We start from the raw sequence: 576,716 nt of genomic DNA, 5'->3' as shown, positions 1-576,716 counted from the left end.
ATAGTGGATACAAAAAGGACCTTTATTCTGACTAAAACAAGTAGGTGAGAATCATGTCTGGAAGCTGATCTAGAGAAATTCAAATGATAACTTGTGCAAATAGTTTTAAGTGTGAAGATGATTAGCCTTCAGATTATAAAGAAACAGCAAGGAAAACAGTAGATTGTGTATCTCTTGATACCTCAAATGAAGAGTGGTGATTTAGGAGAAAGATGCTTATGCTTTATTGAGCTTAATAGAGGAGTAACTGGATGTAATAGCCTGTGTATACTGGAGATTGGATGTGATGATCTAATGGTTCTCCTGGCCTTAAAGCTTATGAATCCCTTGAAAACCCATGCAGACAGAATCACGAAAGAGAAGGGTTTACTTTAGCCCTTGAATGATGCTACTGATAAAATGTGTTCAGCTCTGTTCTCTGCACAAATGGAGTGGCAAACACCATGCCTAATTGGCTGCATAGCAGAAACATTCACATCCTGACATTCTGGTCATCCTCATTTGTGAAGCCCATCCCACAAATGAAAACCCATTGAAATTGAAATTGAAAACCCATTTCAAGAGCGTGGGCAGAGAAGTCCCTGCCAGGCTTATTTGTTGATGAAAATTCTTATATGCCATTGCTTTCTGAACAAACATATACTAGTAACTAATTGTGTGAAGTAAAATGTACTGTCACTTTGATTGTCCTATTTCCTGATCAACATAGCTTGGGTAGCAGCCTTCACTTTAAGCCCTACATGTTTATTGTCATATCAGCCACACACTTCTGGGTTTATATACACTACTGGGTCATCATCATTTCAGTTTTAGGGCTGGGATTGAACATGGAGCGATACCGGGTCTGTTAGTGTTTCAAATCCTTCCGTAACAGGGACTTTCTGTGGTGTGACGCGGAGGGGGCTGAGGTCTATTATCTGCTGCTATATTATAAAACATGCTTTACTGCATGTCAGTTCTTTGTTAATTAGACAAGTTTTTAAGGTTTCATAGGTTGTGTATTATTTTGCCTTTCTGAAGTATAAAAACCCACCTAACTGGTTTGCCTCTAGCAATTCAGCACTTTATTTAAAATAATTTTGGGGAGGAAAAAGCAAGACTCTAAGAGAGGAATATTTCAGCCCCCAGAGAGATCCCACAGATGAGGTCGAAGTTAGTAGAATTTGTCCAGCTAAATCTTTAAGTACTCCATGCACCAAATGAACAGCTGTGGGTAGCCCTTCTCATCCTGCATTCATAGTTTCTTAAACTTTTGTGACACCTCTAGAATTTTAAGGCTCTGCTGAATTTCTCAAGCTCTGGTGTAAGCTCTTGAACTCCACATTGATTTTCCTTAAGAGTGTCCTCAAATAAAACATATAAAATAGTCCCATGTCTGAAATTCATGTTCCTGCCAGACACAGTTCTTATGATATATTGCAACAATACATCAGAGAAAAGCAGCCCCGGTGATCTATTACAGTGATACTGTACATCCTTGTAGAAGAAATGAACAGGAACTCTAAACTGAGGACTTGAACAGCTTTTTGAAGTTTTCTTCTGGCAAAGGTGCTAACACATATTGTGCTTGTCAAAAGATCACATGTTAAATTTAACCTTTCGTGGACTACTGGTGCACTGATTGGTGATTGTTAAATGTGATTCTGCTTTCTATCAGCAGGAATGAATTACAAATATCCAAGATTTTTTACAGAGATATCTTCTGTAATTAAGGCCTAAATACACCCTGATATTGTAAACGTGCTTTGAGTTTAGAAAGAGAGAACTACACTTTTCTTTTAATTTCATTCTCTCTGATGTTATTTGAATCAGAAAAGAGCAAATAGTGTTACCCATGAAAGGTGTGATAAAAACTTTGCCATTAACATCTGCCATTTGTAGCATAATGAGGAAAAGCTTCTGCAGCTAATTCTATTTTTTCAGAGAGTAGTGGCACCAATGAATTAATGTTACTGCTATGGGCTCAAAAGTACCAGAAATATCTCTCCTTAGTGATATTTTACATGGACCTTTTTAAATGAGAATTGGACCATGTCTTCCCTTGAAGCCACCTTTTCTCAATACTTTTAGCTCTTTGATATCTTGTTTCACTAAGCTGAAAAATCTTAAGTTTTGCCTTAGAGTCCTCCCAGTTTGCCTCCTGGGCTCACTTCAGCTGAGTTTAGGGAGGTGGTTCCTGCTGTGATCACTGGTGTTGTTGCTATGGCCCTTTCAGTTTGCATGCTCAGATGCTAGCAACTAACCAACAGTATCTCTAAATTTCACTAAATTCACACAGCCTGAAACTTGTGTCTTCAAACTCTGTTCCTGCTCTCTTAGAACATCAGACGTTCCCACTACACGCTCAAGTTTCTCATAGTAAAGAAATATTTCTCATAATACCACCACACTGCAGTCACTACTGATGGTTATTCTGCCTGAACAGTTGTGTCAATACGGTATCAGTTGTGGCTGTATGCAAGAAGGCTAAGTACTCACCTTTAGGTCTCTGCCCCAACTTGTTAAATAAGTGACTTTCCTGAATCATCTATGAAACTACATTTTCTTTTGCGGCATCTTTCATACAGACAGATTTTGTGCAGTTTGCTTTCCATCTGGAGCTCAGCTCTGCTTACTTCAGGCCAAAGATGTGACTATTTGTGTGCCACATCCCGGGTACTTGCTCTGGCATACAGCTAATTTTGACCAGAAGTTGTATGACAGAGCCAAGAAAACATTTCTGGATACCAGCTCAGTAGAAACTTGCATGCTTTCATATGGTTCTGAATTGCTCAATCAGCCCTTTTTCAGAGAAAATATTATACCAGTGCTGTTTGAAGACATTTTGGCCACAGTGCTTTGGATTATTTGACCTGCCAGCATACCCATATTGCACTGCAAAATATGTGAAGCTGGGAATGAGACCAAGGGAAAATTCTAGGTCTGGTCTCTTCTGTGACTTAAGGCTGCTTTTCTTATACAGTGAGTTTTAAGCCCATTTCCCAAATTCAGTAGGCAAAGACAGACGTTAAAGTAACAGCGGCAAAGAGCTATTACTCAGCTTCACAATTTTTGCCATTACCTTGCTTAGCACTGAAGTGTGAGAGTATTTTGTCCTGTGAGAAGTGTTTATGTTTATTTCACGCATTCTCCACATTCAACTTTCCCAAGTCCTTATGATATTTTTAGTTTCCTACCCATCAGATTTCTTCATACTTTCTGCCTCTTTCAAAAAATAAATGAGGAAAAAATAAAAAAGGAAGAGGAAAGCCTATTTCTAAAAAGAAAATAATGTAGGAGGCAATAGCTAAATGTAATAGTCCTTTTTTGTTTTCTTCATTTCATTTTTCCTTCAAAGCCATGTTGCCTGGTTATCTTCTAACCTCCCTGTCCATGTTAGTACAAAATGTTGTGGTTCAGACCAAGAGGCTGGAGAAGTTCAGACTATTTCAATTTGACTCTCTTACACTATCTTACATTTTAGGACACAACTTTCACTTTTGATGGAAGAAAATTTGGGTGACATCCTTTTAGGTCCCACTCCCCCTTTTTTTAAAAAGAAAGTTCTCAACCATTTTTCTACTGCTTTAAAAATAATTTTTTATATTTTTGATAATGTTGGCTATTGTGGGTTTTTTGCTCAGTTGGAAAGACAATTTTTTCGTATCTTCTCAGATGATGAGAAATAAGAAATCTTAATTTATTGTTTGAAGATGCATAATCAAATTTGAGAGTCTGTCTGAGTTGATTAATTCATTGCACTTCCAGTTTTAGCACAAATATTCTGGCATTGACACTCCTCAATTTAAAAAACTTCCTAGTAAATTTCGTATATTATTTCTCTTGAGAGGACAACATGTCCGTCCCTCTTTATTCAGCATATGTAATATAGTACATAAACTAAGTGCACAAAGCAGCTAAAAAATAACTGAATATGACTGCCACAAGAATGCAGATGTCTGAAGATAGGGAAATTATCTAAGATGCTCGCTATTGCTCTCAGTCTATCAAGTGTTATAGCTAGAAATTTTAAAACAGGTGACAGTTATTTTCTTAGAGAGAGCCTATCTGCCAGCTTGAAATTAACTTAAAGATATTAATAAGCCTACAATAGTGAGTTCAGACAGGTACTCAACTATAGCAATTGCAAAATCAGGAGTCAGTTTGTCACTTCATGAGGGGTCATCAATACTGGCTGGCATCTGCAGGAGGCAGACTTGTCTTCTTCCAGTTGCCACTGGAAGAAGTGGCAGGTTCCTCACGGGAAAAATTACCCAGGTGTAGTCTGTGTTGCCTTGGCTTCTGTTAGCTGATCTTGAAATAAACTCTGTTATACTTGCTTGTGGTTAGGCAGGAGTTATCCAATTTGATTTGCAATGTGCTTGTTCTTGAAAACAAGAAAGTTTTCAACCCCGTGCTCATTTTTGCATTTAAAGAAATATCAGGTCTGCTGTCAGCAATGATGATCACTGTAGCTAGACCAGCTCATAAAACAACTATGGTTGTATAACTACCCGTGAGCAGGAGCAAAATGCAGCAACAAATCTTGCAGGGAATGTGTCTGCCTCTGATCTTCTGGTCCTGTCCCTCGTCTGGCTTAATTCCTGGATGTGGCCCTGAGACTGCCCTGCTGGATCTGACCAGTGAATATAGATCAATCTTCTTTACCTACCCTTGGCTTCCTCTAAGATACTTGTATGATTCTTGGTAGGAGAGAGATATTTTTGTAGAATTCATTCTTTACTGCCTCCTCTCTCTGCTGAAGGCCTTACTTTATATGGTTCTCCAGGGTAAAAAGGACAGAGGTAAGCAAACCTTAATGCAGAATTTCTACTTATTAAATATATTAGATACTTTCTTACACCTGCCTGCTCTGAACAGTGAATCTGTACATTGTGAACTTGCCTGAGCCACAGGTTGAATGGGGCGTGCTGGGCACAGACCTCTGGGATGAAGCAATTAGTGCTTGCACTCTTGCTCTGCAAGAGACAGGCTGGGTAGGAGGATGACATGCCATAGGTGAAATTGCACAGCACTGAAGGGGTCACACCTGAACTCATTTATGAGAGGCTTGAAAAGGCACCAGGATCATGTGGTTCCACAGCGTTCTGGTAAATAACTGAGTAAATCACAGCCTTAATGCTAAATGCTCTCTACTTTCCCTAACAATACAAATGAAATGGGATTTATATTTTCTCATCATGTCTTGGAGCACATACTCTCTTTTTGTATAGTAGTTCCCACTGATTTGTGATTTTGCGTTTTTACTCATCTCTATTGTTTGAAAGTACTTCAAATTTAATATATTTAGAAGAATATCTCAGATTGGTAAGATTTTAGATTCAAACCTAGAGGCAAAATCCTTGCTCATTTTTGCCTCAGGTCCTAGGTAAAAATGGAGCATCACCATAATAACAATTATGGGTGGTTATTACTCTTGATTAAAATTAAATTGAATTGCAGTTGTCAACTAAAAAGATTTAATTATCACATAAAAACTGTCAGCCTTTCATTTTAAACATCTGCTAGATAGACATGCCAGTAGCAGTGATGTGGAGTATTTGCCAGATACCTCGTCAACAACCCCCTTTGTATCATTAGATAATTGTGACAATATGGTCTGAAATGCTTCATTTTTCAAATCTATCTCACACACTACATAGATATTAGAAGTCTCTTTGGGTCAAATGTAAAAAAATCCAATATTTTAGGATTATTTATTTATTCAGATAAAGTATTCTTTGGTGATACATTGAAAATATTTTTAGGTCATATCAGTATCCAATGTATTGATGTTTGGGATCTAAGGGATTTATCTGGCTACTCTTCTCTCTACCTGGCACAGGTTTTCAATGTCTGTAAATCTCTACAATCCTACTGACATCAGTTGAGCAGACCGATTTCTCAGGCTGACATTTTCAAGGGTATTTAGATGTTTATACATCCCTGAGGACCTCAGACTAACATGAGCTGTTATCTGAACTTCCGCCTGTGCCGCCTGTGTACCAGAGAGGAGGGTCGTATTCTGATGCCAGGCATAAAAGGGGCACGTCAGCATGCCCATATACCTGGCTGCGACATGCTGTAAGAAAGCAGCATTCTGAAACAGTGAGCGCACTCGGGACGACTCAGTGTTATCAGAAGGAAAATTCCAGTACAAAGCTATTGTAATATTTCAATATTGATTCTGGTCTCTTGAAGTTACTTGTGATGAAGGTCACAGATTTTCAAGAAAGTGCAATTTTTAGAAACTTCTTCATGTACAAAAACTGAAATAAAAAATACCTCCAGTTTTAACTGGCGTACGCTGTTAACTTAAACCAGAGAAGTGGTCCTCAGTATTACTGCAAAACTGAATGTGTTGTGGAGACTAGAAATTTTTTATTTTGCGGGCAATAAAGAAATACTGTTTCTGTTGAAATTGTGAGTGTTTAAACTCTCAGCAGAGGTGGGAGTGACCTTTGCTGGGAAGAATGGCACTGCAGCGCAGTGCCCGCCTCACCGGGGCACTGTTGCTCCTACTGAATTGATAGTGCTACTCCCTACACAAGGTGCCTCTTAAAATTAATTCTTTATTCTGAAATATCTTACCTACCATCACTGGGCTTATCAGTTGTGCTAAATTCACAGCTCAGCTGGGGCTTCTGGGTAATAAATATATGAATACCAGGACAGTCTCAATAATCTAGTGCATTCAGTGGGAAAACCGTTGGTACTGTAACACTGAGAAAGGAAAGAAACTTAATTAGCCTTTCGACAATATAGTTTTTAAAAGTCAATACAGCACTGGCTTCTTTGCTTTTTACCAACATGCAAAGAAAGCACAAAGGAAAATAATTAAAGGAGAAGTCATTTAACAGTCATTAGAAGTTACTGCACTTCAGCATTGAGCTCTTTTGTCAGTGCTCAGCAAGAACTGACTGTTCTCAGTCTGCAGGATAGTGGTCCATGGTACTTTTGGATGTTTTCAGAAAGGAATTTGCTATTCCTACTGCTTCCCAACTTGTGTTTCACATTGTCTGCTATGTTTCCCTTAAGAGATCAAATCTATAATGTACAATATTTTATATTAAAATTTTGAAAACAAGAATCCAAGACAGCAGAAGTAATAATTTTATTTAATAATTTGATTTTTTAGAAATTCACAGGAAAATCTTGGCCCATCTGTTGCAACTCTCTGTTACCTTTTTTAAGGTGGAAAGCTAGTTACCGATACTTCTGTGGGATTCTGCCACAAGGATATTTACTCACGGTGAAGAAATCTGCCAGCAATGTGCCTTCTTATTTTAGTGATGACAGTCAAGTTGATGCCTTTGATTATGGTGGCAATGTTCAGATGGAATGTGTAATGTGATATATAATATGATTATTTATTGATGTTCATACTGCCTTTTCAAACTTTTTGGTGTATTATAACATCATTATTATTATCATCATCACCATCATCTTTTATTTATTGACTGTTTTCAGTACAGCTGACATTTAAAGACTTACAGATATCTTCACTAAAAGGTTTGACCTGAAAACAGCCCATACAGGTTGCCAATGGTCTACCACCCCTCAGGCGAGAGAAAGCCTCTGCGATTCCACCAGCAAGGCAACTCAAACATCCAGATAAACAAGGAAACGTAATCTCTGTCTGTGGCTTGTATTTTTTCAATCAACAGAAATTTCTTAGGATGCTGGACTCCTAGGATTTGCTTCCATAATCTCGAAAAAAGTACAAATAACTGAGGATTCTGTACTACTTCTTGAACTGTCAAATAGAAGGACTAAAAAGTGGAAGGGGGGAGTGGGGGTGAGAAATGCTTTTTCCTCTGAAACTAAGCTTTCAGGTGACGGGTGAGTGCTGACCCTTCCATCTTCTGTCTGACATGGGATGATTATCCTGCCCAATCTTGAGCTTCTCCTGCAAGATTTGGGGCTGCTCCCATGCCATATTTCCCTCTTGTGCCACGTGCTAGGATTCACTCTCTGTTGCTATCTCACCCTTTCCACATTTTAAAAAAAATATACTTCCAGTGGACTAGGAGTCCATTTTTCCCTATCAATTACTGCCCTTTCGACTGTTACATGTCACATACCTCTTGGCCATATGAAGACTTTGTTAGGTATTTTGTACAGTAGGAAATGTTCACCACTCCCAGTTTCATGCACAGCTCTGTGAAACCTAAATAACTTCATCTAAAGAGCTCAAAATTGGGCTTTATAGGTTATTTTGCAGCTGAACCTCTCATCTCTTGATTTTCAACCCAGGCATACATTGCTTCATATTATTTATGTTTTATAGGACCTTTCAAAAGAGGAAATTAAAATTGTTATTCTTTTCTTTTTAAAAGAAAAAGTAGACTGAAGCACTGCCTTCTGTGTTCACGTGAAGTTCACATGACTCCAATTGTATCATCAAGTGGGTTTTTTTTCGGTTCAGTTCAGAAGTGGATATTTTCCCTAATCTCTCTTCCAGCTGGCTCTGCTTTGTTACCTATTGCAGATCCTTACACACAGGGAAAGGATAATCCTGAACCAAGAGCACAAACATCGCTTCCATGTCTCCAAATTCTCTTCTATGGAAAAAAATATTTCCTACACTTATTAACCTAGAGACGTGTTGTAGTACACTTCATATATTTAATCCCAGCTCCTAGTTCATGCCAGCTGTGCTGTATGAATTTTGTTTCTGCAATCCCAGGAAAGAGAGGATCTTGCTGGAAATATTTTGAAACAGTCCAGGTCTCTCTTATCTGTCCTCCTGGTGATATTAAATATGCTACTTGAAAAAACTTACGGGCTTCACCAGTGTATTGCCAATGTGTCTATTAAATTGTTCTTTGCAATATGAGAGGTAAAGAGAGGAAGTCAGTTCAGATATAAAATTATGATTACAGCTTGGGTGGAAGTGAAGTGCACTTTCAAAGCAGAGAAAAAATGGTCAGAATAGATACAATCTCTTAAACTGTTTAAAATTAACATATTGTACTAAACCAAAATTAGGCATAATTGTAGCACTTAATATAACCTGTCAAGAGATGTTTTTAATGAGCTCAGTTCAAATATTTCTGCCAAAGGATGGGAAACTTTTTCATTTCAAAATGGAATTTCAATCCTTGAAATATTATTTTTGAATTCTAATAATATGAAGTGGGAGGCTGATGTTTGTAAGGACAATATTCATCCTGTTTTGGCCTAATATGATTACTTTTTCACATCTTTATCTGCATGGAGACGTATTCTGACCCAACCAAATAAGACATATTTTGTAGGGCACTACTACTTTTCTTATTCTTTTGCTGTAAAAAAAAAAAAAATCCAAAACAACAAAACCAAAACCAAAAAACCATGTTCAAGATAGTAAAAACAATAAATTTTGAAATACTAATTGCTTAATAGCTTCACTGTTAACAGGGTAGTAGGTACATGAAGTACTTTTCAAATCTAGATAAAAGTGCCTAGATAAGTAGTCTATTGACATGTTTTTATCATGAAAGCTTAATTAGTACAAAAAATAAGCCAGCATCATAAATTACTTAAAATGTATTTTTCAGTTCTTTATTAAAAATTACTATGATTAACACAGATTGAGTGTTTCTTATCTGTGATTATTTTTCATCTTGATAAGCATTTTAAACCCTTATATCTACTTCAGTTCCCTGCTGGATCTATACATTTCAGTGAATACCTGGTCCCTATACTGTTCTGATTATATGTAGTCCTGACCAAACAATTCTGTTTAATCCTGTAATTCAAATGTACCATTAAAACCATTGTGCAGAGGGTTCTTGACTGCTGAATAATTTTATATGGTCGGAGTTAATAGTCTATTTTTTCATCATGAGGATGAACTAAGAACATCTTTATCTTGAAAACCAACTTGGTCTTGGGAAAAGCAGAAGAGAACCATAGTGAGGTCTTTGTGCGAGATTAAATGCCATTTCTGTCTTTTCTGTAGCAGGTTGCATATCTGTACAAGCAAATCTGCAATACAGTGGAAAGAAACCAGATGCTATTGTGCAAATACCAGTTTTCAATAAGAGATTCCAATTGAGCAGAGTAGTGGTAAACTCTCTTGTGTAAACTAAGTCTATAAAACTGGGTAAGGTCAACTAGAAGAATGCATTTAGGAGGTTATTTAATTAAAGTTTCATCGCTGAGGTCCACAAGTTTCAGTAAATAATAAGTAAAGTTATGCACTCTCAGGAGTGCAACACACACCTTCAGCAGTCAACTTTACAGTAGAAATAATCTCCACACAAATTACTTTCTAGATACCATTAGTAGAATATTGGATGGTATGTTTACTATTCAACGTGAGTCTGCATATCTCCAAGGATAAGAGTTCTTGCTAAACAGTGGATATTTATGTGGAAACAGTCCAATATATCTCATTGTCAGGAGGTTTTGTGCCATAGTTATTGCAAATTTACCTTTCTTACAACCCAGTCTAATGCACAAACACTTTGGTAGGCTTGTTTCTCAAATAAAAGTATTCCCAACAAAAACAACAGGTATTTCTGGACTGTAATATTTACACATTTATGACAAAGATGAGGTTAAGAAATTATTAAAGAACTTTTATTTCAAGTTAGCCTTTAGCTAAGTCATCTATCCTGTACTCTATCATAGGTGTATCAAAGGCTTTTTCAGCATCAAAGAATACAGCTACAGTAATTTTTTACCCTGTGTTCTTTGATGTCTTTGCTAGATTTTGATATTTTCAGTGGCTGACACTTTCCATCAAAAAACATTCTGATGGATTTCCAGATATGTTTTGCTTTCATTACACCTTTGCAGATGGATACTCCTGCAGAAGTTTACTGAGAATACGTTATGACCACAGTCAGTATCTTAACGTACCAGTGATTAGGAATCCTGTGATCTTCAGCTGTTTCGATCATTATGATTACTGTCTACACAGCTACACGAGAACATGGAAAAAATATTTCTGTTATTTTTTATAGTGTTTAATATTTAAAAATTGAAGTTCAGAGTTTGCAGGGGAATCTGTTAGCTTTGTATGGTAGTCTTTTTAATTTTATTTTTCTGAAGTGACTAAAAATTTACAAGGTCTTTAGTACCACAATATTCAAAACTTTCAGTCATGACAAGCTCAAGAGCTACCAAAGAGGAGCTCAGAGACCCTGTGCTGAGGTCTGACAGGTATCTATAAGGGACAGACAGGCAGGGGTCCAATCTCACCAGATCGGTGCACCTTACGGTGCGTACATGGAGCTTATTGTCATGTAGTCTAGTGTGCCTGTGCATACTTGTTACATGGCCTGATGTGTGCTACCTGCCTAAGGGATATCTGTCAAGGACTAGATTAATTTCTCCAACAAGCTACTGTCCAGCATATCAGAAGTGAGATATATTTAGAGATTAGATGAATCAGTGTTAACAGAAATGAAGAAAGACATTTCAGACTTAGTCAAAGTTCAGAGAGAATTATCATCAATATGAGAGTTAGCATTTAGTAAGGTAGATGAGAGTAAAATAAGTGAGATAGTACATCCAGCACTGCATTTAGACATTGGCTACCAGATTCCTTAATCTCTCTGAGAAGGACTAAAATAAACATTTAAAGTAAGCTTCAAGAAAGTGAAAAGGTGTTAACTGGTGATGAGAAGAAAGTGAATTTGCTGCTTTAAAGTCCTTACAAAAAAAGTAGCATGAGATCTGAGTGTCTGAAAGAAGTGTTAACAAGGAAGAAAACTGTGAACTTCAAAAATGTTCTAAAATTATCACTGTTTTTTAGTATGTTTAGGAAGTGGTCATGTGTTTGAAATATCATACTAAGAAGGCAGGAAGGAAAACTGGAAAGCACCCCATTAGAATGTCTGAAATCCTTGTAAGACAACATTACTTTTTTGGTGAAGCTTGATATAACTCAAGGTTGTAAACTCCGTTTAAGTTTGGTGTGCTTGGTGTCTCCACCTACAGCTTCTATGGTTTCATTTCTCCAAATGCTTCTCCCCCATCAGCTGTGAGGAAGCACAGCCAGGACAGGGAACTTGTGAGGCAGACTCTAAGTTGTTTGTTGCCTTGGGACAGAAGGGGACAGGAACTGGAGGGCGTCAGTGCTCCTACCCAACCCGCAGGAGCAAAAAGCATGCTGTTCTTTCAAGGAAAATAGCATGTACTGATGCCCTGGTTCCTTCCTAGATCCTGGACCTGTGCCATCATGGAATGAAGTATTTATCATAGTCAAGGTTCAAAAACATGGGGTAGGACATATGAACCCTATCCTTTAAGCTAGGTTTCAGAAAAAAATCCTGTCTTAAATTATACTGCTCCTTAGAAAAAAAATTGATTTTTAAACTTAAAAGCTTGGGAATATTACTAAAGGGAATTGCTGGGGTTAGTCTGCTGATATAGAGAGGTTAAGCCAATCGAAAGTGATCATACTGCGATACCGCAAATGGTGAAATGCTAGTTTCTTACTCTTCATTTATCCTGTCTGCCTCTGTTAATATCACATTTTTACTCGATAGAATTATTTTTAAGTGAATCCTAATCAATTTTAGTTATAGCTCTCGTTAACAGAAAGAGCGGTACAGGTTTTTAAACATTTCTGAAGATTTTATCCTAGGTGGTGAGATACTACATTAAACTTAATTCTACTTTAATTGTACCTATTTATTCAAAATAGCATAAAATTATTGTGATTTTTTTTTTGTGATTGGTACTGTTCATTATGTATTTTATACTGAACACTGCCTGACAAATAAAACAATAATTAAGTGTTTGTCCAGCTGTTTTAGCTGAGTATGCACAAGCCACACAAGCCATACTATAGCATGTATAGGTGGAATATATTTTGAAGGGACTGTTAGTTACTACTTCTGGTTTTTGTTTTACTCACTTATGAACACAGTGGTAAGGTGATTATTTTTCTTGTTCTAAAAGAAATATTTAATCTGAGCTTTATTCTCAATTTTCCAAGATCCCTTGCATTTGCAGGGTCGAGTTATAGCAGGATTTGTGTTAGGCTTTTACTTTTCAGATAGATGTAAGTAAAATTAATGGAATTTGTTAAAATGAGGGTTTTTTTCAGTAGAACTTTAGGTAGGCACTGTTTCTTCTGTGACTTTTCCCCTATTTTTATGTAATGCAATTTTAAGTAATGCAATGATATTTCAAGCAACAGTTTCCTACAGTCTGCTCCTGCATGCCATAAATTAGAATAGCTCTACAACTGCTCTGAATTTTTGCTGAGTGCTGCTCAACTCATGAACTGTGCTAAGATTTTTATTTTTCTTTCACTTTCTGCTCAGGCCAACCAAGAACAAAATGCAGGATGATTTTTGCTGAAACCTGAACTCTGTTGTATACTTCATGCAAGGAATATTTATATAGTGCTTGACCCCTGCTGGAGGACACTTATGTTTATCCTTTCACATAAAAAAAAAGTAGATTCTGGTATTCAGAACCTGTATATCCTACTGGCTCATAGCACTGCAGATCCAGAAACAGACTCAGAAAAATACACCACAGAAGCATTTTATCGTTAGCAGAGAAACTGGCACTGAGTAGGCCAAAGGGCTGGGTTATTCTTTATCTGTTGTGACAAGATGACGGAATTTGAGAGAAGATCCAAATTTGACCTCTTTGCTGGTGCTGTGCTGCAGAAATCTCTGCCAAGGAAAATGTGAAAATGCATAGGGAAAATTATACTTAAAGTTCTTTTCAGGTCTGTGCCAGGGAATTAGATACCTGTGAGCTGAAGAAGCATGATCTTCTCATGTCAAGAGATCTGAGGTCAGCATTACACTGACTGTGTTGGAACAATCTAAGCTTATAAATGCATGGTAATTTGTCTAATTTTATATAGAACAGGTTGAATTCTGCCCTGTCCTTTCCAGTGATGATGAAGGTTGATAATAATGGGAAGCAAGATGGCAGGAACGTGTGGGTATGTGCCAGTGTTAATAAGACAGTATTGTATGCCATCATTTTTCATTGCTTATCCAAGCTAAGCACAAGACCTTAAAGTGAAAAAATACTTTAACATTGATTGAACCATATCTTTTGACAAATAGCAACCCAAAGGATGTCGTACTGGATATTTATCAAACCTTACAATGATGTCACAGGTAAAATAGATATGGCAGCTCAAGTGTTTCATCTTCCGAGATTACACTTGCATGGAGTACTAGGTGGCAGAGGACAATATAAATAAAAGTTAAACTTGAACACAAATTTAATGCAATAACATTGTTGGATTTTTATGGTTGACTAATACTATATCAGGTTGGGAATATGGACAGCTGCCATTTGATTGTTACACACGTTTTGGCTTCCACCCATAAGCTGATAAATAGATTTGTGAGGCTTGAGACAAAGCCTGGATTTCCAAGGAGTATCTGGAGATATGTCTGTCATTCTCGGTAATGCCATTTTTACAACTGCTCAGATGGGGGAGGTTCTGGTGTTCAAAACTGATTTTAATAAGGCTTCTTCATACTCTGATTTGTACTGCCTGAATAGTCAACATATATATACACCAAGAAATAAGACCAAGTGGAGCATATAAAGTTCTGACTGGCTTTGTATGCTCGTGTGCAGGGGTTTTTTAGTACTATAGCCATAATATTTGTTTTTTAAAGATGCAAATTGTATTTAAAATTACTAATCCTAACAGGATCAATAGGGAAAGGTTCCTTTGAATTTAGTGGCTACAGCATCTAATTTGAATATTCTTTCTGCTTAAAATAAGTAAATTTAGTAAATAGAAAAATGCATCTCTAAATAAAGCAGAATTTTTGTGATTATTTTCTATGTGAATATACATTAATAGAAACTACATTTGAACACAGCTACTTATTTGTTGCTGGTGCCCTACTGAGATTCTACAAACTTTTCTTCCATTTGGTCAAAGATATTAGGAACCAACATTTTGCACAATGTTATTATTAAATTTTAGTATGTATTCAGGACATAATAGGTTTTAGCTTATAGATTGCAAACTCTCTTCTTTCAAGAGAGTACAACACTTCCATATTTTTTTATCATAAAGTATAAATTAATTCACACCATTATGTGAAAATACTTCTCTTAAACATAGCCCAAGTCATTATAGTAAAAAACCCTGAATGGAATAATACAGCAGTACTGTTGCAATACATCAGAAAATTCTGTTTGCTTATATTTCACCTACATATTGCATTGCAGACATTGAGGTTCCCCCCGCCCCGATAGTTTTGGCTTGTCTTTACATAATCTTAATATATGTTTTGTTCACTTAGAAAATAATTTCAAAACATTATGCTTTGCTTAGAAACGTATTTTTCTATTTTCAGTAACATCCACTGTCTGCTCTGTCTCATTGTCAAATTTAAAATGACCTTTGGCTTCATTTTTCTTTACTGTTTGCCATTATTTCCTAAATTACTGTCATTTGCCAAACTGCAAGTTTTTATCTTATTGTCCTAAAGAATACAGCCCCCACTTCCCAAATACAGTATGATATTATATATGTTATATATAATATATATTATATATCATATAATATATATGATATATATATCAATACATATATCAATACAAATATACACAAATATTTGTGATGACTTTCTGACTACTTCTCCCTACACTTTTCTAAATACATCTATTTATCCTGAAAAACTTACTATGAGCTATGTTTTAGTTATATTCATAAAATGTAGGACTTGAAGAGTAAATGCCTCTGAAAACCAAGTTTTTAAGGAAGTCATTAATATAAACACTTCCAAAACGTCATAGCTTCTTCTGAATCAGCAACATATTGGTGCAGATACATTATCCATCCAATGCTTTCTATTGCCCTGGTGGATAAAATTGCCTTCCTTAGTGTGGTTTTATACTTCATAGTGCAAAAAAAAACCCTGAAAACTTAACAGACATTCTGGGCTAAGTACAGAACAGATATAGCTTTCTTTCCTCCAAAGCATCTCATTAAAAATGCTTCTAATATCATGCTTCTATAAAATTTTTCTTGCTACCGAATGCTTTCACAGCACTAATTTCTACCTCCCTAAATTTCATTAGTTACTGTTGGCTTTGGTAGGAGAAGAAAGTTATTGTTAACATAGGTTGAGAGTTGGTAACTTAAACAGGAGAAACAAAACACAGGGAGAAGGGCACGGCATGCTGCAAACACAGCTGTCTGAAGCATCCTGTCTTATTTGTCTGAAATATCTTTGATTTGTTGTTTGTTTTTCTTTTTTGGTTTGTTTTTTTTTTTAGTTTGCTGGGTCTGGTTTGTAAGGACAAAAGGAGGAGAAGAAGGATAAAGGTGACAACTGTAAAAGGTGGAAATTTAAAGACAAAGTGGAGAAGAAGAAGATCACAAGCAATGAGTGGGGTTGAGGCTTTACAGAAGCAAAGAAAAGTTGCCTTCATTCAACTATGTGGAATATAAGGTATGGCTTCCAGTGCGATCTCAAACACAGTCTGCCTATGCTCAGGTTTAGGTGTAAATTAATGAGAAAGATAGATACAAAGATAGATAAACTCAGAATTAACATGCATGCCTCCTACATTATTGCTACTGTTAAATACCCTTAATATGCCTGGCAATCTTTTCATAATGCAACACAGACTTTTAATTGAACAGTTATTTGTTTTGTTCTCCAGATCACACTTGTTTACCATTTTTACCTTTTCTGTTTTATTCAAGCTGCCTGTTTATACGTATCTTCAATGCCAAGATACTGAAACAGGTTTTAGAAAACTGATATTTTTAGGAATTCAGAAAACTGTATTTGGCTTTGAAAGGATTTTAACTTTTCAAAAAGGTGAGGCAAATAGCAATTTGCAGAAAATGGGACACAAGTCAAAGCTTTGTATTTTCTCTTAATATTTTTATAGGACTCCCAAATTAATGACTTTCATGAAGTAAATTTTTGAAATAGAGAAATAATTTTGCTTCTTCTTTTTATTGTATTGCCCAGGACTTAGTTTTGTCTCTATACTTAGCCCATACCCCACATGTAGCTTGTAATCTGCACAAGCCTCTTGGGGGAGTATTCTCTTCAGGCAGAGTGCCCTTCTAGCTTCCTTTGAAGATGGAGGAGATATCAAAATTTAGGCTTCCTTGTAGGTTTCTCTATTTTCTTCTTTTTGCATAAACAATAGATTGGGGTTTTTTAAGTCCTCTTTAACTTAAAAGCCTCTCAAGAAAACAAATACTGTACAGAGAAAGATAATGAAAGAAAGGGAAATAATATCAAGACAAATGTTCAGACTTCAGATCATTTCTTAAATTGGGGGAAAATATGAAAAAAATTATTTCAAAAGCAAAATTAATTTAAATTGACATGGAGTTGCTAAAATATATTAGTTAACTAAATGGAAAATATATTTTTCATAAATCCACTGAACCTAATATACAGTTACTTTTCTGGGACAAGGACTACTCTGATCTGATCAAGTTTTTTTAATCAAAACTAATGTATTGCTGCACCAAAGTTTGATCTCAGTGAATCTAATATTTCTGTTCTACCTTCTGGCATCCAGAGGCTTTTTTCCCCCTACTCCAGTGACACTGCAGTCCTAGCACAAAAACGTAGTCTTTAGAGGAAATTATTAAATACTGCCATTGTTGTCCAGATGCAGAGAAGACAGGGTACAAATTCTGCTTAATACATTAAAGATTCCTTAAAGAGAAAGGGGAACATGAAAGGGGGCATTTTAAATAAATTTATCTGCCTTGATTTAGATTCAGACTTGAATACTTGTATTGAGCCAATGCTTTTCCACATGAAAAGCACAAATAGTATGGCATCATTTGGAGTACAGGGTGCTGCTCTGCATTTTCTAGATATATCTGAAGCTGGCTGGTAAATATTAAAATGGTTTATAGCTAATTTGCCCTTTGGTCTCAATAGGACTGGCCTTTCAGGAAGCACTGTGCAGCTTGTACAGTCCCTCAGGGGTGTTCCTGTCCCATCATGGGTCACCCACTACCACAGACTCAGGGGGACCCGGTGTGGGTCACTTTACCCAGATATAGGTGAATCTGACACCAAACCCCAGGGAGTATGGATGGTAGAGCTGATGTTGTCAGCTTTAGGCTCCACAAAATGCATTGTTTCTTGAAAAGCAATTACCAGATGCAGTCTCCTGCTGCTTTATGTTCGTTTTGTGATAAAGCTGCTGATGAAGATTAGATACCGGTTGCATGTCATGCTTCAGTCAGAATAAAAAGGTTCTTAATTTGAACAGATCTCTATGGGCTGAACCCAATGACCCTTCCAGCTATGCATTTGCTATATTTTGTTGAACCTTATAAAAATAACATTGCTGATACGTAAATACTTTTCTCCCTCCCAATGCACCCAAGATATGTTTGAGTTTTCTTTGTAACCTTTGTTTTTTTAAAAATCTTGTTAAAGAAGGAATTCAAGAGGTGGAGAATGGTAGGGAAAAAACTAGAAAGGACAAACAACCAGTCAATACTTTTCAACAGAAGAAGCATATTTGCATCCCATTTTCCAAGATATTTTGCATTGGTCTTGTTTAAAATAACGATAGTATATCCAGTTCACTGAAAGGGATCCGTTCCCTTCAGTGCTGAGGGCTCTTTAAAACCCCTTTCCCATTGATACTTAGCAGTGACCTTCAGTTTCCTTTCCACAAGTTAGTAAACAGCTTTAGAAATGCTAATCAAAACTGGAACACAAACTTAGGGTGTTTTCCCACTTCCAGTCGGAAACTGTAGGGAGAGGTAGCCAGACCACCTACCACTGCTTAAATCACTGTGACTGTGTTAGGTTAATTTTAACTCACCTAAATTCAGTCCATGTCTCTCTCTCTCTTTCCATCCAGATAAGCAGAGGAAGCAGATGGATGCTATTTACTATAATTAGATAAGTTCTATCTATGCATGATGCAGAGCAGACTGTGGAGGAGAAGGGCAGCATAGCATGCTGGGGTAGGAGGGTACAAGTTCACTGCCCTTGTTTAGTGTGGTGATTTTAATGGTGTCAACACTGATCAAACCCTGATAGGGATAGAAGGGATAGTGTTATAGCGAATGGTAAACTGCAGGCCTTATAGTAGTAGGTCCTCTCATTGGCTTATGATAGGCAACTTTTTCTCCAGAGGCATTTGTAAACTTCAAAGCTACACTGAAACATCGGTGTCTTTTAAGTCCAGCAGTGTTTTGGCACTGTCTTCAGCCTCAACAAGGTTTCCTGGTGGGCTTCTCCTGCAGAGGTGCCAGGAAACACCACCAGTTCATTCACATCCCGAGAGTCTCTCTGAAGCCAATACAAAAGCCTAATCAATGCATCTGATGGTGTAACGCATTGAATGAATTAAGTCAGGAAAAAGATATGCAATATCTTTTAAAGGCATTAATTTTCCCAGCCTTCTCTGTGACTTCTGTGTCTGTGCTCTTCTGGAGGAGGTATTGTATGCACAGTGTATTATGTCTTCTACCACAACTGTCCATGCTTAACGAATTATGCAGAATATTAGTAAACTTGTAGGATGTTTCAGCAGAACAAGACCATTGTAACAGGAAGTTTTAAGAGTATAATGGACACCCTTAGTAAATTTATTCTGAAATTAGGTCTGGTGTCACTCTTCTGGTTTTGTCTGCACACAATAGAGAAAAGGATATAGCACTTCATAAATCATTTAAGCTTACAGTTATTCAAAGGAAGTCTTTAAAAGTCTCAGACGTTAATTCAGTAGCATTAACAAGTGCTTTATTACTGTTTAGACATAATGTAGTTTATACCACTTTACACTAATGAAAGCTATGTGCACTTAATACATTATTGCTAGTAATACCAAATATGACTGTAGAAATAATATATGCCTGGAAATTGAAGAGCTTACTGTTTATTTATTAACTAACGAGTTGATTTATCTACTCTTTTTCCCTCTGAAATTCTCAGTCAGAATGACAGCTGTACCTTTAGTCATCACCAAGTAAAACAGAAAACAAGAACCAGACTCACACAGATCCTTTGAAAACAACAATAATCTTTCTCTTCTTTATCATTACCTGTAGAAAATGAACTTTTTCCCCTATACAAGGAAACTGTAAGTGTCTAGGTTAAAGAAAACAGAATTGTTACTAAATAATAGTGATAACCACAAGTGTGTACCCTGAGAAGTTTCTTTATTTTCCTAAAGGACCATAACTCATGTTCTTCTGTTTGAAATGACGTTCCTCACACCCGGAAACATTTCTAAGCCCAGGATGACTCACATCAATAAATGTAAATCAGTCAGATGTATTTGGGATAGATCTGCAGTGGCAGGAAATCAACATAACTGTGGATTCATAGAAACTACACCTCAGGGTCACTGAGGATCTGGCCCATTTCTCATCATGGCAACAGCAGAGACACATATTTATACTGGGCTGGATTTGATCCCATAAGACTTGTTTAATACAGATATCTATTCCCTCTTCCTATATAACAAACTCTGACAATTGATTCATATTCTTGCAGGACATGGGGAAAAGCACAAGTGGCAAAAATAATATTCTGCAGGTGTTGTAAAAATCCCTGAACATATTGGCCTGGTTACATTATATATTTTTCCCAGCTGAAAATCCTACTTCTTGGGGTTTTTTTCCCAAATATATTGGAGAGTGAGGTAGTTTTGCTCTAGTGATCATGTTATAATATTAAAATAACACATATGGTTTCTAAGATTAATATTTATAAAATATTTTTCTAAATTGTTTTCTATCCTTTTTTTTGGTGGTCTTTGTCATGTTAAATTGGAGGAAAATAATGCAGTACTTATATTAATTTTACCAACATAAAGAATTTTTTTAAAAAATATTTGCTTTAGTTATTTTCTATAATACTAAGGAATCTTTGTTCAGGAAAAAACTGATTTGTGGGTAAGTAAGTAATAATGGATGTTAAAAAAAAAGTATTTTATTTCAGATACTGTCATAAGCAATATTTTTGTATTCTCTGAATATAAATCAGTAAAACATTTGGCATTTTCATACCTTTAAACTTTGGAATAGAAGTTTTCAGCAGAAATCAATCTTTTAGGAAAAGTCAATTATAAACTTAATCCTGCCTTCCCAACCCTGACACTGATCTCAAGTCTGAAACAGTACAGAGGAGCTAAAATTCCCATCTTAGTCGAAGCACCATGGCCAGGAGTAGCACCCATAATGATCTTTGATTCTAGAGATTCAGGATGTGATTCTTTCCTTCCCATAAGTTTTGCATTGACTCATCAAGGGATGAGCCATGAGCAGGTATTTAGATGCAGCACTTTGGGGGAGTGTTTAAAGGCCTCATACAAAGTTATAATTTTTTGGAGCTCTTCTTTGAAATGCTTGTGAATCATATTTCCATCATCTATCAGTTAAAGGAAATGTGTTAAGAAAATATTTGAAAAGCTATTAGGTATTAACTCAAAACAGCATACAAAGCAAAGGAAATATTAAGATATTACTGGCTTAGCATCCCTAAATTGTTTGTTTCCCACTTATTTTCCACAGGCACTGTCGATTTTTTTGTTTTGGAAAATAGTATTTTGATTTTACATTCACAGTTTTCTGTATGCCTACTTACCATGATTATAACTTCTAGATCTTATTCATAATATTAATTTAATCTGTTAACTTTGTAACTTCCTCCCCCCCGCCCTACTTCACAGAATCACAGAATCCCAGGTTGGAAGGGACCTCAGGGATCATCTAGTCCAACCTTTCTAGGAAGAGCACAGTCTAGACAAGATGGCCCAGCACCCTGTCCAGACGACTCTTGAAGGTGTCCAATGTGGCCGAGCCAACCCCTTCCCTGGGGAGATTATTCCAATGGTGACTGTCCTCACTGTGAAAAATTTTCCTCTTGTGTCCAATTGGAATCTCCCCAAGAGCAACTTGCGTCCATTCCCCCTTGTCCTCTCCATGGGACTCCTTGTAAAAAGGGAGTCTCCATCTTTGTAGCTACCCCTTAAGTACTGGTACATGGTTATGAAATCCCCTCTGAGCCTCCTTTTCTCAAGGCTGAACAAACCCAGCTCTCCCAGCCTGTCCTCATATGGCAGCTTCCCAGTCCTTTGATCATCTTGGTGGCCCTTCTCTGGACCCCTTCCAGCCTGTCCACATCCTTTTTGTACAGCAGGGACCAGAACTGGACACAGGACTCCAGGTGTGGCCTGGCAAGCGCTGAGTAGAGTGGGATAATGACTTCTTTATCTCTGCTGGTGATGCCCTTTTTGATGCAACCCAGCACCCTGCTGGCCTTCTTGGCCGCGGCAGCACACTGTTCGCTCATGTTGAGCTTCCTGTCCACCAGGACCCCCAGGTCCCTTTCCACAGAGCTGCTCTCCGGCCAGGTGGATCCCAGTCTGTGCTGCACTCCTGGATTACGTTTTCCCAGGTGCAAAACCTTACACTTGTCCTTATTGAACTTCATAAGGTTCTTGCTGGCCCACTCTTCCAGCCTATCCAGATCTCCCTGCAGAGCAGCTCTCCCTTCTGGAGTGTCTACTTCCCCACTCAACTTGGTGTTATCAGCAAACTTCATCAGGCTACACTTGATCCTGTTACCCAGATCACTTATGAAGATATTGAATAACATTGGGCCCAATATCGATCCCTGGAGGACCCCACTTGTGACTGGTTGCCACTTGGAAAAGGAGCTATTTACCACCACCTGTCAGCCAGTTCCCCACCCACTGCACAGACCATTTGCCTAGGCCATAATGCATTAATTTCTCTAGGAGGAGACTGTGGGGGACCGTATCGAAGGCCTTGGAGAGGTCCAGGTAGACAATGTCCACCGACTGCCCCATGTCAATCAGGCAAGTCTCTTTGTCATAGGCGGCCACCAGGTTTGTCAAGCACAATCTGCCTTTAGTGAAGCCATGTTGGCGTTTCCCAGTCATGTGCTTCATTTGACTTGTGATGGCCCCAGGAGGATTTGTTCCATAACTTTCCCAGGGATTGAAATAAGGCTGATGGAACTATAGTTACCCAGATCCTCCCTCGAGCCCTTCTTGTAGATAGGGGTAACATTTGCCTTCCTCTAGTCCTCTGGGACATCCCCCATTCTCCATGACTTCTTGAAGATTATGGAGAGTGGCCTCGCAATGACATCAGCCAGCTCTCTCAACACCCTCAGGTAGATGTTGTCATTGTACTTCATTGCCTTTCCAGGCTATAGTGCAAAATTCATGAACCTGGTAAATTAAAAATAGATTAATATGTTTTGCAGATATTTTGCAGTTGAGCTGAAGACTTTAGGTATGACAATTCACTTAATATGAAAGATGTTAAAGACACTATTTTACCGTAATGAGTGCCATATTCCTTCCTCTCTCACTCACTCTTTCAGCCAAGTAAAAGAAGAACACACTTTCGTTTATCTCAGCTTAGATATGTGAAACCCTTATTTCTGTATATTCTAAAATATGCAAATTATTTCACAAATGTTTCTCTAGTGCATTGTCTTTAGTTTAAGAGAAAAGAAACATGGTCAGAAATAATGTAAAAGATTAATAAAAAAACTTATTTCAAACTTTGTCATGAGGTTTTGCTGTCAGTGACTTAATGCACTGACTACCCTGCACCCTTCCCACCCACATGTAAGGCCTGATCTTAAATCCCAGTTTTGATAATTAGTAAAATATATGATGGTTCCAGCTGAGTTCCCACACTTGTACACTTCGTAAAACTGCCAATCAATTAGGAATAGCCAAATCTTCATCTTCCATTAAAGCCCTTGTCAGAGCTGAACTGCACTGGGAAACACAAAATCTCCTTGGTCTTCCCCTGGCATCTTGCCTTGTCCAATCCACTTCTTTTCCAGGGGACTTCTACAGGGTGGTAACACTTCAGTGGGCAAACTCACAAAGCAATTCCCTTACTTATGTGAATGCGAAATGCACTTACACAGGGTTGAAGCAAACATATCAAGCAAAAAGAGATATGAGAGAGCCTTTGAAGAGCATTATATTTTCTTCTGTTTTATCCAATGTATTTTTCCAACTGCTTGCTTGGGTCATTTGGCAGGCAGACAGCACAGGACCTGCACATCAGAAGGGCTCTGCAGGACATGTCAATATGCCCTGGGGAACAGCTGTGTATAGAACGTGCCTTATCCTCCCTACGGTATGGATACGTCTCTGGGCCTCTGGTGTTTATGATTGCAGTGATAAATTGCCTATTTTTATAGCCATGTTGTTTTATGAATATTTCATTTTATGCAAAATACTTGTCCTGCTGAAAGCAGAAGTACCTGTTCCATATTTTTAGCTTTGGTTGCTAAAAAGACAAGCTCAAGTGTTTCAGATACTTGACACAAGACTGCTAATTTATACCTGCCTTTTAGCTGTGGGATTGATCTGTAAACTTATTTCTTTATGTAACTTTACCTTGTCTTTAGATGTCAGAAATGTTTTCCATACTTCTCTTTCCCACAGTTCTGAATTTTAATGAGTAACTTCAGCAATTATTGTGGGGTTTCTACATCACTTTTATACAGTACAGAAGTCAGAAGATATAAAGGATGAGCAGGGTGGTTAGAAATACCTGGGTGGTCCTTTTTGGAATTTAGTTACATAAATTATATTTGTTATAGTTTTTGCTCTTTTTATCTTTATTTTTTTAAAGCTTTTGTGTATTTGTTTCTCTGATATATTCCCCACATCAAATTAAAGTAATGAATTAATGGATTAATATAGCTAGTTACAGGAAATGAAACTCTGTTTTAAAACTAAGGGTTAAAATAAAGTATTGAAATATGTTGTGTTGTCATAATGAATGTTCAAATTTCTTTTTATAGCCAAAATGAATATAGGTTACTTTTCAGTACAGCCATGTAAGAGAGCATAGTGCATTAGTGGGCCCTACAAGTTCCATCTGTGGAAGTAAATTCCATCTTCAAGCAAAAGTTGGCCTTGTTTGGCCTAGTAGTTTTCCATTATATGGGATATAATATTAAGGAATGGAAACTTGGCTGTAATTTCTCAGTCTAAAATTTCATGACATTTGGATTTGTGACATTCCTATGAGAAAAAAGTTTTGGAATGAACAATTTGAACCTGTGAGTCTCTGTCATGCTGCTAATTTGTTGATAACAACCACTTCTGTTATCTGCACCTAATGCTACTTTACTAGCTCATTCTTCCCAATATTTTCAGCGCTCCATGACACAAACTTCACTGAGGGCAGATGTTGCTAGCAAGTTCATGTATACCATGTTTTGATGATTCTGGGCATACAGGAAAACATCCCCAGCTCAGGGCTGTTGACTCAAGTATATTGATCGATGTTTTAGGCTTCAAAGATCCTTATTTCCGTTAGTGAGAATCCTCGGCAGATTAAACGAGGTGCTTCATAAGAACAGGAGCCCAGCCTGGTTTCCACTGTTACATGTAAAGACCTTCTTTCAGCTCTTCTCCTTCATACATCAGTCACCAGGTCCTGACTCTGTGGCTTGTGATCACCTGTGTCTACAGGGCCTCAGGTCTGATGGTGTCCATAAAGAGAAGCCAACTGTTTTTATGGGTCATTTGGAGTCAGTATCCATTTCAGATTGTATGTGCCCTGCCATTTTCTGACTGAGGGGTATATACAGATATGCAAGGGCAAGAAACACAGGAAACACAAATACAGGACATGTACTGATTTGGCCTTTAAAGGCACCAGAGGGCTTTTCTGTAGAAGTGCACCAAGCAACAATTAGAGCTATAACTTCCCATCTACACTTTGTGATAGAAGTCTGGAGGCTGTGTTGCCCACACATTTTAAAAATCTTGCCCACCAAAATCTCTAACACTATGTAGAGAGGGTGTCATGTGTTACAAAGCACTACTTGCTGTTGGAGATTGCTGTGGCACCTCTCAGAATAATATTTTCACAGTGTAACACATTAGAGGGTATGCTGTGTTTCCTTTATGCACCACCAGTAATTTCAGAGCATATATGCTTCAAAGTCAGATGAGACCTTGATGATAAAAGCAGTTCTCTAAACACTTCCAATCTGGGCAGATATTGATGGGAACAGGCAAAATGTTTGGGCAGGACTCATATTTGCAGTGCAGATTCTAAGTCTAACACTGAATAAATAATAGCAGTTATTTGTTTAATAGTACCAAAAGCAGAATTGTTCATTCTTCCCAAAATGAACTGTCTCTTTCCAGTGAAAAGAAAAAGTAATTATAAAAAAAAGGTGCAAATGTGATGGGTTGAAGGGCAATGCTCCATGTTTTGGGGTCTATTTGTAGGTTGGGGGGAAGTTTTGGGAGTGAATTTGTTCCTGACTCCATGTTAACATAAATAAAACCAGGTCTGTTTCTTTGGGATTTGAAAACTTTTCGGAAGTTTTTCTGCCAGTGGTGATTTCTGACTCATATTCACTAAGGGAAGGAGAGGAAAGATAAAGAGAGTAGACAGAGAACAAAGATGATGATTTCCATTTCTGTCAAGTGCCAACAGTTGGGGTCTTTTTAATTTATTTGTTTAACTGTTCCATCTGCATAAATTAGCTAAGATGCCTGCTATGCTCCTCTTAAGTGATGCACCTTTTTTCTTTTTGTCTTGCTCTTTAAATTTCCTCCTTGTACTGTCAATGCTTAAATTGTAATGTAGGCTAAATATATAATAGAAAAGAGGGATCTAAACCCTTTTCTTAATTATGTTTCATGATTTCTGCTACATCTACCAAAGACAGTCCTATATACCTGCCCATTTTAGCAACAGGCAAGTCCTTTTAAGTTTTATTTTGTTGGAAGTCATCTTCTGTTGAATCCTGAATAAGATCGATAAATGTATTTTTAATGCACAGGGGGGTTATTTTTATTTAAGCAGCGGTTTCTTAAAATATTTAGCATCCTTTCCATTCTCTGGTGAAATACTCCTGTTTCTTTGCAGTACACGTTGACCTTGGTATTATTGCAGACTGTATTTCTGTTTCGTTTAATAGCAGGAACACTCTGAAAAGGAATGGCTGCTTATTAAACCTGTCTGTTGTGGAAACATAAAAAGATAGTACAGTGATAATATACAGCTGGTTCTACAGGCCAGATCTTTACAGGGAAGACCTTAGAGAATAGCTAAAACCAACAACACTATTTTGAACTGCATCAGTTGAGAGTCTGACCGGACCTCTTAAATGAAACTACACAGCTCTTGCAAAAGTCTCTCTCTGAAGATTCATTGAAGACTCCCAGGGAACCCCACCTAGGTGGGCTCTTTAAGCCTTTGTTCTGCAAACCCTCATTTGTGCAAATAATCCCATTGAAGCAGATAATTTTTATTATTGGGTTTAGGCCTAGGTGTCTGATCACATGAACAAAGCAGCCAGGATTGTACTCTTTGATCTGAAGAGTGAAAAATTATCACAGTTTAAAGTCCATAAAAGAAGGTCCTCATCTTTCTTCCAGCCTTCCAGTGAAGATTTTATTTATCAGGTCATGATGGGTTTTACACTGTTTGCAGCTGGCTCTTTGTTAATGAGCAGAAAGTATCTGATCTCATTAATTTTTAGAGGGACATCTAACAGGCATATCTAACAGACGCTGCTCTGTCCTCCATTCTTTTCTTGCCATCTGCTAGTTCATAGTTTCTGTTGGGATTCACTTATTCAGTTAACTAAAAGCTTTGTTTATTATTTGTCCAGGATAAACAGAAAGAAGTAGTAGAGGAAGCAAAGTATATTTATGGCTCTTAAATGCAGCAAAACATTTGCTAACTGCCAAAGTTTTCAGAGATGATCAGCAAAACTTTGTAGCCAGAGGGTCTGCTGAATCTCAGAAACTGCCTCTTCATCATGAAAACCTCTGTAGAAGTTTGAAAAAAAGAAATGTTTCAGAAGTCTGAACATGTCTACTCTATCTGTATAGCCTGACCTTCAAAAATTCACGTTATGGCAAAAATTATACTTCCAAAATTGTCTTGTTAGGAGTTTCTCTGCAAAAAGCTACTATTAACTTCTTCCAAAGTATTAAAATAAATGAGCTAACAATACACCACAGTCCTCCTGGGACTTGACCCAAGACCTCCCTAACTGAACAGATGTTTTTCAGACTCCAAATCCAGAAGGAAACACTGTTTCCTCCTGTGTAGACTGGCCAAAGGACATCATTCCTTCAATTCTCTCCTGAAACTGGTGAGGTGCATTTTTACTAAAGCATAGCTATCATAGAGAAGCTGCAGATATTTCTACCTCTGTTTCTTTCTCTCTACCATTTTAGTTTTCAGCTCCAGTGTTCGTGGCAGCTGTGTACGAGGTGATATTGTCCTACTGCTTCGTACTTTTATGAAGCTATGCTATCTACAGCAATCAACATGTAGTTTAATTAATTCCTTATTTATGCCTGGTGTAATGGGTAATATTAGCTACAATGGGATCTCCATTCAGCTGGTGTCATTCTGCAAAGGTTTTTTGACCTCAAAACTACAGTGATTTTACACATCAGTATCTGGTCTCTGTCTTATATAAGTGTAATAGAGTCCTAGTATTACAAGTGACACTTGAGAAAGCACCATGAGAGGGTTTTTCCCCCCTTTTATTGTTATTGTTTTCTGCCATTCGTAAAGCTGAAGCAAAGCAATCTTAAATCTCTTTCATGCTCTGATAATGCTGTACAGTAATCTCTGGATTTTTTTTTAAACACCACAATAAGCTGTACATCACTTTTACTGATGATAAGAATATGACTGTGTGTTGTAGTAAAAAAGGAATTACATATGGCACAGCTAGATTTATGGTGAGATGGATATTGTGCTTTATTCTGTTTGGGTGGATACTAAGACTGAAGGTCAATTGATCCCAGAAAAGGATTGTGGAGTCTGAATGCCAGAATGATCTATTCCAGTCTCAGATCCCAGATGTAATGTGTGAGGTCGGGGGAAATGGTGCTCTGAAATAGCAATTTGTTTTCCATTTAGAAGCACTTCCAGGGGGTTTCTCACTGTGTTGAGTATCCACTGGCCCTGGCACTGCCCCATCTGACAGTGTTTTATTGCCAGAATCATTGAAGAAGAGAAGTTCCTCTTGATTTCCCACATAATGGATATATTGAATATAGTCTATTCCTTTTATTCTGTGGCACATCCAGACTAAGAAGTTGTGTTGAGTAAGGTGAATTGCTGTTAATCTGAACATTAAGATGCCTGACTGTGTACCAGAAAACCTCTGTCTCTTGGTTGGTAACCTGTTTTTAAAAGGTATTTTTGTTATGAGAAGAGAAAATACTGAGCTCCTTTTCAGTTGTTTCAGCTGTAATGGTAAGCATTCCTCTCTCTTCCACAAGGGAAATGGCTCCCTTGGGCTCCTTGTTCCTGGGTATGATATGTGATGGAATTTGCCAATTTTGAGTTATTTAGTAGGTGGAAAGGTAGACTGGCTTGTACTAGTCAACGTGGTGGGGACAGGAAGAGTTCCAGAGACAGGGAGTCTGTTTTGTGCCATGGAGATTACATTTCTTGTCCATTTGGAAAAGTTGTTGTAAAAGTAATTACAAGGGGAAAAGATGGATTAAAAATATCCTTTTTAAAAATTATTTTTAAGTTTGTATAGTTGCTGTAAAGAAACAATAATTGTTACGAAGATTTGTTTGTACAATGATTTTGTGTAAAGATCTTTGTTAGAAAGATTTGTCATTGTTGTAGAGTGATGTAGTTTTTCCCTAATGTTTGTGGCATTCTTTCAAGAAGATGCCAGCTATGTGAGAAAACACTTTGCAGTTAGTCATATTTCTAAACACCTCATCAAGACAATATTTTTTTTCTTCAAATAATAATAGCCAATCGCTAAGCTTTTCATATACATTTTTATGCATAGATGTGTATCCTGTCATAAATTCTCACTGGTAGCATGAGGTTTGGCCCTATGTAAGTAGTACTGGCATCATAGACTACTCTAACAGCTCCCTACATTCTCATATAAGTATATTTTATGGGTATTTTATGAGGTATTTATTACAGGTAGCACTTTGGGTGGTGTAGAGACTTTCTACATCAAGTGTTTAAAAAACGGACTGACAGTGTCCTATTTAGAAAATATTTCTTTTATGAGCAGTCAGGGAAACAGATATATGGGTGGATCATAAAAACAGGTTAAACTATTTGTCCAAGGGATATTTTCACTTTTCTGAGGAAGGGTAAAGTTCATATATTCCTCTGTTAAATCTTTATTCTATGCACGCACCAAAAACCTTCTCAGTTTGCTTCCCTTTTACAGTTTTTCATTAGCTCTCTCTTATTTTCATTTTTACTTTCCCCATCTTATTTTTTTTTTGTGAAAAGCAACATACTCTTTAATCACAAATGAAGGAGGAAAGCACAGATGCTGTCTGATTTCTAAGGTTTACTTCTCAATCTCTCACACTTAGTGCTGTCATTTAGTATAGCCTTATTTAGGGAACCTGATTTGTTGAAACTTCAGAGGCTTTTTCCAGGCTACACCCAAGATATAGGATCACTTCTTTGCTGTACTCATCTTTTCTTTAATAAGCATTATTTTCAAATGCCTTCTTTCTTAGTGAATTCAAATAACCTCTGAGTTTAGGCAATTAGTCGGTACATCTAAGTGCCTTAAATTATGTATCTACTTTTGCATTTTCCTGGCTCACATTTGGATTTTTCCAAAGTTGTTACAGAAAGTATAGAAGAGGGATAAAAGAAACAAGCTCAAACTGAAAGTAGTTATTCAGTCGCTTCACCAAAGAAGAACCTCCTGAGATTGTGCCTATTTGTCTTTCCACAGCACCTAGGTTTGCCTCAAAGTGCTCTGGTAATCGATAGATTAATAACAATACTCCTGGTCTTTACAGTATTTTCATATAAAATTGCAAGCAGGATCAAAGTTTTGTGGGCAACCTTCAAGCAAGAAAATAAATCTTAAAAAAAAAAGTACAATACCTCACTTTTTTTCCTTCAGCAAGATATAGAGTTTAGTAGAGGCAGAGGGGAGGCAATCCTATTGTCTGTTGCATTTTTCCCTGCCACACCATTAAATCTAGTTCTTAAAAATGAAATTTTTCCACATTGAAAAACCCAAACCTCTTCAACTGGAATACCTAGATTAATTTCAGGTGAACTGAGCTATTTAATCAGAAAGAGGTATGACATTGCTATTTAGGAAATTTTAAAGCCCATTACTACAATTCAATGTAAACAAATTTAAAACTGAAATAGCCTTTTTTCAAGCCATATATATTTAAATAGTTTTTGGAAATGCAATATTGTCTTTTAAAATGTTGTTTGAAAGTTCTACCCAATTCGATTGCTGACAGATTTGACATGAATTCATTAAATATTTCAGTGATGTTAAAACTGTTTTCAAGGGAGTAAATTATTTTCGTGGAAAAGTTCTTACAGCTCTCATGATCTGCTTAAATTGCCAGGTCTGTGGGGCAAGAGGGACTTGCACTGAGTAAAGACAGTGAATCTCGGTTGGTGCCTGAAGGAATAATGTAAATGTAATGTAGTGTGAATAGGAAATGGGAATATCCACTTGATTTTATTATACAATACACCTATTAAGGCTACTGCATTCCAAGGCCCTTTCTGCACCTCCTCAGTGGCAATGGACAGCTGGCATCTTCACACTTGCCCTCTGTAATATCAGAAATAGTGAACTATGCAAGCAAGGTTGGAAAAAGCAGATCCTGGCAGGAGGGACGAATGCCATGGATGTACTTGCTCCTGGACAGTCAACGTGTGAATTTTGTATGGGCAGGAGGACGGGGCTGGATCCCCGGGAACATGGGGCTGCCTTGAACCCCACAGCAGGTCCTGCAAAGGCTGTTGGCAGCAACCGAAAATCTGAGCCCCAGGCCCAGGCTGGGCCAGGATGGGCAGCGGGGAAGCAGGCAGGAGGTCAGGCAGGGGATGAAGTCCCTGCCTACTCATGACCCCATCGTGGGTGGGTGCTGCCACCTGCCTCTGCCAGCTCTGCACCCGCACCCTCTCTTGCTGTCAGGCCAGGAGCACCCAGCAGTTGCCTTAATTGCTATTCCATTAAAACTTAAATGAATGCAGTGATATAATGAGTCTTTCTGAGGACTGACTCCTCTGACATAGACATGCCTCTGTGCCTCTGATTTACTGTGCATTACTGTGCACCATGTGAAGGACAGGTGTGCTACTTAATTACTGGAAATGGCACAAGTAGGTCAGTCAGGCTTCACTGTTCGTACTGCCAGTCTGAGACAGGGCTTCCTCTCCAGGCTTGGCTCTGTCATGTCTGCCATGATGAAAAACTGAGTTTTTCTTTTTTCCTTTTTTCAACTGTAGAAGATATTTTAAAATAATAATCTAATCCTACATTAGGTGTGTCTAAGCACATGCTCTATAATTAAATTTAAAAGTATTTGCCTCTAAGTGCAATTACATTTGCCTTTAAAGACCAATTATGTAACATAAAGGCAATTCGATAAAGCCTCAGACCTTCAGAATGCCTTTCCTCGCTTTCCAGGATCTCTTTGTAGGCGTCATCTGAAGATAATTTTTGTATGTTTTTGGCAGGCAGGTGGTACAGGGCCAGAAAAGGTACACATATCAGCTCTCTGCTGAAGTGTCTTTTAAAGGTTTTCACATACTAATGAACTGAGCTTCTGAGGTAACGGAAAATTATCTTTGTAATCCTACAAGAGCTTTTAGCCTACCTTCTCAGTATTTATCTGTGTTGTAGTTTAATATTTATACCAAAGCCTGGTATAACTTTTTGACTCAAAGCATCAGCAGACTTATTCCTGGCATACACCAATGCCAATGAAATTGGAACCAAACCTCAAAGATTCACACAGATTTCCTTTTAAAATTGAAGTAAATCATGAAGGTGCACACACACACCCAGAACATGTGTGCATGGGATATGTGTACCTGCTTTCGAGCATCCTTGTGTAGACACACACCTTTTCAGACTGAGCAGACCCGTGTCGGTATGCCATACTCATGTGCATTGGCACAGTGTAAAATCTTGAAGATGATTGGTTTGATAAATTAAAAGAATTAATTGCATACAACATTTTAAAAAAAACCTTAACAGCAAGGTAATTAAGTTCTTGTGTCTTGTGTTTCTTGCACTGTTTTTCAGTTTTAAAATGTTTTCCAGACCCCGACTCAAAGGGTTATTATCTCATGAGGTGTGTGTGTGTGTGTGTTTATCCTACAGACCAATAAATGTAAATCTCTGTCCACCAGAAGAAGCCCTATGTTGAAAGATGGGAGAACTAAGAATTTGTGGTACAGCATTTAAAAGTTTTTTTTTTGTTGTTGTTAAATGATTGATTTTGCAGCTACTTTCTTACTGGGCACTGCGAGCAGATGTCAGTGCCAGCCCCACTGGTGTCCATTGTGCTTGAGCTGTGCAGAGGAAATTGCTTTCCCTTACAAAAGAAACTCGCTGTCAAGTTGCTGTTACATTAGACAATGGATGTAGGTGAAGCTTTTGAGCCACCACTTTAAATTCTGACTTGATGCCAGGAATACTGTCAAGTGTTTGAAAGAAACACTCCAAAAATAAGAATAATCACCTTAAACACACATACAGTATCTTTCTTTTCAGGCAGTGTTCCTAGGAATCCGGGCAGGAACCTTCTTTTTCTTCAGTTGGTCATAAAAACATCTTCCAGAAATGTGAATGTGTTCCTCCCATGTGTGATGGGGAAGGTGCCCTTCAGCGTGTGCTGTGAGTGAAATTGGTTCCACTTCAAAATGTTATATCGGTGTCCAGCCTTCAGATCTCAAATCCAAGTCTGAATTCTGAGTTCTTTCTAAAATGAAGGCAAAGTTTCAGGCTTGAATAATCATATATTGCGAACATGGATTATATATTATTTATCTTGCACATCTGAAAGTATGATTCAATATTTGGAAGTAGTCCTAATCATGGAGGGTTTACAATCTGAATAGTCTGAGTAAAAAAAAAATCATACCAGAAATGGTTCATCTCCAATATTGTTTTGACATCTGTTAAAGCTTCCATTTATTAATATGACTTCAGCTACCACTTGCTGCTGCAAAGCAAATAGCAAACATCTGAGCAGAAGCAAAATCTTCTCTATCCCTACAAGACCATTGATTATTTCTTATTTGTGTTTCTGTCAGCTGCTTTTTGCTAGTCTGAGACTTATCTGATCAGGGCTGCAAAAAATGTGCTTTATTGCTGCCTGGTCTGTCCTGTTTCCAAATCCTTTCCTATCAGAGATATCTGATTTGCTGGAGGTTACTCCTGCTGACAGGATTTCTTCCCATGCCAGATACAGCTGCATTTCTACAGCTTCTACTCTTTGCTTCTGTTTTTTTCTGAGTGTGGAAGCTTCCAACTATTTAAAATTCATAAATTATTTCATTTGGGTCATTAAATTGTTGTTGTAGTTAGCCTTTTCTCCTTATTTTTACTGCATGTGCGCATAAATTGCACAGATGATAACATTCTTTAAATCTTGTAGTGTCTCTTATTCCTTTTGTTGAATGAAATGGAATATTTTTAAGCGTTGAGTTTCATCTGAGTTCGCATCCCAAACTGTCAACTTTTCTCCCAGGCATTCCTATGTTTACCAGTGCTTTATTGAGGTTTCTTCCCATGTCAAAACCAACGGACCTGTGTAAGGCAAAGGGGGTCTCCAGCACTCCTACCATTAGTTGTGTAAGTGTCAAAAGTCTCTATCTTCAAGGGAAATTGGCTTTTCCTTAACATATTTGTTTTAGAAAATTTGGCTATGCCATAACTTCCAGACAGAAAAATGAGGCCAGCTCTTCATAAACCTTTATGGATTTTGTTCCTTGTTGTTTGCCCCGTTTATACAAAATAATAACTGGTGGCCTGTCATCCGGTTTCCCCAGAGCTACGGTAGATATTGCAATATATTCTCATCATTGTTAGCATATTTTCTCTGACTACCAAGTTATGATTAATTTCTACTATGCATACAGTCTCATAATTTTCAGAATACTATTGAAAGGCTTGATATTTATATCCTTAAGCATTTATGTGGTAATAGAAATGTTTAAAAAAGGTTACAGAGTTCAGCTGATTTAAAATGTTTGGAATTCCTGGAAAGGGTGTGATCAAAGTTGTGGAAATTGGATTAGCAAACAGAAATTACGTGCATGGGCTGCTTGTGAGCAGAGACTCATTTTGGATGCATCCCTCCTGCTTCTGGGCTTTGATGCACACACAAGGTTTTCTTACCTTGGCCATTGTGACTCTTCCTTCTCCCTTACTCCGAAGCTCTTGCCCTCCAGCAGAGGCATCTGAACTGCTCACCTACTAACTGCTGAACTGCTGCAATTAATTGTGCTGTACATGAAGGTAAAACAGTAATTCATTCAGGTTTATTTCCACCCAGAAAATGCAGAAGCCTCAAAGAATAGTCTCAATCATCTCCAGCTTTAAAGAGTTTGGACTCACTAGTTATTGAAAGGGTTTTTTTGTCCTGTAAGTGGGGTCTAGTGTCCAACGGGGAGGTCGCTTGTTCATACATTCATTTTCACAATAAATAAACTGTTGCATGGAGTGGTAAAAAATGCTACAGAGAAGGGAAGTTGCCCCAGTGGAAGAAACTCCATTGGCACTTTTGCGCTGTGCTGTATCATACCTTTAAACTCCATGTTAGTCAAGCTGTCATTGTAGAACAGGGAAATTATTTTAATAGCTGTCAGTGCACCAAAATGAATTCTCTGCAATATCAGTGTTTCACTTCTATCTCTAGAATTCAGAAACGTGGGGGTTTATACTGACACATCTGCAATTGTACAATATCTTACTTGGTTTGTAATAGTTTGAGGACAGCACAATAGAAAATATTCAATATGAGCATACTGCAGTGCTTCAAAAATAATGTACCGATAGCTTTGGTTTCTTTTATTATTCAGTATCACATGGCTGTTTAAAAGAACCAAATCTAACCTTAGCATTAGGTAATTTCATGTTGTCAGTGCTTGCAGCCAAAAAGTTCTCTTTAAAATTATGAAAAGAATAATGAAACTTCAAGTGTCACACTGATATGTTCCCTCTTTAGAAATTCTCAGGTTACTGCTAACACTTTAGGAAGCCAAAAGGCAGAAAAAGATACTTCCCTTCATGTGCTATTTCTAATTGGTTCCAATACTGGAGAGTTACTTTCTGACAGATTAATTTGGGTGAAGAGCAGTAAATATCTGTCTGGCATTTGAAATGCTGTAGACCAAGAGAATGATATGTTTCCTTGCAAAGGAACCAATTTTAATGACCTTCTTTGACCTTTTCCATGTTTTCCAAAAACTGTCATGATCCAAAGCTGAATAAAATCCATTAAAACATACGATTTAGGGACATAAGGTAATAGCATGTTGTGATGCTTCACTTTGTTAAATGACTCCTGCAAAGTAGTAAATGTCAATTTGCCAGTTTCCCTCAATCTCTCAGGGTGAAGCAAAGGGTTTCTGTCAGAGGCCTGCCAAGTTTAGTTGCAAAATAATAAAACAAGATAAAGGAGGAGATGGAATAGTCCTTCAGTAAGTACTCTTGGGGCAGGCTAGCTCAGCTGTCCCACTGCAAGGGTAGTTCTGCGCTGACTGCTGCTTTAGGCATAGAGCTTCTGAGTGGAACGGGACACGTATGCTTTACTCAGAAAGCGTTTAACGTCTAAGAGGAGGGGGATTTTGTTGGCTTATTGTCATCTGAGAATGAAGTCTAAATTGAGATTCGGAGAGCGCATGTTTGCACCAGTGTCCAAGTTCCCTTTCACTGAAAGTGTGAGTATTAAAAAGGACCATGGCTGTTTCTGTTTCTCCCAAAGTTTTAATGTGAGGCTTCTATTTTAGTGCAGGGAAAATTGACCTTTCTTATTTCTTTCGTCCATTTTTTAGCCTGTATCCTGAAGTCAACCTGACATGATAAGATTGGAATATTTTTAGGCGAAAATCTAGTGCTTGCTATTTAGTGGTTGCAGATTCATTTTGGCAAGTACGACTTGTTGCATATGTTACTAATGCAACCAGCACATCTCTCACTGTGCCAGAATCTATACAGTTGTATGCTGATGATAACTCAGCATGATGGCTTACGTGTGGCAGGACACTGATTATTCTAGAAAACATCCAGCAAAGGGACAGGGCAAATCTGTAGGAGTTAAATGAAACATGATTTATTGAACTGTGCAGCTGAAGGTTTCTCAGCCAAATTCTTCTACTTTGATTTAGTAAAGCCATTACTAGACCTATTTCCAAATATAATATTATTAGTAATGCAACTGGGAGATATTGGAATGACAAGCCTGGGCAGGGGTGAAAGGGGAAAGGAATTCATCTCATAAGAGGTTTCTGGCTTTCAAAATGTATTTTGTTTCAGGGAAAAAAAAAAAAAAAAGACTTTTAGGGAGCTCTGCCCCAAAACAGAGAAAGCTGAGCATTGAAGATGAATTCTGAGGTGGGGGTAAGTGGTTCAAGCACAAGCTGCTGAACTGATGCAAAACCTGAACCAAGTTGCTTCTTGCCAACTAGGGAACATATTTCTAACATTGAAAACAGATGAGGAAATCTGGGTATCTGCAATGTCTTCCTAACTTTGTTTCAGACTTGCATACAAAGAATGTTTCTGAAAATTAGTTGAGTTCTATTTCTGCTTCTCTCATTTAAAAGCCTTGTCTTCAGTTGCTTTTTGTAGAACTTGAGTTCTGCGTTCAAATGTTTTCAGACATCTACATGTAAAAAGACTAGTGCTGACAGAACTCATATCTGTTTTGATGTAGTAACACCATATTCCCAGTCAGCACGAGAGCTCCAGATTTTAGTAAGCATATGGCTGGTGGCATTAAGCCAGTGGAAACAGCTCTGACTTTTTAGCATTCACGTCCAGCAGGAGGAGGCCGCCTTTAACACAACACAGAGACAAGTCACACTCCTTGCCACAGGAGCCTGGAGATGCTGAAAGTTTTGCTCAAAAAGCAAGTGGACGAATCTATAGAAGAGAAATCCACCCAGTATACTGACCCTGAACCACAATTTGCCAGAGACTGAAATTGCTCTGGGGATTTGCCACAGCAGTCTTGCCATGTTCCTACACTTCTCCCTGGGCACCAGCTTTTTGCCATTGCCAGAAATTGATGCTAGTCTGGATGGACCTTTCATCTGGCTTGGTGTAAATGTTGTTAGATGCCAGCTGCCCCACATCTGTAGAAAAGTATTTCTTGCAAGGAGCGATACACACCAAATATCCATTCCACAACTGGAGCAAGATGAACATTGTGGATCTCTTCAGCTTTTTGGAGAGGAGTACTGTGCATGCACAACTGCAGAGTAACCATAGCAACAGAGACACATGAAGAGATATTGAAGCCAACACTGCGAGTGGAATGAGAAGTGGCAAGAGACAAAGACAGGCTTTCATTTATCATGAGAACTAAGGGCTCTTTCATCCCCTCATTAGCTGCCCTCTCTTGCCTCCCAGCTGAAGTCCTTGTTGCTCTTGCCAGCATGGCACCATGGCTGCTCTACAGCTTCTCCTCCCTGAGTCTCAGCTTCAGCTTATTAACCTGTTCATCCAAGGAATCTGGTGATGAGCAGCTTGGGAGTGTGTGTTCCCAAACGCTGTCCCCAGCATTTCTCGTGTCTGTCTCTGTATCCCCTACTTCTCTGTGAGCCATGTGTACTGAAGGTGTGTCCTGTCACATAGTCCAATGTGAGAGCAGGGGGCTGCTCACCTGCCCTGCACGACACCAACGGAGTTCCCAGCTGTGTGGCTCATCCCCACTGCATGGTGGTTCCAGGTGACTCTGGCCCAGTAAGGATCATTTGTGTTGTTTTTACCAACATTATAGTGAAATCTGAAGGCAAGTCTGTGAGCCTTTACAGGGGCCTTCATACCACTCATGGATCTTTCCCCTTCTCATTCACTCTTCCTATCAACTCCAACTGATATTGCCAAGCATATTTTACAGGAATCCAAGGGGAACTTCTCCATGGTACACCTTAAGGATGAATGCTGATACAGACATCAAACCTCTTCTGGACAGCCTGCAGCTGCCTCAAGGCCAGCCTCTCTGGAACTGGAGGCAGGCCCATCTCATAGTCCCTCACCTTTTCAAAGTGAAATACTGTAAGCCAGAGAAGTACAAGAGCACTTGCCAGAGGTAAGAAACTGAGACATGGGAGGACAGGGAATTGCTCACATCTTGAAAGATGAGTATTTTACAGGACTGAGGAGACATGTAAAGAAGCAGGGTATCAGGACTTAGTCTTGCAATAATACAGGTGGCCTCAGGGACAGAGGTGCTTATGTCACTTGGCCTCATGAACATGAAGGAGAAGACTAAAGTAAACCTTGGGCATGTGTGTGTAGAATGGCACTGAGTATTTTTGCCAGTCCCTTTTTTCCCTCAATACTCTCCATTAATGCTTAACGCCCTTTATTTAATTATCTAAAACCTGCTCTTGTTATTTGGTGAAATCATGTGCTGTCAACTCCATTTATTCACAAAGCTTTTAGCAATTTCAAGCTGATTCTATAGTGGTCTGTAAATTGTCTGTCTGGAAGGAGGGTAGTTATACTTGAGCCATAGTGTCTGCCTTTTTGAGGAGAAGATCTTGTTGTTGTATGACCTTCTCGTTCTGATTTGATAGGTTGCTACTGTACTCAGTTGGATACCTGGCAAAGATAAAATGCAGGATTGAATCCTGTCCAAATCTGTCTAGAGTGAATAGTTTCCATTTCTAACACATTTGTTAGAGGAACTGACTGGTCAGAAACTGCCTTGAGGGCATGATATAAAGACCTTGTAGAATGTTGTTCTTTCCCAGAAAAGGAAAATGTGTTAATTGTAACTGTCACTGTTTTACACAACATTAAAATGATCACAAAAGCAATTAGTATTTATACGTTTTCAATGACAACAGCAGTTGGATTTCAAATAAAATACATCAAAGTTCATGCTCCCCAGATGATAAAAGACCTCAAGTTGGGACTTCCTTTCATCATTCCCGGGTTCATTTTGAACAATAAGTAATAAGGCACACATATCCTCTGTGCATTGTCAGATTCATCCTGACAGACCGCTCTCTGCTTTAGACAATTTTTGTAAATATCATTAGAAAAAAGCCTGTTGGAAGCTCAGTCACTGACAACTTTGTATAATGTAGTGGCCCAACCAATCAAGGGTTTCTGGATTCTTATATTTAAGGCAAAATATTGTGCTCTTTATTTTTAAAAGTTGACTTCCATTTTGACAGATGACCTGAATATCTGTTTTATCTTGCTAAACCCATCAAAATTCTGACTGAAAACCACTGAAAAGAGGTTCTTATCCATGTAGGTGGGTATTGGACAACCGCCAGGCTCTGCCAGTAGCACTGACATTTGGAAAAGTGGATTGCAACAAATTTGTTCAGTTCTAGGCAAGATGAGCCAATAAACATTGAGTTTCACATCACTTTTGCAATTTTAGCATAAGAATTTTCAGCCCCAGCATCAGACTGCTACAGCAACTTCTACTGCCACTGTGGCTCTTACTCATCAGTTTGACAAGGCAAGCTGGATGGCGATGCCTGAACTGCAGGTTTGTGGTTGATTTTAACACCTGATAGCTGAAGGGAATGCTCTTGCTGACCTCAGATTTAGTACATGAATTGTCAGCTCACTTTGTTGCAAACATGATCCTTTAAATCACTGACCCTGCACAATGTTGTATATGCAGTGTTAAAATAGGATGTTCTGAGTAATTTTACTTTTCTTTAGAAGCATATTCTGTAAACATTACTTATGAAATGAATCTGCATTGATTTAATTGTGCTAATTCATGTGAGACTATTCTAAATGTAAGGTAAGGGAACTCTGACTCCTCATCAGGATAATTTTTTGACCTGTGACTTTGGGTGTTCCCATGTTTTAACATGAATTTGCAATGAGAAGCTAAGCCTCTTGTGTTTCACTGAGATTTTTACAATCCCACTTCCCACCCCTGTGTTGTTAATAACCTAATGAACTGACAGATACTGCACTTATGTAAAGGAGGAGGCTGTTGAACTGAGAGTTAGCCTGCCTCAAAAAAATATGAAATCAGCCTTTCCAGTCTGATAACTCATTGTTTTCCTCATCTGGTTGTAGATAGAGAATATGTATCTGCATCCTTAGTTTGCTAAAGGGGCAAAGCCAGATAAATGTATGCATGTTAGGAAAATGTATTGCACTATAGGTGACTCTGATAAAGGTTCAGATACAGAATATCTGAATCCACATGGCAAATCATAATGATGGTGTATGTGATAATTCTGACCTTTTTAGTACTTTGTGTTTCTCAAATATATAAAGAACACAGCCTAAACTGGAATAGAGCCTGTAAGGCACATATTAATCCTTACAGTCAGTCTTCCAGGCTCTGTTCTTGTCTAGAATATACTGTTTATATATGGAAGTATATGTGCAAATACATATGTACATATAGATTTATGCATGAGAATAAATTGTAAAGGTCAAAATTAAGTTTCAGTAAAGTCTGTTGAAATTTCTGTATCAATTTTTTAGCACCTTGATTCCCTGTAGTGTAGGGAACAAAACCAGATACGACTGATGTGTTAGAAAACATGACCTAAAAATGTATCATAGAAAGATAAATATGAATTGTGTCTGGTTAGCTTAAAGATCAGAAAATGTCAGGGGATGTGCTAAAAGTCTTCAAGGACTTACAAGGTTATTGGAAAAAGGAAGGAAATTACCCATCTGCAGCAGCAACAGACCCAAATTCCTGCTTGAAAGTTTGGTTAAACACTGGGGAAAACTCCAGTAATATGAACACTGAAGCACTGCAGTAGAAGAAAGTTATGGAGTGTTGGAGGTCTTTAAGAGCTGTTTAGGCACCATATGTAAGATATGACATGGTTATACCTTATCTCAGTAGTGCTCTGGAATAGGTGAGATGGACTTAAGCTTTTTGTTTGATACTTTATTTTGAAGATTTATTACTTGCTGAAGATTTCTGTTATATTACGTAATGATTTGTAATGTTGTATTAGGACTACTGGTTGGAAAATATTACTGCAAGTTCAAAATAGGGCCTGGGAACTTCAGGCTTTTATCTTCCCTTTTTGTCTTTTTCCCAATGCTATTAGGCGATACTTCTATTTTTGCGCCTTTTACTTGTTTGTTCTTATAGATTTCTGTTCCACCAGTCTCCCTACTCCCTAACAGCAAGCTATTTCACTGCGAAACAGGACAGCCCACTGTTTTAGACATCAAACCATGCTGTCCCTATTATTACAAGAGTTTTTCAACCTTTATGACACAGTGGGAATTACTGATAGAAATGTCAGAAAAATTTAGTTTTCTCAACTCCTCAGAGGTAGGATTCCTTTATTGTGGATTTCTTTATTCCCCTCATTTGTGTGCTGGAGATGGTGACACTCTCTGTCCACACCTGACCATGCACTGGGTGGAGACGGAGGAGCTCTGGAGAGGTGTGCAGTGGTCCTCTGGGCTTGTTCATGCCATCTGCCACCTGAACTCTGCAAAAACTTCTGTCTGACTTCTGGCAGATGCAAAACAGTAGAGCACCTAATTATGTGATCAAATAGGATGAGCTGAAGACAGCTTTTTTCTTTTTTACAATGGTGCCTGATAGTTCTGGCTCAAACCCCCTGTAAGCTTCGTCTCTCTCTTATTTCTTCTAATCATGTCCCTAGTAAGGGAATAAGGACAATGACAGTGAATTAATGATAACAATATGCTCTATGTTACTATGAATGAAGCGCCTGTCTCTAGTTTATCTCCACCACGAGGACACATGTTTGTATATTTGTAACATCACATCTCCTGACAATTTGACCTATTCATATTCAGTCAAAGTATCTGTGATTTCAATTTGTGTTATTAATCATTTCACTCAACTAGAATCTGCTGTGATTTGTCCTTTTTGATATATAATGAGATCAGCATTTATTATTCATCACCCAGTTCTCTTTTATCTTACCTTAAATTTAGTCTAATATATTGCTGTGGTTTATTTGTTTTCTTATAATTATTTTTATTTTCTTTTTTTATTTTTCTTTCTAAATAAGGACTTAATAGACAACCCTTTCTCATTTGAAGCACATGTGTTCATGGCATTTAAACTAAATTAAGATAGAACAATTTATAATACATAATTTTTAGTCACTGATTCTATTGTGCAGAGGACTGAGGTTTTTATTTCAATAATCTTAATGGAAGGTTCTATTCATATTTTGTTTATATAATATTTTAACTTAAATTTGTATAATAATTATCCATTTTATCTAATGCATTTTCCCCCTATTTTTCTATTAATTTCAATTTTGGCATCCGTATAGCTTAGTGATATAAACCTTAACAGATTCTGTATCAAAGCTCACTGTACTCTTTCCTATTATTACCATTTTTGGACCGGGCACACGCTGTCTCCCAGAAAACAGGTCCAAATATTAATTTATTTTTTGTCAGCACATATGCATATAGTATTATTTTATAACCAAAGCTTTTTTTCACATCTGAGGCAAGATACAGAACTCATTAATGTCTTACCTGATTTCAGGGACTTTAAATTAAACTAGTAGCAAAAGGAATTATTTCAAGATCCTGTCATGATATACCTGTCAGCTACACCACTAAAAACCATTTCTTATTCTACAAAGAATGCAGAAATGGTATTTTAGTCTTCTTTGCTCAAAGCAAAGAATATGAGTTGAAGTTCAGCGGTGCTTATAAAACTTGTCTCAGAATTAACAAAGAGTTTTCAATTAGAAATTTTAACAGACATAGCAGAAAATTAACTAGTGGAGTTGCACTCTCAATGACAGAGGCATCCTGGAAAAGTACTTCAAAGCAGATGATGTCTATTTATCAGGTTCCTGAAGAGTTTCTGATTTTTTTTTTCAGGTCTTAAAATTATTGTGGTATTTTGTTGAAGGTTGGAGTTGGAAAGATTAAAGCAGTTTTTGGCTTCTTGCATATGTTCTTCATTCTGTATATTTTATCCTGGAAAAGTCTGATGTGGTTCCACCCAAGTAAGGAGCAGTTATGGTGTGGAAAGGAATTTATGGAGGCAGATGAGGGGGAGGGACTGGGTGCAATGAGATATCTAGGAACATGCTCACTTAGGCAGGCCACTAAGCTTAGGTAAATTTATGGCTGAGTCTGATGAGTTACAAGCTATATGCACAAATACCTGCATAAAACTTTAAATACAGCAATGACATTCAAAATAATACAAGCTTGTAAAATTATGCAAGGCTGTGAGAAATACCATATTTAAGATGGAGATGATGTGACTCTTAAAACATTTGCTCTACCTTTAGTTCCGGAAGCCATTCAAAAGGTTTATTCTATTTTTTAACAAGTCCTAATAACTAGCAAACTATTAACACTTAAATTATGTACATACTTTTATAATTCACTGAAGCGTTACAATTCTGACTTGGTTAACTGGCACAAGATTTCCTTCTAGGGAATATTCTTTCCATTTTATTTTAGCCATTTTAATTAAGTTCTTGATATTACCTGTTTAGATAATTTTACTTATAAGACTCACATATAGACCAAAAAAAGCTTGACTGTCATCATTTTAAAACTGTCAGTAACTTATCAGGTAGAAATCTGTTTCTGATTCCTTATGTCTATAGTTCTGACTCACAGTATATTTTACCTTACACCATAGAGGATAGTTACCTTTTTATAGGTGAAATAGAACTGCCTCAACAGAAAAAAAAAACCAGTGCTTCTTATAGTCTGCAATTTTGACTGCAGCAGAGCCCATCTGTGGGGTAGGTTCCTAGATGTGGTTGCTAATATCTTCCTCATTTTTTAAAATTATATTAAACATTGAATGATACATTCCTACTCTGATGCCTGCCATTCTCTATCAAAAAACCACTAAATAAATGAATCTGAATATTAAGCTTATGATACTGTTTTTCCAAAGAAAATATTTCATTAATTAAACTCCATATTTTGTACTGGCAAACTACGCAGACTTTCTACATGGAGTGCTATAAGGCAGCACCTTATGACTTTGCAAAAGCGGTTCAGGCTGCTGAGCTATACAGACATTTTTATGTCATTTGTCCTTTCAGATATTCACCACCCTCATATTATCTGTCAAAAATAATACTAAACTTCAGTCCTGAAATTCAGTAGAGGAAGAGAAATTCTGAATAAATTAAACTTTTTCTTCCACAGATCTTGATCCAATGCCATTAGGTAAAGGGAGGTAAGCAGAAAACATCTGCAAATTTTGTTGTCTCTTATTTTCTCCCTGTTGTCCAAATTATTAAGATCTATATGAAAGACTTATTGATGCATTACCAAGCCTTGATCAGTTCACTGGTAACTTGGGCTATACTAAGACTGAATATTTATTCCTAATAACTGGTCCGTATCTCTCAGCTTGTTTTTCATCTCCAGTAAGAATTAACCTCCTTTCCATTGCCTCTTTTGTTATGAATTCTCCATGATAGTCTTTTATGGCAGCTAGAACCTATTCCACCTTTCTTTCTTCTTCCATACTATCCCAAGGTCCTCTGTGAACTACCACCAAATTCTGTCTTGGCCAGCATTTTCCGAAAGTCAGTTCCACTCCTCACTGGCTGGCTGGGATGCACAAGCTCTCTGAGCCTACACTCACCAACCCCATGGTGTGGCTTTATCTCAGGCAGGGTGCTAATTTAAAGTTCTCCTGTCTGCTCAGCTTCTCTTTACATAATACTTGTCAGGTTATTGTATCTTTGAGACTTTAAACCCTGTCAAATGTAGTTGAGGGTGATTAAGGACTGGCCACATAACACAACTGCATAAGTCTTGTTTACATAGGAACTGCGTTAGGTTCGATAAAAAAAAAATCACATCTTTAATAACGAGTCAATGGATTTAGGTTAGTCTACTACTTCTGTTACTTGCAATCATAAATTCCATCTGTATGCACAGCACAATACCAAGCAGTTTCTAAAGTGCAAAATTCCTTTGTACAAGGTATTAAAAAACTCTTTTCAGTGGGAAGATATTTTAAATTTGAGAGAGAAACAGAGCCCTCGATGGTGAGGTTTGAAGTTGTGAATCAACTTACTAGCTCAGAGGTTGTAAGTAAGTCCAGGCAGTAAATATGAAAAATCATCTTATGTCTGTGGAGAAAAGTAGGGAGGTGTAACAAAAAAGGTAGTAAATACAGAAGGAAATGGAAGGAAAAGGGATGGAAATGTCTTACACAACACACAGAAAAATAAATGGCAAACACTGGAGGTATTGAAATGTCATGAGAATGTGAAATCTACTTCTCGGACTGTGCATCCAAGTTTTCCAGTCTTGGACTCTAGTCATGATCTTATCCCAAACAAAGACTAAAGACTTTTCTATGACTTTCTAGTTATGAATATAATCCTGCTAGTCCATCATACCATCATACCTTGTCTGTGCAGGATACTTATTCTGAGTACGTAGGGAAAGGAGAAGCAAGACTGTAAGGTTGCCTTTCATATCAGCATCTTTTTCATGCCCTGCAGCATTTGGTAAGGACGACTCTGTGGGCAGTCCATGCCTGGCCATCTGATTCTTTCAGGTTTTGAATTAATCCATGAAGAAGTGAGATAAACCAGGGACACAGAAAGCTTACTAAGAAAAATTCTATAACTTCTTAGTTATTGTTGAAGTCTTGCTCACATATCACAACTCAGATTCCCATAATTTATGCTCAAAAGAGGAGTGCATTATGGCCAAGTTCTGCTTGCTTTAACTTTGGGTGAAATTTATTCACATCATTAGTCTGTCTCTACTCAGCCATCAATTTTCATGAATCTGTAAAAATTAAGTATCTTTGACACCTTTATTTTTTCAGTGTATGTTTTATAGTTAACAAATAGATTCAGAATTAATTGGAAGGAGGAGGATTGATGAAAAAACAGTGAGGTAGATGAGCAGAGATCATAATCACAGGCATTGTATTTTCTTCGAAAATCAATTAAGTAAGATCTTGTTGGAAAAGTTGATATCTCATTTTTCTGCATGTATGTACCTGGTTTTATGTGAATCAGTGCTTTAATGTATGTTTTCACAGTTTTAAGATGAGACCTTTAATTTCTTTTTACCAAATCTATGGCTGATTCTCTGTATTATCTAACCACATTTCCACAGTGTTTGGAAAGCTGTAGCTAAGCTACGTGAATGCCAGATCATTGAGAGCAAAAAAAGTTTTTCATGGTTAATGTATACCTACGACTAGGTAAAAAGAACCAAAACAAATATTGCTGTGTTAAAAGAGCGTTAAGGTTACAAAGTCAAACGTGGAAAAGTTAGGAAATGCTACATTGATAGCTCTGTGCAAGTTTAATTTGGCTCCCTTATGCGCATGCATTGTGATACAGTCTTTAATTACCTGATCGCATACTGCTTTCTCCATGGGGCTCCTACCTCATTCAGTGCACTGGATGAATGTGTCTCACTAAATGAGTAGCTATTCAGTGCTTCCTTTTATTCTCATTATTCAATGCGTAACACCATGACTTATTTACTGATCTTCTAATTCTCTTTATAAATTCAGACTTTATTTTATTTCCTCATGGCTTTTTCAGAGCTGTGCTTCATTAAAGTACCCATGTGCTTCTCATATATCGATGCCTTTATCTTCTCAAGGCAGCTGTAAGGTGACATGCATTTGATACAGTCTTTGAGGGGAAATGGAGGCTGCTAATTCTACTAGTATTCATTAATTTTGAGTATCTGCTTTAAGACTTAAAATCTGTATGTCTCTTTAAACTATTAAAGCAATGTGATCTATTCTTCATCTTGATTAATCCTCAATATGTTATTTTGTATGAAACTTCACACCAAGGAAATAAATTAACATCCCATTTTTAACTAAGATTTTAGTCACCTGAAGTTATTTAAGTACTGAAATCAATAGAATTCATGTACTGTAGTGGTTTTTGGTCTGAGAATTTACCCTTGTCCTCTTGTCCTTTTAATGTTTAAATCAATGGGCTCAATATTTGTACATACCAGCACCCAGGTGTTTTTTGGTGGGTGCATCAACAGTGCCAGTGGAATGCTTCCTGACATCAGAGGGCCCTAAAGGAGAATTGAAGGGCAGAATCTGCCTTATGATCATCTTTCACACCTTTACAGGTCCCTCCTTCCAACAAGGAGCTCTGCTGATATGTAAACAGCACCTCTTGGCATGATCTTAATATACTTTCTCTCCTTTAAAGCATTTATGCAGTCTTGCCTAGTTTTCCTGAGATGTCAATGCTCTAGCCTTACAACAGCATTAGTTTATTAGTTTATTTTTTTATTTTATTAGATTATTTTTTATATTGCAGATAATAGACTGTGTATGGATAGTGTCATAAATATTATTAATCTCATTTTAAGATGGTATGCATTCCTTTTAATTTATAAGTGCCTATAGGAAATATGACTCCAGTGGGTAGTAGGAAAAGACTTTATAACGTGGCTAAACCAAAACATATCAATTCTTTTTCACTGTAAGAGAGTTTAGAGAGTGGTCATTTAGCACAATATGCAAATTATATTATATATTTAGTATTTATAATACACTGTGTAACTCAATCCTGTAGTGAACTGTACATGATTTAAAATGTCAAAGAATAACAAAATACAGGAAATTTTATCATTCGGGTGTATGGAAAAATGGAGAAATGCAAGTTCATCTCTGGCAAAATCTCAGCTGTGAAACTATTCAGTGCAGTCTTCTCATTGAGCAAGTTGATCTAATACACCACTTTATTTAAACTACATTTATCACTGTCTCCATTTTTGTATAACTGTGAAATTGACTTATTTTGGTACATCCCATAATACCAGATTAACCTTCCTAAAGAAATTGTGAATGGAGATATTCAGGAGAAGTCTTCTGTGTGATTTCCCAGGCTGCTCTCTGTTCACTGTTCTGCAGTAATGGTTTTTGTGCTGTGTGCATTTTAAGTAAGGCAGCCTGCCATACAGGCACCCCGTCCTCTTTCTTTTCTCTCCATCTATTTGATCCAGTACCTTAGAAGGCACAGTTTACTTTCCTGAAAGAAAGGGAGGCAACAAACTCCTAATTATAAGCGTTTATTTGGAAAAGCAAAGCTGTGATCCTTGCATTCACAAGTGGTTTTAATTCAGAGTCCTGTCAAATCACTCAGACTCTGCAGTCTAGATTTAAAGTCTTAAACCCTGAAAAGTCCTTAATCTGGAGCTTTACGGGAGGGTATGCCAACAAATCTGTGTCTGACACTGTAAAATCATTTCATTTATGTCTGTTCCCTATCTGCAGAGTGAAGTAATATTTGAGTATTTTATGGGAAATGTTTCTTTTAAGACAAGGATTTTTGATATTTTAAAATTATTTCCAAAGAAAATCAAAGTTAAAAAAACTTTCTTTGAACATTTCTATGCTCTAGAGGTATAGAAAATTTTCAGACCTGGAAAAATGAAACAAGTTTTTAACAGTTGTGAAATAACTTTTTAATCTTTTATCTTTTTTTTCATTTTCTTTAAATTATTTTTTTGAGAATACAACACATAAAATGTATTTCAATCTTTTAAACAAAAATTATTTAAAACAAAAATAAAACTGTTCTTTTATAAGATGAATTAAAAGTGGGAATTTTGGGGATTTTTGGAAAGTGTGTTTTGGATGCACTTTTCTTAGACATTTAATAATAGTTTTAGTTTTTAGTAGATCTCAGGTTCCCTGGAAAATGTCACCTGAAAATTTCTGGCCATCTCTCAAAAGTGATTCTCTCTCACAGAGGTCGCGGTATGATTTATTTAACATTTCTGCACCTTGCGGAGATGTAGAGCATTGTAAAAATGTTAAGCACTGGTGAAGCGGGCAGTGACTATGATACTGTAACAGAAGAGGGAGAGGATAGGAGTGAAGTAAACATTTCTGTATTGCCTTCAGTTCGGTGTTTATGTAGTAACCTATCAGTGAGTGAATCTCCATTGTGGGGAATAAAGGTGAGAAAAGCTTCTGCTGAGGTATTCTAACCACTATAAACTATCAGCTGCATCAGCAAGACTAGGTTCTTTGTCAGAAAATAAAAAAGAAACCTTATGAAGGATAAATGACTCATCCAGAGAGAAGTCTGGGGGTGTTTTGCCTGAAGGATCAACTTTGAAATTAGCTCCTATGCATTTGTGAAGTGATCAGAATCATGACGTAATGTCGCTGCTGGAACCAGTGTGAGGCAAACAAGGAAAAGCTGAATTTTGCCTTAACCTATGCTTGAGCTATGACCTGGGTTATATAAAAACAAAATGCTAGAGAAAGACAAATACCCTATGATCTCCTCTGGCTCCTGTATTTCACTTAGCAGCTGCAAGTTTTGGACAGTAACAGCAGTGAATGAATGACACAGTGATCCTTGAGATTGGCAGTGTATGAGTTCATAAAGCAGAGGGACTGTGGCGTAATGCTACAACACCTTTAGAACGTAGTAGAACATCTGGGTTCACCTGCAGACTGTATAATACAGTGTATTAAGTACAAATACCTTTTTTTTACCAACATCTTTACAAATCTTGAAAATACATTCTTTTTTAAGGCCCTTTAGAAAATTTTTCAAGTTAAATTGCATGTTCTGCAATAAACTTATCCATCTGAAATGATCTCAGTAGAATGAGATCAACAGCACAAGATTAATGCCAGTTTCAATGACCTACTAATAGTATGTGGGTACACTGTACCCCTGTATCTCTGCCTGATATGGTTACAATAAGTATGATCTCACAACCAGTGTCCCATCTAATCCTCATTATTAAGGAGTCTCATGATGTTTCTGAGCATCTCCTGGGAGGAATTCAGATTATCATCAATGCCTGCTGAAAACCCCAGGAGATGGTAACTTCCCAGTGATGTCTGACACCAAAGCTGCTAAATATTGCCTGCTAACTGCCAAGTTTTTTCAACTGAATTTATCTTTACTCACTTTGCTTAAAGGGCACATTTCAATGCCAATTCCTTACTAAGAACAGAGCTTAAGCACATTTAATGTTTAGAAGATATGTGAGTTCAAGGACTGACAATGAGGAAGGTAAACATCCAAAAAGGAGAGCTGGAAGCCTAGTGCCCGGAATGGATAGGCTTGGCAAATTAATGGGGAAATTTCTAGGAGGAAAAACAAGGAGAAAGGTGAATTGCCTTGTTGAATTGGAGCAGGCAACCAGTACTCTATGTTTTGACATCATGTGCCTGTCACAACCCAAGCTAATGTTAAAACAAAAACAATAAAAAAAGAACAAAGCCTCTCCTTAACTTCACAGTTCTTAGGCAAAAGTACAAGCACCATCTCTATATTACTGTTGCAGCAGAGCTTGCCTGAGTCTGAATGCAGCCTAAAAGTGTCACCCTGAAAGCATAACCAGCCCCAAAGCATACTTTCTAAGTCATACTGTCCTGTGGATCTACCACCATTTATTTCATCAGCTGAAGAATCAGTGGTAGGAGAAGAATGAGATAGAGTATTACTTGCTAGGCAAAGAAGTTTTAATATCCAATATATGAGTATGAAGCAAAGATGGTGGCAGGTCTTCGTGCTGGAGAGATTTCCTGTAGCTGCTCTGCCTATCTGGGAAGGGAGGTCTAAATGCTGGTCAGTGCTGCCATGGAGAGGAGGCTGTCCTCCTGCTGCACCAAGGACTCTTCTTTCCCGCATCAAGAGCAGTCTCACCTGAAACTCTTGTGTTTTAGTGTCAAATGCAAGTGACTAAATAATCAGGAGAACTCACAAGAATGTGTACAGCTGGGAATATGGCAGGAGTTCATTGAATTGCAGGTTCTGGGACTTAACTGTCCTGACACTTAAAAATCTCCTGACTGTGCACAATGTAATGCTGAATGAGAATTAATCGTTACACTAGTGGTATGCTGGTGAACATCACAGAAACAAATGTACTGCTCATTTTCAGGGACAGTGAATGTTAACCAACTCTGTGCAGGACATGGCTATAGCAAGCACTGAATTTTTTTCTGTCTTGTTTCCCTATTTCCTAAATATCTAAGCTCTCTGCACGTAGACTACATAGTATAAACTTCAAAAGTTCATTTTAATTTAGAGGATTCAAGAAACTACAAGTAATTTTCTTTCCTAATAGATAATGAAACATAGAAAAAGAAAGGTTTCCTTTTTAGCCACTTTCTTATTTCTCTTTTTAAAATGCAGAATGCAAAGCAGCTGGTGGCCTCCTTTCACAATTCTGCTAAAAAGAGTGCACCTGAAGTTTTAGCAAAATGTTTTCAAGTGAAATGTGCACAGGTCATGACCTCACTTGATATGGGGAGATTGGAACACTGAATATAAGATAAAGGTTTTAAACTAGCTTTGCCAGTGGAAACATCAAGTTCTTCACCTGGGGAGGAATAACCCTGTGTACCAGTACAGGCTGGGAGTAGATAGGCTGGAAAGCAGCTTTGCAGAGAAGAACCTGGGGATCCTGGTGGACACCAAGTTGGTCATGGGCCATCAAAGCAGCCTTGCAGCAAAGAAGTCTAGTGGCATCCTGTGAGGCATTAGGCAGAGGGCTGTCAGCAGGACGAGGGAGATGATCCTTCCCTTCTACTCAGCACTGGTGAGACACATTTGGAGTACTGTGTCCAGTTCTGGACTCTCCAGTATGAGACACATGGACTGGAGTAAGTCCAGCCGTGATGATAATTGAGGGCCTGGAGCACCTGACATACAAGGAGAGGCTGAGAGAGCTGGGACTGTTCGGCCTGAAGAAAGAAAGGTTCAGATGGATCTTATCAATGTGTATCAATATGTGATAGGACTAAAGAAAATGGAGTCAGACTCTTCTCAGTGGTGCCCAGTGACAGAACAAAAGGCAATGGACACAGACTGAAATACAGAAAATTCCATGCAAACATAAGGAAAAACTTTACCATGAGGGTGATTAAACACTTGCACAGGTTGCCTGGAGAGGTTGTAGAATCTCCATCTTTCAAGATACTCAAAATCCAACTGCGCATGGTCCTGAGCAACCTACTGCAGCTGACCCTGTTCTGAGCAGCAAGTTTGTAATAGACAATCTCCAGGGATGCCTTCCAGCCTCAGCAATGTGGTCATTTGATGTTCTGCCTTTAGGATTAGGTTATAACATTCCTCCAAAAAGCAAAGGAATTACTTCTTCTCAATTTCATGAGTTCTTAATCTCACTCCTTGCTTATCCCACTTCTTAAATCTTTCCTGATACCCTCAGAAATTACGTCTGTCATGTTCTTTGATAATTAGTCACTAGCACAACATAGCATCTGGTGGCTGTTGCATTTTTTCTGTTGGTTAAATGATCTGGATCTAATGCTGAAACAGAAAAATGCATCTCAATAAATAAAGCCATACAAGCACCTTGCAGGCACTATTAACTGCTTGATGCTGCTGAACTTCCTGAGCAGACCCAGGTAGAATGAAGCTGAGATAATGAGTTGGAGCAGCACAACAGCCACAGAGGAAGATCGAGGGCAATCATGATATTGAAAGGAGACTGAAATTTATTTGCATCCCTGTGCTTTTCTACAAAAGACAGACAGAGGCCACTGCAAAGCTGATTGAAACGGCAGCCTCCTCTGCAGTACCCTTCTGAGCATAAAATTTGAATTTTGGACCATGTTGTCATCTTTCACCTACTCCATGGCTTGCATTTGCTGAGGTTTGCTTAAACTCGTTAGGCTTCTCCCACTTGAAGAGCACAGCTCTTCCATAAACAGATCTTATTTCAGAGCTCAGTCTGTTCAGCCTGCTGTGGAAAAGGAAGCTCTGGAAAAATAATTTTCTCAGCCAAGTTCAGAGATGGCACCACCCATGATAGTTGACATAAATGATCATAAAATGTTGGTACTTGTATGTCCAGGAGATGATGTTTTGTGCAAAATGAGTAACTGGAAAGCACTGAGTAGTTGAAACTTCCTGAAAGATTATTTCTTTATTATCTCCAATCTTCCAGTCAGAAAATTTATGGTTAGAATACACATCATTACGAATGTGTTATTATCATTGCTTTGTAAAGCAGCAGCACCTTTCTAAAGCCTGCCTTATCTCTCACTGACCCCTGAAGATATAAAGATGAGTGTCGTGTCATTTCATGCAGGAGATGTCTTATCTTTATAACCAGCACATTTTCAGAGCAAAGCCAGCTTCTTATTGCTTGTATTCTGCTATGGAAAAGTTTATTTAAAACAGAAAGGAATCTCATCACCGCAGTGTCTGGTATGGTTACACTGCCGTACACTCCCTGTATTTAATGTAATTGTTTTAGACACAACATACTTGCAGAGGGCTAAATCCACAGTTTGTATTCAGTTTTTACAGTCTGCAAGTTTTCTGTGATTACAAAAATGTCTTTGATTTTTGTTTAAATGTAGCTTAAACTTATAATTACCAATACAAACTGAGAAATATGTGCTCCTGAGCGGACCTTGTTTACATGCAAATGTCTGTGAGATATATACGTCTTTGTGTTTATTAAATAAATTACTCATAAATTAAACAGAATCCCCCCTATTAATTTGGGTATATTCTTCCTTTCACACGGTCCATTTAGCATTAGTCCCTGAAGGTTTACTGGTTTAGAGTGCCTGTTTTATTGGATACAATTTCCTCATGAATGACTGTTACGCTGAAGGAAACATCATGTATATAAACTAGATGTTTATATACTATAGTAAGCCTTGAGCAAGGTAATACGGTTTACATAATTACATATGTGGGAAAATAGATCAATTGAAACTGAAAGTGAAGTTACTTTCTTAGATTTGTGTTGGGCTGCCAGATGTGGTTTGAAGGTCCTCAGTCTGGCTAATTGAAGAATTTGGGACTAGTCCTCAGTCTCTTTCTAGTAACAGAGACAGTAGGGTTAGTAACTTCATAAATAAAACACTGACTTTTCTCTAGTAAGACCAAAACTTAGCCTGGTCTGCAAACTGCATGTTACCAAAATACTGCGTAAGTGAGATCCATTATTTTTACACAACCATTATTTTTACACAACCACTGTTGTTAATCACATTGAACCAAAACAAATGTAATATATTGCAAAATGTTTCTCATTAGTCTTTATTGTAAACTACTGATTACATTCAAGAATTTAACGAGCAGTTATCAGTTTCAGGTACTTGAATCCAGATTTTACTTTCAGGAGCTCTAAGTCTCTGAAGGTAACCTGTCTTATGAAAATCAAACCCCTTTTATTTACTCTTTAACAAGGTTCCAGATTTTAGGGTTAAACAGTGGAAAGTGCTTGTCTAAATGAGCATTTGCCAAATGAAGATTACAATAGTGTGTCAGTTCAAAAAAGGAGACTGGGTAAGAGGCAAATATTTGCCAGTATGAGGAATTTCAAGGTTCTTGAATAGAAAGTGTCTTGTTTCATAATCAGGAGAGACTACAACAGGTACAAGGCATGTGTAATACCAGAGCATGTGGTGAGCCTGCTGCCACAGCTCATCTTTCCACAGGGGCAAAGATATCCAGTTTTAATATTTATAATTAGATGTGTGCTGCAAATTAAAGAAATAGAAATTATTGCTGGAGGATGGATCATAATCTATGAGGGAAATATTTTATTGGAATTAACTTTTTTTGCACAATTTAATGTTAGGTTTTCTATTGGCAACGTGCGGTTTTTCAGCATTCTTGTCCTGCAGTAGGGGAGAGGAATATTAGACCAAAATTAACATAATTTGTCATAATTTTCCTATCAGGTGTCTTAATGGTTTTAATCACATTTTATAATATTACCAAGATTTTTTAATAAGCTTAATGGTGCCATATTAATTAGTGCCTTTGGGGAAGTTCAAAGAGAAAATATTTTTGTAAGAGAAAATATGTATGAAATATTTTCAATGAAAATAATTACAACCTTTTTCTTTCACTTTCTAGGCCTTTTTGCCTTGACCTGTATGCTGCTTAACATTTTATATGATGAAAAAAGTTATCTCATTTTTTTCTTTTCTTTTTTTTAATTATTGAAAATAAGCATTTTTTACGGAAAGGAGAGCTGAAGGACATCATGTGGAAAAATCTACTTTGGAAACTCAATGAGTTACAATTGATTTTTCCTTTTCTCTGAACTGCATTTGCATGCTTTAAATGATTTATTGTTCATTAGTTCAGGTTAGAGAAAACTTTTACTCTGTTATTGTGAACTGCAGAATTCAATAAAAGAAAGGAAAATGCTTCATTTGCAGGGATTCTGAAAGAAAAATTATGGTGTTTCAGAGTTTAAAATTGGGATATGGTAGCAAGCTGCTCTCTTTTTTAATCCTTACTAATTTAAGAGCATGAGTCTCATAGAAGCATAATAGACTTACGGTCTGAAATCTCTCTAAATGGGAATTTCAAATGCATCACTGACTGTTTGTATTAGGCAAAATTGTCCCAGTCCTTGTTTAACCAGAGAAGGGGATAATAGGAAATAAGCCTGACCATTACATCTCTGCTTGGCTTCTGCATCCTTTTAGTGAAGGCAAAGAGAGAATCTGAATTTGTTTCAGCTAATCCCGGGGTGATCTCTTTTAGTCAAAGAGTTGACTCCGACAGCTCAATCCAGCCCCAGAATAAAAGGAATTTTATATATATCCTTTCTGGGACTCCATTTAGCAAAGGAGATATTACTGCTGCTTTGTAGAGACAGGGATTTTTTCTGCTGGGGCAGCAAAAGGGACACTGAAATAAGGGGAGAACAACAGTGTATCTTTCCTGCCATAAGAGCAGAAGTAATGCACCAGTTGTTAAGATCTGTGAGCAAAGCAACTGTTGTGTGTCACCATCTCTTTCGTTAAATGCACAGCAAGGAAACCTGTTGCTCACTAATTATTAATCACAACAAGAAGCTTTGCTTTTCCATTTTCAGCAAACTCCTCAACAGCTAGCCTCATTTTCATTTTAACATGCTTTTTAATCAATGCCTTTGCTTTTGTTGCATTTTCTTATGATAAAAGCAAATTATTTCATAAGCAAGCACTACTTCTAGGCCAGATCTCCTGCAGTTATCAGTTGACTTAGGTTTCATTGGATGCTGCTGGAGTTGCCACTTGGTTCCCGCTCCTCTGCTCAGTATTTGTGCTACTGTTTTTTTTCTCCTATAAGATGCAATATTTAAGGCAAGCGACCATGCTCCCAGGACAGTAGCTGCCAGATTTATTAAGTAATTGGAGTGCAGGAGCCATGCTTACAGTTCAGCCTTTGTTGACAGGAATTCAGCAGGGACAGCAGAACTTTATTCCGAAGCAAAGCACAGTCTTTCTCCAAAGGGGCCAATGAATGTGAGAGAAATGTATGAACAGGCAAGGCCCCCTGCAACAGTCATTGCTTATTAATGTTTGAAAGATAAGAGCAGTACATTATGAGTCTGTCTCCAGCTTCTAAGGACAGATATGTAACTGCTTTGAATATATCAGCCACATTTTCTTACTTTATGATTTTGTGGATAATGTGGAAAAGAAGATGGAGGGATTCCTTTCATGACAATCACAATTATCTCCTTCTACTATTTGGAGGGGTTTTTTTTACTTCTCTCTTTCTTCTTTTTTTGCATTGTTTTTAAAATGCTGCTGGTTTCATAAATTAAATTGATAATTTACACTAAAAGTTGAAGCACTAGCTTGGAAAATATTGAAACCTTTCTGTTTATTCCCATCATCTTCCTCCATGGTTCATCCTTTTTCTCCCTGTTCCCAAAAGCTGTATTCATCAAATTTAGTACAGATTTATTGATGGTTTTATTGCCCTGAAAGTGTTGGTTTCTTTCTTGAAAAAACTGTTTTTGAAAAACAGCTTTTGCTGATCTCTCTCTATTAATAAAATATTTTAGTAGTCTGATCATAAGTGTGGGTTTGTGCATTAGCAAGCATCTTCATTAAACCTCCTCTATGTCAATCTTTCTGGAAATATGTAATTTTTTCCCATTATTCCTTAGTCACTTGCTGTATTTTGGTAAATTCTTTGTAGTTATACACGGACTTCAAAAAATTTGTAGACACGGAAGAAATATTCAGGGAAAAGAAAAATTGTTCAAGGATTAAAACACAACTCAGAATCTGGGATCACCTGTGTCCACAGTGCAGGACATGTGCTTTGCAGACTTTGTTGTCATATGTGCATCCTGACCATCTGTCAAAACAAGATACGGATATATACTGTCTGCTGCACATTTATTTTAAAAATAAATTTGAGTACACACCTATAGTGCAGGCTCTGATTTTTTTTTCTTTCAATCTGAAATGCTGAGATTGATTTTAGTTTTTATTTGACATGCACAATATAATGTACAGACAGGCTCTTGAGCAGTGGCTTCACTAGTATTCCACCAGATGCATAGTTCCTGGGCCAGGCAAATAAAAGATTATTGATAAAAGTGCATAACTCATTAGCAGAGCAATGGCTGGTGCAAAGGCTGTGATGTTTATTTGCTGTGTTATGGAAGGCATGAAAATGAAGACACCCATGGAAAAGTATATGGCTGGGTCAGAAGGTGAGAGCTCATGGAAGGAGACTAGGTAGGAAGGGGAAATTAAAGAATATATTTGGTTTAAAGAAAGCAAAGCTTGGGATGTCTATAGTGACATAAAGGGCTTCATTCTTAAGGATGGGTACTTTTCTTGTCCATGGTTTCTTTACTTCTGTCTTAAAAAGTTTAGGCAAAAGGTTAAACGTGAGGACTAACATCTTGTAGTGCTGACTTCTTAGAAGAGATTTCTGTCCTCTGTTTACAAAAAAAAGAGCAATAATATGTTCTCTGACATTTACATGATGCTACTTCATGAGTTGGAACCCCCCATGCAGGCTGTCTGATCCGATTTCTCCACCAGCTTAAATAACATGATAAGTCAAATCAGATAAAACTCAGCTTGAGAAAATGTGATAATTGTAGCTGGCTGTCCTAATTCCATATCAGCTAGGATCAGCCGCTTCAGCAAGAAAATGGTCTTTTTGTTAAAATATACTGTATTCTATTTTCAAGGAAAGAAAGTCCGCTTTACTTCAGAGTTAGGACAGACTTGTGTTGTAAGCCACCAAACAGGAGCAGTGAAGCATGTCTGAAGAACTGTAGGCCAGGTAAAAAACATGTTTGAGCTCTAGGACCAAAGTCTTGGTGAAATATTTTTAGTGTGCTACATATTTCAATAACTGACTATTTCTAGTATTTTAATAAGGAATAAAGCACCAGATAGAAGCATGAAAACTTTTCCAGAGGTTTGCTCAAGTATTTGCCTGATGTCCATGTTCTTTATAATGACATGGAACGTTCTTTATAATGGGAACATCACACAGAATTACTCTTTCTTTACTCACCCCGCTCTGTCTGGCAGGCAGCCTCTCTCTGTGTTCATAGCATGATAGCTGAGAACCACACAGGCAATGAAACCCACTTAGTGCTCCACAGCACCCTCCACTGTACCTCTTTTTCCCCAGCAAGTTCTGCAAAGTTATTAAGCAGTTTATCTATCTCGCATGTTGCCGTGGTGATGCTCGCTTTTGAGATCAGCAAGGCAGAGCTGTCACAGTGAATGATTGCACAAACTTTGCAAACCGATTAATGTGCCCGGAACACTGAAAATATTAAACTATAGTCTTTAGTTAATCACAGCGCCAGGGGAACAAAACCAGAAAAAAGATTAATGTTGTGGTTCGAACAGCCCTCGTGGAGAGGGAGACTCCAATGTACTCAGAGTGGTCTGTAACCAAGGTCACCGCTCCCACCCACCCTTTATCCCCCAGCTATTCGGCTTACAAACTTTCCCCTTTTGATGCTGGGAGACTTTACATCATAATACTAGCATAAAAACAAGCATCTCTGCAAGACAGATTTCTCCTGTTGCTCACCTGACTGTGAAAATCATGTACTGACAATTGAATTTTTCAAAGCAAAAGTGAGTGATCTACTTGTTATTGTTTGCGTGATACATTTTTCCCTTGGGGAACTAATGTTCAACTCATCCATTATTTAAAATTCCTGCTGAAATCAATGGGCCTCCAAGTATGGAATGACTGCCAAAGCATCTCTACATCTGCATAAGTAATTGCTGCTGATCATACACTAAGCCTCATGAAGAGCTTCTCTACTCAAATGATTTCCAGTGGAGCTCACACTAGAAATATGCTTTCTTGTCATGCCATCAGTACTTTGAAACATTAACAAATATTGAGATGTTATGAAATACCAAATGGTAAAAATACTAACTCTAGCTCAGCCTCCTGTTGTTGAGGGACACACCCTCACAGAGTTTTTAAAATGTGCCTTCACCTTGCTCCATCTCTGAAGCTCCAGGTTGCTAACAGATACACGGGTAAATTAGTTAAAGTTGGTGGGAACATTCACCTAAGAAAGAATTATCTTCCATGTGGGGAATCAATACTGCTTAAGTATTAACTCTTGTTTATTAATGGCTCTTTTCCCATTCATCATAAAGGCTAAATAATAAGTTTTTAGCTGAATCGCCTCAGTTCAAGCATTTGTTTTGACAGTTCTTTCCTATCTAATCAAAATATGAAATTAACTCTATTTATCTAGTTAGAAAAAAAAGCAGCAATATCAACAACCTGCTACCGTTTGATTCTCTGTCTGATTTCCTACCATAACACTGCATTTGGCCTGTATTATTTTCTAGATGTTTCAGCTCTTTACCTTTTTTGACAATTACTTAAAATGTACTTTTTATATAAAAGAATGCATGTACTGTAGATTGATATCTATCAGGATGCACAGTCTAAAATAAAAGGGCAGAGCAATAACAATACAAACATAAGGTAACCAGATGTCAACCAAGCATGAAGTCGGGAAAAGGTCATATGCGGCAGCTTACAGCAGCTCAGCAAGAAACAGGAGAAAACAAAGATACTGACATTTTCTGGACTTATTTTTCTGAATTCTTAAAAAATGCGTATGAGAGACAGTGTTGGCTCATGAGTTTAATTTTCCTGTGCATTCACAGGAAAAATCTTCTGAACTTAGTCTGATGAGGAAATGGAGATAGTGGCTCTGGTATCTAGCGGTGTGGTTCCCTGTCCTCCCACAGCCGACCAGGCACAGTGCAATAGAGCTAAAGATTGCAAAGGTTAGAAAAACTCTATTAGCCAAATTGCCCCAAATGCAGCCCTCTTTTCCCTTTTGTAAGGATTTTGGGTTTTTTCTCCCAATCTCCTACAGGGCCACTCTGGGAATATTTCAGAACTCCCTTCATTCAGCTTTAAGAAGTACACTGCAGCAGCTGGAGAGACACTGCTGTCCTGGGGGAATAGGGGTCTGCACATATATATTACATATCATCAACTGAATGGCCCACTGGAAACTTTGATTTTTACCTGTGTTTAATGCCCTTGAAATCTCTGTGCTTCCTCTTCTCAGGGTGATGCTGTCTGCAAATCTGGTTTCTAGCCAGTGCCTTGCTAACTTGCTTTGGTGAGCTTGGATGTTTTGCATTTTGTATGTGGAGAACAGATGGCAGTCAAGACTTGAAACTGTATGTTTAGATTTTCTGGATACAAATATTTCTAAATACTAATGAACAAGCAATCAATGCAATGCTTTCTTCTTTATGGCATAAAAGACTTTGTTGATCAGTATCTCTTCATAAATCCAAATTACCACAGTATTTTCCCTTTACTTGATGAGTTAATAGTACTTCATGAACAATTAGACCATGCTTACTCTTTGAAAGGACTGGTTTCATATAGGTGTATTTATCCCACTGTAACCACAGGGTATATAAAAGCAGCTGCATGTTTGGATCCTTGTTCATCAGTAAGTTGAAGTGGTTTTAACTGATCTTGTGAAGCAGAAGCAATGTATCTATGTCAATGCAGTGCTGTGTACATCACAACCCAGGTTAGTGCTAGCTCAGGTATTTCTGAAATGCTCCCTATTGCACAACACAAACTTAAGTAACATTGTGCCAGCTCTTTCGCTAGTTTTGACCCCTACAAAGGGACTACTAACTCTTATCCAAGCTTGCGGAGGACTTTTTATTGACTTGCATTAATTAGTAAAAGCTCAATTTTCTCAATTTTTCTATAATATTAATAATAATGATAATAATAATAGTAATGTCCCCTCTCCCTTTTATCTTATGCACATGTCCTGCAGTCTCCAAAGCCTTTCTTCACTTTTTGATAAGGGTAAGGCAAGAGACAATACTGAATACATCTATTCCTCCTACACTAAGATTCTGTTGCTGCTATGCTCTCCTTTTCATAAAATTCTCAAAGTCTGAGAACAGTGTGAACTATGAAGTGTCAGACAGATATGGAGGGCCACTGAAGAAGAAGGTAGAAGTATTCAGATAGGATGAAGCAGGAGATTTATTCAGAAAAAGGAGGGAAAAAGAAGATAAAGTGAAAGCAGTCTTGAAGCATCATAGCTTTACAGTCAGGAAAGATGATACACCTTCATTAAGATATGGTGTTTGGAAATTGTAATGGTCAGCTAGAAATGGGATGGAATAAAATCCTAATTAAACTGGTGTTGATGAGCATTCTCCTGTATAGTTTGGTACAAAGAAGATCACAGACTGTTATTTCCTTTTTCCATGAAACAATATTTTTTTAATAAAGAAATTGAATACATTTTTAAGCTCTTCATTTACAACTCAAGATTAGAAGGTATCAAAACATCAGATTATTAAGAATTCATCATTTTTGTAATGGCTTGAATGGGGTACTCCAGCCCTTTCCTACTGTTTAAACTTAAAAACTTCACTCTTTAAATTAGCCAGATTCATTTCCTCCAGTCCCCTAAATGGAAAGCTATTGCAGATCTCATTACCCTAATGCTGAAATCTTAAAAATGGTAAACTCATAGCTAGATAGAGTTGGTAGTGAACTATTTTCATCACTTTTCAAATGAAATCTTAATAAATATACCATCCAAGAGACAAGAAGTGTTGCCGTAGACTGGTGATAGAAACACTCTGTCCTGTCTCCAGCTGCAGAGGTTGTCTGTGGAAGGGTATAAGAAAAGGGGAAGTGCAGTAATTGCCCCATTCCTGGATTACAGACTTGACACAGACACTGTGTCAGTTCACTTGCAGTTCACTTTTTGAATCCATAATCTTCAACAGTCTTACAAAAACTATTCCTCTCCCCCCCAAAAAAACCCACAAAAACATGTTAGTTTAAACTATGTTTCTTGCATTTATAAATCACCCACTCTTCTTTCAAAGCCCATCAGGAAGGACCGTCAGCCATTTGTTATGGGGGCAGACAGGAAAAGTAAACTGTTAGCATTAGGATATGACTTGCCATCTGGTTGTGCTTAGTGTTCAGTAGGATGGAGGGTTTGAAATCAAATTAACTCAGTCCCAGACTTCATGCTCAGTCACTTAAAGGCATGTCTTTGTAGACATTACCAATATGCATGCTTTGTGGTCTTCCAAATACAGTCGTATTTCTCATTTTGCTAATGATTGATAAGTACAGTTACACATGTAAGTGTCAGTCACTTGTTATTTATGCTTTAAAAATAATTCACTATAATTCAGTTAATGGGGCCATATGTTGAGTCAGCACTTCAAAACTCTGTTTAATCTAAACTCTCCACTGTTAGTCTAACCTTTATATATGCATTTCACTGCCAATGAAAAATATATCTGGAGCCAGATATTCCACTGATGTCGAGTTGCTGATTTAATGTCAGCTGAGAATCTGGCTTGTGATTCATATTTTTCATTCCTAAACCTTTTGGACTCAAACTAAGTTCTGCAGATGCACTTTTAAATGCATTTTTAACCTATGTGATCTGGAACTGTGAAACATGATTGTTTAAAATGCAGCTGTTCTGCAAATGGTCACTGAATGAACTATGAATAGTAGTCTCTGTTGATCTACTTAAAGTTGCTGAGATTAAGGAAATTTAAATTTCATTCCGTTCTTTCTAATGCAGATAAAAGTGGGCTTGTGATTCCCCTGTAGTTACATTCCAGCAGGCGATCGCATTGTGATAACTCATTACAAGTTGCAAAATACTGCTCATCCATGCCTGCTGTACAGGGCAGAGGTACAACATAGGGCACAGGGGGCATGTAGTTGTGTTTGCTCACTGTAAATGGCACAACACGCCTTATTGGCCACCACATGGCACACTTTGCATATTGTCTTATTTTTGCGTGATATACCCCTCAAGTCCCAGGTAGATGTGCTTCAGCAAGGCATAGCACCAGGTTCCATAAAAAGATGAAAGCGAGCCTAAAAATTGTCTTCACAGCATGGAATGGTAACCTTAATTAAAACAATGAAAGATTTTGGTTTTCAATATCTTCTATAAAAGTGAGGTTTTCATGGAAACTGAGACTACTCTGTAAATCAAGATGCTTGACTGAACTTATTAGTTTTTGAAATAATTATCCCTTGATCAGAAGCTGCTGGCAATACAAAGTCAATGAAGAGAGGCATTTGTTCTGTTGTGGAAAATAAGTGTTTGAAAACAACAAGGAATAGTTATGCTTACCCTGTATGCTGATTTTATTTTTAATTTAAATGGAGTATCTGACAGCCATCAGAGTGACTGAAAAGCGTCTATAGCTTTTATTAATTTCGTACACATGCAGATACCAGTTTTCTCACTTTAACTGTATAAATCTGGTTTAACTTCAAGGCAACTCCTCCAGACTTGCTCTGTGGTAACACAGAGGTTTTGCGACATTAACCTATGTAAAATTGCAAGTCTCTCACATTTAATTCCTCCTGCTAAATGATGTGACCAATCAGCAAAGTGCAAGCAGCTGGAATATAATTTTGAGGGCTGTATTATTAAATTATCAACAGATTAAAGTCATTATCAATTGAATCTAAAGTAATGTGCAAAAAGGCACACAGTTACCTTGGAGGAATGAACAAGCATATTAAAACTGGCAAGAAACCCCATCACTAAAACAAGTGATAATCAATGTTGAAGGAGTTTAACAAATGGCTACATCGTGAAATGGATGCTGTCATGAGCTGTAAACTTGTTGGTAACGACTGCAGAAGGATAAGAAAAGGAAAGTTTAAAACACAAATATGGCATAAAAGTCTTAGAAAGAAACAGATAAACAAGAAATGGCTTTCATACTTCTTGTGTTTGTCAATATTTTTAAAGAGCACCTCAGTGAGCAAATACAGTACAGAAATACAAAATATGCTGACCAGTCTCTAAGGGGATTTTAGGATGAAAAGAACTAATTCTTCATTTTTTCCAGGATAACTATTTTCAGTATTGAATCCAAAATTTTGTTTTCAAAATTTTTCTCATATGGTAGCTTTAAATAATCTTGATGGTCCAAAAACAGAGCACCACACAGTGAAATATAGTTTAATATTAAATTCCATTAAAAAACATTTCACCTCAGTTTAAAGAAATTTAGTTCAGAGAAATAAGAGAGTTGAGGTCAAGCCAACCTGAAACTGGTATACTACATTTCTGTTTTTCTGATAGTAGCATGAAACAATTCAGGGTGAAAAAAGAAGCTGTCAAAGTCAGAGATGTAGAAACTGTATTTTAAATTGAAAACAAAAGATATTTTGATGTAGCATTTCTCAATTTAGGATACCAAAAGAATGCTTTGAAATAGTTAACCCATCAGAAAGGGAATGCCAGGCTCAAAGTAAAGTGGATGGTGATCTTCCAAACGACCCCAGAGAGTAGCACAACCCCAGCTGCATTGAATGTCGGGTAGCAAGAAAAACTGGAACAAACCTATGTCTAGTCAAGCTGAACACTAGCTGAATTGCTCGAGGATGTTCCCTTTTGTGGTTATGTTCTTCAGTACTGTATTCTGTTGTGAATAGAAATACTATATGGGAGGGAAGTGATGTGGGAAGTGGCTTTCCTGAGTCATGAAAGCTTTTTCAGATATTATCTTGCTCTGTTTGGAACACGTAGAAACAAAATCCTCTGAGATGATGGCTAGCCTTGGATGTTAGAAAGCCATACCTGAACCTGCAGAAGGAGACACTGAACCTTTATGTGCCCTATCAAAAAAGGAAAAGCTTACCTTCTGAGATATCCTTAGGGGATGGCCATATCTATAAATCCAGATATGTAGGTACTAGACTGACATATTGGATCATCTTTGGGATCCGGTTGCTTACATTCTTTTTGGTTCTGAATATAATCAAGATGAAATACTCAGACAGGATTTCTCAGTTTTCATCATGGAAGGCAGCTAATTTCATGGAATTTGTCCTGGAGACAGTTTTTCACAGGCCAGATTTTTTGTTGTTGTTGTGTTTGTTTTGTTTTGTTTTCCCCTCAGAAACAGCTTCTTCAAATCTCTGTTCCCAGGCTTACGTGCACGCTGAGCATGAAAAGAAAGAAGGTCAGCTGCTTTGACACTGTGTATTTACAATGCTTTTGGAGAAAAGTAGTATTCACCACTACTCCATTTTCTATGTTCCTTCCAAAGAAGGTGCATATGAATTCATAGAGAATCCAACAATACTAGATACTAAAACTGGGTGTTTCTAAAGCTGATTGTTCTGAGTAGGGTCTTGCCTCTCTCCGGCTAGACCCTGTCTGTCTTTGTATGAAATTCCCTAATTGGCAACAAATACCTATTCATTGCCGTCATCAGCAAGGGTCCAGCGCACAGACTAAAGGAGGGTTTCCAGCATACCTTTTCACTGTGGCAAAACTGAGTCAAAGCACACCAAGAGATAAACGCCTTTCACTGTCTCTCCAGTCTTTGTTCTCTTTTGTGTTTGGAGGAGGCTGAGTTTGAAAGTGTTCTTTGAAAAGAGAAGTTGTCCATCACTTAACGTAAACCTTTGGATTCTTCTGTTGCTTATTATTCTGGACACCTTTCTTAGCCACAGGTACTGTGGGAGTATTTTAGGACTCAGTCTTGGGGTGTTTCTGAATGAACAAAAACTACACAGGTGGGAAAAAATCCCAGCTAACCCATATCTGGTCTTCAGCTTGGTTAGCTGAGTATTTCTGATCTAACCTTGATTTCTGCAGCAGAATTTCAAATATAGCAGCCATATAATCATACTAGGGCATAATGTCCAATCATTATAGAAAAAGACAGTGAAAGGTAGTAAATGAAATTAAAATATTTTCAGACTATTCAGAGATTTGCAAGTGACCTTAGCATAAATGAATATTTGTCCAAAGGACGGTTCATTCAGTATGGAACAGTTGCAAGGAAACTATTCTGCTTCTTACCTGTCTTGCCATAAAACTGAAAATGTTCTGTAGGGACAGAAAGTCTTAGATTTGTAGAGACCTGTCAAAATCCTTTGTAGACACATTTAATGTGTGCAGTTTGAAACTGCCAGTACCTGCTTACATTTTTCTAATGTACAGAAGCTCCCTGGGAAACCAGATCTCTGTGACCTGCTTTTGTAGCCTCTTTGTACTTTGAGGTTATTTCTTTCATCATGCAGTGCCTCAAATCTGCATTTTCTAGATTAAAATTCTATTTTGCATAAATTGATCTTTTTAATACTGTTCCTAGGAAGGTTTTCAGAAAAAAAAAAAAAAAGGAACGGCGGTATGTGTGTTGGTGCTCAGGAAATCACCAGAGGAAAAATCTAAGAAAAACCTAGCAATAGCTAAAAACCTAAGGCTATAATCAGTTCTCCATGTGCACCTAACTACTGATGATGCTATGGGGAGTTACATGTATATCATGTTGAGAATACTCCTCATAGAGCTTCTGTCTAAAAGTCAAGGTTTATTAATATGGTATAATTAAATGAATACAAGAGGGAAATATCTGATTAGTGATATGAAACTATAAATCATAGTCTGACTCAGAAAGCGTATGGGTGTGAGTAGCTCCTATTGAAGGCAGAAAGAGTTCATAGTGTTCAATGGAATTTCACTGCGGGGGAATATGTTAACAATTTTAGTTTCCTCTGTCCAAGTAAGTGCTATTATGAGAATATTTGTCCTTGAGGAAATACTAGCTGAGTTTGTTTCACTTGATAGAAAATTCTTCTATAAGAAGTGTGTATATGGCTAGAAAGAAGTACTTCTAAATTGAGGTATTCATCACAGGATTTGGTCTACTTTATTTCAATATCAATATGCTCTTAGCTCAAGCACTATCTGCCAATTTAATTTTTAACCCTGGCAGACACCATGTGTGGACATGTCTATTTAGATAGATATGTGTTTGTGTGTGCAGATGCATGTTTACAATGCAGTGATCTGAATTGGTTAAGTACAAGCCAGTTCCAGTCCTCACTGGTCTTTAGTGCTGCTGAAAGGCGATACCTTAGTTCTGATGCACACCTTGCTAAGATACTTGCACAGTTCCCAGAATAACACTGACCCATGCCTGGTCAGTTCAGTGCAACAGAAACACACACTTATCTGCATGCTTCTATGCACGTGTACGCGATGATTTCATGAGCAGTTCTCTGTGGCCCACACGTGTTTGCATTCCTCCCAGCTTACAAATACAATTTCTCAAGATGCTAAGAATATTCACAACATTCTCCAGGGCCTGTTTTTCTAATAGTTTTTATTCAATAGAAGTGAGCCACTAATACAGCAGTCCCTGGTGTTAAAGAGCGGTGAGCATCGGTGGTGACAGGGCCCTGCAGTTTATATGGCTGGCCAGGGCAGTAGGAGAGTAAGGTGCTAAATACAAACACAGACTGGGTCATAGCTTGGGAATAAACCTGAGAGGTATTAATGGTGCCTGGAACAGGGCAAAGCAACAAGAACAGACCGTGCAAGGGAATTCAATCCTGAGTGGACTGAATCTTTAGTCAGTTCCCCTCTCCTCCTGAATATACAGAAATGTATATACATACATGGGTGTGCACATAAATATACATGTGTACGAGTATGCTTTGGAATGACAGCAATTCGGCAGAAAAGAAACAGAGATTTAGACAACATTTATGGAAGAAAAACACATAAATTATGCTTAGAACATAATTTCTGGAGCATCAGTCCCAGCTGCACAGTGTGCGGGCAGCCCTCAAGCACTCAGCCGTTGCACAATGTTGGTCACACCTCTGTAAAGGTGACTAAAAATTTGGCTGCCCTGATGAGCACCTCCAGTATTCTGAAGAAGATGCATTGGGAACTTGCTGCTATTTCCACCTAAGTTAAGACTAACTTAGGTCTTTGATTGACCTTATGTTATGAGTGGTGAAAGAGAAAAATTAGTAAAATAAGTAACATTTTATTTTGGAGCTGTTGTTAGATTTCACTTTGTGTTGGCTGTAATTGATTGTTGTAATTTCTGCTGATCATCTGAGGCAATTACACTAGAAGATAGATATTTCTCTGCCCTTATAAATTCAAATAGCATTTTTTTTTCATCTCCCTAATGCCTACCCGCCTGTCTACTGGCATTGACTTATACACGGAATCAGCTTTTTGTGCCAGATTGTCTTTTACAGGGAGACACTGCTAACTAAAATGCTATTTAACGTAACAATTTTGAAGAATCGATACTTCAATTAAATTAAAACAGAAGCGGCTTATGACTTTTTTCTGCTGATAAATGTGGGTAAAACTCAGCTGAAATGAATGGATTGACATAATTTACATTACGACAGATTTTGGCCTTGATTTGCAATCTTGGAAAGAAATGTGGCGTTATACTATTCTTCCTCCTTGTAGTGACAGAAGCTTTCACAATAAAGATCTCTTTTAATTTATGACTTGCCATAAAAGACATTGCATGACAGCTTCTCTTGTACTGTAGTCTCCTGTCAGGGACAGAGCAACTGTTCATTATGCCTTATATTGCACAGTCACTTATCATGTTTCTTACCCCACTGGTCTATCTCATTGTTCTCCAGGAAAGCCATTTTAGGAACTGCCAGCAACTTACTTAAATTATAGATAGTTTACGACACCTTTGGTTTTGAACAGAGGCAGACTTTTGTGAATTAGGAACACGGGGTTGTGCCACTTAGCAATGTGATGTGGTATAGTGACTCATCTAAACAACAAAATATCCCTTCTGAATCAAAATTTGAAGTGGCATTGTTATATGTGTTTTTTTTTCCTCAGGTAAACTCATGCAGCCAGAAAGACATAACCAAATAATCTGGATCTGTAAGTTGTCTCTTAATATTTAATTTCTTCCTTTCTTTCCTTTCTTTCCTTTCTTTCCTTTCTTTCCTTTCTTTCCTTCCTTTCCTTTCTTTCCTTCCTTTCTTTCCTTCCTTTCCTTTCTTTCCTTCCTTTCCTTTCTTTCCTTCCTTTCCTTTCCTTCCTTTCCCTTCCTTTCCTTCCTTCCTTCCAGTCCTTTCCTTCCTTCCAGTCCTTTCCTTCCTTCCTTTCCTTTCCTTCCTTTCCTTTCCTTTCCTTTCCTTTCCTTTCCTTTCCTTTCCTTTCCTTTCCTTTCCTTTCCTTTCCTTTCCTTTCCTTTCCTTTCCTTTCCTTTCCTTTCCTTTCCTTTCCTTTCCTTTCCTTTCCTTTCCTTTCCTTTCCTTTCCTTTCCTTTCCTTTCCTTTCCTTTCCTTTCCTTTCCTTTCCTTTCCTTTCCTTTCCTTTCCTTTCCTTTCCTTTCCTTTCCTTTCCTTTCCTTTCCTTTCCTTTCCTTTCCTTTCCTTTCCTTTCCTTTCCTTTCCTTTCCTTTCCTTTCCTTTCCTTTCCTTTCCTTTCCTTTCCTTTCCTTTCCTTTCCTTTCCTTTCCTTTCCTTTCCTTTCCTTTCCTTTCCTTTCCTCCCTTCCTTCCTTCCTCCCTCCCTCTCTTTTTCTCTCTTTCTTAAATAACAGAAAATAATTTGTTTCCATTGTAAAAAGATTACAGCTTGGAAAGTCCTATGGATGATACTTTAGCACAGGATGAAAATGAGATAATATAATTCCACACCAAAATGAACCTGGAGTGATGCACTGAAGTGGGTAGCATTACTCAGAATTTAAACACCATACATAAGTCTGACATCTGGTCTTAAGTCTGTAGTCTGACAGTTGCTCTTGACCTGTCTTGGTGCCAATACACAGAGGGGTGATATTCTGGCTGTCTGAGGAGTGTCTAGAAATGATTTGACAACCTTGAAAGGAGAAACTTTAAAAGGCAAAGCAGTGTAATACAGTGAAATCTACCTGTGTACCATGAAATCCAAAACAGGGTGAGTTGGGTGTACTGCTGAGCAGAGAGATGCCACACTAATTGCAGTGGCATAGCAGGAAGGTGGCTTCATGTTCTACCACCTACTTATTATGGGCCTCTGGGCTTTGCTCTGATGCTAATTCATCATAGTAGGTTGAACACAGTTATTCTTTTCTGATCTGTTTTTCAGAAGTGATACTGAATTTGTAGGGCTCTCTTGGGCTCATTGAATAACTAATACTGGCACTTATGATAAGGGATGTGCTCAACTCCTTTACAGCTGTGTAAAAATAAACTGATTTTTAGTCTGCTAATTATTAAAAATTGTGTTTAAATATAGTTCGGGGCAAAGAGAATGTTTAGTTTAACACAAGGTATGTTTCTTATCTGCTGCCTCAAAACCATTTCTTACTACAGTTAGATTTTAAAGTACAATACAATCTCAAAGGAAAAAAAGAAAGTTCCTTTTAAATTAAATTGGAGTTATTTTATGCATCAGTCAAAATAATTCAGTCAAGTCATGACATATTTGTCAAAAGCTTTGTTTGACTTAAATCTGCATTTTCTGTTTTGGCAGAAAAATTGCTGCCTCTAGTCACTTCCAAATTGAAAGCAATCTCTGATTACGAACTGATATATTTAGCAATCTCTGTATTTTGCAGGTCAATTCTGATAATGTTTGGGCACCAAAATGTTGCTTCAATAATTGGATGCCATCCTTCCAATCTAACATCAGTTGTGTTAACAAACTTATTTGATATGTAACAGTGACATCAGAATAATCAATTTCATTTCAAGTGCTCTCTTCTTTTTACACTGTGTGTTTTAGTAGTAATAAAGAGCTTATAATTTTTTAAATAGAAAGATATAGTTCAGTCTCAAACAGCAAAAAACATTTCTGTTCTTTTGCAGTTAGGTTCAGGTAAAATATTTCAGTTGCCATATTTTTTTTAAAATGAACTGCTCTATACAAATTTCATGTGAAATTCTTCACAGTGAAATCATGAACAGTTAGATTATAATTTTGGAAATCTCTTCTGATGCCTGTGGTACTAGGAATCTCATTTCACTGTGAATGCCTGGTTCTGATTTCCTTGTACCATGATAGGAACTGGAACTCACTCCAGCAACATCATGCGAGTTTGTTCATATAGACCAGTAAAAACTGTAATCTGAATTTGGACTATATTTGTTCTTGATCCCAGTAAAGGTCTCTTCACTCTCAGGCTCCTCCATCATGGCAGTAGGGCTGCTATTGTACTCCCTGTAGGTGAATTTAATTCTTGGGTGGAACTTAACACCCTGCGTAGGAAGGTGATATCGAGGAAGACATTCTTACTGGTACAGAATGGTAACCTACAGGGTGCCACATCTTCCCTGAAGTGTCTTAGCAGCTTCCCCACTGGTTAGTGCACTTTTTTCTCCATGGAGAAGGCCTGTCTACAGAGAGAAGGCTGACCTTGTTTACTTGTTTCTGCTGCAGCAGCTACCCTGTGATGTTTTTGCATGTTGTCTTTCTCAGAGGAAGAAAAAAAAAGAAAAAGAAAAGAAAAACAAGCAGTTGAGTAAAGGAAAGGTAACTGCTTAGTGATGCTCCATTCCTCAGTAATCAGTATTTTCAAGGAGAAGAAGGTCTTATTGAAAAAGGGGTAAAGTTCTAAATATGGCTCAGCTGGACAATGGGTGAAGTGTGTAAATCCATTTTAACTGTGTACTGCAAAAGGAAAGGTAAATATGTGTTTTTCTGGGGTTTTCTTGGTTGGTTGGTTTTGGGTTTTGTGTATTTTTTTTTAATAGATATACTATTTGCTCAGTTTATAATGTCCTTGAAAGCTGGGAACTGAAATGATTCTCCAACTCATCTTTCCACTTTATGTGTATCCAGGTTTGCTGGTGTATGAATGCTTGGCTGGTAGCTCTAATTGCAACATCAGTGGTTTTGTCGTTTACTGAAAAATAAAAAAAAAAAAAAGGAAAAAGAAAGGTACCTTAAATGTGAGCACTACAACTATGCTAATTTCTCTTTGAAATTAATAGGGATAATATATTTTGGAAAAGATAGCAATAATAATACTTTGAACTTCTTAACCTCTTTCATCTGAAATTTAGAAACACTAACTAATTAAGCGTCACGATTCCCCCACAAGTTAGAAACTTCACAGTAATCACTATATTTACTTGACAAGTCTACAATAACAGTTATTCATTGTGATTTTAAGAAGGCTTTATACTAGCTATTTAGTAATGTATGATATTACAAAGCAAGTTGGGCTAGAAAGTGAAGGATACAGAAATAGAGCTTATCCATGGGAGCAAACCCAGGAACCCTGAACTGAATGCACTCTAAAAGTCAATTAGTTAAACTTCACTAAACCCCTGCATGGAAATTCTTATTCAAAAGTACTATAGTCACAACTGGAGCAGGAGTGAATATGAGCATTGTGTAGAAAATTTGGGCTGTACCTTGTTGTGATTCACCTTCCTGCCTGCAACCACGCAGACAATGTGATGATGGAAATGACCGGAAAGTATGCAACATTTCAAGCAAACTGAAAATATTTTGCACAGTTCAAAATGTGACCTGAAAATTTTTAATATTTTTAAACAAAATTGAATTTTGCTTAAGCAGGCAGGGAAAAACTTTTGTATGAAGCGAGAGAATGTGATCTTGTTTCCCTATTGCAATGAAACTTCTTGAACATTCCAATGGCTTTTGAATTTTTAATTTTAAAAAGAGGTATGATGAAACAAATAAATGTCACTAAAAATGTTCATTTTGGTAGAAAAAGCATTTTCTATGAGTTTCTTATTTTTATGAAAAAGAATTATGAGCAGTTCCCAGTCAAGAGAGCCCACTGCATTTACAATCAGGAGATATAGCTGGTTTTTATTCCCACAACTGAATAGTCCTTGTCCTGTCCTGTACCAAATCTGAAGCACTAATCAATCACCTTTCATTTTTTTCCTAAGAGCTCAGAAACTATTGGCAAAAAATTATGGTGGAAAAAAACCTGTCCATAGGAAAAGTCTTTCTGCAAAACCTGTTAATTAGATTTTGGCTTTTTTCCTAATGCTTGCTTGTTTCCAAAAGTCTTTCAGTATCTGCTGTTATAAATTACATATACTGTTGTTATTTATGCACAAACCAAATAACTGAGCTAGACGTTTGTCCTCTGAAAAGAATGACCCAAGGTTTTCAGTAATTGGATGAAATAACCAGTTCCTACTGAAAAATCTTAGCCTACTGGTCTCATCAGCACCTTTGCTGCATTGTGTCCCATAAGCTGGCTGTGTCAAGAAGTACTTCTTTTGCCAGTTTACCCTGCAAAGCTTTGTAGGCAAATCAAGGCAAAGCAGAAAAGAACAAAACATGGCTTTTAGCAGTCTTTAAATGGTTTCCTTCAAGCAGGATGTTTTAATTCAAAGTTTGTGACTCATTAACCTAAAAATATAAACAATGAAAGAAATGTTTATCTTCACTGTATTTGGAAATAGGCCAGGGTGAGGTATCCTTGTGCTTTAAGAAATGAGGCATTCTAAATACTCTATTTTAAAATAGGTAAATAATTTTGTTACTTTCAGTAGAATAGCATAGCAAAAGAGAAATCCAGATAAAGACACCAATTTTCCTCTCTATAGTGAAATAATGGGGAAGATAGCCAGAAATTTTGTGTAAGTTTTTTAAATACAGCATGTTTTAATCATCTTTCATAACTAATTACTTCCTATTATTGTTGCTTTTGGGCAGTTTCTGCAATGTTTTCTGTTAGATGTAGAAAGACACTGCTCCCAAAAGCTGCACAAATCCAGTTTTAGCTCTAAAAGAATGAGTAAGCTGCAAGAGAGGCTGTGAAGCAGGGAAGGGCCAGTTTCACTGTGACTTGAACAGAAATGCTTGTCATGCAAATGGAAGAAAGGTGAACAGCACATAACAATGAGTATGATATGACATCCTGAGGATACAAAATGAGCCCAGCATGGCAGCTCATGCAACATCTGGGCAGTGTCCCCAGGGCATTGCAATCCCCTGGTGCTCCTGTCCCCTCCTGCCCATTTAAAAATCTTTCCCCCAGCCCCGCCCTCCCGTGATGGAGGGGCAACATGTTGGAGGAGAAATGATCATTCAGAGCAGCATCAGGAAGCAGTGATAAGGATGGCACAAGTTTGCTATGAGACAGGCGCTGACAGGCTGGACTGCAGGCTAACATCAAAAAGAACATTTCAGGGAGCTATGAAGTGCTGTATCTGCAAGGGCTGGGGAAAGAGCATATCGCTGTTGAGCCAGAAAGGCATATTTTATGCCAGGTTGTCAAGAGGTACCCAGAACAAGCATCCTTTTGCTGGGAGCGGGCAGGAATCTCTCTGGATAGAAGAGAGATGGAAATATATTGAATAACCAGTGTATTGCAAGGTATACCAGGATCATTACTGCACTTTGTCTTGTCTGACTGGGGAGATCCTGAGAGTCTGACTACATTTTGATTTCAGCTTTCAAGATTTCAGTGCAGAAAAAATGTCAAGTGAGGAAACTACAGCCATTTGCCTTGCTATTCTAATTCTGTTCTGTTGCTAAGGCACTCTCCATCATCTTTGCAATTTCATGGAGGACAGGAGAGGTGCCCAAGGACTGGAAGGTAGCCAATGCCACTCCAGTCTTCAAAAAGGGCAAAAAGGATGACACAGAAAACTATAGGCCAGTCAGCATCACCTCCATCCCTGGAAAGGTGACGGAACAGTTAATCCCGGAGGTCATCTCCAGGCATGTAGAGGAAAAGAAGGTTATCAGAAACAGACCACGTGGATTCACTAAGGGAAGATCGTGCTTGACCAACCTGATAGCCTTCTATGATGGCGTGACTGGCTGGGTCGATGAAGGGAGAGCAGTGCATGCTGTCTATCTTGACTTCAGCAAAACTTTTGACACTGATCCCATAGCATCCTCATAGGCAAGCTGAGGAAGTGTGAGTCAGATGAGTGGACGGTGAGGCAGATAGAGAACTGGCTGAACGGCAGCCCTCAGAGATCAATGGAGCAGAGTCTGGTTGGAGACCTGTCACTAGTGGTGTTCCCCAGGGGTCTGTGCTGGGTCCAGTCCTGTTTGACACTCATCAATGACCTGGATGATGGGACAAAGTGTAACCTCAGCAAGTTTGCTGATACCAAGCTGGGAGGAGTGGCTGAGACACCAGAAGGCTGTGCTGCCATCCAGCGAGACCTGGACAGGTCAGAGTTGTGCTGAGGGAAACCTAATGAAATTCAACAAGAGCAAGTGCAAGGCCCTGCCCCTGCGGAGGAACAACCCCAGGCACCAGTACAGGTTGAGGGGCTGAACTACTGGAAAGCAGCTCTGCTGAAAAGGACCTGGGAGTGCTGGAGGACAACAAGCTGACCCTGAGCCAGCACTGTGCCCTTGTGGCCAAGAAGGCCAACAGTATCGTGGGCTGCATTAGAAGGAGTGTGGCCAGCAGGTCAAGGGAGGTTATCCTCCCCCTCTACTCCTCCCTCGTGAGGCCACATCTGGTGTACTGTGTCCAGTTTTGGGCTCCCCAGATCAAGAAATGTAAGGAACTACTGGAGAGAGCCCAGCGGAGAGCTACGAAGATGATCAGGGGACTGGAGCATCTCCCTTATGAGGAAAGGCTGAGAGACTTGGGTTTGTTCAGCCTGGAGCAGAGAAGACTGAGGGAGGGATTTCATCAACACCTATAATTATCTGAAGGGTGGGTGTCAGGATGATGGAACTAGGATCTTTTCAGTGGTGCCCAATGACAGGCCAAGGGCCAATGGGCACAAGTTGGAACACAGGAAGTTCCACCTCAAAATGAGAAAAAAATTCTTTCCTGTGAGGGTGCCAGAGTGGTGGCACAGGCTGCCCAGGGGGGTTGTGGAGTCTCTTTCCCTGGAGACATTCAAACCCCTCCTGGATGTGTTCCTGTGCCCCTTGATCTAGTTTTACATGCCCTAAGCAGAGGGGCTGGACAAGGTGATCTCCAGAGGTCCCTTCCAACTCCTATCATTCTGTGATTCCCTTAGTAATGCAATGAGCAGCAGGCTTGTTCCCTATTGTGCACTGTGGTCTTCCTAATCCACCAGGAGGTCAGATTCACTGGGATGGTACAGTGGTACCCAGTGCCTCTAGAAACATGAGCAGCAAGCACAGGAGACGTATTGTGGCTTTGGATTTTCAGAAGTCTCTGACGTCTCTCCTTGATCTTGGCTTCACAGATAAGCACGCAAGCAAATTATGTCATCTTTGCTTTCCTTTTCTTTTTGCCTGGTAATCTGCGTCTCTTCTAAAGACTGAGGAAAGCAGAACTGTTCACTGGTGAAATATGAATTGCTGGTCTTGGGAAAGAAGCCCACGGTCTGCTCTCTGTGAGTCTTTTCCAATGCATCATATGCTGCATTCATTGTTCCACACTTCCAAAGAAATTTGGGTATAATCTGAGAAATTTCCATCACCAACTGCTTACATTATACTCTGCTTTCTTCGAGTAGATAAGAATAACAGTCATGAAGAACTGCCTAGAGCTCAAAGGATGGTGTACCAGCTTGCTTAGCTTGAGATGTCTGGTTGAAAAAGCCCAAAGAGTCATTATTCTGGTTTCACAGGCCTTTTAAGGGGAGGGTGGGGGGCGTGGTGGGTTGGTGGGGGGGCAGAAATCCATAGAAGGCATTCCTAAGCCCATAATTAAATATAACTAGCCTGGGTGAAAAAGGGAGCATGGCTGGGAGACTGTGTTATGAAAGTTATGAAAGTATTGCTGTTCGCTTTCTTTGTTCCTCCCTAGTTATCTGATTTTGTCTGCTGTTGTAGTCTGGTGGGCGAGGACAATCCACTGGATTCTCCTGATACATCCATTCCTATTAGTAGCCTCTGCACAAACCCACCTCTGAACTCCATCAGCCAACTATTCTACCAATGTAGAGAAGCTGCAAACCTTAATGGAAAGAAGAAAAATAAGAGGCTAGCTGGTCCTCTTCTGTATGCTTCCTTAAGTGCTTGTGATGTTACTATTAGCTATAAAACTGCCTGCCTGCGATGTCAACCATCCACATGGTACTAGAAGACATGTTTCAAGGCCTGAGCTTGGGTTACGGCTCTAAAATCTTTCTTAGCATGACCTTCCCATCTCCTCAGATTTATAGATTAGAGCTCTGGTGAAAGCTCAGTGTGGTTGCGATGCTAAAGACTCTTGAAAAGCTTTTAGCAGCTTAAATTCTACAGCCAATTTATTGCTGAGTAAAGCGTGAGTTAGTAACAAAGAAAAAAAATTAATTGTTGATTTTCTGAGCATGTTGGGCTGTACAAGTGACTTAATTTTCATCACACTTCACTAATGACAAAATTGTATTTTAGAGGTACAAACAGCCTAGGGAAAAAGGAGGATCTTTTTTCTAATGCTGCTGTTAGAAAGTTATTCTGGGACTCTCTGCACATTGAAAACTGATTACATTTCAGCATGGTAGCACAAGCTGTCTTGATTGCAAAGTCATACATTTCCCTAACACAAAATAAATAAAGACTCCTGTTTTCACAGTTGTTGAAAATCCAGGCCTATTGCCCACCCCTGCTCCAAGCTGCAAAATGAAATGCTTCAATAGTGAAAGATGCCAGGCCAATCTGTGTGTTTCAGTGTTTTCTTTATATATTTTTCCTCATTTTCATTTGTCATGAAAGCATTGGAACAGAATCCAGGAGATTGGGCTTGAAATTTTATCTCAGTCACAGACTTCTCGTGCGATTTTTGGAGAAGTTGTGTGCTCTATGTCTGTCTTCTGTCTCTTTGGTAGAGCTTCTGAAGACTTTTGGACAAATTTTATTCTAAAATGCTGTGTTATTAGTATAAATATTTTAATGACAACTATTAGTTTTGTTATATTAACCAATTTTCTTGACTTTCAAAACTGAAAATAACATGAGTTTTTAATTCTTTGGGAAATTCTGACAGCAGTCGTATTTGTTAATTCAAAAGGACCAGGAAAAGACCCTGATAACTGGAAATCTATTAGCTGTTAAACTTTTATGATGTGATTTTGCTCATGTTTTTGCACTCTCAGACAGGACAGTTTGGTAGCCAATGCATACTAGGGCTCTTTGTCACCAAGCAGTCTGCACGTGGTTACTCTGGTTTTGGAGGCTAAAAGTACTTAAGAGCATGGATGGACTCCAGTCTGTGATAGCTGGCTTCAGTGGCAAGGAATAACTCACGACACTTTTAATTTAACATTGAAAATGTAGTCTTGTTTTTTCTTAATTGAAAATAATTTTTTGTTTCTTGATATAAATGCAAGAGTAGAATAACAAATATAAAAGTTAATAATTTCCTCTAAATTGAATAAAGAATTTCTACTGGCCCAGAGGACAATATTTTCAGTTTTCAGCTCATGAAATTACTTTTGATTCAAATTTTTTTTCCGTTAAATTAAAAACAATATTCAAAGCCTGGGGAAAATGTTGATATAACCATTTATAGCAGTTTCTGTCCAGGCATCATGAAAATTAAGTGTTGTTTATACCATAAATTAGTTGAAAATTAAATTTGGGTAGACAAAATTTTAATCTTCACTGTGTTTCTGACCTGGGAGGTGATACTGGGCAAGTCAACAAAGGACTAATTCTTCTATAAACTTTTATTTTTCTTTTTAATTTAGAGGGAAAGAACCTGTTTATTTAACACTTTTTTATTGGTGCTCAGTACAATGGGACCAGAGTTTAAGATGCTAATATAAAACAGCCATATGTGTATGTATATCCTTGTAATATGCAATGTATGAAGTTTGGGTGACTTAAGCTGACAACTGGAACAACCCTACCTATCCGCATGCAGATTTTGATTATAATGCTACCAAGTCTTCCATATCCTACCTTTCTTATACGGGGGACCAACTTTTTCAGAACAGGAATTGGGCCTTTCTTTCTCCCAGCAGACTGAATCAGGGATTAAATCTTAGCATCGCAGTGCTAGCTACTGCCTTGGAAAAACATTTAAAGAAAATATACACACCTCTACCCCGTTTCTCTGTCACTGTCAAACTGTATCACACACTATTTTATTTAAAAGAGAAACTCACATAAATTCTTAATATGGAGAGCATAAGCAGAAAAGACAATATTTTCTGTCAGACTTTTATGAAACATTGAAACAGAAAAGCTGTGAAGAAACTTTGAATTGCCTATAAACTGAGGTCTATTCTGTACCTTGGATCAGCGTTTGTCCAATGCGTGCTAAAGCCAAGACACCACATATGCCATCAGGTGTCTGGCAATAAGATCTAAAATTTGGTGCTTGAGTACAGAAAATCACACCTTTTTCCTTACAAATATTTAGTACAATCCTGTGAGTCACACTATATATTACATTTAAAATTAATTATTAAATTTATTTTCATTGCTATATTTTTTAAAGTTCGAGTTCTCCAGGTCCTTGAGCTGAGTTTTCTTGCTAGTGTTTTGGAATACTTTATTGAAAACACATCAGGATACAGCTGAAGTCAAGATGAGGGCACAGCTAAGGATATGAAAATAGTTTTTTAATTTTTAAGAAGATGGAATTATTTTAAATGCTCAAACATGAGTAACAGGAGTATTAAATAGACATTTGAGGAATAAATTTAGAATTAATAACACAAACCTGCAGTAAATATTTGGAAGGATCTATTTTACACTAACGGGGAAATATAATCTCATAGGGTTAAACAATATACTTAATGTAACACTAATTAATTAGAAACCTTCTAAATTATTCTACATTTCTAAACACACTCATGTCATTAATACTTGCTTTTTCTTCTTCCAGCTATATTCTTAGGTAGCTCTTCTTCATTGGTATTTGCTTCCCAAAGTAAATGTATGGTTACACTACTTTTCAGCACCCATTTGGTTACTTAGAAAGCAGAGCTCTTTTCAGCTGAATATACTCTTTTGGGTTTTTTGCCAGGCAAGCACAGGATCATGTTGTCTAGTTTCTTTATAATTTCTGAAGTATCTACAGGCAAGATTTGTGAGGCTTGATTGTTTTTTTTTCCTGGTCATCCTTCTAGATGATAATTTTTTGAAGAGTTTTCAAGAGTTGAGATGTGCTCAATCTCTCTGAAAGTCTTTCAGTCACAGGGAGAATAACTGTAGGGCAGGAGAAATCTCTTTCTTAGGAAGGTGTTTGGGGGGACAGTAGTAAGCTGACACATTTCTTACAGAATATCACACCACAGGATTTTGATCTGGACTTTAAAGTGCTACTTTAAAACAAAAATGTAAATAATACATAATAATATATAATAATAATAAATAATACATAATAATAAATAATACATGAATCTTTGATCCTTTAAATCACTGTTACAAAATTTAACATTTGGATATTTGTCACAGAGGCAAATAATGGGCCTCTTATTAAATTGAATGACTGAAGAGCTGCTGCCCTGATTCTGCCTACTAGCCTCCAAGTATAATATTTTGACTCTAGTTCCTTTACTCCTAAACTTCTCCAATTTGAAGTTTTGTTAAACTGTAATTCTCTGAATGTAAAAAGACATCAGGAATAAGAAGAAAAAGAACATATAAAGCTGTGAAATAATTTCACATGAAATCAACAAACAGAAATATACAGTAAATGTTTTAACTACATCTCAGAAATTGCACAAATCCACAAGGGACATCAGGGTTTTATGAAAATACGTACAATTAAAGTAAAGAGCCTGAGGCAGTAGTTACCTAAGTACCATGAGGCTGTACCTAGAGATAGTTCAGAGCTTTGGGGCAAGTTTTTAATCAGAAAATGTCAGTTCATTGGGATTGAAACTTTTCACAAAAATGTATTGGTCTTGATGAAACTTCCACTGGGAAAAGTATCTAAGCTTAAATATAGAATTCCTCTAAAAAGGAGAATGCACAAGCTACCTTAAACATTTGAATACTGGGGGAGTCTTGCCCAGTTTCATAGAATTCAAAGGCAATGTACACCCTTTTACAGCTTACTTGAACAAATACACACTTAAGTGACTTGGATGTTTAGCATTTTTCTTTCACTCAATTCTTAATTTCTCTGACAAATTTCAGATAGTCCATCTGTAAATGTGCAATTTAGCAAGCAGATATGAACTGCATTAAAGCTTCTGAACGTTACAGAACTATGAAAATTAGCTGGCCTAGGAGGAAAAAAAAAAAAAAGGAAAATAACCCAGATTTCCAGAGTCAAGAACAGCTCAAAAGAGCTGGTTTATTGCTCTACAAGAAAAAAATACCAAGGAACCTCAGGAAGGCTGAAGGATTTCATGCATAGAGGCTTCTGCCTTGTAGCTGAAAACGATGATTTGGAGGAGTTGAGTGCGGGTAGAGAAAGGAGAACTGAAAGCAGGGAGTAGTGGTTAGATTTCAATTTAAATAAAACAGGAGTGGAACCAGGAAAGGCAGGGGCAGAAGAATCCCAACAAGAAGTACCAAAACTGGGAATCCCTGAATATTTGTCATAGGTACATACAGTGCAGTCTTTCTGGGCAGTCTTGCTACAGTTTCATTTTCAAGTGACTTTTGAAGTGAATGGGAAACATGTACAAAAGACTATAAAAATATATATTATTTAAAATCAAAAGTCTTTCTCTACATATTTGTTAATAGATCTGTATTCTTAAATGCAGCTGAGGCTCACTTTTGTGAGATTTGTGTATAAGCATAAAGACAGCCTCTGTAGTGGAAAGCATCTAATATACATGGAGAACAGAGTCAAAGTGTCACCGTAATATTCAGTGACTCACACAGGGAGCCAACAGCAGAAATGGGAATTTATCCTAGAGCTCTTGAACTTTATTCTAGTGCTTTTGTCAAGTGGAAAACTATCCTTTCTCTCATCCTTTCTTACCTTCAGTGTTCCTATATGTACCTGTAAATGACCGAAACCCTCTGATTTTAATCTACGACTGCAAGTAAGACTGGGTATGTGGTAGTGCAAATTAGATCTATTACAGGTCATTTGTCCCCCAGTGACTTACATCTTTTTAGCACTTGTTATTACATTTCTGCATTCTTCTCACATGACACGATGCTCTGTCACTGCATTAGATTTAACAATTTTTTATAGACTGTGTTCATTGACAGTTGTTTATTGTTCTCATACACCCTGAATGTCTGAACCTTTGGCTTTGCTAGCAAGACAGAGAATCACATATTGAAGGTCTGTGCTGTGGTAGCTCTGGGCTCAAGCTGTGTTTGGGAAAAATACCACACACATAATCTAAGCTGCCTTCCATCATGTCAAGGCAGTAACCACCTGGCAGTAGACATTCTGCAGGGCTGATTAACATTAGACGTGGCACTTCAGGGTACGTTTTAGGAGACATGGTAGTGTTGGGTCTATGATTCTATGACTCCCATCCTCTTGTCAACCTCATCTCTTGCTACATGTCAGTGCATGTTTATAAGATAACAAATATCATCTATATCTATATAGTGATCTATATCAATAATAATAATGAAGAATCAAAGTTAATTAGCTGGTAATGGTGACGTTTACCTCTTTGTAACTGACTCACAGATTTTCAACATAAACACATGAAGTTTTCATATTTCTGTGAATAAAGATGACCGCTGCACTTATACTATCACATTTAGAAATTTGACAAGAGTTTTTAGTCCTACCCCTCACCAGATTATGTTTTGTTCTCTGCATGGCAGGAGAAAATAGTAGTTCTTACCCATTTCATAAATGAAGAAGTGCACCAGGGGGATGAGGTGTGACAGCCTGCTGAGGCAGATGCAGGTGGGTTTGTGCCACTTGCAAATCTGCAGGCTACCTTCAGCAGGTTATCTTTTTTAAGCTCCTTTAAGTCTTGTCATGGTAAATTTCCCATGGGGTATTGCCTGAGTGATCAAAAATATACAATTTATTTAAAAGCTGCCATTTTGGTGTGTGTGGGGTTTTTTTGTTTTGTTTTGGTTTTTTCAAAATCGAGGTGCAAGGTGGCGTGTTAACAATATTTAATAATTGTGTTGCTCCTTTTTGCATGTTGAGGAAGTCCTTTGATTCCTTGATTTTTTTTGTAATTTTTTTCAATTATAATGGTCAAACTTTGGGAGTTTTTTATTTGATTTTATTTTCTTCTATATTTAATTTGATTTTTTTACAGAAAAAGAAGATGGCTACTACTTTTAAGCACTTCCCTTTGTTGGAGTATGGCTAAAGATTTTATCTCTTATTTCATTAAAGGTGGCTTAATGATTGCAGTAGAAATGAGCATTACAGACAGCAGAATGAATTCAGCAGATACTGGAGATGGTTCACAAACTTCATCATAACAAATTTCAAAAATTACTTTGGAAAATTTTGGTTAACTATCCAAGATATGCTTTCCGGTTTGGGGTCTCTTTGTATTCCCTTGAACTGGAAAAGAAGTGTGAATACTTCTAGCCCCAGGGTTATCACTGAGTATTTGTCATCTTAAAGTTTGTTCTTGGTGTACACTTTGTGAGAACAGGGAGGACTGAAAATAATTTAGCTAAACAATCAAGCTGTTGGTTGTTTCATCAAATTGAAGTAGATTCACACATTTGTGAATTAAGTTTCTATAAGCAGCAGTTGCAAGATAATAGAACTTGCTAATGATCCTTACTGGGGAACTTGCACTTCAGAATATAAATTCTTCAGGTCATTATTGCCAAAACCACTAGATTTAAAATATCTGTTGAGGAAACTGACTGATATCTGTAAATGAAATGTTATGAAAATGTATTTGTTGAACACCGATGGCAAGCAAGGACAGAACCGATAGATGGCAGAAAGAATGCAATGGATATTACCAGTTACAACTAGTACAAATTTAAAAGAAATATTAATGACAACACAAAGCTTGTGTGGATCTTTTGTTTGTGTTACTGGTGGAATTTCTAAACAGCACTTTTTCTGTTTAAAGTGAACAAGTATTTTTTTTCTCATTTATCCTCTCTTGTTGCTGCCTTGTTGGGAAGCCTGTAATGCTTCTCTGGGCACTTCTTACTTGTACTTTGGGTTTTGCCTGGTTGGGCAGCTACCCTTTATGCTGCTGTGGGTAATCATTACTCAGAATTCCCAGATGATCAGATCTCACTGCCTAAGTTCATTGCATTGATTTTGCTTAATCAATCGTTCTACTGTACAGCTGGTAATAGGAGAGTGAAACAACCTTGGATTTTGGATACATCTGAATCCCTAGATACATTTCCATGCACACCCATCCTCTCCTTCACCTACCCACCCAGACACATGTGCACACGCCCACACACATCCTTTATACTCTATTAGATTAGCCAGAGGATTAATACATTCGCTTGTAGTGTTCCCTATCTGTTAATTACCTTTGGATAAGGTGTGCTTCATTTAAGTATTTATGTCAATAGTCTTGTGAAGCCCTAGACTTCACATTTGCTAGTTGTTAGTCGGCACCCAAACCATTCTCCCAGGGCTCTGCATTGACAGGCAGTCTGCATTTGGCTGTGAGTAAAGGGCAGCTTGTATTTGCTTTTCCCCAGAAGCAGAGCAGAGATCAAATTATAGTCACTTCTCACTTACTCAGTTATTCCCTGGGGAAACCCAGCCCAGCTCCTCTTTCCCAGTGAAGCTTTCCTCCTCCCTGCCCCTCCAGACAGAAGGCAGCGGTTCGGAAGAGCTTACCTCTTGTGGAGCTTTCTGTTCCTTTATTCCCATATTTACCTACACGTGTAGATTCACAACTGGGTCCTTAATATTTCATACTTATTGCGTCAGGTTTTAGACCTTTAAAATCCTGAACCAGAAGAGGAGCTGAGAGGTGGTTTCAGGATCTGTGGGAGTCGCTGCAATTCTGCAGCTCAGTCTCATACAGCATCCATGGAACAAATTCATTGCTGGAGGAAAGAAACGTTTCTGGCACCCAGACCCTGAGATTCCCATGGGGCACAGAGCCATTACTGGGGTGTATGATTTGAGAAGGATTTTTACTTTAATGTCCATTTAATGAGCAAGCATGAACTGCAGTGAAGTCTCCCTTCCAGCCCACTGCTCACACTTAATTGTGGCTGGTCGCTTCCATTTTCTTAATTTGCTTTTAACTTGGTCAAATCTTTTGAAGTTTGCTGACATGCAAATAGTGGATTTCATCCTCTTTGAAGATCAGGGCTGCTCATCTTAACTTTGTTTTACATGTGAAGAGAAACCTTATTTATTTCATTTTTAATATTGTGTCTCTGCTGCTTATCATATGTCTTTTCTCCTTATTTTTTATTGAACGATAAGGAAACTGGAAAAAGAATTTATCTTTCTTTATTAACTTTAAAACACATTTGTATGTGATTATTTGCAAACTGTCATTGAAAAAGTGCACCCACAGCTGTTCTTTAATACAGTTTATTTTCCTTAACACTTGGTGCGAATGATTTTATCATACTAAGTTTCTGTACAAAGAAGCTCAGCTGTTGTTTGTTAGAAAACCAAACACTGAAGTATTTCCTTTAGGGAAAAAGGATAGATGCACAAAATTTTATGGGCTTCAGAAAAACTGGTGAGAGAATAGGCCAAACCTTGTTCTGCCCAAGCTTGAAAAGTCCTTCAACTAAGTCCTTCCTCAGTTTAGCTTCTTTTAAGTTTATATTTTAAACTAGAATGAGTTGTGGCATATACATCCATTAAAAGTTGGGTAGCATAGATTTTGTTTAAATCCCTCAAGCTCTGAAGGCCTGCTGTCTGTGCTCAACTTCTTTTTTGAAGAGGTAGAAACAGATATATCGCCATGGGCTTTTCGTTGGTCACATTTAATTTACTGGCAAAAATGTGTATGTAGGGTACATTTAGAACCAACAGCCTGCAAAAAAGTGATTATGTGTTTTTTCCTCATAATTATTTAAGATTTAACAAATTCTATCAGGTAAAATTAGTTACCTTAATTATTTAAGATTTGACAAGTACTGTAAGGAACAAGGCTGTCTGAATGAAATTATGAGGCATGTACGTGTTCATGTTCCCTGCTGATGGCACCTGAATTGTTGGAGGCTGAGGTGTGCTAATTAATCCCAACCAAAGATTTGTCCTCTCAGATAGCAGCCCCATAGATATGCTGACTGGTTGATCTATGGCTGCCTTGTGGGAAATCTCCAGGTTATGCAAGTTTTATGATTCTGACCTCCTAGGCCAGTTACAAAGTCATCTGAAGGAGAGGAGCTGATCTGTTTTGCAGTGAGTAATAGCTGCATGCAGTGCTTTAGGGCAAATCACCACCAGGTAACCACAATATAAGGCTGGAGCTAGTATCCAAAGTAAGAGGAGAAATGTGTTCTCAGCCTGGCACACTGGAAATTTCACCTCTGAACCACACAAAGTTCCTCTCGTAATGTCTGTATTGCTGGAGACCTGGGAAAGGGTCTTTATACTTCCATGACTGTCAGAGAGAGTGTTTCTGTAGCTGTCTTAAAATCAATTTTTAATTCCACCTATAAAATATATGTTTGTATGTAAACATGTCTATGGTTACTTTATAGACATGTCTCACACACAGTATCAGAACTCTGAAGAGTTTCAGGAACCCTTTTGGTATATATTATTTCCAAACATGAAGGTAAAACACACCTTGTCTGTACAAGGATTATCACAGCATACCACAGGGATAATCAGGAGGGCACATATTTTCTTAAGCAAGGGGCTCAGGATACTGAACTTGAATATGGTTTAGTCGTGTCAATCTGCCCATCCATTTTCTTCTCTTCAGATTCAGTTTTCTCCTATTTCTCCTAGGCATCATTATTACCCTTCATTTCTGTCAGTGGCTTCGCAGAAGAGGGGGCTTAGCCCTGGGATATGACACACAAATGCAGCCTATTTCCCCTGTTTATCCAGGCTAAGACAAGAGGCCAGATCCTGTGCCCACTTAAACTAATCCTGTTGAAATTGAAGACATTAAACTAAAGTGAAATTGGAGCAATGGAGTGGAGAATGTTGCTCTGAAATCTCAGTTGTGTCTCTCTCTGAGGAAGATGCTCATCCTTCCTCACCACTCACGAACAGAGTATAAGCTTATCACATCTTTCTTGCTCCAAGCCCTGGCTGCCACTGAGAGACCAAAGCATAAGAGTGCTGGGATTAAACTGTATGCTTTAATACTTTTCTATCCTATTAGCACGGTACATAAATATGCTGGAGAATTTAAGGATGATTCAAATTACACACTTAAAGACTTTTTAACATTAGGGAAGAAAATAGAATTTTTGACTGATAGAGCCCAAATCTTTTCCCAGCTGTACCTTTGTGACATGCACATGCTGGTAATGTAACGGAGGGGGCTGCAGCACCTCCAAGGGATTTTTAATTTCAAAATGGATGGAAGATATCCATTCACTAATAATAATAAATCATCTATAGCAGTTCTGCAAGAAAGAAAAAAGGCTCAAGGCATCTAATTTTGGTCTTGTGTACTTTTGCCTACCCTCTGGGTTCATAGAGTTAATAGTTTTTTGAAGTAGGTGTGGGCAGATGGCCAGCCACATTAATAGTTGAGACGTGTTGTTTATATAAATTTCATTTTAATTGAGTACATAGTGAGAGATGTATCAGTCAGTACGATTTTTCCCTAGGACCTTTTTCTTGCACTTCTGTTCCATGGCAGTAGTCTCTTTCGGGCAAGAAAACTCATATAGATTTATTGCCTTTCTCTTTCCTGTGCAATCTTGCTTAATAAGACTCTTGCAGTGGCTGCAGCCTGTAGAATTACCCTGTGAACTCTTCGTATCCTTGTCTGCCTGTCTCAATCTCCCTCAGATCAACCCAGTAAGAAGACTTAACTGTGAACATATCTGTCTTTTTTTGTTATAGACTAGTGTTGGCTTAGGTGGCAGACTGATGAAATGCAGCAGGGGTTTCTGCTTCACATTCAGCTCGCAGTGCATTTCTTCCTTTCCCTTTCCATAGAACCTACTACTATCCCTAAAATCAACTTTTATAATGTGCATGTGCAACACATAACTATGATGTGCCTATGACTTTTCAGATGGTACTGCCAGAGTAATTTAATTGTCCCAAGGCAATGATGACCGTTTGCACAAATTCCCATTTTATATCTACAGTTTGGTTGTGGCAATAGAGACAAAATAGAATTAATGGATTTAGAGCCAATGCAGTGATAAATATCAGCAGTAAAGTGATTTACTGGTTATCTACTGAGGTTTTTAATTGATGTACAGGTGTTTTATATACTTACAGCTTGCTCTTCAGCTCAGAATCTGCATGTAAGCTCATGGTCTCACCCTGTTCCATATCACTCTTTCAGTTGTTATATGGTCGATAAAATAAAGTGACACCTCTGCTCTAATGACTGGGATGCTAGGGCTTTATTAAATAGTCAGATTTCTGGAATCTACATGTGCATATCAGTTTATGCCTTATTTAGTTCAAACAAACCCCCAAAGTCTCCTTTTGTATGCATACAAGTGCTATGAGATCTCTCGATCTCCTAGTTTGCATGCATGCACTAGACTTACAAGAACTAACATCAGTTCATGGGCAAGGAGAATTTATCCATTTAAAAATTATGTAGCCTGTTATTTTCTGAAGTTATAGAGTGAGTCCTGTGGCTTTTTATACCCCCAACTACAGTATTTTGCATAGTCACTTTCAAACTTCAATATGGTGTGTAATGCCTATATAGAGAACTTGTTTTTCTAATGACTGTTTGCACCCTTTATTAATGCCTGTATTAGCAAGACTGAGCAAGACAATATCCAGAATAACTTTTTGTTTCAGACTAATAGAATGAGGATGGATGCTTTGTGCTGCAGGCACAGGCCTGGTGTTGAAAAAAATTTGAGTTCGGGTCCTAGCTGTGTCACACAGTGTATGATGGTAGGCAAGTGTTCTAGGGCCATTTTTTTTTAAAATGCCTGTAGTTCCAAGTGAATATATATTGGAATTTTCAAAAACAGCAGGGGATTGGTTTCCATGGGACTTTTCAGTGTTCCTCTAGAAAGCATAGCTCCAAGCCCAGCAAGCCTCCCAGGAATCACCCTTACAGTCCTTCCTATGTGCTGATGCCATGCCTAGCGCAAGGGCATCCCAGACATCCTCAGAGCCTCAGATTTATCTCTTAAAGCCAATTAAAATGTAAACAGAGAGGTCTTGAGTCTACAGGAATCCCAGAATCAACCACAGTAAAGTTTCCTTTTTAAACCAGATGCAAGGTAAAGGTGTGGGTAATATCACACCCCTGTGCCTAAATTACCACTTGGATGGACTGCTGGCAATTTCCATTGCAAGCTCTGAATGACTGTCAAAGTAGTCCTCCACAGTGAGATGTCCTAAGGACACCCAGGTAATAGGGTCATGGTGTATGTAACAAAAGGCATCTGACGATTTTTTCCTGCACAATGTCTGTTTTCTCTCATGAGGCAGGAGTTATTAAGCTGACATGACAGGTGAAAGCCATTTTCATTATTTTCCTGCACTGATTTTGTCACTTTTAGACTGCTAACAATAATAATAACAATAAAAAATTCTGTCATTTTAATGCTAAATAATCGCAGTAGAAACAAATGATCTATTACCCTAAAGAGTTTGTAAGTAACTATCTTAACTTGAGACAAAAGGAAAATTACTCCATGTACAGGACAGGCAGAACTCCTGTGCTCTCATTTCCTGCTAATCTTGCCATGATTGGGAATTCATTGCACTTGAGTTATCACAGCCTGGGTTTAGGTAGTGTGTTTCACATCTGACTATGCTGTCAGGTACACTGAAGTGGTTGCTGAAATAAGATGCTTGAGAACCCACTCAGCCAAGACATGCCATCTGCTTTCTGATGACTGACAACAGTGAAAGTCTCTTGTGCTACCGCCAACAATATTCTCTCTTTCAAATAACATTGTGCAATGCCAGAGTCATTCCGTGCCATGTCATTAAAGCTGAGAAGGCTCAGACTTTCTGTTTCACTAACAATTTTCCATATTTTAATTTTGGTTTTTTGTTCAAAACAAAATGTGGGCAACTCAAGTAATTCTTTATCTTTCTTTTCTACATCTAAGTTTTTTGCAACTTTTGTTCAAGAAAACACTAATTTTTTAAAAAGTAATTTTAACTGAAAAATAAAAGTTTTCATGTTGATATAAGCACAATATTTATTATTTTTCTAAATGTTGTGGAAGAAGTGGCATTTTTAGTGGCCTTATGCAAAATATTTAAATGAAAATATTAACTTATTTCTGGCTTTGGTGTTTCTCTGTATGTCTCTGCTTTGGTGCAATACACACTGTGGATTGTTCACATACGAAGTGCCAATAGGTCAAAAATAGTAGCTTAAAATTGTACCAGATTCTATGACTTTTTAACAGAAAAAAATGTAAGACAGAATAAACTTCTATTTCAATAAATCATAGAATACACAAAACTGTTTAGGTTGGAAACGACCTTTAAGATTATTGAGTCCAACTGTAAACCTAATGCTTCCAGTTCACCACTAAACCATGTCCCAAAACACCACATCCAAAAGTCTTTTAAATACCTCCAGGGATATTTACTCAACCACTTCCCTGGGAAGCCTGCTCCAATGCCTGACAACCCTATCAGTGAAGTAATATTTCCTAATATCCAATATAAATCTCCCCTGATGCAGCTTGAGGCCATTTCCTCTTATCCTATCACTCGTTACTTTGGAGAAGAGAGACCAACACCCACCTTGCTACAACCTCCTTTCAGGTAGTTGTAGAGAGTGATAGGGTCTCCCCTCAGCCTCCTCTTCTCCAGGATAAACAACCCCAGCTCCCTCAGCTGCTCCTCATAAGACTTGTGCTCCACACCCTTCACCAGCTTCATTGCCCTTCTCTGGACACGCTCCAGCAACTCAATGTCCTTCTTGTGGTGAGGGGCCCAAAACTGCACACAGTACTTGAGGTGCGGCCTCACCAGTGCTAAGTACAGGGGCACAATCACCTACCTGCTCCTCCTGCTGGCCATGCTATTCCTGACACAAGCCAGGATGCTGTTGGCCTTCTTGGCCACCTGGGCACACTGCTGGCTCATGTTCAGCCCGCTGTCAGCCAGCACCCCCAGGTCATTCTCTGCAGGGCAGGTTTCCAGCCACTCTGCCCCAAGCCCGTAGCGTTGCCTGGGGTTGTTGTAACCAAAGTGCAGGACCCAGCACTTGGCCTTGTTAAACCTCATACAACTGGCCTCAGTCCATCAATCCAGCCTGTCCAGATCCCTCTGCAGAGCCTTCCTTCCCTCAAGCAGATCAACACTTCTGTCCTACTTGGTGTCATCTGCAAACTTACTGAGGGTGCACTCAATCCCCTCATCCAGATCATTGATAAAGATATTAAGCAAGATTGGCCACAACACTGAACCCTGGGGAGTACCACTTGTGACCAGCCACCGACTAGATTTAAATCCATTCACCACAACCCTTTGGGTCCAGCCATCCAGCCAGTTTTTCTTACTTAAAATCTGAAATGTAAATTAAATACTTAAATTTAAAATTGTTTAAGTTCTGTCAGTCTCCAGCACCCCAAGAGAGGAGCTGCCCTAGTGGAACTCACATCAATTTCCTATCAGATTTTTGAAAAACAGAATATGTCAGTAGTCCCAAACTGGGAGCTTAAGAGGAGAATTGCAGAAACACCTTGTTTCCTGGACCAGCACTTGCTTAACAAATTGATGACTTTCATTGAAATGAATATCAAATTATGCATTTTTCAGCCATAGCTGAGGAAAATCAAATTGCAAGCCCCCACCAGAAAAGATTATGTCACTCCCTCTGCATCTCCTGCTTTCCATGTCGATCTGCATGCTCCCACTTTTTCACTTGCACCAGGATTGGGTCTTGTTTCACCTGGTGAGCCAGTTCCAATCTCTAGATAAGCAGAAAACAAATTGTTTCTGTTTTGTGTTGGGTGGTGGGTGGTGGTTTTTTTGCTAGTTTGGTATAAATTGCTAAACCTATTTAGCAGGGTGAGATGTTGATTGCAAATATTGCCTGCCCATTTCTATTCCTTCACCTCCTTCTCACCTGGGCTAGCACAGATATTGTTGCATCCTTGCCTTGAACTACCTCAAGGGATTGATACAGGTTTAAAATAACCTAGTCAAAAATGGCTATTATTATTCCAGATCAGTTGTCCCCACAGTGACACAAACAATTGTACCAGGATACCTAAACAGGAGATGTCAGAAGAAGATGGGTGGTCAGGAGAGGGAGAGAAGAAGGGCACAGGCTGCCAGAGCAAATGGATGTCTAATCTGCCTTCAGCATATGCTGGGATATCCGCCCAGGGAGGTAAAGGGTATAGCTGGTGTGATCCAAATTCACATCCTAGCTTGGCATGCATTTTTCCCCCAATGCAGATGAAGCCTTAGCTACTGTGATAATCAAAAGTTTCACTGATGGAGCTGCTGTGAAGCACTTGAAAGGGTTTGTCATTCTTTAATGCATCTGGAGTAAGAAGCACAAAGGAAGCTATGCTAATACACTGTTATGTGTTCTGTTCTTCAGAATGTATTTATTCTTCCATTTAAAACATATCTTGCAGCTGCGAGGAGCTGAAGTGTGAACTTAAAAATAGAAAGAGACTCAGTATATTACACAAAATAACCTCTAAGTAGACTACCATGTCTGGCTTGTTTCTTTGCAGTGCCTTGTGTGTCTACTAAAACATCATATATTTTGAACTCTACAGTGTTTTCAGCCTGAAAATTCTGTATATGTCCCATTATGGACCATGACAGGGAATCCTACACAAGTCCTGAGTTTTATGAATACATAAAAACACATACAGAAAATGACTGAAAGTAATCTAGATTTAGAGTTCTCAGGAACAGATATAGAAGCCATATTACTCAGAGTCTCTGAGCACTGGCAACACCTCTTGGGCTGCTTACCGAAATCTCCTGTATCATTTAAGACTTCTTTCATTTAAATCTGGAATGGCTTTGATCCCATGAGAAGCAAACGCAGGCCAGGTACTTTATTCAGCTCCCTCAGCGAGATGCAGGGAAGCTGAAAGTCAGGGTACTTTCTTTTCCATTCCTCACTAAGTGGATGTACTGTTTTAACATACTTTATAAATCTTTTCCTCTATTTTTTTGATTGCATATTTGATACTTCTGCTCCCCGAAACTTGCTCACGGTCGTCTGCTAATGGTATTAAGTGGTTTCCACATTGTGTGATCATACTGCTCTTTGCTTTACTTGTATGGTTACCCTAGCATCTGTTCCTCCAACATGAAATCCTGGGAGCTGACATGCACGTCAGCTACATCATCTGCAAGTTTGTCCTAATGAAATTTGGCTAAAGTGGTCAAAATTGCTCCAGACTAAATGAAACTGCTGCATGTTTTTGACAGTTCAGATGACAGTCTAACGCATCTCTCGTAGCTCAGGATGGTATGCACCATTAGATTTACAAAATGTGAAAGAGAAGCATATGCCAGAGCCACTGTCCTTCAGGCTTTCACATTACTTTTCCACTTTCCTTGAAATTCAAACAAAGTGGAAGCCTTGAAAGATCAACCATGCACAGATATGCCTTGTCAGCTACTTAAAAAACTAAGCAAATAAAAAGCAAAAATCCAAAATTCAGTTGATGTTATTTTGTTCTTTAAAGAAAATCCTGTTTCAGGGGAGTATCAGGAATTCCAAAGGGAAAAAAATCTGGACACCAGCAACTGGTGTTGGTGTAACACCCAGAGCAGGAGATGAAAAGGTGTTGATGACTCTCCCCTTTTGTCACCTTTTCATACTCTTTTACAGTTTTTCAGGTGGCTGTCCACGCTGGGGTGAAATGTTTGTCTAATTGAATATCCCAGATTATGTTTTATAGGTGAAGTTCTAATGCAGTAGCTCAGCTGGACAGCCAGACATCACACAGCACCCGCTTCAGTCCAGGGTTGGCATCTGAACTCCTGGAGTAAAAACAGTACAGCTGCAAGTCTTTGATATATCTTCTATGCCTTGTAAGTCTCCTTGTAGGCTCCAGAGCTGACAAGTCTGTCATCAAGACTATCAGCAAGAATAAGGTGAAGAAAGAAATCTGCTATGTCATGGGGATTTTCTTCTCAAGACAGTAGGGACCTTACTTTCAGTAGAGTACTATGTCAGATGTGACTCATTTTAGAAGTTATCTTTAATAGTAACACTCCACATATCTACCATCACTCATGTTCCCTTAGTATTTGTACGAAATATTTACAAATCTTAATCTCTCCTATTTTTTTTGATATGACAGATGCATTAAAAAGGAAATGTGGCAAAAAACCTCTTAACTTCTGCTATGCAAATTATTGTGCAAAGAACATATGGAATCTAAAGAGATACATCTTTTGTGGCTTTAGTAAATGGATGCTTGGACAAACAGTAATAAAGTAATAATAAATCTCTCTCAGTGTGAGGTGATGGTGGCCAGACTCCTGAGGTGGTGAGTAAAGAGCCCATCTCCATTCATGCCAAAGGAACTGGGCTGATTGACATCATCGCAGGTGGGAAGGACCTGGGGATGTACATCACATGTATTCTACAACAAAAATGGAGAAGGAAACAAAAAACAACCTCTGAAAAACTCCCTCCTGGTTAGAAATGTGCACTGAGGAATGTAGCTATAAATAATAAATCTTTCGTTCTAAGAATGTTTTTTTCACTTAATTTTCTGTAAAGTGAAATATTTCAATTTATGTCTTTAAGACCTTCATTTCCCCTCCCCTATGTGCTTTGCCCTTGAGGAAAGCTCATAAATATTTCCTTGTTATTTCACTCTTTCTTAAGTTGGTCCCTGTGAAGAGCTTGGAGGAATTTGTTTATTCACTGTGAATCCTTTCTCTCATCTGTTTTGTTCCTTTGGTCATGAATGTGAAGCAACAACACAGGGCTTTTATTATTCTGTTTGTTCTTTAATTTCCTTTCTCTTTCTTATTCCTTTGTTATGTTCAGTATTTCACCCTTGAGTTGTCTGTTCAAACTGCGTCCTCAGCACACTGGCCAGGTAGGTTTAACATGCCATGTCCCATGAAATTATTACATATTTATTTGTATTCTGACATTAATTTTTATGTGGATATTTTATTATCCCTGACTGTTACTATTGAAGAATTTTCCCACCTCCTATCAGTCTATTCAATTTATGTTTAGGATGCTGTTGCATTCTTCCTTTGAGAAGCAGTAGCACTTCCTTGTGCATCGCCCCTCTGGTATTTGCCTGGGAAAAGGGCCCTGCTCAAAAAGCATAGTTAGGGTTTTTTTTTTAAATCCTGTAAAATTCTGTTTAGTTTGAGTTATAAAACAGTTTTAAAAGTCAATTTTCCCTTTATTACCTGTTTACTTATTTTCTCAGGAAGTTACAGAAAGCTCACTCAATTGTGGATGCTCCATGCCGCTGTCAAAACATTGGGTCAAGGCTGGGACCAGAGACCGTGTCCTGCTGCTGGCTCCTCGTGGTTTTGCCTACTTTTGGATTTGACGCTGGCTTGAAGCTCAGCTCCAGCCCAGCAAAACCAACCAACCCAGTACTGTTCTGTCCAAAGGCAGCTGGGAGCAGCAGGCTGGCCAAGAAATGACAGTTCTACACAGTTATCCTGTCTCAGCCAAAAACATCTCTGGATTGCAAAGTGTCCAGCCCTGCTCCACTAGTGATGAGACCTATACTGTTTGCAGATAATAATATCACCCCGGAGGGAGGCACCTGCAGTCCGTGCCTCGCAGATGCTCTCGTCACTGCAGGCAGGCTGCTCATCTTCAGCCCGGTGGCATGAAGCAATCGAGAACTCGTGGAGACAAGGTCAGCTGTGGGGATTGAACATACCTGTACCCACGCAGGCAGAAAATACCTTCCATTTCTCCATTAGCCTGTGGGCATGGCTGCAGGCAAGGTGAAGGAAAAGCACACTCATCCTCTTGTGGTCTCAGCAAGGGGACAACTAACACCTCCCCCTCTCAGAAACAGAGCAAAGGAGTACAGGTAAAATTTGAGTTAATCCTGGACTGAGGTGCCAGGTGCTGGTCCTGGAACAGCAGAGCACCGCAGTCCTACGAAGGGCTGGCTTGAACAATTTCTGTGCTTGAGCAGATAAGCTGCTCCACTCCTTTCACACCTTCCCCTCATGAGTTTGAACTACCTTCTTAGAGAGAGACATACTTCATTTTTAATAGTTGAATGACAATTGCGATTTCTTTTTCTTTAACAAAAATATGACAATACTGTCAGAAAGGAGTCAGATTTTTCACAGCATTACAGTCCAAAGAAAGCATAAAGTTACTAAAAAACACAACAGCCATTTAGAAATACCCTTATCCTATTAAACAAATTAGAAATATTTGCATTTGCTGGCTCTCCATAGGACTATTGCATTCATGAATAAGAATTATGAGAAGTAGTTCTTGGGCTTTAAAAATTTACAGAGAATTTGCAAACAGATGGTTTAAAGCAATCATCTCTGGTAGCAGAAGAAAGCAGTTCTAGTTCCTAACTATAAACATTAATAACTCTGGTAGATAAAAGGAGTTGTCTTCCTCAGATCCACTCACAGCATCCTTCTAAAATAATTTCCAGCACCTTTAATATTTGTTTTCTCGAAGTACAAGTGGTGGACTGATACAAACCTTGTTGCAGCCTGGGGAAAGATCCAGTCTCGCTGGAGCTGGAATAACTTCTGGAAAAGTTTGGCAGCACGAGTGTAAAAAAGTTCTTCTTGGTTTTATACGAGGACTTCTTAAAAACATTCTATTTTCTATTGGAGTTTGCCTGCTCTGTAGTCCAAACATCCCATCTGTACATGTATTAGCGTCCAGGTTGTCTCAGCTGCACTGAGAAACTTTCCAATTGCTTGTTGGAAGTTAGTTTCATCCCTGATTTCACTTTATTCTTGACATCACTTCACCTCTTTAAAGATAAAAAAAGAGTTTTGCATCACATTTCTCATTAGGCAGTAGTATCTTGACATTTAAAACAGTCCATATTCTCACAATAAGGGCACACAGATAAAGGAAGCAAGTATCTATCTTTGTTTTGGAAAAGAAAATAAGAAATACAAAATGGTGTTAAAATTCAAAGGACTTAAACTGATTATAGAACCCAACCCACCTGTTAGAAATTTTTTTTCAGGATAATTTTTTCCCAAGACAATTTAATATTAATGTGGGACTTCGCTTCCTTGTAACCCTGCTCCTCCTCCTAAATTGAAAATGAAGCTAGATGCAGAGCATGTATTGCTACAGACAGTAGCTGCATGGAAAACTTAACATGGTTTCAGAGCTGCAAGCTTACCCGCTTAAAGATATTACTAAGGAACCAGATGGAGGATAGCTAACCATCTGGGCCCTGCAATGATACACGCTGCCCTAAGCATTACTATGGGAATTGACTTCATGACGGGAAAAAAACAGAGAAAGAGACAAGCAGAGAAAGAAAGAGCATAATATTTTATATTGCAAAATGTGCAGCCAGAGTCACCATTTTGTCACAAACTGCAGTTTCCTCATCTCTGTTTGTGTTTATAATTTGTGGGATAAAAGGTGGAGAAAATTAGACTTTAATAGTTAATATAGCATCACAGCCAGATGTGAAGGACATCAGAGATGGTATGTGGTTTCTAGTGGAACTTTTCTTGGATTTTTGGAGGTCAAAGTGCAAAGGATTAGATCAAGATTTTCTGATAGGGCTACTAATTATTTACATGGATATGTAATTTCAGGTCTGCTGGGTTATTGTTTGAGAGTTCTGCATTTCAGGGCTTCCAGCCAGTTGTGAGTCCATAGCTGAGAACTGCAGTGGTTTGCAGAGACCAGAGAAAGCTAAGAAATACAGGATGCTCCATTAGGTTTCTGGAAAACACCAAATGCCTGGTAACTAGATGGAGACAAAGCAAAACCTAGAATGAGTGGATCTTCTGAGTAGTCTTGCTGTATGATATTAACATGAAATCTATAGGTGAGAGGCTTTTGGGTGTTAGATATACAGTAGTCCTGGAACCAAAACACCTAACAAGGGTCATTTTTCTGTGGTGTTCATGAGGATCCACAACCTGCCTTGTTGACTACAAACTTTAGCTGAAGTTTTCCATATGGTTCAGGCATTCTAGGTTTTTTTTTTTTTCCTGCTCTGTTGATTTTCCAGCATCATCCATTTATTTTGCAGCTTTTGTTATGGGCATTTGTCTGCAAGGGCAGTTATAGGATCTTTTTCCTCGTTATTCACCTGCTTTTAAAAAGTATGTATTGGAGACCTCTTTTCTTTCTGTCATTTTCTGAGTGAAAATTCACAATGGCTTTACTTTCCTTAGTAAATTTGCCTAAAATGGTAGAATTAAAAAAAAATAAATTTAAAAAAAGATAAAAGGTAAATAAACCAATAAATCTGATTCACCTTGAAGTTCTGCTGAGTTTTGAAATACCCATATAATGTGGGTTAGCTCTAGTGGACTCTTTCATAGCATGAACCTGGATAACAAGTTACTGAAAGTCAGTGAGCAAATGTAATCAACCTCTATTAAATATTAGGAGCTTACCTAGGGTTTCCGACTGTAGCTTGCTTTTTTATGTGTATGACTGCAAACTTCAGCTGCAATTTTCCATGAGAAATATTAAGAGAGATATTCAGGAGAAATATTAAGAGAAATATTAAATAGTTATAAAAACCCAGAAACCAATCCATTCAGCACATTTCTAGGTTGGATCCTTGGAAAGAAATAAAAAGTTTAAAATTTTCATGTCCTTTACCTAGTTAGAACTGTAAACTCTTCTTGATATATTTATGTTACAGCTGTTTTGTAATGGGAGACAAAATTCCTTGTAATAATTTAAATCACTATTGTACCTTATACGTTAACAATGTCCCACCACAATTCAGCTTGGCACTACGTGTGTGTGTGTTTAGTGCACTTGGTTGTTCACAAGAAAAAACGCAGGTAGAACTGGATGTCAGGTAATCACCAGTTTGAAAACTGATTTATTTCTTTTCCCGAAGCAAAATCCCCATGGGATGATCTGTAACGATACTTTTTTTGTTAGCCTGTGTTGCTGCTGTGAAACAGGCTGCATGTTTTGTTTAATGTTGAGATTGGCTTTTGGTATTAATGGCGTGAAATGGTTTATGCAGGCACATATCACAAAGAGCTGCTTATCTCTGAAATTACTTTTTATGAGAATAAAATTAAGAAAAAAAACCCAAAACCTTGCAGAACTTGTCTGTTTCCACCCATCAGCCCTTTTCTCCATCACTGTCACACTGCAGAACTGGAAAATGTGACCTCTATGAAAAGTTTGGCTTGACAACTGTAATATGTGCCTTGCAGGAGATGGGGAGTTCATGCAGATAAATAGATCACTGTTTTCCAAAATATTTGCTCCTCCTTATTAGTATAGAACCATAGAATCATTAAGGTTGGAAAAGACCTCTAGGATCACCAAGTCCAACCGTCAATCCAACACTACCATGTCTCCTAAGATGTAGTAGTACATTTTGTTCTGGAATTTATTGATTCATTGGAAGTTTGTGCAGCTAAAGCATATTGGAAAAGAGAGGGATTGCCCTCTTTGGACTGATACTCTTCCAAGCCATCTGGAGAGCGGAAATTTCACTTGAACCTGCAGTGCTCCTTACCTGTTGGCAGTTGATCTGTTGGTGATCAAGAGTGAGCTCTGTTTCTTAATGAGCAAAAAATATAGATCCTAATTTATATCTTGGAGCTCAGAATACCATGAAAAGTGTGAGGAAGATTATTCTGCCTGTAAGAAGAAAAGCTGTTAGGTTGCAAAGAGAGACAGAAATCTACCCTAAACAAGGTGAAATGTCTGTTCTTGCTTTTCTTACGTGCAAGCCTTGAGCTAAAAAAGATGCAGCAGTGCGAACAGCTGCTTTGAGACTGCTCAAAGGAAACACTGAAAAGTTGCCTTTGCATCTGAAAAGGTATCATTTTCACTAGCTTTTTCCCTAGAATATTATTTGTCCAAAGGCCTGTTCTTCTCCTGTAAATCTAACTCTGCCCTATTCTACCCACATAGCACAGAAGTTGTAGCTCATAAAATGCGTAATTGAGTCACCAATGACATCATTCAGGAAATATTTTTTTTAAATACAGCTTTAAACACTGTTGTTCTGTGTACTCAGATGGTGCTTGGCCATTAGTCAGAATCTGCGAGATATTTCTGTTCTGCAAGAGACTTGTACCACGAACACGTGAACCTTGGCCTGATGTTTCTCTATCCTGCAGTGCCTCATTACTGCAGCACTGGTGTTTTGGGACCACAGCTGGGATGACAACCTCATTCAATAGAAAGGGAAGGTGACATGTAAATTAAAGTGGCAGTAAAAAATCCAAATATGACATTGTCACCTATGAATATATTTTCTAAAAGAAGACCAAGCAAGTTGTTGAAGAATTTCTATGAAAATGTACCTCATGGTTCTTTTGTTTGCCTAGTCCTGAAAACTACTTTTCCTTGTACAAATAACTCTGTGCAAGGGACAGTGTATGGTTTCAAGCCTTAAGCAATACCTCACAGATGGCATCGTAAGAGAAGGCAATAGATTCTTGTTCTCTCTGGCTGACCCTGCTGTACACGGAGTAATAAGAACAAGCCAAAAGTCTGCCTGCTCTACACATCTCCTTATCCTGCAAGAAGATGCGTGGGAAGGTCCCAAAGGGCCAAACTCTACAGTAGAGATATGAAGATGTTGACAGCACAGCCCTTACTCTCTCTTTTTTTTTTTTTTCCAGTTTTTAATGCAGTTCTCTGGCAGCAGTCAGACCCACGCCCCAACTCTTCCAGTTAAAAATAAGCTCATTTAGAGATATGTTTTTGTGCACAGAGGGGACAGACTTTCTCAAGAAGCACTTTATATAAATTGTCTTTTTGCCATTCATGAATCTTTAGAAATGGTTGCTGAAAGTGTGACACTGAAGTGATGTAAGGCCTGCATTAGATCAGCTTCAGCAGCATGCAGTACGCTGCCCCGGGAGGGTGAGCGTTCAATGAGGTAAGCTCAATTTGCTCAGAGGGTCTTCTTTCACTAATGGATAGTGGCATGAAATACTCAATCATCATTAAGTGGTCAAAGATTTGAATCTGTTCATAAAATTGCATCTAGAGTAATTAAGTTGCTGAGTGTGAGTGTCTCTAATTGTCTTATCGCAGTGTTCCCCTGGCTTTGAAAAAAGAGAAAAGTAACAAGTTTTGTTAAAAGACAGAATTTACAGTAATGTTAATCTAGAAGCCTAAAGCCTGCACAGACTCATACTGTGTTACAGTGTAATTACAGTTATCCTTAAAATAGGTATGGAATTGAATACACTGGAATTTATGGATACTTGAAACAACATTTGATATCAGAGAGTATTTCAAAATCCTGAATCAAATACCCAGTGGCAATGGGGCTCCTGCATTTCATGGTGATTCCTGTTAACGAACAATACAGCTAAGCCAAGGTAGTCATTGTCACACAATTTTGTGTATGCAAAAATTTTACCTGTGTTAAAAAAGTGCTAAGACACAGGGGTAAAAATGTTCCCTGGCTGACTCTTAAACACAAATTATCTGGGGCTTGAGTTTGAGTAACAAACCTCTGGAGTTCAGAGAGTGTATGAGAGAAGTGCAGTTGTGTGATGGCATAGCTCTGATCCTATTCCCTCAGCCTCCACCACTAGCTGCTGTTTGGGACATGAAACTAAGCTAAAGGCATCTTTCTCATGGGCTGGACACTGCTGGTAGAGCATGGTACCATTAAAGCACCTGAAAATCTTTTTATACCATGTAGAATTCACTTGGTGAATTGAACCTATGACAGGTTTTACCTATTTTAGTTCCCCTTAATGATGTTAAGCAAAATTTGTCCTTTTAGTTTCAACTTTATACACTCCTGTGTTTTCTGTTATCTCTTATGTCCCCTGATGCTCTATATTGTGCTCTTTTCTGTTCTTTTGATGTGTTTTGTTTTTTCACTTCACATTCACCTTCTTTACCTCGGTTTGGCTGGTAAGATTCCTCAAACAGGAATGATCATATAAAAAGTATAGTGCGAACACTTACCTTTTATTCTTGGACAAATTGCTCACTGCAAGGTAGAATGTACTACAGAATTGCTATACATAAAACAATGGCATTTTTATTGTGTTGTGATGAGAATAGTTCACCTTGCTGATGACCTCAGGAAAGCAGGCTGTTTCATGCATGCAATTTTAGCTCATTGAGATTTTAAAGATCCCTTTCGAACATCTATCACAAAACCCCTTCTTTTAGCACATTGACTCTTTGTTCTTCTCTTCTGTCATTGAGTTTAACATGCTGATGAAGGCCTGCGGAGAAGGTGGCAATGCCAATATATTGGGCTTGGAGAGAAGTGGACTTTGAAGGAATATGAAATGAGTAAAGAGAAACTTGGCTGAAATTCAGTAATACATAAAGGTGGTGGGAAAGGGCTAAATTTTTTAGATATCAACAGCGAGGCCACAATTAAATTTCAGGCTACTAAAACCAAATAAATAAAAAGCTTGAGCCAGATTGCAGAATCGGTATTTTTGTTTGTGCACTCATATTTATCACAGGGTAAGTGCCATTCACCTCCATGAGACTGCGCAATCACAGCAAGAAAAATTAAATCTGTGCTTTCTACCTGGTTATTTATCAGGCTCAAATACTCTGGAGACTGGTGAAGTGGATGCCAGCAACATAAACAGAGGTTTACACTAGCTCTTGCGGAGCCTATGCAAGATTATTCACACAAGTGAATACTCAACAGCACAAGTGAGAACGGCAGCTTCAGAAGACAAGTTACTGTGGTATCCTCAGGATTAGACACAAACATGACAAATCCTATGCAAAGCAGACGCATATAACTCGTAAGATCTTTCAATGCTCCCAATCACTGTTGAGGAACACCTGTGAGTTTGTCTATACTATGTTCTTCATTCCTGAGAATGTAGCTTTGGCGTATATTTTTTCTAGCTTTGTTTTAAAAGTTCCAGTTGAGGGGAAAAACATCATTTCCACTTTAAGACACTCATCCATGACTTAATTTCTCAACTTTGATTCTGCCTCTTCTGTTCAAGAGAGGAGAAGTAGGAATCAAATTCACTCACAGTGCCAAAGAAATGTGTATGAAAGTTTCCTTCGTATAAATGGACAAATGGTCTCATTGAAGTGTCAGGATAAAATGCATAGGATTGGAGTTTTCATTTCAGTTTTTTACACTGGAGCCTCTTTAGAGGCTTCCACTCTTGTTTCAGGAGCTGTTGGAAACAGAAAATTTCCAGCTGTGTTCCCTCCCCACCACTGGAACAAAACTAATACCCTCAGAAATCAATTCTGTTCTCACAATGTCCAAGTTATCAATGAAGGGAAAAGAGAAAGGAAGGAGGGTATGTTGTTAATTTATAGTGTCTTTTTATATCACTGAGACCCTGTGTATAGAGTCTTTGTTCTGCTACATCTTAAGCATTTGTGCTTGAAGAGACTGATGTATGCAAATGCTGTTGGGAAAAAAGGAGACACGAAGCACTGAAGTCAACGAGGAGGTTTTTCAGAACAAGAAAGAGGAGATAAAAGCAAGCAAATGAGAAACTGAAATTGAAACCTCAAAGGTAAGGAATTTTTAAATCCATATATACTCAATAAACGAAAGAGAAAGAAAACACAGGCTTCTTTTAAAATATACAAAAAGTTTATATCAACTGTTAACTGATTGGTAAGATCTATTAGTTACTTTGTTCTGATTAAGTCATGGATCAATCTTTGAAAGGCAGCAGGGAAAGAACAGGAGAAAACAGTACTGGACAGAAGTGTGGACACAGGAGTTGCTTACAGAGTGGCTAGGCAGGGTTAGCTAAAGCAACAGGCCCAGAGAGTATGTGCACACATTAGTTTTAGGAAACAGGCAAAGAAATCAGTGAACCTTTTAACTGACATTTAGAAAAGTTCACCATTTCAGGAGTGATTCCTGAGAATTGCAAAGCAGAAAATAAATCTATATCTAGAGAATAGACAACGGTTTCTGCTTTAGATTTATTGCTTTCAACCAATAAAAGAGTTTAGGTTGGAAAACTAATCTGGCTGTGACCCTTCATGCAATTAGTTAGACTGAGTGACTGCAGAATTGGGTCCTTGCTTGCAACACATATTTCCCTGTTCCACAGGATCTGACTTAAATACTCCAGAAGCAGTTCATCTGCTCAGTCCCACCAAAGCCAGGGGGAGAAAAGTGTAGAGCCGTGACCTGTTTTTCATCTTTCTGATGGCAAATTGGTCAATACACGTAATGTGACTGAGGCCTTAGTCAGAAATCAAACCAGGAGCAAAGAGGTGCTTCAACTGTGTGCTCTTTCCCTGCATGGTGAATACAGGACAGTAATTTGTCTGCCCCCCACAAGCTGCAGCACAGTCTGAGAGACAGGACCCCATCATGCCCCAAGTTAAAGCCTCATCGCAGATAGTACGTGACACAGAACATATTTTGCAGCTTTACAGAGGAAATACAAGAGTGGTGGTGACACAGTGTGTGTTAGGCAGGTGGATGATGCACTGCTGATGATGCCGTATGGCCAGAGAGGCTTGTGAGATACTTCCCAGGTTCAAGCCACTGTGTTTCACATGGTTTTACTCTCAGCTGTAAGCTTCAGTGGAAACAGGAGCAGTCTGGCAACAACTGCTTTGCCCTGTGGTTCATTTCACAGCACAAAGCAAATGAAAGGGTTAGGGTAAGCACACCTGGAAACAAAAGATTGACCCAAGCACAGGCAAAGGAATAGTGAAACCCCGCCTGACAAGGTTAATACAGATGGCAAGAACAGACCTGTGTTACTGCTGTCAAGTCAAGCTATGGGCATGTTCAGGGAAGATGCACAAGTTAAACCTCAGTACATTTTATGAGGGATCCCAAAACCAGTAGAGTTTTCAAAGGTGTGGATGTACCCAGGCCAGAAATTATGAAACTGCTGCCACTGATTTCTAACCTTGGCTGCTGGGATGTTCAAAATTAAAGTATTCATTTTAAGTGTTTCCACTGGTCCCAGAATTAGAAATGTGTTCCTAGATAGCCAATCCAGCACAGAGCCTTCTGTTACCACAATTTCTTTATAAATATTAATAATTTGACACCAAGTATGACCATTGTGAAGCTAAATAAGCTCATGTGCTATAGTCACAAGTTAATCTTACTGGAGGCTCAGGGGGAAAACAGAAGCAAAGTACTTCAAGGAGAGATTAGTCTGGGTTATTCTCAATGGAAGATTAATCCAGAAATAGCCTCTACATTTTCTACTCATGTACCCAGCACAAGAATTCATTAAATAGTTCCTAAAACTGCAAGAGTAACGGAGCTTTCCTGTGACAGTTGTGCCATACTTTATTCCTTTCCTTTGGTGTTCTACTATTTTTCTGTTTTACATGATAGCTTCACTGAAAAAAAAAAAGTTGAGTGTAAAAGACTTGGAAGGTTCATATTTTTCAGCAGACTTAAGAAAATAAAGATGAAAGGGACTTAATATTTTTATTTTATTACTCTCACTTTGAGAAAAGCTCTTTTTTTGGCTGAATCATTACTTTGCCTTGCTTAGAAAAATGTTAGGGAAGGATTTTCTCCAGAAGTGTATAAATTTTATTGGCTTTTAATAGGGCTACAAAATTCTACAGAATGTGACAGGTTTTTTTTTCATGTGGAAATGGATTTTAGTCCTGTAGAAAATTTGACTTGATATCCCATGAAAAGCTTAAGGAAATTTACTGTGCATTGATTCCCATAGATATGCATAGATATTTTGAGAACCTCTTTGTCATAGGATGCTGTCACCATGGGCCAGGAAATACCAGATATTGTATCATTGTGCAATTTTTTGTCATGGAACTATGTACTTTTAAGACTAACAGGAAAAAATGGATTTCTTTTGCTGTTGAGAGGCATTATTGGTGTCTTGGCAGTCTGGAAACATACTTCCATTCCTAGAAAATCCTTCTTTTCTTTGGATCCCTTGGTATTATTGAGGTTGTGGCTAAGGAGTAAGAGGAAGGCAGGAAGCTCTGCTGAAGAAGCCCTGTGTCTGGGAGGTCCACACTCAGATCCCTGCACATGTGTATTTATTCATCTGGTGTCAGTCTCAGGTACAGACCTACAAAGAGGGATCTGGAAGAGGGGTTAGGTCTCTTAGCATCCTTGGGAATCCCTTAATCTGTGCTTTGAGGCTAACAGTACTTCCCTGGCCCTATGCCACTGTTACAAGAATAAACGCATTAAGTGTTACAAAGAATTCAGGAAAGGGACTACCTGTATACGTGGGCAGATAGAAAGATGATTCATATTACCTTAAAAATGAACACTGACATCCTAAGATTTAAGGACAAAGAGATAAACAACCCTGTGCTGTCACGGAAGAGTATGCAGCGAAATCACACAAATCTACACTTATCTTAAAACCTGATCCCATTGTTATTAATGAAAAAAAATTCTGTAACTTTAAAGGGTGTATGATTTAAGTCTCAGAATAAGAAATACTGACATTTGGTGATTTTCCTGGTAATCACTTTATTATAAAAACTCTAAGGACAGAGTTGTGTTCAAACAGCCAGATGCACTTCATCACTCTCTTGATAGTCTTTGATAATTTGCTGTATTACTTATTTTGCACAGGCTACCGCTTTACAGGGCTTTAAGATCTTGCTGTGATTTAGACATTTGAAATACCAGTGTGATAATGCTTCTGCACAAATTCAAAAAACTACCCTTAATTTATAGGCTCAAATTCAAAATCATCTTATAAAAAAGGAAAAAAAAAAAAAAGGCTAAAAGACCTGACACTCTGCAGAAGCAGTTATTCCTTATTCACCTTGGGAAAAGGACAAGACTGACTTCACTTGCCCCGAGTAAAGAATAGGTAACCTGGGCAGCTTCTTCTACTGCATTTTCCTGAGTTACCATTGCTTCACCAATGGCTCCAAACCAGAGCCAGTTACTACACTGCTCCAAAACAGAGGAGTCAGAGTATGAATCTGTCTTCCTCTAAATTTCCTCTTGTACAGTTGAGTGAATTCCCCACTATACCTGGGGAAAGGTCCTCAGCTGCTCATCACCCCTCAGAACAGGGTCTTCAGAACTAAGCAGTCCCTTCAATGAGTAGAAAACCCCTAATATATACCTTTTGACTCCCACATACAACTGTCTGAGGAAGACATTTGTTATCTGTATGCCAACGTACTACTCTGAGGACAATCTTAAATTAGTATTATCTCATGTACCCTGGACTTTGCTGCTCAGTAGTCATAGAATCATAGAATCATTAAGGTTGGAAAAGACCCTTAAGAACTTTGAGTCCAACTGCTAACCTATCACTGCCAAGTCCACCACTAAGCCATGTCCTCAAGCACCACACCTACCCTTCTTTTAAATACCTCCAGGGTTGGAGACTCTACCACCTCCCTGGGAAGCCTGTTCCAATGCCTGACAACCCTTTTGGTGAAGAAGTTTTTCCTCATATCGAACCTAAACCTCCCCTGGTGCAACTTGAGGCCATTTCCTCTTGTCCTATCGCTTGTTACTAGGGAGAAGAGACCGCCCCGCCCCGCTACAGCCTCCTTTCAGGTAGTTGTAGAGAGTGATAAGGTCTCCCCTCAGCCTCCTCTTCTCCAGGATAAACAACCCCAGCTCCCTCAGCTGCTCCTCAGAAGATTTGCTCTCTAGACCCTTCACCAGCTTCGTTGCCCTTCTCTGGACACACTCCAGCAGCTCAATGTCCTTCTTGTAGTGAGGGGCCCAAAATGGAACACAGTACTCGAGGTGCGGCCTCACCAGTGCTAAGTACAGGGGCACAATCACCTCCCTGCTCCTGCTGGCCACACTATTCCTGATACAAGCCAGGCTGCTGTTGGCCTTCTTGGCCACCTGGGCACACTGCCAGCTCATGTTCAGCTGGCTGTCAACCAACACCCCCAGGTCATTCTCTGCCAGGCAGCTTTCCAGCCACTCTTCCCCAAGCCTGTAGCATTGCATGGGGTTGTTTTGACCCAAGTGCAGGACCCAGCACTTCACCTTGTTGAATCTCATACCATTGGCTCCCCGGTTGACCAGGACAGCTTATAAATGATGGAGAGTGGCTTGGCGAGCTCCTCTGCCAGCTCCCTCAGTATCCTCAGGTGGATCCATCAGGCCCCATGGACTTGTGAACATCCAGGTGAAGGAGCAGGTCGGTGACTGCCACCTCTTCAACAACGAGGACTTTATTCTGCATACTATCTCCATCTCCCAGCATAGGGGCCTGACAACCCTGAGGATGACCAGTCTGACTATTAAAGACTGAGGCAGAGAAAGCATTAAGTACCTCAGCCTTCTCCTCGTCTTTCCTGGCAAGGTTACCTTTCAATACAGTCACCACTGTAGCAGTGGCAGCTTGAAATGCTACCAGCCAACCTGAAAAAAAGAGACTTTCTTACATGCTACACTCACTCTTACTCATCAAACATTTTTGGGAAACACAAATATTTTTTTAGCATCTCATTTTTCTCTGTTCTCAAATATTTGTATAACTGAATTTTTTGCTTGTACAGATTGGTAGAAAACCCAGGCTTTTCTTATGTTAAATCTCATTTGGAGATTCTCACTTATGTAAACTTGTAAATGCAACTTGTGCAAAATAATACTTGGTTCTCAACAGAGTTACTGGTTTAAATAGTTTTTTGTTTCCTTAGTTATCAGAAGGATGTTATGCCTGAGATGAACAGTTCATATTACATATATGTAATTATTAAAAAATACCTAAAAAAGACAGTTGTTAAATGCATTATAGGTTAAAACAGGCATGCATAAACTAGTAAATTTGGAAAAAACAAACACATTTCCCTGTCTATTTGGGGTGGCTAACTACAGATAATTGTTTATTGAGTAATAACAGTTTGATGATTTCCACTGTATATTTATTTCAGGTTATAATTGATGGGGATATTTTTCCGTTAAACATCTCCCTAAATCTTTCAGGCAATGGAGTCATGGTGTAACACTATGAACTTGCCAACAAAATGACTCAACCGAAAGCTTACAAAAAGATTTAGAGATGGATGTTTAAAGGGAGTTTAAATGAGTAAAAGATGTTTGATACAAATGCTAGAATATCTGTGTGCTACTTTTTAAGTAAATATTCACATGTAGATCCTTTTACCCATTATTTCTTTTCTCACTGTTTTCTTTATTTCTTCACTGTGTCAGAAGGTTGTTTAGATGATCCATGGTAGGAGCTATTTGGGCGTATAACAAAATATATGTGATTTCCCATTAAACTTGTGGTTTACACAGGTGTAAACAAATGTACAGAGTATAAGAAATGTCCCTTATAAAATCATTAACAAAATTTGAAATATTTATTTTCTGTATGTTAAGTGTCTCAGAGCATAACCCATGTCAAAATTCATCAGCATTTCATTAGGAGTAAATTTTTGTCTCATTCAACGTTAAGTTATGAATCAGATGTGACACCATCAGCCCATAGATTAACAAAGGCACAGCTGTAAGCATCAATTACCAGGGAATGAGCACCGTATCAGTGTTTTGCCATTTAAATAACTAGGTTATCTGCAATCCTGACTGGTAACGACAGATGCCAATATGATTATTCCCTCAGTTTCCCAAACAAGTAAAAAACTTATCAAAAATGCTACTATGTTCTTTAACTGGTACAGTATCATTAAAATAATACTCTGGAGACATGGTGTAGTATAAGCATTAACATTAGCATTCAGCCTATAACCCTGTCAAGGTATTTGCTTCCCGTGAACGAGCACTAGTCAAACATTTTAGTATTGAACTCATTGTTCCCTTTTGTACCATTTTATTGTGAATGTTATTGCAGCACTTTTTAGAAGTGAACAGAATAGAAATTTGAATAACTAGGGATGGAACTTGGAAACCATAATGTCCCATTGTATTTTTCTGATATTTCATCAAGATGGGTAAGCTGTATGGGCAGTAAAACTAGAGGACACTTAATCCTTATTCTGGAAAGTACAGTTTGAAATAGGGAATGCACATGACAGATATGTTGTCACCTTCAGACTTATCTTATATAATAGCATTTGCCAGATCCTGGAGACCGAAAATGAATTTCTGGTTAGATGTAACTCTTTTGTCTGCTACTGGTAACAAGATTTGGGATCCCATGTGCTTGTTTCAACATGTCAGGTTAAGCCTGTTTAATCTCCTTATGATCAAACTTCATTCTCCAGAGCAGATAGTTAAGGCTGAGTTTATCATAGATAGGATTATCTTTTGTTTTTTTCCTAAAGGGCAAGGCTTCATATCACAGTTTAAGTAGTAAAGAATAGAGTCTGTAGAAGGCTGCAGTGGGAGTAAAGGGAACTATAAGTGATTATTTAAACATGTATACACACATATAAGTACCTGCAGACATCTCCCAGATTTTCTACCTGCTAGAATAGCTCTATAAGAGAAGGCAGTAGTTTACGGTTCTGGAATCCAGAGTCTCTGACTGCCATAGCAATGCCTCCTGCAATCCAAGAATGGCTCTTGCAGCAACAGCAGCTCCCATGCACGCCCTCATCGACTTTGCCTTTGCAAAGGCAGAAAGCAGAATTCACTTCTGCATTCAAGAGATAAACGTGCTGGAGAGGAAATCCTGAAGGATAACCTCCTTCCAGCAGAGTTATAGCTCAGCTGTGTGCCTTCAATGACAAGAATATTTTCCTCCCTTCCTCTGAAATGATACCTTAGGGGACCCTTGGTAAGCATATATTACCAGCTGCCATGGAGGAGCTGTCTGGCTGACAGGTCACTTGCCTTTGGTGAGCACTGTAGCAATTGGTATAGCAGCCAGGTATTAATTGCCTTTTTTTTCTTTTCTTTTTTTTTTTTGAGCACATGAGATGGATGCTCCGTGCAAAAGTGAAGTGTGTTCAAGGGTTGGAAACAAGACCTTGAGTGCTTTCTGATTTTTATCTGTCCCCACAGAGCCCTGCCCTGTGAAGCATTTCTCTATTGAGTAATTTTTATCCGTGACATTGCAATTTTCTTGAATAGAAAGCATTGTTTGGCAAAGAAACAGGGATTTTCTAGAGTGTCTATTGCTTCTGCTGGTGAAATAGCAACCTCTTTGACTAGTATATCTTGGCAAAGTGCTTAACAATATGTGCCTTGCAATATGTATTTCATTTCAGTTGTCAGAAGCCAAAAGGATTTAAGTCTTTATATGGTGTTAACAGAAATAAAACAAGTACAGCAGAATTTCCCAGAGTCCTCTCGAGAGCCCATTACTACCGCCTAAGGTAAATTAAACAATTTATGGATAAACGAGGTGAACTTTACATTTTAAAAGATGAACCTTATTGAGCTTATGGAACCTTCTTAATTTTTGTTTAGCTACAGGCATGTCTGGTCCTATATCTATATGTCAAGATACAGTCTCAGGGATTTACCAAAACTATTGGTTTTGCAATGTTTGCTGAAGAGGATCAGGAATTCTGAGCAGTCGGATTTATTTGGAGAGCTCATACCTGCACTAGATCTCTTTGCCTGATCATGCTTAATCTCTGGCTCCCATATCTTTGTCCTGGGCTCTGTAAACTGCATTATCCCGAGGGGCAGAGCAACATTGGCAGTTCTCATTACATTATATTGCTGTTCCTGTAAAACAATTAAGCTCAAACAGCAAAATTAAGAGCTTGTGCCAGGTAGGGATAACGACTGGAGGTGAGCACCTGGCAAACAGCAGGGGCCGTAATTGATAAATATCGCCCTTATTTTTTTTGTGATCCCAGAGTACTTGTGAGTGATTTTTCCTGATATACTCGACATTTGGCTTATTTGTTGAATTATACCACAGACTGTCCATGAAGAATCAGATTCTAATCCACATTGTTTAGTTATGTGTGGTTTGTACTGCAAGATGTATTACCCATTCTCTAAATTGATAGAGAGCTGATAAATATGCATTTCTGATATATTTCCACATGTCACACCAACACATTTTTCTGCACACTACTATGCCAGCTAAAATCCACTGCTCAAAGTTTATTCAGATTAAAAAAAAGAAAGATTCTGGTTTCAGCAAACATTTTAAACCATATTGAAATAATGGCTTTGAAATTTTCACCCTGTTCTCAACCTCATAAAAGTTTGAGGCAGTCAGTGACACAACGTACCACCTCCACATGCATGTTTCCAGTGACACTACTTTAAGTTGTTTTTTTTTCAATTCCACAGGTCAGGACCAATTTCCAAAGAGATTATTTGCTCACTTTGGGAAACGAGGATATTAGGATGTTTACAAACCCTTACAAACAAATGTAAGATCTCAACTGAAGGTTTCTGCTAATCGACACAGAAGTGTAATTGTGTGTGTATAGTGAAAATCACATAATCTATCACATTTCACATGGATAAATCTTTGCACAATAAAATCAGAGTGGTTTTGCAATGAACGATAAAGAAGTCAGGATTTCACAATATCAAAAAATAATTTCCAGATTTGTCATTTTCTTCTCATTCTTATACATCACTTTTTTTTTTTTTTTTTTTTTTTTTTTTTTTCAGATTCCTGATAAGGACAAGATAAGGACAAGCTACCATTAATGTCTTGAAGGCAGATTTTGAGATGCACGTGGCATTTAGTAAACAAGGCTACATGTGTACAATGTTATGAGGCTGTCACAGCACCTTTCGTATTCTAGGTTTAGCATATTGAAATCAACATTAAAAATGCAATAAATACCTTTATCTAACCAAGTACATACAAATTCTGAATACAAAAGATGGAGGAAAGTATATTGGAAGTACATCAAGGATTAGTAAGTAAATCAAAGAATTCTTAATTAAATTTTGAACATAAAATAGAGAATATGGGCATTTTATAATCTGAACAGAGTTCCAAAAAGTACTGTGTGTCCCTATACACATACATCCTCTTTATTATCATGCAAATAAGTGAGCTTCTCAAATCAAAACCCCTGGTGAGCACTTATTCTGTTACTCTGCTGGAGACATCATTCATGTGTGGTTTAAGGTTTTTGCACAAAATCTACACTTTTTTTTTTTTTAATTAAACTGAATATAAGTTCCCTCACATTTGCAAATAGAATATGCCAATTTAGTTGGTGGTATTTCATTTAGCATAATGTCAACAGGGTATTTCTTATGTCTCATACTTTTATCTACTGCAGGGTAGAAAAAAAAAAAGAAACTAAAAAATTGAGGCTTGACATAACTCTCCATTTTTGTCATTTAGCTAACAAGGTCAGTCAGACTCCTCAGGCTCCCTGTGCTGTCAGTCCAACCAAGAGAGGAAAAAGCCCTCAAGTGTCTCCAGAATCAGAGACACAGTCCTAAGTACCCTACGACCACGTCCCCTTCTCACTTCCCGACTTCTTGTCACAAGAAGCAGAAATGTAAAATCCCTTCTTTTTTGTCTCCCTCCCTCTATCACATGTGGCACACTTGGTTTCCCTGGCACATTTGCCCATACAAAGGAACAGGAGCAGGCACCTATGGACCAGGTCTGAGACACTGCAAATGTCACCAGCCACACAGCATAGCCACAGACTGAGTCACTCTTTGATGAGTGCTTCAAAGAGATGTTCTATGTTTGTTGACTATAAAGAGAGCACAAGGATATTAGCTGGGCACATGAAGCAGTTCAGATGAAGTGATTTCAATGTGCCTTTGCAAATGAACTACGCATTTGTTTTCCTTTAGCTCATGGTGTGCCAAAGGCATGGAAGTCACTAAGATTTCTAAATAGATTACTTGTGTCAGTTTACACACCTATCACTTCTAGTGATTGCAGGACAACTCCCAATCAGAGGATTTAAATGTGGATTAAAGAAATTAACTTGAAAATTTTGGTAGCAGTAATTTAGGGACAGATATTCTGAAAAAAAAGAAGATCCTTCTATCACTCTATTTGCAGCTACAACTTGTTTTCCTCACAAAATTTAATTTCATAAACCACATCTCTATTGTAGTGGATATTTAGAGATTTGTAATGTAGCATATTTAATATTAAGTAATGGTAACTATTACTTGCTGAGCAGCAGGTGCTCTATTCAGTAGGTCCATGTGGCAAGGACAGGACTCACCTGTGTTAGCATGCTAGTTCAAATCTGGGCTGTACTCCTGAACCTCCTGGATAATGTATTTCCTGAGAGCTCTATGAACCCCACTTCGATTCATGTTGCAGAGGAGTCTCAGCACAGATATTTGACCCTCTGTGGACCAAACCAAACTCAAATATACACTCCACCTGTGCACCCAATCTATTCCAGCTGTGCACCTAATGCCTTCCAGTTCTGCACCTGATATATTCCAGGCTGAGTCAAGTCCAGAGCAAAACCATGTGGATATATGCAGTGTGGATCTTGAGTTATCTTCTGCTCTCCAAATTATAGAATCATAGAATATATCTATTTATATATCTATAAAAACGATATAGTGTGAAGCTAAAGCCGTGTAGGGAAGGTTTTCTAGAAAAAGCAGCAAGAATTCTGGCTTACAGGGAAAATTTAAAGAACTATTATAATACAGCCTTCAGCAGAAGAAACCAACATTGTACTAGGAGGTGCTTTAAAGAGAAGAATGCCATGTAAGTGTTGAGCACCTTGACAAGTAAATACATCATTTTTAATACATTCTTTCCTACTATGTTGATCTCTATGTGGTGACACTTTTTAATGATATAACCATAGGTATACTTCCTGATTGTGTGCTACAGTGTGAAGTTTGGGACTCAGAGGCTACCAACTTATAATGCATCTTCCACTACCAATGTATATGGATGTATAAACTATGTTCTTAAAGTCAGCTGCTGCCTTGTATGTATATTCTGTGTGAAAAGACAGATATTAAAATGTATCTTGTGAAGCAATAAAAAAATGCAGTATTGAGTGAAAAAAATAAAACAAGAAGATAACAAAAACAGATCATAGAAAATGAGATAAACAAGGCTGCCGCCACCATTACCCACACACTTCATAACTATGCAATGGGATAAACAGCACAGCTAACTTTTTACTGAGAAGAATGGACCACGGGTGCCCACAAAATCTTATGTGTATTTTCCAAGTGTGTGGGTAATGGTTGCTGAGAATCTGGTCCAGTATTGTTACCAAATTTTTCCTGAGCAGAATGAACTAGGAGTGAACTTCAGAAGCAATTTACACTCATACATCACATCTGTACATCCCATTTCAACATGCTCACAGTAGCCACTGACAAGAAAAAAAGATGGTGTTTAGCAGAAACCAACAAGGAGAAGACCGAAGAGCTGAAAAGTGATGCATTTTTCAGTTTAGTAATTCACAGGCAAAACACATGCAGTGTACATTGAACTGAAAGGGAAAGATTTCTAGGGTATTATTAAAGCAGAAAACCAGCCACAAAAATAATCATTTGAATCACCTCAAAATGCTGTTTTTGTCCAAAGCAATCTGCTTGCTTTCTTTTCAGCTGCTTAGTTCCCTGTTTTAATCTTTTTTTTTTCCTTTCAGTTTGTGTCACTTTTGAATGAAAAATGTCTTCTCAAAACTGAAATGCAGTTTCATTTAGAAATGTGGAAATGGAACATACTTTAACTTGGAAAATATTCATAGCAAATGTTTCAGTCCTTTTTTGGGAATCTTTATTCCTTCTGCTTCATTTTTCTCAACCAGAGTGACAATCTGGGAATAAATTCATTACTCAACATGAGGACCCTCTTTTTTTAGGGGTTTGAGTCCTCAGTTTCTGTGAAAGCAGTTCAGGTGCACAAATAGGTGTGATAATGCCATCGGAGCCATGTGCTTGTATGCAAGCCTTCCAGACAGGCCCAGCTTGTACATATACATATCCAGATGTATCAAAAAAATTACATTAGAAGCTTATATTTAGGCAGCTTTTTTCTTTTGTCTGAGTCAGGTCAAAATAATTGTTCTTTACAAAGACTCCCATGTCATCTGAGAGGCCTGTAGTTCAGGTTTTGTTTTTCTTTTAAATGCTATTGGAAAAAAAAGTAGTGCTTCCTGCTTACTCTGACCAGCTTTGTTTACACTCAGTTACATCTATCTTATCTACCCTGGGAAGAGAAAAGCCAATAACAGGGCAATGTCTGCTTTAATGTTGGGCGTTAGATTTTGTGCACTGAGAGGGATTCATGACCAATGTGGGTAAGAAGGTCACACAGCAACATTTGTGCCTTAGGAATAAACCAAAAATAGGGAAAAAGAAGGAAGTGAACAAAAATGTGTGTACCTATGAGGCCTATGCTATTCCATTGATTGAGCCGACTTTGAGCAGTGCAAAGAGAACTGAAAAATAAAAGCCTGTTTCTAAAGGTCTATTTCTATTCATTCATCAACCGTTTTCTCAACCCATAAAACATCAAAGTCTACTTAGTGCTACTTAGTAATAGAGGAGGACTCTGTAAGGAGCACCTTATGTTTATACCATAATTTAGAAACGGTCTTCTGGTCAAAGTCTGTGTCTCCAGTTCAGAACATGCATTTCCTTGCAGGACTCAGCGTGAATAGAGAGAAGGATGAGGACGTGAGAAAGAAGCAAGGAGATAACTCTGGAGGCTTTGAGCAGGCGGGAGACACGTCAAGGTAAATAAAGTTTTGTATACTTACTTGTGTGTTGAGACTTCTGCTAACCTTCCAATTCAATAAATTTGTTATGCAGAATATGAACTGCAGACAATCTGATCAAATTCCTACTTCTCAATATTAATTTCTCCAAAAGGATTCCTCATTTTCAAAGAAATGTAGATTCTGCATACCTGTGCTACTTTAGAAAGAAGCCACATCACTCAGAAGTGAACGGTGACAGTGGGTTTGTAACTCGGACCCTCATTTTGGAGAGAGGTGAGAGTCTATTCCATTTGAGTTAGATGGACGCTGTGAGGTGTCTGGGAACAACTGTATCCTGAAATACCACCAGGGATTGTTTTTTGTTAATTTGCCTTCCAACACCAAGGACTTATGTTGTTTTTCCTTTCCTTTCATTGCTAAGAAGGAAAACTCTGAATGCCCAAATGGAAAGCTTTTTAGCCCTTGTGTGTTGCTGTCCCTAAATTGGATATACTGTTGTAGTCTAGCCTGAAAGCATCCTTGCATTTCTGATGAGGAGCCAGAGCCAGAGCCTTCAGCTGTTTTTCAAACTGGCAGGCGCTGAGTAACTTGTAGAGAAAGTGAAGTGCTTGTTCTTGCTTACATGATTCATTATTATATTTCCCAGTCATTATGAATTGAAATAAGCCATCTGTTATAATAACAGTGTGCCTTGCACTAAGAAACATGGCTTTAACTAGGAATAGAAACAAAAGTCACATAAAAATGAGTTTGAGGATCCACATATACATCCAAATTAGATAGCGCAATAATAGCAGCAATGGATATGTACATAAAACTTGTTTTGTGAGAATATTTACTGTTGTTTTCAAAGTGAGACACAGTAGGCTGATATCATTATAAATTGTCAAAAACAATTGATTAACTTGAAAAGAATAAATTTTATTTGCTGTCCTTCAATATTAAATATAAATATTTTTAAGACTAATAAGGCAAGTAAATGTGAAATTGGATACTATGTTTTTCTTTATCATTTTATATCAGTATTAAAGTCATTTCCAAAACAGCTTAATAAAAACTTAAAAGCACTAAAAATCTCTAAAGCCTTTTGACCTGAAAACATTTTTTCAATTATGCATTAAAAGTAATCTACAAAACAAATTGCTGTGTCTGTGAGAACAGATCTTAAGTCTCCTGCAGAGCTCAGTTGGATGGTCTATTCTTTGGGTTTTTTGTCATGCTGCCTTGTCTGTTCTTTGAAAGGTTTATACTTGACACTAAAATAGGACTGAGAATTGTATCACAGTTGTACTTTTTATCACTTTTTACAAATATTTACATAATCATATTTTATAAGAAAAAAAATATCTAAAATGTGTTCTAAGAATGGGGTTTTCACAAGTACCATTAGGTGTTGCAATGCTGTATCCTCGCTTCCCAATTGCTATTTTCTCATTGTTTCTTCATGTCTATCCTCACCCTTATTCTTCCAACTTAATTTAGGTCAGAATCAGCATTTGGTCTGTGTATATGAAGCGTCCTATTTAGAGAGATCACCAACAGTTGAAAGGTCAATTTCAGTACAGTAATAGAGAAGAGCTGTGAGATCTCGTCCAACAAGCATTTGCAATGCTTGTAAATTAATACCCCTGCCAACAAACTCTTTGAGTACCTGGCGTCTCGGGACGCCAGGCACTTTTTTTTTAGCTCTGTGTGTGGAATCTACAGACCCAATAGATAGCATGGTGCAGCTGGGTCAAAACACACACCACAACAGGCATACGGTCCAACTCAACTCTGCAAGGTGTAACAGAAAGGACAAATGGGTACAACATGAATTTGAAATCTTATAAGGTATTGTAGAAGATGGAGTCCTACTGAAGACCTGAGAAGGCCTATAGACCATTAGAAAAGGAGGTATGGGGTCAATTCCTTCCTCTGGCTAAGGGAATTTTAATCCATGCCTTTCTCTCTCTTTTGTTAAGATAAAGCCTGAAAGTAAACTTCCAACTGCAGGTATGTTATGAAATGTAAGTGTTCCCTAAGTGATATACAAAAGATGACAATAAAATTCTGTAGCAGAGCCAATAAGTGCAGGATGTTAAAAATGAGTGTTTTCTCTCTCACGTTTGGATGTCATTTAAATCAACGTGAATTTTTACCTTTAATTCACTGGGAAAAAAAGCTCCTGTTGTTCTCTTCCCTACCACCTTTAGTTTTGGGTTTTCTTTTTGAGTAATGGATTTCTTTTAACAGTCCTGTTGTTATTCTTACTAAACAACTGATGACAAAATTATTTCAGTAGTAGGAGATAGGCATTGTCACAAGCTATGTCTGGTATCTGAATGCTGCACTCTGGGAGATGTTGTGCGGCAAGCTAAAGAATAGCTCAAGGTCTTTATCAAGATATGCTAGATCTTGTTGTAAACTTCTGAAAAAACATCAGTATTTTTTTGCCAAGTGAGACTGAGGTCTGAATTGGACCTAGTGAAATTCCACTGCTCAGCAGCTTACTTTAATCAGGACACCCATATAAGCAAGCAGACTGCCCTGTCTCACCACACCAGGTATGGTAGACCAAATTTTTTGTCTTCTAAACTAGGAATATAGGTGTCTGCTTTTACTATCAGATGATTTATATGATTCCTTTCCATCATTTTTTCTGGAGAAGAAACAGCCTTAGAGGGGTTATATGGGTTTTTCAGGCCTCACAGGCTGACGCACAGGCTGCAAACCTCACAGACAGTCCTCTCAATGACAGTACCAATTTTTGCAGCTCTTGTGCCTGGCTGTTCTTTGTTTTTTTTGTTTGTTATATTTAATAAACCCATTCACTAGGTGGTCCCCAATTCAATTATACCAGCTCTGTAATAGAGCAGCATGAAGGACATATGCTGCTTATGAAAGAAGGAAGGACATGTCTGTAGTATCATGGGTTGTCTTGGTTTGCAGAGGAATAGGAATATTTTTTAAGAAGTGTACAGTCAGACTGGTTTGGAGAAACTGGAAGATGGTGGACATAAAAACTAATCAAAATATATGAAAAGGAAGAACTGGGGACTATATTCTCTGTCACCAGGAAAGAATTACACCCTTTCCTTTTTGCCAGTCAAGGGGTGTGCAAGCAGATTCAAAGTGACTAAGAGGAATTAGTCTAGAAGTTTTCTTTCATGCCAGTTTGCAGAGTTGAAAGGGTCTTTCAGACAACACAACCTTCTCCATAGGAAAGCCCTCACTGGTAGGAGAAGTGGAGCATCCTACACATGGGCAGTTGGAGTGAGAGGTCCCACTTTGAACATTCTCTTTCCTGAAATTTTCTGGATCCAAATATAATGTTATACACATTCCAGCAGATGTAAAAATCCTTCTCTGGTATCATTGTCCTTCCCTTCTGATCAGGCACATGGATATTCAGACAGGGAATGCATGAGCTTCAGATTTGGTCTTGCACAAGGAAACTAGTCCATCTCCTTATTTTTTAAAATGTACTTAAGGCATAGCAGCCAGTTCATTGAACTAAAAGTAGTAATTCTGACCTGAAAAGATTACAATATAATTTTAAGTGTGAAATGACCTGAAGAATAAAAATTAGTGAGGACATGTTAGCATGATATGATCAGATTATTATTTCAGAAGGGGAAACCTGGAAAATACATTTCATTCAGTATATAATCTCTGCAAAGATTCACTTCACAATTCTGATCTGCAGTTATTTCTTTCCTACTAAATTTTATGTTGATAAATCAGCTACCGGCCTTCTTCCTCATTTTCTCTTGAAAACTATTTATTATTCATGTATCAAATACCCACAGGTTAAGTCGGCAAACACCCACGTACACACACATAGGCATATATAAATCCTTAAGGGACAGAATAAGAACCGCTTGATCTGAGCATGCACAAAACCAAAATGGTTTCAGACATGGTAACCCATCAAATAACTGACAAGTCAGCCTTCAGGACCCACAACCAAAATCTGATCCTGAGATTGAAAGCAGGCTATGGGGGTTATTGTCAATTGTAGGGCTTCTCTTCAAAAGCTACTAAGATTTGGTAACCTCAAAATATATGTCAGTCATCACAGAATCACAGAACAACAGAATGGTAGGGGCTGGAAGGGACCTCTGGAGATCATCCCGTCCAACCCCCCTGCTTGAGCAGGCACACCCAGAGCAGGGGCACAGGACCGCGTCCAGGCGGGGTGTGAATGTCTCCAGGGAAGGGACCCCACAGCCTCCCTGGGCAGCCTGTGCCACTGCTCTGGCACCCGCACAGGAAAGGAGTTTTTTCTCATATTGAGGTGGAACCTCCAGGATGAACTGCTCCATCACCTTTCCAGGGATGGAGGTGAGGCTGGCTGGCCTGTAGTTCTCCAGGCCCTCCTTCTTGCCCTTTTTGAAGATTGGAGTGACACATCCTTCAAGTGTGTACAACATCTGCACATACATGCATTCTGTGTCCTCTAGACCCACCTAAATTAAGGGAAATCCTTGGAAAGGAAAGGGTGCCTTAATAGAGCATTGCTGTTGTACCTCATTGTTAGCTATCACGCTATTATATTAGACATGCATCTTTTATCCTTGTTCAGCTCCAGTAATAATATGTCATCTAAGACTCCTGACTCTTAATTAGAAATCATACTGCTATTCTTCACCTCACTCTGTAATGCCCTGCTGTGACTTTTCTGTCAGTCTGCTCTTCGCTGTGATATGATACAAGGTGGGGGAGCACAGGGGTTAATGCAATTATTTACATATGGTAATACAGTGTATAGCAGTGAATTAATAAAACAGTTTGCAGCATTTCAGAGCTAAAAAGCAATTAGACACCATCTCACCACTGATTTTCCAATTGAAGTATGCTACATTTAACTTTTAAACTTTATGCTCCTTGCACAATCCCAATGTCACTTTTTTTGGAGAACAATGTGCAATCAGGAAGTATTTGGAGGGACTGGAAGATGGTAGACATAAAAACTATTCATTTAGAGTTCTCTTTGTGAATTTCATGGCTTGTTTATGAAATCAGGTATATAAAATTATCTCTTATAGTTTCACCCCTTTTTACATTTTGCATTTCTCCAAAGCGGTCACAGTACAAAACCCAAGAAATATCAATGTATGGTTACCCTTTTGAAAATAACTGCAAGTATTAAGTGCTGAGCGCTATCTTTAGGGAGAATCCAGACCTACTAAAGTAAGAGGGATAATTGACTTGGCTTGCAGGAGGCCAGAATGCTACCCACAGAGGTGCCTGATTGCCAGACAACACTGAGTTCCCACTGTCCAAAAATCACTGTCGTCTCTGATATCTAACAATGGTCAGTCAAAAGGTAAGACACTGAAATAACCAGCGCAGACTGAAAAAGCCAGACCTTAGCTCATGCAGAATAGTGTCACTCTGAGAGCAATTATACAATGATGATCTATACCAGCTGAGGAACTAGAGACATGATTTTGCTTGTACAATACACATGTTGGTTTTTTATATTTATGACTATACCTTTGAGGAAACATTGATTAGGAATATAAATATTTATGCACAATAATGATTTTAATAAGCAATTACATTCATTATTTAATTATTTTTATAATTGCTCAGTTCATAAACCTGAGCACTAAAAAGAACATCTGATAATATTAGACCATTATTCCTAATAACAGCTCATCTAGAGACAAATTAATGTTCTTTCTGATACTGTTAATTTAAAATCTATCAGATTGTAACTGCAAACATAGAGACACAGCATCTCAATGAAAGTTGTAATGGAAGGAAATGAATCCCAGAGCTTAGAGCATGTTCTTATCAGTTACAAGCACCAGGCAATATAGAAAGAAATAGATAGGAGGGGCAGTCAGTAGTCCTTTAAGACTGTTTTCAAAATGCAGGAGCATATGTGGATAGAAACCTATTCTATGACAGTTGGTATTAAGGCAATACTTTACTAAGTATTTAAGCAAAGAAAATGGGAAAAATATGTTCTGTTCACCTTGTGAGTCTGACAGTATCTCAGTATGGCAAACCTGATTCAGGTCAGGATGCAATTTACTCTAAATTAGACCTTATGAGAAAACATCAGGAGCAATTCAATCCCCTGCTGTCCCCCAGCTGGCTGATTCTACTGCTTCTCAAAGCAGCAAAAAACTCAAGATTATAGTCTCGAGCCATCCTGGGGATGTTCCTGTCCCAGGTGTAAGACAGGATCTGTCTCACCAGTTTATTCAAGCCTGGGTTGGCATAGAATCATAGAATCATATAATAGTTTGGATTGGAAAGGACCTTTAAAGCTCATCTAGTCCACCGCCCCCTGCAGTGAACAGGGACATCTTCAACTAAGTCAGGTTGCTCAGGGCCCCATCCAACTTGACCTTGAATTTTTCCAGGCATGGGACATCTACCACCTCTCTGGGCAACCTGGGCCAGTGTTCTGGAGCATTATGTGTGTCCTCACAGTAAAAAATTTCTTCCTTATATCTATCTAATCTAGATCTACTTTCTTTCAGTTTAAAACCATTACCCCTTGTCCTATTGCAACAAGCCTTACTAGAATGTTTGTCCCCATCTTTCTTATAAGCTCTCTTTCAGTACTGAAAGGCTGCAATAAGGTCTCCCCGCAGCCTTCTCTTCTCCAGGCTGAACAACCCCAACTCTCTCAGCCTTTCTTCATAGCAGAGGTGCTTCATCCCTCTAATAATTTTTGTGGCCTCCTTTGGACCCACTCCAACAGGTCCATTTCCTTCCTGTGCTGACGGCTCCAGAGCTGGACGCAGCAGTGCAGGTGGGGTCTCACAAGAGCAGAGTAGAGGGGGAGACTCACCTCCCTCCAGCTGCTGGCCATGCTGCTTTAGGCACAGCCAGGATACGGTTGGCCTTCTGGACTGCAAGTGCACATTGTGGGCTCATGTCCAGCTTTTCATCCATCAGTACCCCCAAGTCCTTCTCTGCAGAGATGCTCTCAATCCATTCATACCCCAGCCTGTATTGATAGCAGGGGTTGTCCCTACCCAGGTGCAGGACCCTGCACTTGGCCTTGTGTGCTGGTTTTGGCTGGGATAGAGTTAATTCTCTTCCCTGTAGCTGGTAAAGTGCTGATGGCACATTGATGCTTTAGTCACTCTTAAGTAGCGGCTCAGTGTCGCTAAGTGGCGCCTGCAGTAGTTGGGGACCTTTCCGGTTTCCCACGCTCTGCCACGTGGGCAAGAGGCTGGGAGGGGCGGGGCCACAGCCGAGACAGCTGACCGCGACTGGCCAATGGGATGTTCATTCCATACCACGTGACACCATGACCAGTACATTAACTGGGCACATGGCGCGTGGTGGGGTGGTTGCTCCTTGGGGACTGGCAGCATCGGGCGGAGAGCAGCTGCATCACGTGCTGTCTGTTTTGGTTGTTCATTCCCCCTTCCCCCATCCTGGGTTTCACCTCTCTCTCATTGTTGTACTTTTCATTGCATTATTATTGTTGTTTTATTTTTGTTTTGTTGTAGTTCTTAAACCGTTCTTAACTCAACCCACGAGCTTTCTCGCTTTTACCCTTCTGATTCTCTCCCCCATCCTGCTGGTGGGGGAGTGAACGAGCAGCTGCATGGGGCCGAGTCGCTGGCTGGCGCTAAACCACACCTTGTTGAAGCTCATGAAGTCCCCAAGGGCTCACTTCTTGAGCTTGTCGAGGTCTCTCTGGATGGCATCCCGTCCCTCAGGCGTGTCAGCTGTACTACTCAACCACATTGAAAGCCTAGTGCCAATAAAAGGAAGATCCGTTGGAAAGCCTTGTCCCAGTTGCACTGGCACTACAGGGTAGGGCTGTCTGTGGTGTGGTACTGACTTAGCAAAAGTGCAGGGCCATCTTTTTTGTAGATTTAAGAACCTATCGAGAGTGCCCTAGCTGAGCACCATTCAGCAGCAAGCGGCTCTCTGCAACCAGAAAAGCCAAAAAAGTGACGCTGCACTTGAGTAGTGGGTGAGGGGGGCAGTGGAAGAGGGAGAGCTCTTTAATAAGACCTTACATATTGGATCAGGTTGCTAGGTTTTTTGCACACTGGGACTTGAGTATATATTAATGGTAATACATTTCCCTGGAAATATAATTTCCTTTTCTTAAGTTTGACTGTGCCATGGCTTAGATTAATAAATATCAGAACTGTGGTAATGACAGAATTAACATTGCCAATTTAGATCAGAATGGATATTGCCCTGAAAACAGTCCAAAGCAAACAAATTTATGCTGTGTTCAGAAACCTGTCAGAAAGAGCTTGGAATGTGCATTAGTCCATAGCAGAAGTGACTGCAGAGTTTATCCATCATAGGCTAGTCCAGGGATGCTCAAGTCACAAGAATTTATGGAAAGGGGAAAGGGACCCATAGACATACATAAGCAGAGGCGATACAGTCACTTAAACTAAGAAAACAACCAATTAAAAAAAAAGTCAGTGACAGTTCTTAAAGTTCTGAAGCATTACCATTCTGAATGCAGAATAAATAAGTAGTATTATTTAGTATGTAGAATAAGCAATAGGTAAGTATTTGTGAGTTTTATCAGTGATGGTGAAGCTGAGGAACAGCATCTTGGTTCTGAGCCATGCAAAACATGACAAGAGACACTGGGTGAAATCCCAGCCCAAATGAAATTAATGGGACTTCTACCATTAATTTCAGCTGGATGAGAATTTAATGCCTGTTCCCACCAAGAATCTTACACTGTAAATTAATTTCTCAGCAGTCTAATACTGTCTCTTGTTAGAGCACATCTTGCCATGTTTGTATAGGATGGCCACTCTACACTCACAGTAAAGACAAATGGCATGAGTGTTGAAAAATGTGAAGCATTCTTATACATTAAACTGCTCCTTAGGACTACAGAAATAAAGCTAGGCAGGGGATTTTCTCTGCAATCTGGCTTCACTGAAAAGTTCCAATCGACTGCTCTAAATGTTGGTATAACCATACATCTCCTCTTCCTTTTAGTTCAGATTTGTAAATGCAATGAAATTTTCTATGGTTTATTCTGAGAAAGGAGAATTGCTATGCTTTTATGGTGGTGTAATTGCTCTATAATAGCTAATAATGATGCATCTGCAATATCACAAGCACAGTGTTATAAAGTCCAGTGCAAATAATTAAATCCTCTGTTATATCTCAGAAAGTTATTTCAGAAATGGGATGAAGTTCAGTCATTCATGCAGACAGATGCTATTTTACTTTGGGTAATGTAGTGAAGAAGACAGCTTATCTAACCCTTTACAGTCACAATAAGTTGTTTTAGAAGGTCTGTCAAAACAAAACCACTGTAAAAGGTACCTACAACTTGGACATAAAAAGCAAAGAAAAAGAGTGAGAAGACGACTGAATCAGGGGAAAGCAGGTCTCCTTGAAAAACAAACAGCACTTATGCATTTGCTCGTGTCTTTTCTGCTAACAACTCTACTGCTTTAAACTCCAGCACTACAATTTGGGACCCACTGCCTTTTGAGAACTCTGGCAGTAATCAGCTCCTATGCAAACAAAATGCAGTATTCTCAGATCCTGGACTGCACGGGTTTGGTTAAGGGACAGCATTAAAGAAAAGTCTTCAGTAGGAAACTGAACTGAAATGCAGTTTTTAACAAATAGACTTTAAAAAAAAATTGCATTTCTTTTGGGAAGGAAGAGGGTTATGAAAAATGTCACACATTCAGTGCACTGCTAATGCCTTCCCTGCCAAAGTGCTGTTGGCTGTTGTGCTGAAATGGATCCACCTCAAACCCCTGCTGGTAAATCCTTTGTACCACACCACTTTGGCTTGTATTCCTTTTTCATATATACAGAATCTATAGGCAGCTGTTGCAGATCCATATTTCCTGGGACCTGGAAGGCCCCCCACCGCAGCATCCTGTTGGTTTGTGTAAATGAACCTCCAGAAGCTCAAGGCTCAGCTCTTCTGCAGGAAATTGGTTCATCTTTGTTACTGTTTTTCTGTTGTGCTTTTTTCCTTGTCTTTTGAGGGGCAGAGCTGCTCCTAGCAAACAGTCACAGAGCAAGGAAATATTTTGTGTGGAAAATATTCTATAGGTAACATTGCTCAGTTTAAACATAATTATGATCTGGCTCATCCTGCAATAGTTAAAGTCTCAGTAGGGGGTGGCATACAGGGCATGACAAGAAAGCCTGCCTACGGAAGAAGAGACACATTCCTTTCAGCTCGTCTCCTGTTGATGTTGTGCAGTGTTGTTAGGAAAAGGGTTGGGTTGGATTTTTTTTCCTCCCTTTATTATCCTTTGCTGGCAGCCAAAAATAATGGTCAGACCTGAAACACAGTGGGAGCTTAGAAACAAAACATGACAATGAAGGAAAGAAGGACTGCAGAAAAAAGGTCGAGGAGAATGTATTGTGTGAGTGAACTTGAAAAGGACTGATAGAAACTAAGCCTGGACAAGGCTGCTGTGTGACAAAGACTGAAATGGCAAATATATTGTGCTGTGTATGCTATCTAGATCAGCCTTTGCTGAGACAGTGGGACTGGAAACACAGGGGCTCACGTTGCAATGTCAGGTCTATGGGAATGGCATTAAGAAAATGTCATATACTGTTTAAATTATGCCCTGCTTGCAAAATCCCTACTCTTTGAAGACTTCTACAGAAAAAGATGATATAACCTTTATAGGCCTCAGAGGACAGCCGTAGGTTTAGGCTTTATTTTCTCCTTTGTCCTGGGGAAATCTCCTATTGACTGTGGATGACAGCTACATTACGGACCAAAATTTCTCATAAATCATGCTGTGAGTTAAATGCATGTGTCTTCATTTGCAACCCCCTTCTAAAACCCTGCTTCCTTGGAGGACACTACTCTTCCCACAGCCGCAGCAAGCACTGAGCAAAAGCAAGGTGCCACATGGGGCAAACATGACCATGCTGCCTCTTAAAAGACGAGTTGAGAGCAGAGGCATATTTCACTAAAGATGATTCTTCCCTCTACCAGAAAAGTCACATACTTCAAGGGCTGTCCCGCTATCTGAGCAGGTGTCCTGCTGTCTCTAGAAGGCAGGTGCCTCTTATTTTGGTTGAAAGATGAGCATTTCTAAAATAGTTCATCTCTTCACAATGTGGGTGGCTTTGCTTGTTACATACAAGCTCATTTCATATAGACTATCTTTTCACTGGCTCAAAATATTGTTTCGGGTAGCTGTTTTATAAACTGGTCCCTAGAAGCTTTTTATATAATGCTGTATCTATTAGCACAAGAAGAAAAATTCTATCCTCCTACGAAATTTTCCCTTGTGAGCCTTTCTGGCTCCCACACTAAAAGACACCCAGTTCTTAAAAAATCATTTTGCTACACAACCTCTTCTGAATTGGTCTTCCAGCGCTGGGAGCCCTGTAAATTCAAGTGGAACATTAACATTAACCATTACACATTAAATTCCTTTAAACTGGCTGAGATTATAATTCTCGCGATAGAACCTGTCTGTAAATCCTACCTTCTCCACCTATCTGATATGCTCAGTCTTGCCTGGCAGGTGGACTTGATGTAGGATTTGTCAGGTGGGTTTCTTTTTTTCAGGGCAGTCTGAACATCAGATTGATAGCAAGTTTAGCGGTTTGTACACTGTGCAGCGTAGCCGAAAGGCAAGATTTAGTGTTTGAAAATAGGTCTTTTATGGTTCTGCAGGGTGTTTTGCCTGGGCTTCACTTGCCATTCAAGGAGGATATAGAGCTCCTATACATCCCATGTTGCTCTTGCCATGGCAAATGTTGTGCTTTTCCAGTATGGAGCCCACATACAGGCCACTGAATCCAGCCATGACTCTCCAGCACCTCAAATCAATTAATGCAAGTAACAGTTTTCCTTTACATAGCTTGAAAGACTTCTTTATACCTTATATAATGAAATATCTATTGGGAACCACATACTATTAATGTATCTGCCATTTGCTTGACCTGTTACTTTATTTCATAGACTCAGAGCACTCCCAAACATTTGCAGCTGCACATCTGCAGGCTATGTATCTCTAAGCGGCGTATTTGTTCATTTTAGCAGTTTGCACCACAACACCAAAGACATCTTGTACAGGCTTTGACACAGAAAGTTCTGCTTGATGTGATGGGAGTGGTGCTTATCGGTCACACTCCAGTTCTTATTAAGATGGCCAATGACAATAATTAAAGCTGACATTCTTAAGGTTTTTTATTGCCTTGTTTAAGCCTGATGCTGGTATTCCTGTCTCTCTCCCTCTCCTTATTACTTTTTTAGAGAAGCGGCTGTAGCCCATGTCCATGTGCCTTTCCTGTCCTATCCTTCTGTGTTTAAAAGGACTTCATAACCTTCAGGTCAGATATAAAATTATTTATTTTCCACACCTGCACTCCTGAGTAAGAAAAAGATACTAAGGAGGGGAAAAATGAATAAAACCCAGAAACAGCAAGAAATAGCAATATCATGTTCTCCAAGCAGAATCTCCAATTATTCGTTCACTTTTAATTATGTCTCAGCTTCCTTTTTCTTGACAACCTGTGAAATTAAATTCTTCAGGTGAAGCAGCTTTATTTGCATTTACACTTGTCTATTTCAGAAAATTATGCATTGCAGAACAGAATATTTGCTAGTTAGCAAGAATAATAATTTTTCTTACTGTAATTTCATGTCATTACCGATTAGTAGGTAACAATGATTGGCATTGCAATTTTCTTTGCAATAAAACTAATTAATATTCACCTCATTATCTGCTGTTCAGATCCTTCTAAAAGCAAAGCTTGAGACTTTTTTAGCAAGCAGGCCATTAAAATGAAAAAAATCATATGACATGTTAAAAATGGTAATTGAACATATGAAAAATATGAGTGGAAACTGGCTTTAGAATGACTATTTCAATTAGGAAATAAATAAAAGAAAGAGTCTCCCCTTTTAAGTAGACCTGATGCGCTTCTTCTGGAGAATTACCGGACTAGTTTTAGAGAATCTCAGTATCACCATATGTCAGCGAAAGAAGGAGATAGGTTTATGATTTCTCAACAAGTGCACGACTTCACCTTTGAAATAGAGCACATTTTCTTAGCAATGTATGTCAGTGCTTTCTCTATTGCACCACCAAAATCAATCTTGTACAGAACTGTCTGAGAAAGTTCTTAAAGGTTTTATGACTAATTCCCTCTCGTATCTAAAATAGGAGCATCATAAATATAATATTAGTAGTATCAGGTGACTGGGTGCCAAGACATCTGACAAACTCCAGTTGTTTTTCACTTTCTTACCAGTTTGTTCCCTGATGATTTTGTTTGATTCCAAACTTCAACAGAGCTCCAGAAAGATGCAATGAAAACTTTATAAGCAAAGGAAAATGGGAAAAAATAGCCAGAAATATATATTTGCATCTTGAATTGAGAATATATCCATCATATCATTCAACCTACAGCATAAGATAAAACTGAGAATCTGGAAGTGGGTTGCTGGTAACTGATAACCGTTTCTTGAATGACTTAATTACAACTGGTGGCATATTTAATCTTAATGCAGAGCCCATTAAGAACCAGTCTAGATTAGTAGGACTGGTTATCCCATTAGGTTATATAAGTAGCTTGCTCAAATAACAACTTTATATTTTGCAGCACCTCTGTAATGGTATGTGACACCTAGTGTCACAGTCAAAATACACATTTCACAGTCCTGAGGGATGCTTTCTCCCTCACTGTGTTTTCAATATGTTGAGCTGGCAGTTCTTAAAGAGCATAGCTCTCACCTTGAAACCAACCTGGGTAATTATTGGCTTTGAAAGAATCATGAAAGTGTTCACAGATCTTTTTCCCAACAATAAAAATTTTAGATAACAAATGATGGAAACTGTTGTTGTAAGAGTGGGTTTTTTGTCATCCCAAAATGTGAGTGTCTGTGTCTCTGTGTATGTCAGCACAGAGGGAACTATGATTTTCACAATTTTCCCAAAATGCATGGCTTTAAAAAGCATTGTTGATTGCTATTGCTTTTTAAGCACCTGAGTAATAAGTATTTTCAAGGTCCTTGTGGCAGGAACTGTGTGGTTCTTGTGGAAAGTTCACAGGAACAACGGGCACCTTCTCTTTTGTTGTACACTGAAGAAGTTCCATTAACTTCCAGAGTGTTTTGCCAGAAAGGAATTCAGTGTGGTCTCTTTCATATCAAAAGATTTTTAATGTTGTCCTATATTAACTGCAAACATAGCTAACATATTGTGCTTAGTGGAAGGTCAAGATAATTTGGCATGTAAGATGTTTTGGCATTCAGAGCCAGTTTCTCATTCAGAGCAAGTTTAAGTTTCTCCACATGGTACTGCAATCTACTATGTTAAGACCCTATCTGTAAGCATTTCCAGGTGTCTAACAGTGTGACACCCTGGATCTCCAAGATGGAGGCTGAAAGTTTACGTGACTTCAGGACAAGGCTGGAGAGGTTCATGGCGGAATAAAACATTTATTGCTAAATACATCCAAATTTCCTTCTCTGATTCAGCATACTTTGTACATGGTGGGTCTTAAAGATTTCCAGTAGAAAGCAGTCCAAGAAACTTCATACTTCTTGGTCTGGCCATTGAAAAAGTGCTGCTAGAAATTCCCTGCAACATAGTTGGATGCTCTAAATGGTGAGTGGTAGATAACAGATTCTGTAAAAACTACATTCCTTAAACCAGAAGAAACATGGTTCTTAGCAGAATGCTATAAAAATGTAACTATTAATCCTGTCACGTTTCCCGCTGATGAGCAGTCAAAAGTTTCACACCAATTTATCATATCAAAGCACAGATGTTGTATTATTTTTAAAAAATGTAACCGTGGTAATTTGTCTCTACAGCTATGCAGCTGCTGATGACAATAGATCACAGAGACCCATGTCCTGGTCAGTCAGCCTAAAAGACCTGAAACATTATGTTTGGTTTATGTTTCAGAACTTGAACACCTACTATACCATAAAATATAGAATTAATGGAATTATATCATGGCTCTCAAATTAAGTGCCCATATAAGATAGTCCATGCACTTGGCATATCTCACTTATGTTTTACTAACTGCCCATCAGATAATCTGAACGCTGAAGATTATGCTCAAATGAGGAAGAATATTGCATTCTGCCAAAGCCAAGTAGTTTTTGAATGAATTTCTGTAACATGTTAGCTGCTCACAACTACCTAAAAAGGTAGCTTTCCTGAACTCTTAATTAAATTCCTATGTATGATTATGAATATCTGATGCAACATTATCTTGTGAAATGTTTAGACACATTAGAAGGAATATCAGAGAAAACCAAGCAGTTCTGGAATTTAGTCTATTTAGTCCATTTTTATTCAAACAGATCACATTCACTTATATTCTGAGCTTCTGTTAAGATGTTAATGAAGGAACAATATACTGTCTATTTTCCTTCATTATAGTCAGTGAATTACCTTATATAAATTGTTGTCACATAAATGATGAATCATAAGGATTTCTGTTCCCAAGTCAGGGTTTCCAGTGCTAGTATTTTGGGTTATATGACTAAGCTATCACTCCACTGTGGATATAAATTATTTGTGTCTCTGTATCCTATTATTACTCAGAGGGGTTACAGTAATAGGTACCAGAGGAATATATTATTTTCCTAAATGAATGAGGGTAATCCTGCTCTTCCTTCTTACAGTTTCTTCATAGCCAGGGACAGAAAATGCCCTGCCAGAGCCCATTTTCCTCAGAAAGATACCCAGAAACCCAGGCATAGGAAAGGAATTCCACATCTAAAACATCCATCTAGGTTTATGGCCTTCATAAGGAAAGCAGCTCGCATGTGGATGTACTTATTTTGGAGGGACTAACTCATCTAATTGTCACCCAATACAATATTTTGCAAACATTTGTTAGACACTTGGAGCTAACAATTTCTAATCAAAAATCTGCCTGAATTTTGTTCACTTTGAATGTTCACAAGGTATTATTCATATGAATCTGACACCTATAACATGGAGTAAATTTTGCTTTTGACATGACATGACTGAAACTTGAATAGAGGAACAAAGGCTAACAGAAATAAACAAAACAGAGTGAAAAATAACATAAGACAAAACACTATTTTTTCCTCAAAAAGGTTTACGCTTCACAGGTATTCAAATATTCCTGTAAACAAACTCCCCAAAACCACAAATACCCATAAGGATGTTAATGAATAGAGAATAAAAAGGGGCACAACCATGGTCAAAGAAAACAGCTGCTCAAAATTCAAGGACAGATTGCAAACATTGCTTTGCAGAATTCAAACAGCTTATCTATTTTGCCATATCACAATCAAAGAAACCTGAAGCCCTCCTTGTGCTACATTTTTGTAAGGACATTGACCCATCGTATTCAGGGTGGCTAGCAAAGGATTTTAGAGAAGTGGCAATGGCAGGTTGATACATTTTTTCAAAATCTTCCTTGGTACTTGATAAAGAAAAAACGTGAACAAGTTCCCAGTGGTTGAAGAGGTTGCCATTTTACGAAGCTTGTTTAGAAAATGCAATTTATTAACTAATTATTTTGTATTTTTATTTATTATTGTCTGACAAGGTTGATGTTAAGAAATGGTAGTCAAGAATTTAGAATAATTTAGAAACTAGGGTGTCATCGTCCATTCAGGTGCCCACTGACAAGGGTCAGATGATCTTTATGCTAAGTATCCCACCCTCCAAATAAGCACTTGCTCTGCAAGGCAAGATTGTTGTATACTGACTTTATCTCTAGCTTACAATTCATCAGTTTTGTAACTTAGCAGCATATGTAACTCCCTCACCTGTAATTTCCCTGATCTGTGGGTTTTAGTCTGTTCATTATGCTAGAAACAAAAATTTCCCAAGCATAGCCCTGGAGTCTTAGAAAATCTACCAAGACCTAGTCTGTAACTCCAGGTTAAAATGTTGTTTATATTTTGTTTTGTTTTTCTCCTAACAGTAAAAGCAAGAAATCCATTTCACTACAGATTCACTACAGCAAACACAGATATGTGCCGTGTTGCTGTATATTTAATGTCATTAAAAAGTAACTTTATGAATATTTATAAATTTAAGCATGCAGAGGCACACATTAAAAAAGTACACTATAATGTCACTTATATGCCAAGCTGTATTGCAACAAGTGGGTCACTTGCCAGAGTGAAGTTCTGGAAGGAATAAGCAGATGGTACAGTAGACAAAGCAGAAAGAAAGTGTTTGATGATGACTGTTCAATGTGTTACCCAGCGGAGCTGTGATTATGTTTCCTTTATAGCAAAGGAAGCCATTAAATAATTTACTTAACTCTTATGTTATTGAAGTTGTTCCAGAGCCCAACAGCACATTGGTGCCTTTGGACTCTTGACTGCTTAGAGTGCTTTGTTCATTAAAATTGGAGAAAGGCTTTCATTCTTTGTGTGTATTGTGCACCATACATATTTTGCATCGCTTTGTAGGTTTTGCTATGTAGAAACAGATAGTCCAGGCTTTAGGGTTTTCACTGCTCAAGACAAATTGGAAACAATCCCTACCATCACTCAAGCTAAATGATCAGACTTGCAGAATGATGTGTATAGATAATGTTCCTAAGGTATCTAGGAACCATAATGCGTTTTTCTGAATGATGACAGTGAAAGGAAGCATCTTTTACTTGAGGGCAATTGATTGATGAAAGTTTTGCAGCCCCTTCAGAAAGCCAGTCAAAGGAAAGAATCTGACAATAGCAGAGGATAACGTCAGTTAGCTATTGTGAAAGAAACACAGCAGACTCTGGAATATGTTGGGTGTTCCTGATATACTCGAAGACAGTTTTTCAGTTCAGAAGCTTGCAAAACTTATTAAGAGTGGATTAGTTTTGAATTGGATTCTAACTGATGAGAAACAATTGGTTAAATTCAAACTGTGGGGTATAGGACTTTCAGTTCTCATTGAAAGGTTATTGTGTGAAAGTGGTCAACTAGAGAAGGACTCAGGTTGAAAAAGGAAAGAAGGAAAAATATTTTTTAAAAGAATCGACAAGCTTCAAAAAAGATCAAAACCCAGCTAATGATATTCCCTTGGATGATAGTCTTAACAGACAAAGAGGAACAGCTAGTTTTATAACAACTTTAATATATTTCCATTAGAACTTTATAAAAAAAGAATTAAAAGAAGAAGAAAATAAAAAATATGCCAAAATGGAAGCAGTTACATTATTTAGAAATAGTACAAATGACAACGAGCAGACATTTTGCAAGTGCATTAAAAGCAAGAGGAATACAAGGTAAGATGTTTTCATATAACAGGGAGGAGAGCAAATAAATCAATGAAGAAATTTCACTGTGACAAGTTGTTAGATAATGACAGAATAAGAGCAAAGGCCATAACAGAGGAAAAAAAAAGTTTTATTTTACCATAGAAACATATTCACAGCGCCAAGGCCTGGAAAAATTTACCAGAGTATTTAAGAAATGAGACAAAGCAATTCCTCCAAACTTGAGAACTGAAGAACAGAAATTGGAAAATATAATCAAAAGATTATATGCCTAGATGGACTAGGAAGATTTGGGAAAAATATGCACAGGCTAACTTAATTTTGATTCCGGAAAAGATACTGAAAAATTTTATGAAACAATGAATTTGTTAGCAGAGAAAAAGAAGGTAATAAAGTCAATGAAACTAGATCTGTCAAAAACAATTATGTCAAACCAAGCTTTTTTTTTTTTTTTTGACAGTGTAACTTGCCTACTGGATGATGAGGAGACATTAAATGTAATATATACATATGCTGATTCAGGAGAGCATTTCAACACTTCTCAGGGTCTGATTATCAAAACAAGCAAATACAGATTTGATGAAATCACCACAGTATTTTGGATCAGTATTTTACAGAGGACATCAAACAGGGAAAGGGGACAATCACTTTGGTGAATGAGATCAAAACTCAATGTTTTCAGTAGATAGGGAGGTGAAATCAATCAGTTCAAATTCAACCCACATCCCACACTTCAAAAGCAAAATGGAATTGTGGAAACTGTAGAACAAGCTGTTGGGCTGCCTCTAGAAATACTGCAGAAAATAATCATCAAGGTTATAAAAGACAAGTCAACAAATATGGGTTGGAAGGTGCTTTATTTCTTTTTTTTTTTTTTCTTTTTTCTCTCCACTGCAAGAGTAAGAAGGTCTTGGGTAAAGAGCAGGTGCTTAAACTGCTTTTTAAGTACTGGAATCATGTTAGATAGAATACAAGCTTCAGTCTTTGGAAAGTGATTGATGAACCGGAGAATATTACCTATGACAAAACCAGAAAGAAGTTATATAGAAAATACAAGCTATGAAGAATGGCCAAAGGACTTGTATTATTAAGCTTTGAAAAAGAAAGCTGGACACAGGATGTGATAATAGCCTTCCTGTATACAGTAAATTTTAACAAAGTAGGCAAAGATCCATTGCTGTTGGGCAAGTAGACATCATGAGTTTACATCAGTACACATGATAATTTGGTACCATACAAATTATAGCGTGTCATGGTTCAGCCCCAGCTGGCAACTGAACACCACGCAGCCGCTCGCTCACTCCCCCCCACCCCTGTGGGATGGGGAAGAGAATCGGAAGAGCAAAAGAACTTGTGGGTTGAGATAAGCACAGTTTAATAATTACAATAAAATTATAATTATAATCATAATTATAATTATAATTATGATTATAATTATAATTATGATTATGATAATAATGACAATAATGTTAATATAATAAAATGGAAAAGGAAGGAAAAAAGGAAAAAACCACAGAAACACAAATGATACAGCCGCTCATCACCTGCCGACCGACGCTGCCCAGCCCCGAGCCGCGATTGCTGCTCCCTCCCCTGGCCAGCCCCCTCCCAGGTAACATACTGGGCACGGCGTTACATGACATGGAATATCCCTTTGGCCAGTTTGAATCCGCTCTCTTAGCTGTGCACCCGGCTTCCTGTGCACCCGGCAGAGCGTGGAAAGCTGGAAAAGTCCTTGACTAGTGTAAGTGCTACCCAGCAACAACCAAAACATCGATGTGTTATCTCACCATTTTTTTCATGCTAAGTCCAAAGCACAGCACTGTGCCAGCTGCAGTGAAGAAAATTAACTCTATCCCAGCTAAAACCATGACATAGTGGATTTTTTTATTCAGTTGTGTAAACAAAAGAGGATGGACACTAAAAAAAAAAAAACACCACACAAAAAACCAACCAAAACCCAAACACAAATTTGCTTTGAAATCCTTCTGTCTTTACAAGGAGCTAGTATGAGATTGAATTTGACAGTGTGGTTCTTACCATCTCCTACCAACAGCTGTCATAGAATATGTGCTGACTCCAGTGACTTCAGTTGCCATCCATCAGCTTCATTTACCAGTCAGACCCTGCTGTATTCCCTCAGCCTGAGCCCACTGCTCTGCAGCAGCTGCAGTGAGCAAGAGGAAACAAGCACTTTTCAGGGACAGTGCAGATTTGACTCCCTGAATTTCAGCTTAGAAATAACATGCCATTCACGGTTCTGTATGTGCGCTTGCACAGATGATGTGTTCCAAGTGGAGGAATATATTGTGGAAAATAATAATGTGAAATAGATTTCCAAAATGTTTCTTTTTCATGTGTCCCTCAGCATTAGAGGTTTTTTCCTCTTTATTCAGTTCTGTACATTGCTTCTTGGATCACCCTGTTCTCTATATTTGTTTTAAAATATTATTTTAATTAACAATTTATTTTAAATAATGACAAAATTGTTTGCCTTGCTATCGTTGTGAAATTAAAATAATATATTTTCAAACTTTCTTCTTGCTATATTGCTTCTTCTCACACTCCCTCCAGCTTTAACAATAAGCATATCTGAACAAATTTCCTTGTAAAGGGGGTGGTCAACATTTTTATTAACTGAAATAAATAGAAATGTTGATTTGTTATTGTCTTTAACATTTGAAAGTGAGGATGAAAATTGTAAGATAAAGAGAAAAGTGATATTACGTAGACCAAGGATCTGTCAGAATATGTATTTTTTTTCCTAAGATGACAAGAAGTCAACAGCTTAGGAAAGATTTTCTTTAAGAATGGGCTATTTTCCCAAGATAGTCTCCAAAAACTTATGTTTCCTGTACCTCCTGAGCCAGAGTTGATAGTATCTATTTAAGACACCTTGATGTATTTCTTCCTTGTGAACTTGTTTCCCTTTGCTTCATATAACTTTTAGCATCCACAATGTGCTGCAGCAAGAAGAGCTGCTGCTTAAATGTGTGAGGTGTAAAGGAAGCTGCTTTTCTCTAGGATTTTTTTTTTTTAAATCTGCTCACAGCTAATTGCGTTTAATGCCTCCTAGTTCTTGTACTAGAAGGGACACTGGATAATTAATCTCTTTTTGCCCTCGCCAGGCATGATTTTCCAGACTTCTGTCAAATTCTCCTTCAGCTGTCTTTTCTCAAGTAGGATAAGTCCTTGACTACTCAAAGTAAGGAAAGTATTCAATATTCCTTTTCATCCTTCTTGCCCTTCTTTGAGCCTTTTCATAGAGGAGGATGAGAACTGTGTGGTATGGATTTACACAGGAGCATAAATGTTTTCTATTTGTTCTCTATTCCTTCTCCGATAACCTCTAGCATCCTATTACCTTTTTTCACTCTTTCTGACCTATGGAAAGTAACTGAACTACACGTCATAACCCAAACATCTCACTCCTCAGCTACATTGTTCAACACAGATCCCCTCATTTTATACGCAACATAACTGTTTTTCACCCATGAGCATTACGTAACATTTACCTAGATTGAATTATATTTGCCCATTTTGTTGCCCAGATACAGTTTTGCAGTATCCTTAGGCCAACTTTTGCAGCCACAATCTTTTGTTCTCGCAACCTTATAACTGTATTTTCAGCAAAATTTGTCACGTACATTAAGGACTTCCTTTTCAAAAAATTAGATTGACTCCTGATTTGCTGGTTTTATGTTACATTTAATGGCTTGTAGTTCCCTGGGTCGTTCACAGTATATTTCTTGAAAACTTGTCATCTTTACTATATGTGCTGCTTTCTTGTTCTTAGGTATGAAAGTGGTTTTAAGTGATACTTTATATACCACTGATAGTTGTTCACCTTTCTGGTCCTTGAACTCCTTTTGAATTCTTAGGTCAATGCTGATTGATGCAATTTGTTCCTGTTCAATTTTGTTGTTTGCTCTGTAACATTTATTGACACTTCAGTTTGATTCAGATCTTCAGTGAATACCCAGTAATGAAGGATTCCAGTGTGGGGACATCCCCAAGCTCTTCCACAATGAACACCAAGGCAGAAAATTAATTTAGTTTTCTGGTTAGCCTCTTCTTTTCTCTGAGTACTCCTTTTATGCCTTTATTATCTATTGACTCTAGAGGCCTTCTGGAGGGCTTTTTACTCTTAATGTGTTTGAGGAACAATGTATTAAGTGTATAAAAAACTACAGGAAAATACTTTTCAAGCACAAGCTTTTTTTGATTCCTTTACTGTGTCTCTTACATTCAGCTTGCCAGCACCTGTGTTCTATTTACTTTTCTCATTTGAATAGAACCTTAGATTTTCTGAAAGTGATTACTCAACTTGAATGACCTACCTTCCCCAGAAGTTTAGCCATACCTTCTTTCTTTTTTACTTTCTCAGGTCTTTTCTGAAAAGTGATGTGCATTTACTTTATGCCTTCAAATATCCTTACATAGCCTACCTAAAGGCTGCAAAGATTTAACCTCACCTCCTTCCTCTTAGAATAACTTTAAGCCCAAGATTATGAAAATACTTAAAACTTTAAGAAAATGTTCATGATCATCATATCCATATCAATTTATGGAAAACAAATTCTTCATGTGTTTTCAAGGCTGCCTGGAATTCAATAACCAGCAAGAGTTAATTTTAATGGGTCAGTTTAGGACAGCTGTACACCTAAAACTGTCTTTATATCAGTGGTATCTCAATGTGCACACATGGAAGAATAAATTTATTCCTCCTCAATTAGATTTTACATTGACCATTGCTCAATTATTTCAGAAAGTGAGGATTAGAGCACCTACTGTAGCAACCTATTAACTTGAAGCTGCTTATTTCTTCCTAGTGCTGAGCCAGTTAGGTTAATTCAGGAATGTGCAACAATCATACCTCCAGAGTCTAGACAAATTTGCACCAGATGAAAATTTGGTTTATAATATTTTCTTTAAAAAATGAAAATGGTCAAAAAGAACTAGGAATTTGTTCCCCCCCCGAGATCTTCCTTCCAGGCAAAGATACCTTGTTGTTGTAGTTCTGTGCAGAAAATTCCATGCATAAGGTTTTGGTACATTAAAAAGTTCATATGAGAGAGGAAAAAGCAGGACATATATTGTTAAGTAATGTGGGCACTCCCATCTTGTATAGCCAAAGGCTAACTAAATTTGAATTACTTTTAAAAATTATTATCTTGCAAAATCAGAGCTGTTTAAGATTTGGAACATGTCCATTCATTGTAACTCATATTAGGTTCAAGAGACTGATATGCAAGGTCCTGGTTCAAAGCACTCAGGGAAAAGGGTCTGGTAAATCACTACCCAGTGATCACCAGGACATTGGTGACTCAATAGGGCTCAATTGGCTAAACGAAGGTCAATTTCTGTACACACACAAAGAGAATTACCTTTTTACCTGTATGCATACCAGAGGGCAGTAAAATCTCAAAAATGTAAAGTGAGGAAAAAAAAATCTCCTTCCAAGCTTTGTATAAAGCTCAAGTTGTAATTATACGTTAGAATAAATACCACTTCATTCCCTGCCTTTCCCACAACAAAAGAAAAGGAAAAGGGTATCTTAAATCTTTAAAAACAGATCATAATAACATACCAGAAATGAAATGCAGTGACATTAAATAATACTGAAAGTCTCTAGAAGACCAATTTGTATATGTCCTCACTGATTTTATTTTCACCTTTCCTCCTTTTTGTTTCATCAGTGTTTTATCTCTACTCCCTCAGCTAGTGTTCGCTTTTGAAATCGACTCACCACAGACTCCTAAGATTAGTGTGATCTTAGGAGTTTGATTAGGCTGATTAGCTGAGTCAGAAAGTTATCTTAGTTTACAATAGGTTATTTGGTTCAGATGCTTCATTTCAACCTTGCTCAAAAAGTTTTGTGAGTTTTTTTGTTTTTTCCCCCTTAATCTTGATGCATTTCACACAGGACCATTTAGACAAAGAAGATGGAGAACTTGGTTTGCAGAAGGCTCTTCCCAAGACTCTTCTGTTTCTGTCTTACCTAAGTGTGTGATGAAACAGGTCATAAAAAGCTATGACATTGTTAAGGGGGAAAAAATGTAGTTCTGTACAAGCATACCTCTTGTAATGGTAGTTTCAACACTAAAAATACCCAGAAGTGCCAAAAATAGCCTCAGAGCTCCCTCAATCAAATAGAAAGAGTGCAAATATATTTGTCATTGGAGGAAATGTGTTTCTAAGAACGCAAGGAGGCCATTCAAAACCTCCAGATTGATTCCCATTATGCCTATGAGAGTCTCATGGCTAAATCCCAACATTTTTCTTGGAAAATATATTCCATAGCAGAACAGCCATTTGTCTTAACACCACATGGCTGCCTACAAACAAAGCATTCTGCCAATGACTGGCACAAACTTCAAGCTGCAGCCTGAAATCAAGCTGGCCCTTTTTATTCTTTCCTTTTTTTTTTTTTTTCCAGTCTCTCAAGGGCACATTTCATAGCCTGGATAAGATCACAGTGGAAAGCAGATGGCAATACCATTTGCAGCCTGAGTGACAGCAGAGGAAGCCAAAATGCTAGATTAATGGCCTCGTCCCACCACAAATCTTTGTTAACTCAAGTCTACTTGTCCTCTTAGCATTGTTTGAGGACCCAGAACTGGGCAGGCAACATTCTAACAACTAACGGCATGATCCCAAAAGGATCTGCAGACTGTGTCCATCACTGTGCACCCTAAAAACACTGTGGTGATAGGAAAATCCTGATGAAGGTCACTGGCTACTGTGCAGCTTCAGATTTTAGGAGGGGGACAACACCACCTTCACACACCTCTACTGTAGTATTTAGTTTGTAAGGAGAGGATTTAAGGAGCTCATTCACATGTTTTGCTGTTCCAGGGTTGCCTTTTTTCCCCAGAGCATGGCAAACCTCCAGACCAGGGGTATCTGTGCAAGTTTCTAACTACTCCAGAGCAGCCTAGATGTGATAGATTCTACTCAGTAGCAGTTGCATAGGCAGGGGAAGAGCTGGTATCGCACAGGCCTGGGTAAGAAGTGCAACCCAGTGAGCAGTGATCTCACAAGAAGGCTGGTATCAGCGAAATATTGGATGAGGTGTTGGAAACCCAGTGGATGCTGTGGAGTTTGGGACACAGAGGAAGGGTCCTTTGCCTGGTTTATAGGACAGAGGCTTCTATTGAAAGATGTATCTTTCTGCTTCAATTAATAATATAGATTTCCTCAGCAGAAGTCCACTTCGTTTAGTGCCTCTTTTTATATATTATCCAGAAGGGATGAAAATAATGAATAACCTCTGAGCCACTGACTCGGCCCTGGTGCAGCAGGACATCCAAATAATATGAGGTAATGACACATGTTCAGATTAGCTTTTCACAAAATGTGTGATCCCAGAGTAAGACCAGATCTCTCATGAGATAAAGGGCACGGGATTTACCTGGCTAGATTAGCCAACACCAGCTGCTTCAGAGGGAGGGCTTAAAAATAAAAGAGAAGAGACAACAAAACCTTTTGACTAGTTCAGCCAGTTAATCACACAGTGCTGCACACTAGGAAGATCTCTGCAGGGAAGATGGTTACATTACGAATGTTATCTTGATTAACACATGGATATGAGTCTCTTACTTATTGATAAGGCAGTGTTTCCAGAAGCACCACACTATACCCCGTGGAGATTTGCAGTACAGGAATGGCTGCTCTTGTACACAGCTGGTGAGATCTTCCTGTCCAGGAAGTTCTGCATTGCTATAATCCAAAAGTAGTACTCTACCATAGGAGGGCACTGGCAGCACATCAAAGTGCCAACTAGGAGGTGGTGATCCCCATCTTTCAAAGCAATATTGTCCTTCTTCCAGGGAAAATTATGTAGAATGAGTATTATATTAAAAAAGCTTCCACTGATTGGTTTTGTAATACTTTTCTCCCTGAAGGAGATGGTCCTAGTTTTGTGGGATGACACTTTCTCATGAAGTTGCCTCTTAAAACTTTCACTCTAAGGTACATGCTACAGACCAAAAGCAAAATCAAATACCTTACAATCTTTTTGTTGTGTGTAGCTCTGTATTTAATATTTTTAATATTTTTACTTCTGCTTATCACAAATCTACGTGTGTTGATTTTAATTATAATTTTCTTGAAAGTGTGAATTGCAGGGTTGGAAAATAGAACAAGTTGCCATTTAAAACAGACCCTCAAATTTGACAGAAACTGCACTTCTGGGTCTTCTAACAACCCAGAGGCCAAATGAAGTTCTAGTTGTAAGAAGAACCAGAGGTTTTGAGGTTGTTTACATTTGTTCCTACCTTTTTTCAGTGCTGTACGAATGTCACATGATAATTTCTCCCAGTAGAACGAGGAAAGAAGATCAGAGTACCCAGAGTAGTTACATTGTTTCTGTTTGGGTAAAATTCACATTTGAGGAGATGATCATTACAAAAAAAATAGTCACTTAGACATCTGAAGATGATCACTGGGGACCTGCTGAGATCTTTGAGTTTGCCAAAGCCACTGAAGCCCAAGACTCCTTCTGGTTTATATAGGCACTGTGGTCATGGTCATCCTGGAAACAACTGGTGACAATCTCCCCCAGTCCTTCTCATGGATGGTGTCTCAACTGACTCTAGATTTTCATGCTGTCTTTCTCTTCTCGCAGAGGGAATTTAATCAATTGATCTCTACTGTGTCCTACCCTCCCAGACCATTTGGTTTCTGAATTTCCCCTCTACAATCTCAGTGCACTATCTACAGTCTATCAGACCCTGTGTCACTTGGGCTTTCTGTTATCTGTAGTCTACCAGCATCAGTGAATTCTTGATTGCTCCCATCCCTCTCATAGCTGATTTTTATCAGGTTTTCATCACAAGACACAATATCTACCATTCTTCTGCATCCTGCCTGTTGTGTCTTCACAGGTTCTGAATAGGTTCTTTGAAGACAAAATTATCACATATGTAATATGATCCTATTCCTCTATTTTGCTTATTTTTCATTTCTCCTTTCTTCTCTCTTGACATTGATTGAAAAATGCTAGCCAACCTCTGCACTTTAATGCATCTCATCACATCTGCTGACCGTCACGTTACTTTTGTCCTAAGTTTCTCATATACTACAGTTTTATTTTTCCCATATTCATTGTACAATCCTGCTCTGGTATTTCCTATTAAAAACAATCAATCTCACCCATTAGCCCATTTACTTCTGTAGAGACCACTTTACCTTCATGTTCTCATTTATCTTTATTCTTATTTACCATGCTGTTTTCAATTCCCTCAGTTCCACACTCAGACCTGTTAGCTCTGCCTTGCATCCTTTGCACTTGATCAATTCAAAGCACTCATGCCAAAATTTTTAATGGCTTATTCTCAGCCAAGTCCCAGAACCTGTACTCTGTCTTCATCTCTGCAACTTGACAGCTGCCTTCAATACTTCCACCATTCTCTTTTTCTTGAAATATTGCTCTTCCCTGATGATTCAATTTTCTCCTACTTCTCCTTCGAACTCTTTATTCACTCCTCCTTTCTCCACAGGATTCTCTTTTTAATCCCACAAACATAACCATTTTGACTATATGATTATGTGATCTACATGTCAATTGCATCTGTTTCTCTTCTATTAAAAAATACAATTTCTACCAGTTTGTCTTGTGGCTTAAGGATGTGTAATCACCTGATGTCAACCTAAACTTGATTAAGCATGGTTCTTCAATCCCAAACCCTGATAGCTCACTTGCAAGGAACAGTGGTATTGTCCACTAGTGACTAAGAAAGTCAATGGACAATGCAAAGCCATCTCATAAAATAACCCTTTGTCATGGTTTAAGTCCAGCCGGGAACCGAGTACCACACAGCTCACTCACTCCCCCAGGTGGGATGGGGGAGAGAATTGGAAGAGTAAAAGTGAGAAAACTTGTGGGTTGAGATGAAGACAGTTTAATAAGTAAAGCAAAAGCCTCATGCACAAGCAAAGCAAAACAAGGAATTCATTCACTACTTCCCATGGGCAGGTGGGTGTTCAGCCACCTCCAGGAGAGCAGGGCTCCATCACACATCACGGTTACTTGGGAAGACAAATGCCATTGGTCAGTTGGGGTCAGCTTTCCCGTGTCCCCTCCCAACTTCTTGTCCACCTGGCAGAGCATGGGAAGCTGAAAAAGCCCTTGACTAGCATAAGCGCTACTTAGCAACAACTACAACATCTCCACATTATCAATACTGTTTTTAGTCAAATCCAAACCATAGCTCCATACTAGCTACAATGAAGAAAATTAACTCTATCCCAGCTGAAAACAGGACACACTTTCATGTCACTCTTCAAATTTTCTTTGAACATAAAGCTTATAATTTCAGTAGTACTTAGGTTATGATATAATTTTTAATTTGGCTGATAAGTATCCTTCTACACCCTTCCAGTACCTCCCTGTCACCTCTTGTGTCACACACAGATTGTAGAAAGTTATGTGTGTGGACCCTCCTTTTACTCTTTCTACAGTGCCTTGCAGTAAGGGTTCTTCATCCCTGAGGAGGTCCTTATTATGGCAATCAGGACAATAGTAAAATGGTGTTAACCACAAAAACCTCAGCTTGTGGATTGTGTGCAATATGTCACCAGACCCTTTTCAGTGGTCCTTCTGGTTAAGAATGTTGCAGGGAACAAAGCTTGCAAAAGTTTTGCCATTAGGCACTCTTCTACAGTAGTCATTGCAGCTTCCACAAGAAGTTTTAGAAGGGATGGTACATCTTTGGCATCTCTATACCACTGTGTATATTCAGCCCTTCTGACAGACATTTATTTTATGGGCTTTCTTGTATTAGACTATAGCAGTCATGTGTTTGAGAGGTGAGGTCAGTTGGGGTTATTTAACATGAACAATGAAATAATGCAACTGGGGTTTATTTCCCCCTTTCCTCTGCTTTCTGTTTTTATCTGAACAAGTTGTACCTACATCATAGCAGAAATATTAACAAAAACATAAAAGTATCCTAAAAGAAGAAATTATAGCTTAAACCCACAGGAGACATGATTTTACTGCGTTCCTTTGTTTGAATGACCTCTTGCAGAGAAACTCAAGGGTCATTATTGTGGAAACTTTCAGGCAAAAGTGATGTCACTAGAAATCATTTTAATGGAGACTCATCTTCACACCCTATTGATTTATCTGCTAAGTATGAAAGGAAATCAATAAGCAGAATCATTTTCACATCTTTTAAACATGTGCAGTAGCCAAAAAATATTGTCCAGTGCATACATGAATCATTTGAAAGAAAAATCATAGCCATTGGTAGGCATGAAAACATATTTATTTCTTTACCTTAGGAAGGTGATTTTCATGTTCTGTGTACCATCTTTTGTTTGATGTGTTTGTACTAAAGGTGAATTCCATGCAGTGACAATAGAAATTTCATTTGGTATGAAACAGAGGTTAAAACTCTGAGATTTTCCAAATTATAAGGTAAGATATCAGATAAACCAATATAGATTCACTGATGTTTGCTTGCTGCACAGAAGACCTTATCTGCCTTATTCACAGCTTTAAAGTTAGGAACCTCATTCCATAGATGGCTAATGGAGAGAAGCTATCTCTGGAATATTAATTCAGAGAACCCAATTTAGGCCTTGCTTCTTACCATGGATTATTTAGGGAGAATAATATGAAGTGTTTCTAACGTCAGATCTATTTCTCACTCACCTCCACCTAGACACTTCAGTGGCATTGCATTAACATTACAAAAGAGAACTGCAAAATGAAACAGATCATTAATTATCCCATAAACCCATTTAAGTCTTAGACAAAGGTGTAAATTAAAATTTGACATTTTTTATTCGTATGGAAAGGGCTTCATGTCTGCTGCTATTTCTTCTCTACAGGGCCAATTTCGATGTAGTAACTGGTGGGAGTAATGCTGCTGAGAAACAACGGAGCCACCGGTTTTCCAGGTAAGTTCCAATACCTTAGAAGAAATATACTATTTTGTATTGTATGGGAAATACAAGCTAAATGTTTACTTTCTCTGTGGTGTTTTGTCTGATTATATATGAAGGTTAAATTATTTTAGTTTGATTAAGTACTGATCAATATCAGCCAAATGACAATTAATTAATTTTATTCTGGTTTTTTTTTTCCTCATTATCAATAGGTTCTTTATTGATAATCCTAAATATCTTTCCAAAAAATCTTTTCAACCAAATAAGAGACACAATTTTAAATGTTTTCAGACGATTCAGTTTTTGGGTCTCTACCTTATGACACCTTACAGAGGCTGAGTTTAGTTTCTTGTTACTTGACAAAGGTCAGTTCTGTCTAAGGTTCCTTAAGTAAGTCACAAAAAGTTATTTCCTTATTATCAGTATTGTTACTGAAAACTACGCAAAAAACATTGGAAAACATGGTTTAGCTGCAACATTTGAACCCAGTTATTGATAAATGAATCCAGTCATGCCACATAGCAGGGAAAATAGTTTCAGCCTGATGTGTCTCTTGGCTGCCCATTTCTTTTCAACAGCCACTTCCTGGAAACTGATCTTCATCTGTTTCCTCATCAGCTTCACTCATCACGGTTAAAATGAAAGGGAATTAAAACAAGTATAGTTTGATTTGCTGGTAGTCCAGGTACTCATAGTTTGAAACTTATTAAAGTGATACTTCAGTTACTTATTTCTAAATTCAGTTTTCTTCTCATTCACAGCATAACTGAACTGTCAGTTTGTCATCTCACATAACCAAAGGTTTCACAGTCCTCTACAGAGTTAACTGTGAAGGTAGCAATCTTTCACAGTAAAGCCATCAAATCATTGGCCCAAAATATCATAAAGATATCATAAAGATATCAGAAGTTTGACATGTAACAGCAAATATGATAATGCCAAATTCTGTTTTGCCATTATTTTATATAATTATTTTTATAAGTATTGCTATTTTGTGTGCTGTTGAAGCCACAGATGCATGAATAATCATCAAAAGGCTTTCTAATATTGGATTAGAAACATGATGGTTTCAATAAATTCTAGAGAGAACTCTTCCAAGAGATTTTTTTGCTGACAAAAAGGTGGATGTGTCAGGTCTGCATGAGTCACTAATCAGACTTTTCCATTTCTGCAGCCTTTTTCATTCTCAATGCTCAGAGGATACAGGCTGTGAATTTCAGCACCCACCTTTACAAGCGGGCTCAGCTCCAGGTAGTTTCTTTCCCCTTAGCCAACTGCCAGATTAAAATCTTTCCATGTCTCTTCACAAACACTGACCTCCTCACCGGCCGCCAGCTGTGACTGCTTATGCTGAATAATGGCATGGCACCGCAGCTAAGGGGTGCACAAAGGATAAAGACAGGGCTTGCTCCTATTCTGTCTGTATAAACTCTCTACTTCAATTATGCTCATCTGGCAGATAAAACATCTCACTAATTCAAAAAAAGAATTTTTACATGAAGGGCATAGCTTCCTCAAGGCTTTCCAAACTAAATTAGTATTCAATTTAAATCTTTCCTCACCTTCTAATCTTTGAAAATCTAATCATGCATTTTTCCTTTCATTGCATTACCGCATCAAAGCAAAACTTGTTGTGGATACTTATTGTTCTAAGTTCACTGTCTCCGCTTGCAACAATACTTTCATGAGCAGCCTAAATTTCTAGCAACCTCATCTGTACATTAAATATTTATTTATTTATAAATTTATGTATTTACTTTTTTGTGGTAGAAAAATATTGAAATCTTTTTCAAAGAAACTACCAAGCAAGGACAATGCTTTAGCCAATATAAATTGTCCTAAGCAGATTGATTTCATCAGGCAATTGTAAAATGTTCTCTAAGTATATTTAGAACTTATCTGTTACCTCTATCAGCCTCATACAATCTTAATTGTGTATTGACTTGTGAAGAATATTCAGCAAGGTCAAAGTCCAGCCGAAATTTTTAAGAGTTTTTGAAGATATTAATTATGTTTATTGATCTTATAAGTATTTGGTAATACTCTTTAATATATGGACTTAGGAAGCTCAGTCTTACAGAGGCTTTCAGCAGATATGCAGCAAGACAACAATGTTATAAAATTATTGTTCTTACTGTTAGTACAGAAGTTTCTGAAGCTTTGCCTGTAACTGAACTGACCTCACAATACTTAGCCTGGGATTGTGGGGTAGCCCTGAACTGGGCAACCTTGAAGATATTCAGTCCTGATTTGACTGAGGATCACCAAGGGCAGGAGGCTGAGGGCAACCCAGCTCCAAAAGCCACCTCAGATCAGCCAACCTGTCTGAGTGAAATGAGAGACCCCACATGCACATGAGCTTTCCTTTTCTTTCCTTCTTTTTCCAGTTAGCTATGTTACTATGGACATATAATTGATAACTTCAGTTGAGAGAAGGTGTTATTAATCACTGCATTTTCCATAATCATCAGCATTTCTTACAAGTACCAAAGCTACCTGTAACACCAAAATAAACCGGAAAAAAAAAAAGTCCTGTAGCTAATGATTGGCTGTATAGAGAAGAACATGGGTTCTGCCCTGAAATAAATACTTTTACAGGAGAAAAAGCTGCTGCTAGCTCTGTAGTTGTACCTGGTAGAGCACTTGCTTGTTTAAATCAGTTTTTTAATTTACAACACAGTGGGATTATATTCAGGAGACTACGTGCTTCCATGGGGTTAGCAATAACCGCCCTTTATTTTCATAAAGGCAGTGATGTGAAACTGGAAATTCTTGTCAAAGCAGGGTAAACAGACACCCTCTGATTGGGGAGGGGGGAGAACAAAACAAAACAAACAAAAAAACCACCAACAACAAAACCTCTCTCTCTCGGCTCCAAAAAAGCTACAAGGAATTTTGAGAATGTGTCAGAGCAAAAGCTCAGAAAACATTGTAGTTTGCTGAGTAGAGAAATATATGTTTGCTAAAAACTGTATCATGTCTATTTTATTCCTTACTGACCAAAGCCCATTAATGTTCTTAACAAGTTAGAGGTCTTATATGTTCTAGTTAAAACTCCTGTCAGCCCTATCTTTGTTGAATTTTAACAGGCTCAGCCTCAGATATTGTCCTTTCTATCTTAGGCTCAGGGTCAGAGAAAGCAAAGCTGTCGTGATCACTTGACATCTCCTAGGATGAAACCCAAAAACTTAAAAACTGACCTTTTTTCCAACACTATGATATCTGAGATCCTAGAGTTCTTCCTTTGTGTTTCTGGCAATGAAGTGAAGCTTTTGCTTCCAGCAGCACCTATGCTAGGCTGGTGGCAAGGCAAGCCAGGGAGGTTGGACATCACTGGAAAAGTCTGTCCATAATTTTTTAAGTCTGTGAAGCTTTGTTATATGTTATCAGTGACACCACTATGAATTCCTTCACAAAGAAATAATTCGTATGCTGAAGGACATGAGGAAACTCATGATCATAAAGCAAAGGTAAAAGAGGTGATTCTGCAACTTGGATCTTTATTTGAAAGTATCAGAAGAAATACATATATTTCCCCTAGACGGCTGTTTAAAATGCTGAGTACCTACTACTCAATTAGAGTACCCACTTGCATTATTTATCTCATTCTGTGTGTCTGAGCTGATTGTGCCATGTAACTTCTCAAAGCAGGAGAGGAAAGTTTGATTAAACTATGTGTGCCAGTCTTTTTTTGAAGTCAATACCAACTACGGTGCAATCATGTCTACCTCTTTTCACCTCATCAGTTATGAGCCACAGTTTACTTCAATTTCCATTTCTATTTCAGTCCATCGGTCTTACACAAACACAGACTATTTTTCACTCTATATTTGGACACATGAACTATTTTATTATATTTCAATCTAGGGTTATATTCTGAAAAGCCTTGGAAAATGCTAAAAAGAAATTTCAGATCTTGTATTTAGTTACAACTGACAAATTTTAAGGTAGGTTACCATATATTCCTATGTGACAAAGATCAATCATGTCTAATAAGATAAAATTACAGCAGTGTTTCAAATAATTCACATTAAAGAAAAACTAAAACATAACTTTTAATATTGCAGTCACATTTGCTATCTCATTTTGGAAGCAGGTGTTTTTCAAAGTCTATCTTGCCTAGTACATTCTTTAAATTACAGAATTTACTGGTCTCAGCTGAAATCTCGGCTTGTTGAAACCAGTATCTTGCCTTGACTCCAAGGATGACAAACCCCGCCTGGATGAAGTCCTGAACAACCTGATTTTATCTCATACTTGGGCAAGGAGGTTGTACAAGTGTTCTCCTTCTGAGTTCCCCTCTAAACTTAATAATGTTACTATCGTCTATGCACAATAATTCTGTCTTTTACTGGACTGTTATGTCTAACTAAAAAAATCTAGGAAATTGAATAAATTATTAAATTCATTCCTCCCTTCATGCACTAAATAGTACTTCACAATAAAAATTTCTTGTACCATCATTTACTGAAAAGAAGTATCTTCATGAGGTCCCGAGGGAGTTTCTCAGTGGTCTCCTGCTCTTCCATACTTATTTTTCCAAATAGCAGTGAACCCCATGTTAGACCCTTGTTTAGTGTCCGTTATACTCCATTTTCACTCCTTTGCCATGATGCACTTATATTCCCACTTCTTGTATTCTCCCTTTTATCCAGCTTTTTATCTCTGGAAGTGCTTTATCTCCCCCCAAAACAGCTGCTTAGTTTTCACTGCCTCTTGAAGCCACCAGTATAACCAAAGGAAGAGTCCATGAAAAAATTGTGAATGAGAAAGAAAGAATGGGAAGGGAAGAATCAGTGAAGAATGGGAAAGGAAGAATAAGTGAAGAATAAGAAGGGAAAAACAAAAGACCACCTTCGAACTTGGAAGCCTTCCATACTGCATCTACCTCCACAGCCAAGAAGCCACAGATGTTCATCACATAAGGAGACGAAAGGTTACTGTGAGGTGTTTGTTGCTAATGCAGAATCTTAATAACGCATATTTGCCTTAGCTGTACTGGTATATTTTTTTTCTCTATTTTTTAATACTGAAAACTTTAAAAATACTGAAGTAGGAATAAGGAAACAGAAGAGATTGTAAGCCTTATAGAAACCTCTTTAGAAGAAATTTCGTACACTTTCTCCTCTTTTCCTTTCTCTTTTTCACTTTCCCTTAAAAAGCTAAAATAAAATGATACATTCTAACAGGTCTTGGTTTGCGAAGACTTCATGGAAGCTCCTATTCAGAAGGTGTAGGGTAAGTCTGATAAATCATTTCTCCCAGCACTTCAGCTTAGCTATTTCAAATATTGCAATAAAGAGTTACTGCTTAGTAATACTAATATGGTTTGTTCAGAGGTAATTGTGAATATATCCACTAACTGATTACTGTATCATTGTTTTCATCTCAGTTGTATTTCTTTCCACATATTCTAGAAGACAACATTGTTTTTAAAAGTGTCTATTACTATTTAATTGCTTGGGAAGACCCCTATTCACCATCTCATTGGATATCATCAGGAAAGGTAATCTTTTCAAAGACCATACCAGTTTGGGGTAGCCAAATACTAAAAGATTTCCTTGAAGATATGTCTAGGAATCTTCTGACTAGTTGCATCTAGTTGAACCATGACAAGTAGCATGAAAACCTAACCTTCTCATGGTAGGTACGAATCTTCTATGATCATTTCCCATGGAAAGCTTTTAGAGGTTCAAAGATCAATCAGATTCTGCAGTTCTGATTCATTGAATTAGTCAATATGGGAAATAAGAGAAGACTTCACTTACTGGCCTTTGCTCTTACAGGAGCCCCCTGCAGCCAGCATCCACTGAAGGCAGAGGCACAGCCGGTTTATACCACAGAAGAGGCAAAGGAATGTAAAGAGCACCTTAGAATTAGTGCACATCCTCTTCTGTCCAAACAGTTCAGGAGCATGACAGTCATTATGGAAATTGGTCGAGTCAATTTTAGCCATTCTGGTAATCCATGTCATTAAATGGTGTATAATTTTGTTGTGTTTGAAACATTAATAATATCAGAAACTATTACTGGCAAGAAGAGAGATTATTTTAAAATATTCTAATAAGCTGAGTCTCATTTTGAGCTGTTGAACGAATTCATTACATTTCTCCCTGAGATGTTCTGCTGAGGGGGGAAGGAAAGGTTCCTCTCTGCATTGGGCAAAATTGTTTATATTGTACCAGAGAGCTCTCTGAGGTTAACCTTAGTCACTGTCAAACTGAGGGCATCACGTACTGCCTCCTACCTGGCACTCCAAATATAATGGCCAGGTTCTAAAGAAGCTCTGTGCTCTGGTTTGTATCAAAACTCTATTTGTCTGAGATAATTACGTCAGTAAGAAATCCTGCACTAAAAATTAGAGGTAGTTCATAACGCTAAAGGAAAGCTGATCAGGAAATCAGAAATATTAGACGAAAAATGTATTATGTAAAAATATCAATACCTCAAGGATTGTTTTTTACAGAGCACATGGTTCAAGAGACGCTCCAATTAAAGAATGGATTCATAAAGCCTATACTTACGGTCTTTAAAGGATCCTAGTGAATTTATGCAGCCTTTAGTTAATGATAAAGGCAAATTCAAACCTGAATGAAATTACAAAGTAGTTAGAGATCTGGTAGTGACAGCCTTGGTAAAAGTTATGTCATAAAAATCAGTATTTTGAATATGAAACTGCTATTATGTTGTGGCTCAGAACCTTTTAGGGACACATCAAATAGTTTCGAATAAGTCTGAACACTGGAAGCCAGAAAAATTTCAAATCCAGACTGATGTGACCTCCTAGAAACAAAAGCTTGCCATATACCATTAGCAATGAAAATTAAGTTGAAAAAGTCTTGTGTTACGTAATTGCTAAGGTTTTGTCTGATGGACCACCATCAAGATAATCAGCCTTCAGATGTGACATGTGATCAAGCTTCCATTTAAATCAGTGGAACCCTGTTGATTTACTGTGGTTAAGCGTCTGGCAGCAGATCTTTTTTCTTCAATTAATAGATGCACAGAAAAATAATTGCATAATTTTTGCAATCTGCTGCTACAGGATGGTTTAAAAGTGATTTGCAGCAAGTGATGAAAAGAGAGTGGTATCCACCACTGTGTACTCCATGGGGCAAGGTACGTGTCAGTGAGCTCTGGAGAAATGGATATACATGGCCAGGAGTTTGCTGTGGTGCTGAGGGACACAACTAAAGTTAGCAAATATGGAGACTGGTACACAGACCAAAAGGCAAAACTGAGTAGTCTATTTTTTTTCTCCTGTCCTTGATAAAATGACTACAAACTCACATGTCTGCGTAGAAAGGCAGACAAGGGAGTTATGTTCTGACGGGCATTTAGTTCTAGATAAGAAAACATGCCAAATAGGGCCACAAGGGAGATGAAACACCACATAGAGTTGTGGTTTGATTCAGAGGAAATGGCAGGTAAGGCCTCTCCATGCTTGTCTGAGTAAATATTAACAGATACAGAATCAAGAGGAGAGTCAAAATGCTCTTCTTGAAGTGTTTTCTACTGCTGAGGTTCAAGGACTTGACAGTTCCCCATGCAAAGGTACAGGACCTGTGAAACTGCAGACGGTTAATACCCCATGGCAAAGGAAGAGTCAGTATGTGACCTGAAGAGGATAACTTCAGGTTATATGTGAGAGGCCAGTGATGATCCTGAGATACTTAGGGAGAAAAAATTGCCTGTATATGCTGCAATGGTTTTAGACAACAGGATATTCAGAATAATATATTATGAATATATATTGAGAGAAAGAGAGCGATATCATCACATTTGCTTATCAGCTGGGGTTCTGCCCAATATACTCACGCTAGTCATAAAAATGATTAGGCTGTGTTTCTTCCCTAGCTGGAGCAGATGTGGGGAGTATGACTGACACTCCTTCTATACTATTATCACAAAGAGATAGCTATCAGAAAGTCAGTCTCTTCCTGGCTTTGCAATGTGTCTCCAGGCTGTGACGGCACTGACATGAGGCATATTTTAAGCTGCCTGTAGATTCCAAAATGAATGAGAGATTTAATATAGGGGAATGTTCACTGATAAAAGTGACTTATTTACCATGGCCACTCTGCATGCTGTGTTCCAACGGGAGCAGATGAAAAGCAAGAAATAATAATAAAAAAGTATAGGGGTGGATTTATTCAGATGTGATGTTGTCCATCACCAGAAAAATATTTGCCTTACTGGAGGACAGAAAACCAGGAGAAAGGGATAGAAAAGGTATGTGTTTTGTTAAGCAGAAGCTGGAGCAAGAAGAAATTATTTATAGTGAGAGCACTAATGTCCATGAAGACCATGAGAAAACCAGAATGTGTTAGGACATACCTGTAACCCAGCCTGCCCTGTGTTTGCAGCAAGGACATTAATCTGTTAGGTCTTTTCACCATTAGAGTATCAAACTATGAAAACTAGGCATCTTTTATGTGCTATTAAAGACATATGGGAGATATGTCAAAATTCTTCTTTAAATTAAATACACACCCCTAGAACCAGTTGTAGTCAGTGATAAAGTACTCAGCTGTCTAGGGCCACAGACGTAGGTCCTGCTGCCCATCCTGTCATGGCCCTGAGAAACCAAGAACTACGCTGCTGCTGGGGAGAGGCTGCAGGCATTTGCATTAGGGAGATGACTTATTCTGGCAATAGGATACTCCACCACCACTGTTGCCATCCCTCTGCTCATAGGAGGAAAACCAACATGTATGTCCAGAGCTCTCCTCTGGGCTGTATTCTTGCTCCACTCCTTCCTTTATCAATGCTTTTCAATGAAAACTAGACCGCTATTAAATATGAGATGGGAATAGTTTGGTGCCAGGTGACAGGGAAAGGGTTGTTATTTTATATCTTGGAATGTGTTACCAAAACCTTTACTCTTATCACAAATAAGCTGAATTTACGACTGTAAGGTTGGTACCAAAAATGCAATACAGATCACATAATCTTGTTTTCCAGCCAGACCACTTAGCAATGCACATAAAAATATTGCATAAAAAGGAGTCTAATGCCTCAGATCTTTACAAATATCTAACAAATAACAGTTTGAGAGAGAGAGGAAAAACATTATGCATAAAACATCATCAGTAGATGTTGCCTTATTCAAAGAACATATTTATGTATTTTGAACAGTCACATTTTACAGTTTACTGTGAAATATTCTCTTTCCTTGGTTTCAGAGAAGAGGCAGACAGCTCGTGGAGTCACAGATGTGAGAATGTTTTCCCATTTAAGTGGCTTAAGCAGTTGTCTTTCACGAGGACAGAGACCAGCTATGAGAAGCAACAAAGTTTATCTATGCTTTGTCAGACTGTAGAAAAGGGTGTATATTGTTGGACTTAGCATAGTATTAGATGTATGCCCGAGGTATGCTTTGGACAAAGCAATATGTGAAAAATGGCTTTTAAACATGATCTCCCAGTCAGGGATTTTTGTGAGCTTCAACGGAAGCTTTACTGTTGTCTTAAACCTTTCATTGTGAGGATGGGGGCGGGGGGACAAGGCTTGATTATAAACCAGTGGTAATTTTTATTACCATTTTTAAATCATAATTATTAAATCATATGTTACTATAATGATAAATTTAGCACATAACTATATATAATACAATCATATAAATATATGATTATATTATATAATTATTTATAAATTATAAATTTAAAAGTGGTATAAAGAAGGTCACATTGCATGCTGCCCTTATTCACGAACTAAAAAGAAAACTTAGACAAGTTAAATTGTAGGGAAGAGAGGGATGAATATTATTATGAGCAAAAAGACTGTAACTGTCCACTTTTCGATGTTATCAGAGAATAGGTTCATCATTTTTCCTTGTGGCAATTTAATTCTCATTTTGCACTGTTCAGGTAGAAGCATATTAATGGCAAATTACAGAAAGCAAGTCATTGTAAAGCAGTGAATAGCTAATTCCGTTGTTAAAATGTATCAGTGATTCTCAGTCAAGGATAATTGACGTTGCCTTTTCTATGCATAAGGAAAAATCCTCAGTGCAGTCAGGAAACTGATGAAAGTTAAAGATACTCCGTCTTCTTAAAACTCACATCCTCATCTGAATAGCTCATGCCCACTGCTCCTGTAAGCCAGGCCTGTTAAAAAAAAAATATAAAATTTCACAAAGGACAAGTGCTGTTTTTCTGTGTCATGGTGGTGGTTTTGTTCATTTGTCAGCACTCAGGCTATATTGTTTTCACCAATTTCCCTGTACACTTAGTAAAATGGTCATAACACCTTAGTGGCTGTGGGATTGACCAAGACACAGTCTGTTCCTGGGGTCTGCACAAATCCACAGAGTGGGGGGAGGTGTAAAATCAGTCACTGTAAAATCAAGGAAAAGTCCTAAAATCAGATTTTTGATGCAAAGTAATTTCCGGTTGATGGGCTTTCTTTAACCCACACTTTTCTGCTCTTCTCCAATACTGAGGATCAGTGTGTTGTGCTGAGTAACCTTCAGGCTCACAAAGACAACAAAAACTGAAAGATTTCTTCTCGTTCCTCTGCAAGTCAATGGCATTTGACTCTGAAGAAGGAAAGCAGAACAGCAGCAAAAGGAAGCAAGCAAATAGATTTTACCTCATGGATGTCATTCAAGTGTTATTTAGCATTAAGCACAGCCCTTCAGATAGCCAAAGTAACTGCTCTAGTCACCAAAGATACCTTTTGAAGGAGGTATTAATCTTTGCAAACTTACAAACCTCAGGAGCCATAAATATTTTCTTCTGGCTTCTATAATACTACTATTGCAATTATAAGGAGCTATGTGCATGTATATTTTTAATCCCTATGAGTTAATGGAAGCTCTTACTTCTTGCTCTGAATCTAAATAGCCAGTAGGAATCTTTTCTTTCATTTCATTGTCCTCTTGATAGTTTCCCAGAAACTCTGACCAGACTACACACATAGAGATACTAGAGATTTGCTGAATAGGATATGTTTTGTTGTACAGAAGCACTGTACAACAGATTTTTCTGGGCTATCTCAACAACTTACTATCTTGAAATATGCTAGTAACAGTGAAAGGCAATCCAAAGCTAATGGCAAATTTTCTATTTCTCTTCGTCTATTTTTCCCACATTTATCATCCCTTGTTTTCATTCTTTTCACTTTCTAAAGATGTCCTATTTAGTTGTATCTTAGTAGTGAAAAAAAAAAAGGAAGGACATTTGGGCTTGGAAAAATTTCAATATTACTCTGTTGGTTTCATAGTTACACGCATATGTAGGAACAAAACAGCTTAGGAAAGTTTCCTGTTGCCATGGCAAATTCAAATAATATACTTGTTGGTTACTTAAAACAAGTTAAATATTTTTCCTTAAGAATAAGGCTTTAATAGAAATGTTGTTGAAGCATTATCAAATTAGTAGAAAAATCTTACTTAAAGAGTACAATTAGAGCTGATATTTCCATATGTTCTGCTATGGAAAAGAAACTCATTCAGGAGTGGAGGATTTGCTGCTTTTCAAGTAAAGGTTAGGTAAGGTCACAAAAATGGCTCTGAGGCTAATCTCATGGGTTGCTTTATTTATTCCTTCCTGGCAGAGGCAGGTCAAACCTGCTTAGTTTAAAAGTCAGAAGTATAGGGTAAGGTTGATGTCTTTGTTTTGACTTCCACCTCACAACTTAAAGCTGGGGTTTGAAAATCAGTTTGTTTTCTTTCTCCATTAAGGATTTTTCCACAAGAGTCTGGCTGACTCTATTTGGTCTTAAGGCAAAAAGACAAGGAAAATATTACAGAGAGTGCTAAACAGTAATTCCCTCTCTTGCTGAGGAGACTCCCAGGACTCGTCCCTCATGCAGGTTCCCTGATATCTGTCATATTCTCTGGCAAGTAAAGCAGCTCTCCATTATTTCTGTCTTTATGTACTCAGACTGTAAAATCCTCACATGGACAGCTTTTCTTACCCTGTTTTCAGTTGTATGTGGTGTAGTTTTTTGTTACTGCTCTAAAGGTTCTCTGCGTATACCTTTACACATCTTGGGCACCATACAGATATCTCCGTGTCTACTGCATTATGCTTTACTATATGGTATTCACAATTCTCTGTTAAATTCCTCATTACTTGTTCTGTCATATTATTCTGCAGAAGTTCCTATTTAAATTCAGTGTGACTATTCACAGAAAAAGGTACTGCTCAGAATAAGTAAAGATTAGCAAACTTTGACAGTAATAATTAGAGTAGTCCATTTACGACTGCAATTTAAAGAGGCCTGTCTGCATTTCATGGACTCTGCTTTGCTGTGCAGTTTCAGATATCCTAGTTTCAGTTGGCTACAGCGACTCCAAGACAGTCTTCATTTAGTAGTCTGGTTTTCAGGAAAAATAAAAAAAAACAAACCTTCAACTCATGCAGAACAATTTATGCAGAAAAGTTGTACCGCGAATTACACACTCTTCAATTACCATGTATTACATTTGTATATACCATCTATGTATCTATGCACAAAATACTTTGCACTGTATCTACCGTCCCTGCCTTGCCTTTTTTAAGTAATTTTGAAAACTGGCAAGGAAAATTTAAGTCAGTCCTTTGCTGACAGTTTCTTGTGATTGACGCTACACATCATCCATCACAGATTGCTCCTAATGCAGGGTTGATCACTAGTGAAAGACTCTGGGATTCAACAAGGGGTCATTGTTATATATTATTAATTCTGCTTGTTAGTCTTTCATAGCGTAATGTGGAGAACAACAAAGTTTTTTAACGCTTTTAAATAGCTTGGGTTTCAAGTTGAAAATGCCCCTCTCAAAGAAGCCCTTAATCTTCTATGCTTAGAAATAATAGCTAACTTGCTTACAACCGATCTATTAAATCATGGATAACAAAATCTACCTATGGCTGCATATGTGGGAGAGGTGAAAGCAGGGAGATTGCTGGGGATGAATCTCATGCACCCATGCATGGCCAGCCTCTGAAGATGCCCCCAGCTCTGGGGTGAGATTTGCTGCAGCCCCCGCACAGCTGTGACCGAGTCCTTTGGCACAGCACCACGTGGAGGGAGAATTTGATCTGCTGGCGGATTAAATGAAGCTTGAGAGTCAGGCTGAACACCTATACTCAGGTATGTACCTACAGGACCAGATCTGTCAACATATGATATTTCTGATTGAAGACAACCTTTGGAAGTGCCTGAAAATCAAAACACTCCTTTCCACGAGAATAAAGACTTGGTACCCACCCACTGGGGATGGAAGAGGGACTGGACTTCAGCTATGAAAGAGAAAAGAAGATAAATTTGTGAAAATTGTCCTCTTTTTCTATTTTATATGTTCTGAAATCCAATCCAGTACTTTGAAAGCCCAGTCAATTTAAGAGATATGGCCAGACCGTGGACATTCATGTTCTTTCTCCTGTTCAGTTGGTGAAGACTTTTCTGCCAAAAGAACTTTTTCCATAAAATAAACAGTTGTCATGCAAAGATTTCTTTTTCCTTTTTTCTCTTTCTTTTTTTAAGTGGAGTTTTCTTGTCTCAGTCCTCAGAGTTTGTTGTCCAGACTTTTTATGCCATCCATCTCCAACATCAAGTAATAATGATTGACAGTAGGAGCAGTAATGATGATATTAGTAAAATTTTAATTTTAGCTAATGGGATACATTTTTCTCTCAGAAATGTCATTGTTCCACGTCATATTTACCTATATATTAGTGGCTAAAACACATATATTACATAAAAACAATGTTGGCAGCTTTCTGTTTCTAGAAATTCTGTTTAAATTTATTTGCTAAAAGAACTAATGTTATTTCACTGTATTTTCCCTTCTGGTACAACACCTCATGATATCTCATTAAACATTACAGTCTTAAGTATGCATCATTTAATGCAAATATTGCTACTTAGGTGGTTGGGCACATTTTTAAGAAAGCATATATTAAAATGAAACTTGCATTTCTACTGCTATTACATTGCAACATTTCAAGAAATAAAACACAATGAAATTACTTTTTTCCACAGATTTGAAATTTATTTTTTAAAAGTCCTGGCAACACTACGGAAAGTGGTATTTTTCCCTCTTTGTTTTTACAAGAACCAGTCAGATTTTGCAAACAGAAGCTTTGTTCTGAACAGAAATATTTTTTCATACTCCTGTTGCACTCAGCAGAATTGCAGTCGCGTGCCCTTTTTGTTCCTTACTTGTTTGAGTCAGTGTGAATAGTCTTGATCCATGCTCAGACCTGCCTGCTTCTCAGGCAAATATCTGTGCTTTACTCAACTTGCCCAGATTTCAACAAATCCTCCACTGAATGGAAAGGGACATGTTTTGGGGAAAGAGAGGGGAGCTGCTACAAGAGCTGTATCTGTACTTTAGAAGGTCACCTTGCCACCGGCACTGTAAAACACCAGGGCTAAAAATAAGTATACGGTCTGTTTCTAAAATGGCATAGTTTTTTAATTTCTCAGCCAAGATTCTCATAGATCATCAAATTTTTGAATCCATGCACACAGAGAAAACATAATATTCACTCCTTTAGAAACAAACTACATCCACTCAGCATCTTCAGCACTACTTACTTGGTCTATGGTCTGCAGACTGACACAATTTATTTTATACCTGGCTATTTGGGTCAAACATGAAGCAAAACATTAAGTCTACTAATACCAGTTTAGGCATATTCCCCAGACTATTCTGGATTAAAAGAAAAATAAAATTTAAAAATGTTTATTTCCTTAAAAGGCTGCTCTGCCATCCCAAATACACATAACAATTTAAAGTGCAGGGAGTCCAGTAAAAAGTTCAAAGTGCTGCAATCCAGCAACCACTTACAGGTATGAAATCTCAGGGTCAGGTGTTTGAAGAGGGACAACAGTTTTCATAGGTGAGCACTGCAAACCAGTGTTAAAGCAATTCAGACTTATAAAAGGCTTACCTGTCCTTCATTTCACAGAAAATACCTAGTCTTAGTCTAAAATTCCTCATTTTAAATTTCATTATTCATTACCTGTTCAAAATTAGAACATTTTTAAAAGCAGTAAAATTGTAGTCACACAACCTAAATTCAGATACTTATTAAAAATAGAAAACCATTTCAACATCTTTTTTTTTTTTTCTCAGAATGCTCTTTAAAATGTCTTGTGTCTTAAAAAAATAGAACTGAGAAATTTTCAAGGCACATCAGTTTTTGCAAACAAAGTTATTAGGAGCTAAACATAAAGTTTATAATGGAATTTGGCTGAACTGGAAAGGATTTATGCCTGTAATTAATTATGAAGGCTGCAATATAGCTCTACAGAAAAAAAGAAAGGGAAAAAAAAAAAAGGGCAAAAGAAGACAAAAACAAAAGCTTGTCTGATGAGCTGAAAATAACAGATTTGCCACCAAGTCAGGCAAGTAAGAAGGTTAAATATCACAACAGGAAAAAGCTGTCTAAACTACCAGACAATTTAAGCTGAGAATCCTTAGGGAATGTTTATAAAGGACATGTCAAATAAAAATAGCTTCTTCACTGAGGAAGAAGTACTTCAGAGAAAACAATGGAGAGGAAAAAAGAAAGAAGGCCCAAATGTCATCTTAAGCTTCCTCTAGCAAGTAGGAGGATGCTGAGACCCTGGGTTAAGTTCTTCCCTACTTGCCTGGGAGGTGGGGGACAATAACTTTGATGTGTGGGCAGGAAAGTCAAATGTGCTTTCTCCCCTCATGCCGGAATATTAAAATATCATTATATTCTCAGATCCCTTTCAGTCTAGGTACTCAAGCCTCACAGCAAGGTAATAAGGAGTATTGCTAAGAAAATAGAGAAGACATTGATTGGAAAAAAATCCCTTTGCATGTAACAGAAATAAATGTGCTGGCGTCATGGGGTAAAGATGAGTTAGTTGTATTTTTCAAATTCTGAACTCAGTCGACAGCTTTCTAACACAGGAAAAGAAGAAAGAAAAAAAAAAACAACCAAAACACAACCAAACAAAAAAACCCCAACCGTATTAGTCCTGGGGAAGTAACAGCTTGGAAGAGATATTTTTGTAGGAAAAGCTGTTTCCATATAATAGGCTATCCAGCTAATATAATTACCCATATTACAGCAAGAGAGAGTTTTGATTTTTTAAAAAAAGTGGACAATGCATGTAAGTCTTTAATTAGGGTGTTGTTGCCAGATGGAGACCTTCCCAGGTGATTTTTCAAAGGATTAGACTGTATGATAGGGAATTATTTAAAAACAATAGCTTTTGTTCTATTATGAGGGGTCTGAAGTATATGGCAAATATTATTAAAGCTTCACAAGCATGGTAGAAGTCCCACGTTTGTCAGAAATGCTGACATGAATGATGCAGATCCTTGGTGCTTACAGAAATACCTGGCATTTGTCTTAGCTTATTTTAAGCCTTCAGCTGAGTGTTTGGAAGTATCACCTGCCTCCAACACTAAGCGTTCCCCATTGCACACAGCAGAAATGACCTTCATCCATCTGAGCTCAAAATCTCATTAGGCTGAAATTACATGAAAAGAGATATTTTAGATGTTTTATAGAAAACTTGATTAATATATGGTTGGCTTAGCTGAAGGGCAAATTTCAAGATTTACCTCTCAGTTTTGGTTCCCATACGCAGTGGGTGGGTGGTACTTTCAGTATAGATGGCTTACTGCAGTAAAGGGAAACAGCAAAGAACAAATATAAAACACCTCCATGAAGAAGAAAGCAGTGTTTGTGTTTCTGTTCCTGTATGTATTCAAACTGTTTAATAGCTTTAACAGCAGGCAGATAGCTTTTAAGATTTATAAGGATGGCATGCAGAGTCCAGGGCTGTAGATACAAATGTCACCTTCATAACTGTGTTCTGCTCTTTCTATTTTAAATTTGTGATTTCATTTTTGAGCATGATAATAATGCTGCAATGTATGTCTTGACAGCACATTTTGAACATTTTGTAGATATTCTTTCATTTCTGTGTTAAGGAAATTAAGTATTTTTACAACACTGCAATATATAGGTTCTAATACTGACAGCGCTGTCTCAACATCTTTCTTTATAAATATTGCAATAAGATACAGCCAAACATTGTCTGCAAATTTGCAGTGATTAGCCTCGGTTTGCACATTCAGCCTTCAAAGGAGTAGGGTCACATTAGTCATACCAAGTCATACCCACTACCTATGCTTTGGCCTGGTCCTGAGAGATGTAGCCCTGAGCCATCCTCTTCTGCTGCCTTCTGGCTGGGAATAGACTGGTCCTGCAGCACCAGAGCATGCACCTGGCCTGCAGAAAAGGACAAAAGGTAAAACTAGTCTGAGGAATGGAGTCCCTTTCTTCAAAGGCAGCATAGTGTAAATGCCACCAGCTACATAATCTGAGGAAACATCATATAACTCTTCTAAAGCCAGATCATGAAATATGGTTCCTTAAAGATTAAAAAAAGAATGGAATCGCTCCTCAAGCAAGACATTTTAACTTAGCTTTTTTAATAACTTTCTCACCTGTGGTTTCAGCTCTTGGGGAGGAACTGTGTACATACAGGCAGAGGATCATGCTTAAAATGTCATGCTGAAATATCACCATGACATGCACCAGTTTGATGCAGCAAAATAGAATCAATGATAAAATGCCAAAAGAAAGGTTTTGCTGATTTCCACTGAAGATATTTGAATAATTATTTCAGTGGGCTGCAGTGAAGTCAGTTGGCGCAACCTCAGTAAATCCCTTCCTGAAATGACATATTGAAAAAAAGCACTTACAAAGTCCTTAATATGTGTATTTTATGGTAGAGAACATTACGAAAGCCTGAATAAATTACCATGAAGAATCTCTAGTAATTTATTTAAAAATAATAGCAAGCCTTTCTGAATACTATTTCTTTATAGTCGATGAGCAAAGCCTACATAAAATCTTTACAAAAAGCCACAAGCACTCTGCAAGTGTCCTTGTGAGCTAATTACTGAAATATTACAGTTGAGTTTAACTTCCAGAGTTTATTCTATTTCTTTCATCACATACTCCTCTTCCCACTTGGTAGATTTTTGTCCTATCCATATGCTGTGTTCATTAACATGAGAATACAATGGGAATGTGCATTCAGATCAGCAAAGCAAATTATAGCTCACTCAGGAGCTAAGGAGTGTTATTGGTGTATTTATAGCCAACAAGAATGATGGCTTTTTCGATGCAATTATTGGAATCAACTGAAAACATCCAGTGTTTACGGTTACTGGTATTTGGTGGCCAGACAAGTCAACAGCTTTGGCTAATAACATGTGAGTCATTCATCAACATACAAACAGCCATGTTAAGCTCGGTGAAGAAAGACCTACGACAAGTAAATCATTATGGTTTTCTATTATCAGGCAGATGCAGATAGTTTTGTTGGCGCCTGGTGAAAGACTATTCAGGAGCAGGCTGTAGGTCACTTCTTCATGGCATTTGTCAGATGGTGTTGCACTGTAGTGGTATCCCGATTGATCCATTTTGGCTTTCCAACTGCGAACTGCAGATGTAATGAAAGAAAGAAAAATATTCTGCAGTAAAGCAGCCACAGGCCCTAATCAAATGTGGCATATTAATTTCTGAGCTATGAAATTATATAATCCCAATGGATTTATATTTCCTACTCAAGGATCATAAAGAAGACAAGACAGTCACTTCTGTGAATATGTCTGTTTACTCCACACGTCCCTTGTGGCTAGGTTTCTCTTTCTGTAATTGTCTCTAGAAGCAATCTCTCTCTTGAAGAACTACCACTCATGAATTATTGTGTGCATTTGTCCAACAAATGTCAACCTTGTTGTTTTATGAAGCAGGTCAAAGGACCGATAGATACATAGATACATAGGTAAATAGACAGATAGATAGCGATGCAGAGCCCAAGTTTAACTGTTTGACCTGACAAAAAGCCCTGGAAGAAAATATGAGTAATTCATGCCTTGTCTTATTCTTAAACTTGTGGAAAATAAGTTTACTTTCATTTTCTTGAGAATTAAATTCAAATGCCTTTGATTAAAAAAAAAAAATCCAAGCATTTTAAATTGGGTGCATCATCAGTCTTATTTGTGAAACTGCCATAAAACTGTCAGCCGCCTCACTTCACACCAGGTTTATTCCGATGCGCATGATACACAAAGAAGCAATTAATTCCCATTTGAGACTGTAGGTACAGTGAACGTGGATGATATTACCATGAATAAGCTTAACATTTTGTCTCTCTGTCCCAAAAGCACCCAGCAAGCCAGCAACCCTGAAGCAGTTTGCTGGGTAGGGGCTCAGTTTTCCAGCACTTTGCAGATCAAAGCAAGGATGCACCAGAAAGAGCAGACGGTGTTTTTTATCTTTACAGTATGAGCCATGCAATTGTCCTGGACCTTCTTACATCCAGGCAATAGAATTTCTTCTGTCATGAGGCCAAACCAAACATGTTTCTGAAGCAGAGGAAGAAAGTCAAAGCGATGTCACTTGTTGAAGCAGGGGCTCGGTGAAGAGGGCCAGAGCAGCAGCAGGATGTGTTTGCACTGGTGGGACCTGGGAGAAAACAAAACACACAACCAAATCCCCATCTGCGTGTGGAGGGACACCTGCGTGACACCCTCTGGAGTGGGATAGATTCATTTAAGCACAGTCAGGGCTAAAGATTTCTGAAATGCAGCTGATTTGGTGCTGACCAGCTAGATGCACAGACAGGGAGCGCTTGCAGTAGAAAAATAGCCTAGCAGCAACTTTGTAGTGGGCCCAGATCTCCCTCATATCTTGCTATAACTTTATTGATGTTACATATAGGTTGAATTTACTCTGCAACATCCTAAAGATACTGCAGATCCCAGTAACAATGGAGTCTTTAGATTACTTCGCACCATAGAATTTTTGCACATATGCGCTCTATGTCACTAAACCAAGATAATTATCTTTTTCTATCTCCTTTTTTAAAAACAAGGAAACAGAATTCTCTTCACTTGAATTCATCTTGTCTGAGCTGGTTATCACTTAATGAGTGTGGCAGGTTTTCCTCAGGCAATATAATTCCCATATTTACTTGCCATTCATTATTGGTTCACAATGGATTATTGCAATAGAAATGTAAGTACTCCACAAAAGCAGCAGCTTCGTCCAGGCTATCACAGTCAAGTAATGTTTGAAACTTATATATCAAATTACTTGGATTACATATTTATAATAATTTTGACTTAAAGTTTTCCCATCACCAATATGAAGCAGGATGTGTAATTATGTGCAACACTTCTGGGCAGCTATAAGAGTATTTGGTTGCTAAGGGTCATTCCTTTAAAAAAAACACCAACACAATCTTTGCAGTTTGACTTGGTTACGAGACTTCAAGCTTATTTTGAAAGCTCCTCAAAACAGTTCTTATTTTCCTAGGTATTAGACTGGAAACATAATCTAGGCATTAAAAGCAATCTGTTGTGCATGGCAATGAAAGCAGAATTATTCTCTTGACATAGTGAAGTTCTCTTTTCAGAAATTATAGCATAGGGAAAAGGGTTCTTTGCAAGATATACTATGAAGAAATGAATACAAAATTCCCATGCAAATTGTCAGAAAAAAACTATTGATATAGCAACTTACATTAAATACATACATTTTAAGTGTGGCTGTCTGAGATGCACTGATTTTACTCTTCCTTCTCTGCAGAACCATTAAGTCTCCAATGCTCAGTTAAGACACTGAGACAAGTCCTTGTTGCTTTGCAAGAATTAAACATCCTTTGTCCCCAAGTTTTTCCTCATTTAACCTTCCTACTCAACTTCAAGTTTTTCTTTTTATTTGTTTTGACTTATATTAGAAGGAAACATAGGTTTTAAAAAATCAACCCATTAATAAAGGCCTATTTTAAGCAGAGTAGTGAGGAGCTGGCATTCTTTCCAAAATACTTCTCAAATAGCATTGACAGTTTTTCAATACAGAGAAAAACCTGGGAAATTATAATAGCTGTCAAGTGATTCTCAGTCAAAAATGAGAAAGGATAGAGAGTCACACTGCAAACAAAAATTAACAAATACTAGAACACATACATTAGAAATCTGGCTTCTGAATACCTTATTTTCTGCCAAGGCTTGATTTATAATGCAAGACTTGACATATGCTAAAGGTAAATATATCTATATATATATAGCTATCTATCGATCTATCGATAGATATATGAGACCATAGGCTGCTTCTTGGCTGTTATCTAAAGAAGTCCAGCTGAAGCTGGACCAAAAGTATATTAATCATTCATGTTCAAGTACAGATCAATATGCTGTGAAACTCTTTCATCTTTTCCTTAGAAATAATGTTCAAATACTTCTACCCTGCTTGATGTCTGCAAAATCTCTTAATATACTACTGAGGATTAGTCTTTGTCTATTTTGATTTAAACTCATGATGTACAATATAATAATATTATCCACCAACAACACTGTATTAAATGTTTGCTTATTAATTATGAATTAAAACATGACACCTGTGAAGTTACTGGTAAAACTCCAACAGCCCAAGATTAAAGTGCAGAACCGTTACTCCTTGGGATGCAGGCTATGTCTTGATCCATATGCCTGTAACCCAGATGAGGAGTCTGAAAATTGTGATATGGCTAAAAGATGTGTTTAGAAACTTGAAATTATACAATTAAAATTATCTGCTTTTCTTCCAGATGTATTAACCCAGAAAAAAAAACAAACAAACAAAAAACCAAAAACAAACAAAAGCCAACCAAACAAACAAAAACCTTAAAGATCTTCATGTTTACTGTTGAATGTCTACTGGTTCTATCAATGACATTTGGAATCAGAGCTATTCAGCATACCTGAAAATCAAATCTATGGTGCTGCTTATTTTCAAACTATTTAGCAGACCTACCCATTGCCTCTTAATATAATAATTTTCTTTACCATTTAACAGAAGGAAGAGTTGAAATATAAAGGAAACCAGTTCCAGAGAGAAAACTTACTAAGTGAAAGAAAAATGTGAAACACAACTATTCTCTCCTGTTAAAAAAAAAACCAAAAACTGTATGAAGAATTGTGTCATATATTTTTCTCAGTTCAGGCCATTATTTCAGATCAAAGCAAGAGAGTGAATGCATTAGCCTGGCTCAGACACAACATCAGAGCTGGGAAAGTTTGTCTCACTTGTACCAGATTTAAGCACTACCTGGATACACACAAAAAAACATTCCCTTTCCAACAGAAGGACATTTTTTCATTCATCAAACTGAGATTTAAATTGGTTTGCCATTTATACTTCTTGGGTCTCAATAAAGATTAATATTCTTGTATAGAGTTTCAGTTTTGAGTCTTGCTTGAAACAGCACTTGTCTTTGGCCTCTTCAAATACACTTTCTTCTTCTCTTCATTAGCCTCCTGGACAGTTTCTGTCTTGGTCTTGGTATGTCACCTCACCAGGTGTCTCCCTGCCAGCTGTCTAGTCTTGATTACTTCACACTCACAAGTCTATGCAGCTGGATGGGATCCACCCGAGACTACTGATGGAGCTGGTGGAGGAGCTCGCCAAGCCACTCTCGATCATTTATCGGCAGTCCTGGTTAACAGGGGAGGTCCCAGATGACTGGAGGCTTGCCGATGTGCCGCTCATCTACAAGAAGGGGCAGAAGGAGGATCTGGGGAACTACAGGCCAGTCAGCCTGATCTTGGTACCGGGGAAGGTTATGGAGTTGTTCAACTTGAGTGAGCCCACCAAATGTGTGCAGGACAACCAGGGGTTCAGGCCCGCTCCATGATCAGCATGGCTTCATGAAAGGCAGGTCCTGCCTGACCAGCCTGATCTATTTCTATGACCAAATGACCTGCCTAGTGGATGAGGGAAAGGCTGTGGATGTTGTCTACCTGGACTTTAGTAAAGTCTTTGATACTGACTTCCACAGCATCCTCCTAGAAAAGCTGGTCGCTCATGGCTTGGACAGGTGTACTCTTTGCTGGGTAAAAAAACTGGCTGGATGGCTGAGCCCAGAGAGTTGTGGTGAACAGCATCAAATCAAGTTGGTGGCCAGTCATGAGCGGGGTTCCCCAGGGTTCAGTGCTGGGGCCAGTCTTGTTTAACATCTTTATCAAGGTGCACTGAGTGCACCTTCAGTAAGTTTGCAGATAAGACCAAGTTGGGAAGGAGTGTTGATCTGCTTCAGGGAAGGAAGGCTCTGCAGAGAGATCTGGAAAGGCTGGATTGATGGGCTGGGGTCAGTTGTATGAGGTTTAACAAGGTGAAGTGCCGGGTCCTGCACTTGGGTCACAACAACCCCATGCAACGCTACAGGCTTGGGGCAGAGTGGCTGGAAAGCTGCCTGGTGGAGAAGGACCTGGGGGTGCTGGTCGACAGCCAGCTGAACACGAGCTGGCAGTGTGCCCAGGTGGCCAAGAAGGCCAACAGCATCTGGGCTTGTATCAGGAATAGTGTGGCCAGCAGGAGTAGGGAAGTGATCATGCCCCTGTACTCGGCACTGGTGAGACCGCACCTTGAATATTGTGTTCCATTTTGGGCCCCTCACTACAAGAAGAATATTGAGTTGCTGGAGCATGTCCAGAGAAGGGCAATGAAACTGGTGAAGGGTCTGGAGAGCAGGTCTTATGAGGCGCGGCTGAGGGAGCTGGGGTTGTTCAGCCTGGAGAAGAGGAGGCTGAGGGGAGACCTTATTGCTCTCTACAGCTACCTGAAAGGAGGTTGTAGTGAGGTGGGGGTTGGTCTCTTCTCCCTAGTAACAAGTGATAGGACAAAAGGAAATGGCCTCAAGCTGTGCCAGGGGAAGTTTAGGTTGGATATTAGAAAAAACTTCTTCACCAAAAGGGTTGTCAGGCACAGGAACAGGCTGCCCAGGGAAGTGATGGAGTCACCATCCCTGGAGGTATTCAGAAGATGTGTAGACATGGCACTTCAGGCCATGGTTTAGGTGACATGGTAGTGTTGGGTTTTGACGGTTGAACTTGGTCCTAGAGGTCTTTTTCAACCTTAATGATTCTACAATTCTATGATTCTATGAAATAGAACTCTCTCTTTCAAAGATGTCACAAGTTATCTTCCTTTTACTTATCATACCTGCCTGAGGGAGAGGACCCTTTCCCTGGCAGCAGCCTGCGGTAAGAGGATCACTGCAACTGCCATGAAGCATCATCCTGATGTCTTCTGCATCATGGCTCAGACCAGCAGGAGCAAACATCCATCAGGTTCCTCTTTGAAAGGCTCCTTTGCTGAGAAGCCATGGAAAAAGCCTGTGGGCTGCTGGGGTGGTAGAGCTGGCAAGCTGATCAAAAATAGAGCACTTTTTTTGTTGTGCTCCAACTTTTTAATCAGCTCTGTACAGCACCAAGCAGCCTGGGGACCTAGGCCATGCCTAAGAACTCCAAATGCTTCAGTGATAAAAATACCAAGATTTATTTACAGTAAACTTCACCCAGCCAAAAATAAAAGTGCTGAAGTGGGAAGGTGGAAGGAAGGCAAGAAGCCATGAGATTTCCAGATCTCTGCACATCATTCCAAAATGTCTTACTTTAATGGTTTACCCTGTGTGATATACTACCCATTAGAGTAACACCTTATCCAGTATGAAAGGGTTTCATCACATTTTTAAATTAAACCATTAAGAAATACTTCTGTATCAGAAATTTTTACTGTAAATACCTCAAGATGGGCAAATCCTGACAAAAAAGTCCTCTGATTTCTTCAGCTTGTTACAAAAGACCTCTGTTGCTGTTAGAAAAGACCTCTTTTGGTAATATCTATTGATTTCAAAACTCCATTTGTAAGAAGATTAATCCAAAAGTATGCCAAAAAAAGCCATATTTTAGAGATAATAGAGAATGTTCTTTGACTAAAATTAGTTTTTTGCTGCTCTGTCACTACTCCTTTTTATATATGCCCCATGGCACCTATTGTCAAACTAATATGGCCATTCAACATTTCATTGCTTAATTGTAAATTTTTAAATAAAATAATTTATTTTTATTACTGATCAATCAAATAGAATTTATAGCTTGTATTCCCCTCACCATCCCCAAACACACTTACCCCCAAAGGTAAAATAACTTGAAATGGGTATAAAAATTGAATTAAATCAATATGTTTTTATTCTGCTCCAGCTCTTTTCCCACTGTTCTACAATTTAAATTCTATGAGGAATATAATATTGAAGAAATAAATCTTACAGTGTTTAGTCAGACAAGATTCAAAGAAATAAATCACAAAGGAAATGGTGAAACATCTTCTTCCAATGACTGCATAAAAGAAATGGTGACCCTTCAGATGAATGGATCGTTCTGTAAAAATGGTTTTCTTATCTTAAGATGTAGAAACTGCTTCATGTCATATTAACCAGGACTGTAATGAAGTATTCAAGCTGGTATACTTAATGTACCTTAAATATAAGCAGTTGTGCGTAAGTTTAAAGTCCTTCTAAAGCCAACCCACAGAACTTACGGTGTTTATGACTTACTGATTCCCTTCTACCTTGCTAGTGTAGCTGTCAGTCATGTACTTGCATACTGCAGTACAAAGGGACTCTCCTAAGCTCTTATCTATGCAGAATTTACAACAGCTAAAGACCTGCCTCTGCCTGTTCTGGTGCCCAGTGCATGGGTTCGGGCTGTCACATGTCCATTGGCTGCACAGGGAAGCTGAAGATCTGAAGGCAAAAGAAATACCTGAGCTTATGGGGTGCTTGCAGTCGCAGCAGCCCTTACAACACACAAAGATAACTTGTGACTTCCTTAGGCCCCTGTCCAGAAAAGCACTTAAGCCTCATTAACCTGTAGACACCTGCGTAATGCTACTGAAATCAGTGGATTTCCCTTCAGGTTTGTATAGAACTGCTGAAGGTTTACACTGAGTTTGTGCGGAAATCCTCACCACGTTGAGACTTTAAACATGCAAGCAGCAAAACAGTGAATGGTAAATGTGGAAAGAGAAACACTGGAGCAGCACAACATCTGCAGCCCGAGGATAATGTTCCCATTCCTGCCCTTCTGAAGGACTGGAGGACTGAGGGGAGCACAGGTCTGCTGTTACTTTTCTGTAACAGATACACAACAATGAGAGCAGCACTGTAGGAATCAAAAACCAGTAAATAAAGCACCTGTATGTAAGAAGAGGGATGAATGAGGAAAGCAGTTCAGGAAATCACGTCTGGCCTTAGTCTATTAGTCTGATTTTTATCCATTACTCTGAAAAAATAATTAAAAACATGAAGGTCAATGGCAAATAGAAGAAGAAACAACAGGACAGGACAGAAAGAGATACAGCCAGATGAAACAAAACCTTTTTTTGTTATGCTAACTGTCTGAAGGAAATACAGTAACTCATCTGTGTCTGAATTTCAGGAAGCATTTGATGAGTCTACATGATGACTTATAAAAAAATTAGGTCGGAGGCTATGGGAGCTAGTTGAAAGAACAGCAGGAGTTAAGGTACCAAAGGGGAAGTGTCAGACAAGAAGAAAGGTTGAAATTGAATTTGCCTAGGACTGGTTTTGTGATGAATTGGTTATACTATGCCTTTCATTAACATGTATTTCCTTCACCACAGGAAAAAATATGACGCTGAGATTTGCTGATGACACAAATGTGGAAGGCATCGTCAATACTGCTAATAATCACTGTACTATACTGACTGCACAGTCTTGAGGAATGAGATCATAGATTTAGGGATTAAAGTGCAAGTTCAAGTACATGGTGTTCAACAGTACACATTTCTGCTGTAAAATGGACCCTATCAGTTGGAAATTACAAAAGTGATAAAGATCTGGGAACACTAGCTCAAGGAAGGTCTGCAGTATTAGTGGATTATAGGATGACTCTGAACCTCAACTCTGTCAGCCATGAAAGTGTCACCTTTCAGGTGGTGAAATGACAGAGAAGCACGGGTGGTATACCCTCTGCATCACAGGCTGAGAGTAAAGGTGAGTTCTCACAGTACAGAAAGAGATATTAAAATGATCTGAGGGAAGAAAAAACTAATCTGAAAATGGAAGACAAAAGTGCCTCCTTCCACTTGTTTAGCTTAGGAAAATTCAGGATGAAAGAGGATGTGATTATTGTCTACAGAAAAACTAACAGAAACATTAAGGAAAAACAAACAAACAAAACCTATTAACCTAAAAACTTCATGTTGGTAAATGAACAAATTCATGTTATTTTTCTTACTATATTTAGTCTGAAAATAAGTAAAAAATAAACACCTAAAGATCAAAGCAGCAAGACTATGTCACAGTCTTCCGATTGGAGTAAGAGTAAAAGTTCTACTTTTCCGAGACTGCTTGAGCTGTTTATAAAAAGGATTATATCATGGGGTTGCCTGGATTTAGGGATTTAAGAATGCTATGTCAGTCCTGTTGTGTCTCAAGAAAGTACTGTGAGATAGGCGTGCTATAGTCCACCCCCTTATCAGACCACTGGGTTTGTCCCAATATTTAATGGCCATGTGGTTTTTCATAAGGGAAACATGTGGAACGTCCCAGGAAAGGGCAAAGCAAACTAGCATCTGTAAAATGCCAAGAATTATTCGTTTAATTATTCAAGAGTGAATGAAGCAAAGAAATATATTTTGCCTATGAATTACAAATTATTCAGTTATCTTCTGGCAAAAACTTGTAGTGTTTTTCTTTAGAGAGGATTCTGTTATTGCAACAAAAGGAAAATTTGTTTCATGGCTTTTTTTTTTTGGTGTTTTATGAATTTTCTTTTTGTGCATGACTAGGTTTAGAAGGCAAATCAAACAATAGACATTATCTATAATAAAATGTTTCAGGAATAAGAGTGAAACTTTTATTTCAGTAACTGAATATATAATGACTTGCATTACACATGTTTTAATTATTGGCATAATTTAATATTAATGTTAATTGAAGAGCCATGTAGACATAAGTACCTGCTCTACACTGTGCAGAGGTAGACATGATGAGCAACTGAAATGCTCACAAGCTTGGTTTTTGAATTTTTATTTCTATAATTGAAGGTTAGCACAATTTACAGAACATCTTTTTATACACCCAACATGATATTGCTCGGCAATTTACAGCTGAGAGGTGGCTGTTTGGGCCATGACTAGATGGGTAGTGCTTTGGAAACGTTATGGTTGGATTTCTATTAACTTTGTTTGAATAAACTGAATGAATAATTCTTACCGATCAAACATTTTAACGACTTTGAATGAAACAGGCTTTACAATAGGTAGAGGATGGATCTGCCACAGGGGAGTTAGTTAGGTCATTCTTAGGGATGACTCAAGGTGAAGCATCAGGTAACAAAAGCCTGCAAACAGAGCAGGCTTTTCTAGTGCAGGTGATACTTTCCATTATTAGGTGATAAAAAGTGGAATTGCTCTCATTTCTTGCCTGTTGAGGTAACCTGAATTCAAAGAGATGACTTAGTCTCCTCACTATTTTGCCTCTTTATATAAGAATTGTTGATAATCATATAGCCATTAAGGGAATTAAGAAGATATTATTTACTATTGTTTAGCTGACCCAATGAAGAGTGGTGTAAAGTAACCTGTATTGTTATTTTGGACAAAATTATTTTAGATGTTCTTTTTCTTTTCCTAAACATCAACAAAATCTCTCTTTGTGACAGAGTTGCTCTCTAAACAGCATGTGGTTCTGGTTCTGTTGCCCAGGGAATAGGGCAACAACAAGACTTAAAATTAATTTTTTTTCCCCAGTAAAACAACTCATCTTCACATCAATAAAGTCTGCTAATTTTGTGGTTTGAAATGTATGTTCCCAGCAAGAAACACCTCCATACTGCAACTTACACTATTTAAAATATTATTACTAAAAATAATCAGAAAATAAGTAAATACCATTACATCAATAAAAAGGAACCAAAATCAAACGCATACTTCATATTGCATATAGAAGATAAATACACAAGTTTAAATTAAATAATTTCATAGCAATTTTGAACAGATATAAAAAATCAGAACTGGCAGTATGTAGGAATAAAAAGAACAACATCTTTGAAGTGGTAGCATTGTAAATTATCACAGAACAAACAGTTCAGAAGGATTCTGAAATCTGGCAGCTGTAATAGTACACTTGACATCTTTTCCCTTTAAATCTGGTGGTTTGGTACATTATATTATATGTTAAAGTTCATAGAAACAGATGGAATGAAAACCAAAGAAAACGTACCCTAAAGCCTTATATAACAGGCCTTAAAGAATTTGCAAGATTTAAATATTACATTTCCTTTTCAATGGGAATATCTTGGACCACTGGGAAATTAAAAAGACATAGTTCTTGAGGGTTTTGTAATGCCTTCTGACATTTAGACTGATAAAGTGTGTAAGCCAACAGTTCAAAAGAAGGTAATCAACTGTTGACTTCAAATAAGATTCTAACCTCAGACTGTTTTCTTCACAAGTATTCTGGACTATAGAAGCACCATTTTTATCAAAGGGCAATTCTTGCAGGCTTAGTATTTTCAGCTGTGAGCTTATTTGTTTCTCACATGGTACAATACTATTGTTCCTTCTGTCCAGTTACCTACTGACATTCAACACCTCTTTGGACTGAGTTTGACTGCAGAATGAGTAAGGCCTTCATCAGAACATTTCTTGGAGGATTTGTTGGTACGTACATCTTCGGTTGGAGCAGTATCCCTGTCAACAGTGAATTACAGCAGTCATTTTGCTGCACCTTGGCAATTTAAAATCTTTTATGCTTTACTGTTTTGTAATTTCTCTATTTTAACAGCTGACAGTAATCTTGGATCAATAAAAGTTGTGGTTTTCTAGTAATCATTGATCATTTGATCATAAACACACATTTTTCTGCTGCTGGGAATATGGGGTGCAATTGCTTGGTTTGCCCTAAGAAATGAGTCTATCTGGTCCCTGAGTTAACAAAACAACTACGTATTTAAGCTTAATTGACTTGAATGAAAGAAAAGTGACTTGTTTTTATCGAATAGTGAAGCTTAAACACATCAATGTTCATTTGACATACAGCTTAGATTACACTCTTGACACATCACAGCAATGCCATCTATGGCAGCATTATCTGAGATAAAGATTTCATGCACTTGTTTTTGCCACAAGTGATCAGGATTAAAAATACTGTGGGAAATTCACTAATCCTCACATACAGGCCATCTCTCTATTGTCAGCAAAATCTGAATGAAATAGGAGTTTCCTATAGGTTGGGTTTGGTTTCTTTTATGCAATGAAAACCAGACACTCTATCTGCTTTGCACTCAGGAATAGAGGCATCTAACTGCAAAATTTCAAAATCTGGGCTATGCAAAAAACCAAGATGTTAATGGAGAATATTAGTGTGTAGTTTGTTAAATCATTACAGCTAATATGCAAGTAGAAGTTTTCTGATCTTTGAAAAACACCTTTCACAGAATCACAGAAGGGTAGGAGTTGGAAGGGACCTCTGGAGATCATCTCATCCAACCCCCCTGCTTGAGCAGGCACACCCAGAGCAGGGGGCACAGGAACGCATCCAGGCGGGGTTTGAATGTCTCCAGGGAAGGGACCCCACAGCCTCCCTGGGCAGCCTGTGCCACTGCTCTAGCACCCGCACAGGGAAGAAGTTTCTTCTCATACTGAGGTGGAACTTCCCGCATTCCAACTTGTGCCCATCGCCCCTTGTCCTGTCATTGGGCACCACTGAAAAGAGCCTAGTCCCATCCTCCTGACACCCTCCCTTTAGATATTTATAGATGTTGATGAAATCCCCCCTCAGTCTTCGCTAGGCTAAACAAACCCAAGTCTCTCAGCCTTTCCTCATAAGGGAGATGCTCCAGTCCCCTGATCATCCTGGTAGCTCTCTGCCCGACTCTCTCCAGTAGTTCCTTGCATTTCTTGAACGGGGGAGCCCAGAACTGGACACAGTACACCAGATGTGACCTCATGAGGGAGGAGTAGAGGGGAAGGATAACCTCCCTTGACCTGCTGGCCACACTCCTTTTAATGCAGCCCAGGACACCGTTGCCCTTCTTGGCCACAAGGGCACACTGAAGGCTCAGGGTCAGCTTGCTGTCCGCCAGCACACCCAGGTCCTTCTCAACAGACCCACTTATAGTAGGCCAGCCCCCAGCCGGTACTGGTGCCTGGGGTTGTTCCTCCCCAGGTGCAGGACCCTGCACTTGCTCCTGCTGAATTTCATGAGGTTCCCCTTGGCCCAGCTCTCCAGCCTGTCCAGCTCTCGCTGGATGGCAGCACAGCCTTCTGGTGTATCAGCCACTCCTCCCAGCTTGGTATCATCAGCAAACTTACTGAGGGTACGCTCTGTCCCTGCATCCAGGTCATTGATGATTATGTTGAACAGGACTGGGCCCAGCACAGACCCCTGGGGAACACCCCTAGTGACAGGCCTCCGCATCACCTGAGATGAAAGGGTCAAATATCACATTAGAGATCCTACTCCAATTTACCTGTCAATAACAGAAAAAGTAACTAAATTTCAAGATTCAGTGAGAACATGAAAATAGTCAGCAAGTAATTTTTTTTTTTAACTGGGTGTTTATACTAAAGAGCTTGGAATAGTGATAATTACAGTTTGCACTTGCCTTTCATTTTTCAACTGAGAATTTAACAGTCCTGTACAAACATGATCATAACTCTTTTCAAATGGTAGCTAAGCTTCACAACACCCAGTGTAACAGGTAGGACGTAGGAAGCGTGGATGATGGGAATGATGGGATGATGGGAAGTTCACAAGCAGTTCAGTGAATCCTCACTTGAACATGCCTTCCTCATTGCAAGCAAACACAGATTCCATATAACAATGATTCACAAGGTGTTCTAGATAAACATTTTAAAAATATCCTGAAGTAAGAATAGCTTATAGTGGGGATTTTGAATTTGTTTTCCCAGAAAGGCACAAATAGGAGTTGAACATTCAGTGATGTGTTGATATACGGCTACCTGATTGCCTTTGAATCTTAGAAACTAGCTAAAATAATAATAAAAAAAAAAATCAGTAGACATCTGATTCAGCAAAGTCAGTAGGGAACACTTCACTTTAAAAGACTGGGAAAACTTGATCGGCTGTAATTCCTATTTCCACAATTTTTCCAGCTAGAATTTTTATGAAGATTGAAGCCTGGGGGGAAAAAAAGATAATCTTTCTTAAAACATACTAAGTAGCATCTGACAAAAATAGAAGCTGACTAGTCTAATGTAACAGACACATTAATGAAGGATCTCTAATTTCTCTCATTTCAGATTAATTACTGTAAGTTATATAGTCAAATGACCTTTGAACACTATGCTTTTGTGGAGGAAGCTGAAAACTTACTACCTTTTCCTTTTCTTTTCCACACAAATTAGCATATTTCTGAATCTAACCAAAAGCTTACAAAGGGTATTTTAGGAAAATACCTTCCAGTTTGCTCTTCTTCAGCTAAGGACCAGCATTCTTGAAGGAAACACTCTTTCACCTTCTATGTCATCTCAAATCTTCCTGAAAATTTTATTCCACCCACCCACCCAGTGTTTTCTACATCTCATAGGCATTTCTCCAAAATTGAAAATGAAAACCTTTGTGAAAGATTCTTTTAATAACTAATTTTGTTGACTAGTATTTTTATTGTAGTGTGCATCAACAAATCCATCGTACTCACAGCTTAAGTTTTTTTTTCTCCTGCCGGCACATGCCAATACTCTTCCCTCTTCAGTCAAAACAGCCTTGACTATTTTATATTAAGGTTCTCTTTTAAATGTTACCTTTTCCTACACTCAAAACTTGTATTTGTTGCTGGTTTTTTCCATTGTTGCCAGCCAAAAAAATGCCATAGATTAACTTAATTCAGTACAGATCTGAAAGTGTATTAGTAACTACTGCATTTTCAGTGGTATAAAGCCTTGTGTCTTCTATGGGCTGATTAATTCTTAAATATTTTTGCTTCATATCTCCTCTTCACTGCTCTGTCTTGACTAACTATTCAGATCAATCAAGCCAAAATTCATTTTCACCTTCACTGCTTGATCTGAAATATCTGCATGGCTCACCAGCCGTCTGTTATGTTTGGGACATTTCATATAGGTGGTCACCTTAGCTACTCTCGTCTTACCTAAATGCAAGTTCAGCTACACTAAATATAAAAATGTTCAGTTACATGTTGCAATACTAGCCCTGCTTCTTAATGGAATGGGTCTCAAACCAGAGCATCTACAACTACCATGGGAGCAGGATCTCTGCAGAGATGATCTGGGCAGGCAGAGCCGTTTGGCAGCACAATTCTGCAAATCCTTGGTGGGTTTTTGCTCTTGGTGCAGGAACGGTGAAAGCTTTCAGCGTACAGTCTTTGACACACAACAGCTGTGGGAGAGCAGAAGGTGTCCGGCAGCTGGATTAACTTTTGATTTTATTCTCACTGAGGTTGGTGTTCTTTCTGTGGCACCTGGTACCTTAGCCTGCATTAAAATTCTCAGTCTGCATTTATTTTATAGCTATATACTTGTATAACAATAATGTAAAGTTACAGTGCTGAAGTTTATAGAAATGTGACACCTAACAACCCTGTAGAAAGAAAAAAAAAACCTCCATGCCTTTATCCACAAATGTAGAACACTTCTAATTTTTGAGACTCAAGTGATTAAAAAACCTCCCTTCATATCCAGCTGTGATCTTTCAACATATGTTTAGCATCCATTTTACTGGTATAGTAAAGTAAAAGGTAACTCACTCAGCAGAAGTTAAATTTAACAGTTGCTCTATTGTGGTTGTTTTAGGTGGAGAAGGTCTCTAGAAAGTTTTAAGACATTCTACAAATAGTCCCAATATGCAGCTCAGATAAACAAAGCATACTTGTTCCTGAAAGGAACAGCAAATGCAATGATTGCTTCCGCCAGCGTTACCACAATTGCACTGCAAAGTCTGCTCCACCCCAAGGCTGTTGCTGAGGAGGTCGTGGAGGAAGCACAAATGGAGGCAAGAGAGGGGGATTATGCTTCTATTGTTAGCAAGCAGCATTTCCAGGTACCATTAAAAATAATTTATCTATCATTTTTTGTTCTTAGCGATTGCCAGATGAGATGATCTTTATGAGGGGCTCACTAGGAGTGCTGCCTTAAAGTCTTGCTCAAGGCTGTTTCAATACCATATAAAGAGTAATGTAACACAAGGTATTCAACCCAGAATTGTGATTAATGAGTGCTTTATATAATCCAGTTCATTTTACAGTTAAAAGGTGTAATGACAGAAATTAAGTTTCTTAAAATCCAGACAATGGCCCCGCAGTTTGGGCTGAACAGGACAAATCATGGGCAGCACCATTTCAGCTCCCTAATTAGGAGCCCAGGCCTCGAGGCTGATGTAAAATTTAATTCCTGTGAGGCCCAGGAACTGATACACTGTTGGTGCTGTTATACATGACTGGAAACTCAGTGGAGAAGGGTGAAATACTACCAAAAACAAGCTTTCAAAATTCAGGAATCTGGCCTCTAAAAATCAGTTTTTCTCTGTAATAGTGAATCTGGAGACCTTTCTATTTATCTCTGGTTTTGCGTTTTACTGGGGAAGAGAGGTCATATGTATAATCTCCCTTTCACCCACACGTACACAACATATAAGTAAAGTTAAATGAGGTTATTCATTTGTTCAGCATAAGTCCATGCCTCAGGGCTTGGACAGGAATACTTGGTATCGTAATAACTGACCATGTCAAATGGTCTCTGACTCTTGTGCCCCTAAGACTTTTCTGTAGGACATGAAGGCATTTTATTCTCACAATGTACCTACCTCAGGGCAACATCTTCCATATCCATGTCCTGTGCATTTTATTTTCAACGCACTGTTGTATTACTGGAATCTGATGCAATGATTATGGAAACCAAACCCCAAACACTGCAAAAACAGCAATTAAAAACAATAAATGTTTTATGTGGGAATTTTAGTAAAAGCTTATGATGGAAAATTAAGTCCTCAGAACACACGTAAAGCCTTCTGGTAGAAAACACAGTAATAAATTGACCAGTTCAATAAGAACTGTTCAATGGGTTTGGTTACAAACAAAATGTTACCATATTTAAGACATTGCCTCAAATTTTGGTTTCTCAGACTTTGTAAGAAGCACCTGAAGTTGAGATATTTTGCCAACTAAAGAAGCTCTCCTCTTTTCAGCCTCCAAAAAATTTTGGTGGAATCAAGACAGCATGAGATCAAAGCTCCAGAGTGTATGAACACATTTTTCAACATCAGGAAAGGTACGGTACCTTACCCACAGAAGTAAGTTTATATGTTCTAATTGTTTCATAGCTGGTAAAATCTGATTTTTAACAATTCCTGAGATGCAGACTAGCTGGACTGTAACGAGGTATTTCTGACTGTTTTTTTCTGGTTGCTTAAAACAGAAGGAAATACAGAGGGTCATGACAAGAGTCACTCCACCAACTGTGTTTGTAGAGAATTCTCCCAAATGAAAAGGTCAAATAATTGGTAGCTGGAAGAGGTACATAGTAGCTATCAGGTGATTATTTTTTATTTTTTTTAAGGATTTAATTACCATTAAGTAAAGTTGCTTCTGCAGACTTTAAACTATGATTTCCAAATCAAGGATTTCTCCAAAACTGCAAAAACTATTCAAACTTATTAAGAACTTTTCAAGCTGAAGCCTGTTCCGTGTCCAATCCTTCTTCATACATTGCCTTCGCACCTGTTTCTTGACCCGCAGAAAAATCTTGCAAAGCTATGTCTACAGGAAGGGGAGAAGGATGCACAGGCAAATCTCAGCAAGAGTCAAGGATCAAGGCAGTGATGGGTTGCATTTACCATTCTTTATAAACCTCTGGCTTTTACTTCATAGCTTTCACTAACATATCAGAGAAGCCTTTAAAGGTTTGATCTTGGACAGACCTCAGCAAGTGTAAGAGTGTATTTTGGGATGGCACAATATTTTCTGCTCTCTGGAGCTAGTGCTGAAGAGCTGGCTATTTCAGACCAGCCACTCGCCCTCCCTGTTTTGTCACAAGGATTTCCATAGAGGTGTTGCAAGAAAAAGATTATCACCTAACATTTTACTCTTAAAGTGCAAGAGAAAGCGATGGAACTTTCTCGTTTCTTTGCAAGACAGCATCTTTGCAACCTAGGAATGAAATTGGACTATTAAAAAATGCCATCTTCTGGAAATTACTAATAAAAGAGCTAATTCATAATGAAATGCAGTGGTGAGAGTGACTGATGCTAATTTCTCCTTATCCCTAGAGAACGAAGAAGATTTGTCAGGTTCCTCTAGGTGGCCATAATTTACAGCATCTTTGATACTGCTTTAAAGCTGTATAAGTCCTGAGCTGGCTTTTGGGTAGATTTCTAAACTAGCAAAAGTGAATCCTCGATCTTATGCATGCGCACATCTCAAGTATAGCTCAGATGATATCTGAGGACAGGGCTGCCCTCTTCAATATGCAGCTGCTTCAGCCCACTAGAAATGCCAATATAAACTCAGTTTAAGTGAGTTTGTTTGTTAGTAAAGATCAAAAAAGGCATCTGCAGAGACAGTCATGCAATAACCATCACTGTTGAGCGCTGAATGAGAACTGCATCAACAGTCTTTCCGCAGCTGTATTCTGCTCCAGGAATGAGAAGAATGGGACCATAAAAGAGTGAAAATCAGGTCAGAAAAGCTGAAAAGGAGAACAGTAAGAAAGTAAAGAGCTGTGAGGAACAAGTCCCTTTAGCAAATCACACTGGTTTAAGATGATGCCTGTATCTATACTTAATATATATACATAGTAGGCTTCCTTGCTCTGAACTGGGCCGTCTCTATCATGAGCTCAGTAGTGCTCCACAGTGAGCTCAATGACTTTTTGTTCTTGACCACAGTGAAGCAGGTGTTCGTTATTTCTCTGGAGTGATAACACACAAATTTCAAGAGTTATGAATGCTGGGGAAGTTGCCTCTTGGTAGGAGATTTCCCACTAAATAAGTTTTCATTAGAAACAAAGAGTTAAGACCTAGGAGAATTTAAGCAAAGTTTCTATTTTTCTGTGATAGCACAGAAATAGAAAATATAGCACTGAATGTGCTCCAAAATACAGTCCTGTGAGCCAGAGCTTGAGAGATTTTTGGCTACATTTGGCAGAGATCCCTATTGGCAGTTCAGAGTCAGAGAAGCTAATTTTATTTAACTATTCTTAAGCTGAGTTAACAGACGCTTCACACTCATTTTCCTTTTTATTGTATACATTGATTTTTTTTGATAAAGCAACGTGTTTTATGTCTAAATGTAACTAAGTAGTAAGACTGCAGTATTCAGAATCCCTAGGATTTGCTGTTTTTTAAGTTATGCTGCATGATAACTGCTTCAGAGCAGGAACTAGGCAATAGTGTGCTATACAACTTTACAGTGTTCTTGGATAATTACAACATCTGTATTTTGAATTAAAAGCAAAGAATACAGTTTAACAGTCAAAAGACCAGCAGACAAGCCTATAAATTCTTTTCAGTAAGTCATTGTGAATCTTAGATAGAAAGGACATTTTTAAGTTCTTTGTAAGTATCAAATGATAAAAAACATTTCCATAAGGCAATAGATATATGACTTGTTTCTCTATAATTTATAAAGAAAATAAGCCAAAGACTTTGGCTTTGCTTTGGCAGTGACATTACGGGAGGAGAGCACAGCTGCCATTTAGAAAAAACACGACCTCCAATAAAACATTTTATGGTTTTTGATTTTAGAGTCTCATCCATGATCATGCATAATGTTTATTGGTGTAAAAAATGATACCTCAAAAAAGACTGATATAAGATTTTATGTATGGCATTTTGTCACATGGATGGTGCAACATTAAAATAAGATCAATTGAAACATTTACCACATATCATTATGTCCTGTGAAATGAATATCTGGATAATAGGGAAAGCAAAAATCTTTGGTATAAATTTATTCACTTTATAAATCCTTACCTTCTGCAACACGAATTTCTGTGAGATGGGGATTTTCTTTTCTGCTGAAAAACATCAGGTGTTATGAAGCGTATCCTAACATATTTCTTCCAAAAATGATATCTTTTTCCTATTTTATATTTAATGCAGAAACTGTCTTCCATCCTATCTTGACTTCCAGTTTACTAATGTTTAGTTTAAAATTATTTTAAAATCTCAAATCTAAATTCTCTTTCAGTTCTCAAACCAGCCTCCTTTGTAGATCATTTAATTAGTAATCCTGTTTACCAAAACTTTTTGTCCTGTAAACACAAAATATTCAAAGGGAATTGCACCTTCTGATGTCTGTCCCTGTAACTGACACTTGCCCTTTCATACCCTTGGACTGTAAGTCTTTCACTGCCAGATTAAAATGGACAGCAAAATTCTGATTCATTTGAATGGGATTTAAATGTAGAATTTTATCATAGGAGTCTTTTCAGTTTCTCTCCTCTGAGTCATTATCTTGTTTAGACAAATCTCAGTGAACTAAAAGCTTAATTTTTCTAAGGCGTAATAGCTCTAACTGGCATCACTGACATCTGAGGATCGTGTCCTAACTTGGAAATCAAGGTATACAGCAGGATCTTTAAGGAATCAATGATGCATAAAAGCTGTCTCTGGACTTTTCCTCATATTAAACACTTTTGTTTCCGATCATCTTTTAGGTAATGTAAATATACATCACTTACTGTAATTGCAGAATATGACAAAACAGGCTGAATTATTCCTTTAATAGTATATGGTGCCATGCATTTCTGACTCAAGACTTTGCTCTCCAACATGGCTTGAATACAACATCCTGTGTGCTGCAGTTTTAGACCTGCAGGCAGCAGCTATATTTGTATATTTTGCAATATCTTCCATCAAAAGTCAGTCGTACCAATGGCATAAGAAGTTTTTACTTACATATGCTTATGGTTTAGTTACGTCTGCAGAAGTTTATAGTGTCCTCTTTAACATTCCTTCCCCAACAGAGAGAAGAGCCTCCCCTTGTAGCAGATCACACACAACAGGGGATTAAACAAATACAAAACAAAACATTTGTGTGTCTGGCTCAGTGTTGGCATGTCTTCTGCACCTAGACACTTGAGAGTTTTACCAGAGCAGCTTTCTAAAGTGTTTTACATGATGATGTGTGTGTGACCACAAGTTCTGTGGGAAAAACTTCACGGAGAAGCTGAGCTTCCTTGTAGAGTCTCTTTTACATCAGCGGCATTACTTGCAGAGCCACTCTGAATGTGTTTGTTTAAGTATATATGGCATATTCAGGTCTGTTGCCTTTATTTCTGGAAAATACACTTGGGCCAGGCCTACTAGTTCCTTTCCTGAAGGGTCATCAAGATACAAAGCCAGTGCTGAAGCTTTCCACTGCCATAAGAGGCATCCGTGATACTGAAAGCGAAAGCTAATTTTAATTTAGTGGGGCTTCTATTTTATACTGTCCCCTTTTATTTTATTATCTAAAACCGTAGATAGTCTGGACTTGAAATAATTTTGGATTTTAGCTCCCTGCAAACAAAACCAAAAGATTACTTCTCTCTCTCTTTTACTGTCTTTGGATCTCAAAATTTACATTCTTTGTACAGCGTTATTATCTTGTTAGACCCAGAGCAGCTACAGCTGGGACATCGCTCAAGTCAAACATGCAATATGTCTAAAAAACTTTTAAAAAACACACTACCAAACAAAACTTGTTCATGCTTACAGCTTCAACACATTTCACTGAAAAATCTTTTCACTTCCTTTCTGTCATAGATCAAAACACAAAAAGAAAAAACAACCCGCAAGTAAATGGATCCATTGCTATATTTCCTAAAATAATGTTAGCCCAAATTACTTTAATAACGAAAGAGCTTTATGGTAGAACATGATCTCTGCATTCTTGAGGTTTGCTCATTTAGGGTTAGAACAAGCATGCCTTTTTCCTGATTATATAGTGTCTGTAAAATAACATAAAAAGGGCTTGAGGTATATGTTTATTGAGTCAAATTGCTATGAAAACACAAATAAGAAATAAATTCAGGTTCATGATTTCCTTATAAGTTTATGACACAGATTACCTTCATTATCACAGGCATTTTTAAAAAAACATGACTGGTTTTAAAATATGGCTAATAATATTTCACATTTTTTTTGAAAAATAGATGGAAGATATAAATGAGTACTTAAATACCAAAATAACATCACCCATAAACCATTCTTCATTATTCACTTGTATATTTCCCAGGGTCATATTTCATGTAAAAACTCTGCACTTCAAAATGTAATTAATTGTGGCAGCCAAAAATGTTTTAATTTAATGATGAATCATCACAGATTTTTTTTTACATACACCAAGACAATAGTTTCCTTGCTGTGACCATATAATGCTCTGGAATTTTTTACAAGAAAAACAATACAGTAGATAAGGGAGTAAGTGTAATGGCCAATATTTGGAAAGGCAACATCAGTGCTGATTATACAGCATGTTTACCTATCACTTATAAAGCTAATGCAGCCTTGTATCTTAACCTTCTCCTTGTTGATATAAACTAAGACTGACATGCCACAGGGGCAGAACTCACTGGAGTGGAAATTAGTGCCCTGGCATGCCCATGAGTGGTATAACAATGCAGGCATTTGCTATCTCTAACACTCCAAAACCTGCCAGGCATCCTCTTTCAAAGGGAAAAGGGTCTTTTAGATAATTCAATTCTGACTGTACCAACCCGTTTTGCCCATGCCCAGTGCCATAGTTTCTCAGACAGCAATTCCTTTCAGCCACTGGTAAGACTAAGAGCTAGCGATGAGCAGGAGTATTCTGAAACATGGGATATTTTTCACAGTAGGTCCATGTCATTAAAGGTGTGGCTTTCAAATGCTATCATCATTGCCTTTTAAACTATGAAAATGCAGTAGTTTAACTGAAAATTACTGATTACAAATGGAGCTGATCATTACATAGATATATGACTTTAGGTGAAAGACTGATCATTCAGTAAGTGCTCTGGCAGGCTCCGCAGGGCAAAATAAATAAATAATTGATTCAGCTTGCATTACCCTGTCTTTTTTTGACATCCTAGACACTTGTCTTTACTGGGCACAAGAAAAAATGCTGTGAATAAATTCAGTTTAAACTCCTTAAAGATAGTAAAATCCTGCATATTGCAATTTTTAACTTTTGTAGACATAACCATCTTGGCTTAAGAAAAATTCCTTTTTCAACACCAGATTGCATAGATTTCTGCATTTTAAATACCTAAATTGTGTGAAGCTGTAAATACTACCAGAACAAGGAATAAAAATTGCTACATCTCAAAACAAGCTAACCCAAAAAATAAAGAGTTTGAGGTTAAGAAAAAAGTGAGATATGGGGATGGCCTCTTGTGCCTTTCTTGCACAATATATTCTTAGCCAGGAAGACTACTGTATTATATAGGAGGATTCAACACTTTTCTTACAAGCCACCAACATGGGAACCAGGGGGAAGATGAGGTCTGCACAGATGCAGAGCGCCCAGCAAGAGGGGAGCTTTTCCAAGTCTTCAGCAACAAGCATCTGGGGATGTCATCACATTTTGTTTAACAGGCTAGACACAAGCACGAGCTTTCTGAATAATACTAGAATTCTTTCTTTTTAAACAGATGCATTGTATAATCCACTGTAAAAACAGAGTGAAGTGCACAGAAGACAACTAAGGAAGAAGAGGTTTTAAAAGGAAGGTTTTTTAAAGGGTAAGGAAAAGTATAAAAAATAAGCTTACTTTGGAGAAATGCAGGGAAAATTAGCATGGATAGTTCAGAGAAAATATGCATGTTGTCAGGCATTTAAAAAAAAAAAAGCAGAAAGGCTGTTTAAAGTAATGATTGTACTTCAGTACACCTGTCATGGTTTAGCCCCAGTTAGCAACTAAGCACCCGAGTGGGAGAGAATCGGAAGAGCAAAAGTAAGAAAACTCATGGGTTGAGATAAGAATAGTTTAATAATTAAGACAAAACAATAATAGTAATAACAATTATAACAATAATAATATAATGAAAAGGAAAATAACAAGAGAGAGGCAAACCCCAGGTGGGGGGAATGAAAAAAAAACCCAAACAAACAACAAGTAATGCAACTGCTCACCAACTGATGTCCCCAGGCCATGATCACCACTTCCCTGGTCAATTCCCACCAGTTAATATACTGGGCATGACATCATTTGATATGGGATATCCTTGGGCGAGTTTGGATCACCTGTTTTAATCAGCCCCTTCCTGGCTCCTTGTGGGCCTGGCAGAGCATGGTAAGCAGGAAAAGTCCTTGACTAGTATAAGTACTACTCAGCAACAGTTAACACTTACTTCGCAACTACTTAGCAACAACTGAAATATCAGTGTGTTATCAAAATTATTCTCATACTAAATCCAAAACACACTATATCAGCTACAGTGAAAAAAATTAACTCTATACCAGCCAAAACCATGACAATACTGTAATAGCAAGAAATTAAGTGCAGGTACATTGTAAATACAGTGCTTGTGATTAAAGGTTTCCAATGCGTATCCAGGTTAGTTAGGAATGCAATAATTTGCCATAAGATGTAGTTCAAGAACCAGCACTGGAGTATTCAGAAGTGGTGTAAAGAAGACATTTAGAAGATTAAAACAATTCCCATATTAATTACAGAGGAGGTGAATTAGGGGGGAAAGGAAGAGGGTCTTTCCACTTAAATCAGCTCTGGCTGTATGGATCAGCAGCACAAGAGAACTCAACAGCTTTGTAGAATACAAACACTTCTATGTGATATTCACTAATAAAAGAAAAGAAGCAGCTGATAAAAACAAAAGCTGCTGACTCAGGGTTGTATTCAAAAATCTATGTTGGAAAAATTCACATTGCTTCAAGGAAGTATTACTCTTGGTCCAGGGTGTTTATGTAAGGATGACAAGTATTCTGCATTTAGTTCATCATATCCCACTCTCAAGCAGGCCAATTCACTCCACAAAGAGTTTTAAAGCAGTTCTGGAAGGTGATGTCTCAAGAAAATTTGCTTTGCCATTGACAGACTCCTGTAGAGGTAAACTATAAAACTTCCCAAAGCAATTTTGGATAAGCTGTGGCTCTGGACGCGAGACAACGTTTTCAATGGCTTTTGGTGCACTGGGAAGGAATTGGCAGATTTGAATGCGAATCTTGATTCGCATTGAACTGGTGATCTTGTAATAACTCCTTTGCTCTTCACCTCAGTTTTCTCATAAGTAAAATTTTGTTTTACTCAGGCTAATACTCAGTTCAAGAAGAAACCTTATTCTAGTAATGAGGGCACTAGAGATGCACCATCAAAGACTTGGGTCTGCTTCTTCAGTTTGCCACAGACTTCCCATTGGATCTCAGGTGAGTCACTTTATCGCTTTATTTTCAGCTGTGAAATTAAATTATTAATATTTTCTTCCTCTTGACATTTATTGGGAAGTTCCGTACTAGTCCTTCATCAGTTGGAAGAGATGTAAATGTTGCTGGCATTCAAAAACACAAATGAGTTGGGTCTCCTTGGTGAAGCATCAGGGCTGCACCTGAAGCACTGCAAAGGAGCACGGCAAGCCTAGCATACCTGCTGTGGGGGATGGGAAAAGGTTCTCCACTGCCCAGCAAAATCACTGCAAAATCATTGTGCTGGCACCAGTGGCCTTAGACAACAGAGCCATTTAGCTTAGGGAAGTTTAAACTAGACCTACAAGTTTCTCAAAATGATCACTGGCAGGCTATGGATTATGAATGTGGAATGCAAAGTTTTACACAAAATTTAATCATCTGACATTTTTGGTCTAAACATTCAAGTAAGATATTTTATCTCTGGCCACTACAAGTACACAGCTTTCAATTACAGGAAAACACTAGGAAAGTTGCCTAAATTTTTAGGCGCGTAACTGTTACTCTATTGCTTCTACTGCTTTCCCCATAGTTTCCAATCCATGATGTTAAAGGTCCCAATAGTCTGATGTTATGGTCATGCCTATGCAGAGCACTTTGTTCTGAGTACCACCCAACAGTATATAGTAACCTCCCTGCTGTGCATGATAATAAACTCTGTTGCTTCTTCTTTCCTATCCTGCAGACAAGTCAGTTTTTACACTACCCAAGATTATGTCACATTTACTCTACAGCTGGTCCTTATAGGTATTTTTCTCTGATTGTCAACACAGCAAGTCACATGGTTGCATTTTTTTTCACTGCATTTACACAAATACCCTTGTTTCACACTGTAGCATGAACAAAATCTCCTTCAGCTTAGCATAAATTAAATTTAGATACAGGACACAATAGCAGCACTGTAGAAATAGAAGCTTCATAGAGAGAAAGGGAAGAGCATTATTTGCTCCTTGCAATTTTTTCCTAACGTAATACATAGCTCTGAAACCCAGAGGTCATTTATTGCGAATGTAATGAATACATTCATATCCACCAAGGGTAATAAATATTGCAAATTAAGTTGAATAATGACTATACTGTCTTTTTCATTTCTACATGAGAGGCACACATGGGACTTAATGTAAGTCAGTATTTATAATGCAATATATGGTATGAGTCTCATTCAAAGTTAGAATTGCAGAAATGTCACAAACACATTAATTTACTGTTACTGCCTGAGGAACAAGCAAAAAAAAAATCATTGCAAACAACCTATGTGTATGGAATTTATAATGAATATCTTAATCATGAACCTACTTTATTTCAAGGTACGACTCTTTTCTTGTAAGAAGATCTTAGGATTTAAAAGGCTAAAGGGGAAAGGTAATGCAGCACAGCAGTTACTAGAAAAGGCTACTTGCCACGTTTTTAACTGGATTGATTGTTTCAAATGTACTCTAGCTTACACAAACCCTCAAAATATTTCTATATGTTGCAGCTAGGACATAAAAATATGGAATCACAATTTTTGGTGAAGAATGGATGACAGGATGGAAAAAAAGGCAGTCATTGCCATAAATAAGCCTAAATAGCTATAATCTAAAATGAGTTCTGGGCTGCTGACATGTATACAACCGAGTATACGATGTATACAACTGAGTTTCTAAGATATTTGGTGCATAAATGGAGCACATAAAAATTATAGATCTACTGTTCCAGACAGCTACTTATGTTAAGTAGATGTGTGACAAGCTGGTTGACTTTAGCTTCTTGTGGGAAGTATAGGAAGGTGAAGGAGCATGAACAAGCAACTGCTGTGGTTGGTATAGCAGTGAATTAACATAATTCTCAATAGAAGAATATGAAGATAAGATATTAATAAAAAATAGAGGAAGACATATGTTTACCAAAGATCTAGTGAACGTACTTATCACATCAGACAAAGCCGGGAGTCATTGTGTTTCCTTCTAGTGTGATTTTTTTGTAGGCTACTAATTCCATGAATGTGTAGTATAATTTTTAGATTCCCAACAAATTATGCAAGGATAGTGAATGGGGACTAAGGTTCCTTAACTCGATAATTCTTGTTTTAGGAAATTAAAAGTCATATTTTTCTGCTCACCTGATTTCCACACCCAGAACTCTAGGGGTTCTTTGAGGAGCATAGATGTACAGCACCAGTAGTGACTATCTCTTGCTGGAGACCAACACCCTTCAAAACAGAGCTATCTGTATTTGGACAGCAGCACTGAGGCAGTAGGAAACTGAAAACATCCCCTTATTTGTTTTCTTTGATAATATTTACCCTTTACTAAATTTTTGTTCTGATTATCTGCTTCAGAAAATAAAGAAATCTTCAAGTTCATGACAACAGATTACTTACACTGTTAGAAACATGGTAATTAATCCAGATTCTGAAGTGGCATTAGAGTTCTTGTTCCTAAACCCTGAATTATTTTTATTCCTTGCCCAAGGTATCACGTTGCATAATTTCAGGGGAAACACAATGCGTGTCTAGGAAATACTTTTCACTGTTTATACTATGTAAAAAGCTTTGCATCTATCATGGAAATAGGAGTTATATTGGAACAGTTAGTAATAAGGAACCTGATAAAGACTTTGTTATTGATAAAAGACCTTGCTATGTTAACATTACAAGCAGAGGTCACCTTTAAGTCTGGTACATAAAAGAAGACCTGGCAACCCACTGCACTGTAATAGATGGTTGGCAGTGTTCAGCACAGCTTAGAAGGACACAGTAGCAAGTGTCACATTAGAGGCACCATTACTGCTCTTTTTGTTATGGAAAAATCAACTCAAGGCCGTTTGCTCACCCCAGTGTAAACCACCTCCAGGATTTTCTTTAAACAATGGCTGGTGACAAAACAATATAGCAAGTAGGAAATGCTACTATATCGGAATAATTTATGCATATGCTGCAATTAGATCCTCTACATGGGTTAAAGAGTTAAAGATGGAAGAATATCCTCATTGGAATGACAGTAGCTGATTTTGCAAATCTCTACCCACCTGCAATGCATGCTTTTAAGCCCAAGAAGTATTTTTAGTAAGTGCTTAATGCAGCCATGCCTCCGGCACTTTCTGCATACTAAAGCAGGAGCACCTGGACATTGTTGCTCCATGAATGAATCAGTGGGGTGAGTCCATTCCTCTGACTGGTTATAGAAGGCTTCCCTTTTAGGGGTGACTTTGAAGGCCTAGGGATTTCTTTAATGTATATATACACACATGTATGTATGTACAAGTGTGTGTATATATAAAAATATATATCTAGAGAGAGAGTGATATATTTTTATGTTATATATATATACACATACTTATAGCATGGCATAATAGCCTTTACTTGAAGAAATCTGGGACATATGGAAAAGTGAGCCAGCATTTATTATAGACATTCTCTGGAACAACTTTGGTTATCAAGGCTTGTCAAAGTTTCAGTGCTTTCCCAACCATAAAGGCATGTACAGTCAATCTTCCTGGAACCCAGGGTGTGAGAGTTAATGAAATCTGACAACTGATTGATGTCAGATGCAGCTTTGATTTTGGAAACCCAATTACCTCTTTCCCTTTCAAAGCAGAGGTCATTCCAGTCAACATGACTGTACTGCCATAGTTTGCAATTCAATCTGAGAGGTTGCGGGAGATTCTGCTTTTCAGAAAAGCTTAACGCACAGGGAGGAAAATTTGCAGATGAAGAAGACATACATTGACTAATGACTGCTCACATGGCCAGGTGGAAATATGAACATACCCTTTTTCCATGCAGGAAAGGTTATTTATATTAGTAAGCTGGTTGTCTGTGGTTGAAGGTGCAACCACAATACTCTATTGCAATGTCTCTGTTTCTTAACTCCATTCCTTTTTCCCCAAGGTAAATCTTTTTGTCCAGAATTTCCATGGTTCATACAGATTTTTATGCTAAACGTTCAGGGGAATTACAGCTCTATACTTCATTTGGTGTGATGAAGATGATATAAATTTGATAGAGCTGGGACAAATTGCACCAGCAGAAAAATCGAGCCAATTACTTGTAAGCTTTAATGACCAGCTTTCCAATCTCACACTCAGCTCACTAGGTTCTGCTTGTCTAAGAATGGAACTATTGTAACTTCTTGTGCAGATATCTGCAAGCAGAAATTGCTGTGTTGCAACCAGGCAGGCAGGTATGTCCTTTCTCCATTCCTGAACTGTTAGAGTGGAATAAATGGACATTAAGCAGTCAGGTGGATGTATAACTGCTTGGCATCTGCCCTGGATGTAGTTTTTAGCAATTAAGCATTATTTAGAGACACTACAGCGTTACCAGTTAAAAAAGCAATTTTGTCAGAAAATGCAGAGTAGTTCCCAAAGCCCCATGAGGCGAAATGAGAAGACAGAGGAGATCGAGCAGGCCTATGGCAGAGAAGGGCCACAATCATTACAATCATCATCCCAGGTTTCTCCAGGATGCCTGAGGTAGTAATTCAGAGCACTGATCTGTGAAAAGGGAACTGGCTTTTCATTATAAGCACTTTGAAACACTTTCTGGATGAAAGGAGTGAAAGCAATGCAGCTCAACAACCCAGTGTCTGATTCTCCTCACTTGCACAGTAGTATAAATCAGAATCATTCTAGGGAAGGATTTACACTGCGGTTTTGTGCCATTTTTAAAGAGATCTTCCTATCTTAGTTTTATTTCAGTTTTGAAGAGCTAGAAACCTCATCAGCCCTGAAAGAAATGAGGTTGCCCCTGAAAGACTCTTGTATGTGTCACCTCTCTCTGGTCATGTATAAAGTTGTTACAAAGCACTTCTTTATTTAATCCCATGCATTTTAGGGTTAACCTGGAAGTTTCCACAATTCCTCTTTGAGAGCATTTACCATAATATCTGCTTATTGACACTAAGTGTCTTTGCATATCAAGAATCATAAATCCCTTCATAAACATGATCCTCACCTCGCCCATGCAAAATTCTGCTCCATGCAGCATGGCCTTGCAGAAGCATCACACCGTTGGGTGTAGAGGGACTGTGGAGGGGGAAGGAGTCTGCAGACTCCTATACAACTCTGCTGGGATGCATGTACCAGCTGCAGAGTTAAAAAGACTCACTGGCTTACATAACAGCAATATTTTTTCACCATGACACTGTGGTAGCTGCCAGCGGTGCCAGGCTAAACGCCGCTGCGCCAAGTGCTATTCACAGTAGACACAGCTCTTACTCTGGAAGGTTGGCTTTTAAAAGGGCAGGACATAACAGTAGGTGGATGGTAAAGGTATAGAGAGTAACAAAATCACAGGCATCATCCTTTCCAAGGAGTAACCGAGACAGATCCCACAGGTCCTCATCAGTTTGTCGTACCCAGAGCACAGCTGATGTGGTCCAGCGTTGTGGTGGAAGAGCCGCAGAGAAGCTCTGCTGCTCTGCTGTAGCCCGGGGTGAGTGAATTCCCATCTTCAGCCCATCAAAAACACCTCAGTGATGTGGCTCTTCAGCTTGCTATGAGGGTCAGGCTGTGTCCTTCTGTGTTGCACTAAAACACGAGAGCTTGCTTCTTCCCTTACCATCGAATGACGAAATGTTTCTCTCTGCAGTTCAATGCTTAAACACGTAATTGTCTCCAAAATCCACATCAAATATGTTACATCCCAAATAATTACTACAGTACCCAGTAACAGCTGCTTTATCTAGAATACTTAATGGGGAAAAAGATTCAAGGAAAGAGTGGGAAAAACTTAAAAATTAAACAGTTGTTAAGGTTTTGATCCAATATTAATTTGCACATCTGCCACTGGATTTAGTGAAATGAGGAGACGTGCACAGCAAAAGACAATGAGAGGATTAATTTTTTTTTTCTTTTCTGTTTTTCAGTGAGTTTAAAACCACTGTACACGCGCCTTTCTGGTGGCTTTGCATCAATACTGCTTGCTGCACCACCCAAAATGACCCTTCAGAAAACAGCCAGGTTTCATGCTTGGGCATTTGCATGCTTTGAGGCCCAGGTTTCTCATTTCGGTCTCCCTTTAACATGTGGCTGCAAGTGTTTGGGCCTCTCACTCAGCAGGAAGGCAGTTTTTACCTAGAGTAACTTTGCTGAAGGGGAGCAAATGAACAGTGGTCCCTCCTTGGAAAGTGAAGAGCTGGTCCCCGGCTCCCTTCCACTGGAGGGTCACAGGATCAGCAGCAGCTCTGGAGGCAACCGGTCTGATGCCTTCCCTCCTCTTGCAGAGCTGACACTGTCCTGTATTCAGAAAATGCATCTAGTAGCAAACACTAACAGAATTTCACATGAATGCAATTGGGCAAACCTTGAGTTTCTTACGAGCGTGCCCAAATTTTGGGTAAATGCTGATGGGTCTCCAATCCTTCCCCACGACTATCCACCACCCACAGATTTCTGATTTCAGAAATAGAACCCCAGGCACAGGTGTCAGGAGCCCTCTTAACAAGAAGTGCAGGCTGGACCAGCAACGGGGCTTCGGGTGCTGACTGCCCGCCTCTCACTGCAGCATGGGCCCGCAGGGAAACCCTGCGCCGCTGGGGTGGGAAGCCAGAGCAGGACAGGCACTGAGGGCCTTCCCACTGGAGGATACCTGTTAAGTGCTAGGTGTCTCAGTTTAGAGAAAAAAGCACCTGGTGTAAGCTCAGACAACTGAAAACCTTTGTGCATGCGTGTGTGCATGTCAATAATTGCTATCATTTGATTTAAAAGAATGGTTTTTGAAAGACACACTTGAAGAGCAGGATTTGTCTGCATCAGTTGTCTAACCCTCAACTTTCTCAGTACTTTTTCTGGTCAAATCAGTTATTTTGGCATGAAGAGGAAGCTAATACATACCTATCACATACAACACTGGCTGCAGATTGTAATCTATTTCCAGTCATGTTCAGCAGGAGGAGGGAGAGCACGTGGTTATTCCAACCCAGGCAAGACCAGAGGTAAGCCAGAGCTGCAAATCCTTGTCCTGGAGGGGACCATGGATAACCCACTTCCCATCATGTTCCTGTAGGTGAACATCTCATAGCATCACAAATTTTCATTTTTTTAAAATACATTTTATGTATAGCACAAAAAAAAGATCCAGCCAGTAAATGAAACTAATGCAGAAGCAGTTGCATGGGTGGACTATCCAACTACTTACCTGACACTGAAGTAGCAGTAAGAAGAGGCACCTCTGTGGCACCTTTTTTTAATCATCTGTGCAGAGGGACAGTGTCCCTCTGTGCCAGCCAAAATCCCTGGTTACCTGTTTCATGGATGATGGGAAAGCTCCCTTCAGCTGGCACGTGAACAAAGACATAAATGTCTCCTCAGAGCACGTGGGATTGCTTAGTTTTATTTTTATGTTTCTTATGTATGGGAGCTGTGCACCTTATTTTGAATTTGCATTTCTATAATTAATTTTAAAGCAAAACCAATAACCTGCAAGAAAGTGATATACACTTATTATCTCATAGTTTGTTAATGTTGTTAAATTCTTGGCAAAGGGTATCTACCCACTCTTTGACAAATATGTACTATAGCTAATTAACTCAGGTAAAACAGAGAGTATCCTACAGATACATGGCCTTCAACCTCACATGTCTGATGCAATAATCCTTTTGCTCATTTAAAAAAATATTAAAAAACGCCTAAGGTTCAGGTCAACTGTGTGGATTGAGAAGCTCCACTCTGAATAAGTGCTGAGACAGGTCTATGCACCATTTTGGGGGAGCTTGTTTTGAACTAGTCATGCTATTTACTAAAATATCATTTTTGCAATTTCCTCTAATCCTTTACACTGGTATTAAAAGTTTAACATTAGCAAATTCTGTCCTTTGAAAAAATTAAAATGAAGGGAACATCAATGCCTTTCCTCTAAGCTCTCAGCAATATTGGCAGGTTTTTCAGGGCAAAATGCAATTTTAAGAACTCAGAATCTTCTTTCACCCCATTCCAAAAATGTCACTTTTTCTTTTAAATCACTACCTTGAGGGTTTACAAACCTGCAGATACAAATTTATTCTTTTCTAAACAGAGTGTAGAATTTGAATATACTGCTTCACATTAGAATATGTAAAGGCTTAACTAGATGGCATAATCTACCCTTCTCTTCTATAAAAAAAATAATGTTGAGCAGAATTACATTACTTCAAGCATCCTTTGTGCTCTACACATATTACTGATATAATTTTCTGCTGGAGATATTAATCATTTTGAGAAATTTATCTCTTGGAAAGCGCCAGTTACAGTAGACCAAATTGCATTTTCCAAGAGTAAATGAAGGAGTAACTTTTTCCCTATTTAGACTACATAATTTGCATGTCAGTTGAGATTATCCTCATGATTTTAAAGTAACTCAGCTCATCTCAAGGAAGATAGTTTGCTGCTTGATTATTTATCTGATGTCAAAGTTTTTCACACTATGCAGCATTTGAAGCAAGACAGTAAACGCTAAATTTAAAAGCCCGTCCCATATAACTGTGACAAGTCTTCTGCTTGTTTATTTAGCATGGCCTAATCTTATAAAAGACTAACCTTGCATGGGATGAATTTTCATAACAAGTAAAAAAATCGTAGAAATAATTTTCATTAATGTTGCAGAAGTTGTTTTGTTGTGAATTGGAACCACACTGTACAGATCAGTTCACTTTTTCTTCCTTTATTTACACCAGCTAGGGATGTATTACCCTACAATGATACACAGCTGCGAAAATGGTCTCAATGGGGTTTCTTTTGCCTTTGTTAGATTTTTTTCTCTACTAGCAAAAAACTAAATAACAAAGATAATTTTGTCATTTTTCTTTTTCTCCCCTAGCCTGCTCAAACAAAAGCCTGGAAACAGGATTGGAGCTTCAAAACAAAATCTAAAGGACTATCGTATCTATAGCCAGGTGGAGATTTTACAGTGAAGTACTTTCTGAGCAGCGAACGTCAGTTCATAAACAGAAACACTCTGCAGCAGTTTGCCAGAGACAGTGAAGTTTTGTTTAGGGAAAAAATAGCTCTTGCAGGGCTTCGCTGAGGAAGGAACTGCAGAGAGAGCTGTGCTGCTGTGAGCTGAGAAGGATGGACAGGAAAGGAGAAAAGGACAAAATCAGATAACTCTAAGAAGGAAAGAGAGAGAAATTTGCCTTTTGGAAAGCGACAAAGGGGAACATTACAAACATCATGCAAGAAACAGGCGAGACAATGTCTCTGTGGGAAGCATAAGCATCACGACACATTGGGACGTAACTGTGCTCGTCTCTGAGCCCCATTCCCCAACGTCAAACGCTCAAGAAACAGGGGCAGGGTTCATATGGGCATAGAGAAGCATGGTTTGGCAGAGGAGTGCCAGAATACCACAGACTGCTTTACTGATGTACCTTCCGCAGGCTCCGAGGCAGCCACGGCTGCTCGCAGACCCCGCGGCTTCCCAGGTAGCTCACACGGGGCTGAGGAAGGTCTCCCATATTCGTATGGATTATCAAACAAATGCTGCTGTTTTCCTGGCCTGTCATGTTTCGATTCTTCCTGCCTGTGTACTCATGAAGGCAAAAAAGCATAATAAAATATTTGGGGAGGTTGATCATGGGAGATCTATTTCCTCTAATGCAATCTATGTCACTTTGTGCAGCCTTGTTTCATATCACTCAAGTAATGCAATTACACCCATTTCCTTACAAAAAGACCCCTAATAATATTCTGGTATCTTTGTAGCTGAGGCACTTCCAAGATGAAAAAGAACTTAAGCACAATTAGGTTAAATAGAACTTGGAGCACTGAAACACAACAAAGCCCAACAAAAACGCAAACAAATTCAGGGCAAATGATGCAGTGGGCCAGATGTGGATGCGGTGGTTTGCACTGAATCCAAAATTTGTACAAGGTGCTGCTCAGTATCACTGAACATTTGTGCCTCAGACCCTGTTGGGCCTTGAAGAAGAGGAGACTTATTCAGCCTAATTTAAATGGGATTTTTTTAATCATTCTATTTTTCCATCAGCCACATCAGGGAGTAAAATTTGTTTCTCAGCTTTTCCACTCTAGTAACAGATGAGAGGCCACCCTGCAAATTAGAAATAGTTCTAAATACATTAAAAATATATCCTGTGGTAAATGTTAACTAAGAAAAAAATACAGTTCTGTAGGGTTTTTGTCCTTTTCAACCTTGGATTAAAATTATTATTTTTTAAAAATATCCAGTTCTGCTCTAACCATAATTACAAAAGCTCATAGTATTTCTTTTTATTACCCTTTTCTGGTACTTTGCCAGCAATATGGAAACCTGTCACTGTCAGCCTTTGAATGTTTTTGTGTGTTTATAATGGTCTTGATTAATGTGCTGATACACGACAAGCCCTGGGAGATTCTAAACTTAATCATAAATAGCTTATTTATAAGGAAGGTATTTTGAAATCCTGATTATTATTTTTTTTAAGAACACAAGCTTTTTTGAAGACTATATTACCTCCTGTAATAGATGCAGTATAATCCCACACTTACAGGCTTCTAATATACTACAATATATTTGGGAAGTCGTTTGGTGTTTTGAGTCCACTTCATAAAGAATTTGCATATCTTTTAAGTATCTGAGTTTCTTCTGGCCTAAACACAAAAGAACCTCTAGAGGCACAAATCTCAGAAAGTGTATAATGAATAAATGGAAGGCACTTTGCATACTAATACAATCCTATTCTTACATTTTGTCAAACGAAAAGGCAACTATTTATTGCAACCAGTTTTGGCACATGTTGGTAACTGCAGTGAACAGATGCATTGTCAGCACTGCACAAAAGAAAGCTTATCAAGTCCTGTTTTTTTCCTGAACAACTTACGTAATACAAAACCTGAAAAGCTTTCAGAAAACTGCTTTCAGAAAATCACAATTTTCCTAAGTGGAAATTCGTCTTCTTTTTTTTCCCCTGTTGCTTGTGTTTTATAATTACATCCTTAACACTGTAATACCCATTTAAGAGACCAGAAGAGAAATGATAAGACAATCTATTACATGTGAAAAATACTGCCTGGGGAAAATAAGCAATAAGCAACCTGGAAAGTGATGCTCTGAACATATGAGCGTCTTTAATAATAAAGTGTATGTATTTTGGTTGCTGCCTTATTCTCTAAGTGCTCTCACTCCGAAGCTCTTGGCATCAGTAGGAAATTCCTGAGTAAACACAATGTAAATTAAATTAAGGGCAAAATCTGTCCATATCTTTTCCACTGAGGTAAAGAGGCTAAAAGATCAGCTGAAACTCTCCATTAAAATAACTTTTCTAGGAAACATTTTTCACTAAGCAGGAACACCACTGAAAATTTACAATCTCAAAATTTCCATATAAATGAAACCAAAACATCACATGGCCTGTTCTCAAGAGTCTGTTGCTAGTCATAAATATATGTTTTGAGAAAATGCTTAATAAAGTAAAAGCACAGTGAACCTTCCTGAAACCTCTTTTTTTAAAAAACAACTGCTGAAAAGACGAAAATGACACTGAAAATTCAAAGCAAAGATAAAAAAGCACTGAATATGGGGTGAAAGGGATTTCTAGATTTCTAACCTGGCATCTCCAGTGATGGAGACTCCAGAGGACTCTTTTTTTTAACTGCTAACTATGCTTAATATTACAAAGTTCTTTTAAAGCCTCGCCTAAATCTCACTTGCTGAAAATTAATCCCATTATTTCTTATACTATTCTAAGTGGACATGGAGAATAATTCATTACCCTCTCTTTGCAGTAATTCTAGAATGGCTCTAATTATACCACATATGCTTTTTGATGGTTATAATTTTAACTAAATCAGGTAATTGGAAGGTTAACTACTGACTGAAAATTATCACAGCTTAAATAAAACATAGATAATGAGTCCTGCTCCTGAAAATTATAAAATATGAAGCCATGTTAAGAAATTATTTAGTTTAATTAATTGTCAGGAAGGATAATCACAGTGAATTTACTTTGCAATTGTGGTATTATTCCCATGTATTTACAGTTGGGTGAATCAAAATTAGCGGGGTACAAGGCAACAACTGATTAAAAATAAAATAAACATGGTTATGAAGAAAGGCTGTAATAATAGTTCCTGAACTTATACCTACTCTATGAAAATGGAAGTAATGCTTAGTTTGCCTATGTAGATGGCTATTGTGATTTTGAGTAAGAAAGCTACCTTAAGCACATTGATTAAAATGAGGCTGCTGCTTAATTGCTTCCCTGGGTTGTGCATATCTGTAAAAATTACTTTCCCCCATTTCTGAATGGAAAGCAGAAAAAGATTCATAAAGCCTGAATCTAGAGGGTCTTTGGGGACCATAAGGTAATGAACAACTGGCCTCCAGCTTAACAACGGTCTCTCACCTCCTTCTGCAGCAAGGGGCCAGTGACCAGGGCCACACACAGAGCAACTGCTTAAACCTGCTCTGGAAAGCACTGCACACGATACCAATCTAAATCAGGTTACACAATCCAAACTTTTCAAGATTCATTTTGTCTTGTGAAGAAGCCATTCATTTATTATTCTCCCATTACTGCATTAGGAAAACAAATTGAATTGACTTTTAAAATAATTTTTTAAAGTAAGATGAACTAAAATGCATGATGTCAAAGGGTGATTTTCCATCTGAGCATCAAAACTGGAAAGGGACAATGGAGACAAAATCAAATTCCTCATTACCTGAAAGCATGAAGTAGCATGGCTTTTGGGGTTGATAAAAGAGAAAGCTGTAATGAGGAGCTAAAGAATCTGGGCTAGACTCCAGTGAAGAGCTCTGACTTGCACAGACTTACAATATACACTTTGTGTAGTTCTGTCAAAATCAAGGACACATCAAAGAAAAATTCTTCAGGTTGCTAGTCTCATGCTAAAGGTCTGTAATTGGCCCCTAGCAGTAGTGACTATAAATGCATTATCCTTATCTATTTATATTGTTATAGCACATTAAGCAAATACCAGGAGTGGATTTTCAACCTGAGATATTATTTTAGCAGATTAACAGGCTTTTTTTGTACAAAAATAAATATATACAATATATATGCACACATGCAGTCTGAATAAAGATCATTTCAAGGCAAGTTAAGACAACATTATTTTCTAAGCAGAGGCTGTGAGGGACTATGAAAATGATCCAAGAGGGTGAGAAGAAATTTATCCCAGAAATTTAGCTCCTTAAATGTATGTGTATTGCTGAGGAAGGGGAAAAAAAAAAAAAAAAAAAGCGGTGAGGGCATAGTTTTAAGCTAAAGGCTTAATCTTAGTTTCCTTGACATTAAAATGCATTGATTTCAGGAGGCCAGTATAGTGGGCATTAAAGGATTTGAATCAACAACACTCAGATGAGATGGCCGCATTTGGATAAACAGTTAATTTCTGTGTATCTCTAAACTGCACGGCAAAGAGTTACACAAGCAAAATGCCTGGCTTCGCCCTATGCCCTGAAGAATGAAACCCACCATTGATTTGCTGCCCAGGCTGCATTCCTTCGTGGCCTGTTGACCCATCTTCTATGTTTATCACCATATGCTTTATGCAGGAAGTCAATATTTAGCTTAAGGGTTTGCACAGACCAACTCAAAGAGACATAATAAAGGCTGACAGATTCTAATGTATAAAGTACTTTCTATAGAAACACCAGGTGACAGATTTGATTTTCTCTCTTGCGTACAAGAGAAATATTTATTCTGCTTAAGGCTTGTGCAACGTCTTTGATACCAACTTCATTTGTGTTATGCCTGCTGACGTGGGAGACGATCTGACCTTACTGGAAGACTGAATTGTCTCCTAGCCCCAAGACACAATAGGAGTATTTCTTTTGACCTCCCTGGCCATAGATTGGACTCAGAGCTTTCTTTTCTTGCAGTACAATAAAAGGTGACTCTCTTTCTTTAGGTTTTCTTTGTGATTAAGGTTTGATGATATTGGGCTGGCTGGCACCAGTTTTTCCATATTTAGTGTTGCAATAGAGCTATATTGGGCAGAGGAAAAATTACTGATTGCCTCATGGGCATGGTAAAAAGCCAAAACCCTGAAGCTTATAGACAGCTGTGGAGGGTAATTATGCCTTGTACACCCCCAAAATAAGAGGACAGTGAGGGCTGAAGCTGGAAATTCCTGCATTCCCTTCCACTTGTCTCCCTCCTCTCTTTAGACCAGAGTATAGCCTAGTTGCTGTTGCTGTGGTTTACTCGCTTGCCATCTTTCTACAGGCGGAATGAGGGCTACGTTCCTTATGGATATTTGGAAGTAGTACTCCTCTTTCATTTAAAGACCTGCACTCAGCTACTCTGACACGTATCACTGATACCTAGTGATAACTCTTTAATACATGGCTAGTTAATTTTTTTCTTTGCCCAGTCTCAGATAGATTCAGCTTTGTTTTGCATTTGCTTTCACTGGAAGACGTCCTGGCACAGGGCCCTCGTGGCAGAAACTCTGTCATGAGAAGAGACTGTGCTGCCAGAAGTAAGGGGCCACTTCTGCCAAAGGATTAATGGGGCAGGGGCAGAGCTTCCCACAGATAAATATATCTAAGGAATTTAAGGCCTGATAGGACTATAAAATGACCAAAGATCAGCTTGTTTGTGAGACTAACCATTACACACCAGCTGTGTACTGAGCATAATAACTTGCTTTTGGTCAAACTATAACTCGTTCTTGGTTAACGTACATCTTCCTGGGAGTTATCCAGTTGACATCTGAAGAGACGGAGGGCTCTGGTGCACACCATCACCTGTAATAGCTTGTTCTGATGGTTAATTCCTTCTACACACATAAAATTATTTGTCTTTTCTCTCCCTTCATCTCTGCAAATGCCCCCCAAAAAATGTCTAACTTAGGGTTTTCATCCTTGCTAATGTCCAGTTCATGTTTCTCATATAAATGTAGGTTCTTTTTCTGCCTTTCACTACCAAGTTAAGGGTACTCGGTACGACAGATTGAGTTCTTTTTGTCTCTCGCTGCTAGACATTGCAAATAATGTTTTTGTGGCTCTTCTGCACCACCTCTCCATTTGTCAGCAGCATTTAAAAAATGTGTGCTGTATGCAGAATTGTGTGCAGTTTATACTAAAAATTGAACCACTTTAGACAGAGAAAGGCTATGACCAGGCCAACTGTCAGATGCTGTGATTCAGTGCAGTCTCCCGGCTGCCTTTAAAAATGTGAGCACTTGTCTTCTCCTATGTAAAGTCAGCAGAGCTCTGCAGGAACAGGAGGACAGCTTGGAGACACACTCTTATATGTCATGGCATTCCACGGACGTAAACAAGTATGACTTATATCTTCATACAGTTCTGGAAATCAAGCCACAAAACCTGGAAATGCTCCTTTTTTCTTTTTTTTATTTTTTCCTTTTTTTTTTTTTATTGCTACAATCCAACTCATGGTTGAGAAGTCCAAAATCTAAAAATCTGGAATTTCTTTTCCTGTTTTCCCTAAGGAGCTGATCTGTCAGACCTTCCCTCTGCATGCCCATCATGAATGACTGACAAAAGCACAGCTCTGATCACAGCATTCAGAAAAGCCACTGCTCAGGCAGAAGGTCAATGTTTTGAGCGCTCATCCAGGACATGGGAGACTGAGTATCATCATTCATAAGACACATAAGGCCAGGAGAAAGGCAAGGACCTTCTCCCATCCTGCATGCTTCATTATGGCTAGTTCACCCTGATGGCTCTGGATCCCACGCTGAACAGTTTAGTTCCTCTCATGTGCTATTCAGAGTGCACAGATACTTAAAACTGGTTTCTGTGGTCAACTCTGAGAGATAAATACCTAAAAAATGGATGCTGCAACAGTCATTCATCAGCAAGTAAATCTGTTGGGAACGTAGACCTCAATGCAATGCTAGAAAGTCATTTGTCATTCAGCAAAAGTAGAAAACAAACTTTAAATCCTGATATGTAGTAAATTTTTCTGCACGTAAAATCAATCATCTTAATCAATGAATATTGATTGGCTCACCAAATGGTAAAAGGGCACAGGAAAGCATATAATCTTCTAAAAGTAAGAAGTGTGCTGGGACAAATACAGCTTCTTTTCTAGATCATTTCTGAGACAGAATAAACTAAGCACTGTCACTAACATGGCCTGTGAAGTACTTGTTTTCATTCAGTATAACAAAATACATATTTAAAGACGGAGACAAGTCTCTGTACACCACACTGTATGAAGGACTTAACTCTGCCATTGAACATCTGACTCCAAAAGTGACATGAGCAGTTGTTGCTTAATTATTGGACTTGATTTCATCAGCAGGGCTTTTGCCCAGAATGACTTGACTCATCACTGCCTGCACATTGCCAGTCTCATACACAGCTCAGGGCCCAATGTAAATCAGTCATCATTAGTGCACTCACCTAATACCAAGTGTCTTTACTCTGGGTTTAAGCAAAAAGAGTTAAAGTTAAGGTCAGAAAACAGACTAGCCTTTCTGCATTTTGAAGGGATTGTGCTATCTGTTCCCTTCAGATTTCTTCATCTACCTCAACTTCATTTTTAGTGCATTAAATGTTCTTTCAATTACAGATTTAGAAGATTATCTACTGCATTTTAATGATAATCTTCTAGAGTCTGAGGGCTAGGAACAAGAGGTTTTCTTGACTTCAGTTGTACCTTAAGGGAATGAACTGCTGTCAGCTAAAAAGAAAAAAAATATTATTTCAGTTTTATTAAAATTGTTCCTAAAGGGGTATATTCTGCTCTCAGAATAACTGAATTGATCTACAAAGAGGTGCCCTGCATTCACAGTGGTAATATTGAAAGAAGAACTTAGCCTATGAGCTCAACTACAAGGTATTTGAATTCTGGAAATACCATAAGGAGCAAGGGAGCCAATAGTTCTGCTTTGATAGTATTTTGTCCTCAGATGCACAACCAACTTTTTTCTGGTTTAAATCTGCTACTGTGTTTGCGTGCCTGAACAGGTGAAAATTTCTCCAGTTCCCATATCTTCAATTGTTTCTAGAAAAGAAGTGGCAGGGAATAACATGAAAGATGGCCCAGGATCACAGTGTAAGATATGTATAATGGTAAGGAGAGAGCAGCTGGTTATTTTCTCAAGAAATCCCTTTTATTCTCACAAAAAAGAGACAACCCCTGAAAAATGGGGCTTTCTTCCTTCTTGCATCTTTCTTAAATGTAGGCTACAGTATCATACTCTTAGCTATGTCTCAAGTCTTTCATCATTCAGATGAATCAGTCTGTTTAAATTTAGGATTCAGCACTGAAGGGCTCTATGAGAAGAGCTTAAGTTAGCATTTGCTCTCTTGACTAAAACTTTAGATGCTTTTCTGCATAAAATCAGTCCAGTGAAGTCTTTTGCCTCAGAAACAGTTAATTTTATGATCTGCTTTTAAATGCTTTTATCCTGGGACATCATTTTGAATTCTGGAAGTCAGCCTGATGTAGAAGCCATGGGAGTACTTTTATCCATAATGAATTGCACCTCACTTCACAAGCAGTCCCCTGGGGACCATGAGGCTCCTCCTGATTCACAGGTGAATCTAATGTAACTGCATCTTTCTCTTACTGAACACCTACCCCCTCCTGTTGCCATTCACAAGTATGTGATGACTTATTTGGGATTACAACTGGGTTTTTTTATGGTCAAAGTGTTGCCCTGTCTTAATTCGGTGCTCCACACTATTTGGCAAATTATCACATCGCTTGTCATATAGGGTGTTTCCCAATGCCTGTATCAAACTGCCCAGGCAATGCTGCTATAAATTTAGATGAGTACATATGGCTTCCTAGAGTTATCAAATTCAGTTACTCTCCAAAAGTCTCTTGAGATCTGAACATGGAAATAACACAGATTCTAAATTATTATCCCTCATGCTTTAAAATAATAAAATTTACTACTTTTTTTTTTAAGCCAATTTCCCCAGCTCTGTCTGTAGAACAGGATTTCTGTCTTGAAGATGTCTATTTTCCCATGCCTGCCATGCCCTTTTCAATCTCTGCCAAGTCTTTTTCCTGTTAACATATTAAAAAAAGAAGAAGAAGAAGAAAAGACAGATTACACGTAATAAAGTTTTCTCTGCAGAGGCAAAAGCACCAAATGTCTGTAAAAAAATGCAGGTAAATAAAGATAAACAGTGGCTTGAGACCTCTCCAACTGGATGATTCATCATCTAGCTGCTTCTCTGAGATATGTTTGATGCTAACAACATTTATGCAATATACCTGGGCTCAGGCATGACACGGCCTGCCACAAAAGAATAAACAACCTCCTGCTCTGCTTGAGAACTCTATCTAAGCTGCATTATTATCTGCTATTACTACATTAAATTGGCAGAAAATGAGTCCTTTACAATATGATTATACGTCAGGCTCAAATAACTTGTTTTTGCCTACGTGAAATTCTAGCACTTCCTAATCTTTTAACTGTACCTGTCTTTAGATTTTTTTTTTTCATTATTATTCATTCAATGCCTCACATAAAAAAATATAATGTCAGGTCTTTCGGGAAGAGACCACAAGAAAGAATGAGGGCAGTATCAAGCACTGGGAATACAATCCGAATTAACGTTTCCTCAGTTTGACACTGATGAGTCATGTGTAAATGGCAGCTGACAAAAAAAAAGTCTTAAAAAGTACACTAAAAAGGTTTGATCCAACATATTCCACCAGCTACAAACACAGGTTTTAGCCTTTCCTGAGTGACATTAAGATTATGTGCAAGGATGATTCAAACAATTCATACCATCTTGATGAGACTAGATAGCTAAAATGGTATTTTCATGAATGCAAATTCAGGACTGGGCATCTGCATCCCTTTTCATGTTGATGTTACGTAAGAATGGTCCTCCTGGTCCAGACCAGAAAGGCATACAGTTCAGTATCTTGTTGCTGAGAATTGCCATTTCATACGTATTCTTTTAGTACACACAAAAAATTAAAATTAAGTTTATCACCTATCTAAGACTGCTTGAGATTCACTTTGCGTTCAAGTATTGTTATGAAAAATGCCAAACCTAACAACTATTGCTGTGTAACTGCAGTAATGAGAAATTGGGACAGAAAAATGGTTTAAACACTAAAGAACAAGACCATAATATTAATGAAGGTCTATAATTACAGAGGTGGTACTGTATAGAGGAGGATGCGCAGACTGGGAAGCATGCAAACACAGCATAATGGATGTATAGCATGGACTGAACACATGGTGCTGTTAATGACTGCAGCCATATGCAAAAAGGAAATACCCAGCCAAAAAGAATTGTAAAAAATTATAACCTGTAGGTACATACATAAAACGATATATAAGAAACATTAAATCTACATCATGTGAAACTCTAATGTGAACTCCTTACGCTCAGCCACAGTCAGGCACACTGTGCTGAGGGGTCAGCTGGGACACTTGCCATATTTTGAACGAGTATGTATTATACAAATAGATGTATCATATTGGCTAAAACCCCCTCCAGGTCTGTTTGGATAAGAGTTTAAACCTGGTTCCTGGATGAAAAAAATGACCTTGGCACAGCAGACAGACCCTGAAGGGCCTGGTGAATATGGGTCAGGATCGCCCACCGGCTGCAGCCCCTGGCAGGTCTCAGCCTGCAATAGCCCCGGGGTGAGCACGAGTTGCAGGCTTTGTGCAGAGTAGAGGTGTCTGAGCAAGAACCCCTCCTGTGTCCTGACCAACTGTTAACCTGAAAATTGGCTGATAACTCGGTCAGTGCCAGGATGGGCCATGTGGATAGGCTATGAGTGTGCTGAAAGGTTTCTGCAAGGTGAAGTGCAATTGCAAGCCAAAAATTAATAAGCTGTTTGATATGAAGATCCCAGCTGCCGAACAGTTTCCCTACCCAGTAGGCTAGACACCAGGCACAGCAGCAGTGCCTTCCAGCTTTCCTCTTAACTTTAACCAATGTGCAGACAGCAGCACAAGGGATCGAAGTTTTCCAACATACTTAGTAAAGATGAAGAAAAGCTGCTAAATTATTTAACCTGTGTAACAAAGTACAGCTGTTAATGCTGTGTAATTCACAACGCTTTGCTTCCAACTTTTGACAAAACACTGCTATCACAAAAAGGACTTTCCCACTTTGGTCTCCTATGCCACCTTTGAATTCTGACACATCTGCAGCCTCCCCAGACCTCTTCCCTGCCCAGGAACCGGATTAGAAAGTCATCCTTGGGCCCCAAGTCTGGTCTTTAGTTATCACATAAAAGACACCCTATAATCCCATTTCATAAACTGATCAAAGTCTGTTTTCAAACTAGTTCAAGTTCTCCTCGCTTGTATCGGATGTCCCAGAGCCTCACCTTCAATAAGTAGGAAGTTTCTTCTCATTTTGACTTTGAACACACTGAAAAAGCCTGTTTTCTAGATAAAAGCATCTCTGAATTTTGCACAGTGAATTTGAACTTTGCCCTTCATATTTAAAAAAAATGCATATTTGACTGGTTTATCATCATATTGGCTGTATCTCTGCAGCACATGGCAACAAATGTAAGGTGGTTTTTTTTTCTGACTAGTCACTGAACCCAGCAGTATACAAGCTATTTCCAACCAAAAATCACATTTTCACTTTCCACAGGTGACATGTCTGGTCTCACTATCAGCCCCACAGAAACTGCAACAATGCCCCACAGGAGCCTCTCTGGTGCTTTAAACTAGATCACAGACAACTTCCGAACACAACACTTAATAAAATACAGCAACATTTCCTGGAGTGTCGGAAAAGATGTCTTATTTGATGGGAAGATGAATGGGCCTGAGTAAACACTGAACATATCGTAACTAAAAACTCAAAGACTGGTAGAAGCACAGCTCTTGTCTCTCCAGCTTATGGAAATTACGTTTGCAGGTGGTGGCAAGGCACTGAGTTGCCTGGGCTGCTGTGGGACCTGGCCCCACACCTTCACCCAGCCACCCTCCTCCTCAGACCAGGTACCCCATGCAACAGAAACCAGGGTGCACAGCCTGGCGATCACTTGGGGTGTGCCCTCATGGTTTCCCAGACTGTGCAGGGCTGAGGCACTTGCCAAGGAAATTCTTTCTCTCCAACAGCGCAGTGAAGGCAAAGCTATCACAGGAAAAATATTTCCAGATCATTACAGTTCTGAGGCAAGCAGAAGAAATTCCTTTAGGAGCAGAGTCCTGTTTCAGTCATCTTTCATCCCAGTGTGACTGCTCCTCACAGCACTCCCAGCCCTATCAGCAGCTCTAATTGAAGTTTGAGAAAGCATCAGACTTTGTGTAACAACACCCTGGTTTTATGGCACTTAAAGGAATAGCTTGCCGCTGCTCCAAGGCTTTGTACAACACAACTTTTCAAGGCTGTAATGTTTTGGAACTTTTGCACAACAAACTTGCCAAGGAATGCAATTTTTACTGGTTTAGATACAGGAGACTCATTCCTCAGCAGGTGTGGATAGAATCAGACCTATCAATTGGTATTCATACTTTTCAAAATTTACCCAAAGAAGGATATAATTTTACATCCAATTATAGATAGAATATATAATTTCATTACAAGTTATAGCATTTCCTGAAATATTATACTTTCAACAATTTGATAACAAGGTGGGATCTCAAGCATTTGCTGGTCAAATATGCTCAAACCATACTGTATTACTATATTATCTCTCCTGCCAGCTTTCTTACAATCTGTTTATAATTTTCACAGCAACATGATTTATTTTTCTTTAAACTTGTTTGCTCCAAACAAATCTTCTTTTTGGGCTTCTAAAGAATCTTTCCTCTGAAATAAAAAAAAAAAGATATTCTTTGAGTCACACTTCCTAATGTTCCTAGAGCTGCTTTTTGGCCATTTTCCTCTCAGTTACCACCTCTGTCTTCATTTGGTTTGAGTGGGTTTCCTGTTAAGGCCATCAGTTCTAATGATCATCATTCCAACTTATTTTGTTGGGTATCAGCACACTCAAACTGAGCTCTTCGTGACCAGCCGTGTGTTAACTCCTGTGTGTTTCAGTTGGCATCAAAGCCTGAGCATTTTCTAGCCTCCACTAGCTCTGTTACTCAGCATTTTGTAGGTTTTGGTCTGAAAGACACGTATATTTGTGACTGCCTCAAGCATAAAAATTTTCAGGGTCAATCTCTAATTTAGAAAGGGACAGGAAAGAAAGAAGATAAAAGTAGCTGCAAGCAGCTAGGTCTTCCAAAGCTTCAGCTCATTTCCTGTACTAGTCTACAAAGCATCACTCATATGTTGTGAGGAGATGTAAGAAATGTTTTGCAGCTATCACAACTTTGTAAGTGACAGCCCAAGACTGAGATGCTGGAGTCACAGCTCCCGCTCGGCTGCAGGAAACGCCTCGAACAGCTGTACTCACATCTACCAGCGTACGGTTTCTCTCCCACGTCTACCTCTTCCTCCTCTGAAATGAAAGTATTTTGCTCAGTGGAGCTTGAAAAGCAGTGTTTCATTGCAACAGACACATCTGTTTCCAAATTAATAATTAAATATTCCCCATTAATTCTCTAAAGGACATGAGTCCTCCAGCAGGAGTTGGCTATAAAATGTAGCTAAGGCGCTCTGCTTGTAAGTCATCACAGCATGAGCCGGCAGTCACTGAATTTGATGTGTCTTGATACTGATCCTGAGTCCTTCCATGTTTTAGCATTAAAACTATCTCAGGTTTCTTAGCCCAAAACAAGTAATTGGAGAAAGCAACTGCTTCCACTTCTGATTTATTTTCCTTACCCTTAGGAATAAGAACAACATTTCTAGTTTTTTCTTAAATAATTATCCTTTGTCTGCAAGATCATCACTATACTCTGTGTAAAACCTGTGCCTCTTCCTAGGTACTTTTTAACATTTTCTGAACCCAGTCTGTATGTGCATTAAACACTTGGGATTAATAACTGGTGTTAATCTACAGCCATTAAAAATGCAAGGTCATTTTGAAAATGGAAAATATCAGGCAAGCATCTTTCAAATCTGTACCTAGTTCTTTCCACTCCTCATTAAATTGCAATTGGTGAAATCTACTGGTCTTCCTTAATCTTTTATCGGGGGGACTATACCATACACAGACCATCTGGTGGTGAGTAACTGGTTAGCCACAGCGGGCTTTTGGGGTTCATAATGAACTAGCCTAATATTGCCCAACAGCTGTCAGTGCTGTTTGTGAAAGGCAAGCTTACATTCGTGTGATCCCATTCCTTGGACTGACCCTTTCAAACAAGTTGTATAATAGTCAAAAATTACTGGGAGGTTTTTCTACAAGAATGAATTATAAACAAGGGCCCTGTGAGAGTGAATGAACTTGGTTGTTCATATGGTAAATTATAATATCTTTTTCCTGGCAAGCTCTATTTTTTATCATGTGAGCATCTATTGCTTACTTCGGAAACTCTAGAGTGCTAAAGCTGTCTGAGGGAGCTTCACCTAATCATCATAAAGCACAAAACAAGTAGTTCAACCAAAGATGCTAGGTGATGTTATGGAGCCCAGCTCTAAAGAACATCATCTTTAAAGTTAATGAGACGACCTTTGAAAAATATCATTTATCACATCAATCAACAAAAACACAAAAACATCTCAGGTATTCCTGATAATGAAACTGATTAAATCTGATTGATTAAATTAGTAATTAAAAAAATGGTTAATTTAATACCATAGGCTTAGCATACAGGATACCTATATTTCACAACACCATTTTAAGTAGCCCTCCATTTTCCATTTGTAAGATATTTTGTGAATAACCCTTGGTTTTGTCACCATACTTTATGGTTTGGAGAGGTAAAAGCTTCACTACTACTTTACTTACTGTCTCCTAAGGACATACATCTTCATATGCAGTTTGTGAGGCAGAAAGACCTGGATACTCAGAGATGGAGTTACGTTAGCTTTAAAAATATTTATAGCATCCTTTCTTCTTTTAAATTACACCCATCAGTCAAACACAGCACTCACTGAAGAAGCCTCAATCCTAAACATGTGCAGTTTGAACTAATTTCTGTATTTCTGGAAAAGAACATAGATAGCTTGTTTTGCCTGCAGAACAACTGATGACATTGTATTGATCACATACTTTCTCTTTATTTGACTACTCTGTTTTTTTGTTTATGTTTCACACGTCAGCATGCTTTGCAGATGGGCATAGGATATTATCCATCCTGTTTCACACTGGAAAATCTAAGCTCCAGGTGGCAGAAGTGACCCAAGTCACCACCAATGCCAATGGAGCCATGTAGCAAGACCACTGGCAGAGCCTGGGAGAGGCTAGAGCCATCACACCAGCCACTCCCCAGGAAGTGTGGTAAAGCTCCCTGACTCCCTCTTTGCAGTAGCTCAGCCATTCGTCCCACAGAAGTTTTCTACCAGTTATTGTGTGAGAAAGATGCTTCTTTCCAGCCATCGAGTGATACATAACAGAGTAAACTGGTTCTGCCACGCAAAAGCTTTCAGTTTGTGGTCTTGTCAGAAGGCTAAGTTGTGTCATCTCAGCAGATTTTAATATTTATACCTTTCCTACAGTGCCTCTCAGTATTATCAACCCTCAACTAATCATCTCTGCAAATAGCAAAAGCCACAATGTGCTCTTTTGCATACATGGAGAGTGACTGAGATTTTAGACTTGACAGTATGACATTATAAAAGATATAACCCACTTCTAAAATCTGAGCTGATAGGCAAATACTAATGATTCTTTCGTCCTAACACTGCTGTTTGGTGTAGTTTTCTGTTCTTGAACACACCCGAGGGCTGCACGGATTCTTCCAGTATCCCCAAAGGTGCAGTAGCCACATACTTTATTGTTTCAACTGTATTGGCTGGCTGTGTGGCACCTTCTCCCTTTGCTACAGTAGAAGGGATGTGTAGCTGGCACATACATGCACCTGTTTCAATCACTAAAACAATTTTATGCATGGCACTGCAGTTAAATCACTTTCAGACGGCAGCTTTTTGCCTACCCTTGGAGAACAGCTTTGCAAGATGACTATAAACTACCCCTTTTGCTACCCTTTGGTTGGTAAAACAGTGTTATCCAAGTCACAGATATGATAATATTTTTCTTTGTTCCCCTTCACAGTGAAATTGGAAAGAAGAAATACTGTCTTATCATCAGTGGGCTGGAAGTAGCTCATTAAATCACAGTAAAAATACCACAGAATTTGTCTTGCTTTGGTCTTGTCTGTTGACTCTCAGAATACACAGACCTGTCTAAGGGGATGAAAGAGACAAAAAAAATTTAACAGCTTGTTCACTTTACACCTCTTAGGTTTGACAGGATCACAGAATAACTTTGGCTGGAATTGACACCTGGAAGTTGTCTTGCCTGAAGCAGGACCAGCAAAGCAGCTTGCACCGGGCCTTCTCCAGTCAAGCCTTAAGCATCTCCAGAGATGGAGACTCCACCAGCTCTTTGGGAACGTGTTCCTGTCCAACTGCCCTTGGGATGAAAAATCCAAACATGTCCTCCACATTTTCTAGTTAAATTATTTTGCCTGTTACTAAACCAATTCAAACAGAATGACAATTTTCAAAAGGTACATTGGGTTACGCTGCTGGCTTACTGTCAGCAAGTGTACTTCAAAGGCTGTATTAGAGTTTGACATGTCTTGGGGCTTAAGTGTCATCTAACGCACTGGAGATTTAAGGAGGTTGGTTAAGTAAGTTCTTAGCTACCTCTAAAATTTCAATCTTTAAAAAAGACTTTAGGTGGGAAAGACCAAAAAATTGAATGGCATCTTTAGAAGTATAATCCTTGACTGTCTCATCAGAAAGACCGTCAGCGAGACCTGCAGGTGTGGCCTCTGCTTTTAGCCTAGTTAGGCTAGGTTCTGAGTGTGGTGTTTCTTTAAACCTGTACAAGAAAGTCAAGTGAAGTGAGACAAAGAAAAACACCATGAAAAATTTTTTTGTTCAGAAAAAGGAAAAGAAAAGGGAGAAAGTAGCTGTAGGGCTAATGCTGTTTCCCTTTTTCTAATAAACTTCTTGGGTCAGTTTTATAGCAGAAAGTGATTTTCTGGGATCCTGTGCCATTGTCATAAATGACACAGTGGCAGAAGGTGATTCATTTTGAACCAGCAAAAATAAGAGGCTAAAAAAAAATAATTGCCAAAGTTCAACTCTTGACGTGACTTTCAATTTAAGAAGGGCTCACAGCAAACTGAGCAACAGTAGCACTCACACGCCTCTGCTCCCAGGCACAGTGTAATGCAGAGAGCAGCAGAGGATAAGTCAGGTTGTTAACGTAGTCATATTTTCACCATTGCATAAATGATTGGCCTATAGAGGAATTTTTAAAAAATCAGAGAGAGAGAGCACGCATTTTAGTCCAAACACAGAAAGCATAGGTGGAATTACGAAAAGAGAAGGGAAGAGCTGTATACCCATAAAGTCTGAATTCCTGTATAACCATCTCACATCACAGGAGCTTCAGCCTATTCTCAGCTACCACCCAGAGCGCTTTGCTTGGCAGAGTCCTGCGCTCTTGCTCTCATGTGATGGATGATGCTTTGAATTCTCTAATCACTCCCCAGATTCAGCCAAAACTTCAGGCTTAGGAGAAAGCCTGCATCTGTCCAGCATATTCTTACTTTTCCTATCACGTTTCTACGTGCAGCCTTACGAAGCATTGTGAAATATCTCTTTGAATCTTGAGCCTGGTTTCTCCTATTTTCTTATGTTGTGACTGGCTTCGTGATGACCGGAGGCCACCATGTTGGCGTCACTGCATATTTGAGCCTGCCCTTCGCACACAACCACCTTTCAATTAGTCCTTTTCCCCAGAGAGGAGGATGAGTACCACAGACAAGGGAGGGAGGCTGAGGAAGGAAAAAAAATGAAAGAAGCATTTTTCATGTTTCCTGCTCCCTCACTCGATGTGGTTGACTCTTAATGCACAAATGAGCAAGGGTGATCATTATCCCAAGGGAAGAATGTAATGGGGTGTCGTGTGGCCCCACCATCAAGCATTGCTTTTGTAACAGGAGAGTAATTGAGCTGTACAGACCCAGGGTGGCTGATTGCATTCAGGCCAACAGGGTGTTGAGGGACATTTCAGGAAGAGAAATGCAAGTGGCCTTCGTCACAGAGAGAGTATGACAATAGACTCCAAGGAATACATTGGAGTCTTATTGCAGAAGCATCTGGGTACCAGTGATGGCACTTATTTCTGTTGTTGTCATTTTTTGCAAGCAATATTAAAGATCACAGTAAAGCCCCTGGCACTTCCCTGTCAGTACAACAGCTCTCGGACCATCTAGGCTATACTGTGAGTGCACTCCTCGAGCTTGGACCCCCATCAGCAGGGGGGGTCACACGCCACGAGTGTTTGGGTCGCTGAATGCAAGAACAGGCTTGAGTGTAGAGGCAGGGTGCTCAGATGGGGAATTCATGCTCTGGTGAAAGAAATGGGGAAAGAATTCCATTTACTTTATGCTGCTTGTGTTGGAGGAAATAATAGGTCTGCATACAGCACCCTCTGTTACTTGTCAGGAGGGTCAGGGAGATGCACAGGGAATTTCTGGGGTGAGAACCCAAGTTTTTCAGTCAAAGAAGCTCTAACTTGCACACTCCCTGCCTGTCCCTTTACCCTTCCCCTTCCAGCCTGGCATTGCTGGGTGCCTTCTGAAAAGTAACATTTTAATTTGTCTTACATTTCCAGATATTTGAGCCATGCCCAGGCAATGGATGCACCACATTCTTAGCATAAATGAATTTCAATAAAGGCAAGGGAGGGAGTTCTATTTCTTTAATGTATGCACAAACAGTCTATTTGGTTTTCAGGCAAGAGCCCGGTGTTCTGTACAAACACCACTAATGAGCCCCTGTAGGCTCGCCAAGCAGCTCAGGAAGGCACGAGCACAAGGCAGCCCTGCAGGACCTTGCGTGCCACATCAAACATGAGCAGCACAGAGCTGTAAGTGGGACCTCTGCTATGGCCAGGTGAATTCCTTCTACCTCAAACATCCCCTTGTACCCTCACACATGCCAGAAAGGCCACTGCACACCTCAGTTACATGCATGATGTCAATCATGCTGTTCAGTGAGTGCTGGTGGTTTACTTCCAGGCTGCTGCTATAGGTGTACTTCAATGATCAGATCCTCCACCTGATTCTCTTCAGCTTGAAGCATGGTATGGTGACTTCACTACATAGGAGGAGATTTGCCTTGATAGAAACAGCCCAGGCTCCAGGAACACCTATGGCCACACATGCCAATGCTACGCCTGACACTGGTCCCCACAACAAGCCTGTGCTGGTCACCTGGGGCTTATGCATGAATCTGTGAAAGCATCGCTTTCGGATATGGCGGGCAGAGGAAGGGTAGGTGCCTACTGTCAGCAAGACCAGAGGAGCTGGGCAGTGCTGTCCCTCCAGCTCCTGGTGTTCACACACACAATGCTAGTAGCCTTGCAACATTTTGTCACCATTGTCCTAAGCCTGGATTTACCTACCCCAAAGTGCTTCCAGGGTCTCTGCTATAGCCTGAGGTGCCCCACAGGCCACCACTGTGCCTCCTACGAACAACAAGATTTTCCACTTCTGTACTTGGCCAAGTCCCTTTGCCTGGTACATTGGCACATTCCTCTGGTCAGCGATCGAGAATTTATTTCAGTGTTCACAGCTTAGCAATATACCTGGATTTTCTTCTATTTCCATTAACCACCCAGGGAGGGAAAAGAAAAGCAGTTAAAAACCTGTGATCTACACTTGGATCTTCCTAAGAAACAGGGACTTTATATTCCTCTGGGTCACTTATTCCTATATCTTATTCACTCACACAGTCCCCAACAGCTGGCAGTCACCATCAGCTAAATTATGGATGAAGTTACAAAATATGCATAGCTATAAAACTTACAGCAGGCACCAAGAAGAAATGAGAGATTTTATATTTTTTTTCTTGCTTGTGAGAATCTTCTCTTTTTTTCCGCTCTGTGAGCTAATACGATTTAGGAATATTTTAAAAATAAATATCCCACTGCATATCAGGCTTCAAACAACATAACTCTGTAGGATTTGATAGGATAAATTAAAGATTAAGAAGTTTTCAGAAACCTGTTACCACTTTAAAAACAAAAAAACCCCCATGCACTGCTGTTTATGCAAAGCGAGCTACACAACATCCGAATTGTATTGACAAACAGCAAATCTGCCAACTGCATTAAATATGCCAATTCCTGAAATTTCTTTTTAGGCAAACCTCAATGCAGCAAATAAAACAGCAGATGTGCCTGAATACTGATAAAAGAAACTTTTCAGCACCTGTGGATCTCGAAGAAGCTGGAAGAAAACTACCCAGTAAAACCTAATGCTGAACCAAAATAGGGAACCTGCAGCCCAGGCCCGGTCTCACCCCGAGCTTCCGCAGCCAATTTAGAAGTCCCCCGGGCATCCAGAGATGCCCCTCCACCCTGCCCCGCTCCAGCCTCGGACCTCCCGGTGCCCGCGTGGCCATCACAGGGGCGATCCATATGAACGAGTTCCAGGTATTGCCGTCAAGTTACACCAACAAACTAAAAGTAATTCAAGAGCCAGTGGGAAAGAAAGGTGAATAAGGAGCAAGAGGCTATGCATCCTAGTGAGAAGAGATCCCTCAAATTGACAGAAATCAGAGGTTTTGCTCCCTTCTTGCTGCTTTCTTTAAATTATTGAGTGATTGCTTTAGATACGTAAGCTAGCAAATTAGAATTAAATTCCATTAAAAAAACCCAAAATTATTTTATGAGTACTCCCTGTAAGAGCTGGCACATATGTCTGTCAGAAGCATCCTCTAGAAAAAGAGTTGTGGTTCATATGTTTGCCCTTCAATGACCATGTAAAATGCTTACAAAAACTATGAGGCTGGAGACCAAACCTGAAAAGGACATTTTTTCCTTCCCCTGACACAGCCCCAGCTCTGCTGGCCCAGTCCCACCTTCCTGCAGGCACTGCAGCACACTACCTGGATGCACGCTCGTCCCAGTTCATCTTTTTTATTAGTTATGAGAAAAGGAAATTACTAATGTGATTACTGAATAATGCAAATAATGGACAAAGAGGATTGCTGGACTGATCACAGACTTTTGAGATCCAAGCCATGCATCAAACTCACTCCTCTTCCTATTCTTGTTATCCATCACCCTTCCCTTTAGGCAGGCTGTCAGTAAATCTTGTGTCAGCAGGCCAGAAGGGATGACACAGTCCCCAGCTTCAAAGGACAAATTAAAGTAAAATACCAAAGGCAACAGACATCAGGAAAATGATAAAATACTTTCTTTGCTACATCCTCAACTACATTTTCCCACACTGAACACAGATAATAACATCAACTAGATCAAATAACTAGGAGATATATATCCTTTGTATAAATATGTATTTATATGTAGGAGATAGATAAACAGATATAGATATACAGAGATATAAAACAAACTGGGATAATACTACAACTAGGTCAAATATATCACTTATATAATGAAGTAGTTTCATATTTTTCTTTCTAACAATGTTTCACCCATCACAGTTCTCAGAGACTCTTCGAACACCCAGAACTAGAAATGCTGTATACCTTGGTAATGACTGTCGTGATAAAACTTAAGGGAAATGGGAAGAGGCATATTTGGATCCTGGGTAGGAATATAGTCATAAGAGGCCAATTTGATGCAAAGTAACAGTGGAAAAGCCAGGCAGGATGGGCCAGATGGTGACCCGCAGTGCTTACAGATGTAAGAATCATTCAGCTAGGTGAAGTATTCATAAACTCATATGAAATCAGCAAATAAATTCACTGCATTCTGACTTTATGAATGGCAGTAAAAACCTAGAATAATTCCACAGACAGATGTATACACATGTATAATCCAAATCAGAATGTTTCCCTGGACCTTTCCCTCTGACAATACCATCTTCCTCTCAAACTAATGGTGCGTACTGGAAGAGACACCTCTAATAAAGAAAAAAAAACGTGTTGTATGTGGTTTCCAAGATTGAATAAGACATTCTATCAACATGCAAAATGAACTAATCCAGCCATTGCAAATGAACAGATTCACAAAAAAGAGATAAACTTTCCACATCTCATTTAATTTATGCTATTATATTTCCATTCTTTCCATTTCTCACCGCAATGAGAAAACAGCTTTACTCATTCTCTAAGGTATTCAAATGTTATAAACTTTAATCATCAAAGCAAAAACAAACAAACATTATTAACTGCTTGAGAGAATATTTTAAATGATCAGGAGAATAAAGAAAATATTCCTAATTCACAAGTGTTTGCCGTTTCTGCACTAGAACTCTCCCTAAGGGCGCATATGAAAAAACGTGCAAGAACTGGATGCAGGAGGGGCCAGGGACACACTGCTGAGGACAGAAGTTGTTTTTCCATGCACAGACAAACTTTATTCTTACAAAGACTCCTAAGGGTATCTAAAACTTTTTAAAAATTAAAATCTTATTTACTGGGGTTTGTTTTTGTTACTTGTGTTAGATTCAGGTTGCGATCTCCGAGGATGGTTCTATACAGAAAACCAGAGGTTTAAAAAATTTATTGTATCCACGTTAGCTTTTTGAGGTTTAATTGTCTCTAGTGCTCTCACTTTCTAGCTTTCTGAGGCAATTTCAGATTTATCCCTTGCCACACCCTTGAGTTACGTTTACAAAATGTAATGTTTAATTTAGCTGAAGGTTTCTTCGTTGAGCAGAGAGCAAGAAGGCTCATGAGGCTTCCTTAGCTGCCTTTTAGGGAGGGAGGGGATTTTTGAAGCACTGACATTTCACTACAGATTGCAACCCTGCACTATAAAAACCATCCTCAAATTTTAAATAATCAAAGACTTCTATTCCGTGTCTGAAAAAAAGAACAATTTTCAATAATTTGTATAGATCTTGAGCTCGGATGATATCTTCAGACAGCCTAATCTCAGCTGCCAAACTGTCATTAGATAGGAAACCATCAACAAAACATGGTGATTTTCACTGCTTTTACAGCCAGGCCTTTTCCTCAAGAGGACAAAGGTCAAGAGTTTTGTAATCCTGCCTTGAATTTCTGCAAGAAGCTGTAGAACTCTTTCATGGCACAGACACGAGGAAACTAGAACTGTTCTCCCATTGTTACAAAATACATAACTTTTTAATGATTTTTTTAAAATGTCTTAATCCAAGGTGTATTTTTCATTTTTGATCCGTTAGTGAAAATCCTTGATTTACTGTCATGTATCTAGTAGTAATAACACTACCTGGCATGTTTCTGTCTTACAGGCTACAAAATGCCAAACTCCATTTTTCTTAAAGTACCTCTCATGAAACACATTTCTCTCTTCCTTGACATGTATAAATATGTATCGAAAGGTAGTAATTTCACAGCATTTTTTCCCTTTTGTGTAGGCAGTTTAAGTTACCCACTTACCTAAAGGACCATTTCAATCCTGCCTTTTCCTTGAGAGCAAATCAGAAGAACACATATCCGAGATACATTATCTCTAAGGCTTTAACTTGTCATCTTCTTTAATTAAGCAACCATGGGGTGTTTTCAGCAAAAAGGAGGCTGGTTCTTTCTTGTGAAGCTCAGGCAAAGGACAACAGGCTATGTATACTGTAACGGTAAGCGCATTTCCTATGTCTTATAACACCCCAAGAAACCAATCTGACAGCTGAGACGTATTAGTTTAGGCCTGCTGCTGCTTCAGAGGGCATCGTATATGCTGTTTGTCTCACCATGGGAGCTGTAAATCCACTGCAGAGTTGACCAAAGTGCTCCCAGAGAAGGCTAAGTGCACTCTGCCAAGATCAGAATTAGCCCCATGGTCTTGCTGCCACAAGCCATTTCTGCCGTACACTACCCACAAATTTGCTTGGGTCTAAAGCACCTGTGAATAATGGTACATATACCTGAGCACCTTCTTTCATCATTATTTCAGTTAGAGTGATTTTAGGAACATTTCTTTTGTAGAACTGCCTTTACCCAGACCAAAGATGAACCCTTCTGAAGAAGTCTTTTAAATAACTTTTTCCTGATCTCTTTAGTCTTCAAGAAATGATCCAAGCCAAAAAAACATGCTGTTACTCTATCTCTGAAGAAACATAGGGTGCAAAAACAACAACAACAAAAAAGAAATCTAGTTTCAAGAGCAAAACCTCTCAATAGCTAGTGGTTCTTCAGCATACGTAAAAATAAAGCTTTTAAGTTACCTTCTTTTTGTCTTTCATCTTCAGTACTTTTTCAACTTTCTTTCTTATAAAACATACCTTATAAATCATACCATGCAAATCAACAGAGTGGAATCAAACAAATCATGGTATTAAATGTTTCATAACCTAGATTTTTATTGGCTTGTATAAACTTTAATTAAATTTAAGTTTAATTAATTTTATTTAGCTTATCTGCCACAGTATAGCAGAATTACTACTCTGCTGCTTCTTTTTTATATCAAAATAAAAAAAGAAATACAAGTTGGACTTTTGTACAGTTCAGTGCTGAAAGGTCTGGAAATTACATGAGAACATAAAGCACTGGGAACATCCTTGGATGTTGGTGAAGTAGTCTGACATTTACCGAGATGTTACACAAGGGATTAGACCCGCTAACAGTGACAGCTCCGGGGAGCAGCATTGTAGCGCTTGGCATGTGCCTGACGTAGCAGGATTTCAAAGACAGTATTTGTGAAAATAAAGAGCAGGAAAGTAATGCAAGAATCCCACAATCTGTAGGGTACAACATCTCTCAAACCAAGCCTTTCCTTTCATCCTTAACAAATTGTTAACTCTTCATGCAATGCCAGCTATGCCAGTTCTCTCCATTCGTCTATCATGTCTCACCTCTCTCAGAGCAAATCCTTTGTGCCTGTTTGGTATAAAATTTTGGATAAAAATGCATGAATGCTATCTGGGAAAATAATCAACCTCATTAGACAAATTTCTCCAAATATCCACTTAGTTTAGTAACAGTCATAACAACTGAATCATAGATTCTATGAACTGACTTATTTACTCACAATGTAAGCCAATTCTGATGAATATTCTTTCTGGGGAACGTTTCTAGCAAATCTTTATTGACTAAGGTCTCAGGATTTAGATGTTGAGAACAGACATATTTACTTGCTCTGTGCATTATCTTTAAAGTAAATATTCAAAACTTCTGACTACCAGTGTTCCTAGTTCTACCACATCTTTTTTGAAGGAGGATAACAATGCACATGGTATTCAAGATTTCTGGTTGGCTTTCTAATAACCTGATTTCTACAACTGCATAATAATGTTTTCCTTCTTATTCTTTATGCCTCCCCTATAATCCCGAGTGCTCTACTTGCCCTTCTTGCTGTTGAACTCACACAGTATCCAGAGAACAATCCAGAACAGCTTCATGATCTCTCCCTTGCATAGTAATAGCACAGTTAGAGGCTACCATGCACAGAAATAGGACAATTTTCCCCCTCTATGCATTAATTTGCATTATTGCCACTGAATTTCATCTGCAGTTTTATTGCCCAGTCACCCAGGATTGCAGGAACCTTCTGTACGTGTTGGCAGTCAGCTTTGGATTTGTCAGAACAAAGCAATTTTGTATCATCAGCCTAGTTGTTTTCTTGGCTTCATTTTTTGTCTCTTTTTCTGTTCATTTACAAATACCTTGAGTAGAACAGATCCCAACAGATTTTTTTGCTGGGATAACTAAAACCAGAAAATTCATCCCTACCCTCATTCCCCACCTTTTAACTAGTTTTATTACTCTACTATGACATAAAACTTCAGGTCAGTAAGAAAATTTGGTGATGGGCCTTGCTAAAAAAAAGTGCACGTGATGCTAACCAGAACAGCCCTGTGCACATACCTTGGCTCTTACTGCAGTAGGGATTTCTGGATTTCTGCAAAATTCCTCACACCTCTTGCCCACTGCATCATCTGTATCCATGAGCCTTTCCACCCCTCTCTTTCCATAGCTCCTGCTTCCATGTCAGATGCAGAAATCAGGCTTCCTGCAGTGCAGCCATCGCTCCTTACAGGCTTTGCTGTCTGCTAGTAGATATATTTAAACATCACATACTGTCAGTAATAGTTCATCAGTTTTACACTTCAGGTCCTCAGAGAGCTTTAGGGTGAAAGCATCTGGGCCTGGCAATTTGTAACTGTAAATTTTATTGATTCGCTTTAACAACATTTCTACTGAGATCTCAGCATGGGACGGTTCCTCAGACTCAGCCCAGCGTGGGTCCCACCTCTGCCATGAGCTCTTGTGCAGAGATTCATTGCACTTGCCAGTGGTGCTCCCTGACAACCCTTCCTCCACCTCCACCCCTGCAGGCTCTGCCTCACCAGGTTTTGTGAAGATTTCCATCATCAGTTTTTGGGCCTTCAGGAAGCCATGCCTCAAAATCTTTTTTGATCCATCTCCTGTGGTTATCCCTTTAAGCTACCAGAATTTAAAGGGGTTTTCCCTTACTTTTCCCATTTTTACATATTATTCACATTTTAAAGGGTGTCTTTACTACTCCTAATAGCATCTTTTACACTGCTGTCTTACCTGGATGGCTTTATTTTCCCCTTCTAAATATTTTTTTTTAAGAAAATATTTACATTTCCTCTGGTTGTCTAATCAGACTAGCGATAGAATGAGAGGAAATGGCTTCAAGTTGTGTCAGGGGAGGTTTAGATTGGATATTAGGAAAAATTTCTTTACTGAAAGAGTGGTCAGGCATTGGAACAGGCTGCCCAGAGAGGTGGTGGAGTCACCATCCCTGGGGGTATTTAAAAGATGTGTATACGCAGCACTTTGGGGTATAGTTTAGGAGACATGGTGGTGTTGGGTTGATGGTTGGACTTGGTGATCCTAGAGGTCTTTTCCAACCTTAATGATTCTATGATTCTGACTGAGCATCTTTAAACAACCTCTATGCCCCTGCAAGCTGCTTCTTTAATTGGTTTTCTTCATTTAATGTTGTTCCCTTACGTAAGATAAAAGTTACCATCTTCTACAGCTAAATCATATGCAAGGTTCAATGAACTACTCACAACTAAATCACAAGCTGATTTTCCTCCTTTGGCTTCCCTGATTACTTGATCCAAGAAAGAGGCATTAACATGTCTAAAAATGCCACCTCTTCACCAAAGCCTGTATGGTATTTATCCTCTTTGTTGGGGAAAAGCGGAACAGAAAATATCTTCTGATCCCTGCAAATCAGGACTGGTTTCCTTCCAGAAGCATATTCTCTAGGAAATTTTATCTTTTAAATAATCCCAAATTGTTTGGATTAAAGCCCACTTTTTTTGGTAAATGGACATAAGATAAGGAATGGCAATAAAAAGAAGGCCAGATTAATGGTTCCTCCTACATTAAACTTTGAGAATCTATATTGCTTGATGAAGTGGCATACATGCTGCTGTGCTTATGAAGACTTATTCAGCAAAGCAAAACCTCAGGGTACCATCAGCTGTGTTGCTTCTGGATACTGGAATGAAATGCAGATCTATATACCCTAAGATGAAAGTCATATTCAAGAAATCCAGGACCTAACTTACAAAGGATAATCATGTTTCACATATAAAGCATGGGCGTGCATGTTCAAAGTGAGCTCTTTTTTCTGTTATTTCCACTGCTTTCCCAAATGGGGATTTGCATTTGCAAATTGGGTAACAAGGGAGTTAAATGGAAACATTATACTAGGCAAACTCATAACAGAATCAGTATGTTACACATACTTGTTAGTGTTTAGTAGCCTAAACTCACAAATCCACCCTGAAGCAGTGATCATCACATGGCATTGGAAATAATTCTGATTTTTTTGAAGATTTCAGATATATTGCATCTGAAAGCTAATTTAGATTCCTGTAAAATTATAACACAGGACCAATAAAGTATTGTAGACATTTTTGGTGAAGCAATTTCTGCTTTCAGGATTTTGCATCCTGAAATACCTACAGCAGATGGTAGAAAGCAGAGAATCCAACTAGGAGCCATCACATCCATGCTATTGACTGCAAGTAACAAGATTTGTGTCACCTCATCAATCAGCGTAACTGTGCATAACGCATGGTTAGTCTTTTTACTTACCCAGTAATAACAGGCTATCTTGTCAAGACTCATGCTTTAAACAGACCTTCAGGTAGAGTTTGAGCAGTTTCCCCCTGTAAACCAGTGCAGAAGGGACTGTTTCAGAGTGGAGGACAACATGGGTAGGAGGAGCTGGACTGGGCATGTGACTTCCCTGGTTTGCTGGCTTTGGTGCTAGTTCACATCCCAGGCAAAACGCTGAATGAGACTTTGAAAAGAGGGAATTTCCATAGGAGCAAGTCTGTTATCCCCCTTTCCGTCAAGCCCTCAACAGTGACACAGAAAAACCTGCGTATAAAACTACACTGTGCGCAGGAGATGCAGAACGAGATACCAAAAGCTGAGAAATGGATCATTCAAACCAGAGTGAGCGAATTTGCCCCCAAGTGCCTTTGTCACTTTTGTTACTAAAGTCAATATTGACTTGGCATTTTATATTCTTTTTTACTACACCTTTAACCAAGCTGTACTTATACATCCCAGCTGTACATAAGACCTCTCTCACCCGCGAGTACCTGTGGTCTTGTGAGTGCAAGCCTAAGCTATTAAAATGGCAGGCCAATTCTAGATTAATACGCAAAATACAGTGTCTTCAAGGATCTCTACTCAAAGTCATTACAGACAGAACAAACCCTGTTACTGCCCTCCCTCTGCCTCGTCTCTGAGGACATCCTCCAAAGCGGCAGGGCACAGAGCCCCGCAGGGATAACCGGCACAGCTGGAAATCAATCCGACCCCACACGTATTCTAGCTATTTTGTTTTCCTTGATCAACCCATGCCATGAGCAGAGAGGTGGCTTATCCTGAGCCCCTGTGGCTCTGGCAAATCAACGCAGTTAATCCATCAAAGTTAAGCAGGCTTTAGGACAAGATTATGGTAGCAGCACAGTACAAAGTGACCATAATTCCCAGGGAATTTGGTTCATGGTATTGACTGCTGGGGAGGACTGTAAATGAATGCAGGAGGAGGTTACAAGTTTTGAATGCCCATCAAATACAAATGAGGGAGTATTAGTGTATCTCATTAGTATTGATCAGGATAAAGACCTCAAAATATTATACAAGTATGTTTCCTGAAAATAGATTTTTTGGCAGGAAACGGAGCTGCCAGCAGGAGGAGAAAAAAATGTGTTAATCAAGAGATCTTTCTGAAGAGACAGCAGGGATGTCTCTGAGAGAAGCTGAAAGATGAACAGGTCTTGAAAGCCTTACTTCATTTTTTTATACCACTGATTACTGGTGTCAGAGACTTTTGATCTCTTTAAGAGACAACATTTCAATCTCTTACATGGGCAGAATTGTCCATATAAGTACCAAGGAAAGGTGTTTTCTTGAGTTTCTTGAAACACCAGTTTATCCCAATGAATACAGAGAACTTTTTTCCTACTCTTTTGGAAGAAGTGGCCTCAGAAATACCAGCTAAAGCCTCTGCCTGCACAGAACATGAAAGGTAATTCACATAGCCAAGACCAAACAGATTAACTCTCTGATAATTCCTCTGACAGATCAGGAACAAACTTTCACTTTCTAGACCAACTAAAGACCAGGTTTAATGTTCATTTTTAAAGTTGGAAGATTGATGCACAACAACAGTCACACTTCCAGTGTGCTGCAGAGGAGGAGACATTCCGCTCAGGGATGCTTCACCTCTGGACCCTGCATGCCTTTCTGTACCAGGTAGGTGCCAGCAGCCCTAACACTGCCAAGGGGGAGGATATTTTGTTTCCATTGAGACTGTTTTAAAATAGCCACTGATTAGACATAGCAGAGGGAGCCAAATTCCCCATTTGCATCGCAGTGGTGCTGCCACAGGTATCCTGCAAAATGGATTCATTTAAACAGCCTGTGTGATTCAGCATCGGAGATACCAACTAGATGCAATTTTCTGCCCATGAATAACAAAAGGAGAGCAGAGAGCAGGTTTTCCCACAGCATTTAAGTATTTGCACTCCTGATTATTCTTCCTGGTCACCTCCTATCCATGCGAGCTGGTATGTACAGTCTCTCACCAAAAAAAAAAACCCCAAACAAACCAAAAATGGCTGGGGAGGATGGAGATGAAAAAATCAAAGCAGCCAGACAGAAGCCAGCACTGTGAGTCAGCCATGCCCTACTTACCCCATCAGATGGGAAAGGGAAATATAAAGGACCTGACTCCTTACTGGTCAGCAGGAGGGGGGGAATGTGGACAGGAGAAAGGGAAGTTAAGTGGTTATTTTTCTGCTCCACTGAGTCAATGGTAAAATTTCAAAACTATGTTAAAACAAAGAGGAATGAAACAGGCAACAACCACAACAGACATGGGATGAGATTCCGCAGCCACTGAAGGAAAAGGATATTTTTTCTGGAAACAGTTTTCTCTGGGCCACTTAATTACCATGGTAGCTGTTTACTCTTCCTTCTCATCTCCTGTTGAACATTACTATTCCACACAGCACTCAAGCTTGTCATCAGTGAGGATGCCCATCAATGAGGAGAAAACCACGTCTCATACCCCATTCTCACCAGGCACCGAGGAGCAGATGCTCAGCAACCAACAGTGGTAATGCACTGCACTTCTGCTGAACATAAATGCTCTAAGAATCAATACAAATAATTATTTAAGCACACCTATAATGCAGACAGTTTATTTTGATTAATCTCTTTGCCCTTGCCCCCACAAAAACTCTGTTGGTACAGCCTAAATAGGTAATATGCCAATACATTGGAGTTGAGTATTTAGGGTAAATAAATCAGTCCTTTTCTGTGCTTTTTTCACAGCACCGTGTGTCCATTCCTCTGCTATGGGCAAACACAAGTCCTAATAGTTAGGTGCTCTTCTTATTGTGTTATAATAGAAAATGTCACACGTAAATCTGTGATACAGTTGGAAATTTATGACATAAATTCTGTTTTTCCAAGCTAAGTTATCTTTGCAATTTCACTGGATACAGTAGCTTGGTCTTTCAGGTTGGAAGAGCTGTGCTACGGTATGGCCAAAAATGGATTAGGGAGACTGTTAAGATGAGTCAGACAAACCTCTTAAATACTGGCTCAAACCCTAGTAACCCTCATCACTCCTCTTTAGCGAGGTTATTTACAAATGGGTAAGCAAGGCTTGGAAACCCACACTTTAGATTTTCATTCTGGCAGAAGGAGCACGCACACAGCATACGGCGAAAGGGAGCCAGAACGGTTCCAGAAGAGACTAAGCGGTTCCTTCTGTGTTGCCACTGTACAACCAGCACCAGGCTTGGGTACAGACATTAGGACGAGAGAGCAGGACGGGTCTGATCCAAACGCACCGAAGGCAACTGAGAGGTACCCGCTGACTTCATGGGGCTGTGAATGCAGCCCTTTGAGAATCACTGACACTGTTACAGGACTTCTTATAGAGCCACATACTTCAAGCATAGCGGGATTTATGCTTGCTAAAACACCACTGCAGGGCGCTCGGCTGCAGAGCTGATGGGGAGGTGCAGCAAGGCTGACCATCCCAGCAGAAAGCACAAGCACGCGCGAGGCAGGGTTAACAGAGAGGGAGCGAGAGGACAGCTTCCATACTCTCCCATTAGCTGCTCTAAATTTAAGTGTCATGCTGCATGAGAGACTTGGAAAGGAAACCTAGCTATTAATAACAGGCAGAAATCCTACTGCAAAAATGTCAAGACAATCAGGCAAGATAATCTTTTGCTTGAACGGGTTTTAAGTGCAATTATATTGAGAAAAAATTAGGCATAATGTTTTGCGCATTGTTTTAACTAATTGCTATAGAAACAAATTAAGTTGCCAGATTATCTCTTCCTAAATTATCCATTAAAAGCCTTTGTGCCATATATTTCTTGCATTGCAACAGGCTAAGGAGCTCGTGTCAGAGCCCTCTCTAGTTCCGAAGGGCAAAAGGAGTGCACATGTGCAGGGAGGGAGGAGGAACAGAACAGGCCAGCTCTCTGGATCGTGGTTTTTTTTTGAGCACTGTACTTCATCATAAAAATAGGGGGGTTACTGTTTATGATCTCCAGCAGAATTTTAGTTTCATGCTGTAGGCATTTTGAGATGTGTAATAAAGTGTTATTGCATTCACCTGGAGTTAGAAGTTTGTTTTAGCCATGTTCTTTTGAAAAACTTTGTGAAAATGCTTTCACCCATAAAAATAACAGTTCAGCTTCTGTCTGTCTGAAAAGAAGCAGGATATATGTTAAGGAAAAACAAAAATGTCAAATAAGAGAGCAAATAAAATAAAGCAAGCTTAGAAGAGGGAGGTGGCAGAGAGGTGAGTGGAATAAACAATTCCTAAGCATTTTTTCAGCTACTTAGCAAGAGGTAATCTTGTTCCAGAGATGCAAAACAAAACTGCATGTGACAAAAAAGGAAAAGACAAGACGGGAGTATTATGCACATTTTCACAGAGGAATCCAGGGAGCAGAGGAACCAGGGTGGTTTGGATATACAGGACGATTGTGAAGAGTGCAGGAAACCGTGGGATCGCAGGTCCCTACCATAAAGCTGTTTTCCACAGACTGAGGTAGCATTTTCTTTTTGGTACAGAGACGACTATCACAGGACCAGCCCAATCCGATCAGTGAATTTAAGGAGGCCAAGGGCAGGATGTAAGCTCTGAATGAGCCCCATGGTATCAATGTTACTAGGGAAATAAATGTCTGAGCTGCAAGTTTTAAGCAACATAGCAACCAAATCCCTCTGGTTCACTGGAGAAGCTTTTTTGGGGTTAGATTAGGTAAATAACACAAAATTTTAAGAGAAGGCTCCTTGGCTTGCAGACTTGCTCCCCACCTACTTAGCTGAGGTTTTTGCTGCCTTCAGGTCCCCTGACTCAGGCCCCAGCTTTAAATCAAGATGTTTTGGGCACCCACACTACTGTTTCAGATCCCTACAGCACTGAACACTGCCTTTGATTTCAGTTGCCTTGCTGCTTTTCTTGCAAATTTTCAACAGCTTGTCATTTGAAAGCTGGGCAATAGAAGCTGGAAACAGCTGGCATCGCTGGTTTATATGTATATTAGGTCTGGCCACTTGGATTTTTCATCCAGGTATGAACACAGGATTTGGAATCCTTCTGTCTGATATTCAAGGCATCGTAGCCCACCCAAAATTAGTTGCATCACTTACCTTTGGTCCTCAAACCCATTTTTAGTATCAGCACTTCAGGCCTACTCAGTGCAACCAGAGTTTCTCATTTTAGGATAGAAATACCATGGCTAGAAGCATAAAAGAAACCCCTTCTAAAAATGTGTATTTTGGGGCTTGGTCCCTTGGAAGCAAGTACGGGGCAGGTCTTATCACTTCTTCCTCTGCAGACTGCGATTAGCAGCACACAGACTGAAGACAAATGTGTCTCATGTTCTGAAGGAGGTGCTGGTGTTGTCACAGTCACCCTCCAGAAGCCTCACTTTCCAGGTTTTTGCCCTCTTTCACAAGAGGAGATGTATTAATTCAGAAACAAAATGTATCTTTCCAGTTTCACTACCTCTGTCTTACCATCTTGCCCTGGTACCTGAGCATGTTATGACCTGTACACCTACATCGCAGGGATGTATTATGCCCAAAATTAACTGGAAAATCAAGGTACAAAGAAGGCATGTGCAGATACAGCAGATACTGTGACATGGGAGCTTCTCCATATTTTTATCTAAAGACATCACAACATAGTAGCAGAACTAGATCTCACAGAATCCCAGGTTGGAAGGGACCTCAGGGATCATCTAGTCCAACCTTTCTGGGAAGAGCACAGTCTAAACAAGATGGCCCAGCACCCTGTCCAGACAACTCTTGGAGGTGTCCAATGTGGCCGAGTCAACCCCCTCCCTGGGGAGATCATTCCAATGGTGACTGTCCTCAATGTGAAAAATTTCCCCCTCGTGTCCAATCGGAATCTCCCCAAAAGCAACTTGTGTCCATTCCCCCTTGTCCTCTCCATGGGACTCTGTGTAAAAAGGGAGTCTCCACCTTCTTTGTAGCTACACCTTAAGTACTGGTACACGGTGGTGAGATCCCTTCTAAGCCTCCTTTTCTCAAGGCTGAACGAACCCAGCTCTCCCAGCCTATCCTCATATGGCAGCTTCCCAGTCCTTTGATCATCTTGGTGGCCCTTCTCTGGACCCCTTCCAGCCTGTCCACATCCTTTTTGTATGGAGGGGAACAGAACTGTACACAGGACTCCAGGTGTGGCCTGAGAAGTGCTGAGTAGAGCGGGATAATGACTTCTTTATCTCTGCTGGTGATGCCATTTCTGATGCAACCCAGCACCCTGCTGGCCTTCTTGGCCGCAGCAGCACGCTGTTCGCTCATGTTGAGCTTCCTGTCCACCAGGACCCCCAGGTCCCTTTCCACAGAGCTGCTCTCCAGCCAGGTGGATCCCAGTCTGTGCTGCACTCCCGGATTGTGTGTTCCCAGTGCAAGACCTTACACTTGTCCTTGTTGAACTTCATAAGGTTCTTGCTGGCCCACTCTTCCAGCCTATATCTCAGCTCCATATCTCTGGCTTCTTATCAACCAACTCTGCTATGATATCATTCAACCTTTTGTACTACAAACTGATAGTTCTTATAAATACACTATTAAATCAAGTATAGCCTTCCTCTCTATACATAAACCCCTTATGTTTGGTTTTAGATTCTACAGTAATCTGGGTCCAGCACATATTTCCTACAGAGCAGCAACCATACAAAACCTCATTCCCTGTTCTTTTCTCATCCAAGTTAATCTATTCTGTATCCATGGTACCTGCATACCCTGTAGATACATTTCTGCATCACCCAGTGGAGTTTATAATTCTGTGCATCTCTTAAAACATTCATACATGTCAGTTCATATATTACATTATAGAGCTAGAGATACTTAAATGAGACATTGAAAATCTGAATAATCAATTTACTTGGACAACCTGAGATCCTCCCCCCTCAAGTTGGAGGTGTTCTTTTACTTTCATGACATTATTGTAATTGCTTAAACCACTTCTGTTGGGATATTTTTTTCCACCCTAATTACCTTGTCATTTACTATTAGGGATGTTAATATGGCCATTAAATGTCACAAATAGCTTTCAGTTTTTGCTCTCTGATTCACATTCCTGCAATTCAGAAATGTCCAGCCACGTGCATATTTTTATACATAGACATGTCTTAAACTATGCTCAATACCACGTTTGTTACAGCATTAAATTGATAAACTTGCTCTAATAATCAATGCATAAATAATCAATTTAGTACTCTAATAAAGAAAACATAAACCAGCCAACTCTCTTGTTAAGTGTGCTGAGCTGCAGTGACATTTGGTGGTCATGCATGGCAACAGTTGTACAAGTTTCATTTAGAGAAGGTGACAGGTTAATTGGGACAGAACACAAATGCAGTACAGCGTCCATAATAAGCAGCTTGTACCGGTGATATAAAGAAGTAAACAGGTTTTCAGTTCTTTTTTCCCACTCCCTCCCGACATCCCCTCCCAAACTAATATTCAGAATAAGCAGATATCTTAAATGAGTACCAAGATGTTTTTATACATTTATATGAAAATATACTAAGATATCTCAGCAGGCATCAACTTGTTTTTCTTCCTCTACAAACAAAATGCCTGTAGCTCCAGACTCCTATTGCAGTAGCTGGATGAAGTTGGTACAGCTTGCTTGGATTCCAGATTCGGTTCAAAAAAAATTTCAACTAATGGGAGCTGGTACCAGTACTGGAGGGGTAACACCCCATGGCATGACACTCCATACGTCTGTTACACAGTGCTCCTCGGTTTTCAGTTAATGTATTTCCCCCCACCCCAAAGTCTGCCAAAGAGCAAACCATGAAACAGGAGTTGATGAAGTATTGAGGCTTCCATGGAAACAATATCAATATTTATCTGTAGAAATTGCAAACTTCAGCTAGGACTCTAGAAAAGTGCTCTTAATCTTTCAAGCTGATCACTAGCCATATTTCATAATGTAGTTTGCATATCGGTATTTCTGGGATATGCTGTCTTACCTTCCCAGGGTGCCGTTACTCACACTATGACAGTTGCAGAGGAACCAAGACTGATATGCTGAAAAATGCTAATTAACAGTCAAAGTTAGCTTTGCAGATGGATGAAACTATAAAAGATATTGTTTTGTCAAAAAGTAGATGCTTATCACTTTTTTTTTCGTCCTCAGGTTGACTGCATTATTTTTTCATCAAAAACATAATCCTAAATTGAGTTACCAGAAGAGGTTGGGTTTGCTTTTTATTTTCCATCTTTCAGGGACTGAAGGGGCTAGATATGGCAGATATCCTTAATCCATCACCTTGGTAGAGGCAAAGCACATGAGGAGTGGTTCATCCTCTCCAGTATCAAGCAGCTGACAAAGACAGGTCCTTACCAGCAGGATCTTAGGACTCTACCACTTCAGCTAGAAAGACTCCATGCCGGGCATGTGCAGCAGCCCTGCTTGCAGGTTCACTGCCTAGCTTTTGGGGGATTTGCCATCTTACAATCCTCCCAAAATAGATTTACAATTCACATTCTCTGAAAGCACTAAATGTAAATAAATGTGTAAGAGCTATGGGATTTGTGTCATGTCCCACAGTGGGTAACTAGAACATGTGCAGGAGTATTTGCCACCCTTTGTACAAACACGTCGGACATCGCTACCCCATAGGGCTACTGCAGATTGACATTAATTATTAACATGCACCTCAGCAGCACACTTGGCCCATTTCAAAGTGAGACGCAGCAACGCCTGGTGTTTGTGTGCAAAACACCCCAGAAGGTTTACAAATTCAATTAAGGGAAAACGCAATGAGCTGTGGCAGGGAAGAGAAGTGTTATACAGGCAGGAAGGCATCACTTTTACTCACTAATCCACAGACATAGCTCAAGTGTCCATGCCTACCTCTGTGAGAGAGCAACAGAGATCCATCCCACGTATAGCAAAGGCATCACACAAGCTCATGGCAGGAGGGCACATGGTGTACACCCTGGGTGCTACACAGCCTGGGGCTTTGCTGAGCCTTTGGAAGTCCCAGCAGAAGCTCTGCCCCAGGAGCAGACCCAACGGCGCAGCACAAGGGGCAGGCATTGCACTCAAGTCTCAGGAGAGCAAAAAGGTGTGTTTGGAGCGGATGGGGAATGGGTAGAAGCTCTTAATTTGCAGCACCCAAGCCTCTTAAAGGGGTGCTGCAGAAGCCCGAGGAAGGGAAGGGCAGCACAGCAGTGGTGAGGGTCCAGCCTTCCCTTGGCTCCCTGCTCCTGGCAGCACCAGCCAACCCAGTCCCAGCCCATCCAAATTGCACCCCCTCTCCCTCCTGGATGTTGTCCCTGCAGACGAGATTTGCTCCAGTCCTGGTTGTGCTTGTGGAGGATACCACAAGTCGCCAATGCTTGATAAGAGTTGTGATCAGGAGGAGGTAGGTGTTACTGATATACTGACAATAAGTTCTTGTCTTTGTATATGAGGCATTTCCTCCTTGCACATAAAGAAGACTTTGAGCACAGCAGCGGTAAGGTTTCTTGGGGAAGATGGAAAGTCTTGCTATAACAGTATGTACACCGAGTTTGAATGTGATAGGAAACCAATCCTTAACAGAAAAGCTATCATTTATAAACCTGAAATATTTCTAAAATATGCCATATTTATGGGACGTATTTGTGGGACTTAGCCACAGCGTTTCTAGTCAAAGTACCGCATGTCATCTAGGCACGGAAGCTGTTTTTCCAAAACATGCATTTAGCTCTGACAGTTCTGCTGCCTTAAGGATCACGTGTAAAAGATGTACTGCACATTTCTCTGGCTTGCCATCCCCATATTTCAAAACCTCCTTATATAAATTATTGAATTGCCTATTGCAGCGTATCCTCGTGAGCCTGGTCGCAGCTTTTCTAGAGAAGAATGGAGGAGCTTCAGTCAGCACTTAAATGATCTGCTCACCTCAACAGAAGACCATGGCACGGACCTTCCCTGCCATACCCCCTCCCACCACCAGACGCAGAATGCTTTTGTATAATGGTTATACAGAGGGAAAAATTCTAAGAACTAAGCCACAAATCTTAAGCACGGTCTCCAGCACTGCATGTATCTTTGGTTGAGGGTACGACCAGTAACACGTCGGGGGTGCCTCTCAAGGCTCCAGTGTATCCCTGTTAGGTAGCCAGAGCCAAAATATCTGCTGCCTCTGCCCATTACCCACTTTTGGTGGGCAGAATAATATTAACAGTTAACTGTAGAATCATAACGACTTTGAAATATCTTCCATGAGCAATCCCGAGTCACAATTTAAGTCCTTATATTTGTACAGAGATTTAGTTGTCAAATAATCAAGACAAAGCTTTGTTTTAAAAGGGAGGAGGGGGAAGCCTTCTGTTCAGGGATGGCTCAGTTCAGCTGTAGTTTTCTTTTACCACCCCTCAAGTAGGGTCTTAGAGGCTTTGAACATTTCAGATACTCCACATGAGGGTCCCTTACTGAGAGTTCGCTATTGCTTAGTCCATCCACGACAGCTTGCATTTAAAGACGTGCTCCACTCCTCACCAAAGCATTTCTTTGAAACTTTGCCAAAGAATAGCAGGTTGGATTTGTCACAGACCAGCTTGACAGCAGATTGCTGGTCTCTTCATGTTTTAAAACAAGTGTTGGGAGGCTGATGGGCGGAAACAACCCACAAAATGATTTATTTTTTTTTCAGGTGCATTTTCATTTTACTCCATTTTTTAATATTTAAAATCTTATTTAAAACTGACTTGAAGGTTTCCTGAGTTTGTTTATTTATTCCCTCCTTCGGTTTTGCTGTTTGGAATAAAAGGCAGATTCAAAATTTTCTTCGCAGGAAATTTCTAAGCTTCCTCCATCCATCCAGCCCTATTTGTTCCTATACTGGGTAGCAGACCTCCTATTCTGCTTTACAGAGATTTCTGTGGGGTGCATTTGTAGAATTTCACAGCCCCACCTATTGCATTTTAAATTGCTACTACTTGCTTTCACACACACATACACACACCAACCCTGTTAAAATTTAAAACTAGTTTGATATATGTGAAGTTGTGAGGTGTCTTAAGACTCAGAGAAAAAATAGAATCATTGAAAACATAAAATAGTATTAAGAACGAGGAAAAATTCATAACTGATCCACGGTTAGGTAAGCAGTAGCTCCCTCACAGCGCTCTGCCTCCAGCTGGTTCACAACGAAGGGCAGTGTGGTTTCCACCAAGGTTTCTCTCCCTGCCAAGCACACAGCGAGTGAAGGACTGGAGGAGCTGTACTCTCCCACAGTCAAGCACCACATGGCTCACCAGCACTTCCCAAACACTTCAGGGTCATGAGCACTTCCTCACTTCGGGAAACTCCACTCTGTCCTTTCTCCCTTTGACGAGAAGGATTTCCTCACCCACCCTGCCCAGAACAGCCCCATAAGAGCATGACAGGAGATCTGAGAACCAGCTCCCTCCAACCTCAAATATCACCCCAAACCCTTCCCTTGAAAGTCTCTGGGTTCCCCAAGGAAGGCAAGCAGAGGACGAGCCTCTCCCTTCAACCACACAGCTCCCTTTCTCTCCCCCCTTTCCCATGGAGGCCTTTGGGGTGCCACGTCTCCCCACCATGGGTGCTCTTTAACTCTTTCTTCTCTAGTGGCATGGGAAAGCAAGTCAACCATTAAGAGAAGACTCTGACAGAGTCGTCTTCTCAGATACTGCGTTGCGCATCTACATAGCACTGGATGCATCTGGCACTCAGCCTCACAAGTTTGGTCTCTGCTATAATTAACAAATCCTCATTAGCATACCAAAGGAGTTAAACCTTCTCATCCTAATTCTCATTACATCATATTAAGACAGAGAAGAGTCTCGTCCTAATGCTGTTTATGAATCACATTTCAATTTCTTCACTCAGGGTAAATAGCACCTTGCTCTGTTTTCCCACTGTGGTGAGGCTTCTTCATGAAGCACCATGCCGCTCGTCGCAATTAGCTGAATCTGTTCCTTATTGCTAAACTCGCGGCTTATGCTCTGGGCTGTGATTATTTTTTTTTTAGTTAAAAAAATGTACTGATAGTCACTCAGGTCCTTGTTGGAAAAATCTGACCACGACCTTGCTTCCAGCCCCATCTCAGAAACAAATTCTTGAACCCAAAAAGGTAGGATAAAGCAAACTTACAAAATTTGATACACTCTTTCACAGTGCTCCTTTTAAGCCTGAAAGTTCTGCCTAAATCAATCTGCCTTTTCTTTTGTCTTGCTTAATTCCGATGACACTGCCAAATGATCATACTTGTTCCTTCATTTGTGGTCCTCCGCTTCTTAGGGTAATGTATATTTTTCATATGATGTTCTAAGACCTCCTTTAAAATGTCTCACTGGTATTCAGATTCACCATACTTCCACAAGCAATTCTTACAAAACCAGATATGCCCCTCTGTCCAAGTTCAGTGCAATTTCCATTCCAATTAAAAAGCCAACCCATCAGCCCAACAAATGTAGTGTCTAGTACAACCCAAAAGGAAGAAGAGTTACCTTGACAATGTAACTGGCTTTAAATGTAATAATTGACACTTGCAAAACCTAAGGTTTCACTGTAACTGCTTATTTCAAAGGTGGAATTATACTCAATTCCTATCTTATAATGACCATCTGAAATGCAGGATATAAATGAAACATAGGACAAAAATCCATAAGAAACCATGTAGCTTATCATTCTTTTGTGAAAATAACGGAATGTTCTGGCTCTCCTGCTTTAGTTGAAAGTACGTTGAATCAAGTGTTGGCTACATTTGTCTCTAAGGTTACCTGTTTTTGTGGTACACACTATACAACCTTATTTTAGAGAGAAAGCTCTAAATAGAGAAACATACAGCAATAAAACGTCTCTGTGCTTGTCTCCTCACAACACTCTTCTTTCTTACCTCTCTCCTAATGGTGCTGAGAAGGGATCTTACACATTATTTGTCAATTGTACACGCTGGGAAAAGGCTGACAGGTGCCGTTGCTGGCACAAACCAGCACGATTCTTCAGGCTCTTTCTGCTCTTTATTAAGATTTTGGAAGGATCTGCCCATTTTATTAAACCAACTCTTCCACGATATTACACGAGACTAAATAGTCTGTCCATGCATAGATTCCCTTTCCTTCTTTCACAGTGATGTTAGAGCATTCGCAGACACTGCCGGAGCTGTGATTTCTGCCAGCTGGCCTCTCAGCTGGAGAGTGTTTGAGTCCATCGCCGAGCGCCCTGCCCAAGCTCCCACCCTCACCTTTGACTAACTGGAGAATGGCAAGACGGCCATCCTGCCTAGCCATTTTTAAAAGAATATTTTTCCTTATTCCTGACATAACAACTCCATGTCTTTGCCTATCAGCTGGGTTCCTGTTCCGGTGTTCTGGATCCCGGCTGGATCCAGAAGGGACTGTGGCGGACTAAACTCACCGACTATGCTCCTCCTCTACAGAAAGCTGCAGGGGCTCTGCACAAGGTGGAGGCCGGGACCACCTGCCTGCACACGTACCCGCTCCCTACCTGAGCCCTCTGGACAGCAGCTGTACGGCAACATCTAAATTCTCTTAGAAAAACCCAGCTTCCGAGGCAGCTGTACTCTGAGCTCAGTTACGACACAAAATACACTTTAGCAGAAAACATTTTTCTAATCACTTTCCTTAGGGAAATATTGCCTGAGTATCTTCCTACCAATTATATTGCCTCTGCTGGTTTTATCAATCACCAGAAGCTTTTTTTTTTCTTTCTTTTTTTCTTTCGTCATGAAATCTAAAAATGGGCTCTTAGCAATTTATGGATATTTTAATTAAAAAAGAATTGTACATATCATTCATGTCCTCACGGGGTATAGCCATTATTAAATCAATTTTGGTGTTGTTGAGTTAAACTTTGTAAAGGTAGAATATTGGATTTCTAAACTAATTATATAGGCAGGAAGTCCCAAGTTTAACGGAAACTTTGGACCGCGTACACTCATGTGGTTTAGTTTCCTTAATTCTATCCAAATACCCAATCAACTTAATCTAACAGCACTGTAATTTTCAGGCTTCAGAAAACAGGCATTTATTTTACTTACCACTGCAAAATTTTGCTACTAGGTTTGTAGGAAGCATGTTGCATTAACCCTTGGTGAGTGAATCACCAACACTTGCCATCCACCTACCTCCTTGAAGCCAGGCTCCTTCTCGACTTTCATGTATGAAATGCAACAGATAGAAGTTTAACTAAATCCTTTTTTTTTTTCTTTTCAAAGCTCCAGGCACCTTGGAAGTTGTGACTCTCCTTAGCCACGTCCCATGAGCTCCCCATTCTCTGAAGCACTCTTGAAATCGTTCAAAGGAAAAAGAGGAGTGATCTTAACAGTACTGAAAGCTGTTTTGAAGAAGATGCACCAGTAATCAATACCGGTGAGGTTCTTCCTTCCCCCGAGGCAACCGACTTGACAGCAGGAGTTACTTGAAGTAAATATAAAATGTTAGGACCACTGCACCTTGCCTATGTGTTTTTAGGCTGCGCAAAAGAAACTGGTATTCAGCCTATTTGGGCCAGTCTTCCTCTTGCTTCAGTTTCTTCAGTAACATCTAATACACCTGCAAGGAGGGATACTAGGTTACACTTTGTATCCTCTGCATTTTATTAAAGGAGTCAACACTCCCAAGTTTCCATGGAGAACCTTTGGCTTCAGATCAAATACAAGCTCGGCTGTCTTAAAAGGTACAATTTCTCAACTAAACAAACCTAACTGGCTCCATACTCAAAATAAGTGCCAGAGCTGAGAGAACAGAGGCAATCATCTTCATTGTCAGACACCGGTAGATCTACATATGCCAAAAACATAGGAACAATGAGCAGTTGGTTACAGCAAATCATAGCAGACGTTGACCAAACCAGGTCATAAATAATTCTGTCCTCGCTGCAAAAAGATTAAAAAAATGAATTTAAAAATAACCAGCTTTTCTTTGTACTCAACAATCTGGAAAAAAATATTCCAACTGACATGCAGTTACTCCCAATTTTGTAATATAATTGAAATTTCAATATGACCTACAGGTTTCACAGATTTTGCAAGTCCTAATAGCAGATAAAGGAGAGAGGAAATCAAGAAGGTAGAGATAAGCTCTAGCAAACAGTAAATGGATATGCCGATGCCCTAGCTTTCCATAAATTAATAGGTCTAGTCTAGTAAGTGTCATATTTTAAGGACAGCTGAATCAAACAGTAATTTTTCAGACCTAAAATGTCATCACAGTGCTTAACAATGGATAAGCTACAAAAAATCTATGCTTCTCATGCCATTTCTGTGCAATGTGTACTAATTCTTGATCGATAATATAGATCACATAGACTAATTAATGAGTGATTGCCATTAGTTATGTATGTAGAATCTATGTATGTAGATAGATAACAATATTCAGTTGTGCTGCAAGTGGAAGAAATGCTCCAATATGAACAGGTTAGCAAGAGCAGAGATACCCCTTGCACCTAATTCTTTAGTACTCGAATCAGAGGCTGCATCTGCAAGTGCTTCTGCAATTATCTGAATTTAACTCATACATAAAAATTTCAGTAAAACCAATTAACCTGGCTCCGATGCTCACTCTCATATACACATTCATATAAAAATACCTGTATTTGTAGCACAGTGTGACAAATATTAAAAACATTAAAAGCATAACACATTTCCACACTTTTTAAACACACCAGTCCTGGCAAAAGCATTCTTGCAGAAGCCGTGCCCTCATGCTACCTTCATATTCAGGTAAATTGATCAACACTGGAGGTGAGATGCTGGGGTAGAGAGGTAGGGAATGGGGGCCTGAAATAGAGAGCGATGGGGAAAGGAGGAGACAGGGCAAGTGTTCCACAGACCTGGGGATAACATATTTCCTGAGCACATGCCTAACCCTATTGCTGAGACACAAGCCTTGTTTGTTTTCTTTTGCAGGTAACTAAAGGCTATATATGTGAAACGTAGCAAATATGAGCACACAGTGGCTGTCTCGCAGGGAGACAACCATTGAGCGCTTAGTGAGAAGAACTGGCCTTTTCCCGTAGCCTCCGCAGGCTGAGTCCATGCGGTATGCTCAACGTGTGCAAGCAGCGTGTGGTTTCTTCATGTGCATTTGGCTCAGATCAGGAAAAATGTCTCACTGGATTCAACTGCATTAGGACCTCATTTACCGTGTTTGGTTACGAAAAGCATCACTATTGTCAGGTGAGCTTTTATTAATTAATGGGTGTAATTTATAAAATCACAATCTAGAAGCCCCAGCCAATAGAAGACTTTAAAATGTTGCTCCTCTACAAAAAACAGGATTTGCAAATCCTTGTTTGAATTCTTCTCTTTTTTTTTTCTTTTTTTTTTTTGTATGGTCTAATTGTAGTGCACGTAGTAGCCTCCATACATACATACCGTACCTACACTACACATATGTACTCCCTACGTACTATAAACACCACAAAGCAAAACCATACTTTGTGGTGATACTGGGACCCAAACAAGGTATTATTGCACATTAAAATTGTATTAAACTAATTGAAAAATAGCTAAACATTGATAATAAAATAAATACTAAACATTGAAAGACAGAGACTTTCCAGTGTTCCATAAAACCACACCTTTCAGACAAATTAATTATTTGCATCATTAAAAAATGCTAATTGTGAAAGAAAATATTCTGGAAGAAGCTAATGGGTAAAAAGCTTCAGGTGATTTTTGATTACAAACAGTTCCCATTCTTCATAAAATATGCAGAACTTTGCATCTCAAATAGTATAGTTACCTTCAAAAAATCACTTTCTTTTTAATCTTGCAAGAAATGAACCCTTAATTGGGTAGGAAAGTATTTGGAATATATCCAGAAAGAAAAAAAAACCTCTACAGCTATTCTCATGTAAGTGGCACAGCACCCGTCAAGAGTTTTCACATACCTTCAGGAAGATATCTCAAATTAAGTCAACATTGTACTTGATTTCACTGATCAGAGTTAATATTCTGTGAACCCAAACTGGCTGCCTTGTTTATTTCATAGTTTCAATTTCTGCTGCTGTAATTCATCTTGGCAAATAAATGGATGTTTGAAGGGCTTGCCCTCTGAATAAATAATAGAATTTAACTTGTCAGGAGCTCCCTTTGCCTTGAATGAAAAACATTTCATTTCTTTGTGATGCTCTTGAAGCTAAATCCTGTTGCAAAAGACTCAATGAGCAGCCCTGGAATAAGAACTAATGGCATGTTCCAGCTACGTGGCCACCTTGACGAACGTTAGAATTACATCTGAGACCAGATGGAAGAAAAGGAAGATGCACTATACAAAATATGTCTTCATTTGAGGAGTAAAGTATTACTCAGTGGCATTATACATCGTTAATAAATTCTCTTTATCTGAAACTATAATTTAATATTTATGTATCTAATTTACATGTGACAAAGTAGCTTATTCTAAAATTAGAGTGTAACCAGCAAACTATTAACTACTATAAACAATACCAAAACAGAACTCAAACATATTTTAAGGAAACAATAGATACATTTTGGACTGGGGAAAGACTTCAACTGCAGATATTGTTTTAAATACAGCTGTTAATTATGTCTTGAAAAAAATTCTTCGAGCTCAGACAGATTTTCTGCTTAGGGAGTCCTGGGTATATACATAAAGACCAAGAGTACACTACCAAAAAGTCCCTTATTGGTTACTAGTAGGTACAGTAATAATAGTAAATGCTGAAATTGGGAAAAAAAAATCATTTTCAATATCAATGTTATATGATGCACTAGACAATATATCCCCTTTGAGCAGAAACTAGAGAAAATATCGTGCCCTTTATTATCTCCGTGGTTTCTTACGTGTAATAGACAGCGAAAGAATTGCACTTATTGTAACATTACAGTAAAGTGTTAGATTGCAGCTCACCTTTTAAAATATTAGTGGCCATAATACTTATGATAGGTTGTGCATTATGCAAAGATGGATAAAGATGTACATTTAAATTAAAAAACGAGCAACCACTTACAGAACCAACAGTGAGGCTTAACATAACAAACATGCACTAACCCTACACTTATGCAAAACTAAGTTCTTCCAGGAAACTGTAACCAACTGTTGACCTTCCACAAAGGTAAAGGTTTTGTCCCTTGGTAATATGTTTGGACTTTGTAGTCGAATTCCAGTTTATTAGCTCATTGTCTGTAAATGTGCTGTTCCACTGTGATATCCTTTAGCTGCCCTTGAGCTTCTGCAGAATCTGCAATCTTACAGTCACTTTTATTTAAGGTTTTATTGAGCCGCAAAGTAAGTCCCCTTCAGTACTACACAAATAGGCTTCCTTATTCATCCTCTTCAGGTTCCTGTGGTAAAATTGGTGTCTCCTCCTTTAAACAAGCACTAAAAAACCCAAGGATTGTGCTGTAAAGGTGATATTTGCTTTTCTCAGAAGCAATGTTATGACCTTCATCCGGGTAGATCTAGCAGAGGAGAAAGGAAAAAAGTAAATAGTTTTTTAAAGGCTTTCCAAATATTTAGGGCTCTAATTTTCTTTCTCTGATCTTCAAAATGTTTTAGATGACAACAGGATGATAACGTTAGTTTTATGGCGTCAAGGAAAGCTAATAAAACTCAAAGCAAAACTAATTCTCTTGAAATTTGAACTTACATAAAACAACGACTGCAGTGGGATCTGCAGAAGTGAAAAAAATTTATATTCTCAGTCATTGTGCTTACAACAGTTTACTTAGCTGGCATTTTCAATAGTGGCTAGGCATCCAAATCCCATTAACGTCAATGAGGATTAATTATCTCATGCTTTTAGGGACCTCTCAATATTCCAGATTCTAAGTGTTCAGCAAAAAACCTTTTTATTCATATTTTTAACTATCTTTCTATCTCATCTAAAGCCCATCATGCCTCTCTCCCAGGGTGGATGTGGGCATTTTTATCTCTTAATTTAAATTCCACTGGAAATTTCTTCCAAGTGAGGCTGAACAAAAGTTTGCAGGCTGAATGAAGAAATCCAGGCCACAGGGTTTCGGTCAAGAGACTTGTGGTGGCCTGAGGCAAAGAGCTTCAGCTGCTTCCTCAAGCTCAGGTTACCACAAGGTCGCATGAGAATGGTTCAAAGGGGCTCTTCTGAGAGACCTCTGTTATTCCTGCTTCTTGCTCTCTCCACAGGCCTTCACATCACCTCAGCTGAAATCATAGGGACAGCTGGAACAGATCCTACCCCACTCAGATTTCACACATGAAGTCCTTTTCCCTTCATAAGTGACGATAACCCCCTTGTTACCACCCCCTCCTTGACATGAGCTCACACACTTCAGTGGAAACTACAAGCTCACCTAAGGTTCAGTACAGTTGAGGTTTGTGATGTGTAACGTCAGGGATATTTGGAGGAGTGACCCAAAACCACACCATCTAAGATGTTCAAGAAGTCTTAATGCAATCAGAACCCTCGGCCAGCAACATCCACGTACTCTGCGGTGGGTCCTCCGCAAGTCAGTAGGTCAGCAGCACGCCCTGTCCTGCTCTCCCCAGCCTGTCCCTCACATCACCCTCACCCTCTGGACGGCTATGGAGAGAGGGAACAGCCTCTTGCCTTTTAGCTGCCTTTTAATAAATTTAAATGTTGAAAGTAAGGGGAAATTAGTTTCATGCGACCCAATACTTTTTCAGGTAAAAAGGAACTAAAGTAGCAATATCTCCGTATTAGAAAGAGTGCACATGGACTCTAAAGCACTTTGTATAGCATTGTAGGATAAACAGGTGGAAAAAAGAAAGATGAGAGAGAGGAGAAAAAACCCAGTTCTTGACATCCATTCTAACAGTAAGGAAAGTGGGATTAAATAGAGTTTGAACTGCAAATTGAGGTAATACCAGTGCATTGTGGCAGGGAGCATCCTCCTCAGGGAAGAAATAGCAATGTGAGGCTAAATGCTGAACTATGTTTATAGGAAATGTCACAGATGCACATACCTGCATAGTGTAATTAACTCCAGCTTTTATTAGATGTTTAATTAGTTCTGCTGAATGCTGGAAGTGGACTTTAGCTGCAAGACAACAACATTTGGATATCAGAAAAAGCTACACTAATACAAAATACTTGTCTGTTAAACAGCTTTAACTGAAAACATTTCCAGCCTCTGTAATTACCGGATCTGCAGCTGACTATCTTTCTGGTCAGAAGCGCACGGCCCCACCAGTAACTGCGATGCAGGAAGCCCCAAGGGAAGCCATGCTTTCCAGGCACTCTGTGAGGACTCCTCTATCTCCCCTTGATTTACACACACTGTGATAGTCTAGAGGTGTGTAAAACCATTCTGTTTGAACATCATGACAGTTTATAATTGTGTTAGAGGAAAGCCCATTGGATTTTCTACTGCTTGCACAGGATTGTTACAGGCCACACTTCTTTAGGTAATGGACTTTCTGCAACATATCAGTGACTTAATCTTTGTGTGGTAAAAACAGGCAACTTTATTACCATGTCCTAGCCCTGCAGAGCTTAGGCTGCAAGTGGGCTGGGCAGTGTCACTAGGTGTGATATTAAGCAAGGGCAGCAGGCAATCAGAGTCCTAGTCTTGAACAAACTGTATCGCTCAGACATCTACCAGAGTCCCAATCCCCTCTTGCGCTGAGTTCAGAGAGGCAGAAATTGCTGCTGCCTTTTACAATCAGCGAAGTCTGAGACCCTCGTGCCTGCTCAGTCACCCAGTGTATCTCCTCTGTCCCCCTCCCCTCTGCTCTGGGAGGAAACACTGGACAGTGTGCACCTCTCTGATTGCACTGGGGATCCATAACACAGCTTTGACAAGTTATGCCAGGGTGACAGGCTGGCGGGTGCCAGCCTCGCTGTGCCAACTGTGTGTGGGCACTCCCAGCTCAGCCTTCGTCAGTGCGAGGTATTTATCCCTCCAGACTGAGGAGTAAGGTACCTGTGTTACCCCACATTCACCAGGAAAATGCCAGGGAAAGAAGTATGCATTTGAATCTGTCCGGGGGAGCTTGTTGCAGCACTGTAGTTTGTGCCTGCATCAAAGCTTGTTCTTTAGACTTACATCAGTTTAGAAAGTTCAGAAAACTACACTGCAGTTACATTTAAATCTCTAATTACAAATTATCTCTTGATTGACACATCTTCTGATTCCATTTAAAGCGCTAGAACTTACTCTGTTTTACTCATTCTCTGTCTTAGACTACTGCCAAAAGTACTGGTGCTATTAAAAGGTTCCCTACAGCTTCAGCTTCAGATGCTTTGGCACTACCTTGTAATTAATTAGCTGAAACGTTTAACTTCCCATTTGGTGCTGTACTTCACCAACTGTACTGATAATTCTTTCTTCAATTGCAGAATCTTTATGAATTTAAAATACCATTAAAAATTTACATCGTTCTATTAATAATTCATATAATACCTTTCACTAGCAAGACCGTGGTGCACATGATTTAAACAAATTAGAACATACAGCACCTAAAAGGTAGAAATATTCAGCAAAGAAAAGCAACATCAGTTTGACTTAGAAGTGACAATTCAAATAAAATAAAAAATCCTACCAGAGGGATAATGAAACTAAAAATGGACTTGCTGGGTGTGTGCCTAATCAATTGTTGAATGCCTGCCTGTTAAAACTTCTAACTCCAGATGTAACTGCATCTCTAAATACTTACTATCAGCTGTCCCATGAACTATTAGCAAATTCGCTTCTTTTAAACCGTGGAGACTGTGTAATACGCTGGATGCCTAGTAAACAAACACAAAGGTGTAACTGAATTGCATTTTAAGAGCAAAACAGTCATTTTAAGTTACTTGTTTATGCTAACTTACCTGGTAGGTATTTTCCTCTTTTGATGGAATACCAAGGTATCTTTCTGAAAAAGCTGATGCTGTGAAAGTAAAAACAAAAACCTGTGAATTAATCAAAATTACTTCTATTTTAAAAATCATCTGTTCTGACCTAGAGTGCGGAGAAGCTATTTAAGTCACAAAGTCAACAGAGATGTTAATTTAAAAACAGAATGTATCATTTAAATGTACCACTTAAAAATGGTTTTAAATGGTTAAAAAAAAAAACCCAAAACCCAAACAACCACCACCTCCCCCCCAAATAAACCGAACCCAAAACCAAACAAAAAAACCCCAAAAACCCAAGGCAAAGACTCACAGTCTTTTCCTTAAGGTTCCATTAAAGTAACCTTGTCTGATTTCCTGCGTATCACAGTCCACAGTTTATGGCCTGTGCCCAAAACTTCACATACAGAACCAAATATCCTGTGACTGAATAATGACATAGTTGTTATCGTAAGGAACTCACCATTATGCTTAGAAGATTCATTCCTACGACCAGTCTTGATTCAGGCTGATATACCTAAAGCATTCTTAGGAAATGGGGTACCTGACTGAATTTCAGTGGGAAATGGGAACACAATTCCTTTTCAAAAATCAGTGGTGTTAACAATATTGCATCTGTTGCATGTTTTGGTCAACTGCCCCAGCTAACAGCTGCCCTTTCATTTGAAGGAGAGAATGAGACAGTGAGGTGAAAACTAGTTGATATTGCTAAATTATCTGTCCTTAGTTAAAAAGAAAAGTAGCTCCATAAATAAAAGGTATTTTGAATAGGCTGTCACACAGGTGTAGGGCAGGGCATACTCACCATACAACTTCATATCTGTAATTGGTGCCACCACAGCTCCACACTTGAAGAGCCGTTCACTGGATTTCAGGATCATTGACGTGATGTAGCCACCGTATCCCTAACAATGGAAACGATACTGAGATTTTTGTTTATTGATTCCTTTTTAGCAACAATAAAGTTAAAGGTGCTAATCTGATGGTATCATTCTAAAGTGTTTATTTATATCTCCAAGAATTGCTTTTAAAGGAAATGCAAACCTATAGCTAAGAGTGAATAAAGATCTAATATGGCCTGATAGTGATCTTTAAACCATGCAATTAATAATAATGACTATATTTCAGTTTGAACTCCATAATTTCACCATGGCAGACTAGCCTATAGTGAGTAAAAGATGCAAAAAATACAGGAAAATAAAAACCCCAAAATAAGAACAAAAGGTATGGCTTTTGGGAACGTAGCCTAGACAGGAAGATTGGTACTCAGTTTTTCATATATTTAATGTAGATATTTGCTAGTTACCAGGATACACTGAGCATTTTGCTGACAAGACAGAAGGTATGGGTATGGGGCAAACCTGTGAACTGACTGCAGTATGCTCTCCCCTGACACTTAAACCTTCATGGATTGAATCCTATTGCTAGTGAAGAGGTTTCTGCTACAGCATTGGCAAATATCCCAGAGAGAGGTACAGATCCTGCACTGTTTTGCAGAAATAAGAGCTATATGCAGTCACATCGCTCAATATTATACTAATCTCTGGATGCATTTTCTGGCCAAAAGAACACTCATCAGGCTTCTGTGTTACAAAGCAGGGAGCACAGACGGCATGAAGAAGCTGGGAGAGATGGGGCAGAAGTGGGAGAGCTCTCTCCTTGCCTCATCACATTTACCTGTCCTTATGGCACATCTCTTCATCATTTCCTCTGAAAGTCTATAATACACCTCCCTGAGAAGAGTTGTGGCACAAAAGAGAGTCATGAAAGCTTTGCTTTGCATGAAAACGTGAAAGCTTTAACTTGAGACCACAGATTTCTTTGGAATGACACTGGCAATCCATATCTGTGCACCTATAATCATTCTAGACCCACAGAAAATGAAATTCTGAATTGCGGAGTCCGGGATCAATGATTTTCTCATATATTATGGGCTCTTCAAATTTCTCTATTTGCCATCTTTGTTTTCCCTTTATCAGTGCTGGAAAATTGATTTTTGCAGGTATTTTGTTGTTGTTGTTTTGCGTTTGGGACAGCACACTTCAGGAAGAAGAAATTATCCCATGACGGGGAAAAGAAAAGTGTAAAACACCAGCCAACCCAAAAAATGAACGTGTGGCAAACGCTCACAGAGTTTTCTCATGGACTTTTCTGAATCCTGCCTGCTCCTGTTCTTCAGGTCTATATATTTAATGAAGAGATGATTTCTGTGGAAAAATGGGAATATCTGAAAATCCTTTAACCTTAGTCAAGAAAAATAAGCAAAGGAGAGGGTTCTTCGGAATCAACCTATAGTAAACACAAATGGACACACTAACGGAAATACAGAATAAGAAAAGCTGGATTTTCAAGGGTGTGTGAGGAACTGAGCTATCCCTCTCTTGTAGAAATTCCAGCCCAGGAGGCCAAGAGCTGCCCAGAATTGTCCATGTGCACGAGCAGATTTAACCTAAGAAAGAATTTAGGAGTGGGCACCAATAACTTGTAAAATTCAAAGAGTTTAAGAGAACAGCAACTTTCCTCTGCCTCTGGGTCTCTACTTTTGCTTTTGTTTAATATTCTGTTTGTGTCTTTCCCAGTAGCTCCACAGCACAATGCTAATCCTAGGATAGCTATTGCCAGGTTATTTATTATTTATGCCTTGTATTCATTAAGAGCTTGGTTTAGTTCTCCTGGGAATTTCTTTCCTTTGTGCTGTGCCCTTGCTTCCAGCCAGGCTTTCCAGGACAAAAACATTACACAGTGAGATCACATTTTAAGAAGCACTTCACAGTTACAATGTGGAAAATAGTTCATACGTTCTGATGCAAGGATGCATGGTGCCTCACTCGTCGGTGGGATTTCTGTGGTTACAATCGCCGTGCTTTAAAGCAGCTGTCTGGCTGTGAGGTTGCAACTTATTTTCAAGCTCTCTTTCTACTTCCATGACAAAAATGCAAATCACATGGAAACACAATTTGCTGTGGAACAGTTCAGAAAGACCCTTAGATCATGCATCAGTTGGGCTTGCACCCCTCACAGAGATCAGCAAGTTGGCATTGGCAGATTGCCTGGCACTCGGAAGAAGGTATATTCCATGCTGTGTCCTTCTGGACAGTCTTGTTACTCTTGTGCCTAGTTTACCTTGCTGATTGTGACAAGTATTTTATTTCTGTGTAGTTCTAAAACTTCTTAAAGAGCTCCACGACAGTGTGCACGAGCCCAGCTTTATGAGATCAGAATTAAGCAATTCCATAGCCATCTTATTTTCAAGTATAGTGTACATTCTATTTCCATCAGTAAGCCCAATTTAATGCATAGAAAGGAAAAAAAAAGAATTTTCCTAATTTTCCTATCACATTGTTGTACCTAATAGAAAGGAAATGAGTTTTAAAGAAGATTTTCCATTGACTCTATAATAAGCAGAGTGGAAGGAAATACAGTTAACCCTAGGAAACTGTTAAACAGACTTAGTTTTTCTTAATTTAAAACTGACTTTTAAATTTTATTAAGTTTTGTTTGACAGTAAAAAACAACTCTGAGATGTTAATTTGGAAAGGGTAAATTTCCCTGAATTCAAAGCGGCATTGAAGCTTATCGAATTTCCCGAGTTTTGCTCCCAAGCATTCTCACATTTCCACTTTTCTTTCCTCAATCTTTGTTTCAGAAAGTAAATGCAGGGCACCATCACCAATAATATTTTGTGAAAGAAAAAGAACTTCGGGGTTAGCCTTTGGCAGATATGTGAAACCACGTTTACATATATGGTCTAGGGCAACTCTCTCATTGTGTCACTGTTAGGAAACAAGCTACTGCTTAATATCCTACAGAAAACAAGTGGAAAATTTCAAGTAGCAAGCAAGGAAAAGGATTTCTGATGTCAGAAACAAGTGAGCAATTCAGGTGCTTAGTGATTTCATTTCAGAAATAACTTTTTCAGTCATTTGTGGGAAGAGGATATAGGGAAGTGTAGATGTTTATATGCATATGCACTTTCATATGCATCGGTAACAGGCACTAAAACCTGAATAGAAATGTGTGCCATGATCATCTGGTGGATGGAATCAACCCTACGTACACAACGGCAGCTGAAAAATCTCTGGCTGCTGCCCTGTGAACCTGGGTTGGATGCTACTGATATTCTTGCAATGATGGCTTCTTTAGCTCATTAAGTGTGACAGAAGCTCAAATCTTTGAGGAGGGTCACTTTCATGTGGAAGGCTAATACTAGTAACTCATTTTCGCTACACTTGACAAACATTAACTAGTCCTCAAAATGCTACCATGGAGGAGGTAAATATCAATATTCTCATCTTGCATTCAGAGACACGCAGGTTAAATGCTTTGCCCGAGGCCATGCAGCAAGTCAGTAGCAGAGTGGGAATGTGAAATAAGGGGTTTCATAGTGGAATGCATGCTGCTCTTATAACTGATGATTGTGGGGTTTGCCTAGGTACTTGATCATGGTTTGTTGTTGCTTTGAGGTCAAAGGCACAGAACATCTTAATTTTTAAGAAGACACTGTTCGCTAGTTCATAGAAGCAGCAGTTATGTGGTGTTTCTAATTGCTGTTTTTAATAGACATCAGTAAAATGCTATTTACTTTGTTACTGAAGGTTCAGCCTTTGCCTTGTTCTATCGCATGCTTCAGGCAATGACATGCCACACAACGAAGCCAGCTGACAAAAGAGCAGTGGCTAGATTTCTAGCAGATGGCCCAAAAAGGAAGTTGTTAACAGTACCATAGGTCTGTAACTCAACTGACTTCAAGGGTCAGTAAAACATTCAGATACAAAAGCTGTATTAGAAGGACGTTGTCAGTTTAACTGCAGCCCAAATGTAAAAGTGTAAGAAAGAAACCATCACAAAATCTATGCTCATATTAAAATTTATAGTGAAAGCAGATAAATACTTTCTCTTGCAGATTCTGAAACACGAATACTGCAGTACCATAAAACTGATCTGACTGACCTCAGATACCCATTCTGAGAAAAAAATTAAGATACAGAACATACAGTAAGATATAGCAGGTTTTTTCCCCTCTTCTAATAGCTGAAATTGTCTTAGCAAAATAGATAAATATATCTGTTTATGAACTGATAGTAGATTCTTAAAGAATCTTGATGACACATCCTGCACATTACCTTGCCAAATATACTCAGTCTCTTAGGATCGATGAAGGGCTGTTTCAGTAGTGATCTGCAAGAAAAAAAAAGATGTTGTTTTTTTTTTTAACTTCAGTAAAGTAAAATGGTGAATTTTACTTGTTAAAACTAGTATGTGAACAAAATTAACTATACAGTAAGGACTTGTCATGCATGCGGATCAGGTAGAAGAACAAATTACATCAATAAAAGTATTATTGCACTGGGAAATGTGATTTGCTTTCTAATTTCTTTTCTATATGGCAAACAGTTGTTGGACTCATCTCACCCAACTTTAGGTAACTGAATTTAAGCATCTTACTTAAATTGCCCGTTTACTCTTCAGTTAGAGGAGAGAAGAGAGACACCCTCAAACAGCCATTCTTCCCACCCATATTGGAAAACTCACTCAGTCTGGGGAGAATCACCTTCCAGAAATGCCAGGATTTTCCACTGACCAGAGCTTAAATGACTGGCTTTGATCAGGTGCCTCATTTTTAGACAGCTAAAGGAAGGTAAGATGAATGCAACTTCTTGAGTCTAGATAATTATCCAAGTAATTAATTGTCTCATTAAGGCCATTAATCAGCAATGGTGAATTTTATACAGAAAAGACAGAATAACCTGAGGGAAAAACCCAACTGCTTTTGAGGAGATGAAACCAGTTGCAGCACCTCCTCCCAGCCAAGGACACCCTCTCTTTCTCACACGTGCTGCATCCAAAAAGAGGCCAGATGTAATTTAGCCTAAAACATCTTAGTGTTTGAGCAGAGAGCTCAGACCTCACAGCACAGCATATGGCCTGCTTCCAATGGCCCTCCGCAAGGGTCACCTGGATGCATGCAAGATGAATTGCTCTGCTCAACACAGCTCATTCCTGATCAACATGAACACCAGGAGCCCTATTGCCCAGGTATGTCATGCCAGAGCCAGATGCCTACTCATGCAGTGGTTGAAGTATCAACCCCTTTCAAAAGGAGAAAAAAAAAAATCTGGCTTCAAATCTGTTTTTCCTTGAGAATCCTTACATCCAGACCTTGATATTAGCCATTTTGACACATGCATCCTTAGTAAAGAGTGTTAGCAAGGCCATGTGGGATTACTCCAGAGAGGGAAATTACTCTTTCTGCAGCTGGTGGATTTCTACCATCTAAGAATGATAATGCAAATGAGAAATAACAGGCATTTGCCCAAATTTTGCTCTCATTTACACCATTATAACCCCATTTGCTTTGCCCGATTACTCCAGAAGTGTGGTGGAAAAGAGAGTGGCATCCTACTGTATAGGCCTAAAATATCGTAACACAAATGCATTAACATGTGCTGCAAGAAGTTTTCCTAAGGAATAGAGACAAATACGAATCAGCTCAGATGGCATATTTAGACTGCACACAGGAAGACATCTTTTTCAAAAAGAAGCACCAACACAAAAAACCTTTGACCTTTAATTTGCTGTTTGTAATGAAAAGATCATTGTTTCAAAATTTGCAACTGCTTTAAAAACAAACATTAACAGTATTCACTATGCAAAGAAAACATCCTGGGCAGTTTCAGTTAAAAATGCTCATTCATCAAGGTGGAAGCAGGGTAAAAGAGAAGAAAAGTTTGCACATACGTACTCTACAGCTGCTATTTGGTCCTTCACTTCCACTGATCCTAAGCATCGGTGGACCTCCTGTAGAATCTTAAGGCCTTGAAATCCACTCCCTCTGCCATCAAATCGAGCTACGATGACATTATCAGAGTTGACAAGCACTGAGTCCCAGTCAATGTGAAACTTATCTGTAACCAACTGGCTGCCTGGAGCTTCATCACTGCAAATACCAACACACCAGACACAAACGAAGACTATATTGACAATGTGATGCACTTTGCCGTTCTCCGATATTTTATTTAACCTAGGTGGCAGAGTTCAGTCGGTTATGCAATCCTGTTGAATTACTGTCACTTCCATCGATACCATCACATTAGCCAGTGCTGGTATCCCTGCAGTAGTAGTGAGCAAAATAATTTCTTTAGCCTAATAACCACTATGTTGCAGTGTTGCCAATACTTGAATATTCTTTACAGAGAACTAAAGCACACAGTGCTGCTTACGGGTTAATGAAGCGAGCAAAAAAATAACACAATCACTAGTGGCTAGCTCAGTTCTGAGAAGGCTTATGTAGGATTTGTTAAGTCGCACCAAACAGACAAAAAAGGAAATTCATTCAGAAGCCTGGTTACTATTTTGTAGGATATATAATACTATTACGAAGGATGTCATCTTAGAAAACAAAAATAATTGCATTACTGTATCCTTGAATTGATTTTTTGAAATAGGGTACAAAGAAGACTGAAGTACACATTGGAGAAAATTATATTTTCTCCATCCAAATTCACAGCAAGAAATGGATGCAGGCAGGAGTGATAAGTTTATTTTATGACTAAAAAAAGGTGATTTACAGCAAAAAAGGTGGAATAGAATGGGAGAATGCAGTTTCTAGAGGAACAATAAGCATTTTCCGTTGAAGCCAAATATACTATTTCCTTCCAAAGAAAATAAAATGTCAGTTTTAAAAGGGAAGGTTGTCATTATTTTTCCCCCAAGATAAACAAAAAATAAGAGAGCAGGCTACCATGAAGTTGTACAAAATGCAAAACACTTCTATGCAGGCTGCATCTGCCAGTTGAATGCAAATTAAAATGTAAAAGTGTCTGTGCTGGCCGTATGGAAATTAGATTGGACAGTGTCTGTGGGAATATCCTGTGTAAGGTGAAAGACAGATGAAGACAGAAATTATTATTTTGCGAAAGAGACTTACACAGACCTGGGGGGAGGAAAGAGAGATAAAAATCTCCTACAGTAACTACTGTCTTATATGTACAATAAGGAGCTGATTCAATATATGGTTTTGGTTGTGGATAACATAGACCATCTTCAAGGTAATCGCTCTATTAATTAGCAAACATATGATGAATACATATGTTCTCAAAATCTGTCAGACCTACCTACACAGTTGCTAAATCATGCACTGAAATCAGAATTACTTGCTTATAGACTCAGTCACAATATGTTATGCTTTATTCAACATTATCTTGTGCATCAAGTTTATACTTGGCTTTATAAAAAGAAAGGAAGGGCATTTTTTTGGTTGCTTAACCAATTCAGTTGCGATTACATTAACTGCTAACAGTGCAGAGCAATGAATTTGGAAATACTGATTGTCAAGTGAACCCTGTAGAAAACACGCTTCAGAAGTATATTATCATTATTATTTACAATAAGAGCAGGAGCAGAACAATTGTTTCAATTTATGCTTATTGTACAGAGCAAGGTTTTTGGAAGCCCTCTACACTGACATAGATGTTTTCACAGAGCTTCTACCACTACTTCCAATAGTAGCAGCCTCAGATCAGTTATAACTTTTTTTTAAAAAGTTCTTCCAACTTTCCACAATAATATAATATGTCAGAATGTCCTTGCCTGGCTAGGTATCTTTCCAACAGTTTAATGCACTCCACACAAGTGAAAATACCATGAGTCAGCCTGCTTCCCTCCCACCTAATATAAGAACAAAACAAATACAGTGTTCACATTTGTTTTATACATGTTGTATAGCTAGGTTTTATATGCGTGTGTGTGCATGTATATATATATATATATATACACACATGTTATACAACTAGACACTTGGGAATAGGGGAAGAAACGTTACATTTGTAAGCCTTTCTCTATACCAGAAAGTGCTGAAAACCAAAAACGATTTTAAATGAAAGATGATACCCTCAGATAATTTCTTCTATTAAGAAAGGAACAACAGACGGAACCTCAGCAAGATTCTCAGTGGGCGAGAACTGACTGATGTTCTCCCAAGCTCCCTTCTCTGGAGGGCATAGGTGGGCTACTTTTAGGCTCAGGCTTTAAACACTATACATCTTCCACTCCTGCATGATGGGTTGTTTGACGTATTGCTTTTGGAAGCAATTTTCCCGTGGCTAATCTATTTCAAGAATGTCCATGTAAGTAGTCTGTGACAGGCATTTAAAGCCATTTCCATTGAGGTACATATCAAAATTCCCATTAGCATCAAAAGGTCGCTTTACTCTTCAGCTGCTACTATAAAATGATACTGATTATCTGAGGTGTCCTCCACAGAGAGACAGCATCTATTCTATGCACCATTTAGGTCCCACTTTTAACCTTTTAAATGGGGCTTCTGCAAGGTATTAATCCTTTATGCAAGTCTGAACATCACCCCAAGGGCTCTGTAACAAAGCAAGTTTGTTACTACAGTGCAATAATAGATGCGCAGCCTGATTTGTGAAGTTTGTCCTGACAGTACAGATATCTCAAAGGTCTGTTTTTGTTTTATGCTCATCACTACTTACAGCCTAATTATAGTTAACTATTGTTCAGTGGTACTCCCTCCATAGAATTATTTCTTGACCCCACTAGAAGCCTATGCCATTCACGCTTGGGTGTAATACAAATGCAGAAGTCTTCTTCCCACCTGACTATGGATGGCCATAAGGGACCCAAGGACTAGCCAAAGCACTACAGAAAAATTGAGTCCAGCACCAAAAAGTCTACATGAACCTACAGACTCTTCAATATCCCGCAAGGGTTCCTTAAGGAGCATCATCTCTGGAGTCAAAAAAGAGCAGAATTATTCAAATGAAGACTATGCTTAGTTCTTCCTGATTATCTTTTTTTTACCATGTAAGTGACAGCACTTGCACTTTCCCTTTTTAATTTTTATTCCTAACTTTCAATGTTCAGAGCTGCCTAGTGTGCGTCTTTGACAGCGACTACACAAGGATTATGAGTCCACTGTGGCAGTTCAACTGCTGACGACTTGGGCATACTGCCAAAGTTCACCATTGAGGTACCATTTAAATAGACAGAAGCCATCAATAACATACCAATATCATTGACCTTAGTCGGTAATTTGTATGCTTCTTGCAAAACAGTCACATACGTCTCAGATCGTCTGGAAAAAGGGGCAGCTCATCGTAAGTTCATATATTGCTGAAAAGAGAACAATCTGTTCTTTCAGATTCTATAACCAAAGTCTTAAACTAAAGTCTCTTCCTGACTTGAGTTACAGCCTACAAGGAATAACACAGTGTTACCAGAGAGGCTGTTGCTGCTGTACTCTGAGCAATACTCCTCTGCCACTCTGCTATCATGACTGCAGCAAAACTTGTTCCAGGTTTTGCACCGTTTAAAAAATACGAATGTTAGAAGTTATAGGGCTGACAAAGTGGGGGGGGGGGGGGGGGCGACACACACGGGGATGGACAATTTTAAAAGACACATGGCAAATAACTGCTATCATCACTACTTAATTTCCAGTACATTTCTTTCTATTTTTGCAGAACAGTAGATTTGGCGTGGCATATGGAAAAGGTATCTTGATAGCAAATATGTGAGAAAGACTACAACTCAGAGGATAAAGAGTATGCAAAAAATATCACTCATAAAAGTAATCTTTTGCTTATGGTGACACTGAGTGGGGAAAGACAACCATTTTGCAAAACTGGTGTAATAGAAAATTCCACTTCATTTCCAGATTTCATGAGCATCTCTTTCACGAGCATCAGCTTTCAAGCACGCCCATTGTTACTGGTCAAAAATCAGGGAACCTGAATAGCCTCAAGCATTGATGACAGAAAATCCCAAATATTTTCTCTCTGATCATATACCCTGCAACTGAAAGCAGATAGTGTGTTTACAACTTCCCCCTGCAGATGTAGCCAAACAAATTAAAACACATCTCCAGAAGTGATTCCTTTCCTAGGGTAGAATCACGTGACAGACAGGAGTGAAGTATACAGCATAGTACAAAAAATAAAACCGTTATTCTTAAAATATCTTTCTGAAACCCTTGAGGCTTTGCAAATGCAATTTTAAGAACAAGAGATGTAACACTGTCCTGCATCATCACAAAAGGAGGTGAAGTTTTGAATTTCCTCTTGTCTTTTTCTAAGGAAGATTAAATGAGCATTTTATTCACATAGTAAGATATGTACTGCTGTGGGGGAAGTGGGAGTACGGGAGGCTGAAAGAGGATGGATCTTAGCTCATTGATTCCCCAAGCCTTTTTTGGGGACAAGACTGAAGAAAAAGGGAGTGAGCAGATCCATCACTGCCCATAGCACCAGGACCGCTACTGCAAATTAAAGAGCTGGAGTGAGTCCCCCGTCTATCCCTCCTTTAGGCTAAGCTAAATGAATTCTCCCTCTAGGCTTGGAGAAGTATTACAAAGTTCAAAGAATGGGGAAGAAAGCCTAAAAGTAAAAAAGAAAAGGCTCTCCATCAAATACTTTGCTGTAACAGAAACACAACAGAGCAGTAAAATGCTGCCGCACTTGGCACAGGCAGGCATAAAACAGACGGCTTGCAAAGGAATTAGTGAATTGTTCACATGACTTAGGGATCCCCAAAACAGTAAACTTTGCAGATGTTTTACAGAGAAAGAACTGGCCAAACCAAAAGGCCTTCAGGGATGTCCCCCTTGCAAGCATATTGCAATCAAGGTAGTGGAACCCACCATGTATTTTTACACTTCACCACGTAGCCAAGCATTGTTCCTTCACTTGCAACAGCCGCCAGTTAAAATGAGTAATATCCTTTACAACAAACAGAAGGTACGCAAGACAACTATTAATACGCAAACTGTAACCGTACCTCAGATCTCAAATATTTCCCAACACTTGCGTTACGCCGCTCTACATTTCTTCTAGTCTTTTAATGAGCTATTCCCGAAGCTATAAAAAAATCTTCACTTTCAACCCTACTGTCGTATTTTGCTATCAGTCCCAAGAGTGTATTAACTGGAGGCATAAACAGGTTTGATTGTCGGTGCAAGGCCTGAAACTTTCATCATTTCAATAACAGGTGAAGTGCTTCCTGTTTACTACCAAAATATAAGAAAACAAACAAACGAAGAGAAACCTCTTGGTGACAATTCACTATTGCTTTGGAGAAAACCTGTTGTTTTTCCCTCCCTGAAGATCAGAACTATCTCTCATCTGATTCAGTTTTATAATATCCACTTACATATTGGACAATTTTAAATGGTGTTAAATAATAAATGCTGACATTTAAGATACATTATCTACAGATTTTGAAGGAATGAGGTTAATTATGTTCAAGAAAAAATAAAGAACGATTACCACCTCTCATTTTATTATCCAGATTAAATGCCAGAGTCTTTACTTAATAATTTCCTGTGTATTACCAAGAAGTGTATCTACCAACTTTTTTAATGAGTAAGGTGAACCATAATGAGAAAATCAAGGATCTGAAATTTAAACTTTGATCTTAATTATATAGAAAAGAGATGATAATCACCCTTTCAGGCAATTACTGCACACCTCTCTAATCTATAGCTACACTGTATGTATTATATCAGAAGCAAACTGAGTGTGAAATGTATTAGTGGTTTAGCAGAACAAATGGAAGAAAGGAGAGTGTTATAATCTATTTAGCATTTTATGGCCTATGCATCACAATTCTGGAAAGAAAAATAGTACTAGCCGACATAACTGGTTTCTACATGAGATGTATCTGTTAGGTAGTCCAGCCATGTAGATGGACTTAAATTTTAACACAGCAATGCAATGATCTATTTGCACATTGCAGCACGCTTTGCAACTGCTAATGGATGAATCTTCACAAAATCCTTATGATGAAGGTTACAGGATGTTCAGGGCCTGGTCCTTAAGTTGAGCTTGTGGCTACATGGAGCTGTACTGAGTTCACACCCAGGTTTCACACAAGGACCAGAATCCTCTGGTCCAGGCTCCCTTCCAGGACTCAGCCTTAACACTCAGACACCTGGATACCACGTGCTGGAAGTTCAAATTTATCTGCAGGCATCCTTGCATGAATACACGATTATTATAGTCGTGCATCTTTGAAATGGCTACTAGCTTTCAGTGATTTGAAAAAAAATTTACCAAATAATACCAAACTTTCTCCTCTTTATTTCCAGATTCGGTTGTCGTAACTGTAACCCCGTTGACCCAGAAAGCACATTAGCACCACACAGAAGCAGTCACAGCTGATGAAAATTTACAATAAAATTATGAACCTCAGCCATCAAAAAACCACTTTATTCTGAGCCAGTGCAACCAGCCACCAGCACGAAAATTCTGCAGACAAAGACGAGACCACATGGGCAAAACAGATCCTGGCAAAATGTAAGGACACAGGGAAGATGAATCTTCACCAGAGGCTTGGAGTGACTCTGAAGCAATCACTGCAGCCAAACCTGCAGACCGAGCCTGTGCGATCTTACATGCCGTATTTACCCTCCAGCTTAGGGGACAAAGCCTATATGCATATAAAAGCTTATATGCACTTAACTAGGCATTTAATTTGCACTGCAGAGACATACTAGATGTATTTCAGTTTTAAACTCACATCCTCTTTTCCTCACTTACCTACCTTCCCTCCTTCCTTCCCTCCCTCCCTTTTTCTTAAGTCCTTGTCCAACTGCAGTACTACTGAGATGGAAAGCAAAAGCCAATTCATATCTGCTGATACTTCCCTTCTCCAGATATATATCTTCTCTTTATACATGTCTAAATGTATGTTGCCTGGATCATGATGTTATATAGAATCTCCTTTCCAAAACATGGATATACAATTAAACCAACATTCTTACCAAGGACATTGGTAAGCGTTCTTTTTCAAACTTTCAATAGCTGGAATATGACAATTGTATCGTGGCTGAGAATGTAAGCAAGAAAGTAGGTGCAGCTGAACAATACGAAAGGCAGCGCTTGTTATCAGCCACTAATACAATTCCTGTCTAACACATCCAGCGGTAGGAACAGGGTGTTTGTCAGTCCCAACAGTACCAGTCTGGGACCCAGAAAAATCAAATATCTGGGAAATGATACCATATATAAAACTGATCCGTGTTTCCAGTAAAAGCTACGTGTTCTTCTTGGACCTGAACCCTTTTTTTTTTTTTTTTTTTTAAAGTAGTACTTCTGGTAATGATATAAACCTTAAGATGTCAACTTGGAGTTGTGTGGGTCAACAAATTACCCTCTGCACACACAAAGATTTCCAATCGTTCTTTCTCAAGAGCTAGGCAGAATTTATTAAACTCAAATAATCATCCCACACGGGAACCTCCAGTAACTTCAGTGACAGTTTTCAGTTTTAGATCTCATCTGGGGACATCTTTAACTCAAAAAAGGATTGCTGGCAACCTGAGTTTAAAGACTGTAAAAAGCTGCTGAAGAAATATACCTTCTTTCTCTTCTAGGGAACAGAGGGACAAAACACATGCAACATTACATAAGCCATAAGACAGAATTCAGATTTTCAGTTTCATACTTTAATTAGTATATCGGGTTTTCTAAAAATAACTCCTGTTAAAGCTAACATTGAGAACTGAGCATTTCAGAGGTAAGGATTTGACTAAAAAGAAGCAAAGTCTTCATATTATAAATGTAGATAGATACCACAATCTGTATTCCTAAATGGATTAACTTCCTTTTTATCCCACATGCACACCATAAAAAAATAAAACAATTACAAAACATATACATACATTATGACTTGGCCACATTATTTGCTCACTGGGTAATGACACCTTTGGTAAATTTAAATTCAGACCTTGCCTCGATACTGTTCTCAGTTATTTCAACTCTCGGTATCTAAAAACATTTCACAATAGTATTTCCTTAGCTTTTTTTTTTTCTCCTTTTCCTGTAATTTTTGGCCTTGGCCTTCTCCAGGTTTCTGATCCTTCCCTTCTCTCTTCTCCAGGTTCTACATGAGTATATAAGCCCACATTCTACCATAACTGTATACAGCAGATTATGTATTCACTAAGATACTGAAAAAGGAAAGCGTTACACTGTTAACATCTTAGTGTTTCCTTACTCTCCGCAAAAAGAATAAGCGCAAGCATTTGAAACTCCCTGTAATGCTGCTGGCGTCAATTCACAGAGTTGGTTTGTCTTTGACACGATTAAAAGAGCTGTTTAAATATAATTATTCTTCAAGATCATGCTAGCAAATACTGCGAAAATAAATGAATCCATGTGTCCTGTTTCTCCACAAGAAAAACGTGTTCGTGCACCACTTATCGCAGAAAGTTTCCACAACTGCAGATAAATACAACTGAAAAACCTGAGTTTTAAACACAAACTGGACGTAGGAATAAGCAATTTTATGCCTCTCTGCTCTATTACCTAAGATCTGATCTGAGTAGAGGCATCTGGGATCACTCAGCAGCTCAGGCTTGTAAATTTGACCTCACATACCACAATAAGGATCTCTGCTGTCACTAAAGGGGGATCTACTCCAGGTGATGCAGCTCAGCTAACATGGTATTTTCATTGAATTAGCAGTGCACCCCTACACCTGTGGTAGTGAAACTCGCACTAGTTCCTTCCAAATGGGACTAGAAGATCAGTAGGTACAGGAAAGCTCTCTATGTACATAGCAGACCCATGCTGAGCTCAGGTGGAGAGTAACGAATGATGCCCTGAGCTGGCTGCCACTGGTTTTCCTCAGTAGGCTGCAGATATGCTCATGACTGCTCTCTTCTGCTATACATTCTGTAGATGTGCAACTTAAAGGCTGACTGTCTCTGAAAGAAATACACACACTGTTTCTTCTAAAAGAAAACACAGGTTGCACCTCCTTCCTCTCACAGAGGTTTTCTACAAACATCAACTGATGTTGGATCATGCCTATAATGCCTTCAGCCACTGATGCTCAAGAATAACTTTTCCTTCTTTCCAGCAGTTTTGCTTTCTGTATCTTAACTGAGCTCTTAGAAGTTCTACCCATTTCTATCAGGGATGAAAAGGGACAAAAAAGGAGCACAGGCTATGAATTAGATCCTCTGTGGGTAAGGATCAGTTCGGGTCCAGGAAAGACTACAGAATTACTCACAGCTACCCCAACAGAAGGGCCAGTGCCCATGTACATGAAAGTACAATGAAGCAGAGCCATGTTTGACAAGCTCAAAAAACCCCAGGCATCTCTGCCAGATAGTACCTAAACCAAAATCTTCCTGAGAACAAACCTTTTGATTTATCAACTCAAATTCATGAGGTAATTTTCCTACACAAAGTAAAAGAAACATTTTCTAATTACAGAGTTAAATGCTTTTTATGAAGTACGTTTTTATTATTTTGAGTGATTCTACACAGATACTTACATTATTAATAGAAGGGCATACTGGTTTCGATCCGTGAAATCTTTTGGCAGAGACAACTGTAAAGGGAGTTCTTTTAAGAAAAGAGCAAAACATTAAAGGCTGGTAGTTACACAGATGAAAAACAGTAACATAGCAAGAAAGCTTTTGGTTTGTTAACGTAACATTTTGCCAAAATTACCGTAATCCTCAATGTGAAGCATTTTAATTTCAGTCCTGGAATTCTTTTTCTTAAAAACAGCTTCTTTCAACATAGCATTATTTTCCAAAATATAAAACTCTGTAGGAAACAGGAAGAAAAAGCAAGCTGAAAGGTATGGAGAATCATCCCATTAGAGATAAATCAGGATGCAAAAAAAAAAAAAAAGAAAAAGAGACAAATGTGCAATGATAAATCTTGTAAATGAATTCTTTCTATAAATACTTTTCTTTTTTTTTTTTACAATGCAACTGCTTTGCAATTCAGAAACTGACCAATCAGCTTAATTAAAAACATATACATCTATTCCATTTTCTGGCTTCAGTAGGCTTTGTTTTCCTTAAGCACTAACAATAAAATTGCCGATGAACAACATGAATACTAGTATCCCTGACAAGTACTAAGAGCAGCTGTTACAGGGAGAGGCGAGTCTGCTGGACAATATCCTAAGGCTCAAGCAGGCTTCCTTTTCAAGCAACATATTCCAAGTCAATATTTAGCCAGCACACCCCTATGTGATCACTGCATGTCCTTCTCTGTCTTCTGCACTTCAGCCAGGAGCAAGACTTCAGTTTGGTTTAAAGCTGCAGACAGATTTGAAGCAATCATTTTGCACATGAAAGAATGATTAGTTAGGTTCTTTTTATTTTATTTTTTACTCAAATTACTAATTTTGCTTCCAAAATGTAGATTTTTTTATTAAACAATAAACCCTCCACGTAGGGCCAAACGGATAATCTATCTGTTTGTTCTGGGCAGTCAACCAAAATGGTATAATTATAGTCTGAGGATGGAATAATTGAAGTAATCCTTAATTATGCTTTTATGAATTGAAGAGGATAATCTAATCTTGCACTGAAACATTAATGGTGAATTATCTCTCTTATTATTTGGTTTCTTGTTGTTACAACAAACAACATCCCTCTATCCTGACTTGCTTTTGTTTTCCTTTAAGATGCTGACATAAATCTCTTTTACAATAATTCACTATCAACAATATTTTAGATACAAGTAATAAAGAGTGAAAGTCTGCCTTCACAGAACCAAACAGCTCTACAGAAGTCAATGAATTTACTTTCAGCAGTAATAGCTACCCCTTATTGAGCTGGATAAAACTCCCTCCCCTTGGTCTGCTATGGCACTTTGCTTTGCAAATACTACCAACAGTGATCAAAAGGAAAAAAATAAAAAAAAAGGAAGTCAAAGTACAGGCATTAATTAACACTGGACAGCATGGTACTATTGATCAGTATGCTACTTCAACATGCAATGTTAAGTTCACTGTTATGGCTGAATAGTGGCAGGCCCATGGCAAAAGGGATGCGGACAAGTACAGTTCAGGACTTTTGGATTCTGGGAAAATTCTGGGGATAATCGATTTAATGAAATTCGAATAGGTAAGGCTTGGTTTAGTGGTTTTGAATGGAAAGATGCCCCCTTTCCGCTAATCCACGCCTTCATGCTACGTTGAGCCACAGTGGAGTTGGAGGTAGCAGAGTTGTTACCTCTACTACACCAGAGAAATACCTACATGAGGAAAGTTTTGCTGTTCAAGGACAGTCTTCCAATATAAAGCACCTCAAGCAGCCAGGAAACAGCAACAGATTTGTGTTGGTATACAGAAAGCAATGAGTAAAAATTGAAAATTAGAGGTATTGAACAACCTCCTAAAAAGCCTTTTTTCTTGGATTTGCGATCATTGAAAATGTCAGTGGAGTTGCTCCAATTTGAGAAATGTAAGAAAAGGACTAAGTTCATCATATGTAGGTCAGATTTTATGATCAAATGTCCAAAGACTGTACCTTACTTCAAGATAATTGGATTCTAACTCTAAAAACATCTCTGAAAATACAGAAGGTGTATCATAATGGCACCATAATTTATATAGAAAGCGAAAAGGATGAAGACCAACCTGCCATCTAATTAACACAAGTGTAAATAGAGGATGAATGATACGCACTTAGCATAAAACATATATTTTAGTCATTTGATTAACTTATCAATTGCAGATGTGGATGTTGCTAAAAGGTAATTAATAGAACTTTATATGAATGAGTGTCATGGTTTTAGCCATCTATTAGTTTTCATTTACTTGTAATTGTCTTTCCCCTGCCCCAGGCTCCCCAGAACAGTGAAGGACGATAATAAAATATACCTATTCCATAAGGAATACTCACTTGCAGTATTACTTGTACTGTGCACGCTAACAACTGGAACACCTGGCCCTGTTTTGAGGAAAGAAGAAAAACAGAGGAAGTGCAGGGTAGTTAGTACTCAGTATTTCAGTGTATAACAAAGAATGAGCACACCAGTGACCACGTAAGGCCAGATCCTGGAAGCCCCACACACATGCTTCCCTTCAAACACAGCAGGAACATCACTGGTGTCTCTTGGGAAAGACACAGTTTAGACTATGGTTCCAACAAAGTGTGAAATGGAGACTGTCTTCTGCCTGTTCAGCAAGCAGTCTAGACCTCTGCACTTACAAGGAGCTTTTTTTTTTTTTTAATCTCCATGCTTTAGCTAGAAGTGAAGAATAAAAATATTAGAGAGACATTTAACAGCACTGTCTGAAATATAGCAGTTTGACATTCAGAAACAGTAACTTTAGGTTGGCTGGGAAGTGAATTAATGATAATATTCACTTATGTTTCCTATGGAAAAGATAGAGGTGTTGAAAAATTATCACGTATTATTTCACTTACTTATCTGTTTAAGAAGTTCCTTTGGCACCTCAGCTCTGGAAGACCCAAGAGCATCACAGTTACATCTAGATGTAACATAATCTAATCTTATTTCATGGTAATGTCAGACGCTATATTTTTACTGTACCACTGAGAAACTAAAAGCACCATGTTAGTAAGTACCGTGTGAATGCACGAGATGGCATGTGAGACTGGGGTGACCGGACATTCAGCTTACTCAGAAGTATGGCTGAGATCGCTGTCCCTGCACTTGAGGACTCCCACTAGTGTGAACTTGCAAAAGAAAATTGCGTCCCACGCCAAACATGGAATGCGTACATGGGAAACTGAGGTTCATCTCAGTGAGACAAGTTTGAATTACCTGCAGGCAGTCACTGTTGGGCTAGGAAGGATGATGCAGAAAAGCTGAAGTCCCTGAGGACCCCATGGCAGATGAAGGCATGTACCCTCTGAAATCAGGAGTTCAGACTCCTCTTTTTTGGAGAAAAAATGATTCCCTTTGAGAGCAGTTCAGAGACAGAGCTTAATTTATGTTTTGAGTCATCCTGAGGAGGTTGTCTCTCTTAATTAATTATGGCATGAGCCTAGGGAAACTTAAATACCTGAAATAAATAGCATGATGCCATTCACAGCCTCTGACAGGCTCCACTGAAGATTTTTATCAATTTCATTCTCTGCCTCAAGGGAGACTGTTGACAAAAATCTTACAGGTAGATTGCTGACAAATCAAAGCTTTCTGCCTTAGCTCTTCAAAAGATAATTTCTTCAGCTGTCTCTTTTTCTTTGTTTTGTTTTGGTTTTGCAGCTCTTTTTACTTGTTCTAAATTTGTCATTTTCCTTTGAATTCCGATTTAAGAACGACAGTTTTTGGAGGTGAAAGCATTGGCATTTTCTAGGTCAGCTCTATTTGTCATACTAAAAGATGGAAGGATGATGACAGATTTTGAAAAAAGGAGATTACAGTAGATTTAAAAGCGGATCAGAGCAGAGAAAGACAGACTTGTGTTACAGGCATCGTGCTACGGCTCATCAAAACAGAGCACAGCACTTGCATTTCCCATTGACCTCCTATAACTTACACTAAATCCACAATTTATTTCCTGCTCTATGAAATGGGAAAAACAATTACTCCCTTTGTGAAGGATCTTATTTTATAGATACTTCACAAATTAACAGAGATTAACATCTGCTAGTGTTTATGAAGTGGTAAAGGAAAAATCCACAAGCAGATTGGAAAATAAGTGTAAAACTGAGAGGCTGTAAAGCCGGTCTTCCATTTACCAGGCTAGAAATAAGTCCTCACTCAGGAGAGTCTCTGGAGATGGACACAGCTGGTATACTGAGACAGATCTCCTGGCTGAGGGTAACTAACAAGGAAAAACTATCCCAATAAAGGTGCTCACGGGTGAACAGGAGGTGGAAGAATTGAAACTTGTAGAGATCAAACCAGTCCAGAGGGCCCCAAGGATTTTTCTGGGCAAACTGCTTTTGTAACAATTCAGTCAGGCTTTTTGTTGTTGGAAGACAAGGGTGTACGTATGTAGGTGTGGTGTCATCTGTCTCCTTGAAGCTGTTTACCTTGTACTCTTACAAGGGACTCCCAGCAGAAGAGTTTTAATACCTGCTCTATGGTGATGTTGCCATCAACTTTAACACTGTCAAACATGCTCCCACCACAGGCATTTTGCAGAGCTGTGGCAGTATGTGGGGGCCACACTGCTGGTGTAATTGTCAAGTTCTGACGAAACACAAGAGGACACCTCTGAATAACCCCAAGATGACAACTATGCATTATGTTAAAGGTAGGAAAACTTAACGACGGTGTTTTATCATCCCTGCCCAACACCTGCAGCTTAGGGCAGTCTACTGGTTGCAACAGAGTGGAGCGTGGGTTTAATCCTGGGAGGATGATCTACAATCTTACCAGCTCAAACAGAGAACTGCCATCTCCTAAGTCACTGACAGTCATGAGCTTGTGATCAATTTAATCTGCAACCTCCTACTGGCATCCACATTGTTATACCAAAGGAACATGTTAAAAATTACAGGCTGAATACACTTTGCTAAAGTAATAACAAGAAGCTACGTTTTGGGGCCCTAGCACATTGCTGATTCAGGGCAAAAAACTCTTTCCAAATTACCAGCCCTCCCTCTTGCAGTAATCAGTCCCTATTGGGAAAGTCTCGATGTCAAGCACAAGGGAAAACCCTGCTTAAACCATGAGACGCTCATTACTAGTGCAGTCTTTACTCAGATAAGGGCCTCAGGATTAGCTCTGTGACTTCTGTCACAGCTCTGACCATGTATAAACCATACAGTTGGTATATTTTTTTTTCTAATCAGCCATGTATTATAGGTGCACTTCCACAAAAAAAAACCAACAAACCCCCCAAAAAACCCCCACCCACAACCTTATTTTAGCCAATATATATTCATAGTTTGTTTGTTTTGAATGGATTCAATTCTCAAGCAGGCAGATATTTTATTTTTGTGCAAAAAACCCATACGGTTGCAAAAGAAATAGAAAAAATGCATGCAAATAGAACGGGCTATTCACATGTTTTTCAGATGAATTGTGTTCTACTGTTTTCGATCTGATGCTAGTTAAGCAAAAAATACTGCAAGTTTCAAGGTCAACAGGTCTAGCTATAAACTTTATTATTGATTGTCTCGTGCTTTTATGAACCTGTTTTTATAATCTTACTTATTTATCAGTATTTATTTCCTGAGCGTAGGTTATAAATTTCTCAGTGTGGGATGGTTCTGGTTTTCTCTTTATACGTACCAGCTCTGAACCCAACTGGTTCCATTTAGTGCTACTGGAATGCAGCTAACAATAAAAAGCTAAAAGTGCTTTATTGCAATTCTGTTGATAAAGAGGGTCTGTCTACCTGGATTAAACCATACCTGTTTTTTGGTAGATACTCACATACACACATATGTGGGTCAGTGTGTATAGATACACTATACGCATACATTTATACACACATAGAGACACAGTGTTACAGAAAGCTGGCCCTCGTTTTTTAACTAGGCGTAGTTGCACGGGATCAGTCCCAATCCATACTATAATGAAGCTGTTATGAACCACAGTTGCACTACTATAAATTCCACATTTTTTGGTGAAGGATTTTTATTCAGGGTTAATTTAAAAGTCAATGTCCCTTACTAGGATGGAAGGGTTAGGATTGGAGCAGCTTTCTGCTATCGCTTGTTATTTAGTTTTCACAGAGAACGTCTCTACTTACAGTCTTGCAATAAGCTTTATACAGAACTTTGAGTAATCCACTACTGAGCTAAATGTTAGACTCCAACTTAATGCACTTCTCAAGGGAATACATTAATTCAGGAGCAAACACAGCACTATTACACGTTGTGTGTTTGACTTACCTTTACAGTGCAGTAAAAAATGCCTATTCATGGGGCTAAACTTTGCACTGAAGTATGTGCACTGGTCTTTCCAGAAATTGCAAGAGAGACACTGGCGATTCAAGGATCCCACTGTTGATACGCTGGGGAAAAAATTGATCAGAAACATTTTCCATTGGAATAAAATACAATAAACCAAGAATTAGCTCATCAGAGTGATAAAATTTGTTTCAGTCCCTAAACTTGCCAAAATATCACTGTCTTATTTTGTGCCTGATGCAAACCGTTTTCAGATGACTCAGTGGAATACTGTTCTGTAAACTGGGCAATGCAGACAGGATCCAAAACCTGCCCAAAGCAGGACTGGAGCTCCAATAATCAGCCGTGCCGCAGGGTAACAATGTTAGCAGGACACCATGAAAAGCCTCATTAACTTCAGATTTAAGCACTGACGTTTGGGTGAAGAGGAGGTGCTTTGTCCCTACACTTTGAATTGCATTAGACCCCTTAAATACTATTTTTGTTTAGCAGATTTTCGCTACTTTTAAAAATACAGTCATACTAAATGCTTGCATTTAGGTTTAGCTTTTTAGATGGTTATAACAGATTAGTGGAGAGATAAAGTGGTCAAAACATTTTGTGTTAAAATCTTTTCCATTTTTTAAAAAATGTAAAGTATCATTGGCATTTTTAGTTTTGAAAAACTGATTCTTTCTACCTTACAGCTCAAGCGTACTGTTTTTTACATAATATAAATGATTACCCGAGCCCCAAAGCAGCAATTAAGCTCACAGAATGCCATCATAGCACCTATGGCTTGGGATGAAGGAGCTGTTAACACAGCCCCATCCACTTCTTACCTGTGTAGCTGTCTTCCTCTTGGGGATTCTTCAGTGCTTAAGAAATAACTGTGGCCAAAAGACGAACAAAGTTAAACTCCCTTTAGTAAACTGTCTGATTTGGGTGGTGTTTAGAGAAGTGAGAGACTTCATAAATAACTTTTTTTAAAAATTAAAACCTCCCAAATATACATGAAGATCAAACCTAAGCTCCACGACTAACCTTAGACCCAGTATACAGAGTAGTTATTTCAGACGCTATATGATTTCATATTAAAACCGTGGTGAACACAGTATTTCATGGTTTCTGTTTAATTCCTGTAATGCCCAGGAACTCCAGTAGCAACCAGAACTCCTTTCTGTGTATTACAAATACAGGAGAGAAAGTTTCTCCTCCACTCCAGGGGTTTTCAATATAAATCCAAGGAGTAGAAAAAGGTCACAAGGAAATTATATCACAAATTATGATACGCATTATGATACCCGAAAGCTTTTTTGACTTGTAGAATGACTTTTTCTTCTGTCTAGAGGCAGGAGTTAGCACACTACGCAATGGTTTACAGACAAGGTTGTGTGGGTGGAAAGAAGTAGAGCTGCTGCAAAAATATCAAGACAAGGCCTTGGTGTGTCCCGGATGAGATCCCCACAACATTTCTGCTTGAGAGGTAGGAGGAGGGTAGGGAAGTCCTCTCAAGTGGCTGAGACCAGACACATGCACTCTGCCACCTCTCTGCAGGCTGAGTGCATCCAGACCTCATTTTTTTCACCTGAACCTTCGAGAAGTATCAAGAAATTCTCCACAGATATATTTTCAAAATCCATGGAAAGACTGGTCAGAAAGGGTGTTTCTCCAGTACCAGTGGAGATGATAGGCGTTGTTGCAGCCTCAAAAAGGTCCTTGTTGAAATATCATTTCTTTTAAAGAAAATCAGAACTAGACACATCTGATTATTTTTTGCCATGTGGAGTTATACATGAAGACTAACCAAGATCTACTAAAGTTATGTGGAACCTTCAGATGGCTTGTCAGTTCTTTACTGCTCCCCAAAATCACCAAGTACGTGCTGCATTTCCTTCCCACTATGGTACTAAGATGGGCTTTGGAAAGGTTTCTGAGTGATTCAGGTGAAAATCATGGATTTGAATAATCGCTCGATATAATTTGACTTTATGTGGTTGAATCAGATCCCCAAAGTCCAGAGATCTCAGCAGTAACAAAGCAAGTTTTTCTGGAACCCAGGAAAGGGCCACCAAAATGTTATTACTGCTATATTGTGTGTTGATTTATTTTAAAAATACAGTGAATCAATTGATGTCACGGTATGCTCCTTTCTCTCTGCATAAAAACACATGCAGTAATACACAGGCAGAAAAATTGTCTGACAACTGCTTTTTATGTACTTGGGAGTGTAAAATTTATGGTAATGGTCAAAATGGAATAAATATTATTACTTAATTTTAGATACACTATTTCCAGTCAAAAGGATTTCACTTTAATAATTCAGATATTTTCATAAACAGACAAAGAGAATAGTGCTTACATCTTTTGAGTATTTTCATCATATGCCAGGATTTTGATAACTTCCCAGTTTCCTGACGTCAGGTGTCTCACACTGATTTGCTCACTTTTAGCCTGGGGAGAGATGGAAAATATTAACTTTCACCTTCCTTGTTACATTTTTCTTTGCATAGCAGGATCCTCTGCACGTCATTACTGATTACATCTTTTTAAACTTTAATGTGCAACATAACATTTTTAAATCACAAACCTCACATTTTGACAGGCCCGAACTTCAAGTATCCTTTCCCTCACATTCATATAAACTTTTAGAAGTCATTAAAATAATCTCAGTTTCCATCACAATTTTTCTTTCAGTTGCCCACATGCCAACAGACTATACAAGTCCTGTACTTCAAGTTCTGTTTCTCTTAGTGTTTCTTTTCCTTTACAGGGGCATGGCAGGGGAATCTAACTCAGAACCCTGAAATGAAAACTCTGCACCACAGTGTACTCACTAAGCTTTCATGTTTATTACGTGCTCATACTGACCCAAGATTACCACAAAAATGCTATGCCAATACAGCACCACCAACACCACCCTCATCTGAGGAGGCACGCAAAAACCCCTATGAGAAATGCACCACGCAGACTCAGACACAGAAGTTCCCAGCTTCTAAACCTAATAAAGCCCCTGCTCCACCACGCACTCAGGAGAAGCCTCTCTTTATCCAGGTTCTATAAGGAGAGTCTAAGAGTAGCCTCCAAATTTTGGCAACTGAAAAAGTTGAACAACTGCTTACAAGCTGGATAACATCCCTTGCTCCCTCTCATAGTTTCTGCCCCAGCAAGAGTCTAGAAAAATAAATGCTACAAGAAGAAGTTCAAAACCTCAAAGAAAGCAATGGCTGTTTTCTCAGCCAATGCACCAGCAGCTGAATCCAGAAACACCAGGATGCAATGCATATCTACCTTAAGGTAAAAACAAACTCTTTGGCTGGAAGCTGAAGCAGACTCCTTATCAGAGATAGGTTAAAAACAAACCTGAAGAGTGAGAAACTCATTTGAGAGTGCTTTCTAGTGCAAAAGGTAAAATTCTTGCTTAGGTTTCTGAAGATTAAAACTTCCACCATGAACATACTTGAAGAGTGTTTTTTCTCTACTACAGCTATGATGCTTGGCCTGGATATAAAAAGTCCTAGTTCTCAAATTCAAGACAAATGTTTTAAAGAAAAGAAGTTAGACTTCAGCTTATATTTCAGCATTAGTGTGTGAAATTGAGCAGCTGGAGTTACAAAGGAGGTCAGAGGGAGGATTTAATGGTGCTTTCTGGCCTCATACCCTGTGAATCCGGAGCACCGGTCCGTACCCAGTCACGGTGGCCTGACTGGTTATGTGGCCTACAAAAAGTCATAAAGGCAAAGAGGTTGGTTTTTTTTTATCCCTCAATTTTTGAACCGTACCCTGTAAACTCTGAGTTCTACATCAACAGCAGCAATAACTAGCCAGCAGAAAATGCTCAAGGACACCTATGAGACATGTCTGAAGATGACAAGGCAGAAACAAGTCCCTTAGAACTGATCTGTTTTCTAACAGATCCACAAAGAAAGAATGATGTAGTAACTCTATGACAAGTCTTGCAAGTACCAACTGAAATCAGGACATTGTGCTAGGTGCTGTACATAGGTTTATGATGGTAATTCCCTTGTTCAATAAGGTTCTCATATTCAATGCTGTCTCCAGGAATGATTAAACATACAGTTTAGTGATCTATTGTGACTACTTCTTCTCTAGAGAGAGAGATGCTACAACTATTGAAAGAGATATTTAAATATTGAGATCACAGAATCTAACAAGAAACAGCAATAAAAAGCCCAGCCAAGCGTTAATAAACATGGTTATTTTTCAAGGTTACAGCCATAATACATAATTTATGAAGCTTGCAGGAAGTTCTTACCGTGATCCATTAACGTTACTTTAAAATCCTTACTTTGTGGTTGGAAGAAAGAGACTTTCTAGAGTTGCAAAACCCCAAGTAAGAAATTTCTAGACACATAACACGATTCAATCCCATTTTGAGATTAGTTTCTTTTAGATATTTCCTAAGTTACTAAAAGCATTTGAAAAGAATAAAACACACTTAGCCCTCTACATTCAGACAGTAAATAATACATGATAGACAGTAACCTTTTAAACAGTAACCTCCCCTTGCAAGAAGATTTAATTAGGTGCTTCTGTTAACCTGCTTTGATTATATCATTGACACATGCTTTTCTAAAGTACAGTCAAAGAAATGCAGCCCAAGAAAGTCCATCATTTGCCAGCACTTAAGACTGACAAATAAGCCTCAGTGATTAAATTAACCTAAAGCAAGCCACTGAAATCTAATTCTTTGTCACTGTATATTCATGTTAGTTTTAACTTTCCTGTACTTGGAGGCTGATTTCTATTAATGAGCTCACATTTGTACTGAGTAGTACAGAGAAGTAACGAGAATCTGAAATCCAAATTCCAACGTTATCTGAGCGCCATCATGAAAATCCTGCGACCATCTGGGTACCAGCAACCTGCCAACTGCTTTAAATTCTGCAGGGCACCTGTTATGCTGCTGTGGCTCTCACAAGGTGTGACAAACGCCCGATGTGACAAAAGGCTTTATGTGCAACGGTTAATATAATTTTTATGTCTCCATGTTTGCTTTAGAAATAATGCACAATCAGATTAATGCAGTGTGTAAAACACATCATATAAACACATTTCCTGTCCTTTATTGCTCTGTATCAGCCCCATTACCATGCAGAATGTTGCTATTGATGAATAATGTTTGATACATGGGATATCACATCTCCTCCTCTTCTCAGGGCAGCTATATACTTAAAGCCAAATTTGTCATTGGTGATACCATTCAGACTTGTTTACTCAGGGTGATGGTGATCAAAATATAGATACTTTTGATTTTTGGAGCTGTACAGTAGCCAGGGCTCTAATTCTGCCTCAAAGGTATAGAATACTAAACTCTTAATCGTAAGATTGACTTTAAACATTATTCTGGTGGGATTAAAACATGTATTTAAAAGTAGGTATATATTTAATTATCTTATTGAATAAAGTGGGCTTAATCTTTTGCTTAATATTTTCCTGAAATAGGATCAAGTTTCCCAGGCTCTTTAGTAGTGAAATATGTCAGATCCTATAGGTTTAAGGCAAATTTGATTGTAACATCCTTGGGAATGTTCCAAGTTAATTTTCAGATCTACATCATTATTATTTCATGTATTTTAAAGATACTTATCCATACTGGGAAAGAAACAAAAATACGACACTTGGTTTTGTTCTGGTGTGAATTTTTGTGTGGTTATGATATTAATACACCTTTACCAGATCGTCATCTGAGCTACTGTTTTCTTTGGAAGATAGAATTTGACATATCTTTGATCCCTTTTTTCTTGTCTGATTCTCTCTTGATATATTTACTCTAGTGAATGAGTATCTTGTTCTTGCTTCTTCAGGTTAAATTTTCATTAAAGTTCTTTTGCTCTTTTTTTGCTGCAGTACACTGTGAACATATTTCAGACTTAATAATGTTCATACCAGAACACTGTCATAAAGGGAGATAATAGAGTTGCCTGGTGCCAAGTCTGCTATTTTGATGTTTTGGGTACCTGGATAATCCCTCCTATGTCATATGGCTCTGCTAAAGCACCTGGATTAATGCTCTGCTGATTTAAATAGATGCCTTGGAGTGATCCGTTCCAGGGCATAATTTCCTTTATTAGTTCATCACAATTTCACACTGTGACCTTCAAAGTCATAGTGCAAATTTATCTTCTTTCAGATTCTTCTTTGGAAAAGCAATGCCCTTGGGAAGCCACTGGAAAATGTTGAGAAGGGTAATAAGAGAGTCCTAGTTTTCTCAAAATTTTAAGTTTTAGGTGTTGCCTCCCTTTACTGTCATGTGTAAGACCAGAATTACGAATATTCTGAATTGACATTTAAAGTTATACATATGCATATATAGTGAATAAAAAGAGGGTAAAATGAGCATTTCTGCAGGTCTCAAATTTCTGTGGCTATAAAACATCATTACTGACAGAAGGGTTCAACAAGACAACATCTCTGCTTGTCTATAGAGGTACAAAGGAAACATGAAATCTTCCAGAGAGAGTACTTTGGAAATACCTTTCATTTACAGACCTTACATGCCACGACATCAGAGCTCTAAGAAAAGAGACAGAGCTCCACTTATGCTGCAAGAAATTATTACTATGTCCCTCTGCACCACGTGACAACCTGGACAGAACAAATGACCACAACACAAGTATTCAGACTCTACTGAAGTGCAAGCCTTTGCCTGGGTCATGTGTCCTCAGTAAAAGTCCTAGATGACCACTAGGATATTAAAAGTAGCCTGAACTAAAACCTTACCTGAACAATAAACATGGCTATGTGGTGGAATTCGCCCCGGCCTCCCTGCTTCACTGGGACAGTCATGAAGAACTTACTGCCATCCTTGGAAAAAACTGGTTCTTCATTCTATAAATGTAAGATTGTGTTATTTTGTCACACTTTCCATTAAACTTCTTAATAAAACATCAGCTTAGTTTTTTTGTTCCTTATTTTTTGTTATTGCTGTGCTCATAAGACGACTGGGGAAACATCCTTAGATTTTAAATATATTCTGCTAAGATGAACAAAAATGTGGTGGTTAAAGGTAAGTGCAGTTCATGCCAGTAGTTACCATTGTCCTAAAGTTACCAATCCTGTCCTAAAGCATTGGTTACAGCCCTTGCAAAACTCTCCCTTCCAATGAAAGGTCTGGTAGTCTAATCCCTAATGCAGCAGAGCTTTCCAGGATACATTCCTTTACTGACATACAATTAATGACAGAGAGAAGTCCTACCAGTGATGAGGAGAGCAAATGTTTCCATGGTCTGGACTCGTCAAAACATTACTAATTACATGCTTAACACTCAGTGATTTTGATAACGTTGTATGGAAAAAATAAGCACATTGAAACAATATTCTGAATCATGGTCTTACCATCAATTGTAGCCTGATGCAATACCATCTTTCCATGTCTAACTTTACACAGAAGTATTAAAGGAAAATGGCTTGCTATAAAAGCATAGATTTTTAAAAATGATTTCTCATTTGCACATTGCAAAATGAAGCCTGAAATGTATTTTAAATAGAATGTGTTTCATCCATTTATTGGATAGCTCTTCTGAGGCTATGAAAATGGAATCATTTGCTGACATTATTAGTTCAACATATTGTTCTGGGTATGAATTTAGAAATATTCTTACGCACTCCAATTATAGCCTGTATGACCTCTAATCTTTGAACTCCTTCGGCTTTAATTTGGTGAGGTTATTTTTTAATCAGAAAAAAATCAGAACAGTACATAGGACATGCTTGGAATAGGATTAATCTGATCTATCTTTAACTATCCAAGAGTTAGGCAGTTAATCAGCTGGTCACCTACGTGCTTACTTAGCTGAATGTAGAGATTGGAAACTGAAGGGAAAATTGCCTCAAACCCAGATAGGTGTCTCAGTTCAAAGGGCTGAACCGCTCGCTGGTAGTGCATAGCTCTTTCCACCCCTGACGTGGGCAGCTAGATAGTGAAATGCCCTCTGCGTGATGCTAAGTGACAGGATTCCCACTACCAGAGAAACAAGCTTCCATCTGAATGTTTACACAAACACTTCTATAATCCTCAGCTGTTAGATTAATTCAGGATCCTAAAAAGTACTTAATTTTAGAAGGAATTGATTTTAATAGCTTATAAAATAACATATAATTAAATAAAAATAACAATGATGCAATTACACATTATACACCCAGAAATAGCATTTATACTATACCTGTTTAGGAAGCCACAGGTCTGACTGCATTTCATATTTCTAAAAAAAACCAAAAAATTGCTTTTATGGAATAGCTATAGGTCAAAAATATTTCCTACATTCAGCAAAAGGTCTCTCGGTATTTCATGTCTTTTTTTTCTACTGTGTTACAATCTTCACATCTCTTCATTGCACTTACATTGAAACAAACGATAATTTAATTACAAAGTCAGCTGCTTTATTCAGAGTTTTTGGTAGAACACCACAGGGGACCTAAGAATGCCTTTTTCAGTCCTTTCTGATTAGCTATCAGGAAGCTTTACACAAGCAGTTCTATTTGTTTTTTACCTCTAGGCATCATCTGACAACTGGATATTTTAGGCCCTTCATCAACTCTGGGCAAACAGCCAGCATCAAGCTCAAAGTGTGAGACCTTTTCAAATCACAATCCCTTGCTTTACTGGGTTGTAGGGCGGCATCAGTGAAGAGAAGAAAAATAAATGCAAATGATTGTTTTTTACTGGTCACATTCATATTTCACATCATGCCAGCTAAAAAAAAACCCCAAATACTAGGCACACATTGTTGGAAAAAAATATAGAATATACGTCAACTGTTGTAAATTGTCACAGTCACACTGAAGTCATGAAAATGTATTAGTTATAGAAGCATCTGTACATATATGGCCTGAAAAATGAAAAATCTGTAGTTACTATAGCAGCTGGTTTTATACAGTACTTTTTGTCACTGAGAACATGTGCAAAATGCTAAAAAAAATAAAGAAAATAACAGGTTTACAGTTGAAATCAAATGGTCTGATGCAATGTTAGCTTCTCACAATATGGCCTTTCCTCAACCATTACTGAATTCAAGAGCATCACCTTATCGCAGCAGAGGAACTGCCAGGGTTACAAGCATGAGCCCTGGCTGGGCTGTGCTCACTACGCTGACACTGCATGGCTGTCCTTCCTCACCCACCTACAAGGTCCTTCGTGCACTTTATTTCTTCTGGAGTGGGACTGCTCAATCTCTCTCTCTTATATTATGTCCTGGATTAGAGCTCCCAGGACACCTACTTCAGACAAGTCCAATTGACCCTGGAGCACACAAGGGTTTCCTTTCAGAAGCGACTGCTCACAGTGGTTCCTGGCTGACTTTCTCAATAGAAGGGCACAAGGCTTGCAGGAACAAGGTAAAAAGCAACCCAGTCAACAAACCTCTGTGTTCACGATCTTAATCCATAGTTCGGGGACTTATTCACAGTTTCCGAGTCAGGAAAAGCAACCTGCACTATGTAGCAAAAGCGGACAAGCTCGGAAATAATCCCTACCAATTTAACATGACTGACACTGATGGGAGCAGACACTGATGGGAGCCTTTTGACTCAGAGGCCAAACTTAGACCCACATTAATTACTCCTAACCACTTACACTGCCAAATTATACCCTCTGGTTTGGAGCATCTGTTGGTACTGATATTAACGTGTATAGAAAACATTTATACTTTTAGCTGGTTCTGGGAAGAGATGTGACTCAGAATGGGAAAGCGGCCAACTGCATTCAAGATGCAAGATTAACTGTGAAAATGGAGAGATGTAACGCAGGAGTGTCAGAAGTCAAAGCCTGGGTCAAGGGATGGGTTGTGGCTAGATTCAAGTAGAAAAATGTATTTCAGCTTGACTTACATTCGAAATGTAATACCCCTGTTGCCTTTCAATTTTAGTTTTTTTCTGAAGTTATTTAATCCTGCTATCGAATTTGCAGGAATTATCAGAATTTTATACCTTTTCCTTAAACACATGTAAACTGTGAGAGACAGAAAGATCTGAAATGAAACTCTGAAGAGGGAGAGAGGAGAAACCAGGCAGCTGAAAATATCTGATGGAAGACAACCCTGTCACTGTGCTAGCTATATTCAAAGTACATGATGTTCCACAACTGCAGTTTCTACTGAAGTTAATGAATGAACAAAGCTTCGTAATTCTGAAAATGTCACTCGAAGTTGCTAATTGCATGAAATCATTTCACCAGATTTGGAATTTTCTCACATCTATTTCCTCCCTGTTGACTAATTATATTCCGCTCGCAACTACTGCATCTGCACACTGATTTCTGAAAATCTTTTTCTGAACATGAAAACAAAATGCAGGAAGAAACCTTGAAAAGAGACTTTAGGAAAAAAAATTCAACTTACCCTGCTGCAAGCTCCAGTTGTGGTTTCACAAACTGTAAGGATGGAGATATTCTGAGGTCTGTTTAACCATCTCACCACAGCTTTGGTGTTGCTTACCCACTTCACCATGGTGATGTAATACTCCCTAAATAAACATTTGAAATGACAATGTTCAGATCATTCCTATTTCAGGTTTGACATTTTTTGTTTAAAAAATACACAGTTCATCAAATGTTGGATTTGTACTGCATGACAGTATCAGCACTGAGGGATGGAGAAAATAACCCCAAGTGCTCAGCATCTGTGTTCCTACAAGTGGGAAGGCTCAGTCCTAGTGCGTTTTTCCCCAGGGAAATTTGTACTGCATTAGCACCTCCTCCTCAGCCCTTTGTAATATATAAACTTTACCAAATGTGAAACATCTATTTGTGAATACACGAGCCACGTACTGGCCGTCCAGCTTAAAAGTGAACACTAAATCCCAACAGAAGCCAGTATTTTCCATACCACATACCTTCAGGAGACACATATTTTTGCAAAAGGATCCAGCCCTACTGGCAAACAAAAGAAAAAGGTCTGTAATGTTAGAGGGCAGGCGAGACCACTTTAAAATGTCACTTGTAAAATAACAAGTATTTCATAATGGGACTTCTGCATAAAGGGAAGTCACATCCAGTATCAGTGTGTGTCAGCTTTCATTTTGAGAAATAACTCATAATATCAGACAAATTGTCTGTCCCTCAATGACCCTGGCTGAGCAAGGGTGACTTCCTAGGCACAGGCTAATGGTATGGAGTACCTGCCTCCCCTCCTCCCACAATCCTGTTAGGCTGCCAGACTAGGGATGTTACAGAGGAAGACCTGTTGCAGCTTGCCAGGCTATTTGCTTCACTTCCCTACTCGTGGCAGCTGGCAGCTTTCACAGTCCAGCTGGGTTATGTGCAACAGTGGAGCGAACTTGTCTGGAAACTCAGCCCCCCGTTAAAACAAGGGGCTTAGCTTGCATATGATGAGGCTTTTAATCTAATACTGATGGAGATCTCATTACTCTTTGACAACACATATTTAATTATACATTCAAAAGACTTCCTACCAGATCAAAAAGGCTAAGCGGCACCAACAGCAAAGTTGTGTACAATTCCGATGCTGCACACAGGAGATGCAGGAGGCAGCAATTCACTGCAGCTTCACCCAGCCTTCGACTGGGCTGTATTTGAAGAACACAGCTAAACTACCCAATACGCCCAACTTTCTTTTGGCTTTTATGATTAACTTCTAGTAATATAGATATTTTCACATGTGGATATCACAATGATGATTAGAAATGGTGACTTCAGGTGTATTCTGAGTCTAACACTTATGTTTTTTTGGTTTAAAAAGCTTTTTAACTTACTGAGGAGCAAAAACATATGCCAAAAATAGCACAAGGTCTAACACGAGACCAGGTGACACAGCCAACAAAATAATGATCCAACAACCAAACCAAAGGGCGCAACACCAAATCTCAGGTCACTGGTTCCCCATAGCAGAACTCAAGAAACAAGAGGTGAAAATTCCTCCCTCTGCAGTCGTGCCTTCATAAGGCTGTCTAAAACCACTGCAACAGTGCATACAGAAGCCTGATAGAGCCAAAAGTTAATGTTCAAAGCATGTATACAAGGACTGCCTCCCTCTACCGGTACTTAGACACCAAGGTAAGACAGCATCCACTGACAACAAAGCCTTAATTATTCCAGAACCAAATTCTACAAAATAGAGCCTGAGCTGTTCCATTTGGAAAAGTCTTCAGTGAGGGATGGAAAAAGAGATTTAATCATTCAGAATCCAGCTGACATAGTAATTAATAGTTCAAATCAAACCATAACATCATCTTCCATCACTGACAAACTCCTTGAGTGAAAGCAAAAGATCGTTTAGAAATTCCTTTTTTTCCCCTTTTCATCAACTATGCATAAAAATATGTTAAAATTTCACTACATTATGACTTGCTCCTCAGGAGTGTCCTACAGTGTGTGTGTGTGTATATATGTACAAAGATAGACTCATAGAATCATAGAATTGTTAAGATTGGAAAGGACCCTTAAGATCATCGAGTCCAACTGCTAACCTATCACTGCCAAGTCCACCACTAAGCCATATCCTCAAGCACCACGTCTGCCCTTCTTTTAAATACCTCCAGGGATGGAGACTCCATCACTTCCCTGGGCAGCCTGTTCCAATGCCTGACAACCCTTTTGGTGAAGAAGTTTTTCCTAATATCCAACCTAAACTTCCCCTGGCGCAGCTTGAGGCCATTTCCTTTTGTCCTATCACTTGTTACTAGGGAGAAGAGACCAACACCCACCTCACTACAACCTCCTTTTAGGTAGTTGTAGAGAGTGATAAGGTCTCCCCTCAGCCTCCTCTTCTCCAGGATAAACAACCCCAGCTCCCTCAGCCGCTCCTCATAAGGCTTGTTCTGTAGACCCTTCACCAGCTTCGCTGCCCTTCTTTGGACACGCTCCAGCAGCTCCATGTCCTTCTTGTGGTGAGGGGCCCAAAACTGAACACAGTACTTGAGGTGCGGCCTCACCAGTGCCGAGTACAGGGGCACGATCCCTGCCCTGCTCCTGCTGGCCACACTATTCCTGGTACAAGCCAGGCTGCTGTTGGCCTTCTTGGCCACCTGGGCACACTGCTGGATCACGTTCAGCCGGCTGTCAACCAACACCCCCCAGGTCATTCTCTGCAGGGCAGCTTTCCAGCAACTCCTCCCCAAGCCTGTAGCGTTGCCTGGGGTTGTTGTGACCCAAGTGCAGGACCCGGCACTTAGACTTGTTGAATCTCATACCATTGGCTCCGGCCCAAAGATCCAGCCTTTCCAGGTGCCTCTGTAGAGCCTTCCTGCCCTCCAGCAATCGACACGTCCACCCAGCTTGGTGTCATCTGCAAACTTACTGAGGGTGCACTCAATCCCCTCATCCAGATCATCAATGAAGACATTGAACAGGACCGGCCCCAACACTGAGCCCTGGGGAACCCCACTTGTGACTGGCCACCAACTGGATTTGATTCCATTCACCACCACTCTCTGGGCTCGGCCATCCAGCCAGTTTTTAGCCCAGCGGAGAGTGCACTTGTCCAAGCTGTGAGCAGCCAGCTTCTCCCAAAGAATGCTGTGGGAGACAGTGTCAAAGGCTTTACTAAAGTCCAAGTAGACAATGTCTACAGCCTTCCCCTCATCCACTAGGCGGGTCACCTGGTCATAGAAAGAGACCAGGTTAGTGAGGCAGGACCTCCCTTTCATAAACCCATGCTGGCTGAGCCCCATCCCCTGGCTGTCCCACATGTGCCGCGTAATGGCATTCAAGATGATATACTCTTCTGAAAAGAAATACTGTCTTCTGTCTCCGGGTAATGTTCCTTTGTAATTCACAGTTTTGCATTTAATGTATTGTTTCATATATACAGTGCACATACACACATACAGAGTGGTGTGGTCACAGGTCAACAGATATAACCAAGTTGAAGTTTGTGGAAGAAAATCATATATTTTATTAGACTGGCTGATACAGTTGAATTAAAAAAGAGAAGCCTGCAGGGCAAAAACTGTTTTAGTTCTGAGGCAGCTGCTATCAGCTTGTGTCTCCAAACTTATCAGGCATTTTTTGCAACTAATCTATTGTTCTAGCAATGAAAATAAGCACTCTCTCTTTCCCTGCAGACCCAAATACACAAATGTACTGAGATTACTAGTCCTTCTGCATCTGTACATATATTAAGTTTCCTCACACCACTTCAAAGAGGAAAGACTATGATTACTTTCTGGACAAAGGACTGAAGCAAGATATTAAGTAAAAATTTACACTCATTTTAGATCCTCAATTTGGTGCCCTTTAATTAGGTGCTCTACAGCACTTTGCATGTTCAGAACACAACTTTAATCCTTGTTCAGGAACATTTCTTAAATCAGACTGTGGATTAATTTAATGCATGTTCAAAGAGAAGCAAACACAATTATCGATTGCCTGTGCAATGTTAGTTTAAACTCACTGGATCACAGAGGGGCTGCGTGGCAGAGACAGAACTCAGTGTTAGCATTCAATTGGCCTAATAAGAACAGACTTTTCTCTCTTTCTGTGACTTGTTTTATTCAAGCTCTGTGTGTTTCCTCATCCCACTCCTAACTTTCTTTTTCCTACACTTTGTGTAGCCAGTTCCAGGGTTTTCCTTATCGATCCCTTTTCTTACAGGAGGGCCACTATAAGATGATCATGGGAACTGTAAAACCTGTTTGTTGATACCCATCTCCTCTATCTTCACAATCTCACCAGCTCTCACGGTTCCCACGGAAATCCTTGATTATCAAGAAAACCTCATTCAATCCCTGCCTCATAGATCTGCCTTTTTGGTTTTTAGCCAGTCCCCATTTCATGGTCTAATCAAGTTTTCATCTCAGACTTTTTAGTCTCTTCCCTCTCACCTGCCCTAGGATTTTTCCCTTCTGAATTCCAAAGAGATAGCTTTCCTCTTTACTCTGTGTAAAAGCAGACAGAAAACACTGAAAACAGAGAAAAGGCGATCTCCTTCCACAGCATCCCACGATCAGTCAATATTGAAGGAGCTTGTACATGACTCACTTTATTCTAAGTTGGATTGAACCAGGCAATGCATAAAACCAAGATCTTCAAGCCCGTTGACCAGACAGACACCTACTTCTGATTCCGCATTCGGTATTTAAATATCTTTCTTGGCTTCAAATTGGCCTAAGGCATTTCTATAACGTAATCAGGATAAAGAAGGTACAGCTTCTCCTTAGGCTTGTGAACCAGGAATATGACATGTATACAGACAGCTCAACAGCAGGAGCTGGAACATCCCACATGTGCCGAGGAGGTGCTGTACACCGAGAAAAGTCAACTCTTGGGGCCTGAGGGGGTCTGAGAAAAAAAATTTCCAACTGTAGGCATTAAGAAAGCAAACACCTTTCCTGAGCATATGGCAATTAACTTTTTTCCAATGACTTGTTACTTGATGAAATCTGGATTCATTTTTCACTGCTGATAAAAAACATGTTAAACATCAAAGGTGTTTATCATCCTCTGCCAAGCTTGAAGACCCAATTTTTAAAAAATCTTTCTTTCTTATAGAATGTTTTCCTTTATTTTGATTATCTCAACTGATACACAGTTCTATGGAAGTAGTTTCACAGTTTCCTAGTACATTTATCATAATTCAAGAATGTCCAGCATGTCTTGTTTCACTTGTAAGTTTTGGGATGCTTGTAGCTAGAAAGATATATATGGGTGTCTTGCTGCCCGTTATTGTAAGTGCTTAGCAAAGTCAACAAAGAAAATAAGCTGAACAAAGGAAAGGGATTTGCACTGCATTACACTGGAAGCATAGTTATAGTCCTAATTAAATTTGAACATTAGATACCTAGATTTGAAATAGACAGACTCACCTCATGGGAAACACACCCCACACTCCCCCAGTTTTAAACTTTAAAATAAGAAACTGTCCAAGAAAAATAATCAAACTTTGCAACTTCATACCATTCACTGTGATGAAGAAATCTGTGCCAACTTCAAGCTACTGAGATGATTATGAAAGAAACCTGCTTATAAGAATAGCTGGAAGACATTTAACATTTATGGCAATGGAAAAAGTTGATGATGGTATTAATGATTTGGGTAATAAATACAACAGGGCTCAACTAAAGAAAGCCAGCCTTTACACTCACTATTGTGCTGGCAGGTTGTTATCTAAGAAGGTAAACAACAGAAACTTGCCCCATGCACAATGATCTAGAATATTTACCATATTCTTAAATTATTTAGGTTGTTGAGTATTGAAAAGCATACGACAATTTACAGATACTGATAGAAAATCTCACTCTCAGAAACACACATGGAAAACAACACAAACTGAGACATGACCTGCAAGATAGCTAAGATAACTACAGGTTGTCAGTATTTTGGTATACTATACATGACTTTAGCTATGTATACATTGATGCATGTACTGCAATTTTCTTCTGAGACTAAGCCACAGGTATTCGGTTGGAAGGAGCTTTTCTAGCTCACCCTCCCATGAGTGCTGGTGGCTACCATCCTAGCCAGATTAACAAGTTCTGCTCCCCATTTCCTTGCAGCTGTGGGCCCTGGCCACAACCATCTTGGTACCCACAGACAGACTCTCACCTTTCCCCCTGAACCCCCAGTTTGGTTATGGGTAACTGACACAGCAACCTCCCTCAGCCTGCTGGCCACACTCCTCCTAGAGCTGGGCCCAGCCTTGGTGAAAATAAGCGTGCACTCTGTCTGCCATTGAGCCCCAAGCACAAATCCCTTGGCAGGACGGCTGGGCAGGCACTCGGGTCCCAGCCCCTGCTGACACAGAGGCTTGTCCTGGCCCAGAACTTGCATTTCTTTCCACTACACAGGGAAGGGAATAATCAATAAATACCTTGGCATTGGGCGGGAAAGCTTCAATAAAATCAAGTATGTGAATGTATTTTTATCCTGTAGGCTTTGACTGAACAGATTACAGCCATTTACTATAAGGTATGATAGTGAATTAATCCTTTACATTAACCTTGTGAGACGGGTATTGTTATTGCCAAGTTACAGAAGAGGGGAAGGGCAGAAGTGTGAAAGAAGTGACTAGACATAGCATATCTAAGAAAAGCCAAAAGTAACCCTCCGTTTTCTAAATACCAAATTGCACCATCCCTCATCTTTCCCATTTCCAGTCAGAATCAAATAAGCTTTCTATTCCAAAGCAAGGCTCAGACAAACTGGCTGCCAGAAGTATAAAATTAATCTTTCAAGATTCAAAAGGTGATTTCAAATGAGAAGTACATAAATATCCAAATGATTTTGTTGATTTGGAAAGGCGTGGATAATAAAAACATTGCTGAGGCCTGTAAGAGCATTATTTGAATTTATGAAAACTCAATTTCTTAAGTGTTTCCCATTCCATTAAAAAGGATTAATTAAAATCAATAAAACTGATTTAAACCTGTCAGTCTATTTGAAAGCAGGTGTATATGAAATGAGAATGTGGACATATAGCAATTTTTTAGGCATTTAAATACCATTGGAAATAGTAAGGAAAAGAATTGACTTAATTTCTGGTCAGCAGTGGCCACCTGTGGCTGGGAATAGTGCAGAGCCAACGTGGCTTTTTCACTGTGGCTGAGAATGGGGAAAGCAAACAGTGGATGACTCCCACGCTGAGACTGTCGAGAGCCAATACATAGTTGTAGCAGAAAAATATTTTCATCATGTATGGAAGCACAGCTCTGCTGTAATAACTCAACTGCAACTTCTTTTGTGTGTTATTTTACATTTTCTCTGTCTTAGCAATTTCCACTTTGGAAAAGAAATGAAATTTTTCTGCCTGACAGGTCTAAATTCTAAATAGGGTTTGAAAAATCAGCCTATATCATTTCTTATTATCATATTAATACCTTACATCTAAATATCACCAGTTACAAGGTTTCTTCGGGTATCCTAAGCTGCAGTGGTTTGAACTGACCGCTTACACACCATATTGCTTTTTCAAGATTTGCAGTAGGAGGTATAAGCTTTTCAACTTCAGGAGCCAGCAGTGTACAAATGCACACATATTTCATCTCACATGTATATTGGCTTTCTAGGACTAATGACAACAAAAAACTGCAGTACAAAGGCACGTTTGCCACTGAAGAAAACATAATGTAATTGTACACGTGGAATGGAAACACCAAGGGGGAAACAGTAATTGCACTGAACGCAACCACATGTTGAAAGACAGACTGTCAGTCTTTTTGTAGCATTAACAGTGCACAGCAGATGGTAAATTCTTCCACAGAATAAAAGTTTCAGGAGCAAATTTACAAACGCTATAGCTACCTTTATAGCAGAATAACCTGAAAAAAACTTGGGAAATATTGCCGAGCACCTTAACAGAACCACTGCAAGAAGTAAATGAAGGCAGAACATTGAAATTACTCAATGTTAGATCAAGTTCCCAAATGCCCTAAAAATCAGAGAAACAGTTTTCTCTCTTCAGAGGTCCTGCACTGCACACAATTTAGTGAGAGCTGAGAATGTGAACGTTATTTTCTGTGTTTATAAATAACAGGAACCCCTTCCATACCCATTTTGTGTGGTTTCTCTGCATAGGAGTGAATCTCTCCTGTAATAGCAGTTGGTTATAACTCATACAGTGTCTATTCCCAGAATGTTTCTCCCCTGAAAGATCCATAAAACTACATATGATAGTGTCCCATTCCATTCAAACCTGAAAGACTCCCATGGCCTATTTACTAATGACTCCATAATGAATGGATTAGAAACGTACTGAAAAAAATTGACTGTTAAAAGTAGCTACTACTTTTATTAAAAAAGATAATACTTTTAAAAAACCCTCCCAACCATTACAAACTCCAAAGACTTCCACTCTAGAAAGGCCTGTTCAAAGCTCAATCTTCATACCTCTATGTATATTAGTATGTGTGTATATATATATATATGGATTGATGACCAGTGTGATGACTGACTGCTACTCAAATCCGGAGTCAGAATGCAATATTTACAGTACACTTAGCTGACAGCTATATCATTTTTCTAAATTTTATAGCACAGATATTATACCTTAAGAGCTAAAATTAAGATGAAACTAACTTTTTTCCAGGTTTATATTGTTTTACTGTCTTCTGATACAGCAGCAAAACAGAATTTTAAACATTAATATTATTTCAATTAAACAGCAACAATATCATTACCAGGGACTCAAAAATCTGGCAAAGATTTTTTCTGCCCCTTAAGGCTCAGGAAAGAAATGCCACCAATTGAGCTACTGCTAGCCTTCAGTTTCAAGATAAAAAAAATAAATAATAAAAAAGATACCAATATCCATACATTTTATTCTATTTTTATTTTCAATCTTCTGGGGAGGATGAATGAATCTGAAAAATCTAAAGTGAAACCATAACACCTGAACAACATTTTCAAGATTATTTTTTTCTTGGGGATTTACACATTGCTTTCTCATTTCACTTCTTCATGCTTTCTGACATTTAAAAGACAATTTCAGTGTTGTTTAAGAGGGTTAAGATGCCAGTCTTGAAAGCAAGGAATCTCTTTCGGATCTTACACTATTACTTAATTAATGAAGGGTTATAGCAAGCAGCAGGAGATTTTATTATGTTTATGTTTTTCAGTAGTGGCCCATCAACAGAAAGAAAATACTTCAAAAAGCACAAAATCATTCCTTTCACTGACACAGTCAGTAAGCATTCCAGCTGACATAACTCACTGTTAAATTATTCCTGGTCTAAATTAGGGTACCTCAGTCTGTATAGAAGCGAGCTACACCAGCTTAAAATTGGGTGCAACAGTTGTGAATCAGGGCCCATCCTGGCTGGTTTGTGAACAGTTACGAAATCTTTTTTTGGGGTTTTGTAGGAACTGCAAAAATCAGCAACTATATTTAGAGGGATTTTTTTAGCTAAAGGTAGGTTTATGGTTGCCAATCTTTTCCACATCTTTTCCCATCTGAAAATGCCCTGAGTCAAGAGAGAAAGGCGCACTCCCCTGGCCCTTAGGGACTGCAGCCAGATCTGGACTGTGGTAGGTGTTTTATTGTTATTATTACCTGTATTATACAATAATTTAAGGTTAGAAGATCATTAACATGTGCACTGAAACCACAACTGGAATTTAATCAATCCAACTGCAATTCCACACACTGGAATACACATATGGGAAGGAATGAAAATTTTCTTGCCCTTAAACAAAAGTTTCAAGGCACCTCAAAGTGAGGACAGGTAATTGGGAGCTCAGCTTAAGGGTGTAACTTTAGCAGGAGATTCACCAGTTGCATCCAGACCTCATTTCTTCAGCCCCAAAGTCAAAGGGACTGTTAAATTAGCTCAGGGCTTCTGAGCCAGTTTCTCCTGAAAAACACAGCACGGCCCTTCTTCGCCTATGTGATCTGGTGGCATCGCATCTCACCTTCTGTGGCATCGCACCTCACTGCATCTGTCAGCTGTGATGCAAATCGAAACTTTCCATAACCTACTGGATTTGAAAAGTTCAGAATATTTCTCTCTAAATGAGGGAACACCCTGGTTATGTGTGCTGTGCATTTGTAATACACTTCTATATTCCGCAATATCATTTCAGAAATTGAAAGCAACACAAGTTGGCACAGAGCAAGGAAAGGCTGGGAGCGAATGCAGTCACAGCCTCAGAAACAGGGCAGCGTTCAGCCTCTTTGACCATAGCTTAGGATTCTTAATTTCATATATTTCAAGTAAATTGGAGCTTCTCAGGACATCAGACATGAGCAAATACCAGATCCCTGTGATTTTTAAAAGGACCATCAATCCAATACAGCGATATTTTATTTTATCATCATTATGTTCAGCCATGGGGACAGAGACCAAAGCTAAGTGTTGTGCTGATGTAAAAAGGCAACGATTAGCCTGAGAGACAGTCAGGTTAAATTAAACATGAGTTTCAAAACAATGAAATTATATACCTTGATTTAAGGCTGTCAGGTGGCATCAGTTCCAGGGTATGTGCTGGTCCGTACAGATTAACTACACACAGCTTTACTGTTGGGTTTGTTTGACCTGCCTTTGAAAAAAAGAAAATAGGAGCTTTAGAGGCACTGAATAGAATCACTGATTAACATAATTCAGTATCTTTCTACTAATGAGAAAGTATTACAATTTAAAAGTCTTAAGTTTTTAAAAAAATAGCTTCACAGCCATATGAATTACACAGTTTAAAATATGAAGTATTAATTGAGTAATTCTCTCACTGCCTTTACCGATGGCAGGCCTTCCTGTGCAGAGCAAGGGAGCAGTGCTAAAAGTGGTTTGGCCCAGTTCAGTAAAGTCAGCTGCAAAATCACAGCCAGTTCTTAAACCATCAGTTAAACCCAGTCTCCAGCAAAGTCTTTTCCACACACTATTGCTCCTTCTTCCAAAAAGCTGTGCTATATCTGGGATAACATTCTTCCTCTTCTGTCTTTACCATTTTCTCCCAGACTTCCTTCCCTGGCTTGCTGAAATGAAAGATGAAAACCTCTATTTTTGGCCCTGTTCAGGATGCAGCTGCTTTGGCAAGCCAGCTCTGAGAGAAACAAAATGTTTCTTGTTGCTAAAGAGGATTAAGTGGCAGTTTAATATATCCATTGGGAAGAGTGTGATAAGTCCTGAGGATCTCCAGGGAGGTGGGAATTGTCCTCCTCCCAGCAACATGGCTCGTTACTAAGGGAGGTTCCTCAGATGAAGAGGAACGACTGGCAATAAAAGGCAAGGCTCTGCAGGGTTGGCAAGGAGATGCTACTAGTTCTGTCCCCCTGTCCTGGCCATATCACATTCAAGCTTCTTTTTCATAGAAATCACAGGAGTCACACAACACTATACAGCATCCTTGGGATATGGGGGATGAAAAGTGTGTCTCTCAGTGGGGCTGACTCGTGTTTAATGTTGGAAGGACAAAGAAGAAATCACTGATTCTACAGATTTAATCATAATGATAAACTATAAATCTGGCTCTTCACAGGGCATAGAAATGCAAAATATCTTGGCTGAAATACACCCACAAATTCCCCTTAGAAATTTGACTTATCTCAAAATATACTCTGAGTGGTATGGGGGCAGGGAAGTGGTATTTGTGTATTTTCACTAGCGCTAAAAAAAGACTTTTGAAGATGGATTTAATCAGACTTGTGTAATTTATTTTTTTTTTCAGAAACACTTCTATATTTGTCCAAAAGAAATGTGGTTTTTCAAAGTCATCCTCTGCATGAACACAGCTTACACAAATGCAAAGCTGTGGAAGAAAGCCACTAAAGGATCAAGTCCTTAGGACACACCTGCAGCCTCCTTATATCCTTTGAAGTTACATTGACTGCATAGCGGTATCCGAGTACTCTCAATGGAAGGGCTGCCAGGAGTAATTACTATCCAGCATGAGTATGAGTTGTAGAGAGACACTCTAAGGCACGCCTTCACAGCAGGCACGGCCGTATCTGTGCTAGCCCCTGAACATGAAGCGCAGAAGTACAGCGCTACCCAGCCCTGCCATCACCAGCCCTGCTCCGGTGGCCCGGCACTGCCCCACGCGGGCTGCCAGCCCGAGCTCGTCTCCGTTCAGGGCTCTGCGGCCCCAAAGTACTGCCTCTGCTACAAACACCCACGGTGTGCCCTGCTCTGCTGCATGGATACGTCTGAGCTACAGCTCCGCCGCAGTGGCTTCTAGCTGGATACAAGGTCTGTCCCTGCAGCTGAGGAGCTGCTGTGACCAGGGGGGCAAATGCCAAGCGCTCCCGCAGCCTGCCATTGCTGTGGGCGGCTGAAGGTGATTTTCCTACCTGAGTAGAAACTGGTCACATCCATGTCTCTCCTTCGACAGTGAACAGCCTCAGCTCCTCTGTCACTCGGGGTCCCCTCATGACTATTTAAATAGCTTAAATCTTGTATCATACCCAAAACATTTGCTCAGTAGTGCAAGAACTCTGTGTAGAAATCCTACTTTGTTCTCAATGCATTTAACAAAATTTAAAGTTCCTTTTTCACATTTTTCTTGGAGAACACATTCTGTACATAATGTACACAGATGTACATGTTCCAGTGTTCACAAACACAAGTGGGTTTCCTTTAATTTTTTAATCATAGATACAATTTTCTCTGATGGTTTCATTCTACAATAGAGACAAAACATTTTTTTTTCATCTCTGTTGCTATACCAAAAGCTTCATTACCAATTAATGATGTTTAACGGGTAGCTAAATTGGCATTAAATGGAGACATTAAATAAAGATAATGTTTTTTCATTAACGAGATTACTGAAATAGCATTGTGTATCACTTTTATGCTAAACTGCTAATGAAATGGAATTACTCACTTCTCATTTACAAAGGTGACTTAAAAATATCCTTTATTTTTTTTTCTTTGCTCTGTCACTCAACGTCTTTTGCCAATGCAAGTATGTAAACTACTTATGCTACTATGTTACTTCATTATTTTATAGTATTATTTCATAGCATAAATACATTATATTTATATCATGCATATTATTGTTTCATAGTACCTGGTACTGTCTAACTGTCCACCCATCAAGAATAAAGGGTCATCACTAAAAAACAGTAGTCAGAATAGGGTAACTAATATTTTCGAAAGCCCTCAATGAACTTCCCTTGAAATGTCAAAGGAGTACCACACACACATCCCCCATCAGAAAGGAACTCAGACACTTTGAAATTGCGTGCAAGGAATGGATAAACGGCTAAGGTGGAAGATAACCCCAGTGCTGGAGCTCAGCACAAAAACGATGGCTAGGGAGGCACCTGATCAGGAAATCCCCAGAAAATGGCGAACGATTTCAGGCATTATGCCTGTCTGGGCTGTTCTTTCACTTTCCAACACGAATCTAAAAAACCTTCTCTGAATCTTCTGAAGCTCAGTGATAGCTCTATCTGTTATATAGATTTTTTCCTCATTTTGATGGCCGGGAAAAGATGTTACTGTGGCTTATCTTATTCAAGGCCAGTCTATTATATTTATTAATAACAGCATAATTTACTGAGATCTATATAACTGCAATGGGACATGCCCTGCGCTCTGCACACAGCGTGTATGACTCCAGTGCAGTTGTGACAGAATCCTTTTTTTTTCCTGTGCAGTCCTTCAAACAGATTACCCTTCTCTCAGAAGTGGTGGATCGATTTTACCACGCCATGTATCAATGATGAAATTACTGTGAATCAGTTTGTCTGCTGCTCCCTCACCTGATAGTTTCTTCCCAGCAAAAGGTGTTACAGTCTACCGAAAAATAATGTAATTCATATTTCCTGAAAAGCAATGTGAACCAAGTCAGTCTCTATTACTGTCTAGAAACACTCCTTGCATATCGTTGAATACTATCATGGAACAAGGAACAGAAGGTGGGGGCTGCACTCACACTCCTCTTACCTTAGGATATGGATACTGTTTTCCTTTTGGATATAGAGCTCCAGTAAACCGGGGAATAACCATGTTCGGCACCAGAGAGTCATTTATGGTCAGGAATGCCAGTCTTTCACCGTCTGGAGACCACCAGTGGGCAACGTGAGAATGAAGAAGTTCCTCTGCAAAACCAGATCTTCTTAGGGTCCATAAAAATAACTATCAGAGAATTTCCAGCTCATTCATTTGGCACTGATTTGCTCTTTCTTTGCCTACTTGAAATGCGCCTGTGGTAATTTCAGTAATTTCACATTATCCGGGGTTGAATGTTTGGATAACAAGGCATATTGAAAGACCAAACTTCAACCATTTTCCTCAAATGAATACTTTCATTGATGTCAATAAATCATCTAAACGTGAAAGATGATTGTAACTGCCATATGTTTAGTACCACTGCATTCCATTAGAGGTGTTTAATTAATTTTTAAATGATTTGGACCAGTTTAATAGACAGGTTTTTTAGGACTGTCAATCTGCTTTTTTTTTTTTTGCCTTAAATATAAAATTTTAGTACACCCAATTTCTCTGAGCTGTGGCACCTGGAAACATGCAGATCCTCACACAGTGATGTTTATGCAATCATTTTTGGAGTGCAATGTTTTGCCTTTCTTACCTCAGTCTAATGGTCTGCTTTAATTCTTAGAAAATTCAGTTTTTCTGCAATATAACTTTTTGAAAATCCAAACAAAACTTATTTTTATGCAAATTTTATTTCCAAATGAAAGTAATTCTCCAAAACGTCATGCAATGTTTTGTTACATTTATTGTCATTGTATTTCATATTAGAAAGAAACAAAGCAGAAACAACCATAGCAATATCACCCAAACTCCTGGAATCCCAGTAATGCAGCTCCTGACCAATTCCAAATTCACCCTGTACAGGCCTGTCTTCCACTTGTGAAAAGACTTTTTTTTTTTTACTTAAAGATTTTTTAATCACATATTATGATATGTTGACTTGTTTGGTGAGCATTTTGTATTTAGGTTTGAAGAATTTGGCTGGAAAACTAATTGAGGATAGTATACTAACTGAAACAAAGGCCTGACTGCATACCTAATTTAAGAATCTACCTACAAAACTGCTTAAATTGTCAGTGAAGACTCTCCAAGATGCTAATCAGACTCTGAAAGTTGTAAAGTGGCTTAATGAGTTGAATTATCTAGGGTTAGGTGCAATGAAGCTGGGGCCCATATTCAGAGTCATATATTCTGCATCATGCTTCTCTCCCTGGCTGGATAACTAAAACCTTTTACACAGGAGAACAGCAGAGAACGAATAGTGAATATCAGATAGCAAAAATGACAATTGTGTTTTCTTTAAAATTTTACAGTTTGCATTCAAACAAGGCTATTCGCACAAAGAAGAGCTATTCCCAAATGCTTGTGTAAGGTAAAATGCTAATAACAAGCTTATGCAAATGATAAAAGAAAACAAATGAGGTCAAAAGGAGCAACATTTCTGAATTCAATTGAAAATCTCTTAACTTTACCTGGACAATATACAGCCTGCTCAGCTTCTGATGCTATTAAAACCACTACTAAAAGTAAAGGACTGCTCTAACTCGACCAGTGGTTAATGGGAAAGAAGCAGTATATTCTTTCATGCTAACAGACTGTGGTTGTCCAACAAGTACAGACAGAATTCCCTTTTACCCTTACTTTAATTACGTGTATTGTGGGGAACAGCCCACTGCCTGCCTGCATCCCTAGGAACCAGAAGAGTTCTCTGTAAGTCAGGTAATGCAACAGATATTTGGGCCAGGAGTTATAAAACTAGGAAAAGAATGGGCAAAATCACTTAAGGCAGGCTTTAGGACACACATCAGGAGGAAGGCTTTGGGATGCATACCACTTCCCAGACCATTTCAGACTGGACACTTTTTACCATGACAAAGGTATTTGTATGGCTGTAGAGACAGGGAATAAGAACAACAAACTGGGGCGATAACTGATATGGAGGTATAAGATATTTGGATGAATACACCTGGCTTCCTTTTCAAAAAAGAAGAAGCAGGCGCGTGGCCGTTATGAAAATCAGTCCTGTATGAGACCGATGTATCTGTGCATTCACAGGCAAGAATCATTCACAGCACATATGAAGAGGTCTGTGTTGTGTTGTCAGCTAAAGAAGTTCTGTGAAGCTTTAAAGCCTTTCAGTCCCCTAATATTAATAAAATGTGTCTGTAGGAAGGATGGGCAGACACAGAGATGCAGGAGCATAACCTCAGTCAAGCATCATTGCCATTATTGTGCTAGCTGCTCCTGTCCTTTCCAAATTGCCCCATTTTCTTTTTCTGTTCATCAAGAAATGTTTCCAGCTTAAAGGAATGGTCATTTGTTTTATCAACAGCTTTGCTGATCTTTAAAACAAATGAAGTTATAAAAATCCACATCAACCTCTTTCAGATACTGTTTCTGAGATACACAGGTAAGCTGGAATGCAAAAAATAAAAGAGCATATTGGCATGTTTCAAACAAAAGAAATTAGTTTTTATTCTCTTTAGTTCCTAAACGTAGATCTCATGAATGCAGAGGTTCAAATCATATAAACCCTCAACATTTCTTACATTAAATATGTCTTAAACCTCTCTCTGCATAATTCTTAGATGGGGTCTTCTCCATCCCTTCCAGACAGCTCAAATAAAACGCCTGGCAAATACCAGAACTGATCAGTTGCCTTAGGTAACCTTTTGTGGTCCCTTCCAACTTGAATTATCCTACGATATCGTTAGGATCCTTTGCAGACTAGGAAGGAATGTTTATTTAAGAATCTCATATTCTGTGGAGTAGAGCTGTATATTATATGTTATTCACTACAGCTCCATGCTGCACCCAGCTGCACCCCAAAGAGAAGAGGCTGCCCTCCTCTGCACTGGTGTCCTTAAAAGACTTGCAGAATTGGAACTAGAGCTGCCTTGTTGCATCTATGACTGTGACTCTTACTAACTTACTGTGTTTTAGCAAAAACTCAGTATACTATATCAACTTCAGTGAACTACATATGCTTAAATTCTTGCATGCAGTCATGTTAGATTTGAAGAATATGAAGTGCATATAAAATGATATTCCATTCCAAAAACGTCCTTCATCCTTAAGTTTTGAAATGTGCCGACACATTAAAACATTTCAAGACATTAATAGAAACCATGGAAGTGGGTGATTAGTGGACACAGGCATTTATATGGCTAAGGGATACAAACTACCATTCTAATTTCAGAGTTTACTTGGGCAGAGATTTTTAAAAATATCTGTGTGAGCTATTTGCTCATAACTACTGAAATCCCAGCAGGAGTGGATAGACCATTTCTAAGGGCCCCACTGAAGTTCCTTGCTCTGCCCCACAAAACTCTACACACGAGAAGTTGTGACTTCAGGTAACTAAGTATTTATCACTGAGCTACTCATCTATAAAATTAGTGAGTCTCATAGAAAGAATAACTGAAATGTGTATTAATTTTAAGCACTTGTATCAAGCTGGATAATCTACTCTAGTTTTTAAATTTATTATTATGTTAAAAGCATTTTGGGTGCAGAGAGAAATATCCTCCGGTACTATGCAGAGGCTGGCTTCAGAAGCCAGAGGGTACCACAGACTGAGCCACCCTCCACTTCATTTTGGCACTGCTTTCCAGCAACAGCAAGTTTTCCAGGTGTCTAGCCCAGGTTGATTTAAGCAAAAGTAGTGGCCACGGTTGAGGTAAACACATGACACTTTTAGATCATGTCAAAACACTCAGATTGGATTCAGGCATGTTCTTAAAGTCAAGCATAATGTTACTGCCTGTCTTGGGGGGCTGGAGTCTCTCGTGAGTCAGGCTAATGCGCAGCGCATCAACCACCACTGACGCTGAAGGAGAGACACTGATAAAAACACAAGTCAGGCACCAGGCAGTATCATCTTTGATCACCTTTCACTGTGGATCCAGCAGTAAAAAAGAAAACATAGTCAGTTCTACTTCTCCACTATGATTCTTCTGTGCCTTCTTCTGTTAGGACGTTTTAACTGTAAATAGCTTGGTACTTTTCACACAAGCAACAAAAAGTCCTTTCCTTCCTCACTTGTGTTGTAAACGCAGAATAGTTTCAAAGGTATGAATGGAGTTATTCTAGATAAGCTAAACGTACAGGGTGTTCAGTTTTATTTGAATAGCTCTATCTGAAACGCCAGCCCCACTGAAGTTGGTAGTAAAATCCCACATCAAGATTTCACTACTATAGTATTTTTTACATACTACATAGTGTTCATAATAATTTGATACGTTCTGGCTGAAAATAAACTCCTCTTTCTCAGAAAATATTTTTATATGCAAAACAGCAGTCAATACAAAGTATGAATAGATACAAAGGCAATCTTGCAAGGAAATGAGAAGGCAAAAAAAGCAAAACCAACCTTAGATAGCATTTTCTGAAATGAATAGATTTGTGCAGTTGGGTCTGTACAAGAACCTCTCATCTGTTTTAATAAACAGATATATTTGTCCAGCTTACCTTCATATAACCAGTCTGCAATTCCATTAAAAATAATTCCTTCTTTTCCTGAAGATGTCAGGCGCAATGAGCTACTCTTTACATCAGGCTGATAGTAGATGTTATTTTCAAAAATATAAATCTGGATGAAGTAAGAGGGATGGAGAGAAAAAAGAACATTTTGCTATATATAAATGAATGTTCAGCAATGAATACATAATTTCCTCAGGCTCAGACAGTCTACAGGATAATTCATCATGAGTTTTCACTGACATTGGCTTCATATTTTGTTTTATTATCAATTTGGACAAACTAAGTAAACTTTTAATACTTATGCCAAGCCAAATTCTTCCTTTGAAACTGTGTTCCCAGTTGAAATGTTTCTATTCACTTCAAGAAATATTATTACATTCCTCAGAATCATATAGGAGACAAGTTTTGTAACAGTTGAATAGATAAAGAAATTTTCCATTAATTCCATTCCATCTGATAAAATAATCTGTTTTTCTATCTGTGAAATTAGACTCATTTCTCCAAGTACATACAACACAGTACATACATCAGAAATGTAAGTTACAGCTTTCTATCATGGCGTGAGAACATACTGGAAAAGCAAAAATAAATAGCAGACTGCCGTTAACGTTTCTCAGCTGGCTGACACTACTTCTGACTTTGACACACAAACATTTTACCTCAAGTGCTATATAAATGCCCTTCATTTTCAAGTCTAGCCTTCTCCTCCTTCTCCTGCGAGTAACAGACTAGGCACACAGTCCTTTCCTCCTTCACTGCCACTTCTCAGCCTTGTCTACTTTTCTTCCCCGCCTTACTGTGTTGTAAAGGATTTCAAGTTCATTCATTTTGTGAGACTGAGCTCCAGGCTCCATGACAAAAAGATAAAGGCCAAAACCCCAAAAAACTATGCATCCCCCCACCCCCCAAAAATAAAAACAAACAGGAAAAATAAAGAGAAGGAGGAGTATGGGGATGACAAAAAGGGCAGGAGCCAAATACAGTGATGATGAGGAAGGTTTATGACATGGAAATTCTTATGTTTTCAGACATATGCCACAACGGGCTACATGTCTGCCTTCCGCCTATCAGCCAGGAGACCTTTGAGTGCTTCACTGCAACACAGTTTAGGTACGTGTTGTCCCAGACTTCTTCACTAGCACTATTTTTCCCAGTCTGGGTAAATAAGACACAAATATCAGAGCTATTAACAAGCCAAAAGCTACAGATGTGTATAAAATGCAGAACCACAGCTACTAGCATTTCCTGTTATAATGCGCTTAATCCTTTTTGTCTGTACTCCTTATTTTCTTGAGTTGTCAATGCCTGCGACTGGACTCTTATTTCAGCTATAATAATCTCAGAGTTGTAGTCTTTTTCTTTGCTTTATTGTTAAATTACAATGGCCATATACGTGCTTGAACAGCTTAGCAATGGAATCAACGTAGTATCATTATTATGCACCCAACTTGATTCACACTAGAAAGAAAACGCAGCTAACAGCACTAGAGAAGCAACACACAATAGAAATTTTTGTACCAACATTTCATCAATGTACACTGATATACGGAGTCTCAGGGACTGCTAACACGAAGAAAATCTATTTCCACCAAAGACCATTTTAAAAGCCTTGTCATTTATCATTCTCTCATAGTTCTATGATAAACGACTTAAGGGAAAATACTAACCAGAGAGCAAAGTGTTATTATCACTATTACTGCTGTTCTCTTTGCTTCTAAATTACCATCTGAAATAGATTTCCCTATGAGTCCCCGATCTAATGGCATTTCTTGATTTTTTAACAGTAGCCACTTCATGACTACTGCTGCATACAGCAATAAAGCTGGGTTCTTTCATACCATGAGTAGTGCAATGATTTTAACCATTACTGGGAATCAAGGATGACTTGGAACAAAATTCTTTATGGTTAGAAATTCAAAACTTGGCAGTGAGTTCAAAACTGAAGTAAAAATAGTTGATCCAGTTTGAAAAATCCAAAATATATTGACCAGTAATTACATTTCTAGTTTTATAAATAATATTTGGTATAGTTGAGAATTTATGAGAAGCTGATGTATGACCTATGACCCAGCATTAACACCAGGAGAAAACAAGGATTAGAGAAACCTGGACATATCAAGCTTTCAAAATAATATTGACAAAAACTCCTTGTCAATCTATATTTCCACAGTAAAAATGTACTTTTTTTTTTTTTCTTAGGGTAAAAGAAACAAATACAAGTAATAATAAGGCATGGTTATTTGCTCACCCAAGAAAAACAAAATAATTTAGCCAAGTACCTGCTATTTAAGTGAACTAAAAATATTCTTATCAGACTAAATTACAGATAGTGTAAGTAGTGGGAACCACTCTATTGACTGTTACTTACTAAGGAGTGATTTCTTTCAGTTGACAATCTCTTCTTATATAAACAACTGCTTCCAGGAGATTTCAAAAAAAGCCTACTTGATCAAATTATTTTATTTGAACTTCTTTAATTAAGTGAGCTCTATCTAATTCAGTTTTGAAGATCAGAAGCATCATTTTTGATTCTCTTCCCCCTTTTCAGGCCATTTGTATTTCTAATGGTGACGATAACTGTAATGTCTAGTCTCTGCAATGAAAAACTTTGAAAGCCATCATTGCCAGCCAAAGTACAGGATTAAGAACTACTTATTTTATGACTGAACCATGAAAAGGTCTTTAATCCTGTTATTACTAGTTAGGAGGCACTGCTAATTCCATTTGACACATTCAAGATAAATAAATATCTCAGAAGGAATACTCACTGTTGCACCACTGATTGCCTCAGCTTCCTCAGCTTTATTCCCCATTCATTTCCTAAAGCGGCTTCGTCTCCATCCTCAACCAGTTCTCAGGCACCTTCTGAACATTCCCACAATCCTCTTAGTCTACTCTGTCACCTGAAGTTTCCCTTCCCTCCTCATCACTTGTGGCACATGTTCTTTCAGCTTTGAAAGCTAGCCCAAATAACAACTATTTTCTTGAACATATGGATTGGAACCTTTTAACGTTCTTGAAAAACTTCAAAGCCACCCAGCAGCTCTCTCCCTAGCAAGCCTCGAGCTCAAGGCTTACCTGAATTTAACATTAAAAAGGATGAATTTATGTTCCTTTGCAAAACATTTATGAAATACAACCAATCCTGTTCTTCCACGTAACTAAGCAGCATGTAAATGCACATCGATGATTTAGGATTGGCGCACTGGCAAGTATTGCTCTGCACTGCCTGCAGCGTTTTGAAAGATCAATATCCTCATGCTGGAGGCCGTAACGACATCTTAGAAAGATTCACCACTATAGTTAGTCATTTAATCTCATCTATAATTTTGAATACTTGTTATATTTCAGGAGGTGCCATTTTCCACATAAAGCCCTCAAACTGCTGTTTGCACTGACAGGAATGGCATCGTGCATGCTTCCTGCAGCGGCGCTGCCTAACCCCTGCAGTCAGGGCTGCGATCCCCTCCCTTCCTGACCATGCCAAAGTGCTCATCTGCAATTAACTCCTCCACCTCTTTGAAATAAGGTCTCGGAGTTAAAACATTGATTTCTGCAGCAGAGTTGTAATAGGAGTGACAACATTATCCTGGAGGCTACTAGTCGTGGTCCGAGAGGCTCTTTGCTTTGCTCTCTGTAAATCCAAGCTGTGGATTCAATTAAGTACAAGCACTTTGTGCGGCCACAAAAACAAATCTCCCATCTTACATAACTGCCAGAGCAATGTAACCAGGAAAGACATTACTAAAAGGCATACTCATTGTGCATTCTTCTTCCCAGTATATTATTTATATGGCACAAATGTACCTCATACGTAGCTCTAAAACCATTGAAATTGTAATATATCACCACTTAAAAATAATTTTGTTCACAAGATTGAGAATAGATCTCGCTTGCTATTGTCTAGCGCTGTTGTCATGTTTGCACACCCAACGCTGACCGCCAGCTAAGTGTCTTGCTTCGTGTCCCTCTGAAATAGCCATGACTAGCAGAAGCAACTATGGTTTGACCAGAGAGGTGTGAAGTGGACTTTTTCTCCCCAGTTAGTCCTTGGCTCCCATTTGCCCGCTGTGGCCATGACACCACTCCACGCTCCTCCTGATGCCTGACGGGGTGTCAGCTGTGAAGTGACTTCAGGAGGAAAAGGGGCACTGGTTTTATTTAACGTAGATTACCACGAGCACACCAACCAAGAGTAGAAATTGAAATATTCCTCAGCTGAAAGATGCACAAAATCCTAAATTAGGCCCCAAAAAACGTCCTTAAATATCATCGTCAAACTCTGCCCTCCCTGCAAATCATCTAAGTTCCTTTTCTTTAGTTCATACATTTTTAGCCTTCTTGCTCAATTTAATCATTGCCACCAGTGCCTTCTGGTGAAAACAATACCTGTAGGAATCTCCTTACCGCTCTACTTTGTGGTGCATTAAAATATATTTCCAAGCTTTTATTTCAAAAACACAAAGACTAGATGGAAATTTTTATTTTTTAGGTGGTGGCTGCTGCTGGTGCTTAGTTGCAGTACAGCAATACATAGAAGCTGAATTTATGAGCCAGAGTTTGGGTTTTAAAATTCACAGAAAGAGAGCACAAGTGGCTGGGAGAGAACTCAGGCTACTACTTTTCCTACAACAGAGACTTACCCTCTCAAATACTGTAAGGCAGACAGCCAATCACAACACTAGGATAAGAATTATTGATCAGACTAAAAAATTATTCTCAGAGCAGAACCTGCAAATACATGTGCCTAAAATTCTGACTCCAGTAAGGAAAATTAAACAAGTGCCCAAAGGTTTCCAGGGTGGGGACATTCACATACCTCATCGCTTTGTATATTGTGTTTTAGGCAATATCACATAAACCAGAAATTTCCCTTGCTAGTCTATCTCCAGTCAGGTATTTGGGATGAAGTAAAAATAAAAAGGCTTTTCTTAGTATACACTTGGGTATAATTGCTACATCAGGAGTACTAAAATGTTGACTGTAACTACTGAATCTTCCAGAACTGCTAAAAGAGGAGCTTCTAACTGTGTATCAGACAGGTATTCTCATGAATACATCAGTGGCTTTGTACCCAAAATGCTTTCACAGCTTTCAGGCATGACGATAAGAAAATAAATTGAAAAAGGCACAAAGTGGAACAAGCCTATGCTATCTTATACGAAAATTATTATTTTTTAACCTCTTCACCACCTATTTCCCAAGTGTCTTTAAAGTATTTAAAATTATTTTTAGCTAAGACCCTTAGCTAATAATGCTGTAAATAGGGATAAATGTAAAATTCTGTGGCCTTCAAAATTATTTGACTTTTTGTTTTCTTAGAGATTTTGCACAGCTAATCACATCAAGCCTTAAAACAAATGAAGAATAACCCAAAGCATTTCTTTAATTATTTTATTAAGTATTTTCCAATTAATGAAAAACTTCTGCAAGAATGTTTTGGATTAGCGAGAGATTAATTCTTGATAATGATCACATTTATTTCAACTGACTGTGAAGAATTTGAGGCTCTGCTTGCTCTAATGTTTTACCTACAGCACTAATCCTTCCCCTTCTCCCACATCTGTCAGCCTCTAAACCATTTTTTCATAAACCTTCTTCTAAATTAATTTCTTCCAAAACACTTATTTATTGTTTGCAACATGTTTCACAATTACATGATTTTATTTCAGGCTGAGGTCTTAAGCAGAGCACCCAGTCCGAGGAGTTAGTTCCAGATGGCAGACAGCTGTGAAAACATAGAGACATCTAATTCCGCAGCTGAATGGCAAACCCCGTGCCAATAGCTGGAGAGGCCCCCTGTGCGTCTTTAATCATTTCAAACACTACAGGCAGAGAAAAGCTGCTAAATTACAGAAAAATACTCCACTTTTTCCCTTTAGGTGCTCTAACCGAAGCCTTCTGCTTGGGCATATCCACACTCAATCACTCCTCTGATTGCAGGGTAGCGTTTAGCGGCAACAGTTCAAGGTTTTTACGCACTAGCCGGGCAGCAGCAGCAGTTTGCCTGGAGCTGCGTGGAGGTCACCACGAGATCGCTTACCCTGCACAGACGTGGTAAGTGTGTGAGAACCAGGGCTTTCAGCTCTCTACCAAAGCAGGGGCAGCTTCTCTACCAAGCGGCTGCCAGCAGCTGGTTAGCCCTGACAGCCGAGAGAGACTCACGATCAGGTATTTGCGTGTGTCCTAGAAATTCAACCAGACACCCATGTTCAGACTCTTAGTTATATTCAAAAGCCCCATTTTCTTCAGATGGAAGAGAAACAGCTGCAGCCCTTGCTGACAAAACCTATCTCCTTCCCTGGAACCGGTCATCAGCCTCACTCGCAGAGAAAAGCTACCAAACCGAGAGGCAAATTTCTCCCAGACCTGGCGTTAAGGAGGTAGACTTAACAATCTAGCATTAGTCCTTTCTCTGACTTACGCATGGATAAACTTATTTTTACATTAATATGATAAAGTAGCTTACCATGCAACAAGTTCTTAAAACAGATTATATAAACACTATCCACAGAGGTATAATGTATTGCCACTGCTGTTCCCCAGTACGAGAGGGAACCATCTTGGGTCTAGAAGTAACATTACTCACTCATGTCATGCTTTGCCCAAGCTGAAGGTATGTCTCCCCACTCTGTACTACAAGCAGGTACTTGCTGGCCTGTGTCAGGCTTCTTAGGGTAGTGTGGCCACACTTTAAAAGCCATGAGAAGGTACAGCTGTCCTATAAGGCAGAAGCTTGCAGATCCCCAGTCTAATATTTCCACATTACCTGATGTGAAATGATAGCAGAAGTCACTAACAACTAACAAATAAAACAGATGAAAACACAGCCTTTAAAATTATCTTGATATTTATCATAGGGAAAACTTGGACACCTATCCCGTAACGGTTAATATATCAGGTACTTATTTTCCTAACTTAATGAGTGAATCTTCCTAATTAATCCTCCAGAGTTTGAGCATGGCAGATTTGTTTGACTTCCACCATCAGCACAAATACATTTTGCCATCAATAATAACAGAAATATGTAATGCAAACTGCAAGTGTCAGTGGGCTTTGCAGCCACAACTTACATAAGTTTTAACAGCTCCTGAAATTAACTTTTCCAGACAGAAAGATAATACCCAGAATCCAGCCTCTTGCCTTGCAGGAAAGAAATGGTGAAGTGTGACTAACGGCATGGTTTGTCATTACATTAATTCATCAGGACAAACACCTAGTTCAGGGAAGGTACTCTAAAGCTACTGAGCAGATAAAGCTGGAAAGGAAACAAAGAAGGCATCTGTATCAATACACCTGTGGTTAAAAAAACCATACCTGTACACCAAGCACTGGTCTCTTCCTGTACAGGTGAGTGTCCTACGTAAGAACCCAGGAAATCAACAGATCCTTCCACAGACTCTCTGACCAACAAGTATATAAATAACTGTTGCAACTTGGAACAACTTCAGTGCTCCCACTTAATAACCCAGAGAACACGACAGTCTTCCTTACCTTTCACATAGGGAATATGAGCTACAACAAGTCTAGGAATTTCTGATTATGCCCAGAAGGAGACCTTCAGGTGTTCAGGAAATGCTGCTGCCTGCAGAACTCTGGCAGTTGCTAACGACAGTGCTAAAGACGTTGACCTAAAGCATCTTTTGGCAGCCCATCTGTGGCTATATTCCTGTGTGACCTTGGCAAGGACACACAGTTTACTGTCTTTGGACTAGGACAGGTGTCTTCAGAGCCCAGCATTCTACATAACAGACCACTCAACTGCACTTTTTGCTCTATGCAGGGGGGTATTTTTACTGATGCAGAAACAAGTGCGGTCCTGTGCACCGACGTGGATAGTCTGACTAACCAGCTGACTCCACCATCCCCGTGGCTGATAGCTACATCTCAGCATAGGATCTATCAGATTTCATTTCCTAAGCATAAGGCAAAATTCCACCCTTCCTCTTGTGAGACTGCCAGCTAATTAGTTGGATAATTAATTCTTCAAAAGCTTCAAGATGTTTTTCCATCTGGGCTTGCCTCTTACCGTTTGTTCTGTCTCCTCTCTTACCATACATTAACCAGGGCCAAATGCAACTGCCCTTAGTTGGATCAGTCACAGAAACTTCCTGATGAGATGTATTTTCTTGCTAACAACTGTTAATACAAACATCAGCTATTCACTAGACAGAAAAAAGTCAGATTAAAAATACTTAGTCTCTCAGCAAATTTTGTACGTTGCTTTTCAGAGATCAAACCATGATGTCTCCAGTTCCAGGTACAATACTAAGCTGGCACAGCAATGACTATTTTGCAGCTTAACCTCATACTGGGAAGGGAAGGAAGATCCCATGACACACGCAGCAGCTGTATTTCTCCTAGTCCTGCGTTCATGTTGGAGTACGCGGTGGAACAAAACACAAGGCAATGGGGGAATGAGAATAACTTGTTATGCTACCTAGTCCATGGCTAAAGGAGTGCCATACATAAGCAGAGTTTAACTAGCTTTCGTATAGCCAGTTTAACCAAGAGTTAACTAGAAGTTAGAGCCCAGAGTCAAAGACAGTGGCACAGAGAGCCCTCGCACGTAAATGTTGTGAAGGTGAAAATAGCTTGAAGTGAAATAGATTGATCAAAACTTGCTTGGCGATGTTTATACTGCTTGGCCATATAAATGTACATGTACATATTATATACATCCAAAGCGTTAATGTTCTTTGTTTCCTTAACAACATGGTGTTCCATATGCAAAGTTCAGTGCAAACAAGTAATCTTAGATAAACAAATAAATAAGCAGTATCTTAAATAGACTCATTCATTTAAAAATGACATTTCTACCATTTCAATGTTATGTTATTTCAATTCCTACTTCCATTGTAGCCATCATTATGGAAAATGCAGATATCTACGCACTTCCTTTGATTTGTAAATAATATTTGAACTAACTTTGGATTATAGGACTAAATTAAAATGAAATCCCTGCAATCACACGGAAACCATTTCGTTGCAGTTTTTTCAACACTTGCTGTCAAGATAGCAAGTTTGATTTTCATTTAAGTACTTAACACATTTGTTACCACTTTATGGTTCACAGATCTGAAAAATTATACAAATAGCTCCACTTCAGAAACTTACAATTAGTTTCCACCAATTTAAAAAATACTGCAAATCAGCTGCAATATCTGTCTATGAATTACCATTGCAAATAAAGACCTGGCTTGGCATCTTCTCTACCACTGTTCAACATCCTCCAAAGCACTGATAGATACTTTTTTTTTTCCTAATAGAGCCACTGATTACATTATTCATAGTCAAAGTGTAATGTCTGTTCTCTTCTTCAAGTCCAAACTGAACAATTGTTTTCTTGTCATCTATGTCACTTACTATACCCCTGGGACTTGCAGACTTAAATTGGGATTGCCAGACCATTATTACACCTACTGCTACAGAAGATGAGTACCCCCTTCCGCCCTTTTCCCTTTCCAAAATCTCATTTAGTTGAAGCAGCTTCCCACTGAAGAACAAGGTGTACTTAAGACTACGTGTTTTGTGTGTCAATGCAACAACACTATAGCTGCTATTTTCTTTTCTCTCTCACAGGAAACAAATGCTTGTTTTGGGAAGAAAACATTTTCTAACATCACCCAGAAGAACTCAATGTACAGCATTATATAGGAACAGTTGTTTATTATACCCAGTCAGAAGCTCCACGATGGCAATCCAAACCCCCTGGTCCCTATCAAAGCTCCTCTATGGCCAAGAGCCACAGGGCATGTGCTGCAGTGAGCCACAGAAATCCTTCAGGTCTCTACTGGGTTGCAGGAAAGAGGTGGCTTTTCCTGCATTCTGTGACGAACTGGTGCTGTGATGCCATTTGGCTTGTCGCTATCTACAGCTTGAGACTCGACACCCATATTCAACATAACTTTACTGAATATAGTGCTGGCACAAGGGTCACTCAAACTGCTCATGGGTGGCATGCGCGGTAGGGATTATGGGTATACCACCAATCTTCCTGTGACAGTGCTCTATACATGGGCGTTTCCAAGTTAGGTGTCAATTTACTGCTCTGCACGTATGAAAGTACAATCTCTTGTTTACAAAACCACATGGACAAACCAGATTTCTAGGTGGTACATCCCAGATGTCCGAAAAGTAGCAAGATAAAGGGTTAGTATCTGCCATTCTTGCCCATGGTAATAAGCTGTGGAAGAAGCTCCATGACAATGAACTGGGACACTCCCAGATTGAGAAGCAAGTAAAATACAAGGTGGCAAACTACTACCCAAAACCTTTATAATGCATTTCACTGGTGTCACTGATTATTCTGCTGATACCTTTCTTACAGGTTACGGAGCAATCTCCAGAACCAAAAAGAAGTACTATACTTTAGATAATATAAAACACATGAAAGTGTCTTATAAAGCTTTTAAAAGTGTTACAGTATTCAGTAGTGACTTCGTCAGTTACAATTACACAGACTTTCTCCAAAACCTTTTTTTTTTTTTTTTCACCTTACCAATTTTCTATCCAGATCATGTACATTACGGATGACAATTTCAGGGGAAGCTTTACAGAAATGTATCGCAAAGCAGATTTATGTTATATCCCTTTCCCCTACATTATACCTGTGGTCTATTTAGATTGTGAGCTCCTATGGGCAAGGATTTCAGGCTAAAATGTCCGACACAGTTTGCAGTACAGCTGCTTTGCACGTCTCCAGGAGTGCAGGATGGCTCTGATCTCCTCTCTGACATTTTCTTTTTTAATTTGCAGTTCAATCTATACCGGTAAAGAATTTTCAGAGGTGTTCAGTTCTGACTTGCTCCAGTTCTTACTCCATAGTTCCATGTGCACATGGACCAATAAATTATGCAGATGCTGGGCACAGAAGGTACCATCAGCTACCTAAGCAAAGCATGGCAGTAGACAAAGATCTACCCTTATACGATCTATGTTTCAAAATCATCAGACACACTGCAAATGGGGCAGAAAACAAATAACCGAAAACAACAAAATTATTATAATTGTAAGCAATAATAACTATATTTACTCTTAAAGGTATCAATTTTCTAAAGATTGTCTTTGACCTAGACAGGAATTTTTTCAGGGGAAGCTTCCAAACCTTTTGATTATGTTGAATTAAGGCAGAGAGGAAGTAGCTGTTGATCAATATGAAATATGGAGATCTCAGAACACATACGTCCCCATGTCATCTACCGCCTTTATATATTATTTTTATTTTTGCAGGCATCAAGCTGCCAGACATAGCAGGAACAACAGAACTGGACACTAAAGCACTACTTTTCTGCTGTCTAGATTAATGCCACTGCATCACAGTAATGTGTTAGCACAATCATTTCTGAACAACTGCAAACAATCTACAAGGCTATTATATTTAATTGCTATTTAGATAGTTTATAAATATACTGTAAACAATAGCAAGGATGCACTCATAATGCAGCTACAAGATTAGTTACTAATGTCATGGAATAAACCAGGGCATGAACTCAGAGAGCATCAGCAATGCCATGATAACTCTGATGTTTATGTCCTTGATTACCAATAAAAACAAGGAAGCATTGCCCTCTTTTGTTTAGACCCACATTAATTACGTTGCCTTTCCAATGATATCAGATTGTGACATTCACTGAATTCACATCCTGCTTAATCGCATAATAACTAACTTGTGAGTACAAACATTGTCCTCTATGTTATTGTCCTGGTTTTGGCTGGGATAGAGTTAATTTTCTTCCTAGCAGCCAATACAGTGCTGTGTTTTGGGTTTACAGAGCGTTCCATCATCATATGCCAACTCATAGGCAATACTGACCTGGAAAGATGGAGAGGAACCAACAGTGGATGAATAGGCTGGCCAACTCCAGCAATACAAAAAAAACCTCTCTTCCTCCCTCATCTTGGCTGTGGAGAAACTGTTCCAGAAGGTCCAGCAACTCAGAAGAGGATATGCCCTACTCCCCACTCCTAGGGACTGGTATCTGAGCTATTAGGAGTAAGTGTTCCTCTGCTGAAGAGAGAGGATATCAAGTGACCTGGAAAAAGAATGATTTCAAACGGGGCCCTAAGCAATAAAAAACCTCTGAAAAAATTAAACAAGAGACAGTTCATGCAGTAGCCCTTGGGCCAGTCCGGGCAGGACAAGATGTAAAGAATGTGGTCTACACCGCAGCCGGGGAGAATGGCCCTACCTGGAGCCTCTGGCAGAAAGCACCAGGGGAGACCCAAGGTCGACCCCTAGGGTTCTGGAGTTGGGGATACAGAGGATCCGAAGCCTGCTATACTCCAACTGAAAAAGAGATATTGGCAGCATACGAAGGGGTTCGAGCTGCTTCAGAAGTGGTTGGTACTGAAGCACAGCTGCTCCTGGCACCCCGACTGCCAGTGCTGGGCTGGATGTTCAAAGGAAAGGTCCCCTCTACACACCACGCAACTGATGCTACGTGGAGTAAATGGGTCGCCCTGATCACCCAGCAGGCTCGAGTAGGAAACCCCAGTCACCCAGGAATCTTGGAAGTGATCATGGACTGGCCAGAAGGCAAAGACTTTGGATTATCACCAGAGGAGGAGGTGACACGTGCTGAAGAGGCCCCACTGTATAACAAACTGCCAGAAAACGAGAAGCAATACTCCCTGTTCACTGATGGGTCCTGTCGCCTTGTGGGAAAGCACCGGAGATGGAAGGCTGCTGTATGGAGTCCTACACGACAAGTAGCAGAAACTGCTGAAGGAGAAGGTGAATCGAGCCAGTTTGCAGAGTTAAAGGCCATCCAGCTGGCCTTAGGCATCGCTGAACGGGAAAAGGGGCCAGTGCTCTATCTCTGTACTGACTCCTGGATGGTGGGAAATGCCCTGTGGGGCTGGTTACAGCAGTGGAAGCAGAACAACTGGCAGTGCAGAGGCAAACCCATCTGGGCTGCCGCATCATGGCAAGATATTGCTGCCCGGGTAGAGAACCTGGTTGTGAAAGTACATCATGTGGATGCTCACGTCCCCAGGAGTCGGGCCACTGAAGAACATAGAAACAACCAGCAGGTGGATCGGGCTGCCAAGACTGAAGTGGCTCAGATGGATCTGGACCAGCCAGGCTGGACAGGGCTCTGAGCTCCACCTGATCTAGCTGAAGACGCCCCGGCTCATTGCAGGGGGGTTAGACTAGATGACCTCTAAAGGTCCCTTCCAACTTGAGCCATTCTATGATTCTACCTCAAGTAGATTTGATTTTGGGTGAGAATAGCCAATGAACTGAATGGTATAATGTCAATTGCTACATAACATTGTATATCCTGGCTTCTAGGGTGGCTATATGCCATATCAATGCTATTACAGTAAGAATCACACAGCTTAATGAAGAATGAACTTTGATGAAAACCAAGGAAATGGCAGTATTAATGGAACCAGAACTGGCTTCAGCATGCAACGATCCGACACCACACACCATCTCTCCTGCCCTGAAAGGCTCTTATGATAGATGGAGCCCAAAGGCATGGACTAAATGAACACAACGAACATTTTATAGGGATAGCCCATAGACTAAGGGAATGGTATCTGTGTGTACATATATTGAAAGACAGGAAAAGTGGTGATGGTTAATTGGGATGTTTTGGAAAGTGTGGGACTTGGGCAGGACATAGATGGTATAGAAGAAGGGGTGGATACTGTCCTAGTTTCGGCTGGGATAGGGCTAATCTTCTTCCTAGTGGCTGGTATGGTGCTGTGGTTTGGATTTAGTATGAGAATAACATTCGTAACACAGTGATGTTTTAGTTGCTGCTAAGTAGTGCTTATACTAGTCGAGGACTTTTCAGCTCCTCATGCTCTGCCGACTGAGGAGGCTGGAGATGCAGAAGAGGCTGGGAGGGAGCACAGCCAGGACAGCTGACCCCAACTGGCCAAAGGGATATTCCACATCGTATGACGCCATGGTCAGCATATAAAGTAGGGAAAATCTGGCCGGGGGACTGCTGCTCAGGGACTGGCTGAGCACCGTTTGGCTGGTGGTGAGCAACTGCATTGTGAATCACTTGTTTTGTATATTCTTTTCATCATTATTACTATTATTATTATTTTATTTAAATTATTAAACTGTTCTTATCTTAACTCATGAGGCTTTTTTCACTTTTACTTTTTCCAGTGCTCTCCCTCATCCCACTGCGGGAGGGAGTGAGCGAGCAGCTCTGTGGTGCTCAGTTGCTGGCTGGGGTTAAACCACAACAGTTATATAAACAAAATCACATACAATATCTGAACTACAGCCTACGCAAAAACCTACTTTATAAGCCTTTGTGATTGCACAGAAGATTACAGTAAGACTGTCTTGCCTTTGAGCTGACAGTCTGGATCTACTGCTTCCTCCCCATGGGGCTGCCTGAAGAACTACCTTGGCTGCTACACTGTGCAAAATGCCTTTGAGGGATTGGGCTGCTCAGCCCTTTGCCCTTCGTCTGTATAAGTGATGTGTATAACAGACATCTATAAACAGCGTATGCTCAGGAGCTCACACTCCTTGTTCCTTGCGTTTACTGATAGCTTCTGACTAATGAACCAGCATGGAAGAGTGTGGACAGAAATGTCACTCTTACATGCCTGGGTTGCTCCTACAGACTTATAATAAAATCATAATCTGCCCTTACCATAAAATCTTTTAAAATGATCTCTGGTATTTCGAAGGCTCATCTCACACTGATATCAAGCCTTTAGTTGTGACCAGACTGATCAATCCATAACAGAACCTAAAATGAAAATTTTTCAACCTAGTTACTCTGGAAGAAAAAAGGCAATGTTGGGAGATGGGACAATATCTAAGATAAGTGCCTGAACTTGGTGCCAGAGGAGGAGTTTTCTCTGTTTTCCTTGACAAAATGTAAGAAAGTAGCATGCAAACAGCAAGGACCAAAGTAAAAAAAAGACAGAATTGAAAATGGTGTGCTGTAAGTCGTATTTAAGTTTTCTACTGTTCCTGCGGTGGTAGACGACCCCAGAGAACTTTGGCAATTCTCGGTTAATGGTTGGACTGGATGATCTTAAAGGTCTTTTCCAGCTTAAATGATTCTATGATTGCTGAGCCAGTCTATCTTGTCACGGAGTACGTGTGCCTTGGTCTCCCCACTGTGCACACTGTTCCAAGTTGCCGTATGTCTTTATGATGGGCCAACATTTTAGCAGATGGCATCTAGCTGTACAGACTCTACAGGCATTCACCACTTCATATAGGGACAGCATTCAATACAAGAAAGCCAGTTTGTCTCAAAATATCTCATTAGAATGATACAAAAGGAATGAGAAAATTCTGACTAACTCTTTTAATAGCATTTCTGTTTGGGACAGTTCAGAGTCTGTGAAGCAACACTTGAAAATGACTGTTTGCTTTCTTTCCACACAAAACTTCTCTCTTCTATTTCTGTAAATGCACTGGCACCTGCCATAAATGGTGAAGTAAAAATGTGCAGTGTTCTGCAAGATTATTTATATGACCAATACCTATTAGTCACTACTGATCAAGCCCTGCTCATATATATAACATGTTTACAAGAGCACATAAATACTATTAGCGTATTACTGCTTTACCACACCCTAGCCCCCAACTAAAGTGATAAATACTGCACAGGTTTGTTTTCCTCATAATGCTGTTTCCACCAGCTTAAAATAGATCTATTACTTTTGTGGAAACAAACCTGTATGAGTTTTAAGAGTTGGCTGATTGGTGGATCCCTCAGACTTCTTTCCTCCCTGCCAACCAATGCTTCGTTTTCTCTTACAAATCAACAGTATACCTGACTTTTTAATCCTTATTCTCCAGGGCTGTCCTGGCCTTGAAGCTGCCAGTGAATATACACTCCCCACTATTCCACTATCCCTTCCAACCCCTGAGGAGCCTACAAGAGTGCAGAACATGGCCAAACCTGTGTGGTCATAATCTCTTTTGGGTTTTTTTGTTGGTTTTTTTTTTTTTTTTTTTTCCCTCTACATCACAGCTGTCTTGCTGACAGAGATTCAACTGGCAGTCATGACATCATCATCCATGATGTATATACAGCTTCTACTATTTTTTCTTCTAAATAACTACAAGGACCATCTACTCCATCTTTACCCATATGAAACTGGTAAAATCCTGGTTGACTGACGTAAAAAGCCCATTGATCTGAACTGAGCTAGGATGTCCTTTCTTGACTACTGGAACAACTGAACTAACTTTCAAGGTCACATATCATAGGGGAAAAAGGAGGTTCAGTCACTGTCACTTGCACTGACAGAAACCTGTCTACATTTTTGCTGGACACTATGTGCCAAATGAGACAATAAAATGTTATCATAGAGCAAACAAAAGCTATCAATAGAAGCACCAGAGGACCCTTGCCACACAGCATGAGATCAGGGGGTTTTGCTGCCAATTTGGTTTTACACCATTAGGTTGTTCCCAGCTGAACTCTGTAGGCTCTAGTACTGTCACAGAGACTCAGAAGTCTTTTGCAAGTCTTCCACAAAATTTTTTAAAAAGGTAAATAAATTTTTTGTTTACCACTGGCTAAAACAACCTCTGGCTTAGAATCTGAACCACAAAGGCATTAGAAATGTCAGTTCATCAAACACTTCTGTTTTGACTTTTGGCACCTTACCATAGTGAATTTTCCCCTTCCTTTTCCCTAGGTGGTAAGGAGGTAAGAGAGAATAGAATATATCTGTTTCTCTTATCTCACAGACAGAACTGACATTTACATCACATTACCAAAAGATTAATACAAATTTACCAACCCATCCTGTGGTATACCGTATCTTTTTTTTTTTTTTTTAATATCACATATGAACTAAGTGATTATATGATCCATGGACATATATATATATGGCAAGCCTGCAATGTTTTGGGGCAGGATTCTGGAGTTATGTGAAAATACAGTCCATAATAAAGCTTGTTACCTAATGTTTCCCAATTCTGATTTAGCAAAAGGTTCAATCAGATTTTGACCTCTCTTCTCACTGACTATGTATTTAGTTTTCCTGGGTGGATATTTCTATAGAATTTTCGACTTCTAAAGTGTAATTTTCTTGTTTCTGCATTAGATAAAGCTACACAATTTTCACACAAGAAACACAGCAGTCCTATTTTATGAGCCATTGGACTTGCAGTTAATATTAGCTAACAGACAGAAGTGTGACTATTCAGATACGCTTTGTTACACATACACATGTTGAACAACATGATAGTCCAGATGAGAGGGGCGTATTTCTATCTTCATCGCTCCCTGCAGGCTGCTGCAAAGAAAAGTCCTGATGATTGCCCCTATGAAACATGTGTGTCTCTGCTTGTTTGCATGTGTCTTTGTGGGACTGTGTGTAAATCTGTACATATACATACACAAATATCTGTGTGAAAAAATAATTTGTTTTTTGGCACAATGATATGCCAAATTTCCAATGTATTTGCTTACAAGGCAGTTATTGATATGAGACTGGATAGAAGGTGCACTAGCTGTGTGCACAGTTTACATACTGATTTAAATATTAGCTGCATGCTAAAGCAGTGATAATAGAATAAGAATCAGTGAAAGGGGAGAGGAAACGTCTTTTATCTCCCCTCTCAATTTATTCACTCTAAAGCTGCTGGGATTTTTATTGTTCCACATGAAAAACAGTAGTAGAGGAATAATGCTCCCATAAAACATATGATTTTCTCTTTATTTCTTCACATATTTCAGATACAGCCAAGTAGCTACTCTTACAAAGGACTAGAAATATCGAATCCTTAATAGTTAATATTTTTAAGTTACCTTTGATACCAGGACACGTCCATTGCATTTCACTAGGCAAAAGGATGAAGCAACTTCTATGCTCAACTTAGCCTTACTTCCGTTTATAAATGTTCCTGCTCTCTACTGCTCACAAAACTGTTATTGAATATATCCAACCTTGATATGTAAAAACATATTTTTCCCAGTTTTCCAAGACTGCCTGTGCTTCCAAGCTGCAGTCTCCATTCCCATTTTCTGAGATGGATAAAATTGCTTTCATATTGAGTATCACTTCTGAAACTAGAGAACATGCATTTAGTTCTTCTCCTCCAACTTCATCTATATTTAAGTGGAGTGGGCACCTTGAAATTAGTAATTGAAAATGGAAAGTAGTTCAGTAGAATACCTTCAGAGAAACTAATAATTTATTTTTTTCTTTGAAGAATAGTTTGAATTTAATTGTTTAAATAGAAAGGCAAGAAACATTTATGGTTTACAATGCTAGTTTGAGAAATCCAGGAGGAAATTCAATGTGTAGCAGCAGCTTAGGACAAATATAATTTTATGTAAGACTTTTAGGTAACTAATTCTTATGTGAAGAAAAATATTATATTGCCCACACTCACCATGACCCTGATAAAAAGCAGTTCTTGTATCAAAAATAAAGCTGCAGAAAGCTTTTGCAAGTATGCTACCAAGTGGCTTTCATATCATTTCATAACAGGATCTGACCATTTAGCACATTTCATCTAACAAAAAGAAAACAAAAAAACCCCCAGCAAACACAACAAAAAAAACCCAAAATCAAACAAACCAGAATGCCCGGTCTTGCAAAATAATACATAGTCTAACTTTAGCTGCTGGTCAAAAGTTGCTATTAAAACAGTCTTTTTGTGTGCCTTTTTTTTTCCTGTAAAAATTTCACTTTTTGGTCCAAATCCTCAGCCTCTGACACAGTAAGATTCCCAGCTGGAATCTAGAAATATAATAAGAACATTTGGAAGAGAAAATAAGAAAGCTTTCGTAGCCTCCTTAATTTCTCATTGCCTTCAGAAAGACACAACTTCATCATTTGCTAGAATTACAGTCAAATCCCTTACAGACTCAGCTAGGTGGACAATGCCCAACCATACAGGTTCCCTTTCTTCATAGAAACATCCTCAGCAAGACAAAGGATCTCCAAGTATGCTTTGAGATACAGAGGTTCTGCAAGGAATCCCTCATACACTTTAAATAAGAAATCATACCTGAGGTCAATGTCACATTAAAATGCCCTTATTTACTTCTGGTTTTCAGAATAAATTCAAGCAAGCATCTTCCTCTCCGTTTTACTGCCATTTGCCTTATTAGCATCATGATTAAAAGGAAAGATGAAATAAAGCCTTGACTCTTCAATATGTGATTTTAAAGTTACTCATAGAAAAATACAACCAGTCAAAAGAGCAAAAGACTTTGAAAATAAAAGCAGCAGATTCAATTTATTTATTTAGGACTTACTTCATTAGCATTAATTAAGCTTCTACTTGGCTCATGAACCCTGAGAGATCTTTTCTTCTTTATTTACAAATGGAAGTGTTTCTGCCAGGAGGGGGTGCCAAGTACCCACAGCATTAATTATGCGAAAGTAAAACACATGGCAAATATTTTACAGAAAGATAAGTTACCAATTTTTATAGTAGCTGTACTTTGAACCTTGATAGAGCAAATGGTAAATGACGCTTTCAGCAACTAATGGCTGTTAGAGCATCTGTTGAGCAAGGTATGTGTCTACAATAGTCCTGCTAATTTCTCATTTACTAAAATTAGTCTAGTGCTTATCCGGGTACTTGGCAAATAACGTAACACCAAAGAATTTTGCTGCGGCAATACTTTTATTATCTAAAACAATATTTGAAAGCCATAGAGAAAAGCTAAAATTTTGAAGAGAAGGCAATGATAAGGAAATGTCATGTTAATACAACAATTCAACAGTCTGGTAGATATTTGCATTTTTGTGGGGCAACAGGTGGTGAGGGGGGGGAAGGCAAAATGAACCTCCAAACAAGACAACCAGGACAAAGGTGACTGATCACAAAAAAGAGGGGTAGAGAGTTCTTGAACTGGTACATTTATTAATAACAATTAAAGCAGATTTTGCTCTATTTTGTTTCTAGGTTTCTGTTTGTATGCTTTATTTTAGGTAGTTTTGCTATAAGGTGACGTCCTTTTCCACTGGATTTTTTTTAATTCATTCTTTTTATAAAAGCTCTAGCTTCTAAGCCCTATTATCTGTGAATACCCTGTTCCATTTTTCTGAACAAGAGGGCAATTTTCTTTTCCAATATTTAAAGTATTTTCTGAAAATTGATGATAGCTTCCTGAACCCACAATTCAGCTACAGTCAACAAATTGTTCTTTGTGTATACAGGAAAATAGGTAATGCTACGCAATGGTGACCTAAATTATGTTAAAGTATCGTAAAAGCTCATCTTGTATCCAACAATTTGATAAAGCTATGTTTTGTTGATGGCATGAAATTTTGACAAAGAAATCCATCAAGCTTCTACAACATGATATTTTTAGTATTCTGGATACCTTTACTATTTTCTTGATTTCTGCTTTGTTAAAATATGCATTTATTTATGCATAGACATTCATACATAAGTCAGTCGATCATTATTTATGCTGATCCATCCAAATATATAACTCAAGCTCCCTTCAAAAAACACTTAATATATCAAAAGAAAAATGAGCTCAGTGCAATAAATAACATAAAATACCTATTATAAATACAAAGGCAAAGGGACTTACATGGATATATGTTCATAGAATAAAGTGAAAATGAAGTATTTCATACAAAGTAAACAACAAGTTACCACCCAGGCAGAAAACACCTTTATGTAAAACTTTTAAGAAAAAGCTATGTAAAACTAACAACAACTAACCATGCATCGCTGGGAGATACTTAAAGTAATCCACCTGATGGCTAATCAGAAAAACTATCCATATCACAAGATGCACTGCAGAGAAACACTACATCTCTCATATATGTGTCACATACGAGCCAGATCCAGCACAGAAACATGAAAACCTGTTCTACAAACTACTGGAGAAGATAAGGCCAAAGAAGAGAGAACATGGGATAAAAAATGGGGTATTTCAACACCAGATGCCCTTTAAAACCCCCCCAAAGCATTCTCCTCCTCAGTAAGGCCTCCCTACCAGGTATGGGATGTCTCTTTCTCAGACATATGCAATGAGGTCTCTTAATCAAGTAAAATGGAGGCAGAAAAACGTTGATGATACCAATTAGGTATCTGGTTGTCCTAGTTCATTTCCCCTGGAAATACTTAATGCTGTGATAATGGTGGTAAAGAGATAATCCACTGATCTCTCTCAAAATTTTAATCAAATATGAGCAAATATAAGAAATATTTAGCAAATACATAAACAGCTCCCTAACTTACTAAGACACACAGAAATGGTATTTTAGACCTAGCACAGTTCTAACAGAGTTAAGAGATAGCAATTTAAAGCATGTGACCTTGAAAACAGTTCTCATAAATAACAGCTATGTGACCTTAAAATACATTAATTCATTAGATAAAAGTTTGTTCTCCCCAACGGCAAACATTTTCAATTTCACCACCAAAATGTCATGACACAAACAGCAGATGCTTCTCTGAGCTTTTCTCTTAATCTTCACAAAATCCTCCACTCTAGGTAAATAGCAAGAAACAGAAATAACTTGCAACCACCGTGGTAGCTTCAAAACAATTGTATTATGGCGCAGTCATCCGCTATCTGACATAAACCTGACTCTGCTGTTCTTCGCTAGCCACATGTGGCCTGCCATCCTGTTAGACAGCCCTAGAAATTGTTCGTAACAGTAGACAACTTAGACCCACGCATGATTTTCACAAGGATGTGAAGTATTATTGTGTGCTTGATTTCACTGTAGCCATATTCTCTCTTCTGTGCAAGAAACACTTCCTGGCTTCATACAAATTTTCCTGCTCAACCATTTAATCACTTTTTTTTTCTTCATTGACTTATATTATTTATTTGAAACTTGCCTATTCCCCCTCATTTGAAGAACTCAAATTAAGATTCCTGTGTAGGCCATATTGTTACTTAGGTTGTCTGCAGAACTAAGGATTGGAAACATGTTATTTTACACTATAGCCAATTTATTGAAAGTAGTTGATCCAAGTGCACGTGTTACCTCACATCATTTGGATTTAATCCAGGACCTTCCAAATAGTTAAAGTGTAAATTAGGAACTTTGGCCCAGCCAGGCATACCTGTGCCTTTTGTTTCACAGCTCATGCTAATTTTGCTGACCAGTCATGGCCATAGTATTGCTACTGGCCACAGGGTACATGCCACGTGTCTCTCTCTGGTCTCTCTAAACAAAATTTGTGTATATACAGTTAATTTGTTCTCCGCTTGTTCTTCAGTTGTAATGAATGGCTCTTGGACAGTATCCAAGTTAATATACCATCACCATTTTCTTTAGACTATGTATTCCAGTGCTTGTTTAATTTATTAAGAATTGTCACTGTTTCCCTTATTATATGGAAAAGACAAGTAAGTATTGTTTCAGAAGGGACTTTGGTAAACCAGTCGTAGTGTATTTGGCAACGTGGACCTGTGAGACTGCATCTTTGTTTGAACCCACACATGCGCTATCGATAGCTACTGCTGATGGATTACCATGCTTTAGACCTTTCCCTTTACGACTTCTTCTTTACCCAGTTTCACTGCTGATTGCTTCCTGTACTATCTTTATGAAAACTCACTGATAAAGTGTTTGTTCTAATGACAAATTTTATAACTGAGAACCACTATGGCAACGTGTCCTCACTCATTCATCTCTTCTCTGCTTAAGCTATTCTGCTGGAATGATCTCTACTGTCCCGTTTCTGCTAGAGACAGCTGTTCCTCTGGACGGTAGCAGCAACCATTATTCACAACAGTCTTTATTAATTCATGCTCCTTCCACGTTTCTGGCTTGCTGCTGAAGTGGGAGGGTAATGTGGCAAGGCACGTCTGTCACTTTAGAAACCTCCTTTTACCACATAAACAGCTTCAAGGGTACATCCTTCTTATTGGCAATTCTTATGGAAGTGACCTTCAGTACACTGTCATTGCAGGCTTACATCTATATGACAACACTTGGTATCATTCACAGTGCACAGAAGATTTTGTGTTTTAATCAAAGTTATTATTTCCTAATTCTGCAGACCATATGGCACCATAAAGCCCACAGCAGAGCAGATATTTTTAAAGCATGACATTAACTTTACTAGGGACATTAACAAAGATGAGTAATGTTATCCTCACTGAAGTATAAATTATGCTAACGTTTTCAAATTTGGATGATTAAAGTTGTACCTAAAATGACCAGCTATTTTGTTTCAGTTCTGAGACTTTATAGGAGTCCACCTGTGCCCATATCTGGAAATATTCATACATATTTCCAGAATGAAAATCTAGGCAAAACTGATAAAGATAGCATTATTCCGATTTATTATTTTTCTGAAGTTTATGATTGGTAAGTCTGCCCCATTCTTAAGACGCATGCAGGAAAAAAACCCCGTTGATTTCTCAGTAATTACTGCATGTAATTTTAGTTGTACTTTAGATTACAAATCAGAGGTATAGCACAGACAAATCTTATGAACTATAATTTATTTTAAAATGTTTTTTAAATTCTGCTTAGTTTTGCAAATGCATCGCTTCTCTGCTACAACCTCCATAGGTTGGTGTGATCCATAATGCTGCCTGGTAAATAACCTACATATTTGTTACCATCAATCCTGCCACTATGCTCTTATTTTTAATAAATTATTGTGGTTAATTATGAAAACATACCAAGCATGTCCCAATTACTTTTTCCTCCTGCCTCCACTTGCTTAATGCAATACATTCCAACCAGAAACATTTTTTACGTTCCCACCGCCTTGATGAATGCTATAAGCAATGGGGTATATTCTCTAGGCATTCAACTTACAGCCTCTCTTCACGAACAAGTCAGACGTGCAAAGAGGCTTCAGGATCACGCCCGCAGGCATTAATGAGCATATTAGAACACTGTAACAAGGATTATCTGGATTTCTTATTCAGAGAGTTGAAGCTTTTGTAAGTCTTTCTCTTGCCGAGAACTACCGTCACAGGGCAGTTTAAAACAGCTGCTGAACTAAATCCACAGTTTTTTTTCTTCTCATATTCAGATTGGTCATGATGATCATGGATGATTTATGTTCATAAAAAAATGGCAAAACTTTTGGTAGAAAACAATGTATAAAACATAGGTTTCCTGGTTTTATTATTACGAATTCAGTGCAGCACAACTGACCTTGGCAGTAAAATGAAAACACCACTTTTCATTGAATCCATCACATTCACTTTTGGATGTTAAGCTTTTCCTTTTGCCCACAGTTTTCACAGATCTTACACTTCAAAACTTTTCTTCACCTTCAACTTTCCATCTCTCAGAGCAGTAGCCATAAAGATGATTATTCTGAAAATTACTTGAGTGCATATGTAGATGAAGATGTGATTCCTTCCACAATTGTACAATTAAAGATGTGATTTTTTTCAAAAATTGTACAATTTGCTTATTGGGATTAGACTTGAAAAACATGTTTACATGTTTTTGATAAACTAAGTAAATAATAAATAAACAAACAGATCCCCTAAAAGCTATGACAAGACCATACTAGCATCGTGCAAAAAATATATACCAAAGCTTATCTTAAGGATTTTCTTTTTTTTTTCTTTCTTGTTATTTTAAAACCTTCGGTCTGTCTGGAGTAAATACATTATTAAACCACAGTATTTTTAATGACTGTGCTTACCAGTTGCTGTCCTTGGATGCCCCAGGCTGCATACTGTAAAACTGAGTCCTCTACTTCTGGAGGGTTTAACTCCCAAACTTCCCTTGAAAAAATGTAAACATTTTTACTTGAACACACTGGCATCACCTTATGTATAGAACTACCGACATCATCATCATATGGAAAAAACAATGTGACCTACCTTGTATGTATGTTATAAATCACATATGAAGCGGTATAAGAATAATGAAAAACCTGTGACAAAAAAAGGAAGTGTAAGAATTACAAAAATAAATACTGGATTAAATACAGACTACCATTACGATAGTCACAGTCTTTCAATCCTTGTAAACACTGATATCTTTATTGCTGAAAGATTTTACTGTATTAATTACAACCAGTAGACTTGAATGAGGGTTTGGATGCTGTATGAAGGACACACATAATCACCTATTAATTTAACCAGATGCTTAACCTGTACAACAACTGCACAGAAAAGGTCCCAATCAGAAAAAATCTACGTTCCTGTTTAACAAAAGGATTTAAAACCACCAAATCAAACAACACAAGAACATACATTAGGAAAATAAATAACTTATTCCTGTGTTTCTTCATCAAGTTATGGTAAAAATCATTGTACAGGTATCACAGTTATTTTACTTGAAATGCAGATAGATACACAGTCTTATGATATTTTTCTGACCACTTGCCATGTACAGCCTGAATGACATTCTGGGCTATTGTGAATAGAATAGATTAGAATAGATTAGAATAGATTAGAATAGAAAAACAGAAAGCTTATTACTGGGGCTCTATTTGGTGTGGTTTTCCTTAAACATGTTTCAGTCTGATTTTGATGCACTAAAAGATGGAAGATCACACATGAACAGCCATCAGAACTTGCTGCTATCGCACAGAAGATTTCAGAGGTGGTTATTTTGTCTGGAGGCCATTCAGTAACAGAAACATCTGAAACACCCTTCCACTGACTCTGTTTCCATTATTAGTTCCCTGTCAACACACCCCAAGAATTTAGCCTGTCCTAAATCCTTGCTGGCTGATGCTGCAAGAAGCCCACTAAGGTCAGTAACATTAGTAACTGTACTTTGTGCAACAGCTGAATTTCCCTTCTATAAAATTTCACTCCTAGACAACAATCACTTCCGTTGTACAAGTCTATGATGCTTAACATTGCAAGTGTTTTTTTCAGTGAGAAGAATCACACATATATTAATAAGTATGCCCCAAACTGTTCAGTTTTTTTATATTACAGCTTATGATAAAGTGTTTGGTCATGCAACATACCAGCCTCTTCTGAGATGTGCTAAGTGTGACAGAAATAGAGACAAATCATGATAATATTATGATTGCTGCAGGAGGTAGAAAGACACCAAGAAGAATATTCTAAGCAATTTGATTGATTTTTTCTAAATAGCTATCATAAACATATCAACTCCCATGTCACTATACTACATATACATATACATCTAATACACATAGTAGAAGCAGATTCCTTGCTTACATACCATAGTGTTTAAAGTTCAGTAGGGTGTCTGGGAAAAAAATAACTCGGCAATAACATGAGTGAGGGCCTATCAAGACATTCAAGTACTGCTGGTAAGACAACGAGACAAATGGTTAGCTTCAAAGCTCCTGCTTTCTTTTTTAAGTCTTATATTGCTAGAGGTGAAAGACAGCAGATCAAAGGGCCATAAATGGTTAAATCATGGTGGTTTCTGCACAGGGCGTACACTGCCAGCACTACCCAGAGGGGTACTTGCCAGTAGCTGTTAAAGTGGACAGTCTCATCCAGCCAGTTACAGGGAAGAGGAATGGGTCTCTTGCCCTTCCAGGAAAAGGGAAAAGTATATCACAGATAATGTGTGGAGGGCTGATAAGTATTTAGAATAGAAATATTTAAAAAGTAAATTATTAGACAGAATATATTTCAAAATAGGTTGCTAAACTAATAAGTCATTTTGAGAGCTTTAACAGAAAATATGCTATAACAACAAGCAGAACATTCATACTTCATGTGGAAGCTCTCCTTTTGCCTTGTGGTAAAATTTCTATCTAAATGTTCATGTAGAAGTATTAATATCTTTGTGTTTAATGTATTAATACCTTTGAAAGAGCTCCACAACCAGAGGAGACCAACATTACAATGAAGTCACTTTCAGACAGGATACCAACATTTTTCTCACATTACTCATGTTAGTTTTGTTTCTTAATAGTATGACCATGAATAAATTACAAGTAGGAAGTTTCCTAATTAATCCTGCTTTCAATAGCCACAAACTGAAACAGCATCATTATCAAAATTAAAACAAACAAAAGAGGACATAGAAAAATATTTCTTTTTCAAATCTGGCTCATATTTTAAGTGTCATATTCCTAGGAAGCTCTCACAGTTTTGTATAAAGGCTTGCCTCTGGAGATCCTTTCTAGGATCTCCACTAGTTTGGTAAAGCTTTAGCTTATGCAGAGCCATGTCAGTGGCTGGGACCACACGTCTCGTGACCCCTGATATACCACATCTGGCATCAGAAAAGAAGAGCCCAGTTGATGGCACCAAGCCTGATGTTAACCATAGGGAGTCTCTGGAACTCGCAAAATACCAGGATCAAACCATTCATGCTGCCACCAGCCATGTCCCCCCTGGAAGAGACATACATAGGCTTGGAGGATTCTGCCCTGCAACCCTTTTTTTGTGGAATGTGACTAACGAGAAAAAAAATCCGGTAATTTATGATAGAGATTGCAAAGATACAGACCGAGAGGTCACACAGGTAAAGCTTGGGCTACATTGCCCCCTCACAGTGTATTTACAGTGAAGGTTGGTCATTTTCTTCACCATTCAAATCCGAAGAGCTATCATTTCCATTCCAAAATGCCTTCTAACTGGGGTGGTATCAAAAGACTAAACTAAGGCTAATATTTGAACATGGACAGTAAATTGCTCCAGCTGACAAAAAAATGACATATTTAAGTAGTGTGAAACTGAGGCTAAGAGCGAAAGGTTGTAGTGAAAAAAAGACTCAACTTCTAGGTACAAAGAGGAGAATCGATTAATGAATATAGACACAGGAAAGGTCTCTAAGAAGTGAAGCAACGTAGGAGAGCAAAGCCTTTTAAAATATTAAATGCATTACAGTAATGTCTGCACTGTCATATCAGAGGAGGAAAATGAAGAAAGGAAAATGGCCTTGTATAATTTAATAATATAACTACACATGTTAAGATGGGACACTGTGAGGAGCATTACCTTCGTGAGTGGCATGTATGCTCTCTAGGGTTTCAGGCCTTTCTGATGAGTAACTAACTTTCCTGTTTCTGTTGTGATAATCTGGAAAATGTTCCCCACAATATTTATTTAAGAACTGTGAAAATGACATTTTAGATCAGAAAGACAGCATACCTCCCTCTCAATATAAATGATTTAATTTTTCTTTCGCCACAGAATGCAGTAAGTAAGTACTGTTGCATATCATATATTTCTTCTGAATTCAGTGTTTCACCAATTTATAAACTGAAGACAGGCTTCTATGTGATGCTGCTCAACACTGAAAAAGTTAGCTGCATTTGTGTATTAAAAAAATTACAGAACTATATTACAAAGGACCCAAACGAAAAAGGTGAAAAAAAGTATTTCAAGACAAATTGCTCTAGTCAAAACTTATTGAAATAACAATCTATTATTCAGCTAACAGCCAACAATAAAAAAACCCTACATTTATCAATCACGATCTGAACTTTTAGATGACATATTGTTCTGGGGTTTATATGTCCTTTATTTTCTGCCTTTCAAGGAATGTCTTTGTCTTTCTAAGGTTTCTACAAATGACATACTGCCACGGAACTCAATGCATAGCCCAGCAAGATGCAGGAAAACGATGTGCAATATACACTAAGCCAAATACCCTCCACTAATTCTGTAATATACTCCAGGAAATATTCAGTTCGCTGTCCTTGGGTAATTTGGAAAACATCCCTCAGCAGAACAGTGTTTGTGCTAAATAGCTGCCAAGAAAATCTCACTAGCAGTATTTCTACAAGGTGATGAAGGTCCTCAGTTCCAGGGAACTGGAAGAGAGCTGATGACATTAGAGCCACACAGCACTATAATCACAAAATGCTTGGGCATGCCAAACACCTTGACGCATCCTTCATCCATTTCCTATATTATAAACCCATTTTATTCTTTCACATGTTATTTATTGAGAGCAATAATGATGCCTCCTTGCTAGCACAGCTTTTTGCAAGGTAGTGAACCGACAGTCCTATATTTTCGTTTTTCCTCATGCAAACATCCATACTCTGAACTTGTCTCTGTGGTTCTCAGTGCTGCTAGACTCTTTAATTTCTCCTTTCAGATTCCAATGAGACTTCTCACAGGGCATAACAGCACTCAGTCTGAGCAAGAACGATAAAGTGACAGGATATAAAATACAGTGAAAATTTTAGCATCTGCAGTAATACTTTTGGTTATCTAATGTTTACCAGCAGAATGGGGTATACATCTCACACACAGTATTCCTACATTAGATATCTATTTGTATTGTACCTAGCAAATAACAAAGAGGCTATTTAAAAGCCATGCCCTTCCTATTAGTTAAAAAAAATGCAGCAGAGTATCATGAAATAACTGGCATTGCAGAATATGCCATCACACCCATCTCACTTATCTCAAAACACATACATTGACTTGGAAAGAGAGGCAGTTTCTCAGATAAGGATCAAAACTGCACAGCTTGTTATGATTTATCAGTGAGGTATCAGATCTTTTATGGGTTAATTTATACTTCTGATCACATGGAAAACAAAATCTAGTATTTTAAGTGACTACTAGTCTGAATGAAAAGTTATTATATTATTATTATAAGAATTAAAGGAATTAATCAGAATTACAAACAGATGATCAACTTCAGCTGTGGCAAGTGTTAAGTGCTGCAATATATGGATGCCTCCAACACAGTATTACTCATAAAAAGAGAAAGATCAAGAAACTCCTTTTATTGCTTCACAGGCACAAGTCAGTTATTAGGCAGTTCAAAGCTAAGAAAACCCGACCTGGAAAAGCTTTGTGTGCCTGAAAGCTTTTCTATTTTTTCCAGCTACATCAGCTGGTCTAATAAAACATATATTACCTCTTCCCAAAAATCTTGTCTCAATTGTCTCTTCAGGCCATCACACCTATAACAACATTACTGAGAAACAAACATTCCTGAGACCAGCTGAAAAAAAAAGGTCTACTTAAAACTAAAAATGATCCTTCCTAATTAATAACTTGTGTTACAGTACAGTTCACAAAATGCATGAGAGCCAAGAAATCACGCGAGGGGACACACTGAAGTGGGGAAATAAAGTGAAATACATCTTGCCAAGGACACTCACTTCTTCATTCATCCATGGCCCTTCTGACTTTTTAAGATCTTTCATAATACATTAGTGAAACGGTTTGGCATGTTTTTGAACTGCTTCAGTGGGTCCCAGACACAGGAACTACTGGCTGTTGTACACAGCTTGAGGAACAGCAACATGAGTAGGATTTTGCCTTCATCCTCTGTTCTACAATTGAATTAAGCATTTGAAGAATTACTGAAAAATCTACTTATGCTCAAAACCAATCCAAAAGACTGTGCCATGGTAAAGCAATTACAAGGCCAAGATTAAAGTTAACCAAGCATTCAGCCACCATTCATGCATGGAAGTATTCCCACACCGAAACTGATTCACAGATCCAAGATCAAACCTTCAATAAACCTTCACTAAAGACTCAAAAAAATCAATTTAGACAAAGAAATGCAGACACATATTGCTTCCTCTTTTGCCTTTGGGATAAAAGTGTCTTGGAAGAAAAATGGAGCTTGCAGAATATGCCATGAAGTACAAATAATAAGCAAGTACCAGACGCAGAGTGGAGAGAACATGAGGGGAACATAACAAAATATAGATGCACAGGATGGTTACTGAGACCTCTTAAAGGGATTACTGAAATTAATGCACTATGCTTGCAACAGCTGCATCAAAAGCAAGTGACATAGCAGACAATATGAAACTGTGTTGATGACTTCGGGCAAGTCTACCCCACAGATGCACACGACCCATCTAACCCCACATGATTTAACCCCAGTTAACTGGGAGTGCAATGAAGCGCAACGCTGAGCTAGTTGTGCACGAGCTCGCGATACAGGGCTTTGGCATGGCTTCTCAAGCATGACGCTGCATTGATCCAGCCACAGCACTTTCACACAGCAATTAGTACCTACACACAGTGCGACAACATACAAATTAAGACTAAAAGGAGGTTGGATGGTCCTATAACATATTCTGTTGTAGGGTAGAGATCTGACTTCTATTACTTCGTTTTCAGCCAGCATGAAATGAGCCAGCCAAAACTAATAATTGTAATATGTATTTTCAGTAAGTTGCGTTACTATATATTTAAATTCATTCTCTACACAAAATCACAGCCTATACAAATTACACAAAATTATATAAAGTCTATACATATTAGCTATATAAATTATGCAAATTATTGTCTAAATTATTTCTCCTCTAGGTAGTGACATTTCACTCTCAGTTTTGCTCAGTGTACATTGGTGTAATTCATATTTCCAGCGATGAAAATGAGAAAAGACTTTGAGCAGGTCACTAATATTATATATGTACTCTTTATTCCGCTACACATTTGGAGAACGCCAAATCATTTGTGGCCAGGTTTCATCCTTTGTGGCAGACTGCTGAAAGCAAATGAATTACAGTGGGAAGGTGTTAGTCTTTGCCTTATGCCATCAGGATCCCAAGCAGCAACTTCTTGCTCTTCAAAAAAATGGATCAATATTCACATAACAAACTTCTGTTCCTCATTTCCCTTCCATGAGCTTTAAGACATGTGACTTTGCTAGTGCAGACAGAATGGGATCAGTATCTAATGTGCTGAGCCAGAACTTTCACAAAACAATAAAAATGATTTTTCTTTTCTTCTCTTTGTATTACAAGATGTGCGACACCCCTGTTAGAAAACCTGTGATGGAATTAATAAGATGAAATTAGTAGCAGCATGACTACTGCCAAAGGCAAAGTACAGCTGCTGGATGAATCCTCCATCCATTTTGTAATTTATGTGCTCAATAAATTAATAATGTTAATGTTATCAATAACATTATTAGGTGAAAACCATCTTCCTTTAGAACTCCATTATCAGTCACTTCAAATGTTCCCTACGTGCCTGTCCAGTCTGACTGTGTTCTCCAGCATAGGAACTGATTCTAAAGGGGATTAAACAACTAAATATGGCATGGTCATGTTTGCATTTCATGTAATTGGCTGCTTGAGTACATAAAAAGTGAAGAGAGCGCTGCAGTATCAACTTCTGAGCTGCAGACATGTGAAACCACTACATAACACATACTACAAAAGAAGAGTTTGAATAAAACATGCACTATATCAATAAGGGACTGACACTGTGTATTTATGAAAATAATATTGGTTAAAGATTGGTATTCTGTTGATTTCATGCCATAGCAACAAATACAGTGAAGCCTCAGACTGTGTATTGATATCAAAGCCCAACTCACTTAGGAGTATACTCCAGAAGTGGTTCACACCATGCTTCAGAAAAGTGGTACCTTTTGTTCTTTGGAGGTGCAGTTTGGCTGTTATTTGCCTGGTCCTGGATTCAGCAAGAATTTAATCACATGAGTTAATGACTGATTTCATATAGATTATATCTGGGGTAGAGAGAGGCACAGGATTTAACTTCTTCACGAATTGTGGAGGATACTGCAACCCAGCAAATCTTTCCAGTTTATCTTACCTTTAAACTGCAGTTAATGATACATTAATTCATTGTTCATACTGCTAGAAAGGACTGCTATGATCATCGTGCCTGACCTCCCACATCTGAAACAAAGTTTGTGGGACTTCTCATTTTGAATAGTATGATACACAGACAGAGAGTCCCAATGTGTTCTTCAGTGGGTTTCAGAGTAAACTCTGAGAAACAACCAAGCAAAGAGTCTAAAATAACGAGACAATGAATTTCCACACATTTTTGAATACTATTGTTTCTACCCAGTTCTGGAAGCAAAAAGCTAGATATAAATTTTGCCAGTACTGATGTCTAAAAGTCTATATATTTTTCTATAGTTGGAATATCTTGTTTCTGAAAGCTTTGTATCTAATTGCAAGGAGTTAACCTAAGATAGCTTGATGCATTTGCAGCACTGAAGTTAAATGACAAGGTTATAACTTTGCAAAGTATCATATTTATTTATTTCAATCAACATCAACGACTTGTCATGATTAATAAGAACCACTGCATATCATTGGTAATAATTTATGGTTAGCATTAATACTTTGGGGTATGAAATATTGCCAGCCATAACAACTATATGCTGCCAAACCAAAATAAATATAAAGGCAAGACATTTCTAGACACGTAATTTATCTATAAGAAAAAAGGCTGCCAAGGAAGCCTAAACAAAAAAGCACCTCTAGAAAATCAGCTAAAGCTTCAACTGCCCCACATATAATTTTTCAATAAGATTAATTATCTCAAGAAAAAGACATCTACTGCAGAATGTTAATTCACAATCAATTAAACTCAGTCCATCTAACCACCAGTAATGTGATACAAACCACAGTTCAGAATAACTGCATAAACTTCTTTTTCTTCTCCTACACCAAGAGCTGAGATAGACCACCCTATATTTGGATATGCAAATCAATCATTTTGAATATATAATAACTTCAGATGGGTGAATTATTCAAAAAAGAATGTTCTGCATTGCTACTTCTGAAAGCCTCATATATCACTGTCATTTGAAATTCTATTAGTTACACTATCACGCAAAGTATGTTTCTTGCATCTTGCACGAAATGACTCACGACAAAAATTTATATGAATTTTTTCTGGCTTATTCACCTTCAGCATTAAAAACCAGGTATGACTTTGCTGAAATCATTGTTACATGATGGAAAAGCTGCTAAGCCTCAAGCATAATGTGTGCATTTTGTTATATTGATACACATGCACATGCCCATCATTCTCAAGTGTATGCTCACACTCATATTCAGTATGACTTAAATTTTGACTTTACAAATATTTTGGGATTTATAGAAACTTGTCTTTTCATGAACTGATTTTCAGGTAGCTTCACAATGTACAAGCATATTTTGATCTGGACTAGTGTTAGGGGAAAAGGAAGGTGCCAGTTCTGACAAAACAACCAGTACTTTATCTCCATAGAAATATGAGGCTGGTGAGGGTGCTTGCTTCTGGTCATTGCAGCTGAGGATACTAAATCTGTCTTAGAAAAATATGTATTTAAGGACCTTAATACTGCCTGATACTTTAAACAGTCTGATCACTGTACAGGGTCCTTCCAGTATAACCCGAATCCTGTATGAGAGGCATCCTTTATGGTAAAATTGGACTGAGTATCTCCACACATATTGAAAACTGTTAATTGAAACCAAAATATGTTCTAAATCATTGACTCTTGAAGACAGAGCTGCATCAGAGTGTTTTGTGATGGTTTAACTTAGTTGGCTTTTTGGGATACTGTGGAAGAAAGAATTAAGCCAAGACTTGGTTTTCTTCTCAGTTTTTCCAAGGTAATATGTTCCTCACGTATTGTATCTATTCAAACAGATTGCTGAAGAGAAAATTGGCAAATGCAGGAAAACTACCATCTTGTTTTGAAGAGGCACACTTCTCCATGTGGTGATACTTACAAAAACGTGCATAAGCCGATTCAAGTGAAAGAGTATGTGCAAAGAAATGGGTAAAAAAAAGTTGTTGAGAAAATATTTTCAAAAATCACATTCCATATAAGATAAAATGCCCAGGTTCTGAGCACAAAACTGAACATGCCCTGAAATGATGAGGATACAAGAGAAAACCAAGGCATACCAATGGGGCAATTTTGAAGCAAAGGCTACAGTCTCAATATCTTTTTCTTCTCCAGAGAATCTGACTCACTCCAGCAGCAGTAGGAAAGCAGATACTGGATGCTCCTCTGCTGTTTGCTTACAAATGACATGAGGAGATGAAAAGACCCTGTGGAGCTGAAGAAAGGACAAAGAATGAGACAAATGGCCTGTGGGTTTGAAGAAACACAAAAGGAAAATGGAAAAGGAAACTGGCCTAGGGTAAGCAGATGGGTAAACCAGCAAACATGCAAGGATGGAAGAAGGAAGACAAAATGACAGGGCTACAAATATCAGGATGAAAAAAAAGAGAAATTATAAAAAGACAGTAGAAGTTCAGAACAAAACAGAACTGAGTCCCTTAAAAGGCTGAAGAGAATCAGATCGAAAAAGAACAGGCAGCAGGGAGGGAAAGCAGTAAGCAGATCTACAGTGTATGGGCATGGTGGCTGGGAAACACAGGCTCTTGGGACTGATGAAGGAAACTTATGCAGAGGAGACTCGCATTTAGAGCCTTCCTCTTTTGGAGGCTAAAAGAGGTGAGTGAAAAAGGCAAATGGTTTTCTCAGGAATCTAACAGTTCAGTACTTAAACACATGAACTTCCTGCTTTTCACGGCCTTGCTTAGCATCATCACTAATTGCTTAGCATGGATATGCCACATGGAAAAGCAGGAATGCAGTGGCTGTTTCACATGTGATAAGTCCTCTTCTCTTCAAGTACCCCAGAGTGATACCAACAACCTTTAATGGTACCTCCGGGTGCTAGACTCTCCAGTGAGTTTTTGTACATTACTGGTTGTTCTTTTTTCATTAGTATTCAATTACTTATTTAGTATTTTTATTATTTTTCCTCAATTTTTGTGACAAAATCACTGTCTGTCTGCCTTGAATTTGATTATTTATCTGTCTGTAGGTTAAGCTGTGAACAGGTTTTCCAACTACTTTTGAAATCCATGATGTTAAGCGCTCTTGTACTGCAATCAAACCTTTATGACTTAGGCAGCCAGCATGGCCAGGACTCCATCCCTCCAAACCATTCTCTGGAAACCCTGTTTAAACTCTTCAAATGATTTAAACACTGCAGTTTAGATTTCTCCCCTTCTTACATCAGTTCTGCACTGGAGTGAGAACTCCAGTATCTTCAATAAACTATACTATGTTCACACAGCATGAAAAGAAAATCTTGTCCATAGGAGTAAGTTCCACAAGTATCACTACAGCTAAATTTCATCTTTAGTTTTAAACTTCCTTTTTGGTCATGCCCTATTCATCTCCCCTACCTCTATGATTTCTTTGGTGCTGCTGGTCCTGCCAGCTGGCTTATATTGTTCCCCTTCTGTTCCACTACCCTGTTACAAAACTGAGCAAAGTATCCCCTCTATATGCAGTTTCCAACGATTGAGCTCACAGCTAGTTATCCACTCCAGCACTTCCCATTAGCAAGCCATGATGCTCCTTGTAGTGAGCTAGGCCTACCTGCACTAATTTTCTCATATTGTACCATATTTCTGTATTAGTCTCTGTTGTGGCCATTTTATGATATTATAGTTCCTTTGAGAGAGGTAACATGAAGTAGACTCTTGTAGCAAATAAAAGACCTCTTCATGATAAAGCGATTAAAAGGTCATGATAAGAGAGTTATTCATTTAGTACAAGGGACTACTTCATGGTGATCTCAAAGAAGCTGTAACAAAGTGATGAATACCTCACACCAAACTCGTCTCTCCAGGAAACATCTAATCTGGTACTATATTTGCAGACAATAAATAGAATTAAAAAGGTTAAATTTGTGCAGGTGGTTGACTGCCTTCACTGAAACATTAATTTATTGGCTAAGACCCCAGGCTAACAACCTTTCAAGCTCAAATACCCAAAAAGATTTGTCCTTACTTAAAAAGAACACAAAAATTGGACAATAAAGGGCACATCTTAATATTCCTCTAAAAAGTGGACCCGACCATTTGATCTGTTAGGTCTGTCACACTATCAGTGTTCCTCAGAGCACGAGACTGAAGCTTGGTTTAAAGCATGATGTGCAACAAAGACAACTTTGCAAAGATGTGCTTAAAACATTTCTCTGGGACAGTTACATAAAGGTCTAGTCTTTGCCACCTACTTCAAGGTATTTTAACTCCATCTGTGGATGTATTTTAAAAGATCTTTCATTCTATCTGTACTAAAGTAATTGCTAACTCTAGTTTTGCAGGAATTCACTTATTCAACACTCCTCCTTCCAACACTGTTGAGAGATGCAAATGCCAGCAGATTTATCTGCTTTCCTGACTGACCTGTTGGCCTAGTCAGAGAAGAGGCAGCCAATTTTCCTTTGATCAAGGAGCCAGGAATGCAGCCAATGTGTCTTCTGAGAAAGATTGGATGGGTTCCTCATGCATAATGTGGATGGGAGATACCCCTGCCATACAATGAGCTACAGGAAGAGAATTGTAGACAGGACAGTTAAAACGTTTGAAAGACACACAAGACCTTTTTGTCTTTGGGCATTTGCTCTGGAACAAAATTTTCCATTACAGGATTATGTGTTACTTCTTAAAAGCCAAAGTAGTGCCAACCATTTCCATTTATATCCACTTGCACAGCAGATTCAATTATGCCATTGCAATGATGTTTCTAGTAAAAGGAAGCTCTCTGCCTTAGCATTTTTTAAGCAATGACCTGGGTCAGGCTGACCCTTTTCCTTTAGGCTAAGTAAATCTATATTACTAGAAGGACACAGGCTTTCCATGAAGGTTACTTGTCCCTGTTTCAAGGAAGAAGTAGCAAATTCCAGATGCTAATGATAAAGGAGCTAGCTTGATACTTCACTGCCTTATTTCTCTAGGTCTTTTGTTCTTTGGGGAAGTGATTGGTAGAGCGGTGGTGGTGGTGGGTGCTTTCTGTTGTTGCTGTTGGTTGGCTGGTCTTGCGTTTTTTAATCTATTTTCATCCTTCTCCTTTGTAGAATGTTCTTAGCACATCTTTTGTTCTATTTTAAAAATAATTAACTACATCTTTTGTTCTCGATGTTAAATATCTCCGAGATCTATTTTCTGCTCTGATTGTACAGTCACAGAACACATCAGACCACTTATTGAACTCCATCAGATATTAACTCTTGTAAAGGAATGGCAAAACAGCTTTTTTTTTTTTTTTTTTTTTTTTTTTTTTTTTCAGTACTCTCACATGAGATCACCATTAATGGTGTACATAGCAATGGCCACTGAGAAGCTGTTTCTTCCAGGATCTCTGAAGCAAAATTTCTTCATTACTGTCACACACCTTCCCTCCTTTACCTCCATGTAACACTGCTTTAGTTACCCTTGTGTTAACATATCTGATGAAACGCAGTACAGTTTGCTTCCTCTTTGACACTGCTTTTGCTAAGACATTGAAAAGGGCACTGGCAACTATGCCATTCATCATCTTCACCTACCGCCTTCTCAAAGCAGAGAAAGGCAACCTCAACTTCAAGAATGAATTGAGCACAACAGAAAAACTGTCTATATTTTATTCATCTAAGTTGGTTGGTCCAGAACATACCAGAAGTATGGGTCACAGACATTTCTGCATAACTGATAGTACAGATGATATTGCTTGTATTAATATAGCTCCCCTGAGAATTAATTTTGTTGTGATGGTAGACCTTTCCTCCCTGTTTTTCAACATTTTAGAATTTTGTTCATCATATTTATTGATTTCCCCATCTATCAACTCACTAGTTTCCCTATTTCCATCCAGAGACATCAGTTCCAAGTATTTCATTACAGCCCTGTTCTGACAATCTGTGCAAACAAGATTTATGAGGTAGTGCATCATGCTTACGAACTGACTGCATTTCACAATTTCACAGTGGTTGCTAGGCACGTGAACAGCAAACAGTGCTGGTTTCAAGCTTTGTAGGACACCTTTAACTATGAGATGCAATCTCAGGTTGCTATCTCAAGTACAAAGCTGCACCACTGAATACACTTTAAAAACATTTTTCTAATAATCTCAGAGTAAAAGCTGCAGTAAGTGCACTCCAAATCTTTCACATCAGTCATCAGAAACAAGTATCAATAACACTGAGTATTTTTTCATACATAGATTAAACACTTCCATGATCCAGCTTCACTACACCAAGATAAGGACTCAGCTGGAGTTGCTCTTTTAACACTGTTAAATGGGCCACAAGTCAGTTTTCAAAAACTTCTGAAAGGCCACTTGCACATCTTCTGAGCTTCTATTCTGACCCCAAAACATTTGTAAGAAAGCTAGTGATTTCAGCTAAATAAAAAAACATATAAAGAAACAATCTTTCTATGATTTATTACACAGAACACTCTTTTTGCAATGCTCTTCTGGTAAGCACATTTACATTCAAATGTATTTACCATTGCATATACAGAGTTGAACATGACTATGAATGTGATCTTCAGAAGGACTTTTTTTCTTTTGTGGCCCTCTGTGGTAGTGACCAAAACTATTGTATTTAAAAAGCTCTGCCTATGAACTTAATGTAGGAACCGTGAGTTTTGTATGAAACCTATATAAACAGAAATATGAAATTGTACATAAACACTCTGCCAGCCCCATAATAATTAGAAAAGAAATATAGTTCAAGAAACAAGTAAAGGTTGTGGTGGGGTTTGCTATAGCAAAGATTAACAAGCTTAAAAGCCTCTGTGAGGACTGAATTCAATTACGTTCATGAAATGCAACATCAATGTTTCAGATACATGCTGAAGCCAATAATCTAGATTCAGATGGTGGCAGATCACCTGAGGAAAAAATGATGAAAGGAAAAGAGTCTTGACAGAAGAAATCCTCTCTTCGGGAAGCCTGTCCTCACTTTAGGCCTTTCAAATCTAGACATTGATAAAAAGAGTTTACTGCCTGATCCTGTTAGCCACTCCCCCCTGCAATGTGAATGTATCTGAAAAGAGATGGCTACAGGAAACATACCTCTGATGAAAATCTTTTTATTGATCTCTGTAAGCTTTGGTTAGTTCATTAATGTGTATTCTGGATTTGTATCCAGAAACAAGTAAGTAGTAAATTTAAATATGCACTACTATGAAGTTGACATATATGCTCACAGTAGTTCACCCATATATCTATATATATATATCTGTGTGTGTATATATGTGTGCGTGTGTGTATATATATATTAAGTGACAACTGGAGGTTTTCAGCTATTTGCACAATGAAACCCTAAAGAGTTATTTGTTCATGGAGATGAACTAAGTAGACAGCAATCCTTGGGGATAGGCTATAACTTCAACAGATTATTCTATGTTGGAGCTCTCTTGCAGGGACAATTATACCACCAGAGTTCTCTCATGGTCATATTTGACATAATTTTCGATGCTTCTTCTGCATAAAACATATCTGGAGAATAGATTTCTAAACTTGCTAAAGATTAGATGCATTTAGGCATCAGAAGAAGTCAATGATATGTCAATAAGTCAATGAGATGCATACCTCTAGTAAGATTCTTAAAGATCATCTTTGCTGACTACCTGCACCTTTAGGCATGAAAATACCTCCATAAATCTCATAGATAAGCCCTTGGAAATTGTTACCCTTACCCTTCCCACACGTGCTAAAGCCACCATAATCAAAACATAAAGGAATCCAAGTCATTTCACATCAAGTACCTGCTGTAAAGTGCTTATATTCCTCTCACATCCTCAAGTGGAGCAAATTCTATAATATAACCACTTATTTGACATTTCATTCATCTTCCTTGTAATTCAGTGGGCAGAATTAAATGATTAAACCTAAAGTGATTATGTACATAATGAGTAAAAACAGATCAATCCTTTTTTTAATTTCAGTAGTGGGGGTTATAAAAATGTTTAAGCAGCTTTAATATGAGGAACTACCTAGTAAAATTCACATTTGTGTCCTTTTAAAAATAATAATGGGACTTTAATCAAATTAAGCTTCTTAGATTTCCAAGTAAGCAGTGGCTATTTTCTTATAATCCACTGGCCAGATTTTCAGTTGCTGTACTGTTTTCTAACTCTCTGGACTCTGCTGAGGTATGTCCATTCTGAACATCTATATCCTCTTTAAAATGTCGTTTATTGTCATAAGAGAGGCACAATAGGCCACATACTCAAGAGGGGGAACAGCCATTTCTATTTGTATCTTCCTACCTGTATCTTGACCATCAAGTTCCCTAAAAGCTCCTCTTCCCTTAGAGAAATTTGTCACAAATTTAGCAAAGTCGTTACAGAATCTCTGTTGCTAATAACGGTGCAACAGTTTGAATGACTCTTACTTAACTCACTTCAATTATACATTCAATATGGAAGCTGAGATTAAAAAAAATACTGGAACATACATGATGATCCAGGCTTCTTTCAAAGGTAAGAACCATGTGTCAGATTAATACAATCAGCGAAGCTTTGTACATGGCGAGGAGGGATAGGCTTCATAGTAAATCCACCCTCTCGCAGGGTGCAGAGTTATTCTCCATGTGGTTCTGTGGCCTGAGACTGAGCAAGTTCAGCGCTTTCTCGAAGTCTGGATCTTCTCTGAGTTCAGTAAAAAAATTTCATGGTCCTCTGTGGTACGGAGCACAGCTAGCCTCACGAACACAAACAGCCATTTCAGGTATCTCTTTCACATGCAGACCTCAGCTTGCCATTAAGCAAATGTTTCATAAGAATCTGTAGAATGACCTTACCACCCACCATTTCCATTCCAGCTGATATTAAATGAGCACAGACATGTATGGATTACTTGTGAATGCTTTGGGAATGACATTAAATGTGACCCTAAGAATTAGTACTTGTTAAAAGGATGATCATTCCTTCTTCTCTCTTTCAATATTAAGAATGATAACCAGTAGCAGCAGTGTGCCCTACAAGCACAGCACCACTGATGTATACAGGTGCGAGCTATATGATTAATTGCATATTCATTTAGTGAATGAATGGAATTAGTTAGGAATTAGTTGGGGATTTGTAAGGGTCTATTAAGAACTTTATTCTTCATTAGATCTGCCTTCTTTTTTTCTCAATTTATTTTTAACTTTCTCAAATTAGGTCAGTGGTACCTGAGAGCCAAGATATATATAACTGAACGCCACCGAGTTCCTTCTGTTAGCAGACACTTGTCTATCAGTATTTAGGAAGCAGGTAAAGTTAGTCAGGGAGCTAATGATATGCTTTAATACAAGAAATTTTAACTCTCTCATCATCCATTTCAGTTATTAACTGATGGGGCTTCCTACAGAAGACTGCTTCCTTTACATATGTATTATTCTGGTAGAGCTGATCTAACAGGATTCACCCCCAGAAGCCTATTACTATTTTTATCCAGGAGAACCTGCATTTTCCAGTATTCCCAAGCAGAGTCTCTTAAATTTCCATTTGCATTTCTGGCATAGCTCCTACCTGAATCAATCTCTATTAGACAACCATTAGCTGTAAAATGTAACACTAAAATTATCTAGTCTTCCCATTGTGGCCACTGCAGCTAATCTAACCATAGAGCTTCTCGAGCAATTACCCTTCTGGTGATTGTAACTCTGAACTACAAAGATGAGATAAAGACACTGTAATACTTCGTACAGCAAGACTGTATCTAGCAAGGCTAGCCATTTTTGAAAAAACAAACAAACAAACAAACCAAAATAAAACAAACAAACAAAAAAGCCAAACAAAAAACAAACAAAACCCCACAAACAAACAAAAAACCAAAACAAAAGAAACCCCACCAAAAGTAACTAAATAAACTAAATATTTGCTAGTAATAAAAAATAAGAGCCAATTAAAAACAGCTTATAATTCACAAATACAAATGTTCTATGAATGAATGTAGCAAAGTATGTTACTTTTCAGTAGGGCAGACACCAAGAATTTACATTACATTACAGAATTAATGTTACAGAACATTAGTTTTAAATTCAGTTTTCCACTTATATCTGAAGGCAAAGAGTGCTTACTTCTTGATCTTCTGAATGACAACTTTTGGCATTTTTTTTACTCCTCTTATTCACCTCATTTTCCCAATCATGATGTGGTTTGTCTCCGTGCTGTATCAGATTTGGCTTAATATGCATTTCTCTAATATGCTATTGCAAGAAGAGAGCTTAGTGTAGTAGAGAGACTGGAATCTTACAACCCTTACAACAATGCAGAAGAGCTGATCAACATTCTGATCATACTGAATGCAACTTAAACAGGTTTTGCAATCAATAAGGAAAAGGGAATTTGTTAAGTCTTGAAGATGTGCATAAATAGACTTTCTCTGTTATTGGATTATCCTCTGCATTGAAACAGAGTAGGGGACTGTAATACTAAGCAGTATGAGATTAAGTATCCAAAATATCAATGCATGATGCAAAAATGACAGAAAAACCTGACTGAGAATGAGCCACCTCAAGACAGAATGAGCTGCACCTAAAGCAGACAGAAGATACTGGTTTAACCAGATTACAAAGAGCGCCTACAAAACTCCACAAGCTTTCTAAGAAATTTATTTCAGTTTTTAACTATCTTTATAGCTAGAAAGGTTTCTCTTCATTCAGAACTAAATCTTCTTGGCTACAAGTTAATCCTTTTACTTCTATCACAAGCGCATATAAAAGAAAACAGTTCACCATCTTCCCATTTGCAGAAATCTTTTGCATATATAAAGACCTGCATCCCCAGCCTTCTGCTGTTGAGGCTAAGGAAACCCAATTCTCTTTTAGTGTCGATTATGTTTTCAAGACTTCTCATGTCCTACAGAAAACACATGCTTGAACACCAAAGCATGATACTTCCTTTTTTTTCCTAAACAGTAGGACATTATTTTTGTGTGTTCAGTTTGCGACCAGCTGTAATCCCCATATCTTTTTCTACAATACTTCTGCCTATCATGCACTGCCTATTGTGTATTTGTTTACTAGATTTATTCCCAACTAAGTGTAAGAGCTTGCCTTTGTAGCTCTTGAAATATTCAAATCACTCCTCTAATTTGTTCATATAGTTTTCAATTCTAACCTTGTCCCCAAGGCTGCCAGTAATGCAGTTTAGTATAGTCTGCAAGTTCCAACATATCTACTCCCTGTTCCATTATCCAAATCATTAAGGAAAATGTTAAAATACCACTGATGTCTGGCCAGAGCCCTATGAACCAAAATCTATCTTGTTTGACAGTGAACCATTTATTTGCCAGCATTTGCTCTAAGCACAGAACTGCCATCTGCTTTTACTTATGGAGGTCCCAGTCAGACCATGTTTCCTCAGCTCTCTAATGCAATGCCATGGAAAACAACAGGTAAGACTCTAGTGGAAGAAAGATATACCACACCTGCCACCCCCTATCTACTCACCAAGCTTTTTGTACAATTACAGAGAGATATTAGATGGATTTGATACAACTGGAACTTCACAGATGTATGTTGGCAGCTACCTACTGCCTTGTTATCTTCTAGGCTCTTTCAAGCAGTTCAACTTTAACTCCCCTCAAAAAAAAAAAAAAAAAGATCTCCCTCTCTTCCTCCACTAAAACTCCCTAGAATCTCTGGTTTGGTCTCTTCTTTGGGAAGACCACTCTTTGTTCTTTTCAGTTTTATGGATCTTTTCTGTCCTCCATATCTCTTCACAGATAACAAATAATCACAATTACATTGCCTCAGCTACTTCCCTGCAGCAATTTTTATCAGGGCCAGGAGAGCGGTTCTAACCTTTTATTTCATTATCTCAAGCTAAATTCTTACCCATTTGTTGCTGATGTTAAATGCATTAACCATCAGATCACAGCTAACCTTGCTACTGAACACTGGAGCAAAACAGACAATCAATGCTTCAGCCTTCACTGGTAGCTCTTCCTTCTGTCTCAGAGACGCAGACTGACTGTCTCCTCATTTTTCCTTTCATTATTTTAAAAGTACTTTCTAATGATTCTTCACATTCACTCAATCACCCCAAGGGGACTTCCCAGATGCTAAGTCCTGTATGGCCTGGCCGTGCCGTAACCACACACTGACACAAAACCTGAGTGAACAGACAATTCCCTTTTCCCCCTCCTCCTCCTCTCCTGTGCTTTCACACGCGTGGTGGGAGAGCCAGCCAAGGTGCCAGGTGGGGCATGCGGTGCTCTCCTAAGCATCCTCTACCCTGCCCAGAGGGCCACCATCTGCAGTGCAATTCATACACAGGTTTCACATCCCTGGGTATGATAATTGACTGATTTTCTCTACTTGCTCTCATTATTCTATTTCTGTACAAAGTTAAGTATAAGGCATTTGTTTCTTTCTTTGGGTCATATATTTTCTCCAGACCTCCAGCAAGGCCCATGCAAGAACAAACAAAGGAGATGAAACAAGGAAACAGGAAACAGGCTGATTTCTAGCTACTGCACCAATATACTGCAAAGAAAAGAACAAGGGGAGAAAAAGAATCAGGGATTGCTCTACAACTGTAGGTCAGTCAGGCAGCTTATAGCAACTGTGCTGTGTATGCTGTGGCTCAGCTGAGCACCCATGCATCAAGATTCAGACAGAACTCAAATATTAACTTTATCATATGGTGAGATTTTTTATTAGTTTCAGCTGGAATCCTATGTGAAAACAGAATACCTTTTTCAGTATTATTTAAGACCCAGATGTAAAATAGAACTCAGGTTTGTAAAGTGGATCATAGGCAAAATTTAGGCCCCAATCCAATATTGTAGCCCTGGGAGAAAAAGAATCACTGCAAGAAACTCAGTTATTGACTACTCTTAGAGGTGGCCTTTTTACATAAAATTCCTCACACACAGGACAAAAAAAATGTCAGTCTTGAAACAGAGCTAAATTGCTCTGCCATCACACATAAAATATAGCTGATATACCCAACAGCTAAACTTTGCTCTCCCCTCTGTTGAACACCCTCAGACCACTGTTCGCTGCACCTACACATGCCATGCCCCAGCAATCACTGCTGCCCTCTCAAATGCTGCCCAAGGCGGCAGCACCCATGGTGCTACACCCGCCAGCTGACAAAGGCGCCTGGGTGCCCAGGAAGGGCTGTTTTCTCCCTGCCTACTGAGATCCGAAGAAGCACAGCACTAGAGACCTACTGACCCCAGAGATCACTGCTCACACACCCAATGAGGCAAGGACTTCAAGGGGTCCTGCTGTGGTTCACCACAAGCCGCAGCAAGAGACAGGGTGGACAGCAGGGTCCTCAGCTGGAGAACGCAGGTGGAAGCAGCTCATGCAATGAATAGTCTGGGCACTAGGGATGTGGTTCAGATATTCCTCCTCCCCCCGTTTTGAATTTAGCTCCCCCTGCTTTCAAGGCCAACATCAGGAGAACTTCCCGAGTCACTTTGGGGACATTTCAGAGATGCAAATAATTCTAAACTGGACTCACAGGCACATCTTTCTGTGCTAATTTATTTCAAGCCAGGCAACTTATAATATAATATTACATGGGAAGACTTTATACTAATAAATAACTAAATCTTGTTTTGTCAGTCCTTAGCAGAGAAGAAATTAGTCTGTTCTTGAAGAAAAGCACTTTTGGCATAATGAATAACACAGTATTGTATCTCACAGATAAGTAAACACCTACAACCTCAATAAGTCAATGCTTTGCGCAGCTCTGGCCCTCATGGCTCTGCTTTTCCCCCACGCCCCCCCTACTGGTTTTAAAGTACAGCAACTAATGAGAGAGGGAAAAAAAATAACAGGCCTTTTTATATAGAGATATTCTGTCTTGCATAAAATGTAAGAAAGTCAGATTTAAATATATATAACCTTGGGGTTATACAGTCTGAGTTCTTCTAAATGTGCTGTGCTCTGATAATACCTGACATTTAGAGAAACATCTCCCACAGTTATGCAATACACTTGGTAACTTTTCAGAATTAAATCCACTCAGAGAGTGATTCTACAAAGAGCTGAAAGGAAAGCAGAAAAATACTCTATGAACAGGATAAGGTCCGGGGTTTGCCCATATTTGATTTTTTTTTTTCATTTTACATTGAGACAAGAAACAATCTGCAGCTGATTTCAAATTAAAATACCCTTCAAACTTACAAAAATGAAGTAAAGCAGGTATGTTGACTACTTATTCTTCATTATGAGGTACAACATTTCAAACATACTTAAATATTTTACAAAGGTGTAGAAGTTGCTTTTACAATATTTGCCTGTAGCCACAGGTTGCTGGTACCTCTTGAACCGCTGCTTTACATGCTTAGCACTGGCAGACCTTGAACGTTAATATTTTAATTGACTTTTTTTTTTTTAGTACAGAGGCCTTTCACTGGATTTACTTTTCCTTATTATTGAAGGCTTCAGTTCTGACATTTCTGAGAACAAACATAGGAATCTCTTGCTGAAGCGGCAGAGGAGGGCAGCTGACGGTGTGTGGCACAGCAGCAAAAGACTTCCCAAAGCACCGGCAGCAGCACTGGTTCTTTGGGGTTAGCTGAGCCCATGTTAAATCCTACACGTCTGTGAACTTGTGGCTCTGAGCCTAACAAAATGACAGTCCAGAATTCGCTGGGTTGCAGTAAGAAACGCATCCTTTTTTTCCACAGAGGAAAGAAGCAAATTGTATTTACGAATCCTCTTCTCAAGGGAAAGGACAACGTGCAGAGAAGAGCACTCCCTACCTACACACACGCACACACTCACATCTCCACGTATTCTGCAGTCCTTTGCTTGACACAACCTGCTCCAGATTGGTTAGACTATTTTACTGAAATGATTTAATTTATTTTTAGAGGTTTCCATTTTATTTTGGGCATGTCTGAAAATAGTTACATGAACAATTAAAAAAAAATGGGGAAACTGAATTTGTGTACAAATATATTTAATGTTCCATCTTCTAAGAGTACAACATTAGTAGCTGCACAGAAGCTGAAGCTTCATCTCTGATGACACCATACTCATTAAAGTAACCATTATATAAAACAGTCTCTGCATATTCTTATGATATTAGGAAATCAAAGAGAAAGATGTGGAATTGCCATAGGTACTCAGTAATAAAGGATATTCCCCATTTTGCAGAAGATGAAAGGAATACACAAAAAAGCGCAAATGGCACTCTGTGTTTTGAAGTATTACTGTGATAACCACACCTAAGATGCTTGTTTGCCTTTGTTGTGAACTGGAATACCTTAAATGTAATAATGAATTCCTGGAAGAAAATTACACAGTGCTACTGAGAATCCAGGCTCAGGTACGTCCTGACTTTCCCCTGCTGCAAGAATGGGGAAAAGCAGTAGCATATACCTGACACATCCTATGTTTTACCAGATATACTCCTTTACACATACCCGCGAATGTACATAACCTCCTGGGCAAGTCTCTTCAATGGCACACCTGGGATTAAAATGGAACACGGGCTAAGGTCGTTCTGAGAAGTCTGCCTCCTGCATCGTCTGTCAGCTGCCCAAACGTCCTTTGTTGTTGTTGTTCAAATGTTTACCAGTAGGCTATATATAAATTGCCAGTATCAACAAGTCCATAGTAATGATTTCAGTGATCTGAGGTAATTTTAAAATTAGGAAAACGTTGGGAAATGTTACTTTAAAATACTAGTAGTTTTTTCTTATCTTAGTAGTACTACAAAGCTTATTGTGCATACTTGCATGAGAAAAGCCCTGGACAATTAACTTTGTTCTTATATTCTTCCAGAGCATGTAAAAAAAACCCCAAAATTTTAAAATCACCCATTTAGTATAAAAAAATAATCCCTATATTTAAAACATTTTTAAAAGCATTGCTGTGTTTTTTAAAATCAATTTGAAGATGATTAAAGCATGTAGAAATTAAAGCTACTTTCATAAAATATTCTGATTACACTGTAAGTTAGGGCTGGGTCCCTCTAAGTGCTTTATCTCATAGAAAATAAGTATAAAATGCTACTATTCAGATGTGGCATCAGTCTTTATTTAATCTATGACAAAATAGAGCACAAGCTATCGAACACCAAAGTATTAGCTCTAGAAGTTTTAATGTTCCATTTTCAACCAAAGGTTTTTGTCTTCTTCCATTTATTCTGTTACAAGTTCAGGTTATGGCAGACTTGTTCATATTTAATAGTACCTTAATAGTACCTAATTCTGCTTATTTACCTGGCATTACCAGAGAATAAACATACTCCTCAAGATGTATAGAATGGGGAAGCAGCACTGGCCATTTACAGTAGATATTCTCTCTCCCAAGTGCTTTCTTCATAAATTGCAGGTGGCATTTTACAGGGCTGTGCCCTCCCTGTATTCATGAAAGCCACCTCCAATGATTTTAGTTAGACAGCGAGTGTAATTTAAGGATTAGAAGTAAGGATAAGCTGTACAAACTGATTATTTGTGATCTCAAGATGTACTACTATAGGTTTAGAAAACACACTTCTTCACAGGCAATAAAGAGAACTGAAAAGATAACCAGTTTCTGGTATTTTAGAGGACTAAACAGAGCTCAGAAATTAGAGTTTCCATTCCAGATATGAATACAGAGAACAGTATTATACTTTTCTATTTTTAAGGCCAAAAGTGACCATTATAATCATATATTCTGAGCTCCTGCCAACCTCGTGCTAATGGCAGACATTACTCTGCAATTGACACATCACGCCCATAATTTCTGTGTGATTTTGAACACCTCTTTAAGGAAACCATCAAGTCACCATCATAATCTAGAGTCAGCCCATCTTTTTTCTATAAGCAGTTACAGCATGAATGAAACCTGCCTTGTTTAGGGAATCACTGAAATAAAGCAAATACATTCCCTCCCTAGGTTTTCCTTACCTTTGAGTTAAAACCTGTTCATCATGATTAAGCTTTACCAATATCTAAACACTCACTGCAAATTATGAAGAGCAAGTAGGACTTTTAAAAACTAAATTATGCCCGTTTTTAATCACTCATTAGTATTCTTTTTGGTAACACTCAAATCCCATTATCAATTGAGGAGGAAAATTGTATTTGTGAATGTCTTTATAACTTCACATTTAGCTTTCCAGAAAGAAAGAACTGCTTTATTGGGATGTCTGCCACGTAACGATCTCTGACGGAGAGGTGTAAGAATTTTAATTCCTCTTTCTTCACTCCCTGAAGCAAAGCTCACAAAAGCAGAAGAAGCACTTCTCCCAGTCCTGCCCCTCTGATCCCCAGGACAGGGTGGAATACCCTTGCTCTCAAAGTGACTCTGCATCTTCCTTTGCCTCGCTGCCACCTCGCTGCACACTAACATGGAGCTCTTCCTGGATTTAATCAAAACAATTCTACTACTGCTAAAAAGAAATTGAATCAGAGATAAACAAAACCTTATTATTTAAGCTTTCTTTTCCTGCAAGACTCCTCCAGACACTGCAATGTTGCTATTCTGAATCCCCCCCCATCAACAGCTCACTCCAGACTTTGCCATGGGCTCTGTGGATGGAGCCTCCTGGACAGGACCCGCCAGTCCATCTGCATCCCCGCAGCACTACACAGCATGCAGCCAGATGTGGAGGGACTGACTGGGACATGCATCTTCCCTGAAATGCCTGTCTCACTGGTGATTAGACCCATCAACCAATAATGTAGCTACAGTCATTCTGTGTTTTTGAAATTAATGTTACAGAGTCTTTAGGAAACCATGAGAGGGGTCACTGAAGACAGTCTTCTCTACCACCTTATCCGCTCACATTGCGGTTAGAATCAAAAAGAAACCAATTCTAGCCAAACTTTTTTTAATGTGTCACGATGATAACTCCAAGGTGCTGCAGTCCGATTGCCTTAATACAAGTTCTACTAAATTACATTACTTGGAAATTAAGTTCATTGATTACATTTTTGAGTGTCTCTGGATTTTTTTTCTGCACCCTACCCTTTTTACTTCTGCACCCTACCCTTTCATTACTTCACCATTTCATTTTTTCTACTTATCATCACTTCTCATGTTTAGGTTCCTTTCTTTTTTTCTGTTTTGTCTTCCTCTTCTTAGTCACCACCCACAGAAAGATACTTATTGCTCCTTTTTTTCCCCTTTATTATTTTTCTTTCTTTTTTTTTTTTTCCTTCTTCCTAACTCTTTCCTTCCCTTCTCCCTTCTTTAGCAGTTTCTAGAGAGGGTAGGCTGCTTCTGCACCGAAACATGGGCCTGCTGAGAGTGAAAAAGCAATCTCAAGACATTCCTGAGCTTACTCAGCCTCCCTTCCAAACAAGCATGTTTGCATGTGGGTAACATGTTTCAGCCTCAGGTACTGTTTTGCTCCCAGTAACCAGGGCACAGTTTCACAGGAAAACAAAGAAAATGTCCTGATATCTTTTGTCATCTCATCATCAAGATGATCCCACACTTGGAAATTTTTGGCCAATGTAGAAACTGTGAGAAAAAGATTAACTTCAGTACATAGTGATGTGGGAAAGGATGGAAAATCTCCATTCTGTATTAGAATTCCCCAGACCTTTGCTCCAAAAGGGATTTCCTGCCAGGACACAGACATGAATCTCCCTGTTTACAAGACACCACAACTGAAAGCTCTCTATTAATGATGAACGATAGCTCTACACAATTTTCCCATTTAGTTTAGGCTTTTCAATGAGACCAAATCGCAGCAATGGGAGCAGGTTTAGCAATTATAAAACAAAGCAAAATAACATTTGGAGTAGTTGATTATTCAGAACTCCCTGACTGGTTCTCTCTTTATACCAATCCTACAATCAATAAAATTTCTCATTTATGCCTATTTTTATCCTGACAAACACTCTTGGATTACTGAAATTTGCTTACTTTACAGCAGATTAAAGAAGCAAGGATCAATGTTTTTTCTTAAATTTCTAATTATTATTTCCCTCTTTCAATTTTGCTTATATTACAAGAACATTGGGAGATATCAGGGCTCTCACAGTATGAGTTTTTCAATACTTTCAGTAATCTTACTTTGAGGAGGTCTGGTTTCCCATATCATTTATTTAACCTCATTTTTACTTGAGTTCTCATTCTATTCACTTCAGAAGAGCTTCCTAGGAACCATAAGGCCATTATAGACTACAAAGTCAAGATTGTCAACTGAAGAAGAAATGAAAATTAAAGTCGTCATTTTAAAGCAGAAAGTCAGTGTGGTCTAATAGCATCCACTTAATATATTCAAATTTTCTCAAACTTACATAAGTCTCTTGGGCTAATAACTAACTTTGAAATTTGCATTAAAATTTTATAGTTTACAGTATTGACTACTACCCTTTTAATATAAATGCATTATTGTTGAGGAAAATACAATTAGAATTATTTATCTTCCCTATGCAAGTGGGTACAGCAACAGTTTGTAGTTTTTTAAGCTAGAAGAGCAGTAAGTAGCTACTTGCAGATATGCCATCTTTGTAAGGAAAGCAAGGAAATAAAATGGTTTTAATGGAAAGCTCTTTCTACTTTTTCCTCATTCATGAAACAGATTTATAGCACACAGTCCTTATTTTCTAGGGCCTTTCGGTATTATTCCACACAGATGGCAATGCCACTCTCAAAATGAGGGTTCTTGGACATAAAAACATCTGAGAATGTGCCTTAGCACATGCAGGATGCAAACTCCACCTTGAAAGCTCTGTACACTTCAGGTGCTTTCTGTTAGAAGGGGCTGGGATTTAAAGGTGAGAAGTTCTTAACAGAACACTGAGTGCTTGCTGGAAACAGAAACAGAGCCTGAGGGCAGCAGCCATCCCCTGTAGCCAGCAGATCCTGGTTTGGGGTGATTCTCACAGGAGCAACTTGCAGAAACCCCAAAGCTGCCAGCGGTGCGGCTGGGGGCTGTGCGGGGCCCGGTTCTGCCCCGCCCTCCTGCAGGGCTGGCGGTGGCAAAGGGCCCGACCCGGATTCCAGTGACCAACACTGTCAGCAAGACAAGATCTCCGTTAAAGGCATCCTAGGCACGACAGCTCCCTTAAGATAATAGAAAGGCTACTTAAAAAGAAAAGCCAGCACCTCTGTGAATCTCCCAGCAACCCGAGCCTGACCTTTCACAGGAGAAAGGTCAAACGCCCATTCGGAGCACTAAGCGCAGGACAGGCCTCAGGCGCAGACGTTGCCTGCCAAGCTGCAGGCTACGCTACATCTTACTATGGAGGAGGTTTTTTTCCAAAACCCCACAAAAAATAGACTTTTCACAGAAATACTGACAAAGCCATAATTACAGTGGCAATAGCAGGTGATTCTAAAATAAACTGTATTTCTTCCCTGTGAAGATGTTAATTTACTTTTTTGAAATGTTCATTGTTAAGCCTAAGATTGGATTTTCGAATTGTGTTCAGAGGCAATTAATTAATGAGTAAAAATATACTCTATCCTAAGTGTACAGAACACTAATTTACAATGATCTATTTGCCATAATATACATTCAATCCCCTACTGAAAAGTTCAGAAGCTTCTCCTCCTTCACATGCAGCACCATCAGGCTATTCTTATGCACTGGGTGTCCTGACATATATTTCAGATGAATTATGAGGCTTCTATTTCTTTTTTTACAGAAAAAAAGCATGATTTAGATACATGGGTTAGATATAGTGCAGAGATGCTAGCAAGTATAAGTTTCTTAAGGTGCAGATTCAAAAGCATCATCATGAGGGCAGTTTCATTCATCAAATTATCAAGCAGTGCTAATGCTCTACTAAATACAGTTACTTCCAGAAATACTTAAACTTTGTAGGAAAACAAGCACCAGACTGTGAAGCTGAATATTTTCAAAGCCAAAACTGATTTTCTTCTGTGCCTCATATCTTTTAGTGGTAGAAATAGGACCCCACTCATTTCTTGTGCCTCATCAGTCAAAAAAAAACAAAAAACAAAACCAGATCCTATAGGACTGTGTTGGGTATGACCCCATCACACCACATCTACATCTGTAACTGTGTGAGATGCTAGCTCCAAGTACGAAGTTAGACAATTTGGGGGTTAGAAAACTAAAGCAATAGAAGGGGTTTTGGTTACTCAGGAGGATGTTATCTTAATTATTGAAACAATATCCCATAACACCGTTATAAAACACACCACTTTTTGGAGAGCCACAAGTTATACAACATGTAAAGCCTGACACTGATTACTTCCAGTTAGACAGTACAGTTGTTTTGCTGAAAGGAGGAGGTTTGTTTTCAGTTCCTTGCTCAGTGAAGTAGTGAACAGAGCTAAAGCCAGTTGGTGGCTGGTCACGAGTGGGGTTCCCCAGGGCTCACTGTTGGGGCCAGTTCTGTTTAATATCTTTACCAATGATATGGATGAGGGGATTGAGTGCACCCTCAGTAAGTTTGCTTACAGCACCAAGTTAGTCGATCTGCTCAAGGGCAGGAAGGCTCTACAGAGGGATCTGGACAGGCTGTATTGATGGGCTGGCACCAGCTGTATGAGGTTTAACAAGGCCAAGTGCCGGGTCCTGCACTTGGGTCACAACAACCCCAGGCAACGCTACGGGCTTGGGGAAGAGTGGCTGGAAACCTGCCCTGCAGAGAATGACCTGGGGGTGCTGGCTGACAGCGGGCTGGGCATGAGCCAGCGGTGCCCAGGTGGCCAACGCAGCCAACAGCATCCTGGCTTGTACCAGGAATAGTGTGGCCAGCAGGAGCAGGGCAGTGATCGTGCCCCTGTACTCGGCACTGGTGAGGCTGCATCTCGAGTACTGAGTTCAGTTTTGGGCCCCTCACTACAAGAAGGACATTGAGTTGCTGGAGCGCGTCCAAAGAAGGGCAACGAAGTTGGTGAAGGGTGTGGAGAGCAGGTCATATGAGGAGCGGCTGAGGGAACTGGGGTTGTTCAGCCTGGAGAAGAGGAGGCTGAGGGGAGACCTTATCGCTCTCTACAACTACCTGAAAGGAGTTTGTAGTGAGGTGGGGGTTGGTCTCTTCTCCCAGGTCACTAGCAATACAATGAGAAGAAACAGCTTTAAGCTGCATCAGGGGAGGTTTAGACTGGATATTAGGAAGAATTTCTTCACTGAAAGGGTTGTCACGCCTTGGAACAGGCTGCCCAGAGAGGTGGTGGAGTCACCATCCCTGAAGATATTTAAAAGACGTGTAGATGTGGCAGTCCAGGGCATGGTTTAAGAGACATGGTAGATTTGGTTTGACAGTTGGACTTGACAATCTTAGAGGTCTCTTCCAACCTTAAGGATTCTATGATTCTAATTAACTACTAGGCATATTATTTCAATGCACATTTGAATTTTCAGTAGCATTTTGTATTTTAACTCCTGTACATCAAAATATTTGGTAGAATATCTTTGCTGGTTTAAAAAATCCTGTACATATGTGAAATATGTGTGCTCAGGAAAAAACATTTGTTAAGAGATACTATGATCTTCTGGGAGCTATATGCCATAAATGGTCTGCCGAGAAAAAAGTACATGTCTCTTGCAGTGGATGAAGCTTCCTCTGAAGCCAATAGGTTATTGGTTAGAAAGCCCAGCATGGAGTCACTGGAGATGTCACTGGGGCTGAAAGAACACAGGCAGTTTTCAGTAATTTGCGATGACCAATGGGGAGAAAAATATGCTTTAATTGCCTTCATTTTTAAATAAATTAAGAAAGCTGAAAATCTGATACATTAAAAAAAACAATACAATTTTGTTCATCAGCTTGTTTCTCCTTGGTGCTTCCCCATGGGGTGATTTTACGGAGCTCTGTGGGTATTTTGGATTCACATTATTTTACGTAAGATGTGAATTGGGCCCACTGATTTTGAAATTGCTGGCTCTTTTGTCCCTCAGGTAGTTTGATGAAAGGACTATACTCAGCCTTTTTACCATTTCAGTATGTTTCCACTTAGTTAAATAAACCTGTTGTATTGCTCCTTACGGCAATAGTGCTATATTCACTAAATTGAAGATAGTATATCGGCAGCCAAATGAGAGGGTTTGCAGTAAGGGCCTTGTGACCTATATCTTGTCTGCCTTGGACTATGCTCTTAATACCACATACAGCAGAAATCAAAGCAGCAAGGTCACAGCCCACGCTCAGTCATGAGAAACACAGCAAAAGAAAGCACATCTCTTAGCATTGTACCACATTTAATTCACTGACAGCAGTATTTCAACATCTTTTACCTGGCTTGTCTAAAATCAACGTGATGTTCCTGCTTCTTTATTATTAATCAAACAGAAATATTCAATTAAGTTCCCTCTTATAATTAAACTTTCACTTTACATAATATGCCATTTATGCAGAATCTGCAGTTACAGAGGAAAGAAATGTCCACTTCAAAGTCAATATCTCCTACAAATTAGAAATTCTGCCTTTGTACATGATGGTTATAGGCTGTAGACTCTCAAAGTAATTTAAATTTGGCTGAACTCTGTTTCAAATTCAATCAAGCAGATATTCTTTTCCCATAACAGGTGATGATGAAAGAGATTATTTGAAACATTTAAACCAGAAGACATTAAAAATACATAAACATATAGAAACACAGAAGAAAAAGTAATGTAGAAATGCCCAAGTATATACAGCTCATAAAGAATAACAAGAACAGATCTTGTACGAAATTACTATTAGGATTCACACAGAGCTTTATCTTTAATTCACTTTGAGTATCTCTGGAAGTCAATTCATCCAGGTGCATTCTAACCTGCATTCAAAAAACCAAGACAAATGGGTTTATTATACCCAATTATACCTATAACCAAGGTATAAATAGTACTGTAGCAGAACATAATTTGTTTCATGATATGTCCTTAATGCCACTAAAATTTTAACCCAAAGGTCTTTGCTCTTGGGACTTCGTATGTACTTCGTAAAGTATTGTGTATCTTAATAGAACCTTACAAATTCATGCAACTTCATCATTAATTTGTGGATACATTTATTGTTAATAACATGAACCACTCACGTCAATCAAACAGGTCACAGTCTCTACTAAGGGACATAATTTCTAACTCACCTCAAAGCTACCACTGACTGCTTACCATACACAATAACATTCAGAGAATACTATAGTAGCACCAAAGACAATGAACTTGTACAGCTAGTTCAATGAGCTATAAAATGTATGCACAAAGAAACCGCAAGTATTTAGGAACTGCAAACAGGCAGCTACAACCTCCCATAACCTAGGAAAAATAAATAAACCAATTCCCTGGCTTGACAACATACAGTCAAGGTTGTTAGGTCAAATAAATGACTTTTCTTAACAGTGATCCAATCAGGGAGATTTTGTCTTTCTTATATTTTGAACTGCAAAGGCAAGGCAGGCCTGCAGGTTTCTACGACCGATTCATGCTAAGCCAGATAAAGTTTCAGTTAACTAAAGAATCAATGGAAAAAATAATCCCTTCTGCCCACTGTGGGATAACATGATGTTCTGTAACTTGTCATTGCTGCAACTTTCAGAGATAAAATGTTGAATAGGCTGGTTAAACAAACCCCACCTCAATTGCCTCACGCTGAATCAATTCCACATCACTGACTAAAATCTGCCTTCAGGGCAGACGGGTTCCTGAGAAATACACAAGTACAATTCTAGTATCTTGATCAAGATCTCAGGTGAACAAAACACAGGCAAAATGCTAAAGTAAAAGAAAGAATAGATATTATATATGAAGAAACAGGAAAAGTGATTTGGTAACAGTCGGCGAGATACCCATATTGATCAAACAATCAATATAAAACAGTGCTTGAAAAGAGACCCTATGTGAAGGAGGCAACAACACAAAAAGTTGAACTGGAAGTGCATTGAATGTATAACCTGTAACTATCTAATAGCCTCACCTCATGTCTGATGACAGTATTCATGAACCCTTCACACTTGATTATGGCAGCTTGCTAATGCCATACAAAACCTGAAGTGCATCCTGAAAACAGCGGGAGAAGGTGAGATGCTGGAGAGGATGTCCAAGCATAGACAACGGGAATGATATAAAGCACACAGCAGACCCTGCAAACTCTTGAGGATTAGGACTGCGAAGAAAGTCAAATATAGAAAAGGAGACTAACCATTTTTAAAGTTTTACATGACTTCTCACACAATTTTTTTCCTAATTTCTTTATGAAAAGATTTTCTATCACACTTTAATTTGCATCTCTTGTTAAAAATGAGAAGACAAGTAGAGGAAAACTTGAGGAATATTTGTAACTTCAACTCTTCAATCCTCTTAATTTTATTTGACTGAAGCTGGATAGAAGTGGTGAAGTTGAGTGAGAGATGGGGGAGTAGAAGGAGGAATACCGAGCAGTCAACTCCCAGAAACATGAATTTAAGAAATCAGCCTGAAAAACTGAAATGTTGACAACTTTGTTAAGCCTTTGAATTTCTGCAAGAAAAACAAAACATGTGAAATGACTACAAAATATTTCTTGAAAATGGAAATTGTTTTTAGTAGCACAACATCAGAAAAAGGAGGTAAGGGGAAACAGTGATCAGAACACAGTATCATAGAAATATATAAAAACAACTGGGAAAAAGAAGACTGCCATATGATTACAAGCCATTACTAAGAAAATATGAACTATAACTATTTCTCAGGTGTACTGTTTTGAGTTTTGTTGGTGTTGTACAGTATTACCAAGTCATTGCATGAAAAAGATAACCAACCCTCCAGGGAATTTACAGAATAGCCCAGGTAACCAGATCCATACCCAGTTATCCCTTGCTACAAAGGGGCATCTACAGCTAAAATGTTTAAACTATCTTATGCAGCACCACATATGCATCCAGGTAAAATTCTTAAAAAACAGACTCCCCCTATTCTGTAAAGACCTTCAAGCATTTGAATTCTGCTTCAGTTTTCAAACTGACTGAAACCTGAGTGTGTTCTACAGTCCTTTAGGAGTTACACCATGCTGTTTAACGTGACATTAACACAAACAAAACCCCCCAAGCAGTTTCCAAGTAAAAATCCCACACCTGACATCTGCACTCTGCCAATCTCACAATGACCAGTTAATAATCAACAGTCTTAATTTTCTCTAGTAAAGCTTGACAAAACTGGAATGATCTATTTAAGCATTTATAATTACAATTTTATTTTTTTAATCAATATTTGTAAGAATCACAAAGTCTAACTTTACTGACCTTCCGTTCTAAGTTAAGCTTCTGCTCTGAATCACCCCAGAGAAGTCTGTTTCTCCACAGAAAACAGTGAGACACCAGAAGGGCAGATCTGCTAACTTACACATCTAAAATTGTCAGCTAGGATTCTTTCCAGGTCTCTACTGAAAAGTCTCACTCTTGTCCTACTCATTTCCACTGATGAGTGTGATTTTTTCCCTGGCACATTTTTAGGGACAAAAAGGGACAACTTTTTGTTTTGTGTTTATAGAAGTTCAGCCTTATAATCTACAAAATACTTTTCCTTCATGAAAACCCTCAAATCCCATAGAGCTGACAGCCTGGAGAACGTCACTAAAAGAAGGGAGGACTGAGCATTCAGATTTCTCAGAAGGGAGAAAGATGCAAGACATAGGGCAGATGAACCTTCACCTTTTTCTTCAGAGCAGCCTTGCAGCAAGGACATTCACCTGTTCAGGTTACAAAGCAGGATTCAGCATACTTAGGAGCAGAGAATCTTCACCAAGGCCAATTTATCTGAACTGCTTAAGCACGTTTAAAAAACCCAAGGGTGAAGTTTGGTCTGGTAAGATTTATGATTATTTACACTTTACCCACCTTAGATATTTTAATTTTGCTCACATATAAACGACATAATTTTACTTCAAAATTATCAAAATTTATTTATGCCAAGAACCACTGTTAATCAAAATGAAGAGTAATACCCAGACATCTTGATTAATCTTATTTATTTATTCCACTTTGTCAACACCTGCTTTTGGGAGTCAGGACAGATCCCTCAACGAGCCTGATGAATAACACTAACACAAGTTTTTCAATATAAAACCTTATCGTGTTTTAAAGTTCTTACATACTGAGCACTATCTGCTGTTTCTGTTGCATAGTTAACTTAGAATTGTACATAGTACCATTTTTCAGCTTCCAGTTTTGGCAGAACATCTCTAAAATTTTAACTCCGATGACCTCCTCTTATTACCGGTTGATAAGCCGAGGATTTTTCAAATTAAGATTTCATTTAAGATTCTCTGTTCTGTAATAAGATTCCAGCACCCTGGAAACGAAAGCAACAACTGCCCTGTGAACAAACTTCTGACGAAAGACATTTAATAGAAGTTTTCCCCTACAACTACCCATGTTGTTGTAGTACACAAGCTCTTCTATTTTCAGCCCTTACAATAACTCATTGTTATATGACACAAGTCTACAATACATGGGAAACGTGGATTCCTAAATACTATACAGGGCAACACTCACAGCTTTTGGTCTCAACAGGACTTCCACGCAGCAGAATAGCATGGAATGTGTTGGTTGGCTGGAATTTAAGAATCCAACAGCCCTCCAAAATTTGCTAGCGTACTGGGAGAAGACAGATTATTAATAGTGCCATTTTAAATAAATTACTTTCACCTTATACAGTAATAATGAAAGCCTGTAAACTGGCTTCAAAATGTTTTCATAGCAGATTGAATATTAGAGACATTCAAACCTGTTATATTAGCAGCTTTATTAGCTTTTCCTGTTTGACTTTCTTCAAATTCTCACTTGTCTATCAAGCTTCCCCTCACAAAAATTTAGTCTCGAGTGATCCCCATTAACTGAGCAGAAATAATGGTTTTAAAGTCTTTATTTCACTCTTGCATGTTGATCCATCACCACCAAATCAAGTCAATGAAGACAATGGAGTCAGGAGCCAGCTCTTAATCACATTATTTCTTAAGAGCCTAGAAGCTAAGAAGTCAGGCTCTGAAACAATCCCAGATTTCAAGGACATCACCACAGGGTGGAACTGGAGGAGCTACTAAGAATAATTATCTCTGCTCAAGTCAAGGATATCGATATCATATTTTAGCATGAAAGCCAGAGTCCACTATCCACAGCAGATTACACAGGCACAAATTTTAAAAAGTAGTATCAGAAGAATAACAATTTTTGATGCCAAGAAAGAAACCATGACTAGGCAACCATTAGAAGAAATACAGGGAACTGACAACTAGCTCATTGAAATGCAGAACTGATTCTCTGTGTCATCTTCAAGTTCATTCCCCAGCACACACTGGTTTCCTCCAATTGAGAGTTTTGAAGCAAGTTACAAACTTTCAGATTAGTACACAGATTATACGGTAAAATATATAACAGGTTGTACATGAGTTTTCCCCAGTCCTGTAGTCTACACTCACTCTACCCTCTTCAAAGGTACGCTGCAAGCAAGAGTTAAGCAATATGGAATAGTGTTCATCTTATAATGCACCCACCACACCTGCAGATCCTATGTGTAAGAACAGATACTACATAGAAACAGGATGTAAGTGTCCATGAGTTAGTTCAGAAGGTAAATGTAAAAAGCTTTCCTGCACTGCTGTACTGGGGTTGATGATGGTAATTGGGAATAATGATGAAAGCAATAAAAGCTCTGCCAACTGTATTCGCACATAAACAGCTGAAGAATGCTGCACCCATCCTTTTATACAGACATCTTTCTTCTCTCGGCCTCCATTTATTTGTGCACATATGTGCATTCAAAGTCTTCCACTTCACAGCTAACAGCTTGCCTGATAAAGCCTCCTGTATGACATTTGAAATTCTGCCAGTTACATTAAGTACCAAACAAACCTGCAAAGTTACTGCGAAACAAAAACAAAAGAGTATCTGAGAATAACAGCCCCCAGAAGTGAACGCAAGAATGCTGTTGGTTTAAAGGTAACAAGGAAGAGAAAACCCCATACGTGGTCTCTGTCATTCTGTTCTATCTGCTGTGTGATTCAGAGGAAAACACATGCTGTCACAGTCATATTGCTGTTGTACATTCGGATTAAATGCAGGTCATGTGTTGTCAGTCTCTGCCTTACGTGTATCATTGCATAGACAGACATAAATAGGCTGTATAAAAAAAATATCTTAAAAATGTGTAAAATTTATTTTCAGTACTGAAACCAGGTTTACCATAAATATTTGAGGTATCAGCATGAAATACACTGTCAAGTCACATTTCCCAATGAGTCTTCCCCCCCCAATAAGTCTGCCTCGCTTGCATATAAATGTGCTTTAGAAATTATTCTGAAGTCTTAGCTCAAAAAAGAAACAGGAAAAAAATAGTTACATTCAAATTGTGAGTTAATCAGAAGAAATTCCAGTTCAGCATTTCAGCATTTTAAGTAATGAAACTTGAAAGTCACTCCAATATTTTCTGGAGTGGCTGAAGGCAGCGGTTGGCCTGGATGGACAGATACACAGTATTTCTCTTTGAAGTTCAGCCACTGTGTTCACTCAGAATTGAGAGGCAGAGGGAGTGCTTGAAGGGAGAAAAGGATGGTTCTTATAATTACAGTCTGCTCCTGATTTTTTTTTTTTTTAAATAAAGCCTAGTAACAATTGTTTTCACTAAACATGCACCAAAACCAGAACTACCAATTACGAAAAAAAAATTAAGTAAAAGGAAGACACATACTGTCATACTAACGTTATGCAACATTAAATTTCTAAACATTTTTTTTTAATATCATTCCCTGTCCTATGAAAGAACATTTCAGGTGTTGTTTACAAAAGTTTCAGGCTCCCAAAATAAAATGATACTTACAATGTAGACTGAACGACTAATGGATCAGAGAAATACCACATTTAATTCAATTCTTTACTGCCAACATATTGTATAGATTTCCCAGCAGAGCTCCTGGGACTGAGCGGGGGGAGGAGAGAAGGGAAGATGAAGGGCAACTGCCTTCAAACTGCAGCAGACACAGAGGTTTGACCTGCAAGCTAGGGATGTCTGCAGTTCCCCTGGGCAACACTGCTGATATGAGTAATAGGAAAGTTCCTCTGTACTGATTCCACCTCTGCAAAGCCCAGAAGCTGCGGGTGATCTGCTACCGACTATTCTTGCTTTCCATTGGATTTGCAGGTGTGATATGACTACCTGGAGCGTCTCAGAAGCGAAACTGTCTGACCAGCAACAAAATCACAGCAGTCAGGGGAAGAAAGCCCAAACATCTGAAAAGTCTAAAAATGGAAAACGCTGTGGAGAAAACTCCTATTATTAGCATATAAAGTAAAAAATTCCATTGTGGTAAAAACACAAAGGTCTCTTCAATGCCCTGCCTAACACCATCATATCCTTGAATCACACTTGCTTTGGTGCTGAAGGAATCTTTTTGTTTATCTTTCTGAAGCTTGAATCAGAACCCTTAAAAATCAGCCACCATAAAGGCTCTTCTGCTGTCCTAAGCAGCAGGCAACCGACAACTGCTTCCCTCTCAAATGCACATGTGCCAGGTCAAGGCTGACACAGAAATAGGCTGTACTTGTGTGGACCATGAAAGCTAGTAACATATCAGCTGACATTCCATTCAGCATGATCTCCTTGGTAAAACGAATCAGAGAGGGCCTGATACCCAGGGTAGTTTGTGGGGGTTCTCTCCCCCCACAAATTCTAGGCATGCATTAGACCAGCCTTCGTGTGCAAAAGCTTTAAAAGTTAAATGATCACCTTGCTGAAAACCTATGGCCTTTTGCTTGAGCAGGATCAAGATTTCAGTAGGTATAGGCCAAAGGCTAGCTAAGCCTACCTAAAGCAAAGCTTTCACCTCTTCTGTTTTCTCTTTGACTTGCAGATGATACTGATGGCTAATTCTCACCATATGCAAATTCTACAAGGTTTCCTTTCCCAAACTATCTGCATTTTCTTTTTAGACCACAACATTAAATGTGCTTTTCCAAATTCAGCTTTGAGCAGTTCAATTAAGGGAGGATGCAGGAAAACAGAGATCACTTATGCCTTTCTTAAGCAATACAATTCTGTTTGCTTCTCATATAATACTCTACAAATGCATTTTTTAGTGTTGTGGGGTTGTTTTTTTTTTTTGCCAACACATCAATTAAGTCTCCTTCTAAGCATATCGCAAGGTAATTTTAAGGGAAAGGTACAGCTTGGAGCAATCCTTATAATATGCCTCAACTTCAAGATATCTAAAATTTGGGTTCATATTCTTGTCCACACAACCCTATCACCCACACGGGCAGCCTACAACATTTTTGCCAAAACTGGCAGGTCTGTTCCCGTTCTGGGTTTGTCCCCACCTCAATCACTGCTCAACTCCACGCAGTGGGGTTCCAACATAAACTGGAGTTGCAGTATTCAAACACAGGCAGTTTTCTACTTCTGATCTTTTTTTCTGTCTTTCTGTCTACCTCTTTACTCTTCCTGCAGCTCAAGAGCACTATCTCTTTTTGCACTTAACCCTTGTTTCCCTCAGCAGCTATCCACAGCTATGAGCACCGTCCCTTTTGGCTTCAGGCTGCACTCCCAAGGCTTGCATGAACCCTGACAAAGGTGGTGTTTCACAGAGATGCAAGATCCCAGCAACAGCTGCTCTCTGCAGAGTTCCAGTAGTCTGGAGCAAGGACTGCAATCTTCAAAACAGAGAGGCAGGCTTCCAAGTTACACCTAAGACAGACACATCAACTCCTTCCAGTCGGTCCACTTCTTGGCAGGATCTTGCTTCTGTGTGAGACAAAGTTTTCACCTCCCAAAGAATTCAGGATCAAGGAGTGAATTTATGGGTACAGTCAGAGAGACAGGAGTGTCAAAAATGGTGCTGCAATCGAGTAAGTGCTGGCATAGTTGCTATTATTTTAAAGGGAGCAAAAGCACTGAAGTGTTTTCCAGGTAGTCATCAAATTAAGGAGGATTCTGGATATGATCCATTAGGGGCAGAATGCATGTAAGGGATTTATGCTGTAGCTTCGCACTCCTTCCTTCTTAGAATACCATCACTCTCACACATTTCAAAATGGCTGTGATGCAGAAGAACAAATAATTGTATACAAATGCATGACTTGGAAAAAGGCAAATAGCAACTGCTGTCGTCGTAAGACCACCAGAAGTTCTTATAAATACTCAAAGCGTGTCTTTCTCTCAATGCGTTGTCACAGGTTATAAAAGCATGTTGTTCACGGATGAAAATTTAAGACAGCACTCATGAAAATGGAGTTGTAACATTTTCTTTGAAAAAGAAGTTCCTTTCTATGGACAGCATTTGTCAGGTATGTTCTTGTAAACCATTGCCGTGGACAGCAGGGGAGAAAAAAAAAAATCCATACCACTAGTATTCACAAGTTCTGAGAAAATATCAGGCAAAGCACAGAGCATTACTTTTCATCCTTTCCCTACTGCAGTAGCTCTCTGAGGAGAGATGTTGTCAGTAACAGCTACGGGTGAACAGCACTTGCAGATCTCATCAGGGTTTCTCCACTCTTGGAGGGGAACATTGACCATACATCAACCTGAACACCCACCCTACCGTGTAAACAGCTGAAGCCAGGCTATAGGAGCTTCTCTAAAGAAGCTACACTTTCATCCCTGAACCGTAAATTCACAAAACTGTGCTTTTCCTATAGCTGTGTATGATGGCAGGCTAGAACATCCTTTTCATTGGGGCCATAAGGAAAAGTGAATTATCCCACAAGGCTCTTAAAAGGATCTTAGGCACGTGGGGAAGATGGCTTGTGCCCTCAGAAACCAGGCAGGCAAGTGCAGCGCAGCGCGAGCAAGCGGTGCCTAGCACATGGCAAAACAGCGTCGGTGGAGGCAGGTGTCTGCTTCGTGCTCGCAGACAAGCGTATGATACCCAGCAATGCAGAGATCACCTCTGACAGCAGTGATGCTACTGCTAGTTTAGAATATGAATCTTATATACTAGGAGACTATTAGCTATTTTAGAACAGCTGCGTGTGGGTTGGAGACACTAGTCACAACAGAAAAACACATTTCAAGGCTTGCTTTTTTTTTTTAAGTTTACTTAACATTGACAAACAAAATGATTGCCATAGCAACATGTGTATCCTGTTGAACAAATATCTGTGTAAGTACCACAGACATAAGGGTGTAATTAGGCAATGCTGGTTTATATTGCTTCAAAAGCAAAATCAATATGTTTTATTGCATACTCTTTTTCTTCTAATTCTGGTGTTTATCAAACACTTTTTAGCACTACTTCTTTATTATGAACTCCTTCCCCTACAGTTCATATTTCTCTGGAGCTGGGGGATTGGGGAAGAGAACCAAAGGACTTAAGACAACTATTTGCTGTGCTTGTATGAACTGACAGATCCTTACGTGGTACGTGATGGAGCGGGACCCTCCCGAACCAACCAGTCTCAGTTTGGAAGTCAAAGGGAACATAAAAGGCACCAAATGCCTATTTTGGATATTCCTTCAACTCAGATTTTCTGTGTCCACTGGTACAACACAACAAGGCTGGAGAGCTGCAACAGTTTCCCACTTCAGACGCATACTCTGAGGGCTGACTGTGCTCAGGGCTCCCAACTACCCACATTAGTCCCCTCAATAAAGTCTCTCCACACCATGAATACATACACACATCTATTACCAGAACAATAAAACCAAAACAGCTTGAGGGCATGCCTTTATAGATGTATTACGTGGCTGGAGTGACCTTAAAACTGGAGTCTGAATGTCTTAGAAATCGATATTTTAATTTTTTTTTCAATTTTCAATTAAGGAAAAAAGAAATCTGAAAACTGCAGGTCTCAAAACTGCAAAACTGTCGCAGCTCTAATGGCCTCTCTTTCCACTTTCATACAGCTTAATTCTTCCTATTTTCACCACCTCTAATTCTCCTCTGCTTGTCAGCATTACAGGCCATTTTGTGGCAAGCACAAGAGGACTACAGAATTATTTCTAAATATGCTATTTGGATGGATTAAAAGAGACATCAAAAGAAAGCACCAACTCCTCACTCTTGAAAACAGGAAAGACACTTGTGATGCTTGAAAATTCTTATTACTTTGCAAGTAAATAGGAAAAATGGTGAAAAATATAAAAAACTCAACCAAATAAACCTTGGTCATCTGAAAGCTCCTACCTATTCCATAGACAAAAGACGGCTCAAGCATACTTTGGAACTAAACCCTGAATCTTCCTGAGGTTTACTTCTAATTAACATAATTTTGTTGCATAGCTATGTCGAAGCACACTCTGAAAACGAAGATGCGACCATAGAGAACAGCCGTGTTCAAAAGCAAAGTACTCTCTGCGTGGAAGTCCGATAATGCTCTGAATTTAGAGAGAGGAGCGAAACGGAGATACTTTCTTGGCACTTTTATAAATTAGAAAATGAAAGTGACAGCTCCTGAAAGCTCTGCAGCCAGCAGAGATAGCATGATTTCAGTTGTAATTAAAGTAAACAGAAGTCTTTTGGCATGGTAGATAACCTGGAAAAAAAGTAGCAGATTAGAAAGGTAGTTTCTCAATTGGGTAAGAACTTGAGAATTTCACCCCTTTTTCCCTTAAAAGGCTGCCCAGATTTTTCAATACAAGTTAGGCAGACATTTGTATACAAAAATACATATATTTACCATATCTGCTGTTCAGAATTTGGATGTTTCTAAAGATTCTCTAATTTCCTTTCAGGAAACAATTAACCCAAACTAACAATTTACTGAAATGTTTATCTCTCCTCACAACTGCTTTCTGGTTGCACTAGCACCACAATTTTTTTCCAATGTGATTAAGATGGTAATTTATATCAATCCACTACAGGAAGTTTTTACCCATCTACTTTTTAGTTCAAGAATAATAAAATTTTAAAAAAAGTTTGGTGCTTCACTTCAATTACCTGCCTCTGGTTACGTAAGCGTGGTTAGGTGATTTGAATTGTTCAGACCCAAATGTTTTATGCAGTACAACTGAGAAGATTTTTTTAAAGATTTCTCCTTTCTGTGCGAATTTCAGTCTTGAAGGAGTAAGAAATGAGTACAATTCTCAAAATATCTTTTTTTGACTAAAAGGTAAGATACACAGAGCCTAACAAATGTATTATTTAGGTCAAAACTGAAAGAGGACAACTGTAACAGGATGCAACAGAAGCATCATATGTGGGAGGCTCTAAGAAGTCAGAAATATTATGCAAACATGGGTCTATTACAAATGCTTCCATATATTCCTACTCAGGAATAATTAGGAGCTTTCAGTTTCATGTACATTTGGGAATCCTATGCCTTCTTTCATAACCACAATCTTCAGTCAACAACTCCTCTAAGGACTAGTATGTTTACAATTTCCACATAAAAAGAAAGACATTTTCAACCTACACGCTCAGCTTGACTACCTTATTCTGAAGATCCCACACCAAATTTCAGAGGATACTGTCATTGGTTGATATTCCAGACCAGACTTAGATTTAAGGTTCTAGGTTCTTTGCTTTTATATTTAGATAAAATCTAAGTTGGATTTAATATAATGAATTTTATTTTTCCTTTTATTTACAGGTTCCTTTTAAAAATACTCTCATTCTCAATACATATACCTTTAACTGTTAGGACAAGATTTTAAGTGAAAGATTGTAACATAGGAGAGCTTCATTCTCTTTTTTCTTGGTTTTTATTTGCAACTCTTGGTGTTTCTTTTTTAGATTTTGCATTATTTTCTGACTGAATAAGCATTAGCAGGGCACGCCTGAATGACTGTGTTCTCTGATAGCTTTATACGTTCAGTATAGTTGTGGTTAAGATCTCTATGGATCTAATTATTGTGTTTGATCTGTAGGGTATGCAGTACATTGCCTAATACTGCAAAAAGTATAATGGTAAATCATTTAATTGTTCTTTTTGTCTTCATCCCCTATTCTCCTGTTTCCACACCCCTGATCCTGCTTTTTTTTGATCCAGACAATAAAATTGGACATCTGGAACAAGTGATGGATGCTGCAATATTCCCACTCTTTGATATCTTTTCCCCCTTTTTTCCTTCCAATCAAAATGGCTGCGTTCCCAAAGTGAAGCTTATTATGTGCAGGGACATGACAAATTATTCCTGAATCAGGAATAAAGAAGAGCTCAAAAAACCCATTTGCTTTAAGTATGCTTCAGTCTAATAACTTACATAAGGAAGGGAAAGGGGGAAAAAACCGCACTCCTGATGTAACTAATACACGTTTCAAACATCAGAGTCCATATATGTTTGTTAGAAGTAAAAAAGATAAATCAAGGTGTCAGCTCCAGGAAGGGTCTTGGTAGCTTCTCCTGCTTTGTAGTAAAACAGCGATAAGCCCAAAAGATACACTTATAGGCTTCTCATTTATTCACTGCATGATTCACCCTGTACTGAGCCTTTGGAGTATTGGGGGAGAGCTGTTCAAAAGCAGATAAAGCCTTCCACCCTCAAATCTTATTCAAAACCTGTTTTGAAAGGTTTTTATTTTAGCTCTGTGCACCATGAGTGATGTTGAACTTCAGGAAAACCTGAAATAAAAATCAGGTCAATGACAAACTGGTGCTACCTACATGAACTTCTTTGGTTGTAACTACATAATAATATGTCTCTTGGTATAAAGTAGTTCTCAGGAACCCCTACTGGAAAGTCATAAAGATCTTAAACTGCAAACTTCAGTATATCGTGTAATCTTCAATCAAATGCAAATTCCTGATTTATGTAATATATTTGCTGACTTCACTTTTTAAAAGAATGATAAATAAGAGACATGCTATTTTAATCTTACAGAAACAATTTAGGGAGCATGTTCCACAGATGCGCAAAGGAGATCTTACCTCTTCATTTAGTCTGTTCTCCTTAAATATTTCCAACCTTTACATATGTTTATTGATGCTCGACACTTTCAGAAAAAGGAAAACATTCAAAAGTAACACAATCTTTTTGCTTCATCTGTAACATGGAACCGAGAAATGTTTTCCTCTTTATGTAAGCGGCTATAATAAACACGTAATGAAAAATTATTCAGGGGTGAAGTGTAAAAAAAAAAAAAAAAAAAGAAGTAAAAATGGACCAAAATTCTGCAGATGACTTCCTGACTTCTAGTCTATTACATAGGTCAAAAGAGCCCCAAAATGGCTTTATAGTGAGTCAGTTGCTCCAGCTACAGTTTTCTTTTACCTAATCCTGCCTTCACTTATGCTAGTCTGGATGTTGGTCATCTTAATTTTTGCCAGAGTGCTATGTATAGCAGCTGTTTTAACTTAATAGTGGCTTCACTCAAACCAAATACCACAAAGCAACTCTAGTAAAACCTACTGCCAATTAGCTCAGTACTGCATGCACTGAATCAGTAAGAGCTGGGAAGTATAATGAGCAGAAGACTAAGTTGAAGGCAAGAATAGAAACGAAGAACATATTTTAGCACTTCCCCAAAAGATTCTGCCTTTCCGACACTTCTCTAAACAATATAGATCACTTTTATGTGCTGTGCCCATGGGAATAGGAAGAGAGTCACATATAAAAATAGACCTTCAGTAGTAAGAAAGTACTCGATACCATAAGCTTGTCATTCATAATGATGTTGTCAACGCTTTGACTACTTATACACATTACTTCATTTTAAGGTTTTATTATGTCTTCCAGCAATTTCCATGAAGATTGTAACAGAATCCTCTCTTGTGCCAAGTTATTTTTATTTACTGATTTTGTAAGTAAAAGCAACAGAAAATATTGTCCTCTAGAATATTATATTTGGTACTCCAAAGCAAGTGAACAAAAGGCAAAACAGACACTGTGCACCAGTGCATTAGAAAGGTCTTATATTGTTAAAATTCCTGTGCCACTACGAGTTTTAGTTGCCATATATGGAACTAGAGATGCCACACTGAAGCAATAACCAGGAGGTGAAAAGAGGACAAAAAAAAACAAACCCCAAAACAAACCCCTCATCAATCCAAAGACCTACAGCACTTTGCAATAACGCCTAATAAAGCCTGCAAGAATACCTAACAATATATGACAGAGGAACAAGCGAATTAGGCAGGAGCACAATGCAATGCATCCCTTTGTGGAGACAGCCTTCAAGACAGCCCACCTGTGCAAGATGCTCACTGACCTGAGCAGTTAATCCCTGCCTCTTCATAGCATGAAATAGTTTGGCCACGACACTGAACCTCCCTACTGCTTCTAGTGCTTAGTCAAGGCTCTCTGCCCAGCATGCCTTTGCACAGCAAGTCATGGCCCAGGTTGCAGAAGCACAGCTAATCACACGCCTCAGTAGAATAACTGTAACTGCTAGAGAAGCAGAAGTTTTATAGGTCACGCTTAAGCTGACCAAAGGGAGCTAAAATCTAGTAGTAAGGCAAAGGGGTCACAACAACATTCAATGCCTGTCAAGTAAGTTTTCACTGGCCACATCCACTCTAAATGTAAGGACCATTGCATGCACTATCCTGCACTCATGACTACCTTTTCCCAGCCACGTATTTTTTCCACTTTATTCTAAAGCAGAGACTGGATAGAAACCAACATGAAAATTCAGGTTCTCAGAAACAAAGAACAGTTCTCAGAATAAAAACAGTAAGCCAAAATCATGACATAAATAAGCTTCTATATGTTCTTATAACACTTCATGATTAGAAGACAGTAGAGTAATGCAATCTTTATAAGTGATTAAATATTTAAAACGAGGATAATCCTCCTAATTCTTGTATCTCTAGATGAATGTCTCTTCTTATCCAAGACCTAGATGGCAGTTTTCAATGTATTCTTATGGATATGGCATTTCTCTATCTACACTAAAGTTTGTTACTGAGTCAGCTTTGACTTCAAATTTATTTATCTGCTTAGGTATCTTTGTGCATTTTGCCTCTATTGACTGGATTCAACTCACCCTCATATAGTCTCTTTCACCCACTGCCAAAACCCAAGATGGAGGAAAAAATCCTTAGTACAGACTTCATGCTACTATTCGTTACTTTTGTCTCATTTAAGCTACTGAATCCTTTCCCTTGACCGACACAGTCAGGTTGAAAAGAATTGGAAGAATTATTTTGTCTGAAAACGCCTGAAAGTGAGAGGTTCTCTTCTATGTGAGCGATAACAGTGGGACAGGGCAGGAATTCGCTAGACCAGAGCTCCACAAAATTTATTCCACTATCAGAAAAGTTTACTCCCAAACATTTCTTTGTTAACTCACTTTGATGGTGAATGTTTTTGGGTGATAAATATTTCACGGTACATGATTTAAGGGGGGGTTGGGGGGAAAAAAAAAGGAAAGGTAATAGGTTATAGATGAATGGTGCAGAGTGTTTAGTGTAGGTCTGGACATAAATGAATGCAAGGCAGTTGAAAGCAGGAAATCATCAGGGAGAAATATATTAGAGTTTGAAGATCAAAGGGATCAAATGCAATTAGACATGGAAATCTTCTCATATATCACCCAGTCTGCCTACTTCATAGTACAGAATTGTTCCACTTTCACAGGTTTGTTTTTTTTTTTTTAATTATGTTTCACTTTGGTTCTGAAAGTATTTACTGATCAGCTTCTCCTATTTTTTTTAAATTCTACTTTTTTTTTTTTTTTTAAATCACTGGAACCGCTGGTTATAAACTGTGCCGTAACTACTGAGTAATAAAATTCAAAAAGACCTCTCCTCTATCAAATGAATCCCACTGCTATCATATGCAACACTCTCCCAGAATCTCATGCACAGACTGATCAAACTCCCCCCTCAGACTGATTAGGTTGTTGCCCCCACTCTACTATTGGAAGACTGGCCCATGACCCGCTGCTCTGGAGGTTAACGCTTTTTACTTCTTATTCTCCTTCGTAGTTTACATTCATTTATGCGTTCTCATGGCAACACTGTTCTTTCACAAGTAAAGCACTTTCTTACCCCATCCTTTCATAAACCAAACCAAGCATTTTTAGCTTTTCATATGACATAGCACACCAATCTCACTGGATCTTTTCAGGGTCTTCCTCGACGCATCTTGGGCAAAGGTGAGCAAAATTGCTCAGAATGGGGAAAAAAAAAGTAATGAAAAGTGTAAAGTGTCCAATGGAGACTGTCAGGAGAAAGACACATTGACACAACTATCCTTTTCTTTCAGGATCTTGACTCCTACTTCTGCACCCTGCTGTGCAAGGCCACAGCAACTGACTTGAAGGTCTCCATGCCATATTCACTTAGCGCAGATGTGTGCAAAGGGTTTAGGGCAAGCCATCCTTTTCCACCGTTCTTAAGCTACTTTCATGTACTTTTCTAGTATATATAAAGAGTGATTTTTCCTTTTTCCATGATTGTTCTTCGACCAACCCCCCTTTAATACAGTTCTGTCATTTAATATGCTGCTCAAAAACAACACACGGGAAATGTTATTTCAGACAACCGTGGTGTTGCTATGTATGCAAAAAGCTACCTGGCAAAGCATTTTATTCCAAAAATTTAAATGACTAAGTAGAGGATACCATTTGCTAACATATGATTACACTTCCAAAATGAAAGATTCTCAGTGGATTATGTTTTTCCATTGGTATATTGGAATTTATGCCTTGTAGGGATAACACAGAAAAAAAATTGTCATGTAAATAAAATGAGAAACACAAATCTCTGAGAATCTATTCACGTACACTGTGTTCTATATATTTTCCTCTGCTAACAACAAAATTATTATTTCCAAACTATTTTAAAGCATACGAAGGATTAGTGTGTCATTTCCAAGAAGTTTCCTTTATTTTAGCCTCCCTTTGGTGGTAACATGTAACATCGAACAGGTAAGTGTAATTAATTCTGTTCAGTATGATATGAATAGGCATTCTGTGACAAGTATGTGCTCTCCATGACCCTCTGCAATTAAAGACGTGACAGCTAAAGATCTAGTTTCACTGAAGTCATTCATAGATAACTCTTTTGGAGGTGTTGGTGTAATCCCTTTAGACAACCCCTCTGAACAAAGGATTTTTTCCACAGTTTGACTGAGTAACTATATAAAGTGCCATATATGTGTCCAGCCACCCTTTCATGACGTATTTTCAGTTTAGAGTAATGAAGTAGCAAGTACAACCAAGATGAAACTCGATATGCCATTTGTGTAGTAAACTACATCTCCAATTTACTCAGTAGCTCTTTAATCAACATCCTGAACCAATTACCACTCATTACTCTTGATTCATTGTAAGAGAACACATGACTATATATTGTGCTCAATGATCATAACATTTTATGCTCATTTAATATACGACCATACATATAATCTCAAGGTTAAAAAGGAAAAAAGCCTCAAACATTTCTGAAAGAGACATAGCTCATGAATTGACTTTCATTTCCATTATTTAAGATAAGTAAATGTATATATTGATAGATATGCTATCCACTATTGGTGGTAATTACCCATTTGCAGTACTTTATCAGATATAAAAGAGTGGAAATGAGGACTAAATTTAGCTGCCAGCATTTGTCATCTACTGTATTAATTTTTCATTCCGCATATTCTTTAAATTCATTCCTATACATGGGAACATCTTGTAGTCTCAGATTTTTTTGATAAACTATCACAATGACAAGCACTGTATATGACTTTGAGTGAACTGGGCTACCCTTCTAGTTCGTGCCATCTAGCTGCACTTGGCATGAACAAGACCATCTGCCCAGTTGATCAGAAGATATACCCAATCTCGGTCATATAACACCTCTGAGCCCAAGATACATCCAGAGAAATGAGCAAAAAAGTTCTGGAACCAGGTACCTTCTCACATTTAATTGCTTCCTAAGCATGCTCCAGTCTCACAGTGTAGCCAAATCATTAGACGTTGCAGAGAAAGCATGTGCTCTGAATTCCCATTTTTGCTGGAACATACTTCCCTCACATTTCCCAGATTGTTATGACTCATTTATCTATAAAACCATCAAATATGACAAGTAATAAGGAAAATAGATATTACTAATTGTGAGAAGAGGTAAAATAATAAAGTAGACAGAATGAATGTGGACTAAGTGAGGATTTTTTGAGATCAAGAAATATATTTGAAAAGGCAACTTTCAGTCTTAGGGAATGTCCTGGTTTCAGCTGGGGTAGAGTTAAATTTCTTCGTAGTAGCTAGTATGGGGCTGTGTTTTGGCGTTTTGCTGGAAACAGTAGTGATAATGTGGAGATGTTTTAATTGTTGCTAAGTAGCGCTTACACTGGTCAGGGACTTTTTCAGCTCCCCGTGCTCTGCCAGGTGCACAAGAAGCTGGGAGGGGGCACAGCCGGGACAGCTGACCCCAACTGACCAATGGGATATTCCATACCATATGGCGTCATGCTCAGTATATAAAGCTGGGGGAAGAAGAAGGAAGGGGGGATGTTTGGAGTGATGGCGTTTGCCTTCCCAAGTAACCGTTATGTGTGATGGAGCCCTGCTTTCCTGGAGGTGGCTGAACACCCACCTGCCCATGGGAAGTGAATGAATTCCTTGTTTTGCTTTGCTTCTGCACGCAGTTTTTGCTTCACCTATTAAACTGCCTTTATCTCAAACCATGAGTTACCTCACTTTTACTCTTCCAATTCTCTCCCCCGTCCCACCAGGGGGGAATGAGCGAGCGGCTGCGTGGTGCTGGGTTGCTGACTGGGGCTAAACCATGACAGGGAAAGACAGAAAGGAAAGGAAAATGAAGGGAGTAAAAGAGTGCATAATTGTATCGAAGAGGGGATGGGATTAAGAAACAGGAAGTTAAAGTCCCACGAACACTAAAGAAGGTAGAGGAAAGAGGCAAAAAGAAACATGCCAGAGTGGAAAATTAAAAAAAGGGGGAGGGGTGAGACTTCTCAGACAGCTTGGTATTAAAAGGTACTGATTATGAAAGCATACATAGAAAACAGCAAGAATTTGGGAACGCTCCCTGGCAGAGCATAACAACAAACTACTAAGATAAATGCAAATACCTGGAAGCTTAAGACTATTAAGATATATAGTAAAAAGAAGAGTTAAGAATATCATATCACTGGATATCAGTAATAGGGAACAGTGGGAGAGAAGCAGCCTGTTCCTCACTGCGACCCTGGCTGATGCTGTGTTTCTCCCCATTCATTTGCTTGTCACATTTATAACAAGTTCTAAAATCCTATTTCACTGTAAGGTTGCAAAAATTACTGGAACACTATTAGAAGTAAAAACACCCAAATAGACAGCCTTTCCCTGAATATTCAAAACAGTTAATGATGCTCTTCTATTTTTGGAATACTACACAAATAGAACCTACATTGCAATGAGCTACAATAACTAATACCAAGCTTATATTCAGACTTTTTTAGTTTCCTAGCAGTGTTCACTGTATGATGATTAGAATTTCATCTGAGATACCGAAAAAAGAAATTATTGCACTGCCAAAGCAGATGGCTGCTGTGGTGAATACCACAGCTGAGAGTCACAGAGAAATTCTGCTGATGAGAAATACTACCGATATTAAAGGTTCCTTTCTCAAATCAATAGTCTGCCCTTTGGCCGGGGGGGGCCTGTTTTTTAAGTGTCTCAAGGTGCTGCAAAACAAACTTCAAATTTAATAGCTATATTTTTATTTTAGGTGTATATACACACTTAATAGTTTTTAAGCTTACTATGTTTGAGTCTTACCGACCATCCACTCCAAATGCTTTCATGAAAATCTCCTGGGCTATTAAAATATGAGGAGCAACCACCTGGGTTTTTTTTAAATTATTTAAACATTTTCATCAAATACGGATATATTGCTAATAAAGAACAACTTTTTGGTATCATTTAACATATAAAACATTTAAGTATATAAACATATATAGTCAAATTTAAAAACACCTTTTTAGGACTCAAGAGGTATGATTCATGAACACTTTCATGTCACTTGGGGATCTCTCGATGAATGCTACACCATACAGAGTATTTCTATGATCAGAGAACTATCTGTTCGTTTTCCACATCACTGAGATTCCAGAACCTCAAGTATGGCATATGGAACCACACACAGGTTGAGTCTGAGGCACATGGAAAAAAGAACCACCACCACAAAAATAAGATCTAAGTCCTGTAACAATTCATACAAAAGCCTTATTTAACTTAAAAGATACAAGATCAGGCTACAGAAAAATTAATAAAGAAATAGCCATATGTTCCCTACTAAAGTGGTAAATACCAATTCAGTTTGCTAATTTAAGTCTAACTACAGTATAATTACACTATTTCAAGTAAGTTCTTCAAACGTTATAGTAAGCTGATCCTTCCTGGTACAACGCCAGATAAGATAGCACAACTTTTCAAGAAAATACTTCAGCTTTGACCAACATTCACAGACATCATTACATGACAAATATAAACCTCACAACAAAGTGTAATGACCTATACAGTAAATAAAACTATTTTCATGATCCACTACCTAAAAAAAAAAAAGCCTCCAAAAAAAGGCTACATTAGTTCCAATGATCTGTCCTTAACCTCAAAGACATTTTGGTGAGCTAAAAGCATATTTAACATCATGTCCTTTAAGATCTTCATTATACCACTGTAGCAAAACTTCCATTACTGTTAGCGTTGCTGACTCAGGAAGACAAAAATAAAGTAGCACTGGCTTCATATGCTACAAAGAACACAAAGTTACTACTGCAGGCTTGATCTTCTGTACCTTGCTGAGGACAGAAAAATCAAAGGGTTGAAGGAAACTGAAAAAGCCAGATGCATCTTTAGACCACATGAGGCCTCCATGACATTGGTAAAGACTACAGCTAGTAGGTCCATTGCAGCTGAAATTATCTAAATGTGTAAACAAATAAACAATCAAGGTGTATAACAGCTTATGTTACTAATTGATACAGCCTGAAAACAAGAACAGTTTTTCCACATGCAAACCTTTCCTCAGCTGATCTAATAATAGGTGTGGCCTCTTCTTCCTCCAAGCTAAGTTTAGAAAACGGTGAATTTTTGCAGGTTTATGAACTATATAAAGTTATAAACCCTCCATCAGACCTGGAATGGGTGTTGAAGCTGTTGAGCAGAATTTGTTACACCACAGATTCAAACACTGCCATCCCCAGGCGACAGTACAGAGACAAGCAGTTCTCTTAGGAAACACTGAAATTCAGACGTGCTTTAGCGCAGAGTATCAGTTACTTTTTTTCTCTACTATGCGAGTCCAGCCGGGACAGCCTGTGAAGCGAGGGGTGCAAAGGCCCTGTTCATCTTTTAATTGCTCCTTGATCATAAATCCCAAAGAGAGAACAGGTGACGTGAGTAGGAGTGGTAGAGAGGAAGAAGCAGAAGAATAAACTTGCTATCACTCCCCTATGCAGCATCTTAGTCTCAAACATGTTAAACACAGCATGTTCACATACTCGTCAGCAGAAACAATGAAGGAAGGGTCTTAAAAGAATCCATGGACAGATGAAGTTGACAGTGACAAGAACTCTAACCAATTCTTGTCTCAGCATCCACAAGAAGCAGCTGAAGGTCACATTCAGGAAGATTTCCACTGGAGGAAAATGCAGTTTTAAAATATCTTTAAGATAATGACAGTGCAGAGAGCAATTAGAACCGCTGCAAGCTGACAGTGCATCAGGGCTAGGTGAATTGCACCCAAAATGCTACAGAAAATAACAATTATGATAGTGAGCTGTCAAACATCTCTATCACGCCTGTCCCTAAATAGAGGAAACACCGGGGAAGCAAGATGACTAATGTTCACAAAGGTGCAAACAACCTACAGACCTAAAGGCTGACTTACAGCATAGATGAGACTCTGAAAACACTGGCAAATCTATCCTCTACAAGATCCTGCTGAAAATCCTAGCGGCACACTGTGCCTTATTCATTGTCCGACTGGCTGTTGCTGTCACTCTACAGAGATGACTTTATTACATCTGTCTGTTAGGTAGACAAAGGCTGATCCAGAAGCCCATTTTAAAGTCCATGGAAAATGTTCCACTGACTTTAATGGTATTTTCATCAAGTTCAGAAGCAATAAGCACTTTAGGTGCCTGCTACTTAAATATAGAGTTGCTATACTATAAGTTGCTACTTAAATATAGAGTTAATGATATTGCCTGCACAGTGAAAGTGAAAGATTGTTAAAGAAAGTTAAATTCTGACATGTTTGCACTGGTCCTCTGAAGTGTGACAAGCAGCTTTGGAGATCCCGCAGCACAGAATGCCCTTCCAGCTTCAAGATAATTTTTATGTGGGCATTTGTGAATAGCAAATATTCTCTATGGGACAGCTTTTAAACACGTTTGCTCATGTTATGGACAATTTGCCATTGTTACAGGTTGTCCTTACCACAGTTACTGACACCTTAACTTGGCTTTGGAGTGACTAATGTTTTTCCAAAAAGTGCTAGGATTTTGAGATTTCAGCCTACTTGGGGTTGGTTTGGTGTTTTTTTTTCTTGTTTATGAAAACAAGCAAACAAAAAAAGCCAACACTCCCCCACTCAAGCAATTTGAGTGAATGTACAATACAAAAAGTCTCTCCTTCAAGACTAAAACCATTTCTTGATTAAGAACATTACGCTTACACTGTTCATTTGGGCATTAGATTCTTCTGACCAGGACATTGCAATTTGGAATTAAAAAGCCGTTGCAAGTCTTACCTGCTGCTGTGATTTATTTTTTTTTTTAAATCACTAAGTTTTTTTCCAACTTGTCTATTTTAAGCAAAATTTAATTATTATTCAATGTGCACTGCTGATAGAGACAGAATTATGCAGAATAACTGAAAAAGCAGATTTATTTTCTCCCCTCTCGCATTTTAGAATAATTGGTTTCCAGATCTGGCCAGCCTATTTGACTATTTAATCGTAATAAGAGGTAACTGCGAATCTTCAGTCAGAGCTTAGGTTTCTCCTTCTGATTTTCCTCATTTTGCAGAGGAAGAACATTTCATAACTTCTTCCAACCAAAACTGATTGCTGTATTGAGAATTGTATCTGCTCTTATACCTGTAGAGACAGAGGATGAAGTTTCTCACATACACAAAGGTATAGCAACAGTTGGAGATAAAGAATTAAGAGAGCATAAAAGAAAATGATGAATAAAACTACTGAGAATGGTTTAAGGAACATTAAGGTATTATTTGGCACTTTACAAAACTGGACATTAGGGTAGACATTTGACTTTTGTTTTCTTTCTTGGGAACTGTTCCAAAACACAAAGTTTTGGGATGTTTTTGTTTGGTTGGTTTTTTTTAAATCTCAGGAATCTTTCTCTCAAGGGAGAATGCTGCTGACATGGAAATACTGACTCACAGACTCATCCGGGTTGAAAGGATCTTAGGAAGTCATTAGTCCAACTTCCTGCACAAAGGAGGATCAACACTGAGTCCAGACCTGGTGGCCCAGCACTTGGCCCAGCCCTGTCCTGGAAGTGCATGGCCTCTTTGGGAGAAGTTTAATTATGCTTGATTACATTTAACTGATTAGATAAGATATGCATATAATTTGGGGGGGGTTTGCTTTCAAGATTGCATCACTGACAGACTTCAGGCTAAAAGATGTATGACAACACTGAGAAAACAAGGGAAGCATTTACAAAACTAAAACGTTAATACTTCTACTTTGTCAATATTGTTATTTAATATTCCAGGTTATTTGAAGATAAATATTTCAATCTAAATTTATTTAAATATACAGATATATTTTTATATATCTCTATATTTAAATGCATCCTTATATACATTTAAAATAAGAAAAAGAGTAAGGCTCCTCTACACAGAGATTTTGTTTAGCCTTTTAAAGATATTTAAAAACAGCCCTAGTGGCTCTGCTATTTATGTGACTTCAACCACGTGCTAGCATATCAGTTGATATTGTGGAATAACTCTGCCTCTTAATTCCTATTTTAAACATTAATTTTTACAGTCAAAGGCAAAATATTTCAAAAGATTAAAATTTTGGGTTTCTAGACTGTGCTTGAACATTCTATTTCATATATCAAATGTATCCGAAAGATTTTTGTTTTAGCAAATGTTGTTGCATTTAGAAAAAAAAACAACAGAAACTCACCAAGTCATCCCTAGTTTGTAAACCTAATCCGTAACGCTGCAGCCAAAGAAAGATGTTAATTCCTTTTGGTATAAAATTGATGACCACTAACAACGTAAAGCAGCTTGGCTGCAAGATTCAAATTCTGAATGTGTGATCAATGACTATTTTAATCTTAACTGAGCATTTGGGATTACATTCATCAATACTAATGGTATCTTACTTAAAAGTTTAATGAGAAAGTTGTAATGCACATCACATTTCTCAGTAAGATACATTATTATTGAATTTCAGATAGAGGATATTATGAAAAATGAACTAAAAGCAAAAAACTCCGATGTTTAAAATGGATTTTTAAAGTGTATTGAACACATGAACTGGACTGTAGACATTTGTTACGAGGGGATTTCTATAAATAATTCAATCTTGTTTATGTTCAGTACATATAGAAAGAGTATGTAATCTAGATCTGAAATGAGTCATTATGGAACATGCTGATATCTACATCATAAAAACCATACATGGCATTTTTAGTAAAATGTTTTAACATAATGGATCAGTCAGATCCATGAAGTGATTTTGCCTCTGAGAAGTCATTTATTCACTGTATTTGAAGATGTGAGCCAGCTCTCGTATTTGAGAAATCAATAAGTGTAGCAGTTGAACTAACAATGATTCATGCTCAGGGTAAAACCTGTCAAAACCGAGAGATGTATGAAATATTCTTTTAGTCCATATGCTTTTCGTAGCAAGGAAGGGAACTATTATTTCTTGGGTGCACGGAACAAGTATTTAAAAAAAACATGGGGGTATCAGTTGACTCTAGTTGTTTGTGGTGAACTCTGGCAGGTCTTAACCTAAATTAAAGCTCTATTCAGCTTTTACAGCCCCTAACAGCTACTAATACAGTCTCCAGTTAGGACTCCTAACAGTCCTTGCCCTGTTACTTATTCAGGCTGTCCTTAGATTTTATTTTCTTTTTAATTCTTAAAAAAAAAACACACCAAAACAAACCACCCAATTAGTTTTCCATTCAGCATTGCTGAGGAAGACTTACTCTCACAAATATTTGATTAAAATGTCACTAGTACCTTATCTTCTAAAAATATACACACAATATAATTGTAAAACTAGCTTTCAGTTGTACGTTATTTCTGGTAACATCATTAGCACGTATAACAGACTATAGCAAGAGTTAAGTGGCATTTAAAAATCCCACCTTTTAAACACAGTATTTTTCTGTCTGTGGGCTGCGATGGGCAAAGCCTTCACTTACAACAGACATTTCTGCACATTAACAATGCACAGGAGAGAAATAGGGAGGATGTAATAAGGTTGGCAGTTTCACAGCAGAAGCTAGAACTTACGGTGTATAAAATAAACTTTTCATAGATTAAGGGAGCTGCTGACTTAAATAGGGTAATATTGCCTATTTATATAGCATTAGCACACAGGGATTCCAGTTGCTGTGGATTATCGCGTGATGTAGGAATACAACCACATGAAAAAAAGTCAGTTATGTTGAGTTTCTAAACAGCTGGATCTTTGAAACTCAGCTGGACACTACTTTAGTCTTACTGAAATAACAGTATTCATACTTGATAAAACTGACATTATTACCAAATACAAATATTTTTTCTGTCAATAAACATTTTGTTTAAAAAGCTAAATGACCTAGAATCCATTCTTACAGAACAATAGCAAAGCACAACATTCTGTTTTCAATACTGATCTTTGAACAAGAAGTTGAAAACAAGAATTCTGATTTTTCAACTCTGGTAATTCTGAACGAGAAAAAAGAGCCATCTACCCAAATCAGAATCATTTATTTGTTTACTTATAAAACTTGAGGTTCAACAGCAATCCTGTCAGTATAAAGGGAAAAGAGAGACCCAGTAAGTTATTTGGAAAGCAGCAACACCTTGTCTCATGGTGTTTCCTATGAAAAGTAGCGAGTGATCTATTTTTTTTAACCGTTACACAATTACCGTTACTGTTGAACCCGCATATATGAATCAACATATCAGCTGATGAAATCAAGCACTTTTAGAAGAAATTAAAAAAAACACTTTCTGAATAATAAGTAGATTCATATGTTTTAAAAACAAACAAACCAACTCACCCTCATGGAAACATCCAAGTAACACCTCGGTTTCCCTACTTTTTTATTTCAGAATTGTTTTTAAAGGAAGAAATTGTGACAGTTCACCCCCTGTTCTACAGGTGCTCATAGTAACACCCTGGCAGAAAGCAGCCCCATCACTCCATCACAAATATGCCAATAATATAAATACAATAACTCTCATCTAAAGACAAATAATGCAAAAGATGTGCAGATACTCCAGGTATAACTCTGCTACTCCTAATCAGCAGTAAGCTAGTGAGTTGTCTGATGACTGAATGCAAGTACTTCCAGGACTGCAATTCAACATGGATGAAATGAGGAAAGGCTCTTTAGAATCACAGAATCATTTTGATTGGGAAAGACCCTTAAGATAATCAAGTCCAACTGTAAACTTAGCACTGCCAAGTCCACCACTAAACCAAGAACCATATCTGCATGTCTCTTAAATACCTCCAGGGATGGTGACTCCACCACCTCTCTGGGCAGCCTGTTCCAAGGCTTGACAACCCTTTCAGTAAAGAAATTCTTCCTAATATCCAGTCTAAACCTCCCCTGATGCAGCTTCAAGCTGTTTCTTCTCATTGTATTGCTAGTGACCTGGGAGAAGAGACCAACCCCCACCTCACTACATCCTCCTTCGAGGTAGTTGTAAAGAGCGATAAAGTCTCCCCTCAGCCTCCTCTTCTCCAGGCTGAACAACCCCAGTTCCCTCAGCTGCTCCTCATATGACCTGCTCTCCGCACCCTTCACCAACTTCGTTGCCCTTCTCTGGACGCGCTCCAGCAACTCAATGTCCTTCTTGTAGTGAGGGGCCCAAAACTGAACACAGTACTCGAGATGCAGCCTCACCAGTGCTGAGTACGGGGGCACGATCACCCCCCTGGTCCTGCTGGCCACACTATTCCTGATACACGCCAGGATGCCATTGGCCTTCTTGGCCGCCTGGGCACACTGCTGGCTCATGCCCAGCCGGCTGTCAGCCAGCACCCCCAGGTCATTCTCTGCAGGGCAGGTTTCCAGCCACTCTTCCCCAAGCCCGTAGCGTTGCCTGGGGTTGTTGTGACCCAAGTGCAGGACCCGGCACTTGGCCTTGTTAAACCTCATACAACTGGCCTCAGCCCATCGATCCAGCCTGTCCAGATCCCTCTGCAGAGCCTTCCTGCCCTTGAGCAGATTGTCTAACTTGGTGTCGTCTGCAAACTTACTGAGGGTGCACTCAATCCCCTCGTCCATATCATTGGTAAAGATATTAAACAGAACTGGCCCCAACAGTGAGCCTGAGAAACACCACTTTTGTCAACTAGATTTAACTCCTTTCATCACAACCCTCTGGGCCCAGCCAGCCAGCCAAGTTTTACCCAGTGAAATGTTGCCCATCCAAGCCATGAGCAGCCAGTTTCTCCATGAGAATGCTGTGGGAATCACAGAAAGGTGGGGGTTGGAAGGGACCTCTGGAGATCATCTCGTCCAACCCCCCTGCTTGAGCAGGCACACCCAGAGCAGGGGGCACAGGAACGCATCCAGGTGGGATTTGAATGTCTCCAGGGAAGGGACTCCACAGCCTCCCTGGGCAGCCTGTGTCACTGCTCTGGCACCCGCACAGGGAAGTTTTTCCTCATATTCAGGTGGAAATTCCTGTGTTTCAATTTGTGCCCATCGCCCCTTGTCCTCCCACTGGGCACCACTGAAAAGAGTCTAGTCCCATTCCTTTAGATATTTATAGGTGTTGATGAAATCTCCCCTCAGTCTACTCTTCTCCAGGCTAAACAAACACAGGTCTCAGCCTTTCCTCATAAGGGAGATGCTCCAGTCCCCTGATCACCTTGGTAGCTCTCCGCTGGACTTGCTCAAGCAGTTCCCTGTCCTTCTTAATCTGGGGGGACCAAAACTGGACACAGTACTCCAAATGTAGAAATGGTGTCAACGACTGTAATAAAAGTCTACACAGACACTATCCACACCCTTTCCCTCATACACTAAGCGGGTCACCTTGTTGTAGGAGATCAGGTTAGTCAGGCAGGACTTGCCCTTCATAAACCCACGCTAATTGGGCCTGATCACCTGCTTGTCCTGTATGTTCCACATGATGGCACTCAAGATGATCTGCTCCATAACCTTCCCCGGCACCAAGGTCAGGCATACAGGCTAGTAGGTTCCCTGGACGCTCTTTCCAGCCCTTCTTGTAGATTGCATCACATTTGCGAACTTCCACTTGACTGGGACCTTCTCAGTAAGCCAGGACTGCTGATAAAGGATTAAAAATGGCTTGGTGAACATGCCTGCCAGCTCTCTCAGTACCCCTGGGTGGATCCCATGCAGTCCCATAGACTTGTGTGTGTCTACGCGGCATAACAGGTCGCTAACCATTTCCCCTTGGAGTATGGGGGATTCATTCTGCTCCCTGTCCTCCAGTCCCGTGGACTGGATACGCAGAGAACAACTGGTCTTACTACTAAAGACTGAGGGAAAGAAGGCATTAAATACCTCAGCCTTTTCCTCATCCTTTGTCGCTGTATTTCCTCCTGCATCCAGCAAAGATTGGAGATTCTCCTTAGCTCTCATTTGTTGCTAATGTACATATAGAAACATTTTTATTGTCTTTTATGGCAATACCCAGATTAAGTTCTAGTGGGCCCTTCTAATTAAGGGCCCATTAAGTTCTTTGGCCCTTCTAATTTTCTCCCTGCATAACCTCACAGCATCCTTGTAATCCTCCTGAGTTGCCTGCCGCTTCTTCCAAAGGTCATAAACTTTCCTTTTTTTCCTGAGTTTCAGCCAAAGCTCCCTATTCAGTCAGGCTAGTCTGTTTATCAGACAAACACTAAAAAAAACATCAATGCCCATGCTTTTCAGCATAAACCAGACCCTTTCTGTTTTCCCCACCTTCTGTTTACGGGGACCGATAGTTATTAGGTTTTGTCACATAATTTAAATGAAACCCTGGATAGAAGTGGAACACTATCTACTCATATGATTACTCACTCCTATGGGATAATTCACAATAGCACATAGTATCATCAAATTAATTTTGCCAGGTTTTACTAAATATCACATTATCTTCTCAGGCGAAGACCTTGTCTTTATGTATCTTTAATATGCCTTGTATATCTGTGCAGCTACACAAAATAAAGTCAAATACATGTAATAGATTAGTAGTATGCCAAGATGAACTATAGTCTAGCTATTATGTTAACAAATTCTAATCTATCCAGCTAAAACTTCCACTCAAACAACAGCCTTTAAAAGGGAAAAATTTGAGCAGCCCGCTCCATGAATTGCTCAGTATTTGATCTTTTAAATACTTAATCTTGTCATTCCTAAAACAGGAATAAAATATTTGCAAGAAATAACCTAAAATTTGGGGGGCGAATGTCACTTAATTCCCTTCTTATTTTTTCCTCACTGCTCTGAAGTTGATAAAACTTGGTATTTTGTGTTTTGATGAGAGATGAAGATGAATGGGAAAGTCATGTCCGGATCAGGCTTTTATTTATGATCTCATAAGTTCAGGAGTATGCACATGCATGATCTGCTTCTATACTCATCTCAAAATGAACAAATGAAAGATCACCCTGAGGATCTAAGGAAATACGCACAAAAACCAGGTTTATCTAAAACAGCATGCATTTCTGGAGGAAAAAGTTGATAGTATGAATTTTATATCAGATCTTCACTTCATTGAGAGTGCTACATAAAATATTGTTGTCCATATCACTGCTGGTTTAAGAAGTCTTTTGTTATTCTTTCATAAGGAATAATCTTCTTGAGAAAATATTCTTTCTGTATGTTAGAAGACAGATTTCCAACCATTAGCTGGTACTCCAGATAATGCTATTCAAAGTCAGATTTTCATAAGCACTGTACAAACTATCTTATTGAAAACATCTGCACGTTTTAACATAAAACAGTGTCCTGATTAAAAACAAGACATAATTTCTTTATCCTTTAATTATTTGCAGAAAAAAATCCAATAATTGATTTCACTGACCAAAAAGATTCCTGACAACTGACTGTTTAGTTTCCACCTAAATGGCAGAAAGATAATCTCCTAAAGCAAACAGATAATCATAATTTAAGACTTCATTGAATTTTTCCCCTCATGGATTCTTCCTATCTGCTGACAAACTCCTGCAGATCTTTTCAGTGCACTCAAGTAAGGCAGTATCAGGGACAATCTCTAAAAGCTTGACGATCATATCGCTTGTTGCCGTTCGCCCTCCACTCACTGTAGACTCTGGTCAGTACTCCCTATCATTATCCCCTAAAAACAGGTATTATACCAGTAAAGGGATGACAGTCATCAGCACACAGCAGATGAGTAAATTCTTTCTCTTCGTGTTTCTTTGATTCAGACACTCTGTTGGACTCGTGTCTTTACTTCAGCACATTAAGCTACAAATATTAAAAAACACTTCTGAAATATTATTCATGCCTACTAAGTGAGTGTTTAGATCTAAAACTACTTTTCTCCTACATTTCAGAAAAGAATTGGATTATTCTTCATCCTGATCTAACCATAAGAATTATTAAAAGCTATTTTCACGGTGCTTTAAGCTAAACACAGTGTCTTATTAAAACTCTCTAAATAAAAAAAAATTACACTTGGAAGCCCTAATTCAGAGAAACATTTCCTTTTTTAGACGGAAGCTTATGCTTCTAAACTAGAGCTAAACGCTGGAATGGAGGGCTGGAATGGAGGGCTGGAATGGAGGGCTGGAATGGAGGGCTGGAATGGAGGGCTGGAATGGAGGGCTGGAATGGAGGGCTGGAATGGAGGGCTGGAATGGAGGGCTGGAATGGAGGGCTGGAATGGAGGGCTGGAATGGAGGGCTGGAATGGAGGGCTGGAATGGAGGGCTGGAATGGAGGGCTGGAATGGAGGGCTGGAATGGAGGGCTGGAATGGAGGGCTGGAATGGAGGGCTGGAATGGAGGGCTGGAATGGAGGGCTGGAATGGAGGGCTGGAATGGAGGGCTAGAATGGAGGGCTAGAATGGAGGGCTAGAATGGAGGGCTAGAATGGAGGGCTAGAATGGAGGGCTAGAATGGAGGGCTAGAATGGAGGGCTAGAATGGAGGGCTAGAATGGAGGGCTAGAATGGAGGGCTAGAATGGAGGGCTAGAATGGAGGGCTAGAATGGAGGGCTAGAATGGAGGGCTAGAATGGAGGGCTAGAATGGAGGGCTAGAATGGAGGGCTAGAATGGAGGGCTAGAATGGAGGGCTAGAATGGAGGGCTAGAATGGAGGGCTAGAATGGAGGGCTAGAATGGAGGGCTAGAATGGAGGGCTAGAATGGAGGGCTAGAATGGAGGGCTAGAATGGAGGGCTAGAATGGAGGGCTAGAATGGAGGGCTAGAATGGAGGGCTAGAATGGAGGGCTAGAATGGAGGGCTAGAATGGAGGGCTAGAATGGAGGGCTAGAATGGAGGGCTAGAATGGAGGGCTAGAATGGAGGGCTAGAATGGAGGGCTAGAATGGAGGGCTAGAATGGAGGGCTAGAATGGAGGGCTAGAATGGAGGGCTAGAATGGAGGGCTAGAATGGAGGGCTAGAATGGAGGGCTAGAATGGAGGGCTAGAATGGAGGGCTAGAATGGAGGGCTAGAATGGAGGGCTAGAATGGAGGGCTAGAATGGAGGGCTAGAATGGAGGGCTAGAATGGAGGGCTAGAATGGAGGGCTAGAATGGAGGGCTAGAATGGAGGGCTAGAATGGAGGGCTAGAATGGAGGGCTAGAATGGAGGGCTAGAATGGAGGGCTAGAATGGAGGGCTAGAATGGAGGGCTAGAATGGAGGGCTAGAATGGAGGGCTAGAATGGAGGGCTAGAATGGAGGGCTAGAATGGAGGGCTAGAATGGAGGGCTAGAATGGAGGGCTAGAATGGAGGGCTAGAATGGAGGGCTAGAATGGAGGGCTAGAATGGAGGGCTAGAATGGAGGGCTAGAATGGAGGGCTAGAATGGAGGGCTAGAATGGAGGGCTAGAATGGAGGGCTAGAATGGAGGGCTAGAATGGAGGGCTAGAATGGAGGGCTAGAATGGAGGGCTAGAATGGAGGGCTAGAATGGAGGGCTAGAATGGAGGGCTAGAATGGAGGGCTAGAATGGAGGGCTAGAATGGAGGGCTAGAATGGAGGGCTAGAATGGAGGGCTAGAATGGAGGGCTAGAATGGAGGGCTAGAATGGAGGGCTAGAATGGAGGGCTAGAATGGAGGGCTAGAATGGAGGGCTAGAATGGAGGGCTAGAATGGAGGGCTAGAATGGAGGGCTAGAATGGAGGGCTAGAATGGAGGGCTAGAATGGAGGGCTAGAATGGAGGGCTAGAATGGAGGGCTAGAATGGAGGGCTAGAATGGAGGGCTAGAATGGAGGGCTAGAATGGAGGGCTAGAATGGAGGGCTAGAATGGAGGGCTAGAATGGAGGGCTAGAATGGAGGGCTAGAATGGAGGGCTAGAATGGAGGGCTAGAATGGAGGGCTAGAATGGAGGGCTAGAATGGAGGGCTAGAATGGAGGGCTAGAATGGAGGGCTAGAATGGAGGGCTAGAATGGAGGGCTAGAATGGAGGGCTAGAATGGAGGGCTAGAATGGAGGGCTAGAATGGAGGGCTAGAATGGAGGGCTAGAATGGAGGGCTAGAATGGAGGGCTAGAATGGAGGGCTAGAATGGAGGGCTAGAATGGAGGGCTAGAATGGAGGGCTAGAATGGAGGGCTAGAATGGAGGGCTAGAATGGAGGGCTAGAATGGAGGGCTAGAATGGAGGGCTAGAATGGAGGGCTAGAATGGAGGGCTAGAATGGAGGGCTAGAATGGAGGGCTAGAATGGAGGGCTAGAATGGAGGGCTAGAATGGAGGGCTAGAATGGAGGGCTAGAATGGAGGGCTAGAATGGAGGGCTAGAATGGAGGGCTAGAATGGAGGGCTAGAATGGAGGGCTAGAATGGAGGGCTAGAATGGAGGGCTAGAATGGAGGGCTAGAATGGAGGGCTAGAATGGAGGGCTAGAATGGAGGGCTAGAATGGAGGGCTAGAATGGAGGGCTAGAATGGAGGGCTAGAATGGAGGGCTAGAATGGAGGGCTAGAATGGAGGGCTAGAATGGAGGGCTAGAATGGAGGGCTAGAATGGAGGGCTAGAATGGAGGGCTAGAATGGAGGGCTAGAATGGAGGGCTAGAATGGAGGGCTAGAATGGAGGGCTAGAATGGAGGGCTAGAATGGAGGGCTAGAATGGAGGGCTAGAATGGAGGGCTAGAATGGAGGGCTAGAATGGAGGGCTAGAATGGAGGGCTAGAATGGAGGGCTAGAATGGAGGGCTAGAATGGAGGGCTAGAATGGAGGGCTAGAATGGAGGGCTAGAATGGAGGGCTAGAATGGAGGGCTAGAATGGAGGGCTAGAATGGAGGGCTAGAATGGAGGGCTAGAATGGAGGGCTAGAATGGAGGGCTAGAATGGAGGGCTAGAATGGAGGGCTAGAATGGAGGGCTAGAATGGAGGGCTAGAATGGAGGGCTAGAATGGAGGGCTAGAATGGAGGGCTAGAATGGAGGGCTAGAATGGAGGGCTAGAATGGAGGGCTAGAATGGAGGGCTAGAATGGAGGGCTAGAATGGAGGGCTAGAATGGAGGGCTAGAATGGAGGGCTAGAATGGAGGGCTAGAATGGAGGGCTAGAATGGAGGGCTAGAATGGAGGGCTAGAATGGAGGGCTAGAATGGAGGGCTAGAATGGAGGGCTAGAATGGAGGGCTAGAATGGAGGGCTAGAATGGAGGGCTAGAATGGAGGGCTAGAATGGAGGGCTAGAATGGAGGGCTAGAATGGAGGGCTAGAATGGAGGGCTAGAATGGAGGGCTAGAATGGAGGGCTAGAATGGAGGGCTAGAATGGAGGGCTAGAATGGAGGGCTAGAATGGAGGGCTAGAATGGAGGGCTAGAATGGAGGGCTAGAATGGAGGGCTAGAATGGAGGGCTAGAATGGAGGGCTAGAATGGAGGGCTAGAATGGAGGGCTAGAATGGAGGGCTAGAATGGAGGGCTAGAATGGAGGGCTAGAATGGAGGGCTAGAATGGAGGGCTAGAATGGAGGGCTAGAATGGAGGGCTAGAATGGAGGGCTAGAATGGAGGGCTAGAATGGAGGGCTAGAATGGAGGGCTAGAATGGAGGGCTAGAATGGAGGGCTAGAATGGAGGGCTAGAATGGAGGGCTAGAATGGAGGGCTAGAATGGAGGGCTAGAATGGAGGGCTAGAATGGAGGGCTAGAATGGAGGGCTAGAATGGAGGGCTAGAATGGAGGGCTAGAATGGAGGGCTAGAATGGAGGGCTAGAATGGAGGGCTAGAATGGAGGGCTAGAATGGAGGGCTAGAATGGAGGGCTAGAATGGAGGGCTAGAATGGAGGGCTAGAATGGAGGGCTAGAATGGAGGGCTAGAATGGAGGGCTAGAATGGAGGGCTAGAATGGAGGGCTAGAATGGAGGGCTAGAATGGAGGGCTAGAATGGAGGGCTAGAATGGAGGGCTAGAATGGAGGGCTAGAATGGAGGGCTAGAATGGAGGGCTAGAATGGAGGGCTAGAATGGAGGGCTAGAATGGAGGGCTAGAATGGAGGGCTAGAATGGAGGGCTAGAATGGAGGGCTAGAATGGAGGGCTAGAATGGAGGGCTAGAATGGAGGGCTAGAATGGAGGGCTAGAATGGAGGGCTAGAATGGAGGGCTAGAATGGAGGGCTAGAATGGAGGGCTAGAATGGAGGGCTAGAATGGAGGGCTAGAATGGAGGGCTAGAATGGAGGGCTAGAATGGAGGGCTAGAATGGAGGGCTAGAATGGAGGGCTAGAATGGAGGGCTAGAATGGAGGGCTAGAATGGAGGGCTAGAATGGAGGGCTAGAATGGAGGGCTAGAATGGAGGGCTAGAATGGAGGGCTAGAATGGAGGGCTAGAATGGAGGGCTAGAATGGAGGGCTAGAATGGAGGGCTAGAATGGAGGGCTAGAATGGAGGGCTAGAATGGAGGGCTAGAATGGAGGGCTAGAATGGAGGGCTAGAATGGAGGGCTAGAATGGAGGGCTAGAATGGAGGGCTAGAATGGAGGGCTAGAATGGAGGGCTAGAATGGAGGGCTAGAATGGAGGGCTAGAATGGAGGGCTAGAATGGAGGGCTAGAATGGAGGGCTAGAATGGAGGGCTAGAATGGAGGGCTAGAATGGAGGGCTAGAATGGAGGGCTAGAATGGAGGGCTAGAATGGAGGGCTAGAATGGAGGGCTAGAATGGAGGGCTAGAATGGAGGGCTAGAATGGAGGGCTAGAATGGAGGGCTAGAATGGAGGGCTAGAATGGAGGGCTAGAATGGAGGGCTAGAATGGAGGGCTAGAATGGAGGGCTAGAATGGAGGGCTAGAATGGAGGGCTAGAATGGAGGGCTAGAATGGAGGGCTAGAATGGAGGGCTAGAATGGAGGGCTAGAATGGAGGGCTAGAATGGAGGGCTAGAATGGAGGGCTAGAATGGAGGGCTAGAATGGAGGGCTAGAATGGAGGGCTAGAATGGAGGGCTAGAATGGAGGGCTAGAATGGAGGGCTAGAATGGAGGGCTAGAATGGAGGGCTAGAATGGAGGGCTAGAATGGAGGGCTAGAATGGAGGGCTAGAATGGAGGGCTAGAATGGAGGGCTAGAATGGAGGGCTAGAATGGAGGGCTAGAATGGAGGGCTAGAATGGAGGGCTAGAATGGAGGGCTAGAATGGAGGGCTAGAATGGAGGGCTAGAATGGAGGGCTAGAATGGAGGGCTAGAATGGAGGGCTAGAATGGAGGGCTAGAATGGAGGGCTAGAATGGAGGGCTAGAATGGAGGGCTAGAATGGAGGGCTAGAATGGAGGGCTAGAATGGAGGGCTAGAATGGAGGGCTAGAATGGAGGGCTAGAATGGAGGGCTAGAATGGAGGGCTAGAATGGAGGGCTAGAATGGAGGGCTAGAATGGAGGGCTAGAATGGAGGGCTAGAATGGAGGGCTAGAATGGAGGGCTAGAATGGAGGGCTAGAATGGAGGGCTAGAATGGAGGGCTAGAATGGAGGGCTAGAATGGAGGGCTAGAATGGAGGGCTAGAATGGAGGGCTAGAATGGAGGGCTAGAATGGAGGGCTAGAATGGAGGGCTAGAATGGAGGGCTAGAATGGAGGGCTAGAATGGAGGGCTAGAATGGAGGGCTAGAATGGAGGGCTAGAATGGAGGGCTAGAATGGAGGGCTAGAATGGAGGGCTAGAATGGAGGGCTAGAATGGAGGGCTAGAATGGAGGGCTAGAATGGAGGGCTAGAATGGAGGGCTAGAATGGAGGGCTAGAATGGAGGGCTAGAATGGAGGGCTAGAATGGAGGGCTAGAATGGAGGGCTAGAATGGAGGGCTAGAATGGAGGGCTAGAATGGAGGGCTAGAATGGAGGGCTAGAATGGAGGGCTAGAATGGAGGGCTAGAATGGAGGGCTAGAATGGAGGGCTAGAATGGAGGGCTAGAATGGAGGGCTAGAATGGAGGGCTAGAATGGAGGGCTAGAATGGAGGGCTAGAATGGAGGGCTAGAATGGAGGGCTAGAATGGAGGGCTAGAATGGAGGGCTAGAATGGAGGGCTAGAATGGAGGGCTAGAATGGAGGGCTAGAATGGAGGGCTAGAATGGAGGGCTAGAATGGAGGGCTAGAATGGAGGGCTAGAATGGAGGGCTAGAATGGAGGGCTAGAATGGAGGGCTAGAATGGAGGGCTAGAATGGAGGGCTAGAATGGAGGGCTAGAATGGAGGGCTAGAATGGAGGGCTAGAATGGAGGGCTAGAATGGAGGGCTAGAATGGAGGGCTAGAATGGAGGGCTAGAATGGAGGGCTAGAATGGAGGGCTAGAATGGAGGGCTAGAATGGAGGGCTAGAATGGAGGGCTAGAATGGAGGGCTAGAATGGAGGGCTAGAATGGAGGGCTAGAATGGAGGGCTAGAATGGAGGGCTAGAATGGAGGGCTAGAATGGAGGGCTAGAATGGAGGGCTAGAATGGAGGGCTAGAATGGAGGGCTAGAATGGAGGGCTAGAATGGAGGGCTAGAATGGAGGGCTAGAATGGAGGGCTAGAATGGAGGGCTAGAATGGAGGGCTAGAATGGAGGGCTAGAATGGAGGGCTAGAATGGAGGGCTAGAATGGAGGGCTAGAATGGAGGGCTAGAATGGAGGGCTAGAATGGAGGGCTAGAATGGAGGGCTAGAATGGAGGGCTAGAATGGAGGGCTAGAATGGAGGGCTAGAATGGAGGGCTAGAATGGAGGGCTAGAATGGAGGGCTAGAATGGAGGGCTAGAATGGAGGGCTAGAATGGAGGGCTAGAATGGAGGGCTAGAATGGAGGGCTAGAATGGAGGGCTAGAATGGAGGGCTAGAATGGAGGGCTAGAATGGAGGGCTAGAATGGAGGGCTAGAATGGAGGGCTAGAATGGAGGGCTAGAATGGAGGGCTAGAATGGAGGGCTAGAATGGAGGGCTAGAATGGAGGGCTAGAATGGAGGGCTAGAATGGAGGGCTAGAATGGAGGGCTAGAATGGAGGGCTAGAATGGAGGGCTAGAATGGAGGGCTAGAATGGAGGGCTAGAATGGAGGGCTAGAATGGAGGGCTAGAATGGAGGGCTAGAATGGAGGGCTAGAATGGAGGGCTAGAATGGAGGGCTAGAATGGAGGGCTAGAATGGAGGGCTAGAATGGAGGGCTAGAATGGAGGGCTAGAATGGAGGGCTAGAATGGAGGGCTAGAATGGAGGGCTAGAATGGAGGGCTAGAATGGAGGGCTAGAATGGAGGGCTAGAATGGAGGGCTAGAATGGAGGGCTAGAATGGAGGGCTAGAATGGAGGGCTAGAATGGAGGGCTAGAATGGAGGGCTAGAATGGAGGGCTAGAATGGAGGGCTAGAATGGAGGGCTAGAATGGAGGGCTAGAATGGAGGGCTAGAATGGAGGGCTAGAATGGAGGGCTAGAATGGAGGGCTAGAATGGAGGGCTAGAATGGAGGGCTAGAATGGAGGGCTAGAATGGAGGGCTAGAATGGAGGGCTAGAATGGAGGGCTAGAATGGAGGGCTAGAATGGAGGGCTAGAATGGAGGGCTAGAATGGAGGGCTAGAATGGAGGGCTAGAATGGAGGGCTAGAATGGAGGGCTAGAATGGAGGGCTAGAATGGAGGGCTAGAATGGAGGGCTAGAATGGAGGGCTAGAATGGAGGGCTAGAATGGAGGGCTAGAATGGAGGGCTAGAATGGAGGGCTAGAATGGAGGGCTAGAATGGAGGGCTAGAATGGAGGGCTAGAATGGAGGGCTAGAATGGAGGGCTAGAATGGAGGGCTAGAATGGAGGGCTAGAATGGAGGGCTAGAATGGAGGGCTAGAATGGAGGGCTAGAATGGAGGGCTAGAATGGAGGGCTAGAATGGAGGGCTAGAATGGAGGGCTAGAATGGAGGGCTAGAATGGAGGGCTAGAATGGAGGGCTAGAATGGAGGGCTAGAATGGAGGGCTAGAATGGAGGGCTAGAATGGAGGGCTAGAATGGAGGGCTAGAATGGAGGGCTAGAATGGAGGGCTAGAATGGAGGGCTAGAATGGAGGGCTAGAATGGAGGGCTAGAATGGAGGGCTAGAATGGAGGGCTAGAATGGAGGGCTAGAATGGAGGGCTAGAATGGAGGGCTAGAATGGAGGGCTAGAATGGAGGGCTAGAATGGAGGGCTAGAATGGAGGGCTAGAATGGAGGGCTAGAATGGAGGGCTAGAATGGAGGGCTAGAATGGAGGGCTAGAATGGAGGGCTAGAATGGAGGGCTAGAATGGAGGGCTAGAATGGAGGGCTAGAATGGAGGGCTAGAATGGAGGGCTAGAATGGAGGGCTAGAATGGAGGGCTAGAATGGAGGGCTAGAATGGAGGGCTAGAATGGAGGGCTAGAATGGAGGGCTAGAATGGAGGGCTAGAATGGAGGGCTAGAATGGAGGGCTAGAATGGAGGGCTAGAATGGAGGGCTAGAATGGAGGGCTAGAATGGAGGGCTAGAATGGAGGGCTAGAATGGAGGGCTAGAATGGAGGGCTAGAATGGAGGGCTAGAATGGAGGGCTAGAATGGAGGGCTAGAATGGAGGGCTAGAATGGAGGGCTAGAATGGAGGGCTAGAATGGAGGGCTAGAATGGAGGGCTAGAATGGAGGGCTAGAATGGAGGGCTAGAATGGAGGGCTAGAATGGAGGGCTAGAATGGAGGGCTAGAATGGAGGGCTAGAATGGAGGGCTAGAATGGAGGGCTAGAATGGAGGGCTAGAATGGAGGGCTAGAATGGAGGGCTAGAATGGAGGGCTAGAATGGAGGGCTAGAATGGAGGGCTAGAATGGAGGGCTAGAATGGAGGGCTAGAATGGAGGGCTAGAATGGAGGGCTAGAATGGAGGGCTAGAATGGAGGGCTAGAATGGAGGGCTAGAATGGAGGGCTAGAATGGAGGGCTAGAATGGAGGGCTAGAATGGAGGGCTAGAATGGAGGGCTAGAATGGAGGGCTAGAATGGAGGGCTAGAATGGAGGGCTAGAATGGAGGGCTAGAATGGAGGGCTAGAATGGAGGGCTAGAATGGAGGGCTAGAATGGAGGGCTAGAATGGAGGGCTAGAATGGAGGGCTAGAATGGAGGGCTAGAATGGAGGGCTAGAATGGAGGGCTAGAATGGAGGGCTAGAATGGAGGGCTAGAATGGAGGGCTAGAATGGAGGGCTAGAATGGAGGGCTAGAATGGAGGGCTAGAATGGAGGGCTAGAATGGAGGGCTAGAATGGAGGGCTAGAATGGAGGGCTAGAATGGAGGGCTAGAATGGAGGGCTAGAATGGAGGGCTAGAATGGAGGGCTAGAATGGAGGGCTAGAATGGAGGGCTAGAATGGAGGGCTAGAATGGAGGGCTAGAATGGAGGGCTAGAATGGAGGGCTAGAATGGAGGGCTAGAATGGAGGGCTAGAATGGAGGGCTAGAATGGAGGGCTAGAATGGAGGGCTAGAATGGAGGGCTAGAATGGAGGGCTAGAATGGAGGGCTAGAATGGAGGGCTAGAATGGAGGGCTAGAATGGAGGGCTAGAATGGAGGGCTAGAATGGAGGGCTAGAATGGAGGGCTAGAATGGAGGGCTAGAATGGAGGGCTAGAATGGAGGGCTAGAATGGAGGGCTAGAATGGAGGGCTAGAATGGAGGGCTAGAATGGAGGGCTAGAATGGAGGGCTAGAATGGAGGGCTAGAATGGAGGGCTAGAATGGAGGGCTAGAATGGAGGGCTAGAATGGAGGGCTAGAATGGAGGGCTAGAATGGAGGGCTAGAATGGAGGGCTAGAATGGAGGGCTAGAATGGAGGGCTAGAATGGAGGGCTAGAATGGAGGGCTAGAATGGAGGGCTAGAATGGAGGGCTAGAATGGAGGGCTAGAATGGAGGGCTAGAATGGAGGGCTAGAATGGAGGGCTAGAATGGAGGGCTAGAATGGAGGGCTAGAATGGAGGGCTAGAATGGAGGGCTAGAATGGAGGGCTAGAATGGAGGGCTAGAATGGAGGGCTAGAATGGAGGGCTAGAATGGAGGGCTAGAATGGAGGGCTAGAATGGAGGGCTAGAATGGAGGGCTAGAATGGAGGGCTAGAATGGAGGGCTAGAATGGAGGGCTAGAATGGAGGGCTAGAATGGAGGGCTAGAATGGAGGGCTAGAATGGAGGGCTAGAATGGAGGGCTAGAATGGAGGGCTAGAATGGAGGGCTAGAATGGAGGGCTAGAATGGAGGGCTAGAATGGAGGGCTAGAATGGAGGGCTAGAATGGAGGGCTAGAATGGAGGGCTAGAATGGAGGGCTAGAATGGAGGGCTAGAATGGAGGGCTAGAATGGAGGGCTAGAATGGAGGGCTAGAATGGAGGGCTAGAATGGAGGGCTAGAATGGAGGGCTAGAATGGAGGGCTAGAATGGAGGGCTAGAATGGAGGGCTAGAATGGAGGGCTAGAATGGAGGGCTAGAATGGAGGGCTAGAATGGAGGGCTAGAATGGAGGGCTAGAATGGAGGGCTAGAATGGAGGGCTAGAATGGAGGGCTAGAATGGAGGGCTAGAATGGAGGGCTAGAATGGAGGGCTAGAATGGAGGGCTAGAATGGAGGGCTAGAATGGAGGGCTAGAATGGAGGGCTAGAATGGAGGGCTAGAATGGAGGGCTAGAATGGAGGGCTAGAATGGAGGGCTAGAATGGAGGGCTAGAATGGAGGGCTAGAATGGAGGGCTAGAATGGAGGGCTAGAATGGAGGGCTAGAATGGAGGGCTAGAATGGAGGGCTAGAATGGAGGGCTAGAATGGAGGGCTAGAATGGAGGGCTAGAATGGAGGGCTAGAATGGAGGGCTAGAATGGAGGGCTAGAATGGAGGGCTAGAATGGAGGGCTAGAATGGAGGGCTAGAATGGAGGGCTAGAATGGAGGGCTAGAATGGAGGGCTAGAATGGAGGGCTAGAATGGAGGGCTAGAATGGAGGGCTAGAATGGAGGGCTAGAATGGAGGGCTAGAATGGAGGGCTAGAATGGAGGGCTAGAATGGAGGGCTAGAATGGAGGGCTAGAATGGAGGGCTAGAATGGAGGGCTAGAATGGAGGGCTAGAATGGAGGGCTAGAATGGAGGGCTAGAATGGAGGGCTAGAATGGAGGGCTAGAATGGAGGGCTAGAATGGAGGGCTAGAATGGAGGGCTAGAATGGAGGGCTAGAATGGAGGGCTAGAATGGAGGGCTAGAATGGAGGGCTAGAATGGAGGGCTAGAATGGAGGGCTAGAATGGAGGGCTAGAATGGAGGGCTAGAATGGAGGGCTAGAATGGAGGGCTAGAATGGAGGGCTAGAATGGAGGGCTAGAATGGAGGGCTAGAATGGAGGGCTAGAATGGAGGGCTAGAATGGAGGGCTAGAATGGAGGGCTAGAATGGAGGGCTAGAATGGAGGGCTAGAATGGAGGGCTAGAATGGAGGGCTAGAATGGAGGGCTAGAATGGAGGGCTAGAATGGAGGGCTAGAATGGAGGGCTAGAATGGAGGGCTAGAATGGAGGGCTAGAATGGAGGGCTAGAATGGAGGGCTAGAATGGAGGGCTAGAATGGAGGGCTAGAATGGAGGGCTAGAATGGAGGGCTAGAATGGAGGGCTAGAATGGAGGGCTAGAATGGAGGGCTAGAATGGAGGGCTAGAATGGAGGGCTAGAATGGAGGGCTAGAATGGAGGGCTAGAATGGAGGGCTAGAATGGAGGGCTAGAATGGAGGGCTAGAATGGAGGGCTAGAATGGAGGGCTAGAATGGAGGGCTAGAATGGAGGGCTAGAATGGAGGGCTAGAATGGAGGGCTCTAAAAACGTCCGCATAATTCATCTTGTATTAATAGCAGAAAGAAGCATGAAAAATTCCTGAAAATTGTTATTCCAAAGGAATTTTAAAGCAGGAAGGAGGAAAGGATAGTTTGTAGGAAAAAAAGACAATCACAAGGAAGGGAATATTAAATCAAGTGAGGAAAAAAGGAGACTTAACGAAGAAAAAGAGGAACTGATCTCATTTATTTCTTCACTTGTTCCTCTGTAACAAATTATATTTTACAAAGCCCATGGGGAGAACATACCTATGATGTCTGAGCAAGTATCCAGAATAAAGCTTATTTTCATTTCACATAGACTCCAGGGACAACTGGCCATGTATAACCTTCTGCTGAGGGACACTGAAATTCCTCAAGGGTAAAAGAATTTCTTAAAACCTCAGTGCTCACTGCACTGCAAATTGCAAATTTACTGCCCCATTCTTTACCATAATGCAAGAACAGAGTGTCTGATATCCCTTTTCTAATCAAAACTATAAATCAGGTTTCGTAGTTGTGAATAACACCACCAGAGTGAGGAAAATTTTAAATGTCATTTTAACACTGTCCTTATTAAAAGCAAGAGTGAAATAACCTTTCCTCTGGAAATCTCAACCGGCCTAGATGCTCTGCCTCTCAGAGCATCACATTCTTTGCTCACACCTTGACAGTCTTCAAAGGAAAACCAAAATCAAAAAGATATAACATTACAAAACTGCCCCCTCTCTGGATACAATACGTACAATGGTTTCCCCGCGGCTGTGTTCACACTGTCCCAGAAGAATCAGGACGGCAGGACATTCAGCAAGAATGCATGTGCTCATTTCTCAAATCAGTTCCTACTTATTGATCTGTTGCCTTGCAAAATGAGGCTTTTTCAGCGATGCCGACCAAATTACGGTGAGTGGCAGAAAGAAAGCCTGAACTACACACAGTCCATCTGTGCAAGTTTTGGCAAAGTCAAAAAACTTGGAGAATTGATGAAATCATTTCAGAGGTGTGGATAGCCATGGAGTACTGCATCAAAGAACATACAGAAAATACTTCTAAAATTGCCACAGCCTTCTGTTGAAGAAAAAGCTGAACAGCCACAGTGCTTATGCCACTAATACTGCCTTATGTTAAGCGACTTCAATGTCCAGAAAAACAATTTACAACACTTTGAATTCCTTAGTAAAGGAATTTTCTTCCATATGAAGTTTATAGAGCTACAGCAAAACAGCTGCTATGCCACATGAAATAATTTTGTTCCTTCTATTAAGCATGATTTAAATGATTCATTCAATTATTACTTTTGTATTCAAAGATAGCTTATTTTCATGCAGATTTATGTCCCGTTATGCATAGAGGACATTCTTAATTGTGCTGAAACAACTGCAAATTTAATTAAAATTTGCCATTCCAAGCATAAAATAGATTAAAGAAAATGCTGACAACAGTAAAATAAATATTCAACTATATAATTTAACTCAACATTTATTTTTAATCTAAACATCAAAATAACTTTGTTTCTAATTACAATTTCATGACAAAATGTCTTGAAGAAACATTTGTGTGTATTTTTCTCCAATCTGTTCAGCTGAAACACACCAGCTTATTTATAACACTGTTGATTAATAAATCTGTTCCAGCTGTATTACTGTATGTTACAAAGAACACAGATTAATGTATGTAAACAACCATTATAGTTTTAAAAACCCAAAGCCTTGACAATCCGCAAAAGCGGAAATCCCATCAAATACATTACAGTACAATTATACACCTTAAACCTTAACGAAGAAGGAAGATTAAGGGGCAAACATAGGTAGTAGAGTCCGAGGGTCTGTGGCATACAGCAGATGGTGAGATTAACTAGACGCTTACAAGTTATTTGCAGTTCCTTGTACTGGGTATTATTAGAGACTCAAGCATGTGTTATAACACACGACAATAACAAATCCTCAGTTTTGTAAAAAGTTACACTCAAATGAGATATGAGGAAAGAACCTGGCCTGATTCTATTGAAACTAAGTTGAAAAATTCCTATTAAGTTATGCCGTTTAAGATTACTTTTAATTTTATAGGCAATAAATTTTATCATTTATAGTTAACAGCCAGGGGAACAAGTAAGGTAGACAGGTGGATTTCCTCTCATTCAGACCCAGTAAGTCTGCCTCTGACTAACGGGAAGAAAGAGAGAAGAGAAAGTCCAAGAAGAATGAACAGTAACTTAACCCTTCATGTTATTAGGAAGCATTAGTTATGCAGAAACAAAGAGGCTTCCCAAGGCATTGTGCACCTTTTCGCCAACAGACTTTGAGAAAGCAGAAGTGCCTCACCAGCCTAACAAATATCCCAAGGATCAGAAAATCTGGAGGAAAAAAAGGCTTTTTACCACATATTCACAATAATATTTTTTTAAAAACTTCTAAAAGAATTGGCTTACACTCTTTTTGGTGATTTTCCCTTCCATCCTATGGAACAGGGTCTTCTCAGGAGGTAACAGACTTCAATGGCATTACTATTATTATTATTATCATCATTTGCATCAACTGAGGATCTGGCTGACAACATCCAGCTATTAACAAATTTTAGCACCATCACCATTACCTTCTAGAGGACACTATGATCACAGTATGTTTCTGGTTTGAAAGCCATGAGCCCAGCTGGAACACTGGAGAATAAGCATCACAAGCCCCATCCAAAGCCATGCAGCACTACCGCCACAAACTGCTTACCAAACCTTGTTCATTTCTCATTTTAATTAATTCTTGTCAATATACTTGAGCAAAGGAAATGGCTAGATGCAAAATATAAATGCTGCAAACCTCATTCCAGTTGTTGGCAGTTACTTAGAGGACTGTGAAAGGAAGGGGAAGTTTCTTTTTGCAACAAAACCAAGAATGAAATATAGAGAGAGAGTTCTCCTGCAAAGGGATATATTCAGCATGTACCGAGAGTAATTTGCATGTCAAAGGACCATCGTTACTGTGGGGCAGGGACTCATCCCTGATGTTACTACATTTAGATGTAATAAAGCGTGATGGATATTTTCATGTTTGCCTGTATTTCTCTATCAGCTATATCAGCAACTACTAAGAACATCCGAAACAAACCCACCCATCCAAAATTAAAATCTCAATACATCAAATGCGGAAATTAAGTCAGTATAAGGGATTATTAAACTCTTTCACACACAAAAAAAAGAAGCAATCAAGAAGGGAAACAGCAAGAAGCAAATATTTTTCAGACAGGAATAAAACTGGAACAAAAAAAAAAAGTGAACTAAACATTAGCAGCCCTTTCCTTATATATCGGTCAACACACAGCATAAAAAGAACTCAAGCCAGAATCCACCCAAATTGGTAGAAGAAAACCTACTTGGATCTAGTTCCAAGTAAACCAATCGTTTTACATTAACACCTTCAGAAGATTTCAGATCAGCTTCCAGCACATATTCCAGTTTGCAGATACAATTATTAAAGCTGCAGGTATACAGATGAATCCAGCAATATAATCAGGAGACTGGAAAGGTTTGTATACTGTCCTGGAAATGAATATTTTATTTTTTCTAAGAATTTCAGTCTACAACACACAGCTATTCTATTATCGGTTACCAACGCAAAACAATAAGTAAACTACTACACTGTAGTGTGATGTGATAAACAGTAGTAATCTTTTCTCATTTCTGAACATTGACTTTTGATATCAAGGTCACAGGTATTAACAGGTATTTGTAAATTTTACTGTTATATCAATAAAAATAAACAAAAAAACCCCATAACCCAAACTTGCTTGAATAACCACTGTGTCTATCAGTTCAAAACTATTCTGTAATGAATAACAGTTTTAATCTTAGTAGCATTTTTATACAAACACCAACATACACAGAGGAAATTGATAAAACCATTTTAATTTTTGTTTGTGTTCGAAAATTTGTTTTAGGAAACTCTCTACGGTATTATGGATTGAAACTCTTTTTGACAACATAATAGCCTAGCAAAATCTCTAAATACTATGAGAAACAAAGAACACTGCATTACATAGTCCAAGAGGCTTTCAGACTACTGAGCCAACAATAAAAATTCCAACATGAATCAGCCAGGTTTTTTTTAGTATAGTTCATAAATGACACATGTACAGCTGTTTAAAACAGGAAGGAGTATCAAAGACAGACTTTCACATAATCAGCTACTAACAGAACTGTTTAAGGGTTATGAAATCTCTACTAGATAAACCCGAATGACACTTCAGAGGAGCCGTGGTAATTTGCTTCAACTGAGAACCCCACAGTATTTCTGTACCCACTTAAATACATACTTCACCATCATTTCATCAGAAGGTTTTGGGAAGAAAAATCAAGAACATGAATCATGTTGTATTATGTGGAATCACAGATCAAATATACAAAAGAACAAGAGAGGCAGAGTTTTAATTTACAGGTTCTTTGATTATAAATATTTGGCTTACCTGTTTAACATCATATGCAAGAAGAACAAATCTTAAGTCTGGTGAAACTGAGTATCTTGATGCTTTGAATGTTACCTAAAATGAAGTAACAGTAGAAGTGAGTTTGCAATAAGGAGGACCGTTTTTTCCAAATTTTCTTAGAGTTAATTTAAGAACTTCCCATCCATAAGACAGGTCTGGTTTGAAAACTTACGTAACTTTCACAGAAGGAGGACTCTCAGAATTCTTAGTCTAATTTACTGGTATCAGCACAATGGCAACAGATGAATCTGGCTTCAACACTAAATACCAGTTAAGTTGTTGAGTATTTTTATCATAATTGCAAGCACTAAGCTCAATGATAACACCTATAACCAATTCATTTACAGAGGATGAAGGAAAACACTGGTGGTTTGATTATAAGGGAGATTTACCACTAGGTTAGGTATAAAGATAACATGCAAGAAAAAGAATAGATGTGCACTACATCTCTGTTGTTTTTCTTTTAATGCCACATACATAAACATATTGCAAGAGAACTTCCACTAAAAAAACCAACCAACTCCTTCTTACAAGAAAGAAAATGGTTACGGGAGAGCAAAGTGAAACATAAGGGAGCTTCATAAAACTAATATTGCTTTATATCTATCCAAGACAACATGACACCCAGCTGAATTCAGGGCTGTAATTTAATCAAGGGGTAATGTTGATGTCAGAAAGAATTTAATGTATCTAATGTATAAGGAAGATAAGAACATGCTTTAAAGGGCACTGAAAGAAATAATTTTAAATTAATCTCAAGACATCTATTTGCAGAATGAAAGGAAAAAGGAGAAGTGAAAAATGCAGATAAGACTAGAAAAAGTAGGACAGAAAAAAATAAAAGAACCACAAAGGTACAAGATGAAAGAAAATAAACTAGTAGCTATGCAGAACAAGATCTATCTGCTGTTCAAAGCAAGGCTTTCCCTTATTTTATTCCTTAAGCATCCTGTTCCCTTTAGCCCAATCCCACTGCTAAACTAATGAATTCAACAGGGGTTTAAGGTACACAAACCAGAAGTCACAAACTAATACATTAAGAGGGGGAAAGAAGTTATTCTTGGGAAAAGAAAAAACCCAAACTAACAAAAAAAACCCAACAACCAAGCAAACCAAAAACCACCCAAAAGCAATCTTCCAAAAACTAATCTTCCAATAAATCAAGAAGACTCTATGTTTTGATATACAGATTAAATTTAAGTTCCTAGGTAATATAATTAAAATCCAGCTATCCAAAGAAATCAAAGGGAAAAAATCAGCTTTGAAGATAATCTGTGTATTAGTCTGATGCAAGAGCATGACCGTATCAAACATCGGATGATAAATCTGCAGTCTTGAGAAAAGAAAAGAAAAAAACCTAAAAGCATCCTTTTGTATCTACAGAGCATTCAGAACAGATTTCTACCTTCTCAAACTAGCTTTTATGCATTAACCATCTCTAAGCAGACACTACATTAATCTATGAGTAACATTCCCTTCTCTTGGTGCATCACTGAAAACATTTTTAGATGTAAAATTTCTGTGCTTTCTAGCAGCTCATTAAATATTGCCCCCCTAACTCAGTCTTCGGCAATATACAACCCAGGCAGCCTTCCAAATTCATTCTCAGGGAGTGTGGTGCCTACTATTTCATGCATTTAGTAAGAATCTCCAGTCACTGATCATGCCACCACAAAAGTAATGATGCACTTAATGCAAACACCTGAGTAGCTCAGCTGCAAACTATTGGCAGGTCAAGGAAACACCAGCAAGAGCTACTCGCATATTCTATATCCAAGTATAGTCTTGTGGATTTGGGATTTAAAATCATTTGAATCCTACTGAAGATGACCTTGTTCATTCAGCTTGTACTCACCTGCAAAATTCTGCTTGCCTTCAGAAATGCCTCATACACACAGTGTACACATAATGCCAATAAGCTACAATCTCTTGATTGCAGATAATGGCTTTGGCAAAATAGTTTTCTTTTTGTTGGTGTAATGGTAATATTCTTGTTAGAAACAGCCTAGAGCTGTTTCATACTTTTTAATGTTTTACTTAAGAAACAAGAAAATAAAAATTAGATCAGTGGAAATCATATGTTCATTGCCAAAGCTGATAGCAATGCTGATTTCTTTGAATTATCATAAAAACATAATTAGCTTATTTTTTTAAGTTGGATTTATAATCAAGCCTTTAAGAAAATATATGTTTAATTGTAATAGAATTTCAGAGACAGTTAAGTGACTTACAGTCAGTTAAAGTGATTTAAATTTCCTTAGAGGTCTGTTTTGGGGTTTTTTTGGTAAAGACAAGCACAATTGTGGTGATAAATTCAGAAACTGTCTACTTGTATGCACAGAAGAAGCCCTTTGAGATTAATAACAGGGAAAAAAATCACCTGACTCATTCCTCCTGGCTAACATGGCAAGTAAGCTCACAATCTGTGAGTTCACGAAAACAAAAGACAGATTTTGTTTTTTCCCCATAAACATGTCTAAGGTATTTCATCAATCAACAGATGCCTGACTCCATGACTGAGGATATAAGATCAGCTGGTGATGGGCTTAAAAGAAAGTTTCAGTCCCTGCTGTAGGAGGTGAGACATATGCCACTCAAGCCCCCTAGGAGATTGTCTGTCAGGACATTCACTATAGGGATTAGATAAATTTATTCATTAAAAAGAAGTTTGTCAAGACTCTGACCCCAAGGGTTTGCTCTCTTCTCAGGAGAACATAATTCTGAGTTTTAAAGAAAGTGTTGGAAAAATATCATATTGGAAACATTGGGAATTAAAAAACCTCAGGTGTCTTGTTATCAAAGATCTGGAGGATGCTTGTTTTGCTATCATGTCTGCATATCTGCAACTTTTCAAGCTTCTTGCGTTGTCAGGAGCTGTTGAGCCTTTGTTCAGGAAGACAGACCTTAACACTGCCCCTTATGACTACGCCTCTATGGTTTAGCTGTGCTTGATCTCCAAGAAATGTAGCTCTGGACAAACAAGCTCTGAAACAGGGAGAAATATAGCTGGCTAATTAGGCACGGTCCCTGGATGCAGAAGCAGGGCTAGTTTCCCTCTGTCTCTCTGCACAGTATCAGGAGACTGGGGGAAAGTCAACATGGTGCTGCACTGTGCTCTCCATATACACCCTTATCCCCTTTCCAAACCACAAGAGAGGAAACGCAGAGGAGAAGGAAAAAGAAAGGTAATTTCCTAATGTTGCTAATAGCTGTCAGTTCTGCTGAACCACATCAAGACTTAAAATCTGTATGAAAACTGTCAGCTGTATGCAACTAGAAAACTCTTTGACTAGATAAAATGCTGGAATACCTAAATTAGTTACATTTCACACTGTTGCATAGTTCTGATCCCCAAAAAATGTTTTTAAACACCTGTACACTGTCTTCCCTTCTTAATTAACAAATCTGTCATCCATTTTTCTATATTGCTGAATTTTATATCATTTCACTTTTTTAGACATGAAAGAACGATCCTGCGTCTGATCTTGTATTCCTCACCCAACCAAAACCCGCACCGACTGTATATTTAGGTCTAACCATACCGAACATTGTACTTCTAGGTTTCTTTGAAATACCTCACATGATAAAAAGTTTTAATTCTTCTCATGACAGCAATGCATGATGTGACAATCCCATGGACAGGCAATGACTGCTAGTCTCACTGTCACCATAGATTGCAAGGGTAAAACCCAAATGGAGGCAGAAGGACACAGTGCATTTAAACAGCCTTTTGCCCTTCAGCTTTCCAGCTTCCTCCTCTCACTCACATTCCAATTATCTCTTGCTAAATACAGTTTTGCATGGAAAGAAAAGAAGGTGAGAACAGCTTGAGACTGAGAGCAAAAGCAAAAGAAAAAGCAATTTTGCAACAAGTAAATAAAAGGGACCCCTTATAACCCCCTCACCACACACTATTGGCTTTTCTTCCACCTTTTCCATATGGATGAATAAAATGGGAAACAAAATTCTGAAGAACAACATATTTTCAAATGCACAAGAAGCCGGGAGGGGAGGGGGCGCAGCTAAGAGAGTGGATTCAAACTGGCCAAAGGGATATTCCATGTCATGTAACGCCGTGCCCAGTGTGTTACCTGGGAGGGGCTGGCCCTGGGAGGCAGGCAGCAATCACGGCTCAGGGCTGGGCAGCGTCAGTCGGCGGGTGGTGAGCGGCTGTATCATTTATGGGTTTGTATTATTTTCTTTTTCCCTTTTCCTTTTTATTACATTATCATTATTGTTATTATTATCATAATTGTTATCATTATTATTTTATTTTCATTATTGCACTGTTCTTATCTCAACCCACAAGTTTTTTTTTCCCTTTTGCTTTTGCTCTTCCAATTCTGTACCCCATCCCAGAGGGGAGGGGGGAGTGAGCGAGTGGCTGTGTGGTGTTCAGTTGCCGACTGAAGCTGAACCACGACAATCCAGGATAAAATATTTCAAGACCCCTAGATTGTTACTTTAACGCTTGATGGCAATACTACTGCTTAGGAAATTATACATCTCTCTATATCACATACCTACACCTCTATCAGAATTTTAACTTAATGGTATAGCTGAACATCGATGTCTGGTAGTTCATTAGCATCCACAGGTATTCAGGTCAACTTATCAGACTGGCATTGACCAAATAGCAATGCGTAAGAGGAATCATATGGGACAGAAATGCACTAGCTACAAAATCACCAGGCATTTGGCATGGAGCGATTTCCTCATGTGGTACCAGCAATCAAGGGAACAATGGGATTTTCCTTGCATTACCACTGCTGTGACTGAAAGGAGATGGATCACGGGGACATTAGATGAGAGCAGCTGAGAGTGGATCCTAGCAGAAGAGCAAGCTGCGCAGCAGTAAAAACAGAAGACCTCTGAGAAGAGAGTCAGGTTGTAATTAGGAAAACGCATGATAATTAGAATGTTGAAAAACTTGCGTTTCCAAGGTTACATTTCTTAATGCACTAGTTCTTGTGTTACCCAAGCATTTAATCTAGATCCAAAACCACTGCAATACTAGGTGTTGGAACTGTTAACACTCAGGTTTCCTATCCAGTGTAAAAGATTAATGTGCCTCGAACCATGATCTAAGCTGGACTCTACCCTATGGACAATGGCCACCCTGGGTGGGTCATTCTCAAAAACACAAACCAAACTCCCCAAACCCACCTGAACCTCCTCATGTATTCCCAAGAGCTTTCACACACATGAGGAAGAGACTGTAGAATACAAAAAGGGCATGACTAGTCCTGTGCGGCTGACAAAATTTTCTCCCCGCCCATTCCCCATCTTTGGTATAGTTAATCCTTAACTATTTTCTACATCAAGGGATAAACTCATCAGGAGTATTATTTAGAGAGATCCCACACAGAGCTACCCTGACTTGACAGTTTGGAGTACTGTCCCTTGCATTTTTTGCGCTGAAACCTCCTTCACTCGGACAAAAACCAATGGCTATCACTAAACCACAGTGACTGCAAACCCGTCCATCTGTCAGGCTTTCCCATCCCTACGCACAGTGGTGCACTGTAACAATAAACCCTAACTCATAAAACCCCCTCTACTGAAAAGGTTTTGCTGAGGGGGCTATTTAACATTTAGAGGAGCATGGGAGAGCAGAGATACTGTTACAATGTTCATAACCACCTATTTAAAACATGTGTGGGTCATTAAAGTGTCCAGTGTTGCAACAATTACTATTGTTTATGTGGTTATATAGTGTTTAATGTGTTTACCATTATTCAACCTTTCATTAATCTCTTATGCAAGGCTCTTAAAATATAAGCATGTAAACTACTCTTGCAATTAAATCTACATCAATCAACAAAAGAGAAAGGGGGTGTGGTGGTGGGGAACACAAAACAAAAAAAAAATCAAAAAGCAGACAAGGGCCGTTTATGAACTATGCTCTGTAAAACAGCACAAAACAGTCCCTGCCAAAAGCTCGGCTCGGACTAAAACTCTCAATCTCTGCTTTAGGCTGCAAGGCCGCCACAGGGTTTTCACAGCTGGGCTGCCACAGCCTAATCATGATTCATGAGCCAACGCTATTCCTGCTCTGCTCACCCTTCTGACGCCATCCCCTAATTAGCAGGCAGCAAGAAGTAATCCTTCTCTCTCCATCCTTGTGTAAAAGATGGTCTACAGTAAACGACAATTCAACATAGTCTAGGGTTTACTCCCGGCAAGGCCGTGGAAACAGGTTTGCAACTAAGTAGCATTTGTTTGCTGTGCACCACGATACAGTTTTCCTTTCAGCTTGAAACGAGTTGTGGAAAGGTATCAATATCAAGGGGGAGAGAAAGTCAGGAACTGCTGGGTTTAACAAGAGTCCAAAGCATACAGCCAGGGGGAAGCTGTTGTAGGTACGAGACTATTCTAGAGTTTCCAAACTGAAATCAGTTATACTTTTATCATCAGGCACTGCAAACAAATCCATAGCCTCATATTTGATGATTCAAAATACATCCCATGAATTACACTCAAAAGGCTTAAGGAGTCAAGCTAGACTCATTTCTGACCCAGGATCCTGGACTGTGTGTTTGTTAGGGCGTATGCGTAGAATCCGAATAATTTTGCATACAACCACCACAAAATCAGTGGAACTGAGGGCTAACAAACAACAGCCTTACCACTTGCATAATTATTGCAGCTTTTTTTAAGAGGGAGAAATGAAGACAAAATTTCTAAAGCTTTCTACCAGAGGATTCAACGCATTTGGAAAGTACCATAACAGAACACAGTCCCTACACACGTTTCCTCTCATTGCTGAGTTTGCTTTTTGCATTTTGGTTTGGGTTTAAGGACTATAAAACAGACTAGAGAGGCTGATCTAGAAGCCTGATAAGGGACCAGATGGACAACCTCCCCTGTGCAAAAGAAACCATGTGGTCCTCCATGTTCTCTTCCCCAGCTTAGCCAGATCTTGTGGCTGGGTTGTACGTGAACTGGTAAACTGCTCTTAGTGACTTTATGCAATAGTTGACAGCAAAAGGTATAAAACAAATGCTTGTTAAACACTGGCATTACTTAGATAAATGTGGTAGAATGTTACTTACTTTGGAACTATAATGAGCAATAAAGTATTGCTAAATGCTGAAGAACGGGTAGGCATGTCACTTACGATCATGGTGATTGGGACCTCAGAGAGATGATAGAGAACATATTGTAATCACGTATCGAGGCGGCATTGCAAACACCAGGATGCCACACAGTGATTAATGTCTAGGGCTTTTTTTGGCTCCATTTAATAGACTTGCCCAGCCTCCAGCTGTTAACATTTATATGCCACTGGCTCAGAATATTAACTGTTTATTAGACAGCTTAAACAGGATATACTACATGAATACACTCAGAGGACAAATATATTTTAGAAAATGCCTTGAAATTATTATCTCCAGAGATGCTCATAGATATTCTGTGTGCTTTACGAACTACACTTTTCACTTGTATCAATGTATTTCTTATCCATAATATTGCTTTACTAATAGTCTAATTATATTAAGCTTAGATTGTTTTACTAATAGATTGATTATAGAAAAGGATTCTATTGGAAAAGGATAAATGAAATGCAGTAATTTCTTCTATTCTCTGAATAAAACTTAATGAAACTGGAAAAAAAATACTTTTCACTCAGGAACTTTGGGCAGGTATTTCCCTACTGAAGACAAATGGGCATCTTAGAATGACAAAACACTAGCCTTTCTTCTTTCCAGGTGTATCGCTATTTTTAATGGTATTTTTTCAAACTGGATTTTAAAAAAATCTTTTATATATATATGTTTTTAAGAAAACCCGCCGTCTACTTTTTTGCTGATACACATGTATAGTGAGCATAGTGGCTTTTCACTAGGGCTTTCTGACTTTTAGACAATAAGCAACACAGAGAAGGATAAAAGAAACAAACTTTGCACAAAAACGGCAGTCTCTGAGATGCAAAAGAAGAGCCAGCGATCTGTACACAGTGGAAGACTGCTTCAGGGGATTAGTAATGAGGAAAAAAGAAAATCTCTTCCGAGCTGCTGGTTGAAATACAGCCCAATCAGTAAAGACAAAGAGTCATTACTAGCCCCTTGCCCCTGCGCAATAAGTTTATCGTGGAAGCTCAATTTTCAATGGACAATTATCAACATTACTAAGAAAAACCTGCCGGTTGTGCAGGCTGCTTGAGCAGAGAGGCAAACAGGAGAGGGAACACAGATTGAAAGCAGACTAATAACTCCCATCAAAAGGTGACACTTCATGACTAAAACCATTTGATCAGGAAGAATAAGGGAACTTGCATTGCCACTGCCTATGTTGGGGCTGTGCTGTATTTTTTATTAATACAAGACATCTATGCAGAGTCATTAAACCAGCACCATTCTAATTATGCACCAGTGATTAAGCAGATGTGACACTGAGTGAGGAAAATGTTTGATTAACGATCCAGGTGTCTAACTTTGGAAGAGCACATTTAGCAGTGTGAATTTGGGGACAGTGGAGCTTAGAAGAACAGGACAGCTTTTGATTCCAGCCATACATCTGCTTCTATAAAGTTAAGATCTGTTAGGATTGCTGGCCACCTTGTCAACAGACAGCTTGGCACAGCAACTTCTCCCATTGCTCTCTGCCAAACATACAGCAAAAAACTTACTGAGTCTTCTGCTCTTCTCAGCTTTTTATTCTACTTCCATATGAATCACCATTGCTGGAATTCACTTTATTTACCTCTAACACTCTTGGCTACTGACTGTATAGAGAGGAACTTTGCAGGAAAGAACACTTATGTTTTTATTTGTCTCTGGTTTCATAAATAATTGTTAAATGCTTGCATGAATATTATCCATTTTGGATCAGCTTCCCACATTTCTAATTAAAGGTAGATATCTAGTAACTAGAGATTTCTCAGCCCAGAGAAGAGCAACTTTGTGACGAGGCGATGCTCGCAGTAGGAAGCAGCCTGTCCATACTGATCCACCGTTACTTGGCAAGACTGGTTTAGCACAATGGCCTGAATAGCCTGTCAGGCTGGCATTATACTTGACATCGCATGATCCAAACACTTGCAGCCAAAAGCGTATTAATTCATCTGTGAGGAAACACAAGTCTTGTCATAAAGTCAAGCTTTGTAGCCAGGGATGTCCAAGCAGCTGCTCCATTCAAGTTATAAAGGCAATACATAGGCCTGACACAGTTAATCCTCTACTTAGCCAGGCAAGTGCTCACACACATATACCCAAATAAGAGGGGAGAATGCTTTTGTGATACTTTGCAGTTTGTACTTTATAGAAATTCACCTTTTCACCCACTTTTCACCATGTCTGCCAGTTTTTTGGGGGATAGGAGGTACCGTGAGGCACATCCCAATATATGGAAGGGTGCAGCTTGCAGAAGGGAGCCTCACACACATGCCATTAAAATACAATTCTCTCCTCCCTTCTCCTTGATCTTCATATTGACCTAGGAAGTCAGCTTCAAGTCCTTTCTCCTGAACTTCTGCTCTCCTCCTTCTAGTTAAAGTAGTTAGAAGAAAAGGTCACCAGGGGCTTTATGCTTTGAAATGAAGAATCTGTATCAGCAAAGGACAGGAACAGACCAGGAATAAAATCAGCCTTTGTCAAAGACCGCTGATGAAAATGAGTCATCCTTTTGGGTCTGCAAGTGCAAAAGATTTCACTAAATTAAAAATACAGGGATTAACAATAACAGCCAGTGGTCTGTATGGAGCATTTCTGAGGAAAGATTGACAAGCCACGCGTTTATGCTGCAAAACCCTGATAAACGAGAATCACAGCGTAGGATGTAAGTGCTATCAGTGAGAACACCACCACCAAGCAAAGCAAAAAAAAAATGCAGACTAAGGCGTCAGAAGCATATGCAAACCACTCGTGCATATACTATTTACTGGTCAAGAGGAATAATCCCCAAGCATCTGGTTTGCCATTAAAGCACAGAGGAACAAGTAAGCCAGAGATTAACAGGACTAGGAAATGTATTTTTCTTTGCATATTTAATTGCTTAAAGGAAAATCTTCCTATGACTTTTGAACACTCTTCCCCTTTTCTAATAGGGAAAAGCTCTCAATATTTTGAGTAGCATTCCCCCATTTTACGAAATCTCTTATAATAGACGTCAGGCAGATTCGCCAGCACGTATGCCAGGCATGATCCTTCAAATGGCCTGAACAAAGCATGGACCTCCATCATCTTGGTTATTTACATGTAGGTTGAAGAAAACAAAAAATAACTTCAGCCAGAAATTGTGCACTGTCAGAGGCATGGGTTGTACTTTCCATTTATATATAATCTACTCTAGGTTATAAACATATTTTCTGTAACCTTTCAATATCACACTCTCTCACTCCTGTTGCATGAAAAAACGCCTGCTGACTTCCACTAAGAAATGAGTAAATAACATATATTACTTACAAAAGTTGTGTTTTCCAATAATAATGTAGTTGTATTCGTTTCTACATTCAGTTCAACAACATGTCCATTCCTATTTTTGTACACCACTGCTGTATCTGCAACAACAAAGGCATTAACAGTTAGCAAACACACTGAGTATTTAATACACCTGTAGAGAAAACCAGCATATTACAGTCATTAAAATATCTTGATTACAATACATGAGACTGAGAGCAGAATTTCACTCACAACATCTACTTTTGTTGATTTGCCTCATGCGTTTCAAATATATCAGTTTATGTTATATAGCACGTTCACCTCACTCTAAAATATTATTTCACTTAAATGGAAACATTTTCTGTGGCAAAAATGGGGTCGCTGTGAACAAAGTGACATCTTGAATGTAAAACTGCTCTCACCTAGATACCATTGTCACTCTGACACCTTAAGGTCGAACCATATTCACTATGAAAAGGGCCATATACCAAAGTTTTGCAAAGAAAAAAGCTTTTGCTGGACACCATAGTCACATATCCCTGTAGAAGTGATTCTAACAAAACTTCTGTACAAGTCTGTATCTCTGGCAACTGGATTGACAAAGATATGTACTATAGCTTAAGACAGTCCTTGTCCCATGTGATTAATGCTGGGCCACAGAATACCAGATGGTTACATAAGCTGAATGTTAGCAAAGGAGGGTTAAAGCTAAATAGGTCCATTTGCAGAACATTTAAAACACTGCAGGGTGAACTGTTGTATTTTTTTCCCTCTACCACTTACTTGATTTATAAGTTTCCATAGGAAAAATAATGGAATACACCTGAACTAAAGAAAAAAATTTTTAAAATTAATTGTGGCTGCTATGAATAAGGCTTTGTATCTGTTTGTATCAGTACCTGCAAAATTATCAAGAAATACACAATAACTACATAAGCCTTGATTTAAAAAACAATATTGGTTCCAAATTTCCCACTATTTCTAATAAGAGATTGAACAGACTGAGTGCTGACTCTTTCATGTTATTTAAAACCCATGTATGAGATTTATATTTAATCAAACTACTTTGTTATAAAAATGTAGAAAGCGTAAGGAAAGTTCTAAATTAAGCCTAAAGGAAACACAAAAGAACTTTACTAATCCTCAGTAATGTCTGAGAAATTCGTTACAGATCCCTGAATTTTATGAAGTGGGAAGTAAACATGATGGAGAAAAAGGTTATGATATCATAAAAAATATGCTTCGCTTATTCAGAAAAATGTAGCTCTATTTTAATTGACTCCACAGAAACTCTAGATATACAGCACTAGTGAATGTCCTCTGCTGTGTTCTGTAAAATTAATGAAGCCTCATTTTAAGAGCTTACTAAACTATTTTAGGATCATGGCTGGGAAGTGGGGTGGGATTGATGGAGGTTAGGACAGGATTATCAGAGCTGTTGTCTAGGAAGGAAAATTAGATTGTGAAGTGCGGAATTAATAGCAATGTCTTAGAAAGATTTCAAATATTCATTCGGAATAAAAAGAGGTAGCACTTTGTAGAAAGTTATTGTGCTTTCAGGTTATTGGCTATTACAGAACATCAAAGTTCTTGCAACTTCTTTTAGGGTTTTTTGCATGTACCCTTTCAGGCACCCCAGCACTGAAAATCGCCAGTGATGATGCAAGGAGCTAAGCAATATTACAGAAAAAAGAGCTGTCCCCAGTTATAAGTTATGAGTAAACCATGATGTGAGAGATGGCACATATAACCCAGAGACTTTGAACAGCTGTCAACAACTAGCCGTGTTCATGCCCCCTGCCTCAACAGTGCTCTGAAAAAGGCATTTTTGGTCCATAGGTGAGACTAATAAGTTACCCAAATCCAAACAACAGTATCAGAATGTACCTTTTGCTCAGTTATTTACTCTTCTGTAGGTCATGTACATTTGGCCAATAGGATTTATAACATCATGCCACATTAACTAATCCTACCGGAACATTTCACTAATATAAAGAACTTTGCTTAAAATTGCTAACAGGACACAGGTAAAATACACAGTCCTTGGGCTCTTCTTGCAAGTCATATACAAGGGGTGAAAAAGCATTTGGAATAGCAAACACATAAATTAAAGCCTTTGTTCTCAAGTTAGAACATAATTTATTCAAATGATCAGAACAGAGAACTGAGAGTTAAACCTTTTCAAAAGACAGACTACTGGACAGTAATTATATCTCTCACTGAACTTGGGCTTTCATCTCTATACTGGACTCAGTAGTTAACTCCTATACTGAATAAATTAAATGAACGTTTGCAAAATACATGGGTTTCTCAGATAAAATATTATATCAAAATATCATGCAAGCATTGAGCATAAATACAGTCTTCAAAAGTAATCATATTAATGTATATGGAAGTCTCATTCCAAAAAATGGCTTGTCAGGCTGGATAATGTTAGAGTTGATGGTCACAGAACATAATGATGACTTTTTTCATTGATAGCTCAAATGTAAGTAAGAGCCATAAACATACATTTGTTTTGAAAATTCTGTTACCTAGGGTCAAAAAGTCTACAGAAGAAAATAATACCTAGTCCTTAATGTTGTCCATTTACACAACTGGTTGACTTATTTTGATTATTATCTTGGTGTCTTCACCACAAAGAAGTTCAGGGATCCCGGACACTTCACAAAGCCATTCAGAGAAGCAGAGTTCCTACTTCAAAGAAATTCTCGTTTGATTTAAAACAAAGAGTAGTATCATGTAAAAAACTCTTGGCTGGGCACAAATTGCAGCACTTAAGAGCCACATTACCCACTAAGGACATCACTAAAACAGAAAGCATTCTGTCTTGAGAAAAAGACTGTGAGGAAGCCTCTACAGAGAACAAGAGTTATCAAGTCACCAGCCCGGGATGATGTACAAAAAACGGTCTTTAAAACAACTCACTAAGCATTTCTTACTTGTAATAGTTCTCAAATTTCTGAAAACTTTGGAAACTCTAGAGCATTGGATGACTGATAAGATTATTCTGTGCTGCTAAAAGGTGAAGACAGGCATCCAAGGGTCTGTCCATAAGTTACCCTCACATCAGTCCCAAATAAAATATTGGCACAATAAATCCAGAATTATTCCTACAAAATACTGGCTAGCAATATAATTAATGCCTGATAGCATTTTAAGGAACATAGATTTTGTTAAAGTTTTACAGGGTTATGTTTGATAGAGGCAACCATGCTGAAACTGAATATTGGGTTTTCCATCAAGGTATTCAATCTATTTTATGACATTGTGATTCCAAAGCTTACATTACACAGAACTAATGGGAAACACATTAGAATGATTAAAAATAGTATCATTAAGAAAAATAAAGAGGAACACAGGTACTCCTACCAAGTGATCTGTCTCACCTGGTTAACCATTCATTATTGTAGAAGGGAAACTGGAATTGATGAAGAGTGATGGAAAGAAAAGCTTAGGGGCTTATACAGATAAATATTGTACTACATGTTCTCAGTGCAATATCATGGCAAAAAGAGTTGATGCAATTCGTCAGCATAAGTGGATCACAAGCAAAAGTCCTAGGGTGATCCTCCCTCTGCTCATACCACTGGTGAGATTGACACTATTGTAATATGCCCACTTCCTGGAATGCACACGGCGAGAATGGGAAACGAGTAAAGAGGAGTGCTAAGAAATTGTCAGTGTAACTCTGGATCAGAAGGCAAACATAAAAATGCAAGGTTGGAATGGCTAAAATTGTTCAGGTTAACAAAGAGAACGTTCAAAGACATTTAGGTCATATATATATAGTTAGGGAAAAGTTGATGACAGGTATGGAGGTTGGAATGTACGGAAGAGCTCAGCAAAGGAGATGACAGAATCAGCAGCCCTGGGACTTTTTTTACTTAAAGATACTCTTTAGATCGTTATGTCAAGAATCAGTGTAGCCTGAATGTGGGTAAAAATATAAAAGATTGAGTTTGGATGGCTGTTGCAATCTCTTCTGGCCTGGAATCTGTGGATTTAACTCCCTCCATTGATTTTCTCATCCCCTTCCACAGTGAATCTTTGGGAATACAGGATTGTCTGCACAATATAACTCGTGTTTGTAGCTCTGTGCTAAGACAATTTTAATAAAAATCTTAAACCTTGAGGTTTTTTTTAGTTGACTGCCTGTGGGATCAAAGGATATTTATTTTTCCTTCTGATGCATAATTCGTCTGCTGTTTGTGCCTTCTACTCCACTTACCTACAAACTATCAAATACTGATCTCAGCTGCAGACGGGACACTGGGGTTGCTAGTACTGCAGCCTTGTTCAGAGAATCCGCACGGGTGTGTGTGCCTGCTATGCTTCTCAAAGCATGCAGATTGCATGCTTTGCATGAGCATGCAAACGAGGCACATTTGGTATGCAGCACAGCACGTGAATTCCACAGATCTCGGAAGAGAAACTTCTACCAGGCAGACAAAATGGACTACCCCTCTTTCTCCCCTCCTCTGCCTTACCCTGCAGCAGGTGATTTAGTTTACCTGCTGGGATGGTCAGGTACAGCTTACCAAAATGATTCACTAAATTGCAGGGTTTCAGCAAAGGCTGCCATAAATACCTTTCTTGTTCTTTATGTTGCATATTCAAGGTTTTTCATCAGAACTATAGTGTCTAGTTTAATTAAGCCCACTGAGTTTGTCAGAAGACAAACTTGATGTCTGTTTGAATAAGGTAACAATCTTTAGGAAGAATTTACTCCACCTTGATTCAGAGCTTATTTCTAAACCTGACTCTGAGGGAGGCTGCCTAGTGGGCACAGAGGTCTGTAGACCAAACCTGCTGCTGAACAGGTTATCTAAAACTAATTTGGCTTTCACAAATAATGCAACATTAAATAAAATATTACATTAAAAAACCCTTTCAAACCAAAATTTTTCTGTAATTATTGCAGCATAATGATTTCACCTGGGTCAGTAACATAAATATTACATCCTCTTACAAAATTATATTAGCTGTAGAACCAACAATAATTTATTTTACCATTGTGAGGCTAAATGTCCAAATTCTTATGCTATTGTATGTTTTTAAAAGTAAATCTTTTCATCATGTGCTCTATCTCTAGGCAAAGAACGTGGAACACACATTCTGCTGAAATGATTAAGCCATACAATTTAAATCACAGTTTGGATGTATATATCAATACCATAAATACAGCCCTCAGTGATACAACTACTACATAAATAAGGCATCATGATAATCCCAGGTGCTTTTAAAATCAAAGCAGCATTTAATATAAATAAATTCACTACAGCTATTGCTCCTGTTTTAGGTTCAACACTGGTAAAAGATTCTGCTCAGGATCAGGATAAGTGTTGTTTCCAGGAGATGCAGCTTTATACTGTCCCTGGCCCGTTTTATATTGTTGCAGGGAATGTTGAGTACAGGCAAAATATCATAAAATACAAAGAAATCAATGCAAAACTTTTTGTATTTGACAAGCAGCTTGACCCCCATTCATTCTGTAATAATTTCTTTACCCTCATTTATTGGATTTATCCTCATTTTTTGAATTAACAACACTCTGAATTGTCCTAAATGCTACAGAATGTCACTGTTCCAACTAGCCTCCCGTTATCTTAAAAAAAAATGTAGGCATTTTTAAATTCTTATGATATACTATTTGGGGGGAAAAACGGACTAACTCCCAGCCTTAATTATATCAATATCACTGAAAATCAAGCCTCGAATTGTGCTAGTGTAAGAATTTCGCCTAGGGTAAATATGGCCTTTAATGATTTCCCTTTCTGAAAGTAGGACAGTGGATGGTGGCGATTTACTTGATGAGCATTAGCTCTGATTTCACATGTCACTAGACTTAAGCAACTTGTCCTGTAATTCAAATTACACAGATTGGGTTGAAAGGTCAAGTTATGATATACTTTAAAGCAAACTACAAGAAGGACATTGAGTTGCTGGAGCATGTCCAAAGAAGGACAAGAAAGCTGGTGAAGGGTCTGGAGAGCAGGTCTTATGAGGAGAGTTTGAGGGAACTGGGGTTGTTTAGTCTGGAGAAGAGGAGGCTGAGGGGAGACCTTATCGCTCTCTACAACTACCTGAAAGGAGTTTGTAGTGAGGTGGGGGTTGGTCTCTTCTCCCAGGTTACTAGCGATAGAATGAGAGGAAATGGCCTCAAGCTGCGTCAGGGGAGGTTTAGGTTGGATAGCAGGAAAAATTCTTCACTGAAAGGGTTGTCAGGCATTGGAACAGGCTGCCCAGAGAGGTGGTGGAGTCGCCATCCCTGGGAGTATTTAAAAGACGTGTAGATGTGGCACTCCAGGGCATGGTTTAGGAGACATGGTGGTGTGGGGTTGATGGTTGGACTTGATGACCTTAAAGGTCTTTCCCAACCTTAATGATTCTATGAAACCTAAGTTGTGAGTTAGGTTTGCATATTCCAAGCATTTAAAAACTTACTATTGTTTAGAGCCAGCCTCTATTACCTTTACTCAGAACTATTGTATCTGTAAGCAATGCCATGAGACGTGGTATCTAGACTGCAATTGCTTTGCCAAATAAATCATCTAATTATTCCAAACAACAGTTGTGTGATGTTAGTCCACTGAGCTGTTTCTTTGTTCTCTTTCACTAGTGTTGCCCAAATGAACATTAATTGTTCTTTCACCAACTTGAAAAGCACCTTGCTCCACGAGGATACAACATTACACAGGGCAACTATTTCCTCAGAAGCCAACCTTTTCCTTGTTTATAAATGCACAGGTCTGTTGTGTTAGAAACTTTATTACATATCATCAGTTTCCCACTGATGGGAATTAGAAAAGAAAAGACAATGCAAAAGGTAATAGATAAAGAAGACACATGAGGAGCTGTAGTGATTTGCTGCAGGTCACACGGCCCATCAATAGCACGTTGCAGAACTCAAGTCTCTTGAGTTTTAGTCTTATTCACTTTCACCTCAATGTTGATCCAACTTTTTAGTAGTTCGAAGTTTTCTTCTTTTGTTGGTGGTATTGCATATTCAGACCTGTACATGACACAAAAAGCTCCAGGCTACTTATCACATTATTTTTTTTCCTAAGACACTCTCTGTGTACCTTAAACTGTTCACACACTTAACTGCATATTTCAGCCGTAAGAGACAAGAGACAGCTAGCCATGTCCTATGTGTGAATGAACAAAGGTGACAGGAAATTTTTTTGTCATTTCTGTAGGTCTCTGAATCTGGGATATATTACAAGAGATCCCAGACCAACAGAGACATGAGACATGACCAGTTAACAAAGTACTGAGAGTCATCAGTGTGGTACTTGGAAAGATCCAACAGCTTCAGGAACAAGTGGGGATTCCCTGATAAAACATAAAAGCAGGAGCCCCGCCCTGCATGGACTCTGAGAATTTATGAAAACTTAAAGGGGCAGCTTAGGCTCACTTAAGCCATAGGAGTCAGGAGATTCCTGAATCTGAGCCTCCAGTTCTGTGTGCATGCTTCACCTTGGCCATGCAAGGGTTGAGTTGCTACCAGTAGGTTTATTTTACTGAATATTATTCCATCCTATTCACAAAGGTTTTAAGCTGTGACTTTTAACCCATGAATACACATTGTGTTTTCCCTCTAGCCTTTACTAGTCATCACAGCAGTCCAAGCTTATTGTAAAACTAAAAGCTGTAGCTTGAATATTCTCTGCATGTGCTAATAGTGACAAGGAGTAGCAGAATCAATAGTAGTCCTCTGGGGAAAGAAAACCCTACTTTCTACTAAATTCACAGAACTGTTAATGTGAATTTTGTTTGCCAAACAAAAATATTTTGGTAGAACATTTGCTAAATTTGGATTACTTGTTGATAATAAGATTTATTTCATGGTAACTCCTGTGATGAACCTGTGTGGATCCATCAGTTTCAAGACATGCCAAATCCAACTTGCTAGGACCTGGCTCAATAGTGTTTTAGAATTTACTAATACGTATATTGAATAGTTTGAAGAATAAACTGATTTATAAAGAGATACACAGAGCATAGGCGGTTAATTGCTGGCTAATTTGTACATAGCACTGTAAATCCTAGCCTAAGCTAATTGCCTAAAGGAGCCCAGAAGCACTGGGCACTGACATTCTTTCAAGTATTCACGTCCTAACCTCCCCTCACTTAAAAATGTTGAGCATTACAGAAATCTGATGGGCTTTTGACCACTTCGTTTTCTCTGTTCTCGTGATAATACAGAACAGAGGCTGAAATCTGGGGCTTTTTCCTATCCATCGAGTACCACAGCAAGAGAAGCAGATACATCCTCTGGTCCCTCTAGTAGAGCCTGCCTGTTGCTTGGCCAGAGGAGGCCCAGATGATGACCCCTGGGCCTCCCATTGGAGGGCAGGGCCCAAGGAGTTTGCTGGTGATACAGCCGTGTCAGTACTCTGGCAGTTTTGTGCATAGAAACCATTGGATATTAAGGCAATCTATCAAACAGTCTTGAGAGCGCAAGTAATGTCTTGGAAGCGAAGGAAAGAGGAGGAGAGACATCCAAGCAATGCTGTAAATCTGCTCCACGATATCTAGAACAAGGAGGCCTCAGGGCAGTCTTCTGAAATTACTGATAGTGTAAACCTGAAGATTGTAAATGCTTGTTTTCCAATTGAAAATATTTACTAAGTTTTGGGTTGTTTAAACAAAATTCTGCTTTGCAGCACGAAGAGCAGTATTAGCATGTCAGAGTCCCCTTTTTCCTTATATTTTACTTTTTTTTAAATACAAACATAAGAGAAGGTTGATACCTCGCTGTCAACACATCTGTCAATCAGCCTTTGCTGTAAACAGTATTATTAGAACTGCAGATGGCATTTCATTAAATTGATTATAGAAAATGTCATGCTAATTAAAATAGAGAATGCTTTCTGATTTAATGAACAGGAGGTGCTAGACAAATCTTTATCTAATTAAGTGTTTGCTAATTAAATAAAATAGTAATTTACAAAGATATTATAGATACAGACCAAATTTCCATATGCCAGATAAGTCACATGTCAGCTGAGCAAGACTCCCACTGCTTTTCTAAAAGTTTAGGGTCTTGTTAGTAGTGCTTTCAAGAAAACATTTATTCTGCACTAGTTTTATAATGGAAACTGTGACTCTTCTAGACAATCTTTCATTATATAGAAGATTCCTAATTCAAAATGGCTTGCAAAGTTGTAGACACAGGTAATTCCTGTACTTCTACATGTAGTCTACTTCCCTTTCCCTTCTAATGCCCAACATACACTAACCAAAAACCAGGTGGAGATCTTATGGCACAGTGGTTACAGAAATGGAAGCAGCACAGTCACAGTAGCATCTGGCCGGACACAAGCCAATTAGCTCTGCTGAGAAGGTGGACTTCTCAGTTATTACACAGAGCTATATTAACATGAAGATAGAGCCCAAGAGAGCAGATCTTGACTGTTATGCTGATATTGATGGATTAATCAGCCTAATCAAAAACAACCTGGATTTTTTTTTAATTATGCTTTATTGAATATTGTGTATTTGTGCAAAAAGGAGAGACTAGCACAAATCAGGAGTGCAGGCATTTACACAAAATCTATATTCCTACCTTCTTGAACTCTAGAGTGAAGTGACCAGGCACACCGGGTTGGCCCAGATAATTCAAATCTCCATCCATTATCAATGTATCCTCCTCTTTTCCTAATCTTGTCGTCAGTTATCATACCAAGTCACGCTCAACTCATGCTGATTTTCAGTGGTCCCAATTAGTATATCAAGGTATGAAAATCTCTACCTCTCTCAGCAGTCACTATTCATTTACAAAATCATAGATTTCTTCCCTATCATGCAGTGGTGCAGGATCCTGCCTCATTATTACAGCTGCTGCTATCCCCATGCCAGCACTTCAGATGGGACAGAGGACAGATCTTGAATTATTAACAAGCCCGCCGGGGGATAGATTTACAAGAAAAAATACAATAGTGAAATATATAGTGCAGCTAAACTTGAGTTCTTGGGTTTGAACTGAAGCAGGTGAGGAAATATTCACTGCAGAGCTGTGGGAGGCAATAAGGTGGACAGTGACCATCAGCTACAGGTAGTAAAGTCTGTATCCAGCTCAGATGGAAGAATATGACTACTGCCTCAACAAGTCACCTCTGTACATGTTGGAAAGATGGAAACACAAGGGAAGGAGCTGAATTACTTCACAAAGACTCCAAGGATTTAGCTATATACAATAAAATGCATGTAATAACAGAGAATGTAGCTGAATAAAGTCCCAGTGACTGTACTGGTGCTCTACCCAGACACGCTGTGGAATCCAGGTGCGCTGTCAGCTTAGTTTTCACAGCAAAACTAAACCACCGCACCCAGGTTTTGGAAGATACATTCCTCTTCTATGCACTGCCATGATAACACAAAGCTGGTTTAATTTAGAAATTTCCACATTTTTCCTAGAAGTTTACCAATTTATTAACTGGTAACCCAAACTGCAAGCCCTTGAGAGCTTTGGTCCTGCCATCCATGGCAGATAGCAGAAATAGCTTGCTGGAGCTATTTCTTCTCCCATCTTCCTGGATGGAGAAGGTTTCCTGCTTTTCTCTTCTAGTTACCTGGGACTCTGCTTGGGAGTGACCACAGCACCTCTACACAGATCTGCTCACTCAGACTCTCCAAATCCAGGCTGCCCAGGCAGGGTCTGTCTCATTTTCACCATTTCAGGAGCACAGTCAGGATAACACGGCTACAGCTGAGCTCCAGCTTTCTGAAATGGTCACTACACCACATGACAGGAAGATGTTAACTTACATCACTTAAGGAGTTCTTTACCAATTACAAAAACTTGAAGGAATACAGGAGTTAAGTCATTATTAATCTCCTATCAGAAGTAATAGAAGTCTCCACTTTTAGAACACAACTGCACAAAGCACTGCAAAGCAAATGAATAAAAAGAAATGAAAATGTGAAGATCTAAGTGTGCACTAGCATAGATGGGAAGAAGTTACCTAACCTGAAGAGCAACTGGTTGATGGACTAAAGCACAAGATTTGACTCTTTTTGCTGTTCCTCCTCACACTTTCCCCACTCTGCTTTTTTAAATGCAGAAATCTCCATCTGTATTTCTGTCATTACTGGGAGGAAAATGGCAGGGATATTCATTTCCCCCCCTAGAGCAAAGCACTAAACATGATTTCATGGTGTTAAAAGCTGGGATAATAGACTTGAGTCTATTAGTCTGTTCCAATTTGTTTGAAATGCAATTAACAGTAAATCAGCACCAAGAGAAAGAGGAGGGGAAAGGGCAGTATTTACATCAGAGAGCGAGCCTTCCTAACAGGCTACATCACTGCTCGTGTGCCACGCAACTCCAGTAAGGTCCACCAGGTTGTTATTGCTGGATACCTTCTGGTACCTACATTTTTATTTAGCTGTTCTCTCTGTAAAAAAAAAAAAAAATATAGGGACTTCAAATTAGAAAATGTACTGCACCTAAGGGGCTAAAAAATTTGAAGAGGAAGAGGAGGGAAAGTTATACCAGCACGTTGCTTTTCTCATCCCACATTGCACAGTGATGGTGAAACATCAAACGCTTGTTGTAGATATAATTTTGCCAGCACAGAACATTCCATCTTTTTCTAAATTTCCCATAAAACTGCTCAGTTTTCCCAGCTCTGTGGAAACATTTTTGGTCAGGAATAAAGAAAATAATCTATGGTTGCTCTCCTGCATTGCACCAAGGACCATTACCGAGCCAGCTTGGCAACAGACTCAGCCAGCTGTTGCCCACATAATGTACATGTCCCTGGACTACTGAGAAAATTAGGGAACAAATTGTCAGTCTCAGTCACACATCCTATCCCAGCCTCTTCCCCCGAGACATAATAAGGTATCTCAACAGAGCAGCACCTCTCTGACAGCTTTGGGAGCTGACCTTTCTGCTGAGACTGTCAAGAGGACAAGCCAGACGGGATGAGGACGGCTCTGCTTTGGAGTAGGCAGCATGGCACAGGCCGGATTTCACACAGATTACTGAATTGGCAGGGCTGCACTTTGGATAAGATACAGTGATTTCAAGGAAGGGACATTTATATGCTTCTCTACTCCTATATAATTACAATCCTCAAATAAAACTGGGTCTTTCAACCCCCAATAGAAGCATGAACTTCCTGTGCCTCTCAAACGCTCCTGAGAGCTCACCATCGTCCCAACTTCTGCGATGCTCTAGATGTGACTGGTGTTTCATAGACAAGCCCAACAAGTCAGAAAATAAAAATTCAGTGACTACATACATATCCCAGTAAAAGACCAGCCTCTGGAGCAGCCGCAGGGCTGCAGTTTGCTCACCCCCTTTTGCCCACATGACGATGGCTCAGCAAGCTGATTCTGCCAGAGCTGGTGGCTCAGTGCCTACCATCAGGCCCAGGCAGCGGGCCTGCAGGGGAAAGATCACAAGCGTAACATCGAAGTGCCCTCAGGGCTGTCCTGAACAAGCTGCGTAATGCATCCTGTGAGAATCTGGCACTCCGGGCAGAGGACATCAAAGGCAAACAAGGTCATAGCGTAGGATGTCTGGGTTTACACTGACAGTGCTGATGCTTATTATTTACTGCTCTCCAGCCAGTTTCTGTAGTACATGGAAATTGTACCGGCTGTAGTAAATTTCATCTTGAAGACATTATAATCAAAAGGGAGGATGCAGAGCCTGTGATTATGCAACGTAATATCTAAACCCTAAAGGAGAGCGAAGGTAGTCTAGAGTCAGATTATTTGCTGCTGAAGAAATCTGCAGGTGGTATTTTGGGCAGTAAGTGTTCGCTGGCACTTGAAAGGTGAAACAAATACACGTATACTATCGAATTAGTTTTACCCAGACCTTATCATACATTTCATTCAGGGCAGGATGAACTTCAATCTCCAACTTTAGTCAATGAATTCAGAGGACAATATATTATGTCCCAAAAGAAAAAAAATGCATAGCAATCCCATTAAATACCCATTTTCAGAGTAAGGTGGTGGCAAATTTTATCCCCACTCAGTGCTCCATTATCCTTAATTTTAATGACTATTCACTTCTTCAGAATAAGCTTTCTACTGTAATGCAAACGACAGTCACCAAATTTACCACACCTGGCATTGCTGTTATAAGACACACAAAAAAAATTACCTCATTCACCATTACACAAGCAAACTCTCCTCTGTAATGAGTGGGCTGGCTGTCTTGAACCTTGGACCATAGTCAATACAGGGAGAGAATAACCTAAGAATGAAAATTATGTTGATCATCTCTGGAACGTTTCATAATATTCAATGACCAGGAGAATAATTAATTCTATCCAGCCTAATCTGAACGGTGTCCACTACCTTTTCCACGACTAGTATACCACAGAGTGCATCCCCATTTCACAAATGGTACCAAATCTTCAGTCCTCATCAAAATTAGGAAATTACTCAAAAGACAAAAATGCTTTGGATTTATTTACTATTATGAAAAATTATTATTAACAAAAGTAGAGATGGTTCCTTTATGTACGCACGGTCTTTTCCTTAGGCTCTGCATATGTGGATGCAAGCCTCCTGCAGTGCTGCAAACACACTGCCACTTGGTTTGAATGCCTGTCAACAGAGCTACTATTGTGGCTAGAAGCGAACAAGGTATCTCCACAGCTCAAAGTCTGAGCCTCTACCTCTAGAATTAGTGATATCATCAACTGGATGGTGATAAAGTACATCATTGGAAATGGGGAACATGCGGTAGAAGGGATTGTTAATTATCTGTGAAAACCAATCCCCTCTATTTTTTATTACTTTGTGTGTGGGCCTGATAGTGAATGTCTCCTAACTGTTGAGTAGCAAGAGGTAAAAGTTTATGATCTCAGATGTGTAGTTCAAAACTAGTCAGAAATTCTGACTTATAGATAAAAATAAGACATATTTCACAGGTATCAATTTTCTTCTACTGAAAATGAAATCAAATTTAAAAATATCACACTGAATAATAACTTAAAGTATCTGTCTGCAATAGAAATGTTCTGTATTTTTAAAAATATTCATCATTAAGGCAGTAGGTACAAAAAATTCAGTAAGCCACTAGTGCATTTACTCTCAGCCCTTTCCAGTGAGATATTTATCATGTATTTCAATTTCATTGCACTGAATTCAGCAGCTTTGCCAGAATTTAGACACCTTTGCCAAAATCCTAACTGTACTGGAGTTAAGGACATTTTTGTTTCACAGTGGAATGGACCCACTGTTTAGAAGGTGCAAGTAAGTGTCACAGAACTACACGATTGGCAGGACTTGTTTGTTGGTGGTTTTTTTTAAATTTATTCTTTATTTCATACTACCAAAGGATAAACCTTTGGTGTATCCACATATTCTCAAATATCCTTTTTTGAAAAAATAAGTTAGATGAAAAAATGGAAATAGAAAAACAAAAACTGTAAGAAGTATGCTAAGTTATTAAAAAAAATAAACAAAGGTAGGCAATTTTCTGTTCACACCTATTTAACCTGCTTTTTCAAAAATAGCATGTGTCTCATTCTGATTTATGAGAAAAACATGTTGATTAAATGAAGATCATTAGCTCTTGAGAATTATCATGCAAAAGGAGGCTCAGAGGGGATCTCCTCACCATGTACCAGTACTTAAGGGGTAGCTACAAAGATGATGGAGACTCCCTTTTTACAAGGAGTCACGTGGAGAGGACAAGGGGGAATGGACACAAGTTGCTCTTGGGGAGATTCCAATTGGACATGAGAGGAAAATTTTTCACAGTGAGGACAGTCACCATTGGAATAATCTCCCCAGGGAAGGGGTTGACTCGGCCAAGTTGGACACCTCCAAGAGTCGTCTGGACAGGGTGCTGGGCCATCTTGTCTAGACTGTGCTCTTCCTAGAAAGGTTGGACTAGATGATCCCTGAGGTCCCTTCCAACCTGGGATTCTGTGATTCTGTGATATAAATCACATCAAGGCACTGTTTTGTGATTTTATTTGAATCTTTTTATGAACCTAAAATACCAATCTATATTAAATTATTTCTACTGATCAGTCATCTGGACTTTGAATAGAAATTAGACATTCTAAAGTCACATGTGCCATTAAAATTTTTGCCCAGAAGTATTAAATCCTGTGTATCTACATTTAACTCATGAAATGAAAGCACTTCAGAGGTCTTGGTTTTCTGTGTGTTCATTACCTGCCATACTACTGGAGTTCTTGGGAAATACCCACGGCTAGCTAATTTGAAAATTAAATGGTAAGTGTGTAGGTCTCTAATCAACATAGATATGGAAACACAGATTTGGCATCAACATTTGAAAACACTGGCAGAATTTCCTTTGGCATTCATTTGTTTTGATATCATTGTCAAGCCTGTACATGTAATTCCACTGGTCTGCTGAAGTGTGGGGAATTAGACAGGCAATGCCAGTAACTCTGTAGGACCACCAGGACAGTGCTTATCTTGATGCAGTGGGTCCTGTCCCACATGGCACACTCAGTGCAAGCTCCATAAAAGTAGGAAGCAGGTCTGGAGGATGAAATGACCTAGGAAACAATCTTCCTGCACCAGGATGCAACAGAAAACTCAGATCTAAAACTCACACTCATAAAAAGCCCTTCTGGTGGGAACAGATCACAGCAAGCCCCTCATACTGGCCTGGAAAGAATTCTGATTGTACTCTGGAGCATTTGCCAATAGATATTATTTAGCTCAGAGATGAAGTCTTAGTTCCAACAGGAAAGAGACACAAGCAATTAAGATTCTGTCTTAACATTATGTTCCTGTGCTTTACTTCTTTCAAAATTACAAAGGTGACATGTTAGTTTGGGAAATTTTGTGCAGCTCATCTACGCAATTAATGTAAAATAAAGTGTAGCTGAATGGCAATATTCCAACAAGAAGAAAATCAAGGAAAGGTTGAACAATGGCACTCTTGGCAAGCCAACAACTGTAATTTAATAGTGTGAACATCTGGTGGTAATCTGACTGCATGTCACCCACAAAAGGAGGAGCACAGATCTGCTCGAGGTGCGGTACACACGTAAAACAATAGAACTTGTCTCCATACTTTAGTCATACATTAGCTTCAAAGAATAAATATTTAAATTATGGTTTCAAGTTTTTCCTACGGATTATTCCAGGAATTACGCTGCCCACCTGCTTCTGATCAGATAATTCAAGCAATTCACCTTGTATTTTCCATTTGAATTATGCTCCCCATTCAGATTAACATTGTTATTGATTTTATTAGTTTCTGGTTTTCCCTGAGTAAAAGTGCCGTTTTTTCACTGAAATGCTAACTTTGTTAGTTAATCTATACTTGGTCGATAATTGCTTTAGACAGACACCTAGAATTTATTCTATTAAAAGTTTAACACACCTGCTTGGAGATTTCTTCTTTTTCACCCCCAAAAAAACCCAGGAAAATAGCTGGAAGGATTGAATAATCTTGAGGTTGAAAGATGAAAAATATATACTCAGTGCTCACAATCTATAACTCTTAAAATAAATGGATCTGGAATAAGCACCATTATGTCATGAGGAAACCGTGAACAGAAACACCCTTGCTTTTTCTCTTCTACTTTATTACCAAGAATGTATTACAGAGCATGTAAGAATTCCTGATTCACAAATATTAACAGGGATGAAATTTGTTTTGGTGTAACTGTGCCTTTGGGATACGCATCCATATTTTCAAACCTAAATATTTTGCTTTGGAAGAATATTAAATACCTTGCTGAATAAGAGATCTTAAATTTGTTTACATTTATTCAGTTTTACCATCTTTATTAAACATTTTCCTGATGCTGAATTGGTCAAACAGATTTTATTCTATTAATTTTCCATGCAATAAAAAAAAAAATGCATCAAATTAGAACACAGACAGAAATGTTCCAATTTTTTTCCAAATGCAGATCACTTAGTAGTTCTAAACATGAACTTTATTCTGGTTTACAGGTTGAAATTAAAGTCACTGCAGGGAAGCTACTTAGCAGTTCCACATACTCATCTGCAGTACATGAAGTGGATTTTGTCTTCCAAATTATACATTCCAACTACATAAAGGCTGGACAGTCAGAACTGATGTAAACAGAATAAATTGCATTCATTATACACAATTGATTCAGAGACTTAAAGGCCAAAAGGGCTCATTATGGGCTTCTATCCTGAATTCTTTCAGAGCACAGATTACAGGATTTTGACTTGCAATTCCGGCACCAGGTCTATAATTTCCTGTTTGGTTTTCTTTCATAAAAAGCATGCAGACTTGCTTTAAACACTGTAATGCAGGGTCCACTGTACAGCTTGATATTATAATATGAGCTGACAAAGGAGAAAAAAAAAAACCCTACCATGATGCCATTAACACCTTACCTAATGAAAGAACTTTCACTATAATAATGCTGGGGGGAACTATCAGCAAAAGAAATCCATTTAATTTTACAATGAATTGTGAAACACACTAAGCAAATGCCAGAATTAGGGCCTATTCTGCTCTGTTCCATTCTGTGGAGTGCACCACTTCTGCTGTCTGAATCCAGTTTGTGTCACTGCAACAATTCACTGTTAGGGTAAAAATACAAAATCACATCTAAACTTATCCAGCATACTGCAAACATAACTGCAGGGCCTCTTGCTTCAGCACTTTGCCATTCAAGGGCTTAGGACAACCACTTCAACTATATCCCCCTCACCCATCATAGGAAACAGCCTCAACTACTGCCCTTTGATATTATAGCTTTGCACAGAGGAAACATAGTTGTGTTATATATTGCACATATGAAGAAGCAAACGGTTATATTTGCAAGTCCATCAGGGTCTGTGCTTTCCAAAACAGTAAAGGGCTTAGAGAAATACAGTCTGAAAAATGATGGAAGCAGGTTTTCTTTAAAAACCTCTACCAAGCAATGATGACAGAGACTTCTATGTTCAGCTCTTGCTGCCCTGCTTGGAGCCATGGGAGGTTTTGTACTCACAAGTGCCAGTAAATACATACCCAGCCAACAGGGCTGTAACCACCTGTAGGGACAGGATGTGTCGCACAGCTGCACAGCACATACTGCTGACAGCACCGAGCCAGGGCGGCTGCAAGGGATGGCATAAAAACATTAACTGCCTACAAATAAAAGGAATGTTAAAAATAAAAAAAGTCTGGCTTTTCCTTATTGCCTCATGTCTCCCATCAAAACAGCCTACAGGAACAACGTAGAGGCTTCTTCCACCACTGTAGGACGGAATTCAAGAATCCTTTGTATTCTATACTGAAACAATCACACCACACTTCCTAAAATGGACCTGTACCAAAGGCATAAACATGCACAATACCAAAATCAGGTTTTCATAGAATATTGGAAAATTTTCTCTATATGGAAAAAAAAAAGGCAGCATATGTTGTAAGCTTGCATTCAGTTTCTCAACTTCCTTTTTTAGCCCCTCGCATTTTCAGGAGCAGTACCTTTTAGCAAGGCTCCATTTAGTGGCACTAATTAAATTTTCAGGGCTAAACCTATTCTGAATACTTAGGGTTCATTTTGACTCCGAAAATACATTTTGTAGTTGGGCCACTGGAAGTCACAGGTAGCAATGATGTATCTAAAGGCCAATTACTCAATTTCTATTACTTAATTTAATTAAGACATACGTATAAATTTCTATGCCCCATACAAACACACACATATTACATCTGCACAGAGTGCAAAGATTCCTTTTTCTGCAGTGGCATTTTCCCTTAATATGAAACCCAATAAGCAGTGACATCATCACTGTTACTGTAACACTGATTTTCAATTTAGACAAAAAGAGCATTAGATCAACTTTAAAAGCACAGCCCCGCACTGGGAACAGAGGAATTCCACTTTTTTTCCTCTGAGAACCCATAAATGGAGTTTTCTGGGAAGAAAATAGCTACTACATTTGAGGATGGGTGTCTTGTTCCAAGGAGATGCCTAGTTTGGGCCAAGAACCCTTGGCCTGATACCAATGACTCTAAGAAAGACTTTTCACATTTCTTACTCAGCAGAAGGGCAGAGGAAGAAAGCTTCCAAGCTCCCTGGAGTGAAATACCAGCACTATGAGTCTGTGCTCAGTGACGAGGACATGCTTGGCACACTTGGTTTTGGGGTGATGAGAGGACAGAAGTGCCTTAATTCTCACTTTAAAAAAAAAAAAAAAAGTAGCTGGCTTTTGGCAAGAGCACTTACTTATTCCCTACAGGAAGGAAAGCAGCTGGGAGAAAAATGTAACTTTCAAAATACTTGAAACTTGTCACTGACAAAGTTTGGCACAGATTGGCTCTGGCTCCTAATGCAGGACTCAATCTCTGTCCTTACTACCTCTAGGAAAAATATTTGGAGTATGCGCTAAATATTGCAAGGAAAAATTTATTCAGAATTTTCAATAAATAAGCAATAATTACAGGAGTACCTGTGGAACATATTTTTCTTTTTAGCTATGAAAGAACAGGCAAAAAGCTATCATCCATGCTTCTGCAGTCTTATAGCCAATTAAACACTCTTCTGAAATACCACAAGGTAATGGAAAAAAATTGTAATGTAATAAATAACCTGCATTTTGTTTTTTTCTAACATGCCAGCTTTTTAAGACAAAAAGCCTTTGAAGTTGTTCATCACAGAGTTGTTTCCAAGTACTGGGTTTTTAGGTATTAATTAATATATATATATTAATATATATCTATTAGTATATGAGATTCTATTGCATTTGGTTTTCACTTGTAAAATAGACGGCTGGTTATACATATACCTGGGGGGGGGGGTTAAACAGTACAATTCCGAACATAGTTAAATGTTAAAGTTAAATGTTAAAGGGATGTTGCGCCTAACACTACACAATATACTTTTTACATATTTCACCAGACAATTTATATACACCACTATAAATTAAAAAAAAAAGTCCTATGAATAATTACTAAAAGGTAAATATTAGCTACATTGTGTAGACCACACCAGGATTTCCTATATCCTTGTGAAAGAGGTATTATAATTCTCATCCCGTTGTGAAGTTCTTTTACTCTCTGCCTGGTAAGATAGTACCCACAGGCTTAACTATTCAAAATGCCCAATTAACAGCAACCACATCATATAATAATGTGAATATACATCACATACCAACAAATAATATCAGTTCCACAACTCAATACACAGGTTATTTAAAGAAATACAGTTCATATAACATAAATGTGAAGTCAGCGATTCTCTTCCAAGTAGCAATTTCAAAATGCAATTCCTACTAAAACCATGGTTCTTATGCCAAAGAAGCCAGGGCAGTATTAACCATTATAAGACTAAGCAGCCACTGAGACGGCTGAGCAGCAGCACGAGCAGAAGCTCGCAGGGAGGGTTGAGAAGGATGACAGTCGCGGCAGCCCAGGCACGTGTGTCTGGGAGGGGCTCATCTCACAGACCAGATCATGAACCCATGCTCATCTGGCACAGCACCAGTCACTTAATCCAGATCATGAATTCGGATAGATTTACTTGTGCACTAGAGATGCTGGCCCAAGTAATACGTAACCAATCAATAAAATTAACGTGTTTTGAAAAGTGCAAAAATAGTGATTTTTTTCCCTTTAAATAGGTTTTTCTTTTATAATTATACTTTAGTGATTTTTTGGGGCTAACTGTTAAATAGATCATTTCAATAATATGTGGGTTTAGAAGAAATGTTAAAATACCTAAAAACTTAATATATCGGGGCAACTTCTGACTGATAAGACATAGAAGCAAAACACTGAGAGTAAACCCTAGCACAGACAAGCGCAGTGCTTTCTACATCACTTACATTGTGCTCGCATCCAGAGTATTTTGCCTGTCACCAAGAGCATCTCCAGCTATAAAAGCACCCTGCCTATCTTTGCATCCTTTGAGTTAGAAGAAATTTCCCTTAACAGCTTGGGCACAGAAACAGAGCTCTCTACATAGTACTTTATTCTATAATTGCTTGTGGTGCCATTGGCAGTGATGGAAGTGCACTCTGCCGTCTTCATTAGATGGTAGTAAAAACTCTTGTGGCCAGGAGGATTAAAACAGCTCATATTTTTCATCTGGACAGCAAATAAGGTGACTGATATTTCTAATTCAGTTATTATGATAGATTTATTTATACATTTATACATGCATATTTATGCATCCTTAGATTGGTAATACTGTAATAACGACTGAACTGATACATGCAAAATAGTAGGTGGCAGAGGGAGTCATTCCTTCCCAGGAATGGGCACTAGAAGAGGGATTCTGCATTGCATTTCATGGGAGAAATTGTTGTCAAGTGTAGAAGAATGCATAGGAAAACATTTTACTAGTTTCTCCTCTGCAGACATTTTTGCTGTAAGAGATGCTCTTTCCAATAGCCCTAGGTTTCATCAAGCAGAAAGTTAAAGCATTTACTATTAATCTAACCCTTGGATCACTTTTTTTTTAATTATTCTAGATTCTAGATATGTATATGTAGATTCAATCGGGTTTTTTAGGGAAGATCATATGAACTTATTAAAGATGACACAAGAACTGATATGCTAGATATAATAATAAAGAATTCGAGTAAGGTTTAAATTTCTCTCAAAAGCTTATAGCTGGAAGGAAACTAATTACAATCAAAAGAAAAAAAAACCCAAACAAAACCCAGTTGACAGATATACCGCATCCAAAGTAGAGAATCAGCAGCTGTGTCACATTATACAACCATGAAATAGAAGAAGAAAAGAATGTGATGCCCTTACAGTGAAGGACATTCAGTGCACAAAATGCATTTCCAAATGTGCTTCATCTTGGTGGAAAAGATCTTCTACAGGAAGCAATAGATGTACTCTCATATTTATATGCAGACTGGAAAAGATTAGGGGACTGTGCTGCAGAAGATAACTAGCATTGCTTGCAATAGAGCCGGAATGGACATTTATGATCTGGATCAAAAACCAAAAGGTCGGTATTTACTTGCTTACATACACAACACAGCAAAATTCTTGCATACATCTGGTTATAAAGTTCACCAGTGAATTCCTTAAATAAATCCTTCCCCCTCCCAGGAAACTACTAACACTAAGAAAGGATTTTCCTCTCATTACAGAAGACATAAGAGATTGTTTCAGTTCACCAACTGGCAATTCCTGTAACACAGAGACATACCAATTCAAAATATTGCTGTAAAATGTAACACTTCGCTTTCAGTCAGCATTAAGAGTTATTGCTATTCATGGACGATCCATGCAGGTAATGTTTGAGTGTTACAGGAAATTCACGGACAGCAAATAGAAGGCACTAGTATAAAAAGTCAGTTCACTCGATTTCAAAAGCAAATACATACTTACAGGCAAACATTTCAGAGTCTCTTCAAATCTAAAGGAGACAAAATGAGCTGACAAACCTTTCCTTCCTCATACTGCTATTTTTCAATAGATGGAAAAGATATCTGAGTGGCTCCCCTAGACATTCATCAGGAGTGATCCTGGAACAGATCCCAGCAAACCTTCAGCAAAGATGAAGGTGTTGGAGTCTGCATGCAAAATCAAGAACTTAGTCATAAACACATTATAGTGGGAGGCTGCACAAGGACAGCATTTGTACGTGGAGTATAAATAAATGGTGGGGGAGAGATGTTCTCTCCTGAATCATGTAACAGTCACTTCGATAGAATTATGGCGGCAAACGACAAGAAGGGAAGTATGGTGACTTCTGTGCTGCTACGGCTAGAAAATGAAAATGTGCATTTCCTGCAGAAGCAACAACAGATCAGTTGCATGACTTTCACCACTGGCTTTTCGCAATCTTGCAGTGACTTTAACCTCATTATTTTCTGTGCATTGCTTTAGATAGTGCTACGTGTAATATCTCCATTGTATTTGTGCCTTTTAAAGTGACATACTAATCAACTTAATATGGCGTATGATATCACCAGGCAGACTTCCCATTAAATAAGGCCATTTGGAGGGTTTTAATACACATCTTCATCACTTGCAGCCTAGTTCTTAACTGTGCATAGTATTTCTTAGCACAGATTACACCGGTATTGATGTAAGGTAGCAGCACAGGCTATACTTGTTTAAGTAAAAGGCACAGGGCATTGAGCTTAAACTTGCTTTGAGACAAAATACTACATCCAGCTTAACTAAGTACCCTTGTCAACAATGCCTGCAGGTAGCAGTGGTAGTCCAAGAGAGACAAAATAAGTGCTTACAGCTTGCAATTCAGCTTTGGCTTTCTGAAATGCTGAGAACATTATCTGAAACCTTCCGGTGATCCACAGAATCTAGTTTTACTCTCTATAGATTGTATACTGTAATTTGCATATCATTCACACACTAGCCTGTAATATTTCTTTTAATGGGAAGGAATATCTTTTATGACATATAGAGCAGATATACCATTATCACTTCTTTCCCAGGTGTGAAAAGCAGTGATCTTAGCCCTGAGCGTAACGGAAGCAGTGCCATCAGCATGTACATTAAAATCCTGTCTTTATTTTACTGATGCCCTATTTTTAATGATGTTTTTACAGAGTTAGACGAGATACCTGCCTTCTCCCTAGACATGTATTGATGACTGATTCCTATGCTTTCAATTTCTATCAATATCGACTGAGAGGTTGAAGAAAGAAGTCTGAAAACGCTGAGCAAATGGTACAACGGTAATGGATTACAAGAAGGAAGAAAAAAAAATGAATGCGGTATATCATAAATTTACAGAGTTGGAACTCTTCATAAATTTCCCCAAAGGATTACTTTGTAGTTCTAAAAGAGAAGAAAAGTTATATCAATGGCAGAAGCTAGAGGCACCTTGGAACTGCGTGAACCGTATTTAGAGTTTGATCATTAGGAGAGTAAGTATTTTGCAGACAGGAAAGAGGGAAAAAAACATCACTTATATTAGCTTCTTGAAAATAAAGAGTTCAAGCTGTTTGCTTCAACTGGAAATGTTTTAATACTATGCCTTCTGACATAACAGGTAGAACAGTCACCCAGTAAGCATGAAAGTCAGGTTCAAAGAACCTCACTGTCAACTCCAATGGCTTTAAGTCAAGTTGTAGGAAGTAGGATATGACTGACCTTACAGATAATCTGTCCCTCTCTTAATCTTTGAGTGGGTTGATCCTAACTTTTCAGGCGGATTGATCTGAAAGATTTAAAAGATGTTTACCACATCTCTAACAAATATCCCAAACACTACAAAATATAAAGGAACTGTGTCTCCTTTCCTGCTCCATGAATTGTTCCTAAAACCCTTTGTGAATCAGACCTTTACATTTGTTCAAAATACCTAAAAGCCTCATTTACGTCAAATAAAGTTTACCCTTTGATGAAAATCCTTAAGCATCTTGATCTTTGAGCTGATCCGCAATCAGCATTTTACGTACACAAAAGCACACGCATCCCTCCTTCTTCAGTTCAGCTGCTACAGCAAAACATTCACTCACTGCAGTCAGTTTTTCAGCTGAAAATGAGTAACCTTCATACTAATATCAGGGAGGACAAAACACAGTCACTTCAGCACCTACAACAGCCAAACCTTGCTTCAACTGCACACATCTCTTGAAAAAGAACTGAGAACTGCTATTATGCCTTGAATAAATCAGTCCTGTGAAAGGAGAGGCAGGAAGGACTTCCAGATAGGCTCCAGTCATACAGGTGCTGGAGCAATCATACTTTTCACTCTAGTTTTCTCAATTTTATTCAACATGAACAATTAATTCACAGACATGGCAACCACATACAAAGAGTGAATGCAAAAATACAATGCATATGCTTCCCTGGAGATGCACTAAAACAAAACCTATAATGAAGTCTAATGTTAGCTTCAGGATGAAAACAGCGTATTTCCATAGGTACCATAAATACATATGGTGTTGTATATATGACTTTCTGTTAGAGGGAGTTATATATGTGGCTATATTCCCTTACTAATTTGGATGATTAAAAGCCTCTTGCTTTAGTGACGTTTGCCTTGACAAACCCAAGGAAGAACAACTGTGTAAGCAGCAGAGAACGAAGAGCAGCTTTTTTCTCACTATTGTTGAGGGTCCTCATGGGAGTAGAAAAAATTAAGGCTATCATGACAAATTAATCATTGTTTAGATTGCTTCCATTCTCTCCCTGGGATGCAGGGACTACAGGTTACTTCTATTCCCCTCTTCCAGTAAAGATAAACGAAAATGATTGACTTGTCCTGACACGGGGTGGAAAAGTCTTGGCCACAAAGTAGAGAAAACCTACCCAGTAGAAAAATCCACCTTATTCATTAGTCAAAATCTTCTTTACAAATGTGTAGCTTCCAGCACCAAGAAGTCAGATGAATTAAAAATACTGTCAGATTTGTGCTACAGACAGGTAAATCATCTGATATCCTCCAACAGATGTTGGTTCTTGTATATTTTTAATTGAATCTATTTTTGAAAAGAGCAATCTTCCTGAGAAATCTATCTTACCACCAGAGCTTTTACAAGAAGTTCAATGTAAAGAAACACCATGTAATTGTATCTGCTGGGCTGTGTAACCTTCACAGGATGAGCTGTTCTGAAATTAGACTGTCTTTAAACAGATTCAAGTGTTTTTTCAGCAGGCTTCATTTTCAACTATACCATAGGTCCATAAGTAGAACTTAGGATGTCATTGTGATCTATCCTACCTCTACCTGTCATGGTAAATAGCAGTCATAACTCTTCTTTGATCAGGGAGGAGGACTTTTACTGAAAATTGAGAGGTTTTGATATCTCTAGAGCTTATCTTTCTTTCCTCCAATCAACCTATGATTCCTTCTTTATTTTTTCCTTATATTACCACATTTCATTTAGAAGAGTATGGCAAAAAGGGACATTATCCATGCAAATGAAACAGCATCTTATTTTGATTCATAATGGCAGTCAATCAGACTTCATGAGACAGGTTATTATCCTAGCCTGTAGGCCTCATAGGATCACATACGTAAAAAGAGGTGCTGACAGTATCTGGAATTCATGGGTCAAGAGGACAGCCTTCAGAAGTCCTTCCAGAGACCTCAGAGGGCTTTGATTCAGTGCCATGGGCCCTCACTTGCATCTCCTTAGTAAGGAAAGCCAAAGCCTTAATACCTGCTGGCAGGTATCTGAACAAACAGCATTCCTGAAGGGAGCACTGAGTTATGAGGAAAAGCCCCACTGCCCGCAGTGAGAGCACATCAAGCACGAGTGTTTGCACTGCGGTTCCAAAGCAACTCATTGTTTTTCTTTTTATTCTTACATCAATATAACTTTCAGATTTTCAAACTATTAAACATTTAGAAGTCCCAATTAGATTACTAGAAGCTCAAATTTGACCTCACCAAATCAGAAGTAGCTGATACACCTCCAAGTGTTAACAGTGTAAATATTCACACGTATGAAAACAAATTTCTGGTCACATTAAGCAGTATTTTTAATAAATTCTCCTGGCAAATAAGTAAACATTAGAGCACTTTAGGCTTCTTTAGTTTGCGATTTTTTTATCATAACAATTGAGGACTAGCCTGCAACATTTTTCATGTCAGTATTTCTAATGTTTACATATAAATAACAGTTGTGCTGTGAATGTGGCTCTAAAAGTTTAAACTGGATTGTGTATAAATTAATGGGAAGACTCTTTTTGTTCCCATTTGGAGACATGGATCAAGCCTCATCACTAAAATAAGATGTTTCACCACATGTTCTAAGAAAATATTAATGTAGCCCAGGACATGTTACTTAGAAGAAAAGCGAGCATCACTAGCGCTAAAACCATATTGTCCTGAGTGTGCAATAGTCCTCGCCCCTGTTTGAGATAACCTCTGGAATGGCCTGATAAAGGAAAGACTGTTGCCACAAATAGCTTTTTACTGCCACTGAAGGAGATCAGATAGATTTTTACGGGCTGCTTAATAAAATCCTGATATATAAATATTAACATTATTTCAGAATTATGAAACGGAAGCAAAGACAATGGCCTACTTGTCGAAACTGCTAAGTGAATCTTGGGAGGAGCTAAAGACCATACTATCCATGGGTTAAGTTACTGGGGTGCCACATCTTCCAGTATCCACAAAAACAGGACAAAGTATATGATCTAACAGAAAACTAACATACCTCATCTTCCCTTCCTGCACCACTTTGCCTCTTTCCACACCTCCTTGCTTGTGAAATAGCAAACAGGTACTCAGGTGTCAACATAAAATTGTAACTTTACTGATCAGTGCTTCCTTAGAAGGCACTGAAAAAAACCACCTATTTATGAACAGATTGAAACACAGAGAAACATCCTAAAAGTTATAAAATGTGATTCACTGGTCTGTGAAGACAAAAAGAAGTCTGTGTTAAATAAAACTTCATGAATGATTCACAAGGCCCAGAATTCCCTCTATTTCCAGCAGTGTTCTCAAGCCAGTTTAATATTTCTAGGTAAATAATTCATGCTACTTTTGTTTCTAGCAATATTGCACTCCCAGAAATGACGGCTGCACAGTATGCTGGGGTCTTTCCCTAGACTTTCAGGCTGTGCTGTCTGAAAGTGTATCACTTAATTCCACTACCAGAAGTGATCATCACCTTTTTTTTGAGTATGAACAAAGAAGAATGAATAACGACCAAGCTTTTCAGACATAGTTTCAGCTATAATATATGAAAATGGCCAGGAACACGGAAAAGTCAAGTCGGCATCTGTATATTAGACACAGAATCGTCACAAATGGTGGAATATTTCTTTGAGTAGTCAGATAGTGAGAACCGAACACTCAGTATTTCCGAAGACAGTCCCACTATAACGAGGAAGAGCACAGAAAGATTTGAAATGACGTTGGTGTTAAGACTGGTCTCCTGTATATACACTTACCTCTTACCCTTCGCAAGGATAAAGTTTGCAAGCGCTGATGCTCTCCTCAAAAAATGTCTTCATATATGTCACTTTCTGACTTGCTATGGGGAAGGCAATTATTTCACAAATATTATTATTTAGCAGGTTTTTACTTTCATCCTGAAAAAGATCTTCCTACATAAGATAATATAGTACTGTGTTATCCTGCAGCATACTTGCTGTGGTAAGAGCTGTAAAAAATCAGTTACAAGCTTATAGCTATTAACACACAGAATTTTAGGACATTAAAAAGGTAACATAGTTTTACGCACGGATTCTTAAGTATAATTATCCTGCGCAGGTTCAGCTAACAGAACAAGCAGGGAAGAATACCTTTTCTGAATTATCTGCAGAATTACCTTTATCTTCAAAAAAACAGTGGGAGACTTGAAATCTCAGGGTCTTGTAATGGGGGTAGGTTTGGGCCGTCGTGCATACCAGCGATTATCCCAATCACTGCAGTGATTTATACCAGTGCTGTAAAATGGAAGAGTAAGGAACCGTGGTGTTCCTTACTATTTGTTTCCAGAAGAGCACAGCAGTTGCTCACAATGACTACTCCTGTTATGTTTCTCGCTACCAGTTTTATGACACAAAACTAAGATGCGAACCCATTATGATCCATCCATGATAATGCTCGCCGAACTACAGCGTGCTTGCATAATGCAGCTATTATGTCACTCAAACGTGCATGAAATCACAAATTGGGAGGGCTTACGACTATTCTGAACACAATTGAAATCCTGTTCACTATGATCAACAGGAATAAGTGGGCTGAGATCAATTACACAAAGTGCAGATTCAAGCAATAATGTTAGGATTGCAGTGATCAAGTACACACATAGGAAAACTTGAAGTGGGAGCTCAAGCTGAGGGCTAAGTTTTATTATTTGACATGCATTCAAAGCAGAGACAAGGAAAAAAGTAATATTCAACAGTATTTAATACACATGTGCAGATGGGAATACTACCTAGGCATTATCTATTTATTCGTATTGGTAATCTTCTTAAAGACAGTCTATTAATCACATATTTTATTGCTGTCAGCTTTGTTTGCAGAATTGTTATGAATAATGAATAATTTACTGTATCAGCTCCAGAGGCTCAAAAAAGTACAGTAAATTCCTTTCTTCCCAACATGTATCTTTCCTACAATTTTATGCTTCATTCTATTTCAAGTCTGCCCCAAATGATGTATTCCAAGCTTGACAAGGGAAAAGGCATGAGTTACCAGAGCACGCTTCACTACTAAATATTAATCACTTAGTCTCTCCCTGGCAGTAAAATCTACTTTATCATCACTAGTGGTGATATTCTTTGATTCTGACAGAAGCCATTGAGACAGAGTTATAACAGCAACAAATAGAAGAATGAAACAGAGGTTTCAGTGTTTGGAATTGGTTTCAATGCTATGGTAATTTCAGTTAATCAGCAAAGACTGAATCAAGTTGAAGCTCAACACAGTTATTGCTTTGACTTTGGAATTTTAAAAAAGTAAGTGTAAACATCTTTGCTTCCAAACATTTCTGTAAGTGGCATGTTTAGAGCTCTAGATTTTGTCATATTTAAATGTCTATGATAGTCTGATGATCTGATGTTGTTAGTTCCACTGACATTTAAGAACTTTTCCAATCATAGTTAAAAAAAAAATCCCTCTCTCTGCCAACTTAAAAATAAAGGCACAAAAATAAAAATAAATTACAGGATCAGATCTGTGATACCATTCACTATAATGCTATCATTAACTTAATTGACACTATGTAAATTTACATTAGCTCTGGATATGCCTTTTATTTATAGGCTTTTTAGTTTAAAGATACAAACAGTAACCACACCAGAATAAATCTTTCAGTTTGACTGGGTTTAACCAATCAATTAAAACTACAAGATGTATTTAAAAAAAAAAAGAGCCTGGTGGAAAATCACCAGTACTTTCCTTTGAAATGCAGGTGATGTTTACCTGTGTGCTAGGTATTGGCAGAAATGCTATCAGAATTTATAAGCATCTTTCACATATAGTTCAAGCAGTGTTTTTGCTGGCTGCCTAATTCCCCTAAAAGTTAATTTCACTCTTTAGAGCAGAACATTTTCTAAGCAGTGGTGCTGATTCTTCATGCTTATGTCTCAGTGTAGTCATACTTACAGGTACATCTTGTCTTTGACAATTGCTCCTTCCTTCCTTCCAAGAGGCAAGCCTATATAGCCCTGTCTCTTCAGTGTGCACCACCCCAGAGGAAGGAGAAGTTTGCAGCTGGGAAGTTTCCAATAATCAGATTTCAGCCTGGTCTCTATACATTGAAGACTGATATTAGAACTGAATTCCAACTTTAAATAACTTACTATACCAACTGTGGGAATTCTTGATCTCTGCTAAGATGTCCACCCTCATTTTTAAAGTCCACCACTAAGGTTAGTCTGAAGAAAGATTTTCACACACCAGTACAACACCAGAGTCTACCGCAAACAAAAACGTTTGGGGTTTTTTTCTGATTTCTTTAGAAACCTACAGTCTTCAAGCGAGTATCGCTAATCCATGCTGTGTTTCCAGCTCTCAAACAGTGCACCAGACCTCAAGGTTAATTGACAAAGCCGAGACCCATGAGGAACAACATAACATCTGTCAACATGCAAAATGAGAAGATGCTTTCCCCAAGCACCATCAGGAGACAGCCATAGGAGTTCCACTGTGTTCACTGACAAGTGACCATATATTTTTTTGTGGTTTGACCGGCACTCACAGCCACCTTTAGACTGGCTGCTTTACATCACTGCAATACTTTAGCACACAAATATACAGAGATTGGGCCTAAAGAGAAATACACTCTACACAGCTGTTGTGATTTAAGAAAAAAAAAAAAAAAAAAAGACATTCTGGCGACATGACAGAGAAACACTCGAGAGTGAAGTTTTAGTTTTTTCCATCTAAATGTCAAACTGCACCTTCAACTCCCTGAGAACATGTAATAGCATAAAAGTAAGTCTGACAGCAATTCAACAACCCAGATCTTTCAGTAACAAAAATCCAAGTTGCAATTTTCTGTGAGCACTGCTAAGAGTAGCCACGTTTCAGAGGAAGGAAAAACAATTGAATTGTTCCTTGTCTTAAAAAAGAAGTTCACAGATTTGAAGAACCTGAATATAAAGTCAGGTTACAAGTTTCTCTCCCTTGTTTTCCTTCACTCATTCAGGCAGACTCTTCAGAAAAAGATACATTTACTGCATGAGCTTTGTTTAAGTGTGGGCACAGTAAACATGTAAAATGAATGGGGTGTACTGAGAACGACAAAACACACCTGGGTACTCACCCATCCTGTGTTAACCTATGATTTCTTTAGTGAATTTGAAAAAAACAATCAGTACACGAATTACAACAATAATACAGCAACACAATGCATGTGTGCTTCCCTTTTCTTTTTTTTTCAAGAACACAAAGTCCATGGCAGATCATGTAGGCTGGGCGATGCTCTTGAACGGCTTGACTAGCTGTAAAGCACGTAAAAGACCCTGGCCTTTCACCACGCTGAGCTACTGGCCACATTCTCTAAATGAACCTTCCACTTTCTGTAGCTTGTGGGAAAATCATCTATCATTTTAACATGCTCTGCAGTTAGTAGATAGAGAGGTGCCAATCATTCTGAGACACTTTCTTTCCTATTTCTCTGGAAGGATAGTGTTCAAAATTATTTAGTTGTCAAAATGTGACACAATAATGCAATAAAAAGGCTTCACTTGGTGGTGGATATAGAAGAACAGTACGGACAGTATATTCAACTTCTGTTGGGCCATCAAAATGAAACACTGAGCCTTGTTTCTTCCAACTAAACGTCCTCAATTCCTGAAGGCCTGAAGCCAAAAGTGTGATCCTGAAAGCCCCAAATTACTGCCTAAGCACAGAGACTCCTAAATGGCAAAACACTTTTCTTTTTAATGTCACCTTTCTCCAGGTGTTTTAACTTCTGCTTCTGTGCATTCATTACACAACCAGAGCTGAGCACCCTGATGCCTACCTGCATTCAAGCCCCAATCCAGATGAACAAATTAGCTGTCCCACAGCTGAAGTCCTCTGTGGGTCTCAATCCAGGCATTTGAAACAGACAGAAACTGGACTGAGATCCTTCCAAATTGAGTAGCAGGAGGTTCTGTTCACAGTCAGTTTGGTAGAAACCCTTGTTATCTAGTAACTGAGTAATACTCCGGCAGGATATGAAAAACACTTTTTTAATCTATCTTCCCCTAAAAGACATTGCATCACATTTCTTCCCCCAAAAGTGCTGCCAATGCATCAAGTTTTAGATTATTTCTGTTTGGGAAGCACATTACTCCTTCTTTACTGAAATTATAGCAAATAAAATGACGATTCATTAGGTAAGTGAGCGGAACTAATAGGGGCACAGCTCTGCAGCTTAGTGGTTCAGGCTCCAGCTGGGAATGTGGGAATCCTTGGAGTAGAAACTGAAGCAAAGGTTTATTTATGTTTTTTAACCAAAAGCTGTCCAACACAAACAGGGCTTCCTCTATATCTGTAACTACCCAAAGGCATTTTCTCAAGTCTTTCAAATCTATGTGTTGCTTCTCCCTTCATCATCTAAAATTTTGCGACATGCTTTCGAAACTGGGGACCTCTCAACTGGAAACAGTACTCCTGTACTGATCCTGCCAATTCCACATCCTGAGCTAAAAGCCATCTCTCTGCTTCTATTCCTGCTTTAACAGTTGCAGGAGCTGTGTGATGGTACCACTTCCCCCAGCTGTTTTCTGCCAGAACATCATGCTGGGAACTCACATGTCCTTTTTTATCATGACAGCTAAAGGTTTCTTAGGGTCACCACTTCCTAAAATACAATTGTATCACAACAGCGGTAGGACTGTATCACAATCACTTCTCTCCTAGGAGTACTGGTATGGGGGTTTGGGGGTTTTATTTTTTCTGTCTTGAAAGGAATATAAAATCATCTTGAGTGCATATAGGTCCATATTGTTGCTGTATATGACATAGACAGATGTACAGATTACTTTTACTCACATGAGGATCTTAGCATCATTGACAGCAAATTTTAGCAGCAGTGACTTACTCTGAGTTCACTAATAAACATACCAACTAGCGTGGGACCCACAGCTCACCCATGGGGTACCTAGTTCAAACCATCCTCATGACATTATAACTTCTCGAGGGCAACTACATTTCAAAATCTGTCAATCGGCCAATTCTTAATGTATAAAATTCACTCTACTGCTATTCGCTACTGCCATCCTGTTTAATGTGGTAGGCGAAATAACTTGCGCAATTCTAAACAACTATATTTTATTGAAAAGCAGTCATGGCCTCAAGCCTTCCATTTGCATCTACTTTTTCACTACAGAACAGACTGGAATCCATAAACTAGGTGGAATTTAAGTTTTTAAAAACATATGTCTTAGGAGACCACAAGCTTTTAAAGCTAATGAAAGTTTGTGTCTTATTCTCTCAGAACTAAAGTCTCAGAACTATAGCCAAAATCCTCCATCTCAAGTACAGGTTACAGAAATGTGTGAAACAGAGCAGGACAGGATGGCTGGAAAAGCTCTTTGAAATGAAAAATAACAGTATGTGGCCGAATGGTTGCCCAGAATTAGACATCCTTGACAGAGAGGCTGGGAAGAAACTGTGTCCCTGGAGACATCAATAGCCTTGAACAAGAAATACTGACCACTCAAAAACTCTACCCACAGACAAAGCAGACTGATTTCCTCCTGACCTCTAAGGAGCTGCCTGTGCACCATCTCATCAAAGATTTTATGTGGGGATCGGGAGGCAACGCTTGGAATTTCTGTATGCTCAGAAACAAATTAACCATAAAATATGCCTTCAAATACATAAAGAGAAAATTGGCCTCCACAATCTGAATTAAATATACACTATAGCAAACCTTCTGATTGTGTTGATTTGATTTCAGTTCTTTCACAACACAAAACAAACACTCACATAACCACAGGCAATTGCAACTGCATTTCTGTATGAAATTCCATAAGACACTCCTGATGGAAAGAGCTGACTTTTTCCTGAGAATTCATAACTAATTTAAATTTCAATGAAGCAAGTGCACACCTGTTTGTGCATTTTGTTTCTCCAAATCTACCAAGTCTAGTGTCTTCAGTGCCAAACTAGTGAATCTTCCAAATAAATTAGAAAATAATTTAAAAATATATGTATTTTAGGTGTTATGGATTATATTTTAACAGTTACCGTTTAATTCTTTATCAGCATATGGTTTATATGCACTATTCTATAACAGCTTTATTGGCATAACAAACATACTACAATAATATTTGTAACAAATGTTTTACAATCGCAACTGCCTATTATTCACTGTGTTCTGTTCTGATGTAGATATGGCACTGACACACATATATATATAGAGGGGAAAAAAAAAAAGACTCTGCTTTTCAAAACCTTTAATACATTTTTCGTCAAACAGGCATCAAAATACTGTTTTTCCAAGATAAATGGATCTATTTTGGCTGATAATGGACTTATCAAATAACAAACGTAATTTGGGTTTGTGCAGCTTTTCTGAGGCAACAAAGCAAAGGAGTTAGTTTGCTGTATTGTTTTTAATCCAATACTACTTGCAAATATTAGATGACAATGATAAATACAGAGCAGTCAGCTGTTTCAATTAATTCCCTGGACAACCTTTGCTATGCATGCCCCCTTCCGGAACATATATTATAACCAGATGTAGTACAGAGGCTTATATGAAAGTTTGACTTTAAATGTAAATATTAAATGTTGGGTAGGGTGGATCTCTTGAAGTGACATAGGCTGAGTCAAAATGAACAAATAAAACTTTGATTATAAGAATCCCTCCTCATGCAAGTAACACCACTGAATTGAATGTTTCCTTGTAAGGACTGTTCACATAATGGATCCTTTGCATATTGCTAAGGTCCTGAGTTATAACACGAAATCAGTTCAGAAAATTCACTCTAAAAGATCACAATTCCACTAGTGTAAGAGCTTTCAAGCTAAGTCTGAACTTGTCATGAAGTCTCCTACCATGCTTCCCTAAAGGAAAAAAATGCAAATCTCCCTTTCTTACTAGCTTATATATCTCTTCTGCAGAAAAGAAAACAAACAAAACCTATGCGTATATTAGGAAGTGCTGCAGCCCAGCAGGAGTTGATCTGTAGGTGGAGTGCTGAAGATCTGACATCCATCCATATCAACTATATCTCACAGTTTTTACTTGAGATCCACTCTAGAGAGGCCCCATGGACTGAACTTCCTGCAGGGACTGAAGCACATGTGGGGTACTCCTGGATCCCACCAATTCAGCAAGCTTAATCTGAAAGGAATCCATTTCATGTGCTTTGCAATGAACCCACAATGCAAACTGAAGTATGGTAAGTGGGGGGCAACGGGGTAACACATTTTGAAAGTGCAAACTTAATCCAAGCGAAAAGCTGGACATAGAGGCACCCAAAAGACACGGCCACCCTGAAAAAGCTCCCACAGATCGATGTAACTGGGAAGCCCAAGACTCTCCCTCTGCCTTCACAGAGTCAGGCTAAATTAGATCATAGTGCCCCACCTTCCCCAAGAACATTCGAGAACTGATCCTCATTGGGGAAACATCTGGAGACTTCTGGCATAACAAAAAGGTCCTTTCCAACAGCACTTCTATTATCATCTTGAGAGTTGTGAAAGGGCTGTAACGTTTCATCTAAACTGGCTCACAAATATCAATATGGTGATTCACATGAGACACTATGCTTCTGCTTAAAGTTCGCAAGACTGAGCCTTTAGTCCAGATGTTTGCAAAGTGCTGGATTAGAATGGCCACAAATTTGTTCACAGGTGCTTTGCAATGTATAATATATACCATTATTCATCAAGAGTAACTCCACTAAAATCAGACAGACAGGGCTAGAGCTGGTAGGAGTGAATACAAATCAAGCTGTAGAAGTCTTGCTTTGCTGTATCTTTTTTCTTGTCCCTAACTGTAGACAGAAATACTAATTATACACAAACAAAAGATTTTACTATGACCTTGGTATCACATAATTAATATCAAATTAATTTCTGATACCTAGCAAAAGCGTTTTAACCATTATTGTATTATACGGTCCTGTTCACAAAGCGGTTATTAATAACCTTTGTTACGTGGGTGAACCACTTGATTACTAAAAACTGGTCTTTCAGTTAACAGGAAGGAAAGGAAAGGAAAGTAAATTATTGGAGTTTTGAGGCTGCCCTTTAACCTTGTCACCTGAAGGAAAAAAAGAGGCCGTTATTAAATTAAAAGGCTTCCAGATTTCAGACTTATCTTACAATGTGGTTTACACAACTCACTCTTCTTGCAAAGGTGAATACAGGCCTGACTGAGAGATGATGAAGAAAGAAAACTGATAGTGCAGTGACCTCTGTGGTCAGAGACAACGCTAATAGCTCTGGAAACTGATCCTTGATTACCTTCTCCCCACACACACCTTCTTTTTAAGCCCTTTCATATCTATGACACACAGTTCTGTATTAACTTTTGTACCACTAGTACTATACATACATAACACTGTTTCAGAAGCAGCTTTGTAATAAATGCAATCCTCATAAAGAATAAAGTAATATTTCTCAAGGCTCAGTTCTCTACAGCCTTATCATTGCTGCAACATGTCACTGAGACAAGACCAGAAAGCAAAATAGTAAAGCCATGCTGTCCATGCATGCAGACTAGGAACGTTACCCTGGTTGGACATTTTTTCCTAGAGGGACAGGGGACAGAAAAGCAATACAGTCTACCTGGCATCTCTGGTGTAGCTGTTCCTTGGTGGGGGTGGGAGGGAGAGCAGGGTGTGTTACGTCATGTACTGCATTTCTGCTCTTCCTGGTCAATTCAAGGGGTACATTATCCCTAGCTAAAGATCCGATCTGGGATGTAAAAAGCCATGGTTCAGTTTACTGTACTGATGTAGAGGTCTTGCCTGATGGCAGGTGTATATCTCATATTCTGACTCATTTCCTTAGTTACTCAAAGGAAAACAAAAGCATTTTCATTCCTCCGTAGGTAAATATACTCACAGTTGTAAGGCGATCTGGTAATATGATAATGGAGTTTAAATGAAAACATAAAAGCTAATTACATGGTAAAGCTGGTCTCCAGCCTGTCCCTTGACTGCACAGACATGACAAAGGAACTGCTGTATGATGGGACTGGGCCACAAGGGCCATGAGGACCCAAATAGCCAGGAACAATATTTTTATAATTTAACCTGGTATTAAGGGTTTAAAAGTCATCAGTGCCACTGAAACTTGCTTGCTTTCTCTGGCCTCTTGGTTGGTAAGCAAATTATTTTTAATCAAATGAGTTTAAATGAGTGAAAAATGTGAAATTTTTGCATGCCTACTGCAAAGTCACAGCATCTACCTTTTATAAGGATTTTTTAGTAAGCAGCTTACCATCCATGCAATGATTTCATGCAGCTTACACAAAATAATGTCATTTAAAAATTAAAACAGACAGGCAGACAGATTACAGTCATTCCAAATGCCTTCCTACAGGAGATTACTCCAGTAAGCTAATAATGAATGTCATCCGTTGTCCGCCCCGCTCCCAGTGTACAGCTAGGACCACTGTACTGGAGCTGTCATTTTCCAGGGTTAAAATGAGCACCATTCAGCCTCGTAACTGTTCTACCACTGCCTTCAGAAAACTGAATTAGAAAGAAGAGCAAATCCCATTAAAAAATAAAGAGCAATATCGCCTTTTTATGATTCCTCTTGATCTCCATTGTTTAATTAGATTTTGCACACTTACGGATTCTCCATCCTGGTCTACTTTTAAAACTGGTCTGCTCATAGAACTATAATTATAAACAGACGACGTTGTTTGAGCTAGTGGATTTTTCCAGAGCTGATTTGGCTCCATGGAGCTGATCTGGCTCCATTAACAAAGGGCACACAGCCTTCTGACTGACCTTTGACGAACAGAAGCACATGGCCAGTAAGAAGCATGAAACGAAGCAAAGGCACTGCAAAGATGCCACTGGTGCCACTGTCAGCAGTTGCAAGCACAGCAACGTCTGTTGCCCTCCCACAAATACAGTGGTATCTTCCAAGCCCCAGTATTATGGGAGGCAGGAGAGGAAAAGACGAGGAACCATACTTAATTTCTGATAATACCTAACCACTCAGATATAGCAGAAGACAAAAGTTCAGGTGGTCTATAGCTCCAGTGTCCTATACTACAATTTCTCTCTGTGCATATGGTAATTTACTACCCTGACTACTTGCTGCATTATCTTAGCAGATGCAGAATTCATGCAAAGGGAAAATCCATCCTCATTCTTCATCTACTCAGAAAAAAAACCTCAACTGTAATTACATTCGCATTTGATTCCAGTCTTTTCGCTACCTTCTGTTTGAGTCTAGAATTTCTAGAAGGCTCAGTCTGTCAGCTCTCTAAGCACATCCCAAGAAGCTGAAGTGTGTATTTTCACTGAACCAGGCAGGGCTCCTCTGATATGAAATTGTCAGAAGCTGACACATTCATTCATCAAGTTCAAAAATGGCACTTGGTTAGAGTTTTTCCTTTTTTTCCCCCCAGAAACCTTTATGCCCGCACTTTCAATATGGCATTAACTGCTGATGTAACACAGCATTAACGGTCTGATGATGCACCTAAAAGCATTAAAACAATCTCATACAAAGTATTTTAATAACCACAGCTCCACAGAATTAATTGAGAAAAAATAAAGGAAGCATTTTATTCATGGAATCATTTCAACAAATCTACTTAATTCATCAAATTTAAAATGGCCTGGAGGAGAAATGCAAGTGTGATGACTCGCATTAAGTATTTCACATTCTCACCAGTGTTCTAGAAGCACTTTGTTTAGGCCTTTGTGTATACAAATCACTTTGCCCTTTCCCGTCTTTTATCTCCCACTGTCCTTTCTTCTGTGTGTAACAAGCTTCTAAATTTCAAGCCATTTAGTCATATCTAACCTTTATATAGCATTTTTCTTCTGACGGATGTATTCTTAGGAAATGAAAATTGTTCTGTAATAGCAGAGATTTTTCAATAAAGTAGCACTCAGTATGCAATAAGAAAATGCTAATTACACGAATAGTTTTTCATTGCATTAATGTAGCATAGTATTTAATAATGTGGGTTTATCACAGCATTTCACTAAATGATGTAAAATTCACTAATGTAATATAGAACTCATTCACCCAGTTGTTCAAAAGCTGTTCTCTCTCCTCGGCAGCCTTGCATTCTAACATTTACACTACAGGAAGAGAAAATATTCTGAAATATAAACTAGGGGGTCATTTTGTACGGGTTTTGTATTTCTTATTGTTAGTGATGGGCTCCAAGCATGTTTTTATAATTCTATTTTTTATTATTTTTATTTTTTTATCCTGGAGTTGGGTTTTGAGGATTTCTTTAATCATTTTAAATCTCTTCTACTCTGAAAGAAAACTAGGTGAGAAAAAGAAAATAATTTTAAAAAATCCATTTGTGGTGGCGTACTTTCCTGAATCACCAAACAGAAATGAAGGAAAATCTGTATAAACTGGCATCCTCTCACAGAAACAAAACCAAAAGAGACACTTCCTGAGGTGACCCTCCCATCCTCTGAAGTAACTCCCACCACTACCGCTCCAGGCAGGCACAACTCGACAGAGCAGCAGGGAGGAGCCACCTTCCCTCCAGGCAGGCTGCACACACATGACTCCTGACAAAACTTCTGCCTCGGTTCTACCCGTGCAAGACAGAGCACAAAAACCAGAACAGCAAGCGTGGCCCTTCACTCCTGGATGAAACCCTGTGCTATACCCATGATATTCAATGCAATTTTTGCCTAGAGATGGCTCTTACAAACTTTTTAGTCCCTTCTGTCTGCCTAGGTCACCCACACCTCTAAAAGTACTAAACTCAATCACAGTGAATGCTATTTGCTAAACTGACTGGGCGTGCATCAGGAAGGTTCTGGTAGCAGACATGCAGGTGAACTTCTCCTTCAACTGGCTCTCATACTGAAAAATACCATATTGTCCACTGGCAAACTGAAAGTTTCTTTCTGTCGAAAGTAAACTCTTCCAAGGGAATTCACAGACAACTGATGCTACCTTTTTTCCATTTCTTCCCTAAAAAGATATGAACAGAATATTGAGGGAAAAATACATTCCCAGTTGCTTAAAGCACCAAATTATGAGGCAGCACATTATATGACTTTAGTAAGTAATAAGGTAAGAAAAGATTATCACCTTCAATTAGAAAACAAATTTGAATCAATTATTGTACTTAGTTACTGGTTAGCAATTGCAAAGATTAGTTTTTCTGCTAAAAAAGATAATAAAACCAATTATAGAATTCAACCACTCACAGAAGTACTACTTTACAACAGGTAAATACAATTATTTTCCTTTATAAAATTATTTTTCTAAATTCTTGTTCAACCATCACAGACATCGTGTGCAGTCCTACCCATTTTAAACTAGCTGCGATATTATTCAATTTTTGAATAGTCCTTACTGTAGCTACCTCTTAGATACATAGTGCATATGCTATTATACCTTGGAGACAAACAACGGATTTAAGGAAACATGTTCTAAAAGGTAGAACATGTTTTAAAAAAAAAATATTTTTTTAAAAAATTCACATTCTTGTGAAAGGTCATGGCAATTGCAGAAAGTTCCTGAAAACTGGGAAAAAAGCAGATGTCATTCTGTCTTCAAGAAGGGTAAGAAGGAGGACACAGGTAACCATGGGCCAGTCAGCCTCACCTTGATCCCTGAGAAGGTGATGGAACAACTAATCCTAGCAACCGTTTCTAAAACTATGAAGGAGAAGATGACGATTGTGAGCAGCTGACATAGATTTACAATGGGTATCACAGAATATCCTGCGTTGGAAGGGACCCATAACATTCACCAACTTTTAATGGTGTCAATGGTCAAACGCTTGAACAGGTTGCCCAGACAAGCTGTAGAGTTTCCAACCTCAGAGATATGTGAAACCTGACTGGCAACTGCCCTGAGCAACCTGCTGTAGGTGAAATTGCTTTGAGAACGGTGATTGGGCTGTACCATCTCCAGAGGCACCTTCCAACCTCAGCAATGCTGTGATTCTGAATTCCAGTCTTACAGATCAACAACCATTTGACTCTCTTCATTGTTTTATAGTGTCGATTTGGCTTTCAACTAGTAGTACCCTACTTTCTCTGAAAAACAACAGTTAATTTTTTAGGGATTGAGTGCCGAACATAAGAAAAAACCTTAGCTGACATAAAGCAATGTACTACCACTGACATCAATGGAACTAATTCAAAAACTGCAGCTGAAGGACCTCTTTCTATCTCTTGAGATGCATCTTTTCAAGTTTTTGCATTAAACATTTATTAGCATTTCATTGACTAGTATCTTAAAGCATTCTAACCATGCAAAAGAAGGTCCACTATGCTTTCTTTGAGAATTTGAATTCTTTTGTTGAAGTCAGTGTCGTATAGCTGTAGACATAATAGTGAAAGAGTATAAAAGAAATTATTTGTATAAAAGAGCGAGCTTTGTTATGGCTGGGAAAGAAAAAAACCTACAAGCTTTAAGGGAACAAAATCTTCATTACCCTTCAGCTGTTTCTCCTTTAATTTAACAAAAGTTCAATTTTCAGCTGCCTTGCTTGCAATGAAGCTGTGTAACAACATACAGTAGTAAAAAATGCTACGGAATCATAAATGCTTTTTTTCACTCAGAAAATAATTCCTGCTAGGCTGAAGAAGAATCTGAGGACAAGACATTTCATCAGAGCCTTCTGAAATTCTCCCAGTCCATATGCCCTTAGAGTCTGTTTTCTCACTGCTGTTAGGACACGTGACCTTCAAACTTACAGCCATGAAGCCCTCAATGCATAAAAAAAATCCACCCCCTCAGCCTAGGATTGAGTTGGCAATATTTATTGAGCATCCAGTATTTATAACTCACTATCATTACCACTAGTAACCAAATACTGTCTCTCAAAGAAGGAACATTGATGAGATGTTAGCATCAGACACTCCAATATTCAACCCCGTAAAATGTTCTTTCTTCAGTGAAGTGGTTATTTCGTCTGGACCATTCTGCCTAGGCCAGTGCATAACTTCTAAGAGCCACTGCACAAGCAACAGAAAGGAAGTCACATTGACAGAATTCCACTTCAGATAGGATCACACTCCTCTAACCTTCCTCTGCAGTGCAGAGGGAAGGAAGTTCACATTACAGAATACTCAATGCAGAAAACTGTTCAGCAGATTATTTCTTTTGCCAGATTCTTCCAGATTTATGAACAGAGATATTTGTAAAATTTCTCCTCTGAACCCGAATATTCTTCATTCATCTACAATGTTAAATACTAAAAGACCCAGAAAAAGTTAGCAGCATGATGTAAGAAACAGGACTCCTGGCTATTTGATTTTTTCCCTCTTTATGGGCAGAACTGCATCACAATTGCATTTCTTGAGCAAAACCCTGCCCTCATGGAACAAACATAGACATGCTGCAGCAACAGAGTCCCAAAGATGACTAAAAATATTAAGACTATTTGAAATTCAGATAGCCAAGCACTTCCCAAGCACTGTTGGGTCAACAAATGCAAATTTGCTTGCATTTATGGCCTCTTTCGTTTGCACGACTTGTGATTCAAAAGATAAGTAAAACCCCTTGGAAATATTCCTTGTAAACAAATACCTATATATTGACTCATATAAACAATGTACAACATGAACAGGAAGAAAAATAAATATATGTTTTCCTCTTAGGTTGAATATATCACCTAAACCAGAGACGTAGACACATTCAAGACCACTGGTGATCAATAGCTGAGGAGTTAACGCTCCCTCTCTCTCAAATCTGCAGTGCCCATCCAGGTTTCCCGCAACCATCACCTAAAACATTTCAGCCATGCCAGTTATTTCCATCTGCAGGTTTTGAGAACTTGAACATCTGCAGTAATGGTAAATGGAACTGTTTGTTGTACACTAAAAATTAGTTTATATTTGCAATATAAATTCTTTGCTTCTTTGCTATGGTTAAAAGTTTTTGCTTCATCTTTGACATTGAACTTCTGTATACTTCTATCCTGCAGGTAAACCATTATCATATATAAATATGTGAATATTATCCAGTTTCTCCTTAACAGTAATTTTCTATTGAAGAAAAAATAAAATTTAAAAAAAAAAAAACCACAACAAAACAAAAAGCCACAAATAGGTATGAGTAAATGAGCACTTAAATAGAAATGGATTGACTTATGAGTGGATGAATCTTCCATTACAATGAAGTCAATGGCAAAACTTTTGACGTCTGCAGGCTCAGTGAATACTAGGTGATGTAAATTCTTTACTACATATAAGGTGTGACATACCTGCTACTCATTGGAATTCTGTCAAAAATTGCTGCTGAATTTGTCCCAGGGTTTTGTTACTAAGTATGAGAAAGCGTATGTCTGGTAAAACAAAACTGGACAGGGTTTTAACCATGTCATCAGAAATTCAGCTTTTCTTGAAAGAAATATAACCCAATATTATAAATATTATTTTTGGGGAAAAAAAAAAACAACAGTAGAGCAAGTGGGGAAAAAAAACAACAGAGAAAAACAAACCCCCAAGAACTACTATCAATAACTGTAAATTAAATCAGGAATAAAGCAGCATAGTAATCAAATCAAGGTCAAACCAGCAAGCTGACTTCAATATTGTATTTGAATCAAATTATCAAATTAGTTAAAATGTTACATTAATACAAAGATAATAAATCCTTTTAAATCATAAGAAAGCTCTAAGAAGACTTCTGTCAGTTGAATTATAAGCCACAACTAAAGGCTTACAACACAACATAATCAAGTCTTTAGTTCTGAGCCAAATAAATATTGAATACCAAAACTCCTATGTAAATTCTGAACTGATGCCTTAGGACCTTCACTTTTCCAACAGATCTCACATGTTACAGTCCTTGCTTCTTCAAGGAAGTAAGAAACTGCCATGCCACCTTAAAGAAAAATTCTGATTAAATAAGTCATAATATTGCTGTACATCAAAATGTAGAGTTAGTTAACATTTGACTATGTTAGATAATTGAGGACTCAAACACAAACAGTACAGCAGACACTGAGGAGCATATTCCCTAGGCCAAGTTTTAGAGGTGTTTCAACCTGTAGAATATTTACCCCCTAATATTTTTATAGATTTTACTGCTGCTCATAAGGGCTTGCACACAACCATTAAAAGACTCTTGCTGATAAAGGATTCAAATAAAATATCAAATTAGATACAAAAAAGCATATACTTTCAGCTCTTGCAAACAAATAGATACCGTGGGAAAAAATAGTCTAGGACTAGGATGACTGGGGTGCACAGCTTATTTCCCCATTGGAAACCCTGGAACTGCAGAGATCTGCCAGATGATACCAGACATTATTCTTTAGTGTTGCAACTTCCCCTCAGAGTTCAGTCTTAGGATTCTGGTACATTAATGTTGTTGGAAGTGATCTGTTCAATAGCAGAAAGTACATTTTTATCTTTACCTTGTTCTTTACCTCAGGTTCTCTCAGCTCTGGTCATACACCACACAAATAGGGAACAAAGCCTCCCTCCGAAGCACACTAACTCAGATTTGTGTTACCTCCTTTTCCTAGCATCAAATTGGAAAAGCTAAAAGCTTAATATCTGTGATTATGAACCACAGACACACCAAAGGATTTAGGAGACTACTAAAAATATGAGTTTAGATATATGAGGGTTTATATCCTGAGACGCCATTTGAAGTGAAATCCAGAGAAATGAGCTCCTTCAGCAGTGAGCTCAGAGCACCCCAGATCACAGGCTGGAAGATTCAACTCAATTTAATTTGAACAGAAAGCACAAAGCTAAACCAATTAATCTCAACACTTTCAACATTAGCCTCTAAGACAATCCGTTTCTTCTAACTTTTACAAGTCCCTGACATCCCACACTGCAATACTTCGGCACTGAAAGCAAGAAAAACCCCACAACATTATTTTAGAAGCATCTGTTGCAACCTTGCCTAGGTGAAGAAACCTTGTGATGACACACCTGTCATCAAGTTTACAGAACACTCATCTCACAAATTTATAGAAATTTTTGGTGCCCAATGTGGGGCAACAAAGCAGATGATGTTTTTCAGAAAGGGAAGAAAATAGTCCAAATCCTTCTGAAGGCTGGTTTTGTCATAAAACAAAGTAAGGTCAAGGGACCTGCACAAGAGAAAAGTTTTTAGGAATACGATGGCAAAATATACGCCAACGGATCCCAATGGATGTGATCAACAACATAACAGCCATGTCTCCACCAACTAGCACATAGGAAACGTTTTCTTCGGCATTGTAGGTCTCTGGAGAATGAGTATTGCAGATTATAGTCTGACTGTAAGCCCTCTCTATCAAGTGTCCCGGAAGAATGATTTCAAACAGGGCCCTAAGCAATAAAAAACCTCTGAAAAAATTAAACAAGAGACAGTTCATGCAGTAGCCCTTGGGCCAGTCCGGGCAGGACAAGATGTAAAGAATGTGCTCTTCACCGCAGCCGGGGAGAATGGCCCTACCTGGAGCCTCTGGCAGAAAGCACCAGGGGAGACCCAAGGTCGACCCCTAGGGTTCTGGAGTTGGGGATACAGAGGGTCCGAAGCCTGCTATACTCCAGCTGAAAAAGAGATATTGGCAGCATATGAAGGGGTTCCAGCTGCTTCAGAAGTGGTTGGTACTGAAGCACAGCTGCTCCTGGCACCCCGACTGCCAGTGCTGGGCTGGATGTTCAAAGGAAACGTCCCCTCTACACACCATGCAACTGATGCTACGTGGAGTAAATGGGTCGCCCTGATCACCCAGCAGGCTCGAGTAGGAAACCCCAGTCACCCAGGAATCTTGGAAGTGATCATGGACTGGCCAGAAGGCAAAGACTTTGGATTATCACCAGAGGAGGAGGTGACACGTGCTGAAGAGGCCCCACTGTATAACAAACTGCCAGAAAACGAGAAGCAATACTCCCTGTTCACTGGTGGGTCCTGTCACCTTGTGGGAAAGCACCGGAGATGGAAGGCTGCTGTATGGAGTCCTACACGGCAAGTAGCAGAAACTGCTGATGAAGAAGGTGAATCAAGCCAGTTTGCAGAGGTAAAGGCCATCCAGCTGGCCTTAGACAGCTTTCTTAGAAGAGAAATTAAATTGTATGAAAGGACTGCGTTATCATGTACAGGGTATTTCATGTCCCTGTAATTACAGTGTGATAATACTGTACAATAGTGCTGTAATCAAACATTCCAGCAAAAAGAAACCTTGGAAGCTTTTTCTCCTTCAGCACTATACTGCTGCCTTTTTTATGAAACTACATAAAAGCTTCTTACTAACCACCTTCTATTCCAGCACGCAGGCACTTAGCTGACCAGAAATTAGGGAAAGTAAAAAACAAAAAAGAAAAGAGCATTTTTCAGAGTCACAGTCATGAAGACTTTTCCTCTTTCTGGATTTTTTTGTTTTTATGAATTGTTTTCCTCTTGTTCCTCTTTCAGCTCAACAGCATTTTGTTATGTCATTTGTCTGAAATGTGGAAACAAACACGCTCTTGGGCTCACCTCCAGTATCATTCTCAATCTACTTAAAAACTGTCAAAGATCCCTCTTAGCCTTACTGAGTTGTTACCTCAGATGATCAAATAACTGGTATTAGGATCCCTGCTGAAATGATATAATTACATCATTTTGAGCTATGCAGCAGTAGGTTGCATAAAATGTATTGCCGACTTTTGAAATCCAGTTTGGGAGTCAAATACCTACTCCCAGTCACGTTCCTTGTCTATTATAATCTGTGCAGCACTCAGGATCAATGAATATCTAATCATTCTACCTAAAATGAAACCACTGCAGCACAAAGCACTGGAAAAAGCCCCACTCCAGAATATACTAGGAGGCGGTACTTTTGTCATTCATCTGGGAAACAAAAGTCAGTTTCAAAACCCAACAGAAAGAGAGGTTCCTTGGCTACCTGATGTTTCAGGTAGATACCCTGCAACCTTCATGCTACCATAGTCACATTGGAGTAAGAAGAAAGAAGAAAAGAAAAAAAAATCTAAATAAATAAATTCTAAAATAAAGAAATTCTATATAAAACTGGAGAGGATGACATGTTCATTGCATATTACATGCCAAGAGAGTGTTCCTCCACCTCTGGACAGCACAGCACTAGATGCAACTTTGAACCAAATTGATTTTGCAGTTTCCAAAGAAGGGCAAGATATTGGGCCTATGCAAAGGTGATGAGGGTGAATGATCATAGAAACTATCAATAAAACAAAAGAGGAGTCATCTGAATGTTAATCAAAAGCTCCTGCTATTTCCTCCCAACAAATGGCTGGAGTAAGGGCTGAGAAACCTTGGAAGACATTCAGCAGTTTGATGTTAATGACAATGAATGGAAATTATTTGCATTATCTTGGACAGAGGATGCTCAAAGATTCAGGACTCTGATCTTTTCTTGAATGCTGCAACATAATAATTATTTATCCAAAGTTATGAGAAGTGATAGATCTGACATTGCCAAAATAAAATAATGAAGCAGATACAGTAGCAGACAGAAAGCCATAAAAGTTAATATAATTAAAAAGATGAGACCAACCTTCACAACCACAATCAAGTAACCTTCCTATATTTGTTAATTCAGAACTTTTAGGACTACAACCTTTAGCAACCGCATTTATGCTGCAGACCTAACCACTGACAACATTTCATTTCTAAAAGTCAAACTCCAGGGACTGATGATGGAGGAACCAAGGTGACAGCCCATCATCACCAATGTTAGAGCACTTGGTCTTTTGTAATAATGATTATTTTAGTAATTAAATAAATAAAATAAACATTAAGCTCAAAACAGAGCCTAGATTTCCTGAATCTCATTTTTTTAACCCTGAGATATAATTTGTGAATCTCTTTTCTAAATACTTAATTCAGCTGTTTGAGTTTTATGTCTCTGCTCATCACTGCAATATTCAATATCAGTCTGAACTAGTTTGACACAGAGAAAACCCTAGCAGGCTGCTTGAATTCCCTTGTCTTTGTTCACCTGGGAGTTTAACATTTAGCAGTTCCCACAAGGCAGACTGGATTTAGTTTGGATTTTTTAAGAATAAAGGAAAAGACTTATGCTGTAAAAGGTTTTCCTTTTTAGTGCCAGAGCATCCAAGTGTTATGCGTAGGGGAGGTGGCTGCCTACAGATGGTCACATCAAGACTTGCTTCACTTTCCTGTTTACTGTCATTATCTCAACCCTCATTTCTCAACTATTTCTGCTTTACTCTATATACAGAAGAGAGTAAATTGCCCAAACCTCCACTCTAAGCGTGACCCCTTCTCACGCAATCCAAAGCATATGCTTTGGTGATGATAAGCCTGTGATGCCACCACTAAAGTTTACACGTATCACTAAGAAATGTGCTTTTCCCAGATGCATCAGTGGCAGCTGAGTCAAAGAGGCAGCGTTAGTGTGCTTATGCCCCCAAGAGCAGCAAGAGGCCCACGAGGGAAACATCATGAAAATCAGAAGAGCATTTAGCGTGAAAATAGTTCATCATTTCATTGACTACACTAGAATAAGCCTCTTCCCGCAAGGTGACTGGAGGAACAGTTCCATAGCTCAGACAACAAAATTAATAAAGTAGAGACAAATGAAGAGGTTCTGGTGTCTCTGAAAGATTTTTGGAACTAGTCTGTCACTGATGGGAATGTATGCCAAAAGAAGTAGGTATGGGACAGTAAGGAAGGAGACAATTTCAATTCACAACTGCTGCTGCCTGCAATTCACGTGGCAGCTTTGGAAAAATCACAGCCTCTTTCTATTTTAAATGGGGACCATTCCAGAAGCTTTGCATTGGTGCCAGGTAGCTGACCCAGCCTACATCTGCATATGGAATTGGGCTTGGGGCTGGTCTTCTTGCAGAACCACAAATTTAAGGCCAAGTCTGTGCTCTGAAGACAAACTTTATATCCCACTACCTGACAGCTCTGTCCAGACAACAGATTATATTACAACAATCACTGCATTTCACCACTCCCCCTTCTACTTTCCAGTAAAGTGCAATCGCCCACAAAACCAGGAACAAAATGCTATCAGCAGAGACAAGCACAAAGAAGAATGTTTTAAAGAATTTTTTACAAGACTGAGTTCTGAATTAACTGTAATTTCTGAGGAAAAGAAAACAGAAGAAAATCAGATATATTGTGTTTTCAGTGCAGTACAGGATCTGACTGTGACAATCAAACTGCGTAAGGAAAAGGGATGTGTTGTAAAAGACATGTTAAAAACAGCCATTTTATTTCAAACACGCTTCTATGTTTAAAAATGAAAAGAAAACCCATGTTCTATGCCTATGACACAAAAGAAACCATGGAAAACAAAAAAAAGTCAGCTAGAAACATATTTCCACTTCCAAAAAAATTTAGAGACAATATACTCAATTTAGGAAGAAAAAGATGATGGAATAATGCCTCAAGTACAGTAATAAAAAACATTTATATTATTTTCCTTCTCTGTAAGAGAAGCATTTCCTTGATTACATTAAAATGGGGACATAATATGGATAGAATAAAGATTTTCTCAGAACATATAATGAACCTCTTGATCTTGCTGTCACAGGAGATCTTGAGGCAAGTAGTAATTAGGCTGAGCAAAGCTTTGACAGCACAAAGTTAGATTTATGGTGAAAGCATAACCTCGACTAAAATGGCAGAAGTCTTACCAATTTTCATCGTAACAGTCTAATAGTCTCAGGATCAGAATGAAACAGCATTTCCCAGAAACAGGGGAGCTTACCTAGTTTTGGATTTCTGGTAGATCAGATACTACCTGCCTCCCTGCATGCTCTCGGTAATTTATTTTTTTTTTAAGCTGGCATGCACTTTGCACACGCTTCTAAATTATTTCTCTTATGGAAAGCCCATAATTCCAAAGACAACACTATCCACCTCTGGAAGAGTTCATCCTTCTGTCACGTCTGTGCTGTCAAGTGAGGCAGGACACCCGCTAGCTTCATTGTCACCACCCTCCACCCCTCTGGGAATAAATACAGCAAATCTGTATCCAGGGGCAAAAGGACAGAGCCCACTGCCTTCCCTTCTTATAACTATCAGTCGTTTGTATTGGAGCACCAGTGATGCAATTTTTACTTGACCCCATTAACCCATATATATGCTATATTAGATAATATTTTATATTACATACTACACATGCATATATTATTATACCATGTAAAATGTAATCCAGTTTTTTAATCAGATAATGTGTTTAACAATGGCTTTTATAGTACTAACTGTTCATGCAAGACTATCATCATGCTTTGAGTGTCTAGAACTAAGCTCTGTTTAGGTTTCACTGAAGGTTTTAGTCTGGCCTAAAACCCACAACTTTCAAGTCTAAGGTATCCTGATAAAAGCTAGAAACACTTTTGTAGGACTCTGACTTATGAGTGGCTTCTAACAAATGCCTTATTCGATAATTATCAGACTTTCAGAGGAAACAGAAAAATGCTTGCCCTGAAGTCCTTCAACAATCTGTCCATGGAGAGCCAAAATACTAACTAGAAAATTTGCAAAGCAACACTATCAGGCACGTGTCACACCTCACATCACAGAGGACCTGTTCTTAATAAGGGAAGCATCACTTCTACAGAAAACTGAGCAGTACGTTCAGAAAACCAAGCTGTACAACCTGTCACATTTCTAACTATGCTCAGGATGATGTCATTCACGAACGTAGAATTATTTACTGGTATTTCTCTTGCACAGCCTGATATTCTCCCTCCTAACCCCAACCACCTCAGTAACCACATGTCCTACTCATTAATGCTCCTGAGATCAATCACTTTTGACCTTCACCTAAATTTAGGCTGCAAGGCTTTCATAAAAGGTCTGTTTTCACAGATGTCCCTCTAAGATGCTGCCCATTATACAGGTCCTGTAAAAACAAGTGTGTTAGTTAATAACTGAATCTTCTTCCACTCTCCGTGCTTTGTAGCGTTACTTGTTCTCCCTAATTTTTTTTAGCCAGAAGAAAAGAAAAAAAGAGATTTTCTTCTTTTGGAACGCCTTGATTGTTTAGGTGCCTACTGGTTTGGATTCAACCATGTAAATGGTGTTAATAGCACTACATGTGCATTCAGTCCACCCATTTTCCAGTTTAATAAGGAGGTGTTCCTTCTTTGATCTCAGATCGTTAGGAAACAAAGATTACAACCACCTCCTCCCACTTTGTGTGACGGGGAAAAGATAGATAATCAATACAAACACATTCTTGTAATTTGATTTACAGTCATTTCTTCTACAACTATGACCAACATCCTACAACACCAACAAATAAATGAGATGGCTGATCTGAGCATACAGAATCCAAAATCTCTACGGTGAAAGGCCAAGTGCAGCACACGTGAATTTCTGAATTAAAAATTCACTGCAGCACTAACTGTTCTACTTTAGCCATTTAATCAACTTGCTTCCTTCTGTCAGAAAATACCATTATTTCCCCAGCAAAATAATATTTAAAGATTCCCATTGTAAAGAGTAAGCCTAAGAAACAAATAACCTCTGGGAGAATCACCTACCATGAAACACATCACTAATCCTGTGCCTGAACAGGACACTCACCTAAGGGTTTCCACACTTATCCCTGCCACATTAAATATGATGGAGTGAGGCTGTCAACGCAGTAGTTTTCAATAGGCAAGCGTGTAGCATGTCTTACAATGCTTTGAGGAACAGATTGAAGCTTCTCGTAATGAGTCGTAAAAGCTATCTCGGCTGACGTTTCTCACCTCTTTGACCTGCTTGCACTAACACAGTTCTTACCCTGCAGCTCTACACAACTAACAAGGATTTCCACCTGCCGCATTTTGGGTATTCCTGAACAAACTGGAACAGACTTTTCCATAGAGAAAACGTAACAAAAGCCAGAGCTGAGGAAGCAGATTTATACGCAGGTTTCAGTTAGATGTGACATGAGCTGCTAAGGAAGACATAGCCTGCTTGAAGAAGCCAGCGTGCATTAAACTGTGCTTTTCTTCCCAATTCATAAGGTGATATCACAGTTTCTAAGTAAAGAACCTAAATTACTAACACTTATGCTGTTGGAGAAAGGTAATCCCTGCATACCTAGTGTTTCAATTGCATTGTGGAATACAGGAGTCCTTCTTGAATTTTTCACTTCTTCACAGAGCTTTGTAATTAAAAAAATGCCAATCTGACTTGGTGAGGCTCATGTGGTACCATCATCAGGCAAGAGAGAGCCTCTAGATGAAGAGTATTTCAGTCTAAGTTTATTGCTACAGAAAACAATAAAGTAACACTTGAAATCCCTGGAGATCTGCTGCTATGAAACCAATGCAAGTGAGGCAAAACATACATATCCCCCAAATCTATTAACAGAGTTGATCAGCAGAGTTGTAAAATAAAAGAAACCCCAGTTTCAAATATTTTATCCTTGGTTTTAAAATTTGCACTTGTTTCTGTGTGGATATACTATCATCTAAAACCACACTGCTCTAAATTTGTGAGCCCTCACCAACTACAGAGTAAGGGGTTTGCTTCATATTACCTCCCTGTGGGCAAGCAGCATTTTCTGCAGAGCAATTCTCTTGGAATTATTTCACAGAATCATTTAAAGATTTAACACATTTCCTGGAAATAGTGCTTACCTTGGCAGGTACAGCAGGGAGCAGGGCACAGGCAGTAGGCATTCTGACATTATTCTACTTACTCTTTGGTTTGTTTCAGCAGCTCTGCCTCATTGGGTGCTGACATGCATGGAAACATCTAGCTTTTCAGGAAGAAACCCCCTTTCTTGAATAACACAAAAGGATTCCAAAGCCCTGAGGTTTTTACCGATTTCTCCACCTTCAGCATATTGCTTTATGTTTGATCTAAACTTCACCATTCACTTATAAGAGAGCGCATCAGGGCAGGGGAAAATACGGAGGCTCAATAAAGCTACTGAAATACATTTGTTACAGCAACTCCCTTCAAGCAGCTTGATTTGAATTCCCTCAATATTTTTGCCACCGGTTAGAGCATAATCACTTTTTTTTTTTTTTTGCATCAACTGCTAAATACTGTATTTAGACACTGACAGACAGGTGTATGTGAAAAAAAGGTCATTGGTCATTGAAAAGATATTTTGATACTAAAAAGAATTGCAGGTCTAGATAGTGTTGTAAACTATTATTATTCAAAGAGGCCATGATTATTTTTATTTATATTGACTTGATTTTTTTTGCTTTTAGCTTTTTGGGAGCTGCTTATTTAAAAATGCCATACAACAAAGAAATTACTATGCATTGAGGCTAGGGTAAGAGGTAGCTGCCTTCCAGTAGCACATATTTAATCTTTAGACAGCTTCATTCAATAGAAACATGAGTGAGTGAGTACATTCTTTGTAAAAGCATCATAATAATCAGCACTTTTGAAGAAGTGAAAGTTTAAAATCTGTTGATTATTATGTACTTTAAAAAATAACTTTCTACTTAAATGTTAGCTTAAAGTAACCTTATTAAATAAGAATCACTTTCAGGCACAGTGTTGGGCACATGCATAAAAAAAAGTAATGTTCAGTACCAAAAAACCAAAACCTAATGACATACAATTGCCATTAGGCTATTGAAAATCCCTCTTCTTTGCATCCCTTCCTGAAAAAAACCAGCACAGAGACAAATATGCTTTGGGGTATGTACTGTATTCACAATATTGAGCTTTATCAGAGAAGTTATGCAGCACAGATTTTTCATCCCACTTCATGAAAATCACCCACCCTGAGTGACTGTGTGATTAACTGCATGGCTTCAGATTAAACACCTTGGCACCTCTGAGCCATCATGAGATGAAATGGGAAAAGACCACTCAGCACAAGTTCACCTTTTAATTCAAATTAATTAAATAGCCATTACACTGAGTTAAGCACACAACTGTAAATGTTATGCTAGACATACCACAAACATTTGTGGATTACTCTTGGTAATCAATTAAGTCCAATTAAAACAGACCAGCAGTGCAGGCATATCCTTTAGGATTTAATATACGTATTATGTAAATTATCAGCAGATTTTTTAAAAAAATTAAACTTTACCCTTAATTGTTACCCAAGAGCTTTGTGTAAAGTCATTCTATATGTTTTGCGGAAAAATTTTTCAACCCTGAAATGTATTTCTCTCAGGGTTTGGTATTGCAAGGTACTCATCGCCATAATATGCCAGAGGTTTAAGAGATAAATCACCATAACAAGGTTCATGATGGATTTCATAGGCTAATCAATATTCCTGATGTGGAGGAATGTCCTGCAATAATGAAAACACAGCAGAGGGAGAGAAGAAAGCTGAGTTCACTTCCCAGGAACGCTCCATTCCCCCATGATTCTAGGAAAAAACTCTGAACTTAAAACAGAGAAGGCAGAGTGGAAAAGATGCCAAGAAAGCATTTATTCCCCTCCCTGAAATTCCTTCTTCCCCTGGTCTCCTCCTCCTGCAACTTCCCCTGCCCTACTTAAGAACCAGCTATATCTAAACCATTCCTGGCAAATGCTTGTCTCATCATTTAATTTCTCTCCCTTTAACCGTGCTTTGTTTCACATCACAGAGCAATCTTGGTGCACACAAACTGGAGTCCTGCACAGTGAAACCAAACTTCTCCTGGAGGGCACCTGATGCATTTCAGCAGCAGTTATCCTTCCATCTATGGGACCAGACTCCAGCTGGTCTGAAATAAAGTATCCCTGTTAGCACACAGGGTGGCAGCTGGTCTCACCACCAGCTGATTCACTTGGAAAATCCTCTCCTGCAGGTCCACACTACTCACTGACACAGACACAGCCTAAATCAATCATCTCTTGCTATCCCAACCCTGGAAATGAAGAGTTTATAATTTTCTTCTCTTCAACTACCATTTTCATTTCTTCAGTGATATGCCTTAATTTCCTCACGTCAGACCAGGGATAGTGATTGTGCTTCTCATTGATAAAGCACGTGAGTATCTATGGAGGAAAATGTGCTATTGAGACAATGCCTATCTTCACTGAGGTCATTTTTCCTGTGGTTCCAGGAATAAGAGACTCCTGCTCAAAGGAAGCAGCTCTTTTTGCACTGATGCAAAGGGAGGAACTGCAGCCTACTACTAGGTAATGACTTACTAGTTCACATAAACTTTGTTTCATAGAAGAATTTATTTTTTTTTAATTAAAATATGCATTGTAACACCCACATGCTCTTTAAAGACTAGGGATTATACTAGCATATGGCACTCAATGAAGAACCAGAGATTTACATCATGCTCCATTCTTCATTTAAGAGAAAGTTTTAGTTCACATGCACAGGAAAAAAGTCTGGCTTATCTCCCAACTCAGGTGTGACAGTCGATTTTGTAGAAGACAAAAAGTTATTTCTGTTTCTGTTCCAGTTCTAATATACCCATAACCATAGGCAGCAATGTTGGTTTCTGATGCAAAAATCAAAAATGGTTTAAGCTTAACCAAACATATTATCTGTAGGCAAAGACAGGTATAAATGAAAGTAATTAATATATTAATAAATGTCTCAATGCCAGTTAGAAAACAAGCTTTGCCAACTTGTTCCCATTTTAAACAAAAGCATTTTAATCCATTTTCCAGTTGTGTTGAAACACAATAAAAGCAAGAAAATCACAGACCAAACTCTATCCTGTTAATGCAATTGATGTATCATAACCAAATACCAAGCCAGAAATTTGTAGTTAGGGCTGACAGCTCATCTGTTTCAGCAGAACTCATGGCACGGAGATGGTCTTTTTCCATTTCACAGCTGCTTTAAAATAAGACAAAATGTCATCCTTAACTCTCAGTTTCTTCCCTTTCTCATTTCATATCACAGCTCTAATTTTATTTAAACATGCTCCTCTGTTACGATTACATCTCTCAATTTGTTGCAATACAAATTAGAAAGATACGTGCCAGCTTTTACCGTTATCAGCATAGTTTTCTCACTGCGTCTTGATTAATTGCCCATTATAATAGATGAAACAACAGAACTTACATTTTGAGAGTGTCTTTTGTTTGCATTATGGAAGGAAATTTAAGTTCCCATAGAGACTTGCTCTTTTGCCATTATCATAATTACATGTTTTCAAACTAAACTATCATATCAGCACATTCACACTGCTGTGGTGAAGGATGTTAGGATTTTCATCATCAGCTCTGTAGTCAAGGAATAGCTTGACTTGAACCAATACGAGAAAATATTTCTCTCATTAAACTCAATACACAAATATTAAAAAAAAAAGACAGCTCTCTAAATGTAGAAAATGTGTGCTGGGCAGTAAGAAACTGGAGACAAAAAGAAACAGTATCCATAAATGGCACTCAATGGGTCAGGCAAAGACAAATCATCTGATACTAAAATATAGTCTCCATTTAACATTAGAATACATTAATTTAATAATGAAGCATCATAATTTCAGCCTAAACTCTCTTTAGAAAACTCTGGTACTATAGAAGAATTTAGCATTAAATATAAAGTAAGAATAACAGTCACAGCAGGACACGCAAAACACTGTGGTTGTAGGAACAGAACATAATGAAGAAAAACCTCAGTCCTGATAACTGTTGTGGCCAGCGGTTTGGTCCGTCACGGAGATTACTCTGCTGGCTCCTTGCGATTGCATTTCAACACACTGAGGATTTTGCCCTTGCGGCAAAAAATGACTTTGCAGTCTGGCAGCTTCATAGTCCTCACTCCCAAATCTGTCTTTGGTGACTTCTCATTCACTCACCTGCCTGTGGCTGTCATATTCAAAAAGGTCATGAAGAGCAGGTAGGAAATTATGCACTGAGTGACTCTCTCCTGTGCAACTGGCACCTTTCTTGCTCCACATACTTCACTTCAGGAAAGCATGAAGTACGTGTCCCATCTAACCTTAGCTGTGCACTGTTTCACCAACGCTGCTATCAGAGGCTTCTGGAGTGCATAATAACCTTTCCTTCTGCTCCTTTCACATCAGCGGAGTCAATGACTGCCTTCTCTTCTAGCTTTCAAATAAGCTGAATTCTGACAACCTCTGAAAAGTCTGGATCCATAAATTCTGTTCTTCTGCTCAATGGAAGATGCTTCCAAACAACTACGGCAACTAGAAGGTAAATGGTAAGGTGTATTCTCCACTAAATAAAAGCCTGAGGAGAATTGTGGGTTTTTCCCTTTTTGCCCTTCCACTCTCCTGCACATTTCAGAGCTGTGCCTTGCTTTGAAGTTGCTATGGCTTATCCAGCAAAGCCTTCTCTCTTTCTCTCACCCTAGCACAAAGTCTATGTTCTTGTCTGCATCTCTTTGTACATCCTCTGACTATTTCTTTATTCTGGACCCAACAGTTAGTCTTCTGCTTTGCAGATACCATAAACCTGCTCCCTCCTTCTGGCAGATACTCTAGGTGATGCATTTACCACCAACACAGACCCTCAGGCCAAGAGCAAAAAAGATTCCTGAGAACTCAACTCCAGCTTGTGGCAAAGTTAAGCTGCAAATTTTACATTGTGGGTGAACACGAATAAATATGAAAACATCCTTACCAGTCTTGCTCAGGTCTGAGACCCATGAATCAGAGTTTGAATGCAATTTTTATTCCTCCACCCCCAAATAACCTCTGTGGTTCACAGGGAGATTTCAGTCTTACAGTGGATTTGTCAGATGCCTGGGCAGCTCTAAAAGTCATACATCAGGGAGAAGCAACAGAGACTAATACTAATAAGCTACTTTGGGGGAAAAGAAAGAATTAGGTCTCTGTGGTAAACCTGATTCATCTTCTTTCACTTTGTGCTGATCTTCTACATTTACTTGTTTGTTTGAAGAGTAAATTGCTTAACTGCTTTTAGTTTCCAGACAAACCTATTGCATCTGCATCACCTTCAGTATGAGTAACTATTAACAACTACTCATCCTTGTTTTTCTCAAAGCCATTGAGCCTTTTCTCGAGTGCTGTTTCCTGTTTGCAATCAGATTTGAAGCACGGGGTCCAGGGACAATTTATCTGTTTTCTGATGCTCATTGGTTTCTGTTCACAACAAGAAAATTAAGGAAAGGCACAAGGAACACGGCGCATTCGTCTATCTCAACTTCAGTCAAATAAAACTTGATCTGAGGTTAACCTTGGAATTGATAACTTAATGGAACAGTTATTCAGCTGTCAGCTAAAGGTAAACGGGGGAAAAAAGAGACTGACAGAGGTAGGCTGGATATCTAAGAACTAGATATGACATGACTTTAACTATCGATATGTCACAATGTAATTTCAACTAAACACAATACCAGTATTTACAAGGTTTCATGACAATGTGTCAGTCAACATCAAAACATTCACAGGAGACAGAACATAGAAATTAAAAAAATTCAGTACCAAAGAATCTCTACTTTCAATAACATCTCACATTTTCTTTAAAGTGTTATAATTAATTGGAGTGTAGACTCTTCAAAGCATAACTGCATAACTCCTATTAGCACTAAGGGAAGTTAGACACACTCAAAGGGAGAATATACTTCTATCTTTACAAAAGTAATCAGTATGTCACAAAGCTGTGTTTTTCTTAAGTTATCACTCGTATGCTATGCAAGCTGAGTACAAAGGTTTGCATTCATTTAAATTCAAATTATGCACTTAGAAAAGAATTTTCCTTCACTGGAAGGACTGAATGCAGGAAATCAGTTTGCTATTATGTTAAAAAAAATACACTGTAAAATGCAATAAAAATAATTACCCTTATAATTAAAGGTTGCTGTTGTAAAATGCTTTTAAAAATCCCATTATTGAAAGAACTTTTCACTGCTGTTCTGGTAAAGATGTAATCAGGTGATTCCTGTCTATGGTCCTTTATTTAATACCCTCTCCAAGGAGTCATTAAGATTTTGTCCACTAGCAAACTGTTTTTGTATATCTAGATTATCTATTTGGGGACAGACATTTTAGCAGGGCCTGTTGCAATAGGACAAAGAGTAGTGGTTTTAAAACATTTCCAGTGTGGGGAATTAGGAAATTTCACAGTTTTCAACAAAGGGACTGTCTTCAACATGGTGTTCAGAAGCTCCCACAAACCAGCCAGGGGTCAGGCTATTCATAACACTGTTTTCTTGCTCTCATTTCTGGAAAGTCTTACCCATAGATAAAAACAAAACTGTATTTCAAACATAAGTTTACTTCCTCAGAGTTTAGCCTTCCCTAATCAAAAAAACCACCAAGCAGTCACACAAACAAATACAATTTATCGAACACTCAGACTTGTTCATTTTCATAATGAGGAACAGAATAAAAGGTATTGTTAATTCAGAGTATACTTTAACCTAGAGGTGAGACAATCAATGGCTGCATGTTGTAGTACTCAGGATAGAGACATCCTATGCTAAAAATTTTTTTGGTTAAAATTAGTAAAAGATGCTCTGAAGATGGTAATGAGACAGAAAGTATTTAGCCCTGAAAGACATACTACCTGCCTCTACTTTGATACACTAAATCTCAAACGGGGGAGGGGGGGAGGGAGCAGCGGCACAACGGCAATACCTGAAGTAAAAAATTTGCACACCTTCACTTTCAGGTTTTTCAATATTCTTTGCCCTTAGACATTAGCTAATTAGTTAAAAATATAATTTAACTTTACAACTTCTACTGGAATAATACACTAGAACTACTGTTATTATATCCATTAGAGCAACACTCATAGGCTAATCAAGGTCTTCAAAAATGGAGTTTTGAGGCCGAATTGTTTTCAACGAACAATTTACCACAATAGAAGCTCAAGGGATAGCTGGAAAAGAGAACAGAGTATTAAACAGAGGAGAACATTTACGTAACACTTTATATGATCATTTTAAATTGCTAAAAAAAGAAAGGACTAACTTGCCAGAACAGTGAGTCCTTGCCTCTAGAGGACAAGGTACAATGCCTGGTACGAAAATGAAGAAAAGATAAAAATTCATAATTACATAAATTTCATTACATGTGCAGTTACCCAGAAAACAAAGAACTAGCATCCACCTTTGAAACATCTCGTAACAGGAGCCCATTTCCATATCTGGAATCCATCAGAAATCAATGGAAATGCTGCAGGTTATAATATTAATTCTGCAATTGATTTCCATGAATGGAACCTGACATCATAGTTTGATTAATTTATAATGTGGTTTAGAGCTGTAATTGATAATATGGCTTAGAGCCTCCTTCTCTAAATTTCCTATAGAGATGCCTAGAAAACAAAATATTGGAGAGTGCAAGCATTTTTATTCCAAAGAATAAACTGGAAATCTTATGGGTTTTTTTTTAAGAAAAGGTTCCTCAGAATGTCTAATATAATATATTGAAATACTTGTTTTTAAATTTTGAACTGTTCACTCTGGTAATACCAAAATACAGCACTTATGTATGAATAGTGTACACAAGTAATATAAAAAACAGTAAAATGAGAAATGTCAAAGAAACGATTATACTAAAGAGATTTCAACATTTAAACAAACAAACAAACCTCACATTATACAAACTGTGAGAAAGCTAAAGTGAACTATTTAAACCTTTTTCACAAAGCTTCTACAGAAACACTCCTTCACACAAAGCTTGCAAATGAAGACTAAAAAAAGAAATTGTCAGAAAACTTTTCTGACAAAAATATCTTCAGCCAACCATAACTGTCACTGAATCTAACTCATGCCAGTAGTACCTGAAAAGCTGTCTAGTGACCTTTACAGATGAGCTGCCTCAGTTGAGATCCTGGTAGGAAACACAAATATCTGAGTCATCGTTACAGAATTAACAGACCCACTTTGGCAGACAAGACACAGGATGAAACTCCAGGTCTAAGAATAAAAAAAAAAAAAGCAGCCCTCTTATCCTAGAGGTGACTGCTCTAGGATGGGCTCAATAACTCTTACTTTTGAAGCTATCACAACTAATTCTCATGTAGTGCCTCTCCTGCAATAAATTAATTATTTTATCTGCTAGATGTTTTTCTTGCTCCTACTTAAAATGAGGACTCTAAACTCCTGGGTTTTCATGGCCACATTTTTAAAGTTTCAAGTACTTTCAATTTTTACTTTCAAATTGCAATTCACAGATCTACTTCCAAGTAGCTTTAGCTGACCTTTAAAATCCATATTCCACATGCAGAAGAAATTTTGTCAGCCATATGCCTAAAGTAGGCTGCAAGTACAGAAAACACTCTACATTTCCCTTTGAAGCACTTGTGAACTAAGATGGACTTCATTCATCAAGTTAGTTCTCAACTACAGATGAAAAAAACCCTCAAAAATAAAGATTTGCTTTTTCCCTGAGGAGAAAAATAATGGAAAACCTCAGCAAAAACTTGGTTAAAGTTGAATCACTCTCAGCATGGGAGGCCAATATCTAAATATTGTCAAAAACTTGATTTGTTTCTCCTGGTCCCATGTTTTAGTAATTTTATTTTAACAAAGTGCCCAGAATTTCATTATCTCAATAGAGAGACTATGGGTTTGTACAGCCCTATTAATGGTTCAAAATCAATCTATGTTTATGGATTTGGCAAAGAGATACATGGTTACTGTGATGATTACTAGTTGGCAAATATCTCACACATATTGCCTAGAAACTTTGTGAGGTCGGATAAACAAGCAAATTATCAAGTTGCCTTTGATTCATCTCAACTCTAGTCTTGTACAGGCAGTATGGGGGGCACATCTGATTTCTGCAACAGTAAATTAAAAATATAATTAAATCAGACTGTCAAAAATGTAGTAACTTAGAAGTTTATCGCACTTTTCTTCTCACTGTGCTTGACATCCCCAGATAAAGACCTAAGTAAAATTGTAAAGCGCAACTTTTGGCCAGACAGAATGGCAGGCAGGTCACCCCACCGGACACTCCTCGGGCACAGTGTCAGCAGGGTTAGGCCAAGAGTATGGCTTTGGTCCAGTTCCAAGGCTGACCACATGAGTGATACATCATGTGAGTGCCTTTAGCACCAGCCTCATGTCTCCTGCTCATCACTAGGGCCAGCTCTTGTCTCTCAAAGATCACAAACACTATGATTAAGTGGAAATCCTCACCACCTACACATGTTGTCCCAGAATCTGCCTGGATTTACAGAATAAAGAGGTGTCCTTAATGGGAAACATGTGTCCTGTGGCACTGATGAAGTACTAATACAGGCCTTTGTGCTCTCCATTGGACTGTCTCTTTTGTTCTCTCTCCTGTTGCTGCCTCTGCTTCCTCTTTGCCCAGCTGCTTTCCTTTTTTCTCATTGTTTTTGTTGTTACGTGTTTTATGCTTTTACTCTGTAGATCTTTCCCTCCAGTGCCTTTCCCCTCTAATCCTGATGCACCTAAAAGGAATAGGTCCAAACTGCAACAGTATGCAGTTTGGATCAAAACTGTGTAACACTTGTGACCTCTCCTCCTGCTCAACACAAACGCTTCTTGGGAGAATTTAACAGAGCTGATGCACTGAACAGACACTCGAAAGAATCCTAAATATATGACCTAAATATATAGATATAGATATACTCACTTTCCCAAACGTACTCAAACCAAGAGTCCTTTTGTACCACACTGAAAGATAACAAACAAAATTATTCAAGTAGCAATCACATTTTCATATGAAGAATAACCTTGGCCTGGTACCCATTTCTGTGTGTCTGAACTGCCTTGCCACGCTGGAGGTAGAAGATCGGTTCATACAGTTAAAAGAATGCAAGGCACAGAAGGCAATAGACCAGGGAAATGGATGAATGAATGGCAAATATGAGTCAGTGTCTCTGAAATCTGCTGTTTGAACAGGAAAAGAAAAATCAGGGAATACACAATGGAACCAACTGACAAGAACAAAATGAAAAAAACAGGACTAAAGGCGTAACAAACATATATATGTCCATAGAAATATATATATGCTTTAAAAAATTCCATTTTTATGGATCCATTACGTAAGCATTTGAGCAATACAGAATGGTACACAAGGTACTGTTTTTATTGCCTCTTAATTCAAGGAAAAAACAGACAACAAAACCTAAGGATTAGGAAAGTAGAACTTTGGGTTTTAAAGATAACTACTTTAAACATTGTACAGCTTACTAATCTGTCACAAAACGCAACAGAGTCTAAATTGTCTGTTTAGACAAATAAGTAAGAAAACTGAAGAAAATTAAAAGGATTTGTTTTAGGTAAATGGGAGCAAGGCAGAATCGGCCAACAGCGCCGCTGTGTCCAGCTACGACTGAAGGTATAACTCCCTCCCGCGCAGCACTCCTTTGAAGAGAACTGAATTGCTGATGAGCAAATTAGAGCTGACTTAAATAAGCTTGTGAGAAGGACCATAAAACCAGCTGCATGTATACACAGCAGCTTCCAAAGGAAAAGTTAACCGGCTCCTACAAACCAAATCCATGGGGAAAGGACTACAACTTCATCTGGGCAACAGGAGCAGTGATGGTACATGAGGAACACAGAACAAGGAGGCACAGGATGAAAAGAATACACTTCACGTATATATAAACCTGCTGACTCATGAACACATACATCTCTGAAGTCTTTATGTGTAACAGAAAAAAGTGCGGCATGGAAAAAGTGCGTGTGGGAACTCACAAATGTGTTCTGTAGCACCCACAACCTGTTATCATTCCAAAACTCTCAACCAACTGTTCAGGTTTGCTCATGTAGTAAAAATATTTGTCCTAGGGTATAGCTTCCTAAGAGTAATGATGTAGCACATCCAGTTTATACTTGTTCATATTAAGGACTGCTTTCTTAGTCAAAAACATATTACTGAGAAAAGGTCTCCCTCTTTCATGGATATTGCTATGGTAACTGGAATAGTAACCAGTAATACGTGCACTACACTCAGGAGACTTTCGCTCCAACAAACAGGGAGAACTATGATTTATGAAGTGTCTGGTCCACTTTCCTAGGGGTTCATATACAGAATTACTGTACTTAACCCTTCAACATTAGGTTGCTATCATAAATATTGCCTGGAAAATTTAAACCACCCTGCTAACCTCCTTCAAAATACAATACCTTACACAACAGATACACTGCCTGTGTAAATATTTTCTAAGTAAGTATATTGATCTCTTTGTTAAATTCTTAATGCTTTGGGTTGTGGAATAAGTCAAAAATCAATACAGCCATACATTTTAAGAAGGATTGCAATGATTAGCTGTATTTTTGGCTAAAGGTGGCAAAAGGTAGTTTGATCTTCCACTAGTTGTAATATTTGATTTCATTCTTCCTAAATTAAATCCCAATCTGTGGATTTTGTCCAACCTCCATAGATTTCAACAAGCATGGAATCAGTCTGCTTCTCAATGAGTACAACTAGAAGTAAGTTGTTACATGAAATAAAGACTCTTCAGGAAATAAATTTCAGGTACTCTGTGGAAGAAGTAGTGGGGAAAAAAAAACAACCCCAACCAAAAAACCCAACCAAAACAAAAACAAACAGTCAGAAAGCAAATGCCTAGGAAAAAACTTTTGCAATCAATAACGGTAATGCTCAAGTTAAGAAGGGATCTACAAGACAGTGCAGAGGTCACGTCTAATACAATGTTGTATCAGCATACAAAGACTACTGGTGAAGGAAGGGAGATTTCTAAAGAGGTGTGCTAAGAAGTCATTTACAAAATACAATGGTGACACAAGTTAATGGCCCTGAATACATAGCACTATTTAATGCTTGTTAACGGTCATTAACAGTGGCACAAGTATTGATGTAGCAATGGGGCTTAATATAGCTGATCTGAGCAGAAATTACCCAATATCTACTTCTAAGCAAGCAAGTCATGTGGCACCTCAGGGACATCAATAATATGAGAGCAGAAAGAAATACAGCGCATGCAGCAGACTCTAATAGTGCGGCTGGGCAGGGAAGAGCAGTTAAAATAGCCACAAAGTAACGTTACTTAAAGACTAGACTGCAGACAGTCTAGAGGAAAAATTCTATTGTGTTAAAACTAGTGAAATAAAGAATTTTAACGAGGAGGATGAAACACTTTTCAGAGCCATGGGCCATACAGCTGCTCATCCTCAGGGTGGAGAATCAGAAGATGAAAGGAACAGAAATCATCTGGCCTTCTGCCCACGGGGGAGAGCTCTGCTGCCACCCTGGTGAGTGTCCCACAGCTCCAGAGCCACTACATCTAAACAGGCAAGATCCACTCACAAGGACAAGTCTCTGAATCTGAAGCAGAAAAGCATCTCTGTTTCATGGAAGAAAATTAGTATTTGCTTTGTGATAATGATTAATGATGAAAAAGACTATCTGTTTTCTGATAAATCCCTACAGAAATGAGATGAAATCTCCACTTCCATGCAAAAAAATATAGGATTTTCCCCATCATTTTTAAGGGTGTGTAACATTCACGCACAGCTGCAACACAAATTATTTCATGCTTTCTTATTTGCAATCCTACCTACAATGCTGCATAAAATAATGTTTCAGTTTCTATTTCCTGTTCACATTAACACTTTTGTAGCTTTATGCACCTCACATTATTTATCTTCTGTTTTACATGCATTCCTCACATGCAGTATTTAAGAATAAATTCATTTTGTAACACAAGAAACTCAGAGAAAACCAAACCAAAGAACTACAGCACCCAAACGTCACCACCAAGACTGGCCATTGTTTGAGAAGCCACAATTCCTGCATCAAGGGACGCAGCAAGGCACGTTGTGCCTGGTACCAGGGGTGGTTACCTCACCGCCTTAGCCTGAATGACCAATTACCCATCTACAGGTGGCTTGTAGGGTAGTCTTCAGCATCAGCACAAATACAGCCCCAAACTCCTCCATTCAGTTCCCTAATGAGAGAATTGAGTCATTCAATTCATTTCACAACATTGTTTAAACTGTTTTGTTTAGCAAGTTCTTCTAATAAATCAGTGGAATGGTATCGATCAAAACTTTTATTTCCTCTTTTTAGCAGTTTCTGAGAGAAACTTCAGCCAGCCTGGAGACAGTCTATGTATCTTTTCAGATTTTCTGGTTTTTTTCCAAAATGTTGTCTTCAGACTTGGCAAAAACTGGGTGTGTAATTCACACCACTGCCAGAGTTTTATGAAAGAAGAGTTTTGGCTAAAAGCCTCCAGGGATTGGAGCCCTATCTAAGATTATTTATTTATTTATTTTATGTGCTGCTTTTCCTTGCACAGGAAATCAAAGTCCAACCACCCTCTGCTGCCTTTCAGAAATAAACCCTTCACACTGAACCACAAGCAACAAAACAACTCCCTGGCCTGGCTTCCAGCTTTAGGGTCTGCACAGATAGATTCAGATAAATAATGAAAGCTATATGCAGAGCTGGCAAGAGCACCACTGCACGTAACTCTCTGCACTTCTGCCCAAGTCCCTGACAGATCATTAATGCATCATAACACAGCCTAAATGCCTAAATACCAAAAACAGCTCCTGCTACACCGAAAATGCACTTCTGCACAATGGCTGCGTTCCAGCCCAGCCACTTCAGACTTTCATCTCATTTAGGGGATTGAAAAAAAACCAAGATAGGACTTCACTCTTAATAATACCCATCATAAATTACAAGTGCAATGCCAACATATATAGATATGTAATTCTAATAGAGATATTTGTCTGTTTATTGATTCCAACTCAGCAACAACTTTCTGGAGCAGAATCAGTCTTCTTTTATTGCTCAGTGATGGACTAATTTCTTCCACTTGACCCATATCCACTGGCAAACATCACAACATGCTCATCGCTGATAAATAAAGTTCATATTTGCCTCACGTGCACAGGAAAAGTTTCCTTTAATAAGTGCCAAAAGTTTTAAACCACAGTTTCCTGCACAAAGTCAGCACAGGTGGTACTGTGGAATCTGTGTGCTGTGCTTCTCAAATCACTTCCATTTTTATCATCCACAATCTTTAAAGCAATTTCAACCATCTTCATGCCAGGTTTCCTAGACTCACTTTTCATTTAATTTTTCAGGATAGGCAAGAGCCAACAGAGACTCAAGGAAAGCACCAGCTCAAGTATAGGCCACAGTCTACTCATGTCACTCCCCAAGTGATAAAGGCAGTGTACAGCACAAGAAAGGTGGTAGGCAGAGCCACAAACAAATCTAAGGGAAGCCACTGCCTCACTTGCTCTTTAAGGAAACCAAACATGTTATGAGAAGCAATAATACTTCTTCAGCCACGTAACATCTTTCCATTCTAACTTTAATAGACAGCCTACAAAATATTGCAGTGAAGTGACCGTTCAACTGTAAAGCAAAAGTGGTTTAATATTCCCCCCCTTTTTCTTTTTTTAAAGAAAGCACCATAAATGTTTGCACAATAAAATGTAAAGGGAGAAGAGGAATTTCCTCCTTAAACCAGTCCCTTGATTTCACACATGTTTCAAAAGGGTAGGCATCAGTCATACTTTTTTTCTCCATGCTGATTAAATTGATGTGTGAAACAAAATAAAGATGCCCACAGCAGAACTAGTAAATATTTCTCAGAAAACGAAAGCATGTGTCTGCTGAAGCTAATACAGGAAATCCAGAAACAATATAAAACCAAAAATAAATCAAGTAAATACAAGATCTTGAGTTAAAACAAAACCAGACATCTATTGCCTTGATACTGTTCTCAAGGCAAAGTGAAAATATTTCTGACTTGGGATACTGTGGTTTATTATCACCTCCAAAGAAACACATTAAAATACAAGCAAGGAGTCAATGCACTCTATCACACACAGGAAAGGTTGGCAAAGATTATCTAAAGAGCAAAAATGCAAGCAACTCCATATTCACAAAAGTAATACAGGCAAAGATTTGGAATTTTACTGTCATTAACAGCCAAAGCCCCTGATAATAAGAGTTGCAAGCACACCACCAAAAATCTAGGGATTAGACTCAAAACCTCTGGCACCCTCAGTATGTCTCACAGGCCAGCATACACATTTCTAAGTAACTTAGCAGAAATGAAGAAAATATACTGAAAAAACACTTCAGTATGATTCAAAGATCCAGCTGCAGACTGTTGATATTGGCAGAGAAGCAATGATTCATACATTGGTTTATGAACAACTAATAGAGCAATGATACAGTTGTTGTTGTTGCTGAAACAGCTACTTTAGAACTAAGCCCTAATACATCACATATTGTGACCTTCCATTATATGCACTGTACTAGCACCCAGGAGACAAGTTCCTAAAGCAAACTGTGGCCATGAGATGTGATGCTATGCCTGACCTGAAGCACAGACTGGTCCCCGTTGCAAAACAGTTCGGATCCAAGACAGAAGCAATATGAGATACACTAATTCTCTTGACAAGTGTTTTGGCAAGGGAAGGCATAAGGGAATTTTAAGTGCAGTGCTTTCTTAAATTTATTTACTCTGGATATTTTAAACTACATTACAGTTTTGTAGTTAGACTTAGGTAAACCAAGCTGTTTTGCGATCTAATGCGAAGCCCTTATCAGTAGCAATATGCTGTCAGATTTAGGTATTCTTATTATTCACTGGCAGCATTTTAAATTCTCACTTCCAATTAGAAAACCTGAAGATCAAACATGCTAAGGGAAGATGTACTCTCATTTAACATCTTTGAAACTATGCCAAGAAACTGGAATGCCTTCTGAAATCAAACGTTCTTTCAGATAACACAGATTGTACTGACTGATGGTTGTGTATGCTCTCCACAATGTCCTTTCCAATACAGTTGAAGTGATCAGATTTATAATTTAAAAAACTTAGTCAACAACTAAGTTATTATTTTCAAGACAAATATTATCCATCATCCATATTTTCTTTCTCTTTCCTTTGTAGATTTTTACAAAAAGAGACAAAAATCCAAGCCAGGTTTAAAAAATTTTGCCTTTGAGGTAAAACAAAAAAAAGAAGGAAGAAGGAATCTGAAAGATACCTGCATAGGCACATCCTCGAATTACATTAAATGTGAATATATTTTGTCACTTTTAAAACTAGCTCAAAATTTATCTTTTATTTGCTTTGGCAGCAGCTGATTATCTCAGATAAAGAACAACATTTCCTCTGCACCTTGAAACATTTGCATAATTATTAACTTTGGTGGCAAGCACATAAAATTGCAGACTCAGTTTAAAGCAAAAAAGGAAATGGACTGTAAAAACTTCTGTAAGAGCTTTTCTTGTTAAAGAGTAGACCAGAAATAACTACGTGGGGATGTTTTTTCTAGTGTAGAAACTTGCAAACAAGGAAGAAATAACATTGTGTTTTGAAGATAACACTAGAGAAATTCGCACTTCAGTATGGAAACTTTCATTAAATGGCAAGTTAAATACTAGACCTTACCTAAGAACAGTGATTCATCTAGCACTTGAAATCCTTACATTAGACATTTTTCTACAAAATATGCTCTAGACCCTGCAGAAATTGCTTACAGCAGGAATCACTGCTTCAATCTCTATTCCCATCCCTTCCCAGGAGGTCAAGATGATGAAACTCTCGGATACAAATTATTCTATCCCAAGTGTAGTAAAAAGTAGTAGTTAATAGCTATTATTTTCCACTAAAATCTTCCTGTGCAGAGTCCAGGTGCATTTTCCCTGCCAATATACAAAGAAAGTGCCAAATGCTTCCCTCCAGCTCCACAGTAATGAATGCTAAATATTAAGTTATATATTTCATTCTCCGTGTATATAATGCCACCACTGCAATGTTACCATGCCAAGAAAGAAAATACAATCTTATCCTAAGCCTTAAAAATAAAAATAGAAGCAGGAAGCAGAAATGGTGCTTTGCAAGATTCCACTTCATTTTGTTTACTATCGAAGATACCGATTTCATTGACCATACTGGAAATTTTCAAAGAAAATGCAAAAAAAAAAAAAACACAAAAAAACCCAAAAAACCAAACCTATAAAAACCTATACATAATTTTTCTGTTTTTCAGAAATGCTAAACAAGTAGTAAAACCCTTAATTATGCCAACTTTTTCCTCAACTCCCATACACACACATACTCTAGTAAGAAAAATGTCCATTCTTTCCCATTTTTTTGTACCACGGGACTTCATTGCTTCTTCGGTGAATAAACACAGGAAAACACCTAACTTCAAGCTTAGGAGTTCTCGTATTGGCTGCGAAAAATATCACTGCAGAAAGACTGGATATTACTACAACTGTGCTGTTAATAAAACACAGGGACCTTCTTTATTAAACAGTATTTCTAAAATTTTCAATAGATGGAAAGTACATAACTGTACAATCTAATCGCTTTTAGACTAGATTGCTAACGACCTCCGTTTTTCACATGATACTAGTAAAATTATCTTCCATTGTATGTTTCTTAAGATGAATTTTGAACACCAGAAAAGAAACCTGTACCCAAGCAAGTGTTTAGCACCCAATTCTATGTTTCTTTTTACCGCATCCAGAAAACTCAGCTTTTATCTTATCACAGGCTGTAGAACAGAGTTAAAATTACAATAAACTACATGGTTTACAGTATCAACACTATTTAATATAACTCAATCTATAATCCTTTAGTTTTATTGCCCTGGATTTTGAAATTAATAGTATTTTCATGCATAGAATATTATGCAGACATTATGAATCACTACTAGCGCTCTTAGACAAGTAACCTCACGGAGTTTTTGAGTAGCAAGGGTAGTGTATGCAACTAGCATAAGGATCTTCTTCCATTATGTACTTGCCTGCTTTTAGTGACCACTTTAACTGACAATACTCGGTCTGTAATATCTTTATCTAACAATTAGAAGCAGTATTTTTCAAGTAGAGTGGGGTCAGAGGCAGTTGCTTTGTGACTTTAACAGATAACAAAGTCATCAAAAACTGTTTTAGGATTTAACTGGCCAGTTTTAACTGGAAAAAAAGTTTTCTGCCGAACACAGGAATCTCTTCCTCTTGGCAACAGCACTGTTCTGGGCTTTACCCGGTACCAGAGTTTTTGGCACTGACTACAGACAGAAACCAGTCCAAAGAAGAAACTAAGGGCATCTCAGCAACTGTATAGTCACTGGAGGTGCTGGAGGAAAACGAGTGGCAGGAAACGAAATGGAGCCTCCCCTCTCTCACCCTTAGACTACTGGATAACAAATAACACCAGAGCTGGTCCTGGAGGTCCTGGAAAAAAAGACTGACCTTACTTTTCTGCCTTTTTATCCTTTTTATTTTTGAAATGTACTTACCTTTGGTTAATCCCATTTCATTCTTTAGAATATATCCTAAAGCAACAATTCAATTCAATCATATAGCTTCCTACCAATGAAAACCAATCTAGTTATTACTGAACACCAACATTGATTACTATAATACAATCATTATTTCCTGTGCAAAGTTATTCTGAATTTACATTCACAGTCCCGACTTTCAAACTCCTACCTCCCATAGAGCACTCCTCAACAATACTCTATTTTGCACAAAGCCGATTGTTATTCCTTTGATTCTAACACCTGGAGTAATACAAAGATCCAACACAAAACAAAATAGATGGTTGCTGTGTTGTTATTTGTACATTTCTTGTAAACAGAAAGAATGTGAACAAACCATGTGATCAAGAGAAAAGGATTTCAATGAGCTGAAAAAATTAGCTTGAATTTGTTTACTTTTTTACATTAAAATTGCATAATTCTTTGGGAATCTGCATACCACTGATAACTCATTTAGGTAAGTAGAACATTAAATACAATCTGTAGATATGAGAAAATGACTAAGAGCTGTACATATTGACATTTTTAAGAATCCATTCCAGATGTGAAGAGTCAGAACTAGTTCTCAAATCCCAAAGTTCAGGTATTAATAGAATAATTTATCTTTCTGAATTGATCTTTTTATGAATCCATACACAAGATCCAGTTCTTAAAAACAATTCTACATCACTGCCTGCAACTGAGTCAGCAGCACGAACAGAAAATTTTAGTGGGTTTCTACTAGACAGAGCTTTAAAATTAGACAGCCACTTCAAAAATTAATGAAACAGACGTGATTCAGAACTACAAGGAAAACTGGGACAGTGGCCAATTTCAAGAGAGTTTGATATTTTAACTGATTCTTTCTCAGTGCTTGGATAGGGATATCCAGTGCCTGGATAGCATAATTAAAACTATTACCCAGTTTCAGATTACGTGAGAGATTATACACTTACCATTAATCCATTTGGCTTCTGGATTATGAACTATGAACTCTTTTCTGAAGAGATCTTCCAAGGATAATCTGGTTTCTGATGAATTTGCGAGTTCATCTAAAATAAACATAAAAGGATCATATTAGATAGTTATTAAAAACAATTTATTTAGTGTACTTTGCAAAACAATGAGATTACACAACCAGAATACATAGTTCAAAGGTCATGTTGAAATCAATAACAATACCTTGCTCTTAGTTGTTTTTTTTTTCACTACAAGAAAATGTTCCAATTTTCTTCAGTAAAGCTCTAGAAAACAAAGCATTGGTACCTTATGGACAGGACAACTGAAGGATGTAGTACTTGGCTATCTATTATACTGGGACTGTAGTGGCAAAGCTCCTTCTTCCCACAGCCCTACACCACAAGGAAAGTCTGATTACAAACCAAAACAAAATTTCCTGACAGCCAAAGGATATAGGCCATATTGATCACCTTCTACAGTCAGAAACTAAGTTAACTACTCCTGTAAGCAAATACGGATCCAATTTTTCCTATCCTACACATTAAAATGTAAAAAAAATAAACACCAAAATTATATATGTACATTTTATAGTATGTGCTTGCTCCCTAGTGATAAGCACAACATACCATTTGGCTAACAGCCTTGTGTTTTTCCCAAACATGACAGAACCCAGGAATATTGTGCTTCTGAACATTAGCCAACAGTGATTTTCCAAACAAAAAAATAAGTTGCCAGCTCCTGAAATTGTCTCCATGATTCAGAAAAAAAACAAAAAAGCTCTGCTAAATTCTACTTTAATATCTTGTGCTGCAGGTTAAATAAGTAAGTAGCAGAGATTCAATAGTGAACTGTCACACTAACATGTGAAATCAGAGGCACTATTAAAGCAAAAGTTTTGCTGTCAAAACACAGTTTCCAATGAATATTCACCGACAGCAGCTATGCACTTCCCCTAACTGCTTTAGGCTATTTAGGAGAACAGCAGCTGCCAAAAGCCACGTTACACATTGCCTTTGCACTAGCAAAAATATGCACCTCTGCACTTTCTACACAATCAACCAGACAGATGCCCAGTCAGGTCTTTCAATCATTTTATCATTATTGGCCAGGTTTGCCATAGACTGCTGCAGTATTCCCCTGCTCTATAAGCTTTTCCTCCCAGTGTGTCAGGCATCCACCTTCTCTACAAGAGGATCTTTTTGTTAGTCAGATTCTGTCCTTACAGATTGCTGATATTAAACAGTGCCGCTGATGACATACCCATAGAAAAAGAATATCCAGGATCACAGCGGTCAAGGAGCAATCTTGTTATCTTGATGTCAACCCAATATGTTACCAGCACACTTTTAACAAAGAAATGTGCTTTCTAAAGGTCATATCCTGTAATGCATTTCAGATTAAAATATGACCCCTTCCCAGTGAATAAAGTCAATCATAGGTTTTTTTAATTGGTCTTTATTCACCCAAATTTCTCAATTAGAGGCCCAGCTGAAAGCTTACTGGAATCAACAACAATATGACTTTTTTGGCTTTAAATGTCAGCACTGCCTGCTGCAGCTGCTCCAATTTGTATTAACAAGGTGCATCCTTGCAGTATTGAAGAGAAACTCCTTCTTAACGTGCACCATAAATTTACGATAGACACAAGGCCATCACAGCTGCTCACTCTGTGGCGCTGCTGCATTTTGCACGTGCCTCCCTCCCAGGTCTCAGCAGGGCCCTGGTAAGCACTTACTCACCATAATCAACTCTTCTTGCACTTGATATCTTGTAAGGCTACGCATGCAGAGTTGTTCAAATCCTCTCTCGTAAGACAAATGTTCTAATCCTTAAATAAGCTTTTTGCCCTCTTCCTACCTACCAGGGATCAAAATACCCTGTTTGGGTTTTTTTTTTTTTAGCCTCGAAGTCCAGCATGGGACACGATATTCCACTTGCAGTCTTACTAGAGCTTTAGAGCACAGTAACATTATCTCTCCTGATTTATACCTAATCCCTCTGTTTACACATCATGGGACCTTGTTAGCTCTTTTTCCTGCCACACACTGAGTTTTTATCTACAAAGTAAGCACATGTTGTTATATATGCTCTACTCATCTCCACAACTACATTCCCTGTCTTCAAAACACTAACAGCATCATCAAATACTGGGCTCTTCATATGCCCATTTTCCCCTTTCCCCATAACGTCGCTGACTACCTACCCTAAACAAGCCGTTTTCCATCACCTAGTCTGATTCAAGATACCCTCATCCTGATGCTGTTTGTGGTCCCGAAAGGATTCACCTTCTAACCTTTCTTGAGTCTGTTTCTATTTATTGTGACCCCTTATATCCTGCCAGTTTGCCAACTATCAATCAAGCTCACGCAACCTGTTATGTCGTAAAAAATTCTTACCCAAGACAGTTTAGTTTTCACAGATTTTATTTTACTTACCTACTTTTGTAAAAATAAGTAAAATAATACATCAACTGTGTACAGAAAAGCTATCAGAGAAGAAAGATACATCAGCTCTGCTCTCTGCTACCTAATTCACGTGCCCACCAAGTAATCTCTATATAAACTGTATTTTAAAGTAACTTTTTAAATAGCTGTTAGCATTGCTAAGCTGAAAAAACTAGCATCTTCAAGCAACTTTGCTAGATGTTTGGAAAGTAATTTTCTAATACTAAGTCATTGCCAATATAGAGCCTCATTTGTAATCCTTGACACTGGCTTTCCACTCTGTCAGTATCTCATATTGTATAATTTTTAAGAAAAATGTTGATTTGACATCAAAAGACTCTAAAATCATAATTTAAGTTCCCAAACTGCTTAGTTTATATATAGTAAGATGAATTACATATCATGTGAACTCATAAACACTATACTGGGTTAATCTTTCTTAAGCACAAACAGAAATTAGTATGTACTTCACAAAGTACTTGTTTTACTTTAAGGACTGCCTTTTTCCACTTTATGTTTATTACCACATTACTAAATAGCCTACTATCTCTTTTTCATTTCCATTTGAAATTTTATTGACTTATTCCTTGAAGGAATTATATTTCCAATGTCCTCACGCTATTTCCCATGGATTTCCGTATTTCCATCTGAAATTAAATGTATTGTTTATAGAAAACGAAAACAGATTACAGAAGATACAAACAAAATCAACTGTTAAAAACTAAATGGCTACTTTTTAACTATACATCAAACTAACAACAGTTCAACAACTGCTGTGTGCTTATTCAGAATAACAAACCTGTTTGTGCTTACTAAACTAGAAGACTGCAAAAGTAGAAATTCATAGCCTCATTACTTTTCATGAGTTTACAGGATATTATTTTTGCAGGTTAAAAGTAGTCTAAACACCCCATAAAATTTGCCTTCTAACTTAGCAAATGAAACTAATAACAATGTATTATAGTATATTATTAACTCAAACACCTTACTGACTTTTCTGTGGAAAAAGAAGTTTTAACACTAGAAATTAGGGTAAAGGCTTGATGTCAAATGCCATCTGGAAAGTGGAAAAATGCCACTAGTAAACTGTATGGAAGCTAACAGGCAGTCCAATAACTGGGAAGTAGTATAGCTCATATTACGTTTGCAAAAGGAAAAAAACAGCTTGCCAGAAAGTAGACAGATATCAAAACTTGTTTGCCAATTTACACTAGATACAGGGAGCCTATACAGCATTGAATGGAAACCTGATTCTGGTAACAAATCTCCACTTCAGCAAAAATAATTCTTAGTTTGGTTTCTAGTCTTAAGAGTAGTATGAGAGATGGTATGGAGGGGCTGATCGCAACCCTGTTCTAAACAGAATATTTATCTGTTGGGCATAATCCAAACTGATCCTCTTCCTAGAGCCTGATTTTACTCAAAACAATTTCAAAAAAGCATTTTCTGTCAGTTTGGCTGAGCTAAATGTTCCCTAAAGGGATTTTTCTTCAAAGATATCTTTTTTTGTTGTTGTTGTTTACATCAAGAGATAGCAAAGCAAACTCTTGAGTTTGCTTTGAGTCTGATCAGAGTTACATGCCACTTACTCAACAGCAATTTATCAGCATGCATGGTTTAAATGCTAACATCAACACCTCAGTAAAGGAGTCCCACATAAAGCATTCGAGTCTGCCACACCTTCAGAAACTGTAAGTTAACGTGAAGGTAGAACTACTGTCATTCCCAAAATGAAAAACAGCCTTCAGTGTTGTGGCAAAACACCTATACAAGCGTGGCACTGTCCGCACAACTCTTAGGCTGTTCTTAGGTGATTTTTCATACAAAAGCTTTCAGCTGCTAGTACTTCCAATTCAGCACTTCTCAGTTTTGAAATGCAGATCAACAGCGGTCGATCAGATAGGTCTTCAGATAATTCCTACAACGTGGAACATACTGTCATGACGCAAAGCACAAAAACATGCTGATTTAAAGGCAGGAGTGAGGCACCGATCCCAGAAAACATACCTATGACTATTTCAGTATGTGCAGGTATGTGATGAAACTCCAAAAACATGAAACAGAATAAAAGCAGAACAAGAAAGATACCTGTGTTGTCTTTACACTGACACACAAACCAAATGATGGCTTCTCATAAACAACTATTTCTGTCTCTGCACTGGCTGCTAATTCCCAATATAAGGGAAGTATACTTATAAGGTTATTCCCAAGCTATTTTTCTTCTTTTGTTCTCTCTTAAATACTTCTCCAGTAATCATCTCCAAATATTACACAAAAATCAGTAGATTCATAATTAAATTGCCCCAGAATATAAACGGGTTCCTACTCTGAAACTCCCGTTTTCCACACTGCAGTCCCTTACTCCAACAAGAGTAACCTCATTCTTTGATATCTTCATGTACTTTCTTTATCACTGCATTTATCTAATAGTGAAGAAAACTGGCAGGGATACTTGCCTGCAAGCCTTCTACTCCCAGCTACAGCACAATGTAGCAATTGGTACTTGGTGGGTGCAATGGGTTTGTTTTTTTGATGCACTCCTTAGTCCACAGAGGTTCACAGAGAGCTGTTGAGCCCCAACGAGAGGTTAATGGACTGGGAGTCCATTCGGACTCTACCACTAATCTTGTTACTGAATGGTCTGGTCTTCCATTTTTCCATCTCTTTGTTGAGAACACTAATACATTTATAAAGTTTCTGAGTATTAGCATCGATGAAAAGCAATATAAAGGGTACCAGAGTCTTACTAATATTGCTGGTACAATTTACAAAAACCACAACCATCAATGCAACACAGATATTTCATATTTTAACAGAAGCTAAGATATTAGTAGGTCAAACTACATCTCTTATTTCAATACAGTTCCTGCTTAGTGTTGTATACTCAAGTTACAGTTAATCTAGTAAAAACCACTAAAAATTTTTAAAAACAAAAATCAAGATCTTCCATTTAGTTTTAATACCACTTGCATCTTTAGCAGAAGCTAAAGCCTCTTTGAAGCCTTTTGCATATAACTTACGTAGAAGATTTTCTTTTAAAAGCTTGTTGTCTCATATAGAAGCACTGATCCCTTTATTAAAAGAAGCATGAAAGCTGCCACTCAAAGTTGGAGTGAACTCAAATGAGAACTGTTAAAGTGTACACAGACCTAAGATTTTCTTATATTGCAAACAAAGCAATGTATAACTAACTGTGGGCAAGGGAGATCATTTATGTTGGATTTGGCATATCAGTAAATACACTTTTGCCTCCACAAAGCATTCAATCATCAGGCTTCTGAGCAACCACCATGTGAAATTATTATCATCTCCATAAAAACAAGCAGCATGATGCACAGTATTTAGGGGAATTTACATGAAATCTAAAAAGCACCCATTGGTACAGGCAGAACTAAATAGGGAAAGAAGTCTCTGATGTTCAAAATAGTATTAGAAATTAAAAGCAACACACTCTGAACTATCCAAGGTAACACAGGACAAAATTCTCGTTATTGCACTGAACATCTTAATTCAGATCTATTATATTTTATGAGAATTTGCAAAACCAAGTATTTATAACAGATTGGTAGCACCTTAGAACTGAGCACTTCACAAGAGCCAGACCTGTGAGAAGAACTGAGCACTTCACAAGAGCCAGACCTGTGAGAAAGTCTACAAGTTCTTCCTCCCTTTAAATACCAGACATCCCAAAATGATCTTACATATATTCGAGGCCAGATAGCTTCAGCTACAGTGCTTAGTACCTGCCAGCAAACCGGCAGAGTATCAGAATATTTTATTTCAAAAACATATTAATTAATCATGAAAGTGGAGGGGGAACAGCACTGATTAGGATCAAAATAGGGAAGGTAGCTGTCCCACAATGTACCTCCAAAGCTTTCTTTGGCAAGCATTTCCAACCTGCAAGAAACCCCAGTTTTACAGACCTAAATCATTTTGGAGAAAAGGTTTTTATTTATATCAAGCTCTACAGTCTCTGTGGGATATCTTAGAGCATCTGAACTGACAGAACTAGTTTTCACTCGCCTGACTTGAACTGAAATGTAGGTCCCAGCTTACATCAAGTTTTCAAGCAAGCTCTCTGGGTTCTGAAACAGCCTCAGAGATGCTGTAATTCACTGAGCTTTAACATATTAAAAAAAAAATAATTAACATTCCCTAGGTTGTTTATCCTTTTTTTCCATGAGTGCCTTCAAAGACTTCAATCATATTTTTATATCATTAATAATTGTATATAGCTAGAAGAGCCACAACTGATGTTTATTTTTGTGGATTCCAGTATAACACTTTTGAGATTTTACAAGCCTTAAAAAAAAGTAACCTCTCCTTGAAAAGAAAAACACTCTTCTGTCTTAAAGTGTACTAGGATACACCACCATTTGCCCTCAACGTCTGTTTTTCATTATTCCCTGAAGAAACTCCTATACACTGAGACTACAGCAGCACAACTTTGCTTTTATTCTTCTCAAAATGTTCCAAGTGGAAACAGTCACTTCTTTATCATTCCTTGAACAGCACTATGCATATGTAGCAGATATTTATAAAACAGAGGAAGCAGAATAGCCCATAGTATTGCTACGTACTCTCTCCAGCTGTCCCGTTCCCTCTGACAAGCAAAGCTTTTTGATCCTTTTCCATTCAGTCTCACCCCCTTCCTTTCAAGCAGCATCAGTCTACTACTGTACTTGCTCATGCGCAGACCCACCCAGCTTCCCCTGATGATTTATCCAGTGGCCAAATTGTCTGCAACCACTATTTAACTAAAAATCACTTCACTAACCTTTTGGTTTACACAAACTGAGCATTTGCACGGCAGAACATTTGCAGACCAATATTTATTATGTAGGTATGCCATCCAAATCAGGTACTTTGCATTATAAATTTAAATCTGACAAAAAGAATTGAAAGATAGTTTGGCTTTAAAACTTGTGAAGTGTTTCCTTCTCTTAGCTTCCTAGACATAGGTAAATGGCTGCTGCCCCAGTAGCAAAAAGGAAATCTTTAGAAAAATAACCCAGATCAAATTAGAACACACAAAAAACATTAAGCATAATTATTTTAAATGTTCAACTGCTTTTTTTGTCTACTACTTACCCTCCCCACTTTTTTTTCTGTAACTGAACCGTTAAGTAATTTCCCCTCCCTTTGTTTCCAAGCATAAGAAAAGGGAAGAAGCTTGTGCATGTATGTATGAAAGATGCATACTTCTGGTTCAGTGAAAAGTTTCATTCTCAGTATTAGTTTTTCATGATACCCAGCTTTCTCTTAGCTCATCTGTGAATGTGAAATTACACCAAGACACAAGTGACAAAATCTTAAAGTCAGCACACATCTGCTGAGGCTAATAAGGATTGCTTGTAGCCATCTCAAGGCTGACACAATCCTAAGGACCTACTGCCAAAGCCAAATGCTTCTGTTCCACAAGGCCTCCAGTTACTCTTGAGTCCCTACAGGCACCGAATTTATAGTAGCCAGAAGTTAAAAATGCTTAAGGGCAAGAGATACTTTAACATTTATATGTCATTTTAATGACTGCATTATGAATCATACACCTTCAGTAAGATAAAATAAAGAAGTAGGTTACCTGGGGTTAAAAGAATGACAGACATAGTGATGAGTGAACAAACAACTAGAATCACCAGCAGCGCAATAGCAATTCCCTTCCAGTTCCTCTGCGGAGGGCTGTTACTTCCAAGTTCCTACAGGAATGGAAAAAAATAAAATAAAAGGAAAAGACCATGTTTCATAATCATAGATTTCTAGAACTCTTAGTGATAGGACAAGTGCTCTGTGCATACTCATAATCACAATATGTGAGGTGATCATGATCCCTCCCCTCTTAATACCACACAGTGTCATCCAAAGGTGTGTAACCCTTATGCTTTTTTAATAGATCTATTTTTTTAAAATATATATATGTAATTTTACACCCCTAGGAGACAAACAAATGAGCTTATACAAGCTGTCCAAAATAGGCCTGGTGTTAAAATAGGCTGAACATAAACTTCAGGACAACATCAACACGCAGTTTATAAGATAATTACAGAAATGAAATGTAGCAATTTACTGTAATTCCACCTAACGTGGTATGGACCATAAAGGTTTAAATACACATCCTTTTTAATGTACACTATTAAACTTATTTGTAATAGAAAACATTTACAAAACTGCCTGAGGGTCCAAGTATTCCATCCAAAGCCACACAGCTCTTATTCTCTATACAGTAGTACAACTATAAACTGTTCCCCTATTACTCATAAAAAACCAACAGTAGTTTATAACAAATGTTAAATGAATGCTTCTGTAACTACTAGGACACTTAAGCCTACATTCTCTGTGGTTACATGTTTAACTCCTATTAACTCCAGCCAGACACCATTTAGGTTTGTCAGTAGTAGCAATGCATTGCCGGTGTTCATGATACAGTGAGACCAAACAACACGTAAACATCTAAAAACAGAATGACAGAAATAATACAATTGTTTCATTCAATCCTAACTTTCTTTCACAGAAAACAATATTTCTTCTAGCTGTAGTTGGCAAGCATAAATGTCTCTCTGCCACAATTACCCGTGCCTTTACTATCTGAATATTAAATTGCTGTGGTAAGACACTCTTTGGAAAGAATCCTGGGAAGGACTTCTCAGAAGATCCCACTTCAGCCTCCTTACAAATTGTGTTATGTTGCAAAAGTGCTTCACAGTCTGTGCAAGCTTCCACTAAGCTCCAACTAAATACCAGGTGGGGTATAAAAAACGTGGGCTTTGGCCCACATTTGCCCTTGAAGACAACACCACGTAAAAGCCTCTCTCCACCTCCCCAGGACCTGCTGCCATAACATGCATCAGCAGAGCCCTGCAAGGCCACCTCTCTACTGAATGCATAGGGAGCAACTGCCACGAAAGATGAGAAATTACTTCAAGTCCCTCCTATTTGATCTGCAAACATGGTTTGTTAATCTTGCAAGTAGACAGCAAGAATATTCTTTCATAGAAAGAATTTCATAGAATCATTAAGGTTGGAAAAGACCTTAAAGATCAACAAGTCCAACCATCAACCCCACACCACGTCTCCTAAACCATGTCCCAAAGTGCCATGTCTACACATCCTTTTTTTTGAACACCTCCAGGGATGGTGACTCCACCACCTCTCTGGGCAGCCTATTCCAATGCCTGACCACTCTTTCAGTAAAGACATATTTCCTAATACCCAACCTAAACCTCCCCTGGCACCACTTGAGGCCATTCCCTCTTGTCCTATCACTAGTAACTTGGGAGAAGAGACCAACCCCCACCTCACTACAACCTCCTTTCAGGTAGTTGCAGAGACCAATAAGGTCTCCCCTCAGCCTCCTCTTCTCCAGGATAAACAACCCCAGCTCCCTCAGCTGCTCCTCATATGACCCGTGCTCCAGACCCTTCACCAGCAGCTTCGCTGCCCTTCTCTGGACACGCTCCAGGAACTTGATGTCCTTCTTGTACTGAGGGGCCCAAAATTGAACACAGTATTCGGATGCAGCCTCACCAGTGCTGAGTACGGGGGCACAATCACTGCCCTGCTCCTGCTGGCCACACTATTCCTGATACAAGCCAGGATGCTGTTGGCCTTCTTGGCCACCTGGGCACACTGCTGGCTCATGCCCAGCCGGCTGTCAGCCAGCACCCCCAGGTCATTCTCTGCAGGGCAGGTTTCCAGCCACTCTGCCCCAAGCCTGTAGTGTTGCATGGGGTTGTTGTGACCCAAGTGCAGGACCCAGCACTTGGCCTTGTTAAACCTCGTACAGCTGACCCCAGACCATCAATACAGCCTGTGCAGTTCCCTCTGTAGAGCCTTCCTACCCTCGAGCAGATCGACACTCCTGCCCAACCTGGTGTTACCTGCAAACTTACTGAGGGTGCACTCAATCCCGTCATCCAGATCATCGATAAAGATATTAAACAGAACTGGCCCCAACACTGAGCCCTGGGGAACCCCACTCATGACCGGCTGCCAACTGGATTTAACTCCATTCACCACCACTCTCTGGGCTCGGCCACGCAGCCAGATTTTTACCCAGTGAAGAGTACACCTGCCTAAGCCACGAGCTTCTCTAGAAGGATGCTGGGGGCGTCCAGGTAGACAACATCCACAGCCTTTCCCTCATCCACTAGGCGGGTCACCCTGACATAGAAGGAGATACGGTTGGTCAGGCAGGACCTGCTGGATCTGATCCCCTGGTTGTCCTGCACTTGCCTGGTGAGCTCACTCAAGATGAACCACTCCATAACCTTCCCTGGTACCGAAGTCAGGCTGACAGGCCTGTAGCTCCCTGGACCCTCCTTCTGGACCTTCTTGTAGATGAGCGTCACATCGCCAAGCCTCCAGTCATCTGCGACCTCCCCTGTTAACCAGGACTGCTGGTAAATGATGGAGAGTGGCTTGGTGAGCTCCTCCACCAGCTCCCTCAGTACTCTCAGGTGGATCCTATCTGGCCCCATAGACTTGTGAGTGTCCAGGTGGCACAGCAGGTCATTAACTGCTTCCTCCTGGATTATGGGGGTTCATTCTACAATCTGTCCCTGCCTTCCAGCTCAGGGGGCTGAATACCCCAGGGATAACTGGTCTGACTTAAAGACTGAGGCAAAGAAGTCATTAAGTACCTCAGCCTTTTCTTCATCCTTGGTGGCAATGTTCCCTCTTTGCATCCAATACAGGATGGAGATTCTCCTTGGCTCTCTTTTTGTTGCTAATGTATTTGTAAAAATATTTTTTGTTATCTCTTACAGCAGTGGCCGGGCTGAGTTCTAGCTGGGGTTTTGCTGTTCTAATGTTCTCTCTGTGTGACCTTAACGAGATCCCTGTACTCTTCTTGAGTTGCCTGCCCCTTCTTCCAAAAGTGGCACACTCTCCTTTTTATTCCTGAGTCCCAGCAAAAGCTCCCTGTTCAGCCAGGCCAGTCGTCTTCCCCGCCAGTTCATCTCACAGCACATGGGGACAGCCTGCTCCTGTGCCTTTGAGACTTCCTTCTTGAAGAATGCCCAGCCTTCCTGGACCCCTTTGCCCTTCAGGACTGCCTCCCAAGGGACTCCCCCAAGCAGTGCCCCAAACAGGCCAAAGTCTGCCCTCTGGAAGTCCATGGCAGTGGTTCTGCTTGACCCACCCTCCCTGACTTCACCAACAATCAAGAACTCTATCATTTCACGGTCACCAAGCCCAAGACAGCTTCTGACCACCACATCTCCACTTTCACCTTTCTCCTGGACAAAAGGGCAAAGGGATGGTGCTAACTCTGACACCTCAGCCATCTTGTTCTATGGATAGGACTAAGACACAGGCATATGAATACTTTTTCACATACATATTATTTCATTTTTGTTTTCTGAATTATACATGAGTGAGAAATTGACATATTTCAGCAACAGAAAATGACAACATTCTTCTGCATTCTTGGCTAGCGTACACGACCTCAACACCATATGCACCCAGAACAGCATCTCTAACAGTGTCATTAATTTATTTTTTTTTTTACCCCCTCATATGTTAATTTCCACCTGTAAGATAATTTCTCTCCAGAAACTATATGGGGAATTCCCCTATGCAGTCTCTAAGCAATCCCTCACAGGAACCCTCAGCCTGCCATAGATCCCAGCAAGGAGCCCCCCACTGCCCTGTCATTGCTGCCACCCACTGGGCCCCATCCTCCTGCCTGGCCTGGGCCTGGCTGAGCTTGCTCATTTTAGAGCTTTTTATCCTCATCAGAGAGAAAAAGTAGCCAGCCTGTCTACTCGGTTTCAGCCTTAGGCCACAGCCCGCAGGGGATCAGCTCCCTCACCTGATGGGCATTAGCCTTCCCTTCCCCACAGCTGACGGCAGCTCAGGCCTAGTCATAAATAGCTGCCCGCCAGCCTGGGCTTCTCTCAGTCCTTCCCTCCCCGTGGCTGTAAGAGTAATTGTACATTTTTATTATTACACAAATCTCCTCTTTGGTGTTGATACTGACTGAATGGCAGATAATGGATGATGTTCAATTATAGCACATAGAAGGAAATTACTGAGGACAGTATCGGCATAAAATTAGCAGGCAGTCCCTCTCACACTGAACCCTGTGCAGCTTTCCTGGGGATCGCCATGCAGGAGAAGCCTGATTACCATAATCAACAATGCATCTTTAATGCCCGTATTTTTTTACTGAAGTTCAGGACTCCTGGCTTCCACAGGCAGTGGGCAAAAAATGGCATAAGCAGGAACTCCTGGCATCCATCTCTTTCCCCCATCCATTGCCCCTATTTCCCAATCCCTTGCAAACCTGCCTGCTCCCCTCATTTTCTTCATCTCTTTCTGATTCATCCCACCTTGTTAAATACTAATTACCACAGCAACTTCCTGACTAGCCTTAAAGACAGTTGATCTTCACCACCCCATTTGGTGATCCCTAGGGTATGAGGATTGCATGGTTCAATCCTTTCTGGACAGCCCTGGCCACACTGACATTGCTAGGATCCCCAGCCTTTTCATGGGAATATAAAACTTCTATATCCTGCATGTAAACTCAGGTCCAAGCTATTATTTTCCCTTAAGTAATGATTATTTTAATGTCAATAGCATAGTCTAGAAAATAGGAACTTATTCTAAGCATAACAATGTAATCCTTATTCATATGATACTTAGCAGAGTCCAGCTGAAACAGAAGAGCTAGCAGCTCATATAAGCAAGTGGCAGTGAGAAAACCATAGTTAACCTCAGTAAATTGTGAAACACTATTCCAAAGGAATGACTTGAATGACAAAAGCTGGACAATTTGATGAATGTTTTCTATACCAAAGCCTCAGAAAAAAATACCAAGTCCTCATTATTCAGAATATTCTTCTTGGCAGATATTAATGTTGTTCAGTTTCTAAAAATAAAGCTCAATTTTAAATACTCCTGCAATTTTTTGCAAGGAGTATATCGAACTGATGAATCTAGCATTGAGAATACAAAGCTTACTGTAACCCACAGTGAGAAAGAAAGGGGCTTCCAGCTAGCTGAAGATCTTGGAGACTGGCATAAAAAGGAGGACTTATGTCTGACTAAGAAGAAAGTACTTGGTTTTAATAATTATTTGTTCCAGTTTACTAGATCAGAAGTTATTAAAAGGTCACAAGGATGTTTTGATATTGAGTGACAACATTCTGGTATGACATTTGCAAAGTTAATGTACGCAAACAAAAAGATTTGATGAAATATTAGAAAAATTACTGTATAAGGTGAATTCATAGTACAACCACTATCAGGGACATCTCCAGTCAACTCCCTTGATGTTAACCAATGCAACCCTTGGACTATAGCCTACAGTTTTAAAATAGAGTAAGCTGCTGTTCTTCAACAATAAAATACTTTTAGCCTTGCACTGCTTTTCAAAATGGTCATAAGCAAAAGGCAGTTAAACAGATTTTTAGACTGTGTATCACTGGCAAGACAGAAGCTGTCATTTTTGAGTATGACAAAAAGATAGAGGCATTCAAGAGGAAACATCATAGAGAGCCGTACAACGAGAAGCTTTTGACATCATATAGTTTCCCCATAACTAACTGCTAACTGGTACATAACAACAACGAACACGCAGATGGAGATTTAAGGATCTAATCTTCTAAACAGGCTCCTCTACTAAAGCAGTTTGAAAAAATACCAACTTTTGAAGACGGTGTTTTTATATATAATACTATCTATAATGTTATAGATTTTACAATCTAACTCTAATGAATCAGAAAATGGCTGCTCAAAGCATAATACAATTGCAAGTATTCTCATTATTTAAAGTACCTTTTTCACAAACTATTTAATTGCACTGTTGCCAAAAACAATGCTTAAGTAACATATATATCTGAATGTACTTTGTGATTGAGTCATATCTTACTAAAACACAGCTACAAAGAGAAAAATCCATTATACTGCACACACACAAAAGCTTACACCAATGTTATAGAACCTAATGCTTTTGGCCTACTCCTGCCAAACGCTGAAGACCACATTTTACCCTGAGCTTTTAATCACTACTATCAGTGAACTCAACATACATAACCAAAGGAAGGTTCTAGCCTAAGAGCCTAAACTTTCTGTTTTGTGATCGTCTCCATTTAATCTCTGTTGAAGAGACCCGTAAAAGAAAAATTGTAACTTGCTCTCAGACTGGTTTTACAAAATCAGGTATTATATGGCATTACGGAGGATACAAATAGTGTAATTAAGTGATGACACCAAAATTTTGCAATAGTAACCAAAACAAAGGCTAGAAGAAAAATCTGCAGAAACTGGACATGAGAGGGATGACAGGCTGAGGCTGCCAAAGGAGAGCATGAGCCATTTCAACCCTTCAGCATCCCTCTACACTAAATCCCACTTGACACTGCAAAATGAGGTATTTCAGAGGGAAATGGTGAAAAACTATATCCAGCAAATACACAAAGCAAACATAAATCAAATATGCTGAAGCATTTTTCTCTCTCCTTCTCTAGGACAATTTCTAAATATATACTGCCTCTCCAAACACAAGTTACTGACTGATGATGAACTGATTCACTACAAGGATGAAAATCTTTAAGTACTAGCAGGACATAGCTTTGAATTTCACAGTCTACAGCATGTAACCTCATCCAGGAGTTCTGAGTTGCTGTTCTGTATTTTTGAATTAAATACAGAGTCTGATGTGGATGTTTCATCTTGAAAATAAAAAACAACTACAAAATTACTTCCACAATGGATGTGTTACACCTGAATGTAATGAGAAGACAGAACCCAAGTTCCTATTACAATAGAAATAAAAACACAGAACTCATCTCCATTAAATTTATTTCATATAGATATATGTTTTTTTATCCCTTGACACTGTAAGTGCATATAATTTAAGAGTGTCCTTTTAAGTAGTATTGGGGATATTGATTTGGGAAAAAGAATCACTTAAAATTAATAGATGTAGCACCTTTAGGAAAAAAAAAACAAAACACTCAAATATTTTCATATTTTTACTTGAATAAACTTAAAATCTTTCTTGTAAGCAGCATATCCAGAAAAAAAGTCACAGCTTACTTCCTAAAGCTTATTGAGTTGCACAGTTTTATTGTTAATCAATGAGGATAAAAAGCCTTTAAGACATAATTTTTCTAGCAAACACGTACAACTAAGGAGACAACAAAAGGTCAGAAAATATTGCTGTAACATGCTGCATTAATAAGTCAGGTTTTTGAATTATCTTAATAACATTTTCCTGATTTCTTGGAAAACTATTACTGTAAACCACAGCACAATTTCTACCATGGAAATAATGACAGAAGCAGTAGGAGGCTGCTTGGTGCAAGCAGGCACACTGAAGTGCACTGGCTAAAGCCTGGGGACTAAAGAGTGCCTCTGCCAGGCTTTTCCAGAAGAGTCAGGTTAGTTAAAATGCGGCATCCTCTTTGGGAGAAGAAATGAAAAACAATCCTTTAGAGACATGCTAACCCTGAGAGCTGGCATCTAACTCAACTGCTTTTTCTCATGGAACTGCCTGCCTGTGCTGCGATCTACCCAGCTGATAAGTGGTGCAATGAGCCAAATATAGAAAATATGCATTTATCTATAAAAATTAAGAACAAGGATTCCACCAGTTCTATTTCTGCTGTGTACAGTTGGGTACAGCTCAAAGCGGAAGCAGGGATTCTGCCATTATTTCTGCAGTCTGGAGTGAACTTCACCAGGTTGACATGCTCAGTCCTACTAGCGTGCAGATGCACATTGGTGTCTACACCCAGACTGTGGGTATTTGAAACAGAAAACCCATCACTGAGATGTGGCAAAGGCTGGTGGTTGCCTGGTTTTGCGTTGGGGCACTAAGGGCAGATGGAGGATCTTGTTTAGAGGTGCCACAGGCTGCAGGAGCTTCTGCCAGCATAGCATCTTCCGAAGCCTTGAATGAGTTGCTGTCTTTCATCTTTTTCTTTTTTTTTTTTCCCCAAATGTTCCTGTACTGTCACCAGGACAAAGCCTATAGAGGAAAGCTCTAAGAAGAATCACAGCCTTCCCTTATTTTGGCAAGAATTTCAGGGCAAAGTGCACTAGTAGGAAAAGCAAATGTAATTTGCTTTGCAGTAGGAATGAGAATGAGTCTCACTCTGTAGCTTAGGTGTAATCACGACAATATCACTTAATGACTCCTCCAGCGTCTACTTCATTAAACTCTACCATTTGCATTCCCCAAACATGAAGAAAAGGTGATAAACATATAAAGACAGTTTCATGTTGTATCTCAGGTGTTTTAAAAGACAGACTGAGGATACGTACAATAAAAAGACTGCAGTCTTTCCAGAGTTCTTTATATAGCTGGTCCTACCTGCCTTGATTTTGCAGTGTACTATTTGCAGGAAAATTACCACAGCGAGCATTTAGAATTTGTGATGAAATGATTGCATCCATTCCTTCCCAGCTGTTTTTGAGTAATCAATCCCATGGCCTAGATAGCACGAGAGACTAAAAGACAGATCCACAAGGTGGCACAGGATAGTTATAATCCATTTGCATAAGTACCTATAATTTTCATCCCTCGTGCTCCCTTTACAATTCACTGTGTTGTAAGATCCTATTGCTCCAGTTCTTGTCTGAATGATTATGGTCATACAATTACTTTCCCCGGTCAATATCTTTATTCATCAGAACATTGGCGCTTCTTTTCGGAGTCATTGTAAAATGCCAGCTTCACAGGAATGCATGCGTCTCCATCAGCTCTACAGATAACGGGCATTTTAAAGAGAGCAGCTTGTTAGCAATTACCCTGCTTAAAACAGGTGCGGGATTTGGATATGGGAACAATCTGTCTTCCTATTTTTATTTCTGTGGGCGATGCTGGTAAGAGAAACCCCTCCTTTTGCAGAGCCAAACTGAAAAAAAGCCAGCCCAATCCAAAACAAATGAAACAAACAAAACCCCACCCTGCCTCAGTAAAACTAAACTAAAAGAATTGTTGCTGTACGCTTCTATGGGAGAACTTATCTTGGGCCCGCACATCTCCGGGACACAGGGCTCTACCCACCCTGGGGACAGGGATGCACAGACATCAATACGATGGATACAAAATGTCCGTTTATTTAGCTGCGTCACACGCTTATATAGCTCTTGCACTTCCTGTTCCTGCCACTCCTATGGGGAGGAGTCTATCTTTCCGTCACATCCCGTGATCTTCCGGTCGCCAATCCCTGTCTATTCCTCTACAAAGAATAAATGTGCACACACAAGTCATTCTGAGAAGTGTTAATCACCCACACTGGTTACGTATTTTCTTAACTTTGCAAAACATTTTGTGCTTTTTTCAGCCTTGATCATTTTTGTACTAAGCAGAGAGAATTTTTCCTGGCCCTGCAAGTGCCCATTCACAAACTGAATTTTGGTAATTTTTGGTATTTTGGTACAGCTTTGTCAGCACCCTTAGTTCCTACTACTCACCAAAAAGATCAGAAACATTTATGGAAACTATTTAATGTATTATGGCTAGCATTAAGAATGCATTTCACATCTTCCAACTCATTTTGCAGTGTACCTTGTAACATTTACTCAAGCACAATGAGCTAGCTATTACACTAGACAAACAAGTAAAAGACTAACTTCTAAAGCATTCTACTGAAATCCCTGTTCAAGGGCTAATCACAGTAGATGAGTTTAGAATTTTGGTCATTACTTTTACAGGCAATAAATACAAAAGCAGGGAGAAAATGGGGTCAGCACAACTGATCAAAACAGCGTGACACACGCACAAGTTAAAATTTGTGGCCATCCACTTTTTTTTTTATGAACACAATAGTATTCACATTTGCAGCACAGAAAAGCAAGGGAAAAAAGTACGTGAAATGCAGGTCATGGCAAATACTGCCATAAAGACTGTTGAGTAGCTAGGGCAGAGGGAGACTTGGATAAAATAACAAAGGATGACAAAACTGGTTTATATTTACAATAAAAAATGGTCACGATGTAGAGACAAGCTACAGCAGGCAAAGGAATTCCTTTGGCCTTTGGGAGACGAGTTGAATGTAACACACTTCTATTAAGAGGTATAATGCCAGGTAGAGTTATAGCAGCATCAGAAGCAACTTCATTGAGACTCAGTATTTCAAAGTTGTTGCCCCTTCTCATCCTGTGTTCACAGTCTTTTTGTTTGTTTCTAACAAGATTCAGAAGTAAAAATACTGTATTCTTTTTCCAGTCCAGCAGAAATACTTGGAGAATTAAGGAGAATAACAATGTCCGGGCAAGATGTGAGTAAGTATCTTGAGACTCAGATGTACGCATGTACATGAAAGCAACAGATTCACCTATAGGGATTTTTGCAAGTTCCTAAGTAGAACAGTTACTGAACAGCTGCTTTATTAAATATGTCTTTTTGCAACAGTCATCCAACCTCCCCTGCAAATCTCAACTGTCGACAGTCGACTGTCAAGAGGAGTCACACACCCTTTTTGGGGTCTGAGGCTCACTGCTTGCCCCGGTGTGACTCCAGCCATGTTCCCCATGTCCTCACCAGACCACAGCTCCAGTATTCACATTGTGCTACATCTTCTCTTCCTCACCCAAGTCTCATATTGAAGCTAATGAGATTTTCATCTGAATATGAAAAGCTATCTCTGTATCTTGAAGATTTCATTTCCAGTGAGCCCATGCATCATTAGTATCTAGAGGAAATCAACAATTCATTTGCCATAAATAAAGAAAATTCTTAATGTATTTCACTAAAGCAAGTAATGACAAGGACAGAAAAAGATGGCAAAGCAGCATGCACAAACGTGATTTTATTGCAGGTGACTATGATGTAAAGGAAGAAGTCTATATGAATACTGGCACAGTCATTTATGGCCAAAAAGGTATTTTCACAAATTCCTATTGATCCAAACTTTAATGAAATGTCACAAGACAGTAACATATTTCTTCCATTCTTATTCTGTTGAAGAAAAATCACTCAATCAAGTAAAATAATATACCTCAAAAAAAGGCATACAACAAATGAACACAGGCTGTACATGTTGCATACCTACAGATCTTTCTACAGATGTAACAAAGTTGTTTGCTAGAATTTGCCCTTTTCATTGCTCAGAAACTAAATTATTCTTTTGCCTGCTTTGCTTTTTTTTTTAAAAAAAAAAAAAAGGCTTTTAAATGTGTTTTTATTTCTCAGTATATCTGCAAGGTCCCATAACAAATGACTTTTAAAACTGACATAGCTGATTTTGGCATTAATGAGCAGATCTGTCTGACTACATAACATTACACTTCACTGAAGGTCGGAAAAATAGGAAAGGTTACTATACTGCAGTAATGTCACATAAGTCAAATTCAGGTTTATGCCACATAATTTTACAATTTAAATTGAATACAGTGCCCCTATATTTAGTGGTATAACACCAAGCTATGCAGTGGACTATAACTTTAATGTAAGACCACTGCTAAACCAGAACTATAATTGCCTCTTGGAGTTTCTCATTGTTCAGGTATTTGTACACATGCTTAATTTTATGCCATTTTGGAGTCCTGGAGAACAGATTTGACAAAAACATTTTTTTAGATCAGTGATATTAAATCAGGAGTTGTCAAAATATGGAACAAATTTGTAAAGGTTGTTTTGCAAATTTGCATCAATATTGTTCTATTTGCTTTCAGATTTACACAGAAGTTATTTGCAAATAAAGCAAGTAATTTAAATCCAAATGTGCCTCAATAATCCTTTGTGTGCACATATATATGTACACACATACATGTATCATTGAATATATACAGATAAATATGATTCAAGACAACATTCCTATAAATAAATTAAAATGTAAATAAACCAAAGAGTGGCAGTAGCAGGAAAGGGAACAGCGCAACCCCTGTGTTTTGGGGGACCTGAGGTAGTAGAAAGTTAGACGAGTTTCCAAGGTCCTGTGAGAATGGTAAACCAGCGTCTCTTTATGTAAATATTTGTGAACAAAACTGTAGCAAACAAAATTGTTTGGCCATTATCACTGGGCTCCGATCAGGAACCTAGTTTTTCAGAGACCTCTTCATGATTAAGTTACATGCTTTTCTGAAAAACTGAATTTTATTTAAAGCAGAGGAATATTATGATTCATCAGAAATAAAGATAAGGTTTTCTCCTGCATTTTGTTAGGGTAAAAAGACCAGACAGGTGATCAGGAAATTTGTAGATTGGACACTATACAGTATGTTATATAAAGATAATACATACAATAACCCAGTCGAGCCAAGATCACCATTCACTTAAAAACAATGCAAGTCCTCACAGCACTAACGACATTACATTTTTTCACACACACACGCACCCCCAGAGAGCTTATAAAAAGGCATTTACAAAAAGACTATGGGCCACCAAATCATCTTCTTACATATACTCCACTCAATTAAAAAGCAAAGGCAGTACTAGAAGAAAACAAATTACCAGGAATTTCTTGGCTGTTTTACAGGATTCATTGATTTCCACAGCGTACTTCAAGATAATGTAAAAATCCAGGTTTTTTTCCCTGCAAACTCTTCTTACCTTAATGACCAACTCTATCTACATAAAACACTTCAAAGCCCTTTTATCTATTATGTTTTATGGGGAAATGTGAGCCAGACAATAATGTAGCAGCTCTTGACTAGTTTAAGGAAAGTGGGAATGCCTCTTGGTGGGACAGAACACTCACTTCTTCTCTAGGTGTTAAGATAGTTCAGCTGCACAGGCATGCCCATCAGCACCCAGCCTAGGGCAAACCTCATTAAAGGAAGTGGGGAAAAAAACATTAAGATCTTTAAAACATTTTTGGCTCAACTAGAGTAAGTTAAAATAGACCATCACTTAAGATTTTGAGATTTGTTTCATCAACATGTTTCCCAAACTAACCAGGTGATTTCTCTCTGTATTGATTCAGATCTCATTTGCTTTAGATGAAAGATTTTCAAGTGTTGAATGGTCATCCTGCTATGTTCACCTCTGCTGCCAGTTCATTAGTGCATGGACGGGGACTTCCAGACCAGTGTACTGTACTGGGTCTAGCTGCAATGGACTTAACTTTCTCCATCACAGCCCATATGGTGCTGGGTTTTGGATTTGTGGCTAAAACTGGGTGATAACAACCCAACATTTTGGATACTGCTAAACAGTGATTGCACGGCATCAAGGCTTTCTCTGCTTTTTGTTTGTTTTTCTTTTTTTTTTAACCCCAAAACAGGTAGGGTGAGGAGGGTGGAACAGAAGCCAGGAGGTGACACAGCCAGGTCAGCTGAAACAAACCAGCCAGAGATACTCCATACCATATAGTGCCACACTCAGCCATCAAACCGGGGGCAAAGGATGAAAGGGGGGGAGTCTTCCACATGGCCATTGCTCAGGACAGGCTCAGCATGGGTCTGCTTGTGGGAAGTGGTGAGTGACTGCCTTTGCATCACTTGTTTTGTTTTTCTTTCCTTCAGTTCTTAAACTGTCTTTACCTGGTCCCATGAGTTTTCTTGCTTTTGCTCTTCCTATTCTCTCCCCGGTCCCGCTGGGGGGCAATGAGCAAGCGGCTCTGCGGTGCGCAGCTGCTGGAGAGGTCAAACCACCACAGGCACATATGCCCTCTTCTCACAACGCTCTCTTGCATCTATGTTTAATGACTGCACCACACATGGCCTTTATTTCCTTTCAATGAGATTACATCCTAGCTGCCCTCAGTATAGCGGGAAACTGCAGTCTCAGTAGATGAAGAGTCAAGATGCTCCTACTGGCAAGCTTTTCCATGTGCTGCTTTACTGAAAGCCAAAGAAATGAGTAGATACACTAAGGTCTGCTCCAGCAAAGCTTGAGCACTCCGAGAAACAACTCAAATGAACCTTTGATTGTAGGGATAAATAATCCCTTGTGACCTTCTGACTCCCAGTTAAAGCTCCTATTGCTGCAATATCTAGGAAGTTCCAGTCTGTAAGGGACATATTAAACACTGAAGGTGTCTAGACCTGATATTTGTGGATTTAATAGAGATAAAGCAGGATGGAGAGGAAAACCAGAGGATGACAGAGAAACAGGCACTTTATTACTCTGCATGGAGTTCCTGCTCTACATATAGCTCTTTGTTCAGCATGGCAGCATAAAGAATACAGAAGAGCAATAAACTGTATTACTGAAATTTATAGAAGGGTGCCCACTGCCCAAAGGCTGTAGGGCTTAGGGAGTATTATTTCAAGCAATATCAAATAGCAACAGTTGATTTATTTCTTATGGCTAATTTACACTTTTTGTTAAATCAGTAAGGATGTGTCTGCACTGCACAAGAAGAAAAACTAATAACTTGCTTGAGTTTCACCACATTTTTGGGGGAAAAAAATGTAGATGATTAGAACAGGCAAAACAAATATGGAATTAGTATAGTGCAGCAATTTCAGCTTCCTCTAAAGTGTACAGGTATTTTTTAACCAAAGTTACATATACTGCAATACGCTTCTTTCTTACTGTCCCATGCAAGTGCTACCACTGCCAGAACAAACCCATTTCTGAGACACGTTCCTGCATCACAGTTACAGTATGGGAATGACAGGCAGAAACAATAGCAATCACAGAAACCTGGTTTAGTGTATTTTTGTAAAATCAATGTAACAGAAGAGCACTGTGATTAAAATTGAGACTGGGCAGTACTAAACAAAGAATATTTTTAGGGGCTCTGCCATATTCTTCACAAGAGAATAAAAGATAGTGCCATGAAAAGCAATAATACTGTCACGCTCCCCATGCATGCTTTAGTATTTGTAATAAAGGTGAGAGCTTATCACTGCATATCTTCGAAATTTTGGCAAAGATCCATCCAAACTAGGTGTTTTGACTTAGAGCAAGAAATGAATGGCACCTTTCATTTTCTCCAGAGTAACATCATCTTCCTAGCGGATTCTCATGGCAAACAAGACAAGGATGTTAGGGTTTGGTTTTTTTTAAATAAACATTATCTGTTTCTTTTTGGTTTCTTGCCAATTTGAGAGTTAGAAGAGTTATAATTAGAAGTCAGTCAAACACAGCCAGCAAAAGACGACAAAGATCTGACCGATGTAGAGGTGGGTACCTGGCCGCTGGCAGGGCTGTTACAGTAAATTGCATGAAAACTTCAGAACAGCCTTGTCACTGAATTTTCTATTAATGCACTGAAGGTAATTTGCTGTCTACAGATCCAGTACTCACAACAGATACTCAGTTCAAAATCTCTCCTTGGCTCTGAGCTTTAATATAAGAACCAAATAATTCCTTCATATCCACTTCAAAAACTCCTACTGAGATGTCTGGAGGCAGAGGACAATACTTGACTCAAATGAAGGTGTTGGGCTACAAGACAGGCTATAATACTATGGATTTCTTATATATACTTACAGACAAGTACTGTAGGTTTTAAAGGAAATAGATTCTTGGGATACTCCATGATTCTCCAGATTAATAATTAAAGAAATGTGAAGCTTTATTTCCTTTTTCCAAATACTTGTCAGGAGTTGCTTATTTTTCAATGAGTCTGAATGAAGACATTCAGTCTGTCCTCAAAAATAAGCTACTAAAAGTTAGAATCTAGACCTATATGAATGACTTATTTAATAAGCTACAAAAGCAGAGCTCTTCCAGATTCATGCCATGCAAAAATGGCTTCCTAGGTAATCCTGAATGTTCATACAACACAAACCACTTTCAGAGCAGAGACAAGAAAAAAACAAACAAACCAAACCACCCACAGAACATAAGTGTGGATTCCTTCACAGGTAAGTGGCAATGATTAACAAATGTCTTTTGAAATTTGTGGAAACCTGTCAAGAATTATTTTTTAATTCAAAAAAGGGCATGGTATCAAAAATGCTGGTGTAGTTAATATGTCTTTTACAGGAAGATTTCCGTCTTCACATTTTCTGTTTATTCTAGACCTGTGGGGTTTCTTCCTGTTTTCTACAGCTCATAGTACCGTATGCTCCTTATTCCCTGCTGAATAACAGAATAATCCTTTACATCCTTGCCTCCTTTGTGTAAACAATTTATTAAATTTTCTGCGAGCAGCTATATTACAACTGAGGAGGTTACAACTTCAGGCAGCTCTAGCTGTTCTCACAGGAGCAAAATTTTGAATAATTTTGACACACTCCAAGCGACAAAGCCAGCAGCTGGCTACACACTGCACCCATGATTCCCGGCTGCAGTGGCCCTTCGAGGAAGCAACTCAAGTCAAAAATTGTGGAGACATGCAGCCAAATCCCCATGCCTCTCTGCCGGGTATGTCAGATTGAAAACACAAACCAACTACTAAAGTAGTTGCTGTACAGCACATTGAGTGGGAGAAGAAAGCCCAGGGGATGAACTCCATCCTTTCTAACTTCCCCACCAACACAGTCAGAAGATAGAAAGGAAAAAAAAAAAAAACCAGGGACAGGACAAAACAAAACATAAGTGGCTCTGACAGAACTGACTCTGACAGGAGCTGGTCTGATGGACCAGCTAGTTGAAATTTAAATTCCCCCTCCCCAGCTGTAGTGGTAATCGCAAGCCTTGCAAATAACCCCATCATACCTCTTAGCGACAGAACACCGCAAGGCATTTTTCTGTGTGCAGTCTTTTCACCCAGACTTTTCTTGGGGGTGAATGGGGACAATACACGGCAAATTTTTTTCATGAAAACTAGTACCAGTAAAAAATCTCAGCTTCTAAAATCGATTCAGTCAGTAAACTGGAGTCCTAGTTCCTTTAATGTTTATCACACATTTGAAAGTGAAATAAATTTATTAATCTCATCAGTTCATAAAGGCTACCTGTCTGCATCTGCAAAATAAGATGCTATTTTAATCTTGTGATGTTTCAACATGATACAGCAGAAGAAACTGAAGGAATATATCTTATGGGAAAAGTATCTGAAGTTTCTCATCCAGCATAACAGCAGCAGCATATCTGCATTGCTGATGTTATTCTTAATTAAAATATATTGAAACGGCTGCTTATGTAAAATAGTTGGAACGTAGTAAGCTGGGGCAATTTTAAAAGAGTCATTTTTTCTCACCTAGCAAAACAGATGTTGGTGGTAATTATTCCATTATTTCCCCTAGAAGAGGAGTATATACACATTATTTTATTTAATACTTCATATGATTATAAAACAACCTGAAAGCATACTGCAAACAGGATTTTGCAGCAAAATTGAACTAGGACAATTTGACTTGGTAATTTTACTACCTCAGTATTTTCATCCTGTACAGCTATGATGAGTATTTACATCTTACTACAAGCAGAAAGCTAGGCTGTTCTTTAAGAAAGACTGGAAAACAGAATTAAAAAACTAGACATCTGAAAACATCCAAAATAAAAACGAAAAGTTTTGCGAAGTACAACTGCACTGACAGTAATTGTATTTGTCAGCTTCTGAAACAAGAAACTACTAAAAATATATACATTAATTCAAAAATTGCAGTTTACCCAAAAGCTGTCTATATTCCACTCAGCATCTACCAGGAAAGGTACCTCCCCTCCCCTTAACCTCCCCTCTCTGAAAAATGTGTCAGTAGTCAACACACTGCAAGACACCGCAATAAGAATGTTTTATTTTCTGTTTTCTGTGCATTCCCTGAGGTTATTAGTTGTATATTAGGTAACCCGGCAAGTGAGCAATGAAAGAAACCCTTGGTGCTTTTGTCAAGAAATCTATTTTAAGATGGCAAGTTCAACTATTTAAGCATTCCAAGGAAGAAAATGGCATAAACTGTTTAAAAACATGAGACCCATTCTTTTTCTGTAATATTCCAGCCACCTAATAATTACTGCATTAATGCAAAGGTTACAAGGAAAAGAAAAACATATGATTCAGATTACAAGTCAAGATATTGTTATAGGACAAAGGAGAAGAATCAAATCAATGACTTAATTACAGCCGCTTTATCAGGAAGTGCCCACAAACAATACTCGGCCGCTTCCTTCCTGACCACGCATTAAGGCTGCAAATCTTTGCTAGTCCTCCACTTGTGCTCTAAATTGAAGGTGCAATTGCTTGTGCTCTGACTGCAGCCAAGTTGATTTGCGAGCTCCATCAGCTAATTAGGCACATGAATGGGAAGAAATCATCGGTACAACTAATTGCGGCTCAGATGTAGAACACAGGTTCTGAAAATCCTTGTCAGATAGGAACCCACAGGCATAAGGAAAAGCAAGTGGAAATTCACTCAGCTCAATGGCACAAGCAACCGTGTATGGCTCTACCTCCCCAGCAATTCCTTCCTGTGTGACTGGGTTTCCAAATGGCTCGCTCTTGTGAGAAAAATGAATTATAATGAGGCCACTCATCTCAGAGGAGAACATCTTCATGACCCACACATCTATCCTGACACCTGTACCTGATCAGCCAGTTAATAACAGCCAAATTAAGGGCAGATCTAGATATCGCCCAATAGCACTAACACATAAATGTGTATCCAAAAAAAACAATGATCACATTTTTCAATTATATATCCGATTTTCAAACATACATCTTTTATGGGTCACTGCCTTCTGAGCTTACAACAGTAATTTTTATACCTAATTCAGATGGATAATCACAGGATGGGCAAAACTTCATTAAGTACCATAAATGGTGGCACATTCTACAAAACACTAATAAATGTTTTGCTTATGCTAACTCAAACAGAAACACAGGCACACCGTAGCCAAAACATCAGCTATGCTCTTTCTCCCCTCAGTTTATTTTGCCTTCTACCAAAATCACTCCACAAAATTTGCCAAAACTGGAGTTTTTGTCAGTTACAAGGGGTTCTGAGTCTGACTGAGGTTTAATATACCAGGTAACATAGATGACAGAAGGTCAAAGGAAAATAAAATATTACACAGAGTGAGTATGGAAATCTTCCTTTACTGAAACACTATGATTATGCAAACCAGAAGAGCTGTCTGAAATGTGACTATGTAGTGCATTTCTACCTTTTTTTTCCTCCTGATTTACAAGCCTACCTCAGTTGTCAGCCTTCCCTCTAGGTCTATATTTAAACATGGGCTTGTTATACCAAAAGAATGGAAAATTCTGTGGGGAAGAAAAACTTAGAAGACAAAACACAAATTCAGAACTTTAATATAACTATGCTAAATGCGATGCTTTCATGAAGCTTCAGGCACCTAGATTTGTCAGTCTTATAAGATTTTAATGTAATAAGAAATTCTTAGTAAGCTGAGAAAGAAAAATAAAATTATACAAATATCTTAATATCAGTGAAGTTTTCAGTAGACTGAGAACAGCAACATCCTTACAGTTTATTTCAGAGTACTGTAAGATTTTTAGTTGAATATTGAGTGCTTGTCCTTTCAGAAGAATAAAACCAATAGAATAAAATTCACTAGGCGGTATTTTAAGTCTTTTTTTTGACTCATTTCTTAAGTCCTCAGAAGGTTTTTCATTTTGTCATTGTGCCGCAGAAGAAATCATCCTGCTGAAGGACTGAGGAAAATCACAACCCTGGTCTACTCAGTTGTTCACAAATGAGATGTTAAAGACGACCACCTGAGGTGCAATTACTTCCAGTAGTGTTTAATAATTCTTGGGTTCATACCATCTGGCTTGCTGCTTTACAACACATTAGCCAAATTCAGTCTTCAGGTGTGTCTACTCAAACCTTTTGAACTTTGCCGCTACTCTTTTAAGACTTCTCTTTAAACTACTCAAATCCTTGTTAACATTCAGTTCATTCAGAAAATCATTTTCCTTATTCTGTTTGGTAAAACTGGAAGTACAAGCAGAGAACAGTTGCTGTAGCAGGTGACTGAAATTTCACTCCCCTTCCCATTTAGCCCATTATTCTACATTCCCTCTTGTTTTTGTTACCCCTAACGCTGATAAAAGAGAGTTTAAATTATCTCCATTTCTTCAAAAGCTCTCCACTCCCTCTCATCTTTACCTTTCCACATTTTACAGACACCATATAACACTATCTTTTCCCTTCCACAGTTCTCATTTTCTCTACATTACAGTTTTACTATCTAGAAGTATAAGTAGTCCTGTTATCTATAGTGACCATTAAGAACATGAAAGGTAAAGCCAAATCACTCTGCTTTATCAAACATTCATGATCATACTTTCTTTAATGCATATAAGCACACAGGGCTTTCTTTGAAAAGAAGAATATTAAATAAGATTTAAGTAAAAATTCTATCTATGAGCAATGTTGCGCTGTGAAGCTAATTCATGGTCAAGTAACTATATTTTATCCAAAAATCTGGACATGATTTTAATGATCTTCAAAGTTAAAACGCCTATGAATCGGGTAAGATTGTTTCAACTACTCCTGCAGAGAGGCAAGGCTGACTTTTACCTCTGCAGTCCCTGCGAATGTTAGCACACACACAAGGGAACCCCGCAGTTAGCCGACTAGTGATGCGTCTGCAGTGCTCACTGCGTGAATTAATCAGGGTTCTTACAAAGCCTTCAGTAGCTCCTGTATTTCTGCGGTGCTTTGAGCACACAATGCACAATGCAAAGACAATTTACATTCTCTCTAAACACCCGGTAATCTCCAGGATTTAGTGCTGCAATATTTATTAGCTCACATCAAAAAGGATTTGTCAAAAACAAGTAGCACTGCCAATCAAATAAAATCCACAGAATTCTTTGCTGTTGTAGACCAAAACCTTTTCTGTCAATTCTTTCTTTTGAGCTAACATTGTATATTTGAATGAGGGTAGCACATTACCTGTCTTTGTGGTATTTACAAGAAAATACTACATTATACTAAAACTTCGTGTGTACACCATGCACATCTGCATAACTAAAACACAGCACAACAAACCTGCAAGGACAATGATACTCCTACGCCTTCCCATAGCAACAAGCAAAACTTCAGAATGTTAGAAGTTAAAATGCGGCACTTGAAAAAATGTAAATAGATAGTGGATCAACCTTGAACAGATGCCATAGGTACAAATCAAAGGTATAAATTACACCTGAATACAAGTCATTAAGTTTTGACATGAAGTGAGTTTTGAATATCGGGTTTGGGTGTGGACTCTGCTGTAATCCACTAATGTAACCTAAGATTTCATAAATTTGAGTTTTAGTTTTGAGAGGTAGATGGAAGGAGGAATTATATTATTATGCCAGTTCTGACTCAGAGTGAGAAAAATAATGCTTTTTTCTAAATTAAGTTTTAAAATTTGAGCTTTAAGAATTAAAAAAAATTCTCAAAAAACTAGAGCTTCACAGAATCGTCAGAGGTGCTTCATTTTATAATCATAAGAGGGGAGGGTAAAACAATTCATGTTTATAGAGAATCGTCTCTTTTTTTTAATGTGAATTACTAATTTTGAGTGTATACTCTCTAATTGTATTTGGATTGTTTGTACTCTGCAAGGGCTCATTCATTATGAATGGATCATGCACAAGCATGGAGAGACCTCAGACCTGATCTAAAGTCCTCAGCAGTCTCGCAGGGTCAGGCTTTTAATAGCACCTATATTAAGTCTCTTTATTTAAATGGAGATGACTGACTTTACCTTAGCACAAACAGCTCCACTAATGTCCTAACCAAGTTAAAGTACTATGAAAAGCACTGCATTTTAATTTCCCTGTACTTCAGTATTTACACATAGCAGCATGCAAACCTACCCTATACAACCTGGACATTCTCCCGTCGAAAACAAAAAGGAAGCATAAAAGCAGTCGTGTCAGCTGAAAATTGTGTTTGAGATAACACATTAATTTCTGTTTTTATTATCCCAGTGTATAATCAGAGGAAATCTATCTACCTTGCTAAATCATTCCTTATTTACAAAGCTTAGGTGAGACATTAAAGAGGATCAGCCATTCCACGTATCTGGGAATCAGTAATTAAATCATAGCGCAGAAAACTGATGCAGGGATGGACACAGAAATGGGAGATGACCTCTTAACTGGGATGCCCACAGGGCCCCAACACAGCCAGCAAGAACTGTGTGCCCAAGGAATGAAGAAATGCCAATTCTTCCTGAAAATGAGCTCATAAGAAAAAAAACAATGTACCTCAGGAATGAAAAGTGCCTTCCCACAGTGGAAAGTTATTGAAATATATAATTTCTGCCACCAGAGGAAATATATTTGGTTACTTAGTGAATCTGATTTCATTGATATATACATATTTTTGCATATCAAATAGAAATATGTCTTTTAAGTTCCCCACCAAAAAAAATAAAAACAATCTTAAAACTGGGTGTAAAAGCATTGAAACAAAATTAGTTTAGCAAGGATGCCATTTTGCCAAGAGGCTTAAGTCCAGAGTTTTAACAGATAAAACAGTTTTTCTTAGTAAACATTTTTCCAAGGCAAAATCAATTCTAGAGTCTGTGTCTTCAGAACGATGCTTCTACTTCTCGCACATGAATTTCCTGCTTACAGGCATCCTGGTTTTAGGCATGATAATTTTATTTTAGCAGAGTTGGAGGCACTCTGAGGTTACTCGGCTGGGAATTCTCTAACTGCAGAAAGGAAGAAGTACCACAGTTGCTTCCATCAATGCATGTACTCTAGCAAGGCCATTTTGAGGACAAAACCTAATTATCATTTTGACATAGTTTTACCTTCAAAACCAAACATGAAAGTAATAGTATAATATGCCTCACTTCCCTTGTCTATTTCTTCTATTTTAATTTTCTAATGTTAATGAACAAAGGCACTCCAGAAGCAGATTCATTACACATAAAAATAGATTTCAGTCTTCAAATATGACCTTTTAATTAAAATACAACAGATCATTAAAAAAAAATCATTTCAACAGTTGAGAACGCCAAAAATACCATTCTCTTAAAACTCTCTGAGAGGAGCAGTGGCCAAAGTTACAGACACTTTCATTCTCAAGAGAAAACTAACACTATTTGCAAAGCGAGTGGAGGACATAGTATATCGCAATTACACTGATTCATTTCACACTGAACTTAGGCACGGGGCACAAGTGGAAGCGATAGACAGCAAAACCTTCAGCTTCCATCAGCACAAACCCACACACATATGCAGGCTGCATTCATGAAACAGCTTTTAATGACTTTTGGAAGAAGGACGACTATGGTCAGAAACAGAGTGGTGGAGTTTCACCATTGCGGCTGGAGCATCCTTCTAAATGTAAGACCATGGACCATCCTCCGTGCCCAGCTCAGAGCAAAGGTATGAAACACTGCTCAGAAAAGATTTAAGTGAGGAATCAAAGCTGCTTGAAGAGCAAGTCAGGCTGAGTTCAGCCAATGTAGATCAGCCAGGAGGCAAATCTGCTAAGGCTCTACATTCTGACTCAAAGTAAGAACTGTCACAGCAAGCTGTCTCAAAAGACAGATCAGTTTGAGGTGCTGGGAAGAGATGTTAGTTAATAAGCAACAGACGATAATGCAAATGGAAACAAAGAGCTTTGGAGAACTACCCATATGAGAGAAAGAACAAGTGGGAAATAAAGGATACATAACAAGTCAGTGTCTGGCTTGAGAAAAGACCCAGCTAGGTTATTACAATTTGTTCATGGGAAAAGTCTCTGAAGAGAGGCTGCAACCACAGGGCAGGAGAAGTCTGAAGGTCGTCCCTCACCCATGGAGCTGCCTGGCTCCTGCACGAAGAGAGGCTGTGTGGTCTTGGACGAAACAAGAGCACATGCCTCTTCACCGGTGCTGGATGCTTTGCAAAAAACCGTTTCCTCCTGGAAACTTCACTATTTCTGCACTCCTGACAGAAAGCACCGACTAGCAAGAACAAACAAAACAGCGGCAACTACAGAAATGTAAGATGAGCTCTGCTCCCTTGTAGTCGTTGAACTCCCACCATGTGGAGCCAGGTGACTGGCTGGGAAAGGGGAAAACTCTGCTTTTCTAGCAGAGGGGGTGAGGTGTACGCACACTGTATCTCCTAAGTAGTCTTCCAGATAACATGCACGCCAGAAGCTCACTTTCCTTTGATGTTCACCCAGAGATGGAGCAATTTACATCGTCTCCACACAGACAGTGAGTCCACTTCCAGTCCTAAACCGGTATATGTACTAAGCAGTCTACCAGGAAGAATGATCCTTCATCCTCCCCAGAAGTTTTGACTGGAGGAAAGTCTCTTTTTATTTTTTTCCCCTTCTGCTCTTGATGGCAGCAGCAGAAGAGACAATTTCTAACTATAAATGCTCTTCTACAACTAAGCCAGTAAAATTATCTACCTCTCATCACATCCGTGTGCATATCACTGAAGACAGTGTAATAAAACTCGGCCCTCTCAAACCTTTAACCCACTGAGAAAGCTCTTTTAATAAATATTTCTTTAACTTCAGTTTAACAAGAGATACTACTACTCATTCTCTACACATCCATCATGATGTATCTATCCTGAACAGATATTTTTATTAATTTTTTCTCCATTAGTTCTTATCTAAAAGATATATTTGTCTCAGACCACTGGTGACAGAGATAAGATAATATTAGGAGAATGGTCATGTATTGCATTCCAAGCATTTTGAATTTGTGAGTTTTGAAAAAACTTTCTGGGTGCTCCCCACAGCCATGGTTTCCAGTGCAAACAGGCGCCCGAGAGATCTGCCTTTCCTGGAGTGCACAGCACATTTTAAAATTAAATACTTTTTGGTGGCTGCACACACTCTCTTCAGCCTGCCAAATCCATGGGTTTTATTATTAGGCAGAAGGTAACAATTTGCACGGCATTTCAAGTTTCCGTATTTGTTTGGTGCCTTACTCTATTATTCTGAAGAGTTCTGATCTCTGTACTTCAGATGCCAACATGGACCAGAGCCAGACTTAAAATTATGGAAATTTGAACTGCCAGAGAAGTAATGATTAATTAAAGACACATGAAGTTAATGCAAAAAATGTTTGAGGTAACATTAATTTAAAAACTGTCTCAATTAGCATTCCACAGACATGCCTAAAATTTTATATATTGCCAAACATTAAGAAGACGACGACTTTTGAGAAAGATTATGAACAGTGTGAGTTTTCACAACAGTGTCTTTAATTTTCTGACTGCAGAAAAATGAGATATGCAAGGCTTTTTTTCTTTCCCATTTCAGCATCTTTAAATGTTCTTGTAATTTCCTGGAAATAATTCTCTTTTTGCAGGTTACCATAAATCAGTCCCCTATTTCAGGGTTAACAGCCACTTCTTGACAGAAAATAAAGATGAAAAGACAGAGTTGAAGATTAGGGTTTCTCCCGCTTCAGAAAGCCGTATGTTACAGCGTGCATCTTCACAAGAATATTAACTGGGTTTGGTTTATTTTTTTTTACAGCTTCTTAAACAACACAGTAGGCCAGAATCTGATTTCAACTACACGCTGGAACAGCAGTACCAAAATCCCAGGAGACAATTCCAGAGTAGATGAAACCCAAACTGAGCCCATTGTTTTGTTCAGCAGAGCGCAGCGGTGCACTATGTATCTCACCGGGTTAAGGTATGGGGGTCACCCAAAGATAGATTTCCAAGCCAATGACAAGTTCCCCTTTGGCAGCACACCTCATAAACCATATCAAGGATTTGCAGACTGAAACCAGCACATTTTAAAGAAAAAGTAGAAAGGGCCCTACTGAAGGGATCATTACAAAAGGCTCCCCTCCTCAACGAGGGCTTTGCTGATGGTAAGGCACACCAACTACCTCAGGCAGAGAAGACGGGGATTGAATCTGAAGGTAGGACTCCATATAGATCATTGTTTGAAGCTGTGCCCTTGATGATCCCTCAAAGCTGCTATTGCTTTGGTTGAGTAAGCCCTGAAACCTTCTAGGACTGAAGACCTTCACTTCTGCAAGCGCTTTTCATACAGCACTTGAAAAAAGAAAGTTTTTGAAGCAGACAATTTTGTGTTTACTTCTCCACACATCCTGGATGCTCTCAAATTTTGTGGTGCTCAAGATAGATGAACTGCCCTTCTGGAATTCAGACAATAGAAAATGCCTTACAATTTCTTTGATCCTTCTGAGAATTGATGCATCCTTATTTGAACGAAGAACTGTTACTGTGTGGTAAACCTGGATCTAGGTGTCCACCACAATGATGAACCAAACATTGCTTAATGCCAATAATCTATTTTCACAATGTAGGGTTTTTTCCTAATAAAGTTTGGTTAAGCTTCAGTGCTTCATCAGAACCCTCCTGCATTCAAACTTTGCTTCAGGTATGCATGCAGCTCCAAAGCCTCTTGTTAAATGCTCACTCGACGGTTTCCTTGCATGCACCACAAATCTGAACTATTACTTGCAATGTTTACTCTCACCACATTTCAGTAATTTTAAGTCATAAGCTATCTGTTACACAGCATCCTACAAAGTTGCCTTGGTAATCACCTCTAATGGTTTCTATGGCCATTGTTTGGACCACAAAGAACTCTCCTTTCCAAAAAGAACTGTCTGCAGACTTCATGCAGAGAAAGCCCTCTTGACAGTAGTGTCTGCCTAAACTCCTTACACGTTTTCTTACTCTAATCTCTCCCTGCTCTCTCCCTAACCTTTACTTTACTAACTTGCTATTTTTTCCTGTACCTTAGTACACTTTTGTGGCAAACTGCCCTCCAAATTTCCTTAAACCTGCCTTAAAGAACTGCCTAATCAAGTTATTTTTCCTATGAGCATGCCAAGTTTGTCCAAACTCTTGAATAGACTCCGGTTTCCCATTCAGGTTTCACCTTTCCTACCAACTTGCAGGATTTTCTACTGGCCATGCTATCAGTGTTTATAAATCATAACAAACATCACCAGATCTTCATAAATCATCAACTGCTAAGGACCCTGAAGAGCAAAATGAGTACCACAGAAGCAAAACACAAATAAAAATTGTTGATGTTCTCTGGTTTACAGCCCAAGCAAATGTGCACAACAAACCTGTGCCAGTTCCAGTACAGCCTCCGCAGCACACAGAGTATAGGAAACCAAAAACTTTGCCTTACTCCACTGTAGACGTACAACACTTCATAGGCCAAGGTAAGCAATAAGGACATCTCTTGAACTCTCTTCTTCAGCTGTACTATTTGTGCATAATTTCTGCAGTGAATATTTACCCTTTCCCTTCATGTATTACCTACTGGAAAATGTGTTTTATATGCCATTCTCAGCCTTCAAACTAACAGAGAATATATGTTTTTCTAGCCCCAGATGAAGAGCTTTTGACTTCCCTTCCTCTGTGCTTCAATGTCTGCATTGGGCATCCTTGTTACAGAAGGCCCTGTTCAGGTCTGAATACTCAGCCAAAATCATACCTGCCAGTTTTATGAAGAATTGCAGCTTCCTAATAAGAAATACAAGACCAGAAAGGGGAAAGAAAAAAAAAAGAAAACAAACAAAAACAAACCACTCACAAATTCCAAACCACAAAATAACCCCCAGTATAATCCTGTTCTTTTAAAATGGATTAAAACAAAACACAGTAAAAATTAAGAGCATCAACAGAGTAGCACCAGCTGTGAAGTTACTAAAACTCCTTTTATCATCATGAACAATGAACTGGAAAAAATAGATATAGCTTTTCCCCTCCTGCTTACGTAATATACTAAATGATTCTAAGTAAGTGTTTAAAATGCATATTAAATTATTGACCATACCAATCTCTCTTTAGCCCATAAAAAATATTGGAGAAAAGGGCTTTGCCCACACTGCTCAGAGGTACGCTAGCTGTGTCGGTGCTGCACAGCATTTGATATAGGTTCCTTTGGGCCCCGTGAGGCATCTTTTGTTGCCTTAAGACATAGTTATTTATTTGTGTGGGACTTTTCTGGTTCAAAATGCCCAAAATAAAACAAGGCCTGGGTTGCTTTATTAGAAGCCTCTTTTAACAGTGCACAGCACCGAGGAGATATACAGCAAGTCCTGAACGCCTGTCCCCATGGCGTGTGCCAAGCTTTATGGGAGTAGTGCTGGAGGAAGACATGGAGGCTGGGGAAGGGACGGGGAGGGGAGGAAACTCAACCATAGTACTTACAATGAGCAGCCCCTGGACCAAACTAAACCCTGAAACACACCTGGGTTTCGCTTTCAAAAGAAAGAGTTGGGTCTCTCCAAAGAGAAGGCAGGAATGACCAAACATGAAAGCAGTTTGAGTGACTGTGAACAGGACCTCAGGTTGAAGCAAGGAGTCAAGTATTTTTGCAGTGTACTCTGTGCCCGGAGTATTCACGGTGAAAGAACACATACTCATCACATGTATATTATTGCAAGCCTTATATTTAAATTTTAAATATCTGTAATTATCTTTAAATATTTACATGCATTTGAAATACCAACACTTACCTATATTTGCAGTCATACTTAAGTGTCTTGAAAAACCCAGAATATATAACTATAAATAGTTAGAACATTGTTTATAACAATTATGTTGTCGTGACTATGGACAAGCAGCAGCTAAAATTAGGAAATAATGATAGGTTTTTTCATAGGAATATAACACAGGATATAATTCATATGTCAAAGACACAAGTACCATTTTCTGAGACAGATGACAAAAAAGGTCATCAAAATAGCTTCAATTATATGGAAGTACTGTGTTTTTTTAAATTCAGGACAGCAAAGCAATTGATTTTATCCGTCCAGCACAATGACAAAATGGGAACTTCATGATGTTTGCACCTTGTTTTAGAATGAGGAAATAAGAACCGTAACAAGCAGCTTTGTTAAGGATTAAACACTGATACAGTGATACTGAATAAATGAGTATTTTGTATGAGTTCATTATGCTTCCACAACAAACCAGCTATTCTTGTCTTTGGGATGGATGTATTTGCTCTCAATTGCATGCTGTAGAGCAAATATCAGAGTTCAACTTATTCCAGAACAACCTGAAGTCAGGAAAGGTAATCGGAATAGCAGCAGCTTCCAAAAGTATTTCTTATTAATTAATTACATGATTAAGGAAAGTCTTGATAGTAAACTCAATGAAATTTAAATTACTCATAAAACCTACTAGTAGTCTGCCTTGCTTTATCCTTAAAGGATGTAAAAATCTGCTCAAATTTGCCAAAGATGTGACACAAACCTACCAATTCCTCTATCCCGTACATTTTAAATTACTTGTTTTGTGCAGTGTATCCACTGTGTTGTTTCTCAGCTAAACTAGAGATGTTCCTGGCAGATACCTAAATAGCTTCCAATGACAAAACTTAGTAGTAGAAAACAAATTCCTTCTCTATGACACAGTAAGATACGTGCTTTAGACACTGGCCAAAGGCTGTTAGCTTTTTCGGGGTGCCACCCTCCCACATGCGGTTATGGCAAGAATATCCCTGGGAAGGTTTCTTCTGGTGCTCTGCCTCCTCTCCATGACTCAGAGTGCATTCAGCCCTTGCACTAGCACGTCACTGCTTTCATCTCTGGTGCGTACCCCAGCGAGGGACTGAGCAGCACTTCAGCCTCCCAGCACAGGCTCCAGCAGAAGGCTCGGCACCTGGCGATCTATCAGTTCTTGGCCCCTACGTTCAGTTTACTATTGCTGTCTTCTCTTTCACACATTATCTGCCAGTGGAACATCTCCAAAGATGTCTTGCCTATTCATAAAGCAGCTTTGGTGTCACACAGCTGGAATAATATTCCTTTTCTTTCCTCCACTCTCAAGACCAAAGCTCCCTCTAAGCATTTGAGCACAGGCAGGCTGCCTGGCCTCTCGTTCTGGGAACACGCTTCTTTCAGAATCACAGAAGAAAAGACAAATCAAGCCATTTCATCTTTAAAAAGCCACCAGAAAAGAAAAATATTTTCATGAGTGATGTATCCAAAACATTCAAATAAGAATGAATACATGCCAAATATTACACCCAGCATCTTTCAACAATAAAAAAATACCAAAAAAAAGTATCTCTTCTTTTGGAGAAGCTCTCTAAAAAGCAAATTCAGTTTGTCAGACCGAACTATTCCAACAACCCAAACCAAGATGCAGGTACCCCAATCAGCTCTGAACCATCACATCTGCCCACATATGTCTGGCTGGAACTTAGTGCAAAATGGGGCAGCAAAGACATTATGTACATTAATTATGGCTTTAAAAAGTACAAAGTCTGAAAACTTGCTGACATAATTTACAGTAACCATTACTTATAATTATTTAGAGGTATTCCTTCACTTAAGCTAAACAGTATTAAGTAAATATTATTGATAAGAACTCTTACGGCACTAATGAATCCTTCAAAATGTCCCAAGAAGATCCATTAAATAAGATACCCATCAAAATCACTGCCAGGACGTGTACAAAAGAAACCTGCCAATCTGCAGTCAACAAGCCTGTGTTTGCCAGCTTGCAGCAAGGACGCTTTGGCCTTTCACTACCACGACAAACACTGTAGAGATTATGTATGCACGGCGAATGCCACACAAAAGGTAACCACACGAAAGGAAACACCTGAATATCTGCTATCCAGCGTAACATTGAGTTACGCTGCGTTGTACTCTACACAATTTGTGTATTGTACAAGATCTCTAAGAGGCGTGATTTTACAAAATTGAAACAACTAATCTGGAGTAGGACACCCTCCAGGTAACCGTTCAGGGTCACAACTGTTTCTAGGAAAGCAGGAATAATATTTTCTTTTATAAATTTCACTTCGCTATTGATTCATCTACTAACCCTTAATTTTGCAAAACATTTAGGTGAGTTCCATGCTAAAAGTTGAAAACAGTTATGAAAATGATAAATCTGCAATACATTCAGTAACTTCTTCCCTAAAAATCAAAGCAATAATATTACGTATGTGTAGATTTTTCCTCCAACTTTTATGAAAGGGGAAAAGTATCAGTTTCACTAAACAAGTGTGTGGCATTATTTTTGCAAATGTTTCCTAGGTAGTGAGGTTCACATTATATACAGCCTTACAGCACAGGCTGCATAAACCTCTGATGAAATACATGACTGCACAAACCTGCTCCAGTCACTGTGGGCCTGCTTCTGCTCCAATCTCAACAACAAAATTTGGTACCCTGTAAGGTGAATATAACACCGTTTAAACCGATGCTGTTCAGAATATTCACCGAGTTTGCTGAGATACAAATAAGTGCAAGCTTTGCTGGCAGCAGTTGAACAGCAAACGTCTTCCCACTGGCAGATGAAACCATCAAGAAGAGTGAGCTGTAGTAGGATAAATGAGGTCGCTGTTTGCAATTCCCTGCCAGCTTGCTGGTTGAAAAAAAACACCATTCGTCAGTAAACCTAAAGCAAACACACTATACCACAAAGCTGTTCGTAAGTCATTACTCATCCCCTCCAAAAACAAACAAATAAAAAATTGCTTTTAATTCTGAAGCACATCCTGTACACTCCTTACTATTATAAACATGATATTCATTTAACCGCTGAATAAAATGTAAAATTTAATAGAACTTCAAGGTAATCAGGATCAACTGGGGGAAAAAAAAAAAAAAAGAAAAAAGGCCTAAAATAAATGCAAAGCAATGGCTGTAGCACTGCTTCCTAACCAGCTTCTCCAGAGACATGCTACAAACCCTTGGAGGTCCAATATTTATAGGGGCCCATTAATTCATATGCAGCACCTTCATTGTGTTAATCAGCCTTAATAAATAGGTCTACCACAGGGCTTTGGGCAATCCTTTGATGCTCAATCTGGCTGTATTGAGGAACTGCTCCAGGAAATGAATTTAAGACTTTTAAATAGAATACATACAGAGAAGGCAGCTGTGCTGAAGGTTTTAGCAGTGTTGCTCATGGAAATGGCATGTTCCAGCCCATCATTTTTCTGAGCCCCCAGAGACCACAGGTACAGACATCAAAGCCTTCTACCAAGTTACAATTTAAGTTCCCTTGTGTTACTACAAAAAGAAGAGCTGCACGAGATAGTTCATGCCAGGACATTGACTAAGAAAAAAAAAAATCTTTAACTATTCATTTTTTATTAGGCTTTGTCAATAAGAAACCCTGGCTGAGCTTTACAAGGTCCCCACTATTGCCGTATGTTACATTGGCACTGTTTACCCTCAGCAATTCTAATCCCACTTTGAAAAAGAAAGTCTCAGCATCAGAAATTAAATGCATAAAAAATGAACAGAGGAATGATCACACAGGCCATTTGTTCCCTTCAAAAAGTGCTCATATATAAATAAAAGAAGGATTGCAGAGATAACTGAGGACACTTTGACAAGCATTTTGGGAAAAGCCTGCTAGTACTGACACAGTGCAGGAGCACACCTCTTTTAGAAACATTAACAAGAGGAGGGCACAGCACAAGAAGAACCTCTCACTCCTCCACAGACCAGGAGTTGGGGTGGGAACGAAGCAGAGGAACAGACCCACCCTATGGCTTTGAAGCAGCCATGCCAAAGAGATACGCAGGGACAGTGCCCTGCTCCTCACTTCCCACCTTAGAACAGGACCAAAAGGTACTGTCTATTAAGGAGGAGAATCTTCCTCTCTTGAAAAATGCCATGGATGTGATGCACACCCTGGGGCTCCTTGCTGTGGGTAGCACCGACCCCAGTGCGGGCACAGCTGGGATTTCAGAGGTGAAAGATGTTCTGGGAGGGTGGTGCAGGATCAACCATAGAAATGAACCTCATCACTTCAGGTCATGCAAAGCTGCTACCTGTAAGCTAATACTCTCTGCTAACAATATATAGTTTATCCAATGAACTAAGCAACACAATTCTTTAATATACAGTAATGATCCTATTTCCTCTGTGATTTTACGATGAAAGCACAGCATGTGAATACAGATTACTGTGTAACGCCACTGGGACCTTCAGGCAGGAAGCATCCTCTGGATACAGCAACACCCTGCCCGAGACTTCTGCAGGCAGGAAAGCTCTCAGGGGGGGTTCCTTCTTTTAATAATGGAACAACTTAAATCCAGGAGACCCTGACAAAAGTAATACACGAGATACAATGCAATTATTTCCAACTGCTAATTTAACAGTTCCTTAAGATGCTGTTTCCTCATCTCCTGCTCACGCTTCCCGAGGGGGGCTGTGCTCAGACGGGCAGCAGTCTGCATTTCTAGGGCACCTGTCCTTGCACACGATCACAGGCTCCTCTCAGAGACCCAGCTCTATCCTTGACCTACAAATACAGCCCACAGCTCACCCCAGAGCCGCACGCCTGGGCTTGCCCAGGGTCTCAGGCTCTGGCCCCACGGCTCGCTCACGGGCTCCGGCACTGCTGCAGCATAAAGCCAGCCAGTTTTCCGGGGCAGCAGGGCCTGCCATTCACACTCTGCACACAGGTGAGCGGGGCAAAGTCACTCCCCAGCAGTTTATTACCAGCAGCGTTCAAAAGCATTTCCAAAATCATGCCTTTCTACCCTCCTCATATACTCCTCGACAGAGAATTACACAGACACATATAAATGGGCACATACAGAATCCCTGCCTGCCTTCAGATGTTCAGGTGAATTTTGAGACATCGCAGGAAAATGCTGTGGTTCACGGGAGCCCCGGAGCTCTCGGTCACGCACAAGGTGCCACAGCTGCCACGGCTGCATCTTGACAGGGGTCTGATGTGCAGAGCGTGGAGGGGCATGTGATCTGCACCACATCCAAAGCGCCACAGCCTCCCGTCTGCTTAACAAGGCACCCCTCAACTCCCTAAAACATACGGGAAGAGACAATGACACCAGCACCTGCCCTGACACAGCTGGGCTGCATCGGCGAAGAGCGGCCTGCAAAAACAAGGCAAAGGAAGCCAGGCACTGTGCATGCAAATAGTCTTCCTCGCTGGTGAGAGCAAGGAGTAACCCAGCCATGCACTGCCAATTATTCCCAAAATGTCCTGATTTTCAGTGGGATGCTATTTGTGCCTTAGGGCTCTTGCCTTTATCAAAATGGCTACGTGAAGCCTGAAGTCACAGGAGCCAAGCCTGCCCTATGGTACCTGAAATTCCTGAGAGCTGGTTAAGGGAGTGAAGGAGTTGCTTCAGCCTACTTTCAAGAAGAAGAAAAAATAATTATACTGGAGAAACCAAAACTTGTACATGGAGAAGGTGGAAATTTTTCCAGAGGCAAATCAAAAAGAGCTAAACATAAGACACTTGAGAACTTTTTCTTTCTAAAATATAGTATCTGGAGCCTTTCATCTTCTTAACACCCTAATCCAGAAGACAGACAGGTGGGGAGCAGTACATAAGTAGGACCTTAGAAAGAGTGGTTGGTAAAACAAGATCAGCTTGAGCACAGCTTTGGTCTGAAGCTCAACAACATGCTGTACCAGCTGAGAACATCCTGCAGGCTCCACTGTTGAGAAAGGTTTTTGAAACACATCTTTTGCAAATATCTTCCATCAGAATCTCCTCTATCTCACATAATGATAAAAGCGCTGTTGTGGTGAAATGACTTTTGGTTTGACTAGCTGACATTTAGAGTTCTCTGTGAGACATTTTTCAAAAAAGTCCCAGTAAGAGTATTATAAAATAAGACCGTGCATGATTATTACTGCTCTTTATTAGAGAATCTGGTGCTATGAAAAGGGTGATAAGACTGTAAATCTTGAAAAGTAATCAAGCATTTATCTAATATAAATCTTCTTTTTGTTCTTCTTTTGCGGAAAAAATATAGAGATTGCATCTGGAAGATGTACTCATACCACAACTGAACAATGATTAAAAACCCACACTGCCGGAAAGGAGAAATCACTCCTTAATTTCGTCCTGCTGTCAACAGTATCTGAGCTACATTCTTTGCCAGGTTTTATCCCATGATGTCCCTGCTCGGTCCACCGACCTTCATGTAGCAGAGATACTGACCTATATTTCTTCCAATAAATGTCCATCATGCGCTTGTACATGGACGTGGGCAGCCCCCAGCGAGGCTGTCGGGCAGCACGCAGGCAGCAGCCTGCCTGTGCTGGAGCACTAGGGAAGCAAGGCACAGGCTATTTTCCAGCACAGGAAAACACAGGGAGAGACAGTGCGGAAGGGGAAACCAGGAAGATGCTGCAATAGAGCCTGTCCTCTTCACTCTTTTCCATTGAAAATACTATTTGATCACAGGTCAAAAAAAAAAAAAAAAAAAAAAAAAAAAACCCAGAAAATTCACCTCTGTCACCTCCTCCTTTGAAGGGCTGCAGCGAGTTTCCTGTGCCACAATGCAAAACCAGAGGCAGCTAAGCAAAACAAAGCCTGCGCAGATCTGAACAGCTTCACTCAAGCACAGAGCACCTTGATGCCAACAAGTGAGGCCACTCAGGCAGTTTAAGAGCTCGGGGCAATGGAGACGGTACCTTCACTGATAAACAGTATTTTAATCCTCTTTCCCTCCTTGTTGGGGTTATGCTTTGCTATGGTCTATATGACCAGTTTTCCTGACTTCAACCACCTAAGGGTGAACCTGGCTTTGAAGTCCAACAGAAAGTGCACAGATATAATGGAGAAGAGCTCTCTACTACAAGTTGATGAAAACGCTTGGAAAAAAAAAAACCCACCTGTCCCACAGCTGATGCTTCAAGGAGAACAGTAACACTTTTGTCTTTCTCTTCTAAAGCCACAGAGTTGCTAGGATGATGATTTCCACTCTCTTCATGTGACAGCAAAAACATAAAACAGGGCTGTTAACAGCTTGGGCAACGTTGCATGAGGAACAAATTATTCCTTTAAATTTCAGGCGGAAAAACATCTCAGTAGTGAAAAATTTAATATTTGTACTACAAAATTTAACTGTGGATCTCAAAACATATTCAGGGACTTGGCATAAGTCGGAGAGATGTCAGTGTGCTCCTTGTCAGTATGTTCCCTGCACCCATGACAGCAAAATGCTCTTATGAACGAGGCCAGTAAACAAAGCAAAGTGGCTCTCGTTACACAGAAAAGTGAATTTTTATGCTGATCCACACATATGATTTTCTGAACAGCTTGCTGTTTGGTTTGTGGGGTTTTTTTAATACTCAGTACAAAGGTCTTTAGCTTCCTCTTGTTCACAATTACAAAACATTAATCTTTGTCAATCACCGTTGTGTAAGGTTTGAGTTTTGTGACACCAGAACACACTGACACAATGCCACCTTGCCTCCTGGGAACCGGCAGCTTGAGCCAACTCTGAAATCATGACATAACTTTAATAAATCCCTCGAATTATGGCAGCACTGTTTGGGTATAAATGAGTCCTGACGTAGATCCTATGATTTTTAGTCAGCAGTCCTACACCATCATGGCAGCGGTTCAAAGGTGCTGCAGACCAAGCCTCCTTTCTCCACTGGCTGTCACTGTCTTGCCTAATTCCTCCTTGAACTGAAGTTTCTTTTGCTTGCTCTCCATTTCAAAAGGAAATGCAGGGAAACATCTGAAGAAAATCCAGCTCAGACATTGCTATGTTTTATGCATATGAAATGTTTATAAAATTGCCTCTGAGAATGCATTTTTAATATCAATTTAAAAAAAAAATAAAGAGTTCTTGTATTTCAGATTTAAGCCACCTATACTGGGATCTGAAATCATTTCACCATGTTGAGATCCAGACTCATTTCATCACCACTGTAGACATCTAATTTAAGAGCAAAGTCACCCAGGCATCCCTCTATAATTAACAGCAAAAGACTGATGACCTGAATTGTTCTCTTGAAATACCTAAAATTTGCCTCATCCTCCCTGCTGATTTAAGAACTTCATCTAAAGGCTTAAAGTCAGGTAAGAAGACTTTCAAATTAAAAAGAAATTAAAATAAACCCCAAAGAACAAAAAGCAACCCAGAAACCTAGAACAGGAGATTAAGTCTGCTTTTAAAAAAACACAGAAACCAGATGGCTACTGAAGGTCCACAAAATATGTAATGTCTATGCATTAAAATATGTTAAAAAATTTAATCGGTTTTACAGTTTAATGAAGCAGATGGGCAGAGCGTGTGCTGTTTTCTACGCAAAAGAGCCCAAACAAAGCAAAACAACATCCCTTCTGAAGCCTGCATGTTGGTAAACTCACGGGATTAATAATACGGTCTGAGTGGTAGTGTTTTGCTTCAAAGAAACTTGTAAATGAAGATTAATTTTAATAACTTGATGCTTACCTGATTAATAGCACTAAAAACACAGAAAATACATGTTTCAAAGTTGTATTTTCAAGCAATTATTTGAAAAGGCTTTGTCACAGTGGCATGAAAATTGGTTACTGTCTACTCCTTTGTAATCATTTCTGCCTCAGAGTGGTTTTCAGGAGCCCAAGTACTCCAGGCTGGATGTTGCGAGCATTTGGCATTTCTGAATATCGATCAGTCCCGTTCCACTCCAGAGCAATGAGTTTGCAAAAATCAGTCTGTGACTTTCTTCTCAGGTCTGCCAATGGCCGGGAAAGGTGAAGCCACACTTCAGCACCTGCAGCTCCAAAACGGTGGCAAATCACCCCACTCATACCTAGAAACAGGCGGAGTGAGAAATCCCTGTGCCAGCAATATGCTGGCGACAGGTAGCACGTTGACTCCGCCGCAGCATACCGACTGCACGCTGTACCAGATGATACCGCAGTTCCCAGGTGCTGATGCTGCAGCATCTGCGACACCGCTTCTTGCTGCACTGCCCGAGCTTGCACGTGCTGCCGCCACACTTCTGCCTCCTTCCCCGGCCTTTTCCATTACGACATTTCAAAACTCACGCGGTCCCAAGGACAGCAGCACTGCTGGGTGCTGCTACGGCCCCAACTTCACGGGCCCCGAGACACTTCCTGTGTGCGCCGGCCTGCACCGTGGTGCACAGCGGGTGGCTCACCCACATCACACCCCCTTTCCAGCATTTACACTATCAACACCTCATCTGAAATCTCCAATTATAAGAATATGAAAATACCACAAACTGTTACAATAGCTTTTTTTGATGTCACCGATGTATCATGAGCCACTCCTGCACGCTACTGCAGGAGCCCTTCACGCTGGCCGGCGGCAGGGGAGCAAGAGGCAGATTACATCCGGATAACTGGAGGCTTTGTTATGTAAGATTTCTGAACAAGAAAATAGGATTTGGAGCTTTAGCTTAAGGTTCAGGGATTGGATGACTGGATTAAAGCTTTTTACTCATTGTTCTGTTCCTCCTCTGAAGATCAGTCTATACTGTGGAGGAGAAGGGGTGTTGCTTAGAGGAAAGGGTTATTTGCTCTAAGCTATATCGCTTAGAGTCAAGGGTTAATATGGGTCACACCCAGCTTTACCAGTTCAATATCTTGTAAGAATGGAGGAAATTCTGTAAGGCTGGTTTCTTCAAAGCCATAGCACAGTGAATTAGAATACGGCTATTCTCTGAGCAGCAGGGCTACTTGTAGCTTCATTAATTTCTAAGAAAAATATCAATAAAATTTCCAACTGAATTTACACAGTGCATATCCCAAGACGAAGACTTAAGTAAATCTCAACAGTAACAGCTACATGTTTAGAAGCACTTCTAGTGGGAAGCCCTGTATTTTGGGGAATAATAACAACATTTTGCATCTTCAAAGCACCTGTCATTGTAGCATTTCAAATGGCTTCACAAATGTTAACTACCCAAAATGCATACTGTCCTGGGAAGCAGATATCATTACATCCAATTTAGCTTGGTTTACTATCACAAATGATTTGGTGCCTCCCAACTCAACTGTAGGCAACAGGACATCTAGGGACGTGAGTGTATTTTGAAAGAAAACGAAGAATAATCAGGAGGAGAAGGGCAGGCAATAGCTTTTATACATGTTAGGTATCATAAATCCAGGCACAAAAAGGCTGGTCCTGGTCAGTAGCAAAACAATAAGACTCAGAACAAACCATACTGTTTCTTCCACAAATGACGTTTAGACTCTTTGAAAGGACTGATGAGGGGCACACACCCAACGAGGAGGAGAGAAAGTCATTGTTACAGCTGTAAAATGGGATGAATGCACTCACAATCCTTTTCTGAAGTGATAGATGGTTTATCTTCCAAAGACTATTTCCAGAGGCTTTTTGCAGGCTCTAGCTTCAGTTGTTCATGCTCAGGCACCTGATCACCAAGGTTTTGGGGCACTACAGCAAAGCAGGACCACAACAGCTCAACAGGAACTTATCCCAGAGTTCAGGATAGCAACAGTGGGTACACAGTGAACTCACCATGTCAGTATATACAAATAATTATAACACAGATTGCAGTACATGTAAGTTATCACTATATGGTATGCTATGCATTTAAATTCATTCCTTACATCCATAAAATCATTAATATTCACCAAAAGTCCTTTAGTAAGAAAAGTCACCATGAAAATGATCCTAGAGTTCTAGTTAAAGGTTTCCAACCAAGCCACACTGATACCCCACAGCTACTTCTTTTCCCAATAAACAAACTCACTGCCTCTTTTTCCAACTTGATGGGATTTTTTGCCAATATTCTGTATATTGTTAAATCTAATCACTTCAAGAGCATGAAATACTCTTCCCTCCATACTCTCCCTCTATATGGAAAGACACTGTCCCCATTTCAGAGACAGCTAACGCAAGCTTCTGGTAGGTTTGTCAGACCACAGCAATTCACTTACATTTTAGAGAAAGTGAAATAGAAAAATGGAAAATGGGGATAACAGTATTATCTTTCATCTGCTTGATGCTTATCCTATCTATTTAGATTTCAGAAAAATGCCTCTGTTCCCCTTGATGTTCAAGTAGGAATCCAATCTTGGATGAGGATTGAAGCCTTGTCACAATATAAATAAAACTTTCAGAAATGCTGATCGACCATCTGCTCTCTCAGAATTAAACTGGAACTGTTGAAGTACAAAACCACAGAAATAAAGTCTTTGGTGCCACGTAGCTGGAGAACACCGCCCTCAAAAAAAGAGCGGCTGCTTTGAGGAGAAATAATGAAAGGTACTACAACCTTGTACAAAAATCCTTCATTGCTCACTAAAAAAGATGGGATATTTCAGCAACTTTGACAGATTCAGAGCTGTGTGCCTCTGTACCAGAAGCCCTGGTTCAAAGATCCATAAAGCAACAGGCTTTTCTTGGTGAAAACAACTCACCCTCACCCAGATTAACCTCCTGGCAGCCTCCAAATCCTGTTTTTACTTAGAAGTTTTATACTCGAGGTGAACTTCTGGAAAGTCTTAAATTTCATGCTTCACCAACATCAGAGAAGGCTGCATCCTGAATGCATTGCCTTTGGGCAATATCTTAAAAGCCGGCTAACTTCTGATTTTTCCCAAGTGATGTTAAATCTTGATAACAGAGAGTTGTTTTCAAACACTTCAAGGTGAGGTACAGACACCTCTAAGTCTCAGAAGAGGACTGTAACATGATCAGAAAGTAGATGTATTTTTCATAAGTATTACTTAAAAACTTAATCCATAAATGCATGAAGGGATCAGACGATAACGGGTAAGGAATTTTTGGCTGCAAAAAGATTCACAGGACAGGGATAGCCATGAAATATAGCAGACGAGAAAAAAAAAAATCAACCACAAAACCAGAAAGCGCTTTGTGGTCTCGCTGGTTCATCAAGGTGGATTTGCAAGAGACTTAATATTGAAAACACCTTCATAACCTGAAAATATTATCTCCATCACGATCTTCCCTTTCTCTGATGTAACCTGATCAAAAAAACCTTTCTGCAAGGTAGGACAAAACCATTCAAAAGGCAGAATCTTCTCCCATGCAGAACAATCTGTTAATATCATCTGGAAGTTTCCATCCCAGTGGAACAAAAATGTGAAACCTCTGCTTGTTAAGGAACAGCTATTACTGTGTTTTCTACAGGACTGGTGGAAATTGATGGAGGGTCCGTCAAGATATTTCACAGAGCTTACTAGTTTATTTGACAGGGTTTGCAAATCCCTCGAATGCCCATGAAATTTTAAGGTTTTACACCCTTCACATGTCTCTCTCCAACAACTAGGGCTCTTACTCCTAGCCTGAAATGATACATCACATATTCTAAGCTTTGCACAGATATTTGTGAGTAATGATTTTTGGTGACTTTGCTTTTTGCAGAAATGAGTAGGAGATGTGCTGCACCCCCCTAGATGCTGTGAAAGGGATAAACAGTACAGGAACCATAGACAGAGGAGCGAGCTGTTAGAATGCATTATATAGGCTGATGAGTACAGAAATGGAAACACAACACATGCAGGACAATATGTGTGTGTATTTATAAAAATACAAAAATAATGGACAACTATAAATCAGAATTATGAGTTATTAGAGGAACTGAAACAAGTCTGACTTGACTCAGGAGAAAACAGCATTGCAGGACTTTACAGTGAAACTGAAGGCAGCACACCATCTCTGTTGGTGTACCTCGAAGTACACCTCCAGGTATTCACCATGATCAAGGAATACCATCAGAAGAGTATAAAACACCAGTCTTACCATGGCAGCAGCCTTTACAAAAGCACCCAAGACAGCAGACTCAGAATAATTAAGAAATACTTGGACAGATAAATTATCTCACACTCACACAGCAAGTGGTGGGTATTCTGAATTTGCATACTGGGTGTTTGTTTCTTGGTGGTTTTTTTTTCCTGATAAAAAAAAAAGAGGATAAGGAGAGGAAGCTGGGACTTGAGAAGTTTCCACTGCAGCAGTGATAAATCCCACCATGATCTGCATGTGTGCACACGGATACATGACTCTAGACATTGCTGTATTTTCACCGAATGCCTGCTATCGTAACAGGAGAGGGGAAGAGAAAAAAAAGCTGTTAGTGTTGGAGGAACCCCAAATGAATGGGTGATAAAGCTCTATCAGGCACCCAAGGCTACAGACAGCTCTACGAAGCCACGTGCCTCCCCCTCTGCCCAGGCTTCTCAGTCCAGCACAGTCACTTCACCTGATCTTCCAGCTGGAAAAGCCAACCCAGTCTTGGCTTGCTGTCCTATTTCAGAAGTTCACAACGCGGTCGGTGTGGTACCTCTCCCGGCCAGATCTCACTCTCTGCCCACTCCTCATCCCAGCCAATCTTTCCTGTCCTCTCTGATCCAACTTCAGAATAACTACAAAATGCCCAAATGTGCTGAAGAACATTCCTCCTGTGTATGCTCTGCCACAAATTGTTTTCAATTTTATCATTTGGAGCTGAGACTGTAGTTCATAAAATGCAAGAACTTACTTCCTGTCTAGCCCCCTGCCCCCTCCGCAGAAAACAAAAAGAATGTATACATTGTACAGCCTGGAGTCCAACCAACCCCTGTGCTAAAACGAAGTATTCAGATTATTTTTAACTGCAGCATATGCAGAACAAGCCACACAGAGTCTGTCATTTAAAGGCTAGTCATTTGATCCTAGATTTTACTTGATCAGCCACCCAGAACTAATTTATCTTCTCTGAGAAATAAAAATAACTTTCATTTTTTTTGTTTTAATGAACTGTCAGTGCTGTAAGCAAGCATTATTGGAAAATTTAATAATAATCAAGAGAAGGTTCCATTTACTGAATGGAAACTGTATGTCCTTAATGAGATGGTAGAAAAGAAAAAAAAATCCCACAGATGTATTAGAAATACTGCGTGCCACTCAAGCCATCGCTATGGATATACTGGGTATAAGAAGTATCTTCTCTAAACAATACCTGCTAAGCACGCCAGAAGAGTATGCAGATAATTCAGTTGGTGGCTATTGTCTGCCATGATAATGGGAACAGACTTGGCTGACCAGTTTTTTTGTGTCCAGTTTTGGGCCCCCCAATTTAAGAAGGGCATGGAAGCTCTTGAGCAAGTCCAGTGGAGAGCTACCAAGGTGATCAGGGGACTGGAGCATCTCCCTTATGAGGAAAGGCTGAGAGACCTGGGCTTGTTCAGCCTGGAGAAGAGAAGACTGAGGGGGGATTTCATCAACACCTATAAATATCTAAAGGGAGGGTGTCAGGATGATGCGACTAGGCTCTTTTCAGTAGTGCCCAATGACAGGCCAAGGGGTGATGGGCACAAGTTGGAACACAGGAAGTTCCACCTGAATACGAGGAAAAACCCCTTCCCTGTGCGGGTGCCAGAGCAGGGGCACAGGCTGCCCAGGGAGGCTGTGGGGTCCCTTCCCTGGAGACATTCACACCCCGCCTGGACGCGGCCCTGTGCCCCTGCTCTGGGTGTGCCTGCTCAAGCAGGGGGGTTGGACAAGATGATCTCCAGAGGTCCCTTCCAACCCCCACCATTCTGTGATTCTCTAACCCAAGTTAAGAATATATGGCTTCTATCACTTGAAGGCGTTTCTTATCTCCAGGGGGGACAGCACCAAGCAGTTATGGGCAGCCTGCCCAAACCCATAGGAAGGTGAGATCTCTAGCTCTTTGCATAAAGGACAAATCCTCATCCCTCTATTATATCAGAGGGTGCACACACTGAACAGCAGAAAGATCCTGCCAGGGAAACCACTGGGAAATCCAGAGTCACAAAACCTACTGTACAATGAACGCTTTCATTCAGTTTGATGGTTTTAACAACTACCCTCATTTTCACGTGACAATACGTGCCCTGTTTCCTTAGGATGACGAAAGAAAATGTTCTTGTGTAGCAACTTTGAGAACAATCTTCATCCAATATGAAAATATGCCCGGCCTCAGCGAGCGAGTGAATCTCTCTCTCAGTGTGCACACGAGCCTGCACATCACCCACACAGGCACCTGCAACAGAGAGGTTTGTTTCGCGGTTAGATTTCAAAGATGACTGTTCACCGATTCCTGAACAGCAAGTATATGTATTCAAAGGATGAGGTACTCAATCCAGAGGAGATAGCCAAGTAAAATCTTTAAAGGGCTGAAGGAGCTCGTGCATTGAAACTCTGTGATGGGAAAAAAGAAAGGGGAAAAATGAAAGGAAAAAAAAAAAAGGGAAGCACAAGTGAGTTACTGTAGCCCAGAACTTGGCAGAAACTTATGCACAGATAATTTACGTAACGTATGTGTTGCACATTCCTACTGTTCTGCACCACGCTATAAAACCTGCTGTTATTACATGCTATACTGGCATGTCTATTACTTTCCAACAAGAAAATCATTACTTTGGCCTGCCTCTTGATCTTGTTGAGCTTTGTATAGCTCACCTGGCCATTTCAAGAACACAAGCTGAAGAACTGTCTATAAATCAGATACTTGACAGAAAAAGAAGTATTCTGCACTATTGAGCAAAGCCAGGGCTGTACTGCATCAAATTCTACTGCCCACTTTTTAACTACGCCATCACTTAGAAAAATTGCACTAATGTAACTGCTTAATATTTGATATAATGAAGTAGGCTCAACAGTGCTCCACCAGTCACAAAAGAGACATTACCGTCTGCCGTTTGTGAATAAACTTCCCTTTGTCGTGATTTAATGAACCTTCATTTTTTGTCTGCATACATAAAACATTAAATGCTAGAAGCTTTAATTACTTTGAAAAACACTTGCTGAATAATTTAATCTCGAAGCACAGTTTTCCCTGTACCAAGAACCTCAAGAAAGTGCTTAAGGGCAAAATCCTCCCAGTAATCTGTCAGCTAAACCCGAGAGCCTTCGCAGAAACAGTTAACTCATTTTCAGTGACTAAACACTACTTCTACAAATACTTTTAAATACAGGATTCTTCTACATATCATGTGCAATCTCAGGAAGAGAGATACAATATGGCAAAACAACATTTTAGATTTCACCCAGTCTCAAAATCAAACCCAGATACACCAGATGTAAAGCAAGACTTTTCTTGCTGGGAGGAAAATACCTCCCTGAACTATAGAATAACTGATACACCAAACAGATGGAGTCACTCCACTTGAGCTAGGTCGACATTACTCATTTGGACAGCCGAACGTGTACCTGCTAAAGCCACAAAACAAGTGTTAAAGTGGTTTTTGGCCTGTTTTAACTGAACCACCACTGTGCATATTCACAAGGAAGACACATATTTAGCCTCTTTCATTATACTAGTCCATATGACAAAAAGCAGAAAAACTATTTTGCTCAACATGTATATCGCAAGTCAGACCTGGTATAATTAAAGTTCCTGAGCTGTCAGGGAAGGAAAAAAAAAAAAAAAAAAAGAGACATGTTTGCATAGTACTGACAGCCAGATTGGGGTTCTAAAACCAGAGGTAACACCAGGTCATGGATGGATACTGACCACAGGCAGCAGAAATGCAGGCTTCAAAATCCTTTTCATAGTCAAAGCTGCAGCTTTCCGACCCAAAAGTAAATACACATTACGTTTTGTAAAGTGCTGCATGGAAACTTCCTAACAGCAGGATTTCATATTTCAGACTGCAGCTTTTCAGAAAAACTTCTCTTTAGCTCATATATAAGATAACCTATTACTCCTTTGCTATTACGACAGAAATTTTCAATAGCATATAAAAAGGGAGGGAGGAGCTTGCTATCATTGGCAAGTCGGGGGGGTGGGGTGGAGAAGAGATGATTGGTAAAAAGGTTTAATTTGTTTCTCGTAGGAGTTCATTTATATCAACTGTCAACAATGGTAAGACCACTAATAGTTCACTGATTCGCCCAGGCATCAAAAGGGATCCCCATCATTTCACCTCCTGTAGACTGCAACCCACTACATTTCACTCTGATACCTCTGTCTGAGGCACAGAATTTTTACTTAAGCATCTTTCTGGAAACCATTTTTAGTTCAAATACATCAAAAGGCAGAGAGTTCAAAACTTACCTCAGCATTTCTATTCCAAGTGTTAAATGGCCTCACGCAAAAAAAATATGCTCGTTATTTCACTTTTTTTTGTTAGTGTGCCTATAGGTTCTTGTTATGATTTCTGGAAGATGAGGCACCTGAACGTAACACAGACTGGCATCTGGAAGGCACTCCTTATCATGCATCTGCTTCCTCCCTTAACTGGTCAAAGTCAGGGATTTCAGTCCTATCCATCCCTCCTATTTATGTACCTTGTTTCTGCCAAGCTCGGCCCAGCACATACGTTAGATGCTGGATGTGCTGAACTCTCTGCTTTTAATGGAAATCCACTAAAATAAAATAGACAACACCATTCCCCTCATTAAGGGAAATTATTTCCATGTAAATGAGACTATGGCTCATTACTCTATACTGTAATTCAGCACTCTGTCCAAGTGCAATGCAGACAGACAGACATTAAAAAAAGCTAGTTTTCTCAGGTATTTTGCAACTTGTGTACAATTTCATGTGCTGCTCCTGTTATCCTTATTACCTGTGCAAGTTCCCACAAATGATGGAAAGACTCACACTGATATGAAAACAACACCCAGTCCTGGGTCCTCGGCATCTACAGATTACTAAAAACAGGTGAGTGGTTAAGACTCCATCCTGCTCAGCTGAGTCACACAGGATTGTGCTGGCAGCAAGAACAGACCAGGAACTTACAGCCTTATCTGCTGTGGTTAGACAAACAGGGAATACTAATTCTACCCAAAACCACAGAATTATTCACAGAAAAGGCTGCCTTAAAGTTACCCCTATTAACCACTTTATAGCCAATCACTGAAAGATATACTGGATCATATCCGACATTCAAAAGTATTCACATTGTTTACAATTTAAGAGTATTATCCTAGAATAATGGATGGAGAATGGATAGCACAAGAAAGTCAGATTAAACTGATTTTCATACCCATCAGTGTATTTTTAATATAGTCTTTTTTCCAGGACTTCACAAATTTTCTCACGGGAAACTCCATGCACAGAAGCAATCTGTGCTGACATGAACGGAAAAATCTTGCACGAGTCACGTCCAGGATCAGCCTGCAGAGATGGTTTTGAGGGTGGGTATTAACCAACTCTGCCATAATCCCTCTACAAGAGCAGCACACACTTTATCGCAGCCACCCATGGAGCTGCTCCACTAGCAGAGCAAACACAGCCTTATGGAAGTGCAATACTTCGGTAGTAGTAACTGCACCTTAAATGACGACCACTGTGATCATTTAATATCATCTCAGGTTCCTGTCTTCAGGACAGAAATCCAGAGCCTTAGCCAACTACCAATAAAACTACCTTCCTGCAACTCATCTGGATTTAGAGTACGCTCCTAAATCTAAATATTTGCGTTGTTCTCACATAAGCACACTAATGTCAGTGAGTTTAGACTCACACTAACCACTAACCACTGCCTTACCAACAGACCTCTCCCCATATATGAGATACCTCCTCTGTTTCATTGCTCGATAACAATTTAAAAAGGCAATCAAGTTTTCCCAAACTTTAATTAATCTTGAATGCACTGGAGGTCTTTTTGTCCATCACAGGGAACTATGACATTTCAAATCCCCAGAACACCACCACACCTTGAACTCTGCAGACACTTCTGAAATTGCAGCTTTCAAGGACCTACCCAAGTCCTACAGAAATTATGCCACCAGCCAAGAACAGAACAAGGGCTTTTAATCTCTGATTTCCTGATCTCCATCCTCTTGCAAGTTAGTAGCACTCTTTCAGATACATCCACCTACGTTGCACTATGGAAAAATCTCAGATCATATAATCTGTAAGCTTCCAGCAAGACTTATACTCATTTCCTTTCCTCGTGTCTATTCACTCTCCCATACTCAGATGCTGAGAGCAGTCCTCATAGACATCTCTCTAATAAAACTGAGACGTCTTCACCACCTGCAACCTGTTAATTTTTGACAGTGCATTTCCATCTTAACTGCAGAGGCAACGAACACTAGTATGTTTGAAAAATGGCAAACACATACCTCCACACATGTATGAAAAAAAATCCAGTGTTGTAAGAAAAAAAGAAGCTTTACAGGCAGCTGCATCAGGCCTACAACCAAGTGAAAAATGGAATAAAAGCATACAATTGCTTTTAAAAATATGTACTTATGCATCACCTTCTATGTTTGTTAAAGCTACGCATATATTAGCAAAGGGACTGGATAATAGAAATGGACTGGAAATAGAAATGGAGACAGAAACCATTCGTGTTAAGGACCTGATGCCCACAGCCTGTTTGCTTCTGGGGGTTGGAGCTCTAGTCTGATCCTGGGACCAAACAGCCATTGACAGCTGGAGCACCCCAAGTGTGCTCCTGGAGCACATCAGCTTGCTTAATTCCATCCTAAAGGAATCCACGTCACACGCTGAAACTGCTCTGTGATGCAAGCCATAAAGTTCCATAAGTACAACAAGAATTTGTTTCACTGGTACAGTTTTGCTTACCCAGGAGTCACTGCACTGCAATACCAAAATTTACTGCAGACCAAAGGAACGCCAAAGGGCAAGTTTGCATACAAACACTTGGGGAACATTGTATTTCAGCAGAAATATAGAACCTCACCTAGAGATGATCAAAGACATTCAGCATCTCCCCTGCCCCACTGCAGGGGAGATGGAAGAAGGAAGCCTGGCAAAAAAAAATGGAATAGGTAATTAAAAGTACAGAAAATTACACCTTCGTAAGTTATAGTAGTTTTAAAGATATTAACAGCCATGAGTAAGGACATTTATTTACTTTACACTTTCCATGCGTTACTTTGGCAGAAACTTCTTCCTTTTTAGAGGGAAAAGAAAAAGTCCTTTACTGAAGCACCATTTCATCCCAGGAAAGAAGTGCTATTAAGACCACTTAGGCTGGCAACTGTGAGATGAACTAATGCAAAAGCTGGCATTGCATTGCACTTGCCTAGCTCACATTTTAGAAAGGAATCTTTACTCGCTCAGAAATAAGGCAAGATTTATGGAGAATATGATTGACAGTTTCCTAGATACAAATAACACATTTAATAAAGTATAACCTGAATGAAGCAAAGCAGAAAGGGGAAAATTCTCAGAGCTGTTCTGGGATTGGGGTTTTCTGTTGTTACTCTTGTTGTTTTGGTTGGCTGGTGGGTTTTTAGAATAGCTTGATCCAGCCCCATTTTGGACCTCCAGCTGGGCTGGGTACCATAGTCCCAGGTAAAAATAATGCAAAGAGGTGGCCAGAATGAGGGAGGTAAACAGACATCAGGAAAAGGACATTTTCAGTGAAGCAGCTTACTTTTTCTTTACACACTGAATATATTCCCTTGCTGTCATCATATATGGCCCTGCATGTGCTTCTTTCAGAAATTATCTATCATCTCTCCATATGTGTTGTATGGAGCGAGACAGCTATAGCAGATTTCGGGTTTGGTGTATAGGATGTAAATAAGAGTTAAAACATATCCCCTGTGCCGACAGACAGGCCTGTACTGCTCACAGAATTAGTACAAGAAAGCCTTTTTCTTTCTTTATGCTACAGCTAATTATACTGCGAGGAAGAAAGGAAGGAACCTGCTTTCCTAAATTCTCCTATGAAGATGATACCACCTACAACAAAAGCTAAAATATTCAGCTAGACTCTCTCTATGTTTACATGTATAAATACAGCTGAGACCAGAAATAGACTAATTCAGTTCTCCTCTGACATATTAATATGCATTTCATGAGGATTACTCCATTTTGAAACACCAGAAGGCTGTGCTGCCATTCAGCAAGTCCTGGACAGGCTGGAGAGCTGGGCCGAGGGGAACCTCATGAAATTCAACAAGAGCAGGTGCAAGGTCCTGCCCCTGGGGAGGAACAACCCCCTGCACCGGTACAGGCTGGGGGTTAACTTGCTGGAAAGCAGGTCTGCTGAGAAGGACCTGGGAGTGCTGGGGGACAACAAGCTGACCCTGAGCCAGCACTGTGCCCTTGTGGCCAAGAAGGCCAACGGTGTCCTGGGATGCATTAAAAGGAGTGTGGCCAGCAGGTCGAGGGAGGTTATCCTCCCCCTCTACTCCGCCCTCATGAGGCCAGGTCTGGGGTACTGCGTCCAGTTCTGGGATCTCCAGTTCAAGAAACACAAAGAACTACTGGTGAGGATCCAGCAGAGAGCTACCAAGGTGATCAGGGGACTGGAGCATCTCCCTTATGAGGAAAGGCTTGTTCAGCCTGGAGAAGAGAAGACTGAGGGGGGATTTCATCAACACCTATAAATATCTAAAGGGAGGGTGTCAGGATGATGGGACTAGGCTCTTTTCAGTAGTGCCCAATGACAGGCCAAGGGGCAATGGGCACAAGTTGGAACACAGGAAGTTCCACCTCAATATGAGGAAAAACCCCTTCCCTGTGCGGGTGCCAGAGCAGGGGCACAGGCTGCCCAGGGAGGCTGTGGGGTCCCTTCCCTGGAGACATTCACACCCCGCCTGGACGCGGCCCTGTGCCCCTGCTCTGGGTGTGCCTGCTCAAGCAGGGGGGTTGGACGAGACAATCTCCAGAGGTCCCTTCCAACCCCTGCACATCTGTGATTTTCATTTGCTGACCAGTGTATTCTTTAACTAGAAGCTTACTGTATATTAATGTCATTAATGTTATGGGACAGGAAATTAGAGCATGGACTTATCCTAACATAATAAAATTCTATCAAATGTCAGTCTCTCTTCCATTGCTTCCACTAAAACACCATTCGGGCAGCTGAGAGATGTTACCACAACAACACTTTACCATGAGTATGTTCTCTTCCATGTCCTTAAAGCTTATGTTTCTCCAGTACCTAATGAAATCATTGGATGACAATGGAAGTATCAAAACACATACATTCATTATATATACATTACCATCCTTTCTTCTGAGACTCCCATTACGCTGTTGGTGAAAGGGAGCAGTACACTTAAGTAAGACAACATTCTTCACATGATTAGCGATGGGGAAATAAAAGGAAACAGAGATTACAAAGATGTTGCTTAGCCTACAAAGAAATATGGTCTTGGTAACGGCAGAAGTGCTGCTGGACGAAAAATGTTAGGAAAAGTGTGGGTACATAAGATTAAAGATGGGAAGCTGGGGGGGAAAAGTATGGTACAGGAGAGAATCCCATTTCTGAAATCAGACATCTAGGGTCTTACACTGATACTTAGGGCTATAACATCAAGCTTATTTCTACCTACATTGACAGGCCCCAAAAAGGGGCAAATCCCCTCTTCAGCACAGAATTTCATGGAGAGACCCTGAAGGAAATACAGGAAATACTACATTATAGGTATAATCCCTGTCTTTCTCCTAACGGGCAAGCAAACTACTTGCATAAACTGATAGCTGCCTTCAGGAACCTTTTCAGAGTCTGGCACGTGATATTAGTGTTGTAGTTCTGTCCTCCTGAAATTGAAAACATGCCACAACACTAAACTTTTACTACCAAAAACCTCAGAAAATGCCAGTGACAATGTTTTGATAACTACCTTTCATACAGCTTGAGTACTGCAGCTCGATCCATCTTACTGTATACCAAGGAGCTTTTTTTACCAAGATATAATGAAAATCATTACAGTGCAAATTATATGATTAGTCCTATAGTCATTACTCACACAAGTAGTCCCACTGACTTCAGTGGGGAAATCCATGTAAATAAGCACTTTATGAATGGACCAGGATATAGAAATATTTCCACCCATCTCAGGAACTGAAAGGTAACATATACTCAATGCACCACAATGCAATGAACTTTTGAACTAAAAAGAAACATTTTGCAACTAATTTCTACGCATCACAGCTACCCACTCATTTCAAAGTCTTCTGACTTTGTGGGCTTATTAGCTTAAGATGATTTAAACTTATATTTACACTTGATGACATCTAACTACCCGATACAATCACCTACGCCCCAGAACAAGACGACCCCTGACTAAACTTTTCGGTAGGATCTTCGCTGTGTTGCTATTTGCACCAAGATATTGCAGAAATCTTCACAAATAAGGTGGGAATTGCTAAAAGATTTCCAGCAGGGACTACCACGAAGCTCTTCTCGGCCTCATGCACCCAACTTTTATAGCCAGTTTGTGTTTATTTAGAACTGTCATTAGACCATCCAATTTAAACAGCTCTTCTGTAAGATTCAAAACCATAGCATATCATTGCTCCTAATTAAGCGTATTTAAGCTCAAACCCTTACTCTGAAAGACTCCCCTAATATATATTAAATGCTTTGATTTAACCAGCCTCTGAAGCCCTAGGATGGGAAAGGGGGAAAGGAAGGCAGCAGCCTCTGCGCCGTCAGGAGCAGAAAGAACAAACACAGAGGATGAATGATCAGTCACACCGGCAGTATTTGATTTAGTTTCTTGCACTTGCCCAGCATTTCAAACAAGTTTAATGGTTTCCCCACTAGCATTTGGAATTCTCTCCGTATCTCCAAAAAGAAAACTCTAATTTTTGCCCAGTTTGTTTTGTGGAAAGCTAAAATAACACTTTTTTGTTTTCTTCCCTCCCCAAAGGAATGCAAATTGCAAATATTGCCCCAGGCAGTCTAAAATAACCCCCAAAAGCATTTAAAGAGTCTTTATATTCCTTAAATTATCACATTGTTTAATACTTCCCAATTGATTCTCTTAGACAACATCCTCCAAACATCAGAGGGATTTTATCTTGGTTTAGAATCATTCTAAACTATTTACAGATTCTCTACATAAATAACACATAATAAGTTATGTGGCTGCTGCCAGCAGTGTTAAGAACGATTAGAAAAGGTCTTTTAGCTTCAGCCTCAGATCTGTAGGTCATCCAATGTCCTTCCTAATGGATAAATACAGTAATTTATCATCATCAGTCACTATCAGCATTGTTCTTTTTACTATCTTATATTCATGAACATTATTCGATGCAGCTGAGTGGAGCGTAAAAGAAGTGCATGATTAAAGTGAAAAGGGACAGAGTTTGAGACAGTCGAGATTTCGTGGCTAACGCATGGACTTGAAGTATGACACAGGTCTTACATGAGTTGCAAAGACAGCATCAACAAATTGCCAGCTACCTGCTGGCAGGACTCAGGCATCTGTAGCAGCAGATGAGTCTGCCTACACCTTCCAGTGCAATGTTCAAGAAAGTATAATATGTGAAGCAGAGCCTTGTACACCTACAAGTTTTTCGATAGGTGAAGTGCATTTCAAAAAAAAAAAACCAAACCAACCAACAAAACAAAACCCAACAACAAAATAAGACACTTCTCTAGGGATCACATATTACATTCATCCTTATTACCACTACAGGAAGAAAGTCTGCGTTCACATTTGCAAGTCAGTAACACATTCACATAACCCCCGAATGCCCTCAAGTTATTAAAAAAATGCTAAGATGACGGCCTTCAAATACTAGAATAACATCAAACATCTCAGTTTGCTTAAAGAGTTCCTCCTTCTTGTTAATTATCAAAATAGCTCGCCTGAAGCAATACTTTCACTTGGAAGATACTGGAAAGAAATACAGAAAGTATTTCCTAAAATAACTAATACAATATGTATATTCAAACATTTGAGGCTACAAATATTGTATTGTAACCTACAGCATGCCTGCAATTCAGTTTAACACAGAAGAGACAAAAAAATTGCCCTGTTTCACAGTTTTTGATTTACTGCGTTAAGTAATCCCTTTAATCCACCTGCAAAGTGGAGAGCTCGAAACACTGAAAAATCAGGTGCTGTGTTATGCTGCACAGACTCCCGCTGCTGTTTTCAAAGCAAGACACAGAGAACCTGCAAAAAGGCATGGGAACCATGAGGGGAGGGTACAAGAAGCAAGACAGCATTGGCATGATTGCCTTGCCCTGCGTCCACCAGCACAGACCTCTTCACAGTTGTGCTCCTGGCAGATTCCCAGGGCAGAGGGTAGATCAAGCACTGGAAGTTCTCCACATTAGGAAAGTGAGTTTATCTTCAGAAATCACTTCTGAATTTGGGACAGAGAAACACAGTTATGTACTATACAGCCACTTAAAAAAAACCCTCATAGGACTGCTCTCTCAACTACCCAAGATCCTATACTGCACAGACTATTTACAAGATGTCATAAAACAATGCTTCTCAATTACCATGACAAGCATTTCACCAGAAGCGAGAGCCTACTCGCCCCTGCTCCACAGAGCTCAGACCAGCAGAAGACTAGAAACGCAATGACGATGGAAAATGAGCTTCAGGCTTTCTGTACTAATCACCACAATCAGGTACGTGACTGAATTACATCAGAACAGCCGCAACAGAAAGTGAATCAAGGCCATGTTTAGTGTTTGAAAGATGATACATCCTGTGCTTTCTCCTAGCACTTGAATCCTGAACGATATTCCAAACCAGCACAGTTAATACACTTTCACATAAGCTTCTTGTGCTGCTGGTCATATATTCAACAGATATTGCAAGCCTGCAATACTTCTTTCCATGTCCAGAATGGATATAGGATGGCATATATATAGTGTACAAAATAGAATTTAAAATTTAAAGCTAGGAGTTGGATGTTAACTCTTTATCCAATATTCTGGGCATAATAATATAACGTTATTTCTCCACTTTTACTGGCTTTTTCTACCTGATATTTCTGATGTTATGTTGAACCTTGCAAACCAGAATGTTTGATATATTGCTGCAATAAAACAAGTAAAAAGTTCCACCAGGTTGGTAACAGGGAAAAATGCAAAGTCATTTTGGATTATGTACTAGAAGAGAATTTCTTATTTCAGCCTGAAGCCAGCTCTGAACACAACCAAGAGCAGGGGAGATGGACTTGACTACCTGACTAAATCTTTCAAGTTACTGGAACTGTGGTATGTACACGATTAAGAGTTCAAGTTTCTCCCTGACCCATCAAGCTCAAAATGACCTGAGTGGGGCAGGGGAGAGCCCTTTTACCTTGACAAAACCCCATTAAAATGAATACTGCTCTGGACAGACAGAGCTATTCATCAATGTTTTTCCCACTGCAAGATCAGAGTCTGGTTTGGGGGAAAAAAAGTAAGGCAACAAAGTAAGACATAAAAATAAAAACTATTTTGGCTTTAGTCACCACAAAACAAAACACAGATTGTTCTCTTTTGTTCAGATGTACTTTTAGAATACGCCCCTTGTTTGGTGACCACAGAAACTGATCCTGAGACAGACAAAATTCAACTTCTTAAATCAAGGCAGTGAAGCAAACAGTACTCAGTTGTCCTTGTATGTATACTAAACATGCAATTTCAATGCTTACCAAATAATTTCCCTATTTAGCGCAACACAATGCAGTCTGATTTCATTTTTCCTTACCTGTTTTCAAGCAGAATTATGCAGTAGATTCTAAAATGACATACAGTAAAGAAAAAAAATCTGTTTGTTGGGGTTTTTTTTCTATTTTAAAATCAATTTTAAAAAGACCTTAAGTTCTGGAAGAGTAAGAGAGGCTCAGGAGAGAATGATTATAAATTTCAAAGGTCTGTCTTCTATTCACACAAAGAACAGCAAGTAGCACCAGGTGGTGTAGATCATCTGTTTTTTTGTAAACAGACTGAAGCCTCACAAAGGTAATACCTAGAGGAATTATCTTAGTTTTTCATCTGCAAAGACAGCAACATTCATCAACCAGCAAGTCATACCAGTACATTATATTTTTCAAATATGTTGTGTCCACTGACTACCGAATGGTTGTGCCTTCTAAAAACGATCACTAAACATCATTGTCCAAGACCCCAGGACAGTTCTTAAAAGCTACAAGATGAAAAACGCTATTTTTTGTACTCTCTAAGAGGAACTGAGGGAGCCACATTCACTCCCGACACAAGCGCTCAAGTGACAGAAGTCTGAGTGCTCTGATAGAGCTTTCCAGAAATGAGCAGAAATACGAGTAATTTACAGCTATCTTCCTTCCCACAGATATATCATCTGAACATAAAACTGTAATTTTGGCAATAAATATGAGTCATCATTTAGCAAAGAGTTGAGAATAAATCTGGCTAATTTATCAAACCGATTGCCGAAACATCAATAGCACTGTTAATGGAAGTTGTTATTAGATGCCTTGGCCCAGGGGAGGCTGGCTTTAAAAATACCATCAGGGGAAGTGTTGGATATGAAGTTGTATCCAATTTATTTATAGGCTGATGGCTGTGGATGCTTCAGTCAGTCAATCCAAGCTTTTACTTAAGCGGAGAGTCCCAGCATTAGCCTGCTGTAATCTGAAACTACAGCTCACGTTGCAAGCCTATAAATTCACCACAAATGCATCAACTTCAGTATGACTGTTCTCAGGAGTATCTGTAAAACTGGACTTTGAAATCAGGAAAGAGTTTTACACTTAGCAAATCTTAGTGTAATTCCTTGCTCCTTCTTGGACTTCCCACAGGTCCAGCTGCTTCTCCACCAGAACAGATCTGCTGCTCCTGCTATCTCAGGAAACCCCCTCAGGGCAGGTGCAGCTTCTTGTTAAAAAAAACAATAAATAAAGTACAGGTGTCACTTGTAGTGACGCTACGGGGTTATACAAGCTCACCAAGCAAAATGAAATGTTAAAGAAGAGTATCTGGACAGATAGATTTCTTGAAGGTCCCAGGAGGATTCATTTTCCACACGGACAAAGCAGTGACAGTGCTACGGGGCATGCAAAACCAGGGTCAACATACGAACCCCTGTTTGTTTTTCTCCCCATGCCTACCACAGCACCTGCCATGGCTGCAGTTCTGTAAATGCAACTGCAAAAAGCCAACAGAAGCTTCCAACCCATAACATCCCTCTGGTAAGGTCACAGCCACATCATACTGCTGTTCTAACAGCAGTTTCCAGCATAAACCTAGAGTCAGACGCAGCCTGTGTCCAAGCCCTGGCCGGGGCTGAGCTATGATCACGTGGATCTCGGCTGCTGCGAAGGTGCGTGAGTGGCCTTGGTGTTCATGGAGATCCACCAACCATGGCCTCACTCTATTTGGAGCAGGATTTAGGCCTGCATCCTTATTATTAGCATTATTATTATTTACATTTAAAACCATAAAAAGACTTGCTAGCCATTAAAGCAATATTTTCTATGCGATGCTATTATTTACTGGATGTCACCCCTAGCACCTAAGACAACAGGCAATCAAAGTTGATTTGATACCAACTTTTACCAGGAAAACCAAACTCGCTCTGGAAAAACCTGATACAAATATACGGGACTTCACATTTACCGTTCATGCAGCCAGGCACAGCGGATAGACCAGTGGACCCCCACCTGCCACCGAGAGAGGCTGAGAACTCCAGAGCACCCGGGTAATAACATTTCTATGTTTAGGGTAAATTCCTAATATTTAACATGCTTTAAATTGAGAACTTACTGCTGTTCCTCATTATGACTTAAAAGAGCAGATAAACTGGTAATTTTTGGCACATAATATTAAGCCTGCTTTGAAAAGATTTCCACCTCCAACAACAAAAAGCCATTCTAGCAATTCAACATGTCTGAACTGAATATAAAGAAATAAAGATGGTTAAGTTCAAGTACTTGTTATTATATCTAAAAGCAGCATCCCCTAAAGCAAAACAATGTCCCTGCAATCTGAGCTCTGTAAACCTCTCAGACTATTTAAAGTGATCTTGACTTTTCCATAAATTCTACTATTTGCATGAAATATAAGTATTGATGGATGTTACCCATCTTTTCCAGATAATGCAACTTAATTAATTTATTCAAGAAAGCTCCTCAGACTCAAATGTATTATTTTATCAGTATTTGATTAAAATGTGCCATAACACATAGACTTTTCAGCAAAAAGCATACATCTTCAAATTTAATTTAAACGAATGGGTTCACTGATACTGGAAAGACAACTCAGAAGCTTAACGTGCAGGGCTGGATCCTCAGGCACGGGCTTGCCAAAACCTAACTGTGCACAGCAGCAGCTTTCACAGTTGGCGTTTTTCACCCAACGTTAGCGTATCGGAGGAAAATCAAGCTCTGTAGACGCACGTAACGGAGAATGAAAACGCGAAATGGGGCTCCGCACGCCCCGCAAGCCCCGCTCAGCGTGCGGGAGTTCAAAACAGAATGCGGTGAGTCCCGACGATGTGCAAAGAAAAAAAAAACACCTTAACCTCGGAATAGCGTTGGAGTTGGTACATTTGTAGGTGTGTGCGGGCGAGGGCGAGCTGTGCGGCGGGAGGGCAGGTGCGCGGCTCCGGCTGGGCCCCGCCGCCCCTGCAGCGCCGCGGGGCCGGTGGGTGCCCGCGGGTCCCCACGGAGGGGCGGGGGGAAGGGGAACCAGCCCCATCCCGCCCGATGCCTTAGCGCTACCGCCCCGGAGCGACAGACAACGGCGGTCTGGCAATGAAAACTTGGATTTTGCGATGCCGGCAGCCAAGTTCGGCTGCTCCCGCGGTGCCCAGCCTTCACACGCGGAGCCCGCCCGAGACCCGCCCGTGTCGACAGCGACCCGGCACCGAGAGGCACCGAGAGGCGGGGGTACCGCGGGCAGCCTCACCCCCCGCCAGCCCGAGGGACGCGGCTGCCGCCCCGGCGCTGCCCAAACCGCTCCGGGTACCCTCCCGGGGCCGCTCCCGCCCCGCCGCGGAGCGCTCGGCGATGCGGGGCGCGCCCCCGCCGCCCGCTCCGGCCCGCGGCACCGCCGCTCCCCGCGGCCGGCGGCCCTGACTCGGTGCCTGCCGGCAGGGCAGGATCCCGCCCCGGTCCCTGCCCGCGTGTCTCCCCACGGCGCAACTCGCGGGGAAGCGGAGCGCAAACTCCTGCGGGACGCGCCGCCGCCGGGGGCCGGGGCCGACCGACCCGAGGGCAAGGCTGGGTCCCCTCCGGGCGGCCCCAGCGCTCTCCCCGCATCTCTCAAGGCAGCTCCGCGGGACTCCCGCGCTCCCCGGCCGAGCTGCCCCGAGGGCGCCCGCCCCCCCAGCCCCGGACTTTTACCCAGCTCCGCGCAACTTCTCCGGGACGGCGGCCGCCCCCCCGCCCTCCCTCCCCCGGCGCCTCCCGCCGCGGGTCCCACCTGGTCGGGCTGCGGCGGCGGCGGGTTCCCCCTGCCGCCCGGGTGCGCCGGCTGCTCCTTCATGGCTGTCATCGCAGGGGGCTCGGCTCGGCTCGGCGCCTCTCACTGCCGCTGCGGCCCCGAGCACCCCTCCCTCGGCGCCAGCCGCATGACACCAGCCTCCCCTGGAAGTGGCGCGGCGGAGGAGGAGGAGGAGGAGGAGAAAGGGGAGGACGGGCGGGGGGCGCGGAGCCGCCGCCGCGGCAGCGCCGCTACCGCAGTGCCCCGCCGCGTCGGTGCTCAAGGGGCGCCGGGCCCCGCCGTGCCCCGCACCCGGGGGCGGCCGCGCATCACCGCCGGGCGCCGGCCGCGGAGCGCCCCGCGGCGGGCACGGTCTGCCCGCCCGCCCCGCTCCCCTCCCCTCCGCCCCGCCCGCCGTGGGCCGGCCCGCCTCGTCCCGCCGCCGCCAGCAGGTGTCACAGCGGTTCCCGCCGGCCCGGGAGAGACCATCCGCGCCCCCGCCACGGGGGCGTCGCTGCCTGCTGCGGCGGGGCCGCGCTGCCCGGCCCCGCGCCCGCTCTCGGTCCTGGCCCGGCGGGGGCTCCGCCGAGCCCCCCCGGCCGCTGCTGCCCCGCCGCCGGCGGAGAGAAACCACGGGGCGGGGGTGAGGAAAAAGAAGGGGGGAAGGCAGCAGAGCTGTGCTGTTGGGTTCCGCGCACGGCCCCGTGCCCCCGCAGCCGCGGACGCCCCCGGGGCAGGGCCGGAGCTGTCCCGCTGCTCCCCGGCCCCGCCGCGGCGTTTCAGCAGCGAGCGGCCACGGGTGTCTGTGCCGAGCCGTACGGGGACGTCCCCGGGCGTGGGGAGCCCGGCGTGCGGCATCGCAACCTGTTTTCACAAGGCCCTCACCTTGCGAAGCCCGCGGCTGTCAAAAGGGTCTCAGGTACCCATTTCTTGCTGAACTCGGCATAGGAGGCATAGCTATCAGAAAGGACAACTTCAGGGAAGACCTTAGGGACACTATTTACCGTGTGTCCTAAAGCTGTATCATCAGTTGGTGACAAGGGGTTTTCCATAAGGACCAGTAAACGAGACCATCCAAAATGTGTTTCTAACCAGCAAGAAGGAACAGTTGAAAGTGTGAAGGTAGATGGTAACTCAAGGGACAGCGACCACGAGCCTCTGTAAGGGAGAAGAACCTCAAACACAATCAAGCGAAACACTTAGGCTCGGGTTGGGCTGTTTGTTAATTCCGGTGGGTTTCACGAGCCGGCTCACAGCGGGATGGCAGAACGCAGGCTTGTGGCACGGAGGAGATGGCGTGCTGGGACGGGGACGCGTGGCTGACAGGAGCCGCCCAGCGCCCTTAGGCAGCCCGGCTCTCAAGAGACTGCAAGGTAGGAAAGCTATAATGAGAGAAGTCTTTGATCTTTTTTAATATTTTTTGCACCAAACCTTACAAGAAAGGTCAGTTCTGACCGGGTGGTGAGCATAATTAATAGCAGTGATAAAGATCTAAGATTTCAGACTACAGTGGGAACAGGTTAGAAGGGAACAGGAAGATGACAAGGGACTGAGAAATTACAGACCAGCCGGGCACAGAATACAAAGCACTGAGTATTTCCATCTTCCCGTATCACCCATCGCTGTGTTGGCTCCTCCATCAAGCAACAGACAGAATTTCTTTCAAAGTCCCAATGAAAGTTGTAGGAAAAATAGTCAAATGAACTTCGCAAGCACCTAGACGAAAACTAAATGATGAGTAATAGCTACCATTAATTTGTCAAGAGCAGATCATGTCAAACAAATCTAATCTCCTTCTTCAAGAGGGTAACAGGCCTGTGGATAGGAGAGCAGTAAATGTCCCCTATCTTGATTCAGAAGGGCCTCCAGCACTATCTTCTGGGACAGTAGAAACATTATCTGAATAAAACTAAAAGGAGCATCAGCTGTCTCCACTGCATCGTTTCCAGTGGCTCCCAGCCACAGTGCAAGGCTGCAGCGTGGGGGTCTCTCAATGGTCCACGCTGGTGGGGTTTGCGCGCATTTCCATCAGCACCGGGGCGGTGAAGCACTCCCCATGCTTATCAGACCCACAAAAAATAGGAAGCCAGGGAGGATGCAAAGGATGTTGGAGGACGTTGTCAGAGTTAAATGAGATCTTGACAGACTGAGACCTTAAAAACTCACGTGCACTTCTCTAAAAGGACATGCGAGGGTCTGTGCAAGGGACATTACAAAAGATCTCAAAACTGCACCTAAGGCAGTGTCCTGCTACCGTGAACCAGGCAAACAGCGCGCTGTGACGGACAAGCAGGACTACATCCATCACAACACACGGAGAAATCCTGCCCTTGTCAGTACTGGCAGGGCATCCTTGGAAGACAAGGGCGAAGGTCAGCGAATGCACAGCGCTACAGACACGTAACAAGGAGAATCAGAGGTCTGGCAAGCACGCGCTCCAAAGGAAGACTGAAAATTGTTGGGATCAGTTAGTCTAAAGGAGAGGAAACTGGGAGCAGATATGGAAACAATGTTCAAGTGATTAAAAGGATGGAAATAATCTCTTGTGTATGTGGTGGGTCAGATAAACAGCAATAGGGTTAAAAAGCAGGAAGAAAGATTCAAGGTGGGGGAGGGCAATGCCATGGACTGGGTTGCCTTAGGAGGTTTGAGGGCCTCCAGCTCTGGAAGCCAGATAAATGTCTGTCTGGAGTGATATGGGTATAGTTGGTGTTTCCTAGGGTAGGAGAATAGTCTACATGAACTTGACTCAATTTCTTTGTGTGGCTGACTTCAGGATTCCTTTCCAGCATGACACTGAGGACCACCCGCAGCCCCCTGCATGAGACCCAGCTGCAAGAGCCTGCGGTGAGGACTTGCATTGCTCAGCCCAGGTGTCAGTCTGCACAGTTGCTTTCTCTCAGCTCAGGAGTCAGCCGTTCCTGCGCTCCTCTTCACACCACCTCTGCCCTTCCCTCTCCATTTCATAGCGCTATTTTTTCTCTTAAAATGAATTATTTCCTTAACTGCTATACCCTCGCTGCAGTCAGCTGTGTCCCTCTACTTTCCTGCCCTCTGATGCTGTTTCTTTTCATATAGTAATTGCACTATGCAAAGAAAAACAAAAAGGGCAACCAAGAAGCCATTTTTTGTGCGCCAACACCTATTGCTTTGCCTTAATTCCTCAGAGCAGCCTTTACTGCCAATCCTTCCTTTGCATTTGCCGCGTTCTGTAGGGCTCAGGATCTTAGTTTTTCCTGAGCAGTGTATAACATGGGGAGACTTAGATTTTGCCTGTGGCCTCTAGGTGCTACAGTAATACAAATAATAAGTCTTAGAAGCACACATGTTCTGATTCATGCTGTTAATGGCACCGGTCTGTTGCAACTCGACTAATTACTGAGCCCCCATCAGAGCTCAAGAATGCTAATGATTTAGGGTTTGAATGGGCATGTTTCAATAGAGATTACTTTCAGCTTGTTTTTGATGAGATCCATTGTGATGGAGTTCCACTATTAATCAAGAAGGAAAAAGACATTATCAGTGAGTTTGGCTGAAGCTTGGTTATTCATTCACAGTATGTTCACTGTGAGTTTTTATCACTATAATGGAGTAAGATAGGGAGCATAAGTTCCATAAAGGTCATGCATGCTGGTTGTTGGGTATTCATAAATCAACTGGAATTATTGTAAACATTAGTATTTTGGGGTAGGAGTTTGGGGCTTGGCTCTATACAAACTGAGTCTTATCTAAAGCTTCTTAACCAAAACTATTGTTAATAGCACTCGATCATCCCTTTTTTCCTTATTTTTGAATGCTGGTTCATTGGTTCATAACATTGATGCTTTGGGGATATTAAGTTAATTCACCATTTTTTCACTACTGCCCACACCAACTTTTATTTGGGTCTTTTTTAGTAAATTACTGTTCAAAAATAATTTGACTGGATTGTTTAAAAGAACAGGTATTTTACAGCTATTAATGGAACACATCTTTGAAGCTGGAGTCTGATACTAAAACTGATGCCATATGGGTAAAAGCAATTAAGATGTACAGTATTTATGGTAGTTTCGTCTACCATTTTCACCAAAACACCTCATAGTATCAGCAGGGAAAGCACTTAAAGCTTGGGTGAAATAGCTGCAGAAAGAAATGGAATTATGCTCGTGATCAGTTCTTTACAGAGTCCTTACATTAATTCATCTAACTTTCAACTGAAACGTTATGTTACAGACTCCTTGTAATTCCCTCCATCTTCGTCATTACACACAAGATCTGGGTGCATGAGTCAAGACTTGACATGGTTATTTTATCCTCGACATAAACTATCAACTCCATCGGAGTATTACTCGACAGTTACAGCTTGTATCGCATGATGACTTAGTAACATCTATGTTTTGGTGATATAGCAGACTAACAAGTAGTGCCGATTTTGGACAGGCAGCAAGTAAGCCAGGAACCTGTTAGGGGAGTCAAAGGGCTGGAAATATGTGCAAAAGAATATAGCAGAGGATGCCACAAGTGAGGGGAATTCTCCCTTCTCTCTCTTAAGAAACCCCGGTGGTTTACTACTCTCCTGGCCAGCTGCCACTTCAGGCTAGAGCAGTTATTGAGAGCACCCTACATGCCGAACACTGCATATGTGCCATGCGTTAATCACTCCAGTGCCCCTGGGAGGTGGGCTGGGAGGTGCAGTGTCTGAGCTGATGTGAAGGCATAAAACCTGCTTTTAAATAAAGTCCTGGTTATCAAGTGACTTAAGTGCCTTGTGTCACGCAGAGCTGCTGCTGTACAGATCACCACGAAGAGGCACAGTCATTGCTAGCGCAGTGAAGATCTTGTCCCTTCCTTTGGGAGTGAGTTTCATGGTTGGTACGCCTGCTGCTGCTCCAGTGGTGGAGTTTCAAAGAATAGGACTGGAACAGGTGGAACAGGTAGTTTTGTTTTCTGCATATTTTATATAGCCCTCATCACTGTGTAATTAATAAATGTACAGCCCAGTGAAGATGTAAATACTACTTGATTGCTAATTATAAGCATTCCCATAGAAACAAGAAGCCCATTACACCTTTTACATCCAGTTGACCCATTCCTAGTGTCTGTTTTTTTGCCATAAGTCAATTGATCGAGATCAAAAGATGCTTAATCACCTCTAGCCTAGAACTTCAGGTTTATAACTCTCTTGCTAGCAGCCTTACTGCTCAGACCCTTACAACCTGAGAAGTCTCCTGTCATACCACCCACAGCCTCTATGAAGCCCAACAGTGCTGCGTGCATGAAAGCTGCAAAGTCATGGCTTGAGAGCTTGTCAGTGGGTTTTTAGAATCAGATCTTATTATTATAGTCTGATTATGGATTTCTGATTCCTTTTAAAGTTCTAGCAACTGGGCTAAAAAAAAAATCCTTGAAAATATAAAGGTGAATTTAAAGATCAAACCAATGTGACCAAAACCCAAGAGAAGTTAAGGTGATTGTTCTTCACTGGTGTTTTAAGTGGATCTGTGGGCTTGCAAAAACTAAAAATACTTATCCTATGTAGAACCACTCTGAGTCACATAAACCTGAAAAACAGACTGTCTTTTTGTACAGAGTATTTTTTAAATTATGGTTTTAAATGACAGAATATTTGAACTTTGCTGCTTAAGAACTTCTTCGATAGAGGGAAAATTCCAGGCACCTTCTGCGTTCAGAAACACATTATATTATAATGTCTGCTTCAGTGAAAGGCTATTTTCTTTGTGAATAAATTGTACTCATGTTTTCCTTTCCTTGTCTTGTTTTAGAAAAACAATCAATGCAAACACTGACTTAATACAAATAAATGCAAATATATTCCAGCAGGAAAGTAACAGGACTTATTAAAATACACGTGCAAATATTTCAGTGAAAGCAGACAGAACAGGACTGCATTTCCAAAAATACCTCTCATTAACCAATAAAGTGCACAGCCAGCATTCAAGAGTGTTTGAAGGAATAGTTCATAACAGAAGAACACAGAAGCCGTGATTTCAGGTCTGTGCCATCCCCCCCGATTACCTAAAAACATGTGGAGTCATAAATCACAACAGTAGTTTCCAAGAGAAACAGAGACATACAAACACGTGTGTCCGATGCCACAGTCTGAACCTGGGACTCGGGTGGCTGCTACAGTCACCAGGTGCCACTGTAGAGGTCCTGAGGTATCCAAACCATCTGCACTGACTGACAGAGGGTCCTGCAGGACCTTCCTCCCCCACCTCGTTGTGAGCAGGAGCCAGCAGCCAAGCGTGGTTTTCTATGATGTCTTTATGGCTACGGGGAGGAATTTCACACAATCTGAGGAAATTTCTGAGTTGCTGCAATTCTTGCCAGCTTGCTTGATTATATTTGTAAAATATTTCTTCTTACTGATGTTGCAAGAAGCAAATTTGCAAAACATAACTATGAAGTGAAAAACAAAGTAGTAAGTATATTCTGACAATAATATCTGTTCAAAGTTCAAAGGGAAGGCATGCCTTACTCCAGAGGTCTCTGTGAAGTAACTCTATACAAATGTATTAGCGGATTTTAAATCCTAATGGTAGCTCACAACAAAAGATCCCGATTCACATTCAACAAGCTGTTCACTAATATAAAACAGCACTACTTGTGCTCATCACTAAAACTATTTTTACTCAAGAAAGCAGTTATAAAAGTTATGGATTAGGCAGGGAAGAAACTAAACTAGACCTTAGATTTTGAAACCTATATTTCCCCTTCCCTAGCCATCGCACCATAGCTCTAATCTGGAAAAAGTTACTCTAGGAACTCCTCACCCATGAAGATCTGTTATGGCAGAGTTTGCATATGACAACTTTTGGCTTACTTTCTAATTCTTAAGAGGGTACACCTGAAATTGAGGGGAAAACAGTATAATTTGTATTGAGGATCAACGTGCATAGCAAAAAAATTTTAAGGTTCCGATCTTTAAAATTCTCTCAATGCATATTTGTAGTAAAATATACGAATCCAGAAAAAAATCATAAACATAGATTGACAAATCTGTCACCTTTTTACAGAGTAAATCAGGTTAAATTTGCTCAACTGGTGCCTGGCCCGGGAACTCAAACGGCTCGTACTGGCATAGGTATAACTCAGAAGTATGTCTAGAAAAAGCAAAAAGTTTACTAGCGTAACCTCGTGGTTAAAACCACAAGTGGCAATACTGATTTTTGTTCTCCTTGGTCATTGCCATACAGCTATTCTTCAAAGAATGTCATATAGCATGCACGTACAGTATCATTAAACGGTTTATCGAGGATCTCCTGTCAATGGTAAACAATTGATAAACAATTTAGACTAATATTCAAAGCCATTTCATGACCTGGACCACACTTTACAAAAGTGAACTTGGCATATTCAGGAATGTAGTATCTACATGCCACTCCTCGAAGGCTTGTCAGATTCACAGATATTTAACCACGAGGGATGCAACTAGGAAGTAAGTGGGATATTAAAAAGAGCCTCAATAGATTGGGCTCTTATTTGTTACCAAAAATTACCCAGATTAAACGCTTAATTTAATTAAGCAATTCTGAAAATGCTGCCCTTATACATTACATAAATCAATAGGGATGGATTAGGAAGCCCAAATTGCATTTGCTAATTTGGGGAGTGGGGAGGAGGAAGAGTAGGATGAAAAAGAGAAAAAGAGAGAATGAGGGGAGTTAAAAATCAGAATAGAACCATAATAAAATGCCATAATGTACAATAAAATTAAATTTGGGAAGAAACCTAAGTGAAGTGTTTTAATAGCATTGAAATATTTTCTTATTAATGAAGCAAAACAATACATTTTCCCAGTCATGTTATTTAATTCAGTTTCATTATTTATATTACACAGAAGTAATATTATATTATGCTACATTGCAAAAGTCAAAATTAATTTAAGCCAGAAAGTTAAAGAAAACATTTTAATACCGATAAAAATTATTCTCTTCCCCTTCTCTAAAATTTTGTAAAAATCTGCATAATCCCCTAGACCCTTCTGATCAGACTTCATTCTTGCAGGATGATTGTCCTGAGAAATATATTCCATCCAGCTGTAATTCACTCCGCAACTAAACCAAGAGGACTAGCAATGATTAAAAACCAGTTTGCTACCGAGAAGTATATTTTCCTTTGAAAGAGATACATGACTACGTGCACTTTATGCTGAAAATTATAATAGTAATCTAACAGTGCAGTTTGTTTTTAAAAATGGTAACTATTGGTCACTGTAATTCCAAGATGCCTTAAAACATTGTGGAGAACAAGTAGAGAAGAGCAGGGCCTGTTGTCTGTTCAATACCCTTAATTCTGAGTAGCAGTCACTGGATAGACTAGCTCTTGGCATCCCAAAAGGCTTGCTTCTACATCAAAGGGAAGGAGAAAAGATTTTGTATAAAATTATACCACTGATCTTTTTTCCATGATGTTATTGCAATATGAAATCGAGCTGTCCCGGAACTATAGGATAAGAGGCTATTCATCCATAGCAGGCGTTATATAATGAAAGGAATCAAATATTTGTATAATAATATGCACATATTTTATCCAAGATTTGTATATAACACCTTTTCTTTCCCAAAGGATCTGAAAATGTTTTACAAACTGATATACAAATTATCTGTGCAGAAAGCTATTCATCCACCAAGGAAAAACAACTGCAGCCCAAGGCAAAGCAGAACAACTATATAAATACACACAAAAAAAAAGTTTAGTAAAGGAAGGAAGTATTCTCCAGTCAAGACCATGAGGAAGACATTAAGTATACAGTATGTAAACACACAGGATTTAGGAAGAACCTTGCTTTCAGAATCCCAATTCTTGAATGGAATACAGTAGGATGTCTCCTGTACATCAGCAATCACAACAGTAACTGAAAGAAGTAAATGCTTAAGAACATTAAATACAGTAATAAGAACGATAGATATAATCTTAAGCGTATACAATATTAATATTAAGAATTAATAAGAGTTGTATTAAAGCACAGCAGTGCAGTACATCCAGCCTCATACCTGAGGACTGGATTCGAAAGAAGCATGCCAGCATGCCAGTGCCTCCTGGCAGAACAGGAAATGGACCTCATTTTGGGATCAAAGGAAGTAAAGTCAACGGGATGACTGAGAAGTCTAACACCAATTAAGGGTTTGGATAAGGTACGCATACTTACCCAAGCCTAATTTCACATGGGTTCCTGGACAACTTTCTAATATGTATTATTTGCAGTTCTGGGACTAGTTTACTGTATGTCTTCATTCAGGTTTCAGAATACTGTTGTCACATTCTTATAAAAAAATAATGTTCTGGTCATGGAGTTTATCCCAGAAACAGAAGTATCTAGAAAAACTAGGAAGGAATTATTAAATTAATAGAGCACTTTACTCAGCAATAGTCTACTCAGTTTCTATAGGCACAAGTTCATGCAACAAAGTGTTTGTAAAATAAAAAACATGACCCCGATTCGATGCTGCAATTTGGATTGGATATGGCTGAATTCTCATTTCAGTCCTAGTTCTGATTATGGTGCCCAGTCATTTCATTCGGATACTATTCTGTAGTTTTTCACAGCGTTTTGAGCTTGGCAGTCATTTTAGCACTCCTGCTCGATAAAGAGGTGGCAGAGCTACTTGAGGGTACTTGCAGAAGTCACAGAGTGTGATTTGAGGCAGAAGAGAGCTCTCTCTTTCCCTTTCAATATAATTATCAAGATCCTCTAATTAGAAGCAAACTTTGTAAGAAAAATGCAGACAGCGAGAAAGTTAATATAGTTGGACATTTAGGAGGACGCGTTAAGGAGAATTGTTACAGAAACCTTGGGGCTATTTTCAACCTTGAGAACTAGACATAAACCTCAGAATTCCCAACTGCGTTGACAGTGTCCTCTCACGAGACTTATGGAGGACCACATATTGGCACACCAGTACTTTGATTCTAAATAACTATCTAAAACCCAGCCTCAGCATCATTACTCATCTGGGAGCTACATTCAGAAACCCTCCTGAGGATTTCGACAGGCTATCAGGCAGGAGAGCCAGATAAAGAATTGCTGATGCTTCTAACCCTGGAGAATCCAGTAGGTTTGAGAAAAAAATGCTGTTAAGAAGAGCTATCCTTCACATCACTCCCCTAAGCTCGGCTGATACAGTGAGAAAAATCAGGCAGATGAGCAAAAAAGTGGATATTATGGAAGTCTGAAACTCTCAGGCCAGCTATTTGGTTGGGAAATTGAATTAGATTTATAGGAAAGGAAGTAATGCAGCCCCCAATTAAGTATCTGAGGTAGTGATATGTAAATGCCGTGAAAATGAAAAACAGCTGCAAGAAGCTGAAGTTTTAGCACACAGTCAACAACATAAGCAGCACTATAGCATTAATGGGATGCGTTGCAGAATTGGGATTTTGCTGTAAAAGGGTAATAAATTGTTCAAGAAGAGCAGGAAGAGAGAAAAAAGGCAGCCTTGCCTCTGTATCAATAACACCTATCCTGGTTCTGAAGTCTGCAGTTCAACAAGTCGGAAGGAATTACTGTCTTCTTGAATGACTCTGCGTAAAGATAAAAGGAACCATGAATAAGGGTGCTATACTGTAGGGAGTTGTTCTTTCCCTATTTAACTTTGAACATCAAGCACAAGCCGTAGTCTTCACAAATATCCTGAGACTCATGTCTTTGTATTGAAAGGAGTCGTATGCAGAAATAGCCTAGGGAAGGATCAGGCAGCAAGGAGGAGTTTTATTATACAAATGTCTGGTGGAAAAGCAATACAGGCTGACAAAGACGATACATCAACTTTCTGAATATACCTGTGACACTATTTTATTTACCAGAAGAAAGGAGAAACCACCAGGGAAATAGAAGGAACGTAAAAAATGGGTTAAGAATCTAAAGTTGGAAAGTTATTCTGATGATTAGGAAAAATGAGAAAAAGGTAAAAGAAGTCTTAAGCAAACGGAGACTTCAAAAGAAGAAAGAGAAAAGCAATAAGACTGATGTTTCTAATACTCATCACACAAAAAAAATGAGATCAGACACTTAGTTAACTATGTGCTCACCAATTATGAAGGCCAGAACATGAAAATAAATAAATAAAATAGGCAAATAAATAATCAGATAAATCAACATTCAAATAAAAAATCAACCTCACTCAGAAATACTTGAAGCTTCAGCCATCTCAACCATTTAAGAGAAATCTCTGAGAACTTCAAAAAGACAGGGTAGTTCTGGTGGATTGGAGAATGGCAAAAGCTTGCTGCCTTTTACAGGGAAGAGGAGAATAAAGTACACATAAGCATCTTAGCCTTTAGTTCTCAGAAAAAAATATAAATACAGAACTTAAATTTACAGAAGATAAGGTGATAAAAAGAACCATCATTAATTTGTCCAGACTAGGTAATATCCAGCCAATGTAGTTTTCCTCCTTTACAGGAAAACTGTGGCTTATCAGAGGAAAGTGCTGTAAGACTTCAAGAACAAGACCACATGATTTTCTCATAAGAAAATGAGGTTTAGATGAAACTAGTATTGCACAGCTGGTTGACAAACTATGTGAAATATCAGTTCTTAATATTTAATTGCCAAAAGGAGAGGTATTTTCAATCAGGACCTTTCAGGGACTTTTGTGCAAGTCTCTGGCTATTCATCATTATGTCTGTTACTACAGAGTATTCTTACAGACATGTAGAAGTGTGAAACTCAGACTCGGGAGTGTGCAGAGAGGTGGATTACAGGCAAACAAATTATTTGATCTGCTTAATGTCGTGTGGGTCTGTGGTTAATTTTGGTCACTGCACTACAAAAACCAAGATGGGGAGCAACAAGACAAGTCATTAAGGAAACGTGAGAGCTGAGGAGCAGTTAATTAAATTGGATTTGTTTAATCTAGAGAAAACATGATTAGATTTGTTTTGCCTAGATTTGGTAAACCTCCCAGTATGTGAAAAAGTGTTAAAAGATAGTGGATGCCTGTTTTTTCAAAAGCCTGTTATGGGGAAAGACAAGCATTTTCAGTACAGGAACCACAGGAATGGTTCAGGAGTGTGTTTCTAATGATAAGGAATTTCCCTCATTACTGACCGGATCTTAATTGACCAGGTACTGTCAGAGGTGGTTTACAAGCACTTCAGGAATGGACAAGAGGAATTTGTGGAGTTCCTTCAAAACCTCAGTTTCCATGATTCCCAGCATCCCCTTCCCTTCCCTTCCACACACTGCTCTGCATGGTAGCTGAATACGGTCCTGAATTAACTTTTCATCCATCCTCAGATTGCTGTATAAATAAATCCAATGACACTTTACCACATACCTGAAATTAAGCACATGCTTAAGTGCTTTGCTCAACAGCAATATACTTTAAGCACATGCTTTAAAACTCTGCAAACTGTGTCTTTATAGCTTTCCAAAGTCATTACAACAGTGACATGGGTCTAAATTATTGCTACGCAGGAATGTAATTGCCTGCTATAAGAAAGAGACCTTGAAAAGGGAAGAATGCAAAAGACAACTGCTAATCTTCATTTTGTATGTTCACATTTTTTTCCAAGCAAACTGATGAAAATTATAATCTTCTGCATAGTCCTGTTCTTGGGGAGGTATTTTCCGAAATTAATTTCCATGCAGATTTTAGGTTTAATAATGTTCACCTAACAGAGAGGTGACTGTAGGCTGTAGCACTCCAGTACACATACGTGAATTTAAGAACAAGCTGTGTACACCTGATCAAAGCAGCTTTACACAATAAACTCAAATATAATTTTAAAGCAGAAGGTAAGTGGGGGATGTCTGAATATTTGAGGGTTTTCAACCTAAAAGAAAAATTAGATGGCTGCCTTAGAGCTACAAAACATGACTGGTCTCATAATGACTTTTGGGGGGAGAAAAGAAATCTATGACAATCCATGTGCTTTTCATCTTCTGTGTTTTTTTTTCTGTCTCCCTCTTTCACTCCTACTAAACATATACTTATTTTGACCCTTGGGTTGAACATTGACAGTTACTTTGGTTGAGTCAATATTTAGCTGTCTGATCAAAAGACCTTCAACAAAAGTCAATATCTGTGTTTTCATATAAGGCAGCAAGCAAAAGAAACTGCAGGATTGCAGTTGACTATATTACCTGTCAGGGTGCGCAATCTTTTTTTTTTTTTAATTGCCTATTTTATGGTATGCTTTAACTGCACTTAATTACTTCCTGCAGAATGAAATCTTTACAAGGGTATTCCATATCGCATCTTTCAACTTGACTTTATTTAAAGAATGAGATGTCTTATTATCTTCCTAATCTTGAAGCACAGTCTACCGTGTAAAGAAAATCATATTTAAACACAAAGATTTAAACACTGTTTCTCAGAAAAATCTGTCTCCACTGGACTTTCATGGGAAGAAGACAGAATAGAAAAGAGGGCAGGAAACTCTTTATCTAAAAAACAGTCAGAAAATTATTAGTAATTCTTAGTGTTCATACAGTCACTGTTGAAAGTGGCATTATCAGTGACATGTCATCAGGAAGAAGAATTGCAAAGCCACAAAGAAGACAAAGTAATTTGCAGAAGTACAGTAGGCCATCACAGTGATGCCAAGATAGCTTTAAGTGATAGAAATTCCATGTATGTTCATGTATTAAACACTCTAAAATGGCACTTAACCACTGGGGTCAGGTCATAATTTCACATATTTTTTAATAAATTAATGGCACTTAGTGATCAAAAACAAGTGTTTGATAACACATCCAAAATGTGACTTCTTTCCCACTGAGGACTTGTCCTTGTTTGTCATTTCTTGCCCTTTAATTGAAAAAAATCACAGCTCTAACTAAAGAAAACAAAAGTAACTATCCACTGCTTCATTAAAAAATAACAGCTTGAATACACGTTTTGAGGTGGTTAATGAAATCTTTTCTTTAGGGTTTACACTATCTATTCCAGTAGCCATATTCAATGTTCTGTAATATTTACACCTTAATATAAGAAAGAAAATTGTGAAAAATTTGACATTCAGGAATAATTTTTTTACTAGTGTCTGCTCTGGACCATGTTCTCTGAAGTTAAAACTTTTTCCAGACTCCTGCATTTCTTTAGAGTACCTTGATCAGCTCCAGCCTCAGCCAGCACAACTCTGGAAGCAAGAGGTAAATACTCAGACACTGACATCTGAAGAGAATCTACAAATCCCGCCAGCAATGGGTACTTTGCTGCATCAGTGCTGATCCTAGCCTCCAAATGCAGATCTGGGTACCTCGTTCCAACAGAAATTGTAAGGCTATGAATGTTAATTGACTGAAACTATTCAGATTAAAGGGGCTTCCAGCTCTCCACAGATTTGGTTAAACAATTCAATATTTCAGTGTACATGACTGAAGTGTTAATTTCACAGAATCACAGACTGGCAGGGGCTGGAAGGGACCTCTGGAGATCACCCCGTCCCACCCCCTGCTTGAGCAGGCACACCCAGAGCAGGGGGCACAGGGCCGCGTCCAGGCGGGGTGTGAATGTCTCCAGGGAAGGGACCCCACAACCTCCCTGGGAAGCCTGTGCCACTGCTCTGGCACCTGCCCAGGGAAGAAGTTTTTCCTCATATTGAGGTGGAACTTCCTGTGTTCCAACTTGTGCCCATCGCCCCTTGGCCTGCCATTGGGCTTCAATTTATAGTGCCTAATGTGAAACCATTTGACATGAAGTACATGGCAAACATGCAATATGTTGATTGTTTAAAGCAGAAATTAAGACTTTAGGCTCAGCCATCAAGTGATGCTCAGCAGTCATTAAATATGGGAAAGATAACTGGCTTCGTGCCCTCTTGCAGCATTGGCATCTGTGGGACACTGATAGCATTTCACAGCCTTAACGTAGTGTTATGCTTATAAAACTATTGCATGAGTACCTTTAACCAACCACCTCTTTGCACCTAGTCTTTGACTTTTATACCAAAGGACAGAACAGGTGTGAAGCTGTTTTGTGTTCTTAATCTTAACAAAAGACAATCCATCCTTCATAACAACAATCCATCCTTCATAACAAGAAGAGAAAAAAGAGAGGAAAAACCATTCTGAATTTCCATCCTTTCCTCTTGTTAGTGCTCTGAAAGAGCACTAACATTTCAAAACCTTCTTAAGAGCTTGTCAACTAGAGCAATAATCAAATTAGAAAATGAGGCTGCACATTTCAGGAGCAACTATTCAAGTTTTGTTCTGTTCTAACATGACAAGCTGTCTGCTGGGTTTGCCTCTGTGGCAGCAGAAGGTAGCCCACTTTTGCTAAAACTCAATTATTTCTGATTTCCAGAGAATAAAGAACAAGTTATGTTAACTCTTCAAGCTGTATCTCCAGTGAATATTTCAGTGAATCGGTATTTCTGTTCATTCTGTACTATTATGAATGCCAAATATTGGGCCTACCTTGCTTTTCTTCTGTATTTTTTTTCAATTTTTACATCTCTGTAAACCAAGCAACATATACATTTAAGCTAACTCATTCTGTGAATTACAAAAGGTGAAAAACAGTGGATAACCAAGCCCATAACATGTGGTTATTATTCTTTCCAAATTGCTCTGTTATCTTCTAACCTTGAAAATTATTGTTTCCTGGTAAAGAAGGTCATCTCCAAATTCAAAAAGGAGAACAAAAGATAAGCAAGCCATTTTTTTGGTAACATGTCAAAAAAGGTCTATCATTTTATATTTCCGTGTTAAGAACTGATCAACATAGCTTTATGAAAGCATGTTTGCCTTGGAGAAACCAGTATCTACCACAATAAGAATAGAAAATCCCAATACTGAATGCAGTTAATAACTTGAATGCAGGACATATTATAGGGTGTACAAAAAGGAACATTTATTTTGTAAGCAGTAGCCAAGCCAAAAGGCAACAAAAAAGCATCAGGTGGCTGAGGCCCTTCCACATCATTGTATAAAATATCTTTTACCTGCTGATTGACAGCAGTCCCAATGTATGGCCATATAGCGGTAATGAAGTGGTCTAGGTAAATTCGGAAACGTTGTCCACTGCAGATGCATGCTACGGGTTTGTATGCACTGGAAAAGCAACCTGCCAAACCTCCTTCTGAGTCATCTGAGTTCCCTGAAAAAAATCAGTCTTCCTTCTCCCTAGTCTCAGGTTTGACACTCCAAAATACACAAATACAGTAAATGAGACACCATTTCTGCCCTGAGAGTATTTCTAAATTAATTTTGCTAATAGTCTTTAACAAGAAAAACCTCTCACATGTTGCAACTGTATTATTGTAAATAAAGTCCATCCTCTAACCACGACCATAACCATGATGACGATGCCAACGAAGCGATAGTTGGGGCACCAAAGCAAGCTTCTGCCCAACAGTACCTGGTCCTGATGGGGGACTTCAACTACCCAGACACCTTCTGGAAGAACAATACAGCAGCTCGCATGTCATCCACCAAGTTCATGGAATGCGTAGAGGACTGTTTCCTGATACAAATGTTAGATGTGCCAGCCAGGAAGGAGGCGCTGCTGGACTTGCTATTCACTAACCGAGAAAGCCTGCTTTGTCACATGTGGGTTAGTGATAGCCTTGGCTGCAGCGACCACAATATTGTGGAGTTCGGGATGCTGCCGAGTGTGCTGAAGGTCAGCTCTAAGACAAGGGTTCTAGATTTTAGAAGAGCAAACTTCAGTTCACTCAGGGCTCAGTTGGGAGGGATTCGATGGGAAGCTTCCATCGAAGACAAAGGAGCTAGTGAGTGCTGGGAGATCTTCAAGAACTCTCTATTAGAAGCACAAAGCCAATTTATCCCCTACAAAGGAAAGGGAAGTAGGCGGAACAAGAGGCCCCCATGGCTCAACCATGACCTCCTGGGTCTACTCAAAGCCAAAAGGGAAGCACACCAGAGATGGAGGAGTGGAGGATTATCCATCGAGAGCTACAAGGGCATTGCCAGAGTGTGCAGAGATGCAGTTAGAACACCAACCCACCATCAGTGAAGGAAGAGTTAGTACATGAATTACTACAGGAGCTTGATCCCTACAAATGAATGGGCCTTGACACCGTCCACATGAGGGTGTTGAGAGAGCTGACTAACATCATTACGAGGCCATTCTCCATAATCTTCAAGAAGTCATGGAGATTGGGGGATGTCCCAGAGGACTGGAGGAAGGCAAATGTTACCCCTATCTACAAGAAAGGCTCGAGGGAGTATCCGGGTAACTATAGTTCTTCAATCCCTGGGAAACTTATGGAATGAATCCTCCTGGGGGCCATCACAAGTCAAATGAAGCAAGTGATAGGATAAAGCCAACATGGCTTCACTAAAGGCAGATTGTGCTTGACAAACCTGGTGGCCTTCTATGACAAAGTGACTTGCCTGGTTGACATGGGGTGGGCAGTGGACATTGTCTACCTGGACTTCTCCAAGGCCTTTGATATGGTCCCCCACAGCCTCCTCCTGAAGAAATTAATGCGTTATGGACTAGACAAGTGGTCTGTGTAGTGGGTGGGGAACTGGCTGACAGGCCGCACCCAAAGGGTGGTGATAAAAAGCTCCTTTTCCAAGTGGCAACCTGTCACAAGTGGAGTCCCTCAGGGATCAATATTGGGCCCGATGTTATTCAATATCTTTATAAGTGATCTGGATAACAGGATCAAGTGTAGCCTGATGAAGTCTGCTGATGACACCAAGTTGAGTGGGGAAGTAGACACTCCAGAAGAGAGAGCTATTCTGCAGGAAGATCTGGATGGGCTGGAGGAGTGGGCCAGCAAGAACCTTATGAAGTTCAACAAGGACAAGTGTAAGGTCTTGCACCTGGGAAAACATAATCCAGGAGTGCAGCACAGACTGGGATCCACCTGGCCGGAGAGTGGCTCTGTGGAAAGGGACCTGGGGGTCCTGGTGGACAGAAGCTCAACATGAGCAAACAGTGTGCTGCTGCGGCCAAGAAGGCCAACAGGGTGCTGGGTTGCATCAATAAGGGCATCACCAGCAGAGATAAAGTCATTATCCCACTCTACTCAGTGCTTGCCAGGCCACACCTGGAGTACTGTGTACAGGTCTGGTCCCCGCTATACAAAAAGGATGTGGACAGGCTGGAAGGGGTCCAGAGAAGGGCCACCAAGATGATCAAAGGACTGGGAAGCTGCCATATGAGGATAGGCTGGGAGAGCTGGGTTTGTTCAGCCTTGAGAAAAGGAGGCTCAGAGGGGATCTCATCACCATGTATTGGTACTTAAGGGGTAGCTACAAAGAAGATGGAGACTCCCTTTTTACACGGAGTCACATGGAGAGGACAAGGGGGAATGGACACAAGTTGCTCTTGGGGAGATTCCAATTGGACACGAGAGGAAAATTTTTCACACTGAGGACAGCCACCATTGGAATAATCTCCCCAGGGAAGGGGTTGACTCGGCCACGTTGGACACCTTCAAGATTTGGCTGGACAGGGTGCTGGGCCATCTTGTCTAGACTGTGCTCTTCCTAGAAAGGTTGGACTAGATGATCCCTGAGGTCCCTTCTACCCTGGGATTCTGTGATTCTGTGATTCTCTACAAAGAAAACCTGTGAATTTCAGTGAGCACTAATAACATCTTGCAATAGCAATAACCATCACCTTGTGACTGATTACTTAAACCAGGTGAAACTAAGTGGACTATGAGATAAAAATGTCAAGTCTTTATGTTCAGAAAAAAAAATCCCTAAAATAGTTGAGTCATAAAAGATCATGAATTTTGTGTATACACATTGGCCACCAGTTTTAGATACCTAATAGCTTTGGATGTTAGACATGCTTACTTTCAAAAGAGAAATTGAAAAACAGTCATATGTGCCTTTCTGTACACCTGTACATAAACCTGTGTTCCAAAAACAGTAAACAATTTCATTGCATTTTTTGAAAAACTGAAGACATTCTAGAACCAGCCATGGGTGCAGAAGCAGTTCTGAAGAACTGGCATAAGAGTAAGTTTTTCTCTCTCTAACAATTCAATGCTTGCCACGTTACTAGAGAAGCCCTTCTTCTGAAGAAGAGTGTGGTCCTTGTGCCAGTAAACAAGACTTCAAAAATTTCCTTATACTGGAATAACTTTCCCATTTTATCATTTTTTAACATTAATAACCTAGTCCACATTTTTTCATCCCTTTTACACTTATTTTTATTTTTTCATTGCTCAAAAGTCTGGTAGAAGTTCGTGCACCTTTGACTTCAGCTGGGGCTTTGCAGCATAGGTGTGTTTGCAGCAAGAAGCAGTGTCCACACTGACATGCTACCCCACTAAAGATCACAGAGCTGGAATAAGCTGGCACTGTTGCATTTGCCTGCTTAACTGTTTTAACAAGGCCAAATCTCACCTTTAATGGGTGAGTCTCACACCTCTGTTGGCCAGTCATGTCAGCCCACCCCAGCGCTCAAAGCCAACGCACCTCAAGGTTCTTCTCCGGCTCCAGGACAGACCCAGGTGTCTGCCTCCTGGGGCTGGCACATGGATGCTGAAGCACAAGAAAAGCTGCTCCACAGAGCTGCCAAAAAAGTGTGTGTGCACCTCCTCACAGGCTCAGAGTTGTACTGTGATGGACATGCCTTTGGCTCCTCCCTCCCTCCAACGTAGGGCTTGCATAGAGAGGTGGTTATGACCCCCTACACTGAGCCTTAAATACTGAGTAAAATGGTGCACAGCTCTAACAATGCACTTCATAACCTGTGCTGCCAGGTCTCCCTGCTCACGCTTTACCCTTGGTAGCACAGTCTGTGTCTTCTAAAGGTTTCTGCTCCCGGCTTTTGTCTTTAGCAGCTAATTTGACCAATAATTAGTCCCTAAAATCTTAGTGGCAGAGGAAATGATCCCTCCAAGACTGGATACACCAAATTGAACACATAAATCTTTAAAGACCCTGAAAATTTGTAAAGCATCAGCAGAGGTAACATGTCAAAACAATGAAACAAGTCAATATGAGTCACTCATTACAACAGAACATTACAATGACATTAAATCCTAAAAAAGAATGACAGTACCAAAGTACCTAATTTGAAAGCAATTCTAACTTCCTAGAGAAAATCTAATAAATGGGCGTTTGACAAGAAGGTGAAATGAGTACTGTGTACCACAACCTTTAAATAAACCTGCCCAACAATCATGAGGTTCTGGTATTATTGTACGAAGAAATGCCTTTAGGGATGTATAATGGTAAGCAATATTTTTTCCTTGATTTTAATGGAAACAGCACTCTCTGTGGACATCATTATGGACAAAGATGTGTTGCACATCAGGCCCCAAAACAGTCTGGGTTTTAACCTTCCTTTCAGTTCTGAAAAAAAGGTTAATATTCTCACATTTTCATGCCAAGTCTCAACAGACAAGGGTGAAAAAGAGAAAACAGAAATTGAAAGCTAGAACACTAGATAAAACAATGTATCTGATGAGCCATTATTTAATTTGAAAATACTGATGATAGCAGACTTCTGGATCAATGAAGGTACTAAATCAGCCTATAACTACCATTGTCGGCAAAGAAAGCTAACAGAGCTTGTCTGTGGCCAAAATGAAAGAATTCTGCATTTATTCATAGTGACTCTTTAATTAGTTACAGAATGCTCAAATCACGGGAAAAGAAATAAAAAGTTGCATTTGGTTTTCTTGCTCTAAGCCCTGAAGATATAGCATGTCACATTGGATATATATGATGCCCATCATATAGACATACAAGTAGATTTTCCTTTTATGAAAGAAAATACTGTTTCATATGGCTGAGGAGATACATTCCAAGGTTTTATACCAATGGGCAAAAAATCACCATTAAGAAAACTACTGATACCAGAAATAACTTCTGAGCATTTTTTAGACTAAGGGAGAAAAAAGATCACAACACATTGCATTTCTTCAGGCACAACCGTAAGTATTTGTTACATCTGCACTATATCATCTTCTCAGTGAAATGGCACATTCATACATAAGACTGGTCACAGATGGCAAACCTCATTCCCCTCAGAAGAAGTCCCAGCTAATCTTGCCAAAATACCAAAATGGAGCAGAAAAAGCCCATGCCTTAAACACTGCAGATCTATGAATGATGCAAGCAATGAAAGAGCCTGAGCTAAGTACTGTGCGCTTTTGGGCACGAAGCCAAAGTGACAGCTTCACAGACCTTTTCTTTCACTTTTACTCTGGGTAAGCCCCTCCAGGAATCATGGCACCAGCTACTCTTGGTTGTAGGGTCCATTTATTAAAGAGAAAAGGAAAGCAACTATTTTTTCCCAAAGTCTCACTATATAGGTTGGCCTTAACACACTGCAATTCTTCTTCAGTATAATTTAATGTATTTTTATTAAAGTTACAGGAAATGGCTAATTGTGTGTGTAATGTTTTTAGTTTTGTTTGATTAAATAATATTCACTATTTATATCCAGATGGATTAGGTAAGCATATAAATAAACCACAGTAATTTATATCATCCTAATGTGAAAAGAAAGAAGACATCAGAGATCATTTAATAAGATGTTAAACAGAACATCCCCATGAACCCAGCACCACAAATAAAACTACTTTCACATTATATTTACATCAGATACAGTTCTGATGTCATGGGGTGAAGAGAAAGACTCGAAAGGAAGCCTGAAACACTCTATTCTCAAAATCATTTTGGAGTAGCCATTAGTGTTATAAAATATTTATTCCCTTTTCAAATGTAATAATCTCGATCAGCTGATTAAGGTTTCTCAGTTCAGAATCAGATGGTTTATCCAAGGTGACACTACAAAAATGAACAACTCTCTCACAAATTTTACTTTTCAAGAAAAACATTTAGAGCAATGATGAGCGTAACAAATTTAAACTAGCCAAAACCTAGTTTTCCCAAATGAGGTGTGACATCAAAACAGATGTCACGGCCCTCAAACCATGCAGATTGCTTTCAGAAGCCAAACCCTGATTTGCACCTCTTTATTTCCTCTTATCTCTCTTCTTTTTTCTCTCTCACATGATACAGCACAAGCCCTCAATCAAACACACTTTTCCTTGGGGGGGAGGAATATTTTCAAAACCAATGTTTTAATAGCTGTTATAACATGAAAATTCAGATCCAACATTTTAAGAAAGGATAACATGAGGTAACAGAGAGAGGCATAAAGCTCACTATCCTCTCTGCATCTTCCATGTCGATAGCCATTCAGTCATATTTTCTGTAATGGGTTTCAAAATTAATTAAAAAAAATCTCCAAAAGCTCTTTTAGTATTTGAACTAAATTTACCAGACGCATTTCTCCTAGAAACGTGTTCATCCTCACTATATTTTTGTTAGACAAATAAAAAAGGTACTAAATTAAGTAATAGAGTTCTCTCAAAAAATAATGTACAAGAAAGAAAAAAGGCAATCTTACTGTGAGGTTTTAAAGAATGAAATATAACTGGATTGTGTAAATGTAAAACCAAAAGAGAAGAAGCTAAGAAGTCAAAATAAAAACCATTATCTTTAACAATTTGTTTTTTACTTAACTGAAATAAATAATTAAATTTTGAAAAAAAAACATTTCCTCTAGAAATATTCTTGAAAGGGACATATTCCTATTGGAATTATTCAGTTCCAACAAAACTGCATTTCCTGATTAAAAACTGTCATTTGGAATCATTTCAATCAATCATCCCTAGTTCAAAAAGAGTGGCTTCTACTTAACTATCTTCTAAATGTTTAGTCTACTTATTGAGTTAAAGCACTGTTTCATTTAGCAGAGTTTATCCTGGGAATATTCCAAAGCAACAAAATGGGGAATTAATTTATCATGCCTGTTATAATGACAAAGTGTTGGCATTCATGCCAATATCACCTATATATTTCTAATTCTAGCAGCTGAGCAATAGCTAATAGGTATTGAAAATATGCCGTTGATCAATCTCGGACACCTTCCACTAGTATATACTTTTTATTCTCTGACTTAAAATAAAATGTGTTAAAGCATTACATTTGCCAAAAGCAACTGCCTACTTAAACTATTTCTCAAAGTTATTTAATATCTCTTATTATTAGGAACTCATTAAGGAAACTCTTCAACAAAGTTTAAAAGTCCTTTAATGTTTAATTGTGTCTGTTATCATTAATTACATCTGCAGATAGGCATAACTTTTTAAATCTTAATTTTCTCATTTAAGTTTGAAATAGTGTTCGTTGCCCAATAAATCTTTAGTCCAAAGACAAGGCCCATATATTGATGAATCTTTTAAAAGAAACCTACAGCTCAATCAGAATAAAATTCTATTTATCTACTGTATCATAACATGAGAATGAAAACGTCAACTTCGCAGCTGGAATTTTTAGTTCCATGGAAACAGTCTTTGAGATTTATTATTGATATATTTTATAATATAGGCTAAGACATGAAGACCATTTATATTATTTATCTAGTACAAAAGTAAAGCCCCTGAACTTATTAGCGAAAGGAGAGTAGTTCTTGTTCTCCTTGTCCACTACAGAAAACAAACAGTAAGGGCCACAGCAAACACCTACACAGCCAAGGGTTTATCTGAGTCGGTAGCGCCTGGTGCAAAGCCTTTCCCACGCCTCAGGTTCTGCGAGTCAAGTGCTCCTTTTCAGCTTTGGCGTACATGAAGATTTATATGGCGTATTATCTAATGGTGAAACACTGGCATTTTACATTTCCTACATTGAAATAAACACACTTCTCTTCTGGCTTAAATTATATCTGCTGTGCCTTCACAGACAGACTGGGACTGAAGAAAAATGATCCTGACGTTATTAGGTCTTGGAAG

At 39.2% G+C, this 576,716-nt stretch overlaps 1 protein-coding gene across 2 annotated transcripts; it reads right to left on the bottom strand.

Moving 5' to 3' along the window:
• Positions 1 to 242,119: 242,119 nt before the first annotated feature.
• On the bottom strand, positions 242,120 to 553,385 carry DPP10 (dipeptidyl peptidase like 10). 2 transcript variants are annotated; one of them, XM_064451108.1, is made up of 26 exons: positions 553,026 to 553,385; positions 494,155 to 494,269; positions 486,123 to 486,218; positions 414,219 to 414,313; positions 403,792 to 403,866; positions 325,503 to 325,555; positions 325,322 to 325,403; positions 300,742 to 300,862; positions 296,221 to 296,375; positions 292,776 to 292,873; positions 282,285 to 282,408; positions 280,113 to 280,151; positions 278,671 to 278,778; positions 274,289 to 274,380; positions 272,769 to 272,816; positions 271,930 to 272,051; positions 268,012 to 268,059; positions 265,817 to 265,915; positions 265,639 to 265,708; positions 256,078 to 256,272; positions 254,459 to 254,513; positions 250,141 to 250,240; positions 249,312 to 249,370; positions 249,155 to 249,227; positions 247,463 to 247,536; positions 242,120 to 245,958 (listed from the first exon to the last, which is right to left on the bottom strand). In XM_064451108.1, the coding sequence occupies exons 1-26, from the start codon at positions 553,095 to 553,097 to the stop codon at positions 245,821 to 245,823; spliced, it is 2,406 nt and encodes an 801-aa protein (XP_064307178.1). In that variant the 5' UTR covers positions 553,098 to 553,385; the 3' UTR covers positions 242,120 to 245,820. The 2 variants fall into 2 exon arrangements, with proteins under 2 accessions (XP_064307178.1, XP_064307179.1); XM_064451109.1 differs by lacking the exon at positions 256,078 to 256,272.
• Positions 553,386 to 576,716: the final 23,331 nt, after the last annotated feature.

The sequence above is a fragment of the Phalacrocorax carbo genome, chromosome 5 (genome assembly GCF_963921805.1).
Source record: "Phalacrocorax carbo chromosome 5, bPhaCar2.1, whole genome shotgun sequence".
Lineage (NCBI taxonomy): Eukaryota > Metazoa > Chordata > Aves > Suliformes > Phalacrocoracidae > Phalacrocorax > Phalacrocorax carbo.
Note: the sequence above shows the minus strand (reverse complement) of the source record. Positions and strands in the feature narration are given on the sequence as shown.

Coding starts and splice junctions, on each gene's coding strand:
- DPP10 (XM_064451108.1), bottom strand. CDS start 553,097: ATGACAGCCATGAAGGAGCAGCCGGCGCACCCGGGCGGCAGGGGGAAC. Junction 494,270..553,025: donor CGCCGCCGCAGCCCGACCAG/GTGGGACCCGCG, acceptor CCATTCCTGTAG/GAACTTGGAAGTAACAGCCC. Junction 414,314..486,122: donor AGAAGCCAAATGGATTAATG/GTAAGTGTATAA, acceptor TTGTTGTTGCAG/ATACAGCAGTGGTGTACAAA.